Source organism: Chiloscyllium plagiosum, unplaced genomic scaffold (genome assembly GCF_037043375.1).
Source record: "Chiloscyllium plagiosum isolate Xiang-an unplaced genomic scaffold, Cpla_swu_hap1 HiC_scaffold_9, whole genome shotgun sequence".
Lineage (NCBI taxonomy): Eukaryota > Metazoa > Chordata > Chondrichthyes > Orectolobiformes > Hemiscylliidae > Chiloscyllium > Chiloscyllium plagiosum.
Genome location: NW_028270147.1, coordinates 22,680,108 through 23,164,732, shown reverse-complemented (window position 1 = coordinate 23,164,732; position 484,625 = coordinate 22,680,108). Strand labels below are relative to the sequence as shown.

The 484,625-nt window shown below is 42.2% G+C and overlaps 4 protein-coding genes and 1 long non-coding RNA gene across 19 annotated transcripts in view; 3 read left to right on the top strand and 2 right to left on the bottom strand.

Annotated features, from left to right (window-relative positions):
• The first annotated feature begins 49,395 nt into the window (after positions 1–49,395).
• On the top strand, positions 49,396–173,195 carry LOC122554193 (rho GTPase-activating protein 29-like). 4 transcript variants are annotated; one of them, XM_043698842.2, is made up of 23 exons: positions 49,396–49,551; positions 51,852–52,196; positions 99,618–99,758; positions 112,579–112,672; positions 116,693–116,765; positions 117,530–117,590; positions 127,865–128,002; positions 133,380–133,444; positions 136,785–136,895; positions 137,908–137,988; positions 138,144–138,332; positions 139,001–139,138; positions 139,311–139,501; positions 140,565–140,740; positions 143,206–143,331; positions 147,232–147,330; positions 152,805–152,968; positions 160,415–160,603; positions 163,797–163,934; positions 164,030–164,262; positions 166,678–166,984; positions 169,191–169,299; positions 169,888–173,195. In XM_043698842.2, the coding sequence occupies exons 2-23, from the start codon at positions 51,941–51,943 to the stop codon at positions 170,766–170,768; spliced, it is 3,960 nt and encodes a 1,319-aa protein (XP_043554777.2). In that variant the 5' UTR covers positions 49,396–49,551; positions 51,852–51,940; the 3' UTR covers positions 170,769–173,195. The 4 variants fall into 4 exon arrangements, with proteins under 4 accessions (XP_043554777.2, XP_087846607.1, XP_043554778.2 ...); XM_043698843.2 differs by lacking the exon at positions 49,396–49,551 and adding an exon at positions 50,251–50,393; XM_087990481.1 differs by lacking the exon at positions 51,852–52,196 and having other exon boundaries at positions 49,407–49,551.
• Positions 173,196–201,733: 28,538 nt separating this feature from the next.
• LOC122554192 (ATP binding cassette subfamily A member 4b) lies at positions 201,734–353,142 on the top strand. 5 transcript variants are annotated; one of them, XM_087990479.1, is made up of 52 exons: positions 201,734–201,880; positions 218,875–219,041; positions 220,899–221,007; positions 225,175–225,268; positions 225,799–225,940; positions 229,658–229,797; positions 232,985–233,112; positions 244,889–245,086; positions 246,847–246,936; positions 248,747–248,987; positions 249,657–249,796; positions 250,683–250,799; positions 252,850–253,047; positions 255,165–255,370; positions 258,793–258,969; positions 260,819–261,041; positions 261,930–262,151; positions 264,851–265,055; positions 267,286–267,372; positions 268,639–269,031; positions 269,148–269,343; positions 273,478–273,609; positions 280,414–280,553; positions 281,489–281,626; positions 289,071–289,264; positions 290,063–290,150; positions 294,589–294,794; positions 297,122–297,161; positions 303,685–303,765; positions 312,161–312,450; positions 314,411–314,535; positions 316,179–316,277; positions 317,683–317,872; positions 318,417–318,511; positions 319,327–319,359; positions 321,419–321,524; positions 324,492–324,566; positions 326,866–327,035; positions 327,214–327,391; positions 329,333–329,448; positions 329,570–329,717; positions 330,882–331,005; positions 333,635–333,764; positions 339,834–339,951; positions 340,038–340,100; positions 340,222–340,328; positions 340,522–340,663; positions 346,788–346,922; positions 348,408–348,511; positions 348,606–348,698; positions 349,494–349,743; positions 352,402–353,142. In XM_087990479.1, exons 3-52 carry the CDS (start codon positions 220,942–220,944, stop codon positions 352,573–352,575), a joined length of 7,347 nt encoding a protein of 2,448 aa, XP_087846605.1. In that variant the 5' UTR covers positions 201,734–201,880; positions 218,875–219,041; positions 220,899–220,941; the 3' UTR covers positions 352,576–353,142. The 5 variants fall into 5 exon arrangements, 4 of the variants coding, with proteins under 4 accessions (XP_087846605.1, XP_087846604.1, XP_087846603.1 ...); XM_087990478.1 differs by having other exon boundaries at positions 218,875–219,046; XM_087990477.1 differs by lacking the exon at positions 218,875–219,041 and having other exon boundaries at positions 201,745–201,880.
• LOC148149099 (uncharacterized) lies at positions 282,340–302,938 on the bottom strand. Its single transcript, XR_015758112.1, has 4 exons — positions 302,596–302,938; positions 296,674–296,773; positions 289,408–289,556; positions 282,340–283,079 (listed from the first exon to the last, which is right to left on the bottom strand). It is a non-coding gene; the product is annotated as an uncharacterized LOC148149099 (long non-coding RNA).
• Positions 353,143–358,497: 5,355 nt separating the features above from the next.
• On the bottom strand, positions 358,498–453,339 carry LOC122554191 (very-long-chain enoyl-CoA reductase-like). 5 transcript variants are annotated; one of them, XM_043698837.2, is made up of 13 exons: positions 453,170–453,339; positions 392,848–392,898; positions 392,294–392,345; positions 387,374–387,418; positions 380,463–380,566; positions 370,696–370,811; positions 369,476–369,581; positions 365,757–365,829; positions 365,621–365,664; positions 362,614–362,671; positions 360,768–360,856; positions 359,429–359,474; positions 358,498–359,310 (listed from the first exon to the last, which is right to left on the bottom strand). In XM_043698837.2, the coding sequence occupies exons 1-13, from the start codon at positions 453,191–453,193 to the stop codon at positions 359,183–359,185; spliced, it is 936 nt and encodes a 311-aa protein (XP_043554772.1). In that variant the 5' UTR covers positions 453,194–453,339; the 3' UTR covers positions 358,498–359,182. The 5 variants fall into 5 exon arrangements, with proteins under 5 accessions (XP_043554772.1, XP_087846600.1, XP_087846602.1 ...); XM_087990474.1 differs by lacking the exon at positions 453,170–453,339 and adding an exon at positions 421,123–421,167; XM_087990476.1 differs by lacking the exon at positions 453,170–453,339 and adding an exon at positions 399,795–399,819.
• Positions 453,340–472,956: 19,617 nt separating this feature from the next.
• Positions 472,957–484,625, top strand: part of gclm (glutamate-cysteine ligase, modifier subunit) — a 17,463-nt gene continuing 5,794 nt past the window's right edge. The window contains exons 1-4 of one of the 4 annotated variants that reach the window (XM_043698834.2): positions 472,959–473,119; positions 473,240–473,305; positions 480,679–480,763; positions 483,373–483,459. In XM_043698834.2, coding sequence (XP_043554769.1) covers positions 472,985–473,119; positions 473,240–473,305; positions 480,679–480,763; positions 483,373–483,459 — 373 coding nt within the window. In that variant the 5' untranslated portion in view covers positions 472,959–472,984. Of the gene's footprint in view, positions 473,120–473,239; positions 473,306–480,678; positions 480,764–483,372; positions 483,460–484,625 lie in introns of all 4 variants that reach the window. The other 3 variants (XM_043698835.2, XM_087990472.1, XM_087990473.1) reach the window with 3 other exon arrangements.

The window sequence follows — 484,625 nt, the reverse complement described above, 5'->3', positions numbered from 1 at the left end:
CGAGTCTTAGAAAGGAAAAAATGGATATTGCTTTGTTACAGGAGACACACGTGGATGATAAGGAGCATTTGAAACTACAGCAGAATGGCTTTGACCGGGTTTACCTTTCATCTTTTAATACCAGAAGTAGGGGAGTGGCTATATTGGTTGGGAGGAATCTCCCATTTATGTTACTAGAGTCCATTAAAGACACACACAGGAGGTTTGTAATTCACAAAGCCTGCTAAACAGGGAAGAATATGGTGTTTTAGATATTTATTACCCTCCAGCCCATCCCCTCAAATTTCTGGTAGATGCCTTCTCTAATTTGATCAGCCTTGAGTCCCGACATATCATAGGGGGAGATTTCAGTTGTTTCATAGATCCCACAGTAGACAGGTAGCCCAAAAGCCCCCTGATACCCTCTGTATAACCTAAATAATTAGTGGATCTGTGTTTGGAGTTAGGGTTGGTGGACCTCTGGAGGCAGCTTCACCCTATAGTCAGGGTTTTTATGTTTTTTTCCAATCCACCAACATCACACCAAGATTGATTTTTTTCCTGACCCTCACGGCAACCCTGGACTTGGTGAGATCTTGTATGATTGGTAATATTACCATCTCCGATCATGCTCGAGTATACCTGTTGGTTAAGTTAAGGACATTATAGCGGGCCCTAGGCACTGGAAATGGATCCCTTTGTCCTTAAGGATAATAAGTTTGTGGAGTTATTCTCTTGAGAATTTTGGGCGTTCCTAGACATTAACTCAGGCTCGGTTAATAGTCCATCCGTCCTTTGGGAAGCCATGGGGTTAGTTATTTCCTACTCTGCCAGTAGGAAGCGGTAGAAGGGCAAACAGCAACATCTCCTTGAAGCACGGTTGAAGACAGCCGAGAAGGCTTACTTTGACAGAATCTTGTTGGCCAAGCTACAGAATATTACAGCGCTGTGGTCTGCATTGAATTCCGTGCTCAACGCAGACAGCAAAGAAGGAACTTACTTTCACAAAGCAAAGGTTATATGAGAGTGGTGACAAGCCAGGCAAATACCTAGCATATCTCGCCAGGAAAAGGAGCGCCCCTCAAACCATTACATCAATTAGGAAAGTGTCTGGAAACCTAACGTGATTCCAAAAAGATTAATGTGACATTCCAAAGATTTTACTCTGTTATACCAATCTGAGGGTTGTGAGGAGGGGGGGGGGGCCAAGATGGAGTCGTTTTTCAAGGATCTTGAGCTCCCAGGTGTGACCCACGAACAAGAGTCTTTTCTCAATGTCCCCTTATCAGAGCATAGAGTCATAGAGATGTACAGCATGGAAACAGACTCTTCTGTCCAATCTGTCCATGCCGACTAGATATCCCAACCCAATCTAGTCCCACCTGCCAGCACCCAGCCCATATCCCTCCAAATCCTCCCTATTCATATACCCATCCAAATGCCTCTTAAATGTTGCAATTGTACCAGCTTCCACCACATCCTCTGGCAGCTCATTCCATACACATGCCACCCTCCATGAAAAAGTTGCCCCTTAGGTCTCTTTTATACCTTTTCCCTCTCACCCTAAACCTATGCCCTCTAGTTCTGGTCTCCCCAACCCCAGGGAAAAGACTTTATATATTTATCCTATCCATGCCCCTCATAATTTTGTAAACCTCTATAAGGTCACCCCTTAGCCTCCGACGCTCCAGGGAAAACAGCCCCAATCTGAGGTGTAGGAGACTTAGAAACAGCTTCAGAGTGGAAAGGAGTCTGGTCTTGATGGTCTTGCCAGCGAATGCTATAAGGAATTTTTTTTAATAGATATTTTTATTAGAAATTCAACATTTTTACAAGTTTACAAAAATAAACAAAACTCTCAAGTACAAACATTGATATACAATTAAATCTTAAATATATAATAACCAAAATTTAACAAAAGAAAAATACCGAGAAAAAAAACAAAACTCAACTAACTACTAATCTAACCTACAACTAACCAGAGTGTATATTTAAGTCTCTTACATTATTCAAATAAGAGAAAGAGAGAAAAAAAAACAGCGGATAACATAGAAATTGGGTAGTGAGATACATACTCGGAATGTGTTAACATCAAATGTAACAAAACCCGTATTCGTGCAGGATTCCTCTCCCAAGGGGACCGGCACCAGCCAGGTTCGTAATCTCAATTAAATAAAAGTCCTTGTTAGGATAGCCGAAATATCTGTATTCATATAATTCAAGAAGGGCTGCCATAATTTATAAAATAATTCGGTCTTTCAGTGCACCATATTTGTAAGGAAGTCAAGGGGAATACATTCCATAATTAATCTGTGCCAATTTAAAAGTCCAGGGGGGCCCTCAGCCACCCAGTTTACCAAAATATTTTTCCTTGCACAGAAAGAGACAATAGAAAATAGTCACTTCCCATGCATGTCCAAGGAGGATAAGTTTGAAAAGCCCAAAAGGAGAGATACGGGGTCCACTTTAATTTCCGTTCCTAAAATTTGTCAGGGCACTTGTTACTTTAGTCCAGTATCTACGGATCTTATGACAGGTCCATAGACAATGTACAAGAGTGTCCACCTCTATTTTACATTTGGGACACATTGGGGATGCCCCTGCCTTAAATTTTGCCAATCGATTCGGTGCTATATGGGCCCTATGAAGTATCTTCAGCTGGATAGCCTGAGTTCTGTTACAGATGGTGATTCTTCTGGCGTTTTCCCAAATATCATTCCACGTTTCTATAGAGATTTCTAGTCCCAATTCCTGATCCCATGTTTTAAACAGATTGTCCATATCTCCTGATACTTCATCATGTAGTAAATGATAAATAGTACTGATGGAGGATACCCCCATTGGTCGTAGAACACTACATTCTCTATCTGATTTATAAAGACTATCTAATAACGTAGTCTTCTTCTGTATATAATCTCGAATTTGGAAGTATCGATAGAGGTCTCCATTAGGTAATCCGAATTTCTGACGCAGCTGTTCAAAAGACATCAGGACCCCATCTTCAAATAGGTCTCCTAGACATGAGATACTCCTGGATCTCCAGAGTTTAAAAGTGGCACCTGTAAACCCCGGTTGGAATCCCCATGCTCCCACTATCATCGCAAAGGGGGATGTTTTATGTGAGTTGCCCTCATTTTGCCTCATTATATTCCAAGCTTTAATTGTATTTAGTATTATAGGGTTTTTACAGTGATCCGTAATGATCTTCCTCTTGTCTGAAAATAAAAGGTTAATAAGTGTGCATTTTAATTGAGAAGCCTCGATGTCCAACCAGATTGATTGTGGATCAAACAGGACCCAATCAGCTATGTAACTTAATAAGGAACTTAACTGATATTTCCTAAAATCTGGGAAGTCCAATCCTCCCCTTGCCTGTGGAAGCTGTAGCTTCTTCAGCTTAATGAGGGGCCGTCTATGATTCCAGATAAAGGAACCCAACCAGCCATATAATTTACGTAGTGCCAGCCTCGGCAGCATCACTGGAAGCATTCTCATAGGGTAGAGGAGACGGGGCAGGACATTCATTTTAATTAGTGCTATTCTACCCAGCCAGGAAATTGGAAGGTCTCCCCATCGCTGGAGGTCCTGCCTTATCCTTTCCAGTAAATGCACAAAGTTAGCCTTGTATAACTGACCAAATACTGGGGTAATAAAAATACCTAAATATAAGAAACCCTCCAGGGACCAATGAAAGGGAAAATGGGATCCATCCACTAAGTGGGGTATCATAGCAAGGCCACCCATTGGCATAGCCTCCGATTTTGAGAAATTAATTTTATAGCCTGAGAATGCGCTAAATGTATTAATAACTTGGATTAAGCGAGGTCCGGACATCAGAGAATTACTGCGGAATAGAAGAACATCATCTGCATACAGGGTCATTTTATGTTTACCTGTACCAATCCTCGGGGCCGTTATATTAGGATCAGCCCGTATAGCTTCTGCTAGTGGTTCAATTATTAGCGTAAATAACAATGGCGAGAGAGGACATCCCTGACGGCAGCCCCTACCCACACTGAAGCTATCCGAACCTAATCCATTGGTAACCATAACTGCTTTGGGTTCACTATACAATGTTGAGACCCATTTAGTAAACACCTTTCCAACACCAAACCTTTCCAATGTGTAAAACAAATATGACCATTCAACCCTATCAAATGCCTTTTCTGTGTCTAATGAAACTACTATTCCTGGTATCTTTCCCTGATAGCAGGCTTGAATCATATTCAAAACCCTTCTAATATTATTGGATGATCTACGGCCCTTAATAAACCTCGTCTGATCCTCCTTTATAATATGTGGCAGTACCCTTTCTAGTCTCAATGCTAACTTTTTAGAAAGGGTTTTTAAAATCTACATTTAGCAAGTATATTGGTCTGTTTGATGTACAATCTTCTGGATCCTTTCCTTTTTTAAGGATAAGAGAGATATTTGCCTCTTTCAGCGAAGGCAGGAGACAGCCCTGACTAAATGCATAGTTATACATGTCCATAAGTGGACCAGCCAATATTTCTGTAAATTCTTTATAGAATTCAGCTTGAAAACCATCTGGGCCAGGTTCCTTACCGCTCTGAAGTTGCCTGATTGCGTCAAGTATTTCTTGGACTGTTAGGGGAGCATTTAAGACCGATACCTGTTCCGGAGTTAGGTCCGGAAAGGTCAAATTTTTTAAAAATGATTGCATCCTCCTAGTCCTGTCTTCACAATCCTGCGATTTATATAAATCAGAATAAAATTTTCTAAAGATTGCATTAATCTTTTTATGATCATGAGTCAAAATACCCGTACTTTCCTTGATAGATGTGATAGTTTGAGGGGCCTTTTTTTTCTTTGCAAGAAATGCTAAGTATCTACCCGGTTTGTCGCCAAATTCATATAACCATTGTTTTGCAAATAATATTTCCCTCTTAGCCGTTTGGGTAAGTGTAGTGTTTAGAGCTGTCCTAAGGGCTGTAATCCTTTGCAATTTAATAATAGAAGGTCTATTAGCGTATGCAGTTTCAGCTGCTTTTAAGTGTGCTTCGAGCAGACGCTGTTGTTCTCCCTTTAATTTTTTCTGGGTCGCTGAGTAGGAGATGATCAAACCTCGTGCGTAAGCTTTGATGGTCTCCCACATCATTGATGGGTTGCTAGCCGTACCTAAATTAATTTCTAAAAAAGTTTTAAATTCTTGAAAGTACTTTACAAATTTACTGTCTTTCATTAGGAAGGGGTCCATACGCCAATGCCGAAGGGATGTCCCATTGTTCCTCGCCTTGGTTTCCATATATACAGCAGCGTGATCGGAAATTGCTATACTACCTATTTTACAGGATGATATGGAATTTTTAAAAATCGAGGGGGCAAAAAACATATCAATTCTGGTATGGCATTTATGTGGATTGGAGTAAAAAGAAAAATCTCTGCCCTGTGGATGATGACATCGCCATACATCTACTAATCCTAATTCTTTGTTCAGATCCATCAATTGTCTAGATCTGGCAGATACTCCTGCAGTACTCTTGGGAATCCTATCTATTTCCGGATCCATAATACAATTAAAGTCTCCCCCTATAATTGTATGACGGGCACCAAGAGCCATCAATTTTGAGAAGGCTTCCGTTATAAATTTAAAGGGGTGTGCCGGGGGGCAGTACAAATTTAAAATCCCATATTCCTCTCCATTTATAAGGGCTTTAATCAGAATATATCGTCCAGATTCGTCTTTTGTCTGATTTAGGATTTTGAAAGGGAAATTCTTCCGAACAAGAATAACAACTCCCCTACTTTTTGAGCTAAAAGAAGAGAAAAAGACCTGATCAAATCCACCCTGTCGTAATTTCAAGTATTCTTTATCCAACAGATGTGTCTCCTGTAGGAGAGCTATATCAACTCTTTCTTTCTTAAGATTTGATAATATTTTCTTCCTTTTGACTGGCGAATTACTCCCCTTGACATTCCAGGTGCACCACTTAACAGACTGATCAACCATAATCATCCGGGCAAATCCGAGACCCCTCGGGAGGAGAAACCCTATCCAAAACATCCCGAGCATAGAGCATATAAAATTCACAAAAATAAAGGCTCTCTAATACACTTAAAACAGTATAATAAAAAACTATTTCTAAATAATAAAAAAAAACATATTTAAATGGAGATTTTCCCCCTTGTTCCCAGGGGGTATCACTTCCTTTCCAAAGGTCCATCGTATCCTCTCCCAAGCAATGCCCCACCCTTGACCCAGGCGCTCCTCAAAAGGATGAGGAGAATTCAGATATAATACAAAGCTAGAGTTAACAGTGAGCACCCTACCCCCACCCCCACCCCACCCACACCTGGATATATTTGGTAATGTTAATACCATGTATAAACATATATAACTATGAAACTATAAAATTACAACCTCAACAAATAATAATTAAATATAATAATAAAATAATAGCAAGGGAAAACAACCCCGCTCCTAGGGACAGAGATAAAATAGAATAAGGTAACCACCTCCCCCCACCAACATTAACTAAACCCCCTGGCTTTTTTTTATATATATATACACACATATGTATATACATACACACATACATATATAGAATAATAAAAAAAAACCCCAAGGGGGGGAGAAAATCGTTAAATAGAGAACAAATAAATAAATCCCTCTCCCCACCCCCCAAGATAATATTAAACAGTAAGGTAAGAAAAAAGAAAAAGTGGGGGGATATAAACCGGAGTGGGGGAAAGGCAAACCAACATCCATTGTCCCTTACAATTTATCTAAGAGAGTCCAAAAATTCCTTAGCCTTTTCTGGCGATCCAAAGTTATACACGGATCCTACATGGTTAAAGTGTAGCGTCGCTGGGTAGCGTAAGGAGTACTGAATATTTAAGTCCCTTAACCACTTCTTCGCCTCATCGAATGCCTTCCTCTTTCGGACCAGAGCTGGGGAAAAGCCCTGGAATAACATGATCTTGGATCCTTTATAGATCATGGCTTGGGAATCTTTTCTAAGACTTCTAGAGGCTTCTAGGAGTATCTGCCTCTCCCTATAGCTCTGCAGCTGGAACAGGACCGGGCGAGGGTGCTGGTTCGAGCCGGGCCCGCATATTGCGACCCGGTAGGCCCATTCTACCCTTACCTGGCCTGATCCAGCCTCCAGATTTAAAAGCTGTGGCAGCCACTGCTCGAGAAACGCTGTAAGCTGGCCTTCTTCTTCCCATTCGGGAAGGCCCAGCAAACGAATATTTTTTCGGCGACCTCGATTATCGAGGTCATAATATGATTCTCCAAAGTCCAGACTCACTGTTCGAGAGTCCGGACCTGATCCACGGACGATTGCGCTGTGATTTCGGAGGTCGCGGCCTTTAGCTCCGCCCCTCCGACTCGAGGCTCAATTTCTTTCATGTCTCGGTCGTGCTTTTGCAGCACGGCCGAGAGTGAGTCCCATCGACTTCGGGATTCTTCAATGAAAGCGTCGATCTTCGCATCCAGTTTGGAGATGATTTCCACAAGGCTCGCCACTGTAGGTAAGTCCCCCGGGGCGGCTGTGGATGCCTCTACTGCAGCTGGAGAGGGTGGGGGAGGGGTTCCTGCTTGCTGAGAGCTGCGGGCTCCCTTCCCTTTAGACATTTTTACTAAAGATTAGTAAATTTAATACTGAGCAACTAAGTAAATTAAACAGCTATTTTAAATGATTTGGTGAGTGTGGTGGGGGTGGGTGGCCCACTTTGCCCAAGTCTTGGGAGGAACACTATAGACTCAGACTTGCTGGGTCGCCGCCATCTTGGATCCCCCCATAAGGAATTTATAAACATAGTGTCAGACCCGATGCTCAACATGTTCAAAGACTCACACAGTCATGATTGTCTCCCGCCATTTCTGAGAGAGGCCGATATTTCACTTATTCTTAAAAAAGGGAAGGTCTTGGAGGACTGTGCTTCTTGCAGGTCCATTTCACTCTTAAATGTGGACTTCAGAATCCTCTTTAAGCCTTTTGCATTAAGGCTGGAGACTGTGTTACCTTCTATTGTTAAAGAGAACCAGATGGGCTTCAGAAAGGGCCGCAGATCCTCCAATAATGTTAGGAGGCTGTTTAATGTAATTCAAGCATGTCAATAACAGTCAATACAGGGATTGCTGATTTCTCTAGATGCAGAGAAGGCATTTGACCAAGTTGAATTTTATACTTTTTATACTCTGGGGGTGTTTGGCTTGGGTAAAGACTTCATAAGATGGGTAAAGGTACTCTACGGTGACCTCGCTGCGGTCGTCACCAATGGGGTATGACCAAGCGATTTTAACATTTTTAGGGTCAGCCAACAGGATTATTCCTATGGGTGGTCTTACAAAGGTGCTAGGTCTTGAGGGCAAATATTGATTTGCATTGAAGTGGTCACAGGGAGGTTTTCTGTATTTGGGCATATTTGTCATTCCAGTTTTTGATCGATTGTTCAAAGCTAATTTTGTACAATTATTCAACAAAATCAAACAAGACCTTCAAAGTTGGGAGGTGCTTCCAGTCTCATGGTTAGGTTGGATAGCACTTATTAAGATGAATATTCTCCCCTGTTTGTTGTTCCCCATACGGATACTCCCCCTGATTTTCGATAAGCAAATATTCAAGAGACTGAACGGCTGTTTTGACTCGTTTTATTTGGCATTGTAAGCGGCCCCTTATTAAATTAGCTAAACTGCAATTGCCTCACAGATTGAGGGGAGTGGATCTCCGGGACATTAAAAACTATCAACTAAGCTTGTTTTTATCCAATGAGAATGATTGGGCTTGTGGGGACTCTCTTTCAAGCTGGCTAGATATCGAAACTTCTCAGGGAGGGTGCCCCCTTACTAGCTTGCTGTTTTTGGACAAAATGAGGACAGTTAGGAAATATTGCCATAACCCAATAGTGACCAACACTGTTAAAGCATGGAGGGCAATTTGGCAGAGGGAAGGCAATATTGGCAAAACATCTTTTCTTACACCTATAGTGGGTATGCCTGGTTTTCAACTGGGGATGATAGATTCAGGATTCAAACATTGGGCAGCTAGGGGTGTGTCTTGCATGGGTGATTTATTGAGAGAGACACAACAATGTCCTTTGATCAGTTACCATGGAAATACGAGTTACCTAACAGATATCTTTCAATGTTTTCAAGTTAGGGATTTTATTCAAAAAAAGCTACATTTTTGACTGATCCCTACAAGTCCGACATAGAGAGGAAGGTGCTCAGTGCTAAGAATGCACTTTCTGTCAGCACTTTTTGTGCTCAGTTGGGAGGGGGGGGCAGGGGGGGCATCCCCTGAGATGAGTTCAATCAACTGCAGGGTGTGGGAGAGAGAGCTAGGCGTTGGGGTCTCCTCAGAGGCTTGGGAAGATATTTGGGAAAACACAAGAAAGATATCAATTTGCAATAGGATCCATGTTTTACAGTTGAAGATTCTCCACAAAGTCCACTTGGCTCCGGATTATTTGTCAAAATTTAAACCAAGGGTATCTTCAACATGTGCCAAGTGCAGGTCGGTACAGGCACTCTTACCCATTGTCTCTGGTCCTGTAGTAGGCTTCAAACATACTGGATTGTTGTGGTAGGTGCAATGGAAGGGATTTTGGGTGTAAGGGTGAGAAAGACTCGATCTCTCTTCTTCTTGGCCTGCCCAGTTTGTTCCCTGTAGATGCGCATAAGAAAAAACTTTTCACCATCGTCATTTTCTGCACAAGAAAGAATATCTTGTTAGTTTGGGTATCCGAAAATCTCCCAGGCCTGTTAGGTTGGAGGAAGATTGTTATCGAGCATATCCTCTTGGATTTTCTCAATGTATGGTACACCACAAAACTAAGAATTTCTATAAGACATGGCGGCCCTTTTTGGAATACCTAGACACAGATTCGTCTGTCACACTAATAAGAGCTTTTATATAGCCGTAATGATTGTGCTCTACAAATCCAATATCCAGAGAGGGGGAACTGTGACTGTATGTATATGTGAAAACTAATGCTCTTGATATTGAAGAGTGAGTGTTTTGTTTGGCTGGGCTGTATTATTATTATTTATTAGTTTGTTGTTGGTTATTATTTATTTAGTTAAGTAGTTGGAGTTTTAAAATATTTTTTCCTATGCAGTTGATGTAGATGTAACAAACACTATATTGGACAAACAGGCAGAAAACTACCCACCAGGATACATGAACATCAACTAGCCACAAACGATATGACTCTCTCTCACTTGTATCCTTACATACAGATAAGGAAGGACACCACTTTGACTGGTACAACACATCCATCCTAGGACAAGCCAAACAGAGATGCACATGAGAATTCCTAGAAGCATGGCATTCCAATCAGAACTCTATCAACAAACACATTGACTTGGACCCCATTTACCACCTCCTGAGAAAAAGAACAGGAAATGACATCGCCACAGGAAACAACATCAACAACCCAAGGAAACCCAAACATAGAAATAAAAAGTAGGAACCATCAACAGTGCTTCGTCCAGAGGCTCACTGAGAATGTTACCTAGTATGGTGATGAAACATCTGAAAATGAACCTTCAGCGAACAAACCTATATCCATCTCCAAATATCTATATCAGTGCAAAAGACTAGATAAGGCTAAAGCATTATCAAGTAAAAATGCAGAGTGGATGTCCATTTTGGCCTTTTCCTGAATTTCCCCAGATAACAGATGGTGTATTGAGCCACTCCCATGTGACATTAAGATACGGTGGAAGGAACTGGATATGCCTGGAGGTCCTAACAACATATCAGCAATATTAATGAAAATTATGCTTCAGAATTATTGACAAGTCAGTCAAACTGTTCCAGTACAGACACAACACTGGCATCTACCTGGCAATGTGGAAAATTACTCAGGTATGACTGGCCACAAAAAACAGGTCAAATCCAACCTGGCCAATTATTGCCCCATTCATCTACTCTTAATCATCAGAAAAGTGATGGATAGGATGTTCGACGAAGCTGTCAAGCAACACTTGCTCAGCAATACTTACCCATTGATACCGAGTTTGGGTGCTGTCAGGTCCACTCAGGACCTGAGCTCTTTACGGCTTTGGTCCAAACGTGAATAAAAGAGCTAAACTCTAGAGGTGAGGTGAGAGTGACTGCCCTACACAACATGGCAATATTTTACCAAGTGTAGTAACAAGGAGCCCCAGAGAAACTAGAGTCAATAGGAAACAGAGTCAAAGAATCATACAGCAAAGAATCAGCCACAGAGAAAAACTCTCCACCAGTTGGAGTCAGACCGCGCAAAATGGAGGACCACTAGGTCTACAACTGGTCACTTACGCTTGTTGGTACAGCACTCCATGCTTGGTCAACATTGAGGCTCACGGCCAGAAGTTCCAATCCCCTGATTTCTTAAACATCTAAGTCATAATGTTTGCAGCAAGGTGGGCCAGTGGTTAGCGCTGTTGCCTCATAGCACCAGGGACCCAGATTTGATTCCAGCCTCAGGTGACTATCTGTGTGGAGTTTGCACATTCTGTCTGTGTGGGTTTCCTTCGGGTGCTCCGATTTACTCCCACAGTCCAAAGATGTGCAAGTTGGGTGAATTGGCGATGCTAAATTGCCTGTAGTGTTAGGTGCATTAGTCAGAGGGAAATGGGTCTGGGTGGGTGACTTCAGAGGGTTGGTGTGGACTTGTTGGGCCAAATGGCCTGTTTCCGCTCTAATCTATTTGCTGGTGGCCATAGTAAGAAGTGAACAACTTAGAGAAGTTGTGTAAAACCTTGGCGTGGGCACCATTTAGATTGGTTACAGTTTGCTACATTTCCATAGACATTTTTTTAACCAGTTTGCCATGCGGGACCTTGTCAAAACCTTGCTAAAATTCATGTAGACCATAAAACTCTAATACCTTCATCAATTCTGCTCGTTACTTAAAGTCATAGAGATGTACAACACAGAAACAGACCCTTTGATCCAACTCGTCCATGCTGACAGATATCCTAAATTAATCTAGTCCCATTTGCCAGCACTTGGCCCATATCTCTCTACACCATTCCTATTCCAATGACTTTTAAATGTTGTAATTGTACCAGCCTCCACCACTTCCTCTGGCAGCTCATTCTACACACACACCACCCTCTGTGTGAAAAAGTTGCCCCTTAGGTCCCTTTTAAATCTTTCCCCCTCACCCAAAGTCCATGCCCTCTAGTTCTGAACTCTCCTACCCCAGGTAAAAGGCCTTGTATATTTACCCTCTAATGATTTTAGAAACCTCTAAAAAGTCACCCCTCAGCCTCCAACGCTCCAGGGAAAACAGCCCCAGCCTATTCAGCCTTTCCCTGTAGCTCAAACCCTCCAATCCTGGCAATATTCTTGCAAATTGTTTCTGAGCCATTTCAAGTTTCACAATATCGTTCTCTTAGGAGGGAGACCAGAATTGCACCAATGTCCTGTACAGCTGCAACATCACCTCCCAACTTGTACACTCAATGCTCTGACCAATAAAGGAAAGCATATCAAAAGCCTTCTTCACTATCCTATCTATATGCGATTCCACTTTCAAGGAACAATGAACCTGCACTCCAAGGTCCCTTTGTGCAGCAACACTTGTAGGACCTTACCATTAAGTGTATAAGTCCTGCTCTGATTTGTCTTCCTAAATTGCAACACCTCATATTTATCTAAATTAAACTCAACCTGCTGCTCTTCGAACCATTGGCCCATCTGATAAGATCCTGTTGTACTCTGAGATAGCCTTCTTCACTGTCCACTACACATCCAATTTTGATGTCATCTGCAAACTTACTAACTATACCTTCCATGTTCACATCCAAATCATTTATATAAATGATTCCTCAAAACAAATTCTGTTGTTTGACACAGTCATTTCTTAATAGGTTCATGCTGGCTATTCTCGATTAATCAGTGCTTTTCTAAGTTATAGTCTACCTTATCTCTCAGGATTGATTTGAATAATTTGCTCACTACTGAGATTACACTGACTTGTGTATAATTATTCAGTCTGACCATCACTCACTTTTGAACAAAGATGCAACATATTCCATTTCTCTGGTACCAAACCTGATCAAGCGTTCTGCTAGTTCCTTCCTGGTTTCTTTCAACAGCCTAGCGTACAAGTCATTTGACCCTCCTGCTTTCTCCAATTTCAAGGATGCTACGCCAATGAACACTCCTTTTTCCGAGTTTTTGAGAATATTTGTAGCTCAGGTTGACGTTCTGGATGTAGGTTTGCTCGCTGAGCTGGAAGTTCGTTTTCAGACATTTCATCACCTAATAGGTAATATCTTCAGTGAGCCTCCGGATGAAGCCAAATAAAGCCTAGTATGGTGATGAAACGTCTGAAAACGAACCTTCCAGCTCAGCAAACAAACCTACATCCAGACCTCCTTTTTCCCTATGTCTATTACATCCAATACTTCACACTCCTCATTATCTACAATATCCACATTGTCACCTTCTTTTGCAAAATAAAATTTTGATTAAAAATCATACCAACACATTCTGCCTCTTCACAAAAAGGAACATTATTGTCTTTTATGGCCCTTAGGTATTACTTACATGTTTTAGTAAATAAGGAAAGCAACATTTACCAATTTTCAACATGAAGAATTTCTTTCCAGTTGCTATTGTAAAGACACCCAGAGGAAACCCACGCAGACACGGGGAGAATGTGCAAACTCCACACAAACAGTCGCCCGAGGCTGGAATCAAACCTGGGACCCTGCCTCGGGGTCATAACACTTATGAATTATGGACTAAAAATGAGAAAAGATACTGCTTTAAACCAAGGAAACTGTAAAGAACTGTTTGCAATTTTAAAAGAACTGTGTGCAATTTTAAAAACAAGTCATTGGAATTGATTGTGAATTATATTGTCAATAATACCTGGTGTTGAGGGAATTTAACTTTTTAAAAACTTTTTCAGTTAATGTGGGCATCACTGGCTAAGTCACCATTTATTGTCCATCCTTAATTGCCTTTTGGAGGTGTTGGTGAGCAGCCTTCTTGCTCTGTAATGCAACTACAATTCTGTTAGAATGGGAGCTCCAAAATTTTGACCCAACAAGGCGAAGGATCTCCTTCCAAGTCAAGCCAATGTGTGGCTTGGAGGGTAACCTGAATGCAGTGGCATCAGCTACTCTTGTCCTTCTTGATGGAAAAGATCAAGAGTTTGGAAAGTGCCGTCGAAGGGACAGGGATGAAAAAAGATCAGAGATCCCAGTGTTGCTGTTGGCTTGGACTGCTGATCCTATACCCAGCCCCTGACCTAAGTGCAGCAACCCTGCTTCCAATCCAAGCACAGTGGGCCCACTAGAGCCCAAGGGTTAGCTGTTTGGCCCTGGTATACATCACAAACCCCATCCAGGCCCAGGGTCCTTGTCTTGCTGCAGTGAATCTTGTAGATGCTACACAGTGCTGCCACTCTGTGTTGTGTTGGGGTGGGAGAGAATTAATTGCTTAAGGTAATGGATGTAATGCTAATGCTTTATCTTGGGTGGTGTCCAGTGTTGTTGGAGCTCCTCTCATCTTTGGGAGGTACTGATAACTAGGCAGTTGAGTAATTCTATTTTATCAAAATAAAGAGTTTAGATGCTAGTAGCTTAATAGACAGGGAACACATAACCAGGTGATTGCTGAGAGTCTTCACTGATAGCAGAAGTCAAACTGCTGATTAGGATAGACTGTTGATCTTAATAGTTGAGAGTGTGTTGCTGGAAAAGCACAGCAGGTCAGGCAGTATCTGAGGAGCAGGAAAGTCGACGTTTTGGGCCAGTGCCCTGTTGATCTTAAAAGTTTGTCTTAGCAGCATTCTGCTCTCTAACCAAAATGTTAGGGAGCTTTTCCTGTGGTCTTCCTCCATCCTCCTGAGCCATCTTCGATCTGAAGAAAACAGCTGTCTAACAGGACTGCCACCTAACAAGGACTGCTCCCTGCTTTGAAGTAATCATCAGTATAATTTACTCTATTTCCCGGGGCTGTATTTTACCTAATGCGAATCACTTTTTCGAACCTTTCTTATCAATGAATATGAGACAGTTACCCAGTACATCAAGATGGTCACCTTCGTCTCTGTCCATCATTCAACTCATTTATTTTCTACCAATGCTCTTTTCCTCATCCTTTTAAACAATCACATAGATAAGGGGTAAATTGGATGCCAAGAGATTCCCTGGCATAATTTCAGGATTTACCTCAATAACTTGGAATTTGGAAGTGAGTTGCTCATGACCCGTGAACTGTTCTTGTAGACAAAATATTAACAAAGCTGGTCCAATTTAGTTTCAGGTCCATGATAATCCTCAAGATGTTGATAGGGAGGGAATTTAGGGATGATATGTCATTGAATATCAAAAGGAGATAGTTAAAGATTCCCACTTTTTGGAGATGGTCATTGCCTCACACTTGTGAGGCATGAATGTTACTTGCCACTTGTCAGCCCTAATCTGAATATTATTCGGGTCTTCTTGTGTTGGACATAGACTACTTCAGAAAGTTTGACCTTCTGATGAAAGGAAAGAAGCAGCTGAAGATGTTTGGAAATACATTTGCAGTGATGTCCTGGGACTGAGCTGACTGACCACCACAACCCTCAATACATCATGTGATCATTATGCACTTTAATTAGTTTTAATTATTTACATAGAAAAGGCCAAGTACATTTAATATAATGAAAACAAACATACAACTACAAAACACATAACTACTAATGGTGACTTGTCAAAAACAACAGTATGAAGTCAATCTGCTCCTCATATGGAGCAGTGCACCATACCTACCCATCAGATTCAAGTATTTTTCATCACCTATATACAGTCCATACATTAACCATTTGGATACTGAATGACCTTTCTGTTTTGGACACTTGTCCTCAAGCCTTGTGGGGTCATGATGGATGATTATCACTTCGCTCTGAAAATCGGCACCAGTTGAAGTGTCAAAGAAGTGGTTTTGAGATAAGCTGCATGAAGGATTTGTATTTCTGGATCTTGAGGAAATGAATGAGTCCATTATTTTTTGAGCCATTTCACCCATGTCTCATGATGAATCTAAAGAATTTAATGAACCAGCCGTCGAAGGGACAGGGATGAAAAAAGATCAGAGATCCCAGTGTTGCTGTTGGCTTGGACTGCTGATCCTATACCCAGCCCCTGACCTAAGTGCAGCAACCCTGCTTCCAATCCAAGCACAGTGGGCCCACTAGAGCCCAAGGGTTAGCTGTTTGGCCCTGGTATACATCACAAACCCCATCCAGGCCCAGGGTCCTTGTCTTGCTGCAGTGAATCTTGTAGATGCTACACAGTGCTGCCACTCTGTGTTGTGTTGGGGTGGGAGAGAATTAATTGCTTAAGGTAATGGATGTAATGCTAATGCTTTATCTTGGGTGGTGTCCAGTGTTGTTGGAGCTCCTCTCATCTTTGGGAGGTACTGATAACTAGGCAGTTGAGTAATTCTATTTTATCAAAATAAAGAGTTTAGATGCTAGTAGCTTAATAGACAGGGAACACATAACCAGGTGATTGCTGAGAGTCTTCACTGATAGCAGAAGTCAAACTGCTGATTAGGATAGACTGTTGATCTTAATAGTTGAGAGTGTGTTGCTGGAAAAGCACAGCAGGTCAGGCAGTATCTGAGGAGCAGGAAAGTCGACGTTTTGGGCCAGTGCCCTGTTGATCTTAAAAGTTTGTCTTAGCAGCATTCTGCTCTCTAACCAAAATGTTAGGGAGCTTTTCCTGTGGTCTTCCTCCATCCTCCTGAGCCATCTTCGATCTGAAGAAAACAGCTGTCTAACAGGACTGCCACCTAACAAGGACTGCTCCCTGCTTTGAAGTAATCATCAGTATAATTTACTCTATTTCCCGGGGCTGTATTTTACCTAATGCGAATCACTTTTTCGAACCTTTCTTATCAATGAATATGAGACAGTTACCCAGTACATCAAGATGGTCACCTTCGTCTCTGTCCATCATTCAACTCATTTATTTTCTACCAATGCTCTTTTCCTCATCCTTTTAAACAATCACATAGATAAGGGGTAAATTGGATGCCAAGAGATTCCCTGGCATAATTTCAGGATTTACCTCAATAACTTGGAATTTGGAAGTGAGTTGCTCATGACCCGTGAACTGTTCTTGTAGACAAAATATTAACAAAGCTGGTCCAATTTAGTTTCAGGTCCATGATAATCCTCAAGATGTTGATAGGGAGGGAATTTAGGGATGATATGTCATTGAATATCAAAAGGAGATAGTTAAAGATTCCCACTTTTTGGAGATGGTCATTGCCTCACACTTGTGAGGCATGAATGTTACTTGCCACTTGTCAGCCCTAATCTGAATATTATTCGGGTCTTCTTGTGTTGGACATAGACTACTTCAGAAAGTTTGACCTTCTGATGAAAGGAAAGAAGCAGCTGAAGATGTTTGGAAATACATTTGCAGTGATGTCCTGGGACTGAGCTGACTGACCACCACAACCCTCAATACATCATGTGATCATTATGCACTTTAATTAGTTTTAATTATTTACATAGAAAAGGCCAAGTACATTTAATATAATGAAAACAAACATACAACTACAAAACACATAACTACTAATGGTGACTTGTCAAAAACAACAGTATGAAGTCAATCTGCTCCTCATATGGAGCAGTGCACCATACCTACCCATCAGATTCAAGTATTTTTCATCACCTATATACAGTCCATACATTAACCATTTGGATACTGAATGACCTTTCTGTTTTGGACACTTGTCCTCAAGCCTTGTGGGGTCATGATGGATGATTATCACTTCGCTCTGAAAATCGGCACCAGTTGAAGTGTCAAAGAAGTGGTTTTGAGATAAGCTGCATGAAGGATTTGTATTTCTGGATCTTGAGGAAATGAATGAGTCCATTATTTTTTGAGCCATTTCACCCATGTCTCATGATGAATCTAAAGAATTTAATGAACCAGCCAACCATCAATTCCAGAATCTCCTTCAAGTGTTCATGTTTCCTCCCAAGTCATTGCTAATAATTTATGATTATTTTCTTCCAACATGGTGATGTCGACGACAACAATTTTTTGTCCTTCCTTAAGTACTAAATCCAGGTTCCAAAGTGTCCCCACACTTGGCAAAAAGACTTGCCAAGATCTCGTGTCTTTCTACTCATCCATTTTTTTTTCACAAATAGGCACATTTAAAGATGTGTGGAAGTAATTTGACCATAGTCCTGCATCTCCTAAAGGACCTGACAATGCTTGACCATTCCATACTTATGATAGATCTTTTTTTGGGTATAATTTGATTTGAGTAGTAATCTATTAACAAGTTTTGACTATGATATGAAGTTCTGAACCAAGTGTCTGAGTCAATGTTGTTTTTGTAATATTTTGTTCTGATTCCTTGACTTTAAAGTCTTGTTCACTTTATTGAATTCAATTAGTTTTATTCATTCAAATGAGTGCAGTGAAAAGTTTAGAAGTCACCACTTACAACACCATTTTAAGCGCAAAGGTACCTACGTACAACCCTTAGTTACAGAATAGAGAAATGAAGAAAAAAAAGTTACATTACAAATATACATAGTATTACCATAGGTCAGAAAAACAAGAAACAAAGTTAAAAAGAGAAACAACACAGTCTCTCTCCAAAGGTACTTCACATCAGACCAGTGCAGGGGCCTCCACGCGGTCTGATCACTGGTATCCACCACACGCTGCACAGGGCATCCCCTTCTGGCTGCTGATGTCCCTGCTTTGAGCCGCTGGTCGCCAACATTCCCACTCCGGGCTGCTGGTCACTGGTGTCTCTGCTTCTGGCTGCTGGTCGCCAGCATCCTACCCCAGACTGCTAGTTGCCAGCATGACCACTCCTGCTGCTGGTGTCTCTGCCAACCCTGCTTTGGACAACATTCCTTCAACATATTGATTAATTTGCCCTTATTTCCAGTTCAATGGCTGCCCATCACATCAATAGGTTCACTGAGTTTGCCTCTGTAAGCAGCACCACTGACTCTTGCCAAAGATGCCTTTTCTATCTTTGAGAGTGATAAAAGATTCAATACCTTGGTGTTATTTTGCCCACTGTATTTAAACAAAGTCAGATCACTTTGTCAGGTGAGCCCTCTGGTGGATACCGATTCTTCTGCTCACTTTGCTGCAGTAGAAGATCCCATTGGTGATAAGATGTGGAGGATGACTTTTTTCATTGAGTTCTTGATCATATGGTGCAGTTTAACCAGGGTTTTTAATTCCTCTGAGATCGTAGATTCAGTCGTCGAGCTGGTGTGCTTTTCTGCAGACTTTTCATCACCTCTCTAGGTGATTTCGTCAGTGCATCTTCGATAAAGTATTGGTGGTCTGTCCCGCCTGGTATTTATGTGCGTCTGTTTTTTAGTACTTCCGGTTTTGTGTTTGAGTACTTTGTATGTGGGGCCTAATTTAATGTGTTTATTGATTGAATTCCAGTGGAGTGCCAAGCTTTAAGGAATTCTTTGGCATGTCTCTGTTATGCCTGTGCTAGGATGGTTACATTGTCCCATTTGAATTTCTGTCCTTCATTGTCTGCGTGGTTGGAAATGAGAAAGTACTGATCATGTCTGGCAGTGGCAAGCTGATGTTTTTGCACTTGTATAGTCAGTTTTCTTCCTGTTCTCCTATGTAGTGTTTTTCACAGTCCTTACAGGGTATCTAATGGTCATCCTGTTGGATATGGATATCAGGTCTTTAACCTTTGTGAGGAGCTAATGAAAGGTGTTTACTGGTTTATGTAAGATTCCTAGGTGTCTGAATAGTCAGGCAGTCATTTCTGATATGTCTTTGATGTACAGTATGGTCACTATCGTGTCTGGTCGTGTAGTATTTTCTTCTTTAGGTTTGTTGCATAAGTACTGGAGGGTAGTGCTCTCAGGGTATCTGATTCATTTAAATCCCATGAATAGGTATTTGTGTTCTGCTTTCTGGAGTTCTGGTTTGCTGCACTGTGTCCTTGCCCATTTGAATAGTGTTGTAATGCAGCTTTGTTTGTGGTGCTCTGTGGTTGCTGTTATAGTTCAGTATCTGATCTGTATGGGTGTTCTTCCTGTACACATTGATCTGGAGTACACTATTCGGTGTGTGTTCCACTAATACATCCAGGACGGTGAGTCTGCTGTTGTTTTCCTCTTCTTTAGTGAACTTTATTCCATTGAGGATGTTATTGATGTGGTGGTGGGTTTCTTCCAGTTGTGTACATTTAATGATGACAAAGGTATCATCTATGTACCGGATCCAGAGTTTGGGTTGGATGCTGGGAAAGGCTGTCCATTCTGAGTCCATTACTGTTTCTGCTATCAATCCTGATATCAGGGACCCCATTGGTGTACCTTTGATTTGCCTGTATACATGTCCATTGAATGTAAAGTGAATTGTGAGGCACAGGTCTAGTAGTTTTAGCATGATGTTCTTGTTGATGCTGCTGATGTTGTTGGGAATCCTAGTAACTGCTTCATCCAATAATAGTAATACCTCTGCAAATATCAAATGAAAACATATTCTTAGAAATGTGTGAGTATTTTGGTTCTTTGGACAGGTAGCAACTCTGACGTCTTCAGTCTTGGTGTATAGGTCTTCACCCATAGTGATGAAACTTTTGGGTGACCCCATTCTCTGAGGGCCTTTTGTGACCATTTTATGTCTGATAAAGTTGTGCGCCTTTGCCATGTCCCCAAAAAGTAGTGCAAGATCATTCCTGTTTCTTTTTGCCCCTGTGACAATTTTATTTAAGATGGCAATATTTCATTCCTAGGTTGCCACTAGGAATACCTTCTGCCTTGGGTCAATTTCCTCAACATTGCTCACTCTGTTTGCAATAATCTTAGCAAAGAGACTATTGTCATTGGGCCAAACTTAGCAATTGGAAGCAGGGCCACAGGCAGAAATCATCAGCTGCTTCTGGCCTAGGCCATCACCTCTGCCCCCTTGACCTGAGCACAATGGGCCCACCCAAGACAGGTTATTGGGGTCTGATCTCTTCATCTGAACCAGTTTCTTAATGGAAGGCTATTTCTGATGGGGTTCCATGAGGCTCAGTGCTGGGTCCCTTGCTTTTTCTGGTATATCATAACAATTTGTTAATGTCAATTTAGGGGGCATGATCAAGGAACTTGCAGATGACACAGAAATTGACCGCGTGGTTGTTAGTGAGGTAGAAAACTATTGACTCCAGAAAGATATTAAATGACTTGTCAGGTAGGCAGAAAAGTGGCAAATGGAATTCAACCCATAAAAGTGTGAAGTGATGCATTTAAGAAGATCAAACAAGGCAAAGGAATGCAGAATTAATGGGAGAGTACTGTGAGGGTTAGAGGAAGGTTTTGGAGTGAATGTTCACAGGTTGCAGGACAGGTAACTTGGTTAAGAAGACATATGGAATTGTTTCCTTTATTATTCAAGATATAGAATACAAGAGCGGGAAGTTATTCTGGAACTATGTAAATCATTTGTCAGGCCATAACTTGAGTACTGCATGTTGTTCAGGTCATCTTATTGAAGAAAGGATGTAGTTATGTGAGAGAGGATACAGAGAAGATTTATGAGAATATTGCTAAGACTGAAAACTGGATGGCAGCTATAGGAAAGATTGGAGAGGTAGGAGTTGTTCTTGTTGCAACAGAAAAGGCAGAGGGGAGATTTGATTTAAGATATACAAAATTATGAGAAACTTGCGTAGGGTGAATGGGAATGCCTAATTATACTAACACAGAAATCAGTAACATTAAAGTGATTAGTAGAAATATTAGGGGGGAGATGAGACAAAGCTTTAACAGTGGCAGGGGTCGAAAACCTTGAAGGACGTTGGAGGCAGAAACCCTTAAATCATTCGAAAGGTGTTTGGAAAGACACTTACACTGCTATGGGCCAAATGTGGCAAAGTCGGTTTATGTTGGATGGCTCGTTTATTGGTTGCGTAGACACAATTCATCCAGTGGACTCCTTCTGCATTACATTTCCATAATTTTGCGGATTCTATGAATACTTCAGTAAGCAATTCAGTTCATCAAAAACAACTTAATTAGTTTTACCACACTAATACAATTCCATTTGCAAATTAGTACCAAAGTTGAAACTTTATTGCTGGAACAGCACAGCAGGTCAGGCAGCATCCAGGGAACAGGAGATTCGACGTTTCGGGCACAGGCCCTTCTTCAGGAATGAGCAGAGAGTGTTCAGCAGGAGAAGATAAAAGGTAGGGAGGAGGGACTTAGAGGAGGGGCGTTGGAAATGTGATAGGTGGAAAGAGGTCAAGGTGAGGGTGATAGGTCGGAGTAGGATGGAGGCGGAGAGGTCAAGAAGAAGACTGCAGGTCAGGAAGGCGGTGCCGGGCTGGAGGGATTCGGCTGAGACAAGGTGGGGGGAGGGGGGATGAAGAAACTGGTGAAGTCCAAGTTCATCCCCTGTGGTTGGAGGGTTCCCAGTCGGAAGATAAGACGTTCCTCCTCCGACCGTCGCGTTGTTGTGGTTTGGCGGTGGATGAGTCCAATGACCTGCATATCCTCGGTGGAGTGGGAGGGGGAGTTGAAATGCTGTGCTACAGGGTGGTTGGGTTGGTTCGTCCGGGTGGCCCAGAGGTGCTCTCTGAATCGCTCCGCAAGTAGGCGGCCTGTCTCCCCAATATAGAGGAGGCCACACCGGCTGCAGCGGATGCAGTAGATGATGTGGGTGGAGGTGCAGGTGAATCTGTGGCGGATATGGAAGTTTCCTTTGGGGCCTTGGAGAGAAGTGAGGGGGGAGGTGTGGGCGCAAGTGTTGCACCTCCTGCGGTTGCAAGGGAAGGTGCCGGGAGTGGAGGTTGGGTCGGTGGAGGGTGTGGATCTGACAAGGGAGTCGCGGAGGGAGTGGTCTCTACGGAAAGCTGATAGGGGAGGGGAGGGAAATATATCCTTGGTGCTGGGGTCTGTTTGGAGGTGGCGGAAGTGACGGCGGATGATGCGCTGTACATGGAGATTGGTGGGGTGGTAGGTGAGGACCAGTGGGGTTCTGTCCTGGTGGCGGTTGGAGGGGCGGGGCTCAAGGGCGGAGGAGCGGGAAGTGGAGGAGATGCGGTGGAGGGCACCGTCGACCACGTCGGGGGGGAAATTGCGGTCCTTGAAGAAGGAGGCCATCTGTGTTGTACGTATTTTGAACTGATCCTCCTGGGAGCAGATGCGGCGGAGACCCTCCTTCGACTGACCGAACTGGTCCTCACCCTGAACAACTTTTCTTTCCAATCCTCCCACTTTCTCCAAACAAAAGGAGTAGCCATGGGCACCCGCATGGGCCCCAGCTATGCCTGCCTCTTCGTAGGGTATGTGGAACAATCCATCTTCCGAAACTACACTGGCCCCACCCCCCATCTTTTCCTTTGCTACATTGATGACTGTATCGGCGCTACCTCGTGCTCCCACGAGGAGGTTGAACAGTTCATCCACGACACTAACACCTTCCACCCCGACCTCAAATTCACCTGGACAGTCTCAGACTCCTCCCTCCCCTTCGTAGACCTTTCTGTTTCTATCTCAGCCGACCGAATCAACACGGACATCTACTACAAACCAACCGACTCCCACAGCTACCTGGACTACACCTCCTCCCATCCTGCCCCCTGTAAAAACGCCACCCATTCTCCCAATTCCTTTGTCTCCGCCGCATCTGCTCCCAGGAGGACCAGTTCAAAATACGTACAACACAGATGGCCTCCTTCTTCAAGGACCGCAATTTCCCCCCCGACGTGGTCGACGGTGCCCTCCACCGCATCTCCTCCACTTCCCGCTCCTCCGCCCTTGAGCCCCGCCCCTCCAACCGCCACCAGGACAGAACCCCACTGGTCCTCACCTACCACCCCACCAATCTCCATGTACAGCACATCATCCACCGTCACTTCCGCCACCTCCAAACAGACCCCAGCACCAAGGATATATTTCCCTCCCCTCCCCTATCAGCTTTCCGTAGAGACCACTCCCTCCGCGACTCCCTTGTCAGATCCACACCCCCCACCGGCCCAACCTCCACTCCCGGCACCTTCCCTTGCAACCGCAGGAGGTGCAACACTTGCGCCCATACCTCCCCCCTCACTTCTCTCCAAGGCCCCAAAGGAAACTTCCATATCCGCCACAGATTCACCTGCACCTCCACCCACATCATCTACTGCATCCGCTGCAGCCGGTGTGGCCTCCTCTATATTGGGGAGACAGGCCGCCTACTTGCGGAGCGATTCAGAGAGCACCTCTGGGCCACCCGGACGAACCAACCCAACCACCCTGTAGCACAGCATTTCAACTCCCCCTCCCACTCCACCGAGGATATGCAGGTCATTGGACTCATCCACCGCCAAACCACAACAACGCGACGGTCGGAGGAGGAGCGTCTTATCTTCCGACTGGGAACCCTCCAACCACAGGGGATGAACTTGGACTTCACCAGTTTCTTCATCCCCCCTCCCCCCACCTTGTCTCAGCCGAATCCCTCCAGCCCGGCACCGCCTTCCTGACCTGCAGTCTTCTTCTTGACCTCTCCGCTTCCATCCTACTCTGACCTATCACCCTCACCTTGACCTCTTTCCACCTATCACATTTCCAACGCCCCTCCTCCAAGTCCCTCCTCCCTACCTTTTATCTTCTCCTGCTGAACACTCTCTGCTCATTCCTGAAGAAGGGCCTGTGCCCGAAACGTCGAATCTCCTGTTCCCTGGATGCTGCCTGACCTGCTGTGCTGTTCCAGCAATAAAGTTTCAACTTTGATCTCCAGCATCTGCAGACCTCACTTTCTCCTCGAAAATTAGTACCAAGGCAACTTTGTCATTAATAGTGCAATGTTCAAAATGTGTCACTAGAGGGACCTAATTAACAACAATATCTGTTATGGCTGATGCCTTTAAAATCAGGTTAATCTCAGATTTAACACTGATAAATTGGTAAAGTGATTCAAAAACAAAATTGCCATTTATACTGTTTGTGAAATTCATATTTAGAAGGTACATCTTTCAAGAATGAATCACTGGAATAGTATGTGAGTTATGTGACGTTCCTGTTAATTCCTCAGAGTATGGTCTAACACAATGAAAAGAGAAGAATCCACCAAGACCACTGCCTTGGAAAACTGCCAGTTCAGGAAAGTTGCAGCTGTACGTTCCCACTCCCCTTGCACTCTGACCCTATATTTCCGTGCTAGTGCATGTCATAGAAACTTGGACAATAGACTACCGCTTGTCACACAATATTTGACCTTGGACAATCTAGACACTGCTGGAAATTGTCAAATTAAGTCTAACCTACATTTGAATAAGCAAACCTAAAAAAAAACTTCATAATTAGTACAGGAGCTCATTAACATACTTATTTTATAGTATGCCAATTTCTAAATGGCATATAAATACAATTTTTCAAGACAATATTCTTAATTCTTTAATATGCTGAATTATTCGTTGATATCTGTACTTCTATTTAATTGACATGCAATGGGATCTTGTTATCAAGAAGTTTGTTTCTGAACTTTGTCCTTCCTATTCTTTCCACAGAAATTACCAATGAATGAAAATGTTTGGGGCTCAAGCCACTTGTATATTTTCTGTACACTTAAGACCTATTTCTTGTGAACAATTAACAGAATACCACTTTAAAGATTAAACTATATTAATAGAAAATGAATGGAAATTTTGCAACATTTACTTGCCAGTCTTGATGTGAATTTTAACTTGCAAGTGTTCATGGGTTTGGGAGCAGGCGTTCAATTAGACATACTACTATAGTTTACAGAATTTACTCGTGGGTAAGTGGATTTCCTGGGCACATAGCAAGACCAAAGGACAGGAATGTATGCAAATAGGTGCTGAAACCTAACACTTCTTTCTTGCCCCATAATGCTAATCCAAATATGCACAATATTCCTCGAAAATTGTCATAATCTCTTCCTTCAGCAGATGACCCACCCTGATCATTTTTGCACCTTAAAATAGATTTACCAGCTGGCTGCCTGGAATCAAGAAATATCCACTTAAAGCATGGCTGATGATAGCCATCAGGAGTCCAACCCATCCTCAGCAATGGCCTCCAAACTCCAGCTGAGCTGGGCTCGGAGAGTCCCATGCTTCCAATGCAAAAATTCCACTAAATCTATGACCACCATTTGCGCTTGCTCACCTTCTGTACTTAAGTATCTGTGACAATAAAGCTTAAATCAAATAAGAATCAGTAGGTGAAACATCAACTATTCTTCTTGACCAATCCCATACCACTGAAGTGTGAGCATCAGAGTTGGTGCATGTCTATATGATTACTATATCTTCAGAATGAGTGACTTCTGCGAGGAGTTGTCATTGTTGTCTTGCACCATTTCCTGCAGGACATTCGAAGACCTTTTGTGAGATTAATGACACAAATAGAGCTGTAAAGGCAAGAGTGCTTTAAGTGAACATTATGCTAATAACCATAGTTTACTAGCTGCTGACATTAAGTCAATATGGTTGCTTTCTGCCTTGTCATTATTGAAATTTAATTCTGTTATAGGCTCGTAGTTTCTCTTCACAGAAAGCCAAGCGCACTGAGAATGCACTGATCTTTACATCTGTCAATTATGAAACAGTTATAGAGTCAACAACATGGAAAATGACCTTTCGGTCCAACCAGTCCATGCCGAACATAATCCCAAATTAAATTAGTCTCGCTTGCCTGTTCCTGGCCCATAATCCTTCAAACCTTTCCTATTCATGCATTTATTTAAGTGTCTTTTAAATGTAACTGTGCCTGCATGCACCAATTCCTCAGAAAGTTCATTCCACACTCAAACCACCTTCTATGTAAAAAAAATTGCCCCTCATGTCTTTTTTAAATCTCTCTCCTCTCACCTTAAAAATATGATCCCTAGTCTTGAAATCTCCCATCCTAGGGAAAGGACATTTACCATTACCCCTTTCTATACACTTGATGATTTTATAAATTTCAAAGGTCACCTCTCAACCTCCTGAGCTCCAGTGAAAAAATGTCCCAGCCTACCCAGCCTTTCTTTATAATTCAAACCTTATACCCAACAACTTCCTAGTAAATCTCTTTTCAAGTCTGTCTAGCTTTATAGTTGGTAGGTTACCTCCAGTTTCATCATCATATTTTTGTATTCTCTTCTAGAAGGAAGGAAAGAAGAAAGCTTTCAGTGAGAGCAAAAGCATGTGTTGAATGGATAGATTGAGAATGTTTGTTGAGGGTAACCATGAAGGAATGGCATGGTACTGCATAAAGATATAGGTGGTTCAGTACTGAATGGACAAATAAGGATGCAAGAAAGGCATAAATGGAGAAGGATGAGTGCAAGAATGGTGTGAGGATTAATGTGCCAAGTGATATTGAAAATATAGAGTGAAGGAGTTGCCTTGGAACACACGAGGGTCTTGTTGAATGTGCCAAAATATTTACCTACCTGACCTGATTAGATCATTAAAATGTTTTCAAAACATAGAATCTAGGAATGTGACTATTTCATGTATCTACTGAGCTCACAACAGAGATCTGGCCTTCTCAACCTCACCCTTCACTTGAGGCATGGTGACCCTCAGGTGAACTCACCACCAGTCATCTCTCCCTAATGAGAGGGCAGCCCTATGGTCCTCTGCGACTATAGCCACTTTATCTTTCAATACATAGTAAAATTTAATTATGGCCTTTTATTCAGTTGGGAAATTGTACAAGGGGAGAAAAAGTAATTACAGTGAGTTATCAAAAATAAAAATTTTAATCAAAGAAAGTGAAAACATAAACAGAATCTATGTGTTGTCTACAACCTTGCATGAGCTTTCTATTACCTGTTTGAAAACACAAAATGATTAATTTATAAATGTTTGTGATCAAGTTATATTCAGTGTGCAATGCACTAACACTGCAGTGTCAAAATAGAAAATATGTTGGGTCACAGGCCAGAAGGATGGTGGTTACTTGAATCATTTTACAATATTTTGGTGGACATCAACCTATTCTATAAGAACGCCACCCTACCAACTGCTGTTGGTTTTTGTTTGAATTCACAGTTTATAGATTAGGCTCTTTAATACTTGGCTAGTTTACTTACCAACATGGTCATCTGTCTGTAGATTGTGCTGAATGCTAGGATCTCAACCATGTCAGTAAAACAAATGTTATAATAGTATATCAGGTACCTGGGAAAATAAAATCAACCTGAAGCAGGTTTATGAAATTAGAAATCAGGTGACAACATATTCAAGATCAAATGATTGTTCACTGAAGTCACTAATAAATTATGACAACATACAGACTGGTGTTGATGGATGGCACCAAAAGCATGAGTTAGTAATTTGAGGAGAGGAGAGAAAATTAAATATAATAGATGTTTTCATAAATCATAAACCATCATGATGAAGATTATCTCAATGTAAAAAAAGACATTGATTTTAAACTTGGATCTCATCAAAATAAAGTACAACTTTCTACAAACAGGGTTGGAGAGTGCACTATCTCCCTCTGGTCCTCATACTTCACTGGTCAAAATTTAAATTTAAGTGCTTTATCCAGTTACTCTTATGGACCATTATATGCAATATGTATACTACATTTAGGATAGAAAGATCCATTAACCAGGTCTATTTCAAGAAGAAGCACAATTATTGGTTTATTATGAATACAGGTTGTATTTGGCAAAGATGTAATGTTGATTAATATAGTTTGAAAAAGCAAAGTGTAAATATTTACCCTTCTGCTTACGCCAACAAACAAACACCAATTAAAAGAAAAAAGACATTCCTTGCAGAGATTATTTTTGAAAATAACACTTTGGCTACTATTGTTAGTTTTAAAAGCAAGTTGATAAAATGTCTATGTTCAAGCTGGTTTTTAGTTGGTGCCCTACAAAACAGATCTGTGTTACTTAAATGCAGGTGATTGGCACAGGGACCTTTGCAGTTAATAGTTTATTCAAGGATCATTGAGAACTTAAGAGTTTTTTCAGGAGAATTAGCTTTGCAGATCTCAAAGTGGACACTCAAGTTAGTTTTCTCAAAAAGGCAGTGAAAAGGGTAGCTTTTCACTGTCAGTTAGCTGGCTGTATCCCCACAACATCACAATATCCACAGCTCTTCACAGCCATACATTCAGGTATGTGATTTCCAGTAAAACCAAGTTTGATCATCATCATCATAGAATCCCTACAGAGTGTAAGCAGGCCGTTTGGCCCAACGAATCCACACTGACCCTCTGAAGAGCATCCCATCCACGACTTGTTTAAGGAAAAAGGTACTCCTTCAGCACTCAGCACCATCTCCGACAAAGCAGCCCACTGGTTTCACACCATATCAACACTCAGTAGCATCAGTGTATACCATCTTCAAGATGCACTGCAGAAATTCACAAAGATTCCTTAGATAGCAGCTACTGAACACACAATTACTGCCATCTATAAGGACACGGGAAGCAGATACATCAGAACACCCCCCCCCCCCTCCAAGCCATTTAACGATCTTGACCTGGAAATATAATTCCACAATCCTGAAACTCACTCCTTGATGCCTTTGTGGGTGTACCTATGCAAAATAGATTGCAGCAGTTCACAAAGGAAGCTCACCACCACCTTCTCAATGGCAATTACAGAGATGTCCACATTACATAATGAATAAAAAAGACATTTTGTATATAAAAAACTAATGATTTTCAGAGCTGTGGCAGAAACTGCTCCAAATTAGAAACCTGCGGTTTATATATTTTTAAATGAAAGATTTCAAAAATAAAAGAGATTTTTCTTTATTCTACAAATTAACAATACATTAACTTTCTGGTAACAATGCAAAACACTGTATCAAAACCACTAAGTTGCATTCCTGCATGTCAAATACCTCACCCAAATCACATTTTCAATACACATTTTGGAAGTCTAGAATGTAGCAACTAAATTATTCACATACCACTAACTAAGATTCCAGTGTCTTTACATAAAACATTTTTCGAAATACAAACAAATTCATAACAGCTCATAAAACATCCCCACACACATGTTACGATAACTCCCACCAAATAGCTCACATTTCTTTCTGGAGAATGATAAGGATGTGAAACAATTTGTTAATTATGACAGAATTTTGAACAGTATTTCTGGAAGTACAAGGACAAAACAATGTTAATCTTATTAAATGTTCCTCTGTCTGAATATCACTCAATATGAACAACTTGCAATTTTGGCTATGATTGTGATTAGGTATTATTGGCATAGAATATTTGAATCTACTGCAAAATCTGGAAAGCAAATCATTATGGCTCATCCACTAGAATTTCATAAAGACTGATTTCTAAATGTAACTTGATTCACAACTTACTTTCAATAAAAATGTTTGGGGAAGAACTATTAAGGAGACATTGTGTTTCAGTAGATCCAATTGCTGAAACCTGTTAATTCTATTCTGTTCTGAACACTGTAAATTTACTTAGCATTTTATTTCGATTGTACCACCTATCTCATAATGCTGCTTTTAAAATAGCAAATAAATTAAATTAGCAGCATGTAAACACATTGTTTCAACATCTCACTTCCCTTATGCACCTTTGCATAGCACAGCATGTCTGAATGATATTACCTGCTTCAGGTACTAGCTTTCTTACAAAGTATGTTGCATAAAAGATTGGTGCATAACTCTTCATAGTACCAGTCATTTGGTCAATCTATAGTTTGATTGGCTACAGCTGAAAATACCAGCCAAGTTATCATTTGATATCCCAAAGAGAAGCCAGGAAAATTAGAAAGTAATTCATGTGTGGTGAGTGTTACCACATAGTTATTAGTTAGACATAATTATTAGGATTGAAGGAAAAATAAAATGAAACTTATAAAAAAAACTGAAATAGAAGTAATAAATAAAAACAGATGATATTTGTGATTATAGTACAGTATTTATATATTGTGGTTTTGGCATCATAACACACTTGCATTTAACTTTGAAACACATAGAATAGGTATAATTATCATACAATGATCTTTGTCTTATACTGAACACGGTACTGATATTCTAAGCTCTAATTTTAGAGATAAAAAGCAATAAGGGTGAGGTGTAAGATGACTGGAAGGTGGCTAATTTGTATCTTTGTTTAAGAAAGGTTATAAGGAGAAACAGCGGAACTATAGACTCAAGAGTCTGGCTTCAGTTGTGGGTAAATTGTAGGAAGTGATTATAAAAGATAGGATTTATGGACATTTAGAGAGGCAAAAATTGATTAGAGATAGTCAGCATGGTTTTGTGCGAGGAAAATAGTGTCTCACACGATTGAATTTTTGAAAATGTTACCAAAAATAGTGATAAGGGCAGAGCAGATGTTACTTACTTGGACTTTAGTAAAGCCTTCGACAAGGTTCCGCATGGTAGACTAATTAGTAAAGTTAGATCACATGGGATTCAGGGTGGGCTTGCCAATTGGATGCATAATTTGCCTAACGGCAGGAGACAGATGTCTCCTAAACTTAACAGCCCAGAGGTGGAACAAGTGGAAAGTATCAAGCTCCTGATCATCAACAACAAGCTTTCTTGGACTCTTCATGTGGACGCACTAGTTACAAAAGCCCAGCAACATATGTTTTTCCTCAGACAGCTGAGAAAACTTGGCATGATGGTGAATACCCTTGCCAACTTTTATAGTTGCATCATTGAGAGCATTCTGTCTGAATGTATCACTACCTGGTATGGCAACTGCACCATTCAAAATTGGAGACGGTTACAGAGAGTGGTGAACTCGGCCTTGACATTCACAAAGGCCAACTTCCCATCTATAGAATCCATCTACCAGGCCCGCTGTCAAGGAAAGGCTGCCAGCATTCTCAAAGATCCATCCCACCTAGCAATGTTTTTCTACAATCTTTACCACTGGGGAGAAGGTACAAAAGCCTGAACACACACACCAGCCGATTTCAAAACAGTTTCTACCCGACTGTTATTAGAATACCGAATGGACTCACAAACTCTTATTACTCACCTGTTACTGTGTTTTGGTTTTTGCCACTGTTTACCTATTATTTACTTATCTATGCTACTTAACTATGTGATCTGCCTGTATTGCTCGCAAGACACAGCTTTTCCACTGTGCCTTGGTACACACAAGAATAAATTCAATTCAATTCAAACTCAGTTCAATTCAATTCAGAGAGTGATGGTGGAGGGTTGCTTTTCGGACTGGAAGCATGTCAGCAGCAGTGTTCCATAGGGATCAGAAACTGGAAACGCAAACTGGAGGAACAGCATCTCATCTTCCGACTAGGCATGTTACAGCCTGCTGGTCCCAACATTGAATTCAACAACTTCAGATGATTATCCCATCTTGACCTCTCTGTTTTCATTCTGCTCCGTAATTTTATTTCATTTATCTTATTTATCTTTTTAAAAAAAATTTCACTGTTCTGTCCCTCTTATTTCTTGATTGTCTCTCTTTCTCTCGCTCCCCACTCTCCCATCATCTTTTTCCTCTCCTCTTCCCCCTTTGCTACCTTTCTCACCTGTTTTCCATTTTGCCTCTGCTTCACCCATTCCCCCCCATATTTTGTCACATAGCACTGGCTTCAGCCTTGGTCATTCACAGCTCCTACTCTCCCTATAATCTCTCTATGCACTGTCATTATCACCTCTTTATTGCTACCTTTGCTTCTGGAGCCATGACTCACCTTCTCTCAGCCTATTATAAATACCTCCCTATTTCTCCCTTTTTTTACCTTTGACAAAGGGTCAGTTAGACTCGAAATATCAGCACTTTTCTCTCCTTATAGATGCTGCCAGACCTGCTGAGATTTTCCAGCATTTTCTCTTTTGGTTTCAGATTCCAGCATCCGCAGTAATTTGCTTTTTTCCTTAGGGATCGGTTCTGGTTATTATCGGTTTATATAAATAATTTGGGTAAGCATAAAGAAGACGTGGTTAGTAATTTTGTGGACGACACCAAAATTAGTGGCATAGTAGACAGTGAGGAAGGTTTCCTAAGATTACAAAGGGATCTTGATCAAATGGATCAATGGGCTGAAAAATAGCAGGTAGAGTTCAATCTGGATAAATGTGAGGTATTGCATTTTGGTATAACAAACAAGGACAGGGCTTATACAATTAATGGTAGGGCCTTGAGTCGTGTTGTAGAAGAGAGGTATCTAGGATGCAGGAACATAATTCTTTGAAGTGTGTGTCACATATTGACTGGGTGGTTAAAAATCCGTTTAGCACACTTGCCTTCATTGCTCATTCCTTTGAATATAGGAGTTTAGAAGTTATGTTCAGGTTGTACAGGACATTGGTGAGGCCTCTTCTGGAAAACAGTGTCCAGTACTGGTCACCCAGTTTTAGGAAGGATATTATTAAGCTGGAGAGGGTTCAGAAGAGATTTACCAGGACGTAGCTAGGTATGGAAGGTTGAGTAATAAAGAAAGGCTAGATAGACGTAGGAGGTTCAGAAGCGACCTTATAGAAGTTTACAAAATAATGCGAAATATAGATAGAGTTAATGGTCATTGTCTTTTCCCTAGGATGTGGGATTTCAAGACTAGGAGGCATATTTTTAAGGTGAGAGGAGAAAGATTTTAAAAAGACATGTGGGGCAAATATTTTACACAGAGAGTGGTTTGCACGTGGAATGAACTCCCTGAGGAAGTGGTGGATGTGGGTACAGTTACAACATTTGAAAGACATTTGGATAAGTACATGAATAGGAAAGGTTTAGAGGGATATGGACCAGGAGCAGGCAGGTGGGATTATGTTCAGAATGGACAGGATTGAAAGGTCTGTTTCTGTGCTCGTTGGGAATCTGTTTTGAAATCATCAGTGTGTTATGAATTATTATTAATACCCCAGCCACGGTAAAATTACATTCATGGGCACAGTCTTGTTTGGTAAAACAGGAAACATGCCTGTTCACAAATCAACAATATGTATGAGGCATGTACGTTATGATCTAATATGGCCTGAAGGAAGCCTGAGGCCTAATGGAATAAAGGAACGGGTGCTAGATATATTAATTAAGGATTCATTAAATGTGCAGCCCTTGTCTAAATATAGGGAGTTAAGGAGTTGAGTTAAGTGGCTCTAATGGTGCAGTGGTAGTGTCCCCACCTCTCGACCATGATTCAAGTCTTGTCTGCTCCAGAGGTATATCATAACATCTCTGATGGTTGATTTGAAAAGTATTCTGTAGTCAGTGGTGTATAAGTTTTATGGTGAATAGCTAACTGAAACAAAATTCTCACTGATCAGACAGTGTTTAAGTTTAGTTCCCTTCTTGTCCATAATATTGTTAGCAAAGGATGATTGAGTCAAAACAGGAAGTTGCAGGGTATGAATACACTCTTATTTCCGAAAATGAGCCTTATGCCCAGCGGAAATATGAAATTATCATGCAGACCTGGGATATTTCTTTACCAAAGCAAAAAACAAGGTATGGCCTTCGCGTGTACTATTACCGTACAGAAGCAGGATAAGAAGCGAAGTTTTTTTGGAATTGGAACTTGATCATTTGAACATAGATGAATGTTTGGACAGATTGTTAAGTTGTGGTTAAAATTTATCAAAAAAGATGGTGAGATTTTGACAAATTTAGAAAGACTGAGATAGGTACCATGGAAGAGTAGACAATGGAATTCAATAGATTGTATGCAAAGCTGTAGGAATTTCATTTGGAAACTCCCCAGTTTCTGCCGGAATTTAAGTTATTGCATTTTTAAAGATGGTGCATGGATTTTGATCCACAGTAGATCCTGATGGCCTTCCTGCTCATATAATTTAGTGTTCTAAACTTAGGTGCATATGCAATGAGCTGAGAAAACATAATTGTACAGAAAAACTCAACCACCGCCAAGCAGAAGTGCTCTGTTTTTTGGGTCTGTCATCACATTGGGGCTCAGGAGAGAAATTTCTGCTCAAGAAATCCAAGCTACATATGCTCTTCAGGTGTAGTGGGGCTAGAGGATAACAACTTACATTTGTTTAACATCACTAAAGTAATAAAATGTCTTAAGGTACTTCATAGAAACATTTTAAAACAACATATGACACTCAGCCACTTATGCAGACATTAAGTCAGATGGCCAAAGACCCATTCAAAATGCTACGTTTTACAGAGTGTCTTAAAGGTGGAAAAGGATATGAAGAGAAATCAAGAAAGAATTCCAGAAATTAAGTCCTTAGCAACTGAAGGTATTGTCACCAATGATGGAGCAGTTACAATTGGGAATTCTATGAGGCCAGAATTAGGAACTGTTATCTCATAGGCTGTTTTGCGACTAGAGGAGAATGGAGCCAAGAAGGGGTGAGGCTTTGGAAAGCTTTGAAAACAAACATGCTTAACCATGACCCAATGTAAGGTCAATTAGCACAGAAGTGATAGATTAAAGTAGTTGATGCAATTGTAGTCATGGACAGGAGAGTCTTGAATGATGTTAAATTTATGAAGAGTAGGATGTGGGAAACCAACCAGGAGTGCACTAGAATGGTCAAGTCCAGGTGTTTTAAAACATATGTTTTCAGAAACATATGTGTTGAGATATGAACAAAGTTGGATAATGATATGGAAGTGTAAACATCTTGGTGATGGTGTAAAATTATGGTCAGAAGCTTACCATGAGAATCAAATGAGATCAAGATTGAAAACTGGCTGGTTTAGCCTCAGACTGTTGTCACTAGTTGGATGGAGTCAGTAACCAGGGTTGAGATTTTACACTGACCAAAAACAATGGCTTCAGACTCCCAATGTTTAACATCAGGACATGCATGTATATTTAAATACTGTATGTCAGGTAAGCAGTCTGAAATCAGCAATGTGCAGGATTAGAGGGGGAGAGTACAAGAGAGATTTCTGCAAGCCTGTGAAAACTAATGCTGTGTGTTTGGACAATGTCACTGAGGGGCAGCGAGGTGAGAAATGAGAGGGCCTCGGATTGATCCTTGTGGAGCACAAGTGATTGTGCAGGGACAGGAAGAGAAGCATTGCATTTGACACACTCCCTATACCTGTAATTATATAAGAATGATCCCAGGGAAAAGGAAACTTACCCAGCTGTATAATATTGGAGGCGGACCGGTGCCAAAGGCTGATTACTTAAAGGGATTTTGGATAGTCAGCAATTTATTGGGAATAAGATCAGTGGAGCACGAGGTGGATCTCATGAATATAATTTCAGTGTGTAGGATGAAAGAAAGTAAAGATGCAATTTCAGGGCTAAGATGGAGGTTACTTCAAACTGAAATAATTTCACAGAGGCAAGTATCCTGTCACCAACTGACCCTTTGTTTACGACACAAGGTAAACACCCCTCTGTTAATTTTAAGCCAGCAACACCGGAAGGATTTATCCCGTGCAGTAATCTGTGAAAATTCAAGAGGCCATGAACAAGTTAAAGCAAAAAGTAAGAATTATATTTCTTAAAGTAGAACAAAGAATAATTAACTAACAACTATTTACAAATCCTTCCTCTATCCTATCGTTTATTTTCCCTTCTATAATACTAGGCTGAAAAACCCCCCGATTAAGACCAAACTTCAAACTTTAAACCAGCCAGCTTTGAATCTTCTCTTGGTATCTTCCTCTGTAGATTTTCTTCTTCATAGGGATTTCTGTTTCACAGGTCACTAATCAATAAAGGTACCTTTAAGAGAGCTGACTTTCTGGGCATCTGCAGATGTTGGAGGCTTGGCAGTTCTCCCTCAACTGTTCAAGATTTCCCAGTCTTAAACCCCAAAGCACCGGATTATGTTATTGGCTTTTAATGTTGTCAATATACTATGGTTGGAGTTTGGTATATCTTGGGTATAATTTAAACTGATTGGCCTAATTCGAATTTGTTTTTGTCTCCAGGCAACCAGCTACACTAGCTGCTGGACTTAACCTTGTTTAGAACACTTAGTGCTGTCAGGTAGTTCTGTCGCTTTTAATTCTCTTAAAGATAAAAGTAGACTTCTACATCTTCATAACATATTCCCCTTAAGAAAAAATGAACCATCGTAATGAAAAGATGGCTTCCTTTATTTCTATTCCATAAAAGCATTACCCTAACATACAAAACTTTAATATAAGTTCACCTTAACTTCTTCCCATATACCTATATAATATATAAAACATTAAATAAATACAAATCTCATCCAAACTTTATCAGTTAAATCCACGATAACGCATCTGCGATTATATTCTTACAATTTTTAAATTAAAAGTCTGTAACATAAGACTCCAACAAAAGTATCATATTCTTGTTTTTAAAGCGTTCTAAGAATGTAAGTGGATTGTGATCCGCATACACAATCGTCTCCAACACATTGTTCGTGACATACACATTAAAATGTTGTAAGGCCAGTACCAAACTCAACAGTTCTTTTTCGATCGTGGAGTATTCCCTCGGCTTGTTGATCTTCTTCGAAAAGTAACCAACTAGTAGTTCAATCCCATCTTCATCTTCCTGGAGAAGTCTAGCTCCAACTCCAATATCACTAGCATCAATGACAACTTTAAAGGTTTTGACAAGTTTGGTGTAGCTAAAACTGGTTTGGTGGTTAATATTGATTTTAAATGGTCAAGTGCCTCCTGGTATTGTTCTGTCACCAAAACTGTGTGTTCTTCTTCAGCAAATCGGTTAATAATGCCACTACACTGCTGAAGTTTGGAACAAATTTCCGATAGAATCAGCTGAGTCCTAAGAATTGCAGTACCTCTTTCTTCGAGATTAGTCGTGGAAAGGCCTTGACGGCCTTCGTCTTTGCATTCTGTGGGGTCAACCTTCCATGATTGATGTTATGTCCCTAGAATGTCATCCGTACTTTAGCGGTTTCAGTTTTATTTAAGTTTATCACCAGTTTTGCTTCTTGTAGTCTTTCAAGGAGCTCTGCCAACTGTACCATGTGATTTTTCTAGCACTTACTAAAGATCACGACATCGTCCAAATACGCTGCACAGTTTGTTAACCCAGCCACAACTCTGTTCATGAGTCTTTGGAATGTGGCAGGCGTGCTCTTCATTCCAAAGGGCATCGCTTTAAACTGATATAGCCCATTTGGGGTTACAAATGCAGAAATTTCTTTCGACAAATAGTCTCCGATAAAGGTACCTGCCAGTAATCATGCATTAAGTCTAACTTGGTGATGTAACTGGCTTGTCCGATTTTCTCGATACAGTCCTCCGATCTAGGAATTGGATATGAGTCCAATTTCGTAAGAGATTGACCTTTCGATAATCCATGCAGAACTGTTGAGTCTTGTCCAGTTTGGGAACTAAGACGATCGGCAAACTCCACTCAGTCTGGTTTGGTTCGATGATGTCCTTGTCAAGCATGGCCTCCACCTCCATTTGGAACTGTCTGGCTTTGAAAGGATTAAGTCGATAGGGGTGTTGTTTATCGGAGCAGTATTCCCTATGTCTACTTCATGTACAATAGCATTAGTCCTCCCCATCTGATTCTTATATATGTCCTTATACTGCAGTAAACAAATCTTTCAACTGCATTTTATGCTCCTGAGATAGATAACTTATTAACCTATCCCACTCCTCAAGAACTTCTTCATTTTTAAAAGTATTTTGAGGCACATCAGAATCCACATCATCTGAATTTGATTCCTCACTCAGCCGGGCAGTAACTAACACCTGATTCTTCAGTTCTTTCTCTCTAGTAAAATACGGTTTCAACGTGTTCACATGACATACCTGATACTCTTTTGTTTTCTCTGGCATCTTTACAAGATAGTTCACCTGACCCAACTTTTTCTCAATTTGATAGGGACCACTAAACCTGGCTTTGAAGGGATCTCCTGCCACTGCTAACAGTACTAACATGTCATCCCCTCAGGAAAACGTCCAAGTCTTAGAGTTTTTATTTGCCACATGCTTCATTCTACACTATACCCTCTTTAAGTGCTGTTTAGCTAACTCACCTACGCGATTTAGTCTCACCCTCACTTCTGATACATAATCTAAGTGTGAGATCTCCAACTTCGGTCCTATCAATGTTTCTTTAATTAATTTCAAAGGACTTCTCACTTCATGCCCAAATATTAACTCAAAAGGATCGAACGGACTAGATTAATTTGGGCATCTCTAAATGGCAAATAATATGATTACCCAATCATTCGGGTAATCCTGACAGTATGCTGTCAACATGGTCTTCAAAGTCTGATGCCACCTTTCTAAAGCTCCCTGGGATTCAGGATGATACACACTGGATTTAATGTACTGTATACCTAAGCTATCCATAACCTCCTTAAACAGCTTAGCAGTAAAATTTGATCCTTGGTCTGACTGAATATCTCTGGGTAGTCATACTGTGTGAAGAAAGCTGTTAACTCCCATAATACCCTTTTTGCCTTGATACTCCGTAATGGAATTACCTCCAGAAATCTGGTAGACACATCCATTATAGTTCCCACTTTTAGTTCTTGGGAGGGGACCTACATAATCAATCACAACCCGCATGAAAGGTTCTTCGAATGTGGGAATTGACAACAAAGGTGTTGGTTTTATTATCGCCTGTGGCTTACCTACCATTTGGCATGTATGACATGTACGACAAAAGTTAACTACATCCTTGTGTATTCCAGGTCAATAAAAACATTTTTGTACCTTAGCCTGAGTTTTTTGTACCCCAAGGTGACCTCTTACAGGTAGTTCATGTGCTACCCATAATACTTGCTGCCTGTATGCTACCAGCAACACAATCTGGTGCACTTCAGCCCATTTCTCCTCTGCACTAACCTGCCGTGGTCTCCATTTCAGTCTTGGGATTCTATCTTTCAGAGAATAACCCTCTGGAATATCCTCTGCTTCCTCTCATGGTATGTATCCACATATATATCTTTTATCGTCTTGTTTTGCTGTTGCAAGTCTCAGCCTTTCAGAACTAAACACCTCTGTCTGACCTTCTGCCTGTTCAGGTTTTTCCTGCATCATTACATCAAACAGGGTGTCCGCTAACTGAACCTCAACTCCTTCATCTTTCTCTTTACCTTTTGCTTTGTGTTGTGCCTTATGATATTTGGATCTGGTTACCACACACTCTTGGCAAATACCAGGATGTTTCTGTTTTAACTCCTCAGTTTCTTGGTCTTCCTTGGGCTTCTCCACAACAAGCGGTATCACTCCCATCTTGGACCCTGCCAAATCATTCCCAAGAACATACTGAATTCCTGGAACTTACACTCTGTCAATCACTCTCACTGTTACTTTCCCAGTCTTGAGTTCACATTCCAACCTGATCTTACATAGGGGAACGCTAAATTTCTGTACATCTAAATCAAATTACCATACTCTTGGATAACAGATCAGGAAGAGTGCTTATCCACACATCTCTAACTATCCAGAGACTGGTTAGATCATGTAGCTCTCAAAATTATAACTTTTTGTCCTTCTCTTCTTGTTCTTTCTTTGTAGAGATCAGGTACTGACTCCATACCCAGCCCCTGCCTAGGCTGTGCATTCTCCTGCAGCTCCTTGGCTCTTCTTGGAGTCTCCTTTATTACCTTCACTAATGCCACTGGCTTAGCTTCTTTTACCACATCTTTTCCCACTGCACCTTTCTTTAACAACCAGCACTGTGACTTTATGTGTCCCACCTTCTGGCAGTAAAAACACCTTTTCCCAGTGCTCTTCTGAAGCCATGGGCACTGTAATCTTCTGTGTCCTATTTCATTACAGTGAAAACAGCTGAGGCCTTTTATCTCCTGTCCACCCTCTTGGGTTTCTTTTGCCTGTGGTAGACTCTTACCAGTGCTCTCCACTCTTGGTTTCGTTATGTAGGGTCTCCCCTTCTCCCAACTTCTGTCCCTCACAGGATGAAATTTTGGCCGGAAACTTGTCTTATGCACCAACATGTATTCATTTGTATAATTCTGCTGCCCTTCTCAGTTTCTGAACTTTCTGTTCCTCCACGTGAATTCTTACCATCTCTGGAAGTAAGTTTTAAAACTTCTCCAGCAGAATAATCTCTCGTAGAGCCTCAAAAGTCCTATCTGTTTTCAAAGCACGCACCCATCTATCAAGATGACAATGTTAATTCTTTCGAGTTCAACATAAGTCAGACCTGGTTCCTTCTTTGTGTTCTGAACCGCTGTCTATTTGCTTCTGGTACCAATTCATAAGCACTTAAAATGGCTTGTTTAACCTCTTCATGATCTCTTGAACCCCCATCTGACAGTACGGCAAAGACCTCACTAGCTCTGCCTACCAGTTTCGTCTGAACAAGAATTACCCATAAATCCTCAGACCAATCCAAATACTTGGCCAACTTGTCAAATGAAATAAAGAAGGCTTCAACATTTTTCTCATCAAAATATGGCAAAAGTTTGACATATCTGTATATATCACTACCTTCTCTTTTAATTTCCATCTTGTTAATTTGACTTTGCTGTCTAAGTCGCAACTTCTCAAGTTCAAATTCTCTCTCTTTTTGCTCAGTCAAGAACTTTCTCTCTCTTTTTCCTTTGTCTCTCTCTATCCTATTTCTCACCCTCTCTCTCTCCCTTTGTTTATCTTCTAACTCCAGTTTCCTCAATTGTGATTTAAGTTTTTCTACTTCTCCTGCACTTGTCTATTTCTTTGACACACCTAAGTGTTTGAGTAACTCCCTTACAATTTCAACTTTACTTTTTCATCAGGTGGGTGAAGGAGCAGGGCTCCAAAAGCTAGTAGTTCCAAAACCTGTTGGACTATAACGGCGTTGTATGAATTTTAACTTTGTACATCCCAGTCCAACACAGAAATCTCCAAATCAAGCTTTGCTTTTGTCCTTGGTTAAACCCAAATCTAACTTATTGCAAATTCTAAAGGTATGGTTTTTTTCTTTCCTTCTAAACTTTCTTGGCAAATTTGAGAATCATCTTCAAATCCCAGAACCTCTTCAGCAATTTTAAGAGCCATTTCTCTCATTTTTAATTTAGCCAAACACAAGTCACCAGAATTAAATAAATTGTCTTATCTATGTTTTATTTAAAGATCTGGGACACTAACCTGCAAGTGTGTAAATCTACTGGGCTTTTTTGTATCCCATATCTATTTAAATCTGTCTAAACCTGCTCAAATCACTAATCCAAGACCCATACTATTCAAAGCGCGGACAAAATCCTGCAAACCATTCAAATCCCAGACGAGCCCCAAAACTGTTACGACACAGGGTAAACCCCATCTGTTAATATTAAACCAGCAACATAGAAAAGATTTATCTTGTGCGGTAATCTGAAATTTGAGAGGCCACAAACTAGTTAAGGTAAAAAGTAACAATTTTATTTCTTAAAGTAGAACAGAGAATAATTAACTAACAACTATTTACAACTCCTTCCTCTATCCTATCATTAATTTTCCCTTCTATAATACCTGTCCGATTAAGATTTACCAAAATTCAAATTTCAAAACAAGCCAGCTGTCAAATCTTCTCTCAGCGTCGGAGGCTGAGGGGTGACCTTATAGAGGTTTACAAAATTATGAGGGGCATGGATAGGATAAATAGACAAAGTTTTTTTCCCTGGGGTCGGGGAGTCCAGAACTAGAGGGCATTGGTTTAGAGTGAGAGGGGAAAGATATAAAAGAGACCTAAGGGGCAACTTTTTCACACAGAGGGTGGTATGTGTATGGAATGAGCTGCCAGAGGCAGTGGTGGAGGCTGGTACAATTGCAACATTTAAGAAGCATTTGGATGGGTATATGAATAGGAAGATTCTGGATCAATGGTGCTGGAAGAGCACAGCAGTTCAGGCAGCATCGAGGAGCTTCAGCAAAATCGACGTTTCGGGCAAAAGCCCTTCATCAGGATGCTGCCTGAACTGCTGTGCTCTTCCAGCACCATTGATCCAGAATCTGGTTTCCAGCATCTGCAGTCATTGTTTTTATCTATATGAATAGGAAGGGTTTGGGCCAGGTGCTGTCAGGTGGGACTAGATTGGGTTGGGATATTTGGTCAGTGTGGATGGGTTGGACCAAAGGGTCTGTTTCCATGCTGTACATCTCTATGACTATGAATTCCCAGGTCCACGTTCATGAAGACTGTGCCAGATGTCATGCTGTAATCACACCACCTTACAAATGATGGCGCTGCAGCATGTCAATGTCATTTTGTTTCAACTAAGGTCAGGCACGTTTTACACAGGCAATTTCCATTCTAAATCTGGACATTTAACATTCTACTTTTTGTCTTGTAAATCTGAATTCCTAAATTCTTTTCCCTTTTGATATCATCCAACATTTTCTTCTTTCACAATCTAATTTTATTTGTATTTTAAAACAAAATATCCTGTCTCTGTTGACTGACAGTGAATCCCACCTGATGCTTGGTTTATTCTTTCCAGCATCTTATCTAAAGTCCCTCTTATCTTCCTTTAATACTTCAGAGGACTATTGATGGCCTTTGTTTTCTCTCATCTGCAAACATGTGCCACATTCTCTCCAGTCCTGTTTTCAAATTTATTGACAAGCACAGCAAATAGAAATTATTCCAGAACAAAACTGCATGAAACAACAATGTTCACTTTGAGCCACTTCATGAAAAATCTGATATTTATTACACTGTTTTACCATTAAATTCCGTACCCTTTAATCTTTCCAACTCACTTGGGGTATTTTATCAAAGCCTCATTAGTTTATTTGCACCATATTCGTTGTGCAATTTGCATCTCCCAAAGTATTCTACCAGTTTTTTTTGAAACCATTACCTTTCTTTCTGAAACTCCATGTTGGATGCATCTACTTAGGTTTTTCTTCATTATTAAATATATTTTTGGTATGTATTTAATCTTCCATAAATGATTCAAAATATTTCCTCTTGTGCTAAAATTTAAACAATGATTTATAATCACACAGGTTAGCTCTATCTCTTTTTAAAATGGGTACTACATGGTCACCCTCCTGTCTTCTGAAATGCACTAGCTGGAAATAAAATCCAAAATATATTTCCTAAATTCCTAAGGATTTTCATATGTTGTTGGGTCTTGACAATCTTTTGTCCTTTTGTTGAATAAATTATCTAATACTTATCTCATTCTACTACTTACCTCACTAACCACTGATACAAAGTTTACCTCCACCACAATATCTTTTTAATAAACATTTTCTCTGCAATACCAGGTAAAGAATTTTAATTATGAAAAATTAAGGTGTTACAGAGTCACCACTGAAAGAATGATGCAATGGGCTTACACGGGCAGTTTCTAAATGTAGGAGAAAGTGAGGACTGCAGATGCTGGAGATCAGAGCTGAAAAATGTGTTGCTGGAAAAGCGCAGCAGGTCAGGCAGCATCCAAGGAGCAGGAGAATCGACGTTTCGGGCATAAGCCTTCAAGGTTTATATTAGATTAGATTAGATTACTTACAGTGTGGAAACAGGCCCTTCGACCCAACAAGTCCACACCGCCCCGCCGAAGCGCAACCCACCCATTCCCCTACATTTACCCCTTACCTAACACTACGGGCAATTTAGCATGGCCAATTCACCTGACCTGCACATCTTTGGACTGTGGGAGGAAACCGGAGCACCCGGAGGAAACCCACGCAGACACGGGGAGAACGTGCAAATTCCACACAGTCAGTCGCCTGAGGCGGGAATTGAACCCGGGTCTCTAGCGCTGTGAGGCAGTAGTACTAACCACTGTGCCACCGTGCCGCCCTTCTTCAGGAATGAGGAGGGTGTGCCAAGCAGGCTAAGATAAAAGGTAGGGAGGAGGGACTTGGGGGAGGGGCGTTGGGAATGCGATAGGTGGAAGGAGGTTAAGGGGAGGGTGATAGGCCGGAGAGGGGGTGGGGGCAGAGAGGTCGGGAAAAAGATTGCAGGTCAAGAAGGCGGTGCTGAGTCCTCGGCTTGGGACTGAGATAAGGTGGGGGGAGGGGAAATGAAGAAGCTGGAGAAATCTGCATTCATCCCTTGTGGTTGGAGGGTTCCTAGGCGGAAGATGAGGCGCTCTTCCTCCAGGCATCGTGTTGCCATGGTCTGGCAATGGAGGAGGCCAAGGACCTGCATATCCTTGGCGGAGTTAAAGTGTTCAGACACGGGGCGGTTGGGTTGGTTGGTGCGGGTGTCCCAGAGGTGTTCTCTGAAATGTTCTGCAAGTAGGCGGCCTGTTTCCCCAATGTAGAGGAGGCCACATCGGGTGCAGCGGATGCAGTAAATGATGTGTGTGGAGGTGCAGGTGAATTTGTGATGGATATGGAAGGATTCCTTATGGCCTTGGAGGAAAGTGAGGGGGGAGGTGTGGGCGCAAGTTTTGCATTTCTTGCAGTTGTAGGGGAAGGTGCCGGGAGTGGAGGTTGGGTTGGTGGGGGGTGTGGATCTGACGAGGGAGTGGTCTTTCCGGAACGCTGATAGGGGAGGGGAGGGAAATATATCCTTGGTAGTGGGGTCTGTTTGGAGGTGGCAGAGATGAAGTTTCTAAATGTACACAGGAATTTAGATGAAATAGCTGATATAAAATTGTGACATCTAGAAATAAGGGCTTTGCACAGGTTGTGTGCAGATATAAGATTTGCAGTATATAGATACCATACAATTTTTGTACAAATGTTTTAAGTTGGAACAGCATGGTAATTCATGAATGCAAGTTATCTCTTGTGTCATGTGACATCATGTAACAAGTAAACCTATATGGTGAAGTGTTTAATAATGCAATTCTAAATTAAACCTGAATTGTACAATTTAAGTCCATAATCTGTGTACAATGTGTGAAGAATCATATACAGCTCTGGAAAATGGAATACATATACCTCTTGTTGAGGCAAATTTGTGTTCTTTAAGGCAAGTGATGTTAGTGAACAGATACAGCATTTCTCACTTCAGATAACTAATTCAGCAGAAAGCACACTCATCTCAGCTATCATAGGGTTACTTTCTTCTATTGCATCAGTGTGTCATAACCTCAGAACACCACCAAATATAACAGTGTGCTATTTTTCAAAGTTTGACACGTACGGTTTGTTTTGCAATAAAGGATCATTCTCTGCTGAAACCTAATTGGGACTAGATTGAGACAACACAAATGAAATTTGCATATATTCTGTCTGAGCTAGATTTGAACCTATTCCTAAAATACAGACAAAAGCAAAATACTACAGATGCTGAAATAAAAACAGAAAATGTAGAAATAGTCAACTAGTTGGAGAGCATCTAAGGAGAGAGACTGGGTTAAATACAGATGTACACACTGTCTAACTTGCAGACTATATTCAGCATTTTCCACTTTTATTTCCCATATCTAGACCAATCGTACGGGATATATTGTTCTCTTTAAAATTCTTTCCGAGTTATGATGACACATGCATAAGTCTGGTCTAGCATCATGCTGAAAAAAAGGCACATTTGCAGAAGAACTACACAAATTAAGAAAAATTCAACCAAGATAATATGCGGTGGCATAGTTGTAATGTTATTGGACTAGCAATCCAAAATCTTGGCCGGTGTTTTGGGGACATGGGCCCAATGGTGAAACCCAGCTTCCAATCGCAGACAGTGAAATTTGAATTCAATAAGATAAAAATCTGTGGAGGAACAAGCTAGCCTCATGTGACTCTTTGAGACCATAATATGTGATAAGGTAAATATATACTTAGAAAAAAGTAGGTTAATACTAGACAGTCAACATGACTTTAAGGGCAGATCATGTCTGACAAATTTGATTAAATTCTTTGATGCGGTGACACAGGCAATGGGTGAGTATAGTACTGCGGAAGTCAAATATTTGGACTTTTAGAAAGCATTGATGCGGTGTGGTATGGCAGATTGGTCAGCAAATTTGAAATGTTTGAGGTTGATGTGTCCTTGGTAGCATGGATTAGAAGTTGGCTAAAAGATAGGAAACAGAGGGTATTATAGATAGGCATTTCTCAGATTGGAATTGAAAGTGATGTTACCCAGAGATCATTGGGACCTTTTTTTTTCTGATTTTTAGAAATGATTTAGAAATGGGTATTGAGGGAAAAATCTCTAAATTTGCAGATGATACATCAGGGAGAATTGTGAGGATGATGTTGAGTGACTTCAGTGGAACATTGACAAGTTGACCCAAACACCTGGCAAACAAAATTCTATACAGAAAAATGTGAGGTAATGAATTTTGGTGGAAGAAACACAGAGACAATGCAGGCTCCATGGTACAACTTGAGGAAAGTACAGGAGCAGAGAGACCTTAGGGTTCACGTGCATAACTTTCTAGCCAGGCAAGTTGAAACAGTTGTTATGGCTGATGGGATCCTTGGGTTTATAAATAGAGCTCTAGGTTCAAAAAGAAAGGAAGTGATGTTTCACCTACACAAATCAGTGGTCAGACCACATTTGGAGTATTGTATTCAGTTCTGGGTGCCTTTATTTGAGGAAGAATTTTAAGTTTTGGAGAGAGAGAGAGAGTGCAAAGGAAATTTACATGAATGAGACCAGAAATGAGGGCTTTTAGATTCAAGGAAAGATTGGACTTATCCTCCTTGGAGAAGATTAAGAGGTGACCTTATTGAGGTGTTCAAGATTATGAACAAGTTTGACAATGCAAAGAAGGACATTCTGATTTCACTAGTTGGTATGTCAGTAACAAGGGGTCACAATTTCAAGATTGTCAGCAGGAGGGCCAGGAGTAAGATGAGGAGAAACTTCTTTACTTGATTGTTATGATTTGGAACGCTTTGGGAAATTGATGAAGGCAGTTTCCATATGAGATTTTAAAAGAACTGGTTAAAAGTTTTCATTTGAATGTGATGAATTTCGAGGGCTACAGCAGTAGAATGGAATGAGCTGGGTAGCTGTTTTGAGAGCTGGTACAGACATGATTAGTCAAATGGTCTCCTTCAGTACTGTAAAATTCTATGATTCTGTGACAATTTCAAAGCAAGATTTTTTAAGGAAAGGCAACAGTAAGCTTGCTACTGAAAGCAAAACAATTAAAAATAAATACAACTAAATAGGATTATATACTGCATTGTTTTAAAATGCTATATTTGGAGGTCTAGTTAACCCTGAAATAACTATCAATATGGAACACTAAAACTTGTCTTTGCATCTTCTAGCCTCCTTTCTTGGCATGTTACAAGCTTACAACACACTCTCAACCTTTATAAGGTTTTATTAGATGTTAAATATCGTAATAATTTTGCTTTTTTCTAAATAAAGTCATAATTCATTGCTATTTACAAGATTACTGTCTGAGAGTGGGTGTGGGGAAAATATCTTCCAGTGACATGAATTTTCTGAATCTTTGAAAATAAAATATTGTGAATAAGCTATTCATATGTTTGTAAAAGTGTGAAAATATCTTAAGAACGCATCTTTTTCTTCCTCGTAAAACCATAAACGTATCAAAGGGCCTTCACATTCTTGTCATCTTGCAGAACAGTAATTTAGTGTTCTGTAGCTTGTGTGCATTGCCTACCTCAGGTATGCGGTTTACGCATAGATTTCATCTTACATTTCAGCACAGATGGAATGCTGTATTGGCTTAACAAATGAGCTAAACGTTGATAATTCATTTCAGAAATCTAATAGGCGAATAGAAGAAAAATGTTGTGGAAAAATAATGTATGTTAGTAATCCCCACATTACAATAAAACATGTGCAATTATCATTGACTAACAGAAGAAAACATTTTTTTCAAACGATCTGTTTTACGTGTGGTATTAAGATATTCCACAGTTTTTTTTTCGGTTTGTCCTATGAAACGCTTCAGTTAAGGACAAGGGGGTGGCATCAAGCACTTAACAGACCTTCATTAAAGTCGGTCTTGAATAGCTGCCAATGTGTTTTCAAGAGTTTCCCAGCAAATATTTTGTCTCGTTTAACCCTCTATTCCCACTTTCAACAAACGGCATGACAGTTCTCAGGCCCAAATACCTCAGCAATACCATTGTGTTATTTGTTATAAAAGTGTAAATGACAAATTATCACATTTTCGGTACAGAAAGTCAACACCGTAATAGCATTAATATTAACATTTTGGGGTGAAATGTGAAGGTCCAGTCTCAACATTATTTGTTCCTGATGAAAATCAACGGCCAAATCTTGGATCGCGATTGCACCTCTAAGTCGTAAATGTAGAACTGAAGGGAGAAGGTGGGGGAGAAGAGAGAGAACAAACTACTTAATTGCAGTGGATGAGACACTGTGTCTATGTTGAAGAGCAGATTTTGTAAACGATTGCAGCTTGACCGAATACCTCCGGTCAGACGTGAAAACATTCACGACGTTGCACTGAAAGGTCAAAATCAAAATGCGACCCCCGGCATGCCCCTGACCCTACCATTGCAACCTGATCCGTAACCCTTCTGAGGTTTCACCTGTTGCTACAGATTCCAGTGGGTGTGGGGGTGGGACAGGGGGGGTAAGAGGGCGGGGGGGGGGGGGGGGGGTAAGAGGGCGGGGGGGGGGGGGAGGTGCAATCGGGGTAAAGGGCGGGGGAATCCGCGGGTGGTGGGCGGGACATTGTAAACACCCAGCCAATCGGAGGCCAGGCATTGCGGCCCACGTGGGCTTGGGGGCGGGCAGCGGCCAAGTGTGAAGGTAAACGGGTTGACGGATGGGCTTTTCACACCGAGCGCCGACAGAGGAGGAGCGCCCCGAGAGAAGCATCAAAAGCCTGCCTTTCAAGTGTCGCCAGCCTTGGGCAGGCGAAGCGTTTTAAAAATCAAAACACAATGATCGTAAGGGGATTAAAGAAATCTGACGGTACCTTCGTAAGGCGGGTAAGTTCGCTCTGATTTCTCCTGACTGCTGGAGCCCTTCGATTGCGGGTTAAAAAAAAGAGAAAATGTTTACTTTTCATCGCCAGAACAAAAACAGTGAAAAGCGAGAGCCCGTTCCCCAACCACCCCAAAAAAACACAAAATCGGCATTGATTCGAAATTGAGTCCGATTTCTCTCGAGTGGGGTAGGGAGCGCTCTCCGATGGTGCCTGTCTCCCCGTTTAAACGGTGACCGTTACTCGGGTTCCTGGGCTCGCGCTGCGATAAGTGGCGCGCGCACCCCTTCAGGTCAGGCTCGCGGCGGGCTTTTGATGCCTTCCATCACCCCTCCCCCAAACTTGAGGGGGTTCCCCCACCCAATCCCTCTTTCCCCTCCTCCCACCAATCCTGGCGGGGTCTCCTGCTATGGGCGGACAATCCCCCCCCCCCTACTTGCAGGGTTCCCTCTTTTCGTCCCACTCAACCCCTGAATGCAAACCGGCTGCACGTTGCCCAGTGCTGTCTGTGTTCGCAGTCGCTGCTTTAAACAAGGCAATTCTACAACAACAACCCTTTGGGGAAGTCTCTGATAGGGTAGGCGTAAATTGAAGGGAGGGGTCGGTAGGGTGAAAGGGGGCGGCGGCGGGTGTAGTAACAGCCCCCTGAGGTTGGGCAAGAGAGCCTGGGTCTGGTGGGTGAGTGGGTGCGGAGTTGTTTAACCCAAAGGAATGCGAGACATTCAGTGCCAGATAAGAGAGCGCCGCACCTCGCAAGGGTTATCAGCAGTGGATCTGTTTCTTTATTTTTCAAATGAATTAGCTTTACAACCAACACGTCCTCATTGGGTTTTTTTGAGTATAAGTGTAAGTACTGCATTGGAAAAAAAATACATTTTTTTTCGAGTGTTTGTGAACGTAGTTTTTCGACTTTTTTTTAGTGTCACTATCGAAGACGATCGATCGATGTCGGTGAATCCGCGTTGATTTTTCTTTTACTATCCTTCTGTACTATTCATTGCTAAATAGTGTTCAAACTTCTACCTGTAAAATAACTAGGGAGGGTGATGGGGGACGGGACTGAAACCGAAACGTCCTGCTGTTCTCAGTTGTAAACAGGAAAGTCTTACGACACAAGTTGTGGTATTGATGTTTTGAGTTATCAAATTAGAAAAATAAAAACGGCTAGAGATATGGTTTATTGGAGTATATGTTGGCCCCATTTGTGCCAATTAGTGCTACAATTTTAATGAGTATGTAATTTTTTTGACCTTGACATCTCGCCTTTATGTATTGATGTTCCCATCCACTCTGGGCAATGCCTGAGTTGATTCATTGTAATGTGTTTTTTATAATCAGTTATATAAATGTTGTTAATATGGTAATCTATCTGAATAACCCTACTTCAGTGACATTTTTGAAGTATTTGAAATAGAGAACAAAACTACAATGCATTGTTTTCATTATGACATTTGAAGTGTCAGTCTGCTGCAAACCTATAATTGTAACTCGGAAGATACTCAAATGCCGATTAATGTAGACAAATGGTAAAACCTTGGTAACTTAGAAAATCATTGAACCATTGAGGAGGCAACTGCTTAGTGGTATAATCGCTAGATTATTAATCCATAGACCCAGGTAATGTTCTGGGCACTTGGATTTGAATCCCACCAGGGCAGATGGTGGAATTTGAACTCTACAAGTAAAGATCTGGAAGTTAGAGTTTAATGCTGTCCTCTCCAGTCTAATATCAGCAACACACTGGAGTAGTTAGCATTGAGGCACTTTCCACAAGTCCCATTTACAGACTGGAACAAATTCAAATGTCACAATGAAAATACCGCATAATAGTTTTGTTCTCTATTCCATAACATTTCAAAAATGTCAATGAATTAAGGTTGCTCAGATACATTATCATATTAACAGCATTTATATTACAGATTATAAGAATCCTCTACAATAAAGGGCTTATGCCTGAAACGTCGATTCTCCTGTTCCCTGGATGTTGCCTGACCTGCTGCGCTTTTCCAGCAACACATTTTCAGCTCTGATCTCCAGCATCTGCAGACCTCACTTTCTCCTCTACAATGAGCCAACCAGACCACAGCCCAGAATGGATGGGAACGTCAGTACATAAAGGCAAGATATCACAAGTAAACATTATGAATGGTGCCGGCTTAGTGAGACAAAGGGCCTGATCCTCTGCTGTATTGTATTTATGTTAATGTTGGAAGAACTTTTTAGTGTTCTATTAGAGAAAAGCAACATTATTGAAGTTAGCTTGCATATATTGACTGAAACTTTTGTATTCTAATTTTGTTGCAGGACTCATCATCCTAAACCGTTTTGTAAATGGTCTTTTAGCACCAACTACAGATTGCCCTAAAGAATTTGTAAGCAGCGCAGCAGCTGGGATGTTGCGGCAGACTGTTGGAAGCAATAAACGTGGTTTTGCCCGTTTCTCCAGTTCAAATTTCTTTGCCTTGCCCAGCTCAGGAAACTTGAGTATGGGCCGAAGTACTAAAAGTGGTTCGGTCAGCAGCATCAGCTCAAACTCTGATTGTTATGACAGTCCAGTTGTGGATCCAGAATACATAATGCAGTTGGTGAATGATGTCAGGAAGTTTGCAGATGTACTAGAGCATTTGAAAGAAGCCTTTCATTCAGAAGGTGTGTCATTTACTTAATTCTTAACCCTTAGTTGGTAGCTTGAAATCAAAATAATGTCAGTGATAAACCTTTGCAGGTTTTGATTCTGCGTAAAGGCTAAATAAAAGATGAGTGCCATTAAGTTTGTATTTCCTTGTACAAGGAATCCTTTTTGGTTAAGTATCAACAGTTGGTGTTATTATACAATGTGCCTTCATCTTTCTCCTGAGTGATAATAGCCATTAACAGTAGATATGTTGTTTAGGAATGTATAATAAACTTCAAAACAAAGTTTTAACTGCCATTCTTGAGGTGTGGATGTTGTTGAAAGACTTGAATTTATATTTTTGTTTCTTGTCACCCTAAGAAGACAGTGCTAAGCTGCCTTAATCAACCACTGTCGCTGTGGTGATTGCTGTTGCGTAGGAAGTTCCAGCAGAATTGAAGAGATGCTCATTGTCGTCTTAATATACAGGTCGTTCTGCTATAATGCAAATTAACACAAATATGCAATGACATGATCGACAAATTGGGACACTGTTCCTGAAGCGCAAAGTTTTAACGTGTGTATTGGTTATAATGCGATTCTGGACCATTAGTTTGAATGGTGCTGCTATTACAATATTTTCTTATAACATGGTATTGCATGAGAACGGGACTACTGTGTTATAGCAGAACTGACTGTGTGTCACATCAGGATAATATGTGCCTTAAGAATGATAGATAGTAGTATTCTTGGATATCTTTGTACTTAATTGAGTAAAGTGGAGGGATTTATCTCTTTTTTTTGTTTCTGAAGAAGCCTGGGGAATTTATTTATCGAACAATTTGGATAATAGATTGTAAAAGCAAAGTTGAGAACTCTCAAACATTATTGCAGGGCTATTCGGTGACTTTAAGAAGTTTACACTTGTTTCTTTAAGTGAGTTGTTGAGATCCCAATCAGCCTGTCGATGAGAGTGGCAGTTATATAGTATTTTTATGACCCCTGTGTATGAGTGCATACATGCCCTGGAACTGTGGGTGAAAAATAAGCTTACATTAGTTGAATTTTGGTGCAGAGATTTTAAGATTAATGTTAGTTATCAAAAGTAAACCTGTTGCATCATCCCCAAATTTTGGATCCTGATTGTATTAACTCAGCAAATTAAATTTTGCTGGCTGCTTTATTCAGTATAGGTGCATAACTTCAAATTTCCTGATTGTGATAAGAAGTAAGAATTTACCTTGCATGGGTGACAGACTATGCATGAGGGAGCTTTCAGTACACTGTTGGAATTAAAGTAGATCTACAAAGCAATAACTTAAATAGTTGTTTTATTTACTGTTACTTCGCTATGTAATTTGCTCCTTGATACTAGAAAAGTACACATTGGTACAAACAATTCTGTAATACAAAAAGAATAGGAATAATGAGATCTGAAACTGAAATGTAAGTTTGTCTTTTAACTTGTTGATCCTACTACATAAGGAAAAGGAATAGGAAAAGGAGTTGACTGTTTGGCTCCTTTACTCTGTTCTGCCATTCAATGGGATCTGATATTACAGAATCCTGTCTTTTCACCATAAGCCTTGATTCCCCTGCTGATGAATAATCTATCTATTGCAGCCTTAAATATACACCAGCATTCTGTCACCACAGCACTCTCTGACAAGGTGCTCCAAGGACACTCAGCACTCTGAGAGAAGAAATTCTTTCTCATGTCAATCTTTATTCTGATATTAACATCCTCCTCACATTTACCCGGTCAAACCCCTTAAGACTCCTATATGTTTCAATGAGATCACCTCTCATTCTTCTCAATTCTAATGAGTAGAGTCCCAATATGTTTAGCTTTCGCTGATAAGATGATCGCTCCATACAAACAGTCATCCCAATGAGCCTTCTCTCCACTGCCAAAAATGAAATATCTTTCCTAACTATGGGGACAAAAACTGCTCACAGCACTCCAGATGTGGTCTCACTGGCATGTTGTATAATTGCAGTAAGACTCCCATACTTTTGTACTCCAACTTTGTGAAAATTATGTCCAACATTCCTTTAGCCATCCTGATTACCTGCAGCATCTTGGTGCTAGCTTGTTGTATTTTATGCACAAGTCGCTTTGTGTTGCAGATTTCTACAGCTTTTCTTTGTTCAAATAATACTCTGTTCTCTTATTCTCCCTTCTAAAATTAGCATAATAGAATCCCAACACCAGAAAGAAGCCATTTGGCCCAATGAGTCTGCTCTCACTCCGACCCTCCCCATCCTTGTAACCTCGCATTTCCCGTAACTAATCCATTTAGCCTGCGCATCTCTGGACACCACGGGACAATTTGGCAAGGCCAATCCATCCAACAGCATACCTTTGGGCTGCTGGCAGAAACCATAGCACCTGGCAGAAACCCACGCAAGTCAGTCACCCAAGGCTGGAGTCAAACCTGGGTGCCTGATGCTGTGAGGCAGCAGTGCTAACGGCTGTGCCACCGTGGCGCCCCAACTTCACGTTTTCCTACAATACACTCCACTTGCCAACTTTTGCCCTCTTACTTAAAATATCAGTATCTCTCTGTAAGCCTCTCGCACCTTGCCATTCCACTTTATTTTTATGTTGTCTGCAAATTTGATTACGATATATTTGCTTCCTTCCTCCAAGTCATTAACATACTGTAACAGTACAGTCCTACCACTGACCCCTGTAGAACCCCACTGGTTACTGGTCGCCAACCTGAAGAAGAGTTTTTTATCCCCATTTAGTGTTTCCTGTCCATTAGCCAATTCTCAGTCCTCACGTCTTCCAATTCTCTACCCACCAAAACCATGTCCTCCAAAACCATGGTCTCTTGTCTTATGAGTTGACCTGTTGTGAGGTAGCTAGTAAAGTGTCTTCTGGAAATCAAAATCAGCCTAGCCAAATTCGTATTTCATTATCCCTTTTAGTATAACATGCTCCCACCATTGTGAAGTAAATGAGGTTGTGTCACTTGTCCCCTTCTTCTACCAGGAAGAAGAACCATTATTTCTTCTGGTCACAGATAGATCACTTATCATTTAAAAGTCATTGTGAAGTAGGTATGTGTGTTCTTTCTGTATTACTTACTGGAGACTCAATGGCCAAAATTATTGAAAGCAATGATTTGTACATTTGTTTTCTTTTTATTAGAGCAATGCCACTTCGTTCTGACAGTAGAAAAATGCAAGATAGCAATGTGTCACCCAAGCAATTCAGTAATATAATGATCTTATAATTTATCTTTGAAGGCCCCTCGGTCGCTTTCCATCTTTCCCTTGCTCCTCCAACTCAAGCTAGATATTGATTTGTGAAAGAACATATTACTTTTATGTTGAATCTACAAAGCCATATAGAACATAGAACAATACAGTGTAATACAGGCCCATAGGCCCTCTGTTGCGCCGACCTGTGAAACCGATCTGAAGCCCATCTAACCTACGCTATTCCATTACCATTCATGTATTTATCCAATGACCATTTAAATGCTCTTAAAGTTGGTGGATCGACTACTGTTGCAGGAGGGGCATTCCATGCTTTTATTACTCTGAGGAAAGAACCTACCTCTGGTATTTGTCCTATATCTATCACCCCTCAATTTAAAGCTATCTCCCCTTTGCCAGCTGTCACCATCTGAGGAATATATATAGTCCATCCTAAGTTTGTCTGATAAGGTGTTGGTGGGTTGTCATGTATTGATGTCTTTTATGGTGTTCCTGCCATTGTATTAGATGAAAACCGTTGTAATTGGGACATAGGAACTGTGGTTTGTGGGTTTTTTTCTCCCTCTTACTAGCTTGCACATTGCCGGAAAATTTAATTTCACAATTTGCCATGGTGGAAGTTGAACTCATGATCTCTGGGTTATAATTCTGATATCATACCCACTGGGTATATTGCCAGAAGCCAGTACAGCTTTTCTTTTTCCAATCAGATACCTGTGAATTAGAATCATAGAACTTTACTTTGCAGATTGAGGCCACTTCACCCATTTGATCCATGCCAACTCCAAAAAGAGCTACCTAGCTGGCCTAGTTCTTCAGCCCTATCTCTGTAGCCCTCTGAATTAATCACTTGCAAACATACAAGCAGACCTCTTTTGAGGTCTCATGAAATCCGCCTCCACCAGTCTCCCAGGCAGTGCATTCCAAATCCCTGTGAAAATAAGTTTCTCGTCATCTCGCTCCTAACTCTCTTGCTGACAGTTTTGAAATACCAACTGGTGGAAACAGGATATCTTTCTCTGCCCTGTCAAATTTGTTTACAACTTTGAACATCTCAATAAGGTCACCTCTTAATCTTCTCTGCTCTAAGGGGCATAAGCCCAATTTCTCCAGTCTTTTTGTATCTAAAATCCTCATTCTAGGTATCATTCTAGTAATTCACAGTTGCACTCTCCCCAAGGCTTTGACATCTTTCCTTAATAAAGTGACCAGAACATAATGCAATACTCAACATGTGGTCTGACCAATGATTTATAGAGGTATTGTATAAATTCCTTGCTTTAATACTCTATGCTTCTATTTGTAAACCCAAGGATCCTATAAACTTTCTTAATTGTTGCAACTTGCCTAGCCACCTTCAGAGAATCATGCATGTGAATCTTGAGATCCCTCTGCTTCTGTACTCTCATAAAAGTTTGTGATCAGTAAGTATTCAATTTGTAGAACATAGGAGCCCTGTAACAGTGACTAATTGAGGCGTACATTTGATGTTTCTAAGTTAAAATCAAGTGATCTTAGGCCACAAAATAGTTAAATTAGCGTACTGTTGTAGACAGAAATACTGTTTAAGTTACTGATGCTAATCTTGTTAACAATTGCTTCAGAAGCTCATCTAGATCTGAGCTTTGGATAATTGAAAATCCTGAGAAAACAAATTATCTTTGGTTGAGGGATTTAGGACAAGAAGACATAAATATGAATGTGAGGAATTCAATTTGTTGGGGGTGGAATCTGCATTTGGGAGTGGGAGTACGTTGTGCTAAAAATAGAAATATATGTAGCTTTGGTAAAGCAGTGATTGTGTTAAAATTAAAATTTTAGGTAGCTGCTTGAAGAAGGATAAAGATAAAATGAAGTAGTTTGAAAGCTTGACTTATATTTTGTGTTTTTATTACCTGTATTGCCTGAGTCTTGAACAACTTGTGATCTATAAACAATTTAAATTGAAGGACTACAACTAAACTGAATTACCTTTATTTATAACTCAACTGATATCTCTCTTTTCTGATTTAATTGCTTTTTGCCTTTTATATCTTTTGGAATTCTTTCTCCCTCGTTCTTTTCTCCCTCGTCAGTGGTATTCTCAATGTGGGATGGGTGAGCTGAAGCAACTAATCAGGTCTGGCAGCATCTATGAAGAAAGAAACTGAGTTAACATTTCAAATTTGTTATGAATTTTCTTCAGAACTCGCACAATGAAACTGCTTTGTGTTAACATTAAAAAAAAATCAGAAAACTGAATACTGGAAATCAAAACCAGAAATTGCTGGAAAACCTCAACAGGTCTGGCAGCTTCTGTGGAGAGAAAGCGGAGTGAATATGTCGGGTTCAATGACTGAAGAACTTCTAAAGAAGGGTCGTTGGACCCTAAATGTTAACTCTGCTTTTTGTCCACAAATGTTGCCAGACCTGAGGTTTTGCAACAATTTCTGTTTTAGAAACTGCTCTGTTCTGTGACTCAGCTTTCTGACTATTAATCTCGTGTACTTCTTCAGTTTCTTAGTGTGACAAAGTTTCATTGCATTGCGACCTGCTTTTTTTCCAATTGAGTAAAGCAGAGCAAAAGGATTGATGGGAATTACATAATGTGGTGATTAATGTTGGATGTTGATCTACAAGGAGAAAGTGAGGACTACAGATGCTGGAGATCAGAGCTGAAAATGTGTTGCTGGAAAAGCGCAGCAGGTCAGGCAGCATCCAAGGAGCAGGAGAATCGACGTTTCGGGCATGAAGAAGGGCTCATGCCCGAAACGTCGATACTCCTGCTCCTTGGATGCTGCCTGACCTGCTGCACTTTTTCCAGCAACACATTTTCAGCTATTGATATACAAGATTGGATTTAAAAACTGTCCTACTGCAATGGATCATTGATCTCAATTCAAGCATTATATTTCTTTGAACTACCTTGTTCTATTGCCGAGAAAAGTGTTTCATTCTGTCTAGAGCCTGCTGCTTGCTTTGTGTCTAGTCTGTTAATTTTGAAAAAGCCCTTTTTCTATTGACATGGGAATCACAAGAGCTTTCCAACATTCGATTGTGAAGTGTCTTTCTGAATTATCAGATATGGATAATGGATTGTTTCTCAGAATTAAATCATGAACAACTTCACATATTGTATAGTTTTGCTTTGCACATTGACCAATTCATTTTTTTGTGTGGAAAGCAACTTCTGGAGTATGAGTAACAGGCTTCTAGGCATGGGTTTCTGCTGTACGAAAGAATTTGGAAATTGTTTGGAACACTGAGAGGAGTCTAATTTTATTAGGGTTACTAGGATTTCTTTACCTTTGAAAAAGAGAATGTAATGCCAAATACATTCGATCATCCACATTTTTCAGTGTGTCATAAATCCAAGAAAAGTTCAGGGACCAGTACTAAGTTCTGTATTTGGCCTTTAGTCTCTCAAAGGTTTTAAAATCTGTCAGCCATGAGGTATTGTAGCATATTCTCCTCAAATCCAACTGCATGCAGAAATTTATCACCATTCTACCTGCTTCATGATGACATGCAAACAGCCTCAAGAGACCAAGCTACAAGTCATCGTCGCTTTCACTGAGGCATGTGGGAGAATGGACCTCAGACGAAACTTGCAGAAAACAGATTTCTTTCTACCAACCTGGTCATACCACGCAAAACTGCCCCCCAGTGGATCCTCATGGACCAATTATGAGAGCAGACTGGGGTCAGATAGGGCTGTGTCATTGCACAAATTCTCTTCTCCATCTTTCTTGCCACAACACTCCATCCCATCTCCATGAAGCCCCTTGCCGGAGTAACGCTAACCTTTGGATAAGGGAAACTGTTCAACCCAAAGATCACCCGAACTTATCATCGAGCTGCAGTATGCAGACTTCACCTGCACATACACAGCCTCAAGGGGCCAAGATACAAACCACCATAGCTTTCACGTAGATGTATGGGAGAATGGGCCTCAGACTAAACATTTGGAAAACAAAGATTCTCTACCAACCTGCTCCTACCACTCAAAACTGACCCCTAACCAAGGCCCTGGATAATGTGGATCTTTCCCCATACCTTGGGAATCTCCTCTCACTATGAGCAGACATTGATGATGAAATCCAACATTAATTCCAGTGTACCAGGGCAGCCTTCGAATGCCTGAAGAGCAGAGTACACAAAGTATGAGACCTCAAACCCAGCACCAAGATGAGTGTGCAGAGCAGCCATAGTCCTCACTCTTCTGTATGCATCAGAAATATGGACATCTATAGCATATACCTCAATCCCTGGAAGATTATGCCCAACACTGCCTTTGTAAAATCCTGAAAATCCAACCTGAGCATTCTCTCCCAGGCCACTCTTCCTCATATAGAGACACTTTTGTTACACACCAACAGTTGCGATGAGCAGGCCTGTTGTCCAAATGCCAAATACAGGACTCCCAAAACAACTGCTGTCCAAGCTCCACATGGTTAGCAATCACTAGGAAGACAGAGGAAATGGTATAAGGACACCCTGAAAGCCTTCCTAAACATATGCAACATCCCCTCTGGCACACAAGAATCTCTTGTCCTGGAATGCACAAACTGGAGAAGAAACACCTGTGAAGTTGCCAACCACTTTGAGATTTATAGGGTGGAGCACATGGAGGCCAAGAACAATCCAGAAGGTCCCACACACCCGCCTTATCAAACATAATCTGGCCCACCTGTAGCAGACTCTTTGGCTCCAGATTAGACAATGTAGCTGCCTCAAAACTCAACCATAAGTGGAAGCAAGTTAACTGCAACCTTGAGGACTGCCAAAGAAGAAATGTGCTACCCAGTATGCACACAACAAACCCCCTCGCAAGGAGCAATGTGGTAATGATCAGAGAGTCTGTATTTTGTGATTTTGATTGTGAGATAAATAGTGGCCAGGATATCAGCAATTAGCGTTCCTTCTCTTTGAAATAATACCATGCATTCTGTTGTAGTGTCCAAGCTGACGGATGAGTTGATGTGTCATCTGAAAGATGGCACATCAGACAGTGCTTCCCTTGTTCTGTACTGGGGTGTTAACTATGATCTTTCAGTTTATAAAGTCATAGTTGTAGAGATGTACAGCACAGAGTGAGTTGCTGCAGGTCAGGCAGCATCCGAGGAGCAGGAGAATCGACGTTTCGGGCCAGAGCCCTTCATCAGGAATCCTGATGTATATTCTTCAAAATTCACATTATTTTGTAAAAGTCTAACTACTATGTACTAACTAACTAAAAAAAAAGAAAAAAATGTTAATTATAAAGTTAACTAACCTTTTAATGATTTTGTTGTGACTGCTTTTTGTAGGAAAGCATTTGAATATTTGGTTGCAGCATAGAGGTCTGCAGTTTTAGCTGATCCTCTAGATGGGTATCTGTCATTTGTGACCTTAAAGGCATCTTGATTTTGGTTAAGTAGAAGAATGTAGATTCGCAGCAATAAGTGGTTGAAAAGCAAGAAAGCATTTTTCGTGCATGTTGCAAAATTTGGATTCATTCAAAAGGCCATACACAATGGCCTAGAAGGCCGCAGGTTCCCCACCCCTGCTCTAAACCCTTCCTATTCACATACCCATCCAGATGCCTTTTAAATGTTGTAATGGTACCAGCCTCCATCACTTCTTCCTCTAGCAGCTCATTCCACACATGCACCATCCAATGTGTGAAAAAGTTGCCCTTTTCAATCGTTCCCCTTTCAGTCTAAACCTATGCCGTTTGTTCTGGATTCTTCCCACACCAAGGAAAAGACCTTGTCTATTAACTATACCCATGCCCCTCATAATTTTATAAACCTCTAAGATCATCCCTCAGCCTGCAATGCACCAGGGAAATGGCCCCAGCCTATTCAGCCACTCCTTATAGCTCAAACCCTCCAAACTTGGCAGCATTCTTGTAAGTCTTTTCTGAACCCTTTCAAGTTTTACAACATCCTTCATATCGGAAGGAGACCAGAATTGCACAAAATATTCCAAAAGTGGCCTAACCAATGTCCTGTACAGCTGCAACATTTTCTCCTAACCCCTACACTGAATGCATTGAACAGTAAAGGAGAGCCTACCAAATGCTTTCTCTATCCTGTCTACCTGTAACTCAACTTTCAAGGAACTATAAACCTGCACTCCAAGGTCTCTTTGATCAACAACATATCCCAGGATCTTGCCATTAAATGGGTAAGTCCTACCCTGATTTGCCTTTCTAAAATGCAGCACCTCACATTTAGTTAAATTAAACTCCATCTGCCAGTCTTCGGTCCATTGGTCTACCTGATCAAGATCCCATTGTGCTCTGAGGTAACCTTCTTTGCTGTCCACTACACCTCCAATTTTGGTGTCATCTGCAAACTTACTAACTATATCTCCTATGTTTACATCAAAAAACTCTTTCTCTAGTCATCCAGCATTGCCGACACCTAACAGGAATATACTGTGTCTGGATTCTCGTTATCTCATTTTTGAAGGCTTCCCATTTTCTAGCTGTCCCTTTACCTATGAACACCTGCCCTCAATCAACATTTGAAAGTTCTTGCCTAATTGTAGAACTTGAGCCTGGAAACTTGCAATTCAGAGGAAGAATGCTGCCATTTGAGCCTTGACTGACACAAAAGTATCATTTCTGACCTTTGCAACATACCTTTTGCATTTCTGGGGATATGTGCAGTACCTTCTCAAATAGTGGTTCCTACCTTAATGCATTTGTGTTAATAGTTTTTGCTTTTCCATGCTGGTACTTGTAAAAGCAACAAGGTAGAAATTCATAATGCAAAGGCTGAGCTGTTGATGTCAATTTTCCTCTTTTGACAGGGGTCTCAGAACATGAAGTTCATTGTTTAGTGTGCATTTAGTATTTGCTGACAGCTTGGCAGAATCAGAAGCTGTTATTCTGGGACTAGGTAGATCTGGGTTCTGATCTTAGAGGCTTTGCTCATTGTTTTTTTTTGCTGCATTAGAGTTTTGATGAATTGATCTTGGCTTTGCATGGTGCAGTTTATCAATCTCGCTTACCAAAGGCGGAAATTCCCTTTTACATTTGGTGTGCTTTTATTTAATTCAGTTTGGAAATGCCATACTGCATCTTCTAGTTATATCACTGGTGCAAATATATTTAGATGAGCTTGCACATATTACTTGCTGAGAGTATTAGGTGATGAATTAGTTCCTCTGGTGTCCACCTCCATTTTTTTGCCAAGAAGCAATATACTGTTTCTGTTTATAACCATCTTAATTCAATCCATTCAAAACAAATCTGTTAAAGGGTTAGCTTATGTTGGCTCTTTGAATGTGTTATCTAGTCAGACAAATGCTCACTTGCTGTTGTACCTTTGAAAACCTTCACTTTTCGAGTTAAATCTAGTTCTCTTTAAATATTACTACTTGATCAGCTTTCACCATTTGAAGGCAGATCATTCAAGATCACCTTATTTGCTTTATCTCTTTGGTTCTTTAGCTGATTATTTGAAATGTGTCTTGTAATTTCTGAAGCTGTAGCTGGTGGAAAAAGTTTCTCCATACGGAGGCTGTCAAACCATGCATTCATTTGTGTGCATTAATTAATTTGCCCCTAAAAGTCATCTGTTGAAAGATGGACAATCCAAGCTTCAGAAAAACTAACATATGTTTAACCTTTGTAATATTCTGCGACATTTCATCTTGACTTTCCAATGCCTTGACTTCCTCCTCAAAGCATGTAACTCTAACTTGGGCACGCTTTCTTGGATAGGGCTCATGAAAATTTCCTTTTGCTTGTATATCTGTATGCATGTTAAATCAAGGATCCTGTGTAGCAACAGATTTATCCATGTCCTGGTCACATTCAAAGAACTTTTTTGCGCATTCCAGCATTCTCTCTGCATAATCCCTTTGAAATTGTATTTCCTTTCAAAATGCATCACTCTTCGATATCAGCGTTGAATTTTTAGTCTACAGTATGCCTACCCAATTCACCAAGGTGGCCATATCCTCATTACTTATTATAAATGTTATACTTTGAAATTATGCCTCCTTTAGCACATACCTAGACTCTTTTCCCACTGTGACCCCATTTTGAGTTGAAAATTGTTGCAACTCCTCGATGTCTCTGGAGCTTGTGTCCCCAGAACTTTAGCTGTTAGCCCTCCTTGGTGTGCTGACTCCCACTTAGGGAATCCTAACCTATAAACTCATCCAAGTTATTAATATATCATTAACAGAGCACCAAGCATAATTCTGGGCTGTGGGAAATGCTTTCTTCCAGAATTAGACGCACTTTCACCTGTTATTGTCTAGTTCCTCTTAGCCAACTTTATATCCGCACTACCACTGCATCCCTTTAATCCAATGATCTTTAATTTTGCGAACAAGTCTATTATGTAGTAATTTTCAGTATCTCTTAAGTCATATCTGAAGCATCAATAGCATCATCTTCAAATTTTTTTATTGGATTCAATTTAAGGCTTTTCTTCATGTCTGTGAAATGTGCAATCATCGTTTGTGAACTCAAAAGCCATTACATTTAAATAGTACCTTTTTTTTCTTTTTTAACATGACTTGAAAGTTTTTCTTTGAAATGCGGCAACTGTTCTGAAAGTAAACAAACATTTTTATATCCAATATATAATCAGGTTTGAATGTTTTGCCTTTGCTGCTCACTTCCAACTGACTTCACTGTAGGAAGTTGAATTAAGTTGTGGTGGGGGAGCTCTCCACTTAGCCATCACACTTCCCTTATGTACATAGAGTCATAAAATCATAGAGATGTACACCATGGAAACAGAGCCTCCAGTCCAATTCTTCTGGGCTGAAGGAATTTAGAACTAGATATCCTAAATAAATGTAGTCCCATTTGCTAGCATTTGGGCTATATCTCTCCAAACCCTTCCTATTCATATACCCATCCAGATGCCTTCTCAATATTGTAATTGTACAAAATTCCACTACTTCCTATGGCAATTCATTCCATACATGTACCACCCTCTGCGTGAAAAAGTTGCCATTTAGGTCCTTTTTAAATCTTTCCTTAAACTTAAGATGAAACCTTAAACTTACACCCTCTAATTTTGGACTACCCTATCCTGGGGAAAAGATCTTGACTCTTCACCTTATCCACACCCCTCATGATTTTATAAACCTCAATGACGTTACGTCTCAGCCTCCTACACTCCAGAGAAAATAACTCCAGCCTATTCAGCCTCTCCCTATAGCTCAATCCCTTCAACCCTGGCAACATCCTTGTGAATTTCTTCTGAACCCTTTCAAGTTTCATAACATCTTTCCTATAGCAGAGAGACCAGAATTGCAACCAGCATTCCAAAAGTTGCCCAATTAATATCCTGTACAGCCACAACTTTACCTTCCAACTCCTATACTCAATGTACTGGCCAATAAAAGCAAGTATGACTACCCTGACTACCTGCAACTCCACTTTCAAGGAATATGAACCTGCATTCCAAAGTCCCTTTGTTTGGTCACTCTCCCCAGGACCTTCCCATTAAGTGTATAAGTTCTACCCTGATTTTGTGGAAATCGTTTTGGAGATGTTTCTAAGTTTTGTATACACCTTAAATCCTGTATCATTTAATCTCGCAAACTGCAGCCTTCTTAAAGCTTCTATGAGTTTACTTTTTGAAAAAGCATTTAGGAATTCATTTTAAAGGCCTAATGCATACATAAGCATTTGCAATTTCCAGGAAAGATTTACAAAGTCAGAATTTATTGAATAGATGCTACTAGAATGAGAACCATTAACAAAATACTTAAGTAATAGCGTGCAACATGGGATATTCAATGTGTGGCAGTGAACCATGTCAATTAATCTCTGACAATCTGCTCAAAAACACTTTTGAAATAAGCATGATTGAAATGTCTCGTTTTGTAAGATTTTGATTATCAGTATTCCTGTCTGTATATCAGGTGCTGCAATGATCAGTGCTTGGGTCCCAGCTGTTCACAATCCTATCAGTGATTTGGATGTGAAGGCCAATTGTGATACCCAATTTTCAGATACAAATCTGTAAGAAATAGGAATTATGTGGTTAATGCAAGGAGATTTCAAGGGAACTTTACACAAAATTGACAAGAGTGTAATAGATTAACTATAATGTAGATACAGACATGATTATTGGGTAGGAGGAGCAAAGATGTAGAGTTTTTTTTAAATCGGTGAACGATTGGAAAGTGGTGGTGTCTAAAGGGGCCCAGGTGTCTTCATTTGTAAGGCACTGGAAGATAGCAAGCAATTCAGAAAGGAAACGATATGGGATGAAGTGGGGTGGGAAGAAGTTTGTGTGAAACGTGGACTATCTGTGTGCTGTAATTTCTATATTTTTAATTTTTAGGAAGTGTTTCAAGGATTGCAATCATATGGTCTAAACGTTTAGAGACCGAGTGCGCAGTTTTCTAGCAAAGAAAGATCATACCCTGATGGAGTAGTTTTTGATGCTTTCAGTGGTAGAATTTAGTGTGGATTGAGCTTCATCTCATGTTGATGATTAATAGAATAGTTAATTCCAGCATCAACATAAACTTTAAACTTCTGTTTCACTTCAAAGATCCAACTCAAATGTTAAGCAGTTAAACAGTATTTCTATACTATAATTCAAATAAATTAAGTGGTCTTCAAACTGAATAAATTTATATTTGGAATTTCCATTGGTGAGTATATATTAAAATTTATATTTGCATATAAGTTAGTATGAAATTATAAGGGCACATATGTTTTCAGTTTCCAAAACTAAAACTTTTTTTTGCTGGTAAAGGTGAAACTAACCATCTCTAAAATGATTCAAAATTGCATTTCATAGAAAAGTTGCACTTTTTAATGGTAAAATGACTTGAATACAGGATTCAGTTGAATATTGAACATGAAATAATTGGTCGATTCTAGTGTTAATTTTTAATAGTGACTAAGTGCTTTTAAAGAGGACTTTTTTTGCTGTTTGGCAGTATTAATATTGTATGGTGAACTGTGCAGCATCTGTTCTCATTTTCTTTCTGTGGAGAGCTTCCTGTTGTGATGTAATGGCAAGTCATTTAACATAGCAAATCTTTTCATGTTGCAATTTATTCTTTAACGTCTTTGTGGAGTTCACCAACAGCTTACTGTTCTACTTTTTGTTCCTTTTTTTCTTCATCTGTATGATAGAGTGAGAAATTTACTAAGGCTCTTGGCACCTTCCAAACACACAACTGCTATTTAAAAGGGTAAGGGCAGCAGATGTATGGGAAAACCACTACGACCACTTGAGTTCCTCTCCAAGCCATTCATTATCATGACTTTGAATGTATCTTCGTTCTCTCCGTGTGATTGGGTCAAAATGTTGTAACTGCCTCCCTGACATTGTTGTGGGTGTACCATATACTGCAGTAGTTAAAGAAGGCCAGTCGCTAGCACCTTCTCAAGGGCAACTAGGGATAGACAATGAATGCTAGTCAAGTCAGTGACTCGTGTAAGTAATGTGAGGAAGGCTCTTGAATTGACAGTTTAGGCATCCTTTACAATATGAAGTTGAATACTGGTGTTGTCAGTGTCCTGAAACTGTTGAGAATCAAACGAATGATTTAAAATTTTAGACCAAAGGACTAAAAATGGGATTACCCTAACATTTATGCCCAGGGGGCATGAGTCATGAGATGCCAGGCCTGTACAGGTTAAATTCCATGCATTCACCTCATCTGTATGATTGAAGTGTTTGGTCAACCAAAAGCTCATTTTAAAGGTGCCTCTGAGCCCAGTGGAATGTAACATTGTGGTACGGGCTATCCCTCTGATTCTTTTCCTGACTACTGTGTATTCCATTTTGCTGGCTTTAGTGGGTCTGTCCTGCTGGGGAAAAGGGGCATATTCTGGGATAGGGATGGTGCCATCTTGAACACAGCAATACCTATGGAAACATGCCAGACTGTTGCTTAACTGGTCCATAAGACAGCTCTCCCAATTTTCACACAAGTCACCTGATGTTTGACAGAGGACTTTGTAAGATTGTTTGATCTGGTTCTGGATGCCAGGTGGTTAATCTGTTTTGCATTTCTTTTTGTCATTTCTGTAATGATTCAATATAATGAGTGGCTTTCTGGGCTTTTTCAGAGAGTGCTTGAGAATCGATCATTGCTGAGAGTCTGGAGTTGTATGTTTGCCAGACTAGGTAAGAATAGCAAATTTCCCTCCCTAAAGGGAATGCAGACCCAGAATGCCTCCTTACCAAAGGAACAGATTTTATCTGATGGTAAAACATTTTCTAAAATGCTCACTTAACTCTCCATGCTCCGCTTTGCAGCCAACCTCCCAAGCTGGCCTTTCACAGATGCCTCTGTTATGGCTTGTTGTCTAGGCTTCGATGCATTGCAGGAAGGTGAAGCCAGTTCCCCCAGTGATGTAAGGCATCTTGGAGATGCCCCTTAAGGGCAGCAGCACAGTTACACTGAAAGTTAAGAACATAAGAAATAAAAGGAGGAGTAAGCCATCTGGGCCATTCAGCCTGCTCCGCCATTCAATAAGAGCTGATCTCTTTGTGGGCTCAGCTCCACTTAAATGCCCACTCACTGTAACCCTTAATTCCTTTACTAATCAAAATCTATCTTGGTCTTAAAAAAATTCTACACGGCAGCATCAGTTGTTTCACTGGATACAGAATTCCATAGATTCTGCACAGTACTGAAGTGTGATGCCAGTTTATGCTCAGACAAAATATTTAAAATTGGAAACCAGTATTCCATAACTTTTAGGATCTTGTAATGGTTGCTAATGAGGTCTAGTTGTGTTGGGTCTTAATTTTCCAAAATTCCGTAAATTCAAGAAAAGTTCCATTGGACTGCAAAGTAACTAATTTAACCCCTCAATGCAAAAAGGGAGGAAGGCACAAACGAGGAGACTATTGGCTAATTGGCCTGGTATTTGTTGTGGGGAAAGCATTAAAATTGATCATTTAAGAGGTATATGAATAGGAAGGTTTGGAGGGATATGGGCTGGGTGCTGGCAGGTGGGACTAGATTGGGTTGGGATATCTGGTCGGCGTGGACAGGTTGGACCGAAGGGTCTGTTTCCATGCTGTACATCTCTATGACTCTAAGAGATATTAGCTATACGTTTTGATGTAACCAGATGTTTTCTCATCAACCTGTTGGGGCTCTTGTCATACAGTGGGAAGTGTCTCTACCTCTGAGCCAGGAGACCTGGGTTCAAGTCCCAGGGGCATGTCATAACATCTCCTGAGCGGGTTGATTTTGAAAATATCTGGAAATATTATGCTTTGGTGGGGGGAGAAAAAGTTGTATGCAATAACACTTTGAGATATAAAAAACTAGGATTTCCAGAGGCATGTAAGGTGCCACTTTAAAGGTTATTGCAGAATATAAATGCACATGGTATGTGGGATAACAGTTTGATGAGCTAACAGAAAATAGAGTATGCATTAATAGGCCATTGTCTAATTGACAGGATATAATAAGTTAAATCCCACATGGTTTTGTGCTTATGCCTCAAATCTTTACTATTTACATCAATGAATTAAATGAGGAAGCAAAAGTGCGCAGTACACTAAATTCGCAGATAACACTAAGGTAGGTTTTGTATGATGGAGTAGGAACAAGGGGCCAAATAGTCCTCTTCAACTCCTATTTCTTATGTTTTCATGTAATCAGTTATATGAATTAGAATTTCAACTACAGGAACAAAAATGTTTTGCTGCAACTGTACAGAGCATTCGTAAGAGCACACCTGGAGTATTGCGTGCAGTTTCACCTTATCTGAGGAAGGATGTTCTGGCTATTGAAGGAGTGCAAAGAAGGTTTATCAGACTGATTCCTGGGATAGTTGGACTGGCATGTGGGGAGAGACTGGGTTGCTTAGTACTATATTCACTAGAGTTTAGAAGAATAAGGGGGGAGCTTGTCGAAATCTTTAAATTTATAACAGGATGAGACAGAGTGGATACAGGAAGAGTGTTCGATGACCAGGGAGTTCAAAATCATGGGGTCACAGACCAAGGATATGGGTCAGATTAAAGATGAATTTCTTCACCCAGAGAATGGTGAGCCTGTTAAATTCTCTGGGGTTAGAAACTGTTGACACCAAAATGTTGAAGACTTTCAAGAAAGAAGTAGATATAGTTTGTTGGATTAAAGACATCAAAGAGTATGGGGAGAAGGTGGGAATATATGGAATCACTACAGTGTGGAACAGTCCTCTTGGCCCAACAAGTCCACACTGACCCTCCGAAGAGCAACTCACTCAGACCCATTCCCCTATTGCTCTATGTTGACCCCAGACTATTACACCTAACCTACACATCCCTGAACACTGGACAACTTTAGCATGCCCAATTCACCTGACCTGCATATCTTTGGATTGTGGGAGGAAATCCATGCCGACACGGAGAGAATGTGCAAACTCCACACAGACAGTCGCCTAAGGTGGCAATTGAACCCAGGTCCTTGGCGCTGTGAGACAACAGTGCTAACCACTGGGCCACTGTGCCACCCACTGGGGTACCGATTTGAATGATCAGCCATGATCACATTGAATTGCAGAGTGGACTCAAGGGACTAAATTGCCTGGTCCTTCCCCTGTATTCTATGCATCTAAAAATAGGAGTAGACCTCTCAACCCTTCAAATGTGCTGAAACCTTTCAGTATCCAACTACTGTCACAGACTTAATCAGTAAGTGGATAGTGTACCAAAGAAGTTAATCCAAGTTTTCCCTAAGCAGGACTTATACACTTAATGGTAAGATCCTAGGGAGTGTTGCTTAACAAAGAGACCTTGGAGTGCAGGTTCATAGCTCCTTGAAAGTAGAGTCGCAGGTAGATAGGATAGTGAAGAAGGCGTTTGGTATGCTTTCCTTTATTGGTCAGAGTATTGAGTACAGGAGTTGGGAGGTCCTGTTGCAGCTGTACAGGACTTTGGTTAGACTACTGTTGGAATATTGCGTGCAATTCTGGTCTCCTTTTCGGAAGGATGTTGCAAAACCTGAAAGGGTTCAGAAAAGATTTATAAGAATGTTGCCACGGTTGGAGGTGTTAAGCTATAGGGAGAGGCTGAACAGGCTGGGGCTGTTTTCCCTGGAGCATCGGAGGCTGAGGGGTAACCTTATAGAGGTTTACAAAATCGTGAGGGGCATGGATAGAGTAAATAGACAAGGTCTTTTCATTGGGGTGGGGGTGTCCAGAACTAGAGGGCATAGGTTTAGGGTGAGAGGGGAAAGATATAAAAGAGACCTAAGGGGCAACCTTTTCACGCAGAGGGTGGTATGTGTATGGAATGAGCTGCCAGAGGAAGTGGTGGAGGCTGGTACAATTGCAACATTTAAAAGTCATTTGGATGGGTACATGAATAGGAAGGGTTTGGAGGGATATAGGCCAGGTGCTGGCAGGTGGGACTAGATTGGGTTGGGATATCTGGTCTGCATGGATGGGTTGGACTGAAGGGCCTGTTTCCATGCTGTACATCACTATGACTCTTAAGTGGAAACCATAGAAGAGCCAGAAGATGCACTCCCTGCTGAAGGCTGGGTCTGAAGCATTCAAGTTGGTTGATCCTGACCTATACAGTAAATTTAGGTACAATCTTAATAAAGCCATGAGCGACACTAAGAGACAATACCAGACGAGACTCCCAGACTAACCACACGAATACATGTTGACTTATCGCAAGGCTTATATGATATAAGAGGTTACAAAGCAAAGGCGAGTAGAATCACTGACAACAATGCATCCCTCCCCAATGAGCTGAATGCAATATATGCTCGTTTTGAACAGTAGGTCAGTGAAATGACGTCACCTGCCCTGATGGTCTCGGATGCACCTGTAGCCACAGTCACCGCAGCAGACGTCAGATTGCCTGCCTTGAGGGTAAACCCACGGAAAGTGACTGGCCCAGGTGGAATACACAACCATGCATTCAGATCCTGACTGGATAGGCAACAACAGTTCCTCCTCAATAATCCACAACACTGGTGCATCGCAAGGCTACATACTCAGCCCCTTACTGTACTCCTTATACACTCACAGCTGAATTTAGCCACACAGTTGGAACTCCCATTTACAAAATTGCTGATGATACCACCGTAGTGGGTCAGATCTCAAACAACAACAATTAAGGGTACAAGGAAAAGACATACAGCATAGTGGTATAGTGTGAAGGCAACAACTTTTCCCTCAATGATAGCAAAGTGAAGGAGCTGGTGATAGATGTCAGGAGGTAGTGTGGAGGAAGCTCTCCTGTCTGTATCAATGGTGATGAGATGGAGGCATTTGAGAGCTTCAGTTTCCTCAGAGTGACTATCACTAACGATCTATCCTGGTCCATCCACGTCAATGCTACAGCTAAGAAAGCCTCAGGAGTAAAAATCCTGCATGTCTACGATGACTCTTGCCACTTTTTGTAGGTGTTCAATAGAAAGCATCCTGTCCAAGTGCATCATAGCTCAGTACGGCCACTGCTGTGCCCAAAACAGCAAGAAACTGCAGCGTGCTATGAACGCAGCCCAGTCCATCATGAAAACCAGCCTTCCTTCCATTGACTGTGTATAACGTCCCTGCTACCTCAGGAAAGCAGCCAATGTAATCAACGGCACCTCCCACTCCAATTATACTCTCTTCCGCCCTCTTCTATCGGGCAGAAGATAGGAAAGTTTGAAAACCCATACCAGCAATTTAAGAACAGTTACTTTCCTGCTGTTATCAGACTTATGAATGGATTCGAGTTGATCTTTCTGTACATCTTCTCCGTAGCTCTAACACTCTATTCTGCATTCTGTGCTGTTACCCTAATGTACTTATGCAAGTTATGATTTGCCTGGTTAGCACACAAGACAATAATTTCACTGTATCTCTGTACGTGACAATAATAAATCTAATCAATAAGTTCATGGTTAATCTTATTTTTAACCTCGACTCCATATTCCTGACTACCCCAATGATCTTTTATATATCCAGAATCTATCTATCCCTGCCTTAAGACTATTCAGATTTTACTTGAGAACCATTTTGAGGAAGAGTTCCAAAGAGACTGAATTATCTTTTCCTTTTAAAAAAGTTCTCTGTCTTAAGCGTACAGCCTCTTATTTTTGAACACTTACTCCTAATTCTAGATTTTTCACCAGAGGAAACATCCATTCCGCATCCATCTTGACAAGCCCCTCAAGATCTTGTGTGCATCAGTCAAGTAGTCACTTTGAAATAGATCTGTTATTATAGACCTCTAATGGCTACTCATGATTAGTTGTTTATAGCTTCAAATTGCACCCTCCGCATACCACACTGAAATAAGACCACTCAAAATTCACATTGTGGGGAAACTACATTATGTTGCATACATCCATGGTGATTGTCATATCAGCATCTGATGTGAGTTACAGTAGATATGTGTATATGTATTATATGTTCTTTAAGAAAGCCAAGTACACCTTGGTCTGCAGTTCATTTATTTCCAAATGAGAAAAGTATTTTCCTATTTATGGTGTTTCAATGTGTTACTTTGCTCTTGAGGTTTTCAGCCTTAGTTTCAGTGGAAATAATCTTTTCTATCAACCTCTAGTTTAGGGTACAAATTGCAATTTTTCTAATTTGACTACCATATATACTTGTGTAAAAGTCGACCCCTTATTTTTGGCCAAAAAATCTTGTATTTTCCACATATCTCGTGTAAAAGTCGATCCTACTGTATTGCATTATAAATCTCTTGCAAAGGAAAGTGCATGTTCCCATTAACCCACTTAAACAAAATCGCATTAATTCATCCGTTCATACTGGTAACTCTACTGCTGCGCTTTTCCAGCAACACATTTTAACTCTACTTAGCCCACTTTTGGTTTATTACAGCACGTTTTGTTTCAATCATTCATTCAGCCCGGTACTAAGTCTATCGGTACTTATCGCAGTTTGTTCATTGTACATCCAAACGTTAATATCGTTAAAAAGTTAATCATTTTAATTGTGCCGTTACGTCTGAATAAAAGTGATATATATTAGCTGCATTAATTCTTTGACAAATTTGTTAAAGATATATGTTGCTGAGGTTCATAACTTACAAGAGTAAATGGGAGGGAAACGGAAGAATTTGGTAGTAAAGCTCAAGATGCTTACACATTCAGAATTTAATAAATGTTTCATTTTAAGTATGCCATTATACCAGATCACGATGATGTTGAACAGTGTGATTTTACAGAATATTAATGATTCTTTGACATGTTAAATTTTCGTACCAGTATGTATGAATAAAATTACTGTAATTCATTCTTGTTTCTCTTGCTTTTACCTAGTAATTACCTTTACCGTAATTCATTCTGTTTTTCTTCTTTACCCAAGATTAGTTGAGCAAGCAAATCAATCTCTGCTAATAATGCAGTATTTTGAACACAGCATGAATTTCAGACCCTCAAAACTAGTGCCCGTGTATTAGTCCACCCTATAAATTGAACCTTTAAAATTAGTCAAAAAAAATTCAACTTTTACATGAATATATATGGTAATAACACTTCAAATTCATTTTTGGATTTAACCCTATTTCATGGAAGGAACATGGCTCTTTTCCTACACTGGTCAGTGTGGCCTGCTGTTCAAACTCATTGGTGTGCTTGTAGCTGGCATATCCCACGTTGACTGCACATCTAATAAGTGGTCAATGGAGGTATTAAGAGTCTAGATCATGTATTTAAGTGTCAGCTCCCACATTTAATGGGAGTGGTAAATCCTTGCTGCGCAGACCCAAGTCCAAGTTGCTTTGTAAAATGACTAAAGGAGAGAATGTGCAGGTGTCAAGTTTCTTGAAAGCTATGCTGGAAACATTGGTGTAAGCACAGAGAAGGGATAGCCGTTCTACTCTTGGACATGTCTGCACAGGAGGCATTGAAAAGAGGTTCATAAATACTTCAATGACATCAGGACTATTGCCACAGTAACAAGTAAAAGTAATTGTTGGACTAAGCAAATGAAATGAATTGCAAATAGATTGCACAAAATATTTAGTATATAAGTAGCTTTTAAAACCTGATGAAAATATTCAGTTTGCATTTTGAACTTAAGCAATTAGTTACTGAAATAACTGCACAAAGATCAATATCCCGTCACCAAGTCACCCTTTATTTACATGAGTAGTGTATGTGGGCTGTGACCATCCATCTCCAAGCCAGTACCTACACAGAGGAGCCCGTCTGAATCTCCTGCTTATATCCATCAGCCAAGGCTCCCTGAATTGCCCAGGTTAACAACCCCAATGAAGAATATCATAGTCAATGAGATCCACCTGGCCCTGGTTCCAATCACTACACATAGCAATATATTTTTTGTATTCAGTTGAATGGTGTAAAAGTAGTTTGGAGCATGTTCATACCATGTCTTCAAGAACTGTGCTGGAGATAAAAATCAGTAAAAGAAAAAGTACAATTACTAGAGTTTGGTTCTTGCAAGTTTGACTTTTTATTTGAAGGGACTGCTTGAGCTCTGGGAAATGTAGATAAGCTGCATGTTTAATAAAAGAATGTCGCTGGTACTGGGACTAATATTAAGAGTCTTAGAGATACCCAGCTCTGAAAGAGATCTTTCGGTCCAACTTGTCCCTGCCTACATAAATCTGGTCCCTTTTGCCAGCATTTGCCCCATATCCCTCTAAACCCTTCCATTCATATACCCACTCAGATGCTTTTTAAATGTCATCATACCAGCCTCCACCACTTCCTCTGGCAGCTCATGCATCAGCCTCTGCTTGAAAAAATTACCCCTGAGTCCCTTTTGTATCTTTTCCCTCTCACCTTAAACCTATGCCCTGTAGCTTTGGAATTCCTAACCAGGCAAGGTCTTTTCCCCTATTTACCCTATCCATGCCCCTCATGATTTTATACACTTCTGTAAGGTCACCCCTCAGCCTCCGAAGCACCAGGGAAAGTAGCCCCAGCTTACTCAGCCTCACCCTATAGTTCAAACCCTTCAACCCTGGCAACATTCTCGTAAGTCTTTTCTGAACTCTTTGTAGTTTCATAAAATCCTCCCTATAGACCAAAATTGCACACAGTTTTCCAAAGCAGCCGAATCAATGTCCTATACAGCTGCAACATGGCCTCCCAACTTCTTTTCTCAATGCACTGACCAGTAAAGACAATCACTAACCTATCTACTTGCAATTCCACTTCCAAGGAATTATGAACCTGCACTCCAAGGTCTTTTTATTCAGCATCACTCCCCAGGGCTGTACTATAAATTGTATAAGTCTTGCTCTGAGTTGCCTTTCCAAAATGCAGCACCTTCCATTTATCGAAATTAAACTCCAACTGCCATTTCTGTGCCCACCAGTCTCATTTGTAACCTGAGGTAGCCTTCTTTGTCCCCTACACCACCAATTTTGGTGTGATCTGCAAACTTACTGGCCATATCTTCTATGTTCACATCCAAATCACTTCTATAAATGACAAAAGCAGTGCATCCAACACCAATCCTTGTGGCACACCACTGGTCACAGGCCTCCAGCCTGGAAAGCAATCCTCCACTACCACCGTTTGAACCAGTTCTGTATCCAAATGGCTAGTTCTCCTTGTATTCTATGTGATCTAACCTTGGTGATGAATTGAATTTTTTGTCTTGTTTAAACATAAATAGGAGCAGGAATAAATTATTCAGTTCTTTGAGCCTGTCTATTGACCATTCAAGAATGATTTCCAACTTTTCCTACCACTCATCAGAGTGCTGGTATTATTGACCTAAAGAAAAGCTTTAGGTCATCATTATGCCTACTTTTTCCCATATCAACACTTTATCAAACCAAATTCAAAACTAAGTCACATCAAGAAATTAGGATAGGTATAAAATGCTTGTTCAGAGAGGGATTTTAAGGAATAGCATAATGATGGGAGGATAAATGAAGTTTGGAGTAAATTCCAGAAGTAACCATGTCTCTGACAGAAAGACTTAATAAAATGATGGTTTAAATTATGACATTTTTAGAAAATAAATACAATCGAGAAAGACTTCAGAATATATTAGAAAGGAGGAGGTGCTGAATGTCTTAAAACACATAAAGGTAGTTAAATCCCCAGGACCTGATCAGGGATACTCCAGAACTTTGTGGGAGGCTAAGGAAGTGATTGCTGGGCCCTTTGCTGAGGTATTTGTATCATCGGTTGCCACAGGTGAGGAGTCGGTAGAGGATTGAGGGTGGCTAATGTGGTGCCACTATTTAAGAAAGCTGGTAAGGAAAAGCCAGGAAACTATAGACCGGTGAACCTGACATCAGTGGTGGGCAAGTTATTGGAGGTGATCCTGAGGAACAGGATTTACATGTATTTGGAAAGGCAAGGACTGAATAGGAATAGTCAATGTGGCTTGGTTCATGGGAAATTGTGTCTCACTAACTAACTTGATTGAGTTATTTGAAGGAGTTATAAAGAAGATTAATGAGAGCAGAGCAGTGGATGTGAGCTGTGTGCAGTTAAGTCAGGCGTTTGACGAGGTTCCACATAGTAGATTGCAAGGCATGATTAGATCGTATTGAATACAGGGAGAACTAGCCATTTGGATTTAGAGCTGGCTCAAAGTAGGAGACAAAGAGTGGTGGTGGAGGGTTGCTTTTCAGATTCTGGTCACAAGCCTGCAATCTGAAAAGCAACCCTCCAGTGGACCTGGCACCGATCCTTGTGCTTTTTGGCATTTATATAAATGTGAACATAGGAGGTATGGTCAGTAAGTTTGCAAATAATGCCAAAATTAATATGTAGTAGACAGCAACAAAGGTTACCTCAGAGTACAATGGGATCTTGGTCAGATGGACCGATGGGCAGAGGCGTGGCAGATAGAGTTTAATTTAGATAAATGTGAAGTGCTGCATTTTGGAAAGGCAAATCTGAGCAGAACTTATACATTTAGTGGTAAGGTCATGGGAGTGTTGCTAAACAAAGAGACCTTGGAATGCACGTTCATAGTTCCTTGAAAGTAGAGTCACGGGTAGACTGAATAGTGAAGAAGGCATTTGGTATGCTTTTCCTGCATTGAGTGTAGGAATTGGGAGGTCATGTGGCTGCACCGGACATTGGTTAGACCACTTTTGGGATTTTATGTGTAATTCTGGTCTCCTTCCTATAGAAAGGATGTTGTGAAACTGGAAAGGGTTCAGAAAAGATTTTTCTAGGATGTTGCCAGGTTTAGAGGGTTTGAGGTATACACATAGAGCATTACAGCGCAGAACAGGCCCTTTGGCCCTCGATGTTGCGCCGACCTGTGAACTATTCTCAGCTCATCCCCTTAAACACTATCCCAACATCCATGTGCTCATCCAAGGATTGTTTAAATCTCCCTAATGTGGCTGAGTTAACTACATTGGCAGGTAGGGCATTCCACACCCTTACCATACTCTCTCAGTAAAAAACCTGCCTCTGATTTTTGTCTTAAATCTATCACCCCTCAATTTGTAGTTATGCCCCCTCGTACAAGCTGACATCATCATGCTAGGAAAAAGACTTTCATTGTCTACCCTATCTAATGCTCTGATCGTCTTGTATGTCTCTACCAAATCCCCTCTTAGCCTTCTTCTTTGCAATGAGAACAGTCTCAAGTCTCTCAGCCTTTCCTCATAAGACCTTCCCTCCAGACCAGGCAACATCCTCGTAAATCTCCTCTGCACCTTTTCCAATGCTTCCACATCCTACCCAAAATATAGCAACCAGAACTGTACACGATATTCCAAGTGTGGCCACACTAACGTTTTGTATGGTTGCAGCATAATATTGCAGTTCCGGAATTCAATCCCTCTACAAATGAAACCTAACAAACTTAAGAGCACTATCAACCTAGGTGGCAAATTTCAGGGATCTATGTACATGGACTCCAATATCCCTCTGCACATCCACGTTACCAAGAATCTTTCCATTGACCCATTACTCTGCCTTCCTGTTATTCTTTCCAAAGTGCATCACCTCACATTTAGCTGCATTGAACTCCATTTGCCACCTCTCAGCCCAATCCTGCAGTTTATCTAAGTCCCCCTGCAATCTGTAACATTTTTCTAAACTGTCCATTACTCCACCAACTTTAGTGTCATCTGCAAATTTACTAATCTATCCACCTCTGCCTGCATCTAAGTCATTTTAAAAATGATAAACAGCAGTGGTCCCAAAACAGATTCTTGTGGCACACCACTAGTAACCCGACTCCAGGCTGAATATTTCCATCAACCACCACTCGCTTTCTTTCAGAAAGCCAGTTTCTAATCCAAACTGCTAAATTATCTTCAATCCCATGCCTCTGCATTTTCTTCAACAGCCTACCATGTGGAACCTTATCAAAGGCTTTACTGAAGTCCATGTATACCACGTCAACTTCCCTACCTTCATCGACGTGCTTGGTCACCTTCTCAAAAAACTCAGTGAGGTTTGTGAGACATGACCTGCCCTTGACGAAATCATGTTGACTATCTGAAATCAAATTGTTGCTTGCCAGATGATTATAAATCTCAACTCTTCTAATCCTTTCCAAAACCTTTCCTACAACAGAAGTAAGACTCACTGGTCTATAATTACCTGGGTCATCTCTACTGCCCTTGATGGGTAAAAACAATAACTGCAAATGCTGGAAACCAGATTCTGGATTAGAGTGGTGCTGGAAAAGCACAGCAGTTCAGACAGCATCCAAGGAGAAGGAAAATCAACGTTTCGGGCAAAAGCCCTTCATCAGGAATACCTTCAGGCTTTTGCCTGAAATGTCGATTTTCCTGCTCCTTGGATGCTGTCTGAACTGCTGTGCTTTTCCAGCACTAATGCCCTTCTTGAACAAGGGCACAACATTTGTAAATCTCCAGTCCTCTGGTACTACACCTGTGGACAATGATGACTCAAATATCAAAGCCAAAGGCTCTGTTAACTCCTCCCTAGCTTCCCAGAGAATCCTCGGATCGATCCCATCCGGCCCAGGGGATTGTCTACTTTCACTCCTTCTAGAATTGATAATGCCAGTTCATTACTAACCTCAATCCTTTCTAGTCTAATATCTCGTACCTCATTCTTCTCCTCTACAGTATTCTCCTTTTCCTGAGTGAAAACAGATGAGAAATGTTCATTTAGCGTCTCTCTGATCTCTACAGGGTCCACCTTCAACTTCCCACTTCTGTCTTTGACTGGCCCTATTCCTACCCTAGTCATCCTCTTATTCCTCATATACCTATAGAAAGCTTTAGGGTTCTCCTTTTATTCTGTTTCCTAAAGACTGCTCGTGTCCTCTCTTTGCTCTTCTTAACTCTCTCTTTAAATCCTTCCCAGCTGAGCTGTAACTCTCCATTGCCTCATCTTGAAGCATCTTGCCTCATCAACACATAAGCCTCCTTCTTCTGCTTAACAAGAGATGCAATTTCTGTAGTAAACCATGGTTCCCTTACCTTATCACTTCCTCCCTGCCTGATAGGGACATACCTATCAAGGACACGCAATATCCGTTCCTTAAACCAGCTCCACATTTCCATTGTCTGCATCGCCTGCATTTTGCTGCCCTATTCTATGCACTCGAATTCTTGCCTAATCGCATTGTAATTGCCCTTGCCCCATCGATAACTCTCGACCTGTGGCATGTACCTATCCCTTTGCATCTCTAAACTAAACGTAACTGAATTATGGCCACTGTCTCCAAAGTGCTCACCTACAACTAAATCAAACAGCTGACCTTGTTGATTACCAAGCACCAGATCCAGTCTGGCCTCCCCTCTTGTTAGCCCTTCGACATACTGTGTCAGGAAACCCTCCATCCGACGTATTAGAGTTATAGCATTTCCAGTCAATGTTGGGGAAGTAAAGTCCCCCATAATAATCACTCTGTTCCTTTCACCCCTGTCCAGAATAATTTTGCCAATCCTCTCTTCCACCTCCCTGGAACTCTGTGGAAGCCTATAAAAAAACTCCAAGCAGCATGACCTCTCCTCTCCTGTTTCTAACCTCAGCCCACACTACCTCAGTAGATGAGTCCTCGTCGAAAGTTCTTTCAGCCACTGTTATATTATCCTTGACTAACGAGGCCACACCTCCCCCTCTTTATAGGGAGAGCCTGAATAGGCTGGGGCTGTTTTCTCCGGAATATCGGAGGCTGAGGGGTATAGATAGGGTGAATAGCCAATATCTTTTCCCCAGAGGGCGTATGGTGAGAAAGAAAAGATTTAAAAGGGATCTCGGGCAATTTATTTTCCTGCAGAGGGTGGTGCATATATGGAATGGTACCAGAGAAGTGGTGGAGTCTGGTAAAATTACAACACTTAAAAGGCATCTGGGTGGGTATATGAATAGGAAGGGTTTAGAGGAATGTGAGATATATGCTGGCAAATGGAACTAGATTAATTTAGGATATCTCATCAGCATGGATGAGTTGGACCGAAGGGTCTGTTTCCTGACTCTATAACTGTAATTTGTTTTGTTCAGAATTTAGTTCTCATTGTGGATGCATATCTATGCAATTAAAAACTCTAAGATGGTGTTCAATAAATCTGGCCCTGATTATTCCTATGGCAATTTACCATTACGTAGTGTAGCTGTACATTTGGGTTGCAAGTACAATCAGAACTGTTGTACTGTTGAGTTTCCAAAATGCTGTGATAAGTCAAAAAGCTAACCATATAAAAGGGTCAACCTTATTATTCATCTGGAGCTAATAAACAGCCTTGTTATATAATAAGAAACTACACAAAAAACAAGAAAACGTTCCTAACCCACCTACTGTTAAATATTGCTTGTGTTCTGATTTTATTCTGCTCTGTCTCTTCTGGTACTTCTCTTGCCCCCACACCTAACATTAAACAATGACTGCAAAAGTGTATAATTGTCAGTAAAATGCTTTAAGAAGTCCTGAGGCTGTGTAATGCAATATAAACTCACATCTATCAGTCACTGCATTTCACTGCCTTTGCTTAATGCTACATTTTGGTGATTGACATGATCCAATAGGTAGGCGACCTGCTGTGCTTTTCCAGCACCACTCTAATCTTGACTATGATCCAATAGATATTCAGGCAAGTGACCTTGATGCAAATGAGCATTGGGTCATGTTTCCTAGGATTCTAGATCAGTAAAAATCATTACTGGATACCCAACTTTGTCACTAGTCATTTTTATACTGTTTTGTTATGAACATAACTGCACAAGATACCAAAATAAACTGATAAATAGTGAACTGTTGCCTTTTGTGATGACACTTCCCTATCAAAGCCAAAGCACTGTTTCTCATCCTTCATGACTATCCCAATTAATACACACATTTCTTCTTTGGAGTACACAGCTTAAAAATATGGGGTAGACCATTTAGGACAGAGATGAGGAGAAACTTCTTCACCCAGAGAGTGGTGGCTGTGTGGAATGCTCTGCCCCAGAGGGCAGTGGAGGCCCAATCTCTGGATTCATTTAAGAAAGAGTTGGATGGAGCTCTCAAAGATAGTGGAATCAAGGGTTATGGAGATAAGGCAGAAACAGGATACTGATTAAGGATGATCAGCCATGATCATATTGAATGATGGTGCAGTCTTGAAGGGCAGAATGGCCTACTCCTGCACCAATTGTCTATTGTGTTGGCCCAGTTTTTAAGGTCATTTTTTTTTAATATAATTAGTACCTTCTGCACAAAACAGTTCGATACATTTTGTGTTTAATATATTGGTGCATTACATGGTATCCATTTATTCAATGCAGATTATTTTTCTTGAACATTAATGTATACCAGCATTGCAAGACAGCATATCCTTGAGTAATACCAGTGTGTTTGTGTGTTCAATCTTGTTTGATTATTAACTCTTCTTGTGTACAGCCTTCCAAGCACTTGACATTTTAGGTGAAGCTCTGCACATTTCTGAACTAACAAGTACAAAGAGCGTAAATAACAGACTACTAGCTCTTGTTGTCAGTTCTATCATGTGTTCATTCTTTGAAACCAAGCTACTACTTAATTGGAAAGCAACAGTTAACTATTTATCAACTGTTCTTACTGGCCACTGATGGAGACTTATGACATTACCATAGTTTGTCATATGACTCCAGATGTGCACTTAGTATAACTGCTTTTACAAAATACAGTAACATATTCAGTCAATATGATTTGGTAACCATGAAGTACATGTTTGAAGAAGGTAGAAGTGAATAACTGGTTTGTACCAGTTTTAGCTTTTGTAAGAACAAGGTATCTATTGATATGGATTAAATATGTGGAGAAAAAAAAAGGCAACCGTGTAGTGTATTCACAAGCAAAACATCTGAAATGAAGTAATTTTGAAAATAGTTACTGTAATAATGTAGGGGGGGAAAAGTTGGAGTAGCTTTTTTATTCACTTGTGGGATGTGGGTATCACTAGCTGACTAGTATGTACTGCCTGTTCCTCGGTGCCCTTGAGGAGATGCTGGTGAGCTGCCTTTTTGAACTGCTGCAGTCCACCTGCTGTGGGTTGACCCACAATGCCATGAGGGAGGGAATCCCAGGATTTTGACCCAGCGATAGTGAAGGAACAGTGATATAGTTGCAAGTCAGCATCGTGAGTGACTTGGACGAGAACTTAAAGATAGTAGTATTCCCACGGATCTGCTACCCTTGTCTTTCTAGGCAGAAGTGGTCATGGTTTTAGAAGATGCTGTCTAAAGATGTTTGGTGCATTTCTCGAGTGCAACTCGTCGATAGTTCACAGTTCACGCTGCTGCTACTGAGCAGTGATGGTGGAAAGAGTGGATGCTTGTTGATATATTGCCAGTCACATGGGCTGCTTTATCCTGGATGGTGTCAAGCTTCTTGAGATTCCATCACACTCCCGACTTGTGCCTTGTAGATGGTGGACAGGCTTTGGGGAGGCAGGAAGTGAATTACTCACCACTGTATTCCTAGCCCCTAACCTGCTCTTGTAGCCACTGTGTTTACGTGGTGAGTCCAATTGAATTTCTGATCAACGATAACCCCCCAGGATGTTGTTATTGGGGATTCAGTGATGGTAATACCATTGAATGTCAAGAAGCGGTGGTTAGATTGTCTCTTATTGGTGATGGTCATAGCCTGACATTTATCTAGTGTGAATATTACTTGCCACTTATCAGCCCAAGCCTGGATATTGTCCAGATCTTATTGTATTTGAACACTGACTGCTTCAGTATCTGAAGAGTTGCAAATGGTGCTGAATATTGTAGTCATTGACAAACATCCTCACTTCTGACCTTATGTTGGAGGGCAGGCAGTGATGATGCAGCTGATGGTTGGACCTAGGACGCATCCCTGAGAAACTCCTTCAGAGGTGTCCGGGAGCTGAGATGACTGATGTTCAACAACCACACCTATCTTCCTATGTGCCAATTGTCACTACAACCAGCAGAGAATTTGCCCTGATACCCATTGATTCCAGTTTTGCTAGGGCATTTGTGGTCAAATGTGGCCTAGATATCAAGGGCTATCACTCTTACTTCACATCTGGATTTCAGCTCTTTTGTCTATGATTGAACCAAGGCTGTAATGAAGTCAGGAGCTGAATGGCCCTGGTAGAACCTAAACTGGGCATCATTGAGCAGGTGCTGCTTGATAGAATTGTTGATGATACCTTGCATCCCTTTGCTGATGATTGAGAGTAGACTGTTGGGAACAGTAATTGGCTAGGTTGGATTTATTGTCCTTTTTATGTATAAAACATACTGGGGCAGTTTTCCACACTGTCACGTACATGTTAGTGTTGTAACTGTACTGGATGAGTTTGGCGAGGGGAGTAGCAAGTGCTGAAGAGCAAGCCTTCATTACTACTGCCAGAATGTTATCCGGGCCTGTAGCCCTTGCTGTATCGAGTATCTCCAACTATGTCTTGATACTTGTGGAGCCTCTTCCTCCAGTGAGTTGTTTACAATGGGCATTTATGACGAGGTGTGGCAGGACTGCAGAGCTTCGATCTGATCGGTTGGTTGTGGGATCATTTGGCTCTGTCCGACACTTCCTTATGCTGTTTGGCATGCAAGTTTGGTAGCTTCACCAGGTGTATTGGACAGCAAAGAAGATTACCTCAGATTACAACAGGATCTTGATCAGATGGACCAGTAAGCTGAGGAGTGGCAGGTGGAGTTTAATTTAGATAAATGCAAGGTGCTGCATTTTGGAAAAGTAAATCAGAACAGAACCTATACACTTAATGGTAAGGTCCTCGGAAATGTTGCTGGACAAAGAGACCTTGGAGGGCAGGTACATAGTTCCTTGAAAGTAGAATCGCAAGTACGTAGGATAGTGAAGAAGGTGTTTGCTTTCCTTTATTGGTCAGAGTATTGAGTATAGGAATTGGGAGGTCATGTTGTGGCTGTACAGGACATTAGTTAGGCCACATTTGGAATATTGCATGCAATTCTGGTCTCCTTCCTATTGGATGGATGTTGTGAAACTTGAAAGGGTTCAGAAAGATTTACAAGGATGTTGGAGGTTTTGAGCGATAGGGAGAGGCTGAAAAGGCTGGGACTGTTTTCTCTGGACCGTCGGAGGCTGAAGGGTAACTTTTATAGGGGTTTATAAAATTGTGAGAGGCACGTATAGGATAAATAGACAAAGTCTTTTCCCTGGGGTGGAGGAGTTCAGAACTAGAGGGTACAGGTTTAGGGTGAGAGGGGAAGGATATAAAACAGACCTAAGAGGCAACATTTTCACACAGAGGGTGGTGTGTTATGGAATGAGCTGCCAGAGGAAGTGGTGGAGGCTAGTACAATTGCAACATTTAAAAGGCATCTGGATGGGTATATGAATAGGATGGATTTAGAGGGGTATGGGCCAGGTGCCAACAAATGGGACTAGATTAGGTTAGGATATCTGGTCGACATGGACGAGTTTCTGTGGTGTGCTGCTCCTTGCATGCCCTCCTGCACTCTCCATTGAACCAGGATTGATCCCCTGCGATAGTCGACCCGGGACAGTTACTTTGCTTTCTCTCAGCAGATGCTGCCAGAGCTGCTGAGCTTTTCCAACAAATTATTTTGTTTGATTACCAGCATCCGCAGTTCCTTGTATTATTTTAGTGTTCTGTACAACCAGTCACTTTTAACTAAGCCCTTAGAATAAATCTTTTCTTTTTTTCAACCAGACAGTTTCTGTATCCGGATAATTCTTTTAGAAACATTGAATGTTTTGACACAGGAGAAAGTTGCTCACTGTTGCTCCATTAAGTTGCTTTTGTATTATTTTCTTGATTTTTCCTTCCCTCACACTTGCGCTTTTATACGTTAGAGTAATTTTTAGTACCATCCTGAAAGCTATTATATTAGAAGAGATCACTTCTGATTAAACATTTCGTATTCTGATAATTGTCCATAAAATTGTTTCTTCTCAATACTGAGTTTCTTTAGATCATGTCCCCATATCTTCAATTTACCAACAAATGAGTTAGTTTTTGTTCCCCCTTATTAATTCCTTTTATCATTTTGAAGAGATTTGCCAAATTCTCCAATCCTATCGATCAGTTTGCATGAATACAATCAGTCACAGTTGCTGTCATCTTTCCTTTGTAACTCAGAATCTTCATCCCCAGTATCATCCTGATCCACAGTGCACATAGCTGAAAATGTGTTGCTGGAAAAGCGCAGCAGGTCAGGCAGCATCCAAGGAACAGGAGAATCGACGTTTCGGGCATAAGCCCTTCTTCAGGACACCTGAATTCTTCAGGATTCCTGAAGAAGGGCTTATGCCCGAAACTTCGATTCTCCTGTTCCTTGGATGCTGCCTGACCTGCCGTGCTTTTCCAGCAACACATTTTCAGCTCTGATCTCCAGCATCTGCAGTCCTCACTTTCTCCCCACAGTGCACGTAGACCAGCAAGGAGTAAAGTCCATTTCCCAGAGGTTAAAAGTAATGTGTATTTTCTTTGCACGAACTGTTTGCCATTCTCCTTCGTTATTAAAGGTTTCCTGTTAGAGTAGATTTTGCTTGAACAACCATTACCATATTTAGATACTCTTTCAAAGCTCATAGGGTAATATTCGAAACTAGCATGTGTTGACAGCAGTAAGATAATGCTGCTTTGAGGTTTGAAAGGAGGGTTAGTGTAGTGGCTTTGCTTGAAATGATGTCTGATATGTGCAGTGTTTTGCTAAAATTGCCTGCAGCTTAAACCACATACCTGTTCATTAGTAAACTTTGTTTCCTATAGCAAGTTCAAATTGAAACCAAGTCCACCAGTGTTTCTGTACAACAGACATTTTTTCTGAATTTCTTTACTCAATTAAAGTAAAGAGATGCAGTGAAATAGGGATTAATTTGGAAGCATCTTCCTAACTCCCATGGACTACAGCAGTTTATGGAGTTGGCTTACCATTACCATCTCAAAGGAAGTTACAGATGATCGATGGATGCTGGCCTAGCTAGCAATGCCGTAATCCTTTGATTTTTTTTTGGACATTGGACTAGCAATCCCAAACCTGTAGCAGTGACCCAGAAATGTGAAGTCCAATCCCATCATGGGTGGAGCATATACAATTCAGGAATTGGAATTAAAAGATGGTATTAGTAGTTCTGCTCACAAAGCTACCGGGCTGTCATTAAAAATCATCTGATTTACTAATGTCCATTTCAAAGAAAATGTATCTGCCATTCTTGCTTGATCAAGCCTTTGTAATTCAGGCCTACAAAAAAGTGGTTGAATTTAGTTACCTCCTTGAATAGTTTAACAAGCAACTAAAGCTGCTACTAATTTGGAATAGAAATAAAGCTGGATTGACATATGAATAAATTCAGCACACACAGCTGTACAAAGCTTTTGTTAGTTCAGCCACATTTGGGAATATTGTGTGCAGTTCTAGTCTGCTAGCAAAGGAATGTAGATGATTTGTTGAGAATGCAGAGAGGTTTGTCAGGATACTACCTGGTCTGGAGGGTTCTAGTTATGAGGAGATATTGGATAAACCCTGTTTTCACATAGATAGAGTGGACAGTCAGAGGCTTTTAGGAGAAAGTGAGGACTGCAGATCCTGGAAATTAGAGTCGAGACTCGGGTGCTGGATCAGGCAGCATCTGAGGAGCAGGAGAATCGACATTTCTGGCAAGAGCCCTTTTGCCCAGGGTGAACAAGAGGGCACAGGTTCAAGGTGAGAGGGGGAAAGTTTAGGGGAGACGTGCGAGGAAAATTTTTTACACATAGGGTGGTGGGTGCCTTGAATGCACAGCCAGTGGAGGTGGTGAAATGAAGCATGTTAGCAGCGTTTAAGGCTTGATAGACACATGAATGGGAGGTGAACAGCGGTATAGAAACCACACATGGGTAATAGTAGCAGGTCTAAAAAAGGACTGGAATTGGTGAGGGCTTGATGGGCCAAATGGCCTGTTCCTGTGCTGTAATGTATAATTGCATTGTATTTTGTGCAAGTCCTCCCTCCCTCAACACCTCAGGACTTTAGCCAAAATATGTAAACTACCCACAGACCTCCTGATGAAGGGCTTTTGCCCGAAACGTCGATTTTGCTGCTCGTCGGATGCTGCCTGAATTGCTGTGCTCTTCTAGCACTACTGATCCAGAATCTGGTTTCCAGCATCTGCAGTCATTGTTTTTACCTAGTCAAATAGTAGCCTAATGTAGTGATATTTTTCTGAATTATACCTCTGTCAACATTGTAAAGCCTTCTTTCGTTATCCTTGGAGGTGCTCTGTCTCAGTAACACAGAGGTGGCACCAGAATGTTTACATTTGAAGGGAAGTGGTTCTGGAAGTCCTTCATGTGTGCATCAGATCTGAAGAAGTCTCAGGACATAATGTAAAGCATGGGCCAGAAAAAGTCCTGCTGATTACCACCTTTAGCCCTCTCAAATAATGAATCAGTACTCTTTCTAGCTGAGGATCACTTGGACTCTTTGAAGATAACAAGGACACAGAATGTATACTTTGGGTGTCCATTACCAAGAATGGTTCACTGCTACTGACTGAACTGGCCAAATCTGAAGATCACTGTTGCAATACCAGGCTTAACTGTGATTAGACATCAAATGTGACAAAAAAAATTTAAATACATCCCCAGTCTATCCTTTGCAGAAACATTTGTCCATGACAAATAGTTGAAGTGACCACAGTACAGGTCTCTGAGATAAAGCCCTGTCAGTGCACAAAAGATACCTTATGTAACATCACTCTGCGAAATAGGAGCATCCTGAACAAATCTCACAATAGTAATGTATTCCACTGCATCTGTGAACTTATTCCAGTTACTCCAGCCACGAATAGTAGTGAACAATTAAACATTGAAATGGTGGAGGTAATACCATAAATATGGGTATCATTAATGATGGTGGAGTCCAGTATGTGAATACAAAACAGATCAGACTGATGCTAGCAACCATCTTCATTCAGAATGTTCTAGACTGCCTTTTTTTTAAATGAAATTTCAGAAACCTAGAATATTTGTGTCACACACGTGCCAGGCAATGATTATCCACATCACCCCTTGAAATTCAAAGGTGCTACCTTTTGTGGAATCCCCCACTATCAACATATTTAGGGGGAGGCAATGCCCTAGTGGTATTATCGCATGACTGTTAATGCAGAGACTCTAGTAATGTTATGGCGACCAAGGTTCGAATCCTGCCATGGCAGTTGGTGGAATTTGAACTCACTAAAGTCTGGAAGTAAGAGTCTGATGATGATCATGAATCCATTGTCGATTGTTGGAAAAACCCACCTTGTTCACTCCTGTCCTTTGGGGAAGGAAACTGCCATCCTTGCCTGGTCTAGCCAAACGTGACTCCAGACCCACAGCAATGTGGTTGACTCTTAACTGCCCTCTGGGTAATTAAGGATGGGCAATGAATCCTGGCTTGGCCAAGTGATGCCCTCATCCCATGAATGGATAAAAACAAATCCTTGGGATTATCAATATTCATTGACCAGAAACTGAACTGGATGAGCTGTACCATAACTACAAAGTTAGAAATTACACGATACCAAGTTATAGTCCAACAGGTTTATTTGAAAGCACTAGTTTTCGGAATGCTGGTCCTTCATCAGGTAGCTGTGGAACAGGATTATAAGACACTGTAATCTTTTGCTAAAAATTCTATGTCATGCAACTAAAATGATATATTGAACAAATCTAGATTGCTGTTAAGTCTTTCATCGTTTAGAATGGGTTGCAGATTTGGGTTCATTAATATGTAAATCCCAGAACTTCTTTTAAGTCACATTCTCGAGATAACTTAAGACTTTAGTTTAAAAAAAGGAGACATCACAGCTCAGATAATGCATTGAAGGTGTGTCTTATTAAAAACAGTGACATATCAGCTCAGATAATGCAGACTTAACAGCAGTCTAGATTTGTTCAATATGTCATTTCAGTTGCATGACACTAATCTTTTGCTATAAATCCTGTGTCTTATGACTCCGTTCCACAGCTACCTGATGAAAGAGCAGTGCTCCGAAAGCTAGTGCTCCCAAATAATCCTATTGGACTATAACCTGGTGTTGTGTGATTTTTTAACTTTGTCCACCATAATCCAATACCGGCTCCTCCACATTCTAACTACAAAAGCAGGTCAGAATCTAGGAATCCTATGGCAAGTAACTCTCCTCCTGACTGCCCAAAAGCCTGTTCACCAATCAAAGGACACAATCCAGGAGTGTGATGAAGTAATCCCCAGTTGCCTGGACGTTTGCAGCTCCAGCAATATTCAAGAAGCTTGACAGCATACAGGACATATCATCCATTTCATTGGTACCATTGTCCACAAGTACTCACTGCTTCCCAGTCATGCAACATTAGAACAGTATGCTCTATAAAATGCATACTTATATTCATCTTATAAGATGCATTGCAGAGGTTTACTGAGGCTCCTTGGCAAGTACCTTCCAAAACCACAACAGCTACATCTAGAAGGACAAGGGCTGCCGATACATGGGAACACCGCCATCTGCAAGTTCCTGTCCAAACCACTCACCAGCCTGACTTGGAAATATCTCCTGTTCCTTCATTGTAGCCACTTCAAAACCCTGGAACCTCTTCCCTAATGGCATTGTGAGTTAATCTACACCAAATATATTGCAATTGTTCAAGAAGTAAGCTCACTGCTGCTTTCTGAAGGGGAACCAAAGATGAACAATAAATACTGGTCCAACCAGAGAAGAGCACATCCCTGAATGAATTCAAAGTCTTAAAAATGATGTACTCTGTTTCCTGACAATGATATGGAGTGAACTAGATACAGTAAAAGTTATAAACTTTAATAATGTCCTGGTTGTAATGCTAGAATCCTATACTCCAGAAATATCAGCTTTCCCAGTGAAGGTGCCTGATTAAGTCGGAAACTGCCCAGATATGTCCATTCCACAAAATGGAGCATAAATGAAATCCAGCGTATTGTAGTTCTATCAGTCTACTTTCTATCATTTGCAAAATGAAGGAAGTTGGTATTTGCAGTACTATCTGTAGACATTTTCTAACTAAGCCTGCCTTCTGCTCAGTTTGTGTTCTGCCAGGACAACAGTGTTTCAGAACTCATTCACAAAAGCACTTCATGCCAGAAGTGAAGTGAGAATGCTTCCTTTTCACATCAAGGCAGCAGACAATAATCTGGCACAAGGAGGGCTTGTAAAACCAGTTTAGTCAGGAGAAGCTCTTTAGCAGTTAGTGTTTAACACCAAAGGAAGATGATTGTTATTAGAAGCCAATGATCTCAACCACAAACATAGACATTTTTAAGGATAATATTCTGGCTCAAACTGCATCCAGTTGTTTCACTTAATAATCATCCTTATTTCCAGGTCAAAATAGTCAATAATGGAATAGTTCATGACCTTTTGCAGCAAGACATAGAATATATCCAAATGTAAGTGATAATCAATGCCTGGTGCAAATGACTTGAATAATCTCCAGTGAGAAAGGTTATTAATTATCTTTCCCTTGAAATTCTCTATTAATACCATTGCCAAGTTTCTGACCCATCAATTCCTCTGACTCCCAAAGATTCTTCTACACAAGTAAGGCATTAATTAAAAATGTGATGGGATGCATTTGACCTGTTTGTGTAAGTGTAGCTATAGAAACAATTAATGTTGATATCATCCAGAACAAAGCAGTCCGTTTGAACGGCAGCTTATCCATCACCTTTAAATAACCACTTCCTCCATCAGTGACACAAATTGCATATTGTAATCATCATTGGCAGGATGCACTGCCGCAAGTTAGCAATTTGCTATGGTGTCTTTGACTGATCATCTCAAACTATGTCGTCTCTGAAACCTCCCAAGTTCCATACAACTCTCACATCATCCTAATGTGTAATATTGTTGTTCTGTTAGTTGGAATTCCAGAATCCAGTGACTAACAGTTTTTTAGATTAGATTAGATTACTTACAGTGTGGAAACAGGCCCTTCGGCCCAACGAGTCCACACCGCCCCGCCGAAGCGCAACCCACCCATACATTTACCCCTTACCTAACACTACGGGCAATTTAGCATGGCCAATTCACCTGACCCCTGCACATTTTTGGACTGTGGGAGGAAACCGGAGCACCCGGAGGAAACCCACGCAGACACGGGGAGAACGTGCAAACTCCACACAGTCAGTCGCCTGAGGTGGGAATTGAACCCGGGTCTCTGGCGCTGTGAGGCAGCAGTGCTAACCACTGTGCCACCGTGCCACCCACACGGTGGGGAATTTTGTAGGGGAATCCTCCACCACATGGACTGCAATGGTTGAAGTAGCAAACTTATCACCGCTTACTGAAGGTCACTTTGGAAGTAGAGTCAACCTTTCCAAAAATATTAATATCCCAAAAAAGATTTTTTAAATATGAAGTTTTTAATTTTGTAATCTATTGATAAATTTGTGTTGCTGTAAAATACAAGGGTATCTCTTGCCATAGAAAATAGCCTCTCCCCATAGAATTATTAACTTTTTTAAAACTTGCTACACCTTCTGGATTGGTATTTTCTGCGGTAGTGGAAATAGAATCCCTCCATTGTGGAAACAGGCCCTTCGGCTCGACAAGTTCACACTGACCCTCTGAAGAGTAACTCACCCAGATGCGTTCCCCTACCCTATCACTGTACATTTACCCCTGACTAATGCATCTAACCTACACATCCCTGAACACTATGGGCAATTTCCCATGGCCAATTTACCTAACTTGCACATCTTTTACTGTGGAAGGAAACTAGAGCACTGGAGGAAACCCACGCAGAAACAAGGAGAATGTGCAAACTCCACACAGACAGTAGCCTGAGGCTGGAATCGAACCCAGGACCCTGAAGCTGTGAGGCAGCAGTGCTAACCACGGAGCCACCATACTGCCCTAATAATTTTAAATGGCTTGTGGTCTTTCCTAACTTTAGTTGCTTATTTGCTGAAATTATCCCAAGTATTCTCATAGTAGGTCCTTTTGTAGAGATCAGGTTGCTTTTACTTTGCCTGCAAACCTTAGCAAAGGTCCCAAAGATCCTTCTGCGTCCAGCAGAGATATTTCTGCACCTCCAAACACCACCTCTATTGTGCCTGTTGCTCTCTACACTGGGGAGACATGACTCCAACTTGTGGAACGGTTCAGAGAACGCCGGGATGCACACATCAAACAATCCCACTGCCTTGTGGCCAGAGCACTTCAACATCACCTCCCACTCTGCCAAGGACATGCAAGTCCTGGGCCTCCCCCACCGCTAAATCCTAGCTGCCCAACAATTGGAGGAAGAACACCTCATCTTCTGCCTTGGGACCCTCCAATCACATAGAATCAATGTCTATTTCACCAGTTTCTTCATCTCCCCTACTCCCACCTTATCCTAGGTCTAACCCTCCAACTCTCACCACTCTCTTGAACTGTCCTACCTGTTCATCTTCCTTCCCATCCATCCGCTCACCCTCCACTCTAACCTATCACCATCACCCCCCTAGCATTCCAAGCTACCCCAGCTATTTTCCTCCTATTTATCTCTTGAGCCCCTCCCACATTCCTGATGAAGAGCTTATGCTCAAAACATCGACTCTCCTGCTCCTTGGGTACTGTCTGACTGGCTGTGTTTTTCCAGTGCTATACTTCTTGACTCTGATCTCCAGCATCTGCAGTTTTCACGTTGTCTTCCCTGATACTTATTTTTTACTAATTTCCATTCGTGACTGTGACACAGCTATTAGATGGCACAGTCACATTCAGTTTCCTTCACTTCTCTAGTTCAAGAAAAGCCCTTGGGACAGGCGAGGGTGTAGATCCAAGTGAAATATTCCATTTGTCTAAATAATTATTTTTATTTATTTGTGGGACTTGGGTGTCACTGGCTGGCCAGCATTGATAGCCCCTCCCTATTTGCCCTTGAGAAGGTGGTGGTGAGCTGCCTTCTTGATTCATTGCAGTCCACTTCCTGTAGGTTAACCCACAATGCTGGTAGGGAGGGAATTCCAGGATTTTGACCCAACGACTGTGAAGGAACGCAGTATATTTCCAAGTCAGGGCGGTGAGTGGCTTGGAGGGGAACTTGGAGGTGGTGGTGTTCCCAGGTACCTGCTGCCTTTGTCCTTCTGGGTGGAATTGGTCATGGGTTTGGAAGGTGCTGTCTTAGGATCTTTGGTGAATTTCTGCAGTGCATCTTGTAGATAGAACACACTGCTGCTACTGAACGCAGGTGGGTGGAGGCATTGAATGTTTGTAGATGTGGTGCCAATCAAGCACGTTGCTTTGTCCTGGATGGTGTCAAGCTTCTTGGGTGTTGTTGGAGCTGCCCCATCCAGGCAAGTGGGGAGTATTCCATCAGATTCCTGACTTGTGCCTTATAAACTTTGGGGTGCCAGGAAGTGAGTTACTCGCTGCAGTACTCTATTTTCTGACCTGCTATTGTAGTCACTGTGTTCATGTGGTGAGTGCAGTTGAGCTTCTGGTCAATGATAATCCCAAGGATGTTGACAGTGGGGGAATCAGTGATGCTAATACCGTTGAATGTCAAGAGACGGTGGTTAGAGTGTCTCTTATTGGTGATGGTCATTGTCTGTCATTTGTGTGGTGTGAATGTTACTTGCCACTTGTTGGTCCATCTCTGGATATTGTCCAGATCTTGTTGCAAGGCTGTAATGAGATCAGGAGCTGAGTGACCCTGGTGAAACCCAAACTGGGCATCACTGAGCAGGTTGTCTCTGAGCAGGTGCTGCTTGATTGTACTGTCGATGACCCCTTCCATCATGGTGGAGAGTAGACTGATTGGGCAGGAATTGGCTGGGTTGGATTTGACTTGCTTTTTGTGTACAGAGCATACCACAGCAGTTTTCCATAATATCAGTTAGACGCCAGTGTTGTAACTGTATTGGAAGAACTTGGCGAGGAGAGTGACAAGTTCTGGGGCACATGTCTTCAGTGCTATTGCTGGAATGTTATCAGGGCCCATTGCCTTTGCAGTATCCAGTGCCTCCAGCCGTTTCTTGATATCATGTTGAGTGAATCGAATTGGCTGGAGACTGGTATCTGTAATGCAGGGGACCACTGGAGGATCCCAAGATGGATCATCCACTTAGCACTTCTAACTGAAGATTGTTGCGAATGCATCAGCCTTATCTTATTCACTGATGTGTTGGGCTCCTCCATCATTGAGGATGGGGATATTTGTGGAGCCTTCTCCTCTTGTGAGTTGTTTAATTGTCCAACACCATTCACTACTGTACGTGGAAGGACTACTGAGCTTAGATCTGATCCATTGGTTGTGGGATCGCTTAGCTCTGTCTATCACTTGCTGTTTATGCCATTTGGCACGCAAGTAGTCGTGTTTGGTAACTTCATCAGGCTGACACCTATTTTTAGGTATGCCTGATGTGCTTTTGGCATGTTCTCCTGAAATTGTAACTCAATTTTCTGAAACTGAGGCTACTTTATATGACATTCTTGTTGCAGTATTAGGAATATATCCATAGAATTGTTTTATATTGTTTACTTTTTGTGCATCAGAATGTGTTCTTTAATTTTAATCTTATTTCAACTTATTCATAGTAGGCAGTAACTGGCAGACTGATGCAAAGATCTGTGCCTTGCTTAATTACAGTCTGTATTAATATTTTAATGTTTTCTTATCAACCTGTTCATAGATGTTATTTCACAACTTAGAATGAGAGTAATATGCATTATCAGTTTTCTGAAGATGCAAAGCTAGATGGGAAGGCAAATGTTGTGAAGAGGACATGGGTTGCAGAGATGTATAAAGGCAAGTAAGCTTAGTTGGCACCAAGGTTGCAAATGAAGAACATGCGGAAGTGTAAGGCAAGAATTGAAAATTGGATTTTTTTTCAAAAAAAAGGCACAAAACTTTTCACTTGGTCTTCATAAAATCTCAGAGAAACAGTGTCAGACAAGAATACGAAGTTACACAATTAGGAAGGCAACGGCATGTTGGCTTTTATTGCATGGGGATTGGAATACAACAATGAAGTTTTGAAACAAGTACACAGGGTTTTGGTGAGATCACATGTAGACTACTGAGCTGTTTGATCCCACATACAGGATATACCTGTATTCGAGTTGGTTTGGCAAAAGTTCACTAGATTGCAAGATGAGATAGTGTCCTAAGGTAAGATGTTCATTAGTTGGGCTGTGTTTTCTGGATGTTCAGAAAAATGGAAGATAATCACATGGAATCAAAAAAGGAGCAAGGCAGGATAGACTCATGACAGACTGGTGAATCTAGAACACAGGAGCACAGTTTCAGGGAAGAGGTTGATCATTTATGGCTGAGAAGGAGAATAAATTTCACACTTTGCAAGTTGCGAATCTTCCAAATTCTCCTCTTCAAGAAATTTTGAAACTCCATTGTTCAGCATGTTCATGCGCAGTGAAAAATCAGAATGGTGTGTTGCCTCCCTGGTGCCAGGATCAAGGATATCTCAGGGAGGGTGCAGAATGTTCTCAAGAAAGGGAGGGTCCAGCAGGGGGTCATTGTACATTTTGGATCCAATGACCTAGGAAGGAAAAGGTTGAGATTCTGAAGGGAGAATACAGAGAGTTAGGCAGGAATATAAAAAGGAAGTCCTCAAGAGTAGTAATATCTGGATGACTCTCAGTGCTGTGAGCTAGTGAGGGTAGGAATAGGAGGATAGAGCAGATGAATGCATGGCTGATGAGGTGGTGTATGGGAGAAGGATTCATATTTTTGATCATTGGAATCTCTTCTGGAGTAGAAGTGACCTGTATTGGAAGAGGACTAATATACCAGCAGGGAGATTTGCTAGAGATGCTCGGGAGGATTTAAGCTCTTAAAGTGGAAGGTGGGAGCCAGGGAGTTAGTGAGGAAAGAGATCAATCTGAGACTGGTACAGTTGAGAAAAGAAGAGAGTCAAATAGTCAGGGCAGGCAGAGTCAAAGCTGAGGATAAGGACTGATAAAATTAAAATGCATTTATTTCAATGCAAGAGGCCTAACAAGGAAGATAGATGAACTCAGGGCATGGTTAGGAACATGGCACTGGGATATTATAGCAGTTAGAGACATGGCTCAGGGATGGACAGGACTGGCAGCTTAAAGTTCCAGGATACAAATGCTACAGGAAGGACAGAAAGGGAGGCAAGAGAGGAGTGGGTGGCATTTTTGATAAGGGATAGCATTACAGCTGTTTGTAGGGAAGATATTCCTGGAAATACATCCAGGCAAGTTATTTGGGTGGAACTGAGAAATAAGAAAGGAATGATCATCTTATTGGGATTGTATTATAGACTGGAGGGAAATTGAGAAACACATTTTTAAGGAGATCTCAGTTAGCTAAGAATAATAGGGTGGTTATGATAGGGGATTTTAACTTTTCAAACATAGACTAGGACTGCCACAGTGTTAAGGATTTAGCTGGAGAGGAATTTGTTAAGTGCGTACAAGACAACTTTCTGATTCAGTACGTGGATGTCCCTACTAGAGAAGATGCAAAACTTGACCTACTCTTGGGAAATAAGGCAGGGCAGGTGACTTAGGTGTCAGTGGGGGAGCACTTTGGGGCCAGCGACCATAATTCTATTAGATTTAAAATAATGATGGAAAAGAATAGACCAGATCTAAAAGTTGAAGCTCTAAATTGGAAAAAGGCCAATTTTGATGGTATGTGGCAAGAACTTTCAAAAGTTGTTTGAGGAAAGATGTTCACAGGTAAAGGAATGGCTAGAAAATGGGAAAATGAAATAATGAGAGTCCAGAGACAGTATATTACTGTCGGGGTGAAAAGCAAAGCTGGTAGGTGCAGGGAATGCTGGATGACAAGAGAAATTGAGGTTTTGAGTAAGAAAAGGAAGCATATGTCAGGTATAGACAGCAGAGATCAAGTGGATCAATCGGAGGATATAAAGGCATTAGGAGTACATTTAAGAAGGAAATCAGGATGGTAAAAAGGGGATGTGAGATAGCTTTGGCAGATAGACTTAAGGAGAATCCACAGGGTTACTATAAATATTAAGGACAAAAGGGTAACTAGGGAGAGAATAGGGCCCCTCAAAGATCAGTAAGGTGGCATTTGTGTGGAGCTGCAGGAGATGGGGGAGATACTAAATGGGCATTTTGCATCAGTGTTTACTGTGGAGAAGGGCATGGAAGATATAGAATGTTGGGAAATAGATGGTGACATCTTGAAAAACATCCATATTACAAAGGAGGAACTGCTGGATGTCTTGAAACACATAAGAGTGGATAATTCCCCAGGACCTGATCAGGTGGACAAGTTGTGGGAGGGAATCCCGAGGGACAGGAAGTACATGTATTTGAAAAGGCAAGGACTGATTAGGGATAGTCAACATGGCGTTGTGCGTGGGGAATCATGTCGCACAAACTTGATTGAGTTTTTTGAAGAAGTAACAAAGAGGATTGATGAGGGCAGAGTGGTAGACCTGATCTATATGGACTTTAGTAAGGCATTCGACAAGGTTCCCCATGGAAGACTGGTTAGCAAGTTTCGATCTCATGGAATACAGGGAGAACTAGCCATTTGGATACAGAACTGGCTCAAAGGTAGAAGACAGAGGGTGGTGGTGGTGGAGAGTTGTTTTTCAGACTGGAGGCCTGTGACCAGTGGAGTGCCACAAGGATCGGTGCTGGGTCCTCTCTTTTTGTCATTTACATAAATGATTTGGATGTGAGCATTAGAGGTACAGTTAGTAAGTTTGCAGATGACACCAAAATTGGAGGTGTAATGGAGAGTGAAGAAGGCTACCTCTGATTACAGCAGGATCTTGATCAGATGGGCCAATGGGCTGAGGAGTGGCTAATGGAGTTTAATTTGCATAAATGTGAGGTGTTGCATTTTGGGAAAGCAAATCTTAGCAGGACCTATACACTAAATGGTAAGATCCTAGGGAGTGTTGCAAAACAAGATTTTCCTGCTCCTCGGATGCTGCCTGACCTGCTGTGCTTTTCCAGCACCACTCTAATCCAAAGTCCTTGGAGTGCAGGTTCATAGCTCCTTGAAAGTGGAGTCGCATGTAGATAGGATAGTGAAGAAGGCGTTTGGTATGCTTTCCTTTATTGGTCAGAGTATTGAGTACAGGAGTTAGGAGGTCATGTTGCGGCTGTACAGGACATTGGCTAGGCCACTCTTGGAATATTGCAATCAATCCTGGTCTCCTTTCTATCGGAAGGAAGTTGTGAAACTTGAAAAGGTTCCGAAAAGATTTACATGGATGTTGCCAGGGTTGGAGGATTTGAGCTATAGGGAGAGGTTGAATAGGCTGGGGCTGTTTTCCCTGGAGGCTGAGGGGCGATCTCATAGAGGTTTATAAAATCATGAGGGGCATGGATAGGGTAAATAAACAAGGTCTTTTCCCTGGGATGGGGGAGTCCAGAACTAGAGGGCATTGGTTTAGGGTGAGAGGGGAAAGATAGAAAAGAGACCTAAGGGGCAACTTTTTCATGCAGAGGGTGGTATGTGTATGGAATGAGCTGCCAGAGGAAGTGGTGGAGGCTCATACTATTGCAATATTTTAAAGGCATCTGGATGGGTATATGAATAGGAAGGGTTTGGAGAGATATGGGCCAGTTGCTGGCAAGTGGGACTAGATTGGGTTGGGATATCTGATCGGCATGGACGAGTTGGACCAAAGGGTCTGTTTCCATGCCATCTCTATGACTCCATGACTTGGACTCCTGTGCTTTTGGGAAACTGTGTCATGTGATGTGGTTGGAGAAGATGGAATTGAGAATGACCAACTATGTATTGAATGGCCGAGCAGACTTGGGGGAGCCTTATGATTTTTCCATACTCCTTAGAGTGAGTTGCATTTCTGTGGAATTAGAGAGTTTTTATTGGATTTCAAAAAAAACTACTTTCAGCACATTGTGTTATTGAGTAAACATTATTGAGCAGACGTCTTTGTTTTAAAACAACCAAACTTGAATGTTGACTTGTGAAATGTTTTTCTTTCAGAAAATAAAAGTTTACATCAAATTGCCCATGAACGTCTCGGAGAGCTGTTAAGAGTATTAAAGGTTGTAATTAACAAGCATCAGTCCTTAAATTCGGTGGACATTCTAAGTGCAACAGGAACAGTCATTTCTAAAGTAAAAGGTAATATTGAACAGCTCTTCAATTATGTTGTAATATGTAAATTGATTTAACTTGAGCTGTTGAAGATACTTTTAAATTGGATTTGAGTTAAATGTTTAAAATATTCCTTGTATGTATATCATTGTTGATTTAATTGAAAGCTTAATATATATTCCTGCAAATTCTAGTTGAGCTTCTGTCTATTCACCTTTTTGGGCATTAATGACAAGATGTGGGAATCGTGTGGGAAAAGTGGCATTGGGGTAGATGATCAGACATGATCTAATTGAATGGCATATGCCTCCTATGTTCTTTCTTGGGCCCCACTCTTGTGCTCTATATTTTGTCCTCTCATGCTATTTCCCTTGTCCACTCAGACAGTCTTTTCCTCACACTCATTCACATTTTCCTGTCCACGCTGCTGATCTTCAATTTGGCCACCCCTCATTTTTTTCACTTTGAGACTTTGGAGTTTGCAGATGAACTATTATGATAAACACAAGTAGACCAAGCTGCCCACATTTTGATGCCTATTCTTCAATCACAGGCCCTTTTTTAATGTTCTCGTTATAAAGAGACAATTTATGTGCGACACCTACACTGGCAAATGGCTGCAGTTGTAACCTGATAAGATATATAGGACGTTTTTACTGTATATTTCTAAACATAGGTCACATGTTTAAATTAAAAACACCCAAGTGTCAGTAGATATATGATTTTCCATATTCCATCCGATAAATGGTGATCTGGTTTCTATTAATGTTGCAATGTAGTGGTGTGCGTGCTTTCAAAAAGGACTATGGCTGAGGAAGTTATCTGAGAAGCACAGTACATAGAACTAGAATAGTACCACCTAGTGGATTTGTGCTAAATTACTAAAGCTATTATTAAGAGGGTTAAGGAATTTGCTTTATAAATGTTGACAAAATAGTGACTTAAAAGTGATACTCTGGTTTAAGTACTCTGGGTATTTTTAGGGTAAGGATTTCCTATTTCTTTATCAGTGTCTGGTTAAAAAATTAGTTTTTTTTGTTTGTTTATCTATTAATTGGTTTTTAGAAAAAGACTACAGCAGAGAGGTATCAGAAAGTATTTTAACTCAAACCGGTACAAGGTAATAAAGTAATTAACTAAGCAGAGATGGCTGGTCAGGTGGTGTGCTGTAGCTGTATGATGTGAGAGCTGGCTGATCCCATTGTGAACGGCAGTGATCACATCTGCAGCAAGTGTTGGTTGCTGAAAGAACTCCGGATCAGAGTTGATGATCTGGAATCTGAGCTTCAGACACTGCGGCGCATCCAGGAGGGGGAAGAGTTACCTGGACACTTTGTTTCAGGAGGCAGTCACACCTGGGAGATTAAGTAATTCACATTCAGTTAGTGATCAGGGACATCAGAATGTGACTGTAAGTGAGGCAGGTAGGGGGAACCTGAGTTCAGGAGTGCAGGAGCCTCAGCCCTTGACCTTGTCCAACAGGTAGAAGATTCTTGCTCCCTGTACGGATGAGGAAAAGGGCTCTGGACAGGATGAGCCAGCTGACCACGGCACCATGGTGCAGAAGGCCATTCAAGATGGGGGAGCAAAAAGACAAGTAGTTGTTATAGGGGATTCTATAATTCGGGGGACAGATAGTATCCTTTGCAGGCCGGATCGGGAGTCTCGCATGGTGTGTTGCCTACCCGGTGCCAGGGTTCGGGACATCTCTGACCGGCTTGAAAGGATATTGGAGCGGGAGGGGGAGGATCCAGTTGTTGTGGTCCACATTGGGACTAACAACATAGGCAAAGCTAGGGTGGAGGACCTGTTTGGGGATTATCGAGCACTAGGAAGGAAATTGAAGTACAGGTCCTCAAGGGTCATAATCTCCGGATTACTGCCCGAGCCACGTGCCGATTGGCATAGGGATAAGAAAATTAGGGAAGTAAACACGTGGCTAAGGGATTGGTGTGGGAAAGAGGGATTCCACTTCATGGGGCATTGGCATCAGTTTTGGAAACGGGGAGATCTGTACCGTTGGGATAGTCTCCACCTGAACCGATCAGGTACCAGTGTTGTAGCGAAGAGGATAAATAGGGTAGTCAGTAGGACTTTAAATTTCTGAGTTGGGGGGAAGGGAAAGTGAAAGCGACAGGGAGTACGGAGTTAAATGGAAAGATAAGCGGCAGGATAGCATATGTGCAGACAGATTTAAACTTGAGACAGACTGGGAATGCAGCAAAAAGGAAGGATAACTTAGGACATCTTATGACTTCCAATATCTCGAATGATAAGAAAGTTAGCATTGAGGCACTTTACCTGAATGCTCGTAGCATTCGTAACAAAGCAGACGAACTAATGGCACAGATCATCGTGAATGATTATGATGTGGTAGGCATCACAGAGACGTGGTTACAGGGAGGGGTAGGACTGGCAATTAAACATCCAAGGGTTTTCAACTTATCGAAAAGGCAGGGAGGTGGGCAGAGGGGGCAGGGTTGCCTTGTTAGTTAAGAACAAAATTAAATCTATGGCACTGAATGACATAGCGTCGGATGATGTGGAGTCTGTGTGGGTGGAAATGAGGAACCACAAAGGCAAAAAAACTATGGTGGGAGTTATGTACAGACCTCCTAACAGTGGTCAGGACCAGAGGCGCAACATGTACCGGGAAATAGAGAAGGCCTGTCAGAAAGACAAGGTCACGGTGATCATGGGAGACTTCATTATGCAGGTGGACTGGGTAAATAATGTTGCCAGTGGATCCAAGGAAAGGGAATTCATGGAATGCTTACAGGCTGGCTTTTTGGAACAGCTTGTCATGGAGCCCACAAGGGAGCAGGCTATTTTGGACCTAGTGCTATGTAATGAGCCAGACTTTATAAAAAATCTTAAAGTAAGGGAGCACTTAGGAAGCAGCAATCATAATATGGTAGAGTTCAGTCTGCAGTTTGAAAGAGAGAAGGCAAAATCAGATGTAATGGTGTTACAGTTAAATAAAGGTAATTATGAGGGCATGAGAGAGGAACTGACGAAAATAGACTGGAAGCAGAGCCTAGCAGGGAAGACAGTAGAGCAAAAATGGCAGGAGTTTGTGGGTAAAATTGAGGACACTGTACAGAGGTTCATCCCCAAGAAGAGAGAGATTATCCGGGGAGGGATTAGACAGCCATGGCTGACAAAGGAAGTAAGGAAATCTATCAAAGAAAAAGAGAGCTCCTCTCAAGGGGCCAAGAGCACTGAGAAATCAGAAGATTGGGAAGGCTACAAAAACAAACAGAGGATAACAAAGAGAGAAATAAGGAAGGAGATGATCAAATATGAAGGTAGGCTAGCCAGTAATATTAGAAATGATAGTAAAAGTTTATTTGAATACATAAGAAACAAACAACAGGCAAGAGTAGACATTGGGCCACTTCAAACTGATGCTGGAAGCCTAGTGATGGGAGATAAGGAAATAGCAGGAGAACTTAATAAGTACTTTGCATTAGTCTTCACAGTGCATTACTCTTCACATGAGTAATATCCCAACAATTAAAGGGAGTCAGGGGGCTGAGTTGAGTATGGTTGCCATTACAAAAGAGAAAGTGCTAGAAAAGCTAAAAGGTCTTAAAATTGATAAATCTCCTGGCCCTGATGGGCTACATCGTAGAGTTCTGAGGGAGGTGGGTGAAGAAATAGTGGAGGAATTGGTTGAGATCTTTCAAAAGTCACTGGAGTCAGGGAAAGTCCCGGATGATTGGAAGATCGCTGTTGTAACCCCCTTGTTCAAGAAAGGATCAAGGCAAAAGATGGAAAATTATAGGCCAATTAGCCTAACCTCGGTTGTTGGTAAAATTCTAGAATCCATCATTAAGGATGAGGTTTCTAAATTCTTGGAAGAGCAGGGTCGGATTAGAACAAGTCAACATTGATTTAGTAAGGGGAGGTCGTGTCTGACAAACCTGTTGGAGTTCTTTGAAGAGGTGACATGTAGGTTAGACCAGGGAAACCCAGTGGATGTTATCTACCTAGACTTCCAAAAGGCCTTTGATAAGGTGCCACACGGGAGGCTGCTGAGCAAGGTGAGGGCCCATGGTGTTCGAGGTGAGCTACTGGTATGGATTGAGGATTGGCTGTCTGACAGAAGGCAGAGAGTTGGGATAAAAGGTTCTTTTTCGGAATGGCAGCCAGTGACAAGCGGTGTCCCGCAGGGTTCAGTGTTGGGGCCGCAGCTGTTAACATTATATATAAATGATCTGGATGAAGGGACTGGGGCATTCTAGCGAAGTTTGCCGATGATACAAAGTTAGGTGGACAGGCAGGTAGTACTGAGGAAGTGAGGAGGCTGCAGAAGGATCTAGACAGTTTGGAAGAGTGGTCCAGGAAATGGCTGATGGAATTCAATGTGAGCAAATGCGAGGTCTTGCACTTTGGAAAAAAGAATACAAGCATGGACTACTTTGTAAACAGTGAGAAAATTTGTAAAGCCAAAGTACAGAGGGATCTGGGAGTGCTAGTTGAGGATTCTCTAAAGGTAAACATGAAGGTTGAGTCCGTGATTAAGAAAGCGAATGCAGTGTTGTTAATTATCTCAAGAGGGTTGGAATATAAAAGCACTGTTGTGCTACTGAGACTTTATAAAGCTCTAGTTAGGCCCCATTTGGAGTACTGTGTCCAGTTTTGGTCCCCACACCTCAGGAAGGACATACTGGCACTGGCGCGTGTCCAGCGGAGATTCCCACGGAAGATCCCTGGAATGGTAGGTTTAACATATGAGGAACGGCTGAGGATCCTGGGATTGTATTCATTGGAGTTTAGAAGATTAAGGGGAGATCTAATAGAAACTTACAAGATAATACATGGCTTGGAGAGGGTGGACTCTAGGAAATTGTTTCCGTTAGGCGAGGAGACTAGGACCCGTGGAAGCAGCCTTAGAATTAGAGGGGGTAAATTCAGAACAGAAATGCGGAGACATTTCTTCAGCCAGAGAGTGGTGGGCCTGTGGAATTCATTGCCACAGAGTGTAGTGGAGGCTGGGACGCTAAATGTCTTCAAGGCAGAAATTGATAATTCCTTGTGACATCAAAAATTTAAGGGCTACGGGGAGAATGCGGGTAAGTGGAGTTGAAATGCCCATCAGCCATGATTGAATGGCGGAGTGGACTCGATGGGCCGAATGGCCTTACTTCCGCTCCTATGTCTTATAATTGAACAGGGTGCCCACTTTTTAAAACAAAAATTGGCTTTCGAATGAAAACAAGATATTGCAGATGATGAAAATCTGAAAGCAATGGAATGCTCAAGAAACTGAAGTCTGGCAGCATCTGTGGAGAGAGGAAGTTCTGGACTCAATGTTAACTGTTTATCTCTCCACAGATGATGTCAGAATTGCTGAGTTTCTACAGTATTCTTTGTTGTTTAAAATCACTTTTTAAAAAGATAATTGAGGCAGCAATGAAAACCTTATAACCAAATCACTAAAAATTATTTTGCTTCAAATTTTCAGCTGTATTTTTAACCCTTTAATCAGGAATTGCTGTGATGTCCATGTTATTTTGCCTTTAAGCCTTTTTTGTTCGTTTATGGAATGAGCAAAGATGCTGACTGATCTTTAAAATCCCTTTTGAGCTGCTTGGCATTTCCCATGGTCAGCCAATCCCTGCTCAGTTTCCCTGTCTTCACATTCTCCTGTCACCACTCTGATATATCTGTGGGTGACAGTAAATTTTTCAGTCATAGTTTCCCCTTCTTGATGCCGTGCTCACTCTGCTTGATCATACTATGTATTTCTAAATACTCTGGTATCGTTTATAATAGACTCTAACATTTTCTCAACAAGTCATTAAACTAATTGGCCGACAGTTAACTGTTTCTTCTGTTTCAAATGAAGTTGTTACATTGGCAGTTATCCAATCCTACGGGGCTTTTCCAGGATCTAAGTATTCCTAATAGTGTACTTCAAGTGTATCCACTATTCCTATAGCTACTTCCTTCAATATAGAGTCATAGAGATGTACAGCACAGAAACAGATCCTTCGGTCCAACTCATCCATGCCGACTAGATATTCTAACCTAATCTAATCCCATTTGCCAGCACTTGGCCCATATCCCTCTAAACCATTCCTATTAATATACCCATCCAAATGCCTTTTAAATGCTGTTCTTGTACCAGCCTCCACCACTTCCTCTGGCAGCTCATGCCATACACACCCACCACTCTGCATGAAAAAGTTGCCCCTAAGGTTCCCTTTTATATCTTTCCCCTCTCACCCTAAACCGAGTTCTGGACTTCCCTACCCCAGGGAAAAGACTTTCTTAGTTTATCCCATCCATGCCCCTCATGATTTTATAAACCTCTATAAGGTCACGCCTCAGCCTCCCAGGGAAAATGTTCAGACTCAAATCCTCCAACCTTGACAACATCCTTAAATCTTTTCTGAACCTTTTCAAGTTTCACAACATCCTTTTAATAGGATGGAGACCAGAATTGCACGCAATATTCCAAAAGTGGCCTAACCCATGCCCTGTACAGCTGCAACATGACCTCCCAACTCCTGTGCTTAATACTCTGACCAATAAAGGAAAACAGACCAAATGCCGCCTTCACTATCCTATCTACCTGCAATTCTACTTTCAAGGAACTATGAATCTGCACTCCAAGATCTTTGTTCAGCAACATTCCCTAGGACCTTACCAATGTGATCTGCTTTTACAAAATGCAATTCCTCACATTTATCTAAATTAAACTCCATCTACCACTTCTCAGTCCATTGGCCTATCTGATCAAGATCCTTTTGTAATCCGAGGTAATCTTCGTTGTGCACTACACCTCCAATTTTGGTGTAATCTGCAAGCTTACTAACTATACCTCCAGTGTTCACTACCAAATCATTTATATAAATGACGAAAAGTAGTGGACCCAGCACCCTAAGATGCATCCTAACAGGTCAAGGAGCTGAGAGTATTCAAGAAGATTTGTAGCTCAGATTGTGGATGAGGCTGTTGACTTACTCGATGAGCTGGTAAGTTTGTTCGCAGATGTTTCATCACCATGCTTTGTAACATTATCAGTGTGCCTCTGATGAACTTTGGTGTTCTGTCCAGCTTGCTATTTATTTGTCTAGTTCTGTTGTGGTTGGTGGTGTTTTGTTGTTTGTTCTGTTTTTTTACTGGTTGGTATATGGATCCAAATCTACATGTTTGGTAACTATCCAGCCAAAACTGTGGATCCAAAATGTAGATGATACCTTTGTCATTACCAAACGCTCACAGCTAGAGGAAACCCATCAACTCATAAACAACATCCTTACCAGCATAAAATTCACCAAGGAAGAAGAAAACAACAACTGATTCCCATTCCTGATGTAATGATTGAAAGCAAGGCCAATGGGGAGCTCCAGAACAGCGTATACAGGAAGGCCACCCACACAGACCAGGTACTCAACCACAACAGCAACCACCCACAAATAGAGCTCCATCAGAACGTTGTTCAAGCGAGCCATAACATATCCAGCACCTTAGAGCTGCACAAAGCAGCAGAAGAACACTTACACAATGTCATGAGAAACAATGGGTAGCCCAAGCATCATAGTCTGATGATACCTACATGACAGACCACAACAGGAAGACACAACACGCCCAGATACACTGCCATACGTTAAGAACATATCAGAAATGACCACCAGACTACTCCAACCTTTGGGCATCACGGTAGCCCATAAATCTACGACCACATTATGACAAATACGAACAAGTATAAAGGATCCTATACCCACAATCAACAGGATCAATGTTATATACAAAATACAATATAAACACTGCCAAAAACACTACATACGGCAAACAGGAAAGAAATTAGCCACCAGGGTACACAAACATCAACTAGCCACTAAGAAACATGACCAGCTATCACTTCATGCAGACAATGAAGGTAACCAAGTTGACTGAGACAACTTATGCATCCTAAGACAAGCCAAACAGAGACATGCATGGGAATTCCTAGAAGCCTGGCAATCAACCTGGATCTCCATTAGCAAACATGTAAATTTGGACACCATCTCAACCAGTAAGAAACAGAACCAGCAACAAAACCAGAAAGGACACCACCAACCCCAGCAGAACCAGATTTATAAATAGCAAGCAGGACAGACATTAACATTTCATCGAAGGTACACTGATGATGTTGAATAGCATGGTGATGAAACATCTACAAACAAACTTAGCAGCTCGGTGCGCAAGTCAACATCAGTCCAGAAGCCTAGAAGCCTTGAACCCCATTAGTTTCATCAGCACATTTTCTCTGGTACTAGTTTTGTATCTCCTCCTCTTGCCCTTTTGAATATTAAGTCATTTCTAGGTGCTATTAGTGACTTCGACTGTGTAGTATTTATTCAACTACTTTGCATTTCCTAGTTCTGCATTATTATTTTCTAGCCTCATTCTCAGAGGTCCTATGTTCACTTTTGGGTTCTCTCTTTTTATATATTTAAAAACATTCTTGCTATCCATCTTGATATTGCTTACAAGTTTGCTTCAAAGTTTATTTTCTGCCTTTTATTATTTTTGATTGTCTTTTGTTTTTTAAAATGTTCATGATCCTCTGGCTTTCCGCTAATATTTGCCATGTTATATGTTTATTCTTTCAATATGATGCTACCCTTAACTTCTCAAGGTTGCAAATCCATTTCCTGGAACCCTTCTTTGTTACTGGAATATGTCTTTGCTGTGAACCACAAACTATTTTCTTTAAAAGTTTGTCGTTATTCCTCAACATCCTTTACTGCTAAATACCTTCCCTAGTCCACTCCAGCCAGCTCTGCCCTCATGTAATTATAGGTAGTTCTGGGATAACGCATGTTTCAGCAGCGCAATTAGACTATAATGCCACTGAAGAATTAGGGAACGGCACTTTGGAGAATGCTTACCTCTTGACAATAGCGCAATTCCAACGAGGTTCCGTTTGCACGCTTTGATCTGTACATGCGCCGGTGTCCGTGCATGCGCTATGTAGGTGCCAATCTTTGTGCCAAGCTGTGCATGTGCTGATGTCTCTGTACTGTCCCTCACATGCGCGATGTCAGTGCCAGCCTTTGTGCTATTCTGCGCATGTGCTGATGTCAGCTAATGACACAGCAGCCTTCTGTGAGAGCAACTTTCTTAAATTTTTTAAATGTACTATGTTAAATTTACTAATGTTAATAAATGTGATTTCAACCTTCATTCAGGTTGTGCTATACTTAGTGTTAGATTTTAGGGTGATTTTTAAGCAATCGTCAGTGATAGTTTCGCTGTTCTGCCCCTAACCCCACTTTTCCCATAGGCCCCATTATTTCTATTAAGCGAGTTTTTGCTGGAACACAACTATGGTGTTACAGGAGAACTACGTGTACCCTTATTTAAGTTCAGCACTGTTATTTCAGACCCAAGTTCCTCCCTCTCAAGCTGAATGTTAAATTCTAGTTCCTCCCTCTCAAGCTGAATGTTAAATTCTATCATCTTCTGATCATTGTTTCCAAGGGGATTTTTTACCCTGACATCATTTTTTAAACTTGCCTCATTGCACATCATCAGGTTCAATACAGCCTGATCACGGTTGGATCCACAACATATTGTTCTAAGAAACTGTCCAAATACACGCACAATTTTTTTCTCATGGCTTTCTCTGCCAATCTGACTATCCTTATCTACATGAAGAATAAAGTCACCCATGGTTAATATATAGCTTTTGTTACATGCCTTGATTACCTCCTGATTTATTCTCTATCCCATTGCATGGCTATTGTTAAAGGGCCTAAAGTACTCCAAGCAGTGTCATCTGTCCCTTTTTTATCTTTCCTCCACCCAAATGGATTCTACATTTTCCAGTTCAAGGTTGGAACTGGGATAAGGTGAGGAGGGGAAATGAGGAAACTGATGAAATCCACAGCAGTCTTCAGCAAGAAGTGCCAAGTGGATGATCCATTTCACCCTCCTGCAGTGGTCACCAGCATTACAGTTACCAATCTTCAATTTGATTTGATTCACTCCACATGATATCAAGAAACTATTGGAGACACTGGATCTTGTAAAGGCTTTGGGTCCTGACAACATTCCAGTAATAGTACTGAAGACTTCAGTTACAATGCTGGTATCTACCTGACAATGTGGAAAACTGCCCAGGTATGTTCTGTACATAAATATAGGACGAATCCAACCAAGCAAATTACCGTTCCATCAGTTTACTCTCTCATCAGTAAAGGAATGGAAGGTGTCATCAATAGTGCTATCAAGCATCCACCTGTTCAGCAGTAATGTGCTCAGCAATACCCAGTTTGGGTTCCACTTGGCCCACTCAGCTTATGACCTCATTACAGCTTTGGTTCAAACATGTGCAAAAGAGTTGAATACCAGAGTTGAGGTGACTGTGACAGCCCTCGACATCAAGGCTGCATTTGACCGAGTGTGGCATCAAGGAGCCCTAGCAAATCTGGAATGATTGAGTATCGAGGCAGACTCTCTGGTGGGATGGAAACATACCTAGCACACAGGCAAATGGTTGTGGTTGTTGGAGGTCAATTATCTCAGCCCCAGGGCAACTCTGCAGGAGCTCCTCAGGGTAGTGTCCTCATATAAATGATGAACAAAAGTGGATATAGCACCAATCCTTGTGGCACACCACTGCTCACAGGCCGCCAGTCTGAACAACCCGATTCACCCATTTTCTGCCTCCCATCGTCAAGCCAATTTTTTATCTAGCTCTCCCTGGACCCCATGTGATCTAACCTTACTAACCAGTTTAGCATGCAGAACCTCGTCAAACACCTTGCTAAAGTCCATGTAACCAATGTCTCCCACTCTGCCTTCATCCATCTTCCTTGTCACCTCTTCAAAAAAAGTCAAGTTATCAAGACACAATTTTCCACAAACAAAGCCATGTGGACTACCCCTAATCGGCCAAATATTTTGCCTGTTACACCAGAAGTCTGAAATTGAGATGTGAAGCTGATGAAATTACACATTTAGATATAATGCATTAGAAAGGTATGGAAAGTTGAACAAAGTACTTTGCAAATTTCAAAACGAAGATGTGATTTCTCAATTCCTCTCTCTTCATAGGAGGACTGCTTGTTTTATAGACAATAGGTGTAGGAGTAGGCCATTCTGCCCTTCGAGCCTGCACCACCATTCAATATGATCATGGCTGATCATCCTTAATCAGTATCCTGTTCCTGCCTTATCTCCATAACCCTTGATTCCACTTTTCTTGAGAGCTCTATCCAACTCTTTCTTAAATGAATCCAGAGAATGGGCCTCCACTGCCCTCTGGGGCAAAGCATTCCACACAGCTACTACTCTGTGGGTGAAGAAGTTTCTCCTCATCTCTGTCCTAAATGGTCTACCCCGTATTTTTAAGCTGTGTCCTCTGGTTCGGCACTCATCCATCAGCGGAAACATGTTTCCTGCTGCCAGAGTGTCCAATCCTTTAATAATCTTACATGTCTCAATCAGATCCCCTCTCAGTCTTCTAAACTCAAGGGTGTGCAAGCCCAGTCGCTCCAGCCTTTCAGCGTAAGGTAAAAGACTTTACCTATAATCCATTGGTAATATGCTAGGCTTTATTTACACCAGAAAAAATGGAATAAAGCAATATGAGAATAAGCTGGCTTAGAACAGCATATATGATGAAAGATGTTATAGAAGTGATACCTTTAATCAGTGGACAACTGGTAATCTTCTGTACAGTAAATATATTTAAAATTGGGTGTGGTTATGTTTGTGAATTTGGCTAAAGATTCTTTGTTACTCAGGAAGTTGTGGAAAAGTTTGCAGGAAGTTGCTGGAAGTCTTGTCTGTTTGCTAAATATGTTTGGCAGCTGTAAAGATGTGACAAAAATATTTAACCACAAATTACCATTTTCCCCAAAATTTAAACTCTATTTTTTTCAGATGTGTTATTCAGATATTTCCTAGGTTAGATTGCATACAGCTGAACAAAAATTGCAGGAAGTTTGCTTCTTTACAACAAAACTTGATGAGATCAAAGTGCTAACTGCAAAATCTTCTAACAGAAGTCTTCCTGCAACCGGATAAAGTCACGCAGTTTACTTATTCTGTGCAGTTTGTGCATTAAGATTTGTTAGTGAGGTGCTAAATTAGGATTTTATGATCCAGCATAGTTCTGTAATAACTATTATAGGTCATTGCACAGTAACGAAATGTCATTGAACAGTTTAGCTGCTCGTGCAATTTGAGGTTATGGTTATTAAGCTGGATATTCAGGTAATTAGTGGCATAGTTGAGTTTTATTCCAAATTTCTTAATTTGTTTGTTCTTGTGGGTTGGCAGAGGGGAAGAACTAGCTAGCTTCTTGAGAATCGAAGTCTCCATAATTGATTTTTTTCTGAATCAGTTTGTAGAATCTGAAAGCAGCATTGTTTTGTTCTTTAATATTGTACTATAAAGATTGCATTATAGTCCCTTCAAAAGGAAGTTAATTAAAGAGTACTTTTTATGCTTATTTACATTACTGTTCACCCATTAGTATGTTCAGTGACACAGGAAACTGGTGCCTTGACAAGAATGTAGTCATAATTTCAGTATGACAGAAGTCCACGTAGATCATTTTACTTGTGTTTGGATGAAGGAAACTTTTTGGTGCATTTTGTCCATGGATTTTGTTATACTGTGTTGGTATGATCCACTTAGTGGTTAAATATTACATTATGTTACTTACAGACATCTTAAACATATGACATTTTTTAATGGTTTAAAGCTAAAAATGTTTGTGTTTTATTTAAATGCTGTATGCTCAATACAGTAATGTTGATTGTTTAACCTTTTATATTCATGGAGTGAGTGCTAGTATCCACCTTGTACTGCTGTAATGAACTACATTTCTCTTCAGGTGCAAACTACAATGAAATAAATGAAGACAAGAGAGAGCATTTTAGTGAAGTATTTGCTTCTATTGACACTTTGGCATTTACATTTGGCAATGTGTAAGTAAGACAACTTTTGATGTAGGATTTATTTCCCTTCTGTAGCTTTTATGTCTAATTACGATTATTTTAGGGTAAACATTATCAACAGCATTAATTTAGCTTTTATCATTATGTCTGAAGCACTCACTCTGTGTTTTGGAAAATAATTAATTCATTGCAAACGTCTTATTCATCAATTTTCTCATCTCACTGCTCAGCTTGGCAGTTGTATGTTCTGCCTTCTTTTATCTCACTTAAATCATCAATTTTCTCTTCTCTTGATTCTAATTCCTGCCACGATGTAGATCTACCAACATTAACGGCCCTTCAGGTACTTCCCAAAATATAATATGAACTTCTGTGAATCTCAACAGGCTGTTCAACTACCGCAGCCAAGCCTCATCCTGTTCACAACCAACATCTGCATGTGAGAGCACTTAACAGCTAGTTATTGGTTACCAGACAGGAATGCAAAGACAATTTAATTTTTTTAAAGTATTGTTTATCGCCAGTTGTAGTAGCCTAATTGCTGAGGTTAAGATCTTGAGTTAATTCAACACAGCTATAAAATGTAACTGGAGCTTTCTGGTCTGTAGAAGTAAAGCTGGCTTTGATGCTTTTTTCCAGTACATTCTTACAGCAACTGCATTTATATATTTATTATTTTAAATTGTATTTGTAAGTGGGTTTTTGACTTGGGAATGACAAATGAGCACCCGGTGAAATTGCTGCTTCAGTGTTAAAAGTTATATTTTTGTGTACTTTCTTTCTAGGGCTATAGTGCTTTTAGGTACTTCTTATGAGCTTCAGTGTGAGATCATTTAAAAATATTGAATTTCCTGTCTTCCATGTAAAGCACAATTTGCAATCTTGAATAATAAAGCCAATGAGCTTCTAAGAGGAAAGGCTTTTTTCTTGACAAGAATATCCTGTGTTTCATTTTGATTTAAATATACATTTATAATTACCCATTAAGGTTGTTGATTTACAATATCCTGTTTATTCCTGAAAATTTTAAAAATTTTCAAGAAACAAATCCTCTGCTAGCTTAAAGCTGTAGTTAAAGTGGTCAGAACATCACTAATCTACTTTTAAAATTTCCAGTTATTGAACAAAAAGCATTCTGTTTTTGTAAATGTATTTGTTTCTAAAGGTAACCTCTAGTCTGCCATTGTTCCCCCTTAGTTTGTGTAATGTTTTAGCGTCATTTGTTCATTTGATATTTTGCTACTTTGTTTCCAGAATTTATCTACCAGTTGTTCACCTTCCCTCGATATGATATTGAACTAGATTCAAAGTGAATATTTTGTGTATTTGTCACATTTTGTTTATTTTCAAGTACCTCTGTTCTGCAAGTATTTAGAGAATGAGGCTGGGAAAACAATGGGGCATCAGGAAATGGTTGAGGAGTTAATTAAATGTCTTGCATCAGTCTTCATGGTGAAAGACATTAATAGCGTTTAAAATATACTAAATAATATAGGAGCAAAGTGAGAGAGGAAACAAATCAAATAACTAAAGAAAATGTGCGAGGGAAGCTAATGGGGCTAGAGTCTGATCTGTCCCCTGGACCTGATGAAATGCATTCTAGGATAACAAGGGAAGTCACTGCAGATATAATTTCTAAGAATTCCTTGATAAACCAATCCTTGCATGGTATTTTGTAAATTACATTAGTTTTGCACCTAAAGGACCCTATACAAACAGCCTGCAAAACTAATGTCATTCACAAAATACCATGCAAGGACTGTAACAAACACTACATTGGACAGACAGGCAGAAAACTAGCCACCAGCATACATGAACACCAACTAGCCACCAAATGTCATGACCCACTATCACTAGTATCCTTACATACAGACGAAGAAGGACACCACTTCAACTGGACAACACATCCATCCGAAGACAGGCACACATAGGAATTCCTAGAGGCCTGGCATTTAAACTGGAACTCCATCAATAAACGAATCAATTTGGACCACATTTATCAACCTCTGAGGAAAAAAAAACAAAAATGATATCATCCACCTTAAGAGCCCAAAACATATAAATAGCAAGCAGGACATAACACCAGCGTTTCACCAGAGGCTCACTGATGATGTTGCCTAGTATGGTGACGAAACATCTGAAAACAAACCTTCCAGCTCAGCAAGCAAATTTCCAATGGGAAGTTTGCAAATGACACAAAAATATGTTGGAACGACTCCAGAGGAATATATGTGTAGGTTGTGAGTTGGCAAAAACTTTGATGAAATATAATGTGTGAAAATGTGAGGTTCTGCACTTGGACAAAAAGAATAGAGGAGCTGAATAAGTGCAGAAATGATACGGAAAGCTGCAGCACAGATGATTTTGAGGGTCCTCTGCCTGAATCATAAAAGGCTATCATCCAAGTTCACAGGGTAACAGAAGACAAATGGTCTGTTGGCCTTTTTGAAAGAACATGTAATATGAAATGCATAAGTCTTGCAAAAACTGTAAAAAAGCAGTAGTCATAAGCCTAAAATACTGTGAATAGTTTTGATTCCCTTTCTTTAAAGAAAGATATGCTGGCATTAGAGGCAGTCCAGAAAAGGTTCACTTCATTGATTCTGGATTTTCTTATGGGGAGAGGTTGAATAGTTTAAATTTGTATATATTGACGTTTAGAAGAATGAGTGAAGATATACTCTATTACTCTATTATATATTAAGGTTTGATAGAGTAGATGCACAGAGGTTTTCTCTTGTTGGAAGTCTAAAACAGAGGGGCATAATTTCAGAAAAAGGAGTCACCCATTTAAGACCGAAATGAGGAATTTTGCTTTGTGGGTAGCGAATCTGTGGAATTTGTTACTGTGGAGACTTAGTGTTGAGTAAATTCAGAGCAGACATGGAAAGAATTTTTTAAATGGTATGAGTATCAAAGGCTATGGGGATATAGTGGGAAATTAGAGTTGAGGAATATGGGACCATGCACAATCTGATTGGCAGAGCAGACTCATGAGGCAAAAGGGCCTACTTTAGCTCCTATGTTTTGTGTATTGGAGAAATTAGGTTTAGGATTGTAAAGATTTTTTGCAGTGTTTGATGTTTGTTTATCAAGAATCTATGGTTATCACAGTAGGCAGGAATGTGGAGTTGAGGCAGCAGTCCAATGAGCTTTTGAATGGTGGAGCAGGGTACATGGATCGAATAGCCTATTCAGAATCCTAATGTTTCTGATCAGTGGTAATTCCAGAACGTTGGTTTTCAATGGGGAATTCACCCATTATATTGCTGTTGAATATCCAAAGGAAAGCAGAGTCTTGCTGGACATAACCATTAACAAGCATTTGTGCAGCATGATTGATCGTCATGCCAGAAGTTTGTCATGTATTTTATATGGATGGACTAGCTCAGCATCTGAAGAGTCATAAATGATACTAAAGGTTGTGCAACTATCACAAAAATCCATATTTCTGACCTTAATGAGGATGAACGTAATTGTTGAGCATGTGAGTTAGGAGGAGGAGTAAGCCACTTAGCCCTTTGAGCCTGCTCTGCTCTTCAGTAAGATTATAACTCGAGGTTACTTCACATTCCCATCAGTCCTGATAATCTTTTATCCCTTGCTTATCAAGAATCTGTATGCCTCAGAGACAGTTGAGGTTGGCTGGACCTCTAGCATATTTCTGAAGAACTCCTGCCGCAGTGACTGTGGTGTGCTTCCCTCCTGATTTCAGTTTTCCTCGGGCTCCTAGGTGCCACACTCTGTCAAGGGTAGTTACTCTTGCTTCACCTTATGCATTTGAAAATAGCATTAATGCTGAATAGTTTAGCTAAAAATACAGAAAAGATACAGAAGAAATATAGATGTTGTAAGAGTGCTACATAAAAATATAAAGTACTGTGGAAGTTTTGAGTCACATGCATTGGTGTACTGTATAGCAAGATGTATTATGTAGTTGCATAAATTGAGTTTTTCAGAAGAAATGAAAGAATTTGCACGTCAGTTTAAAGAAGTATTAAGCATGGTGCTAAATATGTAAATCTTTTAATCAAACAATTTGCCTTGTAGCATTTCAGACTTCCTCATGGGAGACATAGACTATGGTTCATCTATGGGACTTCCATTGAATGGACGAAGCCGTGTAAGTTCACAGAAGAATTACACTATGTAGTACTATGACGTGGTCATAGAATAATAGAAGCTTAAAATGTTAAAGGTGGCCACTTGATCCTGCATGTCTTTATTTGAAAGACGTACTCAGTTAGTCTGACTTCTTTGTTTTCGTTCTGCAATATTTTTCTCCTTCAATTATCTATCCAATTTTCATTGAGCATTACAAACATTCTCTCATGTCTGGCTTCTGAACCAATTAACTTTTGTACCTGTGTCCATGGTAACCTGCCACTGGAATCAGTTTCTCCTTGTACTCTAGCAATAGGGTGACATACTCAAAGGAGAACAATTCTGGCTTTAGGCAATTAACTTGGAGCATGATTGAAAATGTTAACTGTGTTTATTGCACTATTATGGAATGTATATGTCAGTTTCTGTAATTGTTTTCAGCAAGATTAAACTCAGAAGATGCCTAAATGTATGTCATGAATACTGAGTATACAATCCCAGCCTGAGCATTTATTAGGATAAGTCATGTCCATACTGTGTATCTCTCTTGCAACAATTAGATTTGATTTTACAATTCATCTCTTTTCTGTCACATAGCTATTAGAAGTTTTAAAAAAACACATGTTTAATGAGCTGCAGCTTTTAAGTGCAAACAAACAATTTAAAAGTTCCCGGCTGATGTGATTCTGATGATATGGAATTTCACAGTTCAAATATGAAGTACCCCTTCTGAATAAATATCTTGCCCGTTGTAAAATTAATGAGTTTTCTTTTTAATTTTAGTCTTATGAAAACCTGTCCATGGGATCACGAGGATCAATTCATGAAAAGGATGACTTACAAGGTACTAATAAACTTTACAAATCTTATAAATTTTGCGATACTACAACCCTTAGACTGTAAAACATAGGAGCAGAAATTAGGCCATTTAGCCAATTGAGTCTGCTCTGCTATTCAATCGTGGCTGATATGTTTCTCAACCCCATTCTCCCGCTTTCTCCCCATAACTCTTGATCCCCTCTACAATCAAGAACCAATCTATCTCCATCTTAAATATACTCAATGACCTGGCCTCCACAGCTTTCTATGGCAGTGAATACCATAGAATCACCACTCTCTGGCTGAAGAAGTTTTTCCTTATCTCCATTGTAAAGGGTCTTCACTTTACTCTAAGACTGTGCCCTCAGGTCCCAGTCTCTCCTACCAATGGAAACATCTTCCCAACATCCACTCTGTTCAGACCATTCAGTATTCTGTAAGTTTCAATTAGACCCACCTCCCCAATCCTTCTAAACTCCATCAAGTACAGAGTTGAAAAATGTGCTGGAAAAACACAGCAGGCCAGGCAGCATCCGAGGAGCAGGAGAATCGACGTTTCGGGCATTCCTTCTTCAGGAATGAGGCTGGTGTGCCAAACGGGCTGAGATAAAGGATAGGGGGGAGGGGCGCTGGGAATACGATAGGTGGAAGGAGGTGAGGGTGAGTCCCTCTCCATCAAGTACAGACCGAGAGTGCTCAAACGTTCCTCATATGTGAAGCTGTTCAATCCTGTTCAATACTCCAAATGTGGCCTGATCAGAGCCTGAAAGAGCCTCAGAAGTACATCCCTGCTTTTATATTCAAATTCTCTCAAAATAAATACCATCATTGCAAACTACTGACTCAATCTGCAAGTTTAGTGGGCGGCACGGTGGCACAGTGGTTAGCACTGCTGCCTCACAGCGCCAGAGACCCGGGTTCAATTCCCGCCTCAGGCGACTGACTGTGTGGAGTTTGCACGTTCTCCCCGTGTCTGCGGTTTCCTCCGGGTGCTCCGGTTTCCTCCCACATCACAAAGATGTGCAGGGTCAGGTGAATTGGCCACACTAAATTGCCCGTAGTGCTAGGTAAGGGGTAAATGTAGGGGTATGGGTGGGTTTCGCTTCGGCAGGTCGGTGTGGACTTGTTGGGCCGAAGGGCCTGTTTCCACACTGTAATCTAATCTAATCTAAAAAATTTACCTTAACAGAATCCTGGACTGAACTCCCAAGTCTCTTTGCACTTCAGACTTCTGAATTTTCTCCGCATTTAGAAAATAGTCCATGCCTTTATCCTTTCTACCAAGGTGCATGACCTCACACTTTCACACATTATGCTCCATCTGCCACTTTTTTGCCCACTCTCCTAACCTGTCACTCCCCTTTTGCAGCCTTCCTGCTTCATCAATACTACCTGTCCCTCTACCTATCTTTGTATCAACTGCACACATGGCCAGAATCCCCTCAGTTCCTTCATCTAGATCGTTAATGTATAAAGTGAAAAGCTGTGGTCCCAACACGGAGCCTTGTGGAACACCACTTGTCACCGGCTGCCATCCTGAGAAGGACCATTTTATCCCCACTCTCTGCTTTCTGCCAGACAGCCAAGCTTCTATCCATGCTAGCATCTTGCCTCTACACCATGGGCTCTTATCTTACTCAGTAGCCTCCCGAGTGGTACCTCATCAAAGACCTGCTTGAAGTCCAAGTAGATAACATCCATTGGCTTTCTTTGATCTAATCTGCTTGTTACTTCCTCAAAGAATTCCAGCAGATTTGTCAGGCATGACCTATCCTTGATGAAACCATGCTGACTCTGCCCTATTTTACCATACACTTCCAAGTATTCAGAAATCTCATCCTTCACAATGGATTCCAGAATCTTTCCCACAACTGAGGTTAGGCTAATTGATCTGTAATTTTCCGTCTTCTGCCTTACTGCCTTTTTAAACAGGGATGTTATATTAGCGATTTTCCAGTCATCTGAGACCCTTCCTGTTTCGAGATATTCCTGAAAGATTACCACTAACGCCTCCACTACCTCTTCACCTAACTCCCTTAGAACTCTGGGGTATAGTTCATCTGGTCCAGGTGATTTATCCAACTTCAGGCCATTCGGTTTTTCTAGTACTTTCTCCTTGGTGATGGCCACCATATTCAGCTCTGCCCCATCACTCTTGAATTTTTGGGAAATTACTCATGTCTTCCACTGTGAAGACTGACATGAAGTAATTATTCAGTTCCTCAGCCATTGCTTTGTTCCCCACTATTATCTCTCCAGCGTCATTTTCCAGCAACCCAATGTCCACTTTTGCTTCTCTTTTGCCCTTTATATATCTAAAAAAACTCTTACAGTCTTCCTTTTATATTACTGGCTGGCTTACACTCCTATTTAATCTTCTCCCTCTTATTTTTTTGTTGCCCAATGTTGGTCTTTGTAAGCTTCTCAGTCCTCTGGTTTCCCACAGTTCTTCACTCTGTTAAATGCTTTCTCTTTTGCTTTTATGCTATCCCTGACTTCCCTTGTTAGCCATAGTTGTCTTATCCTCCTGTTCTATGCTTGTTTTTCCTCAGGATGAATCTCTGCTGTGTCTCCTGAATTATTCTCAGAAACTCCTGCAGTTGCTGTTCCACTGTCTTTCCTGCTGGACCCCTCGCCCAGTCAGTTCTACCCAGCATCTCTCTCATGCCTTAATAGTTGCCTTTATTTAGCTGAAATACCATTAATTCTGATTCTGTCTTCTCTCTCAAATTGCAAAGTAAATTCAATCATGTTATGATCACTGCTTCCTAAGAGTTCCATCACCTTCACCTTATCGTCTGCCTCGTTGTGCAACACTAAATCCAGTATTGCCTGTTTCCTTGTGGGCTCCATCAAAAGCTGCTCCAAAAAGACACCTCATAGACATTCCACAAATTCCTTTTCTTGTGAACCACTAGCAACCTGATTTTTCCAGTCCACCCGCAAATTGAAATCCCCCATGATCACTCTAACTTTGCCTTTCCAATACATTTTTTTTAATCTCCTGGTGTATCTTGCGACCCAGCTCCTGACTACAGTTTGTAAGCCTCTACATGACTCCAACTGTGCTTTATTTTAACCTTTGCAGTCCCTCAATTCTACCCACACAGATTCTACATCATCTGACCCTACTTCATTTCTTACTATTGATTTCATTTCATTTCTTACTAATAGGCCAGCCCCATTCCCTCCGTCCACCTGCCTATCGTTTCAATAGGATGTATATCGTTGAATATTAAACTCTGAATCCCAATCCCATTGCAGCCACATGTCCATGATGCCCACCACATCAGATCTGCCAATTTTGATCTGCTCCACAAGCTCATTTACCTTATCCCTTATACTGTCTACGTTCAAGTATAATATCTTCAGTCCTGTATTAACCAACACTCTTCTCATTGTCATTCGTTTGTCCAGTGTACTTGAAATTTGATTGCTAACCCTTTCCAGATATTCTGTCCTATCTGTGTTTGTGCTGGAGATTTTATAACCTCTCCTGAGTTCTGCAATCTTACCTCCTCTTTTAATTTGGATTTTCTAATTTCCCCTTATAACTGAAACCACCCCCAATTTTGTTTAAAGCCCTGTCTACAGCCCTAGTTATGTAAGTTGCTGGGACCCTGGTCCCAGCACGGAACAGATGCCTTCTTCCCCAGTGCTGTTGCCAGTGTCCCGTAGATTCGAACCCGTTTCTCCCACACCAATCTTTGAGCCACACATTTACCTGCTTAATCTTATTGACCCTGTTCCAGTTAGCTTGTGACTCAGCTAGTAATCCAGAGACTACTATCTTTTTGGTTCTGCTTTATAATTTAGTTCCTAGTTGTTCATACTCTATTAGCAGAGCCTCTGCCCTAGTTTTATCTGTTGTTGGTACCTATGTGCATAACAACCACTGGATCTTTACCCTCCCACTCCAAGTTCATCTGCAGCCCAGATGACTCTTAAGTAAACTAATCCTGAATATGTGAACCAAACCAATTGGGTGAGTCCATTGCCTTCTGATTTTGGTGGTTTAGTTAGAAGTATATCAAATATGCTCATCTTGCTGGGTGTTTTATTTACAGTTGGTCTAAATAACGTTTTTTTAAACCATTCTAGATGTGGACAGTTTGTTATCTGGTCCAAGGATGAATTTGTTTACTGTCCACCCATATCAATTTGCTCAGAGTCCATATTTCTGATCGATCATTTAAAAACATGGTATATATTATTGTCTTTTGAAAACAAATTGCATCAATGTACCACAGTAATTCAAAAACAAATATCAGAGAAGTTATTCATGTGCCTTAATACCACTTTTGAGTTTTCCTCACACTGGCAGTAGGGAATTGTGGGCCCATTAGTGATTTCAACTTAAAGTATAAAAACAATAGAATATTTTTCAATTCTGGTCAGTTGCTTTGAGGCTGCTAAATTATTTCACCGACATGTTAAATTATTTTCCCAGTGATGTGTTACTTTGATACATCATTTCATACCTTTTGCATAATCATTTGGAAATAATGTTCAGTTTATATATCAAGTAAAGGCTGTAAGGAGAAGCATGGAAACTTAGAGATGTGAGAATGACATGAGTTGTGGGTAAGTTGTTGGAGGCGATTCTGAAAGGTAGGATTTATACACATTTGGAGAGGCAAAAACTGGTTAGGGATAGTTGGCGTGGTTTGTGTGAGGGTAATCGTGTCACAAAAACTTGATTGTGTTTTTTGAGGAAGTAGCCAAAAGATTGATGAGGGCAGAGCAATAGATGTTGTTTACATGGATTTTAGTAAAGCCTTTGACAAGGTTCCGCGTGGTCGACTAATTAGTAAAGTTAATCACAGGAGATTCAGGGTGAGTTTGCCAATTGGATACAAAATGGGTTTGACAGTAGGAAGCAGAGTGCTGGTAGAGGATTGTTTTTCAGACTGGATGCCTGTAACCAGCAGTGCTCCACAGGGATCAGTACTGGGTCCACTTTTGTTTGTCATTTATATAAATGATTTGGATGAGAATATACGAGGCATGATTAGTAAGTTTGCAGGTGACACCAAATTTAGTGGTTTGCTGGACAATGAAGAAAGTTACCTAAGATTGCAAATTGATCATGATCAATTGGGTCAAGGGGCTGAGGAGTGGCAGATGGAGTTTAGTTTGGATAAATGTGCGGTATTGCATTTTGGTAAAACAAACAAGGCAGCTCTTGTACAGTTAATGGTAGGGCCATGGGTAGCATTGTAGAACAGAGAGACCTAGTAGTTCTGGTCCATAATTTTTTTGAAGTTTGCATCACACGTAAACTGGATGGTTAAGGTGCTTAGCATATTTACCTTCATTGCACAGACCTTTTGAGTGTAGGAGTTAAGACATATGTTGAAGTTGTCCACGAAGTTGATGAAGCCTCTTCTATGTGATGGGAGATAAGGAAATAGCAGGAGAACTTAACAAGTACTTTGCGTCAGTCTTCACAGTGGAAGACATGAGTAATAGGAGAAAGTGAGGACTGCAGATGCTGGAGATCAGCGCTGAAAATGTGTTGCTGGAAAAGCGCAGCAGGTCAGGCAGCATCCAAGGAGCAGGAGAGGGGAGAAAGTGAGGATTCCCGAAGAAGGGCTCATGCCTGAAACATCGATTCTCCTGCTCCTTGGATGCTGCCTGACCTGCTGCGCTTTTCCAGCAACACATTTTCAGCCAAGACATGAGTAATATCCCAATAATTAAAGGGAGTCAGGGGCTGAGTTGAGTATGGTTGCCATTACAAAAGAGAAAGTGCTAGAAAAGCTAAATGGTCTTAAAATTGACAAATCTCCTGGCCCCGATGGGATACATCCTCGAGTTCTGATGGAGGTGGCTGAGGAAATAGCGGAGTCACTGGAGTCAGGGAAAGTCCCGGATGATTGGAAGATCGCTGTTGTAACCCCTTTGTTCAAGAAAGGATCAAGACAAAAGATGGAAAATTATAGGCCAATTAGCCTAACCACGGTTGTTGGTAAAATTCCAGAATCCATCATTAAGGATGAGGTTTCTAAATTCTTGGAAGAGCAGGGTCGGATTAGAACAAGTCAACATGGATTTAGTAAGGGGAGGTCGTGCCTGACAAACCTGTTGGAATTCTTTGAAGAGGTGACAAGTAGGTTAGACCAGGGAAACCCAGTGGATGTGGTCTATCTAGACTTCCAAAAGGCCTTTGATAAGGTGCCACACGGGAGGCTGCTGAGCAAGGTGAGGGCCCATGGTGAGCTACTGGTATGGATTGAGGATTGGCTGTCTGACAGAAGGCAGAGAGTTGGGATAAAAGGTTCTTTTTCGGAATGGCAGCCGGTGACAAGTGGTATCCCGCAGGGTTCAGTTTTGGGACACAGCTGTTCACGTTATATATTAATGATCTGGATGAAGGGACTGGGGGCATTCTAGCGAAGTTTGCCGATGATACAAAGTTAGGTGGACAGGCAGGTAGTACTGAGGAAGTGGGGAGGCTGCAGAAGGATCTAGACAGTTTGGGAGAGTGGTCCAGGAAATGGCTAATGGAATTCAATGTGAGCAAATGCGAGGTCTTGCACTTTGGAAAAAAGAATACAAGCATGGACTACTTTGTAAACAGTGAGAAAATTCGTAAAGCCAAAGTACAAAGGGATCTGGGAGTGCTAGTCGAGGATTCTCTAAAGGTAAACATGCAGGTTGAATCCGTGATTAAGAAAGCGAATGCAATGTTGTCATTTATCTCAAGAGGTTTGGAATATAAAAGCACCTTTGTGCTACTGAGACTTTATAAAACTCTAGTTAGGCCCCATTTGGAGTACTGTGTCCAGTTTCGATCCCCACACCTCAGGAAGGACTTACTGGCACTGGAGCGTGTCCAGCGGAGATTCATACGGATGATCCCTGGAATGGTAGGCCTAACATGTGAGGAATGGCTGAGGATCCTGGGATTATATTCATTGGAGTTTAGAAGATTAAGGGGAGATCTAATAGAAACTTACAAGATAATACATGGCTTGGAAAGGGTGGACACTAGGAAATTGTTTCCGTTAGGCGAGGACCCATGGACACAACCTTTAGAAGTAGAGGGGGTAAATTCAGAACAGAAATGCTGAGACATTTCTTCAGCCAGAGAGTGGTGGGCCTGTAGAATTCATTGCCGCAGAGTGCAGTGGAGGCCAGGACGCTAAATGCCTTCAAGGCAGAGATTGATAAATTCTTGATGTCACAAGGAATTAAGGGCTACGGGGAGAATGCGGGTAAGTGGAGTTGAAATGCCCATCAGCCATGATTGAATGGCGGAGTGGACTCGTTTGGCCGAATGGCCTTACTTCCAATCCTATGTCTTATGGTCTTATGTGCAGTGCTGGTTGTCCTTCTATAGGAAGGATATTAAATTCAAGAGGGTTCAGAAAGATTTAAAGAATGTTGCCTGGAATGGAGGGTTTGAATTATAGGGAGAGGCTAGATAGGCCAGGACTTTTTTCACTGGAGCATAGGAAGTTGAGGGGTGACCTTATAGAAGTTTATAAGACCATGAGGGGCAAAGATACGGTGATTAGCCAAGGGCTTTTCCCTCTGGTGAGGAGTTCAAAATTAGGGAGCATGTTTTTAAGGTGAGAGGAGAAAGATTTAATAAGGGCATGAGGAGCAGTGTTTTTACACAGAGTGGTTTGTGCATGCAATGAACTCCGAGGAAGCGGTGGATGCAGGAACAGTTACAGCATTTAAAAACCATTTGGATAAGTACGTGAATAGAAAAAGTTTGGAGGGATATAGGCCAAATGCAGGCAATCAGGACTAGTTTTTGGGAACATTTGGCAGGAAATAGATGGACCGAAGACTCTGTTTCCATGCTGTTTGACTCTAAGTGGGTAGTTCCATGTAGATGTGCAAAAATACTGAAATAGAAATTATGCACTGCAGGTTACAAATTATTTGTTATGAAATAAATCAACATGTGTAACGTTTGAAATTTAGAATTCAGCATTGCTTCTGTGGTTGCACTCACCTGAGTCATAAGGTTGAGGTACGGAGGGATTTTTTAAGCAAGCACCAAGGAATCATGTGCATCTATTCTTGGGGGAGGTGGAGGGGATATGGAGCTTAATGTTTCAAATCAGTATTATAGCATTTCAATTATATCTAGCAACATCATTGGAACAGAATAATTGGTAATTTATTTGTGTAACTTTGTGTACAAATAGGACATATTTCCCATACTAAAAGCAATTACACTTCATAAAAGTACATCACTGGCTGTGAGGAAATTTCTTAAATTATGAAAGGTATATCAATTCCAGTCCTTTCTTAAAAATCTCAATGACTAATCTACATTATTAGTTAAGTGGTGTTTAGTCACCCAGTATGCTGATCATATATCCAAATGTTTTCCTCCTCCTGCCATTAGGTGCCAGCCATTATTCAATTCTGTAATACCCTAATTGATTACTTAACCATAAACAAATTTGACTTGACTAAAGTAACAAATAATGCACCTTTGGTAGAAAAAGCAATGGAGTATATAATGTTTGGAACCAATTTTGCAATTGATGCAATAGATACTTTAAAGAAGTGTAGCTTTATTTTTATATGTTGCGCAATTAGTCTATGTTGTGTGCAGACTTTATGTAAGGGAAATGACTACCATCTAGGAATTTTACTTTCTATAGTTATATGATATTTACATGCAGATCAGCCATGACTAAAATATTTACACCACCACTGATTTATTTTGCAAGTAATTTACTCCATTGTCTTTGAAGTGGCATGACATTATTTTCAACTAACACTAAAGTATATTTTGTGGTCATAGTGACTATTTATTTAGTCCATAATCTGTAGCTTGTTGCTGATGCATAGGAACAGAAGTAGGCTGTTTTGCCCCTCAAACCCATTCTGCCACTAAACAAGAACAGAATTGATCTACAGTATAACTCAGAATTCCCACCTTTGATCTATATCCTTAGTTCCTCTATTTGGAAAACTGATCTGATTTAAACTTAAACTTGCCAGGGTTGGAGGATTTGAGCTAGGGAGAGGTTGAATAGGCTAGGGCTGTTTTCCTTGGAGCGTCGGAGGCTGAGCGGTGAACTTATAGAAGTTTATAAAGTCGTGAGGGGCATGGATAGGGTAAATAGACAAGGTCTTTTCCCTGGGGTGGAGGAGTCCAGAACTAGAGGGCATAAGTTTAGTGTGAGAGGGGAAAGATATAAAAGGGAACCTTAGGGGCAACTTTTTCATGCAGAGGGTGGTGCATGTGTGGAATGGGCTGCCAGAGGAAGTGGTGGAGGCTAGTACATTGCAGCATTTAAAAGGCATCTGGATGGGTATATGAATAGGAAGGGTTTGGAGGGATATGGGCCAAGTGCTGGCAGGTGGGACTAGATTGGGTTGGGATATCTGGTCAGCATGGACAAGTTGGACCGAAGGATCTGTTTCTGTTGTTATGGACTAGAACAGACCACTCAAAACATTCTTAAGCAGGCAGCCCCAGACCATAACTTTGCAATTTGTTTCGATAAGTGGACAGTGAAAATTACCCGAAGTAAGATAGTTAGGTTGACCACTAGATTTTAAAACAGACTGAAATGTATTCACAAAGTTACACAATGAAACTCGGAGAACAGATTAAAGAACCTTTACAGAACTCAACCTTCTAATTAGACTTGATTATACTATTCCAAATATACACAATAGTCCCAATAAGCAAACTCCCTTTAAAAATCAGCATCAATGGAACACATGCTTACAGGTTGAAGTTGAAGAGCAGAAAAGAGAGAGAGTTTCCACACAGCTCCCTGTCGAACTTCCTAGTTCAAGACCAAACTAAAACTGCTCAGCTCAGCTCAGCTGGAGAGCTGACCACTCCCCTCTCTTTATACAGGTCACTTCTAAAACATGACCACTTTGGCCTGAAGTCTCATCTGTTTACATATAGACAAAAGGCCTCTCAAAATCCATTTCATCTTTGTTCCAAACCAGACTGATCAGCACCCAGCCTGGTTTATTGCCCCTCTGGAAGAAATCAAGGACAGAGTCTCCTTGAGCCAAGGAATAGCTTTTAGAAAAAAAGGGACTAGCTTTGTGACACTGTGCTGTACACCTCTATGACTCTAAGTGAGTTCCAAACTCCTATTATCTTTTGGTGTTAAAAAGTTTGCTCATTTCAGTCCTGAAAAAAGTCCAGCCCTAATTTTATCACTATTCAGTACCTACACAACTCCAAAACCAGTAGAAATAGGGGAGATCAGGAGAAATTACTTCATGTATTGTCGTCAATATCTTGGAAAATTTGGTTCATCTCTCATTCTTTAATGTTTCATTTCCGGTTTTCAGGAGCTCTTCGAGCAGAGGAGGTTGACAACATGTTACTTAAAAATGACAGTGGGATAGAGTCAGCTCTGATGTATGTCAAAACTTGGTCAAAATATACCAAAGATATTTTAGCCTGGTTGGAAAAACGGCTAAATCTGGGTAAGTTGTTCACTGTGTTGTGGCTTCAACTGTAAAATCTGTCATTTTCTTGGATGAGGGGACCGAGTATATGATGTCTAAATTTGCATGGACCAGGCCCATGTGTTGCAGGAAATTTAGTGAGGCTGAGATGAACTGTATTTTTCCTTTTACTTGGTTCTTTAAACCATCTAATGTAGTCTCAGACTAGCAACAATGTCCTTTTTAGAACCCGACCAGCTTGGTTAATAGTAATGCTGTTGTTGCCCACTCAGAGTATGCTAGGTGCCCTTGCCACTATCAGTGCTTTCTCCGAGTGGTATTTGATTTCATTTGTTTGATGGGATGAGTAGCTTCTATGTGATAAGAAGGAGGTTTCCTTACCCATCTTTGACCTGATGCCATAAGATTTCATTGGCTGCACAGTCAATGTTGAAGGCTTCCAAGGCAACACCCTCCCACTGTATACCACCATGTCATCACCTCTGCTGCATCTTTCCTACCAGTGGCATAAGAATTGTGATGATATTATCTAGGACATAGTCAGACTCATAGAATCATATTTAACAGACAGTGTCAGGCTGTTGCTTGACTAGTCCAGACAGACGACGCTGTGCTGACTTAGTTCCATTCCCAATGAATCACCTTCAATGGATTCTGCTCCTGCTCTTGTGAAATCTATCTCTGAGCCCTTTTTCTCATTTCCATGCTGACCCTCAATCACAACATTCAAAAGTAAAAGATCAGTGTAGATAGTTCTCATAAAGCACGTTTCAACAGTGCAATGTGGCTATAATGTCACTGAAGAATTGTGAAACAATTTAGTACTACCGCAGATATTTCTTCCAACTAATCATAGCCTCAAACTTTCTAATTGTCTTTGGCCTCCACCACAAACTCTGCTTTTTAGATATCAACACCTCCCTCTCCCTGAAAATTGAGGAGAAACCTAACTGTTTGCAACCTTTGATGTCATATTTGATTCCAGTAACATATCGTGCCATCATTAATGTAATTGGGGAACAGTCTTTTCAAGAAGGCTTGCCAGTGTTCGCAATAGTGCGATTCCAGTAGTGATCATTTTAGTTGCTTCGTTCTGTGCATGTGCTAATGTCAGCGCCAAAGTCTCTGCGCCGTTCTGCGCATGCACCAATGTCAGCTGCCATCAGAGCAGACATCTCTGTAATGTCACTGGTCTCCAACCCTTCCTCACTCATCTGATGCTGAATCACTCCTCAATTCCTTTATTACCTAGACTTTACCGTACATATATATGTGCCAGCAGCCTGTATTCTACCCTCCCCAAACCTGACACTATCTAAAGTTCTGTCTCTATTCTAATTTGCACCATTTTTCGCTCAGCCATCATATGTAGACTGACCTAAATTGAATGACTCGCAGTTAAGAATTCCTTCCTTGAACCTCTTAGGTCTCTACCTCACTTTCCTCTGGAAAACTATCTTTAAAATGACTTCTTTGGCCAAATGTTTCATCATCTATCCTAAAATCTTTTATGAAGGTCACTATTTATTTTAACAAGGCACTTCACATGAATGTTTTAAATGTGATTTGTTAAATACTAGCTGTTATCTCTTGTTTACCAGCTGTTTTGCCACTGGAAACAGCTGTGCTTGATCAATATTGTTGATTGTGAAAATTTGTCAAATCTTCCTTCAACGTTTCTGCTCCGAGGTGCACATCTTCAGTTTTGCTCTCTCTCTCCATGCAGTATTCCTTTCCCGTACGATTTGAGTATACCTCCTCTGTAATCTCCTTTTGAGGTGTTATGTATCACTTCTGTGAAGGACCTTAGGAGGTTCCTTTTTGTTGAAGATGGTGATTGAATATAAATCCACTTTCCTTCCTATTTATTCCTACCTGTCCATCTCATTCCTCTTGTTACAGAGGAGAAATGGTCGAACCCCTCTGCTAACTAAACTGAAACCCCAACCCCAATCTGTTATGGCGGGAACAGAGGTTCCCTTCTAATAATTAAACCCAAAGCACCCAGAGAAGCTCACCTTGCTCCTCACAATCTGTTAAACGTGGTTAAATGAATGGAATCTCTGATACTCACTTTATAAGTAACAAGTAACAATTTATTTATTTAACAGTGAACAATTTAACAGAATTACTAACAAACCAAACAATTCCCCCCCTAACTACTAATTATTTTGTAACTGAACTAAATTATATTGGTGTGTGTTCCAATAAACAAAGATCCCACTTATATAAATCCAAGTGATAAGAAAACAATAAATTAAAACTTAGTCTCTGAAAGTTGACGCAGAATGTGTCTTCCGGAATTCTCTGTCTTCTCTGCTGTCTCTCCAGCCTTTCTTCTGCTGATCTCAAGTCACAAATGTCTTTCTTCTGCTGATCCTGCTGTAATTTCTTCTGTGAAGACTCTTAACTAGAAGTGTTGTGATATCTATTCTGCTGATTTTTTTTCGAGAGCTTAGTTATTTTGTGTGAGAGCTAAGTATTTATTTATTTCTCAGAGGACGGGTTTGTACTCGCTTCAGATGGCAGTTGGCTCTCACACCGATTTTGAAAAACCCTCTGCTTATATACCATGGATGACATATCAATTTCCTTCCAATAACATTGGTATGACATTGTCAAAACCGTCAGATTTAAGTTCAGTTGGCTTTTCATTTTTAATTGGCTGATTCAAGCCAGTTGCCAAAACATCAAAACAAGCCAATTGATACATGTTTCAATTTCAGAACTGTCTGTAATCTGCAGCTGCTTACAGACACATTTTTCTGCATAAATGTCCAAGCTTAGTAAAGGACTTTATCTCTTAAGGCAACCATGCACTCTTTCCTCCTATCATGTTTGCAAACAATTCTAGCTTTCTGTCTTCCAATTCATGATTACTCTACACAATCATGAGTGGGGGGTTGTGAGTGTCTGAGAGAGTGTAGACACATACACATATACACTCTCTCTCTCAGACATTCACAAGCCCCCACCCCAGACATACACACAGGCACTCCGAGACACAGACACGCACACAGAAACACACGCACACTCCCACACTCATACATGCATCCTCTCACAGACTTAGACCACTTAAAAACACACACACACACGTATATATCTTTGTGGGGTGAATTTGTACTTGCAGAGTTACATTGTACTTTGCTCAAAAACTGCATGAATCTATGTAAGACTCTGTTAACTAATTTTTTAAATGAGAAGCAGTCTAATCATTATGGCACAGACAACCGCACACACAGGGTGAACATCTTCAACACATTATCTGGGCTGACACCAATTGTTACAGTTAACCTGAGAATGTAACTTTTTAAAAAGGTTTTGTGATTTACATATGAAAGAAGTGAAGCTATCATGGTCATTCCAACAGATGAGAGACTTAACAAACAAGGTATTTTTCAATGTATGATTTTAGTTACATCACACTGTAAACTTTCGCTATAAATTCTGTGTCTTACAATTGTGTACTCCACAACCACATCTTGAAGAAGCAGCACTCAGAAAGCTAGTGCTTCCAATTAATTAAACCTGTTGGACTATAACCTGGTGTCGTGTGATTTTAACTTTGTACACCCCAGTCCAACACCGGCATCTCCAAATCATGTCTACTATAAAGTTGAGATAGATGAAGAAGTCAAATAGGGAAGTTAGAAGGAATTTAGTGTAGAGAATGGGAATCTAGCTACTACAGAAGTAATTGAAGTGAATTGTACAGATGTATTTATGGGCAAGACTGGATAGGAATTGCATTTTGGTAAAATAAACAAAGGCAAGACTTATGCATATAAAAGGAGTGCTGTAGATCAGGGAGACATACGGGTTCAGGTACATAATTCTTTGAAGTTTGCATCTTCTGTAGACACGGTTAAGAAGGTGTCTAGCACACCTGCCTTCATTGCTCAAATCTTTGGGACATTATGTTGAGGTTGTACAGGACATTGGTGAGGCCTCTTCTGGAGTACTGTGCCTAGTTCTGGTCTCCCTGTAGTAGGATTGATATTATTAAGCTAGAGAGGGTTCAAAAGAGATTTACCAGGACGTTGACAGGAATGGAGGGTTTGAGTTATGGGGAGAGGCTGGATAGGTTGGAACATGTTTCATTAGAGTGTAGAAGGTTGAGGGGTGACATTATAGAGGTTTATAGAGGGATATAAATAAGGTAAATGGCAGGTGGCTTTTCACTCGAGTGGGCAAATTCAAGACTAAGGGACATAGTTTTAAGGCGAGAGGAGAAAGATTAAAAAAAGACATGGGCAATATTTTTAGAGTAGAGTGGTTTATGTGTGGAATGAACTTCCAGAGGAAGTGGTCGATGCAGATACAGTTACAACATTTAAAATAAATTAGGTAAGTATATGAATAAGAAGGGAGGGATATGAGCCAAGTCCAAGGGCAGATGGAACTAGTACAGTTTGAGATTATGGTTGGCATGGTGTGGTTGGACCGAAGGGTTTGTTTCTGTTCTGTATGACTATGAATATGAGTAGGGCTGAGTGGTTGGCGTGGAGTGGTTGGACCGAAGGGTTTGTTTCTGTGCTGTATGACTGTATGAATATGAGTGGGGCTGAGGGTTATGCTGATAGTTAGCTATGGAAATATATGAAGAAATTTTAGTCGAGCATAAACACACACTGGATTGTTTGGACTAAATAATCTATTTTTATGCTCTATTTTTAACCTGTGCCATAACCTATATAATTCTTCTCCCTCTTTTTTTATTCAAAGCCTGTCTTTGTCATATTTGCAATCTTTCAGTTCCCAGCAGTGCCTAATTGGAGTTGAATATTTTTGACTAGAAACTTTGCAATTTGTAACTCACGTTCCTCTCTGCTACATTTCATCTGGGCTTATATAACTTCATGACTTTATTGTGAAATTGGTAGCATCCTTTTCTTACAAAATACTTATTTAGTATCTCAGGCATGCTGCCTGCCGCCTCAAGAGGATTATATTTTTGGTTCCTACTATCAGTCCCACTTTTGCTTTGATTATCCTTGCCCGTGGGGAGTGTTGACCAAATGGTATTATCACTACATATGAATATAGATACCCAGCTAATGTTTTGGAGACCTATTTTTGAAACCCACCATGGCAGACAGTGAAATTTGAATTCAGTTAAAAAAATGTGGATTTAAGAGTCTAACAATATATATGAAATCATTGTTGATTGTCAGAAAAGCCCATTTGGTTCACCAATGTCCTTTTAAGGAAGGAAATCTACCACCTTTACCCATCTGCCTACATGTGACTATAGACCCATAACAGTATCTGTTTGTCTCTTACTTGCCTTATCGGCAATGATGGATGATCAATAAATGCTGGCTTAGCCAGCGATGCCATCATCTTGTGAATGAATTTTATTTCTAATCTTTTTTTATTTTTGTTAAACATCCAGATATGGAATATGCAAGAAGCTTTTCAAAATTGGCAGAGTCAGCTAAGACCTTTATTGGACAACAGGTAAATATGACACTGCCTAATATTGGGGAATGCAAGAGCTGTTGCAAAATATGCTCTTCAGTTATCAACATTCTGTTTCTTCTGAAGTAATTTTGTGACATATGTAGATAGGTAACATAGTGGTAATATCATCGGATTAGTAACGCAGAATCCAGGGCTAATGTTCCAGGGATGTGGGTTAGAAAGCCACGATGGTATATGGTGAGATTTGTTTTTTTTTAAGAAAGAGCTGGCCCTTTGGAGCTGATGTAACTACTGTTGGATTATCATTAAAATCATCTGGTTCACTGAAGTCCTTTAGTGAAGTTAACATCTGCCATCCTTACCTGACCGGGCTTTCGCGTGCCACCAGACTCTAGTATGGTTAACCCTTAACTACTATCTAGACAATTGGGAATGGGCAATAAATGCTGGCCTATCCAATCAACATGCACATCCCATGAACAAATTCAAGAAAAAGATTACAAATTGAGGATTTAGTAAGTGAGCAATTCATATAAGTCGAGCATGTTTAGGAGTGAATGAGCATTGAATATATGCACAAAATTCCTACAGTAGTAAATCAGGCACAAAAGTTTTAAGAGGTGTCAAAAGGGATGTGAATCAGTTCTTAAATTTACTCAGAATACTGATTAATACAGCTTATAATTGATAAGGCTGCCCCAGTAGGGGAGAAAGGATAATTGGCTGGGTAGGATAGGTGAGCTAAAGGTCTTCTGACCAAAATTTGATCCAAGAGCGTCAGAACTAGTAGCAGGAGTGGGCAGTTCAACCCCTTGAGGCTGCTCTGCCACTTGATACGATTATGGTTAATCTTGTCTCGGCTTCACATCCACTTTCTGTCTGCTTTCATAACCGTTCAGTCCTTTCTTCCCCACCTCCCAGTCATTAGCATAGATTGTAAACAGTTGAGGCCTGAGAACTGAACCCTGTGGCACCCCACTAGTTATATCTTGCCAACCAGAAAAAGACCCATTTATCCCAACTCTTCTTTCTATTGGTTAACCAGTCCTCTGTCCAAGTTAATGAATTACCCCGAACCTTGTGTATAAACTTTCCGTGCAGCACCTAATTAAATATCTTCTGGAAGTCCAGGTATGCTATATGGTCAGGATCTCATTTATCCCTGTCATTTACAACATCTTCAAAGAATTTTAGCACATTGTTAAACATGATTTACCGTCACAAGATTTACCTTCACAAAACCATGCTGACTCTGATGGAGTTTGTTTTGACTTTCCAAATATTCTGCTATTACTTCCTAAATAATGAATTCCAACAATTTCCCATATTAAACTAACATGGCCTGTAGTCTCTGAGGAAGGTACACTGGACCAGAGGATCTGTAAAATGTATCATAATGTTTTGGCCTTTGGATTGCTTTAAAAAGTGAGACAGATGGACATGGGTTAATGCTGTGAAGTTCTTACATATATTTTGAAAAAAGGTCAAAGTCATTCAAGAACTAAATGTACCAGTTCCCAGAGGAAATCTGACTGCAAACAAGAGCTTGGAAGAACCCCTGCAGTATCAATAGAATAAGATGATTATACTTTTGGGTTTATGACAAATAATGTAAAAATAAATTAAGCCATTATTTTTGTTTTGACTTCAAAGCAGAGAATTCAAAATTCAGTTGGGAAGCATCAAGAATTTTGTTCTGAAGCAAATTTTACTTTCATGCACAACAAGAGTTTGTTCAATTCAGGGACACCCAGTCATTGCAGCAGCAATGGTTTCCCTAATTTGTGGAGTTTCCAGGAGATAGTGAGGACTGCAGATGCTGGAGAAGTCAGAGTCAATAAAGTGTGGTGCTGGAAAAAGCACAGCAGGTCAGGCAACATCTGAGGAGCGAGAGAATCGACATTTTGGCTTAACCTCTCATCAGGACTGGGGAGAGGAAGGAGGCCAAGAATTAAATGGGAGGGTAGGGCTGGGGGAAAGATAGTTGGGATTGCAATAGGTGGGCGAAGATAGGAAATGATTGTGATAGGTCGGTGGGAAGCGTGGAGAGGATAGGTGGGAAGGAAGGTGGACAGACAGGTCAGATCAAGAGGATGGAGCCAAGTCAGATGGTTGGATCTGGGATGGGGAGGGGAGGTTTGGAAATTGAATTCAATGTTGAGGCCGTGTGATTGAAGGCCCCCAACGTGGAAGATGAGGTGTTCCTCCTCCAGTTTGTGGGTGGCCTTGTTTAGGCGGTGGAGGAGGCCCAGCATGGACACGTCATGGGGGGAATGGGAGGGGGAGTTGAAATGAATGGCTATAGGAAGGTGAGGTTGTTTGGTGCATATAGACTAGATATGTTCTCTGAACCGTTCCACGAGTAAATGAGGTTTGAGGATATGCAAGTAAATCATTGCCAGATTTGGAATGATCCTTGGGAGCTTGGATGGAAGTGAGGGAGAAGGTATCGGTGCAGGCTTTGCACCTCTTACGGCAGCAGGGGAAATGCCAAGCGTGGAGAGGGTGTTGGTGGGGAATGTGGACCTAACAAGTGAGTCACGGAGGGAACAGTCCCTATGGAATGCAGATAGGGGTAGGGAGGGAAATGTATTTTTGGTGGTGGGGGTCTGACTGTTGGTGGCAAAATGGCAGAGGATGATGTGCTGAATTTGGAGATTAGTGGGCTGGAATGTGATGACTAGGGGGATTCCCACCAATCCATTCCACACATCCCACTGATCTAACACAATCATTTCCTCCTACTTTCACCCACCTGTCGCCATCCCAGCTATCTCACTCCCATTTATATCTTAGCCCCCTTCCCCCTTCCCAGTTTTAATGAAGGTTTAAGCCTAAAACGTCAACACACTCTGCCCGACCTGCTGTGCTTTCTCCAGCATTACACTTTATTGACTTGAGAAGTTTCCAAACAAGTAGGGTTTGGGTTAGAAATCTTAACAGTGTTAGAATTTGAAAAATTTAGGTCATCAAAGTTATGAAGTGTTCATGCAATCAAACTTGCACGAATTGTGATGTTGTCTCTACAGTTCACGAAAGAGAAACTGGGAGGAGTTAAGCATAAACTCAACTCTTTGAGTTCGGAGTATCATATCTTCCAAATTGAATCTCTGTAATTTGGTGTTGGATATCAATTTGAAACTTAATTTTAATGTTTGTGTTAGCATTTTTCTAACTCCAATATTGGACAAGAAACAACCATACCAAGCTATGTTCTACTGTTAAAGAACATCTGCAGCCATGTTATTATGTCTTAGCGACTAACTCTGATGTTAATTAACCAAACAAATTAAACATAATACAGGTCTAATTTGGTATTTGACTTGTCCAGTAGTACCATTAGCTCGGATCATATTTTTATTTTATTTTTGAACAGGAGCACATGCCATTTCAATCAGTGTATATGTCTGCTTTTGACTATGATGTTGAGTATTGTCAAGCTCTTCTTCAAACTGGAGCAGGCCTCCAATCAAATAAATTTATTCAGGTGAGACCTTTGCATGGTTTAATTTCATTTTGCTGAGGGAAGTTTTGATTGCAATTGCAACATTTAAGAAGCATTTGGATGGGTAAATGAACAGGAAGGGTTTGGAGGGATATGGACCGGGTGCTGGCAGGTGGGACTGGATTGGGTTGGGACATCTGCTCGGCATGGACGGGTTGGACCGAAGGGTCTGTCTCTATGACTCTATAATGATTATTGTTTCATTATTACAAGTTCAAATTTACTGGTATTTCATGACACCAGTTTCCCATTGAAATACTAATACAAAGGAAGTTTGTGTTCACTAAATACTGGCTCAACTTTTGTTTCGAGTTTATTTCCTAATTAGTTTACAGGTTATTCTGGTACAATGTGTGTTTCGTTAATGCAAATTGGCTATAATGCGATTGACAAATTGTGGGCATTGTTTGGATAACACAAACTTTCTGCTGAACGGGTATAGCGGTCTTCTACAGCATGATTTTCTATAGTGGTTTTTCATAATGCAATTTTCTATCAGAGCGAGGTTGCAGAGGAACAACTGTCACATTATAGCAGAACGACCTGTATTGTTTTTTCAGAGACTTATCAAACCATTCCAGTTTCTTCTTAATTTTGGAGATATATGATTTTAATTTCTTTGTCTCATTCTCTCATTCCCTACCACTTTTGATCTCCATATGATGATCCTTGAGTGGATAGGCAAGTGATCTACTAAAAGGTGTACAGTAATAATATGAGAAACGAACAGTTTATTTTTCTTCTTCATTCCTTCTGTTTAGCATCTCATCGAGGTAATTTATTTTCAGCTTGTGTTTTTTGGGTGTGTAAAGTTGGCTCATATCTCCATAATCTTGAATGTGGGACTATATTGGGTGTTTAACAACATTTGAAAATTGCAGTTCAACTCTTGAAATATGATAAACTGAACTCATAATTTTTATAGTATGTTTAAAACTCAAAGTTGTCAAATGTTGTTACAAAACAACACCTTTGTTCCTCTGTGTTTTTGCAGCCACTTCTGTTGCGAAGGAATGAACTGGATAAGCAACGTAAAGAAATTAAAGAGCAATGGCAGCGAGAACAAAGAAAAATGGTACAATGTTCTATAATGTTTTAAGATAAGCATAAGTCTTTCTATAACGCAATTTTAACATTTAATCAGTTTTCTGACTTGCTCTTCATTCGTTGTTTTTAAAAGAACTGCGTATTAATATTCTAAATATTAAAATACTTTTCTGTACTTGTCAGCATGAAGCAGAAACATCCCATAGGAAAGCAAACCTATTGTACCTTCAACGCCAAGAAGAGTATGAGAAAGCCAGGTCTTCTACAGTGCGAGCAGAAGAGGAACATTTGAGTTTCAGTGGTGGGATAACTGGAACGTACAACAGACATCTTGAAAAAAAAAGAAAACTGGAAGAAGATGCCTTACAAAAAGTAATTGTTTAAACCATATTGTAATTTGCCACAGTTTTGTTTTGTCTGTCGTCTTTAGGAATGTTAACTGTTTTAACACAATTTAAGATTTTGAATTGTATATTTAATTGATTCAGTTTCATAGTAACATCATTATGTTGCCAGCAATTTGATAATTAAAAATACTAACTTTCTGAGGTGCAGAGTGAAGATTTCATTCAAGTAATCCCAATTTAAAATTTTATAGTACTCAACTGTTAAAGTTATCTATACAGTTATTTTACCCTTCAGTCTATGCTTCCTAAACTTGTATCTAGTGTAACCCCATGTTCATGCCCATCTTGCCTTCCCTTCATCTTCCATATTGCCATCTCCCACCACCTTCAGAGCAGTTGATAAAAGGGTGTGCAGAATGAACACTTGCCTTTTCACACAGTGCTGTCATGCAACAGGTATCAGATCTGTGTGGAGTTGGTCAGGTACATTGCTCATGAAAAACAGAAATGTTTTTCAGAGGCCACACAGCTGTCAGAGCAGCCTAAGCTTGTTGACAGTCACTTCTGCTTTGAAGCTTGTGACGCCAAAATCTTGTCTGGGAACGCCTGCCTTAAAGACTCAGTTACTTTGAACATTTGAGACAATAAAAATTGAATCCATGCACAATTGATCATTTTAAAACTGTTTTGCAGGCTGAAGAAGCTGAAGAACATTTCAAAGCTTCTATATTAGATGCCAATGAAAAACGAAGCAATATGGAAAACATCAAAAGTGATATACTTACACAATTACGTGAATTAGTCTACCAATGTGATCTTACATTAAAATCGGTAAGCTTCTGTTCTGTAAATGATGGTTGCGAAGTTATAATTTGTAATTATAGAAAGAATATGTTTGTGAAGTTCACAAAATTTTCTAACTTCTTAAAAACATTGTCACTTAAGTTGCAGTACTACTACCTTTTACAGGAAATATTTCAATAAGAATAACTGACTCTTTCAGGTGACAGTCAACTTGTTTCAGATGCAGCATGCCCAAGTAGTCTCCCTTCCTGTTAACTATCAATCGCTTTGTGAAAATACCAAGCTTTATGAACCAGGACAACAGTATTCAGAATTTGTCAAAAGTTTGCCAAAGGAAGAAGGTTCGATGGAGCCAGACTTATTTCAATATTCAGTTTCATCAAATGGTGGGTAAGTAATGACTCTCAACTGCTCCCTGAAATCGTGCGGTAAGCTACTCAGTTCAAGGGCAATTAGGGTTGGGTACCAAATATACTGTCAATATCCCATTGAAAAATACATATATTGAAGTGCATTGACAGCTGGTTTTAAATAATTTGGACGAAGAATTTATCTGCAAGAGTATGACTATGATCCTCAGAAAATTCATGTGTTATAATAAAGTCAACCTGTTGTGCCAGAGATTGTAATGTGGATGTTTTTGCTTGTGACTTTCAACTGTTTTTGGACTAAATTTTCATTTATAATGCAGACTGCTTGAATTGAGAAAACTTCTCCGTTTGATTCACCTGCGTTGGGAAAGGCATGATTTACACTCTGGGGAATTTGAGGTAGAGTTGCAGGATGTAGTTAGGTCTGCCCACTGAATGCAGAGCAGATATGGCCTGAAGGGCTACTGAATACTGGATAGCCCATCTCTTTTCTAACAGTGGTTCTCAGTTCTTTTTGTTTATATGAGGTGCCAAGACCTTCTCATACATTATTGCCTCATCCATTCCACCTTTTTGTGTTGCACTCATCCTAGTGGCGCCTCATACATCACACGCCAACTCATTTTTCTCTTTTCCCCCCCCTCCAGCATCTTGCTTTCTACCCTAACATTCTCCATGCCTGTTCAGCCAGTATGCACCATTAGTAGATCTCGGGAACCAGTTTAAGATCTAAATGTTTAGAAGAAATCTGTCTGTACGAAACAATCTCTGTTCATGAAAGTCCAATCGCAGTTTAAAGGCCCCTAAAGTAAGTAATCCCTTACCAAAACAGAGACAACAGCAAAAAAATTAAATTGCTTAGAAATGGTGATAGAAAGACATCCAGATCTGGGTCCTACCCACTTTTTTTTTTAAGTTTTGCTCGTCAGATATGTATCGTGTTTATTCAGAATGAAGTGAGGTTACCTTCCAATGCTATTCTTCCCTCACTCCCCTTCTCTACTGCTAACCCTTTACAGATACATATTTTTCAGTTTTGTTGAAATTAATTTCCTTACACCAATGTTTTCTTTCCTCTCTAGGCTTCCATTTCTTAAAAGAACAACAAATAGCCCTCATTCATCACAAGGAAATTTGTCACAGACTTCAGGAACCTCAGGTGATCTTACTGTTCAGTCACCTGATGTTGAAAGTCTTCATCATATTAGATCAACTAATCCCGGAGAAAAGCCATCAAATAACACTTCTGATATACAAGGTGTTGGAACTCTTTTTTTTTCACATGTAATATGTTCAATGCTTAATGTCTAATTACTTTAACATTAGGTCTTAGAGATTCGGTTATGTGTCTGATGATGCATTAGACACAATGTGTTCAACATGCTTGGTGAAATGCCTTGGACATTTACACAAAATAACTCTTTTTTTCAGTAATGACATATTTTCATTGGGTTCATTTTAAATATTCAGGAGAATATTTGGATGAAGAGGTACTTTGTTAATAGGGTATGCTTTTTTGAAATCAGTTAGGCGAAAGTGAGGACTGCAGATGCTGGCGATTAGAGTCAAGGATGTGGTGCTGGAAAAGCACAGCAGGTCAGGCAGCATCCGAAGAAAAGGAAAATCGACGTTTCGGGCATAAGCCCTTCATCAGGAATGAGGCTGGGAGCTCGGGGGTGGAGAGAGAAAGGGAAGGGGTGGTGCCGGGGGAGAAGGTAGCTGAGAGTGCAATAGGTGGATGGAGGTGGGGGTAAAGGTGATAGGTCAGGGGAGGGTGGAGCAGATAGGTGGAGGTGTTGAAGTGTTCAGCCACAGGGCAGTGGGATTAGTTGATATGGGTGTCCCGGGGATGAAATTGGCTTGCCACTGTCCTCTTGGATAATTAGGTTCCCCTGACTTCTCCACACATCCTCTGAATGGAAAAAACAGATCACTTCATCCTCCTGTCCCTCCCACCAGTGGGAGCCAGTGCTGTTCTTTCTGCTTCCCTTCCATTGCTCTCGAGACGAAGAAGGACCCCTAACAAGGTGTTGGTGATCAAACCACATCCTTTAAGCACATCCTTTATCCTGGTCTTTCTGTAAAATGCATAGCTAGGTATTTTATCAGAATTTCCAGAATAAATGTAACTAGTTGAAGTTTTGGAAAAGTTCCCCAGGAACTCACCTGATGTATTGTTGAAGTCCAATTTTAACTTTAAGCAATCATATTTCTCTGGGAAATGAACAGTAAAAGCTGATACGATCAGTAGCATTTGATTAACTCCTGTTCAGCTTGTGGTCATTAGGTGCAATATCCATTTATTTTGCAGTTTCACCCAATTTGTTTCGGTATAGAAAACACTTTAATGCTAGATAACTTAGAGGATTCAAACAAACATGGTCTCCATGGGAATTTCAGATTGCTGCACAATTTTAAAGGATTGTTGATTAGAAGAGGTTAGGAAATAAACTGTTCGTTAAAATTGCATACAATCAGTAATGAGTGCTTAATTGTCAATTAGCACCCTCCTAATCATTTAGCTGTTACTAGTATTGGCTTCAGTTCCCTAACCAAGATGGCAGCTGCATCAAACATTGTCCAATCCAGAATTGCAGCTTTAGACCTCACCTTCGTCACTTCTTTGGAGTTTAAAGCTTTGTCCAAAATCATACATCGCTCCATTACTTTCTCTTTCTCTTTTTCCCATCCTATCCCAACAAATATGAGCTACAGTTGCAAAGTAATGAACATAATGGAGTCAGAAATGCAGAACTAAGTTTAGGTTAAATGGTCAGGATCCCTAGAAGTTGAGTAATGCTGTCAGCTATTTGCTGCCATTAAGAGCCCATTGTCTACCAGACGAAGTGTCCACCATGGGCACTTTGCTTGCTTAATGAGTATTCCAGCTGAAGAGACCTGAAGCTGTGAATGTTAAAATTATGAAGAGGAGCACAAGAAGAGCTTCTTTGAGCTTCACAGGAATATCTTGGGGTCCTCTGACTCAAAACTCCAATCCCCTACCCTAACCTACATTTCCTGTGATTATCAAAGTCATGTTGGTCACTTAGTTGGAGCCAGTGAGTTGTATGTGGACATCCATTTTGGATGTAAAGTGCAGATTATCAAATATATTTCGTTGGAGTATGTTGCCATTGATTGGTCACTGGATGATTTAAAATCTATCCCGTTAATGTAAACTTCCTTGGTGCAGTATCTTAAATATAGATATACCAGTGCATTTCTACCAGAATATCAGATTTAACCTATGTAATTATAATTCTAGATGTAAAAATAAACTGTTAAAACCAGACCTGTATAACTAATCCTGTTGTAAATTTCCTGTCTAAATTATCCCCTTATCATTTTTTGCGCTCAGATCTCTTCTACTGTATTGAAGATATTAATTAATCTCGTATTACTACACATACTATTTTCATTAGTCACTAGAAATAATTAGGTGCTCAACATGGAATCCATGTCAGATTTTTGTCTCTTTTTCACTCAAGGTCTGATCAACAGACAGCATTCCATTAGGTTTTACAGAATGAAATATCAATTGTCCATCTCCTTTTGTACCACCAAACACTATAGTTCATTGTTACTGCATTTCTTTCAGTTTTAGTATTACTTGGGATATAGTTTTTCTTTTGGTTTATGAAATGATCTGTTGTGTCATGGGTGTGACTAAATCAGGTGATATTATCAGTTATGTGCCATTACCAATGCTTTTTTTTTCAACAGTCCGGAATCATATGCCATTTAGAGCTTGGTCCTCCGTCACTCAGGGGAGTGGTATGTATAGTGATTCTGAAAGTGGAGGAGGAAGCAGTGAATCACGCTCTATGGATTCACCCTCTGCTAGTCCAGGTGTGTAACCAGAAGCTTTTATTACAAATATTACATTCTGGATGATCTTCAGTTCATTGGTTTTAGATAATTTTTCAAACACACTTGTATTTTCATCAGATAGTTGGTTAGCTCAACTGGCTAGACAGCTGGTTTGCAATGCAGGGTGATGCCAACAGCATGAGTCCAATTCCTGCACTGACTAAGGATACCATTAAGGATTCTCCTTCTTCAACCACTCCCCTCACCTGAGACGTAGTGACCCTCAGGTTAAACTACCACCTGTTGTGTCTATCTCTAATCTCTATTGTCCGGTACGGTCACGTACTTTCATTACCCATTTGCTAGTGAAGACATTGTACTAATCCTTAACTTAGATTTTGTTAATCTGTTTAAAATTTTAGAAAGACTTGGAAATTGAATATTACAAAATTTAATGGATAAAGGAGTTACTTCTCTAGTTGCTAACAGTATTGAAGTAAGACATAGGGGTCATCAAGTAAGCTCCACCATTCAATGCAATCATAATTGACATGACAGTCCTCAAGTCCATTTTCCTGTCTTATCCCCATAAACCTTGATTCCCTTCCTGATTCAAAATATGTCCATCTCAGCCTTGAATAGACTTGAGCAGACTCAACAGGACTCTGCAGTAAAGAATTGCACACACTGACTATCTATAAGAGAGAACATCCTTCCTCACCTCTGTCTTAAATGGGAACCCTCTTCCTCTGAGATTATGATCCCTGATTCCAGACTCTCCCACAAGTGCATCTACTTTGTCAAGCCTCCTAATTATCTTACGTTTCATTCAGTCCTAGCATTTTAAGGATAAGAGATCTGAGGGTGAGAGATCAAATCTGTGCACCATATCCTAGATACAGTCTCATCAAGACTCTCCAGTTACACCTGTACTTGAATCACTTTGTAACGAAGCCAACATACCAGTTACTGTCATTGCTACTTGATGCAATTTAAAGGAGATGTGCAAGACAAGTTTTCACACAGAAGGTGGTAGGTGCCTGGAACAGTCTGCCATGGGAGGTGGTAAAAGTAGATAGAATACCCATGTTTAAGAGGCACTTGGACAGATATGAACAAGCAGGAACTAGAGGGATATGGATGATGTGTAGGCAGATGGTATTAGTTTAGAATGGCATCATGGTTGGTGCTGACATGGTGGACCAAAGGGTCTGTTCCTGTGCTGTAATGCTGTGTATTCTGTGTCTTCTCTCATTCTCCTAAATGCCAATGATTACAGGTCCAAACTACTCAACATCTCATTAAGACAATCCCTCCATGCAGAGAAACAACCTAATGGACCTTCTCTAACTGCCTCAAAAGCCAGTATATTTTCCTTAAATAAATGGACTAAAGCCCCACCCCCTCCTATTTCTCTCTCCACCCCTGAGGCTCCCAGCCTCATTCCTCTCCATGCTAACATACTCATTCAGTGGTAGGGAAATTATTAGAGAAAATTCTGAAGGAGGGAATTAATTTCCATTTTAGAGAAGCAAGGTTTGATCAGGGATAGTCAGCATGGCTTTGTGAGAAGGCGATCATGTCTACCAAATCTGGTTACATTTTTCAGAGGTGACCAAGCATGTAATGTCATTTTTACGGATTTCAGCAAAGCTTTTGACAAAATGCCACAGGAGAGACTGATGAAGAGACATGTTGGATCCAGGATAACGTGGCAATTTGGATCCAAATTTGACTTAGTGGGAGGAGACAAGTGGTGGTGATAGAAGGCTTTTAGTATAACTGGAGGCCAGTGTCCAATGGCATACCACAGGGATCAGTGCTAGATGGGTCTTGAGGGGTGTGATAAGTAAGTTTGCAAATGACACAGATTAGTTGCATACTTGACAGTGAGGAAGATGGTCTTGGGCCACACGAGGATATAAATGGATTGGGCAGATCAGCAGCAAATGTAACTTAACCCTGATACATATGAGGTGATGCATTTTGGAAGAATTATCAAGACAAGGGAGTACACAGTGAACAGTAGAACATTAAGAAGCTCACAGGAACAGAAGGATCTTGGGGGTGTTTGTACATATCCTGTCCAACCACTTTCAGGGATTTAATAGGGTAGTTAAGAAGACATATGGGACACTCTCCTTTATCAGTCAAGGGTAGATTATAAGAGTAGCTGTGCAGGAATTTGGTTAGACAACAACTGAAGTACTGTATGCACATCAGGTCTCTGCACTTGGGGACGGTTGTGATTGTTCTGGAGGGGGTGCAGAGGAGATGTTGACAGGAATGGAATACCTTTTAGCTACGAAGAGAGACTGGAAAAACTAGGGCTATTTCCTTTGGCACAGAGAAGTTGAGGGGGAACCTGAGAGTCAAAAAGTATGGTGCTGGAAAAGCACAGCAAGTTAGGCAACATCCGAGGAGCAGGAGAGTTGACGTTTCAGACATTAGCCCTTCATCAGAAATATGGGAGTGGAGCAAGTGGCGGGGGGAATGGCACTGAGAAATAACTAGGAGGATGGGATGGGGGAGCGGGGAAGTAGCTGTGAAGGCAATAGGTAATTGCAGGTGGGGGGGGTGACGGTGATAAGTGGAGGGGAAGGTGGAGCAGACAGGTAGGACAGTTCAAGAGGGCAGTGGGTTGGATCTGGAATGAGGTTGGGGGGAGGGGAAATAAGGAAACTGGTGAAGTCGACTTTGATGCCGTGTGGTTGGAAGTTTCCAAGGTGGAAGATGAGGCGTTCTGCCTCCAGTCATCAGGTGGCTTGGATTTGACAGTGGAGGAGGCCTAGGACTTGCATGTCCTTGGCGGAGTGGGAGGGGGAGTTGAAGTGGTTGGTCACAGAGCAGTGGGGTTCTTTGGTGCGTGTCCCAGAGATGTTCCCTGAAACATTCCACGTGTTGGCATCCAGTCTCCCCAATATACAAGACACCACATCGAGAGCAATGCACACAGTAGATGAGGTGTTTGGATGTACAGGAAAATCTCTGCCGGATGTGGAAGGATCCTTTGGGTGAGGAGAGGTGCGGGCGCAGGTTTTACACCTCTTGTGGCAGCAGGGGATGGTGCCGGGAGTGGAGGGTGGGTTTCTCTCAATCGTGATTAACTTGATAGAAATGTACAAGATTGAGGGGATGAACAGGTTGAACAGAAAGCAGCTGTTCTCCTTAGTCAAAATGTCAGTGACATAGGATCATAATGTTAAGGTGAAAGGCAGGAGGCTTTATGGAAATTTGAGGAAAACTTTTTCACTCTCAGAGTAGTGGGTGGAGAATACACTGTCTGGGAGGTGGATAACTTCACAATCTTTAAAACATACATGGATGAACAATGAAGGCTATGAATGCATTATTGGAAAGTGGGACTAGTGTAAATTTAGTGTAGCTTTGGCAATTCAGATATGATGGGCTGCAGGATATTGTGGCTAAATCACCACAAGTCACCTTTAATTCAGCTACTTGTTAAGAAATTGCTCACTATCAAGTACTGAAACAATTATTTAAACTTCTATTGCACATGGCAACCAAAATAAGCCTCAAGTAAGCAAGTTAAGCCTCAAAACTCTTATGATTTAATGTTGGAATTTAGCCACAGTTCCAACCAACAGGGTCTTCCACTGAATGTGTGCAGGATTCGATCCTTGTGCAGTGTTGTTCTTCGAAGTGATATGGTAACACAACTGTAATATCTAGATTGTATTTAAAAAAACTAAGGAAAAAGAGTTCTTATTATCCTTCCTAGATGCACCTATTGATTGTTGTACCACCATTCTTAGATTGCAGTTAGATTAGCCTATTCTGTATGAAGTTGGCAACAACCTTGTTTTGATACATCTGTTCAAGCTCAAATAACTTTCATCTTAAACCAATTAATTTTGATTTTGACCTATTTTTGCAATAGCTGATAATAATAAATATGGTTGTTTTTAACTAATCCAGGTGATTTCAAGCGAAGGCTGCCCCGAACACCCTCAACAGGCACTATGTCTTCAGCAGATGACTTAGATGAACGAGAACCATCATCACCTTTGGACAATGGTATGTATCAGGTTGCTCTGTATTTGCATTATTATTGTTCTAGTGTTTTGAAATCTACTTATAAAGGATAATATTTTACAAATTTACATAAAGATACAGTCATCCTGACATAGGTAAATTTAAATGTTTGTCTTTGTATAAAGAATGCTAAAAAGGCCCACAGGCAACATTCAAAATTTGCTCAAGTTTTTCTAGTTCATAAAATTCTGTCTTTTTTTGTCATTACTAAGTGCCCGACGTTTTGAAAATGGGTGGGCTGAACACCATCCACACAACTGGTTCACCTGAGCCACTTCAGTGACCAAGAGTGACGAGAAGAGCAGTGGCTGTATTTATTAAGCATAGTATTACATTTCCCAGGTGTTGTGATATTCTTCTTCGTCCTTCAAAGTGAAGTTGACAGTGTTCTTCTTCTGGTGTGTTTCATAGTGTTTTGGAGGGAGCAAACGTGATTGCCAGGATTGATCTGCATTCAGAAACCTCTGCTGCAAATCAAACAGAATACTGAGTTGAATATACTAGATCAGAATTTCCTGTCTTTGCATTTTCTCTTCACTTTTGCTGTGCTTGCTTTCAAGGGATACTGCACTTTTTCTTTCCATCTGGTTGCGCAAGATGCAGCGGCCCCAGACAAGCTCCTTCCACAAAAGAAATTGATATTAAAACTTCTAATTGAAGTCTTCAGAATGAACTTATAGATTGGTTCGACTAGTGTGAATATGTGCACAGGCTGCCTGGAGAAGATATGCTTTGCTAAGAGAGTGTCATCCATTCTGGCTAAATGACCAGTCCAACTCTGATGTAATTAACTCAATGTGCTGGGGATGCTTGGTATATTAGCTAAAGTGAGCAATGTCTGATCTTTTGTCCTATCATCTGATGTTCAGAAGCTTCCCAATACATGCCTTTATCTCTGTATTCTGATTTGCACTGTCATTTTTAACCTGAATTGTTCATGTGGCAATACAGAAACTATTATCTTTTTTGAGGTTTAGCTTCTTAATTCTTAACTTAACTCCTCGTTCTGATGTTGCAAAACCACCTCCTTTTTTCATGCCTATGTTGCTGGTACATACATGGACCATAGTAGTTGGATCCTTACCCCTTCTACTGCGAGTTCCTTTCTCAACCTGAACTGTCCTGTCCTGACTTCTAACATCTGGCAGGCAACACAACTGACTGAACCTGCATTCTTTTCTGTAGAAACACTATTGAACCTTCTAACTATGTTATCTCTCTTCTTACCATCCCCACTTTAATGTCTCCTTGGGATGTATTCAGTTAGTTGATCTGACCTTCAGCCTCCACTCTTGCATCTAATGTTTATTTTGTTTCTAAAGTTGAAAGCCCCTTATTTCTTGGACAATTGGTGCTCCTGTGTTCCTTTACCTGCCTTTTTTGGAGTCATGTTTTTATGTCCCTGAACATTGACTAATCCCTAAGAGATGTGATTGTGACCTGATACAAAGAATGCAAGAAACACACCTCCTTCCTAGTGCATCACATTGTCTGCTGTTCAATTTACAATTCATAGCTTTGAGCTAAAGCTGCACAAATTTCAAATATTTAATGTGAAAATGTTTGGTCTGGATCATATTAGTGCAGACTTTCTTTTAATCAACCTGTTTAGAAATATTATTACACACCTCTCAAGCAGGTGGAACTTGAAACTAGGTCTCTTAGCTCTGAGACGGGGACAAGAGCACAAGAGCCCCTTGTCTCCACACTAGTATCCAGGAGCGCTCTCATGCTGTAACTGTGGCACATCAACTGTCCTGCTATCCTTAAAGTGTTCTAATTTAACTGATCAACTATTCAATTATGTTTACTTATGTTTTGATATTTTTTAACCTTACCATCAGGTGCTATTGTCCAACTGCATGTGAACCTTAGAAATAGAATAATCATTAGTGACATACCAAACACTCACCAAATAGCTTCTTCTAGCAGAGTAAGAATCGATTTCTGGGGGCTGAAAGTTATGAAAAGAAAAAGCAAAGGAGCACCTCTTTTCCTACATTCCTGAACCCTCTCAATAACTTAGTTCCACTATTCTAAAGTCATGTACCATTTTGCATGCTCCTACCACCTGGAATATTGTGTAGAACTATGTGGGCCACATTTTGTAAGAAAGACTTCAGTGACCTGGAGAACATACAAAAGGATTGGACACTCTGGAGGCAGGAAACATGTTTCTGCTGATGGGTGAGTCCCGAACCAGAGGACACAGCTTAAAAATGGGTAGGCCATTTAGGACAGAGATGAGGAGAAACCTCCTCATGCAGAGAGTGGTGCTGTGTGGAATGCTCTGCCCCAGAAGGCAGTGGAGGCCCAGTCTCTGGATTCGTTAAAGAAAGAGTTGGATAGAGCTCTCAAGGATAGTGGAATCAAGGGTTATGGAGATAAGGCAGGAACAGGACACTGATTGAGGATGATCAGCCATGATCATAATGAATGATGGTGCAGGCTCGAAGGGCAGAATGGCCTACTCCTGCACCTATTATCTATTGTATTGTCTATAAAAGAGGTTTACCAGAACGTTACCAGGGATGAAGGAGTTGATTTTACTTGGAGTGATTTAAGAAGCTGGGATTTCAAACAAAGTACTGGAGAAACTCAGCAGGTCTGACAGTATCTGTGGAGAGAGAATAAGCACTAACCTTTTTGAGTCCAGTGTGCCTTTTCTTTGGAACCCTAGTATTTTGCTTTTGGAGAAGCTGAGTTATTTTTCTTCAAGCATCAATGCTTAAAAGGAGGTCTCGTAGAGCTGCCCAAATTGGAGGTTTTGTTTGAGTAACTAAGATAATGTTCTTCTGACAATGAGAGGTTATAGATTTAAAATCATTTGCAAAAGGAACTACATTGGAAATTAGATTTCTTCACGCAGCACTGCTATGATCTGGAAACCACTGTCTGAAATTATTGTGAAATCAGATTTTGTAGTAATTTTCAAAAGGCAATTAGAAATTCACTTGAAAGGGATTAATTTATAGAATTATGAATAAAAAGCTGGGCATGGAATTACATTGGACAGTACAAAGACTAAACAGGTGCAGTGGGTAAAGTGGTCTTGTGTTCCAAAATATTCCATGTTTCTAATGCATATAGTACCACTGCAGTTTTTTTAAAAAAACACAAACTGTTTTCAAAGTAATCCTTTTGGAGAGATCAATATACATTGGTCTGATTTTGTGTTTTCAAATTTTCTTAAATTTTCCAGCCAATTTCTATGTCACTAGATTAGCAGCAATCTTTCATTTACAAACTTATTGTAATTTTGTTTTTAGATGGATTGAAGAATGTGATCAGCAATAATTAATTACATTTTGAATTTCATTTTCAAGTTACCATGTTTACATGCTTGTTTCCTGCATTTTAATGAAAACGTAGATGCAATGAGATTCTGCTTTATACCAGTGTTTATTTTCTAAATTGTGCATTTTTTCATTTACTCCTCTCTGTTTAAAATGTGTTGGAAGCATATATTGCAAATTGAGTTCAAAATATATTCTATCATGTCATTCAGGTTAGCACAATAGACTATTTACATTTGTCTCAGCTAATTGTATAAAATTATTAGCTGGCTCTCTGTTCGCTATTATGTTCCTGCCAAGTCCCATCTCTAGAACTGTTAGCGCAAAAACGTAATAGGTAATTTGCTTGATTGGTTGGTCCAGAAATTCCGCTGTCTAATTCCTATTTCTCAGCTTCCCAAGCACAATATAGTGGACAGGAAATGCTTATGCTTGCAAAATAGCAAAAGCATAATTGAATAGATGGCATAACAATGGATCAAATCTAAGCTCTGCAGCCCTGACACAGCTAGTCAGGTATGGTGGTAAAACAACTAATTGAACAATTAATAGGAGGGATGGACTTCACAAATATCCCCATCCTCAATGATTGAAGCCCAGTTCATCAGTGCAAAAAATTAAGCTGATGCATTGTCATCCATCTTCAGCCAGGTGCACCGAGTGTCCAACATATTACCCTGATGAACTCCTGCAGGGATGTCCGGAATCTGAGTTGACTGATTGCCAACAGCCTCAACCATCTTCCTTTCTGCTAAGTTTGACTCCAATCAGTGGGGAGTTTTTTTCCCTCATTCCTATGATTGCTATGACTTATTGATACCATAATCGATCAAAAGCTGCCTTGGTATCAAGGACTCATGCTCCACTCACTTCTGGAATTCACTGCCTTCAATGACATTCACTCTCTTCACCAGTAATGTAGAATGATTAGATTAGATTCCCTACAGTGTGGAAACAGGCCCTTCGGCCCAACAAGTCCACACTGACCCTCTGAAGAGTAACCTACCCAGACACATTTCCTTCTGACTAATGCACCTAACACTATATGGGCAATTTAGCATGGCCAATTCACCTGACCTGCACATCTTTGGACTGTGGGAGAAAACAGGAGCACCAGGAGGAATCCTACACAGACGCGGAGAATGTGCAAACTCCACACAATTGTCCGAGGCTGGAATCGAACCTGGGTCCCTGGCGCTGTGAGGCACCAGTGCTAACCACTGAACCACCATGCTGCCCCATATAGCAATAGTGTGTGCCATCTCCAAAATGCACTGTAGTAACTCACCAAGGTTTGTCTGACAGTAGCTTCCAAAGCCATGTGCCCACCACCTCTAAGTTTCCTTTCAAGCCTCATGCTATCCTGGCTTGGAAGTATGTCACTGTTCCTTCACTGTCCCTCATTCAAAATTCTGGAACTCATTTCCTGACAGCCCTGATTTTGTTTCCTCATCTTTTCTTACTTTTTCATTTAGTTCTAGCCTTTCTCTCTTTCAACCTTTGGGGTGTTCTTGCACCCTAAGCAATGCAATGGTTCAAGAAAGCAGCTCACCACCTCTGGCAATGTTCAGCTTCAACACGTTTTTTCTTTTAAAACCTGCTCTGACCAGATATTTGCATAAGCTTCACACACTCCTGCCAAGAAGAATGAACATTAGATCCATCATAGATCATGTGGAATGCGTTTCTGATTTTCAAATTCCCCAACACTCGCTCACCATTTGCTAACCTCAAACAACATGGTATGGTCAAGTCTGACAGGAATATGTGAATGTTAGGCTTGAATTTTAGCTTTTCTTGCCTCATATCAAAAGAAAATTGAACTCCTGTTATCCCATCCAAGAACTGCTATAATCCACCTGTCTGAAGCCTCATCCCTTCCTTCCTTCCTTGAGACTTTGATGTCCTGTTTCCCATCCTGCATCCTGAATCTCAGGTAGCTGCTGTGCTAGCCACAACTAATCTGGCTTAGTTTTCTTATCACACTGCCTTAATGTTAATGAGGTTCAAAGCTCAATGCTGAGATATTCTCATCATTCAAGTGCAAAGATGGTATAAACTATGTACAACCTAAGAAACTTGTACTGTATGTCACAAATTAAGAATATTGAAAGACTGCTATAAGCTAATCTGTGCTCTGCTCCTTTCCTTGTGATGTAGGTTTAAATGAGATTGTGGCAGAGATGACAAGTTCTCCAGGGCCTTTCCGCAATACTCTTATGTCAAAGGCAGCACAAACACACAAGTTACGAAAGTTGCGAGCCCCATCAAAGTGTAGAGAATGTGACAGCCTTGTTGTTTTTCATGGAGCTGAATGTGAAGAGGTACATGATCTTTGACTAAAGTGGTAGCTTTTTTCCACTTTGACATTCTATATTGACAAAAGGAGGCTTATATTTATGGTGGATGAAGGAAAGAATAGTTTTTATGAAATTTGGCTTAGATGTTTTAGTCTATCAATAGTAATTCATGTGTCAAACCCAAAAAAAGTTACACAAAGTAGAGTTCTCATTCTTGGTTTTGCATTTTAGAATATAAGCTGTTTAAAATATAGGTTTTTGACTTACTACTTGTTAAATGGAGAGCCTGAGTCTCTGAGGGTTCTTTTGTTTTGAGAAAGTGGATAAAATAATGGAAATGTTAATGTACAGTATGCAGCAACCTAGTGAAGCCACCCAACACTACATGAATGCAAAAACACCATGTAATAGACTAATGTGATTGTACAACCACTGGGCCCTTTTGCAACTAGTTGTGAATAGTAATATATAATAAAACAACTAACAGAAAAATAAAGCTCCACTGACATAAACTACACTCAGACAGAATTTTTTTTTATTCCTCCTGAGGCCCCGAGCATCATTGATGCCTCTGTCCATCCAGTTCAATTCATTTTACTTAATCATGAACAATAGTTGAAGGAGCTGGCTACATCAGTGGAAATGGGCCCTGAACACATTCTCAGCTGTAATGCTGATAAAGAAGCTCCATTCCAATTTTTCAATTGCAGCAACAGGACTGGAATCTACCCAGCAATGCAGAAAATGACTCAGTCGACCCAAGCAAGACAAGACAACCAGGGACCCCGACAACAAATTGTGACCATGGAAGTGATCTCCTGTGTACACTTGAAAGCATTCATTTGTGGATGTTTGTGAGGTTCAGATCTAGATGCTTTTCTGCAACATGACTAGTAGCAAAATGACATCACAGAACTACAAGTTGAAGCAATAATGCTGTACCACCTAAAATGGAGCTAAAAAATACACAAATTCCACACAAAATGGGAAAATGAATTTCTGTTCACAGTGTAAATTCTATGACTTTATACAGGTTAATGGATGGGACAGGTTAAGAGGGATATGGGTTAAATGCTGATAAATGGGACTAGTTCAGTTCAGGAAATCTGGATAAGGTAGGCCAAAGGGCTTTTTTTTTTTTGCTGTATACCTCTGAGTCTGTGTGCAGTTGGGCTAATTACTACCCCATCAGTATGCCTTCAATCATCAGTAAAATAATGGAAGGTGCTCTTGATAATGTACCATGTAATATCCTACCCACCAATGCTCATTGTGCAAGGCAACTGAACTCCACATCACAGTTGTGATCAAAACATGGACAAAAGAGCTGAGAGTGGTACGAAGGTAGCATTTGACAGAGTACAGCATCGTCAAGATATCTTCAAACATTTAAAGTCAATGGGATTCCAGGAAATCTTCAACAGTTCGAGTCATACTTAGCACCAAAGAAAAGTGTCTATTATTGGAAGCCTAAGTGAGTCCTAAGACATAGCTAACTGGTTTTCTTAGAACAGTGCCCTAGGCTAGGCCGTTTTCAGCTGTTTTATCCATCTGTCATTAGCTTAGAAATGAATATGCTCACTCCTGAATTTAGTACCATTTGCAACTCCTCATAACAGAAGCAGTCTGAGCTCACATTCAACATGACTTGACAACATTCAGACTTAGGTTCATAAGTGGAAAGTTATATTTAGGCCACACAAGTGCCAGGAAATGACCATCCCCATCAAAAAAGCATTTGACTACCTCGTTTTAATATCCAATGGCATTTCCATCACTTGAGGCTGGGAATGCTGCAGTGAATTACTTGATCTCTGGCTCCACAAATCTCATCTGTCTACCAGGCACCAGTTACATGTGTGATTTGGCATTTGCCTGGATTAGTGTGGATGCAGAGATATTGAAGACATCCAGCACCATCAAGGCAAAGCAGTCTCCATTATCAGCATCCTCTCTACTATCTTCAACATTCACTCCTTCTGTATCTCACATACAATGGCAGTAGGTTGTACAATATGCAACATGCACAGCAGTAATTCACCAAACCTCTTAAACAGTACCATTCGTAGCTCTGACTTCCAGCACTACAAGAGGGTCAGTTAGACATCTGTGAAGAGAATTATCAAAGTTTCCCTGCAAGCCACATGCCATTCTGACTTGAAGTTATATCACTGTCCTTTCACTGTCGCAGGCTCAATATCCTGGAACGCCACATGAACTACAGCAGTTAAGAACATGCCTCGCAGCACCATTCCTAAGGGTGTTTTGGGATTAACAAAAATAATGCTAGCTTTGCCAGTGACACTTTCATCCCTTGAATAATTTATTTTCAATTGTCATATTGACATCATAGATATACTGTCTTTTTATTTTTCTATTTAAATTTTGGACTGAAATAGGAAAATAACTTGTTTAAAAAGCAAGGATTGTTGAAGGATTACTGCAGTTTTTAGAAGCATGTAATCTGGCACTTATTGTGAGTTACAAAAGGGAGACGGTTCAATACTCTCTTCTTGGAGATTGCCATTATCTGGTACTGCAGATGTAAATGTTGCTTACCATTTTTCAGCCCAACCCAGGTCTTGCTGCATTTAGACAGACTGTTCCAGCTGTAGTATCGGAGTTGTTGCAAATAATGCTCACTGTTATACAGTCATCAGCAAACATCCAACCTTTTACCTTTTGTCATGAGGAGGGATGGGAGTCACTAATGTATTGTCAGACCATCGTCTTTATATTCTGTGGTGTACTCATGTAAACCAAGATACTTCCAATGGAACTACAAAAAGCTGTTGGGCATGATTGAAAACGTTTGGGCCCCATCTTTAGTTGCTAGATCTGTTTATCTTAACATGATGGTGCCAAAATATACAATGAAGGGTATCCTAATTGTGATACTGAGACTTCAGATTTTCAAGAACTGTGTGGCGGTGGTCACTCATGCTAATACTGTCATGGAAGTGTGGGAAATTGCTCAGATAAGTCCCGTACATAAAAAGCAGGAGAAATCCAACCTGACTAATTACCGCCCCATTAGTCTACTGTTGCTAATCAGTAAACTGATGGAAGGTATCAGTAATATAATCACGCAGCACCAGCTTCGTGATGCCCAGTTTAGGTTCCACAAGGGCCATTCAGCTCCTGACTTCATTACCATCTTTGTTCAAGCTTGGACAAAGGAGCTGAATTCCAGAGGTGATGCAAGAGTGACAGCCCCTGGCATCAAGGCTGCGATCAACTGTGTGTTGCATCAAGGAACTGTAGCAAAACTGGAACCAATGAGTATCAGGTGGCAGAGTTGTCACATAAGAAAATGGTTGTGGTTGTTGGAGGTCAGTCATGTCAGCTGCAGGACATCTCTGCAGGAGTTCCTCAGAGTAGTGTCCTAGGTCTAACCATCTTTAGCTGCTTTATCAATGGCCTTCCTTCCATTGAAAGGTCAGAAATGGAGATTTTCACTGATGATTGCACAAAATTCAGCACAATTCACGATTCCTCAGATATTGATGCAGTCCATGTTTAAATGCAACAAGATCTGGACAATGTCCAGGCTTGGGCTAACAAGTGGCAAGTAACATTTGTGCCAAACAAATGCCAAGCTTTGACCATCACCAATAAGAGACAATCTAACCACTATATCTTGACAGTCAATGGTATTATCATTACTGTACCCCCCACTGACAGCATCCTAGGGGTTTACCATTGACCAGGAACAACTGGACTCACCACATAAACATAATAGCTACAAGAACAGGTCGGAGGATAGGAATAGAGCTGAAAAATGTGTTGCTGGAAAAGCACAGCAGGTCAGGCAACATCCAAGGAACAGGGGAATCGACGTTTCGGGCATAAGCCCTTCTTCAGGAGGCTAGGAATACTCTGGTGAGTAACTCACCTCTTGACTCCCCAAGCCAGCCCCTCTACAAGGTACAATCAGGAGTGTGATGGAATACTTCCCCCTTGCCTGGATGAGTGCAGCTCCAACAGTCAAGAAGCTTGACACTGTTCAGGACAAAGCAGCCCGCTTGATTGGCATCACACCCACAAACATCCACTCTCTCCAACACTGATGCTTAATAGTTGTAATAAGTACTATCTGCAGAAATTCACCAAAGTTCCTCAGATAGCACCTTCCAGAACAAGGGCAACAGATACATAGGAACACCACCACCTGCATGTTCCCCTCCAAGCCAGTCACCAACCTGACTTGGAAGTATATTGCCATTCCTTCACTGTTGCTGGGCCAAAATCCTGGAATTCTCTTCCCAATGGCATTGCGGGTCAATCTACAGTAGGTAGATTGCAGTTCAAGAAGGCAGCTCTCCAATACCTTCTCAAAAGCAACTAGGGACAGGCAATAAATGCTAGATAGCCTGCAAAGTCCACATGAATTGGGGAAAAAAAGACAGATTCGAGAGGATGAGCTAAAGTGTGGTTTTTCCACTCTTGTTGGTTCCAAAATCGACCCCACAAGCCCACTCTAGCAGTTGCGTTTTATAGGTCAGGTCAGTCAATAGTGGTGTTACTGAGCTACTCTTCATGATAGACATTAAGGACCCCCACCCAGAGTGCATTTTGAGCACCTGCCACCCTCAGTGCAAGCTACAGATGGTGTTTGTCCTGCAGCAGATTCATTGACTGAAGGAAAGACAATAAATGGTAATCAGCAGGAAATTTCTCACCCATGTTTGATGTGATGAGAATTCATAAGGTCCAGAGCCGATGCTGAGTCCTCTCAAGGCAACTCCCTCCTTACTGGATAGCACTGTGTCACCAGGTCTTCTGGGTCTAATCAGTCAATGGGACAAGGCATGGCATGCCTTCCTACGCTCTTCATTGAGCCAGGGTTGATCCTCAGGATATGGGACAAGAATGTTTATGGTGATTCCTAGGACATTGTCTGTAATGTGTGATTCTTTGAGAATTGTGATGTCACGTTGTTGTCAGGTCATCCATCTGGTTTCTTTCTTTTTATCAAACTTTGTAGTGCTTCGAAAAAACTGAGAGGATGCTAGGCCATTTCGGAGGGCAGTTAAGAGTCGCCCACATTGCTGGTGATCTGGCATCGGCTGTAGGCCAGACCAAATGAAGATGCCAGACTTTCCAAAATAACATTAATGGGCCAGAATGTTTTTTAACAACATTCAACAATTTTATTTCATAGACATCATTTCGAACAGCTTTCAATTCCAGATTTACTAACCTGTCTATATCTTTTTGCTGACTCTCTTCCTCTTCTTGACATATTATTTTCTTAACTGTCAGGTGTTATCGGCAAGTTTAGCTGCCATGCATTTGGTCCCCTTCTCCAGATAATTGATATAGATTGTAATTAGCTGAGAATTTGTGACCACCTAGTAACTGCAGCATGCCAACCAGACATATCCTTTATCAATATTCTCTGTTTCCTGTTTGCTAACTAACCCTTTTTTACATACTAATATGTTACCCCCACACCACATGCTCTATCTTGTAAAGCAAGCTTTGATATGTCACCTTATATATCTTTTAGAAGTTCAAGTGCAGCTCACTTACCGGTTTACTTCATCCATCATGAATATTACTTTGTCAAAAATTGAAATAGATTACTAAATACAATATCCCTTTTGCAAAGCCATATTGGGTCTGCCTGATCACATTGTGGTTTTCCAGGTATCTGTTATACCCTCCTCAATAACGGATTCTTGCACCTTCCCTTGGTGTTGGGCTAACTGGCCTAATTTCCTACTTTCTGCCTCCCTCTATTATTGAATAATTGTCTTCCATTTGCTATTTTCAAATACACTGGGGCCCTAGCAGAACAAAAAGAATTATTGGAATATTCTAATGTATTCATTAACAACACTACCCTTTTTTGTTTAAAAGGCCCTTGGATGGAGTTCAGCCAATCCTGGGGATTTATCAGCCTTAAGTTGATGTTTGTTTTGAGTCCATCCCTCCTCATTGTCTTTTGATTTGCAATTATGTTTGAGCGTTTTCTAGGTCTTTTATCGTAGAGGGGAAAATTATTCAGGTTTCCACTAAATTTCCTTCACATGATGATGGGATAGTGTAGGGGGATGGGTTTAGATTAGTTCACAGGTCGGCGCAACATCAAGGGCCGAAGGGCCTATTCTGCGCTGCTTTGTTCTATGTTCTATGATCTAGCACCTTGTCCATTACTGGTTAACAATTTTCCCTTTGAATCTTGTTAGTGTACAGTAAGTTAAAATGATTTTGTCATATGAGTTGAACTTGCAAATTAAGAAATACCATTCAGATGTTTCCAGATACCAAATAATGATAACACAATGCAGTTAGGGATGAGACAAGTGTGAATATAATTAGACCCTAGCTTATTGGCTATAATTATAGGTCTCGTGGTCAGTACTCGGAGTCTACAGGATAGTTGAAAGTTTATTTGCCTTAATGATAATTCACAAATTTCAAGTCTAGTTATGAAATTTATGGAGAAAAGATGCATTTTTCATGTAGTGGAATACTGTAGGACAGACAGTTGTGGAAAAACAAAATGTGTACTAATCATAATAAATTAAAGTTTACTTAATACGAGTCTGGCTAGAAACACAAAGCTTGTTGCAGGGTGAGCCACCCTTGCAACTGCAATCGTGGTAAATCCGTTAACAGTGTAAATTGGACCATACATAGAAAGATGGGGATCTCACCAAGAAAAAAACAGTTTTAATTCATTCCCATTCCTCCAACTTTGAGTAACTTGATTTTAAAGTCGCTGAACAGGACTGGGGAAAGATTATCTGTTTATTATTTCCATTGATATCTAATATATACATATAAATATGTATATCTGTGTAAAGAATATTTTGTTTAATAGTGCCTGTGCATCTAAGAAAATTAGTACATTGGAAAAGCATTCCTGAACCAATGGACTCATGATTTTAAATGGACTATGGCCAGTCTTGTGTGGCAGGGTAGATAATTTAGTACCCACTTGAAATATCACAGAAAATGCTAACTTAAGTAGTTTTGGAGATGCTTTTTAAATATTACAGGTAGATGACCCTTTTCCCGATCCGAAAAGCTCAAAATCCAAAGGATTTTTGGGAAGTTGTTATCTCATTAACAAGGTGGTTTGGCGTGCAAACAGTTAACCTAATCCCACAACAACTTGATGCATGTCGCTAAGATGCGACGCAGGGGGGGTGATTGGCCCAGCAGGCCTCAATTCTTTTTCAGGGCCCGTTACTCACAGTGAGTCTGCTGTCCAGTAAGATATTTTTTAAATTTTACCATTGAACTGTCACTTATTCCGAAATTGAAAAAATTCCGAATTCTGAAAACCAGCTGGTCCCAAGCTTTTCGGATACAGGATTGTGTACCTGTACTCGCTGATTTGGCCAATTGTTCCCAGATTGTACTGACTCTTATTTACTATGTGTTCAAGTCTTTGTATCAATGTTGAACTGATGTTAACATTCTGAGCTGAAAATTACATTTCATTTCGCTTGACAGTGTACTTTGGCATGCCACAAAAAGTGCCTAGAGACTCTAGCCATACAGTGTGGCCACAAAAAACTTCAAGGACGGCTACACCTGTTCGGGGTGGATTTCAATCAAACTGTAAAAAATAGTTCTGATGGAATTCCCTTTATTATTAAAAAATGTACATCTGAGATTGAAAGCAGAGCTTTAACTACAAAGGTAAGCTTATAATTTACTAAAACTATGTCCTACATGTGCTGTTATTTTTGTTTAATTGTGTGTCATTTGGTTGCACAAATTATTGCAATTGAAAGTGCTTGCGTTTTTAGATTTAACTTTAGATAAAAGTCTTTTTAAATTCAGTCAAACTTTTTTGTTCAATTGTTTTCATAAAACTGCTGTTAATTAAAACATTTATTTCAGCATCCACTGATTGTATAATCACCAAATAGTAATTTATGTAAAATTAACACTCATTTTAATGATGGTGGAAAATGTTAACCAATTTCAGTACTATATGTATTTGGTTATTACCAGCATACCTTCTGTTTGTTGCACACAGTGTATCAATTGCTCATCTTGAATTAATTTGTTGTCACTTCAAATTGTTTTCCCTTTGTGTGGTTATTCTATGTCTTAAGATTGCTGTCAAAGTTCTGCAATATTTTATTAGTTTATTCACAGACACAGGTGCCACGGCTAAGGTCACATTTATTGTCCATTTCCCCTATTGTCAAACTCAATTCTGCACTTGTAGGCTGACATATGTGTTCGGATTCATGTAGCTTCATGCTTAATAGAAACATTATAAATAGGGCCTTGGCCATTTGCTCACCTCACCAGCTCTATGCAGAAACAGTCAAAGCTAGCAAGTTTGGAGAAGATTTGTAGCTAAGGTTGAGGTTTTGGATGTAAATTTGTTAGCTAAGTTGTAAGGTTTGTTTTCAGACATTTCGTCACCATACTCAGTAACATCGTCAGTGAGCTTTCGGTGAAGCACCGGTGTTATGGCCCACTTCAGGAAACCCAAGGAAACCTAAACACATAAATAGAAAGTGAGCCATAACATCAGCGCTTCACCGGAGACTCACTGGTGATGTTACCTAGTATGTGACGAAATGTCTGAAAACGAACCTTCCAGCTCAGCGAGCAAACTTGCATCTAGAACAGTCAAAGCTATCTGAAGGACAATGGCTATCCTGATCATATTGTTTGCTGTGTATTGAGCAAACTTGTAAATGGCCAAAGGCTGCCACTTTCACACCACAAAAAGGTGTCTGGTCTACTTCAAATTATCTTGGAAAGGCAAATTATCTCAAAACTGTGAACCACTGGGTAAGCAAGCAGTTTCATGCATTGGCGATACAAGTGTTATTTTTAATTAATAGGATGCAACCATAAATCCATATAGACTTTGATCTCCCAAACAATTGAGCAATTTTGTCCATGAGATTTATTGCCAGAATGGTACATTACCTGGAAGAGTGGGGAGCCTACACTCTCTTTCACTTTCTCCATGACAACATCTCAGATAATCTGAGTTGACTTTCCAACCAATTTCACCTTGCACTCATCAAGACAAATACAACAATATCACACTTTAAACCCTTGCAACAGTTTACACAGTAGTAAAAGATGGCAAGCTTTGTGGGCGGCATGGTGGCACAGTGGTTAGCACTGCTGCCTCACAGCGCCAGAGACCCGGGTTCAATTCCTGCCTCAGGCGACTGACTGACTGTGCAGAGTTTGCATATTCTCCCCGTGTCTGTGTGGGTTTCCTCCAGGTGCTCTGGTTTCCTCCCACAGTCCAAAGATGTGCAGGTTAGGTGAATTGACCATGCTAAATTGCCTGTAGTGTTAGGTGAAGGGGTAAATGTAGGGGTATGGGTGGGTTGCGTTTCGGCGTGTCGGTATGGACTTGTTGGGCCGAAGAGCCTGTTTCCACACTGTAAGTAAGCTTAAAAAAAATTATCTTTCAGGAGCTATAATGTTATATTTTTTACAACTCTCTTAAACTAATAAATTATTAGAGTGATTTCTCTTTTCATTTAGTATTGTATTATGTCAAATGTGCTGGGTTCCCTTCTTCACATATTAATAAACTAGTATATTTTTACTGATCTTATTAGCCTTCTATTTGTTGGGCCGAAGGGCCTGGTTCTACACTGTAGGGAATCTAATCTAATCTACGAATCGTCCTTTTTATTGAATTGCAGTAACAAATTTCCATAGCAGGGTTGATTGTGCAAATCTGGTTTGCTGCAAGCAGTGTGTGACAGTGGGATTGTCATAATGCTGATGTCTGTTGTACTAATGAACAGTAATATCTATTAGGTCACCCCTCAGCCTCCAATGCTCCAGGGAAGCCAGCCCCACCATATTTAGCCTGTCCCTATAGCTAAAATTCTTCAACCGTGGCAACATCCTTGTAAATGTTTTCTGAACCCTTTCAAGTTCCACAACATCCTCCTGATAGGAAGGAGACCAGAATTGCACACACTGTCCCAAAAGTGGCCTAACCAATGTCCTGTACAGCTGCAGCATGACCTTCCCACTCCTGTACTCAATGCTCTGTCGGATAACGGAAAGCATACCAAATGCCTTTTTCACTATCGTATCTACCTGTGACTCCACTTTCAAGGAACTATGAACCCGCACTCCAAGATCTCTTTGTTCAGCAACACTCCCCAGAACATTACCATTAAGTGTATAATTCCTGCACTGATTTGCCTTTCCATAGAACCTCCAATTTTGGTGTCATCTGCAAACATACTAACTATATTTCCTATGTTCACATCCAAATCATTCACATAAATGACGAAAAGCAGTGGACCCAGCACTGATCGTTGTGGCACACCACTGGTCACAGGCCTCATCTGAAAAGCAACCTTCCACCATCACCTTCTGTCTTCTACCTTCAAGCCAGTTCTGTACCCAAATGGCTAGTTCTCCCTGCACTCCGAGATCTAACCTTGCTAACCAGTCTACCATGAAGAACCTTATCGAACGCTTTACTGAAGTCCATATAGATCACATCCACCGCTCTGCTCTCATCAATTCTTTTTGTTACTTCTTCAAAAAATTTAATCAAGTTCGTGACATATGATTTCCCACACACAGAGCCATGTTGAATATCCCTAATCAGTCAAAAGGCATTTGGATAGGTATGTGAAGTGGATGGGTTTAGAGGGATATGAGCCAAATGCTGGGAAATGGGACGTGGTCAGATTAGGATGTTTGGTCGGTGTGGATAAGTTGATCCAAAGGGTCTGTTTACATGATGTATGACTATGACTCTCAGACTATTTTCTAATATTTGCGTTAGTAACACAACATGCATATTCCATTTCAGTTATACTTCCTACATGTGTGAAGTTAATGAAAATGTTAATTCACTTGTTATTTGTTCAAGGGTATTTATCGAGTGAATGGAGCAAAATCACGCGTTGAAAAGTTGTGTCAAGCTTTTGAAAATGGAAAGGATTTAGTGGAACTTTCAGATTTGTATACTCATGATATCAGCAACGTGCTAAAACTGTTCCTCCGCCAGGTAAACCCATGCAGCATATAAAACTCTCTTCAAAACAGACATTTAAAATCTAACCCTTTATTATCAGAATGTAATCACCTATTATTATCTGATAGCTCCCAGAGCCATTGATTCCATTCCGTCTTTACAATGAATTTGTTGGTTTGGCCAAGGAAAGCCATAATATTAGTGATGAAAATGATGGAAAACCAATCATCCTAACTGTACACAAAAAAGCATCAACCAACATAGGAATGAAGAGAATCCTTTTTAAAGTCAAGGATCTACTCTGTCAGTTGCCTCAAGCCAACTACAATACTTTGCAATACCTCATGAACCATCTTTGCAGGTATGGAAGAATATTTATATTTGGGCATTTAACAACTGAAATAGCTGAGATCTTTTGAACAGTACTGTTTCTCCCATCCCCTTCAATGTTTCATTCATGCACTGACTTAAAAGCTTGCTATCAAATGATAGGTGTATAATCAAATCCTACTCTTCTTTTCAGCCATATAATCAGCTCTAGGCAGCCCTATGATTTCTCTCCGAGCTTGGAGATGACACCTCTTGCTGAAAATGGTGCCAATCAGAAAATAAAAGTACTTAAATCAACATTTATCTACCTATGTTAGGTTTAAAATGAAGGAGGTAGATATTGATTTTTCTATTCCACTGAGCTCAGCACTCATGTGCAACATTACTATGCAGCAAAAGTCACTTGAATACTTAATTACATGTGATCTTGGAAGAATTCCCTGATAACTGCCTGTATGTTTTCAGTTTTATGGGATATTTCAGTTGTTGTGCTAGCAACAACTGGTTCAAGTCTCTTAAGGAATCATGACTAGTGATAACCTCATTATTGCAGGTCTGGGGGATAATTTCATAACCAGTTTTTTTATTATTGCTTGGAGGAATCTTCAAAGATTTTGAATGACCTCTTCTTATAGATGAAACCAGATATAATGTGCAGGGTCACTGGGAAATTGCAGGAGATTGACACAAAAGTTAAAATGTTCAGAGAACTGGCTGAATAGTTTCCTTCTGCACCAGAACATTTCTATGATATGGCAGTATCTGAACAGAACTGCTAACTTCAATCTATGTCCGATTCTTTTGTAATGTAGTGTTTAACTTCAGTGATTTGATTTTTAATTACTTGACTCTGGAGATCCTGTTTGATTATTTTTCTGTCAACCAAGACTAGATTAGAAGCTGTTGTGTTCAATCAACTGGGCATGTAGAAATTAAAAATGTTTAAAACTCCCAAATAGTTTTTCTCGAGGCTTTGTGTATTGGCATTTATTATGCCTTCATTTCTACTTTCTGCCTCATATTTGTTGGAACTGCAATCATTTCACTATTTAAATATAAGCCAAAGTCTTTATTTTAACGTAACATGTTCAAATGTTGTCAACTTAGTGTTGTATGTTCAACTCCAGCTGACATTTTAAAAATTCATTTTATGGGATATGCCCATCCCTTCGTGCCTTGAGAAGATGGTAGTGCACTGCCTTTTTGAGCTGCTGCAGTTCCCTGCCATTTCTAAACTACGTTTGGCCAAGTAGTTGGTAGTTTGCATCCACTGTTTCCACAGTTTATCAGGCAGGTAATTTTTCAGCCTGAATTTAGGGACGTTCCTGAAATTGAATACAACCTCTTTGTCCGATTTTAGGCAAACACAGTATAACGATCAATAAGAATAAATTTTCTTCAACCAAAAAGAACCTATGTATGCTTCCTTAGTTGGCATAGCATATACAATGTATAAAAGAATATTTAATTGAAAACAACTGTGGGTTTACCTTGAAGTTGTAGAAAATAGGTCAATGTGTATCAGGTCAGAAGTTACAATCTCCAACAAGAGAGACTCTAACCATCATGCCTTGACACTCAATGACAATACCATTGTTGCATCCCCATTGTCAACATCCTGGGGTTACCATTGGCCAGACACTGAACTGTAATAATTGTGGCTACAAGTCCAGGTTAGAGGCTAGGAATCCTACAGCAAGTAACTTGCCACCTGACTCACTGAAGCCTAACCACCGTTTTTAAGGTATAAGTTATGAGTGTGATGAAGAATGTCCCACTTGGCTGGACAAGTGCAGCTCCAACAACATTCTTTAAGCTTAACCATCTAGTGGAAAGCAGTCCATTGGATTAGCACGACAACTACAACAGTTACTTCCTCTGCTGCTGTACAGCAATGGCAGTATGCACCATCTGCAAGTTGCACTGAAGAAATCACCAAAACTCATCAGACAACATCTTCCAAACCCATGATCACTACCATTAGAAAGACAAAGGCAACAGATACATAGGAACATGACTACCTCCAAGTTCACTTCCAAGTCACTCACCATTCTGACTTGGAAATATAGTGATATTCCTTCACTGCCACTGGGTTCAATTCCTGGAAATCTCCTAAACAACATGAGTGTACCTATACCATATGAATGGTGCTGGTTCAAGAAGGCAGCTCACCAATGCCACTTCAAGGACAATTAGGAGAAGATAATAACTGTTGGCAAAGCCCAAATTTCCCAAATGAATAAATTAAGGTGACTGACTCTTTTAATCACCCTGAATCTCCCACCATTACAAAAACAATGAAAATACTAACTCAATTCTGTGGCTTATTAGGCTTCCTTCTAATTTACAAGTCAACAAAAGTAATGTGTTTTGTTCTATTAACCATACAATGGATAAGTGGCCTCCAACATGAGAAACATCATGCATTTGTGTTGTTGTTCAACAGGGTGGCAGAGAAAGAAGAAGAAAATAAAATGTCAGCGAGCAACCTCGGAATTATTTTTGGGCCTACACTTATACGACCAAGGCAAACTGATGCCACTGCATCATTATCTTCTCTTGTTGATTATCCATATCAGGCTCAAATGGTGAAGCTATTCATAACTCACTATGAAAAAATATTTGTTTCTTCATTAACTCCGTTGCCATCAAGAACTGAAACTTTATTAGTTGATGAGAAAGACAAGATTATGCCTTCGTCACAGGAAGAAGATTTCACAGAAAACAAAGATTATCCAATAACTAACAAAGAGGTATGTGTTGGTTAACAGAAAAATCATTAAAATTGAAATGTAGAAAATTTGTGCCAGAGGAGGCCATTTGGCCTATTGTGTTCATACCAGTCCAAAAAAAACCATACAGCCTAATTCCACTTTCCACTCAGTGCACAGCGCTATAGATTACAGCATTCCAAGTGCATTGCCAACATATTTTTAAAATGCATTTAGTGCTTCTGTCTTTAACACCCCTGCCAGTGAGTTCCAGACACCTACCCACCTTCTACCTTTCTGCCAGTTACTTTGATTTGGAAATGCCTATATCATTACTGATCTTTCTGTGAAGGAAATGACTCCTAGCATTATACAGTACAGAAGAGGCCCTTCAGCCTTCTTCCTATCCACTATATTTAGACCTGTTATGATTTTTTATTTCATTTAAATCTCCTTCAGCCTTTTCAGTTCTAAAGAAAACAGGCACAGACTATGCAATCTTCTCTCTAGTACAATCACATCCTTCCTAATGGTGATCAAACTGTATGCAGTACCCAAACTGTGGCCTAACTAGTGTTTTATATAGTTTTAGCATAACCTCCCAGCTCTTATATTCTAGGCCTTAAGCAATAAGAGAAAATATCTTGTTTGTCTCTTTGATCACTTTATGTACCTGACCTGGTAACTTTAGGAATCCATGCACATGCACTCCGAGATCCTTCTGGTCCTTTATGCATCCTATTATTTATTTTGTATTCTCTTGCTTTGTTAACAATTCCCAAACATGTTATGTCACACATCTCATGATTGAATTCCATTTGTCACATTTCTTCCCACCTGACGAGTCCATTGATATTTTATTGCTTATCAGCTTTCTCCTCCAATATCAAACACACAACCAATATTTGTATGATCTTCAGACTTCTTAATCGCACCCCTACAATTAAGTCTAAATCATTGCTATGTATTACCACAAACCGCAAGGGATCCAATATTGAACCTTGTGGAATTTTATTGGAAACAACCTCCCAAACACACAAAGAGCAGCTGTTGATAAATATTCTTTATTTCATGCCACTGAATCAATTTTAGATCCAATTTGCCCTAGGACCCCATGGCCTCTTAATTTTATGACCTATCTACCATTTGGAACCTGTCAAAAACCTTGCTAAAATCCATGCAGACTATCCCAGTATCATCAAATTGCTGTCATATCTGCTCTGCTTCATTTCCTCTTGAGGCCATAATAACAGAGTAAGGGGTCACGTTTAAGACAAATGAGAAGGAATTTCTCCTCTGAGCATAGTGAATTTGTAGAATTCTTTGCCATGGAAAGCTATAGGAGCTGGTTCATTAAGTATATTCAAGACTGAGATAGACAGTCAGATTTTTAATCAATAAGGAAATTGAGGGTTATGCGTAAAAGGCAGGAAAGTGGAGTTCCGGAATCAGATCAGCCATGATCTCATTGAATGAGGAGCAGATTCAATGGACTGAAAATATTTTCAATTTTTTTTTAACCTGAATATTTGTACAAAATTAATTTTTAAAAATGGAGATATTCATAGAGGTCTACAGCACAGAGAAAGGCACTTTGGTGCATCTTTGCTAGTCACAAACAAGCACCTAACTATTCTAATCAAATTTTCCAGCACTAGGCCTAAAGCCACATGTCACAAGTACAGAGCTAGATACTTATCAAATTCTGTGAGGGTTGCTGCCTTTACCACCATTACAAGCAGTGAGTTCCAGGTTCCCACCACCCTTTGGGTGAAAAAGATTTTCCTCACATCCCTCCTAAATCCCTGCCCCTTACCTTAAATCCATGTCAACCCCACACCACCACCCTAACGCGTGTGCCCACCCCCCAGGCACCTTAGTCTCCTCTGCTCCAAGGAAAACATCTACAATCTATTCAAACTCTCTTCATAGCTAAAACTCTCCGACCCAGACAGCATTCTGGCAAATTTCCTCTGCACCTTCACCAGTGCAATCAGATCCCCCTATACAATATGGATTCCAGAACTGCCACAGTAGTCTTGCTGTGGCTAACCAATGTTCACACAGCTCCAGCATTTCCCTGCTCTGAAGTTTCCCATATCCCACCTTAAACATTCCATCTGTTCCTCTTGTTACCTTAAGATGTTGGTGAACTTGCACTCTTGTTGCAGAAGCAGTGTTTTGTTTTCAGTTATGTCATAATACCACTCTAATTTGCAAATGTAACAGTAATATATTTTGTTGGCAGGGTTTTGGATTATCAGGAAGTGAAAATGAGTCTTCAGAAATAGTTGCTTCCAATGATATCCTAAATGAGGAGAAGGATCAAAAATCCAACAGAAAATGCAGTGAATCAGGTTTGTAGCTTGACATTTTTTAACTGTTGTGCAAAAGCAAAACATTGATGCTAGAAAATATTGGAAATGCTGAACAGTATTTGTTTGTGCGTAAAAGTATGATGACTGCTTTTGAGATTTTAGACAGTTAACAAGTAAAGATAAGTATTGCAACTCAATATTTTCAAATTAATTTGATTATTGAGAAAATTTTAAATAAGGGACTGTAACATCAAACTGCAGTCATATTGTTGTCATGTTTGTGAGAAGCTTGTTTCACAGTTATTATGCAATACTTCAAAAAAGCCAGATACTAAATATATGTCAGACTTGACTCAGTATTAACATTTTCACCTCTTAATCAGAATGTTGTGGGTTCAAACTCCACTTGTGAGATCTGAGCACATTTGACCCACCCAGCACCATAATGAAGTAACAATTTTTAGGTTGTCATTTAAAAAAAAGCTGTATACTCTGATTCTTGATTGTTAGTCATTAAAATCATGGACATACTTAATTTAGCTTAATCTTCATGAAATCATTGTTATGAGTACTTACAACCGTCTAAATTATGTAACAGTTCCGGTCTTAATGTCTCTCTCAATGCAGAAGATCCTGTTGAATTGCTGAAAAGCCTACAAAATCCACAAAAAGCAGATGTGCACAAGTTCAGCAAGTTGACATCATTTGAGAAACCTAGTCAACAACCTATTAAAGTCCATATGCGACCTCCCAGGTTGAAACCAGTTATTCCAAGACCTGCCAGTTTGCCTGTTCCTGAAGTCATGATTCCCTACTCACTGAATGACAAAACTTCAAAAGGATGCAACAATACAAGCAGTGAAAAGGATTCTATTATTGAGGAAATACCAGAAATGAAAAGTCCATCTCGTGCACCTACATGCTGCAGGCATTCATACTATGATAGCCAATCTTTACGTAGAACATGGGACAAACAGTATAAATATTATGATGTAACTCAGAAGACAGCTATGATTATGGCAAATGTTGCTCCAGAAAACAAAACCAATGACAATGTTTTCTCGCCATCCCTTAACTATAGTACTGGCAATAGCTTTGCAAGTAGTTTACTTCCTAATAAGCCATATGCAGTGACTGCGAAGCCATTAAGGACCACTAAGACTGATGGCAATTCATTAGAGTCTCCCGCCATTTACGTATTTCGTCCTCCAAGGACCTTGCAGCCGCCACCTGATACTTTTTACAAACCTCCTTCTAATACTATCAGGCATACTGGAGACTCTTTGCCCAAACCTGTTGCAGCATTAACTGATTCCTCTAATTCTGTAAAAGGTGGGAATGGAATATTTAATCCTATAGAAGATAATGAAAATGATATAGCAAAGAAAATGGCAAATCCACCAAGTCCAGCCAAAGAAGGCCAAGGAGAAAAAAAACTGACATTTCAAAGACTACGATCAAAACGCATTCCACCAGACTTTGAAAACAGAGAGGCCTATTTTGTCTAAGGACCAATTGCCTGAAGTTCTGGTGTTAATCTACCAAGTTACTTTTCACATATGAGAAGTGTTTTATTTTTCTAAATTGAGGGAAATGTGCCATGATACAACCCAGAAACACAACTTTAACCATTAAACTTCACCTCAAGGTACATCTTGCGTTCCTCGAGGTCAAGCTTATCCAACACATGGCTTACAGGTCACATTGCACTCAACTAAGAAGTCTTATTAACCAAACCACTCGGGGAAATGTAACTGGAAGATTTTTTTTAAGGAGTTGCTGCTCCATTCAAAGTTTGGTTCTCTTTATATGCTGTTAATTGGTTCAGGTTGAATTTATTAGCATTGGCTGCCAGAGATAAATTGTCTGTTTGGAGGAGCTGTGCAATGTAATCAGTTTCTTTCCACTCTAGGTCTGATAACTCCATAGGAATAAGGCTCAAGAAGTTTTCAGGGAGACATTGGCTTGGAGGAGATTAGAGTGGGTGAGCAGTTTAGGATGAGAGTCTGAGGAGCTGCTAGAAGTTGGGGAGAATGAGCGTGTATATTGTTGTGGGAGGAAGGATGGGGTTGAGAGTGGGCAGGCAGTTAGGGAAGAATGAGAGTGCAGTAGGATTGTGGAGTTTTGAGTGTGCTGTTTGGATGGGTAGTTGAGACAGAGCTGAACACTGCTTGCAAAAATCTGTCCTCAAAGGAGCAATCTAAAACCAGTTTCATAAAGATTCCACCAAGGCCAACTTTGTATGTTCACCAGAGGTGAACAAGGGTCAGTGTTAGTTAAATCCAACCCCTCACCCCCATCCATTTTCCTGTTGACCAGAACTTGGGGCTTTTTTTTTTCTTCTATCTAGCTCTGCTTAACTGAAACTATTAGTTAGACCAGAACTTGGGGCTTTTTTTTTTCTTCTATCTAGCTCTGCTTAACTGAAACTATTAGTTAGTCCTGCAGCATGGCACTCATGGTGGTCTTTCTTTATTAGTTACTCATTTGAGTGACCACTTTATTAGTCATTTGCTTTCTAAAATTTTTGTTTACTATTATGGTATCCTGAAGCTTATTCTGAAATTTGTTCACCAACTGCACCCCTCCACCCAACCCCAAGTGAGAGAATGTGCCCCCTCCTCCATCACTATGTGAAACTATTGGATGACCTTGCTCTAGGTAGCTGCATATTAACATATGTATTGGAATTTTTTAATATATTTCTAAAACTACTCTAGCGTTCTAACAAAAGCTGAACTAGTTAGTCTGAGATATTGATATCGAGTTTTAAATAGTTGATTTTAAATTCTATAGTAATATACAAGTAAAAATGTATAGTTACACAGTAAAATTAGATAGTTGCTAAAATACATAGCACATTTTAAGTAGCCATACTTGATGGCAATAGTAAATGATAGTAATAGATTTTTTTTGTAATCATCCAAAGTCTTACAAGCTTTGCATCCTCTGCTGCCATTCTTAATTGTGCAATCAAAACTTACTATAGCAATCTTTAAGAACTGCATAAACAAGCAACAAGGTATGTTCCTTAATGTACAAAATGTTGAAATATTTCCATATTAATGTTTTATCTATATATGATAAACAGAGACGTTCAAAGTGCAAAACTTGTAGTCTTTACTCTGTATTGAAATATATAGTCTAGTCAGTGACCAAAATGATGTTCTCATTAGGGACTGTGTCTTAAAATGTGAATTGGAACAATATTATCTTTTTAATTTGTGCTTCAGTTTATTATTTATATATGTTCATTTTGCATATATGTTTTTGTTTACATTACCTTTTACACAAGACACTAAGCTATATTAAAGCAAACATATTAATTCTTGTATATTAAGTGTATTGCGTTGAAAAAGTCTTAACCTTTGGAAAGTTGCCTTATGTAATTTATTAAAATCTAGGTTTTATATACTATATGTATATTCTATAAATGCTACATATATGTAAACTAACTGGACACAATCATTTAAGACAATGCTGAACTTTTTCTGTTTTCTTTCATTGTTGTACTAGTCATGTTTTTACTTGGATGACCTAAGCATAAGGATATGTCATAGTGTAAATCAACATTGTTTCACATCAGTGTTTGTATTGACATCCAAGAATGTCTCAGCGTTTCTGCTTTGCATTTGTATGTTGCAGTGTTTTATAGGAAATGTTTTGCCAGTGATGCACTGTTCTCAGCATTCTTTCAGGTGAGAGAGATTTTTAATCTTGTGAAGATCTCAAAAGAAACAAAGGTGAAACATGGTTACTTAGACATTATGTGAACATTTTGGTGTATTTAGTGATGCTTTCAGAATGAAGTCAAGTTGTTTTTTTCTGTCTTAATTATTCTGCCATACATTATACCATTATACAGTATTGGAAATTCTGAACCATTGCCTCTTTCTGTGGCAGTAGATCATAATAAATGTTTTTAGTTCCTGGAATGCTTACTGGTGAAACCAAAGCTCAATGATATAATGATTACCATATGCATTAAATGCTGTCTCTACCACACACCTCAACATGGAAAATCAATTAAGTTGGATGCCAGCAATATGGCACAATTTTGAAGAAGAATGGGAATGTTATCCCTGATTTCCTTACCAATATTTGTCCTTCAGTTACCATCTTTCATTGAAAGAAATGTAGTAGTTATAGCAGTGCTGTTTGTGGGAGTTTAGTCTACAAATTAGCTGTTACATTTCCTGTATTACAGCAGAGACTACACTTCAAAGGTACTTCACTGCTTGTAAAGTACTGTGAGACATCAGTAATCATGAAAGCCACTCTAAAGTGTCTTTTTTTCCTTTTTGGTTCCAACACATCCAGCATACGATCACAAATTAGGAGTTGAGTAATGTAATTGCAGACTCTCGATGAATCATTAAAACATTGACCAGATTCAATACTGCTGAAAACAATATAGTCAAGCTAAGTAATCATTTGGTAGTACAGAACTGGAGCCTTACTGAAAACTTTCCACAAAATGCATATTTTTTCATCTTGCATACATCTGCACATTTTGCAAGGATATGAATTCAGTGGCAAAATCAACATTTATACTGCATGAGAGGAGACTGTGCATTGTTTGGCAATTGGACCATTCTAAAGAAAAATTATATGAGTCAAAATGTTAACTCTGTTTCTCACTTCACAGATTTTCGTAAGACATAGAAACAGAAGTAGGCCATTCAACCCCTCAAGCTTGCCTTTATTATGGCTTAAAATCACAGCTGATCTGCGTGTAGCTTTAACTCAATTTTCAAACCTGCCCCACATCATAACCCTTGATTTCCACACAATCATAAGATATGCGAGTAGAATTAGATCAATCAGCCCATTGAATCTGCTGCGCTATTCAATCATGGTTGATATGCTTCTCAGTCCCATTTTCCTGTAACCCTGGATCCTCTTAAAAAATCTATCTATCCCTGTCTTAAATACAATCAATGACTTGATTTTCACAGCCTTCAGCAATGACTTCCGCAGATTCACCACAGTCTGGCTGAAGAAATTTTCTTCATCTCCGTTCTAAAGGTTTGACCCTTCACTCTGAGGCTGTGCCATTGAGGCCTGATCTCTCCTACTAGTGGGAGCATCTTCTCCATGTCCACTCCATCCAGGCTTCTTATAGTCTGTAATTTCCAATTAGATTCCTCCTCATCCTTCTGAACTATACCCAGGGTCCTCAATTGCTTCTCGTATAAGAAGCCCTTCATTCTAAGGATCATTCTTGTAAACCTCCTCTAGACTCCCTCCAATTCCAGTACATCCTTGATTAGACGCAGGGCCCAAAACTACTCTCAGTATTCCAAATATGGTCTGACTAGACCCATATACAGCCTCAAAGTAAATCTCTGCTCTTGTACTCGAGAAGGAAAATTCCAAAATCTGGTGACCCTCTTAAAAGAAAAAATTCCTTCTCATTTCTGTCTTACATGAGACACCACTTAAACTCTGTCCCCTCGGGGAGCATTCCAGCATCCACCCAATCAAGATCAGAATCATATATTTCAGTAAAATCACTTTTTGTTCTTCTAAATTCCATTGAGGAGAGAAAAAGCATTTAACTTCTCCTTAGTCAGTGACCCTTTTCACTCAGTCCATTCCTGAGATAAACTTGTCAAAACTATTTCTAATTTAGTTATATCCCTAAGTAAAGAGTAAAAATGTTTACACAGTACCCCAGATGCAGTCTTACAAAGCCCTCTACAGCAATGGCAAAGTTCCTTATTTTAATGGTCCATTTTACAATAATATGGCATTATTCTATTTGTGTTCCAATCACTTACTGTACTTGCATGCTAGCTTTTTGTGATTGATACACCGTAGAAGGTAAGAGCAGGTATGGGCCATTCATCCACTTGAGTCTTCTCCGCCACTCAACATGATCGGGACTTGCCAGTATTAGAGCCATCGAAATGTACAGCACGGAAACAGACCCTTCTGTCCAACTCTTATAGGCCGACCAGCTATCCCAACTTGATCTAGTCCCATCTGCCTGCACCCAGCCCATATCCCTCCAAATCATTCCTATTCGTATACCTATCCAGATGCCTTTTTAAATGGTGCGATTGTACCAGCCTCCACCACTTCCTCTGGCAGCCCATTCCACACACGCACCACCCTCCAGCATTCTGGATTTGGCAAGTGGACTCTGGCAGATATATTAACATGGAGAATGCATGTATCCACACCACTCTGAACTTTGAATACTTCAGTCAGATCTCCTTTCAACCTTCAAGTCTGTCTTCATAACAGAAATTCAGTATTCCTTGAACCTTGTTAGAATCATACCTAGCAATAAGATGTAAAAGCAGAAATAGGTTATTTAATACATCAATTCTGTTCATCTGTCTTTACTCCGTTTGAATATAATTAACAACCCAGAAGATGCTTGTCGTTCTTGGAGATTATCACCTCAGCCCAGGACATCAGTACATGAGCTCTCCAATGTTGTATCTCAGGATCAACCATCATGACGTGATGGCGAATGCCCTTAGCAACATTTATAGATGCATCATTGAGAGCACTCTGTCTGGATGTATCACTACCTGGTATGGCAACTGTACCATTCAAGATTGGAGACAGTTACAGAGAGTGGTGAACTCGGCCCAGTCAATCACAAAGGCCAACCTCCCATCTGTAGAATCTATCTACCAGACCCACTGTCAAGGAAAGGCCGCCAACATTCTCAGAGATCCATCCCCCCGACAATGTTTTCCTACAACCTCTACCATCGGGGAGAAGGTACAGAATTCCGAACACATGCATGAGCTGGTTTCGAAACAAGTTTCTACCCTACTGTTAGAATACTGAATGGACTCACAAAGTCTTAACATTCGCCTGTACCAGTGTTTCTTTTTTTGCTGCTGTTTACCTATTATTTATGCGACTTTGTGAATCTGCCTGTATTGCTCGCAAGGCAAAGCTTTTCACTGTGCCTCGGTACATGTGACAATAAATTCAATTCAATTCAATTCAATTCAATTCATCAGCTGCTTCGTTACTGACCTTCCATCCTTAAGTCGTAAGTAGGGACATTTAGAGTCAAAGAAGTGTACAACACAGAAACACCCTTCGGTCCAACTCGTCCATGCAGACCGGCAAATCTAGTCGCATATGCCAGCACTTGTCCTATATCCCTCCAAATCCTTCCTATTTATATACCCATCCAGATGCCTTTTAAATGTTGTAATTGTACCAGCCTCCACCACTTCCTCTGGCAGCTCATTCCATAAACACACCACCTTCTGCGTGAAAAAGTTGCTCCTTAGGCCCCTGTTAATTTTTTGCCCCCTCACACCCTAAACCTATGCTCTCTAGTTCTGGACACACCATCCCAGGGAAATGACCTTGACTATTTACCCTAACCATGTCCCTCATGATTTTATACACCTCTATAAGGTTACCCCTCAGCCTCTGACACTCTAAGGAAAACAGCCCCAGCCTATTCAGCCTCTCCCTATAGTTAAAATCCTCCAAACCTGGCAACAATCATGTACATCTTTTCTGAGCCCTTTCAAGTCTCACAACATCCTTCTGATAGGAGAGAGACCAGAACTGAACCCAATATTCTAAAAGTTGCCAACCAGTTGTCCTGTACAGTCGCAACATGATCTCCCAACTCGATGCTCTGTCCAATAAAGGAAAGCATACCAAATGCCGCCTTCACTATCCTCTCTACCTGCAACTCCACTTCAAGGAATAATGAACCTGCACACCAAGGTCTCTTCATTCAGCAACACTCCCCAGGACCATACCATTAAGTGTATAACTCCTTCAGATCTGTGTTCACTGGAAAAGACACAAGCAATCTCCCAGAGGTAATAGTGGTTGAAGGACCTGAACTGATGGGAATTTATATTTGCCAGGAATTGGTGTTGGAGAGACTGTTAGGTTTGAAGGCTGATAAGTCCCCGGGACCTGATGGTCTACATCTCAGGGTACTGAATGAGGTGGCTCTAGAAGTCGTGGATGCATTGGTGATCATTTTCCAATGTTCTATAGATTCAGGATCAGTTCCTGCGGATTGGAGGGTGGCTAATGTCCCACTTTTTAAGAAAGGAGGGAGAGAGAAAGGGAATTATAGACCAGTTAGTCTGACCTCAGTGGTGGGAAAGATGCTGGAGTCAATTATAAAGGATGAAATTATGACATTTCTGGATAGCAGTAACAGGATAGATCAGAGTCAGCATGGATTTATGAAGGGGAAATTATGCTTGACTAATCTTCTGGAATATTTTGAGGATGTAACTCTGAAGATGGACAAGGGAGATCCAGTGGATGTAGTGTACCTGGGCTTTCAGAAAGCCTTTGATAAAGTCCCACATAGGAGGTTAGTGAGCAAAATTACGGCGCATGGTATTGGGGGCAAAATACTGACTTGGATTGAAAATTGGTTGGCTGACAGGAAACAAAGAGTAGTGATAAATGGCTCCCTTTTGGAATGGTAGGCAGTGACCAGTGAGGTACCGCAGGGATCAGTGCTGGGACTGCAGCTTTTTACAATATACATTAATGATATAGGTGATGGTATTAAAAGTAATATTAGCAAACTTGCTGATGATACAAAGCTGGGTGGCAAGGTGAAATGTGAGGAGGATGTTAGGAGCTTACAGGGTGACCTGGACAGGTTAGGTGAGTGGACAGATGCAGTTTAGTGTGGTTATCCACTTTGGTGGCAGGAACAGGAAGGCAGATTACTACCTAAATGGAGTCAAGTTAGGTAAAGGGGCAGTACAACGAGATCAAGGTGTTCTTGTACATCAGTCAATGAAAGCAAGCATGCAAGTACAGCAGGCAATGAAGAAAGCTAATAGCATGCTGGCCTTCATAACAAGAGGAATTGAGTATAGAAGCAAAGAGGTTCTTCTGCAGCTGTACAGGGCACTGGTGAGACCGCACCTGGAATATTATGTGCAGTTTTGGTCTCCAAATTTGAGGAAAGACATTCTGGCTATTGAGGGAGTGCAGCGTAGGTTCACGAGGTCAATTTCCGGAATGGCGGGACTATCTTACGTTGAAAGATTGGAGCGACTGGGCTTGTATACCCTTGAGTTTAGAAGGCTGAGAGGGGATCTGATTGAGATGTATAAGATTATTAAAGGATTGGACACTCTGGAGGCAGGAAGCATGTTTCCGCTGATGGGTGAGTCCCATAAAAATAAGGGGTAGGCCATTTAGAACAGAGTTGAGGAGAAACTTCTTCACCCAGAGAGTGGTGAGTGTGTGGAATGCTCTGCCCCAGAAGGCTGTGCAGGCCAAGTCTCTGGATACTTTCAAGAAAGAGTTGGATAGAGCTCTTAAGTATAGTGGAATCAATGGTTATGGGGATAAGGCAGGAACAGGATACTGATTGAGGATGATCAGCCATGATCATAATGAATGGTGGTGCTGGCTCGAAGGGCAGAATGGCCTACTCCTGCACCTATTGTCTGTTGTCATGTTCTGATTTGCCTTTCCAAAATGCAGCACCTCACACTTATGTACCAATTGAGGAATTTGCAACAGCAACAGTATTTGATGGATGGCAGTTGTAGGAAAGGGGGAGAGTTTCAGATACAGTCACATAGATGGGTTAACTCCAGGAAAGATAAGAGAAGTAGGCACCTAGGGCAGGAGTCTTTTGTGGATATACCCATTTCAAACAGGTATGCTGTTTTGCAAAATGTAGGGGGTGATGGATTCTCAGGGGAACGTAGCACGAATAGCCAAGTTTCTGGTATTGAGACTGGCTCTAATGCAACGAGGGGTACGTCGGCTTCCAATAGATCAATTGTGTTAGGGGATTCTGAAGTCTGAGGTACAGACTAACGTTTCTGTGGCCAGCAGCGAAAAAGCAGAATGGTGTGTTGCTTCCCTGGTGCCAGGATCAAGGATGTATTGTAGTGGGTGCAGAATGTTCTCGGGGGGAAGAGGGGTCAGCAAGAGGTCATTGTCTACATTGGAACCAACGATATAGGAATGGAAAAAGTTGAGATTCTGCAGGAAGATTACAGAGAGTTAGGCAGAAATTTAAAAAGGAGGTCCTCTAAAGTAGTAATATCTGGAGTACTCCCAGTGCTATGAATTAGTGAGGGCAGGAATAGGAGGATAGAGCAGATGAATGTATGGCTGAGGAGCTGGTGTTTGGGAGAAGGATTCACATTTTTGGATCATTGAAATCTTTTGGGGTAGAAGTGACCTGTACAAGAAGGATGTATTGCATCTAAATTGGAAGGGGACTAATATACTGGCAGGGAAATTTGATAGAGCAGCTTGGGAGGATTTAAACGAGTAAACTGGAGGGGAGTGGGAGATAGTGAGGAAAGAGATTTATCTGAGACTGCTACAGTTGAGAACAGAAGCAAGTCAAACAGTCAGGGCAAGCAGGGACATGGTAGGACTAATAAATTAAACCGCATTTATTTCAACGCAAGGGGCCTAACAGGGAAGACAGATGAACTCAGGGCATGGTTAGGAACATGGGACTGGGATATCATAGCAATTACGGAAACATGGCTCAGGGATGGGCAGGACTGGTGGCTTAATGTTCCAGGATACAAATGCTACAAGAAGAATAGAAAGGGAGGCAAGAGAGGAGGGGGAGTGACATTTTTGATAAGGGATAGCATTACACCTGTGCTGAGGGAGGATATTCCCGGAGATACATCCAGGGAAGTTATTTGGGTGGCACTGAGAAATAAGAAAGGGATGGTCACCTTATTGGGATTGTATTATAGACCTCTTAATAATCAGAAGGAAATTGAGAAACAAACTTATAAGGAGATCTCAGCTACCTGTAAGAATAATAGGGTGGTTATGGTAGGGGATTTTAACTTTCCAAACATAAACTGAAATTGCCATAGTGTAAAGGGTTTAGATGGAGGGAAATTTGTTAAGTGCGTACAAGACAATTTTCTGATTCAGTACATGGATGTACCTACTAGAGAAGGTGCAAAACTTGACTTACTCTTGGGAAATAAGGCAGGGCAGGTGACTGAGGTGTCAGTGGGGGAGCACTTTGCGGCCAGTGACCATAAATCTATTAGATTTAAAGTAGTGATGGAAAAGGATAGACCAGATCTAAAAGTTGAAGTTCTAAATTGGAGAGAGGCCAATTTTGACGGTATTAGGCAAAAACTTTCAAAAGCTGGTTGGAGGCAGATGTTTGCAAGTAAAGGGACGGCTGGAAGATGGGAAGCCTTCAGAAATGAGATAACAAGAATCCAGAGAAAGTATATTCCTGTCAGGGTGAAAGGAAAGGCTGGTAAGTATAGGGAATGCTGGATGACTAAAGTAATTGAGAGTTTGGTTAAGAAAAAGAAGGAAGCATATGTAAGGTATAGACAGGATAGATTGAGTTAATCCTTAGAAGAGTGTAAAGGCAGCAGGAGTATACTTAAGAGGGAAATCAGGAGGGCAAAAAGGGGACATGAGATAGCTTTGGCAAATAGAATTAAGGAGAATCCAAAGGGTTTTTATAAATACATTAAGGACAAAAGGGTAACTAAGGAGAGAATAGGGCCCATCAAAGATCAGCAAGGCAGCCTTTGTGTGGAGCCGCAGAAAATGGGGGAGATACTAAATGAATATTTTGCATCAGTATTTACTGTGGAACAGGATATGGAAGATATAGACTGTAGGGAAATAAATGGTGACATCTTGCAAAATGTCCAGATTACAGAGGAGGAAGTGCTGGATGTCTTGAAACGGTTAAAGGTGGATAAATCCCCAGGACCTGATCAGGTGTACCCGAGAACTCTGTGGGAAGCTAGAGAAGTGATTGCTGGGCCTCTTGCTGAGTTATTTGTATCATTGATAGTCACAGGTGAGGTGCTGGAAGAATGGGGGTTGGCAAATGTGGTGCCACTGTTTAAGAAGGGTGGTAAGGACAAGCCAGGGAATTACAGACCAGTGAGCCTGACCTCGGTGGTGGGCAAGTTGTTGGAGGGAATCCTGAGGGACAGGATGTACATGTATTTGGAAAGGCAAGGACTGATTAGGGATAGTCAACATGGCTTTATGCGTGTGAAATCATGTCTCACAAACTTGATTGAGTTTTTTGAAGAAGTAACAAAGAGGATTGATGAGGGCAGAGTGGTAGATGTGATCTATATGAACTTCAGTAAGGCGTTCAACAAGGTTCCCCATGGGAGACTGATTAGCAAGGTTAGATCTCATGGAATATAAGGAGAGCTAGCCATGTGGATACAGAACTGGCTCAAAGATAGAAGACAGAGGGTGGTGGTGGAGGGTTGTTTTTCAGACTGGGGGCCTGTGACCAGTGGAGTGCCACAAGGATCGGTGCTGGGTCCTTGACTTTTTGTCATTTACATAAATGATTTGGATGCGAGCATAACAGGTACAATTAATAAGTTTACAGATGACACCAAAATTGGAAGCGTAGTTACCTCAGATAACAGATAGATCAATGGGCTGAGAAGTGGCAGATGGAGTTTAATTCAGATAAATGCAAGGTGCTGCATTTTGGGAAAGCAAATCTTAGCAGGACTTATATACTTAATGGTAAGGTCCTAGGGAGTGTTGCTGAACAAAGAGACCTTGCAGTGCAGGTTCATAGCTCCTTGAAAGTGGAGTCGCAGGTAGATAGGATAGTGAAGAAGGCGTTTGGTATGCTTTCCTTTATTGGTCAGAGTATTGAGTACAGGAGTTGGGAGGTCATATTGCGGCTGTACAGGACATTGGTTAGGCCACTGTTGGAATATTGCGTGCAATTCTGGTCTCCTTCCTATCGAAAAGATGTGAAACTTGAAAGGGTTCAGAAAAGATTTACAAGGATGTTGACAAGGTTGGAGGATTCGAGCTGTAGGGAGAGGCTGAACAGGCTGGGGCTGTTTTCCCTGGAACGTTGGAGGCTGAGGGGTGACCTTATAGAGGTTTACAAAATTATGAAGGGCATGGACAGGGTAAATAGACAAAGTCTTTTCATTGGGGTCGGGGAGTCCAGAACTAGAGGGCATAGGTTTAAGGTGAGAGGGGAAAGATATAAAAGAGACCTAAGGGGCAACCTTTTCATTCGGAGGGTGTTACGTGTATGGAATGAGCTGCCAGAGGAAGTGGTGGAGGCTGGTACAATTAAGAGGCATTTGGATGGGTTTATGAATAGAAAGTGTTTGGAGGGATATGGGCCGGATGCTGGCAGGTGGGACTAGATTGTGTTGGGATATCTGGTTGGCATGGGCGGGTTGGAACAAAGGGTCTGTTTCCATGCTGTACATCTCTACGACTCTATCTGATCAAGATCCTGTTGTACTCTGAGGTAACCTTCTTTGCTGTCCAGTATGCCACCAATTTTGGTGTCTTCTGCAAACTTACTACCTATACCTACTACATTCACATCCAAATCATTTATATAAGTGACAAAAAGCAGTGGACCCAGCACCAATCCTTGCGAGACACCACTGGTCACAGGACTCCAGTCTGAAAGGTAACCCTCCACAACCACTCTCTGGCTTCTACCTTCGAGCCAGTTCTGTATCCAAACGGCTAGTTCTCTCTGTATTCCACTAGATGTAACCCTGCTAACCAGTCTACCACAAGGAACCTTGTCGAATGCCTGACTGAAGTCCATATGGACCACATCCCCTTCTATGACCTCATCAATCCTCTTCATTACTTCCTTAAAACACTCAACTTCGTGAGACATGATTTCCCACGCACAAAGCCATGTTGACTATCCCTAATCAGTCCTTGCCTTTCCAAATACATGTACATCCTGTCCCTCAGGACTCCCTCCAACGACTTTCCTACTATGGATGTCAGGGTCACCGGTCTATAGTTCCCTTGCTTTTCTTTTCCACCTTTCTTAAATAATGGCACCACGTTAGCTAACCTCCAGTCTTTCGGCACCTCACCTGTGACTGTCGATGATTCAAGTATCTCAGCAAGGAACCCAACAACTACTTCCCTTGCTTCCCACAGAGTTCGAGGGTACACTCGATCAGGTCATAGGGAATTATCCACCTTTATGCATTTTACAACATCCAGCACCAACTCTTCTGTAATATGGACATTTTTCAAGATGTCACAATCTATTTCCCCACATTCTATATCTTCCATGCCCTTCTCCAGAGTAAACACTGATGCAAAATACTCATTTTCTCCTTCTGCAGTTCCGCACATAGGCTGCCTTATTGATATTTGAGGGGCCGTATTCTCTCTCTAATTACCTTTTTTTGTCCTTAATGTATTTATAGAATTCCTGTGGATTCTCCTTAACTCTATTTCTTGGACCTCCTTTTTATATTCTGCCTAACTTTCTGTATTCTCCCTTCAGAATCTCATCCTTTTCCCTTCCTATGTCATTAGTTCCAATGTGGACTAAGACCTCCTGCTGGTCTTTCTCCCCTTTGAGAACATTCTGCACCCTCTCTGAGATATCCTTGATCCTGGCACGAGGGAGGCAACACACCATTCTGATTTCTCACTGCTGGATGCAGAAACATCTGTCTGTGCCTCTACTAGAAAGTCCCCTATCACAATCAATCGCTTGGAACCTGACATATCCTTCATTACATTAGAGCCATGAAGCTTAGCTGTTTGTGTTAAATTCCCCTGAGAGTCCATCAACCCCGACATTTTCCAAAACCACTCTTATTTGAGATGGTGATAGCCACAGGAGACTCCTGCACACCCTCTCTTACCTTTTCTGGAGTTAATCCATCTACCTGTTTCTGCGGTTTTTCTCCCTTCCTATAACTGCCAACCATCACACCCCATTGCTCCTGTAAATTCCTTATTGCTTCTAATTGCTGCTCCAACCAATCCATGTGATCTGATAGGATTCTCTACCAAACACTCTTCTTGCAGATGTAATCACCAGTAAAATGGAAACTCTCCCTAATCTCCCACATCTGACAGGAAGAGCACATCACTCTACTAAAGGTCATCTTTGCTCCTTCACAATCTACAGACCCAGAAAATAGCCCAGTTTTACAGCTCTAAAAACACTGCTCCAGGCTAACTTTGTACTTATGGTTTATATTTTTTAAATTTAATCAAGAGACAGGTCTCAATAAAACTTATAATAAAGAAACAACCCCACTTTACTCACTATTGTAGATTTAAAAGCAAGGTTACATTTAAAAATTATGCACTTATCTGTTCCTGTGCTGTGAGTTCTGCCACACAGGTTCCTCCAAGGTCAGCTGTGAATTTCACTGTTTGTTAATTTTTTCTAGATGCACTCCAATGTCCAGAGATACTTGAACTCAAACAGCAATGGCAGTAACTGCAGATTTTATTGCAGCATTATTTGTAATTCCTCAGATATGAAGTAGTCAATGTCCATACTCAAAAAGACCTGGACCACTCTTCCTCTACCAACACTGCTAGAACAGCTGAGCATTTCTGATACTTTCTATTTTTAATCCAGGCTTCAATTGATGAATGGTATGTGCCAGATAATCATAATCACAGAGTACAGAAGAAGCCCTTCAGTCCATCGAGTCTGTACTACCACCAAAAATATACTAAATCTACATTAATCCCACTTTCCAGCAGTATGTCCATAACCTTGAATGTTCTGAGACTTCAAGTGGTCATGCGAGTCCTTTTAAGGGTTACCTGCCTTACTTATCTTCCAAGGCAGTGCATTTCAGACCTCTATCACCCAAAAGGTTTTCGTCAAATCTCTTCTAAACCTCTTGCCTTTCACCTTAAATGTGTGCCTCCTTGTTATTGGCCTTTCAACTAAGAAGAAGAGCTGTTTTCTCTCTAACCTGTTTATGTCCCTCAAATCTTATACACCACTAACAGGTCCTCCTCAACCTTCTCTGTTCTATAGAAAATAACCTGAGTTTATCCAGCCTCTCTTCATAGATAAGATGCTCCATCCCATGCAATATCCTGGTGAATCTCATCTATACCCCCTCCAAAGCAATCATCTCCTTCCCTAGAACTGCATGCAGCGCTCCAGCTGTGGCCTGACCAAAGTCCTGTACTGCTCCAAAATAACCTTCCTGCACTTTTTTTATATCCAGAAATAGTCTTACACATAACTTTATTTTTTTCCGCAAATCACCCATGATTTTTTTTTCCATCTGTTAATGACTCCTCAAATATGAAGTAGTCTATGTCCATACTCAAAATGATCTGGAACACTCTTTCTCCATCAGTATTGTTTTTGGTTGAATATGTGCAAAGCCCATTAAGGGCAATGTAAACCATCAAAGGCTAGGAAGAAATGGAACAGCCAACTCAAAATGGAGTTGGAAGGGGAGATAAAGCACCCTACTTCCTGCAGTGTCCATCTCTCTCTGAGGGCATCAAGAGCGTTAGTGGATATTGTATGCTCCCTCTCCATGACGACCAGGCTCATTCATACCAATGGAGCTCACTGCACTTAGAATCTAGGCCTCAATTGATTAAAAGCAAGTACCTCATGCCTTCTCAACCAAGCTATTAACCTGCCCTGTAGCCATCAGCAATCTGTGGTAAAACCCTCCATTCCTCTGTGCTTTCCCTTGTCCTGACATTTATTGAGTAGTTCTTTTCTTGTTACTTCTTCCAAAGTGCATACTCATCAGGATTAAATTCCATCTGCCCATCTGACTAATCAGACTATATCCCTCTGTAACCTAAGACCTTTTCCCTCACTGACCACTACAGGCTATTCTTCGTGTCAACCGCAAACGTACTTAATCATCAACCCCACGCCCTCATCTACATCATTTATATATATGAATATGTATAACACAAGGGACCCTGCAGTACACCACCGGACACTGGCCTCCAGTCACACAAATTACTTATTACCATCCTCTCTGTCCTGCCATGAAGCCAATATTAGATCCAACTTACCATTGTGCTTTTACCCTCCTTATCATTTTCCCATGTGGGACTTTGTCAAAGGCCTAACTGAAATCCATATAAACTACATCAACTACGCCACCCTCATCTACATACTTGGTTACCTCCTTGAAAAACTCAACTAGATTTGTTAGGCATGATGCTGACTGCCTCTGATCAAACTTTGCCTTTGCCTTCCTTCCCAATTTTCTCCAATAGTTTCCTTACCACTACTGTGAGGCTCCATGTACTGTATATAGTTCCATGCATCTACCACCCTTCTTGAAAAGTGAAACCACGTTATCTGTCCTTCAGTCCTGTGTGACCAGAGAGGAATTTAAAATTTGGGGTCAGGACACCTGTGATTTCCTCCCTTACTTCCCACAGCAGCCTGAGATATGACTCATCCAGAACTGGGGATGTCCACTTTTAAACCTGCCAACAACTCCATTAACTCCTCACTCTCTATATGAAACTACTCAAAAACTTTATGATCCATCATCTTCTTGAATTCTATACCTACATCCTCCTCCTGATTAACGGTAGTTGTGAAGTATCCATTTAACAATCTACAAATGTCTTTAGGCTCCACAGACTTCTCCCTTTATCCTATTGGGCCCTACTCTTTCCCTGGTTGTTCTCTTACCCTTGATTTATTTGTAGAATAGCTTGTGACTCTCCCTAATTTTGCCCACTAGATTGTTTTCATGTCCACTTTTTGCTCTCCCAATTGCTTACTTAAGCTCCTCTTTCAAATTGTATTCTTTAGGGCTTCCATTAGTTTGTTCCCTTTGCATCTGTTATACATCTCTTAAAACATTGAAACATAGAAGATAGGAGCAGGAGAAGGCCATTCAGCCCTTCGAACCTGCTCCGCCATTCATCATATTTATGACCGATCGTCCAACTCAATTGCTTAATCCTGCTTTGTCCTCTTAAACTTTGATCCCATTCACCCCAAGTGCTATATCTAGCCACCTCTTGAACATATTCAATGTTTTGGCATTAGCCACTTCCTGTGGTAATGAATTCCACAGGCTCACCAGTTTTTGGTGAAGAAATGCCTCCTCATCTCTGTTCTAAATGGTCTACCTTGAATCCTTAGACTGTCACCCCTGTTTCTGGACACACACCATCGAGAACATCCTTCCTGCATCTAACCTGTCTAGTCCTGTTAAAATTTTATATTTCTCCATGAGATACTCCCTCACTTGTCTGAACTCCAGCAAAAACAATCCTAACCTAGTCAATTTCTAATGTAAGGACACGCCAGTCCCATCATCTCTGGAATCAGTCTGGTCAACCTTCGTTGCACTCCCTCAAGAGCAAGAGCATCTTCCTCAGAAAAGGAGATCAAAAAATGCATTCAATATTCTAGATGTGGTCTCACCAAGAACCTATATACCAGCAAAAGCACATCCCTGCTCCTGTACTCGAAGCCTCTTGCAATGAAGGCCAACATACCATTTGCCTTCCTTACCACCTGCTGTACCCGCATGCTTACCTTCCCCAGTCAGATCCTGCTGCACACTCCCCTCTCCCAATTTACAGCCATTCAGGTAGTAATCTGTCTTCTTGATTTTACTTCCAAAGTGAATAACCTCACATTTATCCAAATTATACAGCATCTGCCATTGATTTGCCCACTCATCCCACCTGTCCAGATCATGCTGAAGAATCTCTGCATCCTCCTCACAATTTACTGTCCCATCCAACTTCATATCATCTGCAAACTTTGCGATGTTATATTTTGTTCCCTCATTCAAATCATGAATATATATTGTGAACAGCTTGCGTCCCTGTACCGATCCCTGCAGTTCCATTAGTTACTGCCTCCGTATTTGAAAAGGACCCATTAATTCCTACTCTTTGTTTCCTCTCGGCCAATCAGTTTTCTATCCATCTCAATACACTTCCCCAATCCCATGCGCTTTAATCTTGCACAATAATCTCTTATGTGGGACTTCGCCAAATACTTTCTGCAAGTCCACATATACCACATCAACTGACTCCCCTTTGTCAACTCTACTAATTATATCTTCATAGAATGTCAATCATGATTTCCCCTTCATAAATCCATGCTGACCTTGTCTGATCCTGCCACTGCTTTCTAATTGCTCCACTACAAAGTCATTGATAATGGATTCGAGAATTTTCCCTACTACCGATGTTAGGCTTGCTACTCTATAATTCCCTGGTTTCTCTCTACCTCCCTTTTTGAGTATTGGAGTAACATTAGCTACCCTCCAATCTGCAGGGACAGTTCCAGAGTCTATAGAATCCTGGAAGATGACCATCAATGCATCCACTATTTCGAGAGCCATTTCCTGAAACATTCTGGGATGTAGACTATCAGGCCCTGGAAATTTATTCACCTTCAATCCCCTCAATTTTCCCAGCACTATTTCTCTGCTAATATTGATCTCCCTCAGTTCTTCCCTCTCACTAAATCTTGCATTCTCTAACATTTCTGGTATCTGATCTGTGTCCTCTTTTGTGAAGACAGAACCAAAGTATATATTCAGTTTTTCAGCCATTTCTTTGTCCCCTATTATACATCACCTCGTTTCTGTCTGTAGAGGACCTACATTTGTCTTACTCATCTCTTTCTCTTCACATACCAATAAAAACTATTACTGTCAGCCTTTATGATCCCTACAAGCTTACTTTTGTACTGTATTTTCCTCTTTTTATTCAATCTCTTGATACTTCTTTAGTGGATTCTAAACTGCTTCCCAACCTCAGACCTATTATTTTTCTTGACCAATATGTATGCTTCTTCCTTGGATTGGATACTACCTCTAATTTCCTTTGTAATTCATGGATTGGCCCTCTTACCCATTTTGCTTTTGTGCCGGACAGGAATAAACAGTTAGTCATAGAGATGTACAGCATGAAAACAAACCCATCAGTCCAACTCATTCATGCCGCTCAGATATCCTAACCTAATCTAGTCCCACTTGTCAGCACTTGGCCCAGATCCCTCTAAACCATTCCTATTCATATACCCATCCAGCTGCCTTTTAAATGCTGCAATTGTACCAGCCTCCACCACTTCCTCTGGCACCTCATTCCATACACGCACCACCCTCTGCATAAAAATGTTGCTCCTTAGGTTCCTTTTGTATCTTTCCCCTCTCACCGTAAACCTATGCCTTCTAGTTCTGGACTCCCCCATGCCAGGGAAAATACTTTGTCTATTTATCCTATCCATGCCCCTCATGATTTTATAAACTTCTATAAGGTCACCTCTCAGCCTCCAACGCTCCAAGGAAAACAGCCCCAGCCTATTCAGCTTCTCCCTATAGCTCTTGTTGCAGTTCTCCCATGCATTCCTTGAACGTTTGCCATTGCCTATCCATTGTCATCCCTTTAATTAACTCTGTCCAACCAATCAAGGCCAACTCATACCCCATATCTTTTCAATTTCCTATATTAAGACTCAGCATCCTAGTTTCTGAATCAACTATCTCACTCTCCATCTTGATAAAAACTTCTCTCATAATATGGTTGCTCATCCCCGAAGGGTCTTGCACAGCTAGATTGGCAATGGTTCCCTTCTCATTGCACAACACCCAGTCTAAGATGACCTGCTCTCGAGTTGGTTCCTTCACATATTGGGGGAGAATCTTTGAGGAGAAAGTGAGGTCTGCAGATGCTGGAGATCAGAGCTGAAAATGTGTTGCTGGAAAAGCACAGCAGGTCAGGCAGCATCCAGGGAACAGGAGAATCGACGTTTCGGGCATAAGCCCTTCTTCAGGAATAAGGAAAGTTTGTCCAGCAGGCTAAGATAAAAGGTAGGGAGGAGGGACTTGGGGGAGGGGCGTTGGAAATGCGATAGGTGGAAAGAGGTCAAGGTGAGGGTGATAGGCCGGAGTGGGGGTGGGGGCGGAGAGGTCGGGAAGAAGATTGCAGGTTAGGAAGGCGGTGCTGAGTTCGAGGGATTTGACCGAGACAAGGTGGGGGGAGGGGAAATGAGGAAACTGGTGAAATCCGAGTTCATCCCTTGTGGTTGGAGGGTTCCTAGGTGGAAGATGAGGCGCTCTTCCTCCAACCGTCGTGTTGTTGTGGTCTGGCGATGGAGGAGTCCAAAGACCTGCATATCCTTGGTGGAGTGGGAGGGGGAGTTGAAGTGTTGAGCCACAGGGTGGTTGGATTGGTTGGTCCGGGTGTCCCAGAGGTGTTCTCTGAAACGCTCCGCAAGTAGGTGGCTTGTCTCCCCAATATAGAGGAGGCCACATCGGGTGCAGAGGATGCAATAGATTATGTGTGTGGAGGTGCAGGTGAATCTGTGGCGGATATGGAAGTTTCCTTTGGGGCCTTGGAGGGAGGTGAGGGGGGAGGTGTGGGCGCAAGTCTTGCACCTCCTCCGGTTGCAGGTGAAGGTGCCGGGAGTGGAGGTTGGGTTGGTGGGGGGTGTGGATCTGATGAGAGAGTCACGGAGGGAGTGGTCTTTACGGAATGCTGATAGGGGAGGGGAGGGAAATATATCCTTGGTGGTGGGGTCCATTTGGAGGTGGCGGAAATGACGGCGGATGATGCGCTATACATGGAGATTGGTGGGGTGGTAGGTGAGGACCAGTGGGGTTGTGTCCTGGTGGAGGTTGGAGGGACGGGGCTCAAGGGCAGAGGAGCGGGAAGTGGAAGAGATGCGGTGGAGGGCATCGTCGACCACATCGGGGGGGAAATTGCGGTCCTTAAAGAAGGAGGCCATCTGGGTTGTACGTTTTTGGAACTGGTCCTCCTGGGAGCAGATGCGGCGGAGACGAAGGAATTGGGAGAATGGGATGGCATTTTTACAGGGGGCAGGGTGGGTGGAGGTGTAGTCCAGGTAGCTGTGGGAGTCGGTCGGTTTGTAGTAGATATCCGTGTTGATTCGGTCGCCTGAGATAGAAATAGAAAGGTCGAGGAAGGGGAGTCCAGGTGAATTTGAGGTCGGGGTGGAAGGTGTTGGTGAAGTGGATGAACTGTTCAACCTCCTCGTGGGAGCACGAGGCGGCGCCGATACAGTCATCGATGTAGCGGAGGAAAAGGTGGGGGGTGGGGCCAGTGTAGTTGCGGAAGATGGACTGTTCCACATATCCTACGAAGAGGCAGGCATAGCTGGGGCCCATGCGGGTGCCCATGGTTACTCCTTTCGTTTGGAGGAAGTGGGAGGATTGGAAAGAGAAGTTGTTCAGGGTGAGGACCAGTTCAGTCAGTCGAAGGAGGGTGTCAGTGGAAGGGTACTGGTTGGTACGGCGGGAAAGGAAAAAGTGGAGGGCTTTGAGTCCTTCGTGATGAGGGGTGGAGGTGTACAGGGACTGGATGTCCATGGTGAAGATAAGGCGTTGGGGACCGGGGAAGCGAAAATCATGGAGGAGGTGGAGGGCATGGGTATTGGGGGAGAAAGTGAGGACTGCAGATGCTGGAGATCAGAGCTGAAAATGTGTTGCTGGAAAACGCAGCAGGTCAGGCAGCATCCAAGGAACAGGAGAATCGACGTTTCGGGCATAAGCCCTTCTTCAGGAATTTGCCCTGAAGAAGGGCTTATGCCCGAAACGTCGATTCTCCTGTCCCTTGGATGCTGCCTGACCTGCTGCGCTTTTCCAGCAACACATTTTCAGCTCCTTCACATATTGATCAAGAAAACCATTCCATATACACTCCAGGAATTCCTCCTCTAAGGCATTGTGGCTAACTTAATTTGCCGAATCTACGTACAGATTAAAATCACCCATGATCACCAATATTCCTTTATCACATGCATCTCTAATTTCCTGTTCAATGCCATTCCCATCATCGCCACTGCAGTTTGGGTGTCTACATATGACACCCATTAATGTTTTTCGCACCTTGGTATTTCTCAACTCTACCCATACAGACTCCACATTTTCAGAGCTAATATCCTTTCTCACTATTGTGTTAATTTTCCTCTTTAACCAGCAATGCCACTCCACCACCTTTTTCTTTTTACCTGTGCATCCTAAATACTGAATACCCTCCAACATTCAGTTCCCATCCCTGGTCACCCTGCAGCTATGTGTCCTGAATCCCAATTATATTGTACCCGTTTATATCTATCTGCGCAATTAGTTTATCCACTTTATTTAGAATGCTTCGTGCATTTAGATACAAAGCTTTTACATTTGTTCCACCGGTAAATTTTCCGAATTTTTAAATAATTCCTTGGTGCATAAAGATATTCAACTGTTCTGTCCCTCTTCTTTATTGTCTAGTAACCATCCGCTACATTGGTAACCTGCACTCTTACCTCCTCAGATGAAGACCATCCCATCAGAATAGGTCCTTTCTTCCCCAGTACTGGTGCCAATGTCCCATGAATTCAAACCTATTTCTCCCACACCAATCATTCAGCCACACATTTACCTGCTTAATCTCTTCTTTCATTTTTATCTATTTCTAAATATTCCAACACATCCTGGGTTCCCCTGGCTTATTGCTCCTACATTTTACCTTGAAGGAAAAATGCTGGGCCTTTACTCTCCCCAGCACCTTTTTGAACACCTCCCATTGTTCTGCTGTAGATTTACCCTTAAATAGCTGTTCCTGGTCTACTTTGGCCAGATCCTACCTTATTTTCACAAAATCTCCCTTTCCTCCAAACCAAAACCTTTTTCTGCGCTCTAGCTATTTCCTTTTCCATACCAAATTTTAAAAGTATGGTGTTCTGGTTGCTGTCACTAAAATGTTCCTCCACAGCCATTTTGAACATCTGTCCAATTTGACCATTTCCAACAAGAGAGAGAAACTAACCATTGATATTCGATGACATTACCATCTCTGAAATCCCCATTATCAACATCTTTGGAGTTAGCATTGACTGGCAACTGAACTGGACCAGGGGCATCAATACTGTGGCTACCACAGCAGAGCAGAAGATAGTAACTCTGCAGTGAATAACTCTTTGTCCTGTCTCCCAAATTCCTGTCCATTCTAACAAGGCACAAGTTAGCAGTATGTTAAGATATTTTCCACTGCCTTAGATGAGTGCTGCTTCAACAATACTAAAGGAGTTTGATGTCATTCAAGCTTACTGGATTGACACCCTGTCTCCCACATTCACCCTTCACCACCTCCACAGCATAGCAGCAGTATGTACTATTTACAAGGTGCACTGCAGTAACTCTCCAAGCCTACTTCAACATCACCTTTCAAACATCACCTTTCTCTCCCACTCCATCCTGACTTGGAATTATATCGCCCATTCCTATGCTGTCATTGGGTCAAAAACCTGCAATTCCCTTCCAAACATCACTGGATGTCCCTATATCCAAACGATTGCAGCAATTCTAGAAGACAACCTTCTCTGGGCTAATTGGGGATGCAATCAATACTGAGTCCTTTACAAAAAGCACTGGCTGGCATATACCCCAAGACTTCAGAGGCTTAAGAAGACAATCATTAGGGATGGACAATGAATGCTGACCAAGTCAGTGTTATGCACACCGCATGAATAAACTTTTTAAAAAATAAGATTCTTATAAACCTCATCTGCCTAATATTGTCACATTATTCCTAAAATGTAGCTTTCAATTGGACACAATATTCTGTCAGAGGTTGAATGAATGCATTTCAATTTATTTCCTTGGCTCTTGTATTATATGCCCCTATTAATAGAGCTTATGTTACCGTGTGATTTCAAAATTGCTCTCTCAATCTGTCTTGCCCTGAAGACTTGTGCACTGTGGTCTCTCTGCTCCTTCATCCCCTTTGAATTTGGGCTTTTATATTGACTCCATGTTCTCTCTACCAAAATGTATCACCTCACTTTCTGTATTGAGCTTCACCTACCACCAACCCAACCTTTCAACCAACTTATCTATGACCTTTTGGAGTAATACACTGTTCTCCTTACTGTTTACAAGGTTTGCAAGTTTCATATCCTCTGTAAATTAAATAACTGTGCCCTATACACTATGGTTTGGATCATTTCTATGTGTCAGGAAAAGCAAGAGCCTCAACACTGATCCCTGCGGAACTCCACGACAATCCATGCCCCAACCTGAGAAATAGTCATTAACCGTTACTCAGCCAATTTTGTGTCCATGTTGCCACTATTCCTTTTATTTCATGAGCTCTAACTTTACACACAAGTCTGTTGTGTGGCAATATCTGTAAGGAGAGAAAAGAGCTGACGTTTCGAGCTTTGTCCTAGCTTTGACAAAAGGTCAGTTAGACTCGAAACGTCAGCTCTTTTCTCTCCTTACAGATGCTGCCAAACCTGCTGAGATTTTCCAGCATTTTCTCTGTTGGTTTCAGATTCCCGCATCCGCAGTAATTTGCTTTTACGTTGTGTGGCAATGCTTCAAATACCCTCTAGAAATTTTTGAACACCATGTGAACAGCATTGCCCTCATCAGCGTTTGTCAAAGCAAAAACCCAACTTAGTTAAATGTGAGTTTCCCTTTGGGATGGAGGGCAGGAGTGATTGACATAAATGTTTCTGATGCAAGTCCAAAATAATTGGTAAGGGACAAGTAAAGAAACAAGGTCGGTCTTGAGGAGATGTAAATGGCAAGCTAAATACTAAATGTAAATGTAAATGTAAATGTAAGTGGCAAGCTAAATGTTAAATGCAGCAGAAAACAAATGCTGTGAAAAAAGCAAAGCTAAACAAAACAAGGATAGTCATTAAACTTAAAATTCATTGAGTTATTGTTAAGTCTAGAAGACTCAAGTCTGTGTTGCCCGGTGAAGTGCTGTTTCTCACATTTGTATTGAGTTTCATTGAAACATTACAGCAACTAAGAACAGAGGGGTCCAAGTGGAAGCAAGGTGAAAAATTAAAACCTGCCAATCTTCCTTCCCACCTATCCACTCCAATCTCCTCTCCAATCTGTCACCTTCATCCCCACCTCCATCTACCTATTGCACTCTTAGCTACCTTCTCCCCAGCCCTACACCCCTCCCATTTATCTCTCCACCTGCCTTCATTCCTGATGAAGGGCTTTTGCCCGAAAAGTCGGTTTTCCTGCTCCTTGGTTGCTGTCTGACCTGCTGTGCTTTTCCAGCACCACTCTAATCTTGAAAAATTAAAACGTCAGGTGGCTGGAAACTTGGGGTCATGTGTGTGGACTGAGTGGAGGTGTTCACCTGATCTATGTTTGACCTCTATTAAAATATAGACCACAGTGTGAGCAACAAAAACATTTTAAAAAGTGCAAGCAAATCACTATTCATTCGAGAGAAATGTTTGAGGTGCTGGATAATGAGAATAGAGATAAAAGGGGAGTTATAACTTGCTTTCAGTTCCATTTTTTTCAAATTGATTTTATTTAAAAGCACATACCTGACAACTAATGGATTGGGGAGCAGGAGCAAACCCATTTTTTTCAGCCTTCAGAAGCAGGATTTTAAAATGTCCGTTCTGCCATTCTAATAAAATCAGGACAGCAAAAAAGCATTAATTTTTGCATTTTATGGTAATATATGTGAATAATTACATATTGTTGGTCACAATACAGGCCAGCATAACTTTACAAGACAGATCCCAATGATAATTACTGTATTAAAAACACATTTCTATAACACAGCACCTAATAGTGACATTGAAGATGTCAAAACATTTTACATTTATTTTCAGAATGACCTTGATCGCTCCATAGGCTTTTCATTTTCTTTGCCAATTTCAACTTTTTTGTGTGCCATTAAATTTTGGGAATCCAACCTCATCTGTGAGTTTACACATTAGGGATTTTGATCCGAACTATCACTGGTCAGGAATGTGTGAAGAAAATGAATTTTCCTTCAAAAAAAAATTGAGATGTGAACATTCTCAAAGCAAATTCACATGCAGATGAAAATCCTGTCCAAGAAAATCACAAAAGAGGAGAAAAGGATCAGATATAGACAATGTGAAGGCAGGATGAGGGTGAGTGTTGGATGCAAATTCAATGAAATAATCCACATCAGGGTGAAAGCTGGAAATGGCATCAATGGAGAGATGGGTAAATGGGCCCAGAATAAGACAGGAACAATGAACATTCCATATGCCCAACACAAATGTAGGATCTGTACAGATACCTATAGTAATATATTTTAATTTGTTTATCGTGAGTGGAGTCGAAGGAAAAATTGCTCAGTTTGGAACAAGTTCAGCCAGGCAGTGGAGGGTGGGGTTGGATAGTGGTAAACCAGAAACGGATCATTTTCCAAATTTCAGGCAGTCACTTGTTGGCTACTTTGACCCCAGCTATTCACAACCTTAATTTAATGATTTAGCTGAGAGAACTGAATGTAATATCTCTGTTTGCAGAGGATACAAACTGAGGTTGTATCCAGCTGAGTGGGAATTTGAACTGTAAGGAGGATGCAGGAGTCCTTGACTGTGATGTAGACAGGTTGAATGAATGGGCAAATGTGTGGCAGTGAAATAAAATATAAATAAATGTGAGGTTGTCCACATGGAAGCAAAAGCAGGAAGGCTGATTATTTTCTGAATGGCAAAAGATTGGGAGAGGCAGAGAGTGCATTGAGATCTGGTGTCTTTGTTCACTAGCCACTGAGAGTAAGCATGCAGGTGCAGCAGACAGTGAAGAAAGCAAATAGAATATTCGCATTCACAGTGAGAGGATTTGAGATTCAGGATCAGAGATAACTTGCTGCAATTGTACAGGGCCTTGGTGAGATCACATCTGGTGTATTGTGTACAGTTTTGGTCTCTTTATAGGAAATATGTGGATGCTTTGGAGAGGGTTCAGAGGAGGTTTACTAGGATGCTGCCTGGACTGGAGGGCTTACCTTATGAAGAGAGGTTGACTGAGCTCGGACCTTTTTCATTGGAGAAAAGGAGGAGGAGAGGGGACCTAATTGAGGTATACAAGATAATGAGAGCCATAGATAGAGTCGATAGCCAGAGAATATTTCCCAGGGCAGAAATGGCTAACACGAGGGGTCATAGTTTTAAGCTGGTTGGAGGAAAGTATAGAGGAGATGTCAGAGGCGGATTCTTTACACAGAGAGTTGTGAGAGCATGGAATGCATTGCCAGCAGCAGTTGTGGAAACAAGGTCATTGGGGACATTTAAGAGACTGCTGGACATGCATATGGTCACAAAACTTTGAGGGTGCATACATGAGGATTAATAGTCGGCACAACATCGTGGGCTGAAGGGCCTGTTCCATGCTGTACTGTTCTATGTTCTATGTTCTGGCTATGGAGGGAAGATTTACTAGGCTGATTCCTGGGATTCAAAACTGACACGTGAAGGGAGACAGGAGTAGTTAAGGCTATATTCACTGAAGGTTAGAAGAACTGAGAGGAAGTCTCTTGGGGCCTAGAAAATGCTAGCAGGACCAAACAGGATATTAAGTGCCCAGTGATTGGAATCCTGAACCCCCAACTCTCCAGTCCCCCTTAACAGGGGACGATGGATTCAGCAGAGGTCCAGGGTTGTCAAAGGATGCCAGACTAGAGGCTGATGAGAGTGGTATGGAGTCACAAGGAGACGTTCATGGGCAAGAGGGGAGCATGGGAGTTAAAGTAAAGGGCAGAAGCATAGCTCAATATTGAGATTCTTTGAGTGAGGGGATCTCACCCCACTCCTCGCGCACAGCCCCCACTACGAACCCTAACTGCTTTCTCAGGTTTCCTGCATGGTGAGTGAAATGTCGGTGGCCATCCATGAGGCTTCCACACCCTGAACATAATTAGGACAGAGGCAGGAAGATAGCAGGGTCCCTGTCTACCACTGTCCCACCCAATTAAAATGCCACCTCCCAGCTCACCCGGGGGTAGAGCATACAATTGCATCCATCATTTTCATTAGTGTCATCTCATAAGTATTTTAATCAGTTCCTCTCTAATGTGATTAGATTAGATTAGATTAGGTTCCCTACAATGTGGAAACAGGCCCTTCGGCCCAACAAGTCCACGCCGAACCTCCGAAGAGCCACCCACCCAGACTCATTCCGCTACATTTACCCCTACACCTAACACTATGGGCAATTTAGCATGGGCAGCATGGTGGCACAGTGGTTAGCACTGCTGCCTCACAGCGCCAGAGACCCTGGTTCAATTCCCACCTTAGGCAACTGTCTGTGTGGTGTTTGTACATTCTCCCCGTGTCTGTGTGGGTTTCCTCCAGATGGTCCAGTTTCCTCCCGCAGTCCAAAAAAAAATGTGCAGGTTAGGTAAATTGGCCAAACTAAAAATCGCCCGTAGTGTTAGGTGAAGGAGTAAAACGTAGGGGAATGGGTCTGGGTGGGTTTCTCTTCGGAGGGTCAGTGTGGACTTGTTGGGCCGAAGGGCCTGTTTCCACATTGTAGGGAACAGGCTGAAGGGCCTGTTTCCACACTGTAAGTAATCTAATTCACCTAACCTGCACATTTTTGGACTGTGGGAGGAAACCGGAGCACCCAGAGGAAACCCACGCAGACACGGGAAGAATGTGCAAACTCCACACAGATAGTTGCCTGAGGCGGGAATTGAACCCGGGTCTCTGGTGCTGTGAGGCAGCAGTGTTAACTACTGTGCCACCGTGATGAAGAAATGCACAGAATACACCACCCAGGATTTTATAGAATCATAAAATCCACTGTACTATGGAAGCAGGCCGTTTAGCTCATGAACTTCACACCAACCCTCCAAACAGCATCCCACCCAGGCACCTGCCCCTACTCTATCCTTGTAACCCTGCTTTCCCCATGGTTAATCCAACTAACCAGCACAACTTTGGACTGTGGGAGGGAACCAGAGGAGACCCACGCAGGTACAGGGAGAATGCACAAACTCCACACAGTCTGTGACTGGAATCAAACCCAGGTCCCTGGTATGGTGAAGCAGCAGTATTAACCACTGAGTCACAGTGCCGCCCTGTTTGTCGATATAACCTTGCTTCAGATTATCTCGGTATTTGATATTGGGTAGTCAGGATAGGTTGCTCATCATAAAGCATGTTGAAGATTTGGCCAGAAATCTAGTACAGAAATGTGTAACATCTATGCACTTTAGGTGATGAATATTAATATTTTTAAAAATCAAAATTCTCTTATTAGCACTGCAATTCTTTTTGCCACCATTTTAACTGAAATTTTAATGTTTGACTGACAGTCATTACACAAGTAACTAGCTGTACATTGCTGTGGATATCTTCAAAATGCAAGCATGAATGTTCAGCAATCTGAATGTCAAGGCAGGAATGGGCTTGATTTGCTTTATACAAGTGTCATCAATATTATATGTGAAATTTACAAAACCTTGCATAGACCCCACCTACATTCAAGATATATTTATTGTGAAATTACTTTGATCCCAAGATGAGCTACCAACCTCATATTTGTACCATCATTAAGGCCACCTATTTCCATCTGTATAACTCCATGCCATGTTGGTGATTTCAATGGACTGGAGATCAGAGCTGAAAAATGTGTTGCTGGAAAAGCGCAGTAGGTCAGGCAGCATCCAAGGAACAGGAGAATCGACGTACCTGCTGCGCTTTACCAGCAACACATTTTTCAGCTAGTCATTCAGAAGGCCAAGCTAATGCACTGGGGGTATGTGTTCAATTCCCACCCTGACAGTTGGTCATATTTAATTTCAATTAACACAATCTGAAATATAAAGCTAGCCTCAGTAATGGTGAACATGAAACTATCATTGACTTTTGTAAAGAACTGTCTGGTTCACTGATGACCTTTAGGGAAGAAAATCTGCCGTCCTTACCTGATCTGACTTGCAGCAATGTGGTTGATTCTTAACTGCCTTCTGAAATGGCCTAGCAAGCCATTCAGTTCAAGGTATAGGGATGGACAGCACATCTGGCCTTGCCTGTAATACCCACATCCCGTGAAAGAAGAAGGGAAGAAGCAATGCCCTGGTTTTGACCTGTCTTAGTTCATCTTCTGCTAAAATCATCACTAATGTCTTTATTCTTATTTCTAGACTCAATTATTCCAGCCCATCCCTAATAATAGGTCACATTCTACTTAATGCCATCTAAACCTCCAGTGCCAGTACCTCAAATTTTGCAACGTACCACATTTAATCTATCTGCTCATTGACCTACATTGACTCCCAGTCAAGCAACACCTTGATTTATTTTATAGTTTTCATCCTTGTTATCAGATTTTTCCATGACCTTGTCCTCTCTACCTTTGTAATCCTCTACAACCTGACAAAGCTGTGAGATATCTCTAATTATGGCTTCTAACACATCCCTAACAGCCACTCCACCATTGGTAGCTGTGCAATTGAACCTAGGCTCCGGAACATCTTCACACACTCTATCCCTTCTCTGACTCAACTTCCTCCGAAAGAGGTTTCTTAAAACCTGCATCTTTGCCAGGCTTTTGTTCAACTGACCTAATACCTCCTATGTGACACAGGATCATTTTGTTTTGTAATGCTTCATGAAGTGTGTTGGGACATTCCATTACATTAAAAGTGCATATACATAAAAGTTGTTGTTATTAATTATTTGCACAGACAAATTTAATTCAACCCAGGCCACAGACAATAAAACATATTTGGTGGCAATGTGGCTCCATTTGGATGGCACGGTGGCTCAGTGGTTAGTTCAGCTGCCTCACGGCTCAAGTGACTCAGGTTCAACTCCACCCTCGGATGATTGTGTGAAGTTTTCTCTGCATCTGTGCGGGTTTGCTCCAGTTTCCTCCCATAGTACAAAGATGTGCAAGTTAGGTGGGTTGGTCGTGCTAAATGGCCCAGAGTGTCCAGGGATGTGCAGGTGGATTAGCCATGGGAAATGCAGGATTACAGGGATAGAATAGGGGACATGTCTGGGTAGGATGCTCTTTGGAGGATTAGTGTGAGCTCAATGGGTCAAATGGTCTGCTTCCACACTGCAGAGATCCTATGATATTCAGATTGATAATTCAGCAGAACATCTAAGTGTTAAGACAAGTATTAACATACATGTGTGTCTATATATATAAAAGAAAAATAATCTTCATTTGAATGTTTTTTTTATTGCTGGTCCTTCCTGGTATTCCATAGGACTGACCAGGTTAAGGAGTATTACAGAGACATAAGAACCATTTATAAAATGAGAAGATTGCAAAAGTATGTCTGTTATCATGCATTGTCATGTGTAAGAGTTGTACACCTTTATTTTTGTATGAGAAAGCTATGATAGTTATATTAAAAACCTCATTGAACACTTAAACATCAACCTGTAGTTTCGTTTGTGATTCAGAAGTATTAGCAAAATAAATAAATTGAGTATTTATGTAAAGTTCAAATCATAATTGCTATAATTTTATATTACATATCCAGATATTATTGTGGCATTAAAATATAGTGCATTCTGTTAACACGTAAAAATACATGCAGGCATAGTTAAACAGGCAGGTTTTATTTTGCCAGTTAGCTGAGGAATACTATTATTTGTTTGCAAGATGAGCTGTTACTGAGCCTGTAAAGGATTTCACTGCATGGTATCTTTTTAGACTAATTAATAATGACAGCTTTGCATATGATTTGCTAAAGTCTAATAAGGATGGCATCATAAAGTGCCGCGAAAATGTAGGTCACATATTAACAAGGCATCCTATTGTGAATTGACTTCATGCTTTTGTTTCAAACGTTTCAATCAAAAGTCAGTGAAATATGTAACTTGTTCAAATGATTTTCATTTCATCAAAGCAATGCAAACAGTGAGTTAGCATTAACTATATTTTCTTCTTACACTACTCTCCTACAGATGTTCCATTTTGAGGAGGGGATTAAAATAATCAGATTACATTTGAGCTGTGTAGTTTGAAGCTGCTCCTGGTGAGATGTACATCATTAGGAACTTGCTTAGAAATGTATTCTCGTAAGAAGAGTTTGTTGCCCTTGGATATTACATTCAAATGTCAGTTCTCAACCTGAGGTAAGCTAAAGGATTGATTCCTTTTCTTTACATTCAACAAATAATTGTAAATTTGATAGGTAATCTACCTTCACAATAGGTTCTTGTTAATCTGATGCAGGCCGACCTGCTTAGTGTAGATTATAGCACTAACCATGTTTGATAACTATTGGTATGCAGGAAGTGTGCAGATATACATGGCAATAAAGTGTTTTTGGTCTCTGAGATCATACATTGAAACCCTATTTTGTGGAAAAATGTAATATGAAATGCTTGCACATTCTTGAAGTCCTGAGAGTGAGACGGATATTATTCCAGATGAAATATACAGATCGAAAGGTAATTCTTGCTTTTCCAAACTACGAATGAAGGATATATAGATCATGCAAGTTTCAAAATGTTTGTGTAGAAACTTAATAGTGCAGAATTTGAGGTGTTATCCTGGTGCAGTGGATGGTTCAGGTGCCAGTATATGCTGTGTTAGGGCCACAACTAATCAGTCTAGCAACTTCATGAGAATAGTAGGAGCAAATTGCAGAGGAACCATTCGCAGACCCCAGAGAAAATTCAGCCATTGCAGGGACCGCAATATTAGCTGTTTGGATGTCGATACATGTCCTCAGAATTGAGAGTAAGGGGTGAACAGTAGACAGAAGTTTTAATGTGGCACCAGAAGAAGCATTTCCTCCGAATCCACAACAAGGGAAATACGATAATAGAAATATACTTCTCAGGTGGCAGCTTCCTGCTGGCTCTTTAAGGGTGACTAATTTGGCTGTTGAGCAGCTGCTGTGCTTATTCAGAACGCATTTGACACAGGGATCTGGGGTGCCCCCGAATGTCAATTTCAGGTGCCTGCTCAGCTCATCTCCAAGTAGTTCCCCACTAGGAAATATACTTGTCACCCATTCAATACCAAAATACGATGAATACATCATGATTCAATTTCTAGGCCTTTTTTTTAGTTACTTCAAACTAAAACTTTCTATAAAAAGATAAGAATATTGCACAAGATTTGTTAAGTATAAATTGGTAACATTGTGATTGTGAGAAATGCCTGTGGTGAAGCTATAAGTTCCCCAAGTTGTGATCGCAGCATGGACATGCTAAAATGAGTTTGTTAATAAGTATAAATTAAAAACCTGTAGTTCCCTAGCAAGGTTCAGTTGGCAACAATAGTAAGAACACAGATGAAAATTGTTGAATAGAGTTGTGTTGCAATAAAACCTTATACAATGTCACTTACATAGGCTGACTATACATATCTTTTGTGTTAATTTATAAAGTAACGTACTAAAAAATCAATATGATATCAATTTGAATCTATCAAATATTGTTTTTTTTTGCCTTCATGACACACTTGAGGTTTTATTACAGTTTTGTATAATGAGCTAATGTCTCCTAGTCCACATTTCTGGATATGTCAGCAAAATAAAATCCTTTTCCATGATAAGAATTTGTTGTAATTGGATTAAGTATTATCATGGGGGAACAACAAAATGCTAATGCACCAGCATTAGAAATATAATGGCCCCACATGTGAGCTGCAGAAAGCATAATCCTTCTCAATTCTGAACTGTTAATAAGATTTAGATTATAACATATATGTTATGATAAACAGTTCAATGTTAGATGTTAGTATAGTTTTGGTGAACTTTACATCGTTATTGACAAATGTGTGAGTAGTAATAGATATATAAATTATATATATAGGTATAAATGGTTTTGTACAGAAATATTCTTGGATAATAAAATTAGATTACTTTACATTTTTTATTAGATTAGATTAGATTACTTTACAGTGTGGAAACAGGCCCTTCGGCCCAACAAGTCCACACCGACCCGCCGAAGCGTAACCCACCCATACCCCTACATTTACCCCTTACCTAACACTGCGGGCAATTTAGCATGGCCAATTCACCTAACCTGCACATCTTTGGACTGTGGGAGGAAACCGGAGCACCCAGAGGAAACCCACGCAAATACGGGGAGAACGTGCAAACTCCACACAGTCAGTCGCCTGAGGCGGGAATTGAACCCGGGTCTCTGGCGCTGCGAGGCAGCAGTGCTAACCACTGTGCCACCGTGCCGCCCCTGTATACCTTACAATAAAAGGTAAAATAATATATAATATAATATACAAAATCTATGCCATATAATAAAATTATGAAATGGAATTAAATTCTTTACGAAAGAAAATCATTGCGATAAACTTTTAAGCACTGAAATATCATTTTACCTTTTGAAAATGTTGACCACTTAACAGGATAATAGAATTAAAGAATGAAAGGTGGCCATAGTGAAACATATAATATTATTAGAGAGCTTAACAGGGTAAATGGGGAGAGTTTATTTCCCCAGGAAGAAGAATCTAAAACCAGAGGGCACAATCTCAGAACAAGGGACACCTTACAAAACTGAGGAGGAATTTTGCTTCCCAGGGGGTTGTGAATTGGTGGGATTCTACTGCAGCAAATAGTCAAGGCTGAGTCATTAAATATGCTCAAAGCTGAGATAGAGAGATGTTTAATCAATAAGGAAACCAAGGGTTATGGGGAAAAAACAGGAAGGTGGAACTGAGGATTATCAAATCAGCCATGGTCTCAGTAAATGGCAGAACAGACTTAATGGCCCGAATGACCTACTTCCAATCAAGAAAGTTAATGAAACACTGACCTTTATATCTTGGGACTGGAGTGTACAGATTCCAAAGTTATACTGCAATTACACATAATCCTAGCTAGATACCATTTGGAGTACTGTGAGCAGATCTGGGCGCTACACCTTAGAAAGGATACATTAGCCTTGGAGGGATTGAAATGCAAGTTTACCAGAATGATACCTGAATTTCAGGAGTTAAGTAATGTGGAGAAGTTATACAAATCATGCCTGTTTTCTCTAGAATTTAAAAGGTAAGGAGGTGATCTGTTTGAAGACATCAAGATATTAACAGGAAAGGATAGGGTAGGTAAAGATAAAGTATTTGCACAGGATTGGATTCTAGAACTAGGGAGCACGGTCTGAGAATTAGTATCAGACCATTCAGGAGAGATGTTAGGAAGCATTTCTACACAAAAAGTATGGTAGATGTTCAGAAATATCTCCCATAAATAGTAGTGGATGTTGGATAAATTGTTCATTTTAAATCTGAGATAGATAAATTTTTGTTGAGCAAAGGTGTTCAGGGATATGAGCCAAAGGTGTGTATAAGGAGTTACAGCACAGATCAACCATGATCTCATTGAATGGCAGAACAGCTTGAGAGGCTGAATAGCCTACTCCTGTAACTATGCTCCTATATTCTGCTCCTATGTCTTATGGTCTTAAGGTAATTACAGAAGTGTCACCGTGCAGAAGGAGACCATTTATCCATAATATCTGTACTAATTCTCCAAAAGATCATCATGACTTCATGACATTCTGCCTTTTCTACATGCCCTTGTACATTGTTTCTATTTAAATAATTGCATAATGTCCTCCTGAATTCCTTGCTAAATTAAATACCTATAATCATTACCACAGGTTATGTAAAGTAGAAATAAAAAATATATGGAAATAGTATGCATTTATAAACTGAAGACTGTAATTTTTAATGTTTGTCTTTAACAATCAAATGTATGTAAAAACGCCAAGGTTGCACATTGAATACATAACTCTAGATGCAATCCAAGCCTAGCATGAAACAAAGCTTAAACAACATTCATGCCCCATAATTATCATTTCCAACAAGACAGAATCTAATCAGCCTTTAACATTTAATGTCATCCCTGTCACCATCAGTATCTTGGGCTCTGTAATTGACAGAAACTTAACTGGACCACCAAACAGATACCATGAGCATAACAGCTGGTCAGAGACTGGGAATTCTCTAAAAGGTAATTCACATCCTGACTCACCAAAGACTGCCTATTATCGAAAAGGTGCAGGTCAACATAACAATACAATATTCTGCAGTATCCTCGATGAATGCAGCTTCACTAGCAGTCATGAATCTCAACAATGTCCATGTCAAAGCAGTCCATTTGATTGACATCCTTACACCTTAAATATTCACTCCCTCCACCACCAATACACAGTGCAAGAAAACACCAACGCTCTTCCAAACATTGTACCTCCTAGAAGGACAAGGACAGAAAGTGTTTGGGAGGACCTCTAAAGTCCCCTCCAAGACACACCCCACTCTAACTTGGAAATACATCAGCTTTCCCTTGTTGTCACTGCATCAAAATCCTGGAATTGTCGCTCTACGTGTTGGAGGCTGAGGGTGACCTTATGGAGGTTTATAAAATAATGAGGGGCATAGATAAGATAAATAGCCAAGGTCATTTTCCCAGGGTAGTGGAGTCCAAAACTAGAGGGCATAGGTTTAAGGTTGGAGGAGAAAGATTTAAAAGGGACCTAAGGGGCAACATTTTCATGCAGAGGGTGGTGCATGTGTGGAATGGGCTGCCAGAAGAAGTGGTGGAGGCTGGTACAATTACAACACTTATAAGGCATCTGGATGAGTGTATGAACAGGAAGAGTTTAGAGGAAAATGGGCCAAGTGCTGGCAGGTGGGACTAGATAAGGTTAGGATATCTGGTCAGCATAGACGAGTTGGGCTGAAGGGACTGTTTCCGTGCTGTACATCTCTATAACTCTGACTCTATAACAGTACCGGCATGTACCTGCAGCACAACAGCATCAGTGTTTCAGGAAGGCAGACACCACCACAGTCTTGGGGCACTGAAGGATGGCCATTGAATGCTGACCTTACCAATCATGAGTTGTGGGCATTGATAACATAAAAAAGAGACAAGACCAAATTATTAATAATGTCAACCAAGAAAGAAAGTTGGGTGATCAGAAATGTAAGGATCTGTTACTGAGGGAGCCAGAAGTGGATTTTTTTTAGATTAGATTAGATTACTTACAGTGTGGAAACAGGCCCTTCGGCCCAACAAGTCCACACCGACCCGCTGAAGCGCAACCCACCCAGACCCATTCCCCTATATTTACCCCTACACCTAACACTATGGGCAATTTAGCATGGCCAATTCACCTAACCTGCACATTTTTGGATTGTGGGAGGATATGATGGAGATGTGCTTGGAGGGACTATAAAGATGATGGAAGAGAAACCTGCAGGAGAGAAAGAGACAGGAATTCAGGGATAGAGTGGGTGGATATCTGAGAGGAAAAGTATGGTTTTGTGGGTGAGCCAAAGCAGAAAATAAGAACAGGTCACTGAATTGATAGACTCTGGTTTGGTGATGAAGAAATGTAATAGCTTCTCCTGTGGGTATTAAAGAGAAATAGCTAGGTTGCAGGGTGTAAGGAATGGGTTAATATCAGAGAATATGACTTGTCTTTGCTCTACAGAATGATTCTAGGATCATAGAATCCATACAGTGAGGATAGAGACCATTCAGCTCCCCCCCACTCCCCCACTCAAAGAACATCCCATCCGGACCCACTCCCCTACAATATGCCACACATTTACCATGGCTAACCCACCTAGCCTGCACATCACTGGACACTATGGGGCAATTTAGCATGGCCAATTCACCTGAACTGCACATGTTTGGACTGTGAGATGAAACCGAGAATAGACACCAAGGCCTGATAGAGTTACTTATTTTGGTTCTGTCTTCACAAAAGAGGGCACAGATAACCTCCCAGAAATATTAAGGAACCAAGAGAGGGAGGACAGATCTTAAGGGAATCAGTATTAGTCAGAAAATAGTGCTGGGGATATTAATGGAGTTAAAGGCTGACAAATCACCAGTCCCTGATAATCTACATCCCAGAGTACTAAAGGAAGTGGCCTTGATATATTGGATACTTTGGAGGTCTCATCATCTTCCAGAACTCAATTGAATCTGTGACAATACCACGGCTTTAAGAAGTACATTTTGTCCTATTTTTTATGAAGTCAGATTGAGACAGAGAGAATGAGCAGTCTGTTCCAAGTCAATAAAGTGAATAGTTTGTGATGCCTTGGGCTTTCTTGTAAAGTTGGAACAATAGAAGCAGCATGACTGAGTGGGATCAAGTTCCCACAGAACCACAATTTTAGTTTTAGCTTTCAGTATTTGCTGGGGTCTTGCAGCTGCATGTGGAAGCTGTTTTTATTTCTCTCTCTGCTACAGCTAAAAGCTGGGGTTCTCTGCATACGGCTAAGATTACATGTGAGATTATCTATTTTACTGACTTTGCCTTTGCCAAGGGTGTGTTTCTGGGATGTTAGTATATTGGCACAGTTGCTGTTTAGTAATTACTTAATCTATTATACTGTTATGTTTTCCAGTAGAGTTAAGTTTTTCCAAATCTCCATTCTTTTATTTGTATTTTATCTAGTGTATAAGAATAAAATGTGTTTTGATTCAAACCTGGTGGTTTGACCAATCGAACTGCATCTGGAACACAATGCCCTACATTTGCCATTAAAAATAAGAAAAGAAGTTGAGGTCTGGGCTTTCTTCTTAAAATATTTTTAGGGGGTTTTATCTGGTCCATAACAACTCTGGATCAGTTCCTAAAGATTTGAGGGTGATAAATGTGACCCCATGATGTTATAAAGGAAAGAAGAGAAAAGAAAACAGTATTACAGGCCAGTTAGTCTAACATCAATAGTGGAGAAAGTGCTAGAAACTATTATAAAAGACGTGAATATTTGGAAAGCGTCAACAGGATTGGATAGCTGGTTTATGAAAGCCATTCATGCTTAACAAAACTACTGGATTTTTTTTTAGAATATAGCCATTAGAATAGATAAAGGAGAACCAATGGATGTGATGTACTTGGATTTTCTTGGTAGATAAGGTCCCTCATAAGAGGTTAATGGATAAAGTTAAAACACATGAAATAGGAGTAAAATATTAGCATGGATTAAGAATTGATAATAAGACAGGAAGTAGAGGGTGGGATTAAATAGTCCTTTCTTCCAAGTGACAGTCAATGAAAAGTAGGGTGCCACAAGGATCAGTGTTTGGGCACCAGCTAAACTAGGTGGATTGTGACATGTGAGGCTTCAAGATGATCTAGACAAGTCGAGTGAGTGGGTAAACACATAGCAGGTGCAGTACAATATGACTAAATGCGATTTATACACTTTGGTGTAAAAAAGCAGAAAGGCGCAGCATTACGTAAATGGTGATATATTGGGACGTGTGGATCTACAAGGAGATCTGGGTGTCTTTCTACAACAATCAATAAAAGTAGCCAGGTAGGTACTGCAAGCAACTAGGGAGATGCATAGTATATTGACCTTCATTACAAGAGGATTTGAGTTCAGAAGTAGGGACACCTTATTGCAGTTTTACAGAGCCTTGGTAAGATCACACCTGGGATATAGTGTGTAGTTTGGGTCTCCCTATTTAAGAAAGCATTTACCTGCCATGGAGGGAGTGCATTGGAGAGTCACCAGAATGGCAGAAGGAGAGATTGGTTTATCTTGGCCTGTATTGACTAGACATTTGAAGGATGAGAAGGGATCTGATTCAAATGCATAAAATTCAAGTCGGGTCTAGTGTGAGCCAAATTTGAAGGCAAATATTTTTCCTGGTCGAGAAGTCCAGAACCAGGGCTCAAAGATTCAGGATATGGGGGAGACAATTTAGGACAGAGAGGAGGTCAAATCTTTCATTAAACGTGTAGTGAGCCAGTAGGATTCTATAAACAGGAGGCTGTGGAGGCCAAGTCACTGAATGTATTCAAGATAACCTTTTAGATTCTAAAGGAATCAAGGAATGTAAGGTGGAAGTGTGAATATGGCACTGAGAGGATTAGCCACAATCATATTGAATGGGAAAGCAGGCTCACAGGGCTGAATGGTCTATTCCTCCTAGATTCTATATGTCTTAAGAGTGGTCAAGGCAGATATGGTCATGGAAAGTTTACAAATTATGCATTAGGGATACTAAAGTTTGCACCTCTTGGATCTGAGTTCACAAATACAGGAAAAATAGCCAGAAGACAATTCAGTTGAGGAATACTGAATATTTTCCCAGTGACAACATCAAGAATGGATGGGCATGGTTTGAAAGTCAACAGTTCACAAAGTATTGTGGAGAATGAAGGGTCAATGCCGTGGTAGTCTGAGTGTCATTGGAAATGTCTGTGAAGCATGAACAGTCTGAAGAACTCCTCTTGAGCTGCCAAATGTTACATTCAAACCTTTCTTGTCAGACAGCTCCATAAAGCTTCAGCACATTTTAATAAACAATATATTTGAGTATTTGTAGAAAAAACTATGCCAGACTAAATTGATGAATTTTATTAACATGCGCATCGAAACTATTTACTCAAATAACTTGTTTTTAATTATCAAGCATAAACAAATGGAATGCAGTACGTTTTGATTCCAAAAATGTTGAGAAAACGTCACATAAGAAATTGGTTATAAAATTTGAGGTCTAAGGTATAATGGGTCAGGCATCTTATATATTACAGATAAATGTGAATTAATGACTTTGAAAATGAAGATCCTGATGAGACGAATGTGTGACATAAGGGGAAAGGAGAGTATCAGGATGCAGGACTTCAGCAGGAGTGTCAGAGAAAATTGTGGGAACATCGAAGAAAGTAGCTGAAAAGAAATTAAAATGGCATGGTCATCTATTATGGAAATACAGAGGAAATGTGGTGGAATGAAGAATAGAGATGGGACTGCCAAGAAGAAGGAGAAGAGAAAGGTGTAAGAGCCAATGGAAAGATGCAGTGGTAGGAGACTTGAACAGAGCAGGTTTGGAAGAGGAATGGATGACTGAGAGGAGGGAATAGAGAAAAGTGATAAACCTGAATGTGGTAATCCCAAGAAAAACATAAGAAGCCAGAGAAGAAGGTGAAGAGAAATGAAGAGTTTGGCGATATGTACTGAACTGTTGGGGCGAGGGAAACTTGATTATGATCTATAAATGTTGGATAAAATCCAAAATGGACACATAAGTGTGTATTTAATATCAATAAGGACATTGACATAAATCAAGAAGCTGGTAATGAAGGTATAAGGTATTGAAGAAATGTGTGAGACAATTCACATTTACAAGAAATGAGAGAATATAATTTTGCTTAAGTAAAAACTGGAGCTGAGTTTATTGGAGCAGAGAAGTGTTATTGTCGTATCAAATGTTTTGAATACACTTGGTACGCAAAAAGTGAGAGATTATTTCTTCTGATATATGAATTGGTAATAAGATGGGTATGAATTTAGTTTAAATGCTAGAAATATAAAAAGTGTGGTTAAAATAATACTGTTGATGTAGAGTAATTATAAATATGAATATTATCCCAAGTGCCCATTGAAGTTGAGACTATCACAACCTTTGAGAGGGAATTAGGTTAACAATGAATAAAGAATAGTAAGAGATAAAGGAGGAAGGTCAGAAACTCAATATTCATGGCAACAAAACATTGAGAAAAGGTAGAGAATGGAGTGAAGGAGAAGGGAAGGCTCTATTGATCCAGGAAATGATTATAGCACTGATGCGAGATGATTTTGATAAAGGATCAAAGATAGAATCTATTTGGGTCACAATTAAGGCAGAGCAGAGGAGCTTTGATGAGATTGGGTGTACTTTACAGGCCACCAAATAATGGGATGTAATTGGATGAGCAAATGTACGGGCAAATTACAGAAAGGTGAAAGAATAAAGCAGTGATAATGAGGGACAAATTACCCTAAATAGACCAGGATAGCAATACTGTCAAGAGCAAGGAAATGGAGGAATTCTCAACAATAGAACTTCATTGATGTCTTCCAGTCTGTAGAGCAGGAAGTGATGCTGTATCTAGTTTAAGGAATTAACTGGATTGGGTAGAGGTGGTTTAAGTGTAAGAGCATCTGAGGAACCCAATATCAACTTTAGAATAATTATGGAGAAGGACAACGTGGCCACAAGTGTAAGGCTCTTAACTAGAACTTCAGTGACTTCAGATGTCATCTTGACTGGGTGGACCAGAACCAAAACTGTCAGAGAATACTTTAAATGAATAATGGGAGGACTTCAAAGGAGAAAATGACATCTAATGTAGGCACATTCAGAGCGAGAGCATCAAGGGTGACCAAGGATATAGAACCTAGAATAAGACAGAACAAAGAATGGTAAGTTATTCAAGGAACACGTTCACAGCCCACTGACTGAATTGCAGTATAACATAAAAGAAAAAGCTAATATAAAAATTAGATGGCCAGATTAAAATTATACAACATGTACTAATCATGTCACAAAAATTGACAAGTTTATCAAGTAAAAGGGAAATGTTGAATGGGATATTAAAAGAATAAAATGGAATTAAATTTATGATAAAATTACAAACTAATTCAACATTCCTATGTTATAGACACTAAAGTTCACTTAGATTTTATCACTTAAGAGGTTGATTGAGAACCCAAACTATGTGTTGAAAGGACAACATTAATATGTTTCCATGCTGCATTTTAAAGGGTATAATTTAGTCAAACCTTTGAGTTGCTCTGGTTGCTCTGGGCATGATGGGGTTGGCCAGTTCTGAAATTATTTCAGTTGTATCAGGACTTATCCAAACCTAGTTCAAATATGAACCTTTTTGTGCTTGTAGAGTTTTGAGCATTTTAGCATGAAGAATGTTGTCATCCTGTTTTAAGGAAGGGTCACTGGACCCGAAACGTTAACTCTGATTTCTCTCCACTGATGCTTCCAGACCTGCTGAGCTTTTCCAGCAATTTCTGTTTTTGTTTCTAATTTCCAACATCCACAGTTCTTCAAGTTTTTAAATATCTGGTTATTTGTTTTTGCTTTGTAACATACTTGTTCACTTGGCTAAAAAGAAAGCTTAAGACAAATTTAAGATCCGTAATTCCCTCCCTAAGGATATTGTGGGTCAACGTACAATGCACAGAGTGCAGCAGTTCACCATCACTTTCTTTTGGGCAACTAGGGACTAAATAAATGCTGGCCAGCCAGCGACAAACACATCCCGTGAGTGAATTTAAAAAAAATTAGTGAAGCAAACTGAATATAGAGGCGTAGAGGAATCAATCTCGGAATCATAGAATGGTCTCCCTCTTTGCTGGAACCAATTAGTCCACTGCATCTATTCTGGCTGTTCGAAAGAATAATTCTCTTTGAGTCTCTCCCTTGTTTCTTCCGGGAGCTCCACACATACTTCCTTTTCAGATAATAATCCAATTCCGATTGAATACCTCAATTGAATCTGCCTCCACTATACGCTCATGCTGTGCTTTCTAGATCCTAAACAGTCACTGCCTGAAAAAGCTGTTGCTGTTGTTTCGTTAGCCTATTATGGGATCAATTAGATCAGTTGCTTGGGAAACCGGTTTGCAAAGCAGACTGATGCTAACGGCACAGGTTCAATTCATGCATGAGCTATGGTCACCATGAAGTTCCTGCCTTCTCAACTGTACCCCTCACCTGAGTTGTAGTGACACTCTGGTTAAACTCAGCATTAGTCATCTATCTCTAATGAGAGAGAGACTGTCTGGGACTATGGTGACATCTTGGACAGGTTTAACATAACTTCTTTGCACTTCTATTCTATGCCCTTGTTCATAGGTCCCAGGATATCACATGTTTTATTAACAATTCTGTCAACATGACCTGACATCTAAAGTGGCGATCTAAATAAAAGAGAATTAGATGGACAAACAGAAATTACACAAGTGCATTAGTGGCTACCAGAAAAGAGAACTCAAAAACCAATTATGAAAGATGAGTATTAAAAGGTTGGCTAATAAATACTAAAGGGAAAGCTGAGGTTTATTTAAGGACAGAAAAGGCAATTTTTTTTATGGAGGCAAGGTCATGACTGAGCACAATCTACATCTAAATTCACTACAGAAGAGGATACTATCAATGAATCAATAAATGAGTTGAAAGTGACATCATTGGATAGGATGAAAATAAATGGAGGGGATGTATGTTAAAGTTTTACAGTCCTCAAAGTAGAATAGTCACTCAGTTCATTTGGACTTTGTCTTCTGTTGTGAGCAAAGGTTAGAACAAAGGATTACAAGAACTAGGAGCAGGACTAGGCAATTCAGCCCCTTGAGCCTGCTCCACCATTCAATATGATCATGGTTGATGACATCTCAGCCTTAACTCCACTTCCTTGCCTGCTCTCCAAAACCCTTCAACCTGTTACTAATTAAAAATCTATCTATCTCCTCCTTAAATTAATTCAATGTCCCAGCATCCATTGCACTGTGGAGGTAGTGAGTGACACAGATTCATGACCCTATGAGAGAAGAAATTTCTCCTCATTCCTGTTTTAAATCTGCTACCACTTATCTTAAATATGTGACCCCCTCATTCTAGACTGCCCCATATGAAGAATCATCCTTCTATGTCCACTTTGTCAATTCAGTGTAGCATCTTATCTTCCTCAATTAGATCTCCTCTCATTTATCATAGAATCTCTAAAGTGAGGAAACAGGCCATTTGGCCCAACAACTCCACACCAACCCTCCAAAGAGTAACTCACTCAGACCCATCCCCCTACCCTATGGGTGGCACGGTGGCACAGTGGTTAGCACTGCTGCCTCACAGTGCCTGAGACCCGGGTTCAATTCCCACCTCGGGCGACTGACTGTGTGGAGTTTGCACATTCTCCCCGTGTCTGCGTGGGTTTCCTCCAGGTGCTCCGGTTTCCTCCCACAGTCCAAAGATGTGCAGGTCAGGTGAATTGGCCATGCTAAATTGCCCGTAGTGTTAGATAAGGGGTAAATGTAGGGGTATGGGTGGGTTGCGCTTCGGCGGGTTGGTGTGGACTTGTTGGGCCGAAGGGCCTGTTTCCACACTGTAATGTAATCTAATAATCTATATTTCCCCTGACTAATGCACCTACATATCCCTGAACACTATGGACAATTTAGCATGGCCAATTCTCTTGGATTGGCCATGCTAAATTGTACATCTCTTTGGATTGTGCTCTGGAGGGAAACCAGAGCACCTGGAGAAAACCCACACAAAATGTGCAAATTCCACACAGACAGTTGCCCAAGGCAGGAATCGAACCCAGATCCCTGGCGCTGTTAGGCAGCAGTGCTAACCACTGAGCCACCGTGCCACCCAAGAAGACGAGAAGTAAACCCCGTCACCTACTTGCCCTCAGTTCTCAAACGTAGTCAGTAGGATTCAAACCTGCAATGGGAAACCCACATGGAGTTCAAGTCCATCGCCTTAACCACTCAGCCACGACTACTGAGCTCATTTTTCTAAACTCCAGAGAGTACAGGCCTAAACTGCTCTGTCCCTCTTCATAAGACTCAAATCAATCTAGTGAGCTTTCTCTGAGAAAGTAGACTGTAGATTCTGGAGCGTCAGAGTGAAAAAGCATGGCACTGGAAAAGCACAGCAAGTCAGGCAGCATCTGAGGAGCAGAAGAATTGATGTTTCAGGCATAAGTCCTTTCTGATGAAGGACTTATGCCTGAAATGTTGCTGTTCCTGCTCCTCAGATTCTCCTGGAGATGCTGTGCTTTTCCAGCACCACATTTTTCGATCCCAATACAATTACATCCCTCCTCAAATAAGAGAACCAAAATTGTCTGGAATACTCCAACTACGGTCTCATTAATGCCTTGTACAGTTGCAGCAACATTTTCCTCCATACATACTTTAGTCCTTTCGCAATATATGCCAAAACTCCATTTGCCTTCCATATTACCTGCTGTACCTGCATACTAGTTTTACATAGAACGTAGAACAGTATAGTACAGGCCCTTCGACCCTCAATGTTGTGTCGACTTTTTATCCTACTCTAAGATCAGAATAACCTTCATATCCTTTATTGTGCTATCTTCAATGTGCCTATCCAAGAATCGCTTAAATGTCCCTAATGTACCTGATTCTACTACCACTGTTGGCAGTACATTCCAAGTACCCACCCTTCTTTGTGTAAAGAACCTATCTCTTTCATCTCCCCTAAACATTCCTCTAATCACCTTAAAATTATGCTCCCTTGTGACAGACATTTCTGCCATGGGAAAAAGTCTCTAGCTATTCACTTTATCTATGCCTCATCATCTTGTACATCTCTATCAAGTCACCTCTCACCCTTCTTCACTCCAATGAGAAAAGCACTAGCTCCCTCAACTTTTCGTCATAAGACATGCCCTCAAGTCCAGGCAACTTCCTGGTAAATCTCCTCTTACCCCTCTCTGAAGCTTCCACATTCTTCCTATAATGAGGCAACCAGAACCGAACGCAATATTCCAAGTGTGGTCTAACCATGTCTCTATGGAGCTGCAGCATAACCTTGCAGCTCTTAAACTCAATCCCCCTGTTAATGAAAGCCCTTCTTAACAACCCTATTGACTTGGGTGACAACTTTGAGGGATCAATGAACCTAAACCCCACGATTGCTCTGTTCCTCTACACTCCCCAAGAATCCTGCCTTTAACCCTGTATTCTGTATTCATATTCAACCTTTGAAAGTGAATGACTTCACACTTTTACAGTTGAACTCCATCTGCCACTTCTCAGCCCAGTTCTGCATTCTGTCAAAGTCCTGTTGCAACCTACAATAGCCCTCCACACTATCCACCACTTCACCAACCTTCGTGTCATCGGTAAACTTACTAACCACCCTTCCACTTCCTCATCCAAGTCATTTATAAAAATCACAAAGAGCAGAGGTCTCAGAACAGATCCCTGCAGAACACCACTGGTCACCAAGCTCCAGGCTGAATACTTTCCATCTACCACCACCCTCTGTCTTCTATGAGCCAGCTAATTCTGTATCCAGACAGACAGGTTTTCCTGTATCCTATCACTCCTTACATGGGCAACCTTATGAAATGCCTTGCTAAAACCCACATACACCTCATCCACTGTTCTATCTTCAGCAATGTGTTTTGTCACATCCTCATATAACTCAATAAGGTTTGTATGGCATGATCTGCCCCTCACAAAGCCATGCTGACTACTTCTAATCAAACTTTGGTTTTTCAAGTAATCATAAATCCTTCTCTCAGAATCCTTTCCAATACTTTGCCCACCATAGACATAAGACTGACTGGTCCATAATTCTCAGGATTATCCCTATTCCCCTTCTTGAGTAAGGGAATAACATTTGCTGCCCTCCAATCATCTGGCACTACTCCAGTGGATGGTGAGGACATAAAGACCATCACTAAATGCACAGCAATCTCTTCCCTCACTTCCTGCAGTACCTAAGGTGTATCCCATCTGGCCCAGGAGATTTCTCTATCCTTCGATGTTTTTTAAAATTTTCAGCACATCCTCCTTTTTAACATCAACCTGTTCGAGCGTATCAGTCTATTTCATGCTGTCCTCAGAAACATCAAGGTCCCTCTCAGTAGTGAATACTGAAGAAAAGTATTCATTAAGGACCTCCCTACTTCCTCTGACTCCAATTCCCTCCACTCCCTCTGATTGGCCCTACCCTCACTCTGGCCATCTTCCTGTTCCTCACATGAGGAATATGCAATTAATGTATGAGGGTATCCAGATCCCTCTGCACTGAAGCACTGAAATTTCTCTCCAGTTAGATAATAAGATGCCTTTTTATTCATCTGACCGAAATGGATAACTTCACACTTATCGATGCTAAACTTCAATTTCCAGCATTTGCCCCACAGACAGTCTCAGGCTAATGTGCTTACTATTGTCTATTCTCTCTCTCCCTCCTTTTTTAAAGTGTGGGGTTACATTAGCTACCCTCCAGTCCATTGGAACTCTTCCAGAACATATAGAATGCTGGAAAATGATCACCAATTTATCTGCTCTTTCTCGGGCCACTTCCTTAAGGGTTGCAGAGCATCAGACCCTGGGGACTTACCAGGTTCGAATCCCATTAATTTCCCCAATAACATTTCCTGACTAATAAGAATTTCCTTCAGTTCCTCCTTCATGCTCGACCCTCTGTCCACCAGCATTTCCTAAAGGTTACTTGTGTCCTTCTTAGTGAAGGCAGATCCACAGTATTTGTTCAATTGGTCTGCCATCTCTTTGTTGTCCATTATGAATTCACCTGATTCTAACTGCAAGGGACCTACATTTGGCTTCACCACTCTGTTCCCCTTCACATATCCCTGAAGCGATCCATTTTTGTGGGAAGAATGAGGCAAAGGAATGTAACATAAATTTTAAAGAAGGCACGGGAACCGAGACCTAGGGTACTAGTTTTGGATGGTAGCAGGATAAGTTGAGAAGTCTGTTAAAAGGCATTTGGGATCTTTGGCTTTATAAATAGAGGCATAGAGAACAGGATGTTTTGCTAAGGCTTTATAAACACTGGTTAGACCTCAGCTGCAGCAGCATGTCCAATTCCAATATTATGAAAAATGTCAATGCCTTAGAGAAAGTGCAGAAGAATTTTATTAAAATGCTGAGACAGATGAGGCCTTTAGTTATGTGGAGACCCTTGAGAAGTCAGAGTTATTCTTCTTAGAATGGGAAAAGTTAAGAGGAGATTTGTTTGAAGTGTTCAAAGTCATTCAATGTTTTGATGAAATAAATAAGAAGAGACTGCTTTCAGTCCAAAATAGTCAGGGTAGCAAAGGATGCAGATTTAAAATGACTGGCAAAAAACAGAGTTTTCTTTATATTGCTGTGATCAGGAATGTCCTGCCTGAAAGGAAGGTGGAAGCAAATTCAATAGTTGCATTCAAAAGAGAATTAGATAAATACTTGAAAGAACAAAATAGGGTTACAGGGCTATTCTGAAGGCTCAGTGGGTAGGATTAATCGGATACCAGCACCAAAGAGCTGGCACAGACACAGTGGGCTGAATGGACTCCTCCTGTGCTGTATTATTCAATGAATCTATGAAAAAGGCTTAAAGCAGAAAAGTTGTAAAGCTCCAAAATAATCCTGTACCAATACTGACACAATGGCTTCTTTCTGCACTGGGATTTCTAAGAACAAAACTCCCAGGACTGTACTCTCTGAGAGAGAATGTTGCCAGTAGTATTCCAGGAATAAGTTTTAGCTTGAAATGAAATGTCAAGAGTTGTTTGATATGTTCTTGAAATAAAAATGGAGGCCTTGGTGTTTTCTGGTTTCTTTTCAGGTCTGCCCTAGTTCTTCATCTCTCCTACTGGTGCTACTGTAGAAACAGACAGCACTGCCACCTTACAGCCCCAGGGACCTGGGCTCAATTCCAGCCTTGGGTGACTGACTGTGTGGAGTTTGCATGTTCTCCCTGTGCCTGTGTGGGTTTCCTCCCACAGTCTAAAGGTGAGGTGAGTTGGTTATGCTCAATTGTTCATAGTGTTCAGGGATGTGTAGGCTAGGTTCGTTTGTCAGGAAAATTATAGAGTGGAATGGGTCTGGGTGAGATACTCCTCGGTGTGGCCTGTTGGGCCGAAGGGCTTGTTTCCACACTGTAGAGGTTCTATGAAATTACTTTTAAAAGCGATCTAAAAAAAAGTCATTAATATTTGAAGTATTAACTTGCCATTTCTCTTTATGTAATACTGCTATTTATTCACCTGCTATGCATTTCCTTAAAACGGCATATTTATATAACGCCTCTCACCAGGCATCTCAAAGGATGTTACAACCAATGGAGCACTTTCAATGGACAGTCATTGGTGTAATGCAGCAAACAGAGCTGCCAATTTGCACAAAGCAAACTCCCACAAACATCCTTACTTCGAGGCAGTCCCTCTGAGATTGTGGGTAATTTGCTTCCATTCTGGTTGAAGGGGTTTTGAAATGGCCAATAAGATCAATCTGCACACTCTGCCATGTCAGGGGTCAATGGTGCTCAGATTGTCAGGTAGATGAATGGTTTGGGGATTAATGCTGTCGCCAACACCTTCACTTCCTACTTACATGTTATGGATGAAGTCTTTCAAAATTTCTAGTGCTATCCTGAATGAACCCTTGGTCAGCCAACAAGTCAGGGAGTCCCATGTGTTTTGACGATTTCTTCAAGGATACTTAAAGGACATCCCTAAGGCACTTCTCCATCATCATGGTAATGTTTCCTGAGTTCTGGGTAAAGCAGTTCATAGAATCATTGAATTGCTACTGTGCAGAAGCAGGTCATTCAGCCCATCAAGTCTGCACTGACCCTCTGAAGGGCATTCCACCCAGAACTACCCCACTACCTTATCCCTGTAACACTGCATTTCCCATGGCCAATCCATCTAACCTGCACATTCTGGGAGGAAACAGGAGCACCTGGAGGCAACCTGCACAGACAGGGGGCGGATGTGCAAACTTCACACAGATCTTCACCCAAGAGTGGAATCGAACTTGGGTATCTGGTGCTGTGAGACAACAATGCTAACCACTGTGCCACCATGACAGTTGCTTCAGGAGTATGAAGGGCTTTTGCCCAAAACGTCGATTTTGCTGCTCCTCGGATGCTGCCTGAACTGCTGTGCTCTTCCAGCACCACTAATCCAAAATCAGGAGTATTGTGTCAAGCATTTGAATAAGCAGACCTGCCCAGGGGAGCTGCTTTCAAGTGTTTAACACTTTGATGCTGGGCATTTCAGTTTGTGAGAGGATGTTACTATTGGACACCACCCCGCTTTCTTGCTGCTGAATTTGGAAGATTCAGCAATGGCACGAGAGGTGGTTCTCACCCTGTGCTTTAAAATAATGCCATGGGATCTTTCACAGCCACCCAAACAGACAATAAGAGCCAACGTTTTGTATGTTATCCAAAGCAGATCACAAAAATGCAACACTCCCTCAGGACTGCACTGAAAGATCAGGTTTGATTTCTGTGCTTAAGACCTGCAGAGTGGGATTAGAATCCACAATCTTATGACTCAGAGGAATGAGTGCTCCTACCAAACTCACTTCTGTGATTTGTGTTTTCATTTCCGATTTGTTTTGTTTCAGCTTTCAGCACCTCTGCTGTTCTAGTGGCTAACTCTGCCAAACATTCTGCGACTCTCCTGCTCTGTGTAGTTTAGCTAATCACTGGTTTAACCAGCTATTTACAGAGGTTTAAGGATGTCTGAATCCAGCACCAGCATCTCCTGAACTGTACCTCCTTCCTGTTTTTAAAAATAATTCAATTGTTTCAGTCAATTGTAAAGCTGATGTCTTCAGGGGTTGCTGTTTATTTTGTAGAATTGCACACACTAAATGACCGTAGTGGGAGAGAGGCAAGAGAATGAGCTCCTCCAATCAGATCTCTCTGCTGCTTTGGAAGAACTGGACGCTCAGGAAGAGACAAAAGGTCAGTGCCTGAACAAAGGCTTGCATTCATTCCCACATCACTTAACAGGAGAAAGGAAGTAGAATAAAGAGACCATTAATAAGGGATCAAATGTTGTGTAAACAAGTCCAGACATTGGACCAGCAGATTGTCAATGAGATCAGTTAGCTATTTTTACTTTATCGACTGCAACATGTATCCATACAGCACCCTCAACACACATCCAAAAGCATTGCACAGGAATATCGTCAAATGAAATTTGATGTCAAACCACATACACACATGACCAAATACTTCGTCAAAGAGGTGGGTTTAAGGATAGCCCTAAATGGGGTAAGACAGGCGGAAAGTTTTAGGGAGGGGATTTCTGAGGTTGCAGCCCAGTCGCCAATGCTGGAATGATTTAAATTAGAGATACTGAAGTGGCCAGAATTGAAAAAGCACTGATATCTTAGAGAGCTATAAGGTTGATAGGGATGGGCAAGGCCACACATTGTGACTTGAAAACAGGGATGAGAATTTTAAAATCCAGGTGTTGCTTAGCCAGGGGCTAAGGTGGGTCAGTGAGCACCAGCGTCAAAGGTGAATGGGACTTTTTGTGACTTTTTGTGAGTTGAGATATAGACAGAGGAACATTGTATTTAATCAGATGATTCAGATTTCATTTTGCTTATATCTGGCTTGCAGTCAGTTACCAGGTAAGAAGCTGAATACAATTCTGAAATTGCACACAAAGGGAAGTTCTCTCCTCTATTTGGCCCGAACTCTATCCTTTAGCAGCCAACACCAGTTACCAATATGAGAATTCCACAATGCCCTTTTATTTAGAAATGGGACTATTTAGAAATTGTAATTATTCCTCAAACCAAATTCATTATCCAACTACTGTGGTGAATGCAGTGAAAATGTTTAGTACAATAATGGTCTGGATTTTACATGATGTGGAGATGCTGGTGTTGGACTGAGATAAACAAAGTTAGAAGTCACATGATAGCAGGTTATAGTCCAACAGGTTTATTTGAAATCACAAGCTTTCAGAACACTGCTTCTTCATCAGGTGAAGACTTTATCTGACATAGGAGCAGTGCTCTGAAAGCTTGTGATTTCAAGTAAATTTGTTGAACTTGGTGTCTTGTGACTTCTGTCTGAATTTTACAATCAGTGATTAGGCAAAGGACATCAAAAAGATTGCCCACAAAGATGTAGCGATCATAGAGGCATTTTTTCCCTTATCTGTCGCTGTTTAAATCTGATCTCAAGTGCAAGAGATGTCTTGAAATGCAACAGCAGTTATGGGTGCAAACAGATTAAAGCCAATGATATCCCTATGGTTCGCACACAGCCAACAGACAGTTAAAAGTATTGAGGTAAAAACAATGACTGCAGATGCTGTAAACCAGATTCTGGATCAGTGGTGCTGGAAGAGCACAGCAATTCAGGCAGCATCCGAGGACAGGCAAAATCGACGTTTCGGGCAAAAGCCCTTCATCAGGAATATTCCTGATGAAGGGCTTTTGCCCGAAACGTCGATTTTGCCTGTCCTCGGATGCTGCCTGAATTGCTGTGCTCTTCCAGCACCACTGAGTTAAAAGTATTGATCTATCCTTTATTTATAATCAATATTTTCAGATAATGTCATAAATGTTTATGACTGATTTCAGATTAGACTAAAGTAAAAACAAACAAGCCTTTAATGAAGCAGAAAAATTAAAACATCCTAACTTTATCACATTATGGAGAAATTCGATCTTCCACCTACAAAATTAGTTTATCAGGATCAGTGAAGATGTTTTGTAGTAATTTTGAAGTTAGTGAACTGTTAAAAATACAGTTACACCTCACCCAACAAGATGCAACTGTTTGAAGATTTTGACAGCAAATCTAATAGCACAGAAGTGGGTATTGCCCTCAGTTTGTGCGTAGCGGACATTTCAATTTGTAGGAGCCTGCTCAGTGCAACTAACAGAGGTAGATTCACTCCTTACATTATTCTGTACCAGTTACTGACAAGTTTGTCATCATTACCATAGCCAATATCTGTACCAAGCAAACTAAATACAAACAGGTTTTAGATTAAATAGAAGTTGAATAAGAATGTAAGTTAGTTGCAACAAGTTAACATAATAATTAGGCTTTGGGAATTTAGATTTATACTATATCCCAATGCCATGGAAGATAGCTGCTAGCTATTTAATATAAGAACGGTTATAGCGATTGTTTATGATTTGGAGATGCCGGTGTTGGACTGGGGTGTACAAAGATAAACATCACACTATAATCTGGACTATAACCTGGTGTTGAGTGATTGTTTAGTGCACTTATACGGATGATTTACTAAGATGGCCTGGAGCTTGATAAAGCAAAATGCCTAGTTCATTGGAATAGATAGCTACTTTAGACTGTGCAAAGGCTGATGTTCCCAGACATCTTTGGTAAGGAATAATACATGGACAGTGCTGCAGGCAGTTGTAAGCTATCGTGCTGTAATATGAAAGTTAGACACCGTCTGAGAGCTGATGGCCACTGATTGGCCAACGGTGGTTGTGCTGAGCAGCAGGGTTTCTATAGGAAATACAACCACCTGTGTACCAGGATCACAGAGTGGCGCAAGCCACAGAGAGGTTATGTGGTGATGGGGGCTGCAGTTGTGGTGAGATGGACAGACAGTCTGGTAGCAAGGGCAGGGAAATGGCTTTCAGCAGATACCACATCCTGATGCCCAGAAAACTCAAAGTGTTTTTGACTGAGGGACATCAGTTCTCTCTCACAAACTGACTGCATGGCGACAGATCCTCCTGCAGCTGAGTTCACCTCAACAAAGGTGAATTAAGACCCTGAATGGACATTATTTGGTCACTGAAGGGACTCAATTGACAGTGACATGAAAAGGCCAACTATGGGATTTCCCTCACAGACCTTCAAGCAAGTAGGTCGAGGGTTCTATTGCAACATCAGCACAGCTAATTAAATATCCTTCAATGAGAGTGGAAGATTCCACCTCCAATAATCTTATTGCTCACGATCTGAGTTCTGCCCATACACCTTGAAGGTCATTTTTAACTCTCAGTGAACTGAGATACCTTCATCACATACAGAGGAATTCTCGGATCACAATGTATCTTTAACATGTTGATGCCAATAATTTTAATTTTTTAAACTCATTAATGGGATGTTAACTAGGTCAGCATTTATTGCTCCTAATTACCTAAATTAGGGCAACTAAAGAGTCGACTACATTGCTGTGGAGTCACGGGTAGCTCAGAGTAGGTGAAGATGGCAGATTTCCTTCCCTAAAGGGCATTAGTGAACAAGATGGGTTTTTAAACAACAATCAACAACAGTTAAGTGGTTCTCATTGAGCCAGCTCTTTATTCCAGCCATGGTGGGACTTATACCCATGTCCCCAGATCATTGGCCTTGGGTTCTGGATGCTAGTCAAGTGACATTACTACTACACTGCTGCCTCCATTGGATATGTCAGGCATATGGACAATCCAGGAAAAGATGTGAGGGAATATCACTAATTGATCTAGACAGTTAAATGCTGGTTTGATGACGAGCCATCGTTCTATTAACCAATGGCATTATCACTTCCATGTCACCTGTGCTTGGCAAGTATAGTGCTGTGCTCACAGCAGTGAAAGCTTTCCTTAAGTCTATTAAGACAAGAAGTGTGATTTGTTCCTGATCCTTTCTCTGGGATATGTCATTTGTCGGTCAAAGACACTGCTGACTTGATTTTTTTTCTGAATGCTAAACTGATCAGAGCTGACCAGTGCCAATGTAATTTGCCTCTAGCTATATTTATTTGGGATACAGCTCCTAGTAACCATGAACTAAGTCCACACATCAGTCCTGAAATGCAGCATAACTTGTTTTAAAGTGGTGCAAATTAGTTACAATACATTGGGGCAGGGGCCTGCATTCTGAAATGTGTGTTATGTTAGACTTGCAATACCAGTAAAATGTAACATCTGTTCTCAGCTCATCCAACTTGAAAGAGACTTTCAAAAGTTATTGATGTGATCAACTATTTACCTGGTTAGGAGATGTAATGGAAAATAATTGAGATAAAATTGAATTTGACCGGGAGGAAACCTGAAATTGTAAGGGCTTTTTCTCTCAACATGAACTTGTTGCTTTTTAACATTGTTCTTAAACTAATCCCTATTTTATAATCTTTACTAGCTCCGTTTTCTAGTGGAACTCGTCTGGCCCCTCTCACTGTTCTTTGTTTTGGTTTGGTTACGGAAATCAAACCCACTCTACCAACAACATGAATGTGAGTAAGAGCAAACGCTGTAACATTTCTCGTTGTTTCTAAATTGCTTCCCTGTAATTTGATGCCAGGAAGACTAGTCATCACTTTGACTCTCCAGTCGTATCAGCTCGAAACTGAACACAACAGTGTTTCACGAGGAGCTGCTGAGTGTAAGATTTTACAAGTGGATAATGTTGGCAGGACTCCCCATCTGTTTTTGGTCTGAATAATAACTGCATGCCACAAGCTGCCCTCATTCATCAATCTCTTTCCCCAAGAGGTGCATATTTCATGGACACAGAATGGCAGCAACAGAGCTATGGCACGGAGAAGCTTTCTGGTGCTTGGGCTGAAACTGAATAGTTGATACAGTTCCAAGGACACTTGCTTTAGCTGAAGTATTAATATAATCAAAAGAAACAGAATGAGAAACAGAGCTCCTTTCTTTGGAATCGGCAGCTTTGTTTTAAAAGAATTTAAATAAGTTTCTAAGAAGAATAAGCTTGCAGATAACATATTTTGAAACTTCTTTGCATGTTTTCCCTACTTAGGCCATTTTCCAAATAAAGCGATGCCCTCTGCAGGAATGTTGCCATGGTTACAGGGAATTTTCTGTAATCTGAACAACCCCTGCTTCCGCTACCCTACACACGGAGAATCTCCTGGTGTGGTTTCAAACTACAATAACTCCATGTAAGTATAGTTTCAGGATTTGAGACTGCAGTAAACATTTATTATATTGTGTTTGTAGCAAACCTAAAATCTGATGGTTACAGAATAAGTGCTGGCAGTAGTGACATTAGTGACAATATTAACAAGTTAGATGGGTAACTGTTTCACTTGAGGTGCTCTCACCTCCAACTTCAATGCCCTAAGCCACAGTGAGACAGTTTGTCCCATTCACCCTGGTCAATCTCCCTAGTACAACCCTCAGCTCTGTTCAATTTAACTCCAAGTAACCCAGATTTAAAAGGATATGGTGATCCATTAGCTCCATCCCACATTTGGTTAGACCACTTCTTAAAAAACGTGCTGGGTCATACTCTTGACTATTAAATGGCTCAATCTTTTAGGATCATCCTGGAATGCAAAGATTGCCTAAGACTTATTTTCATGATTGCAAACTGACTTCATAAACACCTTGGCCCAGCCTCCTCCAGCTCACCTCCAACAATGTCTGTCAGGAGCTGATGGAGCTTCTTTGTCACTAGGATGGAGGCCGTCTGATCAGCTGCCTCTGTTATGTACCTTCTTGCCCCCAAATTGCCTGGCTAAACTTTTCCTTAATGCTTCTCCTTGCCCTAACTCTGAACTCGCATGTTTCTCTCCTAACTCCTCTTGGACCATCTCTGAGCTCATCTTCACCATGCAATCCACCCTCACCCCTTGATCCTAATCCCATTAAACCGCCCAACTTCCCCTCCTGCCCTCCATGTCAGCCAATATTGTAAATGCATCGCTCTATTCAGGTGTTGTCCCTCCCAACTTTTATTTTTTCATCATCACTCTGCCCCTCAAGCAAACACTCCTTTGTTCTTGTAATCTATTGTCCCATCTGTGACCTCCCATTCCACTCCAAAGTCCTCGAACTTGTTGCCACCTCACAAATGCCTTCCCTTCTTTCCAGAAACTCCATCTTTGAATCTCACCAATCTGCCTCTACAACAGTATCTAAAAGGTTCTTTTCAAAGACAAAAATGCCATTCTATGTGACTATAACTGTGATAAAGATAAATGTTCCCTCCTCATCCTTCTAAAATTGTCTACAGCCTCTGATATAGTTGGCCACTCCTCCAAAGTCCCCCCTCCAATACCTTCTTCTTATCATCCAGCCAGGTGGGAATGGTATCACTTAGTTCTGTTCTGATCAATCCAGTTGTAGCCAGAGAATGACTAGTAATGGCTTCCCTTCCTGCTACCTCACAGTTACCTCTGGGGTTCCCTAGGGATTGACCCTTAACACCCTTAACACCCTCCTACTAGTGTCCCTCAGCAACATCATCCATCATCACAATGTTAGTCTTCACATCAGCCTAATGACACCCAGCTCTACCTCACCACCACCACTTCACTACTGGAGCTTAATTATCAGACTGTTTGTCCTTTATCCAGTACATGATGAGCAGAAATACCCTCTAATTAAATATTGGGAGGACTGAAGCCAACAATCTTGGTCCTCGTTCCAAAGTCTGTTTCCTACTCTATCCTTCTTTGTTAATATCCTGAGTTTAAACCAACCTGTTCACAATCCTGGAGTGATGTTTGATGCTGAGATGAGCTCCGGCCTCAGCTTTGCACCATCTTTAAGACGGCCTATTTGCATATCTGTAACATTGCTTGTGTCTGCACCTGGCTCAGCTCATCTGCTGGCAAAAACTCTCATTCGTGCCTTTCATACCTCTAGATTCAACTATTCCAATGTCCTGCAGACTGATCTCTGGTAGCACCTCAAGACTTGACTCTCACAGTATGCCGTTCATAAACTTGAGGTCATCCAATCATCTGCTGCACTTTTCCTAACTTACAGAAAATTCCATTTCCCTACCACCACTACATTCGTTGACCTGCAGTGGTTCTTGGTCAAGTAATTTCTTGATCTTAAAATTCTCATGCTTAGTTTTGATTTGCCCCTCCCACTTCCTGTGATCTCATTCAATCCACAACCCTCCAGGATATCTGCACTCCTCTACTTTGATCTTTCGTGCATTCCCGATCACAATCACTCTTCCAATGGCAGCTGTGACTTCAGTTTGGCCCTGAGTTCTGGAATGCCCTCTCTACCTTTCTCCCTCAGCTACTTCCTTCCGATACCCTTTAAGATCTACCACTTTTACCAAACTTTTAATTATCTGACTTCATTACTTTCTTTATGAATCAATGTCAGGCTCCTGTGAAGCACTTTGAAATGTTTAATCATGTTAAAGGTGCTACGTAAGTATAAGTTGTTGTTGTTGTCTGTCAACAGACAAATAGTTAGAGTTAACTCACTCCTCCATTCTTAAGTAAATGTGAAAGTAGTTTTAAAACTTTGAGAAAACCCTAAATGATTTAAATGTGAATGCTATTGATGTTTCAGTTATTCCTTAATCTGTTTTCATCTTTTACTGACATATCTCTTTTAGCTCCTGTCCTTCTCTCAGTGTTGTGACTGGCCAGTGCGTGATTCCATCCCATATTGACCTTTCTTCAATAGGGGCTTGAAAGTGAAGATTGGGAGATGAAGACATGCTGTGTGTCAAACCCCTTCGGTCTGATTAGTTTGCCTCCTACCATTGACCCAGCATGTTTTGCTATTGCAACGGATGACCAGACTGAGCTTAGTTGTAATGTCAATAGTGGCTGAGATCAAATATTTGGCCCCTGACTCATGGCAAAATGCATTAACGTTACTGAGCTCCCTTAGCAGTCTGATGTTGGAAATGTACCATGATAGCTAAGATTTGTATGTCTTTTTTGAATCCAGTCAAATGTGATAGTTATTTTAACATAGTTGACGTTTAATTATATTTTAAGGTATGATAAGTCATCCTGCATTGTGAAGCTTACTAAAGATAATTATGTTGAGGGCTGCATTCAGTCCATTGTAAATTCTGTCTGTTGAATTTTTGTGTATGTACTTATGGGAGGGGAGCTGTTATCCTCCTCATCCTTTTCTAAGTGCACTGACTCTTGCAAGCATATAGTTCCCAAGAGACTAACATCCTTCTACCTCCTCATTAAAGCGGTTATCCCTCATGCATGAATCAATGAATGACGGTGAGCAGGTAACAGTAAACAGTTTGTAACTGAGGCCTTGTCCTTACCTGATTTCAAACCATGCATATTTTCCCACAATGATCCAGGGTAATATACCTCCTGGTGGACAATCAAAGGTAGCATCATTAGTAGCATCCCTACTGCTGCAACAGAAGCTCCAAATTCCAGTGCCCCCTCAGAACTTAATGTATTTTGAAAGTGTTCATAATGCAAGTAATTAACTGTTGATCTGTAAATCCCTCCAATGCACCTACATCGGGAAGCAAGATTGGGAGAGTTTTCATGTCAGCCAGAACCGTGTGGTAGATGCAAAGGAAGCACCTCCTCACTTTAAAAGATTCCACATTCTAGTTCCTGACTTTCATTCTGAAGGACTCACTCACACTCACACTCTCACTCTGATCATGGAATCTGAAAGCTATTCCCCTCCCTCTCTATTCTAACAAGCTCTCTGAGGTCAGTTGTGGCATCACCAACTTCTGCCTTGGTTCTAATGAGCTGACTTAGTGCAGCTGAAGGGCCTAACATAAAACCCTGCAGCTCTGCTTCAACATTTACATTTATCCATGTACATTGTTAAAAGGTAGCAGCTGAAGGTTTGGATCACATGCTATGAAAACTAACGTTTTTGAATTCTCTGGTACTTTGTTTCAGACTTGCTCGAGTGTACGCAGATGTTCAGGAGCTGCTGTTTGATAAGCCTGAAATCTATAAGCTGAGGAAGATCTGGGATGATGTGTGTTTTCTGTCAGACTTCATGGATGTACTCAGAACGAATCCTAGAAAAGTTGCAGGCAAGAAGAAGCTCTATAGTCATCCTTTATCATAAGAAAGATTTGCATCATATACCTCCTTTCATAGAGCACTTGTATAGCACGGAAAAAGATCCTTTGGCCCAACTCATCCATGCTGACTAGGTTTCCTAAACTGGACTAGTCCCAATTGCCAGCATTTGGCCTATGTCTCTCTAAACCCTTCCTATCCATGTCACTATTTAAACACAATGGACAGGGAGGGAGATTGAAGCCAATGAAGTCACTTTGAAATATAATCATGGCTGTCTAGAAATTATTGATGGTAAAGAAAGAGGCCATTCAGTCCATACTGGCTTACTTGTGAGCAAAACAATCAATAGCCCAGTACCTACTCTTTCCCTGTCACCTTGGTAAATTTATTTCCTTCAAGTGGCCTTCTAATTTCCTTTTGAAACCATTGATCATAGAGTCAGAGAGTTATAGAGATATACAGCATGGAAACAAATCCTTTGGTCCAAATTGTCCATACCAACCAGATATCCCAAATCATTCTAGTCCCACCTGCCAGTACCTGGCCCATATTCCTCCAAACCCTTCCTATTCCTATACCCATCCAGATGCCTTTTAAATGTTGCAATTGTACCAGCCTCCACCATTTCCTCTGGCAGCTCAGTCCATACACGTACCACACTCTGTGTGAAAACGTTGCCCTGTAGGTCTCTTTTATATCTTTCCCCTCTCACCCTAAACCTATGCCCTCTAGTTGTGGACTCCCCCACCCCAGGAAAAGGCTTTGTCTATTTATCCTTTCCATGCCCCTCATGATTTTATAAACTGTGATAAGATCACCCCTCAGCCTCTGACGCTCCAGGGAAAACAGCCCCAGCTTATTCATCCTCTCCCTATAGCTCAAACACTCCAACCCTGGCAACATCCTTGTAAATCTTTTCTGAACCGATTCAAGTTTATCAACATCCTTCCAATAGGAAGGAGGCAATATTTGCTTCAACCATACCATTGGGCAACAAGTTCCAGGTCATTGCTACTCACTGCATAAAAGGATCATGAGTAATTCCAAAAGGTAAACATTTTGATAAAGCTATTTGTCTTGTATCCATCAGGACAATTTACAAGAATACAATTCAAGGGAAAACCAACATTTCTAGCCAATGAAAGAATAGTGCTGATTGGTTGGCAAGTGAAGTCTGATTACTAGAAGTATTACCACTGAAAATGCACCACTTAATGGAAATTGACAGTTTGCCAGGCTGTTAGATTTTAAACTAGGCAGGTTAACTCTGATGGTAAAAACAATGACTGCAGATGCTGGAAACCAGATTCTGGATCAGTGGTGCTGGAAGAGCACAGCAATTCAGGCAGCATCCGAGGACAGGCAAAATCGACGTTTCGGGCAAAAGCCCTTCATCAGGAAGGGCTTCCTGATGAAGGGCTTTTGCCCGAAACGTCGATTTTGCCTGTCCTCGGATGCTGCCTGAATTGCTGTGCTCTTCCAGCACCACTGATCCAGGTTAATTCTGATGGTCAAGGCATTGCCCTGAGAAATAAATCAGAGAGTAGTTGATTGAGCTGAAATTAACATGTTGATGTTCTTTCTGCAACTGTGCCAGATTTTTGTAAGAGCGATTTAATTAACGTTGGAGGAGTGGTAAGCACTGAGGCTGATACAAATTGACTGTGCCAGGACATAACTAGGCTGATAGAATGGGCAGACGAGTGGCTGATGGAATTTAATATAGAGAGGTGTGAGATGCCTGGAGGCATAGGTACATAGATCTTTGAAGGTGTTGGCATAAATTGGGAGACTGTTTGACAAGCTTCTGCAATTACAGGGCTGTCTGGACCAATGTATGTGTAGCTTTCCGTGCTCAAACAAATGAATGTTCTTTCTCACATTCCCACCTGCATCTGTTAGCCAAAACCTTAAATCTGTGTCCTGGAGTTCTTGCATCTCAGTGAATAGAAACACATTTTTCTTACCTACCCTGTCCAAGCCTGTCCTGATCATGCACATTTCTAACAAATCTCCCCACAATCTCCTTTGCTTCAAGGTGAACAACCCTGGCTTGTACAACCTAATCTTCTAAAATCCACTATTCCTGGAACTATTCTGGTAAATAACATTGTGCTCAAAGACACTTGGATCTTTCCTAAGATTTATTGACCAGTACTCTTGTAATGGCCTAACTAGAGGTTCAGCAAAACCTTACTGCTTTGTACCAAAGACAAGTTTGTTTACGAAGCTTGTCAAACAGTCTCCCAATTTATGCCAATACCTTCAAAGATCTATGTACCTATGCCTCCAGGCATCTCACACCTCTCTATATTAAATTCCATCAGCCATTCGTCTGCCCATTCTATCAGTCTAGTTATGTCCTGGCACAGTCAATTTGTATCAGCCTCAGTGCTTACCACTCCTCCAACGTTAATCAAATCGCTCTTCCAAAGATCTGGCACAGTTGCAATGGGTTAAAAGGCCCCCTACTGTATTGTCAAATGTAATCAGTTACGTTAAGTACATACAAGTACATACAAGCAAAAGTTCTTGATTGGATGATTACTTATATGTATCTAAAAAGGCACGTAATAACACATGGGTTGATTGAAAGTTGATTTGACCATATCTAAAATGACATTTAACAACATGACAGTTGAGTGGAGTCAGGAGATAGATTAGATTAAATTACATTACATTACAGTGTGGAAACAGGCCCTTCAGCCCAACAAGTCCACACCGACCCGCCGAAGCGCAACCCACCCATACCCCTACATTTACCCATTACCTAACACTACGGGCAATTTAGCATGGCCAGTTCACCTGACCTGCACATCTTTGGACTGTGGGAGGAAACCGGAGCACCCGGAGGAAACCCACGCAGACACGGGAAGAATGTGCAAACTTCACACAGAGTCGCTTGAGGCGGAAATTGAACCCGGGCCTCTGGCGCTGTGAGGCAGCAGTGCTAACCACTGTGCCACCGTGCCACCCACTAATACAGACCTGTAATGTTTTATTCTGTGAATACATTTATCACAAGTGTAGACTAACTAATTTTTCCACAAATTAGCTATCAGATATAACATCTGAGATCTGCAATCTGACATTCTGACTAAAGTAGCAAGATAAAACAAACAAAAAAATTGATAGGTCAAAAAAAACAATCTTTTTCTATTTTCTGTTTGCATGACACTCCTATTCTATTTGAAGGAAGAGGTATTCGAATCAGGGATATTCTGAAGGATGATGAAGTCCTGACCTCCTTTTTACTCAAGGAAATTGAACTCTCGGACTCTGTCGTTTATCAATTGATCAATGCCCAAGTGCGGCCTGAACAGGTGAGATTTGCTATGGTTCTGTTTCTCATGTGATAACATAAGCTATTCAGTAATGGGTAAGGGCCATTCTGACAATCAAATTCACTTTTGCCACTTTCTAAAGATGGCAACCTCAGACAAAGACTCATTCAACAAAGACCCAGCCAAAAATTCTATAATGCCATTTCTAATGAAATGTCATTGACCTTGAATGTTAGCCATTATAACTCATTCAAAACTCAACCGTTCAGACAAAATTGAAATCAAACATATTAAATCTGTTACTCTCAACAGCAATGCTATCTGACCTATTGAGTTTTCTTTTCTAGCATTATTTATTTTGTTTTTAAATTCCATAAAACCCTTGCAAATCAAATTATTAATATTTCTTCATTTAGAATTCCTTTCTCAACAAAATGTGACCCAGTTCCCTTTTAAAAGTATTAGATGCACCAGAGTACTCATTGTGAAGAAGCACAATATTAATTAATGTCACTGTTCTATTCTGGCTCATAGCATCATCCAGTGTCCCAGCTCCAGAGCATTTATGGATGTTGGTTATTTAATTAGAAATTTATTTGTGAGGGAGAAAGTTTATTGCCACGGAGATTCATCAGTCAGGCCATGCTCCAAGAACTCTCTCATTCAACTGGACTGAGTTGGTACAATCTACTCCTGGTACAGAGGAATCAGCATAATCACCCTTGGGTCAGGTGCCACCAGAAACCTGGCACAGAGAGAACATAGGAGTGACCTGCTATCAAGTCACCGAGCTTTACTTGCAAATGCTATATGCACCTGGAGGAGTGAAAACTGAAGACAAGGGACTTAGGCAACAACAGTGTCCCATTAACCTCTGTCCACTAAAAGGATGAGGGAAACAGACACATGGGAATACCATCATCTGCAGGTCTCCTGCCAAACACACACCATCCTGACTTGGAACTACATCTCTGTTCTTTCTTTGTTGCCTAGTCAAAATCCTGGAATTCCCTCCATAACAGTACTGTGGACACCCCAGCACCACGCAGACAGCAGCAGTTCAGTGTTCACCACCACCTTCTCAAGGTCAACTGGGGGTGTCCAATAGATTTTGGCCTCACTAGGGATGCCCACATCTCATAAACAAATTGAAAGAAAGAACTTGTATTGAGATAAAAGCAAAATACTGTGTATGCTGGAAATCTGAAATAAAAACAAAGTACTGGAGAAACTCAGCAGGTCTCGCAGTATCTTGGAAGACAGAAACAGAGTTAATGCTACCAATATGATTATGACAGAATTCTGAAGAGGACATTAACTCTGTTGCTGTCTCCACAGTTGCTGCCAGACATTACATGTTTCTTCAGCATCTTTTGTTTTTACTTAGCTTTATATGATGTATTTTATATAACAAATTGTTCTGAGGTGTGGCACAGGCACCTGATCAAACAAATCAACATTTCTGTGGCTGATATTGCTATTTCATCCCACTGTACAATTAAAAATCATAATCAAACATGTGCTAATTTTTAAAAGAGTGTTTAAAAAGAACAGATGAGAATCTGTTAGAAGGGATTTATTCACAAGTCCAGTGCAGACCCTTAACCAGAAGTTTTAGACACAGTGCAGCCCTTCACTCACTGAATGTCTGAGTGTTGAAGTAATTACAATCTGCATCAGAATGTTCCCTTTGGTAATGGTGTGTGGCCTCAAATTCTTTACCAGATGGAATGCACCAGTGTGGGAAGCAGCACTGACTGACAGTGCTGGGATAATAACAAAATTGAAACACAACTCTAAAGAATCTTTTCATATGCAAATAATAAAATAATGAGAAAACATCCACGTATGCTGTGATTCAAAATTACCCAGACATCAACTACCTTAACCTTTTTTAAAAAGCTTTCAGCCGGAGAATTCCTAAGGAGCTGTCAACACTTTAGTGACAGGGTTCTTTGACCACAGTATATTTCTGGGTGTTTGTGGTTATGACACATGGATAAGTCTTGAATAGCAATCTAGCAAACAAACAGTATAATATCTTTGCATCTCAAGCATAACTGCATAAATGTCAAATGATTTACAGAGGCTCACAAAGATTTGACTTGTGGTTTTACTGTTGAACACCACTTTTAGATTTGTGTTAAGCATTATTTATCAATTGATTAAATTAAAAGGTGCGTATCAAAAATTGAAGTTACCTAGAAGAATCTCTATTCAATTTAGCCCTTTCAAATAGACTGAGACATTCATGTGTTCTGTGCAACTGAAGCCAAAGGTCACAATGTATCTACATCTTGTTCTGCTGTTGAAACAATCTTGTTGCCTTCATAGTAGGCCCATAGTTGCAGTTCCTAAAGAACAACACTGATTTGAGCTGTTATTAGTATAAGTGAGATAAGCTGCAACTAGAGATCTCACTTCGCTGCAAGATCAGTACATTAAGCAAGCAAATCTTTAACCTGCTGTTGAAGAGTGTAAGCACTTCAACCTGTTGAGGAGTTTTGACACCTTCATGCACCCTCTCTGGATGCCCTTCTTATGAACGAGGCATTTTCGCATTGTCAGTCATGCTACTGGAGAATTACTGCTGACTCGGCATTATCTTTGTCCCTGAAATTGATTATTCTTCTTTGGAAGACAATAGGTTGAAATGTTGCTCATGTCATCTCATCATCTGCACCAAAGCCAAATCTACAGTTTGAAACAAAAGCAGAAATTGCTGGAAAAACTCAGCAGGTCTGGCAGCATTTGTGGAGAGATAGTAGAGCTAACATTTTGGGTCCAGTGACCTTTCTTCAGAACTGGCAACCACAGTTGTCTGTTGTTTTTGCAGTACCGTTCATTCATCATTCTAGTTTGCTGTCTGAGCAACTTCAGTTACAGATTTGTCAATGACTTCAAGTGGGTTGTACTGCACATTCCTTTTCTCCTCATCTACATCTTCTCACAAACTTTCATTTCTTCAATGATGATAAGTCTGTTTTGTAGTTTCCAATATTGTGCAATCACAGATTTAACAATAAGTTAAATTTCCATTGAGCTCTCTGACCATCACATTATTGATTGAGCCTCGTCTGCGACTAAGTGGCACCGGTGTATTCTTTTTAAGACATCTTCCCAAATAGAAACTAGAATAATAATCTTCAGCCATGTATTCTTAAGGTTTCCAAGTTTGTGAAATTCTGTTGGTCCTCAAAGTATGTGATCATGGCCAACTCACTGGACTCCTGGTTTGGCCATTAGTCACCAAAATTACAGTGAATGATAACACATTCTTGGTCCACCATCTTGTGGTCTCAGCCAATTTATTTAGCACCTGCCATTTTTCTGTGCATTTCACCAGTCTAGGCTGACCTTAAGATCAGCCATGTTCTCCTTATTATTTGCAACACTTCTACATTAACTTGCTACATTTCCTACCTTCTTCAAATTAATTAATATTCCCAGAATCAGGGTCTAATGTGCTACCATTTATTACTTCCCCCTACACCACTAATTTAAATCAATTGTGGATGTTGAGATCTTGCTATATGGTTTAGATTAGATTAGATTACCTACAGTGTTTCAGCCTGGCCTTTCAGCCCCTCTTTGCCAGGAACAGTAGCAGGTTCCCAGATCATTCAAAATGCATTAAACAGAGTCAGCTATTAATATTTCTGATTATATACTAAATCATCAAATATAAGACCAGCTTTGATGGCAAGTATATAATTGTGCAAAATTGTGCTGGTCAGAAGATTGGGCAGAATATAAAGAACAGCAAAGAATAATAAATTGGGGGTGGCACAATGGCTCGGTGGTTAGCACTGCTGCCTCACAGCACCAGGGTCCCAGGTTCGATTCCACCCTTGGGTGACTGTGTGGAGTTTGTACATTGTCCCGTGTCTGCATGGGTTTCCTCCAGGTGCTCCAGTTTCCTCCCACAGTTAGGTGAATTGGCCATGCTAGATTATCCATAGTGTTAGGTGCATTAGTCAGAGGGAAATGGATGTGGGTGGGTTACTCTTCAGAGGGTCAGAGTGGACTTGTTGGGCCAAAGGGCCTGTTTCCACACTGTAGGGAATCTAATCTAATAACTAAAAGATTATTAAAAGTATAAGAACTGGAATAAAAGAAACAGCTAGCTTAAAAACATAAAAACAGGTAGTTAGATGTTCTACATTTGAAAAAAGGGTCAACAAAACGTGTGTTGGTCCTCCAGAAAATGACTGGCGAATGTATAATGGAAAATGAGAAAATCGCAGATGAATTGAACAAGTATTAACACTATTAATTCAGAAACTCAACCGATGTTATTGGGATCCGGGTTCAAATCCCACTATGGCAGATGGTAGAATTTGAATTCAATTTATAAAAACTTGAAATTACATATCTACTGATGACCATGAAATTATTATTCATTGTCAGAAAAACCTGGCGGATTGACTAATGTCCATTGGGGAAGGAAACCTCTATCCTCATCTGGTTTGGCCTACATGTGATTCTGGACCCATAAAAATGTGGTTGACTCTCAACTCACCTCTGAAATTGCCAAGCAAAACATTCAGTTGTACTAATCGCTACAAAGTCTCAAAGAAATGAAACTGGCTGGATTACCTGTAACTGAAAAAGCCATGCCAACCTTGCAATGCCCTCCTTACTAACATCAGGCAGGAGACCTTTCTCACAGATTAGTCAAGCAACAGTCTGACATACTCATGGAGTCATACTTTATAGACAATGTATCGGACACCACCATTACCATCTGTGGATCTGTTCTGTCTCAACGGCAGGACAGACCCAGCAAAAGTAGCAGCACAGTGGTAAACAGTTGGGAGGGAGTTGCTCTGGAAGCCTTCAGAATTGACTCTGGACCCCGTGAAGTCTGATAGCTTAAACATAGGCAAGGAAACCAATAAGACACAATCTAATTATTGCCCCTTGACATTCAATGGTGTTACAATCACTGAATCAACCACTATCAACATCCTGAGTGACCAGAAACTCAGCTGGATTCACCACATAAACGCAGTGGCTACAAGATCAAGTCAGAAGCTAGGAGTACTGCAGTGAGTAACTCACCTCCAACTCTCCAAAGCTTGTCCATCATCTATAAGGCTCAAGTCAGTGGTGTGATGGAATACTCCCCATTTGCCTGGATGGGTGCAGCTCCAACAATACTCAAGAAGCTTGACACCATCCAAGACAAAGCAATATATTTGATTGGCTCTACATTCACAAGCATCCACTCCCTCCATCACTGACGCTCAGTAGCAGCAGTGTGTACTACCCACAAGATGCACCAAAGGTATTCCCCCAAGATCCTCAGATAGCACCTTCCAAACTCACAACCACTGCCATCTAGAAGGACAAGGGCAGCAGATAGATGGGAAGAGCACAATCTTCAAGTTCCCCTCCAAACAACTCACCATCCTGACTTGAAATATATCACCATTCCTTTACTGTCACTGGATCAAAATCCCAGAATTCCTTCCCTATTGGCATTAGACCATAAGACAGAGGAGGAGAAATGAGGCCATTCAGAGTCCATCAAACCTGCTCCACTATTCAATCATGGTGATAAGTTTCTCATCCCCATTCTCCAACCTCCTCCCTGTAACCCTTGATCCCTTTTACAATCAAGAGCCTATCTATCTCAGTCTTAATCACACTCAATGACCTGGCCACCACAGCCTTCTGTGGCAGTGAATTCCATAGATTCTCCACTCTCTGGCTAAAGAAGTTTTTCCTTATCTCCGTTCTAAAAGGTCTTCCCTTTACTCTAAGGCTATGCCTGTGGATCCGAGTCGCTCTGCCAATGGAAATATCTTCTCAACAACCACTCTGTCCAAACCATTACAATACTGTGTAAGTTTCAATTAGATTCCGCCCCCCCCCCCCATCCTTCTAAACTCCATCAAGTATGGACCCAGAGTCCTCAAACGTTCTTCATATGTCAAGCTTTTTATTCCTGGGAGCATCCTTGTTAACTTCCTCTCCAGAGCCAGTACATCCTTCCTGAGATATGGCACCCAAAGCTGCACACAAAACTCAAAGTGTGGCCTGACCAGAGCCCTATAGAGCCTCAGAAGTACATCCCTGCTTTAATACTCAAGTCCTCTCAAAATAAATGCCATCTTTGCATTTACCTTCCTAACTACCGACTCAACCTGCAAGTTTACCTTGAGAGAATCTTGGACGAGAACTCTGAAGCCGCTTTGTACTTCAGTCTCCTGAATTACTCCCCAATTATAAAATGGTCCATGCCTCTTCTTCCTACCAAAGTGCATGACCTCTCACTTTCTCACATTGTTCTCCATCTGCCATTTCTTTGCCCACTCTCCTAACCTGTCCAAATCCTTCTGCAGCCTCCCTGCCTCCTCAATACTACCTGTCCCTCCACCTATCTTTGTATTGTCTACAAACCTAGCCAGAATGTTCTTAGTTCCTTCATCTAGATCATTAATGTGTAAAGTGAAAATTTGTGGTTCCAACATTGAACCTTGTGGAACATCACTTGTCACCAGCTGTCATCCTGAGAAGGACCCTTTTATCCCCACTCTCTGCTTCCTGCCAGACAGCCAAGCTTCTATCCATGCTAGCACCTTGCCTCTGACACCATGGGTCCTTATCTTATTCAGTAGCTTTCTGTGTGGCACCTTGTCAAAGGCCTTCTCGAAGTCTAAATTGATAACATCCATTGGCTCTCCTTGGTCTAACCTGCTCATTACTCATTCAAAAAATTCTAGCAGATTTGTCAGGCATGACCTCCCCTTGATGAAACCATGCTGACTCTGCCCTATTTTACCAGACACTTGCAAGTATTCAGAAATCTCATCCTTCACAATGGATTCCAGGATCTTACCCAGGATGGAGGTTAGGCTAAATTTTCTGCCTTTTGCCTTACTCCCTTTTTAAACAGGGGTGACATGTTCACGATCTTCCAGCCCTCTGGGACCTTCCCTGTTTCTCGTTACTCCTGAAAGATCACCACTAATGCCTTCACTATCTCTTCAGCTATCTCCCTTAGAATACTGGGGTGTAGTCCCTCTGGTCCAGATGATTTATCCACCTTCAGGCCATTCAGTTTTTCTAGCAACTTGTCCTTGATGATGGCCACCATACTTAGTTCGGCCCCTTCACTCTTTTGATTTTTTGGGGTCAACCCATAGCAGGTGAACTGCAATGGTTCAAGATGGCATCTCATTACCACCTTTTCAAGGGCACATGATTTTGTAAAAAATAAATCACTTCTAACCAATTTATTGGAGTTTTTTGAAAAGTGGATGCAACGTAGACTTTTAGAAACCATTTGATAAGGTGCCACACCGATGGTCACCGCAGAAAACAAAGGTGCAAGGGGTAACATATTGGTATTGAATATGAGGAAGCAGAGTCATTTTCTGGTTGGCAGGACATGGTGTGCCACAGGGATCAGTGCTGGGTCCTCAACGCTTTACAATTTAAGTAAATGATTCAGATGGAGGCACCTGAAGTAATGGTTGATAAATTTGCTCACATCAGAAAATTAGTAAGGAAAGTAAGTGATGAAGAGGATACAAAGAGACTACAAAATGATATCGGTAAGCTAGATGAGTCGGCATAGATCTGGCAAATGGAGTACAATGTAGTACAATATGAAATTGTTAATTTTGGCAAGAAGGATAAAAAATCCAAATGGTGAGAGGATGCAAAAGGGACTGGGTATCCAAGTGCGTGAATCACAACAGGTTAGTTTGCAGGTACAGCAAATAATTAAGAAAGCAAATAGAATACCATTTTTGTGAGGGGAATTGAATACAAAAGTAGGAAGATTATGCATCACTTATACAGGGCATTAGTGAGATACCACTTGGTGTACTGTATACTGTATTGGTCTCCGAGTTTAAAGAAAGATGTAAAAATGTTGGAGGCAGTTCAAAGAAGGTTTATTGGATGAATACTTGGGGGTCTTAGTTCAGAATCCTCTTAAGGTTAACATGAAGGCTCAGTTGGCAATTAGGAAGGCAAATGCAATATCAAACATTCATTTTGAGAGGGCTAGAATACAAGAGGATGGTGTACTGTACAAGGCTCTGATCAGACCACATTTTCAATATTGTGAGCAGTTTTTGGCCCTATCCCTTAGGAGACATGTGCTGACCTTGGAGAGGAACCAGGGAAGGTTCACAAGAATGATACTAGGAATGAAGGGCATGTCATATGAAGACTCTGGGTCTGTACCCGATGGAGTTTGAAAGGATGAGGGGGGATGTCATTGAAATTTACAGAATATGGAGAGGCCTGAGTAGAATGGATGTGGAGAAGATGCTTCCATTATAAAAGAGACTAGGATTCAAGGGCACAGCCTCAGAGCGAAGGATGAGGAGAAATGTCTTCAGTCCGAGGGTGGTGAATCTGTGGAACTCACTGCTGCAGAATGCTGTGGAGGCCAAGTCATTCAGTGTATTTGACTTAAATACCTATCAGAAATCGGTTCTTGACTGGTAAGGAAATTAAAAGTTACAGGGAGAAGGCAGGAGCATGGTCGATAAGTGGAGCAAACTCAAGGGGCAGAATAGTTTAATTCTAGCCATTTATTTTATAGTCCAAAAGGTAGTGGAGATAAAACCTCTGAGTAGTTTTAAGGCAGAGATAGATAGATTCTTGACAAGCAATGGGGTGAAAGGTTACAGAGGCAGGCAGAAATGCGGCATGATGGCTCAGTGGTTAGCACTATAGCCTCATAGCACCAGGGACCTGGGTTCGATTCCAGCCTCTGTGTGGAGTTTGCACATTCTCCCTGTATCTACATGGGTTTTCTCTGGGTGCTCTGGTTTCCTCCCGCAGGCCAGATGCCCATAATGTTAGGTATATTAGTTGGGTAAATATAGGGTAGGGAATGTGGGTGGGTTACTCTTCAGCAGGTTGGAGTGGGCTTGTTGGGCTGAAGGGCCTGTTTCCATTCAGTAGGGGATCTAATCTAAAATCAGATCCCCCATTATCTTAATGAATGGCAGGGCAGGCTCAAAGAGCCAAACCGCCTACACCTGCTCCTAGTTTGTATATATGTTCAGATTTTTTGCCCATCTCTAAGTTTATTTGAACCGCGGCACCTGTGGAGCATAGCAGAGAGCAGTTTAGTGAATCAAGAAATCTAATGCTTGGCATCATTGATATAAAACAATAATTGGTCATATTGCAGTGTTTGGGAAGCCAATATTGAAATGAGCCTGGGGAGTTTAGTATAATATTACAGTGCTGTTGGCTGGGTACCTAGGAAAAACAGGGTGGTAACCACATAACCCACATCTCCCTTTAGGTGGGTGTATGCTCCATAGCAGCTGTTAAACTGATGAAAACCCTCCCACAGGAGCTGTGGTTCTGATCATCTGCTTTCAGCTGGAAGGGAGGGGTAAAGGAGGGAATGCTTTCCAATAAAGCCAAGAAGGATTCAAAACAAAATAAGTTGGCTCAATTTCAATACCTAAATCATAGCTCCTAACATCTTGTCCTTTAAACATCTTGAAATATTTGACCAGTCTGTTAAAAACATGCGCGTAATTAATCTTTTGACACATCAGCAATCCAATGACCCAGACAATGAACTATAATCAGGCTGAAAATATTTGTTGAGGTTAAATGCACAGTGGGATGATTATACTTCACTAAATTAATAAGATCACCACATTCTGTGCCTTCAGAGAGGTTGAAGCATGATATATTGATAATTTGCAAAGTTAACCTTGATTCTCTGACGAATCCAACTGCATCAACTGCTTCTGATGTCAGTTGCTTGGTTACCAAGAATTTGTCAACTTCAGGAATTGTGAGCTTTCATGAGTTGCTTTTGTCCAACGCAAGCAATTCTGGGAGAGACATGCAATTTAATTGATGAAGATAGATGGAAAATGTTATAGATGAGATAGTGGCAAAGTGGCACAGTAAAACACTTGAACATTTCGATTTGGCATTTGCAGTTTGACTTATCAATCTCAATTTGAATGTTCCCACAATGTTTTGACAGATGTATCAGAAGGGGAATTGATGAGCAATATCTTTAGATAGATTAAAATAAAATTAATGGAATTTTGTAATGCGTTCTTTTTCATCTTTTGATGCTATTTCTCTTCCCCACTCAACTCTGCCTGTGTCATGACAAATCTGCTGCACAGAATATCTTATCTGGGAGAATGTTGCATCCTTCCACAAGACTGGAATCATCACATCCCCATGCTGCCGATCAGACATTTTGGGCTCTCCTATTCAGAGACTTGTTTGAATTTGTTTAAATAAGATGGTTGCATCAAAGTAGGAGCCAACAATAGCTTGCATTGCTGCAACAGTTAAACTAAAGTAGTGCAGAAACTTAATTCAAGGCATGACAGGAGCAATATTAGACAAAATTTGATACCGAGCCACAAAGTAAAATAGTAAGACAAGTCACCAAAAGCTTCGTCTAAGACAGCAACTTAAAAGAAGAAAGTTGAGAGATATGGGCCAAGTGAAGAAAAATGGGATAGATTAGGTTAGGATATCTGGACGAGTTGGCAAAGAGTCTGCTTCCATGCTGTGCATCTCTATAACTCTATCACTCTATTGAGAGGTTTAGAACGGAAATCACAGAGCACAGAATCCTCAGCTAGAAGACACAGCGATCAGTAATGAATCAGTAAAACAAACAAGGGTAGGGCTTATATAATTAATGGTAGCACTTGGGTGGTGTTGTAGGACAGAGAGACCTAAAGGTGCAAGTACGTAATTCTTTGACGTTTGTGTCACGTATGGGGAGGGTGATTAAAAAGGCATTTGGCACACTTGCCTTCATTGTTCAGTCCTTTGAGTATAGTTGTTGGGAAGTCATGTTGAGACTGTACAGGACATTGGTGTGGTATCTTCTGGAATATTGTGTTCAGTTCTGGTTGTCCAGTTATAAGAATGATATTATCAAGCCGGACAGGGTTCAGAAGAGATTTACCAGAATGTTGTCGAATATGGAAGGTTTGAGTTGTAAAGATATGCTAGATAGGCTGGAACTTTTCTCACTGGAGTGTAGGAGGTTGAGAGGTGACCTTATAGAAGTTTATAAAATAATGAGGCGTATAGATAGAGTTAATGTTAGGTGTCTTTTCCTTAGGATGGAGGATTTCAAGATTAGGGGGCACATTTTAAGGTTAGAGGAGAGAGATTTTAAAAAGACATGAGGAGCTTTTTTTTACAAAGTGTGGTTCACAGCTGGAATGAACTTCCTGAGGAAATGGTGGATGTGGGTACAATTAAAATGTTTAAAAGACATTTGGATAAGTACTTGCTCAGGAAAGGTTCAGAGAGATATGGGCCAGAAGCAGGCAGGTGGGACTAGTTTAGTTTGGGATTATGGTTGACAAGGATTGGTTCAACTGAAGGGTCTGTTTCCATGCTATATGACTGTATGACTCTATGTACAAAATGCCAGAATTGCAATGCAAAGATGTTTAGGGGGATGAATAGAGCAGACATGGTTACAGCAGGATACAAATTTTAAAATTAAGTTGTTGCCAGACCTATTTGGGTCAGCAGCACAGCTTAATGGGTTCACAGGTATTCAGTTAGAAGCGGCAAAATTTGGATGAGCTCAAATTTACTTAAAGTTAAGAAGCCAGCCAAGTGATCATAGTTTCCATTTGTACACAGGAACGAGTGAAACTGAAATAGTAAAACCTGAGCACATTATAAATTATTTGGACCTAAGAGAATATTACCATTTGTGTATGTAAAAATATGTGTTGTGGTTTGGTTTTGAAAATGAATCTTACAAGCCAATTGGGAATTGTCAGCTAGATGTAATGGTGCTTGCAAATGTTCTTACTTCCAGTTTGCTTATGGAGTTCCAGACATAGCCCTCAAAGACATAGCATGCAGCCAAGTTCTGCTGGATCGTTTCCTAATCTTCATGAATCACCGAGGACTGCGCACTGTCCTGAATGGAATTTGTGTGCTTTCCCACCAACGGCTCCAGAGAATGGAAGATGCACTTTATGCAAACGTGGACTTCTTTAAACTCTTCCAAATGGTAGGTTTATTATTTTGGCCTTCTACTATTGTGGAAAAGTATATAACCAGTTATGAGTTATCTTCATTACATATACTTTTGACCTGTATAAAGTATCTGTAGTGACATCCATAAGTACGTCACATTGTGAAGAGTTGTCTGACTGAATATCTGCTTTCAAGGTGAAATTAGTCATTCATCTTGCACTGCTTAATATTTCCTTTTCTACATTCTCTGAGCACCCTATGGTGGATATAATCCAGTTATTAATAGGCAGAAAATTGCAGTATAACAGGGTCTAATAATATCCCTATGTGCAAAGGCTGAAGAGGTTGGGACTGTACTCACTGGAGTTTAGAAGAATGAGAGGTGATCTCATTGAAACATACGGGATTCTTAATGGGCTTGACTGGGCAAATGCTGAGAGAATGTTTCCTCTGATGGGAGAGTCTAGGACCAGAGGGCGTAGTCTCAGAATAAAGAGCCAATTTAAGGCTCAAATGAGGAGGAGTTTCTTTTCTCAGAGCATTGTGATTCTCTGGAACTCCTTGGCACAGAGAGCTGTGTGGGAAACGTCCTTGTGTATATTGTGTTGAGATAGATAGATTCTTGAGCTGTAGAGGAATCAAGAGTTATGGGAAAAGGGCAGGAAAGTGGACATGAGGAAAGTCAGATCGACCATGATCCTACTGAATGTTGGAGCATGCTAGAGCGGTTGAATAGCCTATTCCTATTCTTATTTCTTAAGTTAAAAATCACACAACACCAGGTTATAGTCCAACAGGTTTATTTGGAAGCACTAGCTTTCAGAGCGCTGCTCCTTCATCAGGTGGCTGTGGAGAATAAGATTTTAAGACACTGAATTTCTTAAGGTTTTGTGGTCTCCTTCCCAATGTCCAGTGTAGTTTCAAAGCAGGATAAGTCAATAACATATTTCACATAATCAGACAAAAAAGGATATTAGGGAAGGTTGGTCTTAAAGGGGGAGAGGTAAGGGAGTTTAACACATTACACCCAGATTATGTAACCCAAATATTATTGGCCTGACCCCTACAAAGCACATGTCAGGAGTGTGATGGAATACTCCCCATTTGCCTTATGGGTGCAACTCCAACAACACTCAAGACGCTTGACAAAGTGACCTACTTAATTGGCTAAACATTCACTTCCTCCATCACCAACGGTCAGCAGCAGCAATGTGCACCATGTACCAGATATACTGCAGAATTTCACCCAGGCTCCTTAGACAGTACCTTCCAAATGCATGTCCATTCCATCCAAAGGACAAAGGCAGCAGATATATGGAAACTCTATCACTTGCATTTTCCCTGGGAATCCAAGCAGCATCTAGGCTTGGAAACATATCGATTTTTCTTCAGTGGGTTAAAATCTGGCAACTCCTTCCTAAATCTGGGGGCTCCCTCATGAGTGAACCTACAGAAAATAGATTACAGCAGTTCAAGAAGGCAGTTCATCACTACCTGGTCAAGAGCAACAAAGGGCAGGCAATAAATACATGTCCCCCATAAGTGTCCATGTCCCCCATGAGTGAATTTCTAAAAAACCATTGGGTAAGGGGAGGATAAAATGCACAAGAAGCCAGATTCTGAAGGATGGAAAGATGTAAGGGAAGGAAATTGGATGAGGATTAGTTATGGGACTGTATGAGTTTACAGAAGTCGGGTGAGACTGAACCAGGTTGCTGCAACTTCAGCATTCTACTTAATTTAGAACTCCTGAAATGAAGATAAAAGTGTATAAACATGCTGTCTTCTTTTCAGCTTCCAAGAGTACTGAACCACTACTCGGAAGGAATAGATCTGCATTTTTGGGTGCGAATTATGAATGATGCATCACCCATATTAGAGGAGGTAAGGAAATCGACATACATTCTGCACACATGTTTAAGGACACTTGTACAAAGTTTCTCATGCATCCTAATACTGTCACTGAATCAGTACTAATAACCTTAAATCACTCTCATCAATGACTTTTGAGTTAAGTTATTCTGAGTTATATGGGACAGGTTCACACCCGCATGGAATTTAACTGAAAAAGATGTTAGTGCTCTGACTTTATATTACTCTAAAATTCTCACAGCAATATGTTACGTGATGTGTCCCATGCAAGTAGCCCATTGTTTGTAAAACTACTTTCGGCAATCAAAGCTAATCTAAGAGATTACATCAGGGTTGCCAATGCTGATTAGATGTGTTTGAGTTCCTTTCTTCATCTGCACCATAACCCCTCACACCACATTCCCATGTTGGCTCCTTAATCTGTTCACCCTGCTGAATCTTCCTACTCCAATTGGAAAACATCTAAACTCTTTATATGATGAAATGAATTTGAGCCTTCCCATCTCAAACTTTGTTTTAGAATCAGAGTGATAGAATCCCTACAGTGTGGAAGCAGGCTATTTGGCGCATCAAGTGCTCAGTGATTAGCACTGTTGCCTCACAGTGCCAGGAACCCGGGTTCGATTCCAGCCTCGGGTGCCTGTCTGTGTGGAATTTGCACATTATCCCCGTGTCTACGTGAGTTTCCTCCCGGTGCTCCAGTTTCCTCCCAAAAGATGTGCCGGTCACGTCAATTGGTCATGCTAAGTTGCCCATAGTGTTAGGTGCATTAGTCAGAGGGAAATGGGTCTGGGTGGGTTACTGTTCGGAGGGTCGGTGTGGACTTGTTAAACGAAGGGCCTCTTTCGATACTGTCGGGAATCTAATCTAAAATTCCACACTGACCCTCTGAAGAGCATCTCATTCAGACCCACAATCCTGTACCCTACATTTCCCATGGCTAACCCACCTAGTTTGCACATCCCAGGACACTATGGACAATTTTGCACGGCCAATCCACCTACCCTGCACATCCTTGCACTGTGGGAGGAAACCGGAGCACCCAGAGGAAACCCATGTAGGCACAGGGAGAACTCAACATGGACAGTCGCCCAAAGGTAGAATTGAACCCTGGATCCCTGGTGCTGTGAGGCAGCAGTGCAAGCCATACATGCCACCTTAATTCATAATTGAATGTGTTTGAAAAGGATAGGAACAAAACCTTAACACCTATGATTTGTCTGTCAGGCTACACGGAATCATGTCCTGGAAATTTAATAATTTAATTATCGTATATTCCAGGATTATTTTTGTTCAAAATTTCATCGTCAGACAAAATAATTTTCCTCTATCTGCTCTATTGAATATTTTACTGAATGCAATGTCAGCATGATTTGGAGATGCCGTGTTGGACTGGGGTGGACAAAGTTAAAAAAAAAATCACACAACACCAGGTTATAGTTCAACAGGTTTATTTGGAAGCACTAGCTTTTGGAGCGCTGTTCTTTCATCCGAAAGCTAGTGCTTCCAAATAAACCTGTTGGACTATAATCTGGTATTGTGTGATTTTTAACAATGTCAGTATTGCATCGTAAATGGTGTGTTTGAACTCTATAGAATGTTAACAACAGAAATGAAGAGCAATGTCATTCTATGCTATTCATCAAAGGTCTCCCTGAAATATTCTTTCTCTTTCTGACATTAGCTTCATGTTTTCAGGACTTTCCATTTTTATTTTTGTTTTCAGCATTCTTTTCATTGATGCATTTATATATTTATTCAAAGCAAGTGTGAAGGTGATCACCTCTCATGACTTTTTTTTGTTAAATTGTTCTCCACTCAGTTTATCACAAAGGACAGCTTTCAAGAATTGCTCCAAGTGATTTACCCATTCTTTACTGAAGATGGACCAGCCACATTCAGTCAGTTGATGGAACTGTTGTCAAATTTAATTTGCGGATATCCTGAAAATGGAGGCTCTCGTGTTTTCTCTTTCAACTGGTATGAAGATAACAATTACAAGGCTTTTCTTGGAATTAACAACACAAAGAAAGAGTCAAAATATGCTTATGATTACACAACCAGTAAGTATTAACTCATTAAACATGACATTTTCTCTAGTAATTTTACTAGAGAAAGAAGTTGAATGTTGGATTCTGAAGGACTAAAATGTGTACCCTTTGAATTTGAAGTTCATATTTTGTTGGGTTCGAGTATCCACTGTCAGGTTGGTTCAGGCGTTTAGACACGTTGGACTGCCTTGGGTTTGAAGGCTGTGTTCAGGAATGGCATCCCATCTAACTGACAGAACCAAATAAAATGGCTACCTGTGTGACCACCAATCTTCCGGAACTGAATGTAAAACCTTCAATCAAAAACTCTCATCCACAACATGATCTTGTGCTCTTCCTGGGACAGAAATGAAGTCAAGTAAAAGTTTTAAAATAGCCCAACAGACTGATGTGCAGGTTCCCTGCCTCTAGCCAGGACCACCTATGCATAACTAAGATGGTTCATTAAGAACTTATTGAGGCCAGTTGAAGAGGTCTGTGTAGCCATGATTCCTAAGCCTGAGTGGCCTTTGCCGAACTTTTAACCTAATAGATGTCACCACCTGTGGAGGGAAGAGTTTTGCTAGTGAGAAGTGAAGGTCAAGCATGCATACATATCGGATTTTATGTAATTATGATCTGGTTTACTAGAATTTAACATCAGATTGTGATGATACAAACAGTAATGTTTGCTCTTTATAGCTCCATTCTGTAATGCACTAAATCAAAACATGGAGTCCAACCCTGCAACCAAGATAGTGTGGAATGTGGTGAAACCATTACTGATGGGAAAGATTCTGTTTGCCCCAGATTCTCCTGCAACCCAACAGCTGATAAAAAATGTAAGAACATTTTTCTCATAAAAATAATTTTTTACTTTTTTTAAATGGCTAATTTTGGTAGTTTCAGTTTTTGCCACACTGTATCTAAATAATATTATATCTATGCATTTGTGAAATCCTCATCTCTTAATAGGAAAGTTTATCAATATAGAATGTCAATTATGTTTAAAATTAATTGTGAATTTTAACACCATGTAAAATTGAGGTCATCATAGCAAATTGTTTGTCATTGTCCTAATAATGTGGGGTGCAAACTTCGGATAAATAAGCATGTAAGATGGTAACAATTTAAGTTGTGTACTATTCCACTTCATAAAAATAATAAACTGCTACCAAAAGCAGAGATGCAGGTCATCTGCAACTACCATTGTTAGGCACTTGACCAGATATGAAAGTGTTAAAGTTGTATGCTTTTAAGAAATGGCTGAACTATATGGCTAGATGTGCTGCTGACAAATGCTTGTTAGATTAATATATTATTGTCTGTTTTCTATGCTCTATGTAAAAAGTAATTTTGTCTGTTGAATCGGGAAATATATTCCTTGTGCCATTCTGTTTTGTTAGAATTTTGAAAAGGTGTCCTTGCTCAGATGAAGGGAAGCTGGCAAATAGTGAATGCACACTCCAGAATCTCTGATTTCCAATCCGGCATACAATGAACTTTACATCTGGTCTTCATTGTACATGCCAATTTATGTTACTGACTTAATTTTTCACAGAAGCGCATTTACAGGTTTTACTATTGCTGACTCAAGGCAGTAGCAGTTCAGATGAATGATCAGCCTGGGCGTTTGCAGTAGCAGACGTTGTTCAGACACATGTTACATACCTTTGACTATTAAGTAGTTAAATACATTGATGAAAGTTGATGGAACTTTCTTCACAGGCTAATGTCACATTTGAAGAGCTACACAGACTTAAAAGGATTGGAAAGATTTGGGATGAGGTGAAGCCTCAGCTGTGGAATTTCTTCCAAAACAGTGTACAAATGAACATAATACGTGTAAGTATTGGTCACCAGGACAAAGCGTGACCTTAGCTGCCAACCATCCACCTCTTAGTTCTTTAGCTTCTGTTCTCCTGTTTGTTTTTAATGATTAGTTGTCTGTGATAGAGATAACAGCAGATTAAAGATGTTTAACATTTTCCTACTTCCATTGTTTACTCTACCTGGTCTTATATGGCCTGTTTGTTCTCAGCCTGTACTTTGCATGTCCTTACCATGTCAAGCATGATCATTCATAGTGACAGGCGAGACTATCATAGATGGCTACTGTAAGGATAAATTGTCGATATTAAAAAATTCTACAATGCCTAACTATTTATAAAAGATGAATATACCTTCTTCATGGAAATCCCACACAAATGTGAGTTTATGTTGAAGAGGTTTATTTAGATTGTTATTAGACAGTTACATGAACGGAGGCAGGGTAACCTTAAATCAAGCTCCAAGAGAGAATGTGCCAACACCACAACGCTGCCCCTAACAAGGTATCAATTGTTACTCTCAGTTTGAGGTGCCAACAATTCTGGGAGGTGAGAAATGTTGAACCATTGTTGTAAGGGTGCTTTTCTAATGTTGCAGCTTTGGTGCATTGTTGGAATAGAAAAGATAAAGAGCTTTGCACTCCATATAATCATTCTATACATAGCACAGGAATGTTTAAAGGAAATCTAAAATGGAGTATGTTCAATATGAGTTTTCATAGGCTCAACTTCTCCAACACATTTTTTTTTAGGAATGACCTAACAACAGGAGACAGAGAGTGGTGGTGGAGGGTTGCTTTTTGGACTGGAGGCCAGTCATGTGCAGTGTTCCACAGGGATCAGTTCTGGATCCTATTTTGTTTGTCATTTATATAAATGATTTGGATGAGAATATAGATAGTATGATTAGTAAGTTTGCAGATAATACCAAAATTTGTGGCATAGTAGACAGTGAAGAAGGTTTTCTAAGGTTACTAAGGAATCTTGTTCATATGGGTCAATGAAAAATGGCAGATGGAGTTCAATCTGAATAAATGCAAGGTACTGCATTTTGGTACAACAAACAAGGCAGGACTTATACAATTAATAGTAGGGCCTCAGGTAGTGTTGTAGAACAGAGAGACCTAGTTGTTCAGGTACATAATTCTTTGACGTTTGTATCACATATAGACAGAGTGGTTAAAAAGGTGTTAGCACGCTTGCCTGTATTGCTCAAATCCCTTGAGCACAGGAGTTGGGAAGTCATGTTGAGGTTGTACAGGACATTGGTGAGGCCTGTTCTGAAGTCCTGTGTCCAGTTCTGGTCACCCTGTTAAAGGAAGAATATTATTAAGCTAGAGAGGATTCAGAAAAGATTCGCCAGGGTGTTGTCAGGTATGGATAGTTTCAGTTATAACAAAAGGTTGGATAGGCTGGGACTTATTTCACTGGGGCATAGGAAGTTGAGAGGTGACCTTATAGAGGTTTATAAAATCGTGAGGTAGAACATAGAACACAGAACATAGAACAATACAGCGCAGAACAGGCCCTTTGGCCCTTGATGTTGCGCTGACCTGTGAACTATTCTCAGCTCGTCCCCCTCCTCTATCCCATCATCATCCATGTGCTTATCCAAGCTTTGTTTAAATCTCCCTAATGTGGCTGAGTTAACTACATTGGCAGGCAGAGCATTCCATGCCCTTACCACTCTCTGAGTAAAGAACCTAAGTAGGGTTAACAATAGGTGTCTTTTCCCTTGGAAGGGGAATTTCAAGACTAGGAGACATATTTTTAAGGTGAGAGGAGAAAGATTTAAAAAGGACATGAGGGGCAAACTTTTTACACAGATGGTGGTTCACATGTGGAATGAACGTCCTGAAGAAATGATAGATGTGGGTACAATTACAATGTTTAAAAGACATATAATACATGAGCTGGAAATGGACCAGGACCAAATAGGTGGAATTAGTTTAATTTGGAATTATGTTTGGCATGGACTGGTTGGACTGAAGGGTCTGTTTCCATGCTGTATGACTCTATGACTATGATCTATTTTTGATCCATTTACCACTCTTTATTTCTAACAGGACTCAATAAAAAACCCCACAGTATCATATTTCATAAACAGACAACTGGAAGACATAGACTTGACAGCTAAGGACATTCTAAACTTCCTATACGATAGACAATCTATTGAACATGCAGAAGAGATTCCAAACTTCAACTGGCAAAATATTTTTAATATAACAGATCAACTCTTAAGCATATTCAATAATTACATGGAGGTAAGAAAACAGTCAAATTTAATTGGAATGTGATTGTGTTGCAAAAGTTAACTATTTTATGTTGTTTTTGCAGCATGTGTTCGCTAAGTATAAGCAAGAGAACACTATATGTTGACAAACAAGTCATCTCAGCATAGGACAAGATGGACGTCATAAAAAATACTATTCATTGATTCAGACGTTGTAGGCAAAACTGGAAAGGCCAACATTTGTTGTCTGTAACAGCCCTTGAGAAAATGATGATGAATCACTGCAGTCCATGTGAAGGATTCTCTCACAGGCTGATAAGGAGGGAGTTCCATGATTTTGACCAAAAGTCATTGAAGGAACAGCAATATTTTCTAAGTCAGGAAATAATGGTGTTCCCAGGTGGAAGCTGACCTTCTTTCTGTCATATCTTTGACCTCCATTAGCAAGCCCATCCAAAACTCAGCTGCCTAGATCCTAACTGGCACCCAGTCCCATTTACCATCATTCCTGCTCACTGCCTACATTAGCTGCAGATCCACCAATGCCTTCATTTTAAAATTCACATTCTCATGCTCAAAATCCCCTTGGTCCATATCTCTGTAACCTCCTCCAACCCTACCATCCTCTGAGAACTGCGTTTCTCAAATTCTGACCCCACTTCCCCTATTGGCATCTGTGCCCTGCGTCATGTTTTGGAATTCGTGTGCCAAACCCTTTAGCCTCATGACTCGCTCCTTTAAGATATTGCTTTAAGCGCACCACTTTGACTAAAACTGCAGTTACATGTCAATATCACCTATTTTTGACTCAATATCAATGTCTTACTGATTACACTATCATGAAGCATTTGGAATATCAAAGTTCCAATATAAATGCAAGTAGTTGTTGTTGTGATGTCCATTTGTTTCATTCTCATTCAAGAGGTCTTTGTCTCCTCATTTCACATGAGGATCAACATTCTTTGGTTGAGAAACTGGAGCTTCAGTGGAATGCTGTGTTTCTATTGCACTTCACTCCAAGATAACTGCAGTGCTCTCGGCTTCTTGTAGTCTTATCTTCAACGTTAATAAAACTAATCTGTTTGTGCCAACACATTTTACTGGTATCAGTTTGAAAATTGAGAATTACACTGGGTATTTAGACAATCTTAACTTCATTCCCTAGCAACTACATTTACTTCAGTGACCATCCAATCACTAGATAATGTGTCTTGACATTATGACAACAGTGTAGGATTAAAAGCCTTATCAAAACTTTAAGGTAAAGTAATTGAGGGTTAATGTCTCCTAATAGCACACTCAGACAAAAAATCAAAGATGTTACCTAACTCCTAACTCTGTAACACATGACAATGAAGTGAAATGTGCCCATTTAATCTGAATCATTTCTCCACTATAGGAATACACTATTCATCATCCCTCTATGGCTTTACCTTTTGAAAAAAAAACATGTACCTGGAGCAACTCCTATTCAATTGACCTTTTCAAAGATCACCAAGTAGATATAGGTGAGAAAGGGCATTCAGATCACGTTTGTTCATACACCTGAAACAAGTGCACTTGTTGCTATCATGGAATCTATTAGTTCCTTAAAAAATTCCAAGAGTAAAGACTTCAGTTCTCTGTTCAAAAGTGAACCTCTGTTTGTTGATCACTTTTTACAAGAGGAATTTTCTGATGCCAATCTTCTATTTACCCTCCAGTTTGGAACCTGTGTCCCTTTGTCAGACAGTCAAAATTCAGGTTTAAGTAGTTTTCCAGATTGGGTTTTTTATTCTATCAATGAAAGCTACATGGATGGGGAAGAGAATTGGTGGATGCAGAGTTTTGGAGGATCAAATGCTATTTACCTCTTGGCTTTCATGTCTTAATTTGTTCCTTAAAACCTTTTAAAGTGAGTATTTGGTTGCCAGGTGGGATACTACATGTTAGAACAATCCTGTGAAATGTCTTTATTACATTAAAATTACAACATAAATGGAAAAGACAAAAAGTGTGACAATTTAAAGACATCGACGGGGTCAAAGCAGGTTAATTACTGGTTTGCGTTTTAAGCAAATAGTTAGAGGCACCATTAGTTGTTATCTTCTCACTCTGTTATTTGTTAGGCTGTGCATTTAAGGTCATAACCTCTTTTGTTATTTGCAGTGTTTAAACCTGGATAAATTCGAAGGCCTTTCTGACGAAGGGCAGCTCACCCACCGGGCACTTTACTTGTTGGAGGAAAACAAGTTTTGGGCTGGGATTGTGTTTGTGGACTTACACCCCTGGTCGAACAAGCTTCCAACTCACGTGAAATATAAAATCCGAATGGACATTGATGCAGTGGAACGAACAAACAAAATAAAAGACAGGTTCGTTTCATTGGTGTGTGAGAACAGAATTCCTGTCAGCGAAATGCACTAACAACTGCAAATTCTCAGCAAGTTCATAAAACGCCATAGGGAAAATCTCATTCCACAGAGGGAGAAATATCCAAACGATAACCTGCAGGCACTGCACCACCTGCAAGCCCTGTCCATCTGACCGGCTGACTACCGTAATTTGCTTTTTTCCAGTCTCCCCTGGATTTGGACAACATATTACTTTTGAATGTGACCAATGATTGAGGAAGAGGCAAAGTATGAGTGTTATTTCCAATGTCATAGGGTCAATTTAATTTTAGTGCCTCCTGTAAATTTCCTGCAGAGGTGTAGAGTATAGGCAGGGCCCATTGTGTGATTTGCATCACCCCCCTTCCCACCTCCCTCTGTACTTTACATAACTGCAAAGTGTTGTAGATGTTGGCAATCTAAAATACAGAGAATATTGACAGTACTTAGCAAGCCTTGCAGCCTCTGAAGACAGAGAATGTTTCGCGTCAGTTACCTTTTATCAGAAATCAGGAGTCAGGAACAGGGAACAGGGAATGTGTGTTGGAAATGACGAGACAGAAGGGCTATGAGTGAGTGATGGGATGTAAGGCCCAATAGAAGATTGCAAAGATTGGTTGGAGCTAATCCATAGATTTGAAAAGATTTGGAATGTTTTGCCCATAACAATGTTGGGTTCTGTTTAACAGAAAACATTGAGAGTAACAGAACAGAACCTTAAACTAAAGGCGAGAACCAAAAATACATTTAAAGGTTCTCTGGTTCTGCCTCACTGATCTATCCTGTGCAATGTTTTTAAGTACCTAACTCTTTTAGAAGAAATCATAGCCTTTTCTGTGCTGGTATTTTGTGATGGGCCGAACAATACAATAAATATCATGTCCATTGGCAGAGCCAAGAAATGCTATTGTTAGAATTCGAGGCATTGAAACAAAATTCCTGAAGCAGACGTATTCTCTCCTTGAATTGTAACTCTTATACAATGGATGACTGTTTCATACATTGAATCAAAGTACAATCATTTGAATGATCCCCATGGATGCTGAGTCCATTGAGGTTTGGTGCAGCTCTTTCTTTATCATTCCTCTTTGTTTCATGATGTTTTGTTATTTCTTCCCCCCGCCCCCCCAACCCTATTTCAGTGTTGTACATGGCTAAATATAAAATACTTTTATCTCTATGAACTGGGTAGTAATCAGGTAGAGTGGAATACCCACTGTTTTAAAGAGCTAATGTTATTTTCATTGCCCACAATGTTCCATTTTCTCTTGGAATGAAACATACCACTTGCTCACACCTCACTCCCCAGTATAGTCTCTACTCCAGGAGCATCCAGCCCCAGTCACACTGCCGACTGTATGGAGAACAGTGTACAGGATGCCTTGCTCGCTCAAATAAACAGTAATATGAAAACAAAGTTAGACTGCATAATCTGATCTTTTCATTAGCATGAGAATGTATTAGTGCCAAAAGTATGATTTATGCTATTATTATAGGGCCACTGTGGTTAAATCAAAACAGCCACTTGGACAAAGAGACTCTATTACAGTTGTTATGATGGTTCCATAGGGAAAGGCACTACATAGTGAAGACTTGGGCCATACAGATTACCATGTTCTTCAAGCTTGATGCCTAGTCTGTACTAAGTTACCTGAAACAGCTGAATGGTGCAATCACCCCACATGTTCAGAGGTGGATAGAGAAAATCGAACAACATCAACACCACACCGATTACAGTTTTTAGATCAGAGTGGTGCTGGAAAAGCACAGCAGGTCAGGCAGCATCCGAGGAGCAGGAAAATCGACGTTTCGGGCAAAAGCCCTTCATCACTGATTACAGCCCACTGACTTATTAGGAAATAATAATAGGCAAGAATAGACTAAGGTGCGTTATCCCTGTGGTCATCTGATTTGATAGTAATATTTTTGTTCAGATGTACAGAATGGTACAAAATACTGAGGGCAGTAGCCTGACCCCCTCAATTTGGAGGACAAAGTGTTGTGAACAGACTTTATTTACTCCTTGTCCTTTGTTGTAATGTTGGTGGCACTGACAAGGTCACTGACATTTGTTACACATCGCTCACTGTCCTGGAATAGAGCATCCTTGTTAGGTCATCATAAAGGGCAGTTAATAGCCAATCACATTGCCATAGATCTGGAGTCACGTGTAGACCAGACCAGATTTCCTTCTCTAAAGGACATGAGTGAATGAGGTGGGTTTTTAATAACAACAATGATTGCTTAATGGCCACCTTCACTGAAACTAGCTTTCAATTCCAGAATTTATTAATGCGGATTAACTCCCACTAGCTGCCGTGGTGGAACTTGAACCCCTGTCCCCCATCGATTAGCCTGAAAGTCCGGATGACTCCTACAGAGCCATTACCATCATGTCACCAGCTTTCCCATAAAGAGGCCTAACTGGCCATTCCATTTTTCCTCCATTTCCATCTTGCTCCTCACAGATAGCCTTGTTAAACCCCACCTTTTGCATCCATCCATAAATCCCTTCACAATTTCATTCACTCTACTTCTGAAAACTCCATCCCTGTACGGTCCCAGTCGAAAAGTGTGGGGCTGGAAAAACACAGCTGGTCAGGCAGCATCCGAGGAGCAGGAGAGTCGATGTTTCGGGCATAAGCCCTTCACATTCCTGATGAAGGGCTTATGCCTGAAACATCGATTCCCTGCTCCTCGAATGCTGCCTGACCAGCTGTGTTTTTTCAGCGCCACACTTTTTGGCTCTGATCTCCAGCATGTGCAGTCCTCACTTTCTCCTGTATGTTCCCACATTTTCAGGTTGTGTAGCCCTTCCTTTCTGTCCTAGCCAACTCTTGGCAGAATCTTTAGGCACCTCGAAAAGCTCTTTTTGATTCTTGGTAAATTCATGTATCCCTTTAAAAATATTTTCTGATCTACCTATCCAGCAAAAGTTCATTAGTCGTCTCTCTCCTTGCTTACATTAGCTCAGCCTCTGTCACTTCTTTTCCATTAGAACAGCCTCTATAAAGGCAAGTGCATGTTGACAGTTCTGGTGATTAACCAGTGGTATAGGCCTGGACATTATGGAGCATCTTAGACATATTGTTTGGGGTGGAGAGTTGAAGGCGGTGAGGGCAAGTTCACGCACGGTTATAAGAGCTGCCACTCAGCAACTTCTCAGCAGGAAAAGCCAGTAAAACTTGTATTGAAGCGTCCAGGTCGGTCACATCCCGCATTCCTCAAAATGAAGCTCGAGCACAATCCAAGTATAATTTGAGAGTTGCTAGCCAATCAGATGACTGACTTCTCTATAGTCTCAGCAGTGCCACCCTGATATTGTGGCCATTGCTGGGACTACAGGCTACCCCCCCACAATTAATCCATATGTCATGTCGTTCCAATCGATGTTTATCCCTCAGGTATTGGGACCCAGGTCCACGAGCTGACCCAGTAGAGGATATGCGCTACATCTGGGGAGGTTTTGCTTATTTACAAGACATGATTGAACACGGAATTATCAGGACTCACACCAACGTTGAAGTGCCACCAGGGGTTTATGTCCAACAGATGCCGTATCCCTGCTTTGTTGATGACATGTAAGTAACATCATATTTAGTGCATTTAATGAAGCTTTCCTCATTGTTTTTGACAATTGTCATAACTTCAAAACTTTGAAAGTGATTGTTGCTACAACCCTCACCCAGTGACAGCACATTGTGGGGATCCAGGTGACATTTTCTGGCCTGAGTCTCTGCCAGGCAGCTCACCCTGGAAGATTTAAAGCAAACAATTAGCCTGTATATACTGCCCTAAATAGAGGTGGTCTGTTGTAAGTAGAGTGAAAGGTTACAGGTCCATAGCACATGTTCTGTATGACAGTTATTTTAAGTAATCAATGCTCCACCCTTCATACTGCGACTTCACAGCTTGGGCACAATCTATCTTGTTCTTATAGCTTAAAAGATTAATACTGTGATAGTGGAAGTCTAAAATTAAAAGGAAAAATGCTGGAAATATTCAGTAGATCTAGCAGCATTTGTGAAGAGAAGAACAGAGTTAACGCTTCAGGTCTGTAACCTGTACATTTTCTTGAAGGGTTGTTGATCTGTAACATTGGTGAGGATTTAAAGCAGCCCCTCCAGAGTGAGCTATATTGGTGTGTAGGCAGAAGTGGGTACTGCAGATGCTGGAAATCAGAGTCTACATTAGAGTGGGGCTGGAAAAGCACAGCAGGTCAGGCAGCATCTGATGAGCAGGAAAATTGACATTTCGGGCAAAAGCTCTTTATCATTCCTGATGAAGGGCATTTGCCCGAAACGTCAATTTTCCTGCTCCTCAGATGCTGCCTGACCTGCTGTGCTTTTCCAGCACCACTCTAATCTATATTGGTGTGTAGGCCTCTATAATACATCTCAGTTGTCTACCCCTCCACACCTCCCTCTCCTTCCTTTTGCCTTTCCATCTGATCACCCTCTGCCATACCCGCCAACCTGCTCCACTTTCCTCGCTCCCACTATCATCTTCAGAGAAAGCCTCACTGTAGCTCAAGAAGCAGCCACCAGATGCAGCTCGGATTGGCTGACAGCTCCTAGGGCTGAGATTTCCTCCCCCAGACTCCTAAAGTCCTGGGGAATGCCCAATGCTTGATTGGGATATCCCCCCACAGAAGCAGCACAGGCTTTCCATTGGTTTCTTAAGCAGAGGGTGGATTCCTTTTTAGGAATATTAAGTCCAAAGATATGCTGGCTACGTGGATTGATCATGTTAAATTGCCTTGTAGTGTCCAGGGATGTGCAGGCTAGGTGGGTTAGCCATGGTGAATGCAGGGTTCCAGGGATAAGGTAGGGCGGTGAGTCTGGGTGGGATGTTCTTCAGAGGATTGATGCAGACTCATTAGGCCGAATGGCCTCTATCTACACTATAAGGATTTTATGATTCTATAATTGAATAACTCAGTTTTTGTCTCCACAGATATTCTCGACTTGCTTAGTATTTCCAGCATTTTCTGTTTCTGTTTTAGAATGTGTAGTGTTGTCTTTTAAAAAAATGCACAAGCCATTTAATTTGAATTTATGGTAAAGGTGCATACCGTTGTTCCATAAAAAGAAGGTAAAATGAACTAAGGTGGAATAAATCTATAAAGTTGGCTCTCACAGCCTTTCTCGTGAGGGATAATGGATTCTGAATTCAGCAAACTCTGTGAAAGCTGATAAAGAGCATCTGAGCAGCTAATTCTTGAAGTGATGAATGAGGATTTCAACAGAACAGGGCAAAGAAAAGATGGAAATGAACAATGTAGATTATCTAGGTGCTACCATTACATATTAAGTATTATTTTCTTTGATTAATATTTTTCATTATATGCCTTTTCCCTGCAATTTTTCTTGCTGCATCTGTCCACTGTCCTTCCCATCGCCTCAATGTGCCTGCTAATTCTCACCCTAGCTTCATGCTAGCACTAACCCGCTGCTTCCCAATGTTCATGGTGCTCTCCTGGATCTACTCCGTCTCCATGATTGTGAAGAGTATTGTGCTCGAGAAGGAGCTCAGGCTGAAAGAAACCTTGAAAATCATGGGAGTCAGTAATTGGGTGCATTGGGTCACATGGTTCATCGACAGCTTCACCATGATGGCAGCCAGTACTGTGCTGGCAACCATAGTGATAATGGTAAGAATTCAGATATATACACAATCTAAATACTTGGCATTCATCCTCATATGCTCAAGTGCAGTGTGAATATTGAACAGAGGTGCTGCGTGAATTAAGCTGCTGCCCTAATGAACCCTAGTTGGAGCATTTCATAGCACTGTATGGCACAGATAGGTTCAAATATTCAACCATTTCATCGGCCATTGCCTCTGATGACCTGGGCTCATTGGACATTGGTAATAAGGACTCCTTGGTAATGGAAACAATAGGTGAGAGTTGAATAAAATTATGGGCATATCTGTTATAGCTTAATAACTAAATTAGTAACTAAAAAATGGTAAATTGATCCAAATCTCTGTTTTCATAACTATTTCAGGCCACAGTATTATTAACTGCAGAGGTTGACTATCTTACAAATAAAAGTTACCAGGGCTGCTCTCTCATTAGAGAGTGACAACTGGTAGTAGTTTAACCTGAGGGTCATTACGCCTCAGGTGAGGGGAGAGATAGAGAAGGAGAGTCCTTCATAGTAACTTCAGCTGGTGCAGGAATCAAACCCACACTGTTGGTGTCACTCTGCATCACAAATCAGCCATCCAGCCAATTAAGCTAACTGACCTCTCACCTGCAGTTAGTAATATATTGTTCCTCCTCATTTTAATTAGCTCCGTTAATGTCATTAATCTCAACTTTATTTCATCATCTGTATGCTTATCTAAAGTGTCTGAAAATCAGGCTATGTAATGTGTGCTATTATCAGGGTACTTGGCATTAGCCACTTCTGAATATTTACTGATGGAAACACTATGTAAATTTTATGATCTTTATAATTACGAATTACAGGAGTTTGTATGACTCACCTATTATCCTCTATAATGTTAATTGAGCATCTTTTCTCCATGACAGAGAGGAAATGTGCTTCACTACAGCAACTCCTTCCTTCTTTTTGTGTTTCTCCTGGTGTTCACCGTGGCCACTATTATGCAGTGTTTTCTGATGAGCGTTTTCTTCTCCAAGGCCAATCTGGCAGCTGCTTGCAGTGGGATCATTTACTTCACCCTGTACCTGCCTCACATTCTCTGCTATGCTTGGCAGGACCGTATGACCAAAAACATGAAATTGGCAGCGGTAAGTTTTGACGGCTTCAAATGCTTAACCCATTGAATATTTCATTGGCCCACAAACAAAGACTTTCTAGAAATGGCCCAATTTTGGGGAGCGCAGAGATTGGACATTTTTGCAGCTCTGCAAACCCAACCTGAGTAAAACTGGTTTGACAGGTCTTTGACAGCTTATAAGTTCAAATGAGTTTAGTGCATTTCATGGCCAAATTCATCTATGCTTTTTTTTTTTAACAATGTCAAAGGTACAGGGCTTTCTTAAAGGTAGTTGAATCCCCTAATAGATATCTGACCACCCCCCATCCCAAAGATGTCCCAGGTCCATCCCCTTAAGTTCAATTACCAGGGCAGTTATTTTCTAACTATCCAAATTTATCTGCAGAGTTCTGACATGCTTTTAGCCTGATACCATCCGGTCCCACAAAATAATTAAAAGTGCCACTTACAAGGAGTATTTTCTGATTTCCATCACTTCTGTCATTTTTACTATATGAAGATGTTCTCCATTGTCATAAAGATATTAGCCACAGACCATGAAACATGTACGAGAGAGAGCACAATTTTAAATCAACTGAGGAGCGATCGTTTGCATCTGGAAAACGTCCCAGAGATGCATGTCTAACCTATCCCAGCACTACCATTACTAAATAAAGTATGTAATGATTATAAGATGTTTTTACTTGCAAGTATTCTTAGCTATCCAGTGGTATTCAGAGAATCACAGACAATGATGTCGGTTGCTGCTCTCACACTGTTACCTCTGGTGTCCCCAAGGATCTATTCTTCTCTCACCGATATGCTGCCCCTTGGTGACATCCTCCTTAACAAGTCAGCTTTCTTCTGTATGATGCTAACACCCAGATTCACCTCAACACTGCCACCCATTCAGCCCCTCAAACAACTCTATTGATTAACATTCTGCATTTGACACCTGGTCATGGATGAATAGAAGTTTCCTACAGCTAAATATTGGAAAGATTAAAGCTATTGTCTTCAGTCTGCACAACTGACTCTGCTCCATAAGTTACTGACTCCAACCCTCTCCCTGGTAATTACCTGAGGCTGAACCAGATGGTTCACAATTTTAGTGATGTGGTTAATTCCATGATGAGTTTCTGAATGCGCATTCATGCTACTTTTATCCCTATTATATCACCTGACTATGCTTGTGTTGCAGCTGAATCTGCTGCTGTAACTTTTAACCATGTCTTATCCATAGACTTCAACACTTGTCTGGCCAAACTCCTATCATCTCCTTTTGAGGTTATTTAAAACTCGGAATTGCCCATGATCTGACCAACACCATGTCCTGTTATCCATTGCTCCTGTTGATCTATGTTCGTTCCTGGTCCAGCAATGCATTAATTTTAAAATTCTCATCTGTATTTTCAAATCCAGGTGAAACCTTGCCCCTTCTATCTCTCTTAACTCCTTCAATTGTACAAGGCATCCAGATCTCTGCACTCCTTCCTTTCTGGCCTTTAGCACATTTCCATTGGTAGCTATGTCTTCAGCTGCCAAACCCTTCATCTCTGGAATCCCTTCCCACAATTTCTCTCTATCTCTCTTTACATCTTTAAAAGATACTCCTTTAAGTATACCTCCTTGTGAAAGCTTTTGGTCATGTGTCCTAATGCCTCCTGTGTAAATTAGTGTCAAATGTGTGTCACTTATGGAAAGTCCTTTAGGATATTTTACTGCCTTACAATGCAATTTGTTCCTGTAACAATGAGAGTTTCCAAGGCCAAAGGATGTTCATTCAAGCCACACTCCAAAGGATAAAGCCCATGCTGACATTCTCATAGAGAGCTAACAGAGTGTTCAGTTGGAAGTGCTGTCTTTCCTGAAACATGAAACCAATATCCTTGTCCACTCTCCGCTTTACATAAAGGTGTGCATGGCATTATTTCAAAGGACTCTCTGATGTCCTGGCCAGCATTTATCCATCAACCAACCAAAGAAACCGTAGATTTGGATATTGGCACATTTATAGATGTGGGACCTTACTGTTACAACAGGAACTCCATTTCAGATGTAATTTATTGGGACATCAGAACGTCATACAAGGCTTGACATACATCCATTTTCTTCGTCACTGAGGATAGCTGCAGTTCTTGGCATTCGGATAACGTTGGTGTGAGTAGCTGAAAGTGTGCTACTTGTAGCAGCTTGTAACTTTCTTCACTGCTGGACGATCAGAAGAAAGAGCAATAGCATTTATAGGGAAGTGATGGCCTATTAAGCCAGAGACCCAGATAATGTTCTGAGGACCCAGGTTCAAATCCCATCACAGCAGATGGTAGGTATTTGAATTTAATAAAAAAGAAAACCAAATTAAGAGTCTAATGATGGCCATGAATTCATTGTCAATTGTTGGGGAAAACCCATCAGTTTCACTAATGACATTTAGGGAAGGAAATGTTTTCCTTACCTGGTCTGGCCATGTGATTCCATGTGATTCCTGACCCACAACAATATGGTTGAACCTTGGACAATTAGGGATGGGCAGTGAATGCTGCCTAGCCAGCGACATCCTCAGCCCATGAGTGAATTTTTTAAAACTTGAAAGGCATTCCGTACCGTGAAATAATTTACCAGAATAGAAAAAAACAATAAAAGCCTTCTCTCTGTCGAGTTTGTAGCATTGCTCGATGTTGATGTGAATTTTGTTGCACCCAATCATCTGGTTCCTTCTTAAAATTTCAGAGCTTGTTATCTCCAGTGGCATTTGGCTTTGGCACAGAGTACCTATCCCGTTATGAGGAGCAGGGTCGAGGACTGCAGTGGGATAATATCCGTGCCAGCCCAGTAGAAGGAGATGGGTATAATCTGCTGCTATCCATCCAGATGATGCTGCTTGATGCCTTTTTGTATGGGATTCTTGCCTGGTATCTTGATGCTGTGTTTCCAGGTATGCTGACAATGAATGAACTAGAAAAAGTATCCTTGAAAGAATTTCTTTCCTTAAGTTTTTGTTATAACAATGGTCTAGAACAAATATTACCCAATTGGCCTCACAACTTATATTTATATTGCACAAGGAACGACAGTCACTTACCAGGTCCAGAAGCTTGACTGCAATGATGTGGAATATCTATTGACTCAAATTTACTTTATTCACTTCCTTAGGGAATATATCTCCAATATTGAGCAATGTTTCTACTGGACATTCATCACTGGATTTTAATGAATATATCTGGAATTAAACAAAAGCTAGTCTAATAGGAACCATGTCTAAAGATAACTGTTGATTTATTGTAAAAACTCATCTGATATACTAAAGTCCTTTGGAGAAGGAAATCTGCCATCCTGATACAGTCTGACCTAGACATGACTCCAGAACCAGAGCATTGTGGTTGATGGACAGTCAATGCTGGCAGAGCAAGTGATACCTACACCTGATGAATGAATTTTTTAAAAATAAAAAATGAGCTGGGTTTTTTTTGGGTAATAAGAGAATAAATGGGAATTGCACAGGAAATGGAGCTAACTACAAACATTGCAGAGTGGGATTGAAGGACCAAATTGTGAAATTGAAAGAGTTCAGAAAAGATTGCCAGGGTTGGAGGATTTGAGCTATAGGGAGAGGCTGAATAGGCTGGGGCTGTTTTCCCTGGACCGTTGGAGGCTGAAGGGTGACCTTATAGAGGTTTATAAAGTCATGAAGGACATGGATAAGATAAATAGACAAGGTCTTTTCCCAGGGTGGGAGAGTCCAGAACTAGAGGACATATGTTTAGGGTGAGAGAGGAAAGATATACAAGTGACCTAAGGGGCAATTCTTTCACTCAGAGGATGGTACGTGTATGGAATGAGCTGCCAGCGGAAGTGGTGGAGGCGAGTATGATTGCAATATTTAAAAGGCATCTGGATGGGTATATGAATAGAATTGAATTGAATTGTATATATTGTCATGTTTTTAGAGGGATATGGGCCAAGTGCTGGCAAATGGGATTAGAATAGGGTAGGAGATCTGGTTGGCATGGACGAGTTGGAGCAAATGGTCTATTTCTGTATTGTACATCTCTATAACTTTATGACTAAATGTCAAGAGTGTGGTGCTGGAAAAGCACAGCAGGTCAAGCAGCATCTGAGGGGCAGGAGAGTTGACATTTCGGGCAAAAGCCCTTCATCAGTCTTTTGCCCGAAATGTCGATTCTCCTGCTCCTCGAATGCTGCCTGACCTGCTGTGCTTTTCCAGCACCACATCTAACTCTAATCTCCTGCAGTCCTCACCTTCACCCCTATGACTAAATGACCTACACCAGCTCCTAATTCTTATGTTGCTTCTTATTTTTCAAGATTCTATTTCTGATAAATTGACCCATCCACCTTTTGAAACTTTGAACTGAGAAATGATCTCTCTCAAATTGATGTCCTACCTTGCATACTACCTGGGTATTGTAAGGTGGATCCTCCACCACAGGCGTTAGTGGAAGGACAAGCTGAATAGCTTCCTCTGTGGTATGTGTTCAAGATATGGCTCCTAATAGCCAGCAGAGGAAATCTGGGTATGCCAGGTACCCAGACAGGGGAAGGTGATGACCTATTGGTATTATCGCTGCTCTGTAATCCAGAGGCCCAGGTAATGTTCTAGGCACTCTGGTTTAAATCCCACCATGGCAGATGATAGAATATGAATTCACTAAAAAATCTAGAATTAAGAGTTCAATGATGACCATGAATCCATTATCAGAAAATCCCATCTGGTTCACTAATGTCCTTTTGAGGGAAGGAAACTGCCATACTTACCTGGTATGGCCTACATGTGACTCCAGACCCACAGCAATGTGGTTGACTCAGAACTGCCCTCTGGGCAATTAGGGATGGGCAATAAATGCTGACCTTGTCCGTGACTCCCTCATCCCACCAATGAATGAAAAGAAAAGCAAGTGTAAGTCCTGATAGTAGATGTCAGACTATTTGATTTTGAAGCTTGGTCATGCCTTCAGACCATGGGCACATTCACCCATTTAGGTCACTGAGCAGTGGTCAGCAAGTATCTACACTGTTAGGAAAAATACAAATGTAATCGGGGATTGAGTGAACATCTTCCTTGTGTAATGTCAAAATCATGAATCAGAAATAGCATTCACCCCAGTAACTGTACTTTGTTATGTTGTTCTTTCCCATTTCCGTAGGCCAATACGGAATAGCATCCCCATGGTATTTTCCACTGCAGTCCTCATATTGGTTTGGTGCTGAAAAATCACAACCTACCACAGACGGTGAGTTCATTTCTAAATTAGGGAGCAGAGTGAACAAAGTCACATTTTTGACATTGTCAAGCTTCCACGCTTTACCAGTTCTGCCATACTGTAATTAAGCAGGCACAGTTTACAGGAGCATCTCAGTATACTCAGAATCGGAAACCTGTGATTATACTGCCAGCTCACTTCACTTCTGAGCTGGTGAAAGCAGACTTCAACACGTAAACACTGCCCAGCAGCGTCTGTCTGACAGTGACGAGGTAGTCAGCTTTTTCCCATGACTATTCGAGACTTAAAGAAGGTGAGGCAAACTGTCTCGATTCATGACAAATTTGGTTTGAAGCGTTGAAAGTTGTCTCACCGCTAACTACATTTATACTGCCAGCTTTAATGCCGTACATTAAGATCATCTTTCAAGTGATTCCTTTTCAGTGGCAAACTGCCAAATTCTGATGGGTGGTTATATAATAGTGCAGACATTCCACAACATTGTACTAACTGTTATCAAGGATATGCATTAACTAGTACACGAGAGAGTACGTACGTAACTAAATTAAAGTTTCTCTTGATTATAATCACATTTGAATGATCCAGCTAAGGATACAACATACAAAAAATATTACAGTATCCTACTCCCTTTATCCAGTGGTGTCTACATTGATGATGATAAATGCTTTATGTCATTGAATGATCTCCCACTCAAGGTGCCCTACCATGTATTAAAAATAGACAGGGAGAAAATTGGGAAAAACTAACACAAATTTGACAATATGATCAACATGCTCCATCTATTTAGCTTGAAATAATTGCCTGTGGATATATATTGAATGAAGAATGTTCTTTTTAAATGCTGATAAACTAGGGATAAGTTCATAGGATCCCTACAGTGTGGAAACAGGCCCTTCAGCCCCACAAGTCCACACCAAGTCTCCGAAGAGTAACCCATCCAGACTCATTCCTCTACCCTATATTTACCCTGACGAATGCACCTAACCCACATATCCCTGAACACTACGGGCAATTTAGCATGGCCAATTCACCTAACCTGCACATCTTTGGACTGTGGGAGGAAACTGGAGCATCTGGAGGAAAGCCATGCAGACACGGGGAGAATGTGCAAACTCCACGCAGACAGTCACCCAAGGCTGGAATTGAACCCAGGTCCTAGGCACTGTGAAGCAGCAGTGCTAACCAATGAGCCACCCTTTGAATGTAAGCCACCTTCTCATATTCAAGGTCCAAAGTAAGCATTAATCATATTTTACTATTTTTTTTATTGATAAGACAAAAAGGAAGTCAAAGAGAGTGGAAAAGATGAGAAAGGGAAGGGAGAGAAAGCAGACATACCGAGTGAGAAAACAGAAGACAAACCAAAAGAGAAGGCAGCAGAGCAACCTGGAGAACAAGCAAGCAAACCAACAGAAGCGGCAGAGAAATCAGTGAAGCAGCCGGCAGCTGAGGACAAACCAAAGGACAACCAAAAAATATGTAAACTGAAAGAGAAAGAAATGCAAGAGAAAGAGAGGCTGGAAAAAGAGAAACAAGAAAAAGAGAGGCTGGAGAAAGAGAAACAAGAAAAGGAGAGGCTGGAGAAAGAGAAACAAGAAAAGGAGAGGCTGGAGAAGGAAAAGCAGGAGAAAGAGAAAGAGAAACAAGAAAGCGAAAAGGTCAACCCAGGTAATGTTTCAATCTTAACAGTAACATTTTCAGTTGAAATAGTTTCCCCCATTCCCAATTGTCTATCCCAAATATTGAAGCAGTTATGATGTCCGTTTCTTGTTATCTATTGGCAGTGACAGCAGCAATGGCAGGAAACCCCTTTTACGAGAAGGAGCCATCAAATCTGACTCTGGGAGTGTCGATTCAGAACCTAGTGAAGGTTTTTACAGAGGGACAGAAGCCAGCTGTGGATGGACTAAACATTAACTTCTTTGAAGGGCAGATCACTTCCTTTTTAGGTCACAATGGAGCTGGAAAGACAACAACAATGTAAGAACCAATATTCCTTTGGTACCACAACAAAATAATCATCAGCCAGAAGAACAAGTTACGTTTATAAGCTTCTTCTACATTCCTTCTCAAGTTGAAGGTCACAAGAATAACATGGATGATACCTACCTGTGAATTGAAAACAATTAACGAGCTTCTTAACATAGAATCTCGCTTTCTGGTGACCGTATACTGTAAATGGCCACTCCAAATCAGTTCCTGAAACTAAAAACAAAGGGAGGTAGGGAACATATGAAACAGAAACAAAAACAAAAACAGTTGTTGCTGGAAAAACCCAGTAGGTCTGGTAGCATCTGTGAAGAGAAGTCAAAGTTAATGTTTCGGGTCTGGTGAACAGTTCTGCAGAAGAGTCACCGAAACTGATTTCTCTTCACAGATGCTGCCAGAGCTGCTGGGTTTTTTCCAGCAACTTCTGTTTTTGTCTCTGATTTACAACATCTGCTGTTCTTTCGGTTTTTATATGAAACAGAAAGGTGGATTGTGGAGTCTTTAGAATTTCTTGCCACAGAGAGCTGTGGGGGCAGAATTCTTGTGTATATTTCAGCCTGAAAGAGATTTTTGATCAGTAGGGGAATCAAGGGTCACAGGGAAAAGGGCAGGAAAATGGATGTGAAGAATGTTGGAGCAACCATGATCCTATTGAATGGGGGAGCAGGCTCAAGGGGGTGAATGGCCTACGCTTCTCTTCCTGTTTTTTATCATCTTCAACAGAAGAGTAAAAGAGCAAGTAAGCTGAAAAGCAAAAAGCAAAATGAAGGGAAGTTAGATTTTTGCTGTTAGAGGCGAAATATTTATCTTGTGAGTTATTAGGAGGGGTTTAATTTAATTCATTTGAACCAAATACCTCAGTTGTCACTACCCTCTGCTTAAGACTTCATGTATATTATTTGTTAAGTAACCATAACCACATGATTGTTATGTCAACTGTGGAAAGTCAGGCATTCAACCTCCAAGTTACACACGTGGAAGTTCACTGAACTAGATTAATAGCTGCTGTTAATCAGGCCGTAGGACAGAACCTTGGAAACACATTGTGTTGCTCTTGCTTGTCATTCTCACTCTTGTAAATCCAACAAACATCAAACACCAGCACCAATTCCAACCATTGTGAAACTGTTTACTCCTGAACCACATGTTTTCTGCCTTAGAAAACAAGAGTGGAAAATTCCCTATTTCCTTAATTCCTTACTAGCACATATGCCAGATTGGATTCTGTATCAAAAGATAACAAAGAAAGCAAACTTGAGAATGGTGAGATATGATCACAAACTGCAGATGGACCAAAATAAATGAAGTATTTCCTTTTTTCCAATAAATCTGGCTGGAAGACTATAATGAGAAAAATCCCAACAAATATGCAGAAACATACATGCTATAAATAAAGCAAAAGGAAGTTAATAAGAATTTCCATTTATATAGTGCCTCTCACAACCTCCAAACATCCCAAAGCAATTTGGAGCCAATCAAATACTAGTCGTAGTGTTTTCTCAGTTGTAACATCAGAAGTGCCCAATAAAAGTGCATGATTGTTCACTGCATACGAATTATTGAATCCCTACAGTGTGAAAGTAGGCCTTTCAGCCCATCAAGTCCATACCAACTCTCCAAAGAGCATTCAACCCAGACCCATCTCATCTTTGTAACCCTGCATTTCCCATTGCCCTTCAACTGACTGTGGGATTAAACCCACACAGTGGGAATGTGCAAACTCCATGCAGACAGTTACCTGAGGCTAAAATTGAACCAGGCCTCTGGTGCTATGAGGCCAGCACTAATCACAGAGCCACCATGCCATGTAAATAAAAAGCCAAAGAGATAGGGATGCAGAAAGAATCAGAGACAGGGAGACTAACAGGAAAACAGTTTGGGTAAAAATAAATGTACAAGTTTCCTTAAAATCATATTAAAGTAACTATTAAACTAATGTCCAGAAACATAGGGACAGGAGGAGGCCATAACAAAGACTCACTGCTAGTGTTAGTCGTCAGTATACTCAGGAGATAAGAAAAGAATATGATTTATAATAATGCAAAATTAACTCCTGCAGAAAGAAGCAGAAAGTATTGCATGTTATATAGCTGACTGTGTTAACAAGTCATCCATCAGAATAAAGTCATTTGTTGTAAGAGTTAGTTTCCCTTTGATAACAAATAAATTTCATCTAAACTGTGTAACTACCTCTGTTAAGGTTTGGAGATGCCGGTGTTGGACTGGGGTGTACAAAGTTAAAAATCACACAACACCAGGTTATAGTCCAACAGGTTTAATTGGAAGCACACTAGCTTTTGGAGCGACGCTCCTTCATCAAGTGGTAGTGGAGGGTTCAATCCTAACACACAGAATTTACAGCAAAAATTTACAGTGTGATGTAACTGAAATTATACATTGAAAAATGGATTGTCTGTTAAGCCTTTCATCTGTTAGAATACAGTGATAGTTACACTTCTTTCATGTGTAAATCACAAAACCTTTTTTTTTAAAAGTTGCATTCTCGGGTTAGCTGTTAACAATGGTGATAGCTAGACAATATGTTGAAGGTGTTGGCCCCCCCGTGTTCTCTGTCTATGCCATGATGTTTAGATTGATTCTAATCTAAAAAGTGAGATAACAGGGTTTTACATGAATTCATGCAGTTTTTGAGCAAAGTACAATGTAACTCTGCAAGTACAAATTCACCCCACAACATATATGTGTGCATGTGGGTCTTTGTCTGTGTGTATCTGTATCTGTCTGGATTGGGGGTTGTGATTGTGAGAAAGTGTGTGTGTGTGTGTAGTGAGTGCCGAGTGTCTTAAGTCTGTGAGGGGGTGCATGTGTGAGTGTGGGAGTGTGTGTGTCTGTAAGGGTGTGTGTGGGTGTCTGTGTGCGCGTCTGTGTGTATGTGTGCCCATGTGTATGTGTGTATAGGAGTGTTCTGTTTGTGTGTGTGTCTGTCTGGGTGGGGGTTGTGAGTGTGTGTCTGTGTGTGTGTCTGTCTGGGTTGGGGGTTGTGAGTGTATGTCTGTGTGTGTGTCTGTCTGGGTTGGGGGTTGTGAGTGAGGCTACGACAACGGATGAATGGGCACCGCACAACAATCAACAGACAGGAGGGTTCCCTCCCAGTTGGGGAACACTTCAGTAGTCCAGGACATTCGACCTCAGACCTTCGGGTGACCATCCTCCATCCTTCGGGACAGGCAGCAGCGAAAAGTGTCCGAGCAGAGGCTGATAGCTAAGTTCGGTACCATAGGGAGGGCCTCAACTGGGACCTTGGGTTCATGTCACAGTACAGGTGACCACCATTGCACTATACACACACACGGACACTCCTGCACACTCTCACACACACACAGGCACTCCTATACACACATACACACGGACATGCACACTGACACCCACACACACCCTTACAGACACACACACACTCACACATGCACCCCCTCACAGACTTAAGACACTCGGCACTCACTACACACACACATACACTTTCTCACACTCACAACCCCCAACCCAGACAGACACACACACACAGACAGACAAAGTCCACATGCACACATATATTTTGTGGGGTGAATTTGTACTTGCAGGGTTACATTGTACTTTGCTCAAAAACTGCATGAATTCATGTAAAACTCCGTTATCTCACTTTTTAGATTAGAATCAATCTAAACATCATGGCATAGTCAGAGAACACAGGGGGCTAACACCTTCAACATATTGTCTAACTATCACCATTGTTAACAGCTAACCCAAGAATGCAACTTTTAAAAAAAAAGGTTTTGTGATTTACACGTGAAAGAAGTGTAACTATCACGGTATTCTAACAGATGAAAGGCTTGACAGACTATCCATTTTTCAATGTATAATTTCAGTTACATCACACTGTAAATTTTTGCTATAAATTCTGTGTGTTAGGATTGAGTCCTCCACTACCACCTGATGAAGGAGCAGTGCTCCAAAAGCTAGTGTGCTTCCAATTAAACCTGTTGGACTATAACCTGGTGTTGTGTAGTTTTTAACTATCTCTGTTAAAGATGTGTAACACTTTTCAATGTTCAAATGCTAACCTAAGTTTGTAGGTCATGTGCAATCTTTAGTATTTACTGTTACTGGCTTTCCTTGTGTATCCAACAGGTCAATGCTGATTGGCTTATTTCCACCTACATCAGGGACTGCAGTCATTAATGGCAAAGATATCCGCACAGACATTGATGCAATTCGACAGGAAATTGGCATGTGCCCCCAGTACAATATTTTATTTAACAAGTAAGTGTTATTCATCTGCTCAAAGTCTTCATGATATTAACAGGAAGAGACAGGGTAAATAAAAATGAACTATTTCCACTAGTTGGGAATTCTAGAACTAGGGGGCATAGTTTGAGAAGTAGGACCAGACTGTTCAGGAGAGATGTTAGGAAGCATTTCTGTACACAAAGGGTGGCTGATGTTTATAACTCACTTCTGCAAATGGCAGTGGATGCTGGATCAGTTGCTAATTTTAAATCTGAGATTGATAAATATTTGTTCAGCAAAGATATTAAGGGATATGGGCCAAAGGCAGGGATGTAAAGTTAGATACAGATTAACTATGGTCTCCTTGAATGGTGAAATGTCCCAAAGAGGCCTCTGAAATATCCACCTTCTTCCCCAACCAAGGATTCCCCAGGACTGTGGCTGACAGGGCCCTCAGTGGGGTCCAACCAATCTCCCACACTTTAGCTCTCACACCTTCTCTTCCTTCTCACAAAACCAATAGGATTCTCTTTGCCCTCACAGACCATCCCACCAGCATCCACATTCAGAGGATCATTAACTTCCATTTCCCCTCCACTCCTTGTCTGCCTTCCATAGGGACGATTCCCTCTAGGACACCCTGATTTACTCCTCCTTCACTCCCAACACCCCCCACAGCCCCATGGCACCTTCCCCTGCAACTGCCGAAGGTATAATTCCTGCCCCTCTACCTCCTCCCTCCTCAGTATCCAAGGGCCCGTACACACCTTCCAGGTGAAGCAGCGCTTTACCTGCACTTCACCCAGTCCAGTCTACTACATTCGCTGCTCACAATATGATCTCCTCCATGGTGGGGAAACAAATTGCAGACTGGAATATCTATGTTCTGCTGCAAAAAAGACCTTGAGCTTCCTATTGCTCATCACTTCAACACACCACCCTGTTCACTGACCAACATCTCTGTCTCAGGCTTCCTGCAGTGTTCCAGAGAAGCTCAGCACAAACTGGAAGAACAACACCTCATCTTCTGCTTGGGAACTCTACAGTCTTCTGGACTCAGTATCGAGTTCAACTATTTTAGGGCTTTAGCACCTTCTCCCATGTCCCTACCCCAACCCCACATACCAGGCCCTATCATTACCATAAATAAACCATTGTCAGCCAGTAATGGTCCCCATGAGCAACTTTTGATTCTCCCAGACTGACCTTTACCCATTCCTTCATCTGCCTGATTGTTTTCCTCTCATTTTGGGCTTCATCTCCACCTAATGTTTACTCCTTCCCACTCACCCCACATTGTCTTCTACATATATATACTCCAATGTTTTCCTAGCTACCATCAGTTCTGAAGAAGGGTTACTAGACCTGAAACGTTAACTCTGTTTTCTCTCCACAGATGCTACCACACCTGCTGTGTTTTTCCAGCAATTTCTATTTTTGTCACTGAATGGTAGAACAGCTTGAGGGGCTAAATGGCCTATTCATGTTCTTGTGTTCCTGCGTTCATCATTCTAAGCATCCATTCTGATGATTCTGGCTCTAAGCAATAGAGGTGATTACATAGTACATAGAACGTTACAGCGCAGTACAGGCCCTTCAGCCCTCGATGTTGCACCTACCTACGAAATTACTCTGATGCCCATCTAACCTACACCATTCCATTATTATCCATATGTATGTCCAATGCCCATTTAAATGCCTTTAATGTTGGTGAGTCTACTACTGTTGCAGGCAGGGCGTTCCATGCCCCTACTACTCGCTGAGTAAAGAAACTATCCCTGATATCTGTCTTAAATCTATTACCCCTCAATTTAAAGCTGTTTCCCATTGTGTTAGCCTTCACCATCCAAGGAAAAAGGCTCTCACTGACCACCCTATTCAACCCTCTGATTATCTTATACGTCTCGATTAAGTCACCGCTCAACTTTCTTCTCTCCAATGAAAACAGCCTCAGTTCCCTCAGCCTTTTCTCGTAAGATCTTCCTTCCATACCAGGCAACATTCTAGTAAATCTCCTCTGAACCCTTCCCAAAGCTTCCACATCCTTCCTATAATGCCTTGACCAGAACTGCACAGAAGACCCCAGGTGCTGCCTTACAAGTGTATTGTACAGCTGAAGCAGACCTCATGGCTCTGAAACTCAATCCCCCTACCAATAAACACCAATACACCATATGCCTTCTTAACAAGTCTATCAATCTGGGTGGCAGCTTTCAGGGATTTATGCACTTGGACACCGAGATCCCTCTGTTTATCTACACTGCCAAGAATTTTACCATTAGCCCAGTACTCTGCATTCCTGATACTTCTTCCAAAGTGAACTACCTCACACTTTTCCACATTAAACTCCATTTTGCCACTTCCCAGCCCAGCTCTGCATCTTACCTATGTCCCTCTGTATCCCACAACATCCTTTGGCACTATCCACAACTCTGCCTACCTTGGTGTCATCTGCAAATTTACTAACCCATCCTTCTCCACCCACCTCCAAATTATTTATAAAAATGCCAAACAGCAGTGGCCCCAAAACAGATCCTTGCGCCACACCACTGGTAATTCAGCTCCAGGATGAACATTTCCCATCAACCACCACCCTCTGTCTTAATTCATAGAGTCATAGAGATGTACAGCACAGAAACAGACCCTTCGGTCCAACTCGTCCATGCCGACCTGATATCCTAATCCAATCTAGTCCCACCTGCCAGCACCTGGCCCATATCCCTCCAAACCCTTCCTATTTGTATACCCTTCCAGATGCCTTTTAGATGTTGCAATCATACTAGTCTCCACCACTTCCTCTGACAGCTCATTCCATACATGTACCACCCTCTGAGTGAAAACGTTGCCCCGTAGGTCTCTTTTATATCTTCCCCCCTCACCCTAAACCTATGCCCTCCAGTTCTGGACTCCCCGACCCCGGGGAAAAGACTTTTGTCTATTTATCCTATCCATGACCCTCATGATTTTATAAACTTCTATAAGGTCACCCATCAGCCTTCGACGCTCCATGGAAAACAGCCCTAGCCTATTCAACCTCTCCCTATAGTTCAAATCCTTGTAAATCTTTTCTGAATCCTTTCAAGTTTCACAACATCTTTCCGATAGGAAGGAGACCAGAATTGCATGCAATATTCCAACAATGGCCTAACCAATGTCTACAACATGAGCTCCCAACTCCTAAACTAAATACTCTGACCAATGAAGGAAAGCTTACCAAATGCTTTCTTCACTATCCTATTTACCTGCGACTCCACTTTCAAGGAGCTATGAACCTGCACTCCAAGGTCTCTTTGTTCAGCTAGCCAATTTCTGATCCAAACTACTAAATCACCTTCAATCCCGAAACTCCTTATTTTGTGCAATAGCCTACCGTGCGGAACCTTATCAAACACCTTACTGAAGTCCATATGTACCACATCAATCATCTTACCTTCATCCACCTGTTTTGTCACCTTCTCAAAGAACTCAGTAAAGTTAGTTAGGTATGACCTACTCTTCACATAACTGTGTTGACTATCTCTAATCAAATTATTCCTTTCTAGATGATTATAAATCCTATCTCTTAAAACCTTTTCCAACACTTTACCCACCCCTGAGGTAAGGCTCACTGGCCTATAATTACCAGGGTTGTCCCGACTCCCCTTCTTAAACAAGGGAACAACATTTGCTATCCTCCAGTCTTCTGGCACTATTCCTGTCGACAATGATGACATAAAGATCAAAGCCAAAGACTCTGCAATCTCCTCCCTGGCTTCCCAGAGAATCCAAGGATAAATCTTAACCAGCCCCGGAGTCTTATCTATTTTCAGATCTTCCAAAATTTTTAAAACCTCCTCATTGTCAACCACAGTCCCATCTCATTCAGTAGCCTGTATCTCCATATTCTCACTAACATTGCCCTTTTCCAATGTGAATACTGATTAAAAGTATTCATTAAGCGCTTTCCCTATGTCCTCAGATTCCATGCACAACTTTCCACTACTATCTTTGATTGGCCCTAATCTTACTCTAGTCATTCTTTTATTCCTGATATACCTAGCGAAGGCCTTTCAGTTTTTCTTGATCCTATCCGGCAACAACTTCTCATGTTCCCTTCTGGCTCTTCTAAGTCCTCTCTTGGATCTTTTCTGGCTAACTCTCAAGCCCCTCACTGAGCCTTCATACCTCATCCTCACATAAGCCTTCTTCTTCCACTTCACAAGAGCTTCAACTTCCTTAGTAAACCATGACTCCCTCTCTCAACAGCTACCTCCCTGCCTGATAGGTATGTACTTATCAGACCCACAGTAGCTGTTCCTTGAATAAGCTCCACATTTCAAGAGTGTCCATCCCCTACAGTTTCCTTCCCCATCCTATGCATCCTAAATTTTGCCTAATCGCATCATAGTTGCCTTTCTCCCAGTTATCCCTCTTTCCCCGCAGTATATATCTATCCCTGCCCATTGCTATTGTAAACATAACTGAATTATGGTCACTATCGCCAAAGTGCTCACCTACCTCCAAATCTAACACCTGGCTGGGTTCATTCCCCAGTACTAAATCCAATATGGCATCGCCCCTCCTTGGCCTGTCTACACACTGTGTCAGAAAACCTTCCTGCATACATTGGACAAAAACCGACCCATCTAAACTATAGTATACCCAGTCAATATTGGGGAAGTTAAAGTCCCACATATCAACTACCCTGTTACTCTCGCTCCTATCAAGAATCATCTTTGCTATCCTTTCCTCTACATCCCTGGAACAATTTGGAGACCTATAGAAAACTCCCAATAGGGTGACCTCTCCTTTCCTGTTTCTAACCACAGCCCAAACTACCTCAGTGGATGAGTCCTCAAACGTTCTCTCAGCTGCTGGAATACTACCCTTGATTAACAATGCCATACCCCCCCTGTCTTTTATCGTCTTCTCTGTTTTTACTGAAACATCTAAATCCTGGAACCTGCAACAACCAATCCTGTCCCTCCTCGAGCCATGTCTCTGAAATAGCCACAACATTGAAATCCCAGGTATCAACCCATGCTGCAAGTTCACTCACCTTATTCCGGATATTCCTGGCATTGAAGTACACACATTTCAAACCAACACTCTGATTGCCAGCGCCCTCTCACAACCTTGTAAACCTATCCCTGACCTCACTAACCTCAATCTCCTGTACACTGGAACTACAATTCAGGTTCCCATCCCACTGCTGCATTAGTTTAAACCCCATGAGGAGTAGGGTTAAGTCTCTACGAAGACAGGGAATTGAAGTAAATGATGAGATGGTGCAGTTATGATCGAACAAATCATGTTAGGATTTTGGATCCATGTAGCATGGCCCCAATGTTCTTAAAATAAAAAAATATTATTTCCAATTTTGCTGTATTCTAAACTGTGTTAAAGTTTCCTCTAATATTTTCTGCTTGGTGCATCGATACAAAGTGTAAAAGGAAGGCACATAAAATAGCTGCAGTTCGCTTCCAACTCTAATCAGCATCAGGTTACAAATCGAGTTGGACAATGAACTCGAGATTAGATTAGATTACTTACAGTGCGAAAATAGGCCCTTCGGCCCAACAAGTTCACACCGACCCTCCAAAGAGCAACCCACCTGGATCCATTCCCCTACATTTACCCTTGCACCTAACACTATGGGCGATTTAGCATGGCCAATTCACCTAATCTGCACATATTTGGACTGTGGGAGGAAACCGGAGCACCCGGAGGAAACCCACGCAGAAACTGGGAGGATGTGCAAATTCCACACAGACAGTTGCCCGAGGTGGGAATTGAACCCAGGTCTCAGGCAGCAGTGCTAATCACTGTGCCACCGTGCCACCCATTTTAAGGATTGCTCCCACTGAGGGTGACCTAAAGGTTTACAGTTACACTATGAACTCTTTGCTTTTTAAATATGATTTCTCTATTTATAAACTCCAATTAGATTAGATTACTTACAGTGTGGAAGCAGGCCCTTCGGCCCAACAAGTCCACACCAACCTGCTGAAGCGCAACCCACCCAGACTCATTCCCCTACATTTACACCTTCGCCTAACACTATGGGCAATTTAACATGGCCAATTCACCTAACCTGCACATTTTTGGATTGTGAGAAGAAACCAGAGCACCCGGAGGAAACCCACAGAGACGCGAGGAAAATGTGCATTCACACAGCAAATTGCCTGAGGTGGGAATTGAACCCAGGTCCTTGGCGCTGTGAGGCAGCAGTGCTAACCACTGAGTCAACGTGCCGCTGAGATGCTTCACTTAGTGGGTACTGATAAACAGCATGTTGCACCTTTATTCAACACTTGGTTCAGTGTGAAAGGATTCCTTCCTTTGTAATGTAACATGTTACAGCTGTCACTGGGGCTAAGGATCACTAGAGAAAGCCAAGTGAAATTGACCCATGTGCTTGGACTAGCTGCAACATGCTTTTATTTAGATATAGGTCCTTCTTCATTAGGTAAACATTGATGAGCATGCCAGAGAGTAAAAAAGCAAGTGGTGCTTTGTGGAATGCAATAGCTTTCTTCAGGCCTGGTATCTGTCCAGAGATGTAGTTAATGTTGTTGTTGCCTACAACATCTGCTACACTGCCCAGGGCCTGTAGAATGATTCTGGAGAAGGGGTCTGCATGAATTTCAGCATCTATCAAGATAAGCTCATAGTATCAGCCTGAGAATCTGGTTGACCATCAGTGTGAGCCTGTGAACTGATTGGGGAATCCCTGGAATGCTGACCTGGGGAAGATTGTGTCTTTCCCCGAGTAAGATTGGAACATTGATCTTTAGTGTAATGTTTGAAGGGAACTGTGAGCGGAGTAATCTGATCTTATCTTTATCTTTGCTGTAGCCTAACGGTGGCAGAGCATATATTATTCTATACTCAGCTGAAAGGCCAGACAGCGGAAGAGGCAGAGAAGCAGACAGAAGTAATGTTGGATGAGGTTGGACTTCCTCACAAGAAAGATGAGCTGGCTCAAAATTTATCCGGTAATTTCCAGAACGATCGAAAGCGTGCTCTAGTAGGTAGTGACCATTTCAGAAAATGGCGTGCCCCGTTTAGCCCTGTTCTGCCATTTAATTCCATCACAAACAGACTATCTGCTCAATATTAATGTGCTGTTTGGGACTGCTGTATGCAAAATTACAACAATGACTTCATTTCAAAAAATACTTTGTTCGTGTAAAATGCTACAGGACACTGACGTGCCAAAGGTTGATATTGAAATGCAAGTCTTTCCTTTTAGATTATGACTGATCTATATTGATTTCAATTATCCATCTTTGCTCCACATCCCTTGATACCTTTTGCTGAGCCTAATCTTGAAAACATAATTTGACCCAATATGCACATGTTTTTGACGATAAGAGGTCCAAATTTCCAAAGTTTTTTCCAAGAAAATGTGTTTCCTGACTTCGTTCCAAAATGTCCTTTTTGGGGTTTTTCCGTCACATACAATAAATCTGAGTAAGTCCTGATATGTCATGATGTAAGTACATAGCGGTGACACTATGTGCATCTATATCTTTGAGGACTATGTTTGCATTATATGCTACATTTACAAATTTATCACTAATAAAACTATCTTTTCAGCAAGTGGGCAGAGTCCACATTACACTCCCTGTAACAGTTACAGCAGCAGCTTCTTTCAAAAGGCAGTTGGACAAGCATCTAAAGAGGAAACATTTCAGGGCTATGGGGAAAGGGTCGGGTAATTACATTAGCTGCATTTTTCTTGCAGAGAGTCAGCACAGACTTGACTGGATAAATGGCTTCTTTCGATGCTGTTACCATTCTGTGATAATAACTTTGCAATGAATTGATGATTCTATGTTTACTCTTTGCTTGCATAACTCAAGGCATTAGTATTATAAAAACATGAAATTGTTGACATTTTAAATGGTTTTTCACTGTTCCTGAACAGGTGGAATGCAACGCAAGCTATCAGTAGCCTTAGCATTCATTGGAGCAGCGAAAGTGATCGTTCTGGATGAGCCAACATCTGGAGTAGATCCTTATTCCAGACGATCCATCTGGGATCTTTTATTAAAGTATCGTGCAGGTATAGTGTGCTTCTCAAATTCATTCCAAGAATAAAAATTTAATGCATGTGACAAAATTACCATTAACATCTGCCCATACTGTATCCTGGAATATGACAATTATTCTTTCTAAACGCTGGCAGCCAACAAATGTATTAGAATAAGACACACTTTAATCACATTAACTACAAATAGTCTTACCTCCTCCTGTGTTTATCAAATTCCAGTGCATTTGTGCATGTCGGGTAAGTGATATTGAAAATGAATTTGACATAACAGGACTGACTGTACCACTAAAAGGCATGGAACCTAGAGCTTAATTGTGAAATCAGGCAGAAGATATAAAACTTTGAGTGAATGTATGAATAGATTCAAGAAGAGCTTCTCTCCTGTGTTATCAGACCTTAGAACAGACATCACAAATATTAACGTTGATCTCTCCTCTGCACCTTCCCTGTGGCTGTAACACTGTATCCTACACTCTATTCTGCTACCTTGATGTACTTTAAATGGTTCAGTCTACCCATATAGCAAGCAAAACAATACTTTTCACTGTATCTTGGTATATGTGACAACAATAAATCAATCAATCGATCAATTGCACCAGCCCATTGTAGGAAAGTCTTATATTTTCTTAAATCAGTGTTGATGGTGGAGGGGGGGTGATTTCAAATTACTTTAGCCATAGGACTTCAGGACTGGAAAGGTACAAGCTCAGCTCCTGATCAACAGCAAAAATATGCACAGTGGTTTATTGGCATTAGACATTAGACAGAATCAGACTGGAACGTGATATTCCCCACAGCCAAACATTCACTTGAATGTTTTAGACAAAGCTCTGATGTTGTAAGTTCCCATACAGTCACTACACAGCACAAATCATCACCTTCAGAAACAGATGAGAGAAAGGAACTTGGAAGAAAACATTGATAATACCTGGAGCCTACTAAAGACAAAGCTGTATTAGAATTACATCTCATTGATATAGATTGTTAACCAGATTTGATGTTAATGATGGGTCTCTTAGCCTCTTGATGACAATGGTCACAAGCAAAGTATCAGTTCACTGCCCTACTTGTCTCTCCATTGCATGAATTGATATGATCAGTTCATAGTTGGCAGCTGCAAGGATGCTTACACAGAGTGAAGGTGTTTGCCCCTGGACAGATGAAAATCTGGCACAGTCTGACTCCCACTTGCACGATGTTTCTGGAGATTGGGACTCGATGAATGATTGAAATCTGGAGACTGCTGACGCAGCTGTGCCAAGTTATCATTTCTTGTACTAATCCAGAGAGTCCAATCTTGCTGCTTATTCAGATGTGGCTGTGATCACACCCATAATATCATTTTACTCAGCCACAGCAGAGCACTTAGGCTAGTAATCAACTTTTATACAATGGGAACATTGTACAGTGGGATTCAGAAATGAAACAACAAAGGCTCAGAAACATTCAACACATCAGGCAGCATCTGTGGAGAGAGAAACAGAATAAAAATATGTCAGGTCAATTACTGCTCTTATTTCAGATTTCCAGCATTCAGAGTACTTTTTATTTTGGAGTAATTTATATGGAGCCCATAATGTGGCATTGTTATCTAGGTTCTGAATGATGAACTTCAGGAGTTTGCCTGTGATTTTAATAAGGAGAAAGTGAGGACTGCAGGTGCTGGAGATCAGAGCTTAAAAATGTGTTGCTGGAAAAGCGCAGCAGGTCAGGCAGCATCAAAGGAACAGGAGAAGTGACATTTCGGGCACAAGCCCTTCTTCAGGAATGAGGAGGGTGTGCCAAGCAGTCTAAGATAAAAGGTAGGGAGGGGGGACTTGGGGGAGGGGCATTGGGAATACGATAGATGGAAGGAGGTAAAGGCGAGGGTGATAGGCTGGAGAGGGGGTGGGGGCGGAGAGGTCGGGAAGAAGATTGCAGGTCAAGAAGGTGGTGCTGAGTCTGAGGGTTGGGACTGAGAAAAGGTGGGGCGAGGGGAAATGAGAAAGCCCAGAAATCTGCATTCATCCCTTGTGGTTGGAGGGTTCCTAGGCGGAAGATGAGGCGCTCTTCCTCCAGGCGTCGTGTTGCCATGGTCTGGCAATGGAGGAGGCCAAGGACCCGCATATCCTTGGCGGAGTTCAAGTGTTCAGCCACGGGGCGGTTGGGTTGGTTGGTGCGGGTGTCCCAGAGGTGTTCTCTGAAATGTTCTGCAAGTAGGCGGCCTGTTATTCAGTGCTGTTTTCACAGTAATTGGCCAGTGCTTTGAGTTCACATCAGCCACATATTCGTTTAACTGAGGGTCAAGCCTCAAAGTTAACAGCAGTCCCATCTCTCAGAGCCTGCACCATTCACCACCCCCTATCGCTCCATCAGTATTACCCCTACAACAATGCAGCACTCCCTCAATTCTGAAAAGATTGTCTTGGAAATCGGCTATAGTTGCTAAAATGAGAAGCCCAATCAAAATGATGGCGGCAATCAATAAAAGGAGACCATGGGAGTTCTATCCTTCCAAATAAGTCAACGCAGCATGATGACAATAAAAGGCTGGTTAAATTCAGATAGCAACCTCATTGGGCTTTCTGCATTGAGAATACCAATGAATTATATTATTGGGCTAACCTCAATTATACAGTAAGGAGAGGTCAATCTGGCACAGCTACATCCATAGCCACTATATATTGGCATCACCTTATCTCATCTCTGTGTAGGTATTGAGCAGTATTCGAACTGCAGGAGGTCCGCTTCACATCTACAGCTAGCCTGATTGATCAGTTTAGCTACCTCTGGGGTGCAGCAATCTGTAGTACGTGGACACAGCCAATGAGAGCATGTAGATATAGCAAGGGAGATGACAGAGGGACTGCTGGTAGATTAGATGGGTTGATTAAAATGAGTCTGTTGTGGGACAGTATCAGATGGTAGTCTAAGCCCAGTGATAGTGTGGGCACAGATGGTGAACGGGCTTGGAGGGGGATAGATGTCAGTCAGGGAGTCCCTATCATAGTGGAGGGAGTGGTTTCAGGAGCAGACACATCACACTGGGGTGATGCATTACTGCTAAGTTTGCTAGACCTAAAAGAAATATTCTTTGTCCCTCCCCACAAGCAGTGCTGTAGAAAACATACATCTCATCGAATCAACCCTTTTTTACTTCCTCTTACTTGTGAGATCTAGGAAATCAGGCAGACTGAGGTTAGAATTAGAATCATAATTAAAGTGGGGACACACCACAACACCTTCTGATCTATTGTCTCCTCATCATTCTGTCTCTTTTAAAACAGGGAATAGATGGGGTTGGGGCTGGTCAGATTTTTAATCTCTTAATCATCCAACAGAACCGAAAATGTGTTGCTGGAAAAGCGCAGCAGGTCAGGCAGCATCCAAGGAGCAGGAGAATCGACGTTTCGGGCATGAGCCCTTCCTGAAGGGCTCATGCCCGAAACATCGATTCTCCTGCTCCTTGGATGCTGCCTGACCTGCTGCGCCTTTTCAACAACACATTTTCAGCTCTGATCTCCAGCATCTTTCTCCGATTATCCAACAGAACCAAACTATTCTTTTTCTGGAATTTAAAATTGCCTAATAATGTCAGACTCTACAAGATAGATAATGAAGACACCACTATGTATATACTATTGGATTCTATTGCAAAAATAAAACATTACATTTGGCATATATTGGATAAAAATGTTAAACTACAAAGTACAAAGTTGCATCAACCTCTCTATTTATTTAATTTATTTTATATAAACTGTACGATGCATTTAATGTCGGACTATAATATCCATACAATACTCCACTCAGACTTGACAAGATTGTGTATGTTGGTTTCTGCTACAGTATGCTTTTATACAGTCCTTTTAACATTCTAAAATTTGTTGGAAAAGTACAGCAGATCAGGCAGCAGGAGCAGGAGAATCGATGTTTCAGGCATAAGCTCTTCATCAGGAATGAGGCTTGTTGGCCGTGGGGCTGCGAGATAAATAGTGCGGGCTGGGGTTGGGGGGGAAGGTAGTTGAGGATTCGATAGGTAGATGAAGGTGAGGGAGAAGGTGATAGGTCGGAGAGGAGGGTGGAGCGGATAGATGGGAAGGGTGATGGACAGGACAGGAGGGCGGTGCCGAGTTGGAGGCTTGGGACTGGGATAATGTGGTGTTGAGGGGAAATGAGGAAACTGTTGGAATCCACATTGATCCCGTGCGGTTGCAGAATCCCAAGGCAGAATGTGAGGCATTCCTCCTCCAGGCGTCAGGTGGTTAAGGTTTGGCAATGGAGGAGACCCAGGACCTGCATGTCCTTGACAGAGTGTTGAAATGTTCAGCTACGGGGCATTGGGGTTGGTTGGTGCGGGTGTCTCTCCACAGCTACCTAGACAACACCTCCTCCCACCCTATCATCTGTAAAAACGCATTGCCCTATTCCCAATTCCTCCGCCTCCATCGCATCTGTTCCCAGGATGACCAATTCCACTTAGACAATCCCAGATGGCCTCCTTCTTCCAAGATCGCAACTTCCCTTCCCACGTGGTCGACTATGCCCTCCAGCGCACCTTGAACCCCACCCCTCCCAAAGCAACAAAGACAGAACGCCCCAGTCCACACCTTCCACCCAACCACCCCTGGATACAGCACATCATCCTCCGCCACTTCCACCACCTATAAACAGACCCCATCACCAGAGAAATATTCCCCTCCCCTCCCCACTCCAGACCATTCCCTCCTCAACTACCTCGATAGATCCACACCCCCCAACTAGCCCACATCCCACTCCCGGCACCTTTCCATGCCACTGCAGGAAGTGCAAACCTCGCGCCCACACCTTCCCCCTCACCTCCATCCAATGTCTTAAAGGATCCTTCCACATCCAACAGAAATTTAACTGTACCTCAACCTGTCATCTACTGTATCCGTTGCACCCGATCTAGTCTCCTCCACATCGGGGAGACAGGGCGCCAACTTGCGGATTGTTTCAGAGAACATCTCTGGGACATCCACACCGACCAACCCCAACACCCCGTGGCTGAACACTTCGACTCCCCCTCCCACTCCGCCAAGGAGATGCATGTCTTGGGCCTCCTCCACCGCCAAACCCATACCACCCGACGCCTGGAGGAAGAATGCCTTATATTCCGCCTTGGGACCCTACAACCACACAGGATCAATGTGCATTTCAATAGTTTCCTCATTTCCTCTCCCCCCACATTATCCCAGTCCCAAGCCTCCAACTCAGCACCGCCCTCCTGACCTGTCCATCACCTTTCCCATCTATCCGCTCCACCCTTCTCTCCGACCTATCACGTTCCCCCCACCTTCATCTACCAAACTCATTCTCAGCTACCTTTCACTAATCCCCACCCCCTTCCATTTATCTCTCAGCCCCCCGGCCCATAAGCCTCATTCCTGATGAAGGACCTATGCCCAAAACATCAATTCTCCTGCTCCTCGGGTGCTGCCTGACCTGCTGTGCTTTTCCAGCATCACACCCTCGACTCTGATCTCCAATGTCTGCAGTCCTAACTTACATACCAAAATTTTCCAAGGAATTTCTTAGGTGCATTAGCAAATGAGACTTGATAACCAGCCAAATAGAAAATGTTAAGACAGGTGACAAAAATCTTCATCAAAGAGGTGGGTTTGGAAAACACAGACAGAGAGTTGCATGGATGTTTGAGATTAACATTCCACAGTTTAGGGCCAAGGCAATGAAAATACAATTACCAACAGTGAAGTAGTGAAAACTGGGGACATGCAATAAACATCCAATGCTGGAATTCACCAACTTACCTTGAGATATGAAAGTTCACACCTGCACAGTACACATAGGAAATAAAACATAGAACTGTTAACATTACCAGCACGATTTAACCTCCATTAAAATGAATCAATCGTGAGGGGTTTGAATTCCTGTTCCTGGCATGTACATTTGTATAAAACCATTCCTGTCAGTTACGCAGAGAAAGATATTTTCCCCACCTTATTTTTGAGGTTTCAATGAATCATAAACAGTTGCTGCTTTTGTGGGTTCTTGATGAAACCCATCCCATTCAAGAGAGACTATTGGTTGGTCAAAGAATTTCAACCATGTTCTTTCTGGTTAAAGCCTCCTCTCAGACTCTGCTGCCTGTTGAGTCTGGAGGAAGTTGGCAACACATCAGTAATAACATAAGATGTTGTGCTGTGGTTTCATCATTTTAGGTTAGAATTTTATTGCAAAGGGCAACACTTAATTGCGGATTTTTGTTTTTTAAAAATGATCCTGGGAGAAATTTCAAAATATTGATTCTGAAGTTTTACTCCAGCTTGGGTCACTAGCTTTCATTAAGTATGACAACAGTTTTTGAAGATTTTTTTTTAAGAACCTCAATGTTCCAGCAAATGTTTTTCAATTTAACTGTGTGCTAGTCACCATCAGCCTCTTGCAGTCCAGCAGTATAAAAAAAAACAAAAAGAATTAAGATTCTCCTGTAGGTCTGAGTGCATTCTGGAATGAGAGTCAATAAGTGAACGAAACAAGGGCTAGAACATAATGTTTCGCAAGTGTCACCTCCTTCATTGAACTGTACTGTGATGTCATCCAAGGAGGGTTCCAGGTTAATGTTCACTTTGCACAGAGCTAAGAATGCAACATGGTTGATAGTTAAACCTATGTGAGCCAGTTAGGTCTGACCTGAAGCCTTCATGCATATATTGTGTTGGCTGAGGTTTGCTCTTAATAAGGCAACCTTTGCCGGGGGTGGGGGGGAGGTTGGTAGGAGTGTGGCGCAGTATTCTTCTGTGATCCCTGATCACAGAAAGGTCGGTGAAAAAACCCTTCCCTTCCAGAGAGGAGATACTTGCATTGCCAACATTATGTCTTCCAGATTGAGAGAAATCCTGAGGGTTTTTCTTCCACAGCTTGCTGCTGCTTTGCATACCAATCTTGGGCTGAAATATGCATGCAGTGTCAGGGGCCATGTAATCTCTCAGCTAGAACACAGATTTCTCAGTAATGATTAGTAACTTAATGTGCAAGGACGTTTGAAACCAAATCATAGCCAAAGAACCTCGGGGCAGAACATGCTGATACCAGATCTTCCAACCCACCTTTACGTTTGGCAACATGTACATGCACCTACGTCAGTAAACAATGAGTGATTAAATACTTTCTATCCTACAAGGTAATGACAACCCAACGTTTTGGAAGAGCTAAATCCAGCAAATGTGTTGCACTTGCAGCCTGATCGACATTTCACCTTTCTCAAATCTTCCTCAGATTGAAAGGTCTCAAGTATCGGGTTACAGGAATTTATTTTGGCTTTGAGATTATCAAACAAAACGTGTAATTCATTCCAAGAGAGAACTAGTGTGGCGTTACAGATAAAACTTTATCAAAATTGATTCTTGTTCAACAAAACATTGGCTGAAGGCTCCCTCTAGTGGACGGCATTGACTATTAATAGTAATCTAATAAGATTCCATGTTCTCCCACTTAGGAAGAACCATCATTCTCTCCACTCACCATATGGATGAAGCAGATCTTCTTGGTGACCGGATCGCAATCATCTCTCAGGGAAAGCTGCAGTGTTGTGGATCCTCTTTGTTCCTGAAGAATTGTTTTGGTTCTGGTTTCTATCTGACCCTAGTTCGCAGGATGAAGAAGGCAAAACAAAGGAAACAAAATGCTATGGTAATATTAATGCATCTGCATCTTACTGTGTATACACATGAGGGATGACATCCTCTATACCTGCGTAGAAAGCGCCTGAAAGGTTCTTGGGTTGTAAAATCAGACCAAAAGCTTTATTTGTGAGCAAACTATTGAAAACCTACCTTCATCTTTAATGTACATGCCACAGAATTGAGTTTTCCTGGCTAGTCAGTATAAGCAAAGCATGCGCTTTCCATCAGCTCTTGTAGAATGGTGAATATTGTCCCTGCCTTTGAGTCAGACACTCTGGGTTCAAACCGCACTCCAGGAGCTGGTGAGCAAATCCAAGAAAGTCTGTTAGTAATGTGCGAAGCGAGTTGAGAACCAACCTGCAACTATATGCCAATTGTAGGTGGTAAGAGTGAGAGAGTATCCTGGCTAGCCACATGATGGTAAGAATCTATAGCTCCAGAATACAACTTTCATATAAACGTAGATGTTGTCATAGCAGCTAGAACTGTCTGCATGGACTGTATTATCATCGCCCACTACCTATTTGTAGCATGAACAGTGTTGCTTTAAACCGCATCGCATGAATGAAGCAGGAAATTACACAAAACATCTACTCAGAGGAAGCACTTCCGCAGAAACAATACAGCTTGAGGGAAATGGGGTCAGAAGCAGAATTTTAAAAAAAGATCAAAGGGTCTCTCCTGTCCAAGTCAAATCCTTCTGCCAGTTAGAACCCATGTAGTTAGATTGCTTTTTATTTGCTATTTGTGGCGGTTAGCATTTCATCTGATCTCTGCTTTTCTTTTACTCACAAACCTATCACAGCCAACATGTACCTGTGGAACAGGCTGTAGCTGCTCCTGCTCCAACTGTTGTCCTATTGATGAAACCCTTCCAGAAGAGGAATTAGACGGTGAGGTTTGCATTTTCTGCCTTGCTTTTATCAGTGTTGCTCAAGTACTGGGTCAGTGTTTGTCCAATGTGTGCAGGAGGGTTTCCTGACACAATATGTAGATAGGCCAACAAGAGGTGAGACCATACTGGATTTGGTTCTGGGTAATGAACCAGGCCAGGTGTTAGAATTAGAGGTAGGTGAGCACTTTTGGGACAGTGACCACAATTCGGTGACTTTTACTCTAGTGACGGAGAGGGATAAGTGTGCACTACAGGGCAAGAGTTATAGCTGGGGGCAGGGAAATTATGATGCGGTGAGGCATGACTTAGGATGTGTGGCCTGGAAAAGTAAGCTTCAAGGCAAGGGCGTAACTGATATGTGGAACTTGTTCAAGGAGCAACTATTGAGTGTCCTTGGTAAGTATGTACCCGTCAGGCAGGGAGGAAAGGGTCGTGTGAGGGAGCCGTGGTTTAATAAGGAATTGGAATCCCTTGTTAAATGGAATGAGGCGTGAAAGTTCAATTGGGGCGATTGAGAGTTATAAGGTAGCCAGGAAGGACCTGAAGAGAGAGCTAAGAGCAGCAAGGAGGGGACATGAAAGGTCCTTAGTTGGTAGGATTAGGGAAAACCCTAAGGCTTTCTATAGGTATGTCAGGAATAAAATAATGACTAGGTTAGGAATAGGTCCAGTCAAGGATAGTAGTGGGAAGTTGCGTGTGGAGGCTGAAGAGATTGAGGAGACACAGAATGAATACTTTTCGTCAGTATTCAATCAGGAACAGGACATTGTTGTCAATGTGAGTACTGAGTCACAATTAAGTAGAATGGATGGCTTTGAGGTATGTAGAGAAGAGGTGTTGGAAATTCTGGAAAGGGTGAAAATAGATAAGTCCCCTGGGCCTGATGGCATTTATCCTAGGATTCTCTGGGAAGCAAGGGAGGAGATTGCAGAGCCATTGGCCTTGATTTTTATGTCCTCGTTGTCTACAGGAGTAGTGCCAGAAGATTGGAGGCTAGCAAATGTGGTTCCCTTGTTCAAGAAGGGGAGTAGGGATAACCCTAGTAACTATAGGCCGGTGAGTCTCACTTCTGTTGTGGGCAAAATCTTAGAGAGAATTGTAAGGGATAGGATTTATGAACATCTGGATAGGAATAATGTGATCAAGGATAGTCAGCATGGTTTTATGAAGGGCAGGTCGTGCCTCACAAACCTTATTGAATTCTTTGAGAAGGTGACTAAGGAGGTGGACGAGGGGAAAGCGGTAGATGTGGTGTATATGGATTTTAGTAAGGCATTTGATAAGGTTCCCCATGGTAGACTACTGCAAAAAATACGGAGGTATGGCATTGAGGGTGAGTTGGAGGTTTGGATTAGGAATTGGCTGGCTGGAGGAAGACAGAGGGTCGTAGTTGATGGTAAAGGTTCATCTTGGAGTGCCGTCACTAGCGGTGTTCCGCAAGGATCTGTTTTGGGACCATTGCTGTTTGTCATTTTTATAAATGACCTGGAGGAGGGGTTAGAAGGTTGGGTGAGCAAGTTTGCAGATGATACGAAAGTCAGAGGAGTTGTAGACAGTGAGGAAGGATGTGGCAGGTTACAGCAGGATATAGATAAGCTGCAGAACTGGGCAGAAAGGTGGCAAATGGAATTCAATGTAGCTAAGTGTGAGGTGATTCACTTTGATAAGAGTAACAAAAGATGGGGTACTGGGCTAATGGTCGGATACTTGGTAGTGTGGATGAGCAGAGGGATCTTGGTGTCCATGTACACAGATCTTTGAAAGTTGCCACCCAGGTAAATAGTGCGGTGAAGAAGGCATATGGCGTACTGGCTTTTATTGGTAGAGGAATTGAGTTCCGGAGTACTGAGGTCATGTTACAGTTGTATAAGACTCTGGTGCGGCCGCATCTGGAGTATTGTGTGCAGTTTTGGTCGCCATACTATAGGAAGGATGTGGAGGCACTGGAACGGGTGCAGAGGAGGTTTACCAGGATGTTGCCTGGTATGGTAGAAAGATCGTATGAGGAAAGGCTGAGGCACTTGGGGTTGTTTTCATTGGAGAAAAGAAGGTTTAGGGGTGACTTGATAGGGGTGTACAAGATGATTAGGGGTTTATATAGGGTCGACAGTGAGAATCTTTTTCCATGTATGGAGTCAGCTATTACAAGGGGGCATAGCTTTAAATTAAGGGGGAGTAGGTATAGGACAGATGTTAGGGGTAGGTTCTTTACTCAGCGAGTTGTGAGTTCATGGAATGCCCTGCCAGTAGCAGTGGTGGACTCTCCCTCATTATGGGCATTTAAGCGGGCATTAGATAGGCATATGGAGGATAGTGGGCTAGTGTAGGTTAGGTGGGCTTGGATCGGCGCAACATCGAGGGCTGAAGGGCCTGTACTGCGCTGTATTCTTCTATGTTCTATGTTCTATGTACTGTTCGATCATAAGAACGTTCGTCCAATCTTTCCTACCTGTCTGTGTTTGGGCTGAACTTTGGGCTCATTTTGAGTCTCATTGCTCAGCATCTCAACCCATCTCATCTGCTCTCAATCTAAAACTGGACGAGCCCAAACTGCTGGTTAACACTAAAAAGTTTGAAGTATTTCTATTTCCTTGGCCCCCAAGAGATGGCACTGGTCAAGTAATTATGCAAGCATGCAATGGCATTTCTGTTACATCATTGATTCAAATCTTTCCCTCCTTCACCCTTGTTATTTCCTAACCCTCATCACAAGCTTTCTATTCAGTGTTGATGGGAAGACAAGTTTTTTGACAATGTTCAATAGGTTAGACCCACAGGGTCAGCCAGCAGGAAGCATGCTTGATTTGGCAAATTCAGCTCAACAGTTTCTATGAGGTTCTGATTCTGCAGGAGTTCACATTAATAAAGTGTTGCTTGGTGAACATTCAAGTCATAGAGTCATAGAAATGTACAGCATAGAAACAGGCCCTTCGGTCCAACCCGTCCATGCCGACCAGATATCCCAACCCAATCTAGTCCCACCTGCCAGCACCCGGACCATATCCCTCCAAACCCTTCCTATTCATATACCCATCCAGATGCCATTTAAATGTTACAATTGTACCAGCCTCCACCACTTCCTCTGGCATCTCATTCCATACATGTACCACCCTCTGTGTGAAAACGTTGCTCCTTAGGTCTCTTTTATATCTTTCCCCTCTCACCTTAAACCTATGCCCTCTAGTTTAGGACTCCCCTGGGAAAAGACTTTGTCTATTTATCCTATCCATGCCCCTCATGATTTTGTAAATCTCTAATAGGTCACCCCTCAGCCTCCAATGCTCCAGGGAAAACAGCCCCAGCCTATTCAACCTCTCCCTATAGCTCAAATCCTCCAACTCTGGCAACATCCTTGTAAATCTTTTCTGAACCCTTTCAAGTTTCACAACATCTTTCTGATAGGAAGGAGACCAGAATTGCACACAATATTCCAACAGTGGCCTAACCAATGACCTGTACAGCCGCAACATGACCTCCCAACTCCTGTACTCAATACTCTGACCAATAAAGGAAAGCATACCAAACGCCTTCTTCACTATCCTATCTATCTGCGACTTCACTTTCAAGGAGCTATGAACCACCACTCCAAGGTCTCTTTGTTAAGATTTTAACCTGTTCATGAAGAAAGAATAAATATATGTGCTAAAATTGTAATAATTATGAAATTTTATCTGAGCATGTTTATCATTTAATAAGAATGAGATTTTTTTTAAATCACTTCTCAGCCTTTTTTATTATTTATTCACTAATGGGATGTGGGTGTCACTGGCTGGATCAGCATTTATTGTCCATCCCTAGCAGTCTTGAGAATGTGGTGGTAAGCTGCCTTCTTGAACTACTGTAGTTCATGAGCTGTGAAGACAGCCCCACTGTGCTATTAGGAAGGGAATTCCCGAATTTTGCCCCATGACACTGAAGAAACAGTGATATATTTCCAATATATGGTGAGTTGCTTGGACAGGAACTTTCAGGTGGCAGTGTTTCCATGTATATGTTGCCCTTGTCCTTCCATGTGGTTGTGGATTTGGAAGTATTTATTTAACTGATGGCAGAAGGGTTAGCAATTTTACCATCTCATCTAAAAGGCAGCTCCTCTGACAGTGCAGAACTCCCCCAGTACTGTACTGGAGTGCCAACCTGGATTTTTGTGCTGAAGCCCTGGAGTTGGACTAGAACTCTGATCTTTCTGATTCAGGACTGAGAGGGTTTACTGAGCTGTAGCTGATACCATTTATATATTACTGTTACAGTTCATGTATTATGATCCTTGCTGTAGGCATTATGTGTTATACCCAAGTAGCTAACTATATGAGACACTGATGTGCTTTAAATTTGAATTAATAATCGGAATTGATTGCCTTTTATGTATAAAGACTGTAGTAAACTTGTAATGAATGGCCGTTTACCATAGTCTTTGTTGGTACTCCCACATACAGGTGATGTAGATGCATTGACAAATCTCATCAAACATCATGTTCCCGACGCTAAGTTGTTGGAAAATGTTGGTCAAGAGCTTTATTACCTGCTGCCCAATAAAGATTTCAAACATAGGGCCTACGCTAGCCTCTTCCGCGAAATCGAGGAGACTCTTCAGGATTTAGGCCTCAGCAGCTTTGGGGTGTCTGACACTTCACTGGAGGAGGTAAGACTGCTTATTATTTATCATAAGGAGCTGATTTTTTTATCAATTCTTTGGCAGTTTTCATAGAAGTTGTAAACCATGACCATCAAGCAATGTAGCCGCCCATTCAGTGTGTTGTTTGCAGAGACGCCATGTCATATTTGCCAGAATTTTACATGAAGGCTGTGGCTCCGAGTCAGCCTCTCCTTAACTGGGTCTTCATTTGCAACGGTCAGCATTGTTGACTCGAGGTGGGAGTTCGAATTGGTTGATCAACAGTGCGACCAGGAGTGCTGGTCTTGGCTGGAACTGCAGACAATTCTCAAACAAGGGGCAACGTTTTCACACAGAAGGTTGTGCATGTATGGAACTGGTATAATGACAACATTTAAAAGGCATTTGGATAAGTATATGAATAGAAAGGGTTTAGAGGAATATGGGCCAAAAGGAACTGGATTAATTTGGGATTTCTGGTCAACATGGACAAGATGAACCGAAGGGTGTGTTTCCATGCTGTACAGCTCTATGACTCTCTGACTCTAAAAGAAGCCACTAACCCAGACGGGCATTAGACTGGCAGGCATTGGCAAAGGAGTTGGGGGGCAAGTGGATAGTGTCTGACGTGTCAGGGCTTTTGTAGGATTGCTAGGGATTGGGGAAATCGGCATTGTACAGGGCTACTTGAACCATACCCCTCCAACCATCCCGGCAACAAGATTGCTAACTTTCAGGCCATTAATTGGCCAATTAAGTGACTGAGTGGACACAAGGGCAAACAGATTGTGGCAGCAGGTAGGGTACAGGCACAGCTGCCATGGCATCCTGGACTGTCTCGACTGGGATTTGTAGAATTCTAACTAGTGTGTGACTATTAGTCTACAACATATTGCATGGTCCTTGTGCAATCACCTTCTGGATGGTTTTAACAAGCAAGTTATCTTGGTAACAGTAAATTGATTATTGTCCATGGAATGTAGTGGGGAAAGGAATTCTACGTTGGCACAATCAGTACTGTGCAGGTATTCCAAGGTCAAATTCTGAAACAGTATTAACTGTTATTAGGAGTAAGAGTGCTTGCTGGCTTGGGTGTTAATGGGGTGTGTCATGACATAGCAGAAAGGGTCACCCCAATGTAATGGCCTGAGCCTCTCAATGGACTGTTCCCCATTAGGACCCTGTTTCATCTGTCTTTATCGCTGACTTGATTCAGGCTGCAGACCCAGCAGGGCTCACTGCTCCTGGTGAGAATTTTAAGCAGTGCTTTCTATAAATCACCAGCGCAGTTACCTACAATGGCATCTACACTCAAAGTACCTCCAACTTCATTAATAAACCAAAAATCATCTTTTCAAATAAAGACATACTTGGTTTCCCTTCTTTTGTGAATCCTTTATACCTGTGTGCAAAGTCTCCTAGAGTCACATGCTCTCGTAAATGACAAATTGAATGTTACATGCACGTGGGACATCATTGCTTTTCTAACAGCAAACATGGTTAAAGTGAGGTCTCTTAAATTAAGACTTGAATTTCTATGGACGTTCGCCCAGTCACTCACCAGAGTTTTTGCAGATTGTGTTTTAAAAGATGCTGTACTCTACATAAGAGATTTGACTAGAGAAAGAGATCATTCCAAAATGAACATACAATATTAACTATCTACAGGGGAGGCAATGGTCTAGTGGTACTGTTGCTGGACTGTTAATCCAGAGACCTAGGTAATGTTCTGAGGACTCGTGTTCAAATCCTGTCTTGGCAGATGGTGGTATTTGAATTCAATAAATATCTGGAATTAAGAGTTTAATGTTGACCATGAGTCCATTGTTAATTGTCAGAAAAATCCATCTGGTTCACTAACGTCCTTTAGGGAAGGAAACTGCCGTCCTTACTTGGATTGGCTTACATTTGACTCCAGATCCACAGCAACATGGTTGACTCTTATCTGCCCTCTGGGCAATTAGAGATGAGCAATGAATGCTGGCTTGGTCAGCGATGCCCTTATCCTGTGAATGAATAAAAAATATATACATTCAATCCCCACACATGGTCTGAGCTGCTGTTGCTCTCTCAGATTGTCATGAATCTATGACATCTTCATGACGTCCTGTGTGCATGCTCAGTAGTTAGCCTCTGAGTTAACCATTTATTCTGCAATGACCTTAATATTGAGAATCCACAATAACTAGGCACCTAATGTCTAAACTTGCCAGGCGCTTACCTTCATACCTCACCGTGAGATTGCTGACGAGTATGTTCCCTTTATTGAGTGTCTGCAAAAAATATATTCTTGTGTGAAAGAGCTGAGATGGACAACTACCTGTAATTCAATTCTGTTCTTTGCTCATTTTTAGATATTTCTAAAGGCCACTGAAGATCCTGTGCCTGGAGCAGGTAAGCAAGCAATTCCAATAATTCAGAAATCCATGATTCATGTAGAACATGTTGGGATATTGCATGTGTTTCTTGTAAAATTGATATGCTGACAAATAGTGAACAAACTTGCATTTATATAGCAGCTTTCTCAACCTCAGGACCAGTGTTCCTTCTAAGATGCAACTGTGCAGAATCTCAAATGTTATTCTGCAGCCACATGCAAGTCAACTCTGTTCATCACCACCTGTACATGTTGACGCAACAACATTTAAAGGCTCCACACACTTCCCTTTAAAAAAAAGTTACATGCAAACCTTAAAAAGTTGTCAGAAATAATACTGCTCAGGACATCCTAAGTGCTTCACGACTATAAACTTTTTGAAGAGTAATCATTGTTGTTAAATAGGAAACACAATCCATAAAGGCCAAACAAAAATCAAGGAAATACATGAACAAGTTGCTGTTTTCCTGGTAAATAAATGTCAGCCAGGACCTTCCATGCTATTCTTCAAATAGACCCATGAAGTCCCTTATGTCCACATGAGAGAGTAAACAGTCTGGATTTAATGTTTAACGTGAAATGATGTACCTCTGACCACGCAGCATTCCCTCAGCATTTTATCAAACCATCGGCCAAAATTGTGCTCAAGCCCCTGGAATGTGGCTTGAACTCATTACTTCTTACTCCAAGGTGAGAGCAGGTCAGTTCCAATGTGATTATAGTGTGATTATAGTGACTGTCTGGTCCTTTGACAGTGAGGCACAAACTTACAGATATATACAATTCTCTTGAGACCTATGCCTGAAGGCAAGTTCAATCCAAGACATTGCAATCTCCATCACAGGGAGAAGAAGGAGACAGGTCCTGAATCCATTTCCATCAAAACAATGGAGCCAACAACAATCGCCCAAAGGCAGCTGAATCAATGTGGAAACATCCACTTTTACTTGACCATTGTAGGCTGGGCTGAAAATGTGTTGCTTTAAAAGCGCAGCATCCAAGGAGCAGGAGAATCGACGTTTCGGGCATGAGTCCTTCTTCAGGAATGAGGAAGGTGTGCCAAGCAGGCTAAGATAAAAGGTAGGGAGGAGGGACTTGGGGGAGAGGCATTGGAAATGCGATAGGTGGAAGGAGGTAAAGGTGAGGATGATAGGCCGGAGTGGGGGTGGGCGCGGAGAGGTCAGGAAGAAGATTGCAGGTTAGGAAGGTGGTGCTGAGTTCAAGGGTTGGGACTGAGACAGGTGGGGGGAGGGGAAATGAGGAAACTGGAGAAATCTGAGTTCATTCCTTGTGGTTGGAGAGTTCCTAGGTGGATGATGAGGCGTTCTTCCTCCAGCCGTCGTGTTGCTATGGTCTGGCGATGGAGGAGTCCAAGGACCTGCATGTCCTTGGTGGAGTGGGAGGGGGAGTTGAAGTGTTGAGCCACGGGGTGGTTGGGTTGGTTGGTCCAGGTGTCCAAGAGGTGGTTCCTGAAACGTTCCGCAAGTAGACAGCCTGTCTCCCCAAGATAGAGGAGGCCACATCGGGTGCAGCGGATGCAATAAATGATGTGTGTGGAGGTGCAGGTGAATTTGTGGCGGATATGGAAGGATCCCTTGGGGCCTTGGAGAGAAGTAAGGGGGGAGGTGGGGGCGCAAGATTTGCATTTCTTGTGGTTGCAGGGGACGGTGCGGGAGTGGAGGTTTGGTTGATGGGAGGTGTGGACCTGACGGAGTCACGGAGGGAGTGGTCTTTTCGGAGCACTGATAGGGGAGGGGAGGGAAATATATCCCTGGTTGTGGGGTCTGTTTGGAGGTGGTGGAAATGGCGACGGATGATACGATGTACATGGAGGTTGGTGGGGTGGTAGGTGAGGACCAGTGGGGTTCTGTCCTGGTGGTGATTGGAGGGGCGGGGCTCAAGGGCGGAGGAGCGGGAAGTGGAGGAGATGCGGTGGAGGGCATCGTCGATCACGTCTGGGGGAAATCGCGGTCTTTGAAGAAGGAGGCCATCTGAGTTGTTTGGTATTGGAACTGGTCCTCCTGTGAGCAGATGCGACAGAGACGAAGGAATTGGGAATATGGGATGGCGATTTTACAGGGGGCAGGGTGGGAGGAGGTGTAGTCTAGGTAGCTGTAGAAGTCAGTCGGTTTATAGTAAATGTCCGTGTTGATTCGGTCACCCGAGATAGAAATGGAGAGGTCTAGGAAGGGGAGGGAGGAATCTGAGACTGTCCAGTTAAATTTGAGGTCGGGGTGGAAAGTGTTGGTAAAGTGGATGAACTGTTCAACCTCCTTGGGGGAGCACGAGGTAGCGCCGATACAGTCATCGATGTAGCGGAGGAAAAGGTGGGGAGTGGTGCCAGTGTAGCTGCGGAAGATGGACTGTTCCACATATCCTACGAAGAGGCAGGACTAGCTGGGGCCCACGCGGGTGCCCATGGCTACTCCTTTGGTTTGGAGGAAGTGGGAGGATTGGAAAGAGAAGTTGTTCAGAGTGAGGACCAGTTCAGTCAGTCGAAGGAGGGTGTCAGTGGAAGGGTGCTGGTTGGTACGGTGGGAAAGGAAGAAGCGGAGGGCTTTGAGTCCTTCATGATGGGGGATGGAGGTGTACAGGGACTGGATGTCTATGGTGAAGATAAGGCGTTGGGGACCGGGGAAGCGAAAATAATGGAGGAGGTGGAGGGCATGGGTGGTGTCCCGAACGTAGGTGGGGAGTTCTTGGACTAAGGGGGACAGAACCGTGTCGAGATATGCAGAGATGAGTTCGGTGGAGCAGGAGCAGGCTGAGACAATGGGTCGGCCGGGGCAGTCAGGTTTGTGGATTTTGGGCAGGAGGTAGAAACGGGCGGTGCGGGGTTCTGGGACTATGAGGTTGGAGGCGGTGGATGGGAGATCCCTTGAGGTGATGAGGTTCTGGATGGTCTGGGAGATGATGGTTTGGTGGTGGGAGGTGGGGTCATGGTCAAGGGGGCAGTAGGAGGAGGTGTCCGCGAGCTGGTGTTTAGCCTCAGCGGTGTAAAGGTCAGTGCGCCAAACTACTACCGCGCCTCCCTTGTCTGCTGGTTTGATAGTGAGGTTGGGGTTGGAACGGAGGGAGTGGAGGGCTGCACGTTCTGAGGGTGAGAGGTTGGAGTGGGTGAGAGGGGTGGAGAGGTTGAGGCGGTTAATGTCGCGGCGGCAGTTGGCTATGAAGAGATTGAGGGCAGGTAAGAGGCCAGCACGGGGTGTCCAGGTGGATGGGGTGTGTTGGAGGCAGGAGAAGGGGTCGTCAGAGGGTGGGCGAGAATCTTGGTTGAAAAAGTAGGCGCGGAGGCGAAGGCAGCGGAAGAATTGTTTGATGTTTCGCCGCGTGTTGAACTCGTTAATCCGAGAGCGTAGGGGGATGAAGGTGACGCCTCGGCCAAGGACTGATCTTTCATCCTCAGAGAGGGGTAGTTCTGGAGGGATGGTGAAAACACAGCAGGGCTGGGAGCTAGCACGTGGTGTGGGGCTGGAGCTGGGAGTAGGGGTGGGATTAGATGTGGTGGCGGGAAAGGAGATCGGGGCGGGAGTGGGGTTAGGCGTGCGAACGGAGATCGGCGTGGGGGTGGGGTTAGATGTGGGGGCAGGAATCGGGGCGGGGACGGAGATCGGGGCGGGGTGGGGTTCGGCGTGGGGGCGGGGTCCATCTTCCGCAGCTACACTGGCACCACTCCCCACCTTTTCCTCCGCTACATCGATGACTGTATTGGTGCTGCCTCGTGCTCCCACAAGGAGGTTGAACAGTTCATCCACTTTACCAACACCTTTTACCCTGACCTCAAATTTACCTGGACCGTCCCAGCCTCATCCCTCCCCTTCCTAGACCTCTCCATTTCTCTCTCGGACGAACGAATTAACATGGACATTTACTATAAACCGACCGACTCCCACAGCTACATAGATTACACCTCCTCCCACCCTGCCCCCTGTAAAAACGCCATCCCATATTCCCAACTGCTTCGTCTCCGCCGCATCTGCTCCCAGGAAACCAATTCCAATACCCAACAACACAGATGGACTCCTTCTTCAAAGACCGCAATTTCCCCCCAGACGTGATCGACGATGCTCTCCACCGCGTCTCCTCCACTTCCCGCTCCTCCGCCCTTCAGCCCCACCCCTCCAATCGCCACCAGGACAGAACCCCACTGGTCATCACCTACCACCCCATCAATCTCCATATACATCGTATCATCCGTCGCCATTTCCACCACCTCCAAACAGATCCCAGGGATATATTTCCCTCCCCTTCCCTATCAGTGTTCTGAAAAGACCACTCCCTCCGTGACTCCCTCGTCAGGTCCACACCCCCCCACCAACTCAACCTCCACTCCCGACACCTTCCCCTGCAACCGCAAGAAATGCAAAACTTGCGCCCACACCTTCCCCCTTACTTCCCTCCAAGGCCCCAAGGGATCCTTCCATATCCGCCAGAAATTCACCTGCACCTCCACACACGTCATTTATTGCATCCGTTGCACCCGGTGTGGCCTCCTCTATATTGGGGAGACAGGCCGCCTACTTGCGGAACGTTTCAGAGAACACCTCTGGGACACCCGAACCAACCAACCCAACCGCCCCATGGCTCAACACTTCAACTCCCCCTCCCACTCCCACCAAAGACATGCAGGTCCTTGGACTCCTCCATCGCCAGATCATAGCAACACTACGGCTGAAGGAAGAGCGCTTCATCTTCCGCCTAGGAACCCTCCAACCACAAGGGATGAACTCAGATTTCTCCAGTTTCCTCATTTCCTCTCCCCCCACCTTGTCTCAGTCCCAACCCTCGAACTCAGCACCACTTTCCTAACCTGCAATCTTCTTCCTGACCTCTCCGCTCCCACCCCCACCCCGGCCTATCACCCTCACCTTAACCTCCTTCCACCTATCGCATTTCCAACGCCCCTCCCCCAAGTCCCTCCTCCCTACCTTTTATCTTAGCCTGCTTGGCACATCTTCCTCATTCCTGAAGAAGGGCTCATGCCCGAAACGTCGATTCTCCTGCTCCTTGGAATCTGCCTGACCTGCTGTGCTTTTCCAGCAACACATTTTCAGCTCTGATCTTCAGCATCTGCAGTCCTCACGTTCTCCATTGTAGCCTGGAGTTGGTGATGGTAGATTTCCATCATATGGCTGATCTCCTTTGCTTATCATCCAATTATGTTGGAAGGATTTACAAGTTGAAACCCAGCCTGTTTGGCTTTGTTACAAACACGCTCCCATTGACCAGCAAATCCTGGAGTGAGAGTTGAATCTAGAGTTTTTGACAAAGACATAACTCACTGTGCCACAAGACCTTCCAATTGTTTCAAAATAGCCAAGTCTTTGAGATACAATCTTACAATTTAAACCGGTAGAATTTTCCATCCTTTTTCATTGTTAATTAGGTTCTGATTAACAAGCTGAAGAGTCTGCATGTTCCCAAAGCTGCAGGTATTTAGAGAATACATACGTGTTGCAAAAGAAGTAGTCAGGGGCACATTTATGGTTTTGCTTTTGATAATGTTCTATGATGTTAATTGTTTCCCAGGTGATTACAGAATGCTAAATTTAACTGACATCTACAGTTGAATACATTGCTTTGAATCAGTTGTAATCATCAATGGTCCTGGAAAATATACACAACAGGCTGAACTTATAGCAGAGCATTTTGACTGTACAATTCAGCCAGTAAATTGAGACGGCCAAGCGGAACTTGCTGGTCGTTACATATGGGCAGTCTGTTTGCTTCGTGCAATGGCATCTCACCCTTACCCTCACTCTTTCTTAAAGCAATTTGCTGGTTTTGCAAATTAATTACTCATTGACCTCGTCACGGCAAGTTAACTCTGATAATTATCAGAGTAGGTGCTTTTTAGTGACATGGCAATAATTACTGCAGTGCCAAGCAACTTCTCTGGCCCAGTAGTTGAAAAAGTAAACTATGGAGTCTCTGTAATTCAGGCAAATTACAAGATGTGGAACTGTAGCATTAAAAATCAATTACCTTTTGTTTCTCCCTTCCTTAGTTCAATCCTTCCTTTGCTCTCTTCCTTGCTTTCTTGGATTTAGAGTATATCTAATCATTTCTGCTTTTCGGTTATTTCTGCATATGGAGGGCAGGATGGCTGGTTTGCAATGCAGGGTGACTTCAAGAGTGCAGGTTCAATTCCCACACTGGTTGAGGTTACTATGAAGGTCCTGCCTTCTCAACGTCACCTGAGCCATGGTAGCTGTCAGTTTAATCTCAACACTAGCCATCTCTCTCTCTAATAATAGAGCAGCCTTACCATCCTCTGGGACCATGGCAACTATTTTAATAATCCTTCCATCTCATTGGTGAAGGAGTTCAAAGTTCCAATGCCCCATTGCTCTTGTCATTGTTATCAGTGGTTTACACTGATTTTAAATTGATTTTAGAAGTCTAACTCATGGGGATTTCATGAGATGGCTTCTTCAGCGCCCCAATGCATAAACTTGACCAAAGTTCAAGATTTATTCAAGTTACTAATAACTTCTTTTATCATTGTTCTTTTCTTTGTTACTCATGATCTTTGCAAAGGCTGTCTGTTACTAAGAAAGTCAGAAGCAGGCCTTAAAGAGGAACACAAGGCAACAGTTGTCAACATTGATGCTAACAATGGTGAGCATAAAGGAACATTCTAATCTTTTGGCTCTTAATTCGACAATAAGACATACAATTCCACATCCGTGTTTGGTGAGAACATGAGACAACCATTATCCAAAAATATGTACCCTGAATGACCCTTTCTTTCACTATCCAATTTTATTGAAGACTTCATTTCTAATTGACCTTTGGGCTTATAATGGACCAAACAGCCACTTTCTGTGCTGTAATCATTCTATGGTACAATTCTATATATTAATATCCTTTGTCCTTTTCCAGTCCATTTCTGTAAATTTGCAAGCATTGATTTTTTTTCAGGTCTATTTGTTTAATCGTATACTCTTCTGTCACAAGATACCACTTTTAGTCTTGCAAATTAAGTCAGTCCCACCCCACAGAAGTTTATAAAGCTACAGTAATTACATATTCAATTGCAATGTCACAAACAAACCATAAATAAGGAATTGCATTCCGGATTCAGCATGCAGATTGACTTTTTTTGAAGTTCCCATTTTAATTGTTGACGTTTCTGCTTTCACCCTTTGAACTCAATTCCTGACACTATCTTTGAGAGAAACCAGGGCACCAGTTCAAAAGTCATTGCAACACATACACAAACACTGCTGTTCCCAGATCTCTGACCCGACTACAAAATAAACCAATCTCTTCGTAATGAAATCCATTAAGAATGTGATTCTTTCCACCTCCCCCTTCCACCACCACAGTAAAGGCCCTTTGAAACTACTGACCGAATTTTAAAAGAACAATTATGGGGCATTAAATTTAATAACTTCCACATTAATAATGTGGCTGCTAATCTCTACTTCTTTGGAATTTGGTCTGCAAGCTTAAAAAAACCCTTCAATGTTTACTTCAAAGGACAAAATACCAACAGTTGGATCATTTGTTGCCAAATTGCTGTAGTCTTTATTCAGTACATCAGTATCGTGATGGAAGGGCACAATTATCTAACTAGTAAAGGGTACTAATTCAAACTTCAATGGAATGACTTCTAAAAACTTACAAAATCACTAGGTAAACAATTCTTGTCCATTTAATAACTGTCTATATTTAAAACTGTAAATACACAGGGCTATATTTTCTAGGCCTTGTGGCCAAGGCTTGTAAGTGGGGCACTACATCAGGCCAGCCCCTTAACTCATTTCCAACACCAGGGATATTTCCCAGTGGTACCCACTCTATGGAGGTTGGCAGCTGATTCACATAGAGAAAGTGAGGACTACAGATGCCGGAAATCAGAGTATGGTGCTGGAAAAGCACAGCTGGTCGGGCAGCATCCAAGGAGCCGGAGAATCAATGTTTTGGGCAAAAGCCCTTCATCAGGAATTCACATGGTTTAGGCCTAATTCGGGTCACCTTGGCAGCCACCGACAAAACCACCTGATGAGGCATAGGACAGCAGTAGGCCATTTGGCCTATTGCACCTGATCCTTCATTCATTGAGATCCTGGCTAATCTGATAACCTTCAACACCACATTCCTGTTTTTTCCTCATAATCCTTGATTCCTTTACTGATTAAAAATCTGTCAGTTTTAGCCTTAAATATATTTAATGACCCAACCTCTACAGCCCTTCGTGGTAAAAAAATAATCCATAGATTCATAATCCTTTGAGAAAAGAATTCCCTCCTCATCTTTGATTTAAATGTGCAACCCTGTATTCTGAGTTAATGCCCTCTGATCATAGACTCTCCCATAGGGCGAGACAATTTTTCGGTATCTACCTTGTCAAGTTCCCTAAGAATCTTCTATGTTTCAATAAGGTCACATTTCATTTTTCTAAAACCTGACAAGTGCAGGCCCAATCTACTCAACCTCTCCTCATGAGACAGACCCTTAATGCCCAGAAAAAATCTAGTCAACCTTCTGTGCACTGTCTCTAATGTCTTGAATCCTTAGATAAGGGGCTTAAAACCATTCACATTATTCCAGCTTTGGTCTGACTAATGGCTTCCATTGTTTTACAAAACCTTTTATACCCTGTTCCCTTTGAAATAAAGTCCAACGTTCCATTTGCCTTCCCTATTACCCTATTGGATGCTATCTTTTTGTGATTCATGCATGAGGACTCCCGAATCCCTCTGTTCCGTAGCTTTCTGCAATCTTTCTCCATTTAAATAATATTCAGCTCCTCTACTCTTCCTGCCAAATGGAGGTGACCTGACAGCGATTGAGACTCTGTGCCCCATGGACAGAAAGGCCCCACTCCCGGCCTGTTCACTCCCAAACAGCCCAGCAGCTTCAGCGCTGATTGATTTTTATTTACGTCCACACACTTCAGCAGTACCCACCTCACCTGGGGCTGATGAAACTGCAGAGGTGCCCCTAATTGAGCCCTCTGATTGGGCCTGGCAAACATGGAGGTAGCCAATTAGGAGTAGAGTACAACCCTTGTTTGCGGGCCGCAGAACCCCCATTGGATTCCAACAATGGAACTCCAGAACCCATGAGAAAATTCAGGTTGGGGTCCAAATTATGGACCCCAACCTGAACTGTGTCGCTGAAGGGGTGATGCAATGATGTCAAGGCTACTTCTGGTCTATAACTACAGTGAAGAGTTCCACCAGACACACCCTTTATTCTCCACCAATCATCCATCTTCTGCTCTTCTATTGAAACTTGTAATGCAACCTAGCTTCACAAGGGACTAAGAATCCAATGGTTTTGCTCAAGTGGACAATATTCATGAAGGTCTTTTGCCCAAAACATTGATTTTCCTGGTCCTGTGATGCTGCCTGACCTGCTGTTCTTTTCCAGCACCACTCTAATCTGGGGAATATTCATATTTGATTTTTTGTGATAAATATTTGAGCATTAAAGGTCATTAGACTAATACCCAGGCTTGGGCATTTCCAGCAAGGGTTAATTGGGTAATGATGAGGCTGCTTTTTATTTTTTCCTCCTCCATAATCCAACATCTCTTGTGGTGGTTGAGGGTATTATCACTTTCACTCAGATGAGCTACATTAGCTCAGTGCAAGCACCAGCCTTTCCCAGTGTTTCTGCCTCAGTTTTTCCCTGAATAAACCTGCTGAGCCATCGGGCAGGGAGTGGCTGTTCTTTAATCACTACCTACAACTCCATGCCACAACAGGAATACCCTCTCATCATCATCCTGCAGAAAACATTCATTTCAAAACGTCTGGTACAGAAGATGCCTTTAAATTATAGTCAAGTTAAACAGAAGAACAAAAGAGTTGTGGAGCAGTGATGTCTCATTGATGAGAAGTTGCGTAATTATATTTACATTTAATTATTAGGCTGCCAGATGCATATTTACATGGAATCACAAAATAGCATTATTGGTAGCTTGCAAATGTAATTATGTTGAAATGTAATTTCAAAATCTAAACTGATAATTAGAGGGGAAGGAATACTTTTGTACAAAGCACATTCCCGCTTAATACTGAATTGTCTGCTTTCATTTGGAAGTGCAGAAATTGAATATTGCTGAAAAAGTACCATGTTGTCAAAGAGTTTTGTCCATCGTGCCTGTTTGAGAAGCAGCATTCTTGGCTTTGTCCAGGTAACTGCAGGATGAAAGATTTTGACAATACGTGCTTCGGTTCAGCAACATTCACTGTCAATTTCATTCTGTTATTGATGATCATTATAGAGTGGCCTGCTCCAATGTTGTTATTAAGTCACAAGTAAACATGGATGATGAAGACCATTTGGGTCATCATAGCTCAACCAGCCAGAAGAAACCATCTTTCCAATTACAGTAATTGAACATTTCCACCATGTTTACTCTCACCACCCTCTTAATTCTGATATTAATTCCAAATGAACCTTTTTCCAACTGAACCTTTCTCCTGTGGTCACCATTTAATTTGAAGCAGCTCCCTGGGTTTATTACGCCTGGGTGGAATCTAGTCAGGGTCTGAGTGGTGTGGGCTGTGGTGAGATGTGTGGCAGATTTTGATAAGCAGCGTCCATCTCAATGTCGAGATCATCTCACTCCATCTTTTACGCTTTCCACAAGCAGTGTAGGGAGATTCTAACTGGTGCCCAGTAAGCTACTAATTGACAGGGATTAATGCTGGTTGACAGCCTACATTCATAATCAGCCTCCCAACTCATCTCCCCACTCAATTCACCAGACAAGCTCCATGTTGGGAAAATTTGACAAGGAAATCATAGAATCCCTACAGTGTGGAAGCAGACCATTCAGCCCATCGAATCCACACCAACCCTCCAAAGAGCATCCCACCCAAACTCACCCACCCCCATCCCTGTAACCCTGCATTTCCCATGGCCAGACCACCTAGCCTGCACATCCCTGGACATTCTGGGCAATTTAGCATGGCCAATCCACTTGACCTGCATAACCTGTTTTCAGACTGGACCAGGCTGCAGCTCAGGGTAGCTCACTTTCTGTCGTAGCACTCGCTCACCAACCTGCATGCTCCTAGCTTCCCTGCCTAGCCTTGCCTTGCCATTTAGTGCAGTCACAACCACAGGCAGCTTGCCTTTCTGCTGAGCAGCTCTCAGTCTAGGGTCTGCACATCTTGTAGATGTAACACACTGCTGTCCAATCTCACTCTTCCGCCATCTGCTAGCAACTTGCGTGGCTAACACAGTGCACCTGCAGTAAGCACACAGCCATGTCCCAAAGTGTTGGGAGAGCAGTCCTTAGTGAAAATGATGGCACTACCCATCAATCAGGGGATCCTGGTGCAGTAAGTTGGGGGCAGTGTCCGATACCAGACCAGGAGATTGGCTACAGTCTGGTGTCCTGTTGTGGGGGAGGTGATTTCTCAGTCAGAGGGTTCTTTGTTGAGAAATCCATTAGCTCTGTAGTGGCCAGTCCAGGAGCAGAGCTATTGCAGTCGGGGAGTGGTCAGTGGGCTGGGCATGTCTTCTCTGGGGTCAAGAATAGAGTGGTGCTGGAAAAGCACAGCAGGTCAGGCAGCATCCGAGGAGCAGGAAAATCGACGTTTCAGGCAAAAGCTGTTCATCAGGATGAAGGGCTTTTGCCCGAAACGTCGATTTTCCTGCTCCTCGGATGCTTCCTGACCTGCTGTGTTTTTCCATCACCACTCTAATCTTGACTCAAATCTCCAGCATCTGCAGTACCCACTTCTGCCTAAGTCTTCTCTGGCGCTGTCCCGTCATGTTGGTCAAGGGGATGTGTGCCACAGATTATTGAGTCTATCCTTAGAAACTAAGGGCATATGGTGATGGGGGTCAAAATGTTGACACAGTACTTTAGCTTACAGGACTGGGGGCTGCAAGTTCTGGGCAAAGATGCAATCCAATTAGTGATGGAGCTTATTAGAGAATTGCGGAGCCATATTCTCCTCAGACTCTTTCTTTGACTGAGCAGGGCAGATTCAGAATACCAGTGTCTATCCAGGCTTTTCAGATGGCTTGCATGCGAGTGCTGTGGCTGTTTCTTGGTAGATATCCACTTAATGCTGTGTTGTTCCAGGATCAGCATACGGAATGATGGGGCAGAATTTGAACATAAGAGAAGCTGTATGGGATAGGCAATTAACGAGGCAAATTTGCTAAGATAAAACTCGCCAGGCCTTGCACCGAGAGTCACTCTTAAAAAAACTCAGTGCAACTTGATATTAACCAAAAATGTAAGATTCAGACCTCAGGCTTTGTTTTGCCATTTTATATACATTTCAGACACCACAGTTTCAAAGACAACAGTTTCTGGATTTTCCTCATATCCCAGTGAATATTGCTGTGGGCCTTCTCTTCATTATTCCACCTGGATACGTCAGTTTCTGCTGAGATTCTGAATCCCATAGTTTTAATTTGACTTAAAATAGTAGAATCAGTGCCTTCCTGAAAAAGTAACATTTGCTTCAAATTTCAAATAAATTCTCATTCCTTCCAATGTTTTGGCATCAATTCTCATAGTTTAGGGTGAGCATTTTGTGCGAATTAATTTCAACATTTTAGTATGGTGCTGGAAAAGTAGTCTTCAAACCCATCAACTCCCACAGCTATCTGGACTACACCTCCTCCCATCCTGCCTCCTGTAAAAATGCTATCTTTTACTCTCAATTCCTCCACCTCCGCTACATCTGCTCCCAAGAGGACCAATTCTGCCATATGGCCTCCTTCTTCAAGAACCGCAATTTCCCCTCCCATGTGGTCAACAATGCCTTCCAGCGCATCTCCCCCACATTCCACACCTCTGCCTTTGAACCCACCACCCTCACCTTCCATTCAACCAACCTCCGGATACATTGCATCATCCTCTGCCATTTCCGCCACCTACAAACAAACCCCACCACTTGGGATATATTTCCCTCCCCACCCCTATCTGCATTCTGCAGAGACCATTCCCTCCGCAACTCCCTTGTTAGGTCCACACCTCCCACCAACCTACCCTCCACTTCCAGCACCTTCCCTAGCCAACACAAGAGATGTAAAACCTGCACCCACACCTCTCCCCTCACCTCCATCCAAGGCCCCAAAGGATCCTTCCACATCTGACCAAGATTTACCTGTACTTCCACACACGTCATCTACTGTGTCCATTGCTATCGATGTGGTCTCCTCTACACTGGGGAGACAGGTCACCAACTTGTGGAACGTTTCAGAGAACATCTCTGGGGCACACGCACTAAAGAACCCCACCGTCCTGTGGCCAAACACTTCAGCTCCCTCCCACTCTGCCAAGGACATGCAAATCCTGGGCCTTCTCCACCACCATACTCTAGCCACCCAACGCCTGGAAGAAGAATGCCTCATCTTCCGCTTTGGGGCCCTCCAACCACATGGAATCAATGTCAATTACTCCAGATTCCTCATTTCCCCTCCACACCTTATCCCAGATCCAACCCTCCAACTCGGCACCACCTCTTAAACTGTCTACCTGTCCATCTTCCTTCCCACCTATCCGCTCCACCCTCCACTCCAACCTATCACCATCACCTCCCAGCTTCATCTCCCTATTGCATTCCTAGCTACCTTTCCCCCAGCCCCACCTCCCAGCCATTTATCTCTCAGCTCCCTTGAGCACCACCCCCTCATTCTGATGAAGGGCTTATGCTCAAAACGTAGTCTCTCCTGCTCCTCAGATGCTGCCTGACCGGCTGTGCTTTTCCAGCACCACACTTTTTGACTCTGATCTTCTGCATCTGCAGTCCTCACCTTCTCCACATTTTAGGTATTGAAAGCTTTAATTGTATATAAGGGCTGTCCATGGCTGACAGTGTATACATAGTTCACTGAACCATCACTTCCTAATAACAGCCTAAATAAATTATCATCTGATATCCTCATGCAATCAGCATTCTGGTTATAACCTTTCCAAAAACCAGACGAAAAGCAGAATACTTGGGAAGCCAAACACTTCAGACTAAGTTTCTCCATTTTTATTCTGCTGTCTCGACCAACACTATTCTGGACATTTTATTTCTTTATTTTTGTAATTTATTCCTCCAAGAATCTATATCTAGGCACCTTTGTACCTAAGACAGTGTCATAAGTGGCGACTTTATAAACTTTTCACCGTACTCCTGTGAGTGTATGTGATAGCAAAGTTAATTCTAATTCTAATCCTACTTTGCGACATTTCTGGCCATTCCCAATTTCCTTCACTGAGCTATCAGGTAACTGGGCCCTGGAATTTGATCCCTCCACTTCTTTGTCTCTGTCCTACTTGGAGAGTTGTCCTTTAATCAAACCTCTTGGACAAACCTCGGCAAAGCAGGTTTGAGGCTACTGTAGTTCCTAACTCATATACAAATTCTTGATGGCTTGTTCTAATGTCACTAAGTAGCTCAGTGTCACCTTTTGTGGCCTACACTACTGTGAAGTGCTTCAAGTTTAGGGAATGTCACATAAATGCAATTTGTTGTAATATCCTCACCTACAGTCAAAAAGGATAACTAGGATCTGTCAAATACTTTGACATTTCAAGAAAATCTGACGGAAGAAAATCCAGGAAAGCTAGTTTGGAGCCAGGAGAATATGTTTTCACAATCTGCTCAATAGGAGAGGAGAGAGGAAAAGAGGTCAAGGATAAGAAGGGAGAAGTTTCAATGCATTGGGTTAAAATGGCGGCACTTTCAGCGACCGGGAGATGAAGGGGAGAGTGGGAGTGAGGGATACACAGTAACCCAGGACTCAGGGAGTGGAGGGCTCAGAGAAGTGCAGAAAATGGAGGAGGTTGTGAAAAGGTTTGAAATAATTTATAGATTGGAAACAAGATTTGAAATCAATGAACTGAGCGAATGTGAATTGCAATGATTTATGAAAATATGTACCATAGTGTAGGAATGGAGACAGATCTTCTGCATTCCATATTCATTCCAAATTCATATTGTTTAATTTATCAAATAATAAGATGAAGCTTTATAGGTAAAGGCACTATATTGTTGATAATTATGATAATTGAGAACATTTTAAATCTATTTAGCATCCAAAGAGGCTTCTCAGAATGGACAGGCCGCAGAGAAAGGCCAAAGTGCTGAAAGAAAAGCATCTGCTTCTGAGGTGAAACCAAATGGGGAAGCGGTGACAGCAGGTACAGATCCAGCAACTGCAGAGTCTCCTGGCCCCATTACTGACAACCCCCAAACCGGTGGACATGATGGCAAAGGCTCCAGGCAGATCCAAGGTTCTGACCTGGTCAAACAACAGTTCAAGGCATTGTTTATCAAGAGATTCAACCATGCTATTCGCAGTCAGAAGGATTTTTTGGCTCAGGTACAATCAACAATATCAGGCCGCACTGATCTGCTTTGACTTTAGCTGAGTTGTCAGCTTTTCATTTGAACAAGTGGATACTGCAGTAACTTCCAAATGCACCACATGTTGCTAAGAATAAATATAAACCTCAATCCATTTTTACTCCGATCAATTCCTGTCCATACTGTACTACAGGGTGCCAGTTTCCCCCTCCCCTGCTGAAAACACTCACTGGAGCTGATGTGCCACCATGTACCCCTTTAGCTCTGGGCTCTTGGGTATCTCTGATTGTTGGGCAGCCATGACTGTAGTTACTTAGCCCTAGAAATCTGGAATTCCCATTGAATCATAGAATCATATAGGACAGAAAAGGCCCTTCGGCCCATCAAGTCTATGCCACCACTACTTACACTGGTCCTGTTTTCCCACAGTAGGCCCATAGCCTCAAATGTTATAACACTTCAGGTGCTCATTCAAATATTTTTTTAAAGGTTATAAAAAACTCGAAATTCTCTCAGTAGAATTTAATGGTTGCACTAATGGGCCTGACCACTAGCTGCACCAGGCCCTTGTGACCTTATTTAATGTCAATCACACATTTGTCTGGTTGACCACAGGACGAATGGTATCTTCAGATGGCATGTCCCAGAGCATCAAATGTTGGCAGCTCTCCAGTACCCCCTCAGCATTACCAGAAATGATGGCTGTGATCACTTCAGGTCCCCTGATGTGTTGCTGCCACTTGCATCTGGGTGGGAAGCCATCCTTGACCCTAGCCACCCTGAACATAACTGGGAAAAGTTGGGAAGGTGACAGGTTCTCCACCTTTATATAGTCTACACAACCTTCCAGTGCCCCTCCAGGGACAGTATATCACAGAACTGTTACAGAGTAGCTGAGGACATTCAGCCCATCAGATCTGCAACAACACATCAACTTGATGCCTTTCTCCTCCATTCACCCTTGCACGTTGCTTCTATTCACATGATCATCCAGTTTCCTCTTGAATCCCTCAATTAACGCTATCTCCCTCACACTTCTAGGGTGTGCATTCCAGACCTGAACCATACATCATATGGAGAGGTTTTTCTCACATCACATCAACAACATTTGCAAATCATTTAAAATCTGTCCCTCTCAACCTTGATCATTTTGCAAGCAAGAAGAGCTTCTCTGTATCGACTCTATCCAGACCCCTCACGATTTAAAAAATTTCTATGAGATCTCCCGTTAGTTGCCTTCTCTCCATGGAGAACAAATCCAACCTCTCCGATCTATCTTCATAATCAAGTATCTAATCTCTGGAGTCATTCTCATAAACCTCTTCTGCACGCTCTCCAATGCAGTCACATCCATCCTATACTGTTGGTGCCCCAAAATGTACACTATAATCCAGCTGAATACTAACAAGTGTCTTGTATAAATGCAGCATAACCTCCTTGCTGTTGCCACTACTAATAAATCCCAAGATATTGTATGCATTATTAACAGTTCTCTTTAACAATTCTGCTGCCTTCAGTGAAATATATGCATATATACCCAGGTCCCTCTGCTCTTACATCCCCTTAAGTATTGTGCCCCTTATTTTATATTGTTTGTCCAAGTTACAAATCCATCATCTCTCATTTCGTTTCATTGAATGCCATTTGCCTTTGACACAGCTAAACTTTCCTCTGGCTTGATGTCAAATGTTGATTGATAACCCTCCTGTGAATAACCTTGGGATTACGTTAAAGGCATTATATAAATGCAAGTTTTTGTTGTTGATTCTTACACAGCTGTGAGTGCTGTGATTTACTCTGAAAGCTGACCAGTAGATTTGTTTCATATTGCATATCATAGTGGGTGCAAACAGCCAAGATTCTCAAAAGTGAAAAGAGCAACATTCACTGTTGTGAAACATTAACTGACTTTGCTGACTATAAGGGTTTGTAATTGATTCAGCACCAAGTTAAATTTAAATCTCTTCTTTTAATAGTTTCTCCTTCCTGCCAACTTTGTGCTGTTAGCTTTAATCTTCTCACTCATAATCCCACCCTTTGGAGAATATCAAAGTTTAACAATTCACCCATGGATGTACGGCAAACAGTACACTTTTTTCAGGTAAGATTATTCAAACTCTTTCCAACAATTTCACATTGTTTAAGATTAAGTCATGGAGTCGTAGAGTTTTACAGCATGCAAACAGGCCCTTCGGCCCAACTTATCCATGCTAGCCCATTTTCACAATTAGGAGGAGAAAGTGAGGACTGCAAATGCTGGAGATCAGAGTTAAAAATGTGTTGCTGGAAAAGCGCAGCAGGTCAGGCAGCATCCAAGGAGCAGGAGCAGGTTCCTGAAGAAGGGCTCATGCCCGAAACGTCCATTCTCCTCCTCCTTGGATGCTGCCTGACCTGCTGCACTTTTCCAGCAACACATTTTCAGCTCATTTTCACAATTAATCTAGTCTCATTTGCCTGTGTTTGGTCCAGACTCCTCCATAACTATCCCATCCATGTACTTATCCAAATGTTTCTTAAATGACAAAATTGTACTTGCTTTCACTACTACCTCTGGCAGCACATTCCAAACACTCACCACCGTCTGTGTGAAAAAAAAAAGCCCTCTGAAACCTTTTATATGCCTCCCCTCTCACCTTACAACAACTTAATTTGTAGACCATAAAATAATACTAAATATCGCATCCATAGCATCTCGGCTCAATGTTAGCTTCCCTTACCTTCGTCAGAAATTTTTGATTTGAAAGCATAATTTAAGTTTAAACATTCAATGCCCTTGCATAAGGCAGAGGTTTGAGAAACTTGGGGATGAGCTGCGTTGTCAGATGCATTGTCTTTCAGAAGGGGCAGTAGGTCCCATTGCTTTTTACAGGTGCGGATTAAAGATCCCATGGCATCCTTTGTCAAAGGAAAACAGGGCAAACCTTTTAGATTCCTGGCCACTATTCATCCCTGCCTTTCAAGTGAATTAACTGGCCATTCACCTCCTTGCTGTCTGTACACAATGGCTACAGCGTACAGTAACTACACCAACTGTAACTCATTGACTGCATTGCACTTTCCAATACCGTGAAGATGTGAAAGATGCCTTATGAATGCAGATCATTGACGTACAGCACCCAAAATCCTTCAGTGCATTCTGATTTTAAAACCATGTTTTAGCATCATTTGAAACTGCCAATCATATTTATGTAATTCCATGTCAATTAAATTTGAAACATTTTAAAAATACAAGTAAAACTTTAAAATATTGACACTTTTGATATTTAAATTCATATTTGTACACATTTGTATTTTAATTATTTTTATTGATTTTGAAAATAATGCAGATGCAACTTGGCATGTAATTTTCAGCAATGTGAAGATTTTTGTTTTTGTGAGATATTTACATTTGAGTGGAGGTAACATATAAAATTTAAATCATATTACCACTGGTGCATTTATCTCAGATTGTTGGCATCGGTATTCCCTGGGATCTCCTTCAGGTTTTATTTGACAGCACGTTTTATAAGGTGTGAGCCCTAGAAAATTCAAACCAGATTACCCAGGAACCAAGAAATTAATGCAAACTGCGTACGCTCATGACATATGGACAACCCCCTCAGTTTAACCTAAGATCGATGTTAAACAAGACTACATTCTTTAAATCATTAAAATTTGGAAAAATGGTCATGGAAAAATCTGTTAGTCTTAGTCTTCATTGTGTGCATTCTTTCCTTAATATGTTCTTTCTCTTCATTTTGACAGCAACGAACGTCCATGGAATAAGAAGATGGGTCAGTTGATGGAGGTGCTGGTGAATAAACCTGGATTTGGGACTCGGTGCATGAGGGAGAATCCCATTGTGTAAGACAGTTGATAGTCATGTTATCACTTGCTTTTCTGATATTTTGGAGTGAACGTTTGTGAGGTGATTGACAGTACACATCCTGCATTTTGGCCGGTAGGAGGTAACCTGTGGCAGCCAAATTTCCTGTGGCAGCCAAATGTGGAGGGGCTGGCATCCAATTAAAGATGGCAATCTGCACCTGAGAGATTCCAGTCCATCAAAGGGCTGTGCCACAATAGTGCCACTGTTAGAGCTGGCCATTTTTGAGTTTGCTGAAATGTTTGGTGTTGGTAGCGCTGTGGCATAGATTGGGAGTCCTAGTGGGAGTAGGCCCAGAGCCTATACTCCTGGAAGTGGTAGGCCTGGAGCCTGTACTCCTGGTGGCAGTACCAGAGCCTGTAGTCCTGGCAATGGTAGGCCCAGAGCCTGTACACCAGGTGGTGATAGGCCCAGAGCATGTAATCTTGACGACGGTAGGCCCAGAGACTGTATTCCTGGCAATGGTAGGCCTGAAGCCCAGATTCTTTGCAGCAGCAATGCCGAGAGCAAGGATTCCTGGTGGTGGTGGGCCTGGAGCCTGGGCTCTAGGCAGCAGTGGTACCCGTAACTTGGACTCCTGGCAGTGGTAGGCCCAGAACCTGAAATCCAGGTGGTGGTAGGCCTGGGCCCTGGGCTCTTGGAGGCAGCAGCAGCAGAGCCAGGGTCTCCTGGGGCATTGGTGTTGTTATTGCTCTTCCCAGAGTGGGACATCTTGAGGACTGGAGCACAATACAGATACCTTGCAGAAGCCATGCTTGAGACCCCTATTTGAACTAAAGATGAACCCTTATTTAAATAATTTCTTTTTATCTGCTGGATTGTGGTGGCAAACCCCATTTTACTGTATCTTCAAGATGTATGTGATAATAAATTAATCATCCATCAGATTGCACCTTTAATGGAGAGGCCCACTTGAAGACAGCTCGGGTATATTTGAAGAAATTGGTTCCTGGTATCCAGGCCCTGAGATTAGGTTATGGTTTGATGTTAAAGAGGACCAAAATTGTTGTTTCCAAAAGGATAGCCATCGCCAATAGGCTGTCTCACCCAGTCCATGGGGCACCCATACAGGAAGGTGCCCCCTCCTGAATCTGCTCGGAGGCCCCTAGGTCTCAGAGGTTGCTTTCTCCACATGGTTGTGAGATTTCCTAGGTGTGGGCAAAATGCCAAGGAAAATGGTCTTTTGTTGGTCACTCCAGTGGCTCAATCAGCAAACTGATGGGTAGCCAAACTCTGCCAACGTTCCCATCTCCCAGAACACCTGGAAATTTTCAGCCTATGTACTGTTGTTAAGAACAAGCTAAGTATGTCTCAATGTAAGAAACCTAGCTTCAAGATCCTGCATGCATCTCACACTGATGTCTTGTATCTGTTTTCATTCAGAGGTCATCCCTGCAGTAATCAATCCTCTGATTGGAAGATTCCAAAAAGTGACCCCACGATTGTCAACCTACTACAGTCCCCATTCTATTCCGGCAGCAACCCTTCACCATCCTGCCAGTGCAGTACAGGAAATCGATTGATTATGCTCCCAGACTGCCCTGCAGCAGCTGGTGGTCTTCCTCCAGCAGAGGTATTAATCATAGGCTTTTCTAGTTCAAATCAGTAAAAGAGAGGTGTGTGCGAAAAAGAGAGACAATATCTGCATCTATGCAAGTGTGATGCATGAGTGTGTGAGAAGTGATGTTAAGAGCAGATTGTGTCAGAACATCGTATTGAAGTACTGTTCAATGTTATCTCGGCTACTAATGAAAGTGAGAAAAAATCATTTTACACAAGTCCAACAATGTTTTGTACAATATAAAAGCAAAATACCGGAGGTGCTGGGAATCTGAAATAAAAAGCAAAAAAGTGGTGGAAGTACTCAACAGGAACAGGTAGCATCGTGAGGAATGAAAGAGTTGAGTAAACCTTGCATCAGATCTTACATTCATTCTGACCAATGGTCCTCTTCCCTTGAAAGGTTGACTCTGGGTTTCATGCTCCAGAGAAACACTGCCAGTATGTCCAGCACTTTATTTTCATTTGTTCTTTTCTTTGTTGAATGCTGCTTAATGTTTAAAAGCTAAAGCAAATTTTACCTCTTGTCAAAAACTGAGTTGCTTTCTCCATTACAGAGAGTCCAGCATACAACTGACATCCTGCAAAACCTTACCCAAAGAAATATATCAGACTTCTTGGTCAAAACATACCCGAAACTAATAAAAAACAGGTATGGTCCATTCTATACATGTCTCCAAATTCAGCAGCAAAAATTCACAAATAAAGATTTTGGGATCTCAGCAACTTAATGAGGATGGAATTTTGCGATCAGTTTGCCACTGACCTTGGAACTAACAATTTCTGTTCTGTGGGTTTTGCCAAGTCAGATATCCAAGTCAGCGATGTCATCAAACAGGCTAAGCAGTTAATCACACCGAAGAATTCTCAGGACAGCAAGTCAAGAAATAAAATGCATTGATTATCATTCACACATTTATAAACTTTAAAGAAATTTGAGATGCGCACAAATAAAAACTAAAACATAAACATTTTTAAAAACTCCTACATTGTTGTATTGTTCTATCAGAAGTTAGAAATTAGACATTGTGCAAATACAGAAGTGGTTTTTCAGGGCCATAGAGAGATTGTGCATGAGTAGTAATGACACTGTTGCCATTACAATCCCAGTTTTACTTCAATTCAGCAAGGGATAACTTTTCAAGATTTTTTTTTACAAAATATTACAGCATAGAAGGAAAAGTTTAACTGATTTCCTGAAATTGCCATCTGCCGGGACTTAACAGTGCGTCATGTAGAGGAACATCATCTGGATGCTGGCCTGCAAATCCAGATGGACAAGCACCAGAGGTTGTTTCCATTTTCACAGTTGTGAACACAGGCTGTTCAGCAGTCAATATAAATGCCAAACATGGGCCATTAGAAGCTGTAATTAAAGTATCTGGTTCTCATCTGACAGTTGGTTTTGGAAAAGGTTTCTAAACATTTGCGAAGATTAACCTTTCTCACTTTTGTCTGTAATTTCAGCATGAAGAGCAAGTACTGGGTTAATGAACAAAGGTATTGAATTGTTCTCTTCATAATTTGTAAATCCCTGCTGCCTGGCTGATTCTTGACATAAATGGGTAGAAGTGGACCTCAGTGTGAATATGTTACACACAATATGGCTTACCTGATTGAAGTTTCATGATTACAGCCTGGAAATTATACCATGTGATAACATCTGAACACTTAAAATGTTCAGGTCAAATTTCTCTGCTATTTTAATGGAGCTATTCATCCATTTATTTTTATCATACGGCATAGTTTCCGTACATAGTTTCAGAATTACATCTGTATTGTAGTCAATAGTGAATTTGGAAAGCAAAATAAAAGCACTGCAGAAAATGAAAACTTGAAACAAAAACAGAAAATGCCGAAGACCCTCAGCAGGAATCATCTGCAGATGGACACAGGACGCAAAAAAGCTGCACTCAATCGGAGCGATGTGATCCCCACTGGGGTCACCAGTCCAGAATTTGGAGTGTAGGCTTTGATGTAACAATGTCTGTTGTGGAGCTCCAACTAAGTGCTAATGGCCGTGAGGCCTCTTGGCCCCTTTATACCATTCATTTGTAGACATGGCCTGACTGCCTGATTTTGTAGACCTGAATAATTGTCCTTAAAAACCTAATGGGGAGCTACTTGGTTTATACTTATATACAATTTGGATTAAACACACTATCCCTCAGTACGCCCCTAACCCTCCACCTCACCCATCTCCTTCCTGATCTCATAGGCCTTGAGTCACAGCAACCTTCAAGCCCCAAAGTGAGCACACACAGAGAACCAGTTCAGGAAGCACTAATCTACGTCCAAACCATCAAACAACGAGTGCTCTCCACAGATTGTACCACATTGTAAAGTGCATCCAATCATTTCTGGATTTGTGATAAATATATTCGTAGTCAGTTAGAAAATTAGAAAATAGGCATGGGAGCAGGCTGTTGAGCCCAGCGCTCCTGGTCTACCATTCAGCGTGATTGTGGCTGACCCTCTGTCTCATCACCATACTCCCACTGTCTCCCCACACTGCCTTGCTAGCTCCAGAAATGACGTCTATCGTTATGGGTCAATTGATCTTTGCGACTTGAGTTGTTAAAGTGGAGAGATACAAATCAGAGAACAAACAAAGGGCCATTTTTAAATTCATTCTCAGGGTTTGTTGCCCAGTACTTAAGAACTGATGTGGTCCATATGATTAAGGTCCTTCCACAGTGCAGTCAGAGAGAAAATTCTACGACACTAACTCATCACCAGATAAAGAACCATTTCCATGTCTGCATGGTGTGTGACATCGAGGCTAACTCCTACTGGTTACTACAGTGTCCCCATTGCTCTTTGAGGTAATATAATGTTGCCAGGGAAGCCTTGGCAAGTTGTTGCAGTGCATCCTCTCGTATTACACACTGGAACATGGGGCAAAATATTCCCACGCCTCCAGAGACCAGAGTGAAGGTGGGGCTAGGAACAAATTTGGAAAATGTGTTGATGTTCTACATGTTCCCACATTTGAGCCATCTTGTTAGAGATGGTGTCAACATTACGGGGCCAATGGGGGAAATGTTGATGACATTGGTTGTTGAATGGGACCTCCATGAGACTAGGGTTTGGCAGGTAACTGGAACTGACAGCCTGGTGGTAGACCAGGGGCCATCAATGTCTGCTCTTGATTCCCACAGCCTACACCCACAGCAATGAGTCCGCTAGATTTACTACCCGCTCGTTGTGTTAAAGTTCCAAAATGCTGCAGGGAGTGCCTCTGTTTTGTGGTGCCCTCAATCTAACCAACCTGCTTTAGCAATGCCCACCTCTCCCTTGGCCTGCCACAGTTTTGGCACCTCTGACTCATAAACCCACCATTGTACTCACTGTCCCGAATCGAATGGCAAATGCAGAGGTGGTCTCATAATTGGCAAAGGACATTGTCCTGTTCTGTGGTCGGACTCCAATAAAGAGAGAGCTTACGTCTTGATACAGAGATGGAAATGATTTGAAAATATTTGATGGAATTGCTCATATTTTGGAGAATGAGGAGCACAAATTGTAAGCTCGATGTTCTGTTGTTTTAATGTTCTAGATACGGTGGGATTTCAATAGGGGGAAAGCTTCCAGTTTTACACATCGACCATAAACAGATCGATGTCTTTTTCACCAAGTTGGGCCGTATGTTCAATGTCACTGGGGTAAGTCACATATGCATTTATTATCAACCATTGCAAACTGCGTCTCCGTCCAGACTGCTGTGATTGGTTTAGTGTGCTTTACTTTGTGGCATTTACCCAAACAAAGAAGCAGTTCCTAAAGGTGAACAGCACAGAATGACACCATTTGGCCCATCATGTTTGCTAGCTCTTTCACCAGAGCCATTTGGAATTAGTTCCAGAGTTCTATCCTCTTCCTTCCCTCCCTCCTTTTGCTCTGCTTCAGCTTTCCTTTTCATAGATGAGTCATCTTGGCTTTGACCATTCTCTGTGGTCAAACACCAACACTCCACATATTTTTTTCAAAACTGATTAGAGAGGAATAAAGGAGCTTGAACTAAAAGAACTTTGGCAAGCTCTTAATATGTCATCCAGCAGCTGCTGGTTAACCTAGACCCATATCTGGGCATTATCAGATGCCTATTTCTGATGAACTGATGGACATTAACTAGTCCAAACTATATAAACTGACAGAGAAGCCGACCCATCCTCTTGCCTTAGCTGGGAGGCAGAGTGAATAGGTTAACCACTTGTCACCACATCATTAAATAAGTAATCAGAAATCAAAATCATGAGTTAATATTTATTATCCCCACATTTAACAACATATTAATGCTAAACATTAAGGAATGAATTCTTGGGCCATCAGGATTAGAAATGAGGGTGTGTGGAGGGGATCCAAATGCCAGTGTTTGTTGGCAGTGCCAGTTTCCTCAATGCCATTGCAGCAAGGCCGTCCTGAGATCCTGCCCAGTTCATTGAGAAAGTCCCTTCACATTGATAGAGATCCCATTGTGACACTGTTAGGAAACATGTTCTGATTTAGATCCAGATGCACTAGCTGAACCCATTACAACTGCTGTGTGTGGCAGACCAAGTGGATGGAGGCAGACACACAGCAGGGGGCCATTCCCAAGAGAATTCAGTGGATCTTGCCGAAAGGGTGAAATTTGCTGAACTCAGCTGTTGGGAAACCGATGCCAGGGGCTGGCAGCAGGTGGCAGGAAGATTAGGCAGACAGCACTTGGGCAGTGCAGAGAGGCTTCAGTCAATCCCCTGATATCATGGGGGTCAATAGGAAAGGGAAAGGTTCCTGAACACCTTTGTGAGGGGCACCCTGAGCATGGGGGAGACAATGAGGTCTCTGTGCTCCCCTCATCCCCCAACCCTGCTGAGCCAAGTCATGCAAGGAAACAGTACCCACTGTATTGGCTGACATGAGCTACTTCAATTGGCCTGTGTTAGCTCAGTCCCACCCTTATCCCTGCCCTGATGCCAGGTAATTGTCCACCAAACTCATCTAATTACATGGTGTCCTGACTGTCCCCTCCACCTCTTACACTTCCTCCAAGGCAAGTATATGACCAAGCACAAGTCCAAATTACGTTTTTCTCCTTTAATATACAAAACCTGCACGAATAAAACTGCACAAAGTATTTGGGGCAAATCTCGTGACTGAATTAATGAACTTGAGATTGTTAACTGAGTATTAACTGGACATTACAAAATAAGATAAGATAGTAATCCCAGGCTTTAACAATGTGACTTTAAGCTCAGCCCTCAGAATCACTGGGGCAAAGTTGATCCTCTCTCCTCCTCTTCCCTTGTGCTTTGCTTCCTGGGATGTCAGTACAGTCAGCTCCCATGTAGCATGTGTTCTCTAGACCTGTCTCTCTCTCTCTCCCTCCTGAGTTTGTTTTATTGATTAGATTCCCTACAGTGCGGAAACAAGCCCTTCGGCCCAACAAGTCCACACTGACCCTCCAAAGAGTAAACAACCCTGACCCTATATTTACCCCTGACTAATGCACCTAACACTACAAACAATTTAGCATGGCCAATTCACCTGATGTGCATATCTTTGGACTGTGGGAGGAAACCCACGCAGACTCGGGAGAATGTGCAAACTCCACACAGACTGTTGCCCGAGGCTGGAATTGAACCCAGGTCTCTGTTGCTGTGAGGCAGCAGTGCTAACACTGAGCCACTGTTCATTCACATTATGTGATTTCAGTGGCATTTAATGCCCAACCCTAATTGACCTGGAAAAGGTGATAGTGAGCCAGCTTCAGGAACCCACCGTGCTGTTGGAAGGGATTTCCAGGATTTTCACCCAGTTACAGAAGGAACGGCAATATCATTCGAAGTCAGGACAGTGTGTAACTTGGAAGGAAACTTGTAATTTGTGGTGTTCCCAAGTATGTGCTGCCCTTGTCCTTCGAGACGATAGGGGTTGTGGGTTTGGAAGGTACTGTCTAATGACCCTTGATGAGTCATTGCTGTGCATCTTGTAGATAATATACACGGCTGCTGCTGAGTATCAGCAGTGGAAGGAGGGATAGGGTTTTTAAAATAATCATTCACAGGGTGACTGCAACGTTGGCCAGGCCAGCTTTTTTAGCCCATCCATAGTTGCCCAGAGGGCATTAAGAGTGAGTCTGGAGTCACACTGCTGTGAGTCTGGAGTCACATGTACAACAGACCAGATAAGGATGGCAGTTTCCTTCTCTAAAGGATGTTGTTTGATTAGCTCAGTTAGTTGGATACTGGTTTACAATGCTGAGTGATGCTAACCGCATGGGTTCACTTCTCACGTGAGCTGAGGTGACTAGGGAAGCTCTTAATGTCAACCTCTGCCATTACCTAAGGCATGGTGACCCTCAGATTAAACCATCACCCACCTTGTCTCTCTCTAATGAGAAGTGGAATTATGGTATTTTTATCTTTAAATCTGTTTAAATTTCTTCTCTCGGGGATAGAAATGTCACTCTTATAGAGTATTAAACTTCTATACAGTGTACTGTACACATGAGCAGACTGTAAAGGCATCGTATCAAATTGGTAGGCTGTATTCACGGCTCCCTCTAGTGACAGAAAACCTTTACAGCATGCCTATTACAGTCTTCGCAGTTTATCCGTATGGTTTAACTTGTTTATTTTTCATAATAGGGTAATAATACAAAGATGACGTTTCGAAGTCTGAATGTTTTCCTGAAGCATTTGGAGACTGAGGATAATGTCAAGGTCAGTTTCTGCAATCTGACATCCTCCAGGAAAGATAAATTATTGAAAATATTTAACTGAGTCATAGAATCATGAAGTCATAGAGTCATAGAGATGTACAGCATGGAAACAGACCCTTCGGTCCAACCCGTCCATGTTGACCAGATATCCCAACCCAATCAACCAGCACCCAGCCCATATCCCTCCAAACCCTTCCTATTCATATACCCATCCAAATGACTTTTAAGTGTTGCAAATGTACCAGTCTCCACCACTTCCTCTGGCAGCTCATTCCATACACAAATCACCCTTTCCATGAAAAAGTTGCCCCTTAGGTCACTTTCATATCGTTCCCCTCTCACCCTTTAGTTCTGGACTCCCTGATCCCAGGGAAAAATATTTGTCTATTTATCCTATACATGCCCCTCAAAGTAGAGTCCTAAAGCCGGAGCCATGACAATGTAAATTAAAATGTCTAACATTATTATTTCAGGAGAATTTATATTTCTTAGATGTTATTTTAATATATGTATATATACTTGGACTTCCATTGTTGTGTGTGGTAATTATTTTTCCACCTATTAATCATCAGCTGCTTTGGTACATTTTGAAGTCTAAAGGATTATACCCCATTCCTGGAACTATACATGCACAAGGTACAGCGGTAGGCCATTCAGCCTCTTGAGTCTGCTTTGCCATTTAATAATGGTTGATCTGACTGTAAGCTCAACTCTGTATTCCTGCAAACCCCTGATAACCTTTCAAGCCCTTGCTTAACAAGAATTTATTCACCTCTGCCTTTAAAATATTTAAAGACTCTGTTTCCACTGCCTTTCCAAGCAAAGAGTTTCAAAGATCATGATGCTCTGTGAGATAAAAACTCACCACATCTCTATTTTAAATGGGCAACCCCTGATTTTTAAGCAGTGACCCCCCCCCGGTTCTGGATTCACCCATAGGAAGAAGCATCCTCTCCACGTTTACCCTGTCCAGAAAATCTCCCAGGATCTTGTGTATTTCAATTAAGTCATCTCTTATTCTTATAAACTCCAGTAGATTCAAATTTACCTCATAAGACATCCAGCTCATTCTGGGTATTAGTCCAGTAATCCTTCATAATTTAATTACTGCCTTCAGCACATTTCCATTCTTCCTTAAATAAGGTGATGAATATTGTCCAGACGTGGTATTACTGAAGATTCCTGAAGAAGGGCTTATGCCCGAAACGTCGATTCTCCTGTTCCTTGGATGCTACCTGACCTGCTGCGCTTTTTCAGCAACACATTTTCAGCTGTGGTATTACTGAAGCCCTGTATAACTGAGGCATAACCTCCCTAGCATCATTTCTAACTGATGATGAAGAGCTGAGCTATGGTCAGCACTGAATGGAATCTGTTACCAAACTATAGAACCCTGCCAATATTATATTCCATTAAACAAATCATTTCATTGCTTGACAAAGTGAAAAATAATGTTACATTTCCCAACGTTAATGTTCTTCGGAAGCAAATTATACAAATGCTGGAAATCACAGCAGGTCATGCAGCATCTGTGAAGAGAGAACAAACTAAGCTCGTCAGAAAAGCTCTGATGAAGAGCCATCTAGATGTGAAACATTTGCTTACTCTCTTTCCACAGATGCTGCCTGACTCACTGTGATTTCCAGCAGTTTTTGTTTGCATTAATGTTCTTCATCTCAGTGAGCTCAAAGATCAAGCCATTGCAATTCATTTTATAAGAATGAATCAATAACTAAAGTATTAAGCCAACAAGTGAGTTGAATGGTGCAGTACATGAATCTGAGCCAGCTAAACTGACATGTAATCAGCAACATTTACTCCATGGGAAATTTGAAAAAAATAAAATGTTCTAGCATTTAAACAGAGGGCAGCCCTGTCTTCATGGTATCTGTGGAAAACTTCTCAGATCTCTCGCCTGGGATTTTTAAATCATCTTACCAGCATTATTCTGTAGCCTATTGTCAGGAGGTGTGCAGCTTTGGTCTTTAAGTGCTCCAGTGTTTAGCTGTTCTTTACATAGCATTCCTTTTGCTGAACCAAGATTGAAAATATCCAATTGAGTGGAGGATATAACCTGCGTCTTGTGGCTCTCACTGTGGCACACCAACTTATGCCGCACTTTTCAAAGCTGCTTTAATGAATCAGGATGTGAAGTCAATGGGTAAATGCTGACCCTAATGTAAATGTGGTCTCAAAAGTCACTTTGTTCTTGAACTCTTGAATTCTAAAATCTGGTGCCAGATTTGGTACTGAAGGATCCCCTGCCTCTCTTAATGTTTCATTGTAACGGACTGTTCCAGGTATGGTTCAACAACAAAGGCTGGCATGCCATAGTAGCATTTATGAATGTTGCCAACAATGCGATTCTCCGAGCAAACCTGCCTGAGCTTCATTACGCAGAGGACTATGGCATAACTGTTATAAACCACCCACTCAACCTCACAAAGGAGCAACTTTCAGAAGTTACTGTGTAAGTTCATCAGAATCTCGGGCACTCCTAACCACCAGCAATTTGCAATCGTGATGAATTTTATGATTTACAATCTTTGGAACATAACCTCTGAAAGCATGCTGTGGCAATCAAATTAATTATATATTAGCTTCTCTCATTAGAGCTTCGTCGTATTTACTGATGTTCCTCCTTTCAGTCTAACTACCTCAGTGGATGCAGTGATTTCAATCAGTGTGGTCTTCGCCATGTCATTTGTCCCAGCCAGCTTTGTGCTCTACCTCATTCAGGAGAGAGTTTCGAATGCTAAGCATCTGCAATTTGTCAGTGGAATGAGCCCTACTACTTACTGGGTGTCTAATTTTCTCTGGGATATGGTATGTTGCATTTTGCCATATGACTGAATTTGTAGTTAATTAGAACTTGCAGACAATAAATGTGGTTAACAATATCCGATAACATGTTATCCATCTTGAGATATTTAGTATTACAACTTTAGTGTGAAAGCATAACTCTATTCATTAACACAGTAGAATTGGAAATCTGTGATGCCCAAACATTTAAATAAAAGATTTTAACTTTTAGATCAGCTTACAGGGTCCAGTGAGGAATATCTGAATTAATCCCAAGGAAAAGAGCATATAATTGTCAATATTTATCAGAAAAAAGAGGTGTTGTAGAAGTTTTCTTCTTGCATTTGTCAGGACAAATGCAAGGATGCAAAATTTCAAATCATCTCAATAACTTATACAACAGAGAGTGTGGAATATCTACCCATTGCTTCCTTCCTGACAATGTCTTGGTCACTCACAGTCAACTTGTCAACCAATCCGCATAAATTGTCGTGATTGTTTGAAATTTGGAATTCTTGCATTTATCCTGATTGGAAAAAGCTGAAGTCCTTCAGCACATGTCTCTCTTTTTGGCAATATTCCAGCTCTAGACTACCAAATGAAAATCCCTTCCATCCAATTTTTGAGATGTGTTTGGTGCCTCTGAAATAGAATATTGTCATGCATTGGATCAGTGAACTAAATAGACTGTGAATATATTTTGAATTCTGGATTAGTGGTGCTGGAAGAGCACAGCAGTTCAGGCAGCATCCGAGGAGCAGTAAAATCGACATTTCGGGCAAAAGCCCTTCATCAGGAATATTCCAGCACCACTAATCCAGAATCTGGTTTCCAGCATCTGCAGTCATTGTTTTTACCTATATTTTGAATTGCAGATTGTAAGGTAATTTAGGAATAGAATGCTGACCTTGTGAAGGAGTCTTTTTGATGTGAGTTTGGGGGGAGGATGGTGGTATAGTGGTAATATCACGAGAAAGTAGTTAGATTAGATTAGATTAGATTACGTTACAGTGTGGAAACAGGCCCTTCGGCCCAACAAGTCCACACCGACCCGCCGAAGCGCAACCCACCCATACCCCTACATTTACCCCTTACCTAACACTAGGGGCAATTTAGCATGGCCAATTCACCTAACCTGCACATTTTTGGAATGTGGGAGGAAACCGGAGCACCCGGAGGAAACCCACGCAGACACGGGGAGAATGTGCAAACTCCACACAGTCAGTCGCCTGAGGCGGGAATTGAACCCGGGTCTCTGGCGCTGTAAGGCAGCAGTGCTAACCACTGTGCCACCGTGCCACCCACTAGTCCAGGATCCCAGGTTAACGTTCAGCAGACATGGGCTCAAATCACACCAAAGCAGATTGTTAAAGTCTGTAAGTTAAAGAATAAACAGCTAGTCTAATGGTGACCACAGTTGATTGTCATTAAAACCCATCCAGTTCCCTTATGTCGTTAAAGGAAGGAAATCTGCTGTGCTTACTTGGTCTGGCCTACATGTGATGCCAGATCCACAGCAATGTGGTTGACTCTTAACTGCCTACTGGAGATTTAGGGATGGGCATTAAATGCTAGCCCAGATAGTGATGCTCACATCCTGTGGACAAATAAACATAAATTGATTAAATAATTGGAGTTTTCCACCAGTGCATTTGTTCTGAGATGCACAGTTTGAATTTGATGCTTATCTTGGCTCTGATATCAGTGCACAGGAGCAATGACGTGCTGTGGCATTTGAAGTTGCAGTTTGATGGATAAAGAAGAAAAGGTGTTTGTCACATCTTATCCTTTCCAGTCCTTCTGGAGAGGCTGAACCTTCCTGAGAATATTTAGGTAGAACAATGGACCTCAACATGAGAGAATATGAGCTGAAGTGTTTTGATGTCACTTTTGTGAGTTATGTTTTCAGGCAGCATTTGTAACATTGTCTTGAAAATGAAACCTGAATGTCTTTTTGTTTCTCAGTGTAACTATTCAGTAACCACGGTGATGGTGATCTTGATTTTCATTGGCTTCAATAAGAAAGCTTACACTTCTCCTCAAAACCTGCCTGCATTCGTAGCTTTGTTGCTGTTCTATGGGTAAGACCAATCTCAGCAGCCTATCTCCTCTATGTTTTCTGCTACCTTTGCTTCATTTATTAGATTTTGTTTCTCAATGTTAAGGCCAGCAGTGTAACTCCTGTATCTCTCTTTTTAATAGATGGGCAGTGACTCCCATGATGTACCCAGCATCCTTTGTTTTCAGTGTTCCTAGCACAGCCTATGTGGCTCTGTCCTGCATCAATCTCTTCATTGGTATCAATGGCAGTGCTGCCACTTTCATACTTGAGTTGTTTGAAAATAATAGGGTAGGTTCTCTTTGGTTCTCATTTGTCTCTGAATCATGCATTAGTTTTACCATTTTTGTCAAACAAGGAAGAGGTTTGATAATTTATCTGGTGACCATATTTGTTGATCGGACAGAGAAGTGAATGCTGAATGATGAATGAGCTAATATCATGAAACCATAGAGTGGGTGCAATACTGAAGATCATTCCGCCCATCATGTCTGTATTTGCTCTCTGCAAGGGCAACCGAATTAGTCCCCCTGAATCCCACACCTCCTTCACCCACAAAGCTCTGGAAACCTTTTCTCTTCCGACAATCATCAAATTCTTTTTTGAAATCCATGATTGAATCTGCCTCCAGTGTACTCTCAGGAGAAAGTGAGGACTGTAGATGCTGGAAATCAAAGCTGAAAAATGTGTTTCTGGAAAAACGCAGCAGGTCAGGCAGCATCCAAGGAGCAGGGGAATCGACGTTTCGGGCACAAGCCTGGGGAGGGGCTTGTGCCCGAAACGTCGATTCTCCTGCTCCTTGGATGCTGCCTGACCTGCTGCGCTTTTCCAGCAACACATTTTTCAGCTCCAGTATACTCTCAGGCAATGCATTCCAGATTCTAACCACTCACTGCATAAAACAAGGGGTTCTGCATTTCACTTGTGGATATTTTGCCAGTTGTGATTGCCATTTAAATGTGCACCAGTTCCATCCAATGTGAACACTTGGCTGGTTCTATAAATGAATCCTCAAAAACCTCTTGCTCTTAAACACATGTTAACGCCAATTAGAATTCTGTTGTTCTGTCAAAGTTTAAAAGTGAAAGAGGGCAATAGATGGACAACTGTGTGTAATAGATGAGCTGCTACAGCATTGACTAATAGGTTATTGGCAGTGGGACAAACTAACAGATGGATTGCAATGATAAAGTGCAAAAGATGCTGACTGGTAAATGGTATTTAGTGGCTGACAGATGTACGATGTAATGGATGGCTGGTAATGATCAGCATGAGTAATGATCAGCAGTCATGCAACATGTTGAGTAGTTGGCAGCGATACAGGGCAATGGATGGTTGGCGCAGATACATGGCAATAAATGACAGTGATACTCAGTAGCCTGGTCTGTTTTTTCAGTAGTGTTTGGTCTGTAACCAGTGTCTATCACTAACAGTCATGTTTCCATTCTGTTCCAGGCATTGCAATTGTTCAATAAAATGTTGAAAAATATTCTGATTATATTTCCACATTTCTGCCTGGGAAGAGGTTTGGTCGATATGGCCATGAATCAAGCAGTGACTGATGTGTATGCTAGGTTTGGTAAGTCTTCAGTTTATTGATAAAGAGTATTTTAATTCCAGGTTCTAATGCGGTGTGAACTCCTTTCTTGTTCATTCATGGGATGTGGATGTCACTGACCGCCCAAGGAGCCTTGGTGAATCTCTGCACAGCATCTTGTAAATAGTACACACTGCTGCTACTGAAATGGTGGAGGGAATGGTTGTTTGTGGATGTGCTGCCAATCAAGCGGGCTGCTTTGTCCTGCTGTGGGCAGTAAATAAGTCATGAGATGGTCATCCTGGGTTCATGGTTAGGTTAACTACAAAATGTTGTCCTTTGCTTTTAGTGGCAGCCTCCAGCTATTGGTTATAAACATCAAAACATAAAAAATAGCTGCAGGAGTAAGCCATTCGGCCCTTCAAGTCTGCAACACCATTCAATATGATCATGGCTGATCATGCAATCTCAGGATCCCACTCCCATCTTCTCCCAATATACCCCTTGATCCCTTTAGCCGCAAGGGCCATGTCCAGCTCCCTCTTGGATATATCTAATGAACTTGTCCCAACACCTTTCTGCGAGAGAGAATTCCACAGGTTCACAACTCTCTGTGTGAAGAAGTTCTTCCTCATCCCCGTCCTGAATGGCTTACCCCTTATTCGTAGACTGCAACCCCTTGTTCTGGACTTATCCAACATCAGGAACATTTTTCCCACATCTAGCCTGTCCAGTCCCATCAGTATTTTATATGTTTCTACAGGATCCTCCTCCCCTCATTCTTCTAAATTCCAGTGCCTACAAGCCCAATCGATTCAGTCTTTGCTCACATGTCAGTCCTGCCATCATGGGTATCAGTGTGGTCTCTCTCAGTAGCAAGAATGCCCTTCCTCAGACTATGAGACCAAAACTGCACACAGTACTCAAGGTGTGGCCTTGCCAAGGCCCTGTATAACTGCAGCAAGACATCCTTCCTCCGATATTCAAATCCTCTCGCTATGAAAGCCAGCATGCCATTAGCGTTCCTCACTGCCTGCTGCGCCTACATACCAACCTGCAGCAACTGTTCCACCATGACACCTAGATCTCATTGTACCTCACCTTTTTCTAAATTGATGCCATTCAGATAATAAATTGCCTTCCTGTTTTTGCCACCAAAGTGGATAACTTCACATTTATCCACACTGTTTTGTACTTGCCAAATATTTGTCCACTCAGCCAATCTGTCCAAGTCACCCTGCAGCCTCATAACATTCTCACAGCACACACTACCACCCAGCTTAGTGTCATCTGCAAATATAGAGATATTGCATTCAATTCTTTCATCCAAATCATTAATGTTTATTTTGAAAAGGGTCCCAGCACTGAACCATGCAGCACCCCATTCGTCACTGCCTGCTACTCCAAAAAGGACCTATTTACTTCCTGTCTGCCAACCAGTTCTCTAACCATGTTAATGCATTACCTTCGATACCATGAGCTTTAACTTTCCTTACTAAACACTTCTGTGGAACCTTGTCAAATGTCTTTTGAACACCCAGATACACAACATCTACTGATTCAGCCTTATCCACTCTACTGGTCAAATCCTCAAAAAGTTCCAGAAGATTTTGCTTTAGTGAATCCATCCTGACTAGAACTGATTCTGTCACTGCTTTCCAAATGCTCAGCTATTACATCCTTAATAATTAACTCCAGCATTTTCCCCACCACCAATGTCAGGCTAACCGGCCTATAATTCCCCATTTTTCCTCTCCCTCCTAAGAGTGGGATTACATTAGCTACCCTCCAGTCCATTGGAACTCTTCCAGAGCCTACAGAATGCTGGAAAATGATCAACATTGCATCTGCTATTTTTAGGGCCACTTCCTTAATTACTCTGGAATGCAGACCATCAGACTCTGGGGACTTATTGGGTTTGAATCCCATCAATTTCCCCAATAACATTTCTGCACTAATAACGATTTCCTTCAGTTCCTCCTTCATGCTTGACCCTCTGTTCCTGAGCACTTCCTGAAGGTTACTTTTGTCCTTCTTAGTGAAGACAGATCCAAAGCCATTTTTCAACTGGTCTGCCATCTCTTTGTTGTCTATCATGAATTCATTTGATTCAAAGTGCAAGGGACTTACATTTGTCTTCACTCCTCATTTTCTCTTCACATATCTGTAGAAGCTTTTGCAGTCAGTTCTTATGTTTTTCGCAAGCTTACTTTCATATTCTATTCTCCCCTTCCAAATTAAACCCTTTGTCCTCCTCTGCTGAATTTTAAATTTCTCCCAGTCCTCAGGTTTGCTGCTTTTTCTGGCCAATTTATATGCCTCCTCCTTTATAAGCCAATAGTTTGCCTATGGGCAAAAACAGAGTACTGCAAACACAATGTTCCTGGAGACTGTGACCGGAGTGACATGCATTGCCCTTCTGACACAGAATGAGCCTGTGAACACCACACACCATATTGGAGGCTTCAGTGCACATTTCATGTCCAAAGATAACTGATGCTAGGCAACAGGTTTCTTATCCTGTGCGTTACGTGGGCAGGCCGAAGCATAACATACTTCCTCCTTAAGGTTAAGACTATGCACAGTTCTAATTCTGATTGGAACTCAAAATTGTTCTCATTGGTTAGAAACGTTTGAGCTTAATGGTAATGGGCTAAACCTTGCTTTACAGGTGAAGATTTTTATTTTAGTCCATTCCATTGGGAGTTTGTTGGCAAGAATCTTGTTGCCATGGCAGTTGAAGGAGTCGTCTACTTCCTTTTAAATCTCATTATCCAACATCGCTTCTTCCTCAACCACTTGTACGTACACACTTTTCTCCAGCTTTTAATCTCTCCTTCCTCTGTGTCATATTGTGGCTAACATTTTATTTTGTTGTATTTTACCCAAGCTCACTCTCCATATTCTTTACTATTCCTGCTTTTCAAGCAACATATTTACTCTGTAAAGAATTTAGGATGTTGCCAGGGTTGGAGGGTTTGAGCTATAGGGAGAGGCTGAATTGGCTGGGGCTGTTTTCCCTGGAGTGTCGGTGGCTGAGGGGTGACCTTATAGAGGTTTACAAAATTATGAAAGTTGTGTATAGGGTGAATAATCAAGGTCTTTTCCCCAGGGTAAGGAGTTCAAAACTAGAGGGCCAAGGTTTAAAGTGAGAGGGGAAAGATTTAAAAGTGACCTAAGGGGCAACCTTTTTATGCAGAGAGTGGTATGGAATGGAGTGCCAGAGGAAATGGTGGAGGCTGGTACAATTACAACTTTTAAAAGGCATCTGGATGGGTACATGAATAGGAAGGTTTTGGCCAAGTGCTGGCAAATGGGACTGAATTAATTTAGGATATCTGGCTGGCATGGACGTGTCGGACCAAAGAGTCTGTTTTCTTGCTGTACATCTCTATGACTCTCTGACTCTTACAACAGCAATTTGGAGTTACGAATCTCACATTCTAATCACTGTCCATTGGCAGGAATCATTTCTACCTCTTCTTTTCATTACTTTTATGATTAGCTTCACAATTTGTGCCCTTTTTTACCATCTTTCTGTTCAATTAAAATAATGTCTTACTTAACCAGACGTTATCGTGATGAAAACCTCTCCCAGGTTACTCCCTGACGTTTGCAACCAAATGTGCAACTCCTGCATCATGACTGGAACAATTCATTAATCAGGAATTCCAAAGAATGTATGCTGTCCCTTTACAATTTATTTAAATCTTTTCTACCATGGATTATAGATCAAAATAAATACTTTTGTCAAACACTTCTTAAAGTTTTATTGAGAACTATATTGTGATTTTCAGGTGTCTCTTTTTCATTCTCATTATTACATTTACATTCGGTGATGGAGTCATTTAATAACAATATCTTTATTTGTGTGGATATGGGCTATTTGGACTGGCACAAAAGCAGAATTGGAATAATTCATTGATATCCTCAGTGATTAATGACCATCCATTAAACTTAAACCTATAACAAACGGAAAGAATTAATTTTCAATCAGTACAGATATCGGTTAGGAACAAAACCTTTTTCTCAAAATAATTGACAAGCATCTAGATCGAAGCAAAGATCATCTTAAACATACTTTACACAAACTGGTGAGGTCCTGTGTATGCAAAGGCGTGAAGAGTTTAACCCATTATCACCCTTCTTACTGCATCATGGATCTCAAATTTAATTTTAACAACTGACAGTGTTCAATACAAAAGCATTTATTACATTCTTTCCCCATGTTTCAGCAATAAACCAGAAATTCCACATTAATTTGCAAGGATTTCATTAGCTCTGTGATTTTTAAAAGTTTCCTGGCTCCTAGTGAGCTGTGTCTTTATTGACAGGTTTAAAGCACAGCAGGCCAGGCAGCATCCGAGGAGCAGGAGAATCGATGTTTCGGGCATAAGCCCTTCTTCAGGAAACGTCGATGCCCGAAACATCGATTCTCCTGCTTCTCGGATGCTGCCTGGCCTGCTGTGTTTTTCCAGCACCACATGTTTCAACTCTGGTCTCCAGCATCTGCAGTCCTCACTTTCTCCAGGTTTAAAGGATAGACCAGATCTAAAAGTTGAAGTTCTAAATCGGAGAAAGGCCAATTTTGACGGTATTAGGCAAGGAGTTTCGAAAGCTGATTGGGGTCAGATGTTCGCAGGTAAAGGTACAGCTGGAAAATGGGAAGCCTTCAGAAATTAGATAATGAGAATCCAGAGAAAGTATATTCCCGTTAGGATGAAAGGAAAGGCTGGTAGATGCAGGGAATGCTGGTTGACTAAAGATATTGAGGGTTTGGATAAGAAAAAGAAGGAAGCATATGTAAAGTATAGACAGGATAGATCAAGTGAATTCTTAGAAGAGTATAAAGGCAGTAGGAGTATACTTAAGAGAGAAATCAGGAGGGCAAAAAGGGGGCATGAGATAGCTTTGGCAAATAGAATTAAGGAGAATCCAAAGGTGTTTTACAAATACATTAGGACAAAAGGGTAACTAGGGAGAGAATAGGGCCCCTCAAAGATCAGTAAAGCAGCCTTTGTGTGGAGCCGCAGAAAATGGGGGGGGGAGGGGAGTTTAAATGAGTATTTTGCATCAGTACTTACTGTGGAAAAGGATATGGAAGATATAGACTGTAGGGAAATAGATGGTGACATCTTGCAAAATGTCCAGATTACAGAGGAGGAAGTGCTGGATGTCTTGAAACAAGTAAAGGTGGATAAATCCCCAGGACCTGATCAGGTGTACCCTAGAACTCTGTGGGAAGCTAGAGAAGTGATTGCTGGGTCTCTTGCTGAGATATTCGTATAATCGATAGTCATAAGTGAGGTGTCAGAAGACTGGAGGTTGGCTAATGTGGTGCCACTGTTTAAGAAGGGTAATAAGGACAAGCCAGGGAACTATAGACCAGTGAACCTGACCTCAGTGGTGGGCAACATGTTGGAGGGAATCCTGAGGGACAGGATGTACATGTATTTGGAAAGGCAGGGCCTGATTAAGGATAGTCAACATGGCTTTGTGCGTGGGAAATCATGTCTCACAAACTTGATTGAGTTTTTGGAAGAAGTAACAAAGAAGATTGATGAGGGCAGAGCGGTAGATGTGATCTATACGGATGTCAGTAAGGGTTTGACAAGGTTCCCCCTGGGAGACTGATTAGCAAGGTTAGATCTCATGGAATACAGGGAGAACTAGCCATTTGGATACAGAACTGGCTCAAAGGTAGAAGACAGAGGGTGGTGGTGGAGGGTTGTTTTCCAGACTGGAGGCCTGTGACCAGTGGAGTGCCACAAGGATCGGTGCTGGGTCCTCTACTTTTTGTCATTTACATAAATGATTTGGATGTGAGCATAAGAGGTACAGTTAGTAAGTTTGCAGATGACACCAAAATTGGAGGTGCAGTGGACAGTGAAGAGGGTTACCTCAGATTACAACAGGATCTTGACCAGATGGGCCAATGGGCTGAGAAGTGGCAGATGGAGTTTAATTCAGATAAATGTGAGGTGCTGCATTTTGGGAAAGCAAATCTTAGCAGGACTTATACACTTAATGGTAAGGTCCTAGGGAGTGTTGCTGAACAAAGAGACCTTGGAGTGCAGGTTCATAGCTCCTTGAAAGTACAGTTGCAGGTAAATAGGATAGTGAAGAAGGCGTTTGGTATGCTTTCCTTTATTGGGCAGAGTATTGAGTACAGGAGTTGGAGGTCATGTTGCGGATGTACAGGACATTGGCTAGGCCACTGTTGGAATATTGCATGCAATTCTGGTCTCCTTCCAATCAGAAAGATGTTGTGAAACTTGAAAGAGTTCAGAAAAGATTTACAAAGATGTTGCCAGGGTTGGAGTATTTCAGCTATAGGGTGAGGCTGAACAGGCTGGGGCTGTTTTCCCTGGAGCGTCGGAGGCTGAGAGGTTTACAAAATTATGAGGGGCATGGATAGGGTAAATAGACAAAGTCTTTTCCCTGGGGTCGGGGAGACCAGAACTAGAGGGCGTAGGTTTAGGGTGAGAGGGGAAAGATACAAAAGAGACCTAAGGGGCAATGTTTTCATGCAGAGGGTGGTACATGTATGGAATGAGCTGCCAGAGGAAGTGGTGGAAGTTGGTACAATTGCAACATTGAATAGGAAGGGTTTGGAGGGATATGGGCTGGGAGCTGGTAGGTGAGGCTAGATTGGGTTGGGATATCTGGTCGGCATGGACGGGTTGGACCGAAGGGTCTGTTTCCATGCTGTACATCTCTATGACTCTATGACTCTATAAAACTGTTTTCTCCCCTTTGCAGCCTCCCTCTTCATCCCCACTTGAAGCAACCCTCTCCTCCGACTCCCCTCTTGCAGCCTCCTTTCTTATACCTCTCCTTCAGCACTCGACTTCACTCCATCTTCCTGGGAGCTTCCTTCTCCCCTCAGCAGATGGCTGTGTGCTCACAGGTGCACATCAATGCTCACTATGAGCCTCTCAGTAAAAAAACCGAGTGAACTAGCCAGTGACTCGACAACTGCTCCTCATAGAATCACAGAAAGAGTTATGGGCCAGAGGGAAACTCTTCAGCCCAATGTGACTGAACCTTCTCTATCATCAAGTTCAGCTCTATTATCTAGTGCAAGTCTCCTGCCTTTTCTCCAAATACCTGCACACCATGACTATACAAAAGCCAGCCAGTGCCCTCAGTTGAACCTACCTCCATCACATTGCCGGACAGTACATGCCATATCCTGAACACTGGCTGTATGACAAAGGTTTTCTCACATCATCTTGCTTTGTTTGCACCTCACTTTAAATCTATGCCCTATCATTTTTCTTTCTTTGATGAGGAGGCACAGCTCATCTGTGCAACCCAAACCGCTTACGACTTTGAAAACCTCAACCAGATCTCTTCTTAGCCTTCTTCTGTCCAGGCCCAACGGTCCAAATTCTTCAATCTGTCTTCATAAATGAGGTTTCTCAAACCTGGAATCATTCCAGTAGATCACTTCTGCTCTTGTACCAATGTGTTCATATCTTTCCTATGATGTGCTCCCACAACTGTACATATTGTTCCAGCTGAAGGTACTGTCACTTCTATTTATGGGGGTGGCTTTTCTTTGATTGGTCACCCAAACATTTAATTTGTCGGAGTGTCCTAGGGCTTTCAGGAATGTACTTTAAGTGCTTCTTTGAGGTTATGGAAACTGAATGATATTAGTTCTGGGGGTTTTAAAGCAGTGCAGGGGAAGTCTTGAGACACAATGGGTAAAGTCTTGGCCCTAGGCCAGAATCTTGGTCCAAATCAAGTTCTATTCCAGAAATGTATGGCAAAGGAAGGTGCAGTCTTAATCAACAAGACAGATAGATTATTGACTTACAAGTCCTTCCAACATATGCCAATGGAGGCAGTAAAAGTGGGAGAGATTCCTGATCAGCCCTTCATTGTCGCTATCTGTGACTTCAGGCTACAGCACACTTATAAAAATGTGCCACAGCACCCTGGACTCCCTGAGTGAACTGTAATGCACCAGCACCAAAGCATTGGAGAAAATTGTAATCCTTGAGCATTACAAATGCACATGTGACAACCGCCCAAGGTCCTTCATCAGCAGAATCAGAAAGAAAATGAGCATTGAGCTGAGGAAGGAAAGATTGGGAGAGGCAATTTTTAAGGACACTCTTACAGGAGTTTGGGGAAGTGAGCAGCAGTTGTGATTAGGTTAGAAATCCCAGAGCTGAGGGAGTTGAAGACACATTCACCACTGATGGAGTGATAAAACTTAAGGATGCATGAAAGACTTGAGCTGAACAAAGTGGACAGTTGTTGGTTGGAGGAGGTTATAGAAATAAGGAGAGAATAGGCCACGGGGGGGGGAAGGATTTAATCACAATGACTAAAAATATTTACATTGGAGGTACAGAAGCAGGAGACAACAGGTTAGCAAAGGTAGGAGTTATGATGAGTGCAAAATGGTGCAGGATTAGATCTGAAAGCTAATGGAGTACCATTGGCCGAAACCTGTTGGATAAATAGGTTTCAATTCTGGAACAATGCAAAGTTGGTTGTCACCTGTTGTTTTTACAATCAGTCCCTTAGTACATGATTTAATTTTAACTGTAATTGTTTTCAATAGCTCTGTTACTTCCCTAACTTGACAGCTAACATTCTGCTGAAAAGTTGATATAGTCAACATTTATGTCTTCAGTTTAACGAATAATTGTTGATACTGTCTTACAATTTGTTTAATAACCAATGCATCCAGCATTGATGGAATCTTCAAACAACACGATTCATCTTACAATTACACACTGGTGACTCATCTTTCAGCTGTCTGCCACACGTGACATTAATCTGGGTCCAATCAACAACTTAATCAGCCATTGCAGCAGCACCAATGCTGAATCTCTTCCTACTTGTTACAGGCCAACAATCCTCAGCAATTTACCTGCCATTGAAGAGGATGACGATGTAGCTAAGGAACGTGAAAGAATTCAGGGTACGGGCAAACATGACATTCTGAAATTAAAGGAACTGACTAAAGTGAGTGGAACCCAGAAGGTCTATTATTGTGGATTTCTGTAAGGTAGGTTAACAGATTGAACTAATGTGGAATTTTGTTCCTCCAGTACTACTCAGGGAGAAACAGGCCAGCTGTGGATAGAATCAGTGTTGGTGTGCGACCAGGAGAGGTATGTTCATTCTTCAAAGATACACATTAACAACCAAAGATTTTCATTGGCTTTCTCAGTTGACTTGGTTCATTAAATAGGATGACAAAATGTAAACGTGTATTTTTCTTCTGTACTTTAGTGCTTTGGGCTGTTGGGTGTCAATGGTGCTGGAAAGACGACTACCTTCAAAATGCTTACAGGTGATATAGACCCGACCTCAGGTGAAGCTTCAGTAGCAGGTTACAGGTATACTGCAGCATTAGCTAAACCAAACACTCACTGGCACCATTATAAAGTAAATTTTGATATTTCTTGACAAGTTTCAGCCAAGAAAAATCACTCTTCTTTTGAATCTTTGCTAAAAATGCAACAATGCCCCACCGCTGATGATGCAGCTTTGTCTTAAAACTCAGTTGCTTTGTTTTCTGAATCTTCCCAGCATTCTCACCCATATTGACGATGTCCACCAGAACATGGGATACTGCCCTCAGTTTGACGCTATCGATGACTTGCTCACAGGTCGTGAACACCTTTTATTGTACGCAAGGCTACGCGGTGTTCCAGAGGACGAGATTGAGCAGGTAAATCAACCCATGAGTATGTTTTGCGATTTAGGTCGGACCTGGGATTGAAAGCAGCACGTCAAGAGAAGAGGGGGTTTCCGATAATGTTTCATCGAATTCAAAAATCCTCAAATACTGAGTACCGAGGATAACGATCTCAGATAAATGTTCCACGTTGTGCCAAAGAGATTCCCAGGCAGAAACAATATAGAGTACAGAAATAGTCAAGAACTTTGTCACATGACACAAGTATAATTAGTTGACTGCCTCTGTAGTATTCATTCATTTATACAGAGAGAGGGAAACTTCTTTAAAGAATGTCTTTACCATAGTAAAGCACACAAAGATGTTTTTGCTGGAACAATATCTAACAAAACCTGACACTGGGGCCAGAATGGGAGTTGTTCAGACAGATAACCAAAACTTAGTCAAAGAGGCACATTTTGAGGAGAGTTACGGGAGAGAGGTAAAGAAGCAGAGACATTTAGACAGAGGGTATTCCAGAGTTCAGGGACTAGGCAGCTGAAGATGAGACCACCAGTGGGAGAGTGATTAAATTGAGGGCAGTATTTGAGGAGTGCAGATACTTCTTTCAGTTGTGGGGCTGCAGGAGGTCACAGGGACGGGGGACATACAACACGATGAAGAGATTTGAAGTGCTGGATCAAGTTTTGAATGAAGTAATACAAAATAAATGAAAGCAGTACTTTATGCTGCTTAAGTGATTTTGACAAAATCCAGTAGTTTCACATTAAAGTCATTGTGAAGAACTTCAAAATTCTTTCAACTCTACCGATGCTACCGAGTATGGTGTGATCTGAACAAATACAGCTCAAAATAAATGCAAAACAAATCTTAGATTTCAGCCCTGGCATTGATTCTAAACTGTTAAAATGCAAGGAATTTTATCCAGAAATTAATTATATTCACACTAGGGACCTATTTTTACCATTTCACACTTAAATTTACATCCATTTTACATCTCTGGTTCTCTTTCACTCCTATCAGTAACCTCGTTACCTTTAGCATTGAGCCTCCACACCACCTGTTCCCCTTGCTCCTTCTCCACCTCTGTCAAAAGTATAAAAAATATCATTTTCCAATCCCTTTCAGTTCTGAAAAGCAGTCCTACCAGATTCAAAATATTAATTGTTTCTCTCTCCAAAATCCTGCTTTACCTGTTGAGTTTCTCCAACAGTTTTTATGTTTTTTACAGAATTCCAGCATCTGCAGAATTTTATTTTTTCTAAATGTACAATGTTCAAAGTTCTTCTTTAGAACCTTAAATTGAAAATTACTTTAGGTTTGAAGGCTGCAGAAATTATTTCATATATTGTAGTTACAGAATATTCAACGTATCATTTGCAACATCACTTCATGCCTGCACGCTCTCCTTCTCCCTTTCACTCCCTCAATCAGGAGTCATAGAGTCATACAGTGTGGAAACAGACCCTTTGGCCCAACCTGTCCATGCCAACCAGGTTTTTAAACTGTACTAGTCCCATTTGCCTACAATTGGCCCACATCCTACTAAACCTTTCCTATCCATATACCTGCCATTTATCTTTTAAATGTTGTTATTGTACTTCCTCTGACAGATAATTCCATATAAGCACCGCCCTCTGTGTGGTAAAAGTTGTCCGTCAGGTCCCTTTTAAATTTTTCCCCTCTCAACTTAAACCTCTACCCTCTAGTTTGAACTCCCCAACCCTGAGGAAGAGACCTTGGCTATTCACCTCATCTATACCCTTCATGATTTTTTATAAACCTCTATAAGGTCACCCCTCAGCTTCCTTGAAAGTGCCGTGATAGGTAGACAGTGTGGTGAAGAAGACATTTGGTACCCTTGCCTTCACCAATCAGAGTATTGAGTATACATCATACTACAGATGTACAAAACATTGGTAAGGCCACACTTGGAGTCTCAATGCCTCATTAATTGTAAGGAACCAAGTCTATGCAAGTTCCCTTAATTCCTAAACCACCTTGTTTCTGGTATAACCTTTAAACAAAGGATGTATCAAAGTAACTGCAGCAAGCAAAACATTTTGTAAAATGTATTGCTAAGTGTGCATTTTTGAGAAGCACATAAAAGAGGGTTTTACAGCTGTAGTTCTTGACATACTTCCATAGCTTTTTCCATTTATTCAGCATTGGAGAGTTAGTGGAGATCAGTCTCTCAGGCCTTGTAACACCACTGCCAAAACAAATAAGGAGTTGACGTATCAACATCACTATTCAAGTGGTAAAAGGTCCCAAGCTGTTTTAGTGAAATTACTTTCACCACAATAGAAATTCACTTGTCTTGAGCAGATTAAAACTAAATGTTTGAAAAGTAGAAAACTGCAGATGATCGAAATCTGAAATGAAAATAAAAACAAAAACAAAGAACTGAGGATGCTGGAAGTCTGAAACACACACAGTAAGTGTTGGAATAACTCAGCAGGTCTGCTGGCCTCTGTAGAGAGAGAAGCAGGATTAATGTTTTGAATCCAATGACCTTTTGTTAGAAAGAGCCTGTCAAAGGGCTACTGGACTCAGAACATTAACTCTGCTTCTCCCTTTACAGATGCTGCCAGACCAACGCTGGAAATACTCAGCTGGTTAAGCAGTATCTGTACAGAGAGAAAGAGAACTGGTTAACATTTGAATCTGTGACCTTGTGTCGGAACTGGGAAAAGTTAGCAATGTAATTGAGGAAGAGGTGAGTCGGACAAGAAAAAAAGGAAAATTCATGAATGGGTAGAAATGGGGCATATTCAATGGCAGAAGATGTAACCATCCAGAGCAAAACAGAAAGGAACAGGGAAAGATGGGTTGTGAGCAGGTGTGCTCCTGACTGATAGCAAAACTCAGAAAAACAGGGGGGGTCAGGACTGGCAGTTAAACCTCCATGGTTTTTCAACTTATCGAAAAGACAGAGAGGTGGGCAGAGGGGGTGGGGTTGCCTTGTTAGTTAAGAACAAAATTAAATCTATGGTATTGAATGACATAGCGTCGGATGATGTGGAATCTGTGTGGGTGGAATTGAGGAACCACAAAGGCAAAAAAAACATAATTGGAGTTGTGTATAGACCTCCTAACAGTGGTCAGGACCAGGGACGCAACATGTACCGGGAAATAGAGAAGGCATGTCAGAAAGGCAAGGTTACATTGATCATGGGAGACTTCAATAGGCAGGTGGACTGGGTAAATAATGTTGCTAGTGGATCTAAAGAAAGGGAATTCATGGAATGCTTACAGGATGGCTTTTTGGAACAGCTTGTCATGGAGCCCACAAGAGAGCAGGCTATTCTGGACCTAGTGCTTTGCAATGAACCAGACTCTATAAAAGATCTTAAAGTAAGGGAACCCTTAGGAAGTAGCGACCATAATATGGTAGAGTTCAGTCTGGAGTTTGAAAGGGAGAAGGCAAAATCGGATGTAATGGTGTTACAGTTGAATAAAGGTAATTATGAGGGCATGAGAGAGGAACTGACTAAAATAGACTGGAAGCAGAGGCTAACTGGGAAGACAGTAAAGCAAAAATGGCAGGAGTTTGTAGGTATAATTGAGGACACTGTACAGAGGTTCATTCCCAAGAAAAGAAAGATTAACTGGGGAGGGACTAGACAACCTTGGCTGACAAAGGAAGTCAGGAAATGTATTAAAGAAAAAGAGAGATCCTATAAAGTGGCTAAGAACAGTGGGAAATCAGAAGATTGGGAAGGATACAAAAGCAAACAGAGGATAACAAAGAGTGTAATAAGAAATGAGAGGATCAAATATGAAGGTAGGCTAGCCAGTAATATTAGAAATAATAGTAAAAGTTTCTTTCAGTACATAAGAAACAAACGACAGGCAAAAGTAAACATTGGGCCACTTCAAACTGATGCAGGAAGCCTAGTGATGGGAGATAAGGAAATAGCAGGAAAACTTAACAAGTACTTTGCATCAGTTTTCACAGTGGAAGACATGAGCAATATCCCAAAAATTAAAGGGTGTCACGGGGCTGAGTTGAGTATGGTTGCCATTATGAAAGAGATAGTGCTAGAAAAGTTAAAAAGTCTTAAAATTGATAAATCTCCTGGCCCCGATGGGATACACCCTAGAGTTCTGAGAGAGGTGGCTGAGGAAATAGCAGTGGCATTGGTTGAGATCTTTCAAGAGTCACTGGAGTCAGGAAAGGTCCCGGATGATTGGAAGATGGCTGTTGTAACCCCCTTGTTCAAGAAAGGATCAAGGCAAAAGATGGAAAATTATAGGCCAATCAGCTTAACCTCGGTTGTTGGTAAAATTCTAGAATCCATCATTAAGGATGAGGTTTCTAAATTCTTGGAGGAGCAGAGTCTGATTAGAACAAGTCAACATGGATTTAGTAAAGGGAGGTCATGCCTGACAAACCTGTTGGAATTTTTTGAAGAGGTAACAAGTAGGTTAGACCAGGGAAACCCAGTGGATGTGGTCTATCTAGACTTTCAAAAGGCCTTTGATAAGGTGCCACACGGGAGGCTGCTGAGCAAGGTGAGGGCCCATGGTGTTCGAGGTGAGCTGCTGGGATGGATTGAGGATTGGCTGTCTAACAGAAGGCAGAGAGTTGGGATAAAAGGTTCTTTTTCAGAATGGCAGCCGGTGACGAGCGGTGTCCCACAGGGTTCAGTGCTGGGGCCACAGCTGTTCGCATTAAATATTAATGATTTGGATGAGGGAACCGGGGGCATTCTAGCGAAGTTTGCCGATGATACGAAGTTAGGTGGACAGGCAGGTAGTACTAAGGAAGTGGGGAGGCTACAGAAGGATCTAGACAGGTTGGGAGAGTGGTCCAGGAAATGGCTGATGGAATTTAACGTGAGCAAGTGCGAGGTCTTGCACTTTGGCAAAAAGAATAAAAGCATAGACTACTTTCTAAATGGTGAGAAAATTAATAAAGCCAAAGCACAAAGGGATCTGGGAGTGCTAATCGAGGATTCTCTAAAGGTAAACATGCAGGTTGAGTCCGTGATTAAGAAAGCGAATGCAATGTTGTCTCTTATCTCAAGAGGGTTGGAATATAAAAGCAGAGATGTACTACTAAGACTTTATAAAGCTCTGGTTAGGCCCCATTTGGAGTACTGTGTCCAGTTTTGGTCCCCACACCTCAGGAAGGACATACTGGCACTGGAACGTGTCAGCGGAGATTCACACGGATGATCCCTGGAATGACAGGTCTAACATATGAGGAACGGCTGAGGATACTGGGATTGTATTCGTTGGAGTTTAGAAGATTAAGGGGAGACTTAATAGAGACGTACAAAATAATACATGGCTTGGAAAAGGTGGATGCTAGGAAATTGTTTCCGTTAAACGAGGAGACTAGGACCCGTGGACACAGCCTTAGAATTAGAGGGGGTCATTTCAGAACAGAAATGCGGAGACATTTCTTTAGCCAGAGAGTGGTGGGCCTGTGGAATTCATTGCCACGGAGTGCAGTGGAAGCCGGGACGCTAAATGTCTTCAAGGCCGAGATTGATAGATTCTTGTTGTCTAGAGGAATTAAGGGCTACGGGGAGAACGCTGGTAAATGGAGCTGAAATGCGCATCAGCCACGATTGAATGGTGGAGTGGACTCGATGGGCCGAATGGCCTTACTTCCACTCCTATGTCTTATGGTCTTATGGTCTAACTGAACCACTTAAGCAAATAGTATGGGCACCAATATGATGCTCTGAAATTGTTGAACTCTGTTGAGTCTAAAAAGCAATAAAATTGAAGAGTGAGGTGCTGTTCCTCTGCTTGCATCACTGATTACGACAGTAAACTGAGGACAGAGATGGCAGTGTATGTAGAGAATTAAAGTGAAACCAGAAAGTCCAGGTCATGAGAGCAGTCTGAAAGGAGGCATTCTGTAAAGTGGTCACCCAATCTGCATTTGCTCATCCCTATGTAGGGGAGACCAATGCATGTACTTGACTAGATTGAAAGGAAGTACAGATAGTTCACCTGGAAGAAGAGTTTGGGGCCTTGGACATTGAGGGAAGATCAAGCTGCCCAGATCACAAACAGAATGTGTTCTTTCCACTGCAAAATATTCAAGTCTGAGAGTCAATGGATGTTCCCCAGAAGTGAGCAGCTGACAGAACCACTGGTATTTTGGTGCTAAATTTCTGTCAATTCCCACTTGCAGGTTGCCAACTGGGGAATTGAAAAGCTGGATCTTGCAGAGTATGCTAATCAGATGGCTGGCACATACAGCGGAGGGAACAAACGCAAACTCTCCACTGCCATCGCCCTCATCGGCTGCCCTCCAGTTGTCTTGCTGGTAAGTGGCCTTGTCCTTTTGACTCCCAACCCAGCAGCTTTTCTGAACTGCGTCATGAATGACACTGGGCCTGAATGCTCAGGAGGAATTCCAAATTATTGCACGATGTCAGTATGCCTATGTCAAAGAAATAGAATCGCACCACGCCAGTTCAGTATCTGACATGAGGGGATTTAGGAGAAACTGACTTCCACCAGCAAGAACCAGAGGACACTGATGTCAGGTGATAAGCAAAGGAACCCAAAGGGAAAGGAAGAGAATTTTTATTCAGTGTCGTGCTGTGATCTGGGATATGCTGACTAATAAAGTGATGATACCAGATTCACTTTGAGTTTTCAAAAGAAAACTACATACTTGACCTCTATTCTGGTCAATATCTTGCACATATTTGGAAATTAGAAATCATTTCAACAATATCCTTTAAAATTCTGGGCCACCACATTGATGGCTGAGTCCTTACTCAACATTTGATGAAGCCCAAGTGACCTTGAACTTTACTAAAGCATTTGTCAAGGTCCCTCATGGTAGGTTGGTCCAGATGATTAAGTCACATAGGATTCACAATGAATTGGTAAGTTGGATATAAAATTGACTTGGTCATAGAGGGTGGAGGGGTGATTGGAGGTCTGTGATCAGTAGTGTTCCACAAGTATCAGTACTGAAACATCTGATGTTTGTAATTCAAATGATTTGGATGAAAATGTCAGTCATCTGACTAATAAGCTTGCAGGTGAGGAGTTGTGGATAATGAGGAAGGTTGTCAAAGGATGCAGATCAGGATATAAATCTGTTAGAAAGTTGCGCAGAGAAATGGCAGATGGAGTTTAATGTCACATGTGTGAAGTGATGCATTTTGGGAGGTCAAATGCAAGAGGAAAGTATACAGTAAATGGCATGACCCTTAGGAGCATTGATGTACAGAGGGATCTTGGGGTATAAATCCAAAGTTTCCTGAAAGTGGCAACACAAGTGAAGAAGGTGGTAAAGAAAGCATATGGCATGCTTGCCTTCATCAGTCAGAGCGCTGAGTATGAGAGTTGGCAAGTCATGTATAAAATTTTAGTCAGGCCACATTTGGAGTATTGTGTACAGTTCTGGTCACCACAATACAGGAAGGTTGAGGAGGCTTTGGACTGGGTGCAGAACAGGTTTACCAGGATGTTACGTGGATTGGAGCATATTAGCTATAAGGAGAGGTCAGACAAACTTAGATTGTTTGTGCAAGAGCATTGGAGGCTGATGGTAACCTAACAGAAGAATAAAATTATGAGAAGCATGGATTCTTGAAGTCTTTTTCCCAGAGTGGAAATGTCAAATACCAGGGAGCATAGGTTTAAGGTGAAAGAGAATAATTTACAGGAGATGTGGGATGAAGTTTTATACAGAAGGTGACAGGTACCTGTAACGCTAATCAGATCATGATTGAATTATGAGCCATTACCTGTGGCATGGTTATATTTCTAAGGCATTTAATGTGTTCTTTAGGATGAACCAACTACAGGGATGGATCCAAAATCTCGCCGGTTCCTCTGGAATTGTCTCCTCAGTGTTATCCGAGAAGGAAGAGCTGTAGTGTTGACCTCACACAGGTGAGTGAACAGTTTTGCAATCTCTTTTTAAATTTAAATGAATTCCTTGCACTGGAGGTCCAGAAGTAACCATTTTCTTCTGCTGACTTTACAGTATGGAAGAATGTGAAGCACTCTGCACGAGATTGGCCATCATGGTGAATGGGCAGTTCAAGTGCCTGGGTACCATACAGCACCTCAAGTACAAGTAGGTCCAAGGTTGTTGCCAGCATTTCCCAGTTGTGCTGCTACCTCTCAGACTTTGTGTTACAAGGATGGGCTTTAACAAGCTGTAAGTTCTTGGGGTAAACTTGCATTGAAACTGAACATAGTACAGTACAGGCTCTTCGGCCCTCAATGTTTTGCCAACCTTTCATCCTACTCTAACTTTAGACTAACCTACATACCCTTCATTTTACTATCTTCCATGTGCCTAGCCAAGAGTCACTTAAAATGACCCTATTGTATCTGACTCTCCTACCACCACTGGCAGTTCATTCCACGCACCCACCGCTCTCTGTGTAACTGTTTCTAATTTTCCTTCAGTTTATTTTAATGGGTGGAAAATCACATGCAGTTTGTGCTTGTGAAATGGACATTGACAAACTCTCCAACTCTAACCCTAGGGAGGGAAACCCACCTGTGAATTCAAATAGTTAATGTTGTTCAAATCTGTATTTATGGCAACTGTCAGATATCAGTCTGTGCTTGAGATCCAATTCTTGTAGTTATTGTTAGAGGAGAGTGAATAGTGTTAAAGTAATGCCATCACAATCTAATGGATACTTGACCTATTTCACAAGAATGCCAGACGAATACAATTGAGGAAGGTCATTCCATCCTTCCTAATTCCTCTGCATTAATTTTGAGTTGGGGAGATTAGTTTTTTATGAATTCTTAGAGCAGTACTTTTCCTTTAATGGGTTGCATCTCACTCATTGATTGAATGAATATCATATTGTGGGAAAGTGCTTTCTAAACTGATTCATCTCTCGTTCATCAGGTTTGGTGACGGCTATGTAGTGACTTTGAAGATTAAAGGGACTCAGCCAGGAGCTTCACCTGACCTGAATCCAGCTGAAGAATTCTTCAAAAGCAACTTCCCTGACAGCTTGCAAATAGAGAGACATCACAACATGATCCAGTATCAGCTGTCTTCATCATCATTATCCAAAATCTTCCAGTTACTCATCTCCAACAAAGAGCAGCTGAAGATAGATGAATACTCAGTCTCACAAACAACTTTAGACCAGGTAATGGAAAGAATACATCAAGTGCTGCACATCAAAACTCAATGTCTTTTTGCTCTTTTGAGCTTTCATCATCATGATTTTTCTGATTAAGCCACCCTCCTTTTAAAGAGATCCAGTGGAGAGCTTCCAACTCACTATTAACATCCAAGAATTCCTTGTTATAGGAGGAAATACCAGCAAACTTTCAGTTCAGCTTCCATTAAACACTGCATCCTGTTTTGGAAAAGCAAGGAAAAAGAGCAAAGGGAGTTTGCCATGTTTAAGTTGACAGAGAGCAAACATAACAACTAGCAACCTACGTGCCCACAGTTAAAAGCAACTCCTGTATCCCAACAACAGGACTGTTGCATTAGTATTGATTTATGATATTTATATTGGGGAGACGGGCCGCCTACTTGCGGAGCGTTTCAAATATATTGGGGAGACGGGCCGCCTACTTGCGGAGCGTTTCAAAACATCTACTACAAACCAACCGACTCCCACAGCTACCTGGACTACACCTCCTCCCATCCTGCCCCCTGTAAAAACGCCATCCCATTCTCCCAATTCCTTCGTCTCCGCCGCATCTGCTCCCAGGAGGACCAGTTCCAAAAACGCACATCCCAGATGGCCTCCTTCTTCAAGGACCGCAATTTCCCCCCCGACGTGGTCGACGATGCCCTCCACCACATCTCTTCCACTTCCCGATCCTCCGCCCTTGAACCCCGCCCCTCCAACCGCCACCAGGACAGAACCCCACTGGTCCTCACCTACCACCCCACCAATCTCCATGTACAGCGCATCATCCGCCGCCATTTCCACCACCTCCAAACAGACCCCACCACCAAGGATATATTTCCCTCCCCTCCCCTATCAGCATTCCGTAAAGACCACTCCCTCCGTGACTCCCTCGTCAGATCCACACCCCCCACCAACCCAACCTCCACTCCCGGCACCTTCCCCTGCAACCGCAGGAGGTGCAAGACTTGCGCCCACACCTCCCCCCTCACCTCCCTCCAAGGCCCCAAAGGAAACTTCCATATCCGCCACAGATTCACCTGTACCTCCACACATATCATCTATTGCATCCTTTGCACCCGATGTGGCCTCCTCTATATTGGGGAGACAGGCCGCCTACTTGCGGAGCGTTTCAGGGAACACCTCTGGGACACCCGGACCAACCAACCCAACCACCCTGTAGCTCAACATTTCAATTCCCCCTCCCACTCCACCAAGGATATGCAGGTCTTTGGACTCCTCCATCGTCAGACCACAGCAAAACGACGGTTGGAGGAAGAACGCCTCATCTTCCGGCTAGGAACCCTCCAACCACAAGGGATGAACTCGGATTTCACCAGTTTCCTCATTTCCCCTCCCCCCACCCTGTCTCAGTCAAATCCATCAAATTCAGCACCGCCTTCCTAACCTGCAATCTTCTTCCCGACCTCTCCGCCCCCACCCCAGTCTGACCTATCACCCTCACCTTGACCTCTTTCCACCTATCACATTTCCGACACCCCTCCCCCAAGTCCCTCCTCCCTATCTTTTATCTTAGCCTGCTGGACCAACTTTCCTCATTCCTGAAGAAGGGCTAATGCCCGAAACGTCGATTCTCCTGTTCCCTAGATGCTGCCTGACCTGCTGCGCTTTTCCAGCAACACATTTCCATCATTGATTTATGATACTCTCAGCTCTTGAACCTGACATTTGTTTGCCCTATGAAACATACTGGAAGTGGTGCTAATGGACCCTTGTGTCTGCTGTTTAGCTGCAGTCCTTTATTAGTTTCTTTAGTTTGACTTTTCATTCTCTCACATTTCAGATATCTACAGGGGATGCCAATCTTACCATAACACAGTAGCTCAAGCAAATTGTTCCCATAGCCAACAGCTTTCTACTTCACTAATTAGAGAATAAATTAATGCCTAATTATTTGTGCAGATTAGTCAATATTCTCAATACTCATTGAGTACACAACACATTCTGACTGGACAATATTTACCCCTCAATTGGTCACAAAAGACACATTATTTGATCTTTATCAAATTGCTGCGTGTGGAAGTTGGCCATGTTGAACCTGATTGCCATGTTTCTGAAATTACAGCAATGGCTGCCCGTCAAATCTATTTCACTGGCTGAGAAGCTCAATGAGACATCATTGGTTGTCAAAGGCACTATATAAGTGCAATATGGTTTTGTATTTCAGAGTTCCCTAAAGATCCATCCTTGACTTCTCTTTTCCTGTGTTCCAAAGCTGCTGCTTGCTGTCACTATCCACAGGCATAACACTACAGTGACATCCAACTGTCTCCCTCCATTATATTTCTCCATCTCTTTGCTTCCTCTAATCTCTTAAGATTATTCACCTGATATCCAGCCCTGAATAATCCCTAATTTCTGCCAGTCAACATTAGGATGGCCAAATCTGACACCATCAGCCCCTTTACCACAAACTATAGCCTCTCGCCACCCCAAATTCCTACTTTCATCTCTTATCTACATTTTCCCTCGTGCTCCATGCGGGTCACTTTTTTGTGCATTAAAAATACTCTATGTTAATAAAAAGGTTGATTTTTCAAATAAAGGTTAACCAATTGAGTTATACCTTAGACTCAAATGTTTATATGCAATTGGCTTGATGTTGTTACCAGAGTTAATGCTCAGTTTGTCTTTGTGCAGGTATTTGTGAACTTTGCCAAACAACAGACAGCTGAGGATGACAATCTTGCTCTCCATCCACGTGCTGCTGGGGCCAGGAGGGAAGTAAAGGTATCCCCAGCTAAAGTGGAACCCAGTCAACCGAATACTACCAGCACTTCCAAGACTGTGTTAAATAACGAGAAGAAATCCTGAGGAAGTGCCAACAAAAACAGCAATAAGCAGACTGTACTACATGGACTAAATCACAAATCTTCTGACTGTGACATTTCTCCTCAGGGTGGTTACAATAACACTGACCCCCACCATGTCTGACAAGTCAATATGTAGTAATGCCACTATAATTACAGCAAACTGCAACACCAACTTTAAAGACATGCAGATTAAGAACCAGCCCTAATCATATCTGAGGTCATGCATATGTCTAACTCTAAAGGAAAATCCGTTGTCACCGAGTGAGATAGCTATAAATTGAGCATGGCTGAGACCATCTCTCTCAGTCATAACTTAGAAAGCCTGCTGAGGAATTCATATTAATGTTGTACATTCCCCCTAACCTGCAGCATGCACACATGTATATTTATATACACATACACGTATAGAAATTAAACCTTTATGTACTAAATCCCTGTTTCCTACATTCATTGTTATACAACATCTTCAAATGTGGATTGCTGTATGAATTTAATATGAAATGCATTTGGAAATCTGTAATGACAGTGCAACATTTTCTAGACTTAAATAAAGAAACAAGGGGGAAGATTTCTGCAGTGGGCTCCTTATTAAATCCTTTTCATAAATAAGAAGTTAACAACGTTACTCTAGCTAAGACAGTTGAAATCTTCCCCCAGAGTTCCATTTTGATATGAGTTCTCAACAGTTGTGTAAAGTTCGCTCCTGCATTGTGTGATCCCATGAGCAAAGTAAAAGCAAACACAGTGTCTCCTGTACATAGTGGATAACCTGTGCTCTGAACTTCACATTATTCTAAGATTCTGCCCAACAGTGGCCTGAGATAAATCAGCACCAGCATAAGCCTCATCATCTGTTAGAAGGTAATTTAAAATGCATTTTAGATGTTGAATGATACTTAAAATGGGGCAAAAATATTATAGATTTAAAACAACAAAATAATTGAAGTTTTAACTCCGGTGACAGTGAATATAGTCACCTGACACTGTCAGCTACAGTTCATAAACCAAAGAACTCTGCTCCTGTTTCAAACCCTCCTTTCTCTCTCCTACAGGAACACACCCATATTTTTACTTCTTGAATTTTCAGTTCTCAATACAACATTTTTCACTTTGAAAAAGTTGTCAGGATACACGAAACAATAAAAACTTGGAAATTTGCAGGAATGTTGCTCAGACTGCATGCACTCTGCTACACACTCAACCACTGAGTAGATAACTGTTAATGATATGCGTCAAAAAGTGTGGTGCTGGAAAAGCACAGCAGGTCAGGCAGCATCCGAAGAGCAGGAGAGATGACGTTTTGAGCATAAGCTCTTCATCAGGCCACATTCCTGATGAAGGGCTTATGTTCAAACATCGACTCTCCTGCTCCTCAGATGCTGCCTGACTGGCTATGCTTTTCCAGCACCACACTTTTGACTCTGATCTCCAGCATCTGCAGTCCTCACTTTCTCCCTGTTAATGATATGCCTTTGGCAAAAGAAAAAAGAACATTAAACAATAAATTGTCAGAGTTATTACATACCTGAATGTCTGAAATTGCAAAGTTGGAGCTTTTGTTTTATCGTGCCCAGACAGGAAATGTTGAAGTGATCAGAAATTTCAACACAATCGCCAAAACTGACCATTTATTATGATGACAAATATGGCTTGACTATTAGCATGTTCAAACCCCAATGAAAAATTTCTTATGCATTCAATTCATAAACACATCAGGAAATGCTCACCAAATGTGCAGAGTGCAGCTTTCTATTGACAGGGCTGTATGATATAAAAGGAGAAAGTGAGGTCTGCAGATGCTGGAGATCAGAGCTGGAAATGTGTTGCTGGAAAAGCGCAGCAGGTCAGCCAGCATCCAGGGAACAGGAGAATCGACGTTTCAGGCATAAGCCTTTCTTCAGGAATGGGGAAAGTTTGTCCAGCAGGCTAAGATAAAAGATAGGGAGGAGGGACTTGGGAGAGGGGCGTCGGAAATGTGATAGGTGGAAAGAGGTCAAGGTGAGGGTGATAGGTCAGACTGGGGTGGGGGCGGAGAGGTCGGGAAGAAGATCGCAGGTTAGGAAGACGGTGCTGAATTTGATGGATTTGACTGAGACAGGGTGGGGGGAGGGGAAATGAGGAAACTGGTGAAATCCGAGTTCATCCCTTGTGGTTGGAGGGTTCCTAGCCGGAAGATGAGGCGTTCTTCCTCCAACCGTCGTTTTGTTGTGGTCTGACGATGGAGGAGTCCAAAGACCTGCATATCCTTGGTGGAGTGGGAGGGGGAATTGAAATGTTGAGCTACAGGGTGGTTGGGTTGGTTGGTCCGGGTGTCCCAGAGGTGTTCGCTGAAACACTCCGCAAGTAGCCGGCCTGTCTCCCCAATATAGAGGAGGCCACATCGGGTGCAGAGGATGCAATAGATGATATGCGTGGAGGTGCAGGTGAATCTGTGGCGGATATGGAAGTTTCCTTTGGGGCCTTGGAGGGAGGTGAGGGGGGAGGTGTGGGCGCAAGTCTTGCACCTCCTGCGGTTGCAGGGGAAGGTGCCGGGAGTGGAGGTTGGGTTGGTGGGGGGTGTGGATCTGACGAGGGAGTCACGGAGGGAGTGGTCTTTACGGAATGCTGATAGGGGAGGGGAGGGGAATATATCCTTGGTGGTGGGGTCCGTTTGGAGGTAGCGGAAATGACGGCGGATGATGCGCTGTACATGGAGATTGGTGGGGTGGTAGGTGAGGACCAGTGGGGTTCTGTCCTGGTGGCGGTTGGAGGGGCGGGGTTCAAGGGCGGAGGAGCGGGAAGTGGAAGAGATGCGGTGGAGGGCATCGTCGACCACGTCGGGGGGGAAATTGCGGTCCTTGAAGAAGGAGGCCATCTGTGTTGTGCGTTTTTGGAACTGGTCCTCCTGGGAGCAGATGCGGCGGAGTCGAAGGAATTGGGAGAATGGGATGGTGTTTTTACAGGGGGCAGGATGGGAGGAGGTGTAGTCCAGGTAGCTGTGGGAGTCGGTCGGTTTGTAGTAGATGTCCGTGTTGATTCGGTCGCCTGAGATGGAAATAGAAAGGTCGAGGAAGGGGAGGGAGGAATCTGAGACTGTCCAGTTAAATTTGAGGTCGGGGTGGAAAGTGTTGGTAAAGTGGATGAACTGTTCAACCTCCTTGGGGGAGCACGAGGTAGCGCCGATACAGTCATCGATGTAGCGGAGGAAAAGGTGGGGGGTGGGGCCAGTGTAGTTGCGGAAGATGGATTGTTCCACATATCCTACGAAGAGGCAGGCATAGCTGGGGCCCATGCGGGTGCCCATGGCTACTCCTTTCGTTTGGAGGAAGTGGGAGGATTGGAAGGAGAAGTTGTTCAGGGTGAGGACCAGTTCAGTCAGTCGAAGGAGGGTGTCAGTGGAAGGGTACTGGTCGGTACGGCGGGAAAGAAAGAAGCGGAGGGCTTTGAGTCCTTCATGATGGGGGATGGAGGTGTACAGGGACTGGATGTCCATGGTGAAAATAAGGCGTTGGGGACCGGGGAAGCGAAAATCATGGAGCAGGTGGAGGGCATGGGTGGTGTCCCGAACGTAGGTGGGGAGTTCTTGGACTAAGGGGGACAGGACCGTGTCGAGGTATGCAGAGATGAGTTCGGTGGGGCAGGAGCAGGCGGAGACAATGGGTCGGCCGGGGCAGTCAGGTTTGTGGATTTTGGGCAGGAGGTAGAAGCGGGAGGTGCGGGGTTGTGGGACTATGAGGTTGGAGACGGTGGATGGGAGATCACCCGAGGTGATGAGGTTATGGACGGTCTGGGAGATGATGGTTTGGTGGTGGGGGGTGGGGTCCTGGTCAAGGGGGCAGTAGGAGGAGGTATCTGCGAGCTGGCGTTTGGCCTCAGCGGTGTAGAGGTCGGTGCGCCAAACTACTACCGCGCCTCCCTTGTCTGCTGGTTTGATAGTGAGGTTGGGGTTGCAACGGAGTGAGTGGAGGGCTGCACGTTCCGAGGGTGAGAGGTTGGAGTGGGTGAGTGGGGTGGGGGAGTTCAGGTGGCGGTTAATATCGCGGCGGCAGTTGGCTATGAAGAGGTCGAGGGCAGGTAGGAGGCCAGCACGGGGTGTCCAGGTGGATGGGGTGTGTTGGAGGCGGGAGAAGGGGTCATCAGAGGGTGGGCGGGAGTCTTGGTTAAAGAAGTAGACACGGAGGCGAAGGCGGCGGAAGAATTGTTCGATGTCACGCCGCGTGTTGAATTCATTAATCCGGGAGCGTAGGGGAATGAAGGTGAGGCCCGGCTGAACTACTCCTTTCAATGGATACAACACTACTTCCAGCACTGGCAGGGAAATGGATGGGAAAATACCAGCAGATCTAATCCTTACATTAGCCATTACGTGAAGGTAAATAGAATTATTTCAACAAATAGTTTACACCTGCATGTTGGATGAATTGAATCCCTACAGTGTGGATACAGGCCCGTCAGCCCAAAAAGTCCACACCAACCCTCCGAAGAGTAACCCACCCAGTCCCATTCCCCTACATTTACCCTGTCTAAGGCACCTAACTCACACATCCCTGAACACTATGGTCAATTTAGCACAACCAATTCACCCAACCTGCAAATCTTTTGACTGTGGAAGGAAACCAGAGCAAACCCATACAGACATGGGGAAATTGTGCAAACTCCACACAGACAGTCACCCGAGACTGGAATCAAACCCAGGTCCCTGGCGCTGTGAGCCACTGAGCCACCATTCTGCCCTATGCTTTTACTTTATACTATAAGTACTAACAACCAAAGGCCTGAACAAGTGATTCTAAAATTGCTGACTGACCATTCCTGAAAGGATATTATTAAATTGAAGAGGGTTCAGAAAAGATTTACCAGGATGTTTTCAGGAGTGCCCTCTAATTGTGAAAGTATGCCCTCTGGTCTCCCATGAGGGGTAACATTCTCTCAGCATTTATTCTGTAAAGTCTCTATATATTGCTATGAGTACTATATACACCCAACAGTCTTCATTATAAATTGTTCACAATGTGGATATATCCACCTGACATTCTGCCCCAAACACTCTCATAAATAGCATTACATAGCACTTTTCCACCACTACTTGACTCTGACCTCCAGCATCTACAATCCTCACTTTCTCCTAATTCATTATCAGGTACGAGGCACCAAAATCTGATGGACTTTCAGTTATTACTGATACATTTAAATACGGGACACAAAATACTGGAAAAGATCAACTCCCAAAGTCAGCTGACTTCTTTTATGGATTGGCAGCACTCCTCTGTCTCATGGAAAAACAAAAGTAACATTCCAGATTGATGTAAATCAATACCCTTTCCTGAAACCTATCCAAAGAGATATCATCATCATCATCAGATAGAAATCTTCTAGAAATTACAGCTAAAGGGAATCTTACAGTCTGTTGAAAATCCTTTACTTTACAAGGCGTAGCTCAACTTTAAAGCGTTGAAACCATCGGAGGAAACTGCCATACGATTAGATTATTAGATTATATTACAGCGTGGAAACAGGCCCTTCGGCCCAACAAGTCCACACCGACCTGCCGAAGCGCAACCCACCCATGCCCCTACATTTCCCCTTACCTAACACTACGGGCAATTTAGCATGGTCAATTCACCTGACCTGCACATCTTTGCACTGTGGGAGGAAACCGGAGCACCCGGAGGAAACCCACGCAGACACGGGGAGAACGTGCAAACTCCACACAGTCAGTCGCCTGAGGAGGGCATTGAACCCGGGTCTCAGGGGCTGTGAGGCAGCAGTGCTACCACTGGAAAACAAAGATCATCAGCTAAAAAAAAATTTATCAGAGCAAACTACCTTTGCCTGTAGCTAGTTTTTGTATGCATGAGTATACATGTCAAGTGTGTATGGAGGAGATGCCATGTTTAGTTTAGTCGTACATGTGAAAATAAATAACTTTATTCATAAACTCACAAAAGCTTGCTGCTGAACTTTAATTGGGCTATACATATCAAGGGTAAGAAAAGGCACACCTGTTTCATCACAAAACATATGGATCATACTGGCAGTACAGGAACATGTAAACTCTGTCTGTCACATGGGCCATCACTCAAGAGGAACTCTAGAACATCACTTATTTCACCCTTTATGTAGTACATTTTTATTTGAAAATAAAGCATTTCAGCTATAAATTTGTATTTGGCAACAGACAGTATTAGCAAATGATTTGCAAAGTAACACACACAGGCTGCCCTTTGGTGTCAAAACAAAGCCTTGAAAACCGTGGATTCTTCCCAGTACACTTAGTCAACAGCAAGCATGCTTAGCAGACAGTACACTATCAATAAAAGTTTGAGAAGTGATTGAACTTTTGAGTATTCTAGTAAGGCAAAGTTAATGTAAGATATTGAGGAAGGATCAATGTAGTTTCTAACGTAAACCATGAGGAATAATAAAATAATCAACCTCCAATGAGTTGGGCCACAGGCAGTGATGAGTCAGTAACGTGGACATGAGCATTTCAGGTTGGCAGTTCCATGCTGAAGGTTGACATGCACTGAAGACCCTGGTGTATTTGACAGTACATAGATAACAATGAGGATTTCTCCCAAGGCAGCTTTGTCCCTTTTGGTGCCGGGTAGCCTCAGATCTGCTCTACATTACAACAAAAAAGGAATAATTGGCATGCGGAGGGTGGGGTAGTCTTTAAACTCCTTCAGGTACATATGGTGTTTGCCTTTCGCCCAAACAGTCATTTGGAAGAAACCAATCAGGGTAAAGAGACCGACTGAAAAGCAAAGTGAAGAAAAAAGGTTAAAGGACAATTGGATACGTGCATTTAGAAACCTGTTTATCTGTACTTGCATCGAGTAGGAGATTTAAATAACTACAACATTTTTTCTTACCTGGAAGACACTGTGTCATTATAGTAAAACCAATCCAGGATCCTACCTACAGATGAACAAGCAAAGTGAGATGAGATGGCTTGACTCAAGACTATCGACTAGTTTGGGTCCTTGTTTTTAATAGAGTGGGTGCACAGTTCAAAATGCACTTTTCCAAATACAAAGTTGCACCCCTGTTCAACACACTCAATCTTAGTCAGTTACATGGGTATTATAGAAATGCTATAAACCGGGTTTGACAGCAGGATTCTTTAATCAAGTCACAACCAGAAACAGAAAGAGACAGTACGATTTGAGCAACTGTATTGAGCATAGCAGTTGGGAGGTCATGCAGTGGCTGTACAGGACATTAGTTAGGCCACTTTTGGAAAACTGTATCCAATTCTGGCCTCCCTGCTATAGGAAAGATGTTGTGAAACTTAAAAGGGTTCAGAACACATTTGCAAGGATGTTGCCAGGCTTGGAGGATTTGGGCTATAGGGAGACGCTGAATAGGCTGGGGCTACTTTCCCTGGAGTGTCGGAGGATGAGAGGTGACCATATAGAGGTTTATAAAACCATGAGGGGCATGTGTTGGTGACCTTATAGAGGTTTATAAAATTATGAGGGGCATGGAGAGGATAAATAGACAAAGTCTTTTCCCTGGGGTGGGGGGAGTCCAGAACTGGACAGCATAAGTTTAGGGTGAGAGGGGAATGATATAAAAGAGACCTAAGGGGCAACTTTTTATGCAGAGGGTGGTACGCGTATGGAATGAGCTGCCAGAGGAAGTGGTGGAGGCTGGTTCAATTACAATATTTAAAAGGCATCTGGATGGGTATATTAGTATAAATGGTTTAGAGGGACATCGACCAAATGCTGGCAAATGGAACTAGATTAATGCAGAATATCTGGTCAGCATGGATGAGTAGGACTGAAGGGTCTGTTTCTGTACTGTACATCTCTATGACTCTATCCCAGCACAGGCCACATTACAGAAGGTGCAACAAGACAGGCAGACAATTAGGTTCATTCAGCTGACTCTCATAACCAAAATGAAAAATGGGGAGAGAGGTGGCGGACTGGAATTCTCCCGTTTCCCAACGTGACGGGTAGACTGGTGGGGTGAGTGGATTATACAACTCCCTGGACAGGTCACATTATGACAGTTCATCAGACAGATCCTCTCTGCCTGCCTAGGTCTATACCTAAAGTCAGCCTGTCAATGGAATTTCTTCACCATTGTATGTGTTGAATCAAACCACTGGTGTGAGGGGCCTCCACCCCAGAGATGCCTGTTGATTTAGCACAGCTTCTACCTTAGTGATAAGTGGGTGAGTGCTCCCAACTGCGAACATACCTCATAGGTGTAATTGGGGCAGGACACAAAGAAAAAGAGCCAAGTGAAAGGATTCTTTGTTGGGTAAGGAATCTTACGCATCTTGGATCCTGTGGAGGAGAAACAATAGGCATTGGTTCATTATAAATAAACGATAACATAAGGGATTGAGAGGAGATGATCTTCTAGTGGTCTTATCACTGGACTGTTGGTCCAGCAACCCAGGGTTCTGGGAACCGGGGTTCAAATCCCACCATGGCAGATGGTGGAATTTGAATTCAGTAATAATTTATAATTGAGAGTCTAATGATGACCATGAATCCATTGCTAATTGTTAAGGAGTAAAACATATCTGGTTCACTAATGCCCTTCAGGGAAGGAAACTGTCATCCTTACCTGGTCCGGCCTACATGTGACCTCAGACCCACAGCAGTGTGCTTAACTCTTAACAGCCCTCTGAAATGCCAGCAATGCCTTCTTTCCCCGAGTGGAAAAAATATTGCCTTCTTCCTGAGACCTCGAGCAAGTTTCCTGCATGATGTCGATTGAAGATGATAAGCTGACTAGTGCCCTGTGATGAGATTTATAGCAAAGAGGAGAGAGTTCATCTGAAACTAAACAGAACAGGGACCACTTTTGGTGCAACCTCTAATGCAGAAAGACCTAGGCTCAAGATTTACTTGCTCTAGAGGTGTGTTCCAACAGGGTAAAAACATCCAAGAACAGGAAAAAGAGCTAACAGATCCAAAAGGAGGGCAACAGGACAAGTTAACAGCAGCTTTCAGAGATAAGGCTTTATTTACGAAATTGTTCTAGTTTTGCTAGTTGAGTCTTACAAAGTGGAAAATACTCATGAATAACTTTCTTAGAAAGGCACACAGTAGAAATTGGTTTATATGGTCTCCCTGTTGTTTATACTGTAAAGAGCAGGATAAAAAGAAGTCACAAGCAAGTACAGGACCAGAAAATCTGACATCAGGCTCAATCAAGGGATGGAGTCGAAGGATGTAAAAGTTATTCTGCAGTTATACAAAATCCTGCTCAGACACCAGTTGGAATAATGAGAGCAGATCTGGGTACCACACCTTAGGAAGGATATATGGCCCTTGGAAAGAGTATAATGTCAGTTTACAAGAACAATACCTGGACTTTAGGAGTAAAGATATGAGGACAGATTATAAAATTATATTTGTTTTCTCCAGAATTTTGACGGTTAAGGGATGATATGATCAATGTCTTCTCGATATTGTTAGGAAAAGACGGGATGGATAAAGATAAATTATTTCCACTGGTTGGGGATTCTAGAACTAGGAGGCAAGTCTAAAAATTAGGTTCTGAGCACATGAGCCTTGAGCACATATTCAGGCCTTGACCCAGAGCTACATTCTGGGTGAGGTGATAAACCAGGTAGACATCTGGGGGTTTCAGCAGTCATATTCCGAAAAGAGCAAGGGAGATCGCTGAACGTCCTGTTTTTCACCCACCACCAGAAACTGATAATTTATCTCATTTCTCATTGCCATGTATGGCCTGTTACTATGTGAATATTACCATGATCTTGGTATTTATTGCAGTGATTTAACGTGCTGTTAAACACAATGGAAGGTTCAAAGGAATCAAAAGTCACTGTCACATTAGAATTATTTCATCCTATTCATTCTGTACTTTTTTTCTGTTCCCATTCTTGCAGCATTGAATCTACAAACCAATTCCTAACAGAAGGATAATATTATGAAGAGGAGTTACTTGTAAGATGAGGTGGAATGGATTCAAGTCAGCTTCAAACAGTGATGCTTTCTAAGTTAACCTACTGACAAAACACGTTGTTGGGAATAAAGTATCAACAGGAGAATAGAGTGGTGCTTACCCTCAGAGCGCAGGTTCCTCAGGGCTAGATGGATTGAGAAATTTCCAATTTCACATACCTACATAAATCACCACGATATAGTTACTAATTGTTCATAGCCCCCAAAATATACACTTTAAGATGCTACAGCAGCATGCTAACCATATCGAGAGTGACAGCTTCATACTCTAGTCCAGAATTTGAATTTATTTTTCATTTTCAAAGGTGTTGTCCACTTCTAAAGCTGTTAAATACTGTTAGGACTTTGCATTCAGGCTAAAACTACTTGTGCTATTCATTATATGTAAAATTAACTACACAAGAGCTCAAAACTACAACAAGACACAAACAGCACCATTGATTATAAGTAACGATGGATCCACAGGGATTCAAATATCTTCTTTATAATGTATTTGCTGCACAGTATTATGGTCTGTCTGGTAATTGAGATGTAAATACCCTTTTGATTTCTTGAATATGATCATCAGCCAATGGCGCAGCTGCATTCTCACTGATGGATGGATACAAGTGTTCCACTTTAGACTGAACTAAAAATGACAGGAAAGGTTGATATATCTAGTCTACAAATCAACACATCTCTGGATATAAAACTGTCAGTCACTCAGGGCTTTTGATGGATTAATTGTCCAGAATAATCCAATGGAATGCCACTCACATTTTTTTCCCCAGGCTTTGTATAACTATTGATGTTCTGACCACTTGCAAATCAATTTGGCAATAAAAACAGAAAGGCTTGGAGAAACTAACCAAGTCTGACATATTTGTGAAGACAGAAACAGAGTTAATGTTAAGAGTCTAATATAACAGTTCGTCAGTACTGGCTTTTAACATCCTAGCTAATCGAATAGATTGCATCTGGCAGACACCTGCATCCAATGCATCATCCCTAAACGTTTCTGCCAATTCCAACTAGACCTCACCACCAAGAACATCTTCCCCTCCCCACCCCTCTCTCCCTTCCGCAAGGAACGTTGCGTTTGACAGTCCTTGGTTTATGCCACTCTCTCCACCAATCCCCCGAACCCTCAGGTACTCTCCCCTGCAACTGGCACACTAGTCCCACCCTCACTTCCATCCAGGGCCCCAAACAGTCCTTCCAGGTGAGACAGAGGTTCACCTGCCTCTCCTCCAACCTAGTTTACTGCATCAGGTGCTCCCGATGTGGTCTTCTCTACATCGGGGAGACCAAATGTAAACTTAGGGAACATTTTGCTGAACATCTCAGCAGGGTGTGCAGGGGCCATCTGAACCTTCCAGTCACCACCCATTTAATTTCCCTTCCCATTCCCTCTCCGACATGACGATCCTTAGCCTCCTCCATTGCCACAACGAACCAAAACACAAATTGGAAGGACAACCCCTCATCTTCCACCTGGGCAGTCTACAGCCCGTAGGACTCAACATTGAGTTCTCCAATTTCAAATCACCTCCTTTCTCTTTCTCCAACTCCCTTCCCAGCCCCTCCCCCTCCCTTCCACTCCTCCCAGCCATCAACCGGATTCATTCCTCACATTGACCAACCAGGTCGTACCCTCTACCAGTCTTCACCTATCCCCACTTCCCCACCCGGCCCCCACCTCCTCTTTATCTGCAGCCCCTCACAGTCCTGAAGAAGGGTTAACCCGAAACGTCGACTTCTCCACCTCCTGATGCTGCCTGACCTGCCATGTTCTTCCAGCCTCCTGCCTGTCTACTTTAGACATCTGCATCCAGCTGCTTGTGTACATCAACAAGTGAAAAATGAACCTTCTATTCAGTGGGCTAGTTGTTTAAAAGGAAACAGGCACACATTCCCCTGAAATAACACATTCCCCTGAAATAATAAAATAGACAACATAGATGTGTTCTCTACTTCAGGCATAATTAAGCTCCCCATAGGGCATCAGTTTAAGGTTAGAGGGGAAAGAATAAAAGGGAACCTAAGTGGTAACTTTTTTACACAGAGGGTGGAACACATATGGAATAGCTGCTGGTGGGAGGTGTTGAGGTGGATGATTAACAATATTTAAAAGGCATTTGGACAAATACATGGATAGGAAAGCATTAGAAGGATTAGAAGTGCAGGGAAATGGGGTTAGCGTGGACAGACATTTTGGTCAGCATGGACCATTTAAGCCAAAGGGTCTGTCTCATGCTGTAAGACTCTATAACTCTAAGGCTCTACATAATAAATGTGTTTTTAAGTAGCAATTGAATTAGTCTAACAAATAGTGGCTTGGCAGGGCAGCTATGAATTGTGCATTAAATTCCATATGGGAACTCCAAGATGCTCTCACGTCCTGGCTCACCATATGTGAAGCAAGTGTTATCAGCAGCAGCAGGTCACATTTTGTGGTGCAGTGGTAATGTCCCTTCCCCTGGATGGAGAAACTGGAGTTCAAGTCTCACGTGTTCCAGTGGTGTGCAATAACATCTCTGATCAGGTTGATTTGAAAAATAGGTTAAGTTTGAGCGTCAGCCGGCATTGCTGCTGTGCATCAGCAAGATTATGAGTTTGTGGGAAACACGTTTAGATGTAAGTATATACATTGATAAATATCTTAAAAACATGCATACAAAGACAGAGCGAGTGACTGTAAGGACACACCAGACAGAAAGTCAAAGAATCCCTAGGGTATCTCACTCTCCCACAAGTAATGGCAAGAGGAAAACAAATGTTAAACTTGATGACTGCCCACAAAAAGGGACAATTTCCACTAGTTACAGTAAAACAGAGTTGAAAACAACATTTCAATTTCCTCAAACAGACACTGAGGAACAGATACCTTTTTCCACATTTTTATACTCATTACATGGAGACAAATCTAATGTGTCTGTTTAAATATCATCAGTTGATCTGCATCAATATAATTAACATTGATTTCTTTTATGCTTAAGATAGATAATAAACAGCAAATCATAAGATCTCATTACATTATGGATTGTTCAGCTTTACTGTTAGTATGATACATCTAATTTGAAACATATGAGGATGTGGATAGGGTAAGATGTTGATGATATAACCTACCAAGAAGGTGTAAAGAGCCAGATGGACTTGTTGGTCACCATACACTGTAAAAGCCAGAAAACCAAATCAGAATAGGACACGGATTACTGTCAGCTCGAGACTTGAGATGCAGCAAGAATAACAACATGTCACTTACATGGAGGTGTGTAGAGTGGATGATTAATGAAATAAGCCAGCCACGCAGTGAAACCCCAATAATAGAAGCAGTTCTGTGAAGGCAAAGGCAAACATTGAGACTAGTGGACAGTGTTATTCTTATTAAGACCAATTATATTACAATGTCATTCAGGTTGCAGTTGCTGAGTGTCTGAAAGGTTTTTTATTCTCAGGTTAATTGAATCAAAAGCAACTTCACCTAGAGTGTGAAAAAAGTATTGTTGAAAAGTTCTCAAATAACCTCAATAATGATTAACAGTAGGAGCAAGTTGCAGTAGGTGCTGGAATCTGTACTGAAAACAATTGCAACTAGGTCAGGTAGCATCCTGAGAGACAGCAAGCTACCTTTTCAAGTCTAGATTACTCTTCGTCAGATCGGAATTGTGGAGGGGGTAACATTTATGCAATAGTGGGTGAGCTGGAGTGCTAGGGGAGAAAGGATGTTGATAAGCCATAAGTATTAAGTTGGCCTGGAGTAGTATTTGTACAGCAATAAATGGTGCTATTTTCTGGGTCTGTAGATTGGAAGAAGCAAAAATGGCCCTTAATAGAATGATATGCTCACAGAAGTTGGGAGGTCATGTTGCGACTGTACAGGACATTGGTTAGGCCACTGTTGGAATATTGCGTGCAATTCTGGTCTCTTTCCTATCAGAAAGATGTTGTGAAACTTGAAAGGGTTCAGAAAAGATTTACAAGGATGCTGCCAGGGTTAGAGGATATGAGCAATAAGGAGAGGCTGAATAGGCTGGGCTGTTTTCCCCGGGGGAGTTGGAGCCTGAGGGGTGACCTTATAGAGGTTTACAAAATTATGAGGGTCATGGACAGGGTAAGTAGACAAAATATTTTCCCTGAGATTGGGGAGTCCAGAACTAGAGGCCATAGGTTTAGGGTGAGAGGGGAAAGATATAAAAGAGACCAAAGGGGCATTGTTTTCACACAAAGGATGGTACGCGTATGGAATGAGTTGCCAGAGGAAGTGGTGGAGGCTGGTACAATTACAACATTTAAGAGGCATTTGGATGGGTATATGAATAGGAAGGGTTTGGAGGGATATGAACCAGGTGCTGGCAGGTGGGACTAGATTGGGTTGGGATATCTGGTCGGCATGGATGGGTTGTATTGAAGGGTCTGTTTCCATGCTGTATATTTCTATGACTTGTTGGATGTGGGAGTTTAGGGAGAGTTTATGTGTTACTGAGGATTATATCTGCAATAAATGCCGTTGGTTGCAAATCCTATCAGATCGAATGGATAGGTAGAAGCGACAGTTAGAGGTAATGAGGAATTTACAAGAGCAAGGGGATGTGATGGATTGCAGTTATATGAAGGGAGAAAAGCCACAGATACAGTCACATAGATGGGTTAATTCCAAGAAAGGTAAGAGAGGTAGGCAGGTAATACAGGAGACTTCTGTGGCTATCCCCATTTCAAACAAATATGCTGTTTTGGAAAATGTAGGGGTAATGGACTTTCAGCAGAATGTAGCACAAACAGCCAAGTTTCTGGCATCAAGACTGGCTCTAATGTAATCAGGGGTATATCGGGATCCGAGCAATTGATTGTATTAGGGGACAGTCTAGTCAGGAGCACAGACACATGTTTCTGTGGCCAGCAACGAAAAATCAGAATGGTGTGTTGCCTCCCTGGTGCCAGGATCAACGATGTCTCAGATATGGTGCAGAATGTTCTCAAGGGGGAGAGGGACCAGCAAGAGGTCATTGTACACATTGGAACCAATTACATAGGAAGGGAAAAGGATGAGATCCTGAAGGGAGAATTTAGAGAGTTAGGCAGGAATTTAAAAAGGAGGTCCTCGAGCGCAATAATATCTGGAATATTCCTGGCGCTACTGATTCGGGACAGTCAACATGGCTTTGTGAGTGGAAATTCAGGTCTCACAAATTTCATTGAGTTTTTTGAAGAAGTAACAAAGAGGATTGATGAAGGCAGAGCAGTAAACGCGATCTATATGGACATCAGTAAGGCATTTGATAAGGTTCCCCATGGGAGACTGATTAGCAAGGTTAGATCTCACGGAATACAGGGAGAACTAGCCATTTGGATACAGAACTGGCTCAAAGGTAGAAGACAGAGGGTGGTGGTGGAGGGTTGTTTTCAGACTGGAGGCCTGTGACCAGTGGAATGCCACAAGGATCGGTGCTGGGTCCACTACTTTTCGGCATTTATACAAATAATTTGGATGTGAGCATAAGAGGTATAGTTAGTAAAGTTTGCAGGTGACACCAAAATTGGAGGTGTAGCGGACAGCGAAGGTTACCTCAGATTACAACAGGATCTTGATCAGGTGGGTCAATTGGCTGAGGAGTGGCAGATGGAGTTTAATTCAGATAAATGTGAGGTGCTGCATTTTGGGAAAGCAAATCTTAGCAGGACTTATACACTTAATGGTAAGGTCCTCGGGAGTGTTGCTGAACAAAGAGTCCTTGGAGTGCAGCTTCATAAGCTCCTTGAAAGTAGAGTCGCAGGTAGACAGGATAGTGAAGCAGGCATTTGGTATGCTTTCCTTTAAATTGGTCAGAGTATTGAGTTGGAAGGTCATGTTGCGGCTATACAGGACATTGGTTAGGCCACTGTTGGAATATTGCGTGCAATTCTGGCCTCCTTCCTATTGGAAAGATATTGTGAAACTTGAACGGGTTCTGAAAAGATTTACAAGGATGATGACAGGGTTAGAGGATTTGAGCTATAGGGAGAGGTTGAATGGGCTGGGGCTGTTTTCCCTGAAGCGACGGAGGCTGAGGGGTGACCTTATCAAGGTTTACAAAATCATGAGGGGCATGGATAGGATAAACAGACAAAGTCTTTTCCTTGGGTTGGAGGAGTCCAGAACTAGAGGGCATAGATTTAGGGTGAGAGGGGAAAGATATAAAAGAGACCAAAGGGGCAACTTTTTCACCCCCATCCCTTCCTCCAAATTTTTTAAAAAATTTCACAATGTACTTTATTCATAAAGATCCTTAAATACATAGTCACTAGAGCAATTTGGTAATGGACAGTCTTTACATTTGTAGAACAAACAAGCCAAAGGCATTTCTTACTTGTATAAGACTATATTTATAGCCATTTGAGGCAGTGGGAGGTTCTGATAACTTGCTGCAAGGAGCGCAACAATAAAGTGGCCCTGACCAAACGGGTTCTTGCAGTGATGGTTCCACACCACAGGAACGGATCCTGTCTCTCAGTGGGTGAGATTCTATCAGCCTCCAAACAACAGGGTGGAATACAGAGCTGACAAGGTTCTCAGAGACTGTTCTGTGTGTCCTGTATTCCTAACATTGATTGCCATTATCAAGGTTCAAACTTACTTGGTGACCAACCTACACGCAAACAGAATTCACATCCTTTAAATTGAATGCAATTATACACAATACTCTAATTTAAGATATTGTTTCCATCAAATTCAATTGAGATATGTCTTTTGCATATGTTCATAGAAACATAGAAAATAGGAGCAGGAATAGGCCATTCAGCCCATCGTGCCTGTTCCGCTTTTAATATGAATCATGCTGATCGTCCAACTGAGTACCCTACTTCCACTTTCCTCCCATACCCTTTGATTTCTTCAGCTCCAAGAAATAGATCTATAACAGAAAAAAAGACGAGATTCACAGAACAAAGTTTGGAATTTGTGTTGTGATAACAGGTCAGCATAGGACAACAGTTGGGGGCACCTACCTTAACAGTATTGCGAAGAGGCATTGTACCATGAGAAAAGCGATGCACAAACAGCGTTTCGATCAGTCTTTTGACATAATGAAAAGAGTGGCAAAACCCTGCCAAGCTGGAAAAGGTAAAATAGAAAACCTGAATGGCAGCTGATAAACAAAATCCCAAAATCACAGTCGGGTCCTTCGCACAGTTATGTAAGAAGCTCCCTTGCCAGTTTACAAATAAACTCATCTTTACTGACTCTGACAAAAGAAACCACAGGGGAAATTTTAACTCCTGAAGAACACGGTGGATTTTGGTTGAGGGTTATTAATATTTTTAAAATCCTCTACTTTGCTCGCAGAAGGCAGTTTGGTCATTAAGGGATGGGCAATAATGCTGCCCTAATGCTTGGGATGCCAACATCCCAAGAACAAATTTACACAATTATCCCTTTAATTTACAATTGAATAATTTACACAGGTGGTGTGCATGAAATGACTGGTTTCATCAGGTTGATTAAAAGCGATGGTGTTGGCCAGGGATTTCAAGACTGGGGGCACATTTTTAAGGTGAAAGGAGAGAGATTTAAAAAAGACATGCGAGGCAAATTTTTTACACAGAGGGTGGTTTGAGTGTGGAATGAACTTCCTGAGTAAGTGGTGGATGTGTGTACAAATACGCTTAAAAGACATTTGGGTCGATACATGATTAGGAAAGGTTTGGAGGGATATTGGCCAGCAGCAGGAAGGTGGGACCAGTTTAGTTTCGGATTATGTCTTGCATGGACTGGTTGGACCAAAGGGTCTGTTTCCGTGCCGTATGACTCTATGACTATGATGGTCTGGGGCTCAACCACCGCATTCAGTCCTGAATGACAACAATTGGAGTATGTGCCACTCCATATCAGACAACAACTTGCAATGATATTGTTCTTTTCCTGTAGTAAAACATCCGAAAACATTTTGCAGGAGCACCATCAGACAACAATAGGCATTGAATGAGAAAGAGGGAAATCAAAGATAAAAACTCAGTCAAAGGCATAATTTTCAGGGCGGACAAATTGATGGAGAGGGTGAGGGAGGGAATTCCAGAGGTTGGGAGCCTAGGCAGCTGAAGGCACAGTCACCAGTGGTGGTGCAAGTTCAGCAAGCATCCTCTATGAAGTCCAAAGACAAACTCAGATTATCAAACTGTACTGTACCAGAGCTAGGTTAACATCAGGCATCCAACGCATGCTTACTTACTGCACCACAGTGTGTGGGCTGGTGGTAAATTCATCCTTTTCTTCGTAAATAAAAGGCAAGCGAGAATAGAAGAGCAGGTAGATAAAGAGTGGACCTGCATACTCGGTCAGGAACACCTACAGTCAAAGAACAACACACAGACACAAGCAGGTGGCAGCTTAACACAGCTATCAAATTAAACACAAAGTGGCTGAACTTTTTAAAATCCTTCCTATCAGAAGGATGTTGTGAAACTTGAAAGGGTTCAGAAAAGATTTACAAGGATGTTGCCAGGGTTGGAGGATTTGAGCTACAGGGAGAGGCTGAACAGGCTGGGGCTGTTTTCCCTGGAGCATTGGACGCTGAGGGGTGAACTTATAGAGGTTTATAAAATCATGAGGGGCATGGATAGGGTAAATAAACAAAGTCTTTTCCCTGGAATAGGGGAGTCCAGAACTAGAGGGCATATGTTTAGGGTGAGAGCAGAAAGATATAAAAGAGACCTAAGGGGCAACTTTTTCATGCAGAGGGTGGTATGGGAATGGAATGAGCTGCCAGAAGAAGTGTTGGAGGCTGGTACAATTGCAACATTTAAGAGGCATTTGGATGGGTATATGAATAGGAAGGGTTTGGAGGGATATGGGCTGGGTGCTGGCAGGTGGGACGAGATTGGGTTGGGATATCTGGTCGGCATGGACGGGTTGGACCGAAGGGTCTGTTTCCATGCTGTACATCTCTATGACTTGCCTTGTATTATTCTTGATAAAGAGAGAGCCCGGTTTGAGAGCGGTACCAGCCTGTAGGCAATGGAGCAGCCAATTTGAATCACACTAACAAGAGGAGTGCAATCTCAGGGAATATTTTTCCCCTTTGTTTGCACAGCAGGTTTGATGGGCTGAATGGCCAACTCCTGCTCGTACTTCTAATGGTCTTGGTCAGATGGCACTGAGGCAATGACAGTCCCGTCTAAAGTCCTGGGTTAGGCCATAATGAAGGACAGAATAAATACACAGGAGAAGGACTTCACACACTAGAGGCCAGTCAACATGGACCGAAGACTCTTTCTCTTACCCTTTACCTAACGTCGGCACCCCAGCTCCTCCCACTCGTCTGGATGGGTGAATCCTCCTCTCACAGACCAGGGATCAAAGACTGAGTCAAGTCAGAATCCTCCCAAACTGAGGGAGCCCTCATTTCACTGGGCACTGATTCAAGACTCTGAGCTTTCAATATTCTCAACAAACACCCCACACACCACAACTGAAATGTGGAGCTTATTCAAGGAACAGCTACTGCGTGTCCTTGATAAGTATATACCTGTCAGGCAGGGAGGAAGTGGTCAAGCGAGGGAATCATGGTTGACTAAAGAAGTTGAATTTCTCATCAAGGGGAAGAAGACGACTTATGTCAGGATGAAGTGAGGGCTGCAGATGCTGGAGATCAGAGCTTAAAAATGTGTTGCTGGAAAAGCGCAGCAGGTCAGGCAGCATTTAAGGAGCAGGAGAATCGACGTTTCGGGCATAAGCCCTTCTTCAGGAATGCTGAAGGAGGGCTTATGCCTGAAACGTTGATTCTCCTGCACCTTAGATGCTGCCTGACCTGCTGCGCTTTTCCAGCAACACATTTTTAAGTTATGTTAGGATGAGACATGAAGGCTTAGTTAGGGCACTTGAGAGTTACAAGTTAGCCAGGAAAGAGCTAAGGATAGGGCTAAGAAGAGCCAGGAGAGGATGTGGGAAGTCATTGGTGGATAGGATCAAGGAAAACCACAAGGCTTTCTTTAGGTATATCAGGAATTAAAGAATGATTAGAGTAAGAATAGGGCCAATTAAGGACAGTAGTGGGAAGTTGTACATGGAGTCAAAGAGATAGGGGAAGCGCTAAATGAATAATTTTCATCAGTATTCACACTGGAAAAAGACTAATGCTGTCGAGGAGAATACTAAGATACAGGCTATTAGACTAGAGGGGATTGAGGTTCACAAGGGGGAGATGTTAGCAATTCTGGAAAGTGTAAAAAATAAATAAGTCCCCTAAGCCGGATGGGATTTATCCTAGGATTCTCTGGGGAGCCAGGGAGGAGATTGCAAAGCGTTTGGCTTTGATCTTTATGTTGTCAATGTCTACAGAAATAGTGCCAGAAGACTGGAGGATAGCAAATGTTGTTCCCTTGTTCAAGAAGGGGAATAGAGACAACCCTGGTAGTTATAGACCTGTGAGCCTTATTTCGGTTGTGGGTAAAGTGTTGGAAAAGGTTATAAGTGATAGGATTTATAATCATCTAGAAAGGAATAAATTGATTAGGGATAGTCAACATGGTTTTGTGAAGGGTACATCGTGCCTCAGAAACCTTCTTAAGTTCTTCGAGCAGGTAACCAAACAGGTGGATGAGGGTAAAGTGGTTGATGTGGTGGATATGGATTTGCTAAGATTCCCCACAGTAGGCTATTGCACAAAATATGAAGGCATGGGATTGAGGGTGTTTTAGCAGTTTGTATCAGAAATTGGCTAACTGAAAGAAGACAGAGGGTGGTGGTTGATGGGAAATATTCATCCTGGAGTTCAGTTACCGCAAGGATCTGTTTTGGGGCTACTGGTGTTGGTCACTTTTATAAATGACCTGGATGAGGGCGTAGAAGGATGGGTTACTAAATTTGTGGATGACACTTAGGTCGGTAGAGTTGTGGATAGGGCCGATAGATGTTATAGGTTACAGATGGACATAGATAAGCTGCAGAGCTGGGCTGAGAGTTGGCAAATGGAATTTAATACAGAAAAGTGAGAGGTGATTCACTTTGGAAGGAGTAACAGGAATGCAGAACACTGAGCTAATGGTAAGATTCTTGGTAGTGTAGATGATCTCGGTGTTCATGTACATAGATGCCTGAAAGTTGCCACCCAGGTTCATAGGGTTGTTAAGAAGGCATACGGTGTGTTAGCTTTTATTAGTAGAGGGAATGAGTTTCGGAACCATGAGTCATGCTGCAGCTGTAACAAACTCTAGTGTGGCCACACTTGGAGTATTGCATACAGTTCAGGTCACCACATTATAGGAAGGATGTGGAAGCTGTGGAAAGGGTTCAGAGGAGATTTACTAGAGTGCTGCCTGGTATGGAGGGAAGGTTTTATGAGGAAAGGCTGAGGGACTTGAGGCTGTTTTCATTATAGGGAAGAAGGTTGAGAGGTGACTTAGTTGAGACATATAAGATAGTCAGAGGGTTAGATAGGTTGGACAGTGAAAGCCTTTTTCCTCGGATGGTAATGGCTAGCATGAGGGGACATAGCTATAAATTGAGGGGTAATAGATATAGGACAGAGGTCAGAGGGAGTTTCTTTACTCAGAAAGTAATAGGTGTGTGGAACAGCCTGCCTGCAACAGTAGTAGATTTGCCAACTTTAAAGGCATTTAAATGGTCATTGGATAGACATGTGGATGAAAATGGAGGTTAGATGGGTTTCAGAACGGTTTCACAGGTTGGTGCAACATCGAGGGCCGAAGGGCCTGTACTGCACTGTAATGTTCTATGTTCTATGTTGCTTTCTCAAACCATCTCCCCACAAACATTCCAATCACTTACCCCCAATACATTCACAATCCTGTACCATTCCTCACTTCCCTCCACATTTCAGGCTCCCTGGTTCCCTACTTCTTCCTTTCCAGGAGCCTATTCAGCCCCTGCCTCTGTCCTGTCATTCAATGCATCATGGCTAATTGGTGAGCTAGGGCTGGATGTATCAGGAGTTGGGGAGGCTCTGAGCACCTTTACAAATAGCAAGCAGATCTTGGACCTGGAAGTCCCAACCCTTTTCTGGCAGTTTTCAATTTTGGAGATGGGGCACAAAGCAAAAGTGAGGGAAACCTACCCCTTAGGTGAAGCTCAGTGCACAGAACAAATGAGGACACAGTGTGGAACTTCAAAAGATCAGTGACTAGTTGGTGGAGTAGGTGGATTGGTGGCAAATGGCGCTCAATGCAGAAAAGTGTGAATTGATGTATTCAGGTAGAAAGAATATGGACTGACAGTAGAAAGTAAGATGTACAGTCCTGAAGGGGGCGCAGGACCAGAGGGTCCTAGCGTATGTGTGCACAGGATATTGGAGGTGGTAGGTCAGGTGGACAAAGCCATTAACAAAGCATACAGTATTTTAGGCTTTATTAATAGGGAATAACATACAAGAAAAAGGAGATAATGCTTTGCATATGACACTTGTTAGACGTCATCTGGAGTCATTTTATGGGACGGATGGGGGTGTATCGGAGAGAATGCTAAAGAGGTTTTACAAAATGGTTCAAGGGATGATAAACCTCAGTTGTGAAGATAGATTGAAGAGTTTAGATTGTTTTCCTTGATAGACATTTTCAGACTCAAGGGGAACTGGATAGAGTAGATAGAGAGAAACTGTTCCCACTTGTAAAAAGATCAAGAATAAGAAGGCATAGAATTAAAAGGATTTGCGAAAGAAGCAAATGCAAGGTGAGGGAAATAAAACCTTTTCACACATTGAGTGGTTTGGAGCTGGAATGCACTGCCTGGAAGTGTGGTGGAGGCTGGTTCAATTGAGGAATTCAAGAAGGCACTGGTAATTATTCAAATAGAAACAACATGGGGAAAAGGCAGAAGAATGGCACTATATCACAATGTGTATTTGGACAGCCAGACACAATGAGCCAAACATAATGCTCCTGTGACTCTGTAAGGTAGATGTGATTCTTACTCCAGGAATGGCCTTCACCAGCAGTGTGCCCTAGCTTTGTGGTGGAAACAAACACTCGTCAAAGCTGGAACAGGTAACATCGAATCACCAAACTGTTAAAGTATTTAAATCATAGAATAATACAGTGCAGAAGAGGACTTTTGGCCCATCAAATCTGCACTGACAGGTGAGAAACATCTGACCTTCAACCTAATCCCATTTACCAGCGCTTGGCACTTGGCCAATAGCTTTGAATGTTATGACATGCCAAGTGCCTCACCCAGGTTCTTTTTAAAGGATGTGAGGCAACTTTGTGATGAGACCATCACCACACTCTGATTAATCTTGTGTACTTTATGTTTTAAAAGAAACTTTTGGGGCTATGTTGCAAAAATAAATCTGTGCATGCAATTTCTTGAGCTGAATGTTGATAGTCCTCAGGCTCACAGCATTACAAATGAATGGATCTTGACTACTTCTGGGACTTGTCAAGATCATAGCGAGGGTCTCTAAGTTAACTGTTTGATTGACAGCTATGTCTCCAGCTGTCTTTTAAGTGGCCTTATTTGTACTTAGTATTTGAAGGAATTGGACATTAATATCATGTTTGAAAAAGTCTTCAAGTATTTAACCCATTGTAGAAACAAACACTGTAATCATTGGCCCATGCCTTCAAGTATTTAATAGACTTGGGTCACTTGGTCAAAATCCTGGAATTCCCTCATTCACTGCACTGTGGCTTTCCCATGGATTGCAATGGTTCAAAAAGACATCTCTCTGCCACTTTCTCAAAAGTAATTAGGATGTGCAATTAAGGTTGGCCTGGCCAGTGACACCCCATACTATGTTTCCCAGCATAGCCCAGGTCTCTATCCCAGCCCAAACAGCAGGTCTCCCCATACTGTTCAATTGGCATAGAGGAATATGAGCAAAGTTAGAAGAACATTAATTGGCACTGAACTTATATAGGGGCTATAATGGCTCACTGGCGACTGGTGGAGGAGCCGCAGTTGACCTAGGGTCATGGGGGTAGTCAGGGGTCATGATTTGGATCAGTTGGCATAGACGGGTTGGCATCAATGGGTCACGGGCAGTGTGGTGTGGGGCTCGGTGAGGAGATTTGAGAGCTAAGAGCTACAGGGCCTAACTATTTTTATTAAACCTGGGTATCAAAACAGGTCTGTTAAATAAGTTGGCTCAGCACCCAGCATCTCTGAATTCTTTCCAGGGTCAGATGGTCTAACTGCTACCTCTCTTCACCCCCCAATACCAGAAGGAACATCATTTTTCCAGAGTCACTTTTCCCTATGGTGAGCACGTGAAGCTAGGAATTTTCCAAACTCCCACTGTTCAGCTCAGCTGGTTGAAATTCCAGCCTTCTTTGTCCCATATCCATATGCCCCTAACATGCTTGATTCCCAAGGATTTCATATTAATCAACTCAAATGAGGAAAAGAATTCCACCACCATTTGAGTGTGTACACCTGCCTCCCAACTGGAGAATTATAATGTTCACTTCAAGTCATTTAGTCCTCGGCTCCCCAGTGAACAAAAATCTTATATCTCTATCTATCCTATCAATTATGTAGCTTAATATTAAAATCATTAATCAAACTATTCTTTCATATTCTAAACTCCACAGTATACCACTGTAGGTTGTGAAATCTGAACAGCACTCCCTCCAAGGTCAATATATTTTTGTCTAGGTACAGTGACCAGAACGGAGCACAGTACTCGAAGTGTGGTCAAGTGGAACAGTCTTGGAACAAAAGAAATATTTTAGGAACAATTAGGAATTTGCACCTCATTGTAGATTCTGGCCACCAGGTGGCACTCCAGACCACAATAATGCTCTTTGTGATTCTTATCTTTTCCCCTCCCCTCTCCCTGTCCTCCTTTCTGTTCACAACTCTGCAGCTCATTCTCTCAGACTTATCCAACTCCTTCATCCACAATAGAGTGTAGGTTCCAACAGAATGGAATTTGATTTGGATTTGGATGCGAGCATAAGAGGTACAGTTAGTAAGTTTGCAGACATGATTTGGAGATGCTGGTGTTGGACTGGGGTGTACAAAGTTAAAAATCACACAACACCAGGTTATAGTCCAACAGGTTTAATTGGAAGCACACTAGCTTTCGGAGCGACGCTCCTACATCAGGTGGTACTGGAGGGCTCAATCCTAACAGACAGAATTTATAGCAAAACTTTATAGTGTGATGTAACTGAAATTATACATTGAAAAATTGATTGTCTGTTAAGCCTTTCATCTGTTAGAATACAGTGATAGTTTCACTTCTTTCACTGTAAATTTCACACTGACATCACACTGTAAAGTTTTGCTATAAATTCTGTGTGTTAGGATTGAGCCCTCCACTATCACCTGATGAAGGAGCATCGCTCCGAAAGCTAGTGTGCTTCCAATTAAACCTGTTGGACTATAACCTGGTGTTGTGTGATTTTTAAGTTTGCAGATGACACTAAAATTGGAGGTGTAGTGGAGAGCGAAGAGGGTTACCTCAGATTACAACAGGATCTGGACCAGATAGGCCAATGGGCTGAGAAGTGGCAGATGGAGTTTAATTCAGATAAATGTGAGGTGCTGCATTTTGGAAAAGCAAATCTTAGCAGGACTTATACACTTAATGGCAAGGTCCTAGGGAGTGTTGCTGAATAAAGAGACCTTGGAGAGCAGGTTCATAGCTCCTTGAAAGTGGAGTCGCAGGTAGATAGTATAGTAAAAGGCGTTTGGTATGCTTTCCTTTATTGGTCAGAGTATTGAGTACAGGAGTTGGGATGTCATGTTGCAGCTGTACAAGACATTGGTTTGGCCACTGTTGGAATATTGCGTGCAATTCTGGTCTCCTTCCTATCGGAAAGATGTTGTGAAACTTGAAAGGGTTCAAAAAAGATTTACAAGGATGTTGCCAGGGTTGGAGGATTGGAGCTATAGGGAGAGGCTGAACAGGCTGGGGCTGTTTTCCTTGGAGCGTCGGAGGCAGAGGGGTGACCTTATAGAGGTTTACAAAATTATGAGGGGCATAGGTAGGATAAATAGACAAAGTCTTTTTCCTGGGATCAGGGAGTCCAGAACTAGAGGGGGTGAGGGGGGAAAAGATATAAAAGAGACCTAAGGAGCAACTTTTTCACGCAGAGGGTGGTACGTGTATGGAATGAGCTGCCACAGGATGTGGTGGAGGCTGGTACAATTGCAACATTTAAGAGGCATTTGGATGGGTATATGAATAGGGTTTGGAGGGATATGGGCTGGGTGCTGGCAGGTGGGACTAGATTGGGTTGGAATATCTGGTCAGCATGGACAGGTTGGACCGAAGGGTCTGTTTCCGTGCTGTACATCTCTATGACTCTATGGCCAGCATGATCCACCTGCATTATCCCAGTGACATCACACTGGTCTGGCACTAAATGGTGAACTCGCTAGACAAGAAAGCACAACAGCAGTTATAATCAGTCTGTACATTTTGTTTTTGATTGGAGAGACCCTGGTTTCAATGAACAGATGGCTGACTTTGTTTTTATTAATTCACGGGACAAGGGTGTTGCTCACTGGACCAGCATTTATTGCCCATCCCTAATTGCCTAAAGGGCAGGTACTGCACTTGTACATAGACCAGGCTAGTTATCAGTCACCAGGAGCACCAATTGCAAAGAATTGTGCAATTATTGTATTTTCCTGGATATTACAACTGGTTTAAAAGTTAACATTAAAAAAAAGTTTCCCGATTGGAATGAATTTCAACATGACTATTTTTTCCACATTCAACTAGTCGCGACCTTTGCACTTACAGAATGTGCACTAGTCAATCTCTATTTGCTTAAAAGGCTGTTCAGAGTTAACCACATTGCTATAGTCTGGAGTCACATATATATCAGACCAGATAAAGACAGCAGATTTCCTTCCCTATTAAAGGACAATTGTTATTCAATAACAAGCTAGTCGAATGGTCACCAGGAGTCATCCTGGGGTCAAGATTACAAGCCCAGTGACACATTACCACTGCCTCCCCAGTCTCTCACCTTTCATACTTATGGGCTGCAATGCTCCACCTAGTGGTGGCATCGCTCATATACACAGCCTTTTTAAAATGGTTCATGGAATCAACTTGCACCACCTTTTCAAGTCTGGATCTTCAGCCAAAGATTTTTTTTTCTTTTGCTGGCATTTTGTCCAAATCCATGATTTGTGTCAGCGAGGAAAGATACTCCTGTACACAAAGCCCGTTAATGTTCCTGCTGGACAAAGGAACTGCTCTACTTCCTGTTGGGCAGGAACAGAAGCTCATAAGACGACCACAGGCCATTCAGCCCATCGAGTCTGCTCCAATAAGATCATGGATGGTCTAATCATCCTCCAATCCACTTTCCTGCCTTTACCTTAGAACCCTTTATTATGTTACTGCATAAAATTCTGTCTATCTCAGCCTTGGATATACTGAATAACCCAGCCTTGACAGCCCACTGTAGTAAAGCATTCCTTCGAGAGGAGAGAAGAAATTCCTCCGCATCTCTGTCTTAAACATGCGACCTCTCATTCTGAGATTATTCCCTCTAGTCCTGGTCTCTCCCACAAACAACCTCTCCACTTTTAACCCATCAAACCCATAGGAATCCTGTGTGTTTCAACCGGTTTGACTCCCACTCTTCTAAACTCCACCAAGTGCAGGCCAAGTCGATTCAACTTCTCCTCAGGCCAAGTCGATTCAACTTCTCCTCAGAAGACAGTCCCTCCAAACCTGGTATCAGCCGAGCGAACATTCCCTGGACTGCCTCTAACGCCAGGATCTTTCCTGAGATTAATGAGCCCAAACCTGTTGACAGTATTCCAGCTGTGATCTGACTGGTGCCTTGTACAGTTTTAGGACATCCCTATCACATCCACTGCCTACCCGCACCCCTCAAATTCCTGACCTGAGCCAGTTGTTCATCTCCCACACTGTGTGCTTCTTGCCATGCTCCTGTCTCTCTCCGTCAGTCTGTTCCATCCCCACTGTCCCATATTTCTACCCTTCCCATTCGCCAGCTCCCTACTCCCTCTCACCCCATACACGTTAGATCAAACCATAGGAACACTCACCGTGGTCCATCCCACTTGAGGACCCAAATCTTTGAAGTAGAAGGTAGCAGTTGTGCCAACGGGGAGCGTTTGTAGAATCTCTTCATCGCGTACACACTTTCCCTCTGGAGAATGAAACGACATCAGGAAGAGGTGGTCAGTCTTTATGGAGAAAAGCCTCATATACTGAAGGGAAACCAAACTGAACCTATTCTGAATAATCACTTGCAGCAACTTAGCTCATCCGCACGCAGGTTCTAGTGTGGGGGAAACAGAGTCCAAACTCACTTTACTGTCTTCATCCTGCTCTGTTTGAATATCAGAATAAAACTGATATTGTGCTATGTTTAGTTTCGGAACATTGTTGGCATGGACTGCTTGGACTAAAGAGTCTGTTTCCATGCTGTATGACTCTATGACACTATTAGGCTTTACAGGGGGTTTAGATTTAATGTACACATGGACTGAGTAAAGAAATTTAAATTGTATTTGAGCTCCACCCTAAGTTTATCCCCAAAGTAATAGGTTCTGCTCTGCTCTGTGTAGAGTTCACAGATCTCAATGCTCAGGTTAAGGAAAGGCCTGCTTGGGTTCACGATTCATTAGGAGCTGTACAGTTGGACTTTGATCAAAGACAGGATCGAGTTCCTCCTCATGACGGGTTTGGCTGCCAGTACCCACTGTAAAAGCTCACACTTAAAGTAAGCATTAGGACCCAATCCAACTCATCAGAACACCACAACATGTCAAGAACGACACTCCGAGGATAATGTTTAATCCACACGTGACAAAAACATTGCTAACTTAAGTCTTTCAACATTCTGATCTCCTTCCTATCGGAAAGATGTTGTGAAAGTTGAAAGGGTTCAGAAAAGATTTCCAAGGATGTTACCAGGGCTGGAGGATTTGAGCTACAGGAAGAGACTGAACAGGCTGGGGCTGTTTTCCTTGGAGCAGAGGCTGAGGGGTGACCTTATAGAGGTTTACAAAATTATGAGGGGCATGGATAGGATAAATAGACAAAGTCTTTTCCCTGGGGTGTAGGAGTCCAAAACTAGAGGACATAGGTGTAGAGTGAGAGGGGAAAGATATAAAAGTGACCTAAGGTGCAACTTTTTCACACAGCGGGTGGTACATGTATGGAATGAGCTGCCAGAGGATGTGGTGGAGGCTGGTACAATTGCAACATTTAAGAGGCATTTGGATGGGTATATGAATAGGAAGGGTTTGGAGGGATATGGCCAGGTGCTGGCAGGTGGGACTAGATTGGGTTGGGATATCTGGTCGGCATGGACGGGTTGTATTGAAGAGTCTGTTTCCGTGCTGTACATCTCCATGACTCTATATTGCTTGAAGATCACTCGCTATCACATCAATACTGAAGTACTTGGACTTGAGCCTCCAGCTTTCTGACTGAGTGGCAAGGATGCTCATATCTGAGCCACAGCTGTCACAATAGGAGAAAGTGAGGACTGCAGATGCTGGAGATCAGAGTTGAAAAGTACAACTGGAAAAGTACAGCCGAACAAGCAGCATCCGAGGAGCAGGAGAATCGATGTTTCGGGCATAAGCCCTTCATCTCTCCCTGGACCTACAAAGGACCTTTGCTGTTCTTCATCCTGAGAAGAATCCAAACACTCAACAAACACTTTTTCACCAGCTTATCGGACATCAGCTGACACAATAGCCACACAAGGAAGGAAAGAAATTCTGATTTATAACGGAGTGCATTTCTCTGTTGGACCACACAGAACACTCTGTAGGAAATGGGCCATCTGACATACGTGACCAAAAACAGTTTCTAATACAACCTTCAAATGTTCCTCATTCCTCTGCCATGCTAACTCTGTCAAGACTGTAGCAAACACAGTCCAGCTGAGTGATAAACCACATACCACACAATGGTGTCTGGTGTTAACCCACAGAACCAGGCATGAAGGCAGCTGAGCACATTTTGTGAGGCACCTGCACTTCTCCTGAAGGTTCGCACAGCACAGCAGGTCCAAGCAGAAAGTGTGATACATGCAGAGGGATTTTTAGTGGATAAATATTTCAAAACAAAAGGGAGAAAAACATCTTAAAAGTATTTGGAAAAGAGCCAGAAGAGTGCAATATTAAATGTACACTTTGTGGCTATTGTGTCAGCTGATGTCCGATAAGTTGGAGAAAAAGCGTTTGTTGAGTGTTTGGATTCTTCTCAGGATGAAGAACACCAGACGTCTTTTGCAGGTCCAGGGAGAAATGAAGGGCTTATGCCCGAAAGGTCGATTCTCCTGCTCCTCGGATGCTGCCTGACCTGCAGTGCTTTTCCAGCGCCACACGTGTTGACTCTGATCTCCAGCATCTGCAGTCCTCGCTTTCTCCTATTTTGTCAGCTGTGGCTCAGATATGAGCATCCTTGCCACTCAGTCAGAAAGCTGTAGGTACAAGTCCAGGTATTTCAGTAGTGATGTGATAGCGAGTGATCTTCAAACAATATGTTGAAAGACTTAAGTTAGTTATCAAGACTTGTGAATTAGATGTGGGTCATGTAATACTGCAGAATTCAATGAATGCTTAACATCTTCCTGGTATCTGTACATATGGACACTGTCATCAGAGGTATGAGTGAGGTCGGAGTTAAAGCTAAGCAATCCAGAGGTACTGTAGCATATACCCTTCACTGTGTCATGCTACAAGTGGATTCAGTAAGATGGAGACAGAGAGTTCTACACCATTAAATCAGGTCATGGTACGGTGATGACATTATCTTAAAGGCATATCACATAATCTGCTCTGAGGAACATTAATCTAGTGTAGTATTGAGGGAGTGCTGAACTGTCACAAGTACTTTTTTTTCTGATGAAAAATTCAACGAAGGTTTCTCTATCCCTATTGTGGTGGTTATAAAAATATCACTCTGTCCATTGTTCCAGTCAATATTTATCTCTCAACGATCAAACAGGTTATCTGATCATCACTACCTCGCCATTTGAGGGATCTTGCCGTGCACAAATTGCCAACTGCCTTTCCTACATTGCAACAAGATGAGAAATTATTTCATTGGCTGCAAAGCACTTTGAGTCAGTGTGAAAAATGCAAGATATGTCTCTTTCATTCTGCATTTCTTTCAGAGATTTGGTCTGCCCTCAATGAGCTAAGGTTCCTCCTCAGCTGCTCTCGAACCAGATGGCTTCTTTCCAAAACAATCTGGGGGAAAGGCAACTAACCAAGCTCCCTCTGCCATCCTGATGTCTCTGTTTTCATTCAGCAAAACACAGCAAGAACACCACACACTCCAATCGCTGACCTGCGCCCCTGTAGTCATAACATTACAATTGGGATCAGTGTCCCTGATCCAGGGAGGGAGCAATTTTTTTTAACATTCTGTCATGGGTGTCATTGGCAAGGCCAGCATTTTATGCCTATCCCTAATTACCCAGAGGGTAGTTAAGAATCAACCACATTGCTGAGAGTCTGGAGTCACATGTAGGCCAGACCAGGTAAGGATAGCAGTTCCTTCCCTAAAGGACATTATTGATGGGTTTTTCCAACAATCAGCAATGTTTTCATGGTCATCACTAGACTCTTAATTATAGACTTTTACTGAATTCAATTTCACCATCTGGGATTTGAACTCAGGTGATCCTTCCTCAGAAGATCCCCAGGTTACCAGACCAGAAACAGTAACACTGATTTCTCTTCACAGATGCTGCCAGACCTGCTGAGCTTTTCCAGCAACTTCTGTTTTTTTTTCCGATTGACAGCCTCTGCAGTTCTTTCTGTTTTTCCCCAGAATGTTACCTGGGTTCCTGAATTAATAAGGCAAAAACAATGACTGCAGATGCTTGAAACCAGATTCTGGATCAGTGGTGCTGGGAGAGCACAGCAGTTCAGGCAGCTTCCAACAAGCAGCGAAATCGACGTTTCGGGCAAAAGCCCTTCATCAGGAATAAAGGCAGAGAGCCTGAAGGATGGAGAGATAAGCGAGAGGGGAGTGGGGGTGGGGAGAGAGTAGCATAGAGTACAATGGGTGAGCGGGGGAGGAGATGAAGGTGATAGGTCAGGGAGGAGAGGGTGGAGTGGATAGGTGGAAAAGGGGCTAGGCAGGTCAGACAAGTCCGGACAAGTAATGGGGACAGTGCTGAGCTGGAAGTTTGAAACTAGGATGAGATGGGGGAAGGGGAAATGAAGAAGCTGTTGAAGTCCCCATTGATGCCCTGGGGTTGAAGCGTTCCGAGGCGGAAGATGAGGCATTCTTCTTCCAGGCGTCTGGTGGTGAGGGAGCGGCGGTGAAGGAGGCCCAGGACCTCCATGTCCTCGGCAGAGTGGGAGGGGGAGTTGAAATGTTGGGCCACGGGGCGGTGTGGTTGATTGGTGCGGGTGTCCCGGAGATGTTCCCTAAAGCGCTCTGCTAGGAGGCGCCTAGTCTTCCTGAATTAATATTCTAGCGATAATACCACTAGGCCAATACCTTCCCAATGAAGCATAATGGATGTATGTATATATTTATGCACACACATATATATTGTGCACATATAACACTGTATATACATGAGGACAACTATGACGTTCCTTCAGTCAAATTGGCTACTGTTACTCACTGTTAAGACTTGCAAATAAACAGGCATTTAGACATGCTTTTCAAGGAGAAAGCATGAAGGTCCCTAGTAGTCAGCAGGCCACAACCTGAGCCCAGGAGTATTTCACTGCAGTGGTTTCTTTGCTGCATACAATTTGATCAAAGTGGGTGGTCAACTGTGTTGTAACTCAATCCGTATTTGTTTCAGGACAGTGACCAGAACCTCAGTGTCACATCCACCAGGCGCCTCACGTGCCCCTGTCAGCAGATTCTTTCAGCAGGAAGCATTCTGGAAATTCCAGGACTATTAAGGTAGATAAACAGTGGGTGGTATTTGAGAGTCAGTAGAGAGCTGCATTCAATCCCTTCACGCTCTGCGAATTTTAAAAACAAAATTGAATTGTTGATGAAAGAGGTGGCCTAGGCCACAGTGAAGATCCCGTTGTTCAAATTGCAACGGTAACTTCAACAATTCAAATGTGGAGGGCTTCTTTTCTCACTCAGAGAGTCATTAATCTTTGTAGTTCTGCACGCCATTGAATGTTGCCATTCAAGAAACAGATAGATCGATCTTTGATCTATACGGAAGTCATGAGCTATGGGGGTTAGGCAAGAAAGTAGGGTTAGGGCCACAATTAAATCAGCCATGATTTTATGACGGACGGAGCAGGCTCAGGGACCAAGTGGTTTACTCCTACTCCCATTTCTTCAGTCCCCATGCAAAACGTGTATAACAATACATAAGGTTGGTATGCAGGTACAGCAAGTAATTAGGAAAGCTCATAGAACATTAGACACGCAAACAGGAGGTGGACAGAGGGCAATAATTAGTGGGTCTAAATAAGGACTAGGAATCGGCACAGGGCCTGTTCATGTATTGTATTATACACTATATTGTTATCATTTATTGGGAGGGGAATTGAAACAAAGGTAGGAGAGGTCATGCTTCAATTATACACACTGGCGAGAACACAACCAGGGTACTGTGTATAGGACTAGTCAGTTTACTTAAGGAAAGATGGAAATGCAAATGTAATTCAGGGAAGGTTTACTGAACTAATTAGGAAAAAAAAGAAAATTTTCTGAAGGAGAGTGACTGGATCTGAAACTTTAACGATGTCTCACTCTCCACAGTCACTGCCAGACCTATTGAGTTTCTCCAGCATTTTCAGTTTTTCTTTAATAAATTAAGACCTGGAATGGACAGGTTGTCTCATCAGGAAAAGTTTAATGTTTATTAGGGTAAGAGGAGATATATTGGAAATGAATAAAATTCTGAGAGGTCTGGACAGGATAAATGTTTTCTCTTATGGGAGAATCTACATCTAAGGGTCACTGTTTAAAAATCTAGGGATCGTACATTTAGAACCATACTAATGTGAACTTGAGGTTGCAGTCAGAACAGCACTGATCTTATTCAATCAATGGAATAAGATCCTGCTCTCGATAAAAGATTGTACATTTGATGTTTATATATCAATTAAATTAACCCAGTTAGAAATGGTACAGAAGCCAACGCCCCTCCAATCAGTACCATTAAGGGTGATGTACACAGAATTACACAATGCGGAAACAAACCATTCCAACCCATCGTACTTGTGTCTGCACCTTGTAAGAAAAATCCCACTTTCCCCATAGCCATGGTATTTTCTCCCCCCTTTTCAGCCAGCTATTCCATTTCCTTTTGTAAGTTATTGTTGAGCATTCTTATAAACTCAAAATACTGAATAGCTGGAGAACACAAGTAACAGTTCTAGTCTTACACCAGTACATGGTGATGTGAAAGGTTCACTGACTCTGTGCTGACATCCCTTCAATGCGATCTTTCATTCCAAGCTTTTCCTGCAAATTGTGAAGTCAATCTCCTTTGGAGAGTTTTGTTGTAAAAGAATACTCCCTTCTCATGTATCTCCAGTCATTAGCTGCCTATTGGGACTTTGCTGCTTGCAAATTGGTTGTCACAGATCTTACCTTACAACATTGGGCACCAAAAACAAAAGTACTCGAATTGGATGGAAAGCTCTTGAGATGTCCTTGAGATTATGGAAGTTGCAGGTCTGTCATTCTCTTGACCCAAGTTTATTTGAAATCAGTCAAGGTACTAAAAACAAACATCTGCCTTATTTGCTCGAAACAGTCCAAATGACGGGCAAAAACAAAGGAAAACTGCTGAGGAAATTTGGCTTTTTGAAAATTAATTTGAATTTATGATCTTTCTTTATTTGAAAGGTCAGCATGTTACTTTGTTTCGTATAAATAACTCTTGTTAATGCTTACATTTAAGTGCCTTTTTTGTTAGTTTATTATCCATATCTAAATTAATATTGCAAATGTCATTTTAAAAAAGTTACTTAAGCAAAAAGGTACTTACTGGGGTCTAATCTTATGGACTGTCTCGCTGGGTACCACTGAGGATCTGAAAAAGAAATGCAAAAATTAAGATTACTCTCTTATTGCAAATGTAATGAGTTTGGGAATAGAATGATTCTAAATTAAGGGGTTTATTTATCAAGGAGACAGATTACCCAAGCTGCACCCTGAGCTAATGACATTCCTGATGAAAAGTGTATGCTCGAAACGTCGACTTGCCTACTCCTTGGATGCTGCCTGACCAGCTGTGTTTTTCCAGCACCACACTTTATGACCATGAGCTAATGCCCATTGTTAACTGATAGCTCTCGGTGGTGGGAAACTTCTAGAAACAATTATTTGGGATAGAATTGGTAGTCATGTGGAAAATGATGGAAATAGTAGTCACATGGATTAGGAAGAGTCAGCATAGATTTCTAAAGGGGCAAACATGTTTAATCAACTCACTGGAGGCTGAAAGGCTTGGTGAGGATAATGCTACTGATGCAGTATACAAGGATTGCCAGCAAGTGTTTAATACAGTGCCACACAACAGACTTGTTAAAGGACAAGTATAAAAGGGACAGTGGCAGAGTGAATACAAAAGTGATTGAATGACAGGAAACAGAGAGTAATAGAGTCATAGAATCATAGAGATGTACAGCATGGAAACAGACCCTTCAGTCCAACCCGTCCATGCCAACCAGATATTCATATACCCATCCAAATACCTCTTAAATGTTGCAATTGTACCAGCCTCCACCACTCCCTCTGGCAGTTCATTCCATACATGTACCAACCTCTGCGTGAAAACGTTGCCCCTTAGGTCTCTTTTATATCTTTCCCCTCTCACCATAAATCTATGCCCTCTTGTTCTGGACTCCCCGACCCCAGGGAAAAGACTTTGTCTATTTATCCTATCCATGCCCCTCATAATTTTGTAAACCTCTAAGAGGTCACCCTTCAGCTTCCGACGCTCCAGGGAAAACAGCCCCAGCCTGTTCAGCCTCTCCCTATAGCTCAAATCCTCCGACCCTGGCAACAATGGTATTTTTCAGGTGGAAAGAACAATTGAAGAGGAGTTGCCCAGGGGTCAGTATTGAGACCCTCGTCTTTCCTGACATATATTAATGAGCTGGATCTTGGGGTATAGGGAACAATTTTGCAGATGATGCAGGGCTTGAACTAATTGTAAGCTATGAGGAGGACAGTGTGGAACCCCAAAAGAAAATCGACAAATTGATGGCAGTTAAGATTCAATGCAGAGAAGTGAGAGGTATGCACTTTGGTAGAAAGAACAATGAACAACAATAAAAAATAGGGGATATAATTCTAAAGAGGGTGCAGGAGCAGATGGGCCTGGGTGTATAGGTGTACAGATGATTAAAGGTGGCAGGACAGGTGGAGAATGTAGCTAATAAAGCATACAATATCCCCAGCTTTATTAATAGGGGCATAGAGTAGAACAGCAAAAAGGTGGTATTAAACTTGTAGACAATACTTGTGAGATCTCAGCTGAAGAATTGGTTACAGTTTTGGACACCACATTGTAGCAAAGATGTGAATGCATTGGAGAGAATGTAGAAGTAATTTATGAAAAGGAATGAGGAACTGTAGTTCACAGAATCCCTACAACATGGAGACAGGTCATTCAGCCCAACAAATCCACATCAACTCTCTGAAGAGCATCCCACTCAGACTCATTTCCCTGTAACCCTGCATTTCCCCATGGCTAAGGCACCGAACCTGCTCATCACGATTTACTATGGGCAATTTAGCATTGACAATCCGCATAACCTTTGGACTGTGGGAGGAAACCAGAACACCCTGCAGAAACCCACATCAACAGGGGGATAATTGTTTATTTATGCCATTCCCCTGATTCAACCCCAAATCCCTGACAACTATTTCTATCCAAATAACCATCCAATGCCCTCTCAATTGCACCACTTGAACCTGCCTCCACCTAATTTATGGGCACTGCATTCCATACCCTAACTACATATAAGATGATGTGCAAACTCTACACAGACAGTTGCCCAAGGGTGGAATTGAACCCAGGTCCCTGCACTGTGAGGCAGCAGTGCTAACCACTGAGCCAAGACTGAGGAAGATGGGAATGTCCTGCTTAGAGAGGAGATTTGAAAGTGATTTTCAAAATGATGAGCGATCTGGATAGAGTAGATGGGGAGAACGTAAAAGGAACAAAAAACAATATGGAATACATTTTAAGTGATTTGCAAAGAAGCAGGAATGATGCAAGGAAAATAAAATGTTTTCACTCAGTATGTAGTTAGGGTTTGAATGCAGTGCCCATAAATTAGATGGAGGCAGATTCAAGTGATGCATTTGAGAGGGCATTGGATGGTTATTTGGATAGAAATAGTTGTCAGGGATTTGGGATTGAATCAGGGGAATGGCATAAATAAACAAGGCTCATTTGAAGAGCCAGTGGATTGAATGATTTCTTTCTGCACCACAGGAATTCCGTGATTCTGGTGGACCTACAGGCCATCCTCCAGAAAACAGGATGGAGACTGGATTTCCAGGGAATTGTCCTCCAGAAGACAGGATCGGAACTGGACTTCCAGGGATTTTGAGTGGCTGGTTAACCTCAGGGTGTGAAAGGGGGTTGCTGAGTGTGGTGGTGTCAGGTTGGAGAGTGGGAGGGCCAAGGAGAGGAGTCGGGGAGGGGGGGTCCCTCGGGAGGAGGTGTCCCCTCACCAGCAAGCCCTTCAGGGAAAGCTGCCAAACTAGTCGTTGTCCTTCGGTCTTCGCCTACAGACTGAAAACAGATACAGGATGTGGGATGAGCCCATTCAGTGGCTGCTAATTGCTTAATTAAGGACCTCAATGAGCCTCAGGCAGGCTGGCTGGCTGACTCCTGGGGACAGGTCAGAGGTGAGGAGCAGGTGGCAATAGGCAGCCCACTAAATTTTATTTGAACCCCCACCCTCCCTGAAAAGCCTGAGCAAGGAGCTTTAAAAATCGTCACAACTCGTCTGCATTTCCAGTTGGGACACAAATCTTATCAAAACTGTGGTGCAAATGGACACTTGTCAGTCCACACTCACTTCTGATTGTCCGTGTTTTCCAGGGCCTGCAACATTTGCATAATCCAGTCAAACATTGAAAGAGGCTCCCATTTGTCTATTTGAGAAAACGAGGAATATCAGGTTCCTTTTGGGATAAAAATGGGGCTTTTCTGAAATTCCAAAAGATGTCTTCCTATAGTTACCCAGGGGCTAGATGAAATCATACCTGGAGTATAGTGTGTAGTTATGTTGTCCCTATTTAAGAAAGGATATTCCTGTCATAGAGGGAGTGAGCAGAGGCTAATTAGGCTGATAGTGGGGATGTCAGGATTGTCCTGTGAGGATAGATTAATTCAACTGGGCCTGTATTCACGAAGACTGTGATGAGACTATGGCTTTAAGAGGTGTATTTTGTCCTTTTGCTTTGAAGAGAGGTTTTAAGGCAACGGTAACAAGCAGTGTATGCGGAGCCACTAGAGTAAACAGTTTGTGAGGCCTTGTTTTAAAAGTTGGAACAGTAGAAACAGCCTGAACGGATATGTTCAACCTCTCACAGAACCTGAACTGTTAGTTTTTCAGTAACAGTTTCTACTGGGGCCTTGAAGAGGGAGGAGCTGTTTTTTTCCCCCTCTCTCAGTTACAGCTAAAAGTTGGGGTTCTCTTCCTCTACTGGAATTGAATGGGAGATAAACTGCTTTTTTTTTTAATTTGCCTTTGTCAAGGGTGTGTTTATGGGTAATCCCATATTGGAACAGTTAATTAGTAATAATTACTTTATGTAATATTTTATTAAGCATTTCAATAGAGTTATAGCTAAGCCAATTCTTTTCTTTTCTTGTATTTTAACTATAGTGTATGAATAAAGTGTGTTTTGCTTCAAATCCTGTAATTTGACGAATCAAATTGCATCCAGAATGCAATAATTCACGCTTGTCTTTAAAATAAGAAAAAAATTAGGGTCTGGGCTAACTTGTTAATATATTTGGAGGGGGTCTAGTCTGGTCCACAACAAGAAGGAGAGAGGATCTGATTAATGTATAAAATCCAACAGGGCTGGACAGATGCAGGGAGATGTTTCCCCCTGGATGGGGAGTCTAGAACAAGGGGACACAGTCTCAGATATCAGGTAGGGATGAGTTAGGAATCATTTAGGAATTAGATGAGGAAATATTTCTTCACTCAAAGGATAGTGAAACAGTGGAATTCCCTGCCACAGAAGGTTGTAGAGGCAGATCACTAAATATATTCAAGAAAGAGAAAGCTAGATTTTTAAATTTTAAAGGCATCAAGGGGCATGGGAAGAAAATGGGAATATGGCGTTGAGATGGGGGATCAGCCATAACCATACTGAACAGTGAAGCAAGCTCAAAGGGCTAATGGTATACATATGCTCCTAGTTTCTACATTTCTATGCAAGAGAGCTCTAAATACAGATATCCACCTTTCTCCCCACCATATAAAAACACAAATTTACATCCAATTTACCTCCAATTTGAAGCTGCTACTTCTCCCATACTGCCTTATGTCTATTTGTTTTTTTCTGCTTTCCAGCTATCAGATTTCATCCTCATAATAACTATTATTAAATTTATCCCCGAGGGCAGCTGGTGGAGAGAGGAATAAATAGACTAAAATCCAGGAATTGTCAGCCTGTCCAAAAGGATTTGTAGCTAATGATTTATAACCTCTGTGGGAGTTTGCTTCACAAACCACCTCAACTCCACGCAGTAAAGGAAAGAAATCTCTAGACTAAAAATAGTGGCGTAAACTGAATTTTGACAAAGAACAGGAAAGAAAATAAAGCAAATGGACAAACTGAACACAAAAATAGACAAATGAATTCAAAAATACGATAAGGATGCTGTCATTGGGATTTCCACAAAGTCTCCTCAGATGTTTTTACTTACATGACTTATGGAACATAGATTTAATTTCTCCAACTGTGGCATTTGGCTCCACCTAAATAAGATGCAAACAAAATGCAGTCAGAAGATGCAAACAAACTCGAAGCAGAAAGGGAGTCTCATACATTGAAATGCAAATTTCAAGACAAAAAGAAGTCTTAAATTATGCTGAACCAAGGACACAGCTATTCATTACTATGACATTCAGATGCTAAAGAACACAGTGCCGGTCGGAATAAATTCCACTGCCCTGCAACAAAAGCAGAATTTTTTCCAAGAGCCTTCAATCCTGGCTTCAGCCTTTGTGACCTAGTTAAAAGTACACCAACAAAGTCGCTTCAAAACGCCCTCCAAATTAATTAGTCACTTGAAGTGGTGTAAAAATAGACAGAAGGTTGGAACACCTTCCCACTCCGTACAAAGGCTGGGGCACCTTTGTACTCAGTGAGCACTATGAGAGGAGCCATGGATCAAAAGCAAACCACACAAGATATTTACATCTTAAAGAATCAATGGCTATAATTAATGCATGTGGAAAGTAAGGTTTAGATTCTCACCTTGTCGAGGAAGCAGAGCTGTTCCTTGGTCTTGGCATCAAGGATTTCCACCTCAAAGAAAACAAATGATTTTATTTTTTTAATTGTGGTTGTGGATTCTCGCGCTTGCTGTGTGACGGTGGGTGTGGCTGTTTTCTTCTTTAAACTAGTTGCAGTAAATATAGTTGTTAGGTCTATCGTCTGCATTGGTGCCATTGCTTGTTGCACAGAGAATTCAGCAGGCACCTAGCAGTACAAATGTGAAGAAAGTGGCAAGCACATATGTCCCTGACATTTCCAGACAGTAGCAAGTGCAAAGAGGCATCGTGACAGCAGCGTGATAGAACAACGCAACTGATGGGAAGGGGCTTGTAACTCGATACACCAGAAAGAATACTCTATCAGACATCGAGCAGCTCCCAGCATTTTAATCCAGCTGTTTCACTGCCTGAAAACACATAATTCTATCTAATAGCTTGTAATAGGTACTAAAAAATTAGGACACCAAACAAAAAATGTGATCTGACAAAAACTTTGAATGTCAAATAAGCTTCAGTTCAAAGCACCACATGTGGAAGCAAAGTAATGTAAATGGACCAGCATACCATTCATTTCAAAATATCCCACATTGCGGATGAGTGTGTGCCTGGGTGAATATTGTACATTCTTATTCTTATTGTACATTCAGTGCATTGCCCAAACAAACTAACCCTTTATGTCAGGATTGTTAAGCGTCCCTTCACAAAACTATCACAAATTAGGTTGTGAAGAGGATTGGGATTGAGGATGAGTTGACATCTGTTAAAATAATAGAGTATTATATTTGAAATAATTTTTTTAAAAAATTCTAACAGTAACCATTGAAGGAAAATACCTGAAACTTATGTTTACCGTTTTTGAAAGCCATTTTCTAAAGGGAACCTGGTGTGATCCACAGAAACACATGAAATGTGAACTATGTGCAGAAGGAATGCACCCTAGTCCAGCCTGAGAAACAGGCCTAGTGTCAATCCTGTTTTACAACAGTGGTATATTTAGTACACAACAACAACTTGGATTTCAATAGCACCTTCAGAGCAGTAAAAATCCCACGTCACTTCAGAGAAGCATTAACATGCGAAATATGATACCAAAGCAGAAGAGGAGAAAAACCAAAGAAAGGTGGATGCTGGAAATCTGAAACACTAACAGAAATTGCTGGAGGAACTCAAGCAGGTCTGGTAGCATCTGTGGAGAGAAAGTTGAGTCAATGTTTCGGGTCGAATTCTTCAGAACTGTTCAGAATGGATCTGAAAGGTTAAGTCTATTTTCTCTTCTCCCTCTCCTTAGTGGTTTATGGAGTAGAGTAGTAGTTTGTTTTCTATTATTATTGTCATTATATTATGAGGTTGTTATTCTATTTTGTAGTGATTTTGTAATTTTGTAAAAAAAATTAAAATCTTTTTTCTCCATAAAAATATTTACAAAAAAAAAGAAAACTAGACAATTATCTGAAGAGAAATCATTTGCAGGATCACAGGAAAATAACAGGAGAGTAGGATGAGCTAGATTGCCTTACATTATAGCTAGAATGAACAAGACAGGTCAAATGAACTCTTTCCCTGCAATAGCTTCATGGTTAGTTATTGTGGTGATACACTTGCACGATACACAGTCTAACTGTAGTCTGTACAACTACAAGTGATAATAACGTAATGCAGCAACAACGCTCTGAACAAGATACACATGTGTACAGCTTGGAATGTACTGCACAGAATTTGTTCCATATTAAATACCGTGTCCGCAAAAACACGCAATGAATATGATGCAATAAGATAACCGACTATACACAACAATGTTGATAATCAATTGTCAACACAATTTTAACTGTAGCACTATTTACTGCACAATTTTGGCTGCAATTGTATTACATTGCCACAAACTCAACAGTAACATGCACCCCCAATACACACTGGCACTGCACTCACCAACACGATAATGAGAAACAAAACAAATGCTGGAAAAACTCAGGCTCAGAGGACAGAAATAGGGTTAACGTTTTGGGTTAAGGGATCTTCTCAACAGAATTGAAGAAAAGTTAAAACGTAAGCATGTTTTCAGACAGTATGAAGTAGTTGGGGGAGACCAGAAGAACTCAAATGAAGGTCTGTGATAGGGTCAGGCGAAGGAGAAATTAAATGTAAAAGATTTTGTGATATAACAACCAAAGAGAGGGATAACAGATACAATAAAGAAACCAAAGTTATGTCTAAATGAGGCATGGATGGTTATACAAGACCATTTGGATGTAATCTGAAAATAGTTTTTAAAAATGAAGACTGATCCAGCAAAATAATTAAAAAAGCGAGGAAATGAAAACACAGAACATGATGGAGACTGGAGTCATAACCTAAAGTTGTTGAGTTCAGCGTTGAGTAGATAGATGCAAAGTGTTGATCTGAAAGGTAAGGTTCTGTTCCTCAGGAAAAGGTGACCTGAAATGTTGAGGAGGTTATTTTCTGGTCTGTATAAATGTTTGGCAGCAAGAAGGCTATCTAATCAGGCAGTAGGTTGGAATGCAAGCAGTTCATCACCTTCCCATCTCCACCAAGGTGAAGTGTAGACACAGAAACCCATGCTCAGGCTTCCCACCCAGCTAAATAATGATCATTTAATAGGTTTGTCTTGCTAGTTATAGTCGACCCAGCTGCAGAGGTGGGGAAGTAAATCTGGGTGGCACAATTGTAGTCTCTCTGGAGGAAGGCAATCCCTCATTCAAGGTAGCCATGATGTGGAGGTGAAAATGTGTTGCTGGAAAAGCGCAGCAGGTCAGGCAGCATCCAAGGAACAGCAGAATCAACGTTTTGGGCATAAGCCCTTCTTCAGGAATGAGGAAAGTGTGTCCAGCAGGCTAAGATAAAAGGTAGGGAGGAGGGAGTTGGGGGGAGGGGCTTTGGAAATGCGATAGGTGGAGGGAGGTCAAGGTGAAGGTGATAGGCCGGAGTGGGGTGGGGGCGGAGAGGTCAGGAAGATGATTGCAGGTTAGGAAGGCGGTGCTGAGTTCGAGGGATTTGACTGAGACAAGGTGGGGGGAGGGGAAATGAGGAAACTGGAGAAATCTGAGTTCATCCCTTGTGGTTGGAGGGTTCCCAGGCAGAAGATGAGGCCATGGTCTGGCGATGGAGGAGTCCAAGGACCTGCATGTACTTGGTGGAGTGGGAGGGGAAGTTAAAGTGTTGGGCTACACGGTGGTTGGGTTGGTTGGTCCAGGTGTCCCAAAGGTGTTCTCTGAAACGTTCCGCAAGTAGGCGGCCTGTCTCCCCAATATAGAGGAGGCCACATCGGGTGCAGCGGATGCAATAGATGATGTGTGTGGAGGTGCAGTGAATTTGTGGCGGATATGGAAGTGTCCCTTGGGGCCTTGGAGGGAAGTAAGGGGGGAGGTGTGGGCGTAAGTTTTGCATTTCTTGCGGTTGCAGGGGAAGGTGCCGGGAGTGGAGGTTGGGTTGGTGGGGGGTGTGGACCTGACGAGGGAGTCACGGAGGGAGTGGTCTTTTCAGATGTGGAGGTGAAAGTGAGGTCTGCAGATGCTGGAGATCAGAGCTGAAAATGTGTTGCTGGAAAAGCGCAGCAGGTCAGGCAGCATCCAGGGAACAGGAGAATCGACGTTTCGGGCATAAGCCCTTCTTCAGGAAAGATGTGGAGGTGTCCATGTTGGACTGGAGTGGACAAAGTTAAAAATCACACAACACCAGGTTATAGTCCAACAGGTTTATTCAAGCTTTCAAAGTGCTGCTCTGTCATCAGGTAGCTAGTGGGGTAGTATCATAGGACACAGAATTTATAGTAAAAGATCAAAGTGTCATGCAATTGACGCGCTGTATTGGACAAACCTAGATTGCTGTTAAGTCTTTAATCACTGAGAATGGGTTGCAGGTTTCAATTCATTAAGACGTAAATCCCAGATGTTTTTAAAGTCACATTCCCAAGATAACAAGGTTTTATACAAAAAAAAGTGATATCTCAGCTCAGACAATGTATTGAAGGTCTGAGGTTAGAGCCAGTCTCAATTCCATCCTTGAGTCAGACTGGTTCTACTTCCAAAATAGGAATTTATAAAATGTCACATGGACTGACAGCCTATAGATTGTGTGTCTTTTGAACAAAATAGAATATATCTGCAAATGCAAATTCACCCCATAGACTTATATGTGTATGTCATGCATGTGAGGGAGAGTGAGAGATTGTGTGAGTGTGTGTGTGTGGGAGAGAGGGAGAAAGTGTGTGTGTGCGCTGTTTTAAAAAATTCTCAAGGTCAGGTTCGTAGGAGAGTAGTCTGACACAGAACAAACGACCAAGAGGCGAGTCTGCTAGAATATGAGCATTTTATTCCCCGCAGCGTCGCCACAACCAGGTCTCATACTTACAACGGGTCTGGCTTATACTCACTCTACATGTTACCGGAACTGGGAGCCGTCAGTTCTCGTAGAGCGGTTGCCAACAACCCACGCTCGGCGGTTAAACGCAACCCCGGAGCAGACTCACCGAACTGGAGACTTTTCCAGCTGATATACTCTTTTCCAGATATAAACATTCATGTGAACAGCAGAGCAAGGCTAAAAAACACATTCCATTCTGGTTACATACAGATAAGAAGATTCACACGGGGAGGTGTGTAATAAGATTCACACGGGACTAAGCAACACCTCCATTCCGGTTAGATTCACACATGTATTGGGACATAATTTTTAACCGTTTCACCACATGCGCGCATGTGAGAGCGTGTGTGTATATGGGTGTGCGTGGTTGATAGAGTGTGTGGGAGTATGATGGAGTATATGCCTGTGAGATGGTGGGTGTGTATCTGTGTGTCTGTGCACGCACGCGCGCACCTGAGAGAGAACATGTGTATGAGAGAGGGTCTGCATGAGTATGTGAGTGTGATTTCATATTAATGAATTGAAACCTGCAACCCATTCTAAGTGATTAAAGACTGAACAGCAATCTAGGATTGTTCAATACAGTGCATCAGTTTTATGACACTTTGATATTTTACTATAAATTCTGTGTCCTATGATGCTGCCCCACTAGGTACCTGATGAAGGGGCAGCATTCCAAAAGTTTGTACGTCCAAATAAACCTGTTGGACTATAACCTGGTGATTTTTAACTTCAATCAAGATAGTCAGTGCCTGATCAAGTGAGGGCATCAAGAATAGGAGGGGCCTGCTGTGGTCTACTCGCCTACCCTCTAAATCCTTTACTGTAACCCCCACCTGTGAAAGCTGTCTGACCACTTGATTGAGTTTTTGAAGAAGTAACAAAGAGGATTGATGAGGGCAGACATGATCTATGTGGACTTCAGTAAGGCGTTCGACAAGGTTCCCCCGGGAGACTGATTAGCAAGGTTAGATCTCATGGAATCTCAGGGAGAACTAGCCATATGGAAACAGAACTGGCTCAAACGTAGAAAACAGAGGGTGGTGGTGGAGGGTTGTTTTTCAGACTGGAGGCCTGTGACCAGTGGAGTGCCACAAGGATCCTCTACTTTTTGTCATTTACATAAATGATTTGGATGCAAACATAAGAGGTACAGGTCGTAAGTTTGCAGATGACACCAAAATTGGAGGTGTAGTGGACAGCGAAGAAGGTTACCTCAGATTACAACAGGATCTTGACCAGATGGGCCAATGGGCTGAGAAGTGGCAGATGGAGTTTAATTCAGATAAATGTGAGGTGCTGCGTTTTGGGAAAGCAAATCTTAGCATGACTTATACACTTAATGGTAAGGTTCTAGGGAGTGTTGCTGAATAAAGAGACCTTGGAGTGCAGGTTCATAGCTCCTTGAAAGTGGAGTTGCAGGTAGATAGGATAGTGAAGAAGGCGTTTGGTATGCTTTCCTTTATTGGTCAGAGTATTGAGTACAGGAGTTGGGAGGTCATGTTGCGGCTGTACAGGACATTGGTTAGGTCACTGTTGGAATATTGCAAGCAATTCTGGTCTCCTTCCTATCGGATAGATGTTGTGAAATTTGAAAGGGTTCAGAAAAGATTTACAACGATGTTGTCGGGGTTGGAGGATTTGAGCTACAGGGAGAGACTGAACAGGCTGGGGCTGTTTTCCCTGGAGCGTCGGAGGTTGAGGGGTGACCTTATAGAGGTTTACAAAATTATGAGGGGCATGGATAGGATAAATAGACCAAGTCTTTTCCCTGGGGTCGGGGAATCCAGAACTAGAGGGCATAGGTTTAGGGTGAGAGGGGAAAGATATAAAAGAGACCTAAGGGGCAACCTTTTCACACAGAGGGTGGTACGGGTATGGAATGAGCTACCAGAGGATGTGGTGGAGGCTGGTACGATTGCAAAATATAAAAGGCATCTGGATGGGTATATGAATAGGAAGGATTTGGAGGGATATTGGACCAGGTGCTGGCAGGTGGGACTCGATTGGGTTGGGATATCTGGTCAGCATGGATGGGTTGGACCGAAGTGTCTGTTTCCATGCTGTACATCTCCATGACTCTATGATTCTATGACCATGACTTACCTCCCAATCCTGAACATCCTCTCATTGTCATGTCCATATCAGCCACCTTCTGGTACTGGCGAACAAGATAGCTGCTGGCCTCTGATTGGCCAGCATTGCACACCCCCACCCCTTCCATACCTTCTGTGGGAAAAGATTTCCCCTCCTGCCAACGAAGCAAAATTGGCCAATGGTACCAAAAATACCCAGAATACCTCAGCAGGGATCAAGCAGGCTGACAAGCCCAACTAGACAGCACTCGCAGACAAGGGAATACATTCCAAGCTCCCACTAAAAATGTCAGAGCAACACAGCTATCCCAAAGCCCCAAGGCTAGTTTCACAACCCAGCAATACCAAAGCCACACAAAGAGCAGGTCAGACAGAAAGGCACTAGCAAGAGCACTGCTCCCAGGACAAGACAATGGAAGCACCTCACCACTTCAGAGGAGACATTAACACCTACTTGTGAAGAGGAATGGAACCATCGATACTGTCAGGATGTTGCATTGTGTGAAGGAACAGGACATTCATCCGATAACTGTTTTCCGATTAGCATCCTTGTAACTAGATTACTCTATTTCCAGATACATTGTATTTTCCCCATTTTTAATTAGCCTTATTGCACAAGATCATTATAAAAATTGGTCTTCGTGCCCATTTGCCACCGGGCAGTGGGGATCCCCAGTGGAGGGCTCTCTATGCGGGAGTCCTCCCCCTTTCTCTCGGGGATCTGGGGTGGAGGGTGCTGCACGCAGCAGTCCCCTGCAACCGCAGATTGTGGTGGTTCACAGACTCCCAGCCCAATTGCTTGTTCTGTGGCGCTGTGGAGTCCGTGGACCACGTGTATATTGGGTGTGGGTGTTTGCATTCCCTTTTTGATTTTCTTAAAAACCTTCTCCTCTGTGTTTGGTTGCACTTCAGTCCCACGCTCCTGATCTTTGGGCACCCGGTACGGAGGAAGGAGGGCAGGTCTGAAGACCTCCTCGTGGGTCTGCTCCTGGGCCTGGCCAAACTGGCCATCAACAGGAGGGGGTCGTTAGGGCCGACTGCCTGCCCCTCTTCCGCGGTTATGTTAGAGCCCGGGTGTCCTTGGAGAAGGAACACGCGGTGTCGACCAACACCCTGGAGTTGTTCAGGGAGAGGTGGGCGCTGCAGGGAGTGGAGTGCATTATTTCTCCCTCCAACTCTATTTTGATTTAGTCCCTACCCTCCCCTTCACTGTTTTGATCACACAGCACTGCCCTTTGATGTGAAGGGCAGTGTTTGTCACTGGCCACCCGGGTGTTTTCCTGGTGGTGGAATTTGAATAAAGATTCGTGCACTTTGTGTCTTTCACTGTGTCTCACCCCTACACACACACACCATGGGTGCTGGGGAAAAAAATAAGCACTACCGCACTTAGGTGGTAGTGTGGGGGTTAAATAAAAAAAAAATTGGTCTTATCCTCAGCTCTGGGAAGAGGCTCCTTGACTGCCTGAGCAGACTGTCTGTCCTGTTTCAGCTTAGTCAGTTTCTCTTCCTCGATACTGCCGCACTAATAAACTGTTTGTCAATTTCACTTCGAACTGTGCTTTGTGATCTCTAATTTACTGAGCAAATTTCTCTGACAGTTTGGCGTTAGTCGGCAGGCCCTTTTTTTCTCTTTCTCTCAACAGGGTAAGCGAGCCAGATAACCCAATTCTTACCTGGCAGCCAGCCCTGCCCAGAGGGTCAGACCAGAGAAAGGCTGGACGACTGTGGAGGGTGGCCACAATTCTGATCTGCAGCGAATTGGCTTCAGCTACTGCAATTTGGAAGTTGAGTAGTGACTTGGCTCCTAAATTGCTGCCAGGACTCGGCCCGTTGAGGTAGTCTGGTAAGCGAATAAATTAATCACCAAATTTAACTATTTGGCAGCAGGCTGCTACAATTTGGAAGTTGAGTACTGGCTTGGCCTGTGGAGGTAGTCTGGTGGGAAAGTAAGTTAACTGGCAGCCGGTAATTCGGAATTGAGCAGCGTGGACTGGGCCTGCAGAGGTTGTCAGCTGTGCTAAATTATTTACCTAAAATTTTTTGCAACAAACATTAATTTGGCCCATGCATGATCCGGCTTGAGCCAGGACTTCTGTCACAAACCTGATCTAGCCAGGAGAAAGACGGTCAGGCAGAGAAAGTTAGGCAAACATACGTGGAGAGAGCACTCATCAAATTCTCGCTTTACTACTGATATATCCACAGCTCAAACTAAATTGACTGGGGCCTGCTGTTTTGTCCTGTGCTGTCTAAGAGTTTGTTTTGGGTGTGTCTGCTTGTTCTGTGGTTACTGAGTGCTTGCTTTGTTAATTTCAGGTGTCCCATCTGGCCATGTTTGTTCCGCGCTGAAGTGTTTGTTTACTTTGCGGGCAGCGATTACACGCTTTAGTGACTTTTATTGCCTAACCTGTCAATCACTCACTGCCTGTGTGTCCTGTTAGCTCTCCATCTCCTGTTTTTTGCCTCGAAACCTAAATAGAGCACTTACAAATCATCCAGGACGCCATGGGCGCACGGATATCCACCGTCTGGTGGAAGATGCCAGCTGTGGGAGCTGGGCAAACCCAACCTAGTGGTGAGAACGGTACAAGACTACCCTGAAAAGGCATGGTAAATATGTAATCTTTGAGAACAAGGTAGGAGATGCTCTTGTTACACCTGGGTGACTGACAGACACCATGCTAAAACACACAGGCGACAGCCGCTACGTTATCCCCTTGACAAGGGACCTTTACTCCTGGTCCCAAGGGAATTGGCCATCTGAGGGGGTCCTTCAAAATTAATAAAATTGATTACTGGACCACGGCCATTACAGGGGGTGGGGGCACGGGGATCCCTCATGTCACAGTGTCTGGCAAAATTTTGGGATATTGCCAAAAACCACCAGCCCCCTAAAGTACAAACCGCAGCAAAACATCCCCGACCCCTACCATCCCGGGCACAGCCCTGCCACCCTATGCCGAGGAATACCCGAAACTTCCCTGACCAGCCCCAGAGCCAGACCCGCTGCTACATGAAATGGCTGCCCTTGTTACCATGCAGCCCATGAGAAGCTCGCAGCAGGATACAGCAGCCGCTGGGCAACCTGACTCACTACCGCTGCCCAACCCAGTCAATAACATCAGGCTCACACGCAGCACGGCTGCTGCCCTGAAAGACCAGGGCACTGAATGCCAATTTCCTCATATTATGATTGGATCTACTCCCCTTGATAAGCCCTGGACCCACACAGAGGTCCGGGCCATAGAACATAGAACAATACAGCACAGAACAGGCCCTTCGGCCAACGATGTTGTGCCGAACATTTGTCCTAGCTTAAGCACCCATCCATGTACCTATCCAATTGCCGCTTAAAGGTCACCAATGATTCTCACTCTGCCACTCCCACAGGCAGCGCATTCCATGCCCACATCACTCTCTGGGTAAAGAACCTACCCCTGACATCCCCCCTATACCTTCCACCCTTCACCTTAAATTTATGTCCCCTTGTAACACTCTGTTGTACCCGGGGAAAAAGTTTCTGACTGTCTATCTATTCCTCTGATCATCTTATAAACCTCTATCAAGTCACCCCTCATCCTTTGCCGTTCCAATGAGAAAAGGCCTAGCACTCTCAACCTATCCACGTACGACCTATTCTCCATTCCAGGCAACATCCTGGTAAATCTTCTCTGCCCTCTCCAAAGCTTCCACATCTTTCCTAAAGTGAGTTGACCAGAACTGCACACAGTACTCCAAATGTGGCCTAACCAAGGTCCTGTACAGCTGCAACATCACTTCACGACTCTTGAATTCAATCCCTCTGCTAATGAATGCTAATACACCACAGGCCTTCTTACAAGCTCTATCCACCTGAGTGGCAACTTTCAAAGATCTATGAACATAGACCCCAAGATCCCTCTGCTCCTCCACCTTACTAAGAACCCTACCGTTAACCCTGTATTCCGCATTCTTATTTGTCCTTCCAAAATGGACAACCTCACACTTGACAGGGTTGAACTCCATCTGCCACTCCTCAGCCCAGCTCTGCATCATATCTAAGTCCCTTTGCAGCCGACAACAGCCCTCCTCACTATCCACAACTCCACCAATCTTCGTATCATCTGCAAATTTACTGACCCACCCTTCGACTCCCTCTTCCAAGTCATTAATAAAAATTACAAACAGCAGAGGACCCAGAACTGATCCCTGCGGAACTCCACTCGTAACTGGGCTCCAGGCTGAATATTTACCATCTACCACCACTCTCTGACTTCGACCGGTTAGCCAGTTTTCTATCCAACTGGCCAAATTTCCCTCTATCCCATGCCTCCTGACTTTCCGCATGAGATGCCCCAGACCCATTGAAAAGACCACTTGCCATTTTATAATTGGCTGCTACAAATTTCCACTATTTACAACTGTCTGCCGCAAGATGTCCAGACCCTGTTACTACTTGCATACGGCACCCACTGGGTGACCATTTGCCCCACCATTAACTTCCCCACCTAACCCTGGGACACTGCTGCAGACTGGGACAGATAACTGGACAGCACTGTGAAGGAGGCGATTAAAAACTAGTGCAAGGCAGCACGCAGACTTGGTGCTGTTACCCAGTGTCTGCAGAAAACAGGTGAGCCCATGCCAGACTTCATTGTCAGCTTTAGGGAGGTTTGGAACTCCTCAGCAGGCATCCCCTTAACAGAGAATGAGAAGCTGGCTGTACAGACTCTTGTCAATTGCATGCTCCCTACATATGAGGAGAAAGTGAGGTCTGCAGATGCTGGAGATCAAAGTTGAAACTTTATTGCTGGAACAGCACAGCAGGTCAGGCAGCATCCAGGGATCAGGAGATTCGACGTTTCGGGCACAGGCCCTTCTTCAGGAATCATTCCTGAAGAAGGGCCTGTGCCCGAAACGTCGAATCTCCTGTTCCCTGGATGCTGCCTGACCTGCTGTGCTGTTCCAGCAATAAAGTTTCAACTGCTCCCTACATATGCCCATGTATACAAACTACATAACTTAACCTGGCAAACAACATCCTGGGAGACACCTTGACCACACTCACTAACCTGGATAGGAATGGGCTGTTCACCACACCAAGACAGACGGGGGCATTTCCCTGAATTGCACAACCGGATCAGCCTAGGGACACAGCCAGACCAGTAAAGGGACCCTCACTAGGGACACAGCCAGACCAGTACAGGGACCTGCCGTGGGGACACAGCCAGACCAGTACAGGGACCTGCCGTGGGGACACAGCCAGACCAGTAAAGGGACCCTCACTAGGGTCACAGCCAGACCAGTAAAGGGACCTGCCCTAGGGACACAGCCAGACCAGTAAAGGGACCCTCACTAGGGTCACAGCCAGACCAGTAAAGGGACCCTCACTAGGGTCACAGCCAGACCAGTAAAGGGACCCTCACTAGGGTCACAGCCAGACCAGTAAAGGGACCCTCACTAGGGTCACAGCCAGACCAGTAAAGGGACCCTCACTAGGGACACAGCCAGACCAGTAAAGGGACCCTCACTAGGGACACAGCCAGACCAGTAAAGGGACCTGCCCTAGGGACACAGCCAGACCAGTACAGGGACCTGCCGTGGGGACACAGCCAGACCAGTACAGGGACCCTCACTAGGGACACAGCCAGACCAGTACAGGGACCCTCACTAGGGACACAGCCAGACCAGTACAGGGACCTGCCGTGGGGACACAGCCAGACCAGTACAGGGACCCTCACTAGGGACACAGCCAGACCAGTACAGGGACCTGCCGTGGGGACACAGCCAGACCAGTACAGGGACCCTCACTAGGGACACAGCCAGACCAGTACAGGGACCCTCACTAGGGACACAGCCAGACCAGTACAGGGACCTGCCCTAGGGACACAGCCAGACCAGTACAGGGACCCGCTCTAGGGACACAGCCAGACCAGTACAGGGACCCTCACTAGGGACACAGCCAGACCAGTACAGGGACCTGCCCGAGGGACACAGCCAGACCAGTACAGGGATCCTCACTAGGGACACAGCCAGACCAGTACAGGGACCCGCTCCAGGGACACAGCCAGACCAGTACAGGGATCCTCACTAGGGACACAGCCAGACCAGTACAGGGACCTGCCGTGGGGACACAGCCAGACCAGTAAAGGGACCCTCACTAGGGATACAGCCAGACCAGTACAGGGACCCACCCTAGGGACACAGCCAGACCAGTACAGGGACCTGCCCTTGGGACACAGCCAAACCAGTACAGGGACCTGCCCTAGGGACACAGCCAGACCAGTACAGAGATCCTCACTCGGGTCACAGCCAGACCAGTACAGGGACCTGCCCTAGGGACACAGCCAGACCAGTACAGGGATCCTCACTGGGGACACAGCCAGACCAGTACAGGGACCCTCACTAGGGACACAGCCAGACCAGTACAGGGACCTGCCCTTATGACACAGCCAGACCAGTACAGGGACCTGCCCTTATGACACAGCCAGACCAGTACAGGGACCCTCACTAGGGACACAGCCAGACTAGTACAGGGACCTATAGGGTTCTGTAAAGGACCTTGCTGGAACTGCAGCAAACCAGGCCAATTGGCGAGATGCTGCTGGTTACCACCCAAGCAGGAACAATCAGGCCCTTCCATCCCCCCCTCACTCCCCACAGGCACAGCAACCACAGCTCATCACCCCACAGTGGCAGCCTCGCCAGGCTACCTACACTATGGCTGATCCCTTCTCCCGTGCCGCTGGAAAAAACTAGGGCTGCCGTGAGAGGGAGGTCCTGCAGGCGGTCTCAATACGACACTGGGTAAAAACAATGACTGCAGATGCTGGAAACCAGATTCTGGATCAGTGGTGCTGGAAGAGCACAGCAATTCAGGCAGCATCCGAAGACAGGCAAAATCGACGTTTCGGGCAAAAGCCCTTCATCAGGAATAAAGGCAGAGAGCCTGAAGCGTGGAGAGATAAGCTAGAGGAGGGTGGGGGTGGGGAGAGAGTAGCATAGAGTACAATAGGTCAGTGGGGAAGGAGATGAAGGTGATAAGTCAGGGAGGAGAGGGTGGAGTGGATAGGTGGAAAAGGAGCTGGGCAGGTCGGACAAGTCCGGACAGTTCAGGGGATCGAGTTGCTGGAGGTTAGAAGATACGATGAGGTGGGGGAAGGGGAAATGAGGAAACTGTTGAAATCCACATTGATGCCCTGGGGTTGAAGTGTTCCGAGGCAGAAGATGAGGCGTTCTTCCTCCAGGCGTCTGGTGGTGAGGGAGCGGCGGTGGAGGAGGCCCAGCACCTCCATATCCTCGGCAGAGTGGGAGGGGGAGTTGAAATGTTGAGCCACTGGGCGATTTGGTTGATTGGTGCGGGTGTCTCGGAGATGTTCCCTAAAGCGCTCTGCTAGAAGGTGCCCAGTCTCCCCAATGTAGAGGAGACCGCATCGGGAGCAACGGATACAATAGATGATATTAGTGGATGTGCAGGTAAAACTTTGATGGATGTGGAAAGCTCCTTTGGGGCCTTGGATAGAGGTGAGGGAGGAGGTGTGGGCGCAGGTTTTACAGTTCCTGCGGTGGCAGGGGAAAGTGCCAGGATGGGAGGGTGGGTCGTAGGGGGGGCGTGGACCTGACCAGGTAGTCACGGAGGGAACGTTTTTTGCGGAATGCGGAGAGGGGTGGGGAGGGAAATATATCCCTGGTGGTGGGGTCTGTTTGGAGGTGGCGGAAATGTCGGCGGATGATTTGGTTTATGCGAAGGTTGGTAGGGTGGAAGGTGAGCACCAGGGGCGTTCTGTCCTTGTTGCGGTTGGAGGGGTTGGGTCTGAGGGCGGAGGTGCGGGATGTGGATGAGATGCGTTGGAGGGCATCTTTAGTGGGCGGCACGGTGGCCCAGTGGTTAGCACTGCTGCCTCACAGCGCCTGTAGATCCGGGTTCAATTCCCAACTCAGGCGACTGACTGTGTGGAGTTTGCACATTCTCCCCGTGTCTGCGTGGGTTTCCTCCGGGTGCTCCGGTTTCCTCCCACAGTCCAAAAGATGTGCGGGTCAGGTGAATTGGCCATGCTAAATTGCCCGTAGTGTTAGGTTAAAGGGGTAAAGGTAGGGGTATGGGTGGGTTGCGCTTCGGCGGGTCGGTGTGGACTTGTTGGGCCGAAGGGCCTGTTTCCACACTGTAAGTAATCTAATCTAATCTAATCTAATCTAATCTAATCTAATCTAATGTAAGTAATCTAATCTAACCACGTGGGAAGGGAAATTGCGGTCTCTAAAGAAGGAGGCCATCTGGTGTGTTCTATGGTGGAACCGCTCCTCCTGGGAGCAGATACGGCGGAGGCGGAGGAATTAGGAATACGAGATGGCATTTTTGCAAGAGGTAGGGTGGGAAGAGGTGTAATCCAGGTAGCTGTGGGAGTCGGTGGATTTGTAGAAGATGTCAGTGTCAAGTCGGTCGTCACTGATGGAGATGGAGAGGTCCAGGAAGGGGAGGGAGGTGTCAGAGATGGTCCAGGTAAATTTAAGGTCAGGGTGGAATGTGTTGGTGAAGTTGATGAATTGCTCAACCTCCTCGCGGGAGCACGAGGTGGCGCCAATGCAGTCATCAATGTAGCGGAGGAAGAGGTGGGGAGTGGTGCCGGTGTAATTACGGAAGATCAACTGCTCTACGTAGCCAACAAAGAGACAGGCATAGCTGGGGCCCATACGTGTGCCCATGGCTACCCCTTTGGTCTGGAGGAAGTGGGAGGATTCAAAGGAGAAATTGTTAAGGGTGAGGACCAGTTCGGCCAAACGAATGAGAGTGTCGGTGGAGGGGTACTGTTGGGAACGTCTGGAGAGGAAAACACGGAGGGCTTGGAGGCCCTGGTCATGGCGGATGGAGGTGTAGAGGGATTGGATATCCATGGTGAAGATGGGGGCCGGGGAAACGAAAGTCTTGGAGGAGGTGGAGGGCGTGGGTGGTGTCTCGAACGTATGTGGGGAGTTCCTGGACTAGGGGGGATAGGACAGTGTCGAGGTAGGTAGAGATGAGTTCAGTGGGGCAGGAGCATGCTGAGACAATGGGTCGGCCAGGGTGGTCAGGCTTGTGGATCTTGGGAAGGAGGTAGAACCGGGCAGTGCGGGGTTCCCGGACTATGAGGTTGGAAGCTGTGGGTGGGAGATCTCCTGAGGTGATGAGGTTCTGTATGGTCTGGGAGATGATGGTTTGGTGATGGGGGTGGGGTCATGGTCAAGGGGGCGGTAGGAAGAGGTGTCCTCGAGTTGGCGTTTGGCTTCAGCGATGTAGAGGTCAGTGCGCCAGACTACCACTGCGCCCCCTTTGTCCGCTGGCTTGATGGTGAGGTCAGGATTGGAGCAGAGAGATTGGAGGGCTGTGCGTTGTGAGGGTGAGAGGTTGGAGTGGGGGAGGGGGGTCGACAGGTTGAGGCGGTTAATGTCCCGGCGGCAGTTGGAAATGAAGAGGTCGAGGGCAGGTAATAGGCCAGCGCGGGGTGTCCAGGTGGATGCAGTGTGTTGGAGGTGGGCAAAGGGGTCCTCGGAAGGTGGGCGGGAGTCCTGATTATGAAAGTAAGCTCGGAGGCGGAGGCGACGGAAGAATTGTTCGATGTCACGGCGTGTATTAAATTCATTGATGCGTGGACGGAGGGGGATGAAGGTGAGTCCTTTGCTGAGGACTGATCGTTCGTCCTCAGTGAGGGGGAGGTCTGGGGGGGATGGTGAAAACTCGGCAGGGCTGGGAGCTGGGAGCTGGTGTGGGTGTAGAGCTGGGAGTGGGGTCGGAGCCAGTACCTGGAGTGGGTGTGATGGTGGGGGGAATGAGGGTAGAGTCATGAGCAGGGGTAGTGTTCCCCTCGGGGTTCTGGGGGGTGGGGATAGTGACAGTGGGGTCTGTGGGGGGCGTGTCAGCAGAATGCAGGTGAGTGGCGCTGGTGGGGTCGGAAGTGGTGGCAGACACGGCAGTAGGGGTGGCGGAAGTCACTGAGCGTGTGGCATCGGCGATGATGTGAGGGCCGGAAGTGGCTGTGGGAGTGGCCATGATGGGGGCAGAAGTGACATCATCAATCAGCGTGGGGGTGGTAGCTGCATCAGCCGCATGGCTAATGGTGTTTCCGAGGCCAGGGGAATCTTCTGGAATGTTCAAGGAGCGCTGGTTATGGAGCTGGGTAGATAAAAGTTTGTTGTACTTACAGTTTTTGATGTTTGAGATGGAATTGAAATACTGTTTGTTGAGAGTATGAATTCTCCTGAGGATGTAGTACTCTCATTCGTTTGGCCGAACTGGTCCTCACCCTTAACAATTTCTCCTTTGAATCCTCCCACTTCCTCCAGACCAAAGGGGTAGCCATGGGCACACGTATGGGCCCCAGCTATGCCTGTCTCTTTGTTGGCTACGTAGAGCAGTTGATCTTCCGTAATTACACCGGCACCACTCCCCACCTCTTCCTCCGCTACATTGATGACTGCATTGGCGCCACCTCGTGCTCCCGCGAGGAGGTTGAGCAATTCATCAACTTCACCAACACATTCCACCCTGACCTTAAATTTACCTGGACCATCTCTGACACCTCCCTCCCCTTCCTGGACCTCTCCATCTCCATCAGTGACGACCGACTTGACACTGACATCTTCTACAAACCCACCGACTCCCACAGCTACCTGGATTACACCTCTTCCCACCCTACCTCTTGCAAAAATGCCATCCCGTATTCCCAATTCCTCCGCCTCCGCCGTATCTGCTCCCAGGAGGAGCGGTTCCACCATAGAACACACCAGATGGCCTCCTTCTTTAGAGACCGCAATTTCCCTTCCCACGTGGTTAAAGATGCCCTCCAATACATCTCATCCACATCCCGCACCTCCGCCCTCAGACCCAACCCCTCCAACCGCAACAAGGACAGAACGCCCCTGGTGCTCACCTTCCACCCTACCAACCTTCGCATAAACCAAATCATCCGCCGACATTTCCGCCACCTCCAAACAGACCCCACCACCAGGGATATATTTCCCTCCCCACCCCTCTCCACATTCCGCAAAAACCGTTCCCTCCGTGACTACCTGGTCAGGTCCACGCCCCCCTACGACCCACCCTCCCATCCTGGCACTTTCCCCTGCCACCGCAGGAACTGTAAAACCTGCGCCCACACCTCCTCCCTCACCTCTATCCAAGGCCCCAAAGGAGCTTTCCACATCCATCAAAGTTTTACCTGCACATCCACTAATATCATCTATTGTATCCGTTGCTCCCGATGCGGTCTCCTCTACATTGGGGAGACTGGGCACCTTCTAGCAGAGCGCTTTAGGGAACATCTCCGAGACACCCGCACCAATCAACCAAATCGCCCCGTGGCTCAACATTTCAACTCCCCCTCCCACTCTACCGAGGATATGGAGGTGCTGGGCCTCCTCCACCGCCGCTCCCTCACCACCAGACGCCTGGAGGAAGAACGCCTCATCTTCCGCCTCGGAACACTTCAACCCCAGGGCATCAATGTGGATTTCAACAGTTTCCTCATTTCCCCTTCCCCCACCTCATCGTATCTTCTAACCTCCAGCAACTCGATCCCCTGACCTGTCCGGACTTGTCCGACCTGCCCAGCTCCTTTTCCACCTATCCACTCCACCCTCTCCTCCCTGACCTATCACCTTCATCTCCTTCCCCACTGACCTATTGTACTCTATGCTACTCTCTCCCCACCCCCACCCTCCTCTAGCTTATCTCTCCACGCTTCAGGCTCTCTGCCTTTATTCCTGATGAAGGGCTTTTGCCTGAAACGTCGGATGCTGCCTGAACTGCTGTGCTCTTCCAGCATCACTGATCCTCAATACGACACTCCCGACTCCCCATTGGAAAATCCGATGATGGATGTGGAAGTGAGAGGGGGCGGCTCAAATCCTTTCTGGTGGATTCCGGGGCCACCCACTCGTCTGCGCCTCCCTCTGAGGAACTTTCCCCGAGTTCCAAGACTGTCCGTACGGTAGGGGTTTCGGGAGTGCCCGGGACACAGCCACTCGCCCACCCTGCGAACTTTAGTGTCGAATCACTGTCCCTGACGTGGTCCATCATTTCTGGTACCTCCAGTTGCCCTCCTGGGCCGACACACCTTATGCAAACTAAATGCCAGCATTCACTGTTCCCCGGAGGGCCTCACACTGGAGATCCCGGACACCCACTACTCCATGTTGCGGACGGCCATCACCCACAGCCCGGAACCCCCTAACCAGACAAGTTCCTGCTATGCCTGGTCCTGCCCCACCACCCCTACCCATGCTCTTCTCGACCCCCTGCTTTCCCTGTTATCAACGGCCCCTTCATTCCCCCGCTTTATCTTTCCTCCGCTGGGTGATACTGACAGACCACTTTGTCTGTCAGTTTCACTGTGCAGCTTCCTGCCCACAGAAATCAGCATCAGCATATGCTGCACTCATGGACCCTCATCCCACCCTCCCCTCCCCGCTAGCACTCACTGACTCACTAGAAGGTCAAGTACAGGTGGAAATTAAAGTGAATGGCAGAATCGTTAGAAGTATTGATATGCAAAGGGATCTGCTTTCCCACTAGACCATGGGATACATGGAGTGGTACAGGTGATTCAGCGGTTAGCACCGCTACCTCACAGTGCCAAGGACCCCGGTTCAATTACATTCTCGAGCAACTGACTGTTTGAATTTGCACAATCTGCGTGGAACCCTTCCGGGTGCTCTGGTTTCCACCTACAGTCCAAAGATGCGCAGGTTAAGTGGATTGGCCATGCTAAATTGTCCATTGTGTCCAGGGATATGTAGGTAGGCAGATTAAGCATCGCATATGTAGGGCTACAGGGATATAGCAGAGGGGTGGGTCTAGGTGGGATCCTTTTCGGTCAGTGTGGACTTGATGGGTTGAATGGCCTGCTTCTTTAGAGGTTCTAAAACCCACCCAGTTCACTAATGCCTTTTAGAGAAGAGAGTCTGCCATTGGTTTTTGACTCCAGATCCATGGTAATATTACTCATTCTTACCAGTCCTTTGATATGGTGAGCCAACCACACTATTCAAGGGCAATAAATTATCTCTATCCCGTGAGAGAATAAAAATAAAGCAAAATTGAAGGTCAGAGTGCATTGATGTCCGATAAATCAGGCACCTAAGGCAAGGTGGAGTTGAACTGCTCTCTTTTTGTATGATTACATTACAGTATTAGATGACTGTGATACAACAGTCATTATAACCTGTTGATTCTGAATTGTGTCTGTGGTTTCAGTGCCTACACGTATACCGGTATGTGCACAGCTGGAAAAGTTGTCAATTTAAAATGTATGCTTTTGTGCAAACATTCCACACACACGCCTTCAAAATTGTGCTGTAACTAGGTAACTGTATAGTAAGTAGATTTGAGCCAATAAACTACTAAACTGTATTTAATTTAATAACTTACTGAACTTCTAACCTTGCAGTTGGACAATTATGACAATTAAATACTGTAATATTGCTATAATATTATTCACTATCATACCATTGACGATATTTGGTGTTGAAACCAAGGTACTAAAACAGTCAGGTTCAAACATAGTGAATTAATAATTAATTCATTCCTAGTGTACAGAGCTTCCAATAATGGAGCTTCTGCCTACTGTGGCTGTTTCTTGTACTAACATTTCCTTTATATGTCAACAGTAATCATTTCCATTTACACTGGGCTATCTACAAGGCACGCATCAGGGGTGTGCCGGAATGCTCTTCATCACTTCTCAAATGAGTTCAATTCCAACGACACTCAATCGGCAAAATTTCATCCAGGACAAAATAGACTATTTGACTGGGGGCCCATGCAACACCTTAAAACATATACTCTCTCTGCTACCGCTATCACAACCTCAATTTGAAATGGCATAGTTATAAGCTATAAACAAAAATGGAGATTGCTGGAAAAGCTCAGCAGGTCTTGCAGCATCTGTGGACAGAAATAAGAGTTAACATTTCAGGTCAAGTAACCCTTCCTCAGAACACAGTTATAAACTATGTTGTATTACATTAAAAATCAAATAAACCTGTTGGACTATAACCTGGTGTTGTGTGACGTCCACCCCAGTCCAACACTGGCACCTCCACATTATGTTGTCTTACAGCCATCTTTACTGTAACATCTTCAAGTTGCTCTGCAGCAAGTTCACCAAGGTCGCTTCAACAGCATCTTCCAAATGCCCACCCACCATCATCAAGGAGGACAAAAGCTGCAGATGCATTGGCATACTGCCACCTGCTCATATCCCTCCAAACCTCACACCATCCTGATTGTGAACAATACGATTATTCCTCCATTATGGCTGGGTCAAGAGTCCTGGAACTTTCTCCTTTAAGGAGGGAGTTTGTGTGCCTATTCAACACATTGACTGCCGCGGTTCGTGAAGGCAGTTCACCATCATCTTCTCCGTGGCAATTAGGGACAGACAATAACTGCTGGCCGAGCCTGTGACACTCATATCACATGCAAATCAGAACAGCAATGCTTGCTATCTTTTTAATCCTTAATTCTGTTGATGGTCCCACATCAGAGGTGGGGAACATTTTCATGTTGGAAGGCCACATTATGTTAGTTGTAATCTAATAAGGCCACATCCAAGAAACCTCAATTATATATTCTTCAAAATTCACATAATTTTGTAAAGTCTACTATGTACTAACTAAAAAAAAGCTAATTCTAAAGTTAACTAACCTTTTAATGACGTTGTTGTGACTGCTTTTTGTAGGAAAGTATTTGAATATTTGGTTGCAGCATGGAGGTCTGCAGTTTTAGCTGATCCTCTAGATGGGTATCAGTCATTTGTGACCTTAAAGGCAACTTGATTTTGGTTAAGTAGGAGAATGTAGATTCGCAGCAATAAGTGGTTGAAAAGCAAGAAAGCATTTGTCGTGCATGTTGCCGAAGGCATGGGTATTCTATTGCATTTTTCCATATTTCAATCGGATCTTTCTTAGCGTCAAATAAGGACTTTAATTGTGGCGGTCAGTCTGTGAGGATTATTTCCTTGAATTTTCTTTTACTCTCTGGTATTTTAAATACATTCATTTTAAGATTAAAATAAAAATAATAAAGGATGAAAAAAATTAATAAAAAAATAAAAGATTTGTTCTGCAAAATTTGGATTAATTCAAAAGGCCACACACAATGGCTGAGAAGGCTGCATGTGGCCTTAAGGCCACAGGTTCCCCACCCCTGTCCCTCACCATGAAAGGTTAAAACTGACTTTTTACTTCAGAGTTCTGCGGAGAACTTTCATCATTTTCTCTTTTTAAACAAAGTTCCAGCTCTCTATTTTTAGTTGTGAGGAACTGTAGCTCTGATGTATTTGAGCTTTGTAAGTCTGCTCATCATCAATATTATCTTTTATTTTCTGTCACTGCACTCGACATCATTGTTAGCCTTTGCCCTTTTGTTTGTCTCTTGTGTTTTTGCCAAGACCTTCTACAGCTGTATCTTTTTTCCCTGCACCTGCTTCCAGCAGTGACTCACGCCAATAGATTCCAGCTAACATTTCACCCTTTGTCTTCTCAGAGACAGTCATGATGATCGGTACCTTTGTGATATCGAATACTCCTCTGACTACTGCTTCCAGCATTTCATGTAATCAACCCCCTTTCATCATTTGCCACCACTCGTAAGCATTCTCCACTAAATCAGCATCATAACCATTCCACATAGCCCTGCAACATAGCTGATGCCACTGAAACATTTAAAGCTGCAAGACCATGAAATTCAAACAAATCTTGAATGGCAGCCGTTCTCTCCCGGGGGAAACCCAGTAATATTTGGAAATTAGTGTACTGGTCAGACTGGAGTTCTATTTTGAAGTATACAAGATTGGTCAGACAAGTGTATCTCATAGAATCATAGTTTTACAGGACAAAAGCTATTTGAACCACTGCATCAGTACCTGCTCCTGAAAGAGCTACCCAGCTAGTCCCATTCCCCAGCCTGATTTCCATAACCCTCTAACTTTCTCATTTTCAACTTCTACTTTTACTGCTTTTTATTCCTTTTAGGATATATTTTCTTGTCAGTTTTTTTTCTGAATTTCTCTCTGCTAACCTCACCCTTCTCTGGACTGTCCCCATGCCCCCCATACCCCCACCACCTGCCATATTCACACTTCCTGATCTTGTATAATCTTCCCTTTGTCATCAGCTCCTAGGCAGGTGGGTCGATAAAAGTTCAACCTTGTTAGGACGCTTAGCTTTTCTTTCTGTACTGTTTCTCCAACCACACTGTTTCTCAAATGCACAAATTTCCTGAGCAACACCTTTTACCTGATGGTATGAAGCCAAACACTAGGGACATGTTCTAACTAGTGACAGTATTCACTGAGGAGAGGAACATGATGAATCTTGAGGTTAGAGGTGGAAGTTTGAACAGTCTGGATCACGTTGACATAAGTAGGGAAGATGTGTTGGGTAGGCTGGAGGTTATTAAGGTGGACAAATCTCCAGGACCGGATGGGATCTATCCCAGGTTGCTGAGGGAGGTGAGAGAGGAAATAGCTGGGGCCCTGACAGATATCTTTGTGGCATCCTTAAATACACGTGAGGTGCCGGAGGACTGGAGGATTGCTCATGTTGTCCCCCTGTACAAGACGGGTAGTAGGGATATTCCGGGTAACTACAGACCAGTGTGCCTGACGTTGGTGGTGGGAAAGTTGCTGGAGAGGGTACTGAGGGATAGGATCTATTAATATTTAGGAAAGAATGGGCTTATCAGTGATAGGCAACATGGTTTTGTGCGGGGGAGATCGTGCCTTACCAACTTAATAGGGTTTTTTGTGGAAGTGACCAAGTTGATAGATGAAGGAAGGGCTGTTGCTGTCATATACATGAACTTTAGTAAGGCATTTGATAAGGTTCCCCATGGTAGACTAAGGAGAAAGTGAAGTCACATGGTGTGCAGGGTGTTCTAGCTAGGTGGATAAAGAACTGGTTGAGCAGCAGGAGACAGAGAGTAGTAGTTGAAGGGAGTTTCTCATAATGGAGAAAGGTGACCAGTGGTGTTCCACAGGGGTCAGTGTTGGGGCCATTGTTTGTAATATACATAAATGATATGGAAGAGGGCACTGTTGGTATGATCAGCAAGTTTGAAGATGACACGAAGATTGGTGGAGTAGCAGAAAGTATAAGGGTATGTCAAAGAATACAGGAGGGTGTAGATAGACTGGAGAGTTGGGCGGAAAAGTGGCAGATGGATTTCAATTCAGACAATGTGAGGTGATGCATTTAGGCAAGTCTAATTCTAGAGCGAATTATACAATGAATGGAAGAGCCTTGGGAAAAGTTGATGGGCAGAGAGATCTGGGAGTGCAGGTCCATTGTACCCTGAAGCTTGCTGCACAGGTGTTAGAGTGGTCAAAAAGTATATAGTATGCTTGCCTTCATTGGACAGGGTATTGAGTATAAGAGCTGGCAGGTCATGTTAAAATTGTACAGGACTTTGGTTTGGCCACATTTGGAATACTGTGTACAGTTCTGGTCGCCACATTACCAAAAGGATGTGGACGCTTTGGAGAGGGTGCAGAGAAGGTTTACGAGGATGTTGTCTGGTATGGAAGGTGCTAGCTACGAAGAGAGGTTGAGTAGACTAGGTTTGTTTTCATTAGAAAAAAGGAGATTATGGGGGGACCTGATTGAGGTTTACAAAATCATGAAGGGTATAGACAGGGTGAATACAGACAAGCTTTTTCCCAGGGTGAAAGAGTCCATAACGAGAGGTCATACTTTCAAGGTGAGGTGTGGAAAATTTAAGGGGGACACATGCGGCAAGTACTTCACACAGAGGGTGGTGGGCATTTGGAATGCGTTGCCAGCAGAGGTGGTAGAGGCAGGCACGGTAGCTTCATTTAAAATGCGTCTGGACAACTGCATAAGTAGGTGGGGAGCACAGGGATATAGATGCTTAGGAATTGACCAATAGGTTTAAACAGTACATTTGGATCGGCTCAGTCTTGGAGGGCCGAAGGGCCTGTTCCTGGACTGTAAATTGTCTTTGTTCTTTGTTCTAAACTCAGCCAGTGATACAAACAGGATGGTCCTAATAGAAAGATTCTATCAACCTGCTCCTACCCCCTCTATTAACTTCCTCCTGACTTTGACTCCATCCTTTTCACCTTGTCCATTTTGTATTTACCTTCCGCCATCCCCTTCCATGACTCTAGTGATGAATTCTGATGACCAAGGAAAGAGCAGTAGTCATGATCAAATTGAATGGTATAGCAGTCTCAATGGGCTAAATGGCCTACTTCTGCTCATGCATCTTGTAGTCTTACAGTATAGAGGTTTACAAAATTATGAGGGGCATGGATAGGATAAATAGACCAAGTCTTTTCCCTGGGGTCGGGGAGTCCAGAACTAGAGGGCATAGGTTTAGGGTGAGAGGGGAAAGATATAAAAGAGACCTAAGGGGCAACTTTTTCACACAGAGGGTGGTACGTGTATGGAATGAGCTACCAGAGGAAGTGGTGGAGGCTGATACAATTGCAACATTTAAGAGGCATTTGGATGGGTATATGAATAGGAAGGGTTTGGGGGGATATGGACTGGGTGCTGGCAGGTGGGACTAGATTGGGTTGGGATATCTTGTCGGCATTGACAGGTTGGATCGAAGGGTCTGTTTCCATGCTGTACATTTCTATGAATCTATGGCTCTACCGTTCCCTATTTGATCTCTTGACCCTGTTTCAGTATTCAGTAAGATCTGAGAAAGGGTCACTGAACTGAAACTTTAACTCGGATTTCTCTCCACAGATGCTGCCAGACCTGCTGAGCTCTTCCAGTAATTTCCAGTAAGTTCAGTGATTTCCAGAATCCACAGTTCTTTTGGTTTTTACTCAGTAAAATCATGGCTGATCGACAAACTAACTCCATGCCCTCACCTTTGTTCCTTATCCCTTAAGTGTATCCAAATAACATGTATTTCTCTCTGCACCAATGCTGCCAGAACTCCTGAGTTTCTACAGCACATTCTGTTTTTATTTTAGATCTCCAGAATCCAGGGTACTTTGCTTTTATTTTGTAATATAATTCTTGAGAGGTCTGACTCTAATTTTTAGACTAGAGTCCTTGTCCTAGATTCTGCAAACAGTGAAGATAAACTATGTACCTTATCTGTTCCTCTTAGTATCCTGAAAATATTGATCAAATCACCCCTTAACCTTCTAAATTTCACACAATATTCACACAATATAACCAGTAATCACTGTTTGAAACCCAGTTTCAATCTGGTATATCTACACTACACTCTTTTCAAGGTGTGGTGCCCAGAACTGAACCACAGATCTCCATCAGGGATTTGGATCAGACTTGATTCCTTGAGATATGAAGGGCAGCCTTGTTTTGTACTTGACAATGAAATTTCAATGAACTCTGTATCTGGATCCTCCAAGTCTCTTTGGACTCTGCTCTTTCTAATTTTTCATTATCTAGCTGGAATCTGGTCTCCCCTTTTTAGATGCAAGCCTTACCTTTGACGACACTGAAGTCTGTTTGGCAGAGCCATTTCACTTCATTTATTAATATTTCTTTATAATGTTCTGCTAACATCCACATTGCTTATCATGACAGCTAGCATTGTGTCATCAGCACATTTGGGTGTATGTTTTCTATCATATTATTTAAATTAGTCATGAACACCGGTGTTCCATAAGCCCTCAGACCATCCTTCAACCCGGATTCTTGTCCTGGTTTCTCCCAAACCCTAGCTTCTCCCAAAATTACTCCCCTGTATTTGAATGATGTCCCTGCCATTAAGGTTTGGGTTGAGGATTACCAGATCCACCATGAAATTTTAAAATTAAAGTAGTCCCCTGGTTATTAAAGCCATCATTGTGGAAGGGAAATCCCTCAACAGAGATGGCTTCGACCAGGCCCTGACTGGTGAAAAGTTGAAAGGTATTCCCAGGGCCAGGCAAGGAGCACTAACAACCCTCCCTACCCATCTCCCAGAGCTTTCTGGACCTGGCACTGGCTGACACTTAGTACCTGTTGACCAACGGACTCAGCAGTGTCTTCCAATGCCTGGAAAATGCCCTTCAAAAGTCTAAAACTAGCCTCTAAGTGGGGAATTAATTGATTTCATTGCACACCACCTCTGTCAATTCCTGAGATGGCCCACTTTGGGGGAATAGCTTGGAGATGGTACAGTGCCCAGGAATATTCGTACCAACAAACTTGTCACTATTTCGCTGGTCCCACTGCTTCCCAAACAGTCCCTTCAGGGTGAGGAAAATTCAATGCTATGACAGAGACACCAAGCAATAGACAGACAGACAGATAGACAACAGGCACAGAGGCACACATACTCACACACAGGCACAGGCACAGAGATGCACACACACAAGCACGGACTTGCACACACAGGCACAGAGGTGCACACACAAGCCTGCAAGTGAAGGTCACTAGAGAAATATTCTGAATTTATCAATTTTATAATCGAGTGTCTGTAATTGTGGGCTCCAGTTGCTGTTATCAGTTGACCTACAGGCTCAGTGTAGAGGGGCCTCCCTGGAATGTTCATCCATTACACTTTATGTAAAGTGGTTGGCAGCATCCTGAGTCTCTGAATAACATGATATAAAAGAACAAGTACTTTCCTATATTATCTATTGCCCTTGCTTTGTGGGATGAATGGAATATTTCTGATAGTAGTAGATAGTCGGGAGACACTACAGAGAATACATTCTGAAAAACATTGACCTGGAGCGTTCACACAGCTCAGCTAATGCTAAAACAGTGCTGAGACAAGCAGATTGGCTAAATTAAAAAATGCTAACCTCGAGGCGTTGTGAGGCAATTTATTTGGAAATTGATTAAAATGAATCAACTGCTGTGTCACCGCTCATTAGTTTTAATTACATTCGATTGATCATTTTCTCTCAAATGCAGTGCCCAATATGCATGTGTATAAAGGACCTTGCTGATCCTCAACTGAACTGTGAAAGGGGAGGTACGCAGAGCAAATCAGTGATTAATCTCACTGTAAGGGTAGTGGACAGAGAGGATCTCGCTCACTGCTCAAAATATTCCACATTTCAATAGCCAACTGCAGTAGCTTTACTTCCCCAGGGGATCAAAAAGGTTCAATAAAGACGTAACGCCACACATAGGTGTCAGTTAGCTGCATAGCTGCTCTGCAATGCAAAGAGGCCCTCACAGCATGGGCACAATTCCCACACTGGCTTAGGTTACCGTGAAGGACTCTCCTTCTCACTCTCGCCCCTCATCTGAGGTGTGGGGACCCTCAGGTTAAACCACCACCAGTCAAATCTCTCTAATGAGACAGCACAGCCCTATGGCTTTGTAAGACTATGGCGACTTTATCTTTAAGAACCACATGCTAAAGAAATATTAATTTTGCCTGAATCAAAGTTGGGCCGACAGTCGAACTGAAGATTTAGTGACACTGAAAAACTACACAGGTGTTCGGAACTATATGCCAAGTTGGCCAAGGTATGGCACAAATCCAGAAGATTAAACATATTGTCTCTGTTTCTCCTCCCTTTCCCGTGGGTCTCTTGCTGATGAGAGAAACTATTGAGGAAATTCAGCCTCCTGATAGGTTTGATGGAATACGCTGTAAAGGGGGTCAGGTTATCTTGAAGACGAATACAAAGCAAACTGTGTGTCAGTCTGAAACATGTTATAAAGGAGGCAGAGACTGCATTTTTTAAAAACATACTACAAACAAAAGCTTTCACAATTCACCTCTGAACTCTCTCGCATCCAGAATCCAACAACCCACTTGGGAAGAACTTATCTCTTATTTATTTTAAAATCAGACACAATGTGATACACACCTCTGGGTTCAGTGGGACTTGAACCTTCATCTCCTGACCCAAAGGTAGGAACATTACCACTGCACCACAAGACACTCAGACTGAAACTGTTGTTGTGCAAAAGACACCTTGCATTAATAGACAAGAGGAGAATTCACAGTAAATATTTTGACTTTCAGATGTCAACTTCTCTCTGCTGTCAGAATTGTGGGATAATCTGTTTAAAATAACCAGGCAACTCCTCAGCTGGAATAAAGGGATTTGAGAAGAGTGGAGTCAGCATTTGTATGGTAGCCCTACTTTTCCCAGAATACTGACATGATTGAACTATTTGGCTGCAACGCAATGCTGAATCTACACTCTGGCTTGGGACTAAGATTAATCTCAATGATCAGAGCCTGCCTCTCTCCAGAGAGGAAAATGCTTATTAAAGGTTTTTCTCTGCACTTGGCAAGAGTCCGACCAGATTTTATTGCCTGTCTCCCTGTTGCTGATCGACAATTTCTTCTTGCCACCTTGTTGAAGCTACAGAGCAATAGCATGATAACAGACAGGCTGTTATGAAAGTGTAAAAGTATACTGTACCTTTAAGAAAGTCAAAAGCTAACAGAAATACCTGACAGCTCCAAGTGTTCTGAACAAAATACAATGTAATCTTTTGGTCCTGCAGCTAGAGTAGCTGTTTGCCAGGAGACAAAGACAAATTCAAATTGGGCCAATCAGTTTAAATTATACCCCAAAAAATACCAGATTCCAATCAAGTTTGAATTTAGCATATTGATAATAATAAAAGCCAATGACACAATCCAATGCTTTGAGATATAAGACCAGGAAAACTTGAACAGTAGAGACAGAACTGCCAAGCCGCCAGCTTCTGCAGACTGCCCTTAACACAGCTCTCTTAAAGGTACATTTATCTATCAATGACCTATGAAAGAGAAATCCTTGTGCCACTCCACTGGTCACAGGCCTCCAGTCTGAAAATCAACCCTCCACCACCACCTCTGTCTACCTTTGAGCCAGTTCTGTATCCAAATGGCTAGTTCTCGCTGTATTTCATGAGATCTAACCTTGCTCACCAGTCTTCCATGGGGAACCTTGTCGAATGTCTTACTGAAGTCCATATAGATCACATCTACCGCCCTGCCCTCCTCAACCCTCTTTGTTACTTCTTCAAAAAACTCAATCAGGTTTGTGAGACATGATTTCCCACGCACAAAGCCTTGTTGACTATCCCTAATCAGTCCTTGCCTTTCCAAATACATGTACATCCTGTCCCTCAGGATTCCCTCCAACAACTTGCCCACCTCCGATGTCAGCATCACTGGTCTATAGTTCCCTGGCTTATCCTTACCACCCTTCTTAAACAGTGGCACCACATTAGCCAACCTCCAGTCTTCTGGCACCTCACCTGTGACTATCGATGATACAAATATCTCAGTAAGAAGCCCAGCAATCACTTCTCTAGTTTCCCACAGAGTTCTCGGGTACACCTGATCAGGTCCTGGGGATTTATCCACTTTTACCCACTTCAAGACATCCAGCATTTCCTCCTCTGTAATATAGACATTTTGCAAGAAGTCACCATCTATTTACCTATATTCTATATCTTCCATATCCTTTTCCACAGTAAATACTGATGCAAAATACTCATTTAGTATCTCTCCCATTTTCTGCAGCTCCACACAAAGGCCGCCTTGCTGATCTTTGTGGGGCCCTTTTCTCTCCTTAGTAATCCTTTTGTCCTTAATGTATTTGTAAAAAGCCTTTGGATTCTCCTTAACTCTATTTAAGAGTTATTTCATGTCCCCTTTTTGCCCTCCTGATTTCCCTCTTAAGTATATTCCTACTGCCTTTATACTCTTCTAAGGATTCACTCGATCTATCCTGTCTATACCTTACATATGCTTCCTTCTTTTTCTTAACCAAACCCACAATTTATTTAGTCACCAGCATTCCCTATACCTAACTGCCTTTCCTTTCACCCTAACTGGAATATACTTTCTCTGGATTCTCGTTATCTCATTTCTGAAGGCTTCCCATTTTCCAGCCGTCCCTTTACCTGCGAACATCTGCACTCAATCAGCTTTTGAAAGTTTTTGCCTAATACCATCAAGATTGGCCTTTTTCCAATTTAGAACTTCAACTTTTAGGTCTGGTCCATCCTTTTCCATCACTATTTTAAATCTAGTAGAATTATGGTAGCTGGCCCCAAAGTGCTCCCCCACTGACACCTCAGTCACCTAAGAGTAGGTCAGGTTTTGCACCTTCTCTCGTGGGTACATCCACATACTGAATCAGAAAATTTTCTTGTACACACTTAACAAATTCCTCTCCATCTAAACCCTTAATACTATGGCAGTCCCAGTCTATGTTTGGAAAGTTAAAATCCCCTACCATAACCACCTTATTATTCTTACAGATAGCGGAGATCTCCTTATAAGTTTGTTTCTCAATTTCCCTCTGACTATTAGGGGATCTATAATACAATCCCAATAAGGTGATTATCCCTTTCTTATTTCTCAGTTCCACCCAAATAACTTCCCTGGATGTATTTCCAGGAATATCCTCCCTCAGCACAGCTCTAATGCTATCCCTTATCAAAAATGCCACTTCCCCTCCTCTCTTGCCTCCCTTTCTATCTTTCCTGTAGCATTTTTATCCTGGAACATTAAGCTGCCAGTCCTGCCCATCCCTGAGCCACGTTTCTGTAATTGCTATGATATCCCAGTCCCCTGTTCCTAACTATGCCCTGAGTTCATCTGACTTCCCTGTTAGGCCTCTTGCATTGAAATACATGCAGTTTAATGTATTTGTCCTACCTTGTCCCTGCCTGCCCTGACTGTTTGACTCACTTCTGTTCTCAACTGTACCAGCCTCAGATTGATCTCTTTCCTCACTATCTCCCTGGGTCTCTCCTCTACTCTCCTCTCCTCTCCCCCCACCTTACTAGTTTAAATGCTCCTGAGCAGCTCGAGCAAACCTCCCTGCCAGTATATTAGTTCCCTGCTAATTTAAATGCAAACTGTCCTTCTTGTACATGTCACTTCTACCCCAAAAGAGATTCCAATGATCCAAAAATGTGAATCCTTCTCCCATACACCAGCTCTTCAGCCATGCATTCATCTGCTCTATCCTCCTATTCCTGTCCTCACTAGCTCGTAGCACCAGGAGTAATCCAGATATTACTACTCTCGAGGACCTCCTTTTTAAATTCCTGCCTAACTATCTGTAATCACCCTTCAGAATCTCAACCTTTTCCATTCCTATATCGTTGGTTCCAATGTGGACAATAACCTCTTGCTGGCCCCTCTCCCCCGTGAGAACATTCTGCACCCTCTCCGAGACATCCTTGATCCTGGCACCAGGGAAGCAACACACCATTCTGCTTTTTCGCTGCTGGCCACAGAAACATCTGTCTCTACCTCGAATTAGATGGCCCCCAAATACAATTGATCTCTTGGAAGCCGACGTACCCCTCGTTGCATTAGAGCCAGTTTCAATACCAGAAACTTAGCTGTTCGTGCTACGTTTCCTTGAGAATCCATCACCCCTTACATTTTCCAAAACAGCATACTTGTATGAAATGGGTATAGCCACAGAAGGCTCCTACACTAGCTGCCTACCTCTCTTACCTTTCCTGGAGTTAACCCAGCTATGTGATTGTATCTGAGACTTTCCCCCCTTCCTATAACTGCCATCCATCACATACTGTTGCTGTAGCAAATTCGTCATTGCTTCTAACTGTCTCTCCAACCGATCAATTCGATCTGATAAGATTCGCATCCAACAGCATTTATGGCGGATATAATCCGTAGTAACCCTTAAATTTTCTTTAAACTCCCACATCTGACAAGAAGCACATATCACTCTACTAAAGGCCATTTTTACTCCTTCACAATTTACAGACCCAGAAAATAACACCGTCTTATTCCTCTACAAAACACTGCCCCAGGTTAAATTAATAGTTATGGCTTATATTTTAAGTTTAATCAAGAGACATACCTCAAAAAGCATATAATCAAGAAAGAACCCACTCTACTCATTACTTCTGTAGGTCCCATTTAAAAACAATACACTTATCTGCTTTTGTGCTTTGAACTTCACCCAAACAGTTCCTCCAAGATCAGTTGTGAATTTCACTGTTTGCTAAATTTCCCAGAGGCACTCCGATGTCCAGCGATACATGAATTCAAACAGCAAAGACAGTAACCGTGCAGGTTCACTGCTGTGTCATTTTCTTTCTCTCTCTCTTCTGCACTGACCTCACCATGTGCTTCCTTTGTCTGTTTTTCTCCCTTTTAAAACTGCTGTTTTTTTGACTTTTTTTCTCCAAAGTTCTAAAACAACGCAACAGCATATAAAACAGTAATTGCTGCACCTGGAATTCGAGGAAATCACCTCCAGCACCTAAAATACCTCAATAAAGGAGCAACTGGTACAGCCAGAAATTTTTCCTGTCCTCCATCTTGGATTACCCAGAATCCCCCTCGAGTGGTGCTGGAAAAGCACAGCAGGTCAGGCAGCATCTGAGGAACAGGAAAACGTCAATTTCCTTACCGGCAGTGCTTTTCCAGCACCACTCTAATCTTGATTCACAGGTTTCATCCAACCCTCACACATTTATGTTTACCACTGCTGTAAACCTCACACCTGTACATCACAGTTCCATTCTGACAGGCCCATCAGAAGTACAGACACACTTGCTGCCCTTTTGCTGAATAAGGTGGCCCATTAATAGATGGCAGTAACAGTAACAGCAAAACAGCAGGGAACTGACAAGGTTCCATGTGCTGCCTCTCACACAGGAAATGGCACAGACCCCCATAATTGGAGAAGTTGTCACTTTTCACCTGAACTGTCTCCGTCCATCACACTAACCAGGATGGTGTCATCCAAAGTTTGTCCCTCCTCGAAGACCTCCAGCAGTTTCTCCCATTGAAAGTCTGCAGCTTTCCACCAATGGTGCTACACTCACAGGATTGCACTGCACTGGAGCACTGAGACAGCCAATGGCATGAAGGAGATGAACAAGAGTGAGTTCTGAGTTCTGTTTTTATTAACTGTTGTGGAAGATGTTGGTTTGGAATTATTGCCTTTATTTCAGGATTTTCAAGGAGGCACAGTGATTGTCGGTAACAAAAGGATGGTAAGGTGAGGAATTTGGTGCAATGGGAACATTCAGGGGAACCAGAATCTGATATATTTACAGGCTGTGAATGTGCTGGCTTCTTCCTCCTCCTAAAGCTGCTGGTAAAATCCTGGATCCTAGTCCTGTACTCTCCTGATGACAAAACATAACATATTGCCAGGTTCTTTTTTTGTACAATCCCTACAGTATGAAAGCAGGCCATTCAGCCCATCAAGTCTGCACCAACCCTCTGAAGTCCATCCCACCACTGTCCCCAGCCTGGCCCTGAACGCTGCATTTCCCATGGCTAACCTACTGAGCTTACACATCCCTGGACACTATGGGCAATTTAGCATGGCCAGTTCACCTTGGACACACACTCCAGCGAGGTCCATTAGCCAGGTATAGAATAGGTAAGCATATAATCAAGCAACCCCCCACTGATTTGATACGGTGGCCATGAATAACTGGCTGTTGCATCAATATCACTGCCCAGAATAAGCAGGCAGTTTGCAACATATTCTGGGTGGGAGTATGCACCAGCTGCATGTTGAGTGAGTGGTCTCCCTTGTGGCTCCAGTATATTTTCCTATCGAGACATGGAGCTCATAAAGCCATGTGTGCGTGCATTAGATGGCTTTTTGCATCATTGGGAAGCCTAGTATCAAGGCAAAATGCAGGATTCTCATGCATCTCTGTTTAGAAAGAAGACAATGCAGTTCCTGCTCCTGTGATACCCAGAACTCCTTAACTCCCAAGTCCAGATGCAAGGCTATCTACACTATGTGGCAATGCCATCTATTCTAGCTGACATAGGAATGGTGGGCCAGGACCATTTTTCCAGCCACTGGCAGTGCCATCCTTGCCCTGCTCTGGGTTGCTAGTGAAATGTTAATGCTGCAACACACTGGTGGTTGCCTTAAGGGTTGAGTTTGAAGAAGTCTCAATAATGAGAAGAAGCAATATGGTGGATGGAAAGACATTTTTGTCCATTGGTAGAGACGTCAATAACCAAAGGAGTGTAGATTTAAGGGGAGAGATAGAAGCTTAAGACGAAAGTTGAGATTTTTCCATTCAGAGTTTGGAACTTAATGCTTGAAAGAGTACTTTATTCGGAAACTCTTAAGCAGCACTTGAAACTTTTAAGCAGCAATTGATGTAACCTGCATTGCCATAGTTTCCAGGGCTATGGGCCAAAAGCTGGAAAATAGAATTGGTGTAGTCAGATCTTTGTTGACCAGAGTGGACATGATAGACCGAATGGTCTCTTCCTGTGCCGTAAATGTCTATAAGCCCAAGTGCTCTGAGGACCTATCTCGGTCTGCTGCAGAAAACCTTTTCTCCCTTCCCTTCCTCTCTCTATAAACAGCTTGTCTCCTCTGCTACATCCGCTCCATCTCCCACTGAAGCTGCAGCCCATGGGGAACTGCAGCTATTATTCCCATGGCTGGGAGCACGTGTTGTGTTTTGGGGCCTTTCAGAAGCACAGTGCTCCTTCTGAACATCCAGTTCCACTCTCTCTAGACTGAAAGAACATCCCTCAGCAGTACTTCAGCTAACTCTGCAACAGCAAGCAGATAGTCAAAAGCACTTCACATTTATGGTGATGACTTTAGACTGTGGTGGTTAAGGGGTGGTCCCTCATGCTTCTCCTATATAGGGAAGGAGAAGTTAACAGGGGAGGTGAGGTTCAATATGGCAGCTTGGGTGCCAAAAATCAACATTTCACACTGACTGACATCAAGAGCTGTCCATCCTTTATACTTCCAAGACAAGCACACATAGGTGATTATAATCTGCCACAGTGAAGTGTGGCACTCACACAATTTTTTACATTTGACTGGTTTCCCATGGTGCCAAAAACATTGGCACTATGGAGCTGAACTTTGCTGGTGTCTGCAGAAATACTGCATGAGTGGCTGAAACCTATTGAAAAAATATACATAGCTCCACTGATTAGATGGAGAACAAGCACATTTGCTAAGTGTAACACAAGAAACCACAGGTTTCCATTGAATAAATCCAATACAGACTCATGGAGCCAACCACACACACACTCAATACCGCAGCTGCATTAGTACAGTAAGTGAGTACACTGGCCCCCAGAATCATCAAATCATGACCTTTTAAAACAACTGCTGTGGTATTTTGCGCTACTGCGCCTCCCCCATCCCAGCTGCTCGTGTTGTTTACATATCGTAAAGCTATATCCCAGCCTTCGTCATATGGTGTGCTTCATTTTCACAAGTTCATTAACTCTTAGACGCTCCTAGAAAGTTTAAGGAAATTCCCATCTCCTGGGATGACTCATTTATCAGCTTGCCCACGGTCATTAAGAACATCAACAAATCTAGGGTAATCAAACTAAATCAAGAATTAAATATTTAAGACAATTTTTCACATCTGTTCACCCCATCATTCAATATTGTTGCTTTTTATTCTCCAGCCTTTCCTTATTTCAGCAGGTCAGTTGTAATGTTATCACTTTTGAAGGTGAAGGTGGTGGGTTCAGCCAATACCTTAGTGCAGGACTATTTGAAAAAAGAGAGAAGATCTCCCAGTGGCCTGGCCAATATTTATCCTTCATCACCAACACAGATGAAAGGTCGTTAACTCTGTTTCGCTCTCCAAAGATTCTTCCTGATCTGCTGAGAATTGCTAGCATCGATTTCAATCATTAAGGCAGACTGACTAACTGGTCATTACCACATTGATGATTGAGGGACTTTGCTGTTTACAAACTGATTCCCACAATTCCTAGGGGCAGCACGATGGGCACAGTGGTTAGCACTGCTGCCTCACAGCATCAGGGCCTCGGGTTTGATTCCAGCCTCAGGCGACTGTCTGTGTGGAGTTTGCACATTCTCCCCATGTCTGCATGGGTTTCCTCCGGGTGCTCCAGTTTCCTCCCACTGTCAAAAGATGTGCAAATTAGTTGAATTGGCCATGCTAAATTGCCCATAGTGTTAGGTGCATTAGTCAGAGGGAAGTGGGTCTGAGTGGGTTACTCTTCATAGGGTCAGTGTGGTATGGACTTGTTGGGCCAAATGTCCTGTTTCCATACTGTAGGGAATCTAATCTTAACAAAAATCTAATCTACATTGCAGCTCTAACTCTAATTCAATGGTTGAAACATGCTTTGAAATGGTGTGAAAAGCACAATAGAAATTAAAGTCTTTCATGTCTATGATTTTTTTAGAGAAGATGGCTTTAAAGTATACTAAGCTGAAAATAAAGGCATGGAGCACCTTGCCTTCTCTGCTTCGTGCATTCTATTGCAATCTATGTTTTAAGGGCTGAAAGACAAAGCATGAGAAAAGGGCAAGGCAAGGCAGACATCTAAGTAGGTGTAAAGTGAGTGTGCAAGAAGAGAGCAAATGAGAAGTCCTGAGTCGCACCCAAATCCAACCTGAGATGAGTACCTGGTGTTGTTTACAGAGTATCCTAGCAGCAACACTGCAAGAAAATGTGCTAGTGTACTCCAGAGTGGATTGGGGATGTGCCATTAGCGATGTGGCAGCAAAGTAGCTCTGTGGTTAGCACTGCTGCCTCACAGTGCCAGGGACCCAAGTTCAAATCCAATCTTGGGTCACTGTCTGTGGGGTGTTCTGTGTGTCTGCATAGGCTTCCTCTGGTTTCCTCCCACACTCCAAAGATGTGCAGGTTAGGGTGGATTGGCCATGCTAAATTGCCCATTGTGCAGGAATGTGCAGGCTAGGTAGATTAGCCAAGGGAAATGCAGGGTTACAGGAATAAGGTTGGGGGATGGGTCTGGGTGGATTGCTCTTTAGAGGAGTCAATGGACCGAACAGTCTGCTTCCACGCTATAGCGATTCTATGGAGATAGTGAGGCTGGTACTGTAAGATGCCAATATCCATTTGTGGGGTACATGGGCAGTTGCTGCGCATGGAGGATGCCCTGAGATATTGTGATTGCTGTTCAAAATGGAGATCCAAATGAGCAAGCAATAAGCTGGAATCACCAAGTACACCAGCTCAGACTTTCAAGTCAGGAATTGTCACCATGTAGTTTCTATCTGGTGAAAGAAAAAATGGGAATCTACCCATTAAAGAGGCTACATTCAGTAATAATGATTTGGAGATGCCGGTGTTGGATTGGGGTGTACAAAGTTAAAAAATCACACAACACCAAGTTATAGTCCAACTAGCTTTCCACCTAGTGAAGGAGCAACGCTCCGAAAGCTAGTGTGCTTCCAATTAAACCTGTTGGACTATAACCTGGTGTTGTGTGATTTTTAACTTCAGTAATAATGGAATACTAATATATGTAATGGATATAATTAGCCCCCTCTTCACATATTAGTGAGATTCTTGTCTTGTTTTTTCTTGATGTTGAGAATTTCATTTCTCTCCATCTCAACCTAATATCTCACTGACTCATCAATACTCATGACGCACAAGGGCTGGGAAGTTCAGCCCAAAAATTCTAAAGCTAGCACTGATCAGTATTCGACAACAATGTATTGTAGTTGGTGGTGCCATGCAACTTAGTAAAGTGTTTCATAACAGCATTACCAAATAGCATTTGACTCCAAACCACCCAAGGAGACGCTAGTGCAGGCGACTAAACTTGTGGCCAAAGGGGTGGTTTTAAGGAGCAACTTAAAAGGAGGACAAAATAAAGTGATTGAGAGGCTAAAGTGAGATAACACCTTAATTTAGCACCTAGACACTAGCAACAGCAACTGCCATTGGTATAGCACCTTTAATATAGTAAAAAGTTCTAATACACTCGACAGGAGTGGTTAATGAACACAAGAATTAGAAGCAGGGAGAGGCTATTCAGCACCATCAGAGTGCTCCATTATTTAATGAGATCATGGCTGACTGTGGCCTCAACTCCACTTTCACGTCTTCCCTCCATAACCCTCAACTCCCTTGTTATCAAACAAAATGTGACATGAGCCACATAAAGATGTTATAGTTCTGCTGATAGTGCCCAGGCGGCTGAAGCAGTGGTGGTGTGAAAAATATTGCAATATACAAAGGGCCAGAATTGGAAGGTGCAGAGATCTTGGAAGATTGTACAGCCAGAGAATTTTTCTGATGTAGCAAGGAACAAGGCAAGAGTGGGATTGAAAAAGAAGAATTTATGGAATTTTAAGTTGAGGTTTTGCTGGATTTGTTGTCCAGTGCAGGTCAGTGATCTTAGGGTAATGGGACATGAAAACACAAGTAGTGCTTGGAGCAACAGAGTTAATGTTTATAGTATGAATAGTGTCATCTGTACCATATAGAGTGCTTCTCATATACTATATTACAGCAAATCATCTTAGTTAAATAAAACTGTTTCTGTTAAAGAGACAGGGTCAACATTTTGAGTTGCCTTCAAGCGATGCTGTAAGTGGTGTAACTTTTCACATGTGACAATAAAACTAATTCAATTCATGCAAATTCAGATCCAATAACTGCTTGGTTACTGTATATAACAAAAATTAGAAATCAGTCATCTGTTAAAAGCCCAGTTTAATACTTCATTCACTGAAAGGTAACATTTTCAAGGAGTTTTAAAATGAGACTAAACTGTTGTAAGAGTGGAATTTCTCAATTCAATAAAGAGTCTGGAATTTAAGTCTCATGAGAACCATGAAACCATTGTAAATTGTCAGGAAAAACCCATCTGGTTCACTAACGTCCTTCAGGGAGGTAAATCTGCCATGCTTACCCGGGGTCTGACCTACGTATGACTGCAGATCCATAGCAGAGTGGTTGGCTCTCAACTGCCCTCTGGATAATTAGGGATGGGCAATAAACACTGGCCTAGCCAGAGACGCCCACATCCCATGAATGAATAAAATAAAAATCAGTTGATTTCTACTGATTGCAGAGTGGTGAAGGGATGGGGTCCCTCAATAGCACAGTCTCTAGATAAATGTGGAATGACTGCAACTCCTGAACATCCATGTTACTCTGCACATGTGCAGCCTTTGGAAGTTGCTGTCAGCTTCAATGAATGAATGACAGCATATACTGTGAGTTTTGCCATCGTTACCACTATAAAATCTGGGCCTGCAATTTTATTTGAGATGGTGAAAGTCTTAACTGAAACTAAAATCTAACCTGTTATATATTTGGAATTCATTTTCCTTATTTTCTGTTTACTCTCCCAATGGAGGCCCTCGCTAACATCCCAGATCTCAGTCAATGTTTCTGCTAACTTGCCTTAGAAATTTTTATCCCAACTTTTATTTTTTTCCTATGTCTTCAACTTTAGACTCTTGTCTTTCGGAGGTGCCAGAATAACTTTACACCAAAACTTGCTTTATGTATTAACAGATAAACAAATTCACTTTATAGTAATAAAGCAAGCAAACACAAGAAGCACTACAATATGGACATTTACAGAGGTTAAGTTCAACAAGTTTGATTGTAATGAAAACAATGGATCATTTACATCTGTTGTCATACAGTCATAGAGTCATAGAGATGTACAGCATGGAAACAGACCCTTCGGTCCAACTTGTCCATGTCGACCAGATATCCCAACCCAATCTAGTCCCACCTGCCAGCACCCGGCCCATATTCCTCCAAACCCTTCCTATTCACATACCCATCAAGATGCCTTTTAAATGTTGCAATTGTACCAGCCTCCACCACTCCCTCTGGCAGCTCATTCCATACACGTACCACCCTCTGTGTGAAATGTTGCCCCTTAGGTCTCTTTTCTATATTTCCCCTCTCACCCTAAACCTATGCCCTCTAGTTCTGGATTCCCCAACCCCAGGGAAAACACTTTGTCTATTTATCCTATCCATGCCCCTCATAATTTTATAAACCTCTATAAGGACACCCCTCAGTCTCTGATGCTCCAAGGATAACAGCCCTAGCCTACTCAACCTCTCCCTATAGCTCAAATCCTCCAACCCTGGCAACATCCTTGTAAATCTTTTCTGAACCCTTTCAAGTTTCACAACATCTTTCTGATAGGAAGGAGACCAGAATTGCACACAATATTCCAACAGTGGCCTAACCAATGTCCTGTACAGCCACAACATGATCTCCCAACTCCTGTACTCAATACTCTAACCGATAAAGGAAAGCATACCAAACGCCGCCTTCACTATCCTATCTACCTGCAACTCCACTTTCAAGGAGCTATGAACCCGCACTCCAAGGTCTCTTTGTTCAGCAACACTCCCTAGGACCTTACCATTAAGTGTATAAGTCCTGCTAAGATTTGTTTTCCAAAAAGGTAGCATCTCGCATTTATCTAAGTTAAAATCCATCTGCCACTGTTGTCATTAATTTTCAGACAGTGGCTTTCACCTTCACCCAATGACAGCACAAGCCTTGTCCAACGCTCTTCCTTCAAGCTTTCTGACGGATACAAGTTACTTTGAAGGTGCTAATGAGCAAAAGACTGACTGATGAATACTTCTAAGCTACCAGGTGGATTTAAATAACCGTCTATTCAAGTCAAAAAAGAACTGCCAATCAATTACATACCTCGACAAATTACCCTGTAATTGCAAATTACAAAATGTACAAATTTTTCCTCTCCACTAAACACTGATAGTTTTTGGAGAAACAGGTAATTATTGCAATAGAATACCAGAGGCAATTTTCTCAGTGTAGTGGGTTTTTAAAGCCTTTATGCTAACAACAATGAAGGAATTTAATGAAACACTAAATCTCAGGTAGATTCTGGTATTTTTAATATAAATTAATATACAGTGACTGCAACATCCCAGAATCTTAACTTCCATCAGAAATTCTGTTGTAATCCTTCATTCTAACAAAAAAAGCCCTCAGAATAAAGTGATCAGAGATTGTTACAGCTAACGACCAATTCTATAATCAACACAGACATCAAAGCACAGCAACCATTTACATCTACAGAAATAATCTAGCCATTAATTATGATATCGAGTATCAGTTGAGTTGGAGTCAGCTACAATCTGTAATTTAATCTCTGGTTTCAAATGCTTTTCGCAAAGTACAAGCCTGGCTCGTCTGTTTATGTAATCTTTCAATACTTTGATCATTTTTAAGCCATGTAATGCATTAAAACCACAGATACTTACTTTTCTTGGTAAGGTACGATTGGACTAAATTCTACAATGACAAGAAGCTAAGATTTCCTTTTGTGTGCTAATTATAGAAACACCATTGATGTGTTTATAAGGAAAAGACTATTCATTTTGCTATAAATAGCAAACAAAGAAAATTGTCTCCCCTCTGTGTGATCATTAGTTTGTACATGATAACAACCCAATGAAATGTTATGAACACAAGGTAAAAGTCAGAGTCAAATTTAGGTATTTTCTGAGGTAAAAAAATCAAACCATGAATTTTGTTTTGTGTGGCTAGAAATTTTGCTGCAGTCGTAGGCATTTCACCCGAAGAGCACTCCCCGTTCCAATGGGGAGATTGAGGGAGCATGGGACTTTGGTCCTTGGACTGTATTGTGCACAAACATATGTGGGTTTCTACTGCTGTGTCTTCCTCATAACAATCTCCAGGTAAGTGATTCAGTCATATCATAGGGTTGAGGAGGATGAAGGGCTACATCTCAGAGTGAGATTAGAGGTGGGGAAATAATGTCATGGGTGGCTGCAATGTTATCATGAATGGGGAGAGAATCTTGGGGTGTGATTAGATGGGGCAGGGTAAGGTTAGGGGTTGGGACCAGGTCTAGGGAGAAATTGCTGGAAAATCGACGTTTTGGGCAAAAGCTCCTCGGATGCTGCCTTACCTCGGATGCTTTTCCAGCACCACACTCTTGACTCCAATCTCCAGCATCTGCAGTACTCACTTTTACCTAAGTTGAGATTGGACAGGAGTTGCTTGGAAGTCACTGTCAGGACTGAGGTCAAAGATCTCACAATTAGGACTAGTGATGATTAAATGCATGCTAACTTGCTTCTCACTCCATGCTGCCTAGTGTTGGTGTTGTAGGGAACAGTAGTGTCCATACAGTCTACTTCAGATGTAAGACGAAGTTAAAGGGTACAAAACTAGACATGTTAACTGCCTACTGTCTGTTTCTGACAGGGGTACAGGACACTTCTGTTTGGCCTTTACCAAAATGGTGTCTTGTGCATCCTGCACCAGAATATGCACCCAGTGAAGACATCATTTTGGTCACCACTGAGTCAGGTTTTGAATCCATGAAATAAGAACAGAAATTGCTGCAAATACTCAATTATCAGTATGTACTTGAAAATCAGAGACATATTCATGTAGCCCTTTGTCAGAATCAAATATGTCCTGAACAAAAGAGTGATAAGACAAGGCAAGAATTCTCCAAGAAACAAAAAATGTCTATTTATAATAAGCTGCATTTACTGGGAATGCCGCCACTTGGTGGTGGAGTGCTCAGTCATGTGTAGTCAATGTCCCTTTCCTGCAAAGCAACAAAATGAGAGCTGCCAGGAACCTCATCTGTGTTTTCAGTTTAAGGTTAACATTATCTTCTCAAGTCTGCATCCGGGTCTGTGTTTCCAGGGCCACCCAGAACAACTGATCCCTCTGCCCATCCAACTGGGCCACCCACAGTGGCTCCAGTCAAATGGTATCGAAACAGACCGTTTGGTCCAATCCACGGGTGGCATGCTGGCTCAGTGGTTAGCACTGCTGCCTCATAGCGCCAGGATCCCAGGTTGGATTCCAGCCTCGGGCAACTGTCTGTGTGGGTTTCCTCTGGGTGCTTCGGTTTCCTCTCACAATCCAAAGCTGTGCAGGTCAGGTAAATTGGCCATGCTGAATTGCACATAGTGTTAGGTGCAATAGTCAAAGGGAAATGGATCTAGGTGGATTACTCTTCGGAGGGTTGGTGTGGACTGTCTGGGCCGAAGGGTCTGTTTCCACACTGTAGGGAATCTAGTCCGTGCTGACCAGACATTCCAATCTGACCCAATTTGTTAGCATTTGGTCCATGTCCCTCTAAACACTTCCTATTCGTATACCCAGCCAGATGCCTTTTAAATGTGGTAATTGTACCAGCCTCCACCACTTCCTCTGGCAGCTCATGCCATACGCACACCACCTTTGCATGAAAAAGTCACATCTCAGATCTTTTTTAAATATTTCACCTCTTACCTTAAACCTACGCCCTCTAGTTTTGGACTCCCTAACCCTGGGAAAAAGACCTTGGCTACTCTCCCTATCCATGCCACTCATGACTTTATAAAACTCTATTAGGTCACCCCTTAGCCCCCAGTGCTCCAAGGAATACATCCCCAGCCTATTCAGTCTCTCCCTATAGCTCAACCCCTTCAGTCCGTGCAGTATCCTTGTCAGTCTTTTCTGTACCCTCTCAAGTTTAACAACATCCATCCCATAGAAGGATGATTAGAATTGTGCGCAGTATTCCAAAATTGGCCTCACCAGTATCCTGTACAGCCACAACATGACATCCCAACTTCTATGTGACAAACAAGTGACTGTCCATCGCCAGCACTTGCACTGTGCCAGCACACATTTCCTCTACCATGGCCAATGATAGAGGTGGTGGACAGCTGATCAGCTGGGGAAGGCAAGTTCCACTTGTCCCCCAGCCTATCTGACACTTCCAGTTTACCTGACACCCTCCAACACCCCCATTCTCCTCAGATCCCTCTTCCACCTCCATTCCCCCATCCCACTCACAGCCCCCAGTCCCCATGCTCACTTCCCATGAATAATAGAAACACCCAGTCTTATTTCACTTAGAGGTGACTAACTTTAGTTAGTACTAATAGCAGAAATGGTAGTCAGATTCCTGTTGCTGTAGATTGCCTTCATATTAATGAGCTTTGAGAAGATTTGTAGCTCAGGTTGAGGTTCTGAATGTAGGTTTGCTTGCTGAGCTGAAAGGTTCGTTTTCAGAAGTTTTGTCACCATACAAGGTAACATCATCAGTGAGCCTCTGGATGAAGCACTGGTGGTATGGCCCGCTTTTTATTTATGTGTTTAGGGTTCCTTGGGCTGGTGACATCATTTCCTGTGTGATGTCATTTCCAGTGGTGACCCCATTTCCTATTATTTTTCTAGTTCTACAGGAGCTACGAAGAGCAGAGAAAAATCACATACAGTGTATTCAAAAAGAACGGGTACCCAATGAACATATCCACCGATGTCTCTGCAACAAACCCAAACAGGCAGACAAAACATATCCTGAAATCCTAGCCACTCTCCTCTATAGCAAAGACATCTCGGAAATGACTGCTGGACTACTCAGACCTCTTGGCATCATAGTAGCCCACAAACCCACCAACACACTAAAACAGCAGCTAATGAACTTGAAAGACCCTATTCAGACAACGAGCAAAACTAATGTCATCTACAAAATTTCTTGCAAGAACTGTAACAAACACCACATTGGATAAACAGGCAGAAAAGTAGCCACCAGGACACATGAACATCAACTAGCCACAAAAAGAGATGACCCACTCTTACTAGTATCCTTACATACGGATGAGGAAGGACACCACTTTGACTGAGACAACACATCCATCCTAGTATAAGCCAAACAGAGACACATGCAAGAATTCCTAGAAGCATGGCATTCCAACTGGAACTCTATCAACAACCACAATGACTTGGATCCCATTTACCATCCCCTGAGAAAAAGAACAGGAAATGACAATAGCCTAGGAAATAGTATCACCAACCCAAGGAAACCTAAACATGTAAATAGAAAGCAGGCCATACCACCAGTGCTTCACCTGGAGGCTCATTGATGATGTTGCCTAGGATGGTGACAAAATGTTTGAAAACAAACGTTCCAGCTCAGCGAGCAAACCTACATCCATTGTCTTCATATGATATATCGAACTTCTATCCTTGAATTAGTCTTCTCGGAGGTCTGTTCCTTTCAAGAGGATTCTGGGTAATCCAAGATGGAGGACAGGAAAAATTTCTGGCTGTAACAGCTGCTCCTTTTTTTGAGGTATTTTAGGTGCTGGAGGTGATTTCCTTGAATTCCAGGAGCAGCAATTACTGTTTTATATGCTGTTGCATTGTTTTGGAACTTTGGGGAAAAAAAGTCAAAACAACAGCAGTTTTAAAAGGGAGAACAACAGACAAAGGAAGCACATGGTGAGGACAGTGCAGGAGAGATAGAGATAGAGAGAGAACCTGCACAGTTTCTGCCTTTGCTGTTTTGAATTTATGTATCGCTGAACACCGGAGTGTGCCTGGGAAAATTAACAAACAGTGAAATTCACAACTAATCTTGGAGGAACTGTTTGGGCGAAGTTCACAACACAGAATCAGATAAGTTAATTGTTGTTTTAAGTGTGTCCAACAGAAAGGCTGCAGTAGTGATTAGAGTGGGTTCTTTCTTGATTATATGTTTTTAGAGATATGTCTCTTGATTAAACTTAAAATATAAGCCATAACTATTAATTTAACCTGGGGCAGTGTTTTGTAGAGGAAGAAGACGGTGTTATTTTCTGGGTCTGTAGATTGTAAAAGAGCAAAAATGGCCTTTAGTAGAGTGATATGTGCTTCTTGTCGGATGTGGGAGTTTAAAGAGAGTTTAAGGGTTACTACGGATTATATCTGCCATAAATGCTGTTGGATGCGAATCTTATCAGATCGAATGGATCAGTTGGAGAGACAGTTAGAAGCAATGAGGAATTTGCTACAGCAACAGTATGTGATGGATGGCAGTTATAGGAAGGGGGTAATCAGTCTCAGATACAGTCACATAAATGGGTTAACGCCAGGAAAGGTAAGAGAGGTAGGCAGCATGTGCAGGAGTCATTTGTGGATATACCCATTTCAAACAGATATGCTGTTTTGGAAAATGTAGGGGGTGATGGATTCTCCGGGGAAAGTTGCACAAACAGCCAAGTTTCTGGTATTGAGACTGGCTCAAATGCAACAAGGGATATGTTGGCTTCCAAGAGATCAATTGTGTTAGTCCGAGGTACAAACAGAAGTTTCTGTGGCCGGCAGCGAAAAAGCAGAATGATATGATGCTTCCCTGGTGCCAGGATCAAGGATGTCTCAGAGAGGTACAGAATGTTCTCGTGGGGGAGAGGGACCAGCAAGAGGTCATTGTCCACATTGGAACCAACGACATAGGAATGAGATTCTGAAGGGAGATTACAAAGAGTTAGGCAGAAATTTAAAAAGAAGGTCCTCGAGAGTAGTAATATCTGGATTACTCCTGGTGCTACGAGCTAGTGAGGGCAGGAATACGAGGACAGAGCAGATGAATGCATGGCTGAAGAGCTGGTGTATGGGAGAAGGGTTCACATTTTTGGATCATTGGAATCTGTTTTGGGATAGAAGTGACCTGTACAAGAAAAAGGATTGCATCTAAATTGGAAGGGGACTAATATACTGGCAGGGAGGTTTGCTCGGGAAGATTTAAATTAGTAAACTGGAGGGGAGTGGGACCCAGAGATATAGTGAGGAAAGAGATTAATCTGAGACTGCTACAGTTGAGAACAGAAGCGAGTCAAACAGTCAGGGCAAGGTAGGACTAATAAATTAAACTGCATTTATTTCAATGCAAGGGGCCTAACAGGAAAGGCAGATGAACTCAGGGCATGGTTAGCAACATGGGATGGATATCATAGCAATTACAGAAACGTGGCTCAGGGATGGGTAGGACTGGCAGCTTAATGTTCCAGGATACAAATGCTACAGGAAGGATAGAAAGGGAGGCAAGAGAGGAGGGGGAGTTGCGTTTTTGATAAGGGATAGCATTACAGCTGTGCTGAGGGAGGATATTCCCGGAAATACATCTAGGGCAGTTATGTGGGTGGAACTGAGAAATAAGAAAGAGATGATAAGCTTATTGGGGTTGTATTATAGACCGCCTAATAGTCAGAGGAAAATTGAGAAACAAACTTGTAAGGAGATCCCAGCTATCTGTAAGAGTAATAGGGTGGTTATGGTAGGGGATTTTAACTTTCCAAACATCGACTGGGACTGCCATAGTGTTAAAGGTTTATATGGAGAGGAATTTGTTAAGTGTGTACAAGACAATTTTCTGATTCAGTATGTGGATGTACCTACTAGAGCAGGTGCAAACCTTGACCTACTCTTAGGAAATAAGGCAGGGCAGGTGACTGAGGTGTCAGTGGGGGAGTACTTTGGGGCCAGCGACCATAATTCTATTAGATTTAAAATAGTGATGGAAAATGATAGACCAGATCTAAAAGTTGAAGTTCTAAATTGAAGAGAGGCCAATTTTGACAGTATGAGGCAAAAACTTTCAAAAGCGGATTGGGGGCAGATGTTCGCAGGTAAGGGACGGCTGGAAAATGGGAAGCCTTCTGAAATAGATAACAAGAATCCAAAGAAAGTATATTCCTGTCAGGGTGAAAGGAAAGGCTGGTAGGTACAGGGAATGCTGGATGACTAAAGAAATTGAGGGTTTGGTTAAGAAAAAGATGGAAGCATATCCCAAAAGAGATTCCAATGAAAAAGATGGAAGGTATAGTCAGGATAGATCGAGTGAATCCTTAGAAGGATATAAAGGAAGTAGGAGTATATTTAAGAGGGAAATCAGGAGGGCAAAAAGCTTTGGCAAATAGAATTAAGGAGAATCCAAAGGGTTTTTACAAATATATTAAGGACAAAAGGGTAACTAGGGAGAGAATAGGGTCCCTCAAAGATCAGCAAGGTGGCCTTTGTGTGAAGCCGCAGAAAATGGGAGAGATACTAAATGAGTATTTTGCATCAGTATTTACTGTGGAAAAGGAAATGGAAGATATAGACTGTAGTGAAATAGATGGTGACATCTTGCAAAATGTCCATATTACAGAGGAGGAAATGCTGGATGTCTTGAAACGCATAAAGGTGGATAACTCCCCAGGACCTGATCAGGTGTACCCGAGAACTCTGTGGGAAGCAAGGGAAGTGATTGCTGGGCCTCTTGCTAAGATATTTGTATCATCGATAGTCACAGGTGAGGTGCCGGACGACTGGAGGTTGGCAAATGTGGTGCCACTGTTTAAGAAGGGTGGTAAGGACAAGCCAGGGAATTATAGACCAGTGAGCCTGACCTCAGTGGTGGGCAAGTTGTTGGAGGGAAAGCTGAGGGAGAGGATGTACATGTATTTGGAAAGGCAAGAACTGATTAGGGATAGTCAACATGGCTTTGTGTGTGGGAAATCATGTCTCACAAACCTGATTGAGTTTTTTGAAGAAGTAACAAAGAGGATTGATGAGGGCAGAGTGGTAGATGTGATCTTTGTGGACTTCAGTAAGGCGTTCGACAAGGTTCCCCAAGGATCCATTACTTTTTGTCATTTACATAAATGATTTGAATGCGAGCATAAGAGGTAGAGTTAGTAAGTTTGCAGATGACACCAAAATTGGAGGTGTAGTGGACAGCGAAGAAGGTTACCTCAGATTACAACAGGATCTTGACAACGCACCACCCTCTGCGTGAAAGAGTTGCCCCTTAGGTCCCTTTTATATCTTTCCCCTCTCACCCTAAACCTATGCCCTCTAGTTCTCGACACCCCCACCCCAGGGAAAAGACTTTGTCTATTTATCCAATCCATACCCCTCATAATTTTATAAACCTCTATAAGATCACTCCTCAACCTCCGATGCTCCAGGGAAAACAGCCCCAGCCTATTCAATCTCTCCCTATAGCTCAAATCCTCCACCCTGGCAACATCCTTGTAAATCTTTTCTGAACCCTTTCAAGTTTCACTACATCCTTAGGAAGGAGACCAGAATTGCACGCAATATTCCAAAAGTGGCCTAACCAGTGTCCTGGACAGCCGCAACATGATCTCCCAACTCCTGTACTCAATACTCTGACCAACAAAATAAAGCATACCAAACGCCTTCTTCACTATCCTATCTGCCTGTGACTCCACTTTCAAGAGTTATGAACCTGCACTCCAATGTCTCTTTGTTCAGCAACACTCCCTAGGAGCTTATCATTGAGTGTATAAGTCCTAAGATTTGCTTTCCCAAAATGCAGCATCTTGCATTTATCTGAATTAAACTCCATCTGCCACTTCTCAGCAAATTGGCCCATCTGGTCCAGATCCTGTTGTAATCTGAGGTAACCCTCTTCGCTGTAACACCTCCAATTTTGGTGTCATCTACAAACTTACTAACTGTACCTCTTACGCTCGCATCCAAATCATTTATGTGAATGACAAAAGGTAGAGGGCCCAGCACCAATCCTTGTGGCACTCCACTGGTCACAGACCTCCAATCTGAAAAACAACCCTCCACCACCACCCTCTATCTTTGAGTCAGTTCTGTATCCAAATGGCTAGTTCTCCCTGTATTCCATGAGATCTAACCTTGCTAATCAGTTTCCCATGGGGAACCTTGTCGAACGCCTTACTGAAGTCCATATAGATCACATCGACAGCTCTGCTCTCAATCTTCTTTGTTACTTCTTCAAAAAACTCAGTCAAGTTTGTGAGACATGATTTCCCACACAGAAAGCCATGTTGACAATCCCAATCAGTCCTTGGCTTTCCAAATATATGTACATCCTGTCCCTCAGGATTCCCTCCAGCAACTTGCCCACCACCCTCATCAGGCTCACCAGTCTATAGTTCCCTGGTTTGTCCTTGCCACCTTTCTTAAACAGTGGCACCACGTTAACCAACCTCCAGTTTTCCGGCACCTCACCTGTGACTATCCATGATACAAATATCTCAGCAAGAGGCCCAGCAATCACTTCTCTAACTTCCCACAGAGTTCTAGGGTACACCTGATGATTCTCTAAAGGTAAACATGCAGGTTGAGTCCGTGATTAAGAAAGCGAATGCAATGTTGTCATTTATCTCAAGAGGGTTGGAATAAAAAAGCATCGTTTTTTTTAGATTAGATTACTTTACAGTGTGGAAACAGGCCCTTCGGCCCAACAAGTCCACACCGACCCGCCGAAGCGCAAACCACCCAGACCCCTACATTTACCCCTTACCTAACACTACGGACAATTTAGCATGGCCAGTTCACCTGACCTGCGCATCTTTGGACTGTGGGAAGAAACCGGAGCACCCGGAGGAAACCCACGCAGACACGGGGAGAATGTGCAAACTCCACACAGTCGCCTGAGGCGGGAATTGAACCCAGGTCTCTGGCGCTGTGAAGCAGCAGTGCTAACCACTGTGCCACCGTGCCGCCCACATCATTGTGCTACTGAGACTTTATAAAGCTCTGGTTAGGCCCCATTTGGAGTACTGTGTCCAGTTTTGGTCCCCACACCTCAAGGAGGACATACTGGCACTGGAGCGTGTCCAGCGGAGATTCACATGGATGATCCCTGGAATGGTAGGTCTAACATACGAGGAATGGCTGAGGATCCTGGGATTGTATTCATTGGAGTTTAGAAGATTAAGGGGAGATCTAATAGAAACTTACAAGATAATACATGGCTTGGAAAGGGTGGACGCTAGGAAATTGTTTCCGTTAGGCAAGGAGACTAGGACCTGTGGACACAGCCTTAGAATTAAATTCAGAACAGAAATGCGGAGAAATTTCTTCAGCCAGAGAGTGATGGGCCTGTGGAATTCATTGCCACGGAGTGTAGTGGAGGCTAAATGTCTTCAAGGCAGAGATTGATAAATTCTTGATGTCACAAGGAATTAAGGGCTACGGGGAGAATGCGGGTAAGTGGAGTTGAAATGCCCATCAGCCATGATTGAATGGCGGAGTGGACCCAATGGGCCGAATGGCCTTACTTCCACTCCTATGTCTTATGGTCCTAGGGATTTATCCTCTTTTATGCGTTTCAAGACATCCAGCACTTCATCCACTGTAATATGGACATTTTTCAAGATATTACCACCTATTTCTCTACATTCTATATGATTAGATTAGATTCCCTACAGTGTGGAAACAGGCCCTTCGGCCCAACCAGTCCACACCAACCCTCCGAAGAGTAACCCACCCAGACCCATTTCCCTCTGACTAACGCACCTAACACTATGGGCAATTTAGCATGGCCAATTCACCTGACCTGCACATCTTTGGACTGTGGGAGGAAACCGGAGTACCCAGTGGAAACCCACGCAGACACAGGGAGAATGTGCAAACTCCACACAGACAGTAACCCCGAGGCTGGAATCGAACCTGGGACCCTGATGCTGTGAGGCAGCAGTGCTAACCACTGAGGTATCTTCCATGTCCTTTTCCACAGTTAGCACTGACACAAAATACTCAATTAGTATCTCCCCCATCTCCTGCGGCTCCACATAAAGGCCGCCTTGCTGATCTTTGAGGGGCCCAATTTTATCCCTAGTTACTCTTTTGTCCCTAATGTATTTGTAAAAACTCTTTGGATTCTCCTTCACTCTATATGCCAAAGCTATCTCATGTCCCCTTTTTGCCCTCCTGATTTCCCTCTTAAGTATACTCCTACTGCCTTTATACTTTTCTAAGGATTCACTCGATCTATCCTGTCTATACCTGACCTATGCTTCCTTCTTTTTCTTAACTAAACCCTCAATTTACTTAGTCATCCAGCATTCCCTATACCTACCAGCATTTCCTTTCACCCTAACAGGAATATACTTTCACTTGACTCTCGTTACCTCATTTCGGAAGGCTTCCCATTTGAAAGTTCTTGCCTAATACCGTCAAAATTGGCCTTTCTCCAATTTAGACCTTCAAATTTTAGATCTGGTCTATCTTTTCCATCACTATTTTAAAACTAATAGAATTATGGTCACTGGCCCCAAAGTGCTTCCCCACTGACACCTCAGTCACCTGCCCTGCCTTATTTCCCAAAGGTAGGTCAAGTTTTGCATCTTCTCCAATGGGTACATCCATGTACTGATTCAGAAAATTTTCTTGTACACACTTAACAAATTTCTCTCCATCTAAACCCTTAACTCTATGGCAGTCCCAATCTATGTTTGGAAAGTTAAAATCCCCTATCATAACCACCCTATAATTCTTACAGAAAGCTGAGATCTTACAAATTTGTTTCTCAATTTCCCTCTGACTATTACGGGGTCTATAATACAATCCCAATAAGGTGATCATCCGTTTTCTATTTCTCAGTTCCACCCAAATAACTTCCCTGGATGTACTTTTGGGAATATCCTCCCTCAGTACAGCTGTAATGCTATCCCTAGAACCTGTGTCCTTGGATATTCAGTTCCCAGCCCCGATCCTTTTGCAGACACATCTCGGAGATACCCACAACATCATACCTTCGAATTTCAATCTTCACTGCAAGCTCATTTGTTCATATACTTCCTGCATTTAAGTACAACACCCTCAGTCCTGCATTAACTGCCTCCTTCTCAAGTTGTCCTTTTATCTGCTATGCCTGAAGTTAGATTTCTGAGCAAGTAAAATCAATAAGTGCTTTCTGACACCACCCCTGAACAGCACTGGTTTAACTTGAAGGTCGTGCCTCCTTGTTGTTGACTGTCCTCACCTACCCTTTTAATCCATTCCTCATTAATCCTTCAGTGAATCATTTTTTAATCTGGCATTCTCAAAAGAATATAACACTGTATTCGAAGTTCTCAAAATTTTATATTTTTTGAACCAAAATCATTCTTGTGAATTTGCACTGCACTCCCGGAGTTGGTGAGGATGCTGGCGAGAAGGGCAAATAATTGAGGGAATTGGCCTCAGAGAGAAACTTGCCACCTCAACAGTTAAGTTCTGGACGAGAAATACATGGAGACCCTTCTTCTTTTTAGGAGTGGGAGGGGTAAGTGAAATGACTCCACAGAGGCCGGTATACTGTCACCAAGTCACCTTGTATTTACTTTTGACTAGCTAGCTCAGAGCCAGTCCCTAGAATGAGGAGAATCTCTGAATCTCCTGTTTTTTTTTAATTTCCCTAAAACTATCTCTGCATCCAAAGGGACACCAGCAGTACCTGTGGTTGTGTGTGTATGTGTAATGACACAGTAAAAAGACGCCATTGTACGAAAACTTTATTCTATAGGAGACCCTTTTTACTTGCCACCAAATAGGGCAATACAATAATCAATTTACAGCCACTTTAATGGCATCCACTCATTGTCTGCCCAATTATCTGCCTTCCCAACAGGTGAGGAAAGTTGCCCCACATTCCCCTTCCCTGAAAAAAAACAAATCATTTGCCCTTATCTCAGGAAAGGTATTAAACCAGATTTTTGGCGAGTGACAACACTCCCCCTTTGTTCAATGAAAAAAGGGAGCTCTGCACTTCTGAGAGGAGATTCCAGTAATGTAGAAGCATATTTCCGCTTTGACGGTTTTTTCATAGAACAGGGTCAGTAAACCACACGCCCTTTTCACAGCAGTTAGTAGACATAGTCTGAAATTTAAAGGTCCTAACAACTAGAAGGCCAGGGTGATATCAGGATGCTGGGAGAGCGCGGTGTCAGAGTGCCTGGTAAGTAGGGTGCCAGCTGGGGAGAGGTTAGGCAGAGAGTCAGCTCTAGCCACTGTGGCAGGGGTTGAGGGGAGGGAGAAATTGAGTCTAGTAAGGGAATGGGGAGAGGAGTTGTTTCAGGTTCTGGTGAGAGGCATCAAGACCTGCAGTGGGTTGTGTCGGATACCAGCGTGGGGGAGTTATTGGGGTCCATGGATTGGCACTTTGCTGGAGTCCCTCGGTTTGAGGAGTGGGGTGGGTGGGGGTCAGGGTGAAGAGGTGTCAGGGTCTCTGTGCTGAGGGTTTCAGGTCAGGGTTTGGTTTTGGGGGGGATGGGTGGGGGTTGTTGGTGTAAAGGTTCTAGAGAGGGGTGTGAGGTAAGTTTGGAGTCTCTTAATTAGTTCCTCAGCAGTTAAACTACGTAGAGTCTTACAGCATGGAACAGATTCTTCGGTCCAATTCTTTCATGATGAACAAGTTTCCCAATCTAAACTAGTCCCATGTACCTGCATATGGCCCATATCTTTCTAAACATTTTCTACATGTGTACCAAATTTCTTTTAAATGTTGGAACTATAACTGCATCTACCGCTTCCTCTGGTAGTTCATTCCATATAGGAACAACCAATTGTGTGAAAAAGTTGTCCCTCAGATCCCATTTAAATCTGTATCCTCTCACCATAAAATTATGCTCTCTAGTTTTGAAATTAACTCTCTAATTGCTCCTGAGTAACTATTTCAGTGCATTTCATCTGAACCATTCAAAGTTTCCGACTCTTATGGAGACTTTTGGAGGGTTCCAGGCATTGAGAAATTTCCCAGACCTTCCTTCAGACTGTGCTACAACAAGGATTCTGCCTGGAAAATCTAGCTCATTGTTACCAGACAGTGCACAATGTACATTGAGGAGGCTGGTTCTCAGGGTGGTGCTAGTGTCCTCTGAAGACAGTTTGGGCAAACTGATTCCATATTCTCTAGAGTTTTGAAGAATGAGAGATGATCTCTTTGAAACCTACAAAATAATCAAAGGGATGAACAGGGCAGTTGTAGTTAAAATGTTCCCCTGGTGGGGGAGACTAGAACCAAGGGAAACAATTTCAAAATAATGGGGAAGCCATTTAGAACCAAAATGAGGAGAAATGATTTCACTCAGAGGGTGGTGGCTCGTTTGGAATTCTCTACCTCAGATAGCTGTTGAAATCCAGTCTTTGATTTTGTTTACAGTAGAGGTCGATAACTTTCTGATTATCAATAATGTAAAGGTTATGAGGATTTTGTGGGCAGAAGGCATTGATGTTTTCAATCATCCATGATCATATCGAATGGAGGGGCAAACTCAATGGGTTGAATGGCCCACTTCTGTTCATGTGCTCTTATGTAGTCCAGGTGAGGTCTGACCAGCATTCTATATCTCTTTGAACTGCAATCCTCTTGAGAAAGGTCAAGTTTTAATTAGCATGTATTAGCTATATGAAGAGATTGGTCAAACTTGGATTGTTTTCATTAGAGCATTGGAGACTAACGGGCGACCTGATAGAAGTATATAAAATTATGAGAGGCATAGATAGGGTGAATAGTCAAAGTCTTTTTCCTAGAGTGGAAATATCAAATACAAGGGGGCATAGGTTTAAGGTGAGAGGGAAGAAGTTTAAGGGAGATGTACCTGCCTGGAATGTGCTGCCAGGGGATGTAGTACAAGTAGATACGATAGCAACATTTAACAGGCATTCAGACAGACACACTAAATATGCAGAGAGTAGGGAGACATGGATCACATGCAGACAGATGGGATTAGTTTAGAATAGCATCTTGATCAGTACAGACATGGTGGGTCAAAGGGCCTATCCCTGTGCTGTATTGTTCTATGTTCTAAATAGGAGAACAGAATGGAAAGCATGCTCCCAGGTTCTGTGATGTAGCAGTGGAGACCTTTGCTCAGGTTGGGCTCTCTTCCTCATGGTACCAGGAAAACCGTCCAGACTGACACTGACAATGCAGTGAGATTGGCTTGCCATTGCATTCAATGGTAGTATTCTGGCATCAAGGACCTGAACATACTGCAGGAAGATGTTTAGTGACTCACATGAATGGTTAAGGTTTGTGAACGAATTATTATCCTCATGCACTGCTCCATTCAGCATATCCCCTTCACTCATTTACCAATATTCTCCATCAAGCATGGCTCATACCTCACAGTCACAGCATCATTTCATTTCCATACACTCAGCACTGCTCAGTTTACCTGCACTGATATATACTCAAATATGATGAATACATCACACAAACATATTGCAAACTGATTGACAGACTTTTCTCTCCGTCTCTCACAGAAAAGTGTCCTATAAAACTGGAGGCAGTGATACCTGAAGGTTGTATGTTGTCATGCCAACACAGGAGACAGTTCTCTCCATTATTGGAGCAGCCAGACTGGAGACCAGTGATGGAGCAGAAACTATGGAAGATAGCAACATCTTCATTCTAACCCGTGTTCTCAAATCCTGCGTCTCCATCACCCCACTATTCTTTTCCTGATTTACAAGCTGCAGATGGTGTAAGTATGCATTTTTTGCTTTAATCAAGAACTGCCAACTGATGAAGACGTGATATAAGATTTGGTCCAACAGAAATCAAAATTTGATGAGAAGGAAACCTTGTCATTTGATCTAACACTTGTAGCCATCATCTCATGTACTGATGCTGTGCCTACATTAGAAGGTAATGCAGAAGCAGCTGAGTAGGGAAGACAATGGTGTGATAGAAATTTCATTGGAATAATAACCCAGAGACCCAGGTTAATGTTCTGGAGACATGGGCTCAAATTCCACCATGCCAACTTCTGGGGTTTAAACTAATGGATAAAATCTGGAATTGAAAGCTAGTTTCACAGTCACCATTTGTGGGCGGCACGGTGGTACAGTGGTTAGCACTGCTGCCTCACAGCGCCAGAGACCCAGGTTCAATTCCCGCCTCAGGCGACTGTATGGTGTTTGCACATTCTCCCTGTGTCTGTGTGGGTTTCCTTTGGGTGCTCCGGTTTCCTCCCACAGTCCAAAGATGTGCAGGTTAGGTAAATTGGCCATGCTAAATTGCCCGTAGTGTTAGGTGAAGGGGTAAATGTAGGGGAATGGGTCTGGGTGGGTTGCGCTTCGGTGGGTCGGTGTGGACTTGTTGGGTCGAAGGGCCTGTTTCCACACTGTAAGTAATCTAATCTAATTACTGAGACTGTCAGCAATCCCTTTAGGGAAGGAAATCTGCCACATTAACTACTTTGGCCTCCATGTGACACCAGATCTGCAGGAATGTAGTTGTTTCTTAACTGCCCTCTGAAATGGCCTAGCAGGTCACCAATTCAAGAGAACTAAGGATTGAGCAGTAAATGGGGGTGGTGCCAGTGATGTCCAAATCCCATGAAAGAATAAAGAAGAAAATATCTGTACATTGTAAATTTTAATTTAGATGAATTTGAGGTCACCCACTTTGGCCTAAAAAGAATAAAATGATTCTTGGATTCCATTTTGTAATGTTGAAGTACAACAAGAGACAACATGATATTCAGTTGTATCCCTGGTCTGCTTGCTTGGCAGGTTAAGGAGTAATTTCATTGATGGTTACATAAATTATGGAAAAATATAGATTATCTAATTGATCTGGTGAAGAGTCATCTAGACTCGAAACGTTAACTTGTTCTCTCCATGGATGTTGCCTGACCCACTGTCACACCTCTATGACTCTATGACTCTATTTCCAGCATTTTTCATTTTCACTCGTCTAAGACAAAATTGTTTATTTTAGAACAAAGGTGCTAAACTTCTTAAACTCATGTGGTGAAGGTGATGGGAATTCCATCATAACAGAGTTTTAGATTTCGTTCACATGTGAGATATTATTAATTTATAAACCATCAACTTTACAATCCACCAGTGTCAATAAGTGTTTTTTTTTTCATTTATTCACAGGATGTGGGCATTGCTGGCAAGGCCAGCACTCATTGCCCAGAGATTCTAATGTCTCACATAGGCCAGACCAGGTAAGAATGACAGTTTCCTTGCCTAATAGACATTGTGAACCGATGAATAGGTTTTTCCCCAACAATTAGTAATGGTTTTCATGATCATCAGGAGACTTTTATTCCCAGATTTTTGCTGAATTTAAATTCCTCTAACTGCTATAGTGTGATTTGTACCCAGATCCCCAGAACATTAATAGGTCTAGTGGAATATCAGGTCAAGTGATAATCCCACTGGGCCATCCCCTGCCAATTTATGTAATTGACCAAAAATGCACACTCGTCAATACATTTTACAAAACTACGCATATTTTGTTTGTAGAATCAGGATATGGGAGATAGCAATTGGAATTAATTACATATTTTGTCTGAAGTCCAAATGAGAGTTAAACACTGTAATTCAATCTTGAAAGTTTTGCTGACAGTTAAAATGCAGTTCTGTGTACAGTTTTGGACTCCTTATTTAAAGAGAGTTTTATTTGCATTGGCGGTAGTTCATAGCAAGTTCACCGATTCATGGAATGAATGGATTGTCTTACGTGTTAAAGTCGATCAGGTTGGGCGTATAATCAATGGAATTTAGAAAAATGAAGAATGATGTCTGAAATGATTCATTCTGATAGGAAGATACAATTCTAAAGGAGGTGCAAATGCAGAGGGCCCTGCAGTGATATGTGCACAAGTCATTTAGGTAGTATGCAAAGCTGAGAAAGTGGTTGATGAATTAAACTGGATCCTGGACTTTATAAATAAGAGTACAGATTACAAAAACAAAGAAGTGTGATAAACCTGTTTAAAATCTTGGTTCAGCCTCACCTGGTATTTTGTGTCCAGTTCTAAGCATCAGACTTTGACATGAAAAGCTGTGAAGGCAGTTAAGGGATGCAAAAAAAAATTCAGGCGAGGTCTCCAGTTATCAGGAACTTCAGCTACACGGATAGATTGGAAAGATTGGGTTGTTGTCCATAAAGAGAGATTGGAGCAGAGGGAATTTGGTAGAGAGTTTCAAAATCATGTGGAGTCTGGACAGAGCAAATGGGGAGAAACTTGTTACTGACAGAAAGGTCATGAACCGATGATGGCGAAAGAATCAAAAGCAACTTGAGGAACAAGAGGAGCCAAGGGTTTAATGGTGATGTGAGGAAAATCTTTTCATCCAGACAGTGGTGGAATCTGGAATTCACTCCCTGTAACTGTGATAGAGGCAGAAACCTCCATAACATTTCAGAAGGTATTTAGATGTGCACTTGTGAGGCCAAGGCATAAGAAGTTATGGGCCAAGTGTTGGAAAATGATATTACAATAGTTAGGTGGGTGTTTCAGACAGGCATGGACACAATGGGCCTTTCTCTGTGCTGTAGACTTCCACGACTATGACTATGACTCTTAGTACCTTAAGCAGCAAGTGATTAGGATTTGGGATCCACCATCTGAGAATGTGGATCATTATCTAAAGTGAAATAAATGTACAAGACTATGAAGGAGGGGCAATGGATGAATTGCACTTCCAGAGAGATGACACAAATATGATGGACCAAATAGCCTCCTACTCTGCTATAGCCATTCCATGATTCAAGCAGCTGGACCAAATAAGGTTCAGATAGGGCTTGACAGAGTAAATATTGAGAGGATATTATCCCTCATGGGAAAATCTAGAACCAAGGGGGAAATCTAGAACCTTTTAAGAAAACGAGCATATCTACTTAGAGGGTGGTGATATTTTGGAATTTTCTACCCATGGAAAGCAGTGGAAGCCCCGTCACTGGATATATTTACGGATAAATTTAAGGATTTTGGAATTGTAGGGGAGTGGAAGATTATGGAGAGAGACAGGAAAGGGGATTTGAGGTTACAATCTGATCACTCATGATTGTATTGAATGGCTAAGCAAGCTGGAGGGGCCTGTGGCATCCTCAATTCTTTTGCTGTAATGCTTGCTTCCCAATATCCTGGGAGTCTCACGGTGCAGTGAAAAACCAATGAATCCCCTTGACGTTTGCGAACATCCGGTACGGGTGCATCTCTCCTGTTAACAACACAATCTAACCACCTACCTTTATCCAGTTCCAACCTCGTCCTATCCCAAGAGTTTTCAGTGCAATTCAGAATGAGTGAGAACCAGGAGTGCTGCATCTACACTTACTTACACACGAATATTGACACCAAGTACTGTAACAGCACGACCAATTGCAGTTCACTGAAGGCGTAAAACACCGACCACGCTCCAAGCAGTTCAGAGGCTCACCATATTTTGACTTTTTGCACGCCTATGCCCTGCAGTAGAGGGGCAAATGATTCTCGCTGGAGTCTGGCAGAGCACCAAGATACACCGCTGACTACTTTCAGACACACCATGAAAACCGATTCCTCAGCAATAGATAAAAATCGAACGAATGCTGTAAATCAGGGAGGAAAGGTTGCTGGAAAGGCTCCGCAGGTCTGGCAGCATCTGTGAAGCGAAATCAAAGTTAACGTTTCGTCCCGAAATCGTAACTCTGCACAGGTGCTGCCAGACCTGCTGAGCTTTTCCAGCAACTTCTAGTGGGGGTTTTTTTTTGCCTCAGCAGGATCGCCCTTTACATGGGTTATGAGCGGAGGTCCTCTGGGTGCAGGTCTGTTTGCAGTCTTACCGGTTTGACGTTTTGCCCCTCCGTTATCCTCTTACCTCGAAGAAAGTGGCCCGGCTCATTGCTGCAAGAGATAGCGAGTGTCAGCGCCGGATTTCCCTCCGGGTGTACACACTGTGCAGCTTCACAGGAGCAGCTCCGATGCTGTTACAGCAGTTCAGAGGCTCAGCAAGGCTGGAGCTGTTTGGCAGTGGAGCGGACGCTCAGCCATCTCCCCTTTGGGCTCTGGGAAACTCTATCCAAGGGTGGAGCTAAGACCGAAATGTGACCAAGAATGGGAGTGTCTCCCCCCCCCCCCCCCTCCTCTCTCCAACACCAACGTCTCAATGACTCCACGGGAATTTAGCGCCGTCTTCGATTCCCATTACTCCACGTCCTGGGGCAAGTGGTAGGAACGGGTTCTTTCCATTGGTTAGTTCCAATAGCAACTGTGTAGCTCCAAGGGGTCGGTTTACTCCCCACATCAACCCGTCCTGTCTTTGGATGGTGGCGATTATACAGCGACCTTACCCCATCCTGGGATCTGAACGGTTATATTCGAGTGACATTTCACAGGAGCGCATTGAAAGGTCAAAATTAACCTCGTCGTCTCTCCCGGTGGGAGTTTTCATTCTCAAACTCTCGTGTTCTGCAACTGGAGCACAGGAGTAGAAATTACTGCAGATACTCAGCAGCTATGGCAGCATCACAGGACAGAGGAACCAAGTGTCTGGTCTGTGACTCTTCCCCATAACTGGGTTAGAGGTTTGAAGTAAATGAAAAGTGGGAGGGGGTGGGGTGAAGAGCCAAAGGAAAAATCTTGGAGAGAACAAATGACAAAAGGTTTGCAGGTACTGGGCCAATTGATATGGGAATTGGACAAAAAAGGCCACTGTTGGAATATTGCGTGCGATTCTGGTCTCCTTCCTATCGAAAAGATGTTGTGAAACTTGAAAGGGTTCAGAAAAGATTTACAAGGATGTTGCCAGGGTTGGAGGATTTGAGCTATAGGGAGAGGCTGAACAGGCTGGGGCTGTTTTCCTTGGAGCGTTGGAGGCTGAGGGGTGACCTTATAGAGGTTTATAAAATTATGAGGGGCATGGATAGGGTAAATAGACAAAGTCTTTTCCCTGGGGTCGGGGAGTCCAGAATTAGAGGGTATAGGTTTAGGGTGAGAGGGGAAAGATATAAAAGAGACCTAAGGGGTAACTTTTTCACGCAGAGGATGGTACGTGTATGGAATGAGCTGCCAGAGGACGTGGTGGAGGCTGGTACAATTGCAACATTTTAAAAGGCATCTGGATGGGGATATGAATAGGAAGGGTTTGGAAGGATATGGGCCAGGTGCTGGCAGGTGGGACTAGATTGGGTTGAGCTATCTGGTCGGCATGGACAAGTTGGACTGAAGGGTCTGTTTCCGTGCTGTACATTGCTATGACTCTATGATTCTATGTACCTAGGTACAGTGAAAAGTTTTGTTTTGCGCACAACACAGGCAGATCATACTGTACAAGGGCAATAGAACAAAGCGCAGAATGCAATCTTACGGTGGCAAAGAAGGTGCACAAAACGCAAGATCAACATTAGATTTGAAATTTGAGAGATCTACTAAGAAGTCTAATAACAGCGGGGAAGAAGCTGTTCTTGAACCTGTTGGGACATCTGTTTAAGCTTTTGTCTGGTGAGCCTGATGGAAGAAGTTGGAAAAGATTACAACTGGAGAATGATTCACCATCTGATTCAGAAATATTTTAACATTAGTTTTGATGTTTTCAGCCTTCTACACTCAATAAAGGTAAAACTGCCATAATCCTTGTGGACCATATGGTTGTTATCTCATTAAAGAAACATAACCGGTCATGGTTTAACCTCAGGGTCACCACACCTCAGGTGGGGGAGGAATCGAGAAGGAAAGTTCTTTGCGGTAACTTCAGCTGATGCAAGAATTCAAACCACACTGTTGGTGTTACTCTGAATTGCAAACCAACCAACTGAGCTAACCAAGCCCCCAATACCCCACTGCCAGAGCCAGGAGAGATCAGGACCATGAGGAGTTTACAATCTAACAGTTCAGCAATATTCCTTTCTATCCATATTCCTTTCAAACATTGATTAAATCGTGTTGACAGAATTAAGAAAATAGGTGTTGCTGCACCACCACAGATTGCCAAAATGACACATTGGCCACTGTGCAGTGCTGTCCATCTCTCGCACAGTTCTCTGTTTTATGAAAACCATCAGCTAAAATAAACTAAATTCTTCAGCTAACCTCCTCTCCGTACTAGATTTCCCAAGAAGATTGTGTGAGTTCACAGAAGCCAGCTCCCCTTTGATGTTGGTATTTAGAGGCACCCAGAGAAAATAGAAACACAAAAGATCACAAAAAGCAAGCTTTTTTTGACTAAAACAATTTTTTTTTTTATTTCACTGAGCAAGTGATTCTTCAAAGGGGTTTCAAGGTCACTAGGAACCAACAACTAAACTATGGTATGATAATCACAGTCTAAATGATTTGTGATTTCATAATTTTTAATATATTCATGGCATCCACCGCCCGAACAGCCTTGGCATGCCCATTTGCCACCGGGCGGTGGGGATCCCCAGTGCAAGGCTGTCTACATGGGAGTCCTCCCCCTTTCTCTTGGGATCTGGGGTGGAGGGTGCTGCACGCAGCGGTCCCCTGCAACTGCAGATTGCGATAGTTCACTGGATTTCTGCAGTGCATCTTGTGGCTGGTACATTCTGCTGCTACTGACTGTTCACGGTGGAGTAAGTGAATGTTTGTGGATGTGGTGCCAATCAGGCAAACCACTTTGTCCTGGTGTTGTTAAGCTTCTGGTATGTTGTTGGAGCTGAACTCATTCAGGCAAGTGGGGAGCATTCCAACACAGTGGAATACTGAGTGTTGGTAACACCACTGAGTGATGGTAAGGCCATTGAGTGTCAAGGTGTGATGGTTAGTTTTTTTTAGTGGAGATGGTACTTTTGTAGCACAAATATTACTAACAGCAAGATGGTTGAATCCTCCTTGCTCAATTGAAGTTCAGATGGCAAATAGTTTTCTAACGAGGCATGCCCATACTCAAAACCACTTCTGTAACTTTATCACCGCTCAAAAAATTAACAGCGTCAATTCATCACATGTCTGTGGCCAACTGGCAATGCAGTGAATGGTGAGGAGGTGTGAATAGCAGCAGGTGATCAGCTGCCATCCAGAAAATTAAAATTTGACTTCGTCTTGCACCACCCTTCACTTTCGCCATTTACTCTCTCCTATTGGTCTTATGCCATTCTTTCTCCTTTTACTGGCTTCAAACCTCACTTCTCATGAAGGGTCATGAATCTAAAAGTGCTTGAATCAAGGGTGACATTCCATTGCAGTACTGAAGGAATGTTGCATTGTTGAAGATTTCATCATTTTGGTGAGACATTAAACCATATTCTGCCAGTTCAGACAGATGCCAAAAAACCATTGGCAATATTTCGAAGTTGAGCAGAGTTGTTCCCAGTGTCCAGGCAAATTTCTTCCTCAAGCAACATTGCAAAAACAGATTATCTGGTCACAATTTGGAGGTGCTGGGGTTGGACTGGGGTGTACAAAGTTAAAAATCACACAACACCAGGTTATAGTCCAACAGGTATATTTGAAAGCACTAGCTTTTGCAGCACTGCTCCTTCATCAGGCGGTTGTCATTACAGTTTATGGGACTTTGCTGAGTGGTTTGTTTTATTCATTCATGGGATGAGAGCTTCGCTGGCTAAGCCAGCATTTATTGCCCATCTCTAATTGCCCAAAGTCGAAATGTTAGTTACTGGAAAATGTACTAACAGCAAGATGGTTGAATCCTCCTTGCTCAATTGAAGTTCAGATGGCAAATAGTTTTCTAACGAGGCATGCCCATACTCAAAACCACTTCTGAAACTTTATCACCGCTCAAAAAATGAACAGCGTCAATTCATCACAGGTAGGGCAAATCCAAGGAGCAGGAGAATCAATGTTTCGGACATAAACTCTTCATCAGGAATGTGGAGGGGCAAGGGGGCTGAGAGATAAATAGGGAGGTGGGGATGGAGCTGGGGGGGATAGTAGGTGGGATGGCGATAGGTGGTTGCAGATGGGGGGGCAATTGTGATAGGTTGATGTGGAGGGTCTGGCAGATGGGTGGGAAGGAAGATGAACAGGTAAGTCACGTCAAGAGGGCAGTGCTGAGTTGGAGGGTTGGATCTGGGATGAGGTAGGGGGTGGGGAGATTTGGAAACTGGTGAAGTCAATGTTGATGCTGTGTGATTTTGGGTCCCGAGACGGAAGATGAGGCGTTCTTCCTCCAGTTGGTGGGTGGTTTCGATTTGGCGGTGGAGGAGGCCCAGGATTTCCATGTCCTTAGGGGAATGTGAGAGGAAGTTGAAGTGGTCAGCCACAGGGTGATGGGGTTGTTTGGTGCGTGTGTCCCAGAGATGTTCCCTGAACCCTTTTACAAGTTGGCACTCTGTCTCCCCGATGTAGGGAAGACTACATCGAGAGCAATGGATGCAGGAAATGAGGTGGGAAGATGTGCAGGAAAATCACTACTGGATTTGAAACAATCATTTGAGGCTTTGGATGGAGGTGAGGGGGAAGGTGTCAGCACAGATTTTGCACCTCGTGTGGCAGCAGGGGAAAGTGCCAGCTGATTGGGTTGGTGGGAGCATTGACCTAATGAGGGAGTCGTGGAAGGTATGACCTCTGCAGAATGCAGATAAGGGTGGGAGGGAAATATATTTTTGGTGGTGGGGTCTGAATATAGGTGGCAAAAATGGTGAAGAATAATGTGCTATATCTGAAGATTCATGGGATGGCATGTGAGGAGTGTGGGAGGGGGGTTCTATCCTTGCTTGTTGGGGAGTCGCATTGGAGGGCAGAGGTGTGGGAAGTGGAGGAGATTCGATGGGGGGGATTGTTAATCCCGTGGGAGGGGAAATTGCTTGAAATAGGAGGGTGTCTGGGATGTCTTGGAGTGGAATTACTCCTCCTTGGAGTAGATACGGCAGAAGCATAGGAATTGGGAGTAAGGGATTGCACTTTTACAGGACTGGGGCTGGGAGGAAGTGGAGTTCAGATAGCTATGGGAGTTGGTAGTTTGAAATAGATGTCTGTGTTGAGTCGGTCGCCGGAGAGGTCCAGGAACGGGAGGGAGATGTCCGAGATGGTCCATGTGAATTTGAGGCTAGGGGGGAAAGTGCTGGTGAAGTTGATTAACTGTTCAACCTCCTCATGGGAGCAAGAGGTGGTGCCAATACAGTCATTAAAGTAGCGGAGAAAAAGGTGGGACATGGTTGCAGAAGAGGGACTGTTCCATGTACCCAGTGAAGAGACAGGCATAGCTGGGTCCCAAGCATGTACCCATGGCTACCCCACTTACTCATTATAATTCACCAAAGTAAAGGGAAAATAACATTTATACTGCCTTAGAGGAGAGTGCTGATTGGTTGGTAGGTGGACTCTGATTCATTGAGATGTTACTGTGGAAAATGCACCAGTTAATGATGACTGACAGAAAACTGTTGACTGTTGTTTAAACATTAAACAAGGCAGATTGCCTCTGATCAACCACAGCATTGCTTTCAGAAGTGAATACTGCACCTGTTTCAATGCTACGAAATTGGCGTTGGCCATTTTCTGCTTCGTTGGCCAGGATCAATGTTATTTTTCCTTTACTTTGGGATTTCTTGTGAATTATCCTAACGAGTGCAAGATGAAAAGCTTTCTCAAAATGTTTGTTTCAGCAATACTTCACAAAAACTTATTTGGCTTAATACGGTAAAAGATATCTGATGGTCTTAAAAACTACTTTAAATGTATTTCTTTCTTTCTCCCTCTCCTGCTGTCCTTTTTTCTTTCTTTTACTTCTCTCCTCTTTATCTCTTTTTTTCATCCTTTCTTCCTTTGTCTCCCTTTTCAGCTGCAGGCTATACAGACCTCACGTAGGTTATAACCACATTAAAATCAAACTGTAGTTTACTCAGGGAGACAGAAAAACATCTGCGTTTTTAATTGGGTCTTCCTGGGGTTGGTAAATGTGCTGCCAGGTGTCATTTGTTTATATCATCATATGTTTAAACTGCAACTGTGACAATATTATGCACGTTCATTAAGTCATTAGCCCAAGCATGTGCCATAGATAAAATGTCACCATCGATCTGTAGATGAATGGAATAGTTTCCCTTCCCTCCTCCTTGCACAATAGGGAGATAAATATGGGAGAGCAAACAGTTAGCTCATACTCCTACTTTCAGACTGACCTTCACAATGGTTCCAACATTTTTTTTTATTCACTCATGGGACGTGGGCATCGCTAACTGGGCCTGCCTTTTAATTGCCTGCCTTTTGCTGCCTTTGAGAAGGTAGTGATGATCTGCCTTCTTGAACCGCTGCAGTCCACATGCTATAGGTTTAATGTGTTTTAGGAGGAAATTCCTTGATTTTGACCCAGTGACACTACTGGAACAGTGATATATTTCCAAGTCAGGATGATGAGTGACTTGGAGGGGAACTTGCAGGTGGAGATGTTTCCATGTGTCTGTGCCTTTGTCCTTCTCGATGGAACTGGTCATGGATTTGCACGGTGCTGTCTCAGAACCTTTGGAGAATTTCTGCAGTGTATCTTGTAGATTGTACACATTGCTGCTCCTGAGCATCAGTGGTGGAAGGAGTGGATGCTTTCAGATGTGATGCCAATCAAGCGGGCTGCTTTATTCTGGATGGTATCAAGCTCTTCAAGCATTTTGAAGCAACACTCATTTGGAAAATTAGGGAACGTTCCATCACAGTCTTGCCTCATGCCTTGTAGATGGTGGACAGGCTTCAGACCGTCAGAAGGTGAGCTACTCGTTGACATATTCCTAACTTCTGACCCACAGTTGTAGTTCCCCCAAGTCACCTGCTAACTTCTAACCCTGTATCCTGCCTGAATATGATATTTTATTGCTTAAGCTATTGAGAAGGACCAGATTGAAAATCATATTCCTTTCACACAATGTTACTTAGATGGAGCAAATAACTTTGGTTGTTCATCCAATATTACAAGTTGTTATATTCTAAATACTAAACTATGCAAAGTATTTGTATATAATTATCTATTTGTACTTGCTATACTTGAGTTCCACAGTAATGGAGATGAAATATTTCTGATGCAATCATAAATGTGGCACTGAGCATCTCAGATTTCTGCACGAGTATGCAAAACACTTTAAACAGAGTATTAAATGATATTGCTCCATCAGCAACCAATGAGGAGAAGCAAGTTAAATTGTAATTGTGCTTTGGTGAGACTCCATTTTCAGTATTATATTCAATTTTGATCCCCAAAGTGGCAGAGAAACTATCAAGTTGTAGAGATGCACTGAAAAGATCTAGAAGATTCATGTCAGGTATTCAAAAACCGAGTGAAGACTAAAGATTGGAGAAACCATAATCCTTTCCTTGAAGGTTAAATCATAGAGGTTCTTGATGAGGAAAGTGAAGAGAATTTAAGCATAAGACATAACATTAAAACAAGGTGAAACTGAGAAATGTATAATGTATGAGGAATAATATGAGGAAGAACCTCTTCACATAGCCTTTCAGGTAGGGTAGTGAAGGATGTAAACCTCAGATTAATTCAAAGTATGGTGCTTTGCATGTAGAATGAACTTCCTCAATCAGTAGTGGATGTGGGCACAGTTACAATATATAAAAGACACTTTTCTAAGTAGGCAGGAATTTAAAAAGGAGGTCCTTGAGAGTAGTAATATTGGATTACTCCCGATGCTACAAGATAATGAGGGCAAGTACAGGAGGATAGAGCAGATGAATGCATGGCTGAGGGGTTGGTGTACAGGAGAAGGATTCACACTTTTGGATCATTGGAAGCTGTTTTGGGGTAGACGTGACCTGTATAAGAAGGACGGATTGCACCTAAATTGCAAGGGGGCTAATATACTGGCAGGGAGATTTGCTAGAGCTGCTCGGGAGGATTTAAACTAGTTATCTGGTGGGGTGGGACCCAGGGAGATAGTGAGGAAAGATTTCAATCTGAGACTGGTACAGTTGAGAACAAAGGCAAGTCAAATAAGTCAGGGCAGGCAGGGACAAAGTAGAGAACAAGGTAGGACTGATAAATTAAACTGCATTTACCAGTATTTCAATGCAAGAGGCCTAACAGAGAAGGCAGATTAATTTAGGGCATGGTTAGGAACATGGGATTGGATACCATAGCAATTACAGAAACATGGCTCAGGGATGGACAGGACTGGCAGCTTAATGTTCCAGGATACAGATATGACAGGAAGGACAGAAAGGGAAGCAAGAGAGGAGAGGGAGTACCATTTTTGATAAGGGATAGCATTACAACTGTACTTAGGGAGGATATTCCAGGAAATATATCCAGGTAAGTTATTTGGGTGGAACTGAGAAATAAGAAAGAGATGATCACCTTATTGGGATTGTATTATAGACCCACTAATAGTCAGAGGAAAATTGAGAAGCAAATTTGTAAGGAGATCTCAGTTATCTGTAAGAATAATAGGGTGGAAATGGTAGGGGAATTTAACTTTCCAAACATAGACTGGGACTGCCATAGCGTTATGGGTTTAGATGGAGAGGAATTTGTTAAGTGTGTACAAGAAAATTTTCTGATTCAGTACGCGGATGTACCTACTAGAGAAGGTGCAAAACCTGACCTACTCTTGGGAAATAAGGCAGAGCAGGTGACTGAGGTGTCAGTGGGGGAGCACTTTGGGGCTAGCGACCATAATTCTATTAGTTTTAAAATAGTATTGGAAAAGGATAGACCAGATCTAAAAGTTGAAGTTCTAAATTGGAGAGAGGCCAATTTTGACGGTATTAGGCAAGAACTTTCAAAAGCTGATTGGGCACAGATGTTCGCAGGGTAAAGGGACAGCTGGAAAATGGGAAGCCTTCCGAAATGAGGTAACAACAGTCAAGGGAAAGTATATTCCTGTTAGGGTGAAAGGAAATGCTGGTAGGTACAGGGAATGCTGATGACTAAGGAAATTGAGGGTTTGGTTAAGAAAAAGAAGGAAGCATATGTCAGGTATAGACAGGATAGACTGAGTGAATCCTTTGAAGAGTATAAAGGCAGTAGGCTTATACTTAAGAGAGAAATCAGGAGGGCGAAAAGAGCACATGAAATAGCTTTGACAAATAGAATTAAGGAGAATCCAAAGGGGCTTTACAAATACAGTAAGGACAAAAGGGTAATGAGGGAGAGAATAGGGCCCCTCAAAGATCAGCAAGGCAGCCTTTGTGTGGAGCCGCAGGAGATGGAGCAGATACTAAATGAGTATTTTGCATCAGTATTTACTGTGGAAAAGGACATGGAAGATATAGAATGCAGGGAAATAGATGATAACATTTTGAAAAATGTCCATATTACAGAGAAGGAAGTGCTGGATGTCTTGAAATGCATAAAAGTGGATAAATCCCTCAGACCTGATCAGAACTCTGTGGGAAGCAAGGGAAGTGATTGCTCGGCCTCTTACTGATATATTTATATCATCAATAGTCACAGATAAGGTGCCGGAAGACTGGAGGTTGGCTAACGTGGTGCCACTGTTTAAGAAGGTGGTAAAGATAAGCCAGGGAACTACAGACCAGTGAGCCTGGTATCGGTGGTGGGCAAATTGGTGGAGGGAATCCTGAGGGACAGAATGTACATGTATTTGGAAAGGCAAGGACTGATTAGAGATAGTCAACAGGGCTTATGCGTGGGAAATCATGTCTCACAAACTTGATTGAGTTTTTTGAAGAAGTAACAAAGAGAATTGATGAGGGCAGAGCAGTAGATGTGATCTATATGGCGTTCAGTAAGGCATTCTACAAAGTTCCCCATGGGAGACTGGTGAGCAAGGTTAGATCTCATGGAATGCAAGGAGAACTCGCCATTTGGATACAGAACTGGCTCAAAGGTAGAAGATAGAGGGTGGTGGTGGAGGGTTGATTTTCAGACTGGAGGCCTGTGACCAGTGGAGTGCCATAAGGATCGGTGCTGGGTCCATTATTTTTCAACATTTATATAAATGATTTGGATGTGAGCATAAGAGGTATAGTTAGTAAGTTTGCAGATGACACCAAATTTGGAGATGTAGTGGACAGTGAAGAGGGTTACCTCAGATTAGAACGGGATCTTGATCAGATGGACCAATGAGCCAAGAAGTGGCAGATGGAGTTTAATTCAGATAAATGTGTGGTGCTGCATTTTGGGAAAGCAAATCTTAGCAGGACTTATACACTTAATGGTAAAGTCCTAGAGAGTGTTGCTGAACAAAAAGACCTTGGAGTGCACGTTCATAGCTCCTTGAAAGTGAAGTTGCAGGTAGATAGGATAGTGAAGAAGGTGTTTGGTATGCTTTCCTTTATTGGTCAGAGTATTGAGTACAGGGGTTGGGAGGTCTTGTTGCAGCTGTACAGGACATTGGTTAGGCTACTGTTGGAATATTGCGAGCAATTCTAGTCTCCTTCCTGTCGGAAAGATGTTGTGAAACTTGAAAGGGTTCAGAAAAGGTTTACAAGGATGTTGCGAAGGTTGGAGGATTTGAGCTATGGGAGAGGCTGAATAGGCTGGGGCTGTTTTCCCTGGAGTGTCGGAGATTCAGGGGTGACCTTACAGAGGTTTATAAAATCATGAGGAGCATGGATAGGATAAATAGACAAAGGGTTTTTTTCCCCTGGGGTTGGGGAATCCAGAACTAGAGGGCATAGGTGAGAGGGGAAAGATATAAAAGAGACCTAGAGGCAACGTTTTCACTCAGAGGGTGGTACGTGTATGGAATGAGCTGACAGAGGAAGTGGTGGAGGCTAGTACAATTGCAACATTTAAAAGGCATCTGGATGGGTAGATGAATAGGAAGGGTTTGGACAGATATGGGCCGGGTGCTGGCAGGTGGGACTAGATTGGGTTGGAATATCTGGTCATCATGGATGAGTTGGACCGAAGGGTTTGTTTCCGTCGTGTACATCTCTTTGACTCTATGATTCTAAGTAGATGATTAGGAAAGGTTTGGAGGGATTTCGCTAGGAGCAGGCTAGTTTAGTTTGGGATTATGTTCAGCATGGACTGATTGGATCGAAGGGTCTGTTTCTGTGCTGGAATATTGTCTGAGACAAAACTTGATGGGGCAATGGTGGGGAGTGATTTTTTTCCCTAGCTAGATTAGCTAAATTGAGACAGGATGATCTTTCTCATTTATACTTATTTTTATTTATTTTATTCATGGGATGCGGGCATTGATTAACATTTCTTGCCCATCACTAATTGACCAGAGAGCAGTTCAGAGTTACATGTAGGCTAGACCAGGTAAGAATGGCAGTTTCCTTCAATAAATGATGATGGTGAACCAGATGGGTTTTATGACAATCAACAGTGGTTGCATGGTCATCATTTGGCTAGCTATTTTGTCGAAATTTCAGATAATTATTGAATTCAGATTTAACCATGTGCCATGGCAGAATTCAAACCCATATCCCTGGAACATTAGCCTGATGTTTCTAGGATCCTAGCAAATGCTTCGATATCTTATGGTCTTACGAAAGACTTTTAAACTCCTTTTAAAAGTATAGAAGACTTTAAAAAAGATGTTATCCTGAGTGATATGTTTAGATCACTCCATATGTTACAAACACAAAACAGACTGGGAGCACTATAGTACGAGTACTATAGAAGGGTCATTTTTGTCCAGTGTGTGCAGGGGAGCTTCCTGACACAGTATGTAGACAGGCCAACAAGGGGTGAAGACACATTAGATTTGGTACTAGGTAATGAGCCCGGCCAGGTGTTAGACTTGGAAATAGGTGAGCACTTTGGTGATAGTGATCACAATTCTGTATATGTTTACTTTAGTGATAGAAAGGGATAGGTGTATACCACTGGGCAAGAGTTACAGCTGGGGGAAAGGCAATTACGATGCGATTAGGCAAGATTTAGGAAGCATAGGATGGGGAAGGAAACTGCAGGGGATGGGCACATTTGAAATGTGGAGCTTATTCAAGGAAAGGTTCCTGTGTGTCCTTGATAAGTATGTACCTGTCAGGCAAGGAGGAAGCTGTAGAGCACAGGAGCCGTGGTTTACGAAGGAAGTGGAATCTTTGGTCAAGAGGAGGAAGAAGGCTTATGTTAAGATGAGATGTGAAGGCTCAGTTGAGGGTTACAAGGTAGCCAGGAAAGACCTAAAGAACGAGCTCAGAAGAGCCAGGAGGAGACATGAGAAGTTGTTGGCGGATAGGATCAGGGTAAACCCTAAGGCTTTCTATAGGTATTTAAGGAATAAAAGAATGACGAGAGTAAGATTAGGGCCAATCAAGGATAGTAGTGGGAAGTTGTGTGTGGAGTCAGAGGAGAGAGGGGAAGCACTAAATGAATATTTTTCGACAGTATTCACTAGAAAACGACAATGTTGTCGAGGAGAATATACTGAGATACAGGCTACTAGACTGGATGGGATTGAGGTTCACAAGGAAGAGGTATTAGAAATCCTGGGCCGGATGGGATTTATCCTAGGAATCTCTGGGAAGCCAGGGAGGAGATTGCCGAGCCTTTGGCATTGATCTTTAAATCGTCATTGTCTACAGGAATAGTGCCAGAAGACTGAAGGATAGCAAATGTGGTTCCCCTGTTCAAGAAGGGGTGTAGAGACAACCCCGGTATTTATAGACCAGTGAGCCTAACTTCAGTTGTTGGTAAAGTGTTGGAAAAGGTTATAAGAGATAGGATTTATAATCATCTAGAACAGAATCATTTGATTAGGGATAGTCAGCACGGTTTGTGAAGAGTAGGTTGTGCCTCACAAACCTTATTGAATTCTTTGAGAAGGTGACCAAACAGGTAGATGAGAGTAAACCGGTTGATGTGGTGTATATGGATTTCAGCAAGGCGTTCGATAAGATTCCCCACAGTAGGCTATTGTACAAAATGTGGAGGAATGGGATTGTGGGAGATATAGCAGTTTGGATCAGTAACTGGCTTGCTGAAAGAAGACAGAGAGTGGTGGTTGATGGGAAATGTTCATCCTGGAGTCCGGTTACCAGTGGTGTACCACAAAGGTCGGGGTTGGGTCCACTGCTCTTCGTCATTTTTATAAAAACCTGGATGAGGGCGTAGAAGGGTGGGTTAGTAAATTTGCAGACAACACTAAGATCGGTGGAGTTGTGGCTAGTGATGAAGGATGTTGTAGGTTACAGAGAGACATAGATAAGCTGCAGAGCTGGGCTGAGAGGTGGCAAGTGGAGTTTAATGCAGACAAGTGTGAGGTGATTCACTTTGGTTGGAGTAACCGGAATGCAAAGTACTGGGCTAAAGGTAGGATTCTTGGTAGTGTAGATGAGCGGAGAGACCTCAGTATCCATGTACACAGATCCTTGAAAGTTGCCACTCAGGTTGATAGGGTTGTCAAGAAGGCATACAGTGTTTTAGCTTTTATTAATAGAGGGATCAAGTTCCGGGACCATGAGGTTATGCTGCAGCTGTACAAAACTTTGGCATAGCCGCCCTTGGAGTATTGTATACAGCTCTGGTCACCGCATTATAAGAAGGATGTGTTGAACAGTCCATCTTCCGCAGCTACACTGGCACCACTCCCCATCTTTTCCTCCACTACATCAATGACTGTATCGGCGCTACCGCGTGCTCCCACAAGGAGGTTGAACAGTTCATCCACTTTACTAACACCTTCCACCCCGACCCCAAATTTACCTGGACCATCTCAGACTCCTCCCTCCCCTTCCTAGACCTCTCCATTTCTATCTCAGGCGACCGACTCAACACGGACATTCACTATTAACCGACCGACTCCCACGGCTACCTAGATTACACTTCCTCCCACCCTGCCCCCTGTAAAAACGCCATCCCATATTCCCAATTCCTTCGCCTCTGCCGCATCTGCTCCCAGGAGGACCAATTCCAATACCGAACAACCCAGATGGTCTCCTTCATCAAAGACCGCAATTTCCCCTCAGACATGGTTGACGATGCTCTCCACCGCATCTCCTCCACTTCCCGCTCCTCCACCCTTGAGCCCCACCCTTCCAATCACCACCAGGACAGAACCCCACTGGTCCTCACCTACCACCCCACCAACCGGACCAACCAATCCAACTGCCCCGTGGCTGAACACTTTAACTCCCCCTCCCACTCTGCCAAGTACATGCAGGTCCTTGGCCTCTTCCATCGCCAGACCATGGCAACATGACCACCTGGAGGAAGAGCACCTCATCTTCCGCCTAGGAACCCTCCAACCACAAAGGATGAATGCAGATTTCTCCAGCTTCCTCATTTCCCCTCCCCCCACCTTTTCTCAGTCCCAACCCTCAGACTCAGCGCCGCCTTCTTGACCTGCAATCTTCTTCCCGACCTCTCTGCCCCCACCCCCTCTCCGGCCTATCACCCTCACCTTAACCTCCTACCACCTATCGCATTCCCAACGCCCCTCCCCCAAGTCCCTCCTCCCTACTTTTTATCTTAGCCTGCTTGGCACACCCTCCTCATTCCTGAAGAAGGGCTTATGCCTGAAACGTCGATTCTCCTGTTCCTTGGATGCTGCCTGACCTGCTGTGCTTTTCCAGCAACACATTTTTCAGCTCTGATCTCCAGCATCTGCAGTCCTCGCTTTCTCCTATAAGAAGGATGTGGAAGCTTTGGAAAGGGTGCAGAGGAGATTTACTAGGATGTTGCCTGTTTGCAGGGAAGGTCTTACAAGGAAAGGCTGAGGGACTTGAGGCTGTTTTTGATAGAGAGAAGGTTGAGAGGTGACTTAATAGAGACATAGAAGATAATCAGAGGGCTGGATAGGGTGGACAGGGAGAGCCTTTTTCCAAGTATAATGATGGCGAGCACGAGGGGGCATAGCTTTAAATTGAGGGGTGATAGATATAGGATAGATGTCAGAGGCAGTTTCTTTACTCAGAGAGTAGTAAGAGTATGGAATGCTTTGCCTGCAATGGTAGTAGATTCGCCAACTCTAAGTACGTTTAAGTCATCATTGGACAAGCATATGGACGTACATGGAATAGTGTAGGTTAGATGGATTTCAGATTGATATGACAGGTCGGCGCAACATCGAGGGCCGAAGGGCCTGTACTGCACTGTAATGTTCTATGTCTATGTCTATAACTAAACATTTTTCTACAAGGGTCCACTCAAATTATAATGTGTAGGAAATTCTTTAAACGTGATAGAATAGAATCCCTACAGTGTGGAAACAGGCCATTTGGTCCAACAAGTCCACACCAACCCTCCAAAGATCATCTCACCTAGACCCATTCTCCTAACCCTGAATTCCTCATGGCAAACTTACATATCCTTGATCACTATGAGCAATTTAGCATGCCAATTCACCTAACTTGCATATCTTTCGACTTTTACAATAGAATAGAATCCCGACAGTGAATCGTGGGAGGAAACCTGAGCATCTCGAGGAAACTCATGCATACATGGGGAGAATGTGCAAACTCCACATAAACAGTCACCCGAGGCTGGAATTGAACCTGGGTGCCTGGCACTGTGCTGACCACTGAGCCACTGTATCGCCCAAATTTCATGAGAACATCCAAAGATGTGCAATTAGATGAATTAGCCACGCTAAATTGTCCATGGTGTTCAGGGATGTGTAAGGTGCATGAGTTGGAGGTAAATATAGGATAATAGGGTAGGGGAATGGGTCCTGGTGGGTTACTCTTTGGAGGGTCGGTGTAGACTAATTGGGCTGAAGGGCCTGTTTCCACACTGTAGGGATTCTATGATACTCTGATTCTATGTAAGTGTCAGCTTACATTAATGTCGCAGCAACATTGATAATTGACCCACTTCTCAAGTGCAAGTTTACTTGATAACATTAGAATTGAATATTCAATCTGGGATTCTAATTGGCTAATCAATAAACAACTTGTATTCATATAGCATCTTCAACATGGTGAAACACCCCAATGCACTTCACAACTGAGTTATCAAACAAAACTTGGCCATCAAACCACATAAAGTAATACTTGGAGAGATAGCCCCAAGTTTGGTTGAAGGGTTCTAAAGAGAGTATGAAAGGAGGAAAACTCATATAGAAAAAGTTGGAGATAATTGGGGACGGATTTCCAGAAACTAGGGACTTGACAAGTGTAGGTGCAGCCTGTAGCATTAGAAAGATTAAAATTGAGAATGAAGAAATCAGAAATGGAAGAGTACAGATATTGTGTTGGATTGAAGGCTTTAGGGTATGCAGAGATAGGGAGGGGTGAAGCCATTAAGAGATTGAAAACAAGAATGAGAATTAAAAAATCGATATTTGCTCAAACAGGATTTCTAGTAAGTCATTGAGAATAGGCTTGATGGATGAACAGGAAATTATCAGGAACAGATGGGATGGGTGAACAGGGCATTGTGCTTATTTGAATGATAGCAGAGGTTACATGGTGTTAAACATATGAAGGCAAAAATGTGGGAGCCCTGCCAGAAGTGCATTGGAATAACTTGGTCCAGAGGCAACAAAGGCATGGATGAGGAATTCAGCAGCAGCAGCAAGGAGCAAGGTAGAGTTTTGTCACTGGTACGAAGTAGGAAATAGGCTACACAGATTCTTTGTTGAGAGTGTGGTGCTGAAAACACACAGCAGGTCAGGCAGCATCCAAGGAGCAGGAGAATCGATGTTTTGAGCATAAGTCCTTCATCAGTCATTTGTGATGAAAGGCTTATGCCCGAAACATCGATTCTCCTGCTCCTCAGATGCCACCTGACCTGCTGTGCCTTTCTAGCACCACATTCTCGACTCTGATCTCCAGCATCTGAAGTCCTTACTTTCTCCTACACAGATTCTCATTTATAAGTTGGATGAGTATGATTGCATCAATAAAATGTGTAGTTGTTTTGTTTAATATGATGTGCTGTAAAATAACAGATCTTTATCTTCTTACAAGTTTTAACACGACCATAAAAAGGGCCAAAATCAGAGGCCTTTCAACCTCTTTCTCTAACACTCATCTCCTTATACCACATAAACAGATAATGAAACAATCATTCACAATTTGTTGGATTATTTTGGTCCCTAGATGTTCTGGATTTCATTTGAGTATTAATGTTTTAGGTCACTTCAAAGTCATATAGCCTTAAGAGAGCCAAGGTTTGTTACCAAGTTGGACATAAGCTGCCTTCAGTTGTTCTGCACACCATCATGAAACATAACCATGTAAATGTCATTAAGCTGGCAGCATGATTTATGGCACAGTAGATTAATCTGCACAGAGATGTTATTCTATCAGTATCTTGGAACAACCTTTGCTCTACTATTTCTACCAATAGGTCCAAGAATCCTGTGAAAGCTTATGTTACATTAAAGCTGCTCCTTAATGACCTAACAATCTGCCAGGGTGATTTTGGAAGGTGACTACAAACACTGCAGGTCACATGAAATGTTCTCCAAAACCAGAACAGGGATATTAAACTGTCACTAGGACAGGGAATTAGCTGTGTTAATTAAGGATCTGCTGCCAATGCTAACGTACCAATCTCTGAGATAGAGCATCACTTGTGTCCACTCCTGAATTATGCAACGAGAGGTGACGGAACAGTCCAATGCTGGATCCGCACACCCTGCTACAGGTGACGCAGGTGGGGTTTGAAGCAGTGGGTGAGTTTGATGCTTCTTGGGTGTTTTCCAGTTCTTTCCATTGTTTGCTGTACATTGTCCATGTCCCCCGAGGGGGCAGGTAACACTACTGTTGTGTAGACCATGAACTTATCAGGTTTGAAGCGTTTGTCACTTAAAACTCTGTTTTTTAGGCACATTGAAGGCGCAATTGAATTACATTATTGATGTCTGCCTTTACTGACAGAAGGCTCCTGAAGTATGTTTTGGAGCAGGCTGATTAGAAGGACAGGGTTAGTGAGTCTCAGCGTTTTTAAAATTCATTCACAGGATGAGGGTATTCATTGCCCATCCCTAGTTGCCCAGAGGGTAGTTGACAGTCAACAACATTGCTTTGGAGTCACATGTGAGCCAGGCCAGGTAAAGATGGTAATTTCTTTCCCGAATGAACTGTGATTTCTTTCCGTCAAGGACTTTGGTGAGCCAGATTCATTTTTCTGACAATCAATAATGGTTTTATGGTCAAGAGTGGGTTCTTAATTCCATATATTCTTTCTTATTAAATTCAAATTCTACCATTTGCCGTGGCAGGATTCGAGGTGACGCAGGCTGAACAGTTTCTGCTCGGCCTGTAGATTAGCCACACACCAGCGGAAGGCTTCATGTTACAACAGTGGGTGGCACGGTGGCTCAGTGGGGGGCGGCACGGTGACTTAGTGATTAGCCCTGCTGCCTCACAGCGCCAGGGACGGGTTCAATTCCCGTCTTGGGCAAATGTCTGTGTGGTTTGCACATTCTCCCCACGAATGCGTGGGTTTTCTCCGGGTGCTCCGGTTTTCTCCCACAGCCCAAAGATGTGCAGGTTAGGTGAATTGGCCATGATAAATTGCCCGTAATGTTAGGTGCATTTGTCAGAGGGAAATGAGACTGGGTGGGTTACTGTTCGGAGGGTTGGTGTGGACTTGTTGGGCCGAAGGGCCTGTTTCCACGCTGTAGGGAATCTTAAAAAAAAGTTAGTGCCTTGCCTCATCCCAGTTTATGGCCTAAAAGCAGCTGGGCAGGACAATGGCTAATGGTGCTATCAATGTAAGAGTAAGTTCATGTTGTAGAGAGACTCACTGTGGATCTTGAGGATCCAGGGAGGTATTGTGCAGTGGGAGCTGGATGTTTGGCCTAAGGCCCATTCTCTAAACATAACAGTGACGGTTTGGAGCTCAGTCTCAAACTCTGAACATCTACAGTCACAGTCTGCATAACATGTCAAAATTTCAGATGATCTTGGTTTTGGACTAGCGCAGCAGGTCAGGCAGCATCCAAGGAGCAGGAGAATCGACGTTTCGGGCATGAGCCCTTCTCCTGCTCCTTGGATGCTGTCTGACCTGCTGCGCTTTTTCCAGCAACACATTTTCAGCTCTGATCTCCAGCATCTGCAGACCTCACTTTCTCTTTGGAATAGAGGCGACAGTTGAAGTTAAACAGTTTCCCAACGAGTTGGGGTACTGTATTGAAGATGGAGGAGAGTATCAGTGTATAGCAGTCATGATTTGGAGATGCCGGTGTTGGGCTGGGGTGTACAAAGTTAAAAATCACACAACACCAGGTTATAGTCCAACAGGTTTGCACTGAAGCTCTGTGCTGGGGGCGGGAACTCTGACGGTAGGCGGGGATTAGCGGCTTTGGGCGGGACGTTTTGTTCAGGGGCGTGGCTAGTGGAAGCAGCCCCGAGATGGAAATGAAGGGGCGGAGCCAGAGCGAGGGGCCGCACTGAGGACGCAGACGTGATGTCACGTAAGGGGGCGTGGTCTTGATCGGGTAGCGTAATGACGTAGAATAGGGATACGTTCAGGAGCGGAACCTATTGATGGGCGGTGACTACAGGGGCGGGGCTGGGAGGCTGGCATTCAGGGAGGGGACGTTTTGGGGGAGGAAGGACGGGACAACGTTCGGGGTAGAGGCGGGCGGGTTGACGTTCGTGGAGACATGACGTGTGGGTGTGAGCGAGACTGAGAAGCAGACATGAAGTGTAGGGGCGGGGTCGACGGTGACGCTCTGAAAGGGCGGGGCCAGGGTGCGTCTTTCAGGGACTGGCGGGGCGGAGGAATCCCCGGGGAGGGGGCGGGTCCTGAGCCTGGATGACGTTTGGGTAATGGCGGCCGGGTGACTTTCGGTGTGGGGGCGGGGTCCGTGACGTCAACTGGGGGCGGTGCTTCGATGACGTCGTTGAGGGGCGGGGCCGGTAGAGGCGGTTCGTGCCGGTCCGGTCGGTGGTCTCCGCCATGTCGGGCTGTGGAATGCAGATGGAGGGCGGCAAGCAGCTATTCGCTCAGGCCTCAGCTGTCTCCATTCACACCGGCAACATCGTCAACTGGAGCCGGCTAAAGAAGAAATGTCCAACCTCGCCGAGCGAGGAGGTGAAGTACCTTAGGTCGTGGCGGGTATCCCTCTGGGGTCTGCGCTGCTGTCAGAGCTCCTGGCAGGCCCTGAGCCGCACTCACTGCCCTTCTCTCTCTCTCTCTCTGTGTCTTTTGCAGTTACAGGATTGTATTCGGGAGACTCTGGAGAAATGGTGCTCTCAGGTCAGCCCCGAGCTGCTAAAGGTGAGTGAGCCGTGACTTTATAATAGCTGGTACTGACGGGGTCATAGAGTCATACAGAGTGGAAACAGACCCTTCACTCCATCTCGACAATGCCTACCAGATATCCCAATCTGACCTAGTCCCATTCGCCAGCATTTGGCCTATACTCCTCTATTATGTCTTAAATGTTGTAATTGCACCAGTTTCCACCAATTCCTCTGGTAGCTCATTCCATGCATGCACTACCCTCTGAGAAAACAAAATACCCCTTAGGTCCCTTTTAAACCTTTCCTCTCTCACCTTAAACCTATGCCTGCTAGTTTTGGATGACTCTTTGTTGGGGGAAGAAAATCCTTTGCTATTCACCCTATTTCCCTCATGATTTTATAAATGTCTACAAGGTTACCCCTCAGACACTGATACTCCAGGGAATATAGCCCCAGCCTGTTCAATCACTCCCTATGACTCAAACTCTCTAGTCCCAGCAACGTACTTACAAATCTTGTCTGCACCCTCTCAAGTTTAACAACACCTATCTTATAGAAGGGTGACCAGAATTGTACACAGTATTCCAAAAGTGGCCTTACCAGTTTCCTGTATAGCCCACAACATGACATTCCAACTCCTATACTCCAAGTTCTCACCTGCTTTGGAGAAGAGGTAGTCAGTGAAACAACGTCTTGCAGAACATGATCCAACACAAAAGAAAACCAGTAGGGGTGTGTGTATATGCATTTTGAAGGGACAATCCAGTTTGATCCACTCATGGTCATTTACCTGCTTCAAAGATGTAGCACTTGGGATTTGTCAGATCAGTAGTCTCCAACCTCTTTAAACACAAGATCACTTTTGAATTCAAGTGCAAGTCAATCTACTGCAAAGAAAACAGAATGAAGTGTTTATTTTTATACAGCTTATATAAATCTAAAATCATGCATATATAATTATTCACTTAGTCCTCTACTCACCAAATTTATGTGACACCTGTGACTGCACATTATCTGCCAGTTCTTTGAAGTTTGAGACATGTACAGCTGATCAAATGGGTATTCAGGAGGCAAGTGTGATGCTTAGCCTTTGTTGAATTCACTTGGGAGACTGTTGTTTCAAGAGAAATTTGATGTCAAAGGAAGCCTTCATTTTAAAAGTGCACAACGATAGGAGTGAATATTTTTCTTCGTTTATGAGCTTCCCACAAATCGGACATTCAGTTCAGTATAACTTTGAATATTAATTACCTCCTTATCAACTCCACTACTTTGTAACTCATACGGCAAGTATATTTGGTAGCCATCCAATCGATATCTACTCGAAGGATTGTATTTGAGGCAAATGTGACGATTTGTTCCATTGCGTCTAATTCTTCGGTAAACCTCTTCAGGCATTGACGTATAGTTTCTGGATAGGGCCATTCTATTGTCTGATTTCTTTTCTAGCATTCTGACCAGATTCTGAAGTGTTGAAGCATTTTTTTTTGATTGGTAGGACTACATTCAATTTCATTTGGAATGCATTCAAAGGATGGGGGCATATGTGCTAAGTTAGTCCTTTCCCTGCTGGTTACAGTTCAATTTATTCTTTTTTTTTCACGTTGTAAGAAATCCAAAGTTGAGCAACATTGTCTGTCAGCTCACTTAAACACTTCATTCCTTCATTTAAGAAGAGTGATCATTTTAAGCATCAGTTTTAAAGATCTTTGCAGGACCTTCTCTTGACTTAATGCCCTGTGTTGATGTGAGGTTAATTCACCATTTGTAGTATTGAATTCATTGAGTAAAGATTTAAATAAAAGGGCTCTGTTCTAAATTAAGTTTACTATCTTAACTTTCGTTGCATGAAAGCTCCATAAATGTATTTACTAACGCTAGCAGGTGGATTTGACTGTGGTAATTGACAAAAGAGGGAAAATCAGGACCAGTTCAGCAAAATCTGCACTTGTGCCAAGTATGGTTGTTGCAACGTCAGTCTGGAATTACAGCTCTATAACATTGAATGTTGCTGGCTGATTTCAGTTGTGCAGGGATGGTTACAGCTTGGGAAACATAGTGTTGGCTTTCTTTAGTCAGGTATTGGATGTGGGGCTCAGCAGTGTTCTCTAACTCTTTGCCCTTCATGGATCTATTAGATAAACAACTGAAGAGAACATCCTGTAGGTCGAGAGCAGAACAGACTTGCTGAGATGCTTTTGCAGCAAGTTCACGTGGACATGATGGGCTGACTAGCCTCCTATGTTTCTAATCTGTAACATACTGGCTTTGCATGAGTTCCAAATATATTTCAAGTTTGTTTGCATTGATGCTGCAAAATTTACTTTACTCTGCAACAATAGTTCATCTGAATCAAACTGAAAAATAATTTAAAGTATGTGGCTTCTGGAAGTGGAAGCCATGTGGTGATTGATGTGTGCATAGCATGGAAACACAGGCATGCAGTGAGATCAGCTGTCTCTGCAATTGACCAATTGATCGTAATAATTGTGATGAAGACCATGATTTCAGTAAACCAGCAGAAGACGCAGATCCTGACTTGTCAGCAGTGGCTAAGTTGGTAGCACCTGCCTCTGTCAGGAAGTTGTTGAAAGTTTCAATCCAGATCAAGGCTGACATTCCAGTGCATTACTGAGGAAGTTGGAGGTGTTATCAGGTTACAAACTATTAGAAATCTTAGTGTTCTGATGTACAATTCTGATGTAATCTTCCCTGCCAGGTGCCATCACTATACATTCCTTCCAAAACTCTTCGTCTGTGACAATCAGGCAGCAGGTAGAAGTATATTTGTAAATCTATGCAAGTCTAGATCCTCTGCTTATTGCAGTCTGAAAAACAAGTCTTGGGGTTGTTCACTTGTTGCAAAAGAGGCTACTGTTGCTCGTCCTATTCAGAACTTTTTAAAATCAGATATTGAATGGTAGAGGAAGCCTGATTTTTAAATTTGTTTTTTTGTTTCCTTTGTGGTGGGGACCTGCGGCCACTTTTATTCAGTCTTGAGCTGCCTGAAATTAGCTAATTCTGAATGTAGTAGCTTTTAATTCCTATGTTCTGCTATATTCCAATTGTTCGCCCATGCATTGAATAATTAATGCACTGGTATTTATATCCAAGTAGAGTCATAGAGACGTACAACATGGAAACAGATCCTTCGGTCCAACCCGTCCATGCTGACCAGATATCCCAACCCAATCTAGTCCCACCTGCCAGCACCCGGCCCATATCCCTCCAAACCCTTCCTATTCATATACCCATCCAAATGCCTCTTAAATGTTGCAATTGTACCAGCCTCCAGCACATCCTCTGGCAGCTCATTCCATACACGTACCACCATCTGCGTGAAAAAGCTGCCCCTTAGGTCTCTTTTATATCTTCCCCTCTCACCCTAAACCTATGCCCTCTAGTTCTGGACTCCCTGACCCCAGGGAAAAGACTTTGCCTATTTATCCTATCCATGCCCCTCATAATTTTGTAAACCTCTATAAGGTCACCCCTCAGCCTCTAACGCTCCAGGGAAAACAGCCCGAGCCTGTTCAGCCTCTCCCTGTAGCTCAGATCCTCCAACCCTGGTAACATCCTTGTAAGTCTTTTCTGAACCCTTTCAAGTTTCAGAACAACCCAGATGGCCTCCTTCTTCAAAGACCGCAATTTCCCCCCAGACGTAATCGACGATGCTCTCCACCGCATCTCCTCCACTTCCCGCTCCTCTGCCCTTGAACCCTTGAATCGCCACCAGGACAGAACCCCACGGGTCCTCACCTACCACCCCACCAACCTCCAGATACATCGTATCATCCTTCGTCATTTCTGCCATCTCCAAACAGACCCCACCACCAAGGATATATTTCCCTCCCCTCCCCTATCAGCGTTCCGGAAAGACCACTCCCTCAGTGACTCCCTCGACAGGCCCACATCCCCCAACCAACCTAACCTCCACTCCCGGCACCTTCCCCTGCAACCGCAAGAAATGCAAAACTTGCGCACACACCTCCCCCCTCACTTCCCTCCAAGGCCCCAAGGGATCCTTCCATATCCTTCAGAAATTCACCTGCACCTCCACACACATCATTTACTGCATCCGCTGCACCTAATGTGGCCTCCTATATTGGGGAGACAGGCTGCCTACTTGCGGAACATTTCAGAGAACACCTCTGGGACACCCGCACCAACCAACCCAACCGCCCCGTGGCTGAACACTTTAACTCCCCCTCCCACTCTGCCAAGGACATGTCTGGAGGAAGAGCGCCTCATCTTCCGCCTAGGAACCCTCCAACCACAAAGGATGAATGCAGATTTTTCCAGCTTCTTCATTTCCCCTCCCCCCACCTTATCTCATTCCCAACCCTCGGACTCAGCACCGCCTTCTTGACCTGCAATCTTCTTCCCAACCTCTCTGCCCCCACCCCCTCTCTGGCCTAGCACCTTCACCTTAACCTCCTTCCACCTATCGCATTCCCAAACCCCTCCCCCAAGTCCCTCCTCCCTACCTTTTATCTTAGCCTGCTTGGCACACCTTCCTCATTCCTGAAGAAGGGCTTATGCCCGAAACGTCGATTCTCCTGCTCCTTGGATGCTGTCTGACCTGCTGCGCTTTTCCAGCAACACATTTTTCACCTCAATTTCTTTAGTCATCCAGCATTCCGTATTCCTACCAGCCTTCCGTTTCATCCTGACAGGAATATACTTTCTCTGGATTCTTGGTATCTCATTTCTGAAGGCTTCCCATTTTCCAGCCGTCCCTTTACCTGCGAACATCTGCCTCCAATCAGCTTTCGAAAGTTCTTGCCTAATACAGTCAAAATTGGGCTCTCTCCAATTTAGAACTTCAACTTTTAGATCTGGTCTATCCTTTTCCATCACTGTTTTAGAACAAATAGAATTATGGTCGCTGGCCCCAAAGTGATGGAAAAGGATAGACCAGATCTAAAAGTTGAAGTTCTAAATTGGAGACTACCTCAGTCACTTGCCCTGCCTTATTTCCCAAGAGTAGGTCAAATTTTGCACCTTCTCTAGTAGGTGCATCCACATACTGAATCAGAAAATTGTCTTGTACGCACTTAAATTCCTCTCCATTCCAGTCGATGTTTGGAAAGTTAAAATCCCCTACCATAACTACCCTATAATTCTTACAGATAGCTGTGATCTCCTTACAAGTTTGTTTCTCAGTTTCCCTCTGACTATTGGGGGTTTATAATACAATCCCAATAAGGTGATCATCCCTTTCTTATTTCTCAGTTCCACCCAAATAACTTCCCTGGATGTATTTCCGAGAAAATCCTCCCTCAGCACAGCTGTAATGCTATCCCTTTTCAAAAATGCCGCTCCCCCTCCTCTCTTGCCTCCCTTTCTATCCTTCCTGTAGCATTTGTATCCCTGCACATTCCTTCCGTAATTGCTATGATATCCCAGTCCCATGTTCCTAACCATGCCCTGAGTTCATCTGCCTTCTCTGTTAGGCCCTTTGCATTTAAATAAATGCAGTTTAACTTATTAATATGTTGCAATGGTTGTGGATTATTTTCCATTGTTGATGCTTTGCATGCTTTAGCATCTTTATTTGTGAATTGCCTGAAGAAATGTTCACTGAGTTACAGTCTTGTGTTAAAATCAGAGTTGATAGGTGGATTGCTACAGTGATTTTTGTTTAGCACTTTTGTCTTGAAGTTGTTTCCCCCTTCATTTTTGCTCGTCAAACCTGATGCAAGTGGTATGTTCTGTGTAAAATTGGTAACTTGCTACTTCATTCATGTGGCATGCAGAGCTGTTATCTAAACTTTAAATGGATTTAGGTTGGAAATACGTAAGACACAACTGGAGAATATTGATGTCCAGTAAGACAACTTGCTCCAGGAATTTCTTTTATTGTTTGCTGGCAAGGTCAGTATTCATTGTCATTCCCTAATTGTCCTATCCAAATTCTTGAAACATTGCAGTCTGTGCAGTTGAGTTCCAGCTGTCCGGAGTACTGTTGGGGAAAATGTTCCAGGATTTTAAGCCAATCATAATGAAAAAACTTGAGTAAAATTCTTTTTTAAAAAAAAAAGGCCTATTAGCACAGTGGAGAGAGAAATGTGATGAAAGATCACAGACATGAAACATTAACTCTGATTTTCTCTCCACAGACGCTACCAGGTTTGCTGAGCATTTATAGCATTTCCTGTTTTTACTTCACATTTATAAAAAGCAAAATATGGAAGTACTAAGTTTCTACTTCAGGTTGGTGTGTAACTTGAAGGGATCATTTTAGTGGTGCTGTTCCCATGTGCCTGTTGCTCTTATTCTAGTCAGTAAACATTGTTTTTGGAGGATCCTTGATGAGTATTTGTGATGCATATTGTACATGCACAATGCTGTGTACCTTTGCTGTGGTGAATCAGTGGCATAGTGCCAAATGTGCTGTGTTCTTTGTTTTGTACCATTCTGCAAAGATAGCTTTTACTGAAACAGGACTTGTTTCAAGCTTTGGTTCAATGTGACTCAGGGACTGGCTCACCTTTTCCGGTGTTAAGCTTGAGTCATCACCTTCATCCCTCCAGTGTTCTTTTGTGGAAAAAATAGATCCAGGAAAATGTTATTCAAATCATACAGATGTAAAATGGACATGTATTTATGGGAGTGATTATCACAGAACCTGACAAACTTCAATTTGTAATGGGCATTTGTTCCACTGCTCTGATTAAGATGGATTATATCCATGCAGTTGAATATATGCATGCAAAATACTGCTGCACTGATTTCATTTCATGTTTGTACGTATAGATTCTGCTCATTTTCAAAAAGTCAATTTGTGTAAAATTTAGTGGTTATTGCTCGCTGAGTGCAACTGCTTAAATCAAGTTGAATTTCTTGCTATAAATGGACCATGTTGAAGTGAAAACTCTAAAAAGTTAATATCTGTCATGATGCTGCATGACCTGTCAGCTTACATTTAAAAAACAGCATCTTTGATCCAAGCATGAACGGTGAACCTGAGATGGGTCCACTCAGTTGCTTTGATGGTAAGAATATGGTGCAGAGTAACACTGATGCCAATTGTGATAGTTCATGGGGGAATATCTTTTTTGCTCCATGCTTCACGCGGAATGGTACCCCTCAAATTAAGTAATCAGTTCTCTCTCATAGAGAAAGAATGGTCCTTCTGTAGGCTATGGCTCATTTTTAAATTACCTGGCACTGTATCGTTCCCCTTGACATTGTAGGAGATGTAAAAGTGCATATTTATGTAGATATCTATGTCCTTGTGTAAGTAGCTGCAATGTGTGTCCTTCACCTGTTCCAGGAAAAGATTGCAAGGACTTTGGGCAGTTTATCATCTTTAGTCGATATATCGTTGCATCAGCAGCAACGTTATTTCCTGGGTGTGTCCAATATTGCAACTTCAATCTCTCCCTTTTTGATTTGTTGCAGGAACCACCTGCTACTCTAGAATGTACCATAACTCAGGATGTGGACTCGATAAGTCCGGAGGAAAGAGAGGAAGTAAAAGTGTCAGGTAATGAAGCAGAGTCCAATATTTAAGGGAGGTTTGAGAAGCACACGTCAGTGTTTTGGAATGCGAAGATCCTGCTGAATTCAACATTAGAAATTTTTAAAATTCTGTTTCTTGCCCCACAGCCAACTTGATCTAAGCGGCTGCCAGGTGGTAAAGTCTGCAATATAAGGCAGCTGCTGAAACTTCCCCAGCCATCAAGAAGGATGAAAATCAGTGAGCAGTGCTTGATCTGAAAGAGATTGTGGGAATATTGGGAACTGGTGCAACGTTTGGGGGTCTCAAGGGGAGGCAAGCTGAATTCTGAACAGTGCTGAGAAAGCCTTTACATATTTGATCTAGCAGCTGCGTCCTACCTTTAGGTATCTCAAGTCCTGGGAAATTCAACCCATAGTCAATAGATTTGACTTCCATTTAGATGAAAAGGTTGCAGCCTCATTTGCATATTAAAACAGTAACCCATCTCTTCAGAGCATGTCACACAACAGCCCCAAAGATATTATGGTTAAACTGGAATTAAGCTGGCTGGCATGGCGGCTCAGTGGTTAGCACTGCTGCCTCTCAGTGCCATGGACCTGGGTTTGATTCCCACCTTGGGTGACTGTCTGTGTGGAGTTTGCACATTCTCCCCGTGTCTGCTTAGGTTTCCTCCGGGTGCTCCGGTTTCTTCCAACCATCCAAAGATGCGCAGGTCAGGTGAATTGACCGTGCTAAATTGCCCATAGTGTTAGGTACATTAGTCAGGGGTAAATGTAGGGGAATGAGTCTGGGTGAGTTGCTTTTTGGAGGGTCGGTGTGGACTTGTTGGGCTGAAGGAGCTGTTCCATGCTGTAGGGAATCTAATCTAATGATAGGTTGGGGTCAGATTGCATCATTTCGTTGACCGATTAATTGCACTTCATTCCCTCCGTGATCTTGCCTTGTTGCACTCTCTCATGTGCTCATTTCTGACCTGCTCCTCCCTCCTCAGTTTGATTTTCTTTCACTGGACTGTTCCATCTTAATAAAAGAGTGGTATGGCTGAGCCTGCCAGATTTATTAGATAATATAAACACAAGGAATCACTGAGGGAGCAACTTCAACAATGACTATTTATTCCAATTCTGATGTATTCATACTCTGAAACTATTCATTCATTAAAGGGGAAGTCAGAGTAACGTGAGGGAGAAAGGAACAATCGGGTGTACTGACAGAGCTGGTGGAATGAGACTTGCATGGAACATAAATGAGTATATTGTTGTTGAATAGAATGATATGATCTGTGCAATTTGAGAGAAATACACAACATCTCCTACATCTCGGTGCTTCCTTTCTCTGTTTGCCTTTTCTCATGTTTCATGTGGTCACTGCAAGGCCAGTTGGTCACCCTACATATTAACCATCTTTTTTTGGCTTTGGTGGGTGATTTTACAGCTGAATGCCCAACCTCTTGCTAAACCTCTCCATTTAACCAGGTTGGGACTGGCATAGATACACTTTGGCTTGTCTACACCATTCGCTGGATTCTCTGTGTCTAACAAGCTGTGGAATGGGAACATCTGGCTGAGGCAGAAACATTAATTACCCTTCCAGTGTTAATCCTAAACTTGTATTCCTCATTACTAATTTGCTGACAGGTAGTAACTTTTTATTCAAAGTATTTACTTAAGCTTTATCATAATTTTTTAACTCTTGATTTTGATTCACTTGCAACATCACTGGGCGGCACGGTGGCACAGTGGTTAGCACTGCTGCCTCACAGCGCCTGAGACCCAGGTTCAATTCCCGCCTCAGGCGACTGACTGTGTGGAGTTTACACGTTCTCCCTGTGTCTGCGTGGGTTTCCTCCGGGTGCTCTGGTTTCCTCCCACAGTCCAAAAATGTGCAGGTCAGGTGAATTGGCCATGCTAAATTGCCCGTAGTGTTAGGTCAGGGGTAACTGTAGGAGTATGGGTGGGTTGCACTTCAGCGGGTCGGTGTGGACTTGTTGGGCCGAAGGGCCTGTTTCCACACTCTAATCTAATCTAATCTAATCTAAATAATGCAGTTCTAGGTTTTCAAGTGTCCTTATAAGCTATATTTTGATGATCATCGAGTGAATCTGTTTCTATGAACTGATTACTTAAGTGCCCAAATCAATATATCAACAGATTCATCATCACTTCATTGCTTTAACACGCAATACCTCTGATTCAATACTCTTCCATTTCATGGTTTGCAGCTTTCAATAGTACCTACATCCTTGAACCTCTGTTCTTCATTTCATTGAGTTTTTTTTAATACCGAGGGTATAATTGTGTTATTTGTTCTTTTCAATAACATTGAGCACTCCGTTACCTTCACAGCAAAAATGTAGTTTGCTTGTCCGAATTTGCAATTATTAATAGATTCTGACTTCCGGTGCCCCAAACAGTTTCATCTGTAGCAAAAGTAGAACATGAAAAACTATTACATGTTCAGGTTCTTGACAAAGAAGCTGTGATCTATATAATATTGTTTGCAATTAAAATATTTTTAATCAAGTTCTTTACTGTTTTGCTGCTGAGGTACTTTTAGTACTTTAATTTGTTACTTCCGAAGCTTTTGTAAACTTAAGTTTTCTAATAACTTTTTTATTTATCTGTTCACGTCAGTCAGTCTCTCTCAATATTTTCTATATGCAGCAAAGCTTTTTCTCAGTGACCCTGACTCCTCGGGCATCAAGGATGCTGTGAAAAAAGGTAAATGCTAAAACTGAGGTTTTGTTTTTGGTTTGCTCTTCATACTTTATTATATGTGCATTCATTTTAAATGCATCTTCAGTTATTTAGAGAGAATCTAATGAGCTGCAATGTTATTCAGTGTGTATTTATCCATCTGCCATGCTTGATGCTATTAGTTATGCTTTTAGGCAATAACTTTTTGCTGTAGATGGGATTACTCATAAGCATGTGGGCTGAGAGCAGCTTTCGTTGTTCTGTTGGCCAATCTCCAGATTGAATTTTACTTCTTTTAAAGTAAAATGAAAACTTACCATGGCTATTTCAATGTGAATAATTGATTACATGACACAGACATATACCCCATGGCCTAAATCTATTGCTGTGAAGGAATATCTTTTAAAATAATAAACATATAACCTCTTGAATAACCATTTTGGTTTAACATCAGTTCAGGAGTTTTTTTTAAAAAATGCTCTTTGTGGGAAAGAAAAATGGTTAAACTTGAATGCGTCTATTTTTAAGTGTAGCTTTATGGTTTCCAGGGGCTCTTTTCTCCGTTTTCTAACTGTGATGCCAATTTATGATTGAAAAGCTCCCACGAGCGGAAATTGACCAGATATTCTATTTTTGGGATGCTGCACCCCCAAGTGAAATGAAGAGTCATGTTGTGCCAATAGTTAGTCATTCTATTTGGAATAGTGTGTCACCAAATCTGCAAGTTTAACATATGTTCTTCGTGTAGTAGTTTTCTTTGACCTTGTACAAGGTTCCTGCGGCCATAGAAAGCATTAACATGCTGAACTGTCTTTGAGTACCGATTCAACTAGCATCAGAAGAATGCTGTGAAACTGCAATGAGTATTTCAGAAATAGTTGAAGCAACATCTCTGGCAACGTGTCCCAGTGTTGTAACATGTAAGACAACCTGCACCATGTCTGCTGCATAGCTTCCCAGAAGCTCAAGACTTGCTTTGTTAACACGTAGCTCTCTCCTGCAGCTTCCAAAGATCAAAGTGAAGGGAGTTATTCAACTAGCAATGAGAAGAGAATCTAACCGTACACCATCTAACACAACCTGCTTTTGAATAGATGATGCAACAATACAAGGACCCCTCCCCACAAAAAATGAAATTTGAAGACTAAAGCAGCCAGTTCCAATTGCCTCAACGAGCAGTGTCTGAATTA

Excerpts from the sequence above, each read along its gene's own strand:
- LOC122554193 (XM_043698842.2), top strand. The coding sequence starts at position 51,941 with ATGTTGCGGCAGACTGTTGGAAGCAATAAACGTGGTTTTGCCCGTTTC. Across the intron at positions 152,969-160,414 it reads ATGGAGCTGAATGTGAAGAG|TGTACTTTGGCATGCCACAA; the intron begins GTACATGATCTT and ends TTCGCTTGACAG. Across the intron at positions 166,985-169,190 it reads ATCCAATAACTAACAAAGAG|GGTTTTGGATTATCAGGAAG; the intron begins GTATGTGTTGGT and ends TTTTGTTGGCAG.
- LOC122554192 (XM_087990479.1), top strand. The coding sequence starts at position 220,942 with ATGAGCTCCTCCAATCAGATCTCTCTGCTGCTTTGGAAGAACTGGACG. Across the intron at positions 255,371-258,792 it reads ACAAACAAAATAAAAGACAG|GTATTGGGACCCAGGTCCAC; the intron begins GTTCGTTTCATT and ends TTTATCCCTCAG. Across the intron at positions 329,718-330,881 it reads AGTTGTTTGAAAATAATAGG|GCATTGCAATTGTTCAATAA; the intron begins GTAGGTTCTCTT and ends ATTCTGTTCCAG.
- LOC122554191 (XM_043698836.2), bottom strand. The coding sequence starts at position 393,042 with ATGGCACCAATGCAGACGATAGACCTAACAACTATATTTACTGCAACT. Across the intron at positions 392,346-392,847 it reads AGCTCTGCTTCCTCGACAAG|GTGGAGCCAAATGCCACAGT; the intron begins GTGAGAATCTAA and ends CATCTTATTTAG. Across the intron at positions 359,311-359,428 it reads AATGACACAGTGTCTTCCAG|TCGGTCTCTTTACCCTGATT; the intron begins GTAAGAAAAAAT and ends TTTGCTTTTCAG.